General features: G+C 38.0%; 1 protein-coding gene across 1 annotated transcript; it reads right to left on the bottom strand.

The window, feature by feature from the left end:
* Window positions 1-190,002: 190,002 nt before the first annotated feature.
* On the bottom strand, window positions 190,003-467,470 carry MYO16 (myosin XVI). The gene is made up of 35 exons (XM_058825534.1): window positions 467,337-467,470; window positions 446,645-446,908; window positions 422,905-422,975; window positions 419,130-419,273; window positions 396,947-397,055; window positions 383,958-384,082; window positions 380,057-380,182; window positions 366,800-366,875; window positions 365,321-365,474; window positions 358,388-358,538; window positions 352,569-352,679; window positions 349,789-349,854; window positions 346,918-347,045; window positions 342,003-342,108; window positions 340,047-340,164; window positions 332,453-332,600; window positions 307,764-307,875; window positions 303,758-303,875; window positions 302,913-302,984; window positions 302,154-302,295; window positions 293,030-293,102; window positions 283,397-283,549; window positions 282,621-282,821; window positions 274,063-274,138; window positions 271,293-271,468; window positions 266,956-267,036; window positions 266,501-266,706; window positions 249,396-249,498; window positions 236,965-237,061; window positions 231,247-231,493; window positions 229,088-229,395; window positions 226,083-227,282; window positions 208,841-208,999; window positions 205,594-205,685; window positions 190,003-190,236 (listed from the first exon to the last, which is right to left on the bottom strand). The coding sequence occupies exons 1-35, from the start codon at window positions 467,362-467,364 to the stop codon at window positions 190,003-190,005; spliced, it is 5,775 nt and encodes a 1,924-aa protein (XP_058681517.1). The 5' UTR covers window positions 467,365-467,470.
* Window positions 467,471-576,716: the final 109,246 nt, after the last annotated feature.

A 576,716-nucleotide genomic window follows, 5' to 3' on the forward strand; every position in this document is an offset into this window, starting at 1 on the left:
AGAAAGAAAGAAAGAAAGAAAGAAAGAAAGAAAGAAAGAAAGAAAGAAAGAAAGAAAGAAAGAAAGAAAGAAAGAAAGGAAGAGAAAGAAAGAAAGAGAGAAAGAAAAAGAAAGAAAGAAAGAAAGAATGAGAGAAAGAAAGAGAGAAAGAAAGAAAGAGGGAAAGAAAGAAAGAGGGAAAGAAAGAAAGAGAGAAAGAAAGAAAAAGAAAGAAAGAAAGAAAGAAAGAAAGAAAGAAAGAAAGAAAGAAAGAAAGAAAGAAAGAAAGAAAAAGAAAGAAAGAAAGAAAGAAAGAAAGAAAGAAAGAAAGAAAGAAAGAAAGAAAGAAAGAAAGAAAGAAAGAAAGAAAGAAAGAAAGAAAGAAAGAAAGAAAGAAAGAAAGAAAGAAAGAAAGAAAGAAAGAGATACTCACATTGTCCATAGAAGCAGACATCAGGCTTTGGGAATATATGATAATAAAACTCACCACACAGATTATTTTTTCAGACAATTCACTATTTCCCTGTAAAGTCTGAAGAATGTGGGAATCAAACTTGGGAAGTTCTTGTTACTAATGTGTGCTCATGACCACATAAATCCAGTGATGAGAGTCCTGTGCAGCAAATTGGTTTCAATCTGCCCTTCTAGTGCTTGAGCAAAGCAGGAGGTGTGTGTTAAATATTTGTATTGATCACCAGAACTGAAAGTAATCTGGGCAGTCAGTCCCAGTGCTGACAAGATTCATTGTCACTCTGCAGTGCTGCTGACAGATGTTATTGATTGCAGTTCATATTGTTTATATGTTTCTCTGAATCAGTTAATTTTAGCACAGTGGGACAGAATGTCTTACCACATATGGGACAGTCAGAAAGAATGGCTTCATGGAATTTTTAATTACTTTCTGTTCTACTCTCATCAATTAATAAAGGCAGGAGCAGTTTTGCTGCTGTCAGAGGACACTTTCAGTGTTGTTTGAAGATGATGACTATAACAAAGCCAATTAAAACGTATACTTTTGTGAAGAAAGTTCTCTTCATGGGAGTGTAGACTTTTTTCCCTCCTTGCCTTTCCAGAGGGAATGAAATCTCTTTACTGGTGCACTGCTTGGGGCATTCCCTTTGTGATCTGAATGCACTGTAGCTTCTTAGAGATGCATTCCTGCATCCTTGTGCAAGTGAAAACCTGCTGATGTTTTCATTGAGCTAACAAGAAGCTCCAAGCTGACAGTATTGATATTCTCAATTACTGTTACTGTGCTTAGTGCATATATTGTCAGTATGGAAAAACATCTTACATTTGGGCACCTCTATGCCACTGCTGCCTCTTCCCAATGATTTTGTATCTGAGCATTTTATGATTGTCAGTGTTTGGAGGCTCTAAACTCTCCAGCAAAGTTCCTCTATCCCTGACAGAGAACTGAAGTACAAGCTCTGACAGCCAAAGTGCCTGTGCTTGTAAGGATGCTTGTCCTGCACCTTGCTAGGGTGCTTCCTGCACCAGTTCTGGCTTAAATCAGCTGGCACTCCTCCAGCCCCTGGGAACAGCTTGGGAGCTTTGTGAACAAATCAGTTACAGCCACTTGATTGGGGTGCCAGAGTACAGCTCATGGCTTGTTTAGTTCCCTATGGTGTCCTCAGACCTCTGCTCGTGTTGCCACTGATGTCACGGAGTGCTTGGGTAAGTAAAATCTAGTTTAAAGGTGTAACTGCTGCCATAAGAGGGAGATAACTACTGACCCTTGTGACAATCACCAGTACCATGATGGTGTCTACAAAATATAAATGTAATAAAATTGCTAATACAAAGTCACCTAGGCTACAAGACCTTGTTACTAAATTTCCTGCCCTGAGGAAGTGCAAATAAATGTCCTTCTGCTTACTGAGTTACCTACAGGCAGTGCAGGCTGAGGGGTACAGACAAATGGCAGATGCATTTCAATAATGACTTTGTTCATGCATATAATCCCACCAAAGAAGAGTGGACACAAACACCTTCTAAAGCAAATCAGAAACCAAGAGGGTTGGGTTGCTATGATTAAGTATGTTTTCTCCAGAACAAAGAGACTTTCTGGAGCTTCAGTGGAGTATCATTTAGACTCCCAAGCTCTCTGGTAGCAATTTGCAGCAGGGGCTTGGCTTGTGTTCATAAAAGTGATTAAGTGGAATGGAAGATATCAGCAGTGTAGTATAAACCTCTTGTGAATAAGATCCAATAAAGCATTTTAGTCCTACTGTGCTGACTTAGTTATGAAGTCCAATATTATTCACAGGGTTTAGTCTTCATAAACTTCCTGTCCTTAGTACAAAGGTTCATTAAAGAGGGATAGCATTAACACTCTGTTTTGCAGCTGATCCACATAAATAAAATGTAAACAAAGTACAACTACCCAGAGCTTATTTTCTCAGCTGTATTCTGGTGCTTTTTAATTTTGGAGAAAATGGAACTGAACAGAGAGATTACTAAGGTATTTTTATGTGAAATCTATTGAGGTATTTATTAGGAAAAAATAAAGTATATATTCTTTTTTACAGTTCTGAACTCTCATCTTTCTTAGTTGTTTTACAATTATATGAAGCTTTTTCAATGCTGATAAACATGACAAGTCTCAAAATTACTTAAACCAATTAGGAGAGTCACAGTGAGGTATAAAAATTCTTTCATTTTTTGCAGGTGGGGTAATTGATGAAGATAGGTGTTATGTGGACTTAAATTAGCCAATGTGTTGGTGATGTATTCCACGTTGTCAGGGTCTGGTCCTGTTTTTCTTAGTGATTTCAATCAATATTGATTGAAAATATACCAATTCAAGAAACTAAACTCTCCAACTCACAAACAGGGAGTGGTTAAAGAAATTATTTACAAGTTCCAAGCTGTAGCTCCCCCTACTTCAAACCCTCATTGAAATCTGCCCTCCTCAAAATGGAGTTTGATAGCTCCTACATATATCCTTCCACTTGCTTTGCTGTGACTACTTCACACACTGTGGGAGCCAAAGAACTGGTTTTTAAATATAGCCATGCGTCTTGGTCATTTACCCTGTTTACTGATGCAGGTTCCTGCTGGGTCTCAGCTCATGCACTGTAAAGATATCCCATGTAAGGATGCACGGGCCAAGCTGTGCTGGGACAGACCTTGGGGTCTGGGAGGTTCCCTACCCTGTCTGTGGCACGGGCCAGTACCTGGTGATGAGGGGAGGGTGTAAGGACAAGCAGAGTGCCGTGAGTGCTCCTTGGCTTTGTGCCTTCTCATGGCAGTGGGCTGAGGTCTAACGGGCCCAAAGATGCTGGCTTGCCTCTTGGGGACTCACAAAAGGTTTTCCTTCTGCAAGGCTGCGCAGTTAGCTTTAAAGGTATGTGCATTTTTGGCTTTCAACCATCCTGCAACAGCCAAAAGGCCCACAATTTAATTACGTGCCACATAAAAACAATCCAAATAAACGAAAAAAGCCCCTCACTTGTTTGGAAGAAAAATAGGTTCTGTATTACGACAATATAGCAACTCACATAGCAACTCTTCAATCCTCCCTGACACTCTTGTCTCCTAAGGCTCCTGTCATACTCTTCTGCTCCTTTCCCAGAATGAGAGACCACAGACAACTTATTTCCCTGTTGTAGAGCAGCCTCTTCACAACATTTGCCAGTCCCTGTCTTCATTCTGCCAGCTTTTCCTGGGGTACTTCTTCATTTTTCAGAAAGATGGCTTGGAATTGCATGGAACTTCCAAAATGCAGTGAAGCCATGGATTGATGCTATGGACTATGGAGGACATAGGGATTTTTCATAGGTGGAGATTAATATTCAGGTGCAGATTTGCCTGATTACATGTCTGCAACCCCTTTCTTTTCACTTATTACCCATCCATCTGCTGTAACACTTTCTTATGTGGCTTTTTTTTTCTTGTCAAATAATGTGGACAACGAATCAAAGACACAGCTGGCTGGATCTGGCCCCAGTAGGGTTCATTTGATTGTCTGTGTTGACATTTCCTAAAGGAGGACAAACTGCTCTTGCTGCTGACCCTGGTCAAAGATTTCTGGTAAAATAACATTTTCTCAGCTGAAATGCCAATTCACCCTATTTTTTGCCTTCCAACAGGATGGATTTTTTTCTACCCCATGCCCTCAAAAACAAAGCCAAAGCAGTAAATTATTAAGGACAACTGAGGGAACAGAGACTTTGGGCTGCCTAGATAACAAACTCTGCCCTGCACTGAGTAGAGGTAATCTGTGCAAGGAAGCTGCATGTGAAGTAGTTTTATCCAGTGCAGTCACAAGTGCACAGAATTCATATTCATCCCAGTTTTTTGAAAAACCTGGCAGAACTGGGATCATTAACTGGTTTTTTTACCATATCACACTGTCTGACATTGTTAGATGGTACTGAATTTCTAAACATGTGTCTGTGAAATCTCTGAGTCTCACAAAGTCACCAGTTTTGGAAGGAGCTTTTTCTTTTCCTTCTGGATTTTTGCAGTGTATCAAGAAGCATGAAATACTGAAAAGGCAGAAAAAATATGCCATTGCAGATCCCACTGTTGCCTTAATTCTCCAAAAAAGTACTCTAATGTAACTGTGTAGTTTTAAATTACATTTACTGATATTTCCTAGTGCATACTTCATTATTCTAAAGGCTTGCATAATATGAACAGAGTATTCTGTGACTAAGGAATCAAGAGGTGAAATATATAAGAGAAAACACAAAAGCTGCCAAAAGAACTGAACAAATCACTTTTTTCTTTATTGTGATTTACAAAGCAAGCGTATGAGTTGCTTTACTACAGAAGCTGAGCAGCTTCATTCAGCACTTTGATGTGTTCAGGCTAATAAGCTATTCTTCTCTACAAATTTGATGTGATTTCAGAAGCAGATTTAATTCTCAGTTAATTAATGTAGGTGAACATGAATAGCATTTTTTTCCCTGCACTGAGCGAAGTTGCTGAAAATAGGTGTCTCTGCAGGTTGAAGCAAAACAGTCAGTGCCAGAAAAAACAGACTAAAGGTGAAAATGCAGCCAGGAGCTAAATCTCTCTGTAGGGTGTTTCTGGGCTTCTACCATTCTTATTTCCTCCCTGACAGAGCTTTCAACTTAGCAATTTCCAGCTCTCAATGTAAGTAGCATAAAGCTATTAATGTGTACTCTGATAAGAGGACCAAAACAATTGTACCAGGGGAATATCACAGCATGCCTTCCAGAGTGCCAAGTAAGTGCAGCCTTCACGTGTTGGATTTATCAGGACACAGTGAGGTATTTAATAACAACACATTCTTGCTCTTTGCCTCTCTTATGTGCATGTTCTCATACACAAATACCTACAAAAGACTCCTCAAAGTTTCCATTGATCAGCCAATGCTTGTGAAAGTGAAATTTCTCTTGGTAATATTTTTAGGGGGCAGCTTGTTGTGGCCTTCTCCACAGAAGAGGATAGATCAGCTCTACAGTTACTGAAACCTTGTTTTTATTTGGCATTTTATTTAAATTTACATCTGTGTCATTACATCCCAACGCCAGTCTGTTGAAAAAAAAGGAAGAAAAAGTAACATAGGAAGGAGGAGAATAATAGATTCAAAGGAAGAAAACTGCAGTCCCTTCCCCCATACCATTTACATCTATTCCTTTTACTGGTCTTATGTGACCAAATTCTGGGTCCTGCATTTGGGTCACATCAATCCCATCACTACAGCCTTAGGGAAAAGTGGCTGGAAAGTTGCCTGGCAGAAAAGGACCTGGGGATGAACATGACCTGGCAGTGTGGCCAAGAAGGTCAATGGCAGCCTGGCCTGGATCAGCAATGGTGCGGCCAGCAGGAGCAGGGCAGGGATTGTCCCCTTGTATACCAATGAGGTCACACCTCAGACTCTGTGCTCAGTTTTGGGTTCCCACTGGAAGAAAGACACTGAGGGGCTGGAGAGTGTCCAGAGAAGGGCAACAGAGCTGGGGAAGGGTCTGGAGCACAAATTGTATGAGGAGCAACTCAGGGAGCTTAGGTTGCCTACTCTGGACAAAAGAGGGCTCAGGGGAGACCTCATCACTCTTTAAAGTCCCTGAAAGGAGGCTGTAGCAATGTCAGGGTTGGTCTTTTCTCACATGAAACAAGCAATTGAGGAAAAAAAGAAATGGCCTCAAGTTCCACCTGGGGAGGTTTAGACTGGATATTAGAATTTTATTTTTTTTTCACTGGAAGATTTGTCAAAACCTCTGGAACATGCTGCCCAGAGAAGTGGTGGAGTCACCATTCCTGGAGTTATTTAAAAGTCATGTAGGTATGGTACTTAGGGATATGGATTATTGGGGCTTGGCAGTACTGAGTTAGTGGCTGGACTCACTCCTAAAGTTCTTTTCCAACCTAAATGATTCTCTCATTCTGTGATTCCATAGTTTTGATTGTGACAAGAGTTTTTCTACTTTCCCTTCTGCCAGTGTTGCACTGTTCCAAATATTCCTCAATATCGCTTTCAATCAGCATCTTTCCTTAGAGTTTTGATTGCTTTCCTTGGGCTTTGGCTGCTGTGTATGTTTTCAGAGCCAAGAGATGCATTCCTTTGAATGTCCTCCTTCTCACTAACCAGAAGAGTTTGTACAGCCTTTGATGAGGAAACCTGGAATGACAGTAATTGTACTGAAGCTTGCTGGGCGCTCCCCACCTCCAGACAGCAGGCATTAATACAGCTTCTCTCCTGTTTTCAGCAAGGTAGCAGCCATAAACCCACCTGTGGCAACAACATCTGAGATACAGCTCTTCCAGGAAACTGAGCATCCACACAGTGATCCTGGCTGCACCTGCTCTGACCCCAGGCCTGAGGTGTACTCTTCTCCCACTGTAACATTTGCTGCTACCTTGGATCAGGGTAATTACAAGGTGTATCCCCTTCTAGCTGACAGCAAATTGTAAATTGGGAATGGGTAAAATCCCCCAAACCTGACTGTCTTGTGTGATGACCCTGTTGGTGGGGTCAGCCCCATCTTTGCTGGGACAGGGAGACTGTTGTCTTTGTGTGCAGGATGTGCAGGGCTATGCATGACAGGCTTCATGCAGAGCAGTTTAACCAGACATCTAATCTTGCCTGGAGGGAAGAATGATTCTACAGAGTGTGTATTCATTCTTTTATTCATTTAGCTCTGTCTTTCTGCACTAGTGGGTAGGAATAATTTTTTATATTCTATTCTTTGAATAATACGAGAAATTCTGTCACCCAATTTTATCATGTCCCTTGTTACTCATTAAAAATTTCAAAACCAGACATGCAACATTAACATGTAAATGTTAGAAATTTCAAAACCAGACATGCAACTTGCAACAATTTTGATGTGTATGTGCAGATAGATCACTGAACATGCACTACATTGTAGAAGGTAATTTTTAACTTGTATTCTATTTATCAATGATTTCTTAGACTTTTTTTTTGTTTTGTTGGGAATTATGGTAAATTATAATTCCAAAAAAGAAATGGCACTAACATTTCTCATATACGATGCCTGATGTGACCTCATAAATCTTTATACCTCAGTAGTGATAATAGTTCTCTAGATGTAAGTCTAGACTAGTGGTGGCCTAAGCAAGAGAAGTGGGTATATTCTTTTTTCCACTATGTATTTCTGGAGTAGCCCTTTTGGCTAGGGAAGGTTTAGCTAGGGTAGCCTTTTAGGAAGGTTGATCAGCTTCATAATGTGTGGGGATGCCCCATGGTGGCATAATTCTCCCTTCTGCCTACAAACTCAAACTGCAATCTCTGTCTCCAAATCCAAACTTTCTCAGCAATTGTGAAGCTGGGATAAGCCCTGGGGTTTGTTTCTGTTTGAGACTTTGGAGATTTTTCATCCTTTCCTTTGGACTCCGCTGACCCCGTCGGTTCAAAGTTGACACCTTGAACATGAAAGCCTTAAAATTCTAATTAAACTGGCTGGCAAAGGAATGAGAAAAATATCAGCAGGACTGTGAGGCAGAGATTGATAAAACACGGGTTTAGTTTGTAATTTAAAAGGCAGGTTCTGTTAGGATTAAGAACTGAACCAAGTTCGTGCTCCCTTAGACTTTGTGCTTCCACTTCCTTTAGTTGCAAGGACCAAGATAACTGAACAGGAGTAAGGAAGCTTTGTGCAATCCTCATTTAAGTGAACACAAACCTGTTCCTACTTGTCGTATTTGCTCATCATCATGTTGTGCCTGCACACAATTACTTGACCATCCTGGAGACCAGGCAAGACCATTTCTTTCTTCTATCTGATGGAGGCAGTCATAAAAACAACTCCTCTCACCCAAACCAGGAATTGCTTTGTTGCACATCATGGCTCAAGGCAGACCCACCCTACTTCCTGCCATAGACCAGCCTGGCTACATTGCTAAACCCTGCACAGATTAATTACAGATTAAAATCCTGAATGTCTTAGTGGGCCACTAAGGCAGGTTTCAAGATGCAACCTCACTTCCCTGTGGGAGACAATGGGGCAAGGAAGGGCACACTTGCTCTCCTCTCTCCTGCTCCAAGGCTCTTTGTGGGATGGCAAGAAGCAGGCAGAAACACCTGCCCTCAAGCCTTCCAGAGCTTTCTGCCTTGTGCACCACCCTGGCAGACAGGAGGCTGTGGGCAGCTCTCATTCTGAGAGGTAACTCTCAAACAAATGTTTTCATCTATTTTGTGGGTAGCCTCAGTGAGCAGGGTTATAAGTAAAAGCTCTCTGTCCCAGAATCAACATTTTCAAAACATATTACAGTGTTTCAGATTTCCACGTGACACTCATGAAAGTTATCTCTGAATTCATGACTGCTTTCACTTACCAAAGCCATAAATCTGGTAAGTTTACATGAAAAGTATAACCCTCAAAATCCCCTTAGATGAAATCTTCTTGACACGTTGTGATTCCCTCAAGAACTTCCAGAAGGCATTGGACATGCCAGCAACCCAGTCCAGCTCATAGTCATAGAGTGTTCTGGGTTGGAAGGGCCTTAAAGATGATCTGGTTCCAAGGCCTTCCTGTGGGCAGGGACATCTTCCACTAGACCAGGTTTCTGGTGAGAGTAGAATCATGTATTTTGGACTAGCATCAGAGAATAATCTTTTTATGTCATCTGATCTATGATAGCCAATTGCCACCAAACTGCATTTCCCTCCCCTTTTTCTTTTCTTTTTTTTGTCTTTCCTAAACATGACTTGGACAAGGAAAAGCTGCATTTTGTTCAAGACTGTAATCTTTGGACCCTGAATTAAGGCAGTTGCTGATTCCCCATGAGAAGCCCTGGCTGGCTGGTGCTTTTGGTCTGCTGAACAGTTTGAAACCCCGGGTCAGTGCTTGGTTCTAACACCACTGCATTTAATCTCTGTTTTTAGAGCATGCTAAGGGCACAGTATTTGCCTCTGCTGACTGCAGCTAATAGAGACTCAGCACACAAGTCTTATGTGCTGCAAATTACTCTAGCCCCCCTATCTGATGCTATACATTACATTCCTTAGTCTCAAAAGAGTTTGCATTCATCTTACTTGTCCTTTTTTTAGAGGTGGCTTGAGACCTTCCAGAAAATTACATTTTATGTGACTTATCTCCACAAATTCACATTCCACTCTGGCTCTGATTTATTTGCCACAGGATGTCAGCAAATCTGAAAGTGCCTAGCCAAGTCTTCATGACAAAATTGTACAGGCTGGGCAAACAAAGTGCTTGGTATGACTGGGGATTCAGGGTTGAAGAGACTCTGGACTTTAGGAGCTGAAGGGAGAGATTAATAAACAAGAAGGCATCTGAGGCTGCAGCCATGAAGCTGCTTCTCTGGAAGAAGGGACGGCCTGGGTTCTTACTGCTGCTCCTGATGCTTTTTAGCTGATGACATTTAATTAACAAATGCACAAGCAGTGCTGGGAAAGGCAATGGTGCCTTTGCTTTCTCAATTGGCCCTTCCCTTCTCCTTGCTGGATATCCAGGCTTAGACTAGGTGGATAGAAAACAACTGTCCCCCTTGTCCATGGGACTGGGTCATTGTGGGACACAGGCCAGGGCCAGAAATAAGATGCAGCCAATTCCAGATCCCAGTTTAAGATGTTCAGATCCCATCCCAGAGCTGGTTCAAGTGTGCAGGTGACTCAGAGCACCTCTAAGTGAGGCAGGGAGGTCTCACCACTGAACCTCAGTGGTAGTGGGTAAGGAGCATGTCTGGAGGCTTAGTGGGGTTCCTGCAGGCAAGTTTTGATGTACTTGTTTGGTCCTGCCACAGTGCACATCAAAATCCTGTTTCCCTGATGAGGTGGCTCCCACCTGGGTTTCCTTCATTTGAGTGCAGACTGGTGTCACTCTGAGGTGGGTATTGCTCACTTGCAAGGTCAGGGCACAGCCAAGACTTGTCCCTACATATGGGGACACAGAAGCTCCCCTGTCTGTGTCTGGACAATAAAGCTGAGTAAGGCTGCCTGGGCAATGCAGCTGCTCATTTACCTTGGAGGAAGACTATATGCCTTCATCAGCTGTGGGAAGTCATATAATCATAGAATAGTTTAGGTTGGAAGGGACCTTTAAAGACCTTTAAAGACTATCTACTCTAATCCCTCCTGCACAATATTTTGTGCCATAATTTTCCTGCATTTCATGACACTCTTTTATTTCCTAGGGGCAGGCACCCTACAAAACAGGAGACAGCTGTGTAAGCAACTGAATCTCAGCTTTCTGCAGCAAGGAAGGGAGAAGTTTCCTACTCTCAGGAAAATATCAGCTTTTGTTTTTCTGCATTATTTTGATGTTAGTGCCTAGAAAGCAGAGGTTTACAGTCTGGATTTACTCTTTGCTGCTGGAAGTCAGCCTCATCTTTGCCTATTCTGCCTTGGATCTCACTTTCTTGGCTACAATATGGCCCAGCTTTCCATTCCCAAAGAAGGATCAATGTGCTCTGAGTCCTGTGATAACACCCTGCTGGAACCTGGGCACCCAGGAAGGGAAGAGCTCAATCTGCCCCAGTGCTGAAGAGCACACCTAGTACAATAACCCATACCATCTACTGCTTTCATTTAGTACTCTGACCTGCTAATTGTCATCATGACCCAATTTTTCCCTCCTACATCCTTCACTGACTTGATTAAATCTGATGATCAGTGACCTTCTGAGTGGACTGTTTGGAACATTCTGTTTAGAAAGAGACAGAGAATATTCTTGTTCTTGAAGTCTGGCTTTGGATGTTGGGTGTCACAGGTGCAGTGGCTCAGGAGACCTCTCAAATAACCATCTGATGTAAGATCAGGTGAGCAACATCATCAGGGCATTGTAAAATCAGATCTTATGCTGCTGACACTTCTACCAGACAAAATGTTAGGCCTGCAAGTGCTCATTCCTTGTCCTTTCATTTAAAAAGCAGTCAGTGCCTCTGGCCATTGCAAAGCTGATCACCACAAACCAGCATCTCTAACAACTCTTGTTGTCATCAGATGTTGAGTTTGTAGTCAATGTTCTTGATGATCCTGATTCTACCTCTCCACTACGTGTATTTTTAAACTGTGTCTTAAATATACATGCTTTAAATAGCCTTACATCTCGGGTATTACATTAAATCTTAGTGGAAAAAAAATTCTTCCTGTCAAGACTCTAACCACTGCACAAGGGTGCATGAATGACATGCAGAGAGATATGTGCCTCTGCTAGGGAGGAGGCAGAGACACTGACCTTCTTATTTAAAGGGAACAGATCTGAGTGCTAACCTCTGAGAAGGACTCAAAGGTCCCACTGTTCCTCCTTACAGCCAGCAGCAAGAAGCTGGTGGATAACAATGAGAGTTGGAATCTCTCTCTGGTGCTCCTCAGAAGCACTTGCTGATCCTTCCTTGGCTGTATGGGAAGTTTTAGCTCGTGGTGTCCTGCTATCCAGAGAGCAGTGAAGCAGTGCCTGGGTGGGGAGCACAGTCAGGCTTGGGGAGCTGCCAAGGTGTGCCCCTGTTAATGTCCCAAAGGCTTCAGCCTGAGGCATTTCCCCAGGAAAGGAAGGATGTGAATGGATGCTTCCTACTTCAAAGTATTTCAAAGTAAGTTGGGTACTGTGCCTGCAACTTATTTAGGCACTTTAAAAAAATCCAGTTAGATAATTTAAGTACTCGGAATGTCTAACTGGTAATCTGCAGCGAGGTTGTTGTACAGGTATTACAACAGAGTTCAAAATCCCTCTTTTTATCCAGTTTTTCTCTTGTGTCTATTCATGTTCAGACTCCAGAGAAAACTCAAACTGAACTGACCCCAATTATCTGCTCTTTGAAGCAGAGAGTTACTAATTTTTGAAATAGTGTTATAGTTTTATCATAATCCCTTTACAGTCTATGACAAGAAAAGCCATCAATAAATTAAATTTGCATCACATATTGTTTCTGAGGGACACCACAATGCCAATATTATCTTCAAATACTATAATTTGTCTGAAAATTTTGAGACTTTTTTCTTTGAATTTCTATTAAAAACAGTGTTTAGAACAAAAGCACAATCTCATTTAGTAACCACCTCTCCCAAGTTTAAAACTTGATGTTAGTGTTTATTGCACAAATTAAATATTCTAGGATCACCTTTATCATCATATTTTTTCTGTAATAGTAACAAAATATAACAGAAACAATTACATGTGGTACCAAGGTCAGTATATTTAATGCAGGGAATTTGTTTTTTCCTAAGAGCAGGGCATAGTAGTCCTACAAAATTCCTTGAAAACAAACCTCCAGACTTTTGTTTTGTTTTTTTTTTTTTGTTTTGGTTGGTTGCTTTTTTGTTTGTTTGTTTGGTTGGTTGGTTGGGTTTTTTTGTTATTTTTGTTATGATAGTTTTGCAGGCTGGAAATGCAGGAGTTAACTAGTTTGAATTTTGAATGAAGTCTAATAAGCCATCCGACTTAAAGTAAACAACGGTCTGAGTTACATCATTTTTGTTTTTATTAGCTGACCTTGCAAGCTAATAAATTCATCCTGTATTTTTCTGCTACTGCCAGTTTGCAGCATACAGGAAACTAATCTTGTACAATAACTACCTTCCTGTAGTCAGTTCTTAAATGGAGCCAAATGGAATGGTGGCGGAAGAGCTCCCCAGCAGTTCCTGTGAAACAGTGCTGAGCACAGCAAGACCTGACAGAGGCTGCTTGCTATTATTGACTTTGACAATGTAATTATGTTCTCATTTACTTCCCTAGCACTTAAGGAAAAAAAAAATCCCCCCCAGTACAAAGACTGCAACGATTTTAATGTCAAATTAATTGTGAGATAGGTATTTGTAACATGCTAAATATACAGCAATTTCTCTGATTTTTTTTTTTTTCTTGGGAGGGTAAAATACACTTGCAGTGGCCATTATAGCACAAAGGTCTTTCATACGTATTTGGCTGCTGCAGCAACACTTTGTTCCAGATGCAAAGGCTCCTGCTCACTAGTAAGTTAATAAAGGGTCTGTATTCTGATTAGAAGCCTGCATGTGCACTTCAACATGAAAGACATTACATTAATGTAATATCCTATAGCATACCACAAATGAATCCAGGATCACTTTTTTTCAGGGGCTGAGCTGTTTCTTTTGAGTTTAGAGATGTCCACGGGTGTTTTGCATCCTTAGGAGTGGTTTCACCTTGCGTGCACTGGGATCAGTTGCAGGAGCTGCTGAAGATGCCACTGCTGCAAGGCCAAACCCGTAAGCAGATCCCCAGAGTGCTGTGGCACCCCAGACACGTGCAGGCGAGGGCATGGCAGTGTACAACACCGATATCCTCAGTTTGCCCCATCTGGGGGAAAAACCTCTGAAAAGGGGGTCTGTAACTCAGTCGAGTGAGTTAAATATCTGGACAACATGAAAATTAACATGGAAAAGCTTTGGTTGCTTTGATCTGTCCTGAAATGCTTTTACAACAAGTGTCCGTCTCTCTGACCTCCCATCCCCCATCAAAACAAAGAAAAGGACCAGAAGAAACTATTTGAATGACCTTTTTGAAAAAAAAAAGTTTTATTATATAGTTTTTTCCTCTAGTTCTTGATTATGCCTGACTTCTACTTCATTTGCCCTCTCAGAAAAGGTTAAACACCAAGTATGGCTCACATATTGCTCTCCAGGGAAAAAGACCATGATAGCTTCCGAGCTGTGACTGTCATTATTGTAAAGCATTTATGAGAAATCACACAAGCTACTCCACTAAAATGGATACATTTCTCTGCAGCAACTTTTATTTGGACTCTATACCAGCTGTAGTTGTGAGTACGGTTGGGTGGAGAGAAAGAGATAGAAAAACAAAATTAATTTCTTTGTTCTTGCTGAGTCTTTTAATCTGTGATTTTTTATTTTTAATTGAAAAATATAACTGAAACCTGAGCTTAACTCTCAGAGTTCAGTATTCCATTTCACATGAAAAGAAAATGTGTTTTATACACACAAATCTTTGGTAAAGGTTTCTGGATCTGTTAGGTAAAACAGCTCATTTAAGAGAAGTGAGCAATTTGGATTGAAGGCTTCTTGATTCGTGACTTAATGACATTTGTTACTTTGTATAATAGTATATCTTCTTAAAAATTCTGCACAGGAACTGCTGCTGGAGTGGTTCTGGAAATGAGGTAGTTAATGATGGTCAGGAAGACAGCCTGTAGATAAAACTGAAACATACACTGTTAATTTAATTCAAATATGGAAATGCTTGCTGTTAAGTAATGGTTTCTAGTATACATTGCTGGCTTAATCTTCACCCTTTGGCCTTCTTCTCTGAGGATCTTTAAGGTCCCAGAGCAAGTGTCTTAAATGCATGTCTTTTGCTTTGCAATCAGGGTAGCCTGAATCCACCCTCAGACACTAATGGCATCATAACTCAATCCCCACAGCCTGTTCATCCACATATCATGTCCCTCCTGACTGAGACAAGGGCTCTGCAGAAGATGATATGTGATCCTGTGATTAAAGATATGGCAAAATATCAGACTGCAAAAGTAATGTGCTGGTCTTTCTCAATCTTTGAATAGACTTAGCAAGATTAATATTCTTTAAAAAGTCTAATATTTGGGTTGGTTGTTTTTTGTTAAAACCTAAAAATAAGCAGATAAAATACTCACAGGTAAAAGCAGACCCCTTCCCAGAACAATACTGGATTCTGATCTGGGATCTGTTAAGCTGGATCCAGACTGCAGGCTCTCTAGGTTTTATCATTTAATAAAAGAGCTGCAGCAGCTGTGAGACCTTAATGGCTGCGTAGGCAGCTCCTTAGAGCAGCATGGAGTGTGGCAGTGTGCTTTGCCATCCACTGCACAGACACGTACTCTGGGCTCAGCTCCCCATCTGGAAAATGAGCAGTTTATAGGCAATCCTCCCTCTGTCCCTGTTCTCCTGTCCAATGATCATTTAACACCTCTCCCATTCCCCACCCCATTTTCCTTTTCCCGCTTTTCCTCGCTGCCTCTCTCCCCAGCCCTGGCTCTCATCTCCAGGTGCGGATCTTGGCCTGCTCTGAGACTCCTCTTGCTGCTCATCTGCCTCTCATCTGGCACCACGTTCCCCCAGGCTTGCAGGCCACGAGGAGAGGAAGGAGTGGGAGCTCCCTCTGAATCAGGGGCTGCCTCTTGCAGCTGAGTGTAGCAGCACTCCTTGTGGGTGGAAGTCTTGTAGCGATCCCAGAGGTAACGTTGCTTTGTGAAAAAGTTCAGTTTGATCATGTGGAAGACCTGTAGTGAAAAAGTCAATGAAAGTGGACTTTTCAGTCCATCCAAAGCTGCTGAACTCTATCAGATCCTGGTCAGCTCAGTGCTGTCCTCGTAAAATCAAAATGTCCCAATTTTTTTTAATGACACTGAAAGTTTTCGTGGGGATAGAAAAAGCAGAACAGCTCAACTCAAATGTGTTTCTGAAGTACATGAAAGAGACTAGAGATTGACAGTAAAAAGACTTAAAAAATATTTTCTAAGTAAGGAAAATTGTATGCTTCCATGATTTTGTTCTTGGAAACTGTCAAATCCTCAGCAGAAATGTGCCCCAATACATGGTACAAATGTATAATGTATATCTGAAAAATATAAATCATAATACTCCATATCTGAATGACTCATTTAGTAATTCACTGTAAACATTATCTTGTAATGGGTATTTTGGCAACCTTACGCTTAATTAGTGTTCAGTTTCTGTCTATAACATTTAAAGAGCCTGTTATGGGTGGGTATGGTTTGCACGTGGCCACAGGAGCTGAATCATTGCACCTGTCAGATTTATAGTACACATGTTCAAGAGGTTTTATGTTTTCCCTGAACCTTTAAGACACATATGTTTACTTGTTTTTTGTACAATTCTGCCTTCATAGCTCGCTGCACTTTCCCTCTGTACTTTTCAAATTCTGCAATGTCTTGTTTAATCTGAATAGACAAGAACAGAACGCTGTGTTCCAAGTGGAACCCTACCAGGGAAATGTATTATTCTCATCATTATCACTGTCTTAGACACAGAGCAAACCTGCTGTGAGTGCTATTCTAGGGGCTTATTTAACTTCTTAGAGTCAGGAACAGAGAGGCACTCCCTTCCCTGTCTATCAAACCAGGGTCTGTCTCTCTGTTTCATCTGAAATCACATCTGGGTGCTCAGGTTTCTAATCCTTTATTTTCAAAGAAATAATGCTTCAATTATCTGCTGGTTTGAGTCAATTTTGTTAGTTCAAATAAACAGTTTTGCAGACCTATAGGAAGATTATTTCTAGGAATTCTGAATTTCTTAAGCAAATCTGCATCTGATTTGACTATAAACATGATCCAAATCCTGATTATTCATTGAATAATTTACATGGACTCCTGAAGCTCACTAATAATTACACACCAGTAGGATATTTACTGCTCCAAATAGCACCTAATTTATTCATAGCCATTGATAGAAAATAATTTAATTCCATGAACTTTCCATATTTTATTGTGTTTATATCATACCACTTGAAAACTCTTTTAGCTCCTCAAAGACCATTGAACATAGGGGACTTTATGGAAAACAGTCAAAAGCCTATGCAGAACACTGAGTAAAGAATAAGAATTTCTGAGGCTCTGTACTAATGATTTCAGGTATTTAGCTAAATATTTTGCACCAAAACTTTAATTTTTTAAACTTTGTTTTGGCACCAGTGCAAAAAAAAAGCCTGAAATGCTTCTATCCAAATTTAGCTGCATTTTAGCTTTCTTTTGCTGAGTTCTACATGATTCAGCAAAATGCAGATAATCTGGCCTCTGTGCTTTTCCAATTGACCCTAATTTGCAGGTACTGTGGCAGGACAGATCGGTGTTTCTTCCTCTGTGCAGCTGAAGACAAATCTTCCTTTGAATGCTGAAAGCTGACTCCCTCCCTCCCAGACTCCTGCGACCTCCTGCGAGCTGGGCAGGCTGTGGTGGGAGCTGGTCTGTCACAGCACATGAGGATGAGCCCATCTGTGCTCCCTGAAGCCATCTCCACTTTGGGGTTGCTCTCAGTCGGAGCCTCTCTGCTTCCCTGCTCTGGGCGCTGTCCCAGACGCTGCACAAATGACCAGGGGCAGGAGGGAGGTGCGCATTTGTATGGTTCTCTCTCAGATTTGGGACTGCATCTAGCAAGTTACAACTTCACGTGTGCTCTCTGACGATGTCCTGCACTACCCTTATCTCCTGCTGCTTGGGCAGAACATGGATTTTCTGTATCTCACAGAGGAGGGCTTTGAAATGTTGTTGGAATATTTGAAGATGTGTCCCATACTAAGTCAAGCCATTATTGTCAGAGATAAAATGATGGTCATCTGAGTGATAAAACTTCCACTTAAGGATTATTTTCTCTCCTGATTTATGTTGCCTTCTTATTAGGTCTATTATTTTTTGTTGGTGCCTGCAAAGAAAGGTGACAGCAGTATATTTTGAAGTTCAGCTCATTTTCAGATGGGATCTGCAAAATCCACTTTAAGCTACCACAGTACCTAACTACTTGGTGCCCTGGAGGCAAAATTCCAATAACTCACAAAAATGGAGGAAATGCCACTGAAATACATGACAAGTGACAAAATCCTGGGTACAGGCCACATAGTAGCTTCAGATTGGGTGTCAGGATTTAAAAAAATGTTACCTGTGAGTTATGCAGGAGATTAGAAGGAAGAAAATGCAAGTAAGCACACAGGAATTTTTATTAATGTTTAGCTGAACTGCACTTACTCTCCAAGACATCACAACACTTTCCAGAAACACAAAGATATTCCCCTCAGTGTTGAGCACTGATGCAAATGTATGATAAGGTGTTATGACTTTCTGGAATCACTGCAGTGATTGTGAATTATTCATGAAATTAAAATTCCAAACTAATTCACAGCATCAAACAGTTCTGGCAAGTGGCATATAATGCTTGAAACAAAAATATACACTACATATTAATCCAGAAAAACTCTCATCCCTTAAATCACTGGGCCCATACTGTTTTCCTCACCCTCCAGCTTGCTGGTACTTTGTCTTTAGAAGTGATTTTGTTTTTCACTTATCAGGATTTAGATATTGTGATTCTGTGCTGTGAATAGGTTGCATTAGAAATAGCTCAGAAATGAGCAAAAAAAGTATTGGAAAAAAAATTAGCCAGTGGAGATGCACAACTATGTTTATATTTTTTTTTTACAAAAAAGGGTGGATACAATGTTTTTCCTTATCTTTGTAGTAAAAAAAGTGTTAGTAGGTGCAATGCAGGAGTAGGGCAATCATGTAAACAGTCTGATCAGTGAAAAGGCTTATTTTTCTGGCAAGCATTTGCTTAGATTCAGTTTCAAAACTCTCAAGAACACTGGTATTTGTCTAAAATTGCAAATGATTTTCACTTTTGCATAGCTTGCATCCAAAAGGTGGATAATTTCCAGTTGAGGGAGGTCAGCTCTCAAGTTAAATCCTAACTGATCTTTTGACTTTGCAGGGATTTCTGGCATTTTGCTGTTTTGTGAATGTTTGTCCAAATATTAAAATCCCGAAAGGTGAAAAACAGATCTGGGAAAATGTTACGAAAACTATTCAAATATTTACACAGCCCCACTCTCCTCAAGGATATATGCACTGACATTTTCAGTCACTTCTGGATAATAAACAAAACGTATTCTGAATCTGTTCTGCTCCTGTCTTAGTCAAGGGTGTTATCAAATGCTAGAAAAATCAGTGGACGTATATTATTGTGAAACTGGAGCTCTGCAGTAGGGAATTAGTTAGATTCACTTTTGGTGAACCTAACACATGAAAGTAAGGTAAACAGATGTGTGTTTCTTTGATATCAGATCTTATTATTCTTTATGAAAAAATGAGCCACCATTATTCCCATTAAAATAGCACTTATATTTACACAGTTACCCCTTTCCCAAGTTCCCTGACCTCCTCAGGAACATAAGCACACGTTCTGAAATCACCCTTTTGCAGCTCAGTATACTCTTCCATTTTCATTTTTCTTCTTTCAGGCTTTTTCTCCAGAAAGGAGGCACTTCTCTGGAGTAGTACTTGTTTATTCCACATTAGGACACTGGAAAAATGAAGAGTGGTACCTGATTTGATGACTAAGTCCTTATCAAAAGTCACACCTCTAGGAAGAGCTTCAGATGGAAAATATGAGTTCTTGAACCTTCAAGATTTGCTCTTTCAAGGGTCTTTTTAGAGCAAAATGCTCAGTTTTGAGTAGAGATGGGAAAAAATTAAAAAAAAAAAAAAGCACAATGTACTAACTGGTAAAAAGAAAGGAACTCAGGACTCCCAGATAACAATGTACAGCTGCCAGCTACTTCCCCTACTTCCCAGAAACCCTTTCTTTTTTAAATTTAATGCATTAATGAATTCCTATGTGCTTTGACCTAGTGAATTTTGAAAGCCCCAGACTTCTGAGAATTGTTCATTCCTATCTGGGCCAGAGTTTGTAGGCTGTGGGTGCTGGTATATTAAAGGAAATTTAGGTATGGAAGCACCCCTGGATTTATGTGCAGCTTGTAAAGAGAGGAAGGAAAGACAAAATGAGTATCAGGAAAGACCAGGAGCTCAGATGGCATGCCTGTTATGAGGAAATGGAGACTTTTTTAGCAGATGCTGCCACCTGCAAAGTGCTGCAATAGGGACACAGGGACTGTAGTCAGCACCCTGTGCAAAATGCCTGGCTTCAAAAAGCTGCCCTCAGCTTTCTCCATGTTGTTTATTCAATATGGGGAGCTAACAGGAGAGAATTTGTCACAACAGTTAAAAACCACATCCCCAGCAACTACAAAGATGCAGAAATATTGCATACAGGCAATCACACACAACCCAGAATAGACTTCTCTTTGCAGCTCAGTTCCCATGGCTTCTCAGTCATCTCCTTTTGTTCTCTTCTTCTAGAAGACATTTATAACACAGCAGTTCTCACTTTTATCTTCAACAGGAAACCACTGGACAAGGCTACCTGGTCCCTATTTTTCATATAGTGTGAATATGAAAATTCAAATATCTCTAAAAACTGCTGCAAAGGAAACATTTAAACATTTTTAATGTGCTATTTCACAGTAAAACTGCAAGGAAAACTACTTCTGTGAAGCATGCAGACTATGGGGAGAGATGAAAGCCTTGTTTGAATCTTTTTACGTTTTCTTGGCAACAAATATCTCCATGCAGAAAGACAACTTACATGTCTATGTATGCAATTACTGCCTTGCTGCTTCCCAACTATTTCATCTACCTAAAATCAACAGAATTTCCCAAATGCTTAATCTGTCCTGGGAGAATTAATATGGAAATTGCCACATCTGGAGTCTGCGGAAATGAAAACTGTCACCACAGCAAAGGGGGAAGGGAGATGTGTGCCCTGCAGCAGTTGGTGTAACCTGGCTAACACAGGCACAGCTCAGAGTGCTCTGTGGCAGCAAAATCTCATTGCACCCTGGCTAGGAGCGACTGCTGGGATGAAATGCTTCCATTAAATTGGTACCTGTATTAGCTGCTTCCATCTATATCTCTAAATGCATCTTTAACCTGCATCTTTAACCTGCCATGCAAATATTTCTGAGGAATATTAGGAGGGGGGCTTGTTTTCACATTGCCATTATCCATTGCCATTTTACTTGCCATATCTCAGCCAGTGCAAGAGGAGCATCATCATGTAGAGAGCATCTAGAACATCTTGAACTGTAGGAGAGAGAAAGATGCATGGAAGAAAAGCAACTGAAGAGCTTTTTTAGAAAATTAGGTGTCTGTGTTTGCAGACAACTGTGAAAGCAGAGTTGTGAAGAGGTACTTTTCCAGAGAATCTGGAAAAGTTGAAGAATGCCTGCATCACTCTGGAGGGAAAAGACACTTATATGTCTTAAACTGCTGGTTTGAAGCACCTTTTTGTGCATGGGACAAAACCAACTGAATATTTTACTTTAACCTGCATGGCACAACTTATAGAATTGTCCCATGGGATGTTTATTTTAGTATCAGCCTCAAACATTAACCTTGTGGGTATTAAGAAAGATCTATTAAAGACAGATGCTTCCAAGTGATCTTTTGCCTTTCCCCCCCATATTCCTCTTCTGTTTTAAATCTTGAATTGTATTCTTGTTTTAATTGCTTAGGCCAGTGCCGAAAAAGGGACACTTTACCTCTGCATTTTGCTATTAAAAAAAAATTATCTCAGAAGCCCTAAATTCTCTATCCAGGTCTGACCAATGATTATGCTGATGATGACATTCGGCACTGTTATTTTTCACTACAATTTAAGAGTTCAGAAATTATGTTGGAAAAAATAATGGCAACCAGGCAGTTTGTTAATGGAAGTTTTTACCTCAGATTTTGCACAATTTTAGGTACCTGTGGTACAGCTGAGGGCAAGAAAAATCAAAACAGTGATTTTTGTGAGAACCAAATTGTATTACTGTTGTCTTTTAGGAAAGGACTTGCATTTAAGAAGCTTTATCACAAAGCTTCATTGACACTGTGATTAACAAGGAAATTAAATCAAGTTAGGCAGCAAAGTGAAATGAGCAGTTTATTAGAGTTGAGCTGCCACAACTGGATTGAAATAAATAGATCAGCGTGACATTTCTGTGTAGATGTAGACTAAAATGTCAGAGATTCCAGGCAGAATGGGCCAGGCAAGATGCTGGGTTGATAGCTTGAGAGGATAAATGTTACTCACCCTTCCCCAGTGACTTAAAGTCTCTGTGGTAGGTAATGTCAGCTTCTTCTCATTCTGGTACTCAGCATCTTCTCTTACCTAAAAATTTGAGTTGACTTTGAATATTCTTCTAGGACTTAAAAAAAAAGTTTTTTTAAAATTTATTTCAAACTTTCTTAGTATTTCTCTCCCTAAACAGCATAAGCTTTTGCCTTCACAATATAATCCTTAGAACCATACAATTTGTTTATTAGCAATGTCTTTATTTACTGGAAAAATGTTCTTCACACAGAGCATGAGCAGTCATTGAAGAGGCTCACCAGGGCACGGCACAAAGTCATGGCATGAAGTCTGAGAGAGTTCAAGCAAAGAGCTTTGGACACTTTGGACCATGCTGTCAGGCACATGGTGTGAGTCTTGGGGGTGTCCTGTGTAGGGCTAGGGGTAGACTCAATGATCCTCATCGATCCATTCCTGCTCAGTGTGTTTTATGATTCTGTGAAATAAATTTTAACCCTGATCCAGCTGAAACTACTCTATATGTTCCTCTCTTTTCTTTCCTTTCAGGCCTTTACTTCCATTATAGATCAGTGTAAGAAATGAACAGAACCACAAACACAATCACCAGTTTGTACCAATTTAACTTGACATGATATGTGATATACCCTGGATAGGACTGGGCTGTTTAACCAAAGCAGACATGGGCTACCATGATGGGGAATCTGCAGGTCCAGCTTCTGCCATCAATCAGATTATTCCCTGGAAATTGAATCATGCCTCAGAAGGCTGTTTTTATTTTGGAGACATTTCAGGTTCTTAATGTGTAGTAAGCTGTTAAAATATTTAATTAAATACTTCTCTTTCCTTCTACTCCTCATTTGTTAGTGCCAGAATTTCACAGCTGGAGAAAGTTTCTCTTTTTTTTTTTTTTTGAAATCCTGATTTTGAAAGGTAATCCAGCTCTGAGCAGGAATAATCAGCACATCCCCAAGCCATAGGCTCAGATGTTCTGCATTGACTGCTATTTTGATATTCTTGGATGGAAATCCATCACTTAATACTCAAACATGAGGCACATACTGGTTCTCTGGCATGCCTTTGCCTGGGACCATCTGGTGGGGTGGCACTATGCCCACTCAAAAACTCCCTGCCAGTTTCAAGAGGGCATAGGTATTAACCAAATATAGATTTACAAAGACAGCTAGTAGAATGCTAGGGGTGTCGTTTTAGCTGCAAGACTATTTCTCTTGTTGTTGGGCAATCCCAGACTGGGTCCATACATTTCAGAAGAATGCTTGCAGGCACACTGTAAGCTCACCTCAAACATTCCTGTTTATTCACATATATAAAAAGGTAAGCAAATGTTATTAACTGAAAAATGCCCACATACTCAGTTTTCTCTGAGAAACTGGTCTGAACTTGGGAAAAACTTCTAAAGCCAGCCACTGTAAACAAGAAAATTACTGTCTTTTTATACAGAAGTAGCTCTTTCCCATATCCATCTCCTTTTTAAATATAATGCATTGATATTAGGCAGCTTCTGTAAAAAAGGAATTGGGAATTTTTACTTGAATAGGAATTTAAATTTAAAAAAATTAAGGATCACTTCAAAGATACCTGTGTCTGGGATGCTCAGAAAAGTAATATTCTTTGGATGACTTTAGAACATAAAAATATTCATGACAAGTGAAACTTGATTCAGGTTGTAGATGAATACAATTATAGTTTCAGCTTGGCAAAGCTGATATCAAAATGTAGGGTGCCACTTTAGGATAAATTCAGAAGTTAAAATCTGCAAGGCTTGTAGACCAAAAAAATTTTTCATGTCCTACATTTATTTACTGCTTGGAAGAGGAACAAAACTTACTGATATTGCTAATACAGAAGACTTTGGTTATGCATGTGATGAACAGGTATTAATAAATACTTACATTTCTTATATCTTCATCTATAAATAGCAGTTTACAACTATAGGAAGACAAAATTCCTATCCATCTGAATATTTAATAATTTGAAACACATGAGAAAATAACATGAACAAGCTGGAGAGCAGATTGGAAGGAGGCTAAGAAAGTGAGAAATGGAGAAAAAAAATTAAAACCAGATTGGCCTAAGGACAGAATCATATGACCTCAAAGACAGAAGCAAGAAACCTGAATCTGATGTGTAAAGAAGGAAAGCTATAGAAAAGTGGGAAAGCAAGCTTTGCATTAGTATTGAAAATAGGTGATTAGGCTCCTCTGTGACTCTTAACCACAGGCCATAAATGGGAAGGTGAGGTGCAAGAATCCAGGACAAAATGATTGCAGAAGCACAAAAGTTGTAAAAGAGAACTGGAATTCCTTTTTTTTCCATTGAAGAGAAGATAATAATTTTTTATAATCTTTTATAAAGATTATAAAAAGATGAAGGCAGAATAGCAGATAGAATTTAACAAAAGATAAAACTAGTCAAAGTACTAGACATATCCGTATTTGATGTATCTGAAAGTTTGCCCAACAGGAAGTTCCCAGGAAAGTGGGAAAGTTTGCTTTTGTAAATCCAGATGTTCACCAAAAATATGGATATGACATTTCCAGTCAGATACTGCAAAAGTAAGATTTAAAGATTAACTGAGGATTCTTCTAAACATCAGCCAGTGCTGGGTCTTTGAGCTCTCCTCAGGAACCATTTACATATGTGCCACTATTTTACAAGACTGTGCTAACTCTGCAGTTATCGTGCCTGCTCGTACATGAAGCTTGTAAAAACCAAGACCAACAATACATGAACTTTACCTGCTCTTTTAATTGGCCCGTGTGTCTCCTTTAATACACTCCTTTTTTCCTCTTGGACATTTTGGAATCCTTTCTCAAGTGCTAACTACCCTTGATACCATACCTCTGAAAGGCTGGAGCAGCACATTGTGTGTTCCTCTTTATCTATCTGTTCCTCTTTACTCAGAGGAAGATCAGTGGGATATTCAGGCACTTGTCATTAAGAAAATAATTACCTGTCCATCAGCAGGCTGTACATCTACGGGCTCCTGTAATGGGACTGCTGTGCTGACAGCCATATGAACACACAACAAAGAGATGGCCTTGAGGCACAGCAGTTACCCTCTAATGGCCTCTTTAGGAAATAATGTGTGTTCCAGCATTTCAGCAGTTACACACAGAATCACAGCATGGCAGAGGAAGGGACCTCTGGTGCCACCCAGTCCAATGCCCACTGCCAGAGCAGGCCCACCTAGAGCAGGTTGCACTGGATTGTGTCCACGTGATTTCCTGAATATCTCCAGAGAGGGAGACTCCACAACCCCTCTGGGCAGCCTGTTCCAGTGCTCTGCCATCCTCCCAGTAAAGTTTTCCCTCATCTGCAGATGGAGCTTCCTGTGTTTCAGTTTGTGCCTGTTGCCCCTTGTCCTGCCCCTTCCACTGGAACCAGTGTGGCCACATCCTCTTTACACCTGCCCTTAAGACATTTGTATACAGTGACAAGATCCCCTCTCAGTGATCCCTTTTCCACTGCTGAAGTGGGCTTTGATTCTGAGTTTCAGTGTTTTGTTTCCATAACAGGACTGAAACTTGTATTTGTTCTTTGGGTTGTAGCTTCCCTCTGATTTGCCACAACCTGTAAAACCCTCCATGTCTTTGAGTCAAGAGTACATACACAGACAGCCCCAACACCTCTGACCATCTCCTGGGTGCAGTAGGGTATGGGAAAGGATTTGCTACCTCACATGGAGAAATCATCTGGCTGTGGAGAAGGATGATAGAGAGAAGCCCCACAAAAGCCGGGTCTGTTGTCCTTGAGCCCAATAATAAAGGTAATAAAGAATTTTGGCAAAGCAGCAGGTACATCTGCTTCTTGCGGTACTTACAACTCTCCCACAGTACAGTCTTCACAGAGGGAAAATTCAGCACCAGTGAAAAAATTTAATAGTAATAAATGCTAACTAGTCTGTCTTTGAAAAGAACAAGTACAAATGTCTAGAATGTATAAGAGGTGGTTAATTTTTCTTGATTGCTGAGAAGCAAACATTGAACTCATCTATGAGAACAAGCACCATTAATCCAATATTATTTCTTGTTAACATCTATTTGTCTTGACCTATCACACACTCATAAACCTATATTGAAATAAGTGTCTGTTTTAATTTCCATTGGACATGTTTGAAAAAAGGGTTTATCAACAGAGGGAATCAGCAGCTGCAGGTGAGGAGGAAGAAAAAAAAACCAGAAGACTGTATCAAAGTTAGAATTTGTAGCTTTTTCCTTTGATGGTGTTTGAAAATGTTTAAAAAAGATTTGCAGCTTTTGGAAAAATTATTTCTCTGTGAAGAGTATAGAGTCAATGTAAATCCAGTGAAACATGCCAGAGAATGATTATAAATAAAAAATTATTAAAAAAATATATATGCCTATCAATACCTTTAGCTATACATTCAGCATAGCTCTGCATAAAGATATTTATCATTTGCTTAAATATATTTTTGATTTAAATGTGCTTCTGATTTATAATTTGAAGTAAAATAATTCTATATTTTCTCAAATCTTGAAACAGAAAACACCCTTAAAGTGTGTTTCTCTCTATGTTTTTGAAAGATGAAACCCTTTTCAGAAAAAAAGGCAAGAAAAATAAGAATAATTTTTGTCTCTAAATTATACCTCTGTGCCTTCTAAAAGCCATGTAAATTCAATTCCCATTTGTAACTTACAAATACTTATTCTATGTTGAAAGTAAAGTATTAACTAAAACTCAGGAAACATGCTCTGACAAAGTCAGAAAACTGTAATTAATTCAATTCATTACGATACTCCATCCATAGCATTTAATAGGGTTACAGAAGGAAGTAGAGTTTTTCATGTCATGTGAGAGGGCCATAACCTTCAGCAATCTCGGTCCATCAGAAGTTGGGAAAACCAGGACATATAGTTCTCTCATAAATGAGCACTCATGTGTTACACAACCACTCCCTTTGTGTTTAACAACAAACTAAGAAAAGCAGATAAACAAAAAGTGGCTGCGCTTCAAAGCCAGCACAGCTGTAAAGCTCACAAGTGTTTGACGTGGTATTTGTGGGGGGATCAGCACAGTGGTGGGCTGCTCTTCAGACTGGGAACACAAAGCAGGATATATATTCCTAAAATCATTGTAGTCTTTAAGAGCACTTGGACTCCTGTAAAAATGTTGTCAGGGAATGGTATGTTTCTTTGCTAGAAGGTGGCTGCCAAGCAGGATCACTGAGCACTTAATCACCCTTATATTAAAGCTGAGACACATGAACTGAAACAGTTATTATAGGGAATAATTACAGATCAAATTAAAAGCATTAGAACTGGCAAAAAGATCAAAGCAAAGCATTCTCTGCAAGAAATGCATATGATGTTGCTCAGAACAGGTAGAAGTGAAGGTTTGCAGTGAAGATTGTATTTCTTAAAGTAAAAGTGCTTAAGAACAGTCAAAGTGCAGCTGATAAAACACACAGAGAGTCAGAAAACCAGGGCAAATACCTGCTTGCAATAAATTTGAGGGCAGGTGCATAATACAATCAAGAGGAAGTGATTCCACTTTGAAAAAAACCTGAAATTTTGCCAAGAATAGAGCAGCAAATCCTAAGCAAACCTTGTACTCTTGATCAAAATAAGGAAAAGACATAGCTAATTACCAGAAGGCCATATGCAGAATATCACAAAGATCATCAGTTCAGAGACTTGTCTCAAAAGAAAAAGTATCTGAGGACTCTCTACTTTGTGAGCGAAGTGGCTGCAAAAGCTGGTGATGTGAGGCTATCAGAAGACAAGGAATATCTGGTCAAGCTGGTTGCCCTTCATGATAAAACTAATAGTTCTAGGTCATGCACAAACAATACTGCACAAGTTTTCAAAGACAGAGGAGCTGGCAATCTGTTAAGATAATACCTCTCTCAGTTGTCCCACAAATGTGGGCATAGCTGCTGTGTACTCTCATTTCATAGATATGATAGCGAGAGAACAGTGGAAAGAAACCAAAGTTCACAATTTGTTTGTTGTTACTCTCCAGAACGCTGTGCACGTGTCTGCAAAAATCACATTTCCCTCCCAGCCTCAGGAGGCAAAGGGACATGAATAACCAGCATGTGCAGGTTCAGGGGACAGATTCCTGACAGTAGGAATTCCAGGCCAGGGAGGGGAACATTTCTGAAGAAGACCAAAGGAGATCTGGGATTTTGAAGTTATTTACCCGGCATGTCCTGCAAGAGGGGCAGAACATTGTCTTATTTGACATTTGAGAGTTGTTTTCCCTGCTCTGTCAGGTTTTATTAACTGGCTGTATCAGCTGGTAATGAATGTGTCATTTCCATTTGATTAACAAAAATATTGAGAAGTTGGTGTAACAGTGGATGCTGACTGCTGACATTCAGGGTAGAGAACAATAACAAGCATGGCACCTGATAACCCTGAGTAGTGACATATCACTGGCTCAGGAAAAAAAGACCAGTATATTCTAGTATATATTATACTATATATAATGTATATAGGGTATATGTATACACTACATATATAGTATATATAGTATAATATATAGAATTATATATCTAAGTATATATATATAACATAAAAAATATATATATACACTGCTTGCATGTGTTATGCCAGTATCATAATGACTAGTATCATTAAAACAGTAAAAATGTAATCAATGTATCTATATCAAAACAAATTATTTCAGAGAAACAATAACTGCAGTGGCACATATCATGCTCAATACCTAAATCAATACTATTGAGCTGAGCTAACAATAAATCAAATCTGCATAATCAATTCTTATACTAGAAATGAAACCATTAGCATTCAAATATGAAAGCACATACCATTTATACATTTTCTTTTGGCAATTGGTATGTTTATTTGACTCTAGAATGTTCACTAGCTGCTGTTCAAACACACTGGCCCTTTATTTATGCTTAAGTGGTATGTGAAGGAAAGTATTGTGGATGAGGTTGATGCCCTATCATTTTGTGAACAGCTCATGTTGCTGCTGGGTAGATTTGGGTTTAGAAAGGATTAACAATATTTCAGCAGGTTTGGGGCTTCTGAGGTCAGAAGACACCACGGTGGGGTAGGCAAGAATAGCTAAAGAATTAACTCCAGACTGGGTACACACAATCAGGCGAGTTTTTGGGTGCTGAGTTTTTGCTGAAGCATAATTTGTCATTTCTACTTCACACTTCCCTGCTCAAAGGGATAGAAAGATGCAGCATAGACAGAACTGATCCAGGAAGAGTCAGAATGTGGCACAGAGGTTTCTTCTCACCACCGAGCTCAAGGGCCAGACACAAATCTGTACAGCCAGCAAGCCAATATCTGTGGGAAGATTGGAAGGGGAAGAGTATGAAGGAAGGTAGTGTCAAAACCAGATGGACAATAGCCAATAATAACAACAGTAAACAATCCCCTGCACTTGCTGAACAGCCTTTTACTGTGTGAAAAGTCTGTATTGGTCTGATTGTACTGCTCATGGGAGAAATTAACTGCTTTAGAGAATCTGAAATGGTTTTGGTAGGGACACACAAAGGAAACTGATAATCTGGTACAACCTCCAAATCTCAGAATGACTGCTGCATGAAACATCCCATGTCCATCTTCCTGTGTTCATAACAGCCATGATTCTCTTTAGGACTGTTACCTTGTAGTTTGAGAGGGAAGAAAAGATAAGGGACATGTTGGAGGAGTAATTACTCTGTGAGTAGTGAAGTACCTCAGAAATACTGGAGAGCTTCATGGGACTTTTGCACATATCTCTTTCCTGGAACTCCTTCTTTCTACAAAATCACTTATTTCTAATTAAATTTATATCCATGAATCTAAAAGCTGCAGTCAGACCCTTTGCAAAAATCAAAGCCTTTTTTGAGTAACCAACCTCCTTTTTTCTTAATCTTTGTTTTCAAAACTGCTGCACTGCCCAATTCCTTTAAAGTGATGGGTCTCTTTTAGCCAACTAAAAATTTGGTTTCTAGTCCAGCAGCCATTCTTCTATTTCTGTAATTGATAAAGGTGTGAATTTTCTTAATTTCCTTTTGGATGCACTTTTTTTTCTTTTTTTTTTCCCTCCCATGGACTGTAAAGGGAGCTTTTGTACAGCTAAAGTCAAGCTTTTATAAGCCATTTGGCTCCAAAGGTAGCAGGACTCACTGAAGCATCCCCATGCTTCAGAGTTCCTAAAATAAACTACTCATAGAAACAGTCACATTTCTAAAATGGAAGTAGTAAGTCTTTACAAGTAAAAAAACCCAAAAATCTTTAATTAAAAACTGAATATTTAAAATATTTATGGAGACACTTAAACTTTAGCTAACAGAATAAACATGATAGTGCATAAAAGAGTAAATAAAAAATAAAATAAGAAAATAAGTAATAAGAATAAAGAATAGAATTCTTTATATAAGAATATAAATAAGAATAAAATTCTTTAAATAAGAACAAAGAATAAAATAAGAAATAAGAATAAAAAACCCTGATATATTCTTTTCTTTGCAACAAATCAAGCTAAGGGGTGTTTTAATTTCTTCACTTTTAGGAGAAATAAAGCAATAAATGAAAAGAGAAAAGAAAGGGATGTTGGTGTACTTTATCTTTTATAAAAGCTAAGACAAATTCAGCGGCAGTAGAAATTCAGAGGGCTGTATGGAACCTTGCTGCACGAAGCCCAGCCCAGGTGACCCACAGCAGGCAGCTGTGCATGGCAGCATGGGAGCGGCTGCTGCTGCTGGATTTATGCGCTGCAGCAGCGCTGACGCATGCGGGAGGGAGGAGGTCTGAGTGTGACTCCTGCAGCTTCGCTGGATGCCATCCATATCTGCACTGCTGGCTGCTCCCAAATGCACTTGACCTAGCACACTTTGTGCTTTTCAATCCTCACTGTAGAGAGGAGCAAAGAAAAGTACATCCATATATTAATACAGGGTTGTAACACGATACCAGCCAAGGGGCAGGCATCAGGAAAGGACCACTACCATTTCACTTGTCTTTTGCTAAAGGACAGCTCTACCTTTGCTAAAGGTGCAGTTCTACCTGAGCAGGAAACGAGGCTGGAAAAGCCTAATATTGTGAAACAAATTTAACTCTCTGGAGAGCAGAACCATGTACATGCAGACACTCATGTGGTTTCTCTCATCTTCCCCACCTGAATGGGTGTTGTTTTGGCCTCTCTCCAGCTGCAGCAGAAGGGGGAAAAAACAAAGGACTCCCAAATGGGTCTGAACTGCCTGGTAAGTTCATACCTGCTGAAATTAGTTGGACAAATTCCCCTACATTTCAAGTGCTCCTTGAGCTATAAGGCTTCAGACACTTGCAGGAAATGCCAAGCAGGTAGGGGGATTGATGCTGCTGTTGCCAAGCACTCAGCTCCTCCTCTGTAAATGTCCCTGTCACAGCTGAGCTATCCTGTTTTTTGTCTGTGAGGAATGCTCTTGCTCAGAAGCAATCCAGCTTGGATAACCAAAAAGTTTAAACAAAAAAACTGACGTAGGAAGAAAGAAAAATTTAAATAGAAATCCTCAAAATATTTCTGTTTCCATGTAAGTAACCTTTGGTAACAAAATAAAATGGGAGAGAAAGTATGGAAAATACATACAATGATGAATTACAAAAGAATGCATTAACGTAAGCATTGCCGGAGAGAGAATAAATCCCTTGTGAGCAACGGCAGAAAAGAGACTACATCATTTAGCCATATCTGTCTGCCTGCATTCTTGAGTTACAAATGCTTCCACCTGCCTGCCACTGAGGAGCCCTTCTGCACTCTTCATTTAGCATTATAGTCATTAAATGAAACTTGGAGTATAGTTCAGCTCTTTACCAAATGAAGTAAATTTACAGAATAAAAGCAGGTGTGTGAGCATAGGCCTTGTGAGCATTCAGGTAGTTGTCAACTCACCCTCTCGTCCTGGTTTGGACCATTCAAGAAAACTGTCTCAAGGCAATAGTCACAGTGTGCTTCTAAGGCTTCTCAATAAAAAGCTTTATGGACCAGTCTGTCCTTCAGCACTGCCCCAAAAGTCTCTAGCAAATATGTGCTCTCCTATCACACTCTGAGTCAAACAACAGCTACCAGCTCCAGCCATCCTGGAGCAGAGCCCTCACAACATTTTAGAAACCTTGGAACGAATAGACACATTTAGAATAACATTTATGCCTTTGGGTCCTGAAGCCACCAGGAAAGAGGCAGAAGGTGTGCTGGGCCAGCCCCTGTGCTGTGTGGAGGAATCTGACAGGCAGAGAGAGCCTTACACAGCAAGGGCCCGGGTCAGCCCATGCCATGTGATTTTAGTGCTGTGGATCTCTCCATCTGGCACCACTAATACAGTCACAGAAAACAACAACCATTTCCTTTCCATCTTGAAATCCTTTATTGACTCTTGTGCTTTCACATGGCTTGAGAGGGTGATTTATCCCAGTCTTGTCAGCTGATGGGACAAACCACCAGCAGGTTGAATTAACTGAAACTAACCCTGCAGCCAAGCAGCACATCCCTAACTATTGAAAGTGGTTGAGTATTTGATTTGGTCAGTTCTCTTCTCTCCAGGTGAGTCCTCTTTTCACCTCTCCAGGTGAATCCCTGGGGCTTTGCTGGAAAGCTGAAGTGCAGTCTTGGTTCAGGTCCAAGGGCACGAAGTGCTCAGCTGTTTGTAGGGTACTCGGATATTTCACCTTCATCACTACTGAAACCAGCAGATATTCAGAGTGATCATTCTGAAAAACCAAGACTGCTTGCTGGTGAGTGTATCTGCAGTTCTTTTACATACCAACCTCCTACACAATATCCTCCTCCAACTCAAATTGCAGAAAGTACTGGAAAATTGCTATTTGCCAGGTTTTTGCTAGCTCAGAAATAAGAATACATGAAAAATAAGCTCTTTCCAGGAAAGATTTCACAGATTTTCTGATCTTTGTTTGTTTTTGTGGCCTATGGTTTGCCTTTTTCTTTTTTCTTTTTTTTTTTCCTTTTAATTTTCATGTCACAGAATGGATAGCATGACCTAGGATATTATTTTGTCCTTTTGCATTGCTGGTTGTATGGTTAATTCATGCATAATTCACCATGAAAATGAGGACTTCATCTCTCACATTAACATTACCCTGCTGCACTAGCAGATGTCCAGTTACAGCTGTGTATCCCTCTCTGCATTCCCTCTTCACAAACATCCCAAGCCTTTCTGTTGCTGTTACACTTCTTTCTAAACAGTGCAGCATGAAGAAACACATGTCAGTAGAAGCTCTGACAAAAGATTTCACTGTAGTCAGCTGTGAAGGTTGTTACTGTGAGACAAGCTAGTGACAGCTCTCTAGCAAGTGTGCCTTCAGGTTTATTGGTGTCAAAAGTGTTGGAAAGTGAGAAAACCAGTTAAATGCACTCATATATTCCCTCTGTCCCAGGCTTTACATTCTGTCTTACTTGAATAATCAACAATTTCCTGTAGTATTTGAAATGTCACTCATTTGGAGGACTTCAAAATGACTTTGCAAAATTTCTTGTACAAAAACAAAAAACAAAAGACTAAAGCAAAGAGGTGTGCAATTCTGCAGTTTAAAGTGAAACTAACACTGCAGCACATTCCAAACCATTGAAAGTGGTTGGGTATTTGCTTTGGTCAGTTCTGTCAGTTGTTTTGGTCAGTTCAGTTACACTTTTTGAGTTTATCCATGCATGTACACACACACACATATAACATACCTGTTCTGCTCATGTACTTCAGAGTAATTTAATACATTAAGGATGGAGGCAAGAATTTGCCCTGTGCTATGTTGATTCTTTGTCTACTTGTGTTTGAAGCCCCACATAAAGGTTCAACATTGCTTTTAGCACCCACAGACCCCAATGAATTGTTGTCTGCCCACATGAGGTCTGAGTCTGGAAATCACAATCAATTTTTATTAGGCTGTTGACAGTGCATTTCAGTGATCCTGTTGGTTACTACGAGCACTAGCACATACGGTAGACACATTCCAAACCACATGTTCTCTATTTACTGTATAGCACAAAATATGCAGTCCAGGATTGTCCAATATAAATAATTTAAGCCACATGTAGCTCAGTGTATGTAAAACTTGGAGTATTTGATCTCAAAACCCAATTAGAGTGGTTTGTTTTCTTTGATCTTAATGGAATGTTGTAGTATACACATTATAAAACTGACTTCCAAAAGTTATTGGCATAATAAACACTAATAATCCAGATATTTTTTTTCTTGAGTTTATAAAAGAAACTGCATGAAGAATTGCAACAAGTTATTGAGGGTGTGGCTTCTAAAATTAGCATGGTTCTCACAGAAACCCTTGAAGAGGGAAAGTGATGGGAACAGAGTAAGATGTGAAAATTCACAGCACCAACACCTTTGGAGATGAGTCTGCTTCCCCTGGAATTCCTCTGTGACTGCTGTGATATCCAGGCTGCAGTTTTACTTATTCATATATTTCATAGGGAACTGCGTTCTGAGCCTATACTGATGTAGATCAACAATGAGCTTGACTCTAAGGGTACTTAAAAGAGAGACCAACAGAGGCAGGCAGATGGCTTAGGTGGACCCAAGCATCTACATCACTCAAAAGTCTGCTTTTGGGGCTTGGACTATAAGAATGCCTCTCCCTAAAAGGGGAGAAAAGGTTATTTTGGTTCTTTTAACTTGGAATGTTTCCCTCTAAAAACCTCAAAAACCTAATATACATTATTGTAGATGAAGCTGCCTGGGAAGCACAGATATAACAGATATGCAGATCTGCTTAAAGTAGTGTCATAAAAATGATGACTGTTAAATGTGACAGCCTCCACAGTTTTTGGGGGACTGTCTTATGTAAAGAAAGATTTACAAATCCATGTGGTAGCTAGCACTCTATTTTTTTACAGATGATTCATATACTACTTATGTACCCATGATAACTATATTATAAAAATGGTTTTGCGTATATGCTTGGCACTTACAAATTGTAATGGAGAAAAGATGATTAATTGCACAGCAGAACTTTTTGACAATTTGCTGAACCTGGCATCACTGACATAAATCTTTCTCCCAAGTGCCTCGACTATCATTAGCTTGAAAAATCAGCAAAGCAAAAACCTTTATGAGTGGGTTCATGGAAATAGAGAGACATATTTTGCAGTTATGGTATGCAGCAGACATGTGGGAACAGGAGAATACCTGCAGCAGGATACTGTCTTGCATATTTTATACTAATTCCTCATTTCTTATGGCTGTTATTTATGTGGACCCTTGCATTATATTTAGTAAATCTTGCTTTGCTGGACTATGGTGATCTACTATGTGGATTTTTTTCCTCTCATTTGAAAGTATCCTCAAATAAAGCAAAGGCAATAATTTCCTTCTGTGGCCTCAGAGTCCTGTGCTTTCACTGCTGCTCCTCAAGAACACAGCATCCACAAGCTGCATTCACTTAGCAACACTTCCATCTGAATAGCAAATGCTAATTGCATTTGTTTCCAGCCTTTTCCTCACTTGAGATCCTCTGTTGCACAAGAGCTTGGGCACCTTCAGCCCAAGCCTTGGAATATACATTCAAGAGACTTGAAGGGTTCTTGTTTCATGTTTTAAATCTCTGTGAGTGTTGGTACAGAAGATGTTCTCTGAAAAATGGCCAATTCCATAAAGGTTGCCTTAGTATTGAAAATCTGATTTTGTATTTGGATAGATTTGTCACAGCCAAAGCTCTCTGAAATGAAAAGGACATTTGACACTGATAATCTGAGCATGAAAATAGACCTATTTGAGTGAATTAAATGATATTAACAGTTCAGATGAAAATATGTAACAGTAATTGCAGCATGTACACCATTCATAGAGAGTCATAATAGGGTTCATTCATAGAATTTCTTCATGTTTTTTATGTTCATGTGCAAGGACCCCTGTATTCACCAGAATCACCTAAATCTTGGTTAATTTCTGTTTTCACATACTCTCCTGAGCCACCTTACTTGAGAACAGGAAATATTTTTTTGCTAAAATTTAAATTGTCTGCAGAGATGTAGAATAGAAATTATGGTACATTCAAGCTGTTCAAGTACTTAAAAAAATTAAAAAAAAAAATTTTTTTTTTTGAAAGGCATAAAATTAACTTTCATCTAATCTGCTTGAATTGAAAAGTCAAAATTAGGAGCCAAATCTTTTGGCACTCATCCATTAATTTTTAAATTTTCATACAGTTTCATTAATGCTCTTCTTTAACACCATATCTCTTACAGACCAACTTCTTGAGCAAAGGTTACTCAGTTCTTCAGCTGCTTTTGGAAGATAAACATTTGTACAAACATCAGTGCAAGTCCACTAAAATATCTGCCAATATAGGTGGAAAAACTAAAAGTTAACATATTTTTCCTTTTTTATGTAAATCCCCTCAATTCAAGATCATTTTTTTCCAGGGTGAAAGGAGGCTGTCATCTACAACAGCAAACATGTGTAACTAGTACAGGACATCAATATGCTGTTGCTGATGCTTAAGAATTTCATTGTTTTCAGACAGCATACTTCAATCATGAACATAGCTTATTGAAACCAGCAACTTCTCTGTGTGGGTATTAGAGAGTTTACTCACCTATATCCACTGAACAACTGACATCTACATATTTTCATATTTGCTGGCGTATCATAAGCAGAAACCTGGTAAAGGGGCTGGGTATCATTTTAAAAACACAGAATATTAAGTAATTAGGGGTATCTGATGGAAAAGATATAATTACTTCAATCAATTTTGCTTTATAATAAAAGAGATACTAATTCCATGATTATTTTTCTTTATGAGACATATTTCCTGCCACTGTGAATTAAGTTTTAAAAATCAAGCATAGAGGAAAAGATTATGAACATGGATACATTTCCATTGTTTCCACTGAAATAATCTGTAAAACTAAAAAGTTCAGGTGACTGTGGCAGTCGATCATCAGAGGTGGTCATGCACCACAATTCTCTTAGTGTAGATGTTATTTCACTTTTTTGGTAAAGATTCAGGTAACAACTTTGTACTCTTTTTTACTTTTTCCATCTGATCACCATCTGCAAACAAACATTTGCTTCAATATTCATCGAGTTCTACTTGTAAACCTCTGGTTTGTAACCAGTAATAGTCTGGTTTTATACTGAGAGAGGCCCTTTGTGTGGATGTGCAGACATGTAAACATCAAAAACCCCCCGTGAGAACCAGCCTCCTAAACTTAGTACTAGCCAGCACCTATAATTTCCAAAGCACAGTATGAACTTCACCTCCATCTGAGGCTGGTCTGCTTAGAGCTCCAGAATCCCACAGCAGCTCACAAGGTGTTGGTAAGTTGTAGTCACAAACTCACCATTTACTGTGTAGGATGAAATATGGAGACCTGTCAGACAAGTGCTGCTGCTGCAGAAGGGCCATTACTAAAAGTTAGGTTCAGTCTCATGTGCTTCTTCAAAGTCATAGCTGAGACACTTTGGAGCCTGGAAGATGTTTTCTTTCCCTCCCACCCATTTTCTTACACTATACACTAGGACCTCTTTCCATTTTGTGATGCATAAAGAATGATTTGAATGATTATCTCACTATCGTGGTATCAGACTCATCACAAGGTAGATTCAGCAACCTGTCAGTGCTGGTTTACTAAAGCTAGAATACAAAGAGTCAGCATTCACATCTATGATTATAAGCCTTAGAAATAAACAGGAAGAGAGAAAAAAAATACATAGAGAATAGAGAACAAGTGAGCCTGGAGCAAATGCTCACATACAATATAATAAAAATTTCTGCCGCATCTGTTCTGTGGGGTTTGGAGGGCAAGTAACATAACCTTGACTATTCAAGAAAGGTCTATTAAAAGGTAGTGATTTTAGAAAGTACCTAGGACTTAAGAATGACTTCAAACAGACAGATTTGGAGGAGCTGAATTCAGGTGAGGTGACAAATTTCAGACTGTAGGAAGCTGAGATTTCTGAAGAGAAGTAGCTAAATATTTACTGAAATCAGGCTTTCAATATGGTGAAAAAAGGAAGTAATGAAGAAAAAAGCTAGAGTTTTACTTTCCATAATAAAAATGGCATTTGCAGAGTCATTTGTTGCACATATGTATAAACTAACATATATATATATATATACATCAGAAGTCCTTGTGTGACTAGAATATATTGGCCTCTTGAAGAGTGAATAATATTCAAGTCATTTACAGTATTGAAGTCCTTTAAGACTTCAGGAAAGCAAGCCTGAGCAAACTAGATAAATTAGAAAACAGAAGACAACCCCGTTCTTTTGATCTAAAATGTGATTTATTGATGGAGAAGCATGTGGTAATGAAATAAAGCAGTTTGTTTCAATACAGTCGATGCACAGTGCAAGGGCTCTTTTAACACAGGTAACAGGAAATAGATGCTTTTACTGGCTTCTGCATGCATTTCAGTAAAAAGGTGGAAGAAGAAAGCAAAAGGGTGTTACACATTTAAGCTCATAATCCTCTTTACCCAGCAGACAGGCCCAGCTAAGCCTCCATGGTACAGATCACCGAGTGCCGAGTGATGCAGCCTGCAATCACCGCTGCTACCTGGGACAGGAGCCACAATTTACTGAAGTTTTCTGCCTGCCTTTAGCACCCCCTGAGGTATCCCCAACATCTCTGTGCCTTTGCCAGTTGGGAGTCCTGGCTCTGTCGTGGCCTGAGACATCGTGTGCCAATTCCAACTTTGTCAATTCTCTGCAAAGCATTCAAACACTCACAATGCATGTTACTGTACACCAGGTTCAAAGGGTCTAATGGCCCAGGTAAATTATTAATCCTCATCTTTCATAAATAAAAATGTTCCGTATTTTTAGTAAACAGATCTCTAAAATGCAAAGGTAGTATGGTCAGAAGGCTTCTGAACCCTTTGAACTTTGTCATCTTGGGTGTGGTATTTCCTGTCTCTGCCCAATGCCCTCATGTGCAAAATGGAGGTAATAATACTTAACACAATAAGTTAACTCTTGCACAGCGTTGTAAGCATGGCAATATCTGTGTAGGTGCTTATCTGTTACTGATATGTTGCAATTAAACAGCCCTTACTATGAAAAGTTCACTACAAACTTGATATCTGGAGAATTAAAATTGGCCCTCTGAATGGAGCGGCCTGCAGATTCAGGGAGTGACCTTGGGGGCAGAGCAAGAAACTTTGAACTATTTGAATAACCTACATCTGATAGCGAGCTTAAAATAATGCCTTGAAACTTGGCCAATCACTTGTTTTTATTTTTCTTAACTTTTCTGAGTCTTAATTACTTAAAAAAAAGCAGTCTCACTTGCTCCCAGCTTCCTTCCATGCTCTCACAGCTGGTTCATTGCCACTTTCTGCTTATCACTGTGGCATTCCTGATGCTCTCCCTTCCCACTCCCCCAGCCCCCCATCTTTCTTTCTCTCTCCATGCTGACTCCTTCAGAGGGAATCTGCTGTTGTTCCTCAGGTTACTGGAGCACCCACAGTGAGCTGCATTCAGACCAGGGGCTGCATTCAAACCATTGACTGTGGCAGCAGTCGTGGGGCCTGTGTGTCTAGCCATCATCTCTCTGTAACTTTCTGCTCTGTCTCAGTCTCCTGTCTCTCAGTGTTGCCTGATTCTGCTGCCACAGGTGCCTGGGCCATGGGCATCCCCCTGGCTCACACTGTGGTGTAGTAGCCAGGCACTCTGCAGCTCAGCTCAGCTGTGTGTTGGATGATTGGGCTGCTCAAGATATTCCCAGTGACCTCTTCACAGGCACCCCTAGATGTCTTCCTGGAGCAGTTGTCCATTATCAAGGTTCAGATACTTGTGTCTGGAGTCTGAGATTTTCACATTTAGAATGTAATTATTTTCTTTAATGAGAAATAGTTCACAGATACAGTTGAGAAGTGAATTTCTTCTGAATTATAACTTCTTGGAAGTATTTTCTTCAACCTGTTTGGTTTTCCATGTGCAAGACTTTGCAAACCCAGACCAAATTAACTATTGATTAGGACATTACTGGAACAGAGAGAAAGCATGGAAAAGAATGAAAGTGAACATCATTAATACTGTTTCCTTGGAACAGTTTAAATTATGACAGTGCCCAGAATCTTGTTTTTTCTTAGTAATGTTTCAAGAGAATTAAATGTAATGCCAATGAAAACTGCTGCTTTAGCAATCAGGTATTTCATTCAGTGGCTGACACACTCAGCTAGGTCTAAACTAGTAATCCAGCTGTCAAAGATACATCAACCTTTCCTTAGCAATCATTCCTTCCAAGTCCATTTGTTGATTCAGGCTTAGGGTGCTTGCCTGGGACCTAGTGAACAGATATTTCTTGCCAGGATCGTATCTGGAAAATGTTTCAATTTCATAATTAAATAAGAAAACTGAAAAAGCTTTGCTGAAAGATAAATTACTTCACTCTTTTTGAAGGAGAGGTTTCTAGAATGAATTATTCAATACTAACAGTGTAGACTTTGAAAACAGGATGGTTTCCACAAATGTCTTGCATATCTATCTCCCCACACTGAAAAAGACACATGTAGATGCAGATGCACAATTATGCATGCAAGCACATATATACATGCTTTTTGTAAAAATAACATATATTTTGGCCCTCCAAAGAAGGAAGTGGTCATTCTTAAGTATATAACGAAAGGGAGAAACTCCAAAACATTCAGTGAAATGCTGTGTAATCTTAAAATGACTTTTAACATTTGCATGGTGTTTCCTTAGGCTTCCTATGTATTACAATTTCTCAAGATTACTGCTCACGCATATTCTAAATTTAAATGAATCTACTTTGGCTTTAAATATGTGAACAAAACTGCACAAAATAGTTGTAAGGTCAAAACGATCTCCTCTGATTCTGAAATGGAAGGACATCCTTATGCAGAATCATGCAGCAAAACCAGGTATGATCAGTTTTAATTTAAAATGGGTCAAGATTGCCAAGTGTTTCTTTTTTCAACTTCACCTGCCTTTTCCCTGGCAAAAGTAAAGACACACCAGTTTGTCCTAGGAGGCAGTAGGGTCTGCTTTGCTTTTCCCAACTCCCTCTCATAACAATTCGAGACAAGACTGACAGTCCCCCTCCCCTTCTTTCCCCAGACAATTTGGCCTTACTTGTAGGAATGCAAGTGGAAAGATACCCTGACAAGATGCCTCAGGCAGTGAAGAGGCTGAATGTTTCCCTAGTGGGAACATGGTGAGAGGAGCAAATAGGTACATATAGGATCACTTAAGTGACTTAAAGGAGGTGGGTGATGTTGAGAAAGGGTTTCTTAGAGAAGGGAAAAGGTTAAGTAGCTGGGAGAAATTTTTAACAATGGAGGAAATAACAAGGAAGGAGATGTGAGGCAAGAGGTAGAGGACAATGGTTGTCCTTTTGAACCAGTATGACAAATGAAGCAAGAGCAGAATGAAGAAAATTGTAAGATGTTTGATGCGGTTTCCTTACATTTAGTTCTCTGTAAATTTTAACAGCATTTTACCATAAAATCAGAGCAAGACATGAAGCTGGGCTCTATACAGTGCTCTATGTTCTGGACCCAAACATCTCCTAAAGTGAAAGCATGCATTGTTTTTGCAGCTTCAATTGGATCCACAGCCTTTACTACTCTTACTATTTTAACAGTCTTATTTCTAACTGGTTGATTGAGAAAGGCCTTGAGAAGTTTGCCTAGTCCATTACCAACTTGCCTGATATAAGATACTTCTGAATTCAAATCCTTACTTACCTTTAGGTCCTGAGTAGATGATTTACCCTTTTATGTCCTGGCTTCCACATATTTTGAAATATGTTTAATTATACTTGCTTACAACATGGGAAAGTTGCAAGGATTAGCTTGTACAGAGCTTTGAGAATGCTAAGTATGGTAGTTATTTTCTTTTCATGGAAGAAAAGCAAAGCAGTTGCTACAGTCCCACACTTGAAACCACCACCCATCACCAAGGAGTGACTCACAAGCACGATGAGCCAAGGATATGGTGTTTACTCCTGCAGGTTTGTTTGCACAAGAAGAACGATCTTTGCTTCCCAGTAGGCCTGGTGAGTACAGGCAGGGCAGAAGTGGCTGTGTCCAGAGGTGTGGCCCATGGCTGATTCCCATCAGCCACACTGCATCCAGTCTTTTCTCTGGGGAGCACAGCTGAGCAGGGAAATGGACCACTGCAAATGGTAGGAGACATTGCAGCTGTGCCACTTGGAAACCACCTTCAGTGGCCTATGCTGAGTGAAGTTAAAGAGCCAAATTTTTTTTTTTAATTTTTGAAAAGGAAATAGTTAGGATTGAAAGATGATGTACCTCAACTATTTACACACGTGTATTTGTGGACTAGAGTAGATATCACAGATCCCAGATTTTCCTTAATGAACTAGGAGAGAAATTTTCTATTATTGTATGATGTAGCCCTGCCAATCATGCTCTGGGCAAGGCTCATGACTGAATTCCAGCAAAGTCAGGAGCCGTGGCAGTGGGATGGGGGCTGTTGTTGGGAATGGCTGCTGGAGAATGTGCTGCTGCCAGGAGCAGTGTCTGGGGCAAGGGGTCTGATCACTGTGGCAACTTCATCTCTTTGCACAGGTTGTGACCACACCTGGGCTGCCACCAATCTCAGATCACGATCTCTCTTTATACTATTATGGAGAAATATCCCATTATCTATGGATATGCCCATGTTTGCACATAAAACCACACTTCCCACCCTATTTTTTGCTATTTTCCAGTACAACACAGGTAAGTTATAAGGCCTAGTTTCTCTTGAATTGGTCTTTATTTGATCTAAATCATTCTGGTTGCCTTGAAAAGCAAGGCTGTGTTTGCTACCTGGAGCCTTTATGCACTGCAGTCTTCTTAATCAGCAGACAGACAAAAAGACCCTTTTAATATGGACAAGAAAATACAGTGCATCCTAAGAGAAGGCCGTGCTATTTTACTAAAAAATGCAAAGTCAGTATAAGTGCTGGAATGGGTGTCTTTGCAATCTTAGATCTTAAAAGCATTCCGTTTTCATGCTCTCTCACATGCAAACATAGAAATATAATTTCAAGGCCTGTAGTGGCTTCATTGTGACCCTATACTAGCTAATAGTGAGACTCTAATGTCAGTTCAGCATCAGCCTTGTCCTTTACAAGCTGGATATTTATAAATATAATTTTACTTGAAAATTAATTAAAAGAATTGCTAATTATTGTTATTAAGGTTCTGGGCTCTGTATCATGCAATATATTTACTCCCAACAGAAAAAAGTAGCCCTAGGGAAACTGACAAATCTTGGAGTTCAAGGAAGAAAAATTATTCTTCTGAGTATTATTTCCTTCCTTCATTTTCAGAATGAGAAGTAAATAGGAGAACATTTACGTGCTGCTTAATGGACCATGAGCTGTCACTAGAAAAACACTCATGACTCTAAAACGGGGAGAAATAGTTAATTGAAAATAGATTCTCTTTCACACTTGCCATTTAAAAAAAGGACAGTGCTTTCCAATTAAAGTTTGCACTACAAAGCATGCAAATTCACCCATGAATTGTGAAAAGAAAGCCCAAGCAGCGTGCTGCTTTGCAGCCCATGTTGAAGGAAGGTAAGAAGAAAGACGCTCCAGGCAGTCAATACAATAGAAACTGTACAGACAAAGGCAAAAGGGGGAAATAATAGTGTGCTGCCCTAGTCTGGGGAGATATGAGTGCAAGAGGAAAGAGGGAAATAATAATAGGAACCATATTATGCATAAGAAAAGAGAATTCTGTGTAGGCTGCAGAACCAAAGGACATTTGGCTGTGACTAGCTGCTGCTCAGTGTCAGCACATGACTGCTGGTTTCATAAAATGGGGTTTCAGCTTAACCTCTTTTTGCATCGAGGTTGCTCACTGCAGTCTACCAAAGCAAGTTGTCATGAATGAAAATCTGTATGCATCCTGTTATGAAGAGAAGACATTCATCGGAAATCATCAGACCCTTTGTGTTTCAGATCGACTTCACATTCCCTGTCAGCAATATTTTGACCATTTTGTTCCTTGTCACTATGACTGATGACCAACTCCCCACAGAGAAAGGATAATTTGCATTAGTCCACTTGGAAAAAGGAAATGTTTGCTTATCAGATGGAGCCCACTGAAGAAAAAACCCCCAAGCAATGCCCCTAAACTGTACTGGCAGTGCAGAGGACTGCAGTAGCTGAAGAACACACTCTGACTTCTAATTCTGCCTAAGCTGTTCATGAGAATAAAGGTATTCATTAACTGAATAAGATGCTTTCCAATTTAAAAGTACATTCCCATTCAATAGGTGGCCATCAATCTTCAACAAAGCAGAAAAAGTAACATCTCTGGTCTTCTAAAGACTAGCTGTTATCCATAAAGAATATATCATTTACCAGGTGGTATTTTTTAGTGTTCTCTGTCTGGACACAGCTGTTCTATGTCAAGTTGGTGATGTGTAACACATTTTTTAAAAAGCCTATTAACACAGTTGTCAGTTGGGTGAAGATGGCTGTGTACTATTGTCTGCCAAGTCTCTCCCCTCCCGCCCAATTAACTTCCTTATTGAGATGACGGAAATAAAAATACAGAACCATTATGCAAAACACATTTTAGTATTTACCTGGAAGCATTGGGGCAGCATGTTCTCAGAGATGAATGCAGTCTTAGAAACTAATTAAAATAGTTAAATTAAGCACTGTCTCACACAAAAGTGAGACAGAGGAAAGGCAGCAGTACAGAGGAATTGTGTGCCCTGGAACAGATGAATTTTTTTGAAAACAGGTGGGAGGCAGAGTGTTATTTAGAGGTAGTCATCACCAGTTCTCAGGAACCATGTGTAAACAGCGTTAGCAACCTTCATTTGGAATAGTGTCAAATACAACAGGAAATAGAAAGACAAAAAGGGTTTACATATTTAATGTTTATTGACTTTTCTTGTCGGGTTGATTTTAAAGTAGAATTTCTTCAAGATGAGTCTACAGCTTTGAAATAGTTACTCAAGAACCCCACTTGTGACACTGTAGCCCTCTGGTTTTATCTGTTAGGCTTTGCACCCCCTAATTTTAAGCAAACAAATGTCTTTAGAGCGGCTTCATCCGAAACCAAGACGCCATAGATAGAACTGATGCAGTAATGAGCAGATTTTTCGTAAACAAACCTGTTTATCCACAAGTCTGCCTGGAAGAGATCTGAGGATCCAAGTGAATATAAAAACAAACAGCTTAGCTGTTGCTTTCCTTGGGCAAGTGTTTGTTTTTATTTAACATGAAAATACAAGGAACTACATTTTATTGATTTGAAATGGCAATTACTTCCTTTAGTTCAACATTATTATTTTTTCACAGAATGTGCTGTCTTTGATTATTTATTTGTTACTGGAAAATGACTGCATATTTAGAAAACGTAATCACTGCCTGGCTTCTTGGAAAAGCATCATTTTTCCACGTACATTTAACACCTCCTTACATAACTGGGTTAGCTTTTGTCTGAACGGGGAGTTTCTGACAGACGCAGATTTTAAATCTCACAGAGCCTTTTTGTAACATGAGCAGAGCATGTTCTGGACACTGGGGTCCCTGCCTGCCCGTGCCCATGCCCTCAGCTGCCCCCTCACCCTCCCAGCTGACCCGAAATGCTCCTTGGGGCTGACGCCGTCCGAAACCCAAAGTGATTTCTCCATCCTCACACAGGAACCTGTGAGGGAGACAGACCTGGCAGGGCAGTCAGAGTCCTCACCAAGAATTAAAAATGACACGGTGGATGTGAGAGAGCAGACACAACTTGCTAGGAATTCCCTCAGGAGGGGGAGCCAGGCCTGCTGTGCAAAGGGATTTAGTCTGAGGGGGAAGGACACTCCTGATAGGCTTTGGATAAACATCCAGACATTTGAATTTGTCTAAGTTGAATACAAAGGCCAGAGAAAAGATAGCTTTGTGGTTAAATTCCAGACTGTGGCTTAACAGATTTGCATCCCATCCCTGGCTTGCTGCCATAGACATTCTACATTGCCACGTGTAGGTTACTCTCCATTTATATAGCTTGATTTTCCATCTATTAAATGTGAATAATAAAGCTTTTGATTTATATCCTCTATTTCTTCTAGTGTATTTACTGTATCAAAGGAGTAGTCAAAATTATCTCAACAAGTCTTTTAGCATCCCCCTATGGAACAGCAAATACCCAAACACTCCCTGAAAGATGTTTGTCTAAGTAGTTATTAAATGCTTATAGTCATTAAAATCAGAATAAGGGCTGTCTTTTTCTGCAGGAGTAATAAATTCAATTTATGATTCACTTTTTTTTTCTACTTGCAGCATGGCAATTAGACATATTTCTTATTTGCAGAATCAAGTTGTGTTTCCTCAGAGCAATCTGTACACTTGTATTTACTGCATATCATCTACCAATTTGAAGTCATTTTGGTAATTAATTTAGATCATTCAACTTCTATTCTTCCAACTGCTTAGTAACTCTTACTTTTGAGAATAACCAAGATATCTAGAAGTATTCAATTTCATTATCAAGGGATTGAGTCCAGCTTTCCTGAATTAAACATCCGCAATTTAGATGCTTAGAAAAGTCATTCTCCTAAGTGCCTATGTTTTCATTAACCACAGATGAGAAATAGCTATCTATGAAAGTATCTGGAAGAAGACCCTCTGTGCCTGTCCATGATCTTGTTATTCAGATCTTTCAAGTAGCTGAGCTTTTTTTTCTGGTGAGACAGAGTATACATTAGAACTACTTTCCTAGACAGCAAAAATGATGGCAGAAGAAACTCAGACACCTCCTCAAAGAAGTACTTTAAAAATATTGACTGTAACTAAGATCAGAACATGTAGAGGAGGGAACTATTTGTAGAGCCTCCAGACAATTATTTATCTAGGAAACAATTTGTAACTGTCTTCCCAAACAGTGTGTACCAATCATATGACATGGATTTAATAAAAGCCAAATTTCCCAGTTTTCTCCATGTAGAGGAGTTGGAAGTTCAAGACAAGATAAATCACAAATAATGCCTTATCTAATTAATTCTGAATTTCTTCTTTGTTCAATAGGCCAGTTGTTCTAGTTAAGAAAATTATGTTATTGCATTACTGACAAATGATGATGGTTTAACGCTTGATTATTTTTCAATCCATACAAATAAGCTGTTCAATAATGTATTTTGACGTTTCAGATATGTTAGAGCAATGTAACTGACCCATTTCCCTCAAGATTCCTTTCACTTCTCCTCAGCAATGCATTATTTTCTGTCCTTTCTTCACTTCTTTGGAGTGACTTCTGACTCTTATGAGTTCTTCAGGACTTTTCTAACAGATCAGAAAACATCTTTACCTCATTTCTTCAGCATTCTTGTGTGCATTTCAACAGCGTTTGCCCACATGAGTGCATCCAGTATATTTGGTAACCTGTTACTTCTCTATTCCATCCTCTGCTCCTATCCCTTCATTAAAATTAAATATTTTTTACTTGTTTACTATCTCTTTTTTTTGTTATTGTTTTGTTGTTTTTTGTTGTTTTTTGGTTTTTTATTTTTTTTGTGATAAGGGTGAAACTAGCTGTTACTTGCATCATTAATGGAGTGATGTGCTCCTCTGCCTGCTCCAGGTCCTACCTGAACTTTCTCCTGCCTCTCTTGTTTCCTGTTTCTTATTGTGCCCTCAGCTTCTGTAAAGCCTTCCATGAAAACTCTATATTTGTACTTCTACTGTTCCTTTATACTGATCTTCAATAATATCTTCTTTTTCACTTATATTTTATTTCTGTAAAAGCCCCTGAAGAGCTCTTAATGCATCCTTAACATGTTCTAAGACTTGACTTCATCTCAGATTATCAGTGTTTGAGGATAGGAAACAATTTCCTTTGTGATTTGGAACTTTTGAGTGCTACCGTAATATAAACAACCATGTGAATTTTACCCATCCCTAGATGGAACACTGCCAAGAAAATTCTATTGTTCTTTCCAATCAAAATTTCTTTTATTTCACTGGAAGTATCATAATGAATTTACAGTTTGGCAGGGTTTAGTTTCCAGTTTCTTAGTCTGGATTTCAGTCTTCTCTACATCATCAATTATCTTTTCCTGTACCCAGTCTCTGTGAGTGAGTGGATATTGCTCATTAAAACCTCATACGGCGGGGAAGAGAACACAGACATGACAGAGGGAGAATGAATACAACGAAAGACTGATCTGAATTAAAAAAGGATACACAGATTTCTAGGACTCCTTCATGCAAACCTGAGGCTTTCTTGACATATTAGGTAAGAATTTTGAGATAAACAGACATTTAAACTATTTTTTAAACATTGGTAAGCTCCACAGTTTCATTGTACTAGGCACTTCTGAGGAAAAAATAATGTCTTGAATTCCCAACCTTTCTTATACTTTCCCCTGAACAACTCATATTTGTAATCATGCTTCAAGTTCAGGTCAAGTTTCAGGATTTAAAAATAAAAACTCAAAAAACTGCACACTTTTCCTCTGTTTCACAGCTTAAAACTAAATTCAGATACTAAATCTTCATTTACAGCAGGCTGTGGTTGTTCAGTGTAAAAGACAGTTATCTTGAAAAGCCTCACTGAAAGATCACCTGGCCCTTCCTTACATATTTATGTGTGCATGTATTATATAATTAAAAGGCATAAACAAGGACATGCTGCGTGTGCGAGTTTCTGGAATCTCTTGTTTTCCTCTATAGTGCACAAACAAGTCATTTAGGTGAACAAAGTCTGAAAGTGAATCATAAACTTGTGTTGTTGTTTTTCTAAGAGGACTTTCTCTGGCTGCAAAACAGAGTTACCCTGTGGCAGGCCAAAGTTACCCTGGCTAAGCCCCCAGAATTCAATACTATTGCAGAGCTAATTCTTGCAGAGAGGCTGACAAAATTATCTAGTAGCTCTGTGCCAAGGATAATGACATTACAGCTTGGAGTAGAGCAGAAAGCAACATTATACTCTGGTTTGAAGTGTGTAAGTAAACAACTTTGTTTATCACTCCATTAAGAAATTTGATACTAGCAAACACCTACTCTCTACCTGGAAGCCATACCAATGAAATCTTTGGTAAACTGGTGGTTTGTCTCTAACACCAATGAATGACTATATTAAAAAAAAATAATTTCTTTGTTAAAAAAAAAGGAAAATTGTGTTTCAATAATTAGATTGACAGGGCAGGGACTAAATCCTTGAGAACTTTGTATTTTTCAGAGACAGCTCTCAGACAACATGAGTTGTTATACTCACCCTCTATGTGCACATCTATGTGCAGCCCTCAGGTGGTGGGGCTGGGTGTGCAGCTCAGCCAGGCTGTAAATGAGACCCAAGGAAGGCAAAGCCTGGCCTGTGAGTCAGACAGGCACTGCAGCATGCCCCACCTGGGAAGTCTAGACACAGCCCATGTGCTAAGATGAAACTGCAGATAAAAGCAGCCCTGTAATCGGAGCTGTTTTCATTTGGACTCAAACTTCGACTTCATGTTTAAAATATATCCTTCAAATAAGACTTCTTTTATGAGTCTGTTGAGTCACAGAGACCTAAAATCAATTCACCTTTCTGCCACAGAATTTCTGTGTGGCCTTGGGCAAATCACTTAATCTCTCTGTCCTTATCTACAATTACCAAATGTTAAGCTGCCTTCTTGCTCAGCATTTTCTTAAATGAGAATAAATAGGGAGCGGAAAAAAAAGAGAGCAGTTTAGAAAAGATACAGATGACAGGAAGATAAAGAAGGAAAGCAGAAGGACGAGATGGAGACGTGTGGGATATCGGAAGTGGACAAGGATGAAAACATTCAGTAGAAAGAAGCGAACATGAAGAGAGCCTCAAAGGTGGCTGGCTTATACAGAGCAGCAATGCTTCTGAAAGTCATTTGAGAATCAAAGTGGCAGATGGACTAGCTAACATCTGCTTGGAATAAGCTGCATGTGTGTGAGGAGGAATGCAGGAGAGGGGGAGGATGGCCCGCACTGCCTGAGAAAAACAACTGCCAAAAGATCAAAGGGTGTCAATTTTCTCAGAGTACAATGACCCTTTGATCTGTGACTCTTCCCATAGGTAAGGACTTGGATGGAGGATTCAGGGGTTAAAAATGAATAATGTGACAAAACAGCACAGGAGTGTCCTAAGGTTTCAGTGTTTTCAGACTAGCCTTCCATGTAAATTAATAGCAAAAAGAGGAATTTTGCCAAGGTAACCCAGATACACAAAAAGGTTGATACTGAATGCGCATAAATGTGGTGCCTAAATAACTTCTGACATTCAAAACCCTAGTTTTGAAAATAAGTGTTACTAATTGTGCAAATTAAAAATCATGAGTCACTCTTGAAAAAAGTAATAGGGAGGATTAAAGAGCTGAACATTTAAACAAATGAATGTCTTATTTTTTGTATTTTCTTTTGTTTACATAAATCATGAGAAGTAAAATGCTTCCAGTTTCCCATTTTTTCAGTAATCATGGTTTCTAGGAAGTCACTTATTTAAAATGAAAGCTGAGATTCTTGTGCAGTCCTAAAGGTCTCCATTCCAGCAGCTGTAACTTTGGAAAAATGTTATTTATTGTGAATCTTGCAATAGAATATCCTGAGAACTACTCTGCTTGCAAAATTGCACCCAAAATCCATCACTCCCTTCTAAGTCTAGATTCCTTACATACTGTAGAAACTGTGAAGAAATCATGTCCTTAAAAAAAGCAAAAGCTCTTTCCATAAGGATTCCCAAGGCGAATTTTTTATGGCCACAAAAAGCCCATAATAGTCACTAGGAGTGTTGGAAAGTACACTAGACTGCTTTGTTATTCAAGAATCTCACTCAAATGATTCAAACATGGATCCTCACCAATATAGAAAGCACAAGAATAATTTTAGTCTTGCAAATGGTCTAAAAGTCAAAATACCAAGCTTTTTAATGAGATTTTGAGAACCTGGCTATATGTCCAGAGCACCATTGGTGGGACTGTAACTGCATTGTACAAATTAAACTATAACAGCAATATTATGTGGAACTGTGGAGAAAACTTTACCTTGTAAAGGCTTGAATTAAGATGATAGAAACAATACTGCAGCCAAACAAAGTCACTGTCGTCAGATACATTGTCTAGGTATGGGAAGCACTAAGCACTAATAAACACCCTTTCCTGGAATGAAATTAAATTAAATTAACACATTAAATTCTGTGAAGATGGCGGTGGCTATCCAGAAGCCAACTTCCATTTTCAAACATGCAGTTCCTTGTCCCAAGCCTTATTGCTTTCCATTGCTGCTGACTGTGTGAACATTGGAATTCTTGGCACAAAGAATTGTGCCAGTGACCGCTCCCTGAGATTGTCTCTTCCCCTTGAAAACATGAACTTTTAGAAGTCTTCTGCTGCTTGGCAATCCTCTGAACTTCTCTCATTGTGAAAAGAAACATTTGAGTTAGACCTCGTGAAAATGACATTGACTGATGAATTCTCAGGACTTCCATAAATAAGGTACTATCCATCCTTGTTGGGGTCATGAAGTCTTTGGTGAATTTACAAAGGGCACTTCTTTTGAGAGAATATATAGAAAGGTTAATAGAACTGCAAGTGCAGCATTTGATTTTTCTCCTCAAACTCCCACAAAACTAAGGAAATGGCAAATAGAAGGACTTGAGAAAAGAATTAATTAATCATAGTCAAACTTAAAAGGATTCAGGAAGTATTCAGTTATTTTAGTGCAGAATTTACCAATTTAACAGTTCTGTGGAATTTAGTTTCCTATTTATCTGAAGAGAAACTAATACTCTGGAGAGGCAAAACAAATTTTCAGTGTTTCTGTCTTATAATGCATCAAGCTTGACGCACAAATAACCATACTACAAGACAGAAGGGCATTACCATGTTCAGGAAGCCCTTAACCTAAAAAGTCCAGATATTGGCAATGGGGTCATAGGGATAAATTATTTTGAGATTGTTGGGGAACATTGTTGGATCACCTAGTAAATTATCCCAATGTCCCAAACCACTGTATGCAGAGGCTAATGAATATCTGCAATATGGTCAAAATATTTAAAGCTTCATTCTCTAAACTGTGATGTTATTCTAAAATATGTGATTAAATTACCAGAAGCTGTGTTGCTCCCATGAATTTGTTACCAGAAGTAGTATATTTATTCCCTCTTTTCTTAAAAAAAATTGGATTCCTGATTACCAATAAGTAATTTCTTATAGTATAAAATTCCAGGAAATCTAACAATGTAAGGCCATGGTCATGTCTAACTAACAGCAGTGCATTAGACTGAGGAAAATTCTACTGAAGTAAATAGGGTTTGGCTTACTACACCTTCTTCTTAATGTTCAATTTATTCTAGCATCATTGTAGTAGTGGGACTGAGACATCCACTAAAACAAGGATGAAGAGGTTTTCCGGTTGTTTCTCAAAAGACAAAGGGAAACATGGCAGAAAATTAAGAGAGGATCAGCAGTTTAGGGGGGTGCTACTATTATTACAGAAAAAAACTACTGTGAGATCTAGTGCAGGTGGTGATTAGGTAGGTGGCCTGTTACTTTGGGCAAGAGCAAAGACATTTCAGACTATTATCTCTCTTTGTTATTGGTAATTTATTGCACACATGATTTTTTTTTCCAATAGCCTAGTGTGCTGGGTCTGTCTGGGTGGAACTAGTTTTCCTCCCATCAGCCCATATGGTGCTGTGTTTGGGATTTGTGACTAAATCTCAAACAAATAACACACCAACATTTTAGCTGTTGCTGAGCAGTACTCGCATGGCATCAAAACTTGTCTTTTTCCCACTCTGCCCCTGCAGGAAGCAGGGGATGTGCACAAACTAGGAAGAAGGGCAGCCAGGACAGCTGATCTGAATTAACTGAAGGGATTCTCCATGCTATAAAACCTTGTGCTCAGTCATAAAATCGTGGGGAGGAGAGTGGTTGGTATGGGATATAGTCACTGCTCAGAGCTGGCTGAGCATTGATCTTCTCAGAGAAGACAGTGAGCAATTGCCTTTGCATCACTTATTTCTACCCCATTTATTTCCTCCATTTATTTCTTCATCTCAGCCCACAAGTTTTCCTGCTTTTGTTTTTCCTGTTCTCTTCTCTCAAAAAGGATGAGCAAACAAGCGGCTGTGTGGGGCTTTACAGCCAGCTGTGGTAAATACAACACTGAGTTTACAAAAGAAACTTGATCCTGCATGGAGAGAACTCTCCTATTAATTTCTGTGCCAATTTTGCATTTTCAAACACATGGTGTGCTGGATTTATTACAAACTCCATGCAGATATGAGAAGTCACTCTCCATAGTCACTCTCCATGGCAAGAAATTGCCATGTGAAGTCTGATCATGCCATGCAGGTGTTGCATCACCAGCCACAGTGTGTGGGCTCGGGTGGTGCCTGATGCCTTAAGATGACTGAGCAGAGGGTCAGGCCAACACTTGTGCTAAAACTATGATACAGCCTGAGCTGACTTGTCATCCCTTCCCTGATGGAAGCAATAGCTTTTTTTGACATGCTGAACCTATTCATTTGCAAAGGAAAGCACTGTGAAGGAAATGGTGTCACGTTTTCAAAAGCTGCTGGCTTTGACAAGTGCATTGGGCCAGCTGAAATCGTTGTGCTTAAGAGAAAACTGGGAATTGTGCTCACAGCTGACAGATGATGTTTCCATAACTACCATTATGGTAAGCTTTGGTCCTGCACTTCTGTCAGTGCCCATTTAATACAGATATGTTATTAAACTTATGCCTCATTGTCAAACCACTACAAAATCCATAGAGGAGCTGGGCTAAAAAATTTCTATTTCTTCATGTCTTCAGGCTGACAAGGACTGTAACTCTTGCATGAATGATGCTGTTGAGAGTACAGCCATGTGCAGCTGCCGAGGCATGTTCAGATGCTGTGGATACTGCGTGGGACCTAACAGAAAAACAAGGGAAGAATGCAGAGATCATGGGAGGGATGATAGAAATTAGGTATAAAAGAAAGACATTAAAAAAATATTCCTAGTGTTTCTATGGTATTCTCATGTACATAGTAACAGAGCATGTCACCATTATTTCTTGTTTAAATATAGAAAAGAGAAAGCAAAACACAGAATGGCTTCTTGCTGCTCCTTAAACACATCAACTGGCAACAAAGGCACCCATTCCATTTCTGAGCTCAACACAAAACGCCATATATCACATCAATCAATACACCCCAATCCACTGTAACCTTCAAATAGATGAAAAATAACAGTAGCAGCAATCCTTACTTGATACACTTGTTGTGAAGTGCCATCCATTAGTCTTCATAAAGTGCACTGAGATCCTCAAATATAAATGTACTACATGGTATGTGTGAAAACGTGTTTGAGCACAGCAGTAAAATGACCAATGCAGCTGAAGTCCCACATATCTACAAGTGTTGGTCTGATTTTCATTTAATTTGTATTGATGCTAATCAAAAGACTTGCTTGAAGTGACAGAAGTTACATTGTTGTGATAGATGTGAAACTTGTAGTAAATGTGATACATTTTTTAATCTTTAAATTCATAACACCTACTTCAAGATGCTATAAATCTGTAGCTATCTCTTCTATGGGACACTTAGAAATCTAATACAGACATAGGTCTGATCCTTCCACAGAATTATACCAAGTGGCATAAGCTGAGGATCTGTCATGAAAGGAAATTGGGTACAGAATATAATGAGATTATTCACTGTGATAGGGATAGAGACTGTGATGAGATATCATGACTATATTTCATTCTGCTGAGAAAAGACTTGATCTTAAGAAAAATAATCCGGTGGAGTAATTACAAGCTGCTTTCCTATACCCTCTCCTCCAGTCTAATTAGAAAAAAAAAAAAAGAAGAAAATAAAGAGGAAATATAACTAGGGTGTGTCAGAAGAAAATTCAAGAGTTTAAAATTTTTTTAGAAGGATACGTAGAGATATTTTGCCAGTTGCTTGTTTAGTTGACAGTACTAAGGCACTGTACTGTTAGTCCAATGAAAAACACACTATTACTTTAAATTTAGGCAATTTGCTTCATTTCTCTATCTTTTCTCCCCCATCTTGTTGTCTTCCTTCATTGCCCCATGCTTAATATACAACTTTCTCTTGCCTGTTTTTCCCCCCTTCATGTCTGCAGAAAAAGCAAGAAAATATCATCCTCAGCAGAGCATGAGCAAGCTAGGGATATTCTGAATAGAGTGACCCTGAGCTTGAATCTGGGACGTTTAAGCCTGCAAAAGGCTCCCATTGCTTAGAAAGCAGGAACAGCGGTCCTTGGAAAGGGAGACAGGACTTCTCTTTGGATAACACTGTGAGTAACTCTCTTTGTTGTGTTGTAAAAAAGGATTTAATGAACACTAACAATTGTCAAAGACAATGATTGAAAGTGAAGAGAAAGTTAACCTTGACCAGCAAAGCATGCCCTGACTTGGGAATGAATGCATCAGAAGCCATCTTACAAAGAGAGCACCAAACTAAACACTGTTTTCAAGGTTTACTATCAAATACTTGGCAAAATGAAGCTATTTTATTGGCTTGATGTTCCTCTTTATAACAATTTGTACAGACCTGGGAAATAATGATTTCTGTGAGTAGAAATAATGAATGTGTTGTAAGGACTCCTCAAAATGAACCTGTGACAGTGATTTAATAAAAAGAAATATAAATGCTAGTGTTTTGAAATATGAAAATATGTTGGTAACACACTTTATTTTCCTTCTTTTTCTTCAGATGTGAGTTTCAAACTTGCATGATTTTTTTGCCCCACTATGGAAATGAGAAGAGTTCTATCTCAGCTTTTGGATTTAAATGAATCTATAAGTAACTGAATAATACTAGTGTTTGGATCATACTTCATGCTTGACTTTCACTACTTAGTTGTTTTCTGTTTCATGGGCCAAAGCTTTTGCTTTTTTTTCCTACCTTTTTGTGACGCTAATCATAAGAAGACATGAGTCCATGAGCAAATGACTAATAAACCTGTGAAAATATGACTCTATTGATAAAAGTGATATTTTGGGCTAATATGCATAAAACTCTAGGAAAATATGTGGAGCCTTTACATTCAAAACACATTGAAACTTTGATCTCTAAGAGATAAAGAAATTATGTGTAACTTCTGGCCCTATATGTATATCTTTGACCACTCCAGTAGAATTAGCAGACAGAGTTTACATATCACACTAAACATCTAATGACATGCACACATGTATAATAACTAATTACCTCCCCTTTACTTTTTTTTCCCCCTAGGGCAACCAAGATAACAATAGCAAATTTTTGGTATATTTTTTCAGGCTTAATAGTGAGTTGGAAGGCCCCTGGCTATGCAAAAATTAGAGAATAACATTAATTTATTTCTGTCAAATTATTTGAAAAGACCTAAGCATGACATTTAAGATCACCTTCTTTATCTTTATTTTAATAAATGAGAGGGTAGTTTTTCCCCCTCTCATGAAATTAATTTTAAAAGTTTATACTTGTGTCATATGTTTCCTGGGATATGTCTGTGAAGTCTCATGATTCTCAATTGAATTCTTGCTGAAAAAGGGAGAAGACCTTCCTTGCTGGTGGAGACAGGAAAGCAATCACATCCTTCTTTATGGAAGGAAACAATTATCCCATTGCTTTCTGTTTCCAGAAAAAGAAGAGAAATTGCTCATTTGGAGGGCCTTTGGGAATAAAAGCCAACATGGCAAAGTCAGGGGGTCTGTAGAAGTATTTCTGCTATCTTATTGTGATCTGTGTGGTGTCCTGTACAAATGCAGTGATTGGCATGCATAGAGATGAAAAAACCAAAACTATTCCTTCCTCTATGCAACCTGTTTCATCTTTTTGCATGCAAGTGGCAAGATGAGTCTAAAGATAAACAGGTCTTTCACTTTCACTAAGGCCTCAGCATTTTGTCTTAATTTACAATTCTGAAGGCTTAATACAGGTGTCTAGTTCAAATAGTTCTGCTCATCTTCCATGTGTTTTTTTCCATGTGGAAAATAAGGTCTATTCTAGTGTTTCAGTAATTTTATATTCCTTATAAAGGAACTGTAGCTTTAAATTTTAATGGAGTCCTCCAAAAGAAAATGAATAGAAGATATTAATTTTTCCCATAACGTTTGTCTCATTTCCTAGAAGTTGTAGCTGGTGGTGCCATTGTTTGTGACTTGGGGGAAAAGGCTGTGTTCAGGGCAATGTGATCCTGACTGTACATGCTGTTGCTTTCTTTGAAAGAACAGGAATGATTTCAAATCATTCCTGTTCTTTTAAATTACAGGTCTACCAGCTAGGCATAGGGAACAACAATGCAGCCCTAAAAAACTACAAGTCCATGCCTTTCCCCTTTGTGAAATCTACATTTATGGAGAGAAGGGAATGAGCCATAGAGGAAAAAATAGTTTCTAGTGTTAATAGCTTACCATCTGGGAGTATTGAAGAATCCTGTTCCATTTCAGAGAATGCTGATGTTGAGAAATATATGTAATAATTTGTGGACAATGTAATGTTTCTAAACAAAACTTAAAAAGTAAGGATCAATTCTGCCTTCCAGGGAATTGGGTAGTTAAACTTCCAGTGATTTCCAGGAGCATAGGCTTGTGCCCCATGTGTATTTTTTTTCATCTCAGTTCAGCATGTTCAAACACATATTACAATAATCTAATTACAGGGCAATTCCTTCCAACCACCCAGTGGTACTTTAATTGCATAGCTCATATTTACAATGTGGGTACAGGCCCTTAATTTCCTTTAGATCTGTGACTTTCAGAGTGACAAGGCTATTGTTTTCATGTGCTGGTACATCTACCATGAAAGAAATGGCCCTTTGCATTTCTGGCAAAATGGCAATGCTTTGGCAGATCAACTATTTAAAAGAAAGGATGTAAGATGGCAGAAAAGCTGCTGGTGCATATTCTTCGTGAAGGAAAATGGATCTCCCTACTCTGATTTGGGGGACATTGGCTTAATAAACAGCCTGAAAGAGCAAAAGTCTATCCACTGCTGTTCCTAGCAGATGAAAATAAGAAAAGTACTGAAAATAAATGAAGCACTCAATCTCTAGAAATAACCTTTTGTATTCAAAGATAAAAGCTTAAGAAACTGGCTAGTTGCCAAACAACAAAACAAGAACTGCAGTTGAAAATTTATATACTCCTTTCAAGCTCTGTAGTCAGGGTCATACCATTAATTATAAATGACAGCATGAGGTTTAAAAGCAAATGGTTTCAATCTCACCTTTAGGCAGAAACGAAGCAAATGTTTTATTCCCATGGAGTACTATGCTGGCATGTTCCAGAAGGATTAAAACAATCTAAAACTGAAAGCGTATGGCCTTTAAGGGCAGAGGTGGTTCTTGCCACTTTAGTGGCACCAGAAATAGCCTTCAGGCTTGATGATACCCTACTGGCATAATAATTCCTGTTGTTATCAGCTCTTTGTTTAATGGTAAGCAGGACGGGTATTAATGCTTTTAAAAAAATTAAATACAATACAGATTCTGACTGTGTTTCTTCTCCACCCTATTTCCTTATGTAGTTATTTATATTTAAATTACAAATAGAAAACTAAATAAAAATACGTGACTTTTTGTGTTCTGTACCTTCTTTTTCTAAACATGGCAGTCTGGCAAGGTCCTAAGCATAGGATATAGTGCCATTTGAGCATAGAAGCTACAGGGCCTATGAAATTCCCATCTCAATCTGATCTGGCAGACAAGGCAGGAGGTTAGGCAGGACTACTTTGGATATCTTGGGTGCCATCAGATGCTTGTGTTTAGACCAACAAAGCAAATTCTAGAAGTCTATGCAAGTTCCAAAGTAGTAAAAACTCAGGTGCACTGTGGGTGTTCTCTGAAAACAATGTAGATTTACTCATGCAAATATAACTCAAGTTCTGTTCTCAAAATTGACAGCGCAAGGAGATTTATGTCTTACAGAGATTCTTTAAAGGAAAAATTTTGAACAAACTGTCATGAATCAGAAGTACATGGCTCTTGTTCACTTTAGGCCACTGCTTCCTCATATTACAAATTCTTCCAAAGATTTCAGCATTAGGAGTATATACATTCTATACTTCTCACCCTCAGTCCTGTGGAATTGCTTCCAAAGTACATGGTCTATTAGAAATTAGGGGAAATTAGCCAAAAAATTGGGATAGAAATACTCTTTAGAAAGTTGCATAATTGTTCTCCCACACTCTTGTGGTTAATTTCTGAAGCAAGGTTGTTTATTTATTTATTTTACTTAATATCCCTAAACAATCAACAATCATTAGTTAGCTCTCTGCATTCTCAACTTTGTCACCAGGTAATAGTATCTCCATCCACCATTAATAGATTAATTATCCACGTGGAAACTTGCAGCCCACCCTGCTGATCAAGGGCCTGTTCAGGTGAGCCTGTGCAGCATTACCAGAAAGGCTCTGAAGTTTGCATGTCCTCAGGGAATTCTTGATGGCTTTCCATGACTAGTGTTTTTCCCTGTGTGAAAGGAAATACAAGGGATTAATTTCTGCTTTCCACAGAGTGTGGAATAAAAGGTTTATTCCCTGTTGTTCTGTATGACCAGATAGGTAGACTTACTAATGTGAACACTGGATGCACAAGAAAACTTCCTAATAATAGGATGGGGGACTTTCTAGGAATCCAGTGAGAACAAAATTATTTATTCTGTGTGGTTTAGGATGTGAACATAATTGTTACAATTATTCTTTCATTTTTTTAATCTGGGAAACCCTCCTTACCATATATTATTGTAGGTGAAAAACTTTGTACTGAGGATGCTTTTCTAGGAAGGAATTGCTCCCATCTGCAGTCTAGGCAGAGGTGGCATGAGACTGAAGTGTACCTTTGAGAAATTTAGAAGTAGGTGGCAGACATTAGCCTTGAGAAAGCTGAATAACACCATTTTCAAATGACTACTGTTTGTTTTCTACACAACAGCTGTGAGAATAAGGGAAGGAAAGTGTGCCAAAAATCTGCAAGCAAGGGAATAGGAGCTATCAAGACATCCTGAACACTGTTTTTGCTGCCAGGACTCAGCATGAAGAATGTATTTTACACCTGTTTTAAGGAAGAGTGAGAATTTTGGTTTTTGGCTGTGCTCTGAAGATATTTTTGGCTGCAGAAGAGGTATAGGTCTATAGTAGGCATTTTACCTGTGTGCTCTCACAAATCCTGAATGTTGTGAATCTTTAGATTGAAAGACACATTATTTCAGCCCCTGGGGTTGCAGGAGTGAAGGGTTTGCCATCAGGTAAGTATTTGCTCTGTGTGGTTTGTGGATACTACACCAGGACTTCAGCTGGTGTAGTATATAGGCAGCAGCATATGGTGTAGTACTACATGGTGTAGTATATAGGCAGTATATAGCAGCATATAGGCAAAAATAAAAGTGCCTTGTAATTTCACAAAACATGACTTTATTGTCCTTATGGTGCAATTGGTACAAGCAGTGCCAAAGCTGCAAACACTGAGAACATTTAGAACATTTAGAACAGTGAGAACTGCAAACAATAAGAGTTTAAATTAAAGGATGAGGGAGATTTAACTCAATAACTTGCAGCCAAGAAATGGAACAAAGCTGCAGTGAACAAATATATTTCCCTGTTAGGCTACTTGAACACCAGGATGGTAAAACATTGTCAGCAAGGAGGCCTGCAGGGTCCTAAGGGCTGTCCCAAGGATCTTCTTGGAAACTGTTTTGCTCTAGCCAGGCAATTTCCCTACTGTGCATGTAAAATGTTACTGGAGGAGCAAGAAAGGAGTGAAAAATTCAAGACACTATTCACCCTCTATTTTTTTTCTTCACATCCTGGCAGTTTATTTTCATATTTATTTTTATTTGTTCTCTCTTTTAATAAAAACCTCTTTCTCTTAATCCTTGGGGGAGAAGATTTTACCTGAGTAATCCAGTCATGTTTTGCAGAAGTCTAGAAACTCCATAAAATTTTCCTGTTTTCCTATTTTTTCTTTTAAAAATAAATAATAATAATAATAATAATAATAATAATAATAATAATAATAATAATAATAATAATAATAATAATAATAATAACAATAATAATAATAACAATAATAATAATAATAATAATAAAGTTCTCACATTTGCAAGGTCATAGACTCATAAAATGGTTTGGGTTAGAAGGGACCTTAATGATCACCCAGTTCTAACTGCTCATGTGCAGGGACACCTTCCAGATGACCAGGTTGCTTAATTCCCTGTCCAACGTGGCCTTGATATGCAATACCTATTTTACAGGTATTAGGCTAAGACTGACCCTGTTGTTTGAATGGACTGAAAATTAGAAATATAGAACTCACTTTATATAGAAATTTATTCTTATCTGTATTGTTTTCATGTTAGCAAACATTATATCTTTATTTGAGGGTTCAGGATTGTTTTCATATTTTCTCAATCCTGAAATAACCTGAAGATGGCAGGGTCTTACCCAACCAGACATACATCTTGTATTCCTCATGTCTCCACATTGCAATCTGAATTCGCTATGAGAATATCAGTGTTACTAGTGGTTTACTGCTGTGCCTAATTTCTTTTGGTGGGGTCTGAGGCCCTGTGACCACACATCTGTAAATGGTGTCTTCCTTGAAGAGCAGGAGCTGTAGAGGGAGCTCTGATGAATTCAGGCAAGAGATTTTCTCAGGAAGTCCTGATGTTGAAGAATAACCTCTGTGACAAAGCTAATGCCTAAGAGCAATCCACCAAGGTGTGTGCTGCTGCTGCTCACTAAAATAATCTGGAAAAATGCAGGCACCTTTTGGGGAATCAGAGGGGAGACAGCAGAGCTCTCTTTGCAATACAGGAGTACTATCAGAGAACTTTTCATGCCTTGTTTCCTTCTGTGTCAACTATTTTCAGCCCAGAGTTTATGGAGTCAATAATGTTGGTTTGTGTTTAGGCCCTGTGTGTCTCTGTGTGCGTGTGTGTACATCTATATTTGTGTGTGTGTAATTGCACTGTTTGTGCCTTGCAAATTACACTGGTAACTATGTTGCCTAACTTCTACCTTGCATATTTCTGCAATACACCTCTTGAAGAATGTGAAAATCATATTGACACAGGCTTCACTGAAAATAAAAAGGAACCTAACTAAAATTTGTGGTGAACCTAAACAGAGTGGCTAAGATTTTACTGTAATATGCACCAGTGAGATTTCTACTGGAGAGAAAATGCTGTTCTAAGATCCATCCTGGTACAAAGCTCATTCCAAATTAGTTCCCTTGGTGAACAAACCAGTGTGTATTTTGTACATGCTGCAGAGCAGCACACTCTCAACTCCCAAATTTCCTCCCATGATAAGGGTTTTGAAAGTTCTGCAATGTGAGTGAAAAAATGGGATGGCTCCAGGAGATGAACGACCCTTGGAGGGGGAAGAAAGGAGGGTATGGAGCTGAATAGCAGGACTGAGAACTCAGAAATGCACACATCCCTCAATCATGTAGAAATTCTCCAAACAGAAAGTTTTGATCATTATTCAGAGCGTGATTTAATCTTGAAAAAGCAGAGTGATTCTCAGGGGAATCTACAAGAAAGAAAAACTATTAAACTCACACATATAGGAGAAAGAACCCATCTATGTCCCTTCATGTATCAAATACAAGTCCAAATGCAAGTCCAAACAGGCGAACAAATAAAGTGTTAGAGTAGATTTCCACAAGGGACAATGAATATGCTGGAAACAATTTGGGAAAATGTCTTAATGAAGCAGGAAACCTGTGGAAGAATGAGAAAAATAAGATTAAACCAAAGATCAAAGGGAAAACTAACAGGGACTGTGCCTGTACTGAGAAACTGTGAATGAGCCCCAGCTCCGAGGTCACTTTGGCTGCATCCCAAATTCATGCCAGAGTAAGATCTGAGTGCATATCAGTCCTCCCCAACGTTCTGGCTTCCATGTGAGGGAAGCCCTTGTGTGAGGGCAGTCAAGGATACACTGAGCAGAGTCAGAAGGAAGAGGGGAGCAGAGGTGTGGGACTCACGGCCCTGTAGCCTTGACCTGACTGAATGCCATTTGAGATAAATGCTGCTAAATCTCCACAAATGGATTCACTCTGTGGAAACCTCAATGTCTCTGACAGCTGGAGCTGTTAACAGAGCTATTAATAGCCAGATATCAATAAAGGACTGATATGCTGCTGGCAGTCTTGATTAAAACCTTTCCATTCTCTACTAGTTACATTTGTTAGAGATATGTGATTTTTATGTACTGATTCGGCTTGTAAATTTAACCAACCAATAATGGTCTTGACAAATAAGATGAAACAAATATGAATGCCTAATAGTTTTGAGATAATTCTTAAATTATGACTGGGCAGGCTAATATACTTAAAACTTGGCCAAAGTTATGTCAGCATAGAACATATGATATACAATCCCCAGAAATATATTAGCTTAATGAACAGAATTTTTGTGTTCTAACAACTCTTGCATTCACTCCTATCAGGTTTTGGTCCCAAACCTTTTTTTCTTTCTGGAGATTTCAAAATAATTGTGAAAATTTGGTCTGCCCAGAAATATTTGGCCTGATTCTTCAGTACATCATGGTTTTGGTGCTGGATGGTATCTGTTGAATTACTTGTGCCACATTCCTGCTCTAGTTAACAATTCACATAGTAAACTCAGTGGAGTACATCTGACTCCTGACAAAGAAAAGCATTCAGCTGCCTGATTCTGGGACTGTAGCATTAAGCTTAATTCTGTTAAAGATTAGTGTACCAGTTTTAAAATAAGTGATTTAAGAATAATAATTTCATGCTTCAGCAAAGTTACCCAATATGGAGGCGTGGTTCTTACTTTCTGGTAAAAACAAATGGTATGTTGAGTTCCTGTTCTACATATTGCAACAAATGCAGTTCCTATAGAGATGTTTATTATTTAAATTCTGATTTTGAATAAAGTCAGTGAAAATTCTGTATTTTTGTACACAGATCTTTTGTGCAGCAGAAATTTCTTTACTGCAGAAAGAACACCATGATGCAAAATGCACTGCAGTCACTGGCAGCCAAGATTAACAGCTCAGGTGTCAATTGCACTGCTGACACATTTTCACTTGGAGCTTGGCTGAGTGCCCTGGCTCATTTCACAAAACCCTCTTCAACAGTAACATTCAGATTGTAACAGCTTTCACCTTCCATCCATCTGGTTGAGATGATTAATAAGCACCAGGATGGTAAAAGCCCCCAAAACATTAATAAAAACCACTTTTGATCTTCTGAACTGTTTGGACCACTAAGGGCCTCCTGCCAGGTGCGTGAGGACATACCTGGTAACCACAGCCCACTGACCATGCTACCAAAAGGGATGTGTTTTCTTACATGATCATTTTGCCATCCAACCACTCCATTTCTGTTGCAAGTAAGCCTGTTCTCAGACACACCAGATGGGAACAATGTTAGAGAACACTCAAAAAGAGCTCTGCATTGAATAAAATGTGGAAATGCTTCCATGGGGATGCTCCAGGCAGCCCTTCTGAGAATATCGTGCAGCTGTGAAAGTTGCTGGCAGGATGAGATACTGGGTGTTGAAACTCATGACAAAAAATAAAATTCTCGGGCTGAGGCACGGCACGCTGCATTTGGCAAATCTTGAACACTTGTAGTTTAGTCATTCAGCTTCCCTCTCCCACCTCCTCCCTGTGAATATTCATGTGTAGTCTTAGGCTTGCTTACTGCCTTTTCACGTTCTTCGTGGTGGGTGCTGTGACTCACGTTGCTTGCCTCAGACTCCTTTCTCCTTGTTCCCCCACAGCTCCTCACATCCCCTCCCACGCTCCAAGACACCTCCCTCCATTCATTTCCTACAGACCTCTGCCAGGAGCTGCCAGGCTTTTTCTCCTGCAGCAAATGCAACACCCCGCAGAAACATCAAAACTTGCTGTCCTTGTTCTCTGCTGAGCCATCTGCAGTGGGGAGCTCCTCCCCTACTCATCTTAGTCATCCCCTGCTACGACACAGCCATCTCTGACCTCACTTGTGTCTCTGTAACACCACCTACGACACCTACACGTGGGGCTGACGCAGCGCTCTGCCTCTCCTTCCTTCCTGTGACACAACCATCCGCTGCTTCATCCCTGCTGAGCTCATTGTCCTCCTCAGCCAGTGCTGCTGCTGCCCATCCAGAGAAGAATGCCCTTTTTCTCAAGAAGGGATGGTGCTCCTTGCTTATCCATATTTATGATCTCCATATTTATGGAGGGTTTTTGACCAGCTGGGATTGTGACTGGGGCGCAGAGTGAGGCTGAGCTCCTGACAATGAGCAGAATGCAGAATCATTGTTGAGGCTTCTGCCACCAGGTCCTTTTCAGACAGTAGTGGTATGTGCCAGTACCAATCTGTCACTGATCAGACGACTATAAAATGGCCCTAAACATGTGATCTGAGCTGAAGTTTAGTATAGGAGAGCAGAGGTTAAGAAAAACCCCAACGTTACCTTAAAAAAAAAAAAGAAAAGAACATGGTTATGAAAACAGTCATTCAGTCAGTGCAGGTTTGTGAGAGCTTTCTGGAATATATTAAAGGATGAGCTCTGTGGATCAAAAGTAACTTGAAGAAAACTGAGCTATTCCAATGTCAGTGAGGTCAGAAATCAGCACCAGTCATTGTCTTGAAGGAAAATGATCCAGGCTCATGCAAAAACATAAGCGGTTAAAATTTGAGGCTTGGAGAAAGTGATGAAAAGATGAGGCGATTCAGTGGATTTAGCGCAGACTTTAGAGGCTATCACATTTTGAAAATCTTTTTTAAACAGACTGGGGTTTTTCTTACACTGATTTCAAGAACTTCATATGTATTTAATTAATACATATGTGTATTAATAGTTTGCGTACAGAACAGGTTCAGTAGCTCAGCACTGGAGTGGTCCTATGCTTCCTTTACATTTTATTACACTAGGTAAAAGTGCTCTTGTGTTCAAATTAAAAATTAAAAAACTCAATTTTTTTCAGAATTTTTAACTGGAAAGAGTCAAATTTCTGTGAGGTCCAGTTAATTGTACCAGTCCAAAAGAGACCAGTTGGTAAAATGGTAAAATTCCACCCTGTACTTTTATTCTGAGCTTATATGTGCATGTAGAAAATTGCATTTATTCTATGAATCAATACATGATAATTTTGAAGAGAGTAATGCCATAAATTTTTTTATGCATGACTTCTTAAAGAAATTTAATTTGGGTTTATTCCAAGCTCTACTGTACAGTGCTTCTTCCTGGCAATGGACTACTAAAAGCATACATATTCCATAACTCCTACGCTTCATGCTATAAAAAGCTACAGAACAGCATCCATGTGATGCTGTCCATAGGGATACTACAAGAGCTTGTTAAAATCCTGTTTTTATTTTGAGGGGTCCAGTAGAAACGTTTCCTTTTCTACATTTAGGTATAATTTCAGTTAACCTCACACTAACAAAAAAATGTATCTCTTGTTCACAAGAAAAGACAAAAGGCCAATTGAAAAATATTTTTCTGACAGAGTCAGTAGACTTATATAGTTTATGTCATCTGAGACAGGTGCCTCTCTCTGCTGCATGATGATAGAACTATGCTCTGAATCAGGCAGTGGTTACACATGGGGGTCTGGGCATCTCAGAGTAGAAATAATCTGTTTTGGAAAAATACTTTGAACAGGGAACAGCTTAAGGTGAGCACTGTACTTCCGTCAGCAGCTAAAAACCGTGTTAAAGAGAAAAGGCATGGGTAATACACAAACACTTTAGCCATCGGGATCTATTTAGGATTAGATAAAGCAGGATTCAGAAAAATTATCACATGAACAAGATTGCTGAAGCAGTCTAATCACTGGAGAAAAGTTTTCAAAGCTACGAACATCTGTAAGAGTTGCTAAAGGAGCTACTGCAGTCCTCTAAGTTTATTTACAGTAAAAAACCAATTACTTAAGTATGTATTCCCCTAAAAGGTTGGCTGTCTTCTATGTTTCAGGTAAATGTGTGCTTTAATATAACTGTGTGGCAAAGTCTACAAACACCAAAACATCTTATAAGGATATTCTTAAGTAGTAGTATTTTTTTCTCCCCACGAACTTCATTTTAAATACTCAGTAAAATATTTAGCTGTGAAGAAAAGTTTAAGCAGTGCCTCTCCCATGGATTGTACAGAGCCGGTCAAGGCAAAATGCTCTTACAACATCACATTTTGTGGTTTTCCTTCATAAACTGACACAGTTGAGGGGGTGTGTGATGACTATTTGAGCTGTAAGTCCACCCAGTGTTTAGGAGTGTTGATACTATTGAATTGCCAGTAAGCTATTTTATGCATGTATCTGAATGCCATTCATTAGAAGATGACCAGCATAAAATATGAATAGTGTTTTTACACAGAATATTGTTAGTGTATTCCCACTGAGCAGAACAAAAATCCTCTATGTATTTCCTGCCACTGCCACCCCTACAGGCTCAGTTAATGCAATTGGGTCAGTAAAGGAGACTTTCTGTACCAGCTAGTCTGTGCTTTCAAAACAAAATTACTCATTCCAGCTTGTCCCACAGATGGATGCATCATGAGTCCATAAAAATTCTTGTCAAAGCAATAGCTTTTGAGGCTAGGAAAAGAATTTCAGAGAAAAACATAATAAAGTTTAATTTACTAAGTTTACTAAATTTAATGCATTTACTAAATTTAGTAAACTTTTAAGTTTTGGATTAAAAGAAATGTTGTCTAAGCCATGAAGAATATATCAGGGAGAATTTGTGGAGCTAAGGGCAATCTATGCTTAGAAAGCTGTGTGAACACTTCCCAGTAGGTTAGAAATGAATTTGGAATATTGTCTTTTCAATGTTCTCTACCTCTGTACAAAGATCAGAAGACCACATCCACAGAGTTCCTTTCAAAACTCAAGGCTAAGTCTCTTTTCTCTTCTCTTCTCTTCTCTTCTCTTCTCTTCTCTTCTCTTCTCTTCTCTTCTCTTCTCTTCTCTTCTCTTCTCTTCTCTTCTCTTCTCTTCTCTTCTCTTCTTCTCTTCTCTTCTCTTCTCTTCTCTTCTCTTCTCTTCTCTTCTCTTCTCTTCTCTTCTCTTCTCTTCTCTTCTCTTCTCTCTCTTCTCTTCTCTTCTCTTCTCTTCTCTCTCTCCTCTCCTCTCCTCTCCTCTCCTCTCCTCTCCTCCTCCTCTCCTCTCCTCTCCTCTCCTCTCTCTCCTCTCCTCTCCTCTCCTCTCCTCTCCTCTCCTCTCCTCTCCTCTCCTCTCCTCTCCTCTCCTCCTCTCCTCTCCTCTCCTCTCCTCTCCTCTCCTCTCCTCTCCTCTCCTCTCCTCTCCTCTCCTCTCCTCTCCTCTCCTCTCCTCTCCTCTCCTCTCCTCTCCTCTCCTCTCCTCTCCTCTCCTCTCCTCTCCTCTCCTCTCCTCTCCTCTCCTCTCCTCTCCTCTCCTCTCCTCTCCTCTCCTCTCCTCTCCTCTCCTCTCCTCTCCTCTCCTCTCCTCTCCTCTCCTCTCCTCTCCTCTCCTCTCCTCTCCTCTCCTCTCCTCTCCTCTCCTCTCCTCTCCTCTCCTCTCCTCTCCTCTCCTCTCCTCTCCTCTCCTCTCCTCTCCTCTCCTCTCCTCTCCTCTCCTCTCCTCTCCTCTCCTCTCCTCTCCTCTCCTCTCCTCTCCTCTCCTCTCCTCTCCTCTCCTCTCCTCTCCTCTCCTCTCCTCTCCTCTCCTCTCCTCTCCTCTCCTCTCCTCTCCTCTCCTCTCCTCTCCTCTCCTCTCCTCTCCTCTCCTCTCCTCTCCTCTCCATACTGATCAATACTGGCAGAACAAGTGAGTACCTCGATAAGTGTACAATCAGGCACAACATGCAAGAGAAATCATCTTCCAGAGCCACGTAGGGAGAAGGTGGAGGTCATCCCTGGCCCTGGTGGTGGGGTTGGAACTGAATGATCTTTAAGGTCCCTTCCAACCACTGCCATTCTATGATTCTATGACATTATGATTTCTGTGGCTCCATGATTCTATAATTTCATGAAAGTTTGATGCATGTACAGATGTCTGTTCCCAAATATCTGCTGAGTCTGTGACCCAAACTGCAACCCCCAGTTCCAGCCTGGGTTCCCAAGGCTTTGACAGAGGTTTTAAACTCCAGTCAGTGTTACTTCAGAAGCCTAAGCCTCTGCTTGTCATTGAAAAATAGAGTAAATTAGCTTGCTCAAAGCTCAGTGGTATGGCAAGAAGATGGATATAGGTACAAAAACTAGTTTATTTCACTATCTGAGATAGTGCTTCCATCACTGCAGAGTAGCTGTTTAGGGGTCTCACCTTAAACTCAAATTAGTAAAGAGTGTAAAAGGAAGGGATACTTGCATGTATATGTGTAAAAGATTGTTGAACTAGGTCACTATTTGTCTGATACATTTGTATCAGAGAAAGGCTGAAATTTTCAGACACAATTTTTTTTTTAATTTTCTGAGAGCTTACCATGAAATCAAAATGTTTTTTTAAATTCAGCTTTAGACAGATTAGCAAGTGGCTTCTTAGCCTGCTGGCATATGCTTAGGTCAGCAGTTGTAAGCAACATTTAAGAATATTGATCGAGTTTTATCTGTTCTTTAGATTCCATTTATATTACTTTTGGGCTTTAAAGTATTTCTGTATGTATCAATTACAGGAAAAGCAGAGTGTCTGTGCTTCTCTCTGGACATCACATGGCCATGTGAAAGAAATGATAACATTCTCCACTCCTAGAATTAACTAGAAATGGTCTGAGTCACACATTTGGCATAAGCAAAAATGTTTCCAAATTAGGAAATATTCAAACTCTGTTTGAATATTTTTTGTTTCAGCTTATTATAAAGCTGTGAGCTGGCTGTGAATGTCAGAAGCAAATCCAGATTTTACCAAGCTCTGGGAATGTTCAACCCTGGGATATGGGGGTCATCTTCAGGTTCACATCCAGATTTACTTAATATCTGATCTGATTTCCTAAGGACCAGGAACTTAACTGATCACACTACCTCTTAGTACCTCCCTAACAAATACTGAATGAAATGGCCAATTGCAGTCAGCCTGGAAAGAGTGGTAGGCACCTCAGAAATGCAATGTAGTGCAATGCCTGCCAGCATTGTGGGTGATGGATGCTCCATGGAGCATTCCCAACACCCTTGGCATTAAATGGGTATTCTCCCTTGCTTAAAGTGTCAGGAGACCTAGGAGCCTAGCTGCATACATGAAGCAATTTAGGACATTAATGGGCATAGAGAATCTTCCTACCAAAACCCTTACATGATTGGAAGTGTGAGTGCAACTAGAATGAAGTGGCAGTATAAGAGGAGCTGAAAGTAAGCTTTAAACTGAAGTTGCTCTTAAATAGAAATCTAATGAAATTCAGTGAATATAGTTCAAACTTTTGTAGCTAAGAATCAGAAAAATAAAGAAACCAACAAGCAAAGTACACATGTATATTAAGAGTTGAATAAAAGTCTGCCTCTGAACACGCTGTACCCTTGTAGGTATTGCAAGTCATATGTTCCACGTACAAGTAGACTTTCTACAGTTACACAATTATCATTAGGATTATTACACTTGATAGCATAGTAACTTGTTCCAGTAAAACAGAACCCACAGGAATAGTACTCTTGGAGAAATATAAGACAACTGGGAAAGGAGAAAATCCTATACATGGTAATATTTGCGTAAAAAGCTCCAGCAAGGTAAGAGTGAACAAGGGATGCTTGATGGAAAAGGTCTTATCAAAATTATAAATTACCACATTTTGAAACAATGTAGGATGTAGGAACAATGAAACAATGTAGGAACACTTTAGCATAATTTTTTTGTGAATTTACCAAAGCTCCATTGTAATTTTCAAGGTTTATAGTTATGCCTAACTTGCTCCTTGCAGACTGGTTCATCCCTGCCTGAAAAGTAAAATGAGCCTAGCAGATAGTTTCTAACCATTATTTCTCAAAAGTTCTTTATCCATATTCCTATTTTGTGTCTCAGTATGTTTCCAAGAAAGCACAAATTTATTTCATATATGATAGTGCTGATATCTGTTTCTTAATCTTCAGTAATACAGGCCTTGGAAGAATATTTTGGGAGAAATTACCTACCTGGCAAGAACAAATTTCTTATATGCTCAAAATCTTCCCATTAGCACTTGATTCCTTGATGGATTTCTGTTTTAATCCTGCACCAGCAGTAATATTATGTTTCTAGAATTTTTTCCCCTGGAGCTCTCAGTACTTGGTGAATTGGATGATTGAATAAGGAGCCTCTACTACAGGCAATGAGCAACAGCACAAGAGTTTTCCAAAACATAGCAGAACCATTTCCATTCATGATTTACCCAAGCCTTTAGCTGCAACCTTCTAAAGCCTAGAAAACATCAACATTGCTTTTTTCCCCTCCACTTTCTAAGGAGGCCTAGAAGTGGCATTAAAAGCTGTTACATCACACGAGTGCATTTCTAACAGAGAATACTTACTGGCTGATGGAAAAGCTTTCCAGCAGGCAAACATTATAGGTGGACTAATACACCTGAGATACAAAATATAGGATTCCTTTTCCAAAATTCAGGTACATAGTGCCATTTCTGACATTTGAGGGTATCCAAGACAGTTGCACAGAGCTAGATGATAGAGGCTATGATAAAGATCCACATTTCATCAGAGGCACTACCTTTGGGCAATTAAGCCTCACTCTACCTGCTCCTTTAGTATTGTTGGAAGGCTCTGGATTGCATGTAGAATAACCATGAATAGGTAAAGGTCTATAGACAAACACACAAAACAAAAATCTTACTTAAAGGTGTAATATGTAGAAAGATATAAATGCTAATTTGATGTCTCTGATAAAACCTTTCATAATCAAACTTTTAGATCTCCAGCTAATGAAATTGGGCTAAGAATGCCAGGTCAGTTTATCAGGAATCTTATCAGAAGAGTCAACCATATGATTTTAAACTAGGAGCAGCTTGGGCTTCTCAAATATATTTAACCTGAAAGGTAGTGAGCTAGATCTGGAGCTGTTCAACCAGGCTGAAACAGTGAGCAGTGAGCTCAGTTTTGCAAATGCTGGTGTCCTCCAGGATATCTGCATCTCCATCCAATTTTACAGTGTTCTGAGCATTGCCTAGAGAAGTCTTCTGCTCATGGTGGCATGGGAACACATAATCAGATTCTCCAGACCCATTAATTCCAACTCTGTGTAACTTATTTAAGAGACAATATTTTAAGTGATGAGGTGATTTTGCAAATGCAAACCTTCAAAATTTTCAACACTTTATTTAACTAAGTGATAAATGACTGGTGATTTTTACTACAACAGTGACTCTTGTCTGGTAGATGTTGTAGAGGGCTGAGCCATAGAGTCCTATTGAATGTAGCTTCAAAACTGAAAGAATCTAATTATACTTTCCAATTGGTTAGTGTTTTATGAGGATTTATCAAGATTAATTATCATGATTGTAAACAATTTGCCTTTGAATAAAGTGAATGTAAAGTGACTTCTTGAAATGCACACTATTTATTAAATACAGCGGGTCAGTGCCAGTTTTTGTTTGTATATTTGGAGCATTCATCAGTCACATTACTGACATGTAGTCAGTCCTCTGAAACACAACACAGCAAGTTCAGTTAAATTCAGACTGACAGCATGAAAAGAAAGTTGGCAGAACACAAGGTCCCGTTGCTAAGCAATGCTTGGCAATACAACACACGCACATTATGGTGCTTGTGATGACACCATGAGGAGAGATGTTTTCAATTTAATGAAAATCCATCATTTCAGGGGAGATGGGGTGAAGCAGAAACAAACAGGATGACTGGATGGGAGATGCATCCACAGGGAACCGAATTTTGCTATTAGTTACATTAGAGTGAATACACTGTCTTCATCAATGGTGCTCTGGATTAATTGTGGAGTGACTACAAAAATTTCTAGGCATTATACTGAAAATGTTTGTAAGGTATCCTTAAAAAACAGTCCACATCTTTCACAGTGCTTCCAGCACACTTTGTCGCTTCAAGTCAGTGTGAAAATTACAGATAGTTCCACCTGGCTGTGGACTTCTCAGCCAGAGTCATGTTCCTTCAGGTCACTGCAGCTCTCAGCATGCCCAGTCCTTGAGTTCAAACCAAAACTGTGACTCTGCACTTGAGCCTGAGGAGGAGCTGCCCACAGAGTTGAGAGAGTCCTGGGACTGATGGGTGGGGCAGGAGGAAGTGGAGGGGGACATTTTTACCCTTTGAGGAGTTCCCAGCACAGCTTGAGTCTGACAGATGGCTGTGGTGTCCCCCCTCCACCTTCCATCCTCCCTGTGCTTCCAGGTCCAGCCCTGCCACATCCGTCCTGCTATGACCCTGAACAACTGCTCAGCATTTTGAGATTCTGCCTACTTCCCCTCTCCTCTCTATCCTACTCGTCTAGTTGGATATTTTCCTTCAGGGTAGTTTTGTAATGCGTCATTTTCACTGTGAGCTTAATAATTATTTCCCATTTCATAACAGGAAAAAACAAATTGACTTCAGCTCTGCAATTTTAAAAGTGAACTCAAGTTTAAAGTAGTATTTCATGCTTAGTCACATACAAATGAAAGAGAGTGAATTCTCAACTGATATTAGATCAATGACAAAAGTTATGTCGACTTTATGTCTATTGCTAAAAAATGGAAATCAAGGGTTCTTAATAGTTCTGGAGTCTCATATGTCTTCTTGGTATATCCCTGGCAAAAACACCAGCTGCGTTATCCTCATTGTTCCTTCTGCCATTGTTTTCACTGGGGGCAAAGCCAGACATAAGAGCAGAAAGGGGCCTGTGATCTGGACAGCATGAGGCAGCTTAAGAGATGACAAGTCTGAGTTTTCATCTACATTTTCCACAAAATGATCAGGGAGAATATTTAGGAAGGAAAGATCAGCCAGCCATCAATTCTGTGCTTCCAAATAGTAGATGGCATCTCTATTTTCACACCTTTACTTGAAATGTGTTCAAGGCAGTATGAAGATTTCAAAGCTGGCTATTGTTCTGTGTTCTATCAGATGTAGGAGGAGCCAGTTCTAAGTTCACTTGGTTTGCTCTTGTAAGTGCTAAAAGCTCTAGTACGAATCAAGCAAGTGTTAAAGAGTGCAACTTAAGCACAAAAGAAAACTCAGTGAAGCTTAGGAATGCATTAGAGTTCCTGCTTTGCTAGATCGGATCAGCATGGCTAGTGTGTCACGGGATAGAGCCAGATGTCTATATTTTAAAATACTCCAAAATCTATATTTCTGTAAAAGTGACATCAGCAATTGCAGGGGAAGTTAGATGGTATTAAAGACAGGATTTTAGGCAGTATTATTTGTTATTTTCACTTCACAGCTTGTTTTACAGATATTTTCCAAGAAATCTATTACCTCTCTCTATGTACTACAACATATCAATTGAGATAGAACATCCTTTCTGATACAATATTCAAATATGTTTTAAATAAGCAGTTATTTCAATGAGAAAGCAGAGACTTGCAGGCTGTGGGCTGGCTGTGCAGGCTGTTAAATTGTGTGTGTAGTGAGTGTTCTCACAGGAGCAAGGACAGCTGTGCAAAGATGCACCATCATCACTGTCCTGTGCCCTGCACCCCCCTCTGAAATTCAATTCCTTTCAATTCATGTCTCTTTCTTACCTGCAACATGTTAATCAAGTGAGTTTGGGAGCTTAAAGGGGCTCCTGCTGTGTTGTTAGAGAGATAATAAAAGCCAGGGAGAATCAGGCAGAAGAATTCCTAGGGGAAAAACCCCATTTTTAAAACTTGAGAATGGACTTTATGTTAAATAATTTGAAGAGCAGCTAAATCTGAAATCTGACTTTTAATATGAGATTTGTTGTGATAGTTTATCCTTAAGTCATAGCAATGATTTTCAAACCAAGCTAAGAAAACACTTTACTTTCTACATGGTACTGCATTAGAACTGGTTGTGTAACAACATTTTTCCCCTACCTTTCTGATGAAGAACATATCTTAGAAATATAACTTCTATGCAATGTGATGCTTAAATACATCAGCAATGATGTTTTCCTGATATTTTGGCAGCTAAGCAAAGAATATAGTGAAATTAATCTGATATTCCAGAAATTTTTATACCTCTTTAGCTTGTATAAAATATAGATATTTGATTTATTTATTTTATAATTAATCACTTGTGATTACTTGATTAATGAATTGTGATCACTGTCTTGAAGGAACATCTTCTAGAAATAACACAAAGGTGCTGTGTTCATACATTTTACAGTAAGATCTCACCAGACAGAAAGTCACATTCAAGGGTAGCAAGTTCCAATCTGAATGATCAAATACAGCTGTAAAGTTCTGTTTTCCTTTCAGAGGCAAATGTGCTATTTCTTCACTTCCAATCACTCTTCCCTTATCTCTTTCAGTCTACTAACACCTTTTTGTGTCTTTTCTTTCACTAGACTCCTTTTTTGTGTCTTCTATCACATACTCTACTGTTATCTTCTATTCATTCTTTTAAAACTTGATACACCCAGGAATCATCGATTAGCATGTCATAGTTAAACTGAAAAAGTAAAAAAAACAGACAAGAACAAGAGTCAACTGTGAACAAAAGCTGAAAAACCTTTGGAAATTATTTGTTTGTGTTAATTGTGTGCAAACTGAGGGATTTTTTCCAGCTTGGATAGTGTTTTCAACATTGTTAGTGATGATGCAATGACTAACTGTTGTTTTCCAGCAGGAAATGTGATGATTTTTATTTTTGTTTCTTTTTTTGTTTTGTTTTCTTTTTGTTTTGTTTGTTTGTTTGTTTGTTTTTGGTTTTTGTTTGGAGTTTGTTTGTTTGGTTTTCTTTTGAGAATACTATTTCCAAAACTTACTGAAAGTAAAGAAGTACTAGTTTCTTAGGAGTCCTTCTGGAGGGAACCAGATCTGGAGGTACTTAGTTTAGCTGAACTGGTAAAACTGCCTGAAGGAAGCACCAAAGTTCACAATGCTGGTAGCAGAGATAGAAAGGTGTTCTTATTTAACTGGTTAATTAAACCAAAAGTCAAAGGTGGAAGCTAGTGAAAGATCTCTTCCCAAAGTTAGATGCAAATTTGTTTTAGGTTAATAAGATATTCCTCTGGATACAGCAGAATTATAGAATCATAGAATTATTTAGGCTGGAAAAGACCTCTAAGATCATCAAGTCCACAGTTAACTCAGCACTGCCAAGTCCAGCCCTAAATCATGTCCTTTTAAACTACCTCCAGGAATAGTGAGTTCAGCACTTCCCTGGTTAGCTTTCCCTGGTTTGATATCCCTTTCAATTATAAAAGGTTTCTAATATCCAGTCTGAGCCTCCCCCAGTGTGAACTGGGGGCATTTCCTCTTGTGCCTTTGTACTTGTGAGAGGAGGCTGATCCCCATCTGGTTCTAAAACTCCCTGAAGGTAAAACTTCCTTCAGGGAGTTTTACAGAGTGATGGTCTCTCCTGAGCCTCCTTTTCTCCAGGCTGAAAGCCATGGCTCCCTCAGCTGCTTCTGACAGGACTTGTGCTCCAGAGCCTTCACCAGCTTCCTTGTCCTCCTTTGGTCATCAGCACTGAGGTCAGCATCATTGTACCCTGGATTCTCCTTCCTGCCTTTCCTTTAGATGGGTGCCACATTTACTAATGTGTAATTTGACCAGGACTTGATGGTAAATGATTGAAAGTGGTCTCTGGTGAGCTCTTCTGCCATCTCCCTCAGTACCCTTGGGTGGATCCCATCCATCCTCACGGACTTCTGTGGGTCTGAGTGGTGGAGCAGGTTGCTGACTATTCCCACTTGTATTATGGGGCTTCATTCTGCTCCCTCTTTCTGTCTTCCAGCTCAGGGGGTTGGGTATTGGAGCACAACTGTTCTTACTGTTCAAGACAGAGGCAAAGAAGGTATAAAGCACTTCAGCCCTTTCTTCCTCCACTGTTTTCTCTGCGTCCAGGATGGTGACTCTCCTTAGCCCTCCTATTGTTGCTTTTGTTCAAGGCATCTCCACTGAAATAAACTGGCATGTCCTGGTTGAGGTACTTAAAAAGGAAGTAAAAGCATTCCAGTCGGGGGAGTTTGATGTCATTCCCTTTGCAGGACACAGTTATGCACCATTTAATGAAGAAGTGATAATTATGATAATTTTTCATCTACATAGCACAGAATCACAGAATATATTGAGCTAGAAGGGACACACAAGGATCATTGAGTCCAGCTCTTGGCCCTGCACATATCTTTAGTCCAAGCTTATAGGAGACAGTCAAAAAGGGTAAACAAAATGGGAAAGAAATGATCCGCACTGCTGCTCACAGTCTGGCCCACCTCATCCATGGAAAAATCCTATTTTCCATAGAGACATCTTGCATCCTTCTCTACAGAGGGAAAATGCATCCATTGTAAGTTAGAAACAAAAACCAGCACAACCAGAGTGGTAGGTATATATTGAATAAGTTGCAGGATTGCCTGAAAAAAATAATGATATTCTATGAAACTATTTCCCAAAAACATTGACACCAGGTTTGACAACAAAGAAAGCAACTTACAGAGTCTGTTTATTTGCTCACTCAGGGATAGTTCAATTAGCAAAAAAAAAAAAAAAAAGGCAAAAAAAAAAAGCTCATCTCTTAAGCAACAAAAAAACTAGAAAAAGCCACAGACACTGAAGTGAAACTGTTCAGAATCAAGGTATCAAGGTTACCCATTCTACAGTTTTAAGCCAAATAATTTTTTTGAGCTAAAAATGAACCATGAGCAATGAGCAAAAGAGAATATACTCTGAAAATCAAAGAGTTATACTCTGAAAATCAAGGATCTCTCATTCTCAGCACCCAACTGTACTCTTTTACATTTACACATAATTTATGAAATTCCACCTCAGTTTTAGGTAGCATCTAATTTCCAAGACAACATACAAAATAAGGCTTCATGGATCTCTAAGATTGCCCATATAAGGAATCCTGGTAACTACCCACTGAGTAATGAGAATAAAGATTCTCCAGGTAGATGATTTTGGTAGTTCATGACTCTGACCTGAGGCACATATATTGTGAACCAGGTCATGGTTGAAATTAAAAAAAAAGCCCTCCTACCTATTCTGCATTTTTAGGGAGGAGGCAGCGTTTACATTTATGTAAATGTCATAGCTTTTGTAATACTCTTAAAGGCAAATTAAAATCTTTTAATACTAAAGAAAAAGCGAAAATAATAAGAAAGTGATCCAATAAACAGTTACTATAAAAACAAACACTGTGTCCTTGGTCATATTGTGTACTAAACTAAGGCACAGCTACACTCAGTTTATGTATTTTGTTCCACTTAGCAGAGGGAAATGCTAATAATGCTACCTAGGCCCATTCTTTAGCAGACTAATTATATTATGCATAATCCATATCCTTTAAAGGACTGAGTTTCCTTAACATGTTGAACATTCCAGGAGAACAAGGTGTTCTTGCTGATGGAAAAAAAATTATTTCTCCTTATACAAAGACAAACATTTCTGCCTAATGCTTCCTCTTTGAGTGAAGGTGGCAGGAATCATGCTCATTGAACATTTCTGACAGTGAGGAATGCACACTTCCTGGAACACATTAGGAGAAGGGCCAGAATTCAATACCACAAGTGAGAAAGTGCCTACACATCTCTTCAGGTCAATAAAACATGAAGAAGTAGGTGTAAGTCTCTCTTAGAGGCACAAGATAAGACAGATAATGATAAAGAGAAAGATATCTGATAAATTTCTGTAAACAGAAAGATTGTCACCAAGTTTCACTATCACATTAATTAAATCAGCAGATGAGAACCCTTCTTGGGGTAAACTGTAACACCCAGACCCTTTCTGCACCTCCCTGGGTACTGGTAGGGTCCTTCTGTGCTCTTAGATTAGCAGGTGGACAGCCCTTGCTGAAGGACTTTATGGAAGTCTAATACATTATTTGTGTGATCCATCAAGAAGAGCCTAATCTTAGCAATAAGAACCAGATTTTTCATCTCATGGACTTTGTGTCCTGTACTTTTACCATTATTTGTGAGGGGGGAGAGGGATATGTCTACCTAGTGTAATAACAATAATGCAGTGAAGCATCTGAATAACAGATGTCTCATCATCAAAAAGGGTAATGCAAGAGAGGTGTCAGGTAAGGTCAGGTGAAGAATCAAACCCCAGTATAATTGTTTTTATGTGAGATGAAGTGGAAAGCCACATGAAAGCAGTAACTGGTTCAGCCTGCAGCAACTTGCCTCCTAAAAGGATTAGATGGTAGACAGAACACCACACCAGAGCTCTGCCCCTTTCTCTGGCTCCTGCTGGTAGCTCAAAATTGCTTCAAGATGTTGGTTCTAAAATTTTAATGAATCCTTTCCCGTGGCCCTGGAGGCAGCTGGGATTAATGGGGATGCTGCAGCTGAGGGAGGCCCCGGGGAAGCTCTGCCACACACAGCACAGCCCCTCATCTGGGGCACAGCTTAATCCCAGATCTGAAGGCACATTTGCAGTTTGCCACCACTCAAGCTAAACGATGGGTTCATTTCTTTGTGCAAGAGCCTTGTAATAGCTGTGTTTGTTTACAGAGCAGCTTGGCACTATTTTGCCCAGAGGTGATCCAAGACACAAACTGGCATAAACAAGTGAGGGAGTGGAAGGCACAGACTGCCTGAGTGCTGACATGTGGTGCTGCACAAGAAACTTTTATGAATGCTAACCTGAATTAGCTTAGCTATACAACCAAGCTTTGATTTCAAAATGGAACATCCCAACTGTTGCATATATCTCAATAAAAAAGTGAGCATGGCATAGTTTGAGATCTCGTTGTGCTTTGGAGCTTGAGTGTATCAAGGGAGAGGGGAAACCTACTCTCCTCCAGTCTCTCTGACTTAATCTTCAGGGGAGAAAATGTTTTCTGTCTTGATCAGGTTGGCATGAATTGCAAAGACAATGTCTCTTCAAACTACTAGTGCAGACCAGAAATTCCAAGGATAGGATAAAAAAAATATTCCTTTAACATATTTCTCCAGCATTATAATAAACCCCCTCACTGCCAGCAGGCAGAGATTAAAATTCTGTGTTAGTACGAGTAGAATGGAATTTGGAACAAATAAACAAAAATAATCCTGGGCACATTTCCAAGAGACTTCATAAGAAGAATGCCTGTTAAAATGTCTGTTAAAAGACAAGGGTCTAAAAATGAATTGATTTGGCTTTTGGTGCCGAGAACATTTGACTCCAGAGAAGAGTCTTCATCTTCCTGACTGAAGTTCCAACTGTAGATTGTAAATAGTGAAAGAGTTTTAAAATGTCTCTTTCTGGTAATGACAGAAGTGAGAATACCTCTGCAACTAGCAGAACATAGTCTATTTTAGGCTAGTTAAAAAGAAAAAAGAAGAGATTTTGAAGTGCCCAAAAGTAAAGCCCTGAGGCTAATTTCACTAGGTAAATGTCATGATAAAAAATTATAGCTAAAAAAAGGAAGCAGTCTGACACAGAGCTAAGGGGAGCAGACATTATCAAGCTGGCCAAATGCAGAAGGATGTCATTATGAATTAAGATTTTAATATTAAAAATGCATAAATGGGTGTGAAACAAAAAGGTGGGACAATTTTTCATGTGCCTTTCCAGAAAATGGGCTTTTGTAGAGATGAAAAAATAAAAGGTCTTTCCCAAAAGAAAAAAAAGCTAATATGTAAGTCATTAGAGCTTAATAAAAAAAGAAACAAATACAATATGTGCTTTATTTTATTAGGGACTCAACAACTATTACAATAAATTTTAAAGAGAGACAGATGTGGCAGCAATTAACACATAAAAGCTTTCTACGAGAATACACAAGTGTGGATTGGGGTGTGATCCAATGGACTTGGATGAGGCCCCAAATATTGGCAGAAAAAAACATGAGAAGTTTCCTTCAGCTCTCCAGGACACTGAATGTTCAGAACAGCTTTCAGCAAAATGGGGGACACTGACACCATCAGTGAAATAGCACTGCATGCAAGGAGGATCAGCTTTCCAGAAAGTTTGTTTCCTAGTGGATGTAAGATACCAAGGATCCCTGACGTGGCCTGCAGCCCGAGCTGTCACACCCTGAAGAAATCATGATCAAGATAAACAGCTTAGATCACTGCTAGATTTTGCTTTTAGTGCTTTTTGCCCAACTAGGTAAACCAGTTGTACCCCTCAAAGTTAAAGAAAGGTGAAAATAATTGCTTGTTTCAGTATGTGCGTGTCCTGAAAAGAAAAATTCTAGAGAATTGCATAATTGTACATGTGTTCCAGTGTGTTAGCTAAAAAGGCTGATTTTAATTGTCATAATTCTAAATATTATGTTACTTTTAGTCTTCTTGTACCTCAATTCTTTATGTGTAAATCAGAGGGGGTTTTATACTATCATGATAGAGAGTTTTTTAGGATGAAAATTAGAAATTATTATGAAGTACTTCAGTTTTGTGGCAGTGGAGAATACACAAGGTTCAAAAGACCTTGTAAAAAATAGGTCAGACTGTTAATAACTAAAATTCTAGAGACATAAAAAATAAATATTTTAGATTCATCATTATGGCAGTTGTAAACAACTGAAATTATGACAGTAGTGGATGAAAAACTGCTTTCTGAAGTTGCCCTTCTGCCACTTCGAAAATAATGCTGCAGGAAAAAAAATCTACTCCTTTATAATGTTGATATTTAGAAGACCTCAAAGCGATAAGAAGCAGAATGCAAGTATTTGTACAATCTTAGAGAAACTGAATGCACAGATGATTCTTTAGATGAAACTTTAGACATGTCTGGGTCTTGGCCATCTCTCCAAAACTAAATGCAAGGGTTTAAGTGCCACTGATTACAGTATTGTTTCCTTTAACTTGTTCTTTTATCTTGTGCCACTCAAAAGTAAACATTCATAGATTAAAATCCAGAGGTCCTACTATGGTTCCCCAATTCCTGTAGCTCTTGCTGAGATGTTGATGGTATTTTTTAAGTGTAAATTTCCAGACAAAGGGCTGTAGAAATACCGAATACTTCTGCATCATCCACAGTATATAAAACAAATATGAAGAATGTCTTGTTATTGGATTTCCAGTTTGCTATCCCTCACCAGGTATTCTTTGGTTAAATCCACACTGGTTTATTAAGCCACAGAACATAATTTCACGGGACGATTTCAGGACTAACATAAAGAATATGTTAACTGCAATCTATTCTTTCCACCTGTCCTCAAAACCATGTCAGTTTCAACCCCTTCTTGCCAGTGTGCAGAGCCTGGGGAAGATCTCGCATTCTTCAGAATTTTCAGCCACCCCCTCTTGCAGCACCCACATTTCTGCTTTGCCACCAGTGCTGTGTGGGCAGGCAATTAATGTGTGGCTTGCCATCTCCATCTATGGAGTGGGTTTCTAAAGCTTCATGTGTCTCATCTACTTCATTCTGCAATCCACCCCAAACCTCCCACCAGCCAAAAATCAACTGCTTTACCTTATGCTTTTCACACACCTCCTTCAGGAAGACTAATGATCTGGTGCTGCTTGTTTCTTGGTAGGAGGGTGCAGCTCCTCCAACACAGTAATCATTTGATTATATTGAGTAGTGCCTTTCAGATACCAAACCTTTCACAGCATTTTCTGCAACTTTCTGTGAACTGTTCTTCATCACGGGCAAACAAACCTGTCAATGTAAAAGCTGAAAAACCCCACAAAGCATTTATTTTCTCTGTACCTCTTTATGTCAGGTCCCTCTTGATGAAAAGAGTATTTTGCTTTACAAAGAATCTCAGGGTCAAGAAATTTTTGGGTATAAGCAGATAAGATATGTTAAAAGTGCCTCGTTGAGATTATAGGTGCCTTGTACATCAAGTTTGACCAAAATATGTTTTGAAATGTCCAGGACATTGCATTCTGTAAAAAGTGATTTGGAGTGGAAACTTTGAGCAACTTGTAATAATAATAATACTGCTAGGTATCATTATGTACTCAGTATAACTTGAAAAACAATCCTTTATGTGTCTATTATTTTTATCACAGTTTCTTTGTTTTCTGTTTCAAGAACTTACAATTTCTGAAAGGACAGTATGAAACCAAATGCAAGGAATTGTTTCCAAGGGCAGCCATTAACATTTTTATCCATGCTATGATTACTCCCTGGGTGAAACTGGAGCGTTACCAAATACATCACTTCTGTGTGGAAAAAGGGCACTCCTTTGCAGGTTCTAGCACAATTCCCAGCCACCAGCTAAGGTGCCCTCTTACTGTCAGGGTGTGCAGCTCCACGTCTCTGTTTCATACACAGACTCACACACAGTCATGGCAGTGCTCAGCTGGAATCATGAGAGGCTGTGGGAAGGGAAGTCGAGGAGGAGTATCTGAAAAGGAGCCCAGCAGAGAGGACACCCACACTGAGAGTGGAGGAGGAAAGCATCTGAGCTGGCCATATCACAAACACAGCATTGGGTGCAGATCTGATACAAGAACATCTATCTCCTTACTGCTCTGCATATTGGCGCACACACATGCATGTGTAAAACAGAACTGTGTAGGCAGGAGGTTTCATAAATAAATGAATAGTTGGAATATTTACGGATGGAAAACGTTTTCAGGTGCAGATAATCCACACAAAAGAGTATCAGGTTCACCCTGTATTTCATTCTTGGTCCTTACTCTGTGTCTTTCTAGCACATATTAGCAATATGCAGGTTTAAACAGGATCAGTCCATTCTGTTGCTGACTATTTAAATGTATATATATATATTTGTTTAAATATATTTAAATATATACTCAGTGGTATATTTTGCTCACAAGATTTGTGACAGTCATCCAGGAATGTAAAAAATGTAGGTGGTAGGAAATACTGAGGGTTTCTACTGTGCTGTAGCATTTTAAGAAAATTATTTGGTGTCTTATGATCCATGAGAAAGACAGTTTCATAAAATAGATGATGACTGTACTTCAGAAGGAGTTGTGATTGACCCATCCATGATAATTGCATACACAGGCACTAATATGTGTGTAGGCTGCTTAACAGGAAGGATTCCTTCCCCATACATGAAATATAGATGTCAAAGGACCAGAGCATGAAAATCCTGCTCACACCCATAAACAATTTTTTTGAAGAAGATTATTGCTGTAGTCCAAATGTGGGTGTAGTAAATGATTATTTAGTAATAGGATTACCAAGGTGAACAATTGCTCAATGATTACGGTAAAGAGTTCACTACTGGCCTGGAGGGACTGATTGGCACATCCTCCTCTGGCTGAACAAAAGCTGGCCTCTTCTTCTGGGGCAAATTTGAATACATTCATTTACTTAATTTGTTCCATGACACAGTCATGTCGTTGGAGATTAACATATCTGTCTTCATTAAAAACAGTATTAGCTTATATTAACAAGTTTTTCACTCCCAAAGGAATCTATTCTGCTGAGTGCCTTACTAAACATTCAGAATAGACTGGTAAGGGTGGTGGTGGTGGTTTGTATGAATAGAATACAAGTGTGATAAAAAGTACTGTTAAGAATATTGATAGTTGATGTAAAGCTGAGGACTTGGCTGCATAGTCCACTGATACTTTTGCAGAAGTAGGATCTGTTAATCATGGCAAAATTGTAGTTTGGAGCTGTTTAATTAGATCATTATGTATTGCTACTTTAAATACCCTCTGCAGTTATAACTTGATTTAATTTTCTACACTTCCTAGAACAAACTGTTGGAATAAGATCCTGGGTGCTGTCTGCAGCTACTGGTTTTCATCTCTGCAAGAGATGAATTTAAGTCTGGGACAAAAATTATATAAATGACCATATGGCCAAATTCCAAGGCCATTTTGCAGCCTCCTATGGTACTTCCTTCTCTGACATAAATATAGAAAATTCATAGCTACATGCTGCCTTGTTCAGTATGGGCAGATTAAAATGCCCTCATTTTTCCAAGAGAACACATAAAGCTTTACCTGATGGAACATGTCAACACAACAGGAAGCAAAGGAGCAAACTTCCAGCACCTAAAAAGTGTCCTGGAAGTTGAAGGAGTTTTGTGTATGGATGGAAATGAAACCAGCTATAACAAATAAATCAGAAAATTCTGATTTAGTTCTGAGTGTATGCTGACCTGCAGAATTGGATCAAGAAATGGAAATGAAGGAATATGTATCTTGATTTGGAATTGCCTTTTAATAAAGTTCTTAAGCCCACAGTTTTCTTCTCTAAAAAGGTATTTCCTACTGGTCTGAGTTCAGGAACAGAAACCAAGAATTCTCAAATTCTACTCTTGTTTTTTTTTGCCACAAGATGAGTGTAGCAAAGGATCAAAGGATCAAACTAATCAAAGATACCGATTAGTAAAAATACAAGGGTTCTTTCCAAGTGGGTAACATCTTGTAGTTGCTAGGCATAGTATTCACATTTTGAAAGGAGGCAGCTAAATGCAGCTTGACACTCTCAGAAAAGGTATGTTGATATTTCTAGAAGTACAGAGAACTCTTAGATTCTGTTACCTTCAGGCGGAGTTTTGGTTGTTGAACACAACTGGAAATCAGTCAAGCATGAAGACATGGCCTCTTAATGTGAATCATGGAAATGTTGATAGCTAATTGCAATCTCAGTAAACAATAAATACAATCATTGTACTGCTTTCTCTTATTTTTATTTGAAAACAGTCCAATACCAAAACCAGTGGACAGCAATCATGACAAAGACAATTCTTCACCAGTCATATGAAGACAAGGCTGAGAATTGCTTAATCTGCACTCTTCCTGGCATAAGAACAGGAACCTTAGGTTGATTACACAGACCACTCTCATGTGCCTATTGTATATTTCACCCTAGGCACAAACTAAATTAATATTTTATTAGGCATGTATCAGATTGAAGAAAAGTAATGGTGGAAGCAAAATAATGGTACAGTAATTTACATTCCTATGAGAATTTTACAGGTAAACAATCATATTGCTCCAAGAGAAAAAGGTGAGAGTGAACCTCTGCATTCCTGAAGTTATTCCCAGGATACTATATCTACCAAAGCACATGTTATTGCTTGATTTTAATAGACATGTAGCTTTTAGTCAGCAACTAGGTGCTCTTTAATAGAATAAAAAAACATACCTTTAATCTGGTCATAAAAAGATCAGTTAGTGGAAATCTGTTAAAATTATAACCTCCAAATGCAGATGAAAAAAGTTACATAATTAACAAAAAGAAGTGCATATTAAAATAAAAAAAGGAAATATTGAATTTGTGAAAAAAATCTTTAAACAGTTATTTTCATAGCATGACCTGTTTTGTTTTAGCTATTTTATGGAGTTTTCTGTGGCAGACTTCCACCCACTTGTATTTTTCAATTAATTTTTTTGGCAAATAAAACTACATGGCCAGTGACCTGGTTAGAGACTTTAAGAGTTGGAAATCAGACTAATTTTTTCCAGTCTAAGGCTTAGATCCTGTCTGATATAATTTTGCACAGTATTTCCTTGTGCTGAAATGGACAGGGCTTTGAACAACCTAATCTGGTGAAAGACATGCCTACCCATGGCAGGGTGACTGAAACAGATGATCTTCAAAGGGTGCTTCCAATACAAACGATTCTTGGATTCTGTGAAGTCAGGTTTGAAATACATTTGGCTTTCATTATGCCTATCTTAAATTTTCACCCATTACATGCATTCTGTTACCTTCTGTTTGCACAGCCTCATCTGCAGTTGGTGTGAATTTGATGGGGAACCTATTTGTCAGAAAGAAATCCATGCAGTTACAGTCATTGCATGACCCTTTAAATGGCAGCAGCTTAATGACACAAATTTTATCCCAGGTGTTTTTCTAAACCACAAAGCTGGAACAACAACACTTCTAAAATCAAACACAGCAACACAATGTAAGAGTGCTCTGAAAAAAGTATAGCAAAAGAATAATAGCAAAGAAACTGGTATTCAATGACACTCGTAGGATATGATATTAAATCTAACTGTATAAATCTATAAATCTAACTGAGCCTAACTGCAAAAGGTAGCAAACACATTCCATCGTAGCAGTTTGTGGGAAGATTGCATGGAATGCATAGGTTTTTGAAAGTGCTTTGAAGTTCCTGGTGAACTTGACAAAGAGGTGATACTTCTACCCTAGGGCATCAATTAAGTAGCCACTGTTCTTATGTAGTTTGGGATGTAAATGTTAGAAGAAGGAGGAAATAATTCTCTCTGTGATTTTTACTAATCAGCACAGTTTTGAAGTTTCAGTGGCAAGCAACATTAGCTTTGCAGATGTCCAACTGAAATTTGGCTGCATGGAAATAAACTGGTCAATCTACTTGCAGCTCTTGGTCTCTTCATTATTTGTGTGACAACAGGTCTCCTTCACATCAGGCAGTGGGGTTCTACGATCTGACATGACAATAGCCCTGTCAGTGACACTTCAGTGCCTGGTAAGCTTATGGAAGAGATTATTCTGAGGTATTGAAAAACACCAGAATGAGCACCCAGTCATTGGTCCTTTCATGAGAGGAAAGTCCTGTTTGTCAAACCTAATTTCCTTTTATGAGAGGATACCCCACCTACGTGACCAAGGGAAGCCAGTTGATGTAACCTTTCTGGATTTCAGTAAAGTTTTGGATAGTGCCTCTCATAGTTTTTCCTCTTCAGGAAAAACTGTCCAGCACACAACTGGATAAACACATCCTGTGATGGGTGAGCAACTGACTCATGGGTCAGGCAAAAAAATAGTGACTTGGGTGTCATCAGACTAGTGAGCTGTCACTAGAGGGGTCCCACAGCCCTCCATCCTCAGCCCTGTGCTCTTCAAGACCTTCATAAATGACTTGGACACAGGACTAAGTAAGTCTGCAGATGATACAAAATCAGGAGAAGCTGTCTATTCCCTCTATGGCAAAGAGACCCTGCAGAGAGACCTTGACAAATAAGAAGGCTGAACTTCTCCAACTGTATGAAGTTCAACAAGGGAAGAGTCTGTATTTTGCACCTGGGATGGGGCTACCCTGGATGTACAGACTGGGGAATGAGAGGCTGAAGAGCAATGCCATGGAAAGGGACCTGTGGTTCCTGGTCATTGGCAAGCTGAACGTGAGCCAGCAGTGCCCTGACAGCCAGGAGGGACATCCCTGACCCGGGGGGCATCAGGGACAGCATGGCCAGCTGGGCAAGGGAGGGGATTGTCCTGCTCTGCCCTGAGCTGGGGTGGCCTCACCTCGAGTGCTGGGGGCAGTTTTGGGTGCCACAATATAAGAAAGGCTATTAGAGACCATCCAAAGGAGCACCATGAAGATGATGGTGAAGGGCCTCGAGGGGAAGTCATAGAAGAAATGGCTAATGTCACTTGGTGTGTTCAGCCTGGAGAAGAGGAGACTGAAGACAGACCTCATTGCACCCCTCAACTTACTGACAAGGGGAAGCTGAGGGACAATCACCAATCTCTTCCCACTGGTGACTAGTGACACCACTTGAGGGAATGGCCTGAAGTTGTGTAAGGAGAAGTATAGGTTGAATATCAGAAGAAGGTTCTTCACCTATAGGGTGTTTGGGAACTGGAACGGGCTCCCCAGGGAAGCGGTCACAGCACCAAGCCTGGCAGAGCTCAAGAAGTGTTTGGACAATGCTCTCAGGCACAGGGTGTGACTCTCAGGGGTCACTTCCTACTCAGGATATTCTACAATTCTGAGATTCTGTGATTCTAGGCCTTGACATAGATTTCATGGAGAAGCTACACTGCAGAGGTATTATGTTGATTCTTTTAGTTTTACCCTCTCTCCATAATTCCTGAATGCTTTAGGATGGAAGGAATCCTTTGATGCCTTTTTTGGAATGAAATGACATTTTTTGGAATGAAATGACTTCTCACCTACTGGTAAGTGCTTCTGAACAAAGGCAGACACCTGGGGTGATTTATGCACCATGCACAAAAACATGAGCCCTCAAACATACACCAGATTTTCATGCTTAGTTTAAAGATGACCTGTTAGAGGGTGAGAAGGGGAAAGAATAAGTAAAGCATCTTTCAGTCTATTTAGATCTTTGGATCCTTGTTCTCAGCTCTGAGTTAAGCTCTCTAAGACTGTTTCCCATCTTTTTTGCATGTCTGATTCAGCTTTCATTCAAGCCCATGGAGAGACTCCCATTGAGTTTGATGGAATGTAGATGATGCTCTTATGATACTATAAATCAAAATTGCAGTACTCATTTATTGTGGTTGTGAGCACCACAGCAGAAGGCTGTGTCAGCCAGCCTTCTAAAACCTAACATTTCATGGTTTATAAATTTGCTATAAAGCTTGACTGGAGACTAAAGCTTGTCAACAAATCATATGGCCTTGGTAAACAATTACGTTTTAAATTTTTTTTTCAAAATATAAAATAATTAGGTTTGATTATTCATTAAATTTAAATTTGCAACAAAACTGGTGAAATGGTTTATTTTTTTTGTGAAGTCTTTTATTTTTTTTATTTTCTTCTATGTTTTATCTGAACCCAGAGCTTAGATTTTAACTCTGGAGGCCTGTATCACAATTTCACCTTCAGATGTCTTAATAGAATTGAGAGGATTGCTTGCAAGAACATTTTCCTGCATGAAGAATCTGTTTTAATTCCTCATGAAACAGTTTGTGAAACTAGTTGAAATGATGTTGTAAAAATAGTTTTCCTGTGTTCTCAACACTGCACATTTGTGTGCATGAATATATTTACTGCACTGTCTTACATTCAAGTTTACCTTGTTGCCCACAAAAATGTGATAATGAGCTACCACAGTATGTCAAAGATGTTTCAGCTGTGGCTGGGACTGTACAGTTGAGCACTGAGTAGACACTCCAAAGCACTAATAGTATTCTGCAAGTGTATTGGCTTAATATTCCCATTCATTTCTGAAGAGAATACTCTTCTTTTCTCCTAATATTTGCTTATATATCAGTCTTAGAAAACATATTGATAGGTTATATTTTTTTTTCTTCTGGAGGTCCTCTGAAAGCTTTTCCAGTTTTGCTTTGTTTCTTGCACAGAGACTTGTGTCTCTCACAGTAAATTACTAGACAGCACTCATAAAGAAAGGCAAATTAAGTCTTTTGCCCAGGCTTATATCCAGGCTTATATAAAATTGCCTTGGGTGTGTATGCCTTGTTTTAGGTACTGTTTAATGCATTTAGCACTTCCCAACAAACTGACCTGCCTTTCAGGAAGATGCCACTTGGTTAGAAGGTGCAGAATGGACGCTGTCCTTGAGGGATCATCAGGAGATCTTAATGAGGGAAGAAGAGTACCAATTCAGATTTCCCCTAATTGCTGGGCATTTCTTTTCTAGAACCTCCTAATGAATGTGGCATGCTCTCTCCTCCTCAGTAAACCAAGCACAGAAGCAAAAGAGCAGAAGCAGAAGTGCAACTGATTTTTCTACTGCACTCCCTCCCCAGACCATTTTTCTCATGAGGCACTCACAGGGGAAACAATCTTTCCTCTCTTGAAGGCAAGTACTGCTTTTGATACCCCTTTTTATGCTGACATGTAATAGGAGGAAGAAGGAACTATTTAGTCCTTCCTTCCCTGCATGTTCAGTATGCTGCCTCCAACCTATTTCTGTATAAAGTTATTTTCACTTAAATTGAAATGCAGCTGATCACCCATCTAAACACAAGCCAGACTTGCTGAAGACTTTAAGAGGTCACTTTTTTCCTGGCAGCTAAAACCAAAACAATAGTAAAAGCTCAGCTCTTACTGAAACCCTCTTCTGGTCACTATAATTACTGTGGGAAAGAACACTAGTCCCAGTGAAAGCAAATGTTAAAAACTACAGTCTGCCACAGAACAGTTAAGATCTGCTTTCAATTTTCACCATTCAGCCACCTGAAAACCCAGTTACACCACACACATGTAACAGGATTTCACCACTGCAAAATATGAAATACATTTTAGAGGATGTCAGACTTTCCAAGTGCCATTAAGAACACTTTTAATGACAATGAATTCCTATTCTCTGGCTTATCTCTTTCCAAAGGCCTTTGTACCTTTCCTTTTCCCCTGCACTGCCTCCCTAACCCTCAGTATTTAGGGGCCTCAGTCAATTATTTTTTCCCTCTGAAGATGGCTGTGTGAACTTGTTTAATTCTGACATTTAAAAACACATGATGAATACTGTCATTATTATTACCAAGAATAACTGAGTAAGGAGCTTTCCAGTAGCTATCCAGCCTTTGTGTTCCTGGGTCTTTTTATGCTATTTGATTAAAATTTACCATTATGAATATAAATGCCATTATTCCTTTCTAAAAAGATTATTGTTGTGTCTATTTTTCATCTGTATTGACCTTGTCCTTTTAATGTGACAGAGACTTCATTCATGTATAATCACACTGAGATATAAAAGTGGCCCATGAAATTAGGTCCTGGAAAAAAAATAAAAAGGAGAAAGGACTGTGTCCTATCTTGAAAGAAAAAAAAAATCTGTTTAGTTTAAAGGTTTTCTTCACATTTTTTGCATTTTGTTTTTAAGTACTGCAGCATAATGAACAGACTTACAAATTTATCACTCCCTCCTGACAAAACTCCAAAATATGACAAATAAAAATATATTAAAAAACCCAAAACCAAACCCCACCAAAAAGCAAAACAAAAAAGCAACCAAGCAAAAACCCACAAAAAGCCATGAAGAAACCCCCCCAAAAAACAGACAAACAAAAAAGCAATAAACCAAAAAACCAAAAAAAACCAAACAAAAAACCCAAACAAACAAACAGAAAAACTCACAACAAAACAACCACAAAAACAAACAAACAAAAAAACCCCAAAACACCAAAAATCCCCAAACCCAAAACCAAACAGAAAATTGCCAAACCCACAAAAAAACCCTGATTAGAAAGCTCTTCTTTGTAGCAACAGTTCTGACTTCCTCTCTGTTCCAGTTTGGTTTTGATCTGCAGACAAAAGGGAAATATTTGCCACTTATAAGAGGAATTAAATTTTTTTTGCAAATTCAGTCTTCATCTCAACCCAACTGTAAGAAAATAGAATTTTTCTATACATTTTTTTCATTTTCTCCAGTAAACTCTTTGTATTTTCTGCATCTCTGACTAGTTTCAAACAATGCAACAAGGTAATAGAATAAAAGTGATATAATAAGAGCAGAATCTGGCTTGATTAAATTTTTAATACCTTAATGACCAGAATAACTGAGATAGCTGCTCCTCAGGCTTTGAATTTCTACATTCATTCATTCATTCACAGATTCACAATGAAATAGTTTCTCAGCTGTTCTCATTATCATTGAAAGTGCATACACATGTCCTCCTACTAATTCATAACCTATGTTTGCCAGCTAGTCAAAGCATGAACCAAGCAATTTTAGCAAGCCTGAAAATTGGGCAAGATTTTCTCCAAGCTATTTTTATTTTTGGAATAGATTTGCTTCACTGGATGTAGGATGTTTTAAGTAATCCAATATCAACTCATCTTTCAAAACAGACAAAAAAAGAGCTTTTGTTAGTGGAAATGGTAATTAACATGTAATCCACATAAAAATTTTCCAAATTTACTTTGTGTTTGCACAGGCTTACGTGGCTAGCTTAGAAGCGCTGCCTGGAAGAAAATCAAACACAGGACTTTCTACACTGATGATTCATCCACCGTCTCCTATTGGTTATAGCAGAAAGAAGCCTACAAGAAAGGAGGAGAGAGACTTTTTCCAAGAGCGTGTGGTGTCAGGACAAGGGGGAATGGCTTCAAACTGAGAGTAGGTTTAGATTAGATATTAGAAAAAAATTCTTGACTGTGAGAATGGTGAGGCACTGGAACAGGCTGCCCCAGGAAGTTGTGCATGTCCCATCCCTGGAAGTGTTCAAGGTCAGGTTGGAGGGAGATCTGAGCAACCAGATTGGGTGACAGGTGTTCCCATCCATGGCAGGGGTCCCTTCCAACCCAAACCATTGCAGGATTCTATGACTGTAAATGTCATCTTTAGAGAGGAAGGAAGTGGCGGAAGGAAGTGGCGGAAGGAAGGAAGGAAGGACATGGCGGAAGGAAGTGGCGGAAGTGGCGGAAGTGGCGGAAGTGGCGGAAGTGGCGGAAGTGGCGGAAGGAAGGAAGGAAGGAAGGAAGGAAGGAAGGAAGGAAGGAAGTAGCGGAAGTGGTGGAAGGAAGTGGTGGAAGTGGCGGAAGGAAGTGGCGGAAGGAAGTGGCGGAAGGAAGGAAGTGGCGGAAGGAAGGAAGTGGCGGAAGGAAGTGGCGGAAGGAAGTGGCGGAAGGAAGGAAGGAAGGAAGGAAGTGGCGGAAGGAAGGAAGGAAGTGGCGGAAGGAAGGAAGGAAGTGGCGGAAGGAAGTGGCGGAAGGAAGGAAGTGGCGGAAGGAAGGAAGTGGCGGAAGGAAGGAAGTGGCGGAAGGAAGGAAGTGGCGGAAGGAAGTGGCGGAAGGAAGTGGCGGAAGGAAGTGGCGGAAGGAAGTGGCGGAAGGAAGGAAGTGGCGGAAGGAAGGAAGGAAGGAAGGAAGGAAGGAAGGAAGGAAGGAAGAAAGTGGCGGAAGGAAGGAAGGAAGTGGCGGAAGGAAGGAAGGAAGTGGCGGAAGGAAGTGGCGGAAGGAAGTGGCGGAAGGAAGGAAGTGGCGGAAGGAAGTGTCGGAAGGAAGGAAGGAAGTGGCGGAAGGAAGTGGCGGAAGGAAGTGGCGGAAGGAAGGAAGGAAGGAAGGAAGTGGCAGAAGGAAGGAAGTGGCGGAAGGAAGGAAGGAAGTGGCAGAAGGAAGGAAGTGGCGGAAGGAAGGAAGTGGCGGAAGGAAGGAAGTGGCGGAAGGAAGTGGCGGAAGGAAGTGGCGGAAGGAAGTGGCGGAAGGAAGGAAGTGGCGGAAGGAAGGAAGTGGCAGAAGGAAGGAAGTGGCGGAAGTGGCGGAAGTGGCGGAAGTGGCGGAAGTGGCGGAAGTGGCGGAAGTGGCGGAAGGAAGGAAGGAAGGAAGGAAGGAAGGAAGGAGGCAAGCTTAGGTATATTTCATTTCACAAACCACCTAGTACTATTATTAGGAGGTAGTTTGGTAATTTTTAGGTGTGCTAAAGATACTTTGTTGACATGTGAGTCATGGGTGTGCTCTGCTGTATAGTATTAAAAACTCAGAGGTGAGATATCAGAAAAAAATTCTTAAAATAAAAAAAAGTAGTCACTGCTACTGACAGAAGCAAAATTCAGATTTTGGTCACACTTAACCATCCAAAATTTCATTAAGAACAAGCATGTCTTCCATCTAATACAGTACACACAAGGAATGTGATGGTTTGTTGATTTTTTTCCTCCAAATCTGGCTATGGGGTGAGTGACAATTTGACAATTATTGTTGCTAAAATAAAATGTAAATATTAAAGTAATTCGGATGACTGAAACCTCTAATGTCTTAATCTCATGTGATTTCTGTGATTTTAAATGAAGAGCACCTCATTTGAAGCTAATGAAGTTACACAACTGTCAAAGCAGGATATGAGGATTTATGTCGTTCGGGTACATTTATGTTGCTAAAAAATATATGGAAATGAATACAAGTATTGGACCACTGATCTTCCACAAAGAAGATTTGTTGTGTTTTTGTCCCTGTATTTTGCTTCCAATGCCTCCAGCAAGCAGCACACAACAATACCTGGACATGGTCTTCAGCTTCACTGGTGTCCAAGACAGCTCCTGGAAATGAATGTGGACAAAACTGCCACAGGCTTGTCTTCCTGGCTTTACATCATCTTTTGACACCACCAGGCTTTGTGTTTTCTCATGTGCTCTCACGTGTCCCAAAGACAGAACATGTACTCTCATCTTTTTCATTATATAAACACTGTTCCTATGGTCTACAACATAATCCTTGCAGTAATTCAGTGAGTTGGAAAAGAACCTCCTATCTCTTAACAGCAAAAGATAACAGGCCAGAGGGGCAGAGGAGAGTGGAAGGATGAGCCATACAGAGTAGGTATGGCTGCTCTCTCTGGGTAAGATAACTGAGCCTGTTCATTTCAGTTAGCCTGGGTCTGGGGACTGGAGCTCTGTGACTTGGTGACATGGACAGTCGAGCCAAAAGAACAAACTTTCCAGATACTAGCACTGGGAAACACAAAACATAGCACCTGACAGGCTGAGAGAAAGAGAAATCAGGAGCAGAGAAGTGAAGAAAAGATTCATAAAGATGGAAGGGATATGTTTATAACAGAGGGAAACTTCTCACATTAGCCAAGGAAGAAGGAAACAGATTGCAATGTGGAGGCAGATGCACAACGTAATTAGGGAAAGGAGTCACAGAAGGGTAGAGGGATTATAAACTCCTGACTGAGCAGAGAATTTGTGTAAATTATTTTTAAGAATACTGATGAAACTGGGATAAGCAAATACAGTTATTTTACTGCAATATGTAGATAATTCTTGTACTAGCTTAAGTAAAGACTTTGTTAAAGGTAGATTTGGGGGATCTTTGCATGCTTAGTGACTATTTGCATCTGCTGCCACATGATCCATGATCTTACAGGTATGGAAGCAGATGGGCTTAAGCTACTTGTAAATCATCCAATCAAAACTACTGCCATGATCTAGGGCAACTGTGCTGAGGCATCCCATTTACGTGAAAGGCTAAAAAAAAAAGAGTACCACAATATGTGCCAGTGAGACCAATGGATCTGAGGGGCGTGCAACCAAATGAGGCTTCAGAGCATATAATTCAAAGCCAGAAGAGGCCTGAGAAATAGCATGAATATATCAAACATTGATCATAATTTTATTAGGATTTAAAAAAAGATTAAGTATCATTAGCCTTTGAAAACTAAGTGTTTATTATGAAGTTCAAGTTCTACTATTTATTGCAATATACTTGAAATACTGAAATTATTTGCATAGTGCAAAGACGGTATCAACATTCTTTTTTTGCTTAATGAGGAAATGAAGATAGAAGAGATAAAACAATTTGACATAAAGAGCTTTGTAATGTCAAATTCACAAGATTGCATGGAGATAAATTTAAGGTTCTGTGCAGACCAAATCTCACAGATTTAATAGAAATAAATAAAATCTTGTAAGGCAGCTCTCTACTTCATTGAGAATATCATGCCTAGTAAACATACTTGCAATGAAGTCTGACAATAACAAGAGCTGTAAAAGTCACTATCTCCCATCTTCATCAGAAGGATGTCAATAAATTAAGACTTGGGAATCTCAGGCGTCTTAGTAATATAAGTGGTTTTAGTGTTTCTGCAGAGCTACCCCTGAGTTGAAACATTAATTCAAGCCATGCACATTTCTCAGTGGAATACAGACTCACAAGGGTTACCTTTGTGTAGATAAAATGAGAATTTACCAGAAGATGCCGGAATATTCCCCACTGATTATTGTCTGCTGTATTAATGCAATTACAATGGCTTGAACACTTTGGTACTTTCCAAGGACCTATTTATGTAGCAGTCTATTACTAAACTCTGACAACAGCAGCCCAGATTATGATGCACTTACTCACCCTGGAGAGTACTTTGTACCATGAGCAGTCTTACTTTGAATAAAGCATTCACGATCTGGCCCATTACCCTTTAATTATAGATGTTTCAGAGAAGAGTGAGCATCAGGGTTTACTGCACTATTTATAAAACAAGCTAGCAGCCAAATATTGTAGGACTTCTACAGCTTTAAAACCCCAACATTCTTTCCCTTTAGGAGCTCCTCCACTGAGCTTAAAGCTCATTTGAATGTATCAAGAATTTCATTGTAGCAAAAGTGGCATCTACAGATGAGAAATAATCCCACTCTTGGAAAAATCCAGCAGTCCATTCAAACAGCTGGTTTACAATTTCTGTTTTGGAAATGAAATGCGTGTTTATTAAATTCAACACAATGTGTTTATTAATGCTGACAATAAAGCATTCTGCAATCCTAGCATGTCATCCTACTGTAAAGCATTTTAGGATGCACCACAACAGCTATCATTGTGTGAGCTGAATACCCTCTGAAATTCAATGAAATGTCTTCATTGTCTCTTATACAAACATGACTACACCAAAACATTAATCTGCAGAAACCAGACTCTATCTGGCAAAAACTAGGAGGAATCATCTCTTGGAATGAAGGGGTCCCCATCTCTTCATTAATGGAGTGCTACCACTTTGATTTGAAGTTGCTACCACTAAATATTGTTTGAAACAGGACATGAGTCTGAAGCAGTGCTTGGATTCAGCTGCACAGGTGGGATTTTCTCAGTGTGTAGGGAGAAACATATATGGTATTCCTGGGCACCAGGGGGAGGATATGTGATATGTTTACGTATGTCACATATAGGTGGTACAATGAAAATATGGCAGAGGTCTCCAACTGTTCTGACCCTACTTAGTGGGTCTTGGTTCTCTACCACTATATCCTAATGTAAAATTGGCTAGTTTTCCCCACTGTGCCCAGTTCTAGAATTCATGGAGAATGTGCCCTCCCTCTTAAACTTATTCTTTGTGGCTCAGAACTTGTTTTTACTGGATTTTCAGAGACTTTGCATGTTGTATAGAGGCTGCAGGTTATATGCAGTTACTAAAATAGATGCATAACCAATGCAGATTTTTCTCTATAAAAGTTATTTTCAGCTTTTACCAAATAAACATGATAGTTCCTGTTCTCTTGATACTTATATGACCTTTTTTGCATGGTTTATGAATGGGTCATTATCTGACACCTTTCCTTATCTTTATTTCACCGTACAATAGCCTGTCAGGGTGAAAATGATTGCCTCCAATACAGAAGGGATGCCCCAGCAGGCTTGTCTCTATTTCTGAAGGTCTGCATGGCATAACTCCCCTAAGCATTACCTTCCTCTGCCACTCCCAGAGGAAGTCCTTCACAGAGGTGAGAGGATTCTTCTGCAGGGGTAGGTTTAGCAGCCCCCTCCAAATGGGGGGCACTCTATCTTTGCTAAAGGAAGTTTCCCTGGTGTAATTGCTTTTCTATAAGAGTATTTTGCTAAATAGCCATGCCAGTGAAGCACAGCTTTATCACTCTGTGTTTCAACCCAGTGAAGTTAAACTGGCAAAACTTATAAGTGTACAACCAGCATTCAGGGAGACTTGTCTGTGGAGGTAAAGAAAGGGCATGAAAAACCAGAGGGCTGTTTCTTTGGGTACAAATGATATTTGCTTGTTCTAAAACAAGCACTGGATCAGCTGAGTTGTTGCTGTCAGCCTTTATCAGATGCTACTGACAGGAGCTTGGGAGACGTGATAATTTTTTGAGAAATAGCTGGAGAACTCCACAGTGATAGGAAAGGGGAGAGTTACACTAGAATTCAATATATTCCCACCACCTATAAGGACAGGTGTGTGAAAAAAAAATGTTCTTGCTTGTGCCAAAGTTTTGTCTAAAACAGAAGCAGTTCTTTCCCTCCAGGTGCTCTCTGGGAGCAGTCTGCTCTACAAAGTCACAATATAGGGATCAGAGACCCTGCAATAAATGGTAAATGGTAAATACCTCTTTACATGAAATACGATAGTCCCAGAACCAATCCTATACTTTCCAGCCTCTGTATGTGAAGACATTGCACCATAATATGAAGTGGAATCAGAAAGCCCGAGTAAGGTGCTGAATAGTATCAGCCTAGTGTCATTTAACACAAAATATTAGGAGGCACAGGGGCCTGAAGGAATTTAGGTCATCTGACTCAGAGACTTGGTTCACTGAGTCTGTCATAAATGCTGCCTTTTAAATACTCTGTTTTGGAGAAGAGCTTTGAGGGTGTAATAGAAATGACTTGATTTCTAATTATAGTCAATTAGAAGTTCTATGTAATTGTATTTGGAAATACAATATAAGCACTTCTGCTGGAAAAAGTTAATTTGTCTTAATTTTCCTAAGATTTCTAAAAATAGATTAGAATTAAATGTCATGTACCTTTGGAACGTGTATGTTTGGTAACTAGCAAACTCACTTTGTCACTGTTTATGGTCTCAGAATTCTTTCCATGGAAACTATTATAAGGTCATTACTATCATCAAGCAGCAATGAATGCTGTTCATATTTTAGAGAGCCATTAGGGAAAGGACAATCCTAAGGCCTTAAAGTCCATTTGTTTTTTCCACAGGGGAGGGATGTATAGTACCTTTTTGTGTATATATGGTTTCATGTGTTCATAGAAAGACATTTTTGGTTTGAAGATTCTAAGTCATGCATACTACCTCTTATAGAGAAACTTTGCTGGGTTCCTACACTGCATCTTCATAAATAGCATATTTTTAAATGAAGGCAAAACCTGTAAGGTTCTATGCAGCCTCAGTTTCCATTAGCACCTTTTAAGGGTATGCAGAACCTCACAGAACTGAGGTTTACTGAAAGCAAGATTCCGAATTGTCTGCTCCAATAATACAGAGTTCTCAAGGTAAATGTAGATGTACTTCCACTAGAAGATGTCACTGCACTGCAAAGCTGGTGTAAAGGACTACTCAAACAAATGTTTGGTGCAGGATTCATTCATTGATGTAAGTTGTTCCTGTGGAAAGGTCTGATATTTAGTAAAAACCAAACAGAAAAACAATACACAAACCCACAATATTTTTTTCAATAGTTGTCTGTGTGAGGGCTTTTTCCTGTTTCACTAGGTCCTACAGCATTTATACTGCCAGAACAGGGGAGTCCACAGTATAAGATTTCACTAGTATAGTAGAAATGAGAATGGTTTTAAAAGATTTATTGTATATGCATGATTATATGTATAATTCAGCTAATGAGCCTAACTTAAAATGTTGCTAAAAAAATGCCATTGATTTATAGGATAGCACTGGAAGTAAAGGAGAAAATGTTGTCAGCAGAGAACATGTATGCATGCAGATATGTATCATAGTCAGCAGAAGATAACTTCCATCAGTGAAGGCATTTGTTTACACTTTCCTACTATTAATCTGCCACCAGGTTCTCACATTAGCTGAAAATCTAACATTTGAGAAGATTTAATTACAATAAGGAAGCAAACTGAATTTCAAGATCTGTATTAGAGCAGAAAAATATAAACACAGGAATGGATTTGAGATGACAAGTTGAACATGGAGGTTTAAAATTGTTTTACTCAGAGCTGAAGCTGAGAAATAATGGATGAACAAAAGTGTCTAAAATCTTGATTTGTTAATCAAATAAAAATTTAGGTGTTATTACTTGCAGCTGTTTGCTAATACAGACCCTAGATAATATTAGTTGGCAAGCATAATAGTTTTATAAATAGGTATGATGTAACATCCACCTTGGGGTGTCAGAGTACCTCAGCTAGTTATAAAAAAACATGTGCCTAATTTCTTCTTTTTTCCCTCCTGTTGTCCACTTTTCTTCCCCCAAGAATTTCTCTAGTCTTATTCAGTCTTAAGTATTGATAATGAATTTTATGATGGTTTTGTTCTTAACTGTTTTTACTGATTTCTTGTTCTATAAACCTTCAGAGGTGTTTGAATTTTCCATATGTGGCATTTCAGGATATAAATCTGAATGTCCCTGAGGTATGGCTAGTTTACTGAAAATCAACTTATCTCAGCAATTTAACCTCTTTAATGTCTCTTACACAAGCCATTCTCTGATTGATTTGTATTTTTGGAGGAAAAATAATTTTCAATTTCTTTAAAGCAAGTGACAATAAAAAGTTGCAGTTTGTGCCCCATTTCACACACACATGTACAAAAAAACTCGGGGAAAAAATTTTACATATCTTAAATAACAGCCATTAAGTTCTATATAGTCTGATTCAGAAGTGTGTGGCATTGCTTTGGAAAGCAAAGTGCCTACCTGAACTACCTTCTCTGCTACACAAACAAAACTAGAAGAGGAGCACCTTGTTTGCTAGTTGCAAACATACCTTCAGCAGTCCTAGGTGTCCACGAATTCCTGGGTTTTCTGTGGTACAGAGTCATTTGTTGGCACAGTTTTATTGACAATGTATTGTCAAACTCATGAAAGTGGGGTTTTTTTTCTTTTCTTTTTTTGGTGCTGACCATAACTTTGCAGTTATTTTTATTTTTATTTTTATTTTTTGTCCAGCTATTTGTTTTCTTCCAGGCTTCCAAACATCTTTGTGACAGCAGTACCTGTGCTTTTGAGAAAGTAATTTATATCTGTGGCATTTTTCAGATTGAGGTGGCCACACAGGTTTCCTGACTTTTTGAACAGTCTTATAGAGCCAGAAATGGGGAGGATATCTTGGATTTTGGGGAATTAATTGGAAACCAGGTGATAAAAATTCATGTGTTCTCTGTTAGGAGTCACTGCAGTACTGAGTATTTAGTGGTATTTACCCTCTTCACACTGTGTTAACTTTAGTATCCACTGGCTGATTTTATCAGGTTTGGCACAGAGATTTAATATCTCAAAGATAAATGTTTTTGTACAAATCTCATTAAAAACAAAACAAAACAAAACAAAACAAAACAAAAAACAAAATAAAACAAAAAACAGTTTGAAGATAGATGACCTAAATGTGACTTTAACTTATTAGTATATACTTTCCTTTAGGATCTTGCAATACATGTTGTGTTTTTCCACCAGTCACTGTCTCAGACCACAGTCAATGACAATCTGGAGTGGTAGTCACCTGCCTAAATATAGACATCCTGTGCTACATGAGATGCCCTCCTGCATTTCTCCTCGCCTTCAGCTGCCACTTCAGAAGACCACTGAGCCCTTATCTTACCATGAGGATGGCTCAAATACTTTATGGATTACAAAGGGCAACTAAATCAAGCTCTGGATCTTCACTGCCTACAGTGGGCTCTTCAGTGCTAAGTCTGCCTGAATTTGTACTAAATCTCAGTCCAAATGGGGGATACCATTGTCTACTGTCAATGACATTCCAAACACTGTCTACTCACTACTGCTCTAGAAGAATGTAAGTCCTATAAATCCAGTCTGCTGATTCTGTTCCATTTCATTTGGCTTCTTGACCAAAGGAAAGCTGCAATGTCATTTCATGAACTTTGAAATCCATAACTGGAAGAAGAGTTATAAATGTCCCAGCTCTGAAGAAAGTGCCAATAAAAGTTTTAATCAAAAGTGAGGATCCTGTGCAGAGGGTGTTGGGCCTTGCCAATCCCAAAGCTCATCAAGCAGATTTTCTCATGAAAGGTGAGATTCTGAAGCCAGAGCAAAGCCACTGCAGAAAGCCACAGCATGCCCCGAGAGTGACTGCTTTTTTAAAAAACAGGAGTAAAATAAAAAGTCAAAGAGTAAGTTGGTGGTTAGCTAGGATGAAGAAATATTTCACTATAGTCTTGACCATCACCCTGTCTTCATGATTAGTTTATTTGAGCCTCAGTCTTTAATTTCCCCCCAGACTCACTGGCTGAAGTGCACATTCAGATTATTCAGTCAGAACAATCAACATGTGATGGACAATGACATTCTTCTGGGCTGGGACTTTCCATTTAAATTTGCCCTTCAAAGTAAGGCCCCCAAGCTTTACAAACAGCTATGGGGTTGCTCTTTTAGCAGCTGTTGAGCAGGAACTTGTGCAGCTCCAGGGCTGTGCAGAGTGCCGTTTGTCTCCATAAAATTGAAATGCCCACTAGCAAGTACAATCCTGTGCCTTTTGCTAGAGGTTTATGAAGACTTGCCTCCAGCCCCCTCCTGCCTGCCTTGGCTTTAACCTTCTGCTCCTCTCCAGGCCTGTTTCTCACCTTGGTTCTGAGCTGAAAGCCCTACTCCTGATCTGCATCCTCACAGCCTTTCCTTCAGATGTGGGTGCTATTTCTTGATAGAATACCCAGTGCAAAGGGAAGTAGTGGGTGATTAATTTGCTTAATTGGCAATCAAACAGACTGCCTTACTGGCAGCTGCATTTTAATTCCGTAGGAGCAGTCAATATGGACCTCGTTGAAATCTCTCTGGTGTGTCTCTCCAGAGTTGCCAGAGCTGTTGATTGAACTTTGTGTGACACTGGCATTTCCCTTCAAGCTAATTTTCAATTGTTGCCAAGTGAAAGGAAATTATTTCAACTGTTTTGTGGGGAAAGCAAGTACTGGCATATGACCTTCTGCTTCCAGCCTGATTTCCCTTCATTAGTGTCTCCTCAGTGACAGGCACAGTGACAATTATGGGGACATTTATGCCTTGGGACAGACTGTTGTTCCAAGGTGTGTGTTCTGCTGTGACCAGAGCAGTCTGCATATGTGGGAAATGGGACCAATGAGGGAACATCTAATTTCTGTGTCCTGCCAAATAGTAGGAAAAATTAGGCTCCTTGTGGCAATATTTGAACAGCCTTAGTTTCTCACATGTCCCCGTGACCTTGTAAGTGTACATTTAGTCTTGAAAGTGAGCAAGAGAGTGCCCCGACACAGAGGTTTTCACCTATAAGAAGTCAGCTTAGACTACCCTGACAGTCAATGGAGTAAATAGATGCTTTTCAGACCTGATTAATTTGACTTATTTTAGATATACTTTTTAAAAATGAGATTAATGGGTCCTTAGAAATACCTATATTTCTCTATTAGCTGTGAAGGGTGCTGACTAACTCAGACATTGATGTCTCCATCACAGATGTCTTTGGCCAGATAAATGCTCCTTCCATTGGTTTACAAATGTGTGTTGTGAGTATCCTGGTAGCTACTGAAATATGAGACAGGAATAGAGGCAATGGCCTCCACCTAAAACTCAGGAGGTTCCTGCTGAACATTTGGAAACCCTTTTTCACTGTGAGGATGCCCAAGTACGGACCCAGGTTGCCCAGGGGGGTTGTGTAATCCTTGTCCTTGGAAATATCCAAAAGCCATCTGGACATGGTTCTCAGCAATGGGGTCTCAGTGGCCCTGCTTGAGCAATGGGTTAGAAAGGTGATCTCCAGAGATCCCTCCAACCTCAGCTTGGGCCATTCTGAGACCTGCCTGTTCTAGTTGCCTTTGTAAATCTAGGATGAAGGGTTCTCAGTTCTACTGGTGAGAACCTGTGAAAGAAAAACAAATGTAAAACCACCAATATTGTTTCAAATTAATCAGTAGCAAAAACCCTGTGTTATTGTGTAGCCAGCTTTTCCTCATTTCTTCTCAGAAGAAAAAGAAAAAAAAAGAAGCAGAGCAGCTGAAAAGGTTTTTTGCCTATTTTAGTGAATTAGTACCCCTAAGTGACCTTGATTGACACTTTATGAACATTAAAAGCCTTGATAGTCTTTACTAATTGCCATGCTTCTCCACTCTGGGAATACTGCAGACCCATATATTCCTTTATTAATTTATATATTTATTATAGTGTTTTTCCTTACTCTTTTAATGTGGGGATAACATTCATCAAACTCTCAGGGGATCACCTTTTGAGAATCATTTTTCACACTGAGAAAAGACTGTTCTGTGCCAGACACTGGATTTTCTGGCTTTGCTGAGAAAATGCTGCAGGGGAGGTGGGCATGGGGAGGGAAGGGGTACCTTGCATTGACCTAAAAAAATAAAACCCCAAACCAACAACCTCTGAAGACGTTTTGTTTTAATCATTGTATATGAGTAAGGTTAGTTCAGTATGTAATAACAGGCTGTCTTGACAACAAAAGGCTGAATCAACACAGAACATGATTGGAATTATGCATGTCAATTATAATGAATCTCATTATGCAACACGAAAGTCTAATTCTATTGTAAGGTCTGCAGTCTGCAGTTTTAAGTCTGATGTCAATGCTGAACAATAACTGCCCTCTCATCCACCTCATAGCCATAAAGAGCAAACATAAACCTAATTTCTGCAGACTTTTAATATGCAAATTTCTTTGGGGTAAGGGAAAAGAGAGATTTCTTTTTTTTTAACAAAAAGAGAAAACTGTTGTGGTCTTAAAGCAATCCATCATGTCCATGATTTCTTTGGCTTTAACTTTTTGCTGTCCACAGGAAAAATTGATGTTTGAAAGTTCTCTCCCTATCTTGAAATATAAATCCAGAGTGACAATTTCTCACATTATACCAACTCAGTAATGTGTTTATCAAAATAAAAAAATAAAAAAAAATATAGCTGTTAGTGATTAGGCTCTAATGTCTAGCAAGAAGGTTACAGGAATAAATGTGTTTAGCAACACCTTTATGGAATTACTAGACAGTAAGGGTGTTCTGGGTTTTGTTGCAATTTGCTCTTTTCCCCATTATTTATTGCATGTATTTTGACGCTTGCAGTTGAAATGTCTAGTTTGAGGGGTTTATTTTGCAGCAATAAATAAAAAGATGGATTCTCCTTTGAGAGTGTGTGATTGGAACACTGCTTGAGCTCTGAAATACCTTCCCATAATTCATTTTTAGACAGTGGATAAATTCAGCTGGAAGCAGCTATACAACAGGCATTTTTATTTGCTGAAAGAAAACACTGTTGTGATACTACGTGATTCCAGTGGAGTGGGAAGTGTCAGCGAACAGTAGTCAGAATTCAGCACTTAAGAGTCTCCAAATTGCCCTGCAGAGGGGTCAGGTGAGCTCATTAGTGCAGGGAGGAAATCTCTGCATCCCTTGCACTGGAGCTGGCCTGTGGCCACCAAAGAACGCTTTGCAGAACGCAGTAGAACCAGTCGGTAACCTCTTGTGCTATTTTGTTATTTTCATTAGACATGATCACAATGTGATGTAGCTGACAGCAGAGCTGATAGGCATGAATACCTCTGCTCCAGCAGATGTGACTTTTGAATGCAAAACAATCATCAGTTCTGGACTGCAGCTCTGTGTGAGAATTCATGGCTCAGGGCTAGTTTACAAACAGACTTGTAAAATACCCATTTGCAGATGCTGTAAACTGATTTTTTAAACTCATCATTTACAGCAAAATTGAAATTAGACATTGATTTCAAAAAAGATGACCCAGAATTGCTTTGACCTCATATCTTTCTTCTAGATCATAGTTATTTATTTTTCCTTTTAAAAGACATTTTCACAAATATGAAAATACATTTTCACAATTCTGAAAGAACCTTGCAGTTATTAGAGCTAAGACAACCATTCAATTTTTGCAACATGCTGAATTTTCCTTATTTAGAATTTCTAGCAGCTTTCACTGGAAAAGTTTGATTCAGGTTTAGCAGTCTGAGAAAACTTCCTAAAGCTGGCTGTGAAATTAATCATACTTTCTGTCTTCTTTTGAAAGCCAGCTTTACACTTGCTCCAGCAGAATGCTACTGTAACTGTGAACAGCATAAGAAATAGCAGGCCTGACCAGAGAAAGGATTAAAGACAGCAATTTGGCAAAACAAAACAAAACAAAAAAAAAGAATACTCTTCATTTCATAAAAAGGTAGGTTATTCTTGTTATTATTGTTATTGCCACCATCATCTTAATCTGTACATTTTTTCTGTGCCAGTAGAAGGAAAAGAAAAAGAGGAGGAACCAGGATCCACAACATTTCCTCAAAGAATGTGATTCCCTTTCAATTGCTGTCAAAGATCTGTGGGATCTCCATTTAACATGAATTTGTTTGAATTAGTTTTGTGCTGTTTTCTCCAGCAGCGAGAGGATAGGGCAGGAAATGACAAGCAAACAAAAAAAAAAAAAAAACCAAACCAAAACAAAAAAAACACTAGATGCTTTACAGGCTTGGTGGAAGACCTCCTTTTGGATAAAGAAAGGGAAGAGGGGGTTTTTCTGGTGCCAGAGCCACAAAGGGAAAGTAGGAAAGTTGAATTCATTGTAGGCAGCTTCCAAATTAAGTGAAGGTGCCTGAGTTTTTTTGTGGAAATGGAATAAGGAAATAAGGAAATAGGAAATAGGGGTCTGACATGTGGTGTGAATACACCACCATGGTGTGTGTAGAGTACTTCAAAACTCAGGTGGATGATGTTCACACAGGAACTTGCACAACTGCTGTAGAAAACTGTTTTTTCACTGCAAGGATGCCCAAGCACCCAGGCTGTCCAAAGAAGCTGTGGAGTATCCACCCTTGGAGATAATAAAAATCTGTTTGGACATGGTACTAGGCTTGAGGGGGCCCTGTTTGAGCAGGGAGTTTATCAGATGCCTTCCAGAGCTCCTTTGTACCCTCAACCATTTTGTGAGTCGCACCAAATCAGCCAAGAGCTCTTCCTAACTCAGCTGCTTCAGCCATTTTTATTTGTGTCTGTGGGGATCATGTTCAGCATCCTGCCACTGGCTGTCTTCATGAAATTCAGGTTGAAAGGATCATTCCAAATCTAGTTGTGGGGGATAGAGGTGGGTAACAGCACCCTTTTTTCCCTCTAATGCTACTATCAACTTTATATTTTTGAGGTATCACTGTGTATCTAGTAATGAACATGCTTTCTTTTCTAAGCTTTATTTTTTTCACTCTCTTCCCATGGGGAGCTGCTGAACTCAATGCTGCCTGTCTGTCCTAAATTTCACTCTCTGCAACTGCATCACTGTCTTTGAGTGCAGACATGGAAAAAATGAGCCACTCTGTTTACTGGGAATGTCATTAATAGATCTGTGGCACAGACTGGGTGAAGACTTCACCTCACAGCTGGCACCAGTGTGTGATGCAGTCTGTAGCAGATGACAGTGGTGGAGCCAGTAGCTGGTGGGAGAGGCAGTCAGGCACAGCAGCAATCACTTCTTTTTTTTTTCTCATGTTTTGTCTCTCTGCGTAACAGAAAATCAGAAATATCAGACAGTCACAATGTCACACTTCTAGATAATAATCTGCAGGGCTAGAAAATGAATATGAGTTCAGTGTGCTTTTAGATGCAGTGCTAGAGACCTGCATTAGCCAACAGTCATGGCAGCTTCCAGAAGCAGGAGGAGCATGAAGGAATACTAGAAAAGGAAGTTCCTTCTGGCCCATGTGCCAAGTAGGTTCATGCTTAAAGGTAATTGAGTGCTGAGATTCCTGAGCTGGGATGACCTGAACATTGCCTCAAGATCTGGTTGGATTTGCCACCAAAGACTCTCACTGTGTCCTGAGTTTGCATGGCCAGCTTTGGTAGCAGGGTGGGAGCTACAGGGGTGGCTTCTGTAAGATGCTGCCAGAAGCTTCTTCCACGTCCAGCAGAGCCAATCCCTGGCAGCACCAAAGACAGACATGCTGCTGGCCAAGGCTGGTAGTAACACCTCATACACAGTATGTAATAACATATTTAAGAAGAAGGAAAATAACAAATTTATTATTGCGCAGATGTAATTGTGGCCAGAGAAAAGTGGGCTGAAAAGAGCAACTCTGCAGACACCAAGGTCAATGGAGAAGAAGAGGGTGGAGGTGCCCCAGGAGCTAGAGCAGGGATGCTCCTGCAGTTTGTGGGGAGACCATGGTGAGGCAGGTGTGCCTGCAGCCCATGAAGGTCCAGGGGGATGCAGAGATCCACCTGCAGCCATGGAGGAGACCCACAGCAGAGCAGGTGGATGCCTGAGAGAACCCATCAGAGGCCCAAGGAGAGAGGAACCCTTGCTGGAGCAGCCTTTCCTTGAAGGACTGCACCCCATGGAAGGGTGACTGCAGCAGTTTGGGGAGGACTGTTGCCTGTGGAATGGACTCAGGCTGGAGAAGCTCATGGAGAACTGTCTCCTGTGGGAGGGACCCCACGCTGGAGCAGGGGAAGGACTCCTGTCCCTGAGCAGTGGGAGAAGCCATGGGTGATGAAGTGACCATAACTCCCATTCCCAGTCTCCCTGTGCCACTGGGGGAGGAGATAGAGCTGGGAGGAAGGGAGGGGGGAAGGACTTTGAAGGCTTTATTTTACTTGTCATTATCCTGCTCTGATCTTAGTCAGAATAAATTCAGTTAATATCTCCAATTCTAGCCGGTGAATTGGAGTTTAGCCTGTGATGGTATTTGTCAAGTGATTTCTCCTGGTCCTTATCTCAACTTGTGAACCCTTACCTTTATTTTCTCTCCCCTGTCCAGCTGCAGAGGGGACTGAGAGAGCAGCTTTGTGGGTGCCTGGCATCCAGCCAGCAGCCACCCACTATGCTGCATCACAAGCTGGGGCCCATGTCCATCTTTGAATTGCAGATAATGATCTAGGCTGAGCACATGGAATGGATTGAAGTGTTAGAAGAGCAACCAACATTTGGTGGGTTTTTTTTTCCTGGAATTTCTCTATATCAAAACCAGCTAAAACAATGATATCTGCAATTCTCAGGTATTATTATAATTCAGTATCTCACTTTGGAATCTGGAAAGTTCTTGTTAACTCAGTAGCTCCTAAGAATCTTCAAGGAACTGTAGCAGGCACCTGGAGACATAAGTGTCCTACAACGGGGTAGCTACTATCTGCAAAAGTCATCATAATATTCTATAAAATGAAAAATTAAACAGCCATGTAAACTAACATTATCAATCAGTGAATTCTTGCATTGTCAGCACAAAATGTCAGGTGCTGGACACTCAGATTTTTAGGGGCATTCCCAATGCTGCCTTCTCTCAGACAATATTAAATAAAATAAAATAAATAATAAAATAATATTTAATTTTTGCACACACATTGTTATACTAGAAATAAAACTAGACTGCAGGCTTCTCTGCTCTGTGAAACTTTTCTTCTGATGCATAGGCAATGCAGTGCACAATCCAGGTGAGCAACTTCAGACCAGCCAGAGGATCTCCTTGGGCATGGGCCCTCTCCCCCCAGGTCAGGCTCCCAAGGCTCATTGCTTCCTGTACACAGGCTGCAAAAACAAGTCAAAGGCTTAATGGCATGTGCAGTGAGAAGGAGGGAATAAAGCACAGACTGTAATGAGCTACCACTGCAGACAAATTTCTTTGGTGCAAAGAGTGATCAGACCTTCAGGTAAAATAAACTGACTATCCCTGTAGGAAGCAGGATGCCCTAGCAATGAGGGAGCCCCAAACTCTGGAGATCTATGTGCCTATGCTTGTCCTGCCACAGACTGCCACTGTGACCTCTGGGGTGTTATTCAAGGCCAAAACTCTCCAAGTTTTTTATACACTTTACCTTCTCTGACCTCTGGTTTTGGCTGGCCCATCAGGTAAACAGAGCTGATATTTTGGAAGCCTGGCAGCTTGCATGTGTAGTTTTGGCTCTAATAAAAGATCCTGTCCAGTCAATAGGGAAGCAGAGAGTGTCTGTAACTAAAGGGCTGCACTTCAGTACAGAGCTAGGTGCAGTCCTGCAGAGGAGGGACACTGGGCATGGTGTGTGGGACAGCTCCCCTGCTCCCTCCCCTCAGACTGCAGACCCCAAAGTGGGCAGGGGTAACTGGGAAAAGAGGGGAGGGAATACTCTAGCAATGCCTACCTCAGTTTAATAGGATTTAAAATACTGTCCCTGTGAGGATGAGAAATATATTTACCTCCCTGCAGTTGTTCTTACTTTTCAGTGAGCTAACTAGGTTTATCAGGCACATTTCTCTATCAGATGTGTGGTACTTTGCATTGTATTGAGAAAAAACCCCTATTACTTCTATCGCAATAGATACACATACATAGCAGTGAATCCTTCAATGTCCAGGGAGATTCTTCATATTATTAAAGAGCAACACAAGAATTATCTGCCTTTTGCATTTTAATCTGTGAAATGCAGTTGGCAGAAGTACTTAGCACAGGCTTTTATTTTAAGTGTTATGGATATTGGATTATAGGTAAACAAAGACCACGCAGTACATCAAGGATATATATATATATGTTAATTATGGAGATGACAGATTTTAATTCAAGAAAATAGTCTTTAGTAACAAAAAAATTGCAGATTTAACATTCTGTTCAAGCAAAACCTCTGCATGATGAAGCTCATGGTGTCCATCTTACCCAGATGAAAGGAATTGTAGGTGCCAAAGAAATAATAACTATGAATATTCTGATCTGAGACATCTGGATCCAGGCCTGCAAGAAAGCTCAGAGTTTTGGGCATGCTGTCTGATAGCCTCTTATTGAGCAAAACAATGAGTTCTAGGCCACCTTTGGGTTTTGCCTTTCAGAAATTAGGCGACCCATTTTGACAATTATTTTTAAGAAAAAACTTCTTCTGAAACAAACTTGTTTTCACGAAACTGGTCACAATATATCTGTAAAACTGCAGATGGAAATGTGCCTGGAGAAATGGAAGCATGTGTAAGTAAAATGCCCTTCCATATAGATAAAAGACAAACTCATTCATTCAATACATAAATAATTGCTACTACTGACAGCTGTGCTACACATAATATCTCAAAGGTACTTCTCAAATCAGCAACTATTTTAAAACAAAGTGTTTACTAATTTTGATATGTCCTCACAATTGCTGAGTTAGATTATGATTTGCAAGCAAATAGTACAGTACAAAATATGAAAGTAAAAAATAAGAAATCCCTGAAGAACTGGTATGTGAACACAAAGCTACTGAATGACGATTTATGCCTGGAATAATCGCTGTCATGAGCCCCTTTGGAGCGTGCAGCTGGAATTAGAATTCCTAAGGAGGAATCCTAAGTGAAGGGCTGCAGCAAGGCCTGTCTTTTTCCTTTTTTTTTTCCCTAAAGAACAAAAAAGCCTTGTCTCTCCCTGTCTGGGCAGAATGGTACTGTCCCAGACAGAAAGGTCCCCATAGGCCAAGCTATTCATGTGGCACCAGGCTGCTGGGAGCACCAAGCTATGGCAGGGATGGGCAGCAAACGCAGGGAAACTGCAGTGCCTTCGTGGCAATTAGTGTGATGTATATTGGTCTTTTCTTGGCAGTCCTGAAGGAAGAGAGGGAGAAAGGGAGGAAGAGAGAAAAGAGAGAAAACAAGAGCTAAAAATACAAATAAAGAAGAAAATAAAAAATAATATTAGGATCACATAAGGCAATATTTCAAGATATCAAAATTAATAATTAAAAATGTCATCAGCAAATCAGTCTTTTTCCCAAGTTGCTTTATAAAATTATTAAAGCTTTGTTATTGTTTAGAGAATATTCATAATTCTGATAAATTAATGTGTGAATAAATTCAGTGTATGCAATTTTCCCTGGCTGACTGTCCCTGAGTATCCTTCTCTTTTTTCATGACTTTTAAACTGTTCTCCAAACAGTTTGTGAGGACTAACATTGCACACGTGGGTCTTTGAACTAAAGGCTTCATTTCACCAGATTTAAAAATCCCTATAAACGAGGACAGCACTGATGAGAGCAGGATAAATAAACCCAGTAAATATTCTCATGTCAGTAATAAAAGCAAATGTTTCAGGATAGCATAGCAGGGTGATGTATGGGGTTTTAGGCACATCACTGCTAGTAAAACCAGCAGGAATAATTAAGGTGTATATCTGCATGCTTAAGGGGACTAGGGATGGCTAGTAACCACCCAGGTATCATGTTCCTTGAAAAGGCCCATCATTTTTTCAACAAGCAAAAGAGAATTTTATCATCATGAAAAAATCATGTACATGAGAAGATGTTCCTCAGTTCTAATTTGTATTATTTTAGTGGTATACCAGTCTGGAAAGCAATCATAATTTTCCTGTTTCTCCCCACCCTCTCACACTCTGCTATTCATGATTTTTCTGTCATGCAGATTTCCCAACTGCGTTCTCTTCTTCATTATTTTATTTCACATTTTATAGAACATTGTATTTTTGCTCTTGGTTAATGAAAATAAAGAGATCAGCTTAAATTTCCTCTGATAACAGTAGTTTAAAACACCATTATGATGGTTTCTTAGTCTTTAAAATCTTTCACCTTTTATAATCTTTAAGCCTCACTAACCATTATTACCCTACATATGCAATCATAATAAAAGCTTTGCAGAAAGAAGAGTATCAAGCTGCTTGGTAAACCAAATGAACCTAACAAATCAATGTATATGATAAATACATGCACACAAATTTATATGCATCTATAGAAGCTTCTGTACAAATTTACACATAAAGGCTTTTTCTTTTTTGTGGTTGCTATCTAAAAACACCGTTGACTTCCCTGGATATCAAGTGATACTTGGAAACTCTCTGATTTTGGCCTTTCATGATGTTTCAGATTGCATCTCCTGCTTCATTTGGGCTCTTTGGCCTGTGTGGAGTGAGTTGCTCCAACTGATATGATTATCTCAGTATTTACCCCAGCTGAGGGTTGGGGTAAATACCTTACCTTCATCGCCTTCAGCAGGGAGGTAAGGTGAAATGTCTTTTTGGAAGATCAGCCGAGTGCTGCTGGGAAGCCAAACGTCTGGGTCAGTGTAACACAGAGCTGTGCTGCAGGAGGGCAGGCTCTGATGGCTCAGCTGACAGAACTGACGGGCTCATTGACCTGTGGGTCTCCTCCCATCCTGGATGTGTGCTGATGTTCCCTCATGCAGGTGCCTCTGCAGCCTGTCAGCCAACACTGACACAGCTCTGCTGCCAGGACACCCACAGAAGGACAGGCCTGGCTCAGAGGGTCACAAGCAACGAGTCGAGCTCAGCCTGGAAGATACAAGACAGGAATTGCAGGGGTGTATCCTTGGGCCTGTGCTGCTTGACATCATCATGAATGGCCTGAAGGAGGTACCCAAGGGTCCCCTTGCTGAGCCTGCAGGTCACCTGAAACTGAGGGGCAGGACTGTCAATCCAAGGGAACCTACTGACTGGAGGGATGGACCACAGGAAACTCACACAATCCAGCAAGGAGTGATTGTGCACCCGGGAAGGAAGAGCCTATTGAAAAGATAGTGGCTGGGCAAGAGACTACTCAAGGAACACCTCTATGGAAAAGATCCAGGAAGGTCTGGAAGCTGGGCAGGGGCCTAGGAAAAGCTCCATTACTCCACTGCAACTACACATATTCTTTTTCCTACCATGGGACAGGGAATGATAACTGGATGCTTTCCTGGAACTGGGATTCAGAACAGTGACTAGATACTTCCCTAGAGTTCTTTCTGACTTTGTAAGAACAAAGGGGGAAGATCTTAGCCCTTCTGTTGTTCTGTGGTCTTGGAGTGGTGTTGAAGTCCTCACTGTCTCCATCTTGCGCTGGTTTTATCTGGAGTAAAGTCCTCACAGTAGCTATTATAGGACTAGGGTTGGGGTCTGTGCTGGAAGCAGCTGTCACTGAGCAGGGCTTGCACAAAGTCAAGGTCATTCCTGCCTCTCTCTCCACCACCAGTGAGAGGGCTAGGAGCACACAGGGAGTTGGGAGAGGACACAGCCAGGACAGCTGACCCAAACTGACCCAAGGGATATCCCACACCACATCATATAAACCTGGAGGAAGGAGGAGGAAGAGAGAGACATTCAGACTAATGGCATTTGTCTTGCCAAATCACCATTACTTGAATTACTTACAATGAAGCCCATTTATTCTGGTCATGGCTGAACACCTGCCTACCTATGGGTCAAGAGGGGAAAGAATTCCTTGTTCTGCTTTGCTTGTGTATGTGAATTTTGCTTTACCTACTTAACTGTGTCTATCTCAACCCATGAACTTTTCTCCACTTTTACCCTTCTGATTCTTCCATCCCACTGAGTAGGGAAGGAGGGAATAGATGCATGGGGCTTGGCTGACAGCTGGGGTTAAACCATGACAGTTGTTCTGTAACTGCTACCTGTTGTAAAAGAGTATTTAATCAATCATTATTCCACCTGATTTTTTTTTCTTCCCCACTGGTGGCAACTTAATGTCTAATTTCAAGTCATCGGTAAAAATATTAAAAGAGAAACTAGGCTCAAAATTGACCAGCAAGAGATAAGCAATTATGCTTATTAATATTTTCTCTCTTTGTTCTTTCATGTCTCAGCTGGTTTTTAATTCATTTCACACATGCATATTTTATGAAGTGCTATTTTTTAATCAGAATATTGTGTAATACTAAGTCTAACTGAGCTAAGCTCCCAAGAAAGTAGAGAATCATTATGCCCATTCTGTTACCTGTACCAGCTAAACTGGCAATGAATAAATAATACCTTGTCAATAACAGGCATTCATCATGTAGTGATGAATACCACATATACTAACTAATAATGATCCTTTTAATTTTCGGCTATAACTTTTCCCTCAGAATATACACACACAGAGAACAGGTTTTTTCTTCTTCTTCCCATCTACTCTGTGTACTTGAAGCCACATCCCTGTGTAAGGCTGATGGACTGATACCTCAGCATCTAAACAGAGTTTTTTGAGCTATAGCATTGCCATGCCAACTTCCTGACACCTCTACTCCCAGTAAGTACTTCTGCACAAGAACATTTTCTTCTATCTTAACATCTTGTAAGAAACTAAGAAAATTAGAGTAGCACAAAAAATGGGTTAGATGTTAAGCTTGTGGAGGAAATATTTTGATATGGTTCCTCTCTTCCAAATTACCTCTCGTCTTCCTCTTTTCTTTTCAACCTCCTCCAAGCAATATGATACACAATAGATGAAATAGGCGAGTAGGTTCTTTGTGACTCAGAACCTCCCTAAAAGAAAAGGGAGAATATCAGTTTTAATTTGCTGTGGGAATATACTGACTCAGCCCAACTCCATGCCACTTCTCACTTCTTGCCTGGCCTCTGTTCTTCACCTAGCCACTCCCTGCTCCTTCTCTCCTGGAATGACTTAGAATCTGTTAGCACTGCATTTTTTACTTAGACATTTTGTGGCACAGTCTAAAGTTACAGAAATAAGTTTGTATTTACTCATGTTGTATGAAACAAAAATATTATATGTAGACATGACGTTACATGACTGCAAAAGAATCAGAGAAACAATTTGTCATAGCCAGCCTGATTAAATATGGGAACTTTCAGGGAAGGTTCATTCATCTTTCAGGGAGACTTGATGCTCATAAACACATTGACAACTGTGGAATACTATATATTAAAAAGAGGTTTCCATTGTAACCAAATCACACCTCCTTAACTGAAAACAAAGATTTTGATGTTTATAACTGCTAAAAGCCCACAGGCATGTTCTCCCATGTAATATCTGGAAATACCTCCACTGGAAAATGCCAAAGTGTGTGTTAGATTTCTCACATGCTGTTTTCATGGATGATGAAGTTAATTGCAAATAAAAATGCATTTTAAAAATTTTTGGGAAAATACTACTTATGCATTTTCCTGTCCAGCTCAGGACATTAAGGATGGGCTTACCCATCATTTTATTTATCACCATACCACTGACTTCCAGAGGCAGCATTGCCTAGTAAGAAAACTTCAGAAAGTTAAGTATGGGTGATGTGACAAAGAATAAAGCCCTAGCAACTTGGATGCCTCCCCAGGGAATAGTAATATAATACTATGGCAGACCACACTTACCTGAAAATTCATATCATATTCTCCTCCTTCTTCCAGAGTCTGAAGCAAATTGATCTGAGACTGCTCTTCTGTGCCTGTTTAGTGAAATCCCTCACTGTTGCAGTCTCAATCCATTCAGCATTTAAAACTTGCTGCATATTTGAACCCCAAATGATTATAGTATCACCAATCCCTTGACAAATTGCTGCTTGACTTACTTTGAAGACTCCTATCAGCATGGAAACAACCACAGCTTAAATATAGTTTTATTTGAAAAAGAAGATCACGTATTTACTTTGATTACATTTTTGAATTCCTGAAGGCCAGATCTTGTTCCCACTGGTGTCTGTGGCAAGACTCCCATTATCTTCAATGGCAACAAACCAAGCCACTTAGTTTGCATAATCTGCAGAAAGTAAATATTTTAACACTTGTTATCTGTGATATTTAAGTAGCTAATAAAAATATGCATGCAAAACTGGTTCATATTTATTTAAGCTTTTAAAAATGTGACTTTCAAATAGGACAAAATATAGGACAAAAACATTCTGTAATGAAGACTCAATAAATAAAGCATTTTTTCTCATCTCCCATGACACAGCATGCACTCTTTATTAATGTAACAGAAATAAGGCTGTAAACCCTGAAAAAAATAAAATGTACTTATTATGGCCATAAAATGACTTTGAGTCCAGAATTCTGCCACTAATAACACATGAATATATATTTATATAAGGGGAAGGTAAATTGACAAATTGTTCTACTTGAGCTTGTTTTTGCAAAAAGCATATCAGCCCAGTTGCTAATGTGCTATTTATCCATTAAAGAATGTTGCTATAGTTACAGTATCTATTGTAAAAATAGCATGGTAATATGAGAGAGAAGATGAAGAATGCAGAACAAACAAGCTTTCATATTTCTAGTGCTTGTATTGTACATGAAAGTTTAAAAATTACAGTAAAAAAAAAAACCTCCTGTTGGCTCTATTTTGAATGAAAGCCTTAGAACCATCCTTTGTACTCAGTGGACCTTTTTTATCTCCACCTGGATTTACAGGAACTAACACTCATGATTCAAATAAACACTCCAGTATAAGGATTTAACTAAAATTTTCACTACACAGTTATATGAGTGATTTTATAGGCAGATCAAAACATGAAGATTGGACTTAGTCATCCCATATTTCATTTGAAAAATCAGATGGTGGAAACAAAATTTTTTATCAATAAGCAAAGAAAAACAGGTAATTCTCTTTTTAAAATTCTGATCATAGACTGCCATATTTCAGCCCAGAGCTACACCTTGTCAGTGTTTCACATGAAAAAATACTGGAACCTTTTTGGTATCTTGGTTGTCTTAAGTTTTAGCTTTCATATTATCGAGGTTCTGTACTGCATTAGTGTATAACTCTGAACTCCATATGAAGTTTCAGGAAATTCTCGTTTCAGGAAATTCTCTTCACAGTTTAGTTAGACAAAACAATCCTTTTCCAGCCCAAGAACTGAGGACACCATTGAAGCTTCAAGCCCAAAACATGTAAAGGACAGCAAACTGAGGAGAGCAATCTGGGAGGATGGGACTTCATAAACTGAAGCTATAATTGGACAATTAATCCCAATATGTAAATGGACTAAAACTTATAAAAGTGTGAAAATGTGTGACCCATTGTGCATCTTGGGTGGAGCCTCAGCCGGGCTCTTGTACTGCCCAAGGTGTGTCCTTTGGAGGCCTTTTTAATAAATACCTACTTTATTCCTTAACACTCTTTAACCTCTGTTCTAGGCATCCTCTCAAGGCATCATCTCCACCCAAAATTAGCTCTGGTGAAATCCTTTAACTGTATAGAAGAGCAACAAATCTCAAGTTCTTTTTCTTGAGGTAGTTTTGCATCAGAATTAAAATGTGCAGTCTAGTTATGTCTAAGCAATGTGTAGATAGAGTCAGTAGCAAATTCCTGCTACGCTTAAAAAACCTCTTCAGTCTAAAGAGATAATTAAAAAAAAAAAAGAAAAAGAAAAAATGTCCAGTGGTAATAGTTTCTATCTAAAAAAATATGTAATTGTACTAGGAATCTTTTACAGATTCTAGAATCTACACAGTTAACCTCAGCAAATAAAAATAGGATTAGATACTTCTTCCAAATAAAATACTTATGATGTGAGAGCTATTGGGTTTAACTCAGGATAGGATGAAGCTCTGGACAAATTAAAATAAGTTGGTTCCTTACATCAGTCTTAAAAACAATTTGATACCAAAGAAATTTTTTCTCTGTGAGATTTTTGTAGTCCTTCTGTTTATCAGCCAAAAATCAGTGTCTGAAACAATGTTGCTCTCAAAGTAATCATGAGTACTTTGACCCTTCCCAGCAGAAAAGAGAAGCTAGAAAGTATGTAGTTAAAATCTAATTTTTGAATAACCTAAAAAAAGCTTAGAAAAGACAAATTCTGCTTTCTGTTGAAATGTCACCTGTATATGTAAGCATTGATGATATCTCATGCTCATGGACCTGCCATAACAGATAAAAAAGTATCCTCAACTGAGATTGTGTCCACGTTATCAGATAATTTATCTGCTCAGTTCATCCCCTGGCGCCGGATCATCACACTGCATAAATGCCAGTCCCACTGTGTTCTCTCTTTTGGAGAGACCCAAGTTAGTTCTCTCACCAACAAACTCGAGGCTGTGTTTGTGTTTTGCTCATACTCCCTGCACTGAGCATTAGAACAAGAGCACACAGGAGACAACCCAGGGCTAACACCAGCAGGGAGAATGCAGCAATCTGCTCTACAAAAGGGCATGCTTGCTCTAGTGGGAGTGCATGTCTCTTTGCAGCCCTTGTTTTGGAGAGGTTATCATTTGTTGGGGCAGATGCATTTATCAGTGGTAGATGTAAGCTGTTGATTAGTCAGAGTTTACTCTTGGGGCTAAAAGACTTCTGCAGGCTGCTACCTTAGCACTTGCTCCTTCTGCCAACTGTTTTGCCTGCAATTTGGTTGCTATGACTTTCCCAAAATATTAGGTCAGCTGAATGGGGTATCTTTAGCCCAGAACTGGCCCAAGCCTGGCTGAAATTCACAGCCCCCCACCTATATCACCAGAGGGGCCCAAATCATAATACCCTTGCCATGTGAAATGTCTTTGGCAGAAAGATCAGCAGCTGATTTCATTAGAAAGGTTAGCTGGTTGTGCCTGTCTCTTATAGCTCTATGGCCAGAGGATTTGGAATGGAAGAAAGGAATTTTGTGGCTTCATTTCCTTATGGACATGTCCTAACCACGAAGCAGTGAGCTCCACCACTCCTACTGTTCCTGAGAAAGGGACAGAGCAAGGGGAGGAAGCATGGTTAGATCTCAAGAGATTCACTTGATAGAGTCTGACATAGGCATTTTTTAGAGGCATTAGAGGCATTTTGTTGAAGGAATTTGTCTGCAGAAGAGGGCAGACAGTTTTTTTGTCACTAGTAAAGACATTGACTTAACAATATTGTGTAGGATAGGGAGCCAAACATGTTTAGTTATTAGTTCTATGTTTGTATTTGTCTCCAGGAATTAAAAAATCTTGTTCCTATTTTATCTGAGGAAGTCAGCATAGCCTATAAGCCTCCAGTGAATCTGTTAGATGGAGTTCCTTCAACCATCACCAATGGGACTGAAGGACAGTCTGCATGGCTAAAACAGTAGTCTGCCAATATACCTGCATAGCTTTTGGAAACTGTGCAGATGTCTGTGGATGATACTGTATGGCTGTCCTCCACTGGCCAGTTTCTCCATTCATAAACAAAAATTCATTGGGAACATAAGAGCAATCTATATGCCTGATAGGAGATAGAAATATTGGCATAGAAGTATCTATGTACTTTACTTCCATTTCTTTAAAATATATTGAAAGAATTTTAAAAATCTTCCAGTCTATTAACAAGTAGTTTTCCATTCAACTGCTGTCATTGGTTTCCTGTAGACCAATAAAGCTATTTGCTTGTTTGCATGAGCTAAGTAAAACCACGAGTTTTCAGACAAGTAATGGTACTAACTCCTTCCCTACTAGTCATTTAGCACCAAAAATACATTCTCATAGATATATTATTTAAACATAGAGCAACAATTCTTTTTTTGGTTGGAACCTTTAGGAACCTATCTAGTGATTTTCATTAGATGGTACCTTCTCATTCCCATGTAACCATTCATCACTGGAATTCACTCTACATGAGTTCCCTGATACTAATTGTCCCCTCCAAGAGTCAAAGACTGCTGCAGGGGTATAAAGGTTTACTCCTATCCAGTAATGGGGAGTGACAGGGCTGTTTTCTGTCCTTTTGGAAGTTTTAACAGACTCACCATTTCCACCTGGACCTCATTGTGAATTATTTTCAATTCTATCTAAAACCGTTCATGATACAGCACTATTGCTAAGCTCTACACATGAGTGTGGTAATCAAACTTCTACACTGCACTGCAGTTTGCATTATAAGGATACTGACAGGTGGAGAAAGCAGGTGATACTGGACTTTCGCTCTTTAATCAGATGAAAGGTTAAAGGAGATTTCCCTGTCCATCGTTTCTTGGCTGTGTGGGCTACAGATCTTTCTGAATTTTCTGGCAAAAGTTTCATGAGAGATTAAAATCACCATTGGTTTTTGAGTCATTGTGTTATGACAGCACTGCAGTTTAGCAGGACTCTGCTATCGCCATAAAAGTGTGGGAACATCAGGAAGATCAGAACACAGGCGGATTTAGAATAGACTGAGGATATAAAAATCTATTAAAGACCTTCTCTCTCCTTTTTCCTCAGAGTGAAAAATCAATAAAGTAGTATAAGCCAGATAGCACAAAATGTACAACTCCTAGACCTCCAATTTATGCACAAAGTGACCTTGACCTATTCTGCAATTTCCAGTCATTAATTTATTATGTACCTCTTCTAACCATATCACTCCAAACCACAATGAAAAACAAAACTTTAGAGCTGGATGTGTTTCCTTTCTTTTAAAGAAGCAGATTTAGCATGGAGTAAGTTATTATTTACAACAAAGGGTGAAAGATTTTTTGCACAACTCATAACCTGACTAAATAATGATTTACTATCTAGAAATAAGCTGCAGAATACATTCAAGAATCTTATGACTCTGAGCTGTCTGAAAATGTTATTACTGTCTGTACTCTTCTATCTTTTGCCTGACACAGCTTTCTGTGATATTTTCATGAGTATATGATCATACTGAAAATGAGAAAGAGGTAATGTGAAAACAGTTTTCCAACCATGTTTAGCTCTTTTAAAGTGAGTAAATTCATTGCATTGTCAGTCATGGATCCATATAACCATAGAATGTTAAGGGTTTGGAAGAGACCTCAAAGACCACCTAGTTCCAGCCTCACAGCCATAGGCAGGGACACCTCCCACTAAACGTGGTTGCTCAAGGCCTTATCCAACCTGGCCTTAAACCTCATAGATTGGTTTATTATATAAACTGAAATCAGAGGAAGATAATAACTTCCTCCTTCCTCAGGTAATACACAGAAGTTTAACTATGTAATTTAGGCCATACTGTGGGCAATAAGTTTAGTTGAGGAAGACCTCAGTGTTTCAGTGCCAGTTATAATGAGCAGAATGGTGGTCAGATTTATTATCCATTTTTTCCTGAGGAGCCCTCCAGGTGACTGGAATTTACAGGAGGTACCACCTTTTGCACTTTTCACTTGAACACAGGATGAAAACCAAGAGGAGGCAAAGATTTACATCTATTCTTTTTCACAGCTTATTCCCAGCCCCCAGAAAAAGACCCTTTTTTGTTTTCCTTTTCAGTTACATACCTGCCAAAAGAGTAGCTAAGCTTCAAAAGAAGAGATAAAAATAATATTAATCCAGTACAAGTTCTTCATCAAAAGAAGAGCCAAACCTGGCTGGACTACACTCCTGAGCCCCATAAGCTGCCTGCACAAACAATACCAGGGATGTGCCAAAGAGAGAGGCACCAGCACTCTCTCTGTTGGTTGCCACATCTCCATTTTGACAGACTGCAGAACTGAGGCAATTCTGCTCAGGCAGATTAGATGCCTCTTTTCCTTTCCCTTCAACATCCACCCTCTCCCAGGAGCACCTGCCTGAGATAAGGCAATGTCTAAATGAGGTTGCCCGGATTAACACCTTGGTCAGGTTATTCTACCAAATAAATACATTGCCTTGATCTTTCAACAGCTCCAGTTCAATTTGAATAACAAAAAGTCTCGACTTTTTGTTACTGAGAGTGGCAGAAGTTTCTGCTTTCAAACACAAGCCCTAAAAGTAATTGTTTTATTCTTTTACATTTCTAGTTCTTCACCAAACTGAACAAGCAGGCAGTGTAAAACACAAGGAAATATATTTTATATTAATAGCAGATACTTCCCATAAGTTTTCAAATATAATTAAACATCACTAGTGAAGAACATGAGCAAAATTAATTGCCTGCTATTGATGGTGTGTGCTCGGCAGATCAGAGGCTGGTAGGGAAAGTGTCCCCCTGCATGGGTATGTTGGTGTCTCAGATGTAAGGGCTAAGAGTGATGTGAACTACAGACAGCCTCAAAACTGTGCTGCATGAACGTCTGCTTCTTAAAATCCCCAAATCTGCTCAGAGTTTCGCCATCGATTTCAACATGAGCAGGATCACTCTGAGTGAGAGCGCTCTGCACCTCCAGCACAAGTGAGCGCATTCATGGCAGGAGCCCTGTCACTCCCTTTCACTGCCCCTGCACTAAACCCCAGGGAAGTTGTTTCTGGGTCAGTGTCTTGCGCAGTTGTTCCAAAGTCCCGGTCAGGAGCACGGAGAGGACAGACTACAGACTTTCCAAATGTTTTCTGATTCCCATCCTTCCACGTGCTGGTTAAAATCCATAAGGGTTTTATCCTTCAACCAGCCTTCTGCTGCAGTATTGATTGGTGTTCCCCCAGAATTTGGGGATCTATAAATCACACATATCTTTCACTTTTCCTATTGAAATGTAAACAGCATATGAAAAAGGTACCTGTCTCTTTTTGTCTGACTGAAATGAAACTTTGCAGGAAGAGCAGCATCAGGCCCACACTGTTTACATTTTCATTCCCACCGAAAGAACATCAAAACCTAGTTTTCTTCAAAGTTAACCACATGCAAGAGCAGAGCTGCTTTGGCTGGCTGGAAACAACAGGTATAAATAACCTCCTGTGTCCTACAAAGCAAGAGCCTGGAAAGGCTCCTTGGGTTGTTTTCTGCACATCAGCCTATGAGCTCGGGGTGCTTTAATGCTCTGTTGATGCCACAGGAGCCGATAGAAGCAGGGACAGATTACACTGAGAAGGAGGTAAACAAGTTGTTTACAACTCAGCGAGGCTGCAGCGTCTCCTCCTTACATCGGCTGAAAGGCAGTGACAGCATTGGCCACTGGGCTGCTGATGGGAAGGGATCCCTGGAGCTGCCAAGCTCTGGATCCAGAAATGTCTGTGGGGCTTCAATAACAGGAAATCACGAGTGCTGTCATTATCAGCCACTGAGTGAGACAGATGCACCCAGATCAATATCGGTATCCCATGTCAAAGAGCTATTGTGACGATACACAGACTTCTGAACTAAGGCAAAAAACAAAACTATTTTAAATTATTAGGACTGTCAAAAATTCCCTGACTTTCTCTTTTCTGCTTTGTTTCTGTTTTTCCTTTCTGAGGCAGTTGATTCATCACCATTAAAGGAACTGAAAGTCCTCTCTGCCCAAAGTAACTTTGATCATTATTGATCTAATTAAACTCTGCTTAAGGTTGCATTGGGGAAAGGCTGTAAATCAGCAGTCTTCCCAATCTCTTCCAATAGCAAGGGGTATTTGTTCACTCAGCTGGGGAACTGGCACGTCCTTCAGCATAGCTGAAACTGGAATAAGTTTCCTTTATTATGCCATGTTTTATGCTGTCTAAAAATACAATTTTTTGCAACAAAGATCTCCAGGGCTCTTGCTCTAAACAGGACTTGGGCACTGGAGAGGTTCTGCACAGAGATAAGTGCTCTCCCTGCACTAGCATTAGAGCTGTGGGGGTCTTGGTCACACTGCCATTGCATGACAGAGGTGATTTCTGCATTAGGCTTTCTGTTCCTTGTCATTTGTGCTGTCAAATAAAATACATTTGTAAACCTATGGGGTTTTTTTAAATGTTTACATACATTTACACATTACAAACATATGTTTGTAAACAAGCAAGCAATTTTAGCTCTGTGCAAATCATACCCTAAGTGATGAACACTGTTTTACAATGAAGGATTTCTCTCCTGATACTTCAGCCCTATTTTTTCTTTAAAACAACTGGTAAATTAGAATATCTTTGAAGGGTCTTTTTCTCTTATGTCTTTAAAATCATTGCAAGCTGTAGCAGAGAATTCAGTCGTGTTTAGGCTGGGTACATTCAAAGGAAATTCACAGGTAGAATCAGGGAGCTTGTTTCATAGTCCAAGCGGAGATATTTTTGTTATGCAAGGGCAGCCCCTTCAGAGGGATTCCTGGGATACTTTGGCCCCTCTGATTTCAGATAGAGAAGAATCTGTGACACATGAGAAATGCACCGAGGTGGATCACGCATTTATTTCCATTGCTTCAGCTGTGACTGCTGTGCTATTGGTACTTCAGAAAAGAGCCAACAGCTAAAACAGATATTTGCCTTCTGCCGGTTCTGCTGATGGCTCATCTGTTTGCATTGCACACTCTAGCTCGTAATTGCATTGCTGTGTTTGCGTGTGTATGTAAACCGCACACATAATCTTGCATATCCTGATAATAGCAGCGTACAAGGATGAGATGGTGCAGTCTGCACGCTAGCCCATATATATCTTTCTGTTAAGTGTAAGTCAGGTGCTTGAAAGGAGATAAGCAGATTTACCACAGGAAAAGGTCCAGCCTTGATTTTATTCTGGTCTGAGGCGTGGCATTGGGCTGAGGGAGGCTTGCAGTTTTCACTCCCTTTGGCTTTGTACCAGCAGTCAACCAGAGCATGAAGGATTGTCTCTTTTCAAAGCTGGAGAGAGACTTGGGAGTGGTGGCAGAGTCTGAAGCAAGGGCTTTTCTCATCCATCCACAGCTGAAGCACTCCTTCACTATTTTTTAATTTGGCAATCACCCCGATTCACCTGCCTTTAAAGCAGTCCTGCCTGGTTCCCAGTGCTCCTTCTGCAGTAATGGGATGGGTGAGATGGGACAGAACGGCTGCTGTGTCTCGTCCGGCCGAGAACTCTCCCGCAAGGAAGGAGTTAAAGCGCTCAGCTCCCTGCGCTGCCCAGCGCTGCGGGCACCGGCGGGAGAGCCTGGGGAGCGCAGAGCTTGTCTCCCGCGATAAGATAGACGAGTCCTTAATGCGATTCCTCGGATACCCCGGGGGATATCCAGAAACGCTGCAGAATAAACAAACAGAGGCGATACTGGATGGAGGCAAAGCAGCGAGCGCTCGGCGCGGGCGGCCCCGGGAGCCAAGAGCGGCACTCGGGGCCCGGGGCTGCCCTGCCCGGCCGCCCGGGGGGAGCCCCAGGCCCGCAGCCGTAACCCGCAGCCCCAAGCCCGCAGCCCAAACCCGCTCCCACCGCCCCGCAGCGCTCCCAGCCCCCCCGGCCCGCCCCCGGGTCCCAGCTCCGGCTGCGGGGGCTCGCCCGCCTCCTCTGGATGCTCCGCTCTATTTTTACAGCTCTGCGAGAGCCCTGGCTTCCCCCGGCACATCCACCACTAATACTATTACCCGACAGGAGAAAAAGAACGAAGTTGCTGAAATAACTGCGCGTCACTGAAATAGAAGGAAAAGGCGTTTTAGGTCATGCGATCCGGATGGCAAAGGTTGCTCCCTACAGAATAAATCTGAGAGGACCGTAGATCAGCTTTGCACTGATGTATTGTCTCCTGCTGAGGAGGTTTTTCAGTTCTTTTTGGTGCCTATTTTTTTATTTTTAACTGTAAGATAAACAGTGACCAAAATCATAGTATGAAATGGCACAGCTTCAGTAGTAACGGTTTACCCCAGGCAAAACTTAGTTCCTTTTCCTCTTTTCCTTTTTTTTGGCTGTTTTTATGACATAAAATCTTGCTCTCTGCAATGTAGAAATGTTCTGCAAGGTCACTCGCACAAAATGTAATAAAGTAAGCTTATTGTTTCCCAGAAGAAGATTATGTTTGAGTTTCTCTAGTCTCCTCTTTTTATTTAACCTGCTGTCTGGTTCACTTTGGCAGGATTCAGCTGTGAAAGTCACACAAGCCCTGACTGCCCTCTCATAATCATATGTTGGGTTTCAGACTGTTTCAGTCATTGAAGCAGACATTCCAGGGCTTTTCTGGCCCACTTTAAATGTTTCAAAGGTTGATGGTCATCAAGTGACTCTGTTATTCCCTGGGAGCTTAGGTAGCCAGTTATACCCAGAACAACCTTCAGCCTGTGTCCTGCCCTTCTGACTATTTATTCTCTCAATTCCATATCTGTGAGGATGGCAATCAGAAGGAAGCCTTGGCAACCTGACCAAGGGGGAATCCTCTCCATGGTGTAGCCTAGCTGGAACCCCTTGAACCAGTGGAAGAAAATTGGAGGGAGAGATGGAAAATAACCTCTGAAATCCTGGAGTTGCCAAAATTTCCTGCATCTCAGCTGATATGATCTCAAGGCTACAGTTGTAGTCCCAGATCTGAGAGCATTCCATGTTTTTGAGCCAGTGTATGTGCTCTGGCCAGATCCTAGCTCCTAATTCTGCACCTGCACACCAGCTTTCCCCAACCTGCTCCTGTGAGTCAATGGAGATGAAACCCAGTGCGTGAGGCTGGATGGGAATGGTAGCATGCTCCTGATGGCAGTTGTCCACCCCCATAGAGCACAGGAGAGCTAAGTCTAGGTGTGAGCCTCTCCTTCTGCCCCTTCTGATCCAGTGGAAAGACAAACAGATTAGCTTAAGTAATTGTCTCTTTAAAGTAGTTAGACTTCAAGATGGAACAGAGAAATAGTGCTTGCAGACTCAGGAGCAGGTAGGAGGTAGTTTAAGAAGCTGCTTCTTATCAGCTCTCAGCTATTGGTTTCTGTCTCCCAGCTGAGATGGGGCCTGAATGTACCCTAATTTTGATGTGATAAATTTGGGCCAAATATGAAATCCAAATGTGCAAAAGCCATCAGGAGAAAAATATTCAAAACTTTTTTTTTTGTACCAAGATTTGAAACCTGTATTATTGGCAGAGGAGGGAGTTTTGAGGAGAGACCAGGAATAGATTACAAACAGCACACCCCTGCCATTTGAGCTAAGGTGGATTTTATTGTTTTTTGTTTGCAAGTCAAGGCTATAGTACCTATGACAGGGAGCAGAACATTTCTGATTTACTGTAATAGAGCAATGCTAAACATACTATATAATTTCCATGTTAGAGTGTTTATCCATGTGGTTTTTAAGTTCTAAGAATTTTTTTTCCCAAAATATAATCAGATTTACAAATAAGATAACCATGTTGGGGACATGTTACTATGGAGGTAGATGATGAATTAAACATCTTTATAATTAGGAAAGGAACAATAACCAACCAACTAAATTTTGATGATGGTTCCTAGTATAAGCCCTATTCTCTTCCCAAGAGAAGGGGAAAAACATTTCAAATTATTCCTTCAGCTGGAGACTTCTTGTGATACATAGTTGTGATTGAGGGCACTGGTCCAGGTGGAGGACAGGGTGACCTGAACCCTGTTAGAAGGTGAGGAGCAGACAGCTGAGGCAGTAACTGTGAACAGCAAGGGGAAGTCAGGATATGAGAGCATGCACAGGCACAAGAGAGCTGGAAAAGGAGTTGAAGAGGACAAAAGCAGTGACAGCAGGTCTGTGCTGAACCTCTCAACCTCTGATGTTCTATCAGAGACAGAGCTAAGTCTAAGGCTGAAGCAGGCAAAGAAACTTACAGAGACTGGGGCAAAGCAGTGGGGGTCAGATACTGCCATTGTAGATTGAATGATGAAATAATAATGACCAGCCAGAAAAGGACATGCAGAGACACTTAGAGCACAGGAAGATATCTAGTGCTGAATTTTTCCCAGATGATTTCAGTGGCTAGGCATTTGGCACAAAAGGGAGTTGAACACTGCTGAAATTTATGATAGTTTCTTTTCTATGGTTTATTAAAAGAAAAAAAAAAGGAAAGAAATGCAAAGAAATGCATTTATATATTTTACAGCTATTTTGTCTATTAAAAGTGTGACTTCAGCCCTTTAAATTTCTGTTTGTAGCAGCACTCCAATGACTCACAGGGTCCTTCTCTGCAGCTAGTCTGTAATAGCTCTTTCCAGGCATCTGCTCAAACTGTATCCAATTAAAAAAATTAATTTGGGAACAAACTGCTCCCAGTTTCAGAAGACTGTCAGGTATGGATTCTGCTTTCATAAAAGGCTTACTCCTGAGCTCAGTTCTGTTTATGGAAGTTAGGAAAGCTATATCATATCTATCACATAACTTTCAAGTCATATAGCCTTTAAATTGTCATCTGCAAATAGCATTGGAACAACATCAAGTAAGTAAAGAAAACAAGATAAAACATCTCAGAAACTTAAAATGTGGTGACATACCTCATTATGAAATACTGCCAAGAGGTTTTGTGAGATAAGTGCATCACATTTCATTGGTTTTGGGGATAAATCTTATTGATTTCTGCTAAGGTTAACAGACTTCTTGTTTTTAGTAACCACAAAATAGAAACAAAATCTCTATCAGTGATGATACCTTCTACCTCTTAAGCCTCCCTTGCTTAAGAGCCATTCAGCATGAGCACTATTGGTATCCCTGTAGAATGGTGCAAGATGTGGAGCTCTAATAATGGCATAAAGGTAGAATTTTTGGCACATAAATGTGCTAAGGCAAACTTTTGCACTTGAACCTCCCTGCGATTTGCAAGAGCAAATGCTGCAGGCCGTGGAGCAGCGACAGTGGGGCAGGCAAGTGTTAGAATTCACACTTGTAAAAGTTATGGGAACCAGTTGGTTTTGCAGGTGTACTGCCTAGCACTTGTGTACACCCAGTTGCTGGAGCAGATAAAGTGTGAGCTCGGGCTGGAATGCAGGTTGGGAAGTGGGGAGTCAGTGCCCACCCTGGGGCTACAGCAAGGAGCCTGCCTTGAGAGGCAGAGCTCTTGTCTCTCTCTGTCTGCAAAACAGACCCTTATATGGTGTAAGGTTTGGCACTCTGAAATATAGGTATCTCTAAACACTGAATTTTCTTAAAAGGTTAGTCAGGAAAGATGCATATCCTTAGAAAATGTGTGTATTTAAGATAGAAGCTTGTATGAGGTCTTTAGCTAATGCAACTCGTAACGACGAGTCAGACACTTTTCTTTTAATTGTCAGACATAATCTCCAGCTCTGTATTTACTACCCATCTGCTCAGACAGTTATACTTGCTAGCAGATTTACTGGGGGAGTGGAGCAGGGAAGAACAGGAGTGGGAGAGGTGTTGGAAGGAAACAGGAGCCCCTCCTGTGGCTGCTAGGACTCAAGAAGCCCTTGTCACTGTGCACAGCTCCTTTCCCTCTTCAGGCTGCAGATGCTGGGAAGTGCAGCTTCTTTTGAAAAGCACAAGAAAAAACTTTAAAAATTTGATACTGTCTGGTCCCAAATTAATTATCCTTCATTTTTTAACATTCTCAGAAGCATAGGTTTGTAAATGGATAAATACATGAATTGATTATTTTCATTTTTAATGCTGACTGCTATTAAACATGATATAAATTGATCACTGGTATAGCAATATTTAGAAACAGTATTTCATTAGAGTTTACTGGCTGCTGTCATTGTTTCCATTTCTTCTGTGCTTTCTTAGTAATTTTTACTGCTCAGAATGAGGAAATCGCTCACTGATTTCCCCTTTCTAATGAATTTAATGAACATGGTTTCCTGTTAAAAATATATATGATTATAAAATACTTTACTGTTGATTCTTAAAGCTAATCACATTATTTTATTCCATTTATCAGTGCCAATTAAACTTCATAGCACTAACAGCCTTTAGGTATCATAAATAAAAACTCTTTGGTTAGGTATAGATTATTTTCTAAGTTGTCCTTTACTGTTTAAAATAAGCCATCTATCAAAAGTTACATAGCTTAATGAAGAAGGAAAAACTGTAATCTTTTTAGATGCTTCTCCCTAACACTGCACATCTGAGGACACCAGCTACAACATACCATAACATTCTAATAATTCTGCATGAGAAAGAGCTACTTCAAGATTCTTCGCAACCAAATCTCATGTGAAATATATCTGTGAATACACAGATCCAAATCCAGGATACACAAACCCTGCTGCGGGGAATGCTTTGTCACTTGAACCTCCATATGCTGCAGATCTAGTTTAGGGCCGGGAGGGGGGAATATGCTATCTATTTGCTTTCTAAATAGATACCGAGCCACTGAGAAGCTGAGCTTAATAACTCATTTTGCAATCAGGCAAACAATTTTGTGCAAAGCCCATGCCACCCCTCTCCCTGCCCATGGTGGTGAGGAGGCAGATCAGGGCCTGGCTGAGCCCTGGCCCCTCTGCTCCCAGCCCTCCCTCCATGTAAACACCACAGGGTTGGAATGCTGCTGGAATTTGGGGTCGGGAGGCAGCCTTTGAGGGGAGCAGGAAGGAGCAGCTGCTTTGTGTGACGGGCTGTCATGCAGAGCTTACTGAGCTCATTTGAAGCCAGAGAACCTTCTCAGGCTGCAGAGAGGCTCCCCAGGAGGACTGCAGGGCTCAGGAGTGGGGCTGGAGGGGAGCTGCCAGGCAGCTCCTCCTCGGTGCTGAGAGCAGCCGCGGGTGCCACATGTTCCTCAGCAATGCGATGCCGACACATCTCGCCCTTGCTGTTGTGTGGGGAAAAGCAGACTCAAAACACATATGGCCCCCGTTCCTCCTTCAGAATGCATCAATTCACATGCAGAAATGCCATGTGCTGCTAAACTTACGGTAATTGAATGTTTTAAAATCAATCTTAAAACTGTTCTAAGTGTGTGACGGTAACTCTAGTCCTGCTCGTTGCTTTTCCACTCAGTTTGGCACAAGAATTCTACCTAGGCTTTCTTCTAAACTTTCATGGCCAAGTAATCTATCAGGATTGCATGTTTCTAGTGACCATGTTTTGCTCAGAGCATGATAAGATACCTGCTGTTCCCAGCTGTGTCCCATGGACAACTCTGTGCTGATATTCACCAATAGATAAGAACTGAAAATAACTTTCTAGCTGAGTGCCCATGAGGACAAGTCAGAAAGACAGTCTATAAATCAAGGTAATTATTTCCCCTTCTATGCAGATTTATCTCATTTTAAGATATCGAGTATTGCAGAAAGACTTCCTTAAATCGATTGGAGAGAACATCATATTCCTTTGGGACAGGAGCAAGTGTCTCATTGTTCCTTCACTACCGGTCTGTATCATTTTGTGAAAATGCAGTCTTGATTCTGAGTTTCCTGTAGCTCTATCACATAATGTTTGCTACACATTCAAGCTAAAGCTCTGCACCTGCAAATTCTACTTAAAAGAGGCAAAATATAAAGAAGCCTATGTGACACACACATTAACCTAGGAGAAATAAATTTGACTAAATTGCACCAAACTGTCATTCTTTTGCTAGCAAATACATTTCGTGCCTGAAAACAGACCTAATTGTCAGAACTCTTTGAGCACAGTGAATAGCAATTTAAATAGCCACTGATCTTCATATCATTAGTTCTGTGTAAAATAAACTGAAATGCCCTTTAATTATCCAGCTGTAGGAATATATAAGATGGTACTAAATTTTGCTTAAGTACAGACTATTGCCAAAAAGAAAGCCAAAATACATAATTGCATTGGCATTACCATTCTATGGTTGTGTGATATCAAGCTGCACAATGGCTGGAACATTCTGTGAAGGGCAATGCTGTCTGGGTAATGTAGCAGAAACACTTATCTAATAGCATGCCCTCCTGTGCCCTCTGTCAGGGCGCCAGCACATTAGTCCTATTATCAGCCTCCAAATACTGGAGGCTTCCACGTCGTCGCTGCTGCCAAAAGAAACAGTCTTCCCTGTTACAGGAGCAAATGTCTGTGCACATAAATGAAACTGAAGAGTAATTAGATTACAGTGTTTCCAACTGACCCTCATGCAACAAAATATTCGGGCTCTCTAATTTACATTAATAAAGATTCCACTACATTTACAGCATGCTCGGTTTAGTTCACAGGTCAGACGTTTTCCATAATATATTCTAAACAGACTATTTCAGTCAAGTAGGGAAGAAATGTCGAGGTGACTGCTGGTAATTATCTTTAAAAGCACTGTTTGTTTTTTCCTTCCCCTACATTATGCAGGTTTTTCACATGGGGTTAGTATTTGATGGGCCAGGGTTTGTTTGTTTATTTGTTTTCCAATTTGCACTGAATAGGTAAAAAAATGAGAAACAGTAACAAATACCTGTTCAAACACCACCACCACCAAAAATCCATCAGGAAGTTATTTAATGTTATTTAATTTATCTCCCTTATTAGGAAGATAATTGAACAATCTGTCACCATATGAAAGACATATTTCATATTTTCCCTGAAACGATTCCACTTAGTACAAGAAATAGGGAACCAGGTTTTTAAATCTAAGCCCCACACAAGCAACCCCCTCACCTGTCTCAAATTAAAGGACAGGTCTTGCTTTAATAATTTTAAACAAAACAAATGGCAGAATGCACTTTTCATGAATAAATGTATCCATTTATTGATAAGCACTCTGATCAACATCGTAGAGTTAAAAACATCTGTTCATTGGAGGACATGTAGTTGAATTAGTATTAGCTTGTATAAACAATCTATGTAATATTGAGCCCATCTTTTTTAAAATAAATCAGTGATCAAAGAAGGCAAGAGCCAAGGGAGGCAAGTTTTTATATCTTATAAGAGTTTGTGTTTATAAAATTCCAAAATATTTTTGTGAAACCTGAAACAATAATGATCCATTCATTGTTTTTTCAATTTAAATGACTCTTTATAATTTGAAGAATTTATAAGTGAGGAGAAACATAACAAAGTCTTGTTATTTTTCTATTTTAGATTAAGCATTGCCATTTTTGTGAGATTTTTCTGTCCTACAAACTATTTCTGGAATTGCTCATGGGAAAAAAAGGATTCTGATGCAAATAAAAGCTGTCAGGTGTCAATCTGTAAATTGCTGTCAGGTGTCAGAGATCCTAAGGAGCATTCCATTTAGGGCAAGACAGCTTCTTGGGTTATTTGATAAGTTCATTATAAAGAGCCAAGGATTCAGCAGCTAAATTATTTACAATGGTGAATTGTGTTTCTGCAATCTTATGAAAATATGCATTAAAAATAGTGTAATATGAAATGACACCTTTTACACACATAGTTATGTTGTGACTTAAAAATAGTTCTTTTTATCTTAGTAATAGAAATAGTTCTGAGTGTGTCATTATTGACAGTACAGGTTACCACTGTTACCTTACATGCATGTGGCTTCAAATCTGCTCTTAAAATAAATGAGAAATGTATTTCTATTTTGCCCTATTGCACTTTAATACTGTGAACAAGCTGTGGGTAATGGAGAACACCTTCTCCTTCCTTTAAAATAAACTTCCTTTTTTCAGTCACAGGAAAGACTAGTAAGGTGTCAGAAACAAGTTACTGAGAGGTAGCAGGCCTTGCTATTATCCAGTGATCTGGAAAAGACAAGAAAAATGCAGTGAATTACAGGTTAAGGGCAAAGCCTTCTTATCTGAGCAGCAATAACTTTGGAGAAAAGAAAGGGAAAGAGAGAAAAATAAAGAGAAAGAGAAGAAAGAGAGAGAAGAAAGAGAGAGACGTGAAAGAAAGAAAGAAAGAAAGAAAGAAAGAAAGAAAGAAAGAAAGAAAGACAAGCCAACACATTTATTTGCATTTAGAATGTGTACCATCAACTCTCCTTTGTAGAACCAATGCAAAAGCACTGGATCAGCACCCCAGTTAATCAGTTCTTTAGAAGAATGTGCAAGCACCTCACTTCCTAGCAAATAATTCCGTGCATACTGCAAGGGACAAAGCCTGATTTCTAATGATTCCTGCTGGTAGTTTTAGTTTCCAACACAAAGGCTGCACTGTCAGCACAGTGTTGCCTCCTCTTCTCTTTTGCTTTAGTTACCTCTGGCTGTTCCCATATCACCTCCAGCATTTAAATCTCAGCACCTCTTCCCTTCCTTGCCACACATACAACTTTTGATTTTTCCTATGCACACTACAATATCTGCACAGTTGTTCTTTGTATGGCCTGGGACAATAACTGTGGCTGTAGTGTTTAAAAACTTGGTCTTTGGTAGGACAGCAAACTAAAAATGTAATGCAAATTTTAAAAATTTTCCTTGGCAGAATAAAATATCAGGGAGAATGTTGAGGAGATGTCACCAGCAGTGGAAATAGGAAAATTGTGTTTAATTCCTTGTTCTGCTCCAAATATTCACAACATTCTTCAACAAGTTATTTGACAAAAATTTTCTATATGAAACAGGAACGTAAGACCAATTTTATACTTTCCATACAGCCAGTGTTGCATAGCACAGCACAATGATGACCGTGGTAATGAGGACAAATCAATGAAAACGCACATAGAGAATGCCAGACAAGTGGAGAAAAAAACCCAGCAAACCCGATGATTCTGTCTTTTAAAGAGGAATTTCATTAATATTTAGGGAAATCTATTTGCAAACAAGTACGTTCCATCTTGTCATGTGGAGATTAATGTTTTTCTTTGAATACAAATATTCTTGCACTCAATTTTAATTCACCTGGAGGATGCCATTTATCGTAACAGAGATGGATATTCATGTGTGAGGGCAGTATCTGACTGAGCAATGCCAAGCCTCACTCAGGCTGTTCTCACCTGGATGCTGGGAGCCACTTGGTTGAGGTGGCATCCTTACCTTGCATGAGGTAAGAATGTAGATATTCTGAGGTGAGGAGCAAATCAAATGCCAGTGGCTTTCAAAGAACCTCAGGTACATCACCCCACTCAGGCAGGAGCAGCAATAAGAGATGTATAACACAAGGGCAGTGATGCTGTAGTAGCAAACTCTCTGTCCCAGCGACACCTTTAGTGTGTTTCAGCCTCAAAAGGCAGCGTGATGTACCTGTAGTGTGGTACAGTACCTGGGGAGAGGGATCAGCCTCTGAGAACAGCTGAAGGAGACCTTGTGTGCTGAGGTCTGAAATGATCTTCACACTTCTGTGTCTCTTTGCCTGCAGGGTGAAATTGAGGCTAGCCCTGCATTATTGAAAGGCTCAATGTTCTGAATTCATCTTGTGTAATTATGGGATTATTAAGGGTGCTTAAATTAGGAATGTAGTCTCTCTGCAGGCCTTCCTAACTATGAGATGCAGTGATTTGCAGTAGCCAATTTGTCTGTGCACTTTTCATTGCTGTAGATTGGGTGTTGCTTTTGATGGACAGTGTCTTACCATGTCACCCTTACACAGTCCACACTGAAGGTGGTAGCTTTCATTCAGTCCCTTTTTTGACTGGTTTAAAAATTATTTTTATGCTTTCTTGTACACTCCCCAAATCACAGCGCTTTCTCTATGCTAGCCAAGTCCCCTAATTTTTATTCTTTTAAATCACTGTGTAAAATTCTGAAACAGCCCCATTTTTGGCATATTCATTTTAGTTCACCTACAGAAATAAACCCTCCTGTTGTGTGCTGTTATGATTTTCCACCAGTCTATTGTTTTGTCAAGCCCCACAGCTACATTCCCATTGGAGAATCATTCATTTGCTCACTGAGGCAGGAATTACAGCATTTAAGCCTCTCACATCTTTGTTAAAATAACTGATGTTGTGACCCATCACACAGTGATTATATGAGGATATAATTATAGGAGGATATAATATTATATGAGGATATGATGATGCTGCAACTGCTTGGTGATGTGAAGAAAAACACTCTGAGACCTCAATTTACACAATAAGATCCAGTTCAAATAATTACAGGGTTCTCATTTGTTAAACAATTACTACAAAATCACAAAAACTCATAATAATAAAAATATTGTTAGATTAGGAATCAGCTGGTCACACTCAAAGAGTTGTGATCAATGGCTTGAGGTCTGAGTGAGACCAGTGACAAGTGGCATTCTTCAGGGATTCTTGTAGGGACCAGCACTATTTAACATCTGTGTTGATCCACAGAGGGATTGTGTGCACCCTCAGGAATTTTGCTGGTGACACCAAATTTTGTGGTGTGGTCAGCATGCTGGAAGGAAGGGATGACGTCCAGAGGGACCTGAACAGGCTTTTGAGGTGTACAAACCTCATGAAGTTCAACAGGGCCAAGTGCAAGGTCCCGAACATGGATTGGGCAATCCCAAACAGGGTACAAGCTGTGTGATGAGTGGATTGAGGGCACCCTGAGGGACAAGCTTGAGGGCACTGATAGATGAAAAGCTAAGAAATGTGCAATCATAGCCCAGAAAGCCAGCTGCATTCTGCTGCATCAAAAGAAGCGTAGCCAGAAGATTGAGGGAGGGGATTCTCCCACTCCACTCTCATGAGACCCCACCTGAAATGCTGTGTCCAGCTCTGGGGCCCCCAGTGTGAGAAAGACATTGACTTGGAGTGAGTCCACAGAAGGGGCAGAAAGGGTGGCCAGAGGCCTGGAGCAGCTCTCCTATGAAGACAGGCTGAGAGAGTTGGAGTTGTTCAGCCTGGAGGAAACAAAGCTCCAAAGGAGACCTTGGGCAGTTTTCCAGTACCTGAGGCAGAGCAGCAGGAAAGCTGGAGTGAGACTCTTTATCAGGGAGTGAGCGTAGTGATAGGATGGGGAGCAAGAATTTAGAACTGAAAGAAGTCAGATTTAAGGCTGGATATAAGTAAGAAATATTTCACAGTGAGGATGTTGAGACAATGGAACAGACTTCCCAGATACATTGTGGGTGTCCCATTCCTGGGAGTATTCAAGGCCAGGTTGGATGGGGTCCTGAGCAACCTGGTCCAGTGAAAAGTGTTCCTGCCCATGGAAGGGTGTTTAGAACTAGATGATCTTTAAGGTTCATTTCAACAAATGTCTTTGTCTGATATTTTAATAAAATTCATGATCAATGTTAACCTATAAACCGTAAAAGGAGGCATGCCTGTTGACAGTTCAGAATGAATAGTCTGGCCAGTTGCAATCTGAAGTGTCCAGATAGGAAATCAAAAGTAATACTGTGAGCCTGTATAGTGTCTTCATATTTGTATTTAGAAGATGCAAGTTTTTTGTTTCAAAGTGGAGTTATTATGCGGGTTGTATAAGTGTGGATAATAAATGATGACCTGAACTTGTCTGTGGGTACTGTTGCTTCTCCATTTTGATTGATTTTTCTCAAATCGGATGCAGACAGACCTCTTTTATGAGCAATAAATTCTATAGCTCAATCAGAAGGTTTGACTAAGATCATTATGATCATCCAATCTGGTTTATATGTTTGGTAGGAGTAAATTCCTGTTTTTGCAGTCTTTTTCTGTTTTGTGCAAAAGACATTTGTTTCCTGTCAAATAGAGGAGCCTACCGGAAGGTAGATCTCACTTTCTAACTACTGAGCTACATTCATTCATAAAGATATGCCTTCTGTGTACTTCATGAATATAAAGATGCTTTCAAAAAGTGGTTGTAATGGTCAGATACTTAAAAGACACTAAATAGAGGATTTGCAAGGTTTTATTAGGTTTTTTTTGTGTTTTTTTTTTTTTTTTTTTTTGTTGTTGTTGTTTTCTTTTGTTTGGTTTTTTTTTGGTGGTTTTTCAAATACTACTGGCTGCTGCTCTGTGACTGAAGGAAATTCTCATTAATTTGCTGCATTGAGCTGTTTGAGTCTTCTAAATGTACAATACTTCTTTTCCAGTCATAACTCGATAATGATTTGATTTATAATGAAAATAGGGATTAATACACCTGCATGCAAAAAAGACAGGGTTAAACAAAGAAAAAGAAACTAAGGGTTATATATCTATCACCAGGTTCCATTGTCTAACATTACTTTTATTACATTCAAAGTGTTTGAACTAGTAGATCCTTGCAGTTGGCAAGAAGCAATAATAGAAATAACTAATTTTTATTCAAGGAATTGAAATATATTAACAAAACAATGAAAAGAGAATAAAAGGCAACAAGAAAAAGACATTTCACAGCCTTCAATTCAATAACAGGAAGGTTTTTCCTGTAAATTGTTAGAATTTTTTTCCATCTAACTGCCACTGTAACGTGTACCAAGGAGTGTTTCTAACATATTTCAATCATCCTTAATTCCTACTGTTCTCTTTGTAAACTTGAAATATGAAAGCCAGTTTTCAGTCAATATAATTATCAAATATCATATGCAAATTTACAGATTTTTAATTTTTTTTTTCACTAGAAAGATCACACTGGCTTCTTGTCTAGACCTTTCCTCATCTAAAACAATTCACACAGAAAAATTTTACACAAAATCTCAAAAGTTTCTAAATTATGCCACTACCCAAAATAATCCAGCATGTTCTGGACTAATCAAGGCTGTTCAATGGTGCCCAATCTGGCAGTGAAAAGTGAAGCAACCTGAGTTTTAATGAACTTCAAGAGAAATTGTTAAAGTTGACAGAACAGTCTGGCATGCATTTTAATAGTAGTTACTCATAGAGTCTCTTAAAATAATTTTCTCTCACCATTATCTAACATAAAATTATGAGGCATGGATAAATGAATTGCATTTAGACTATTTATCTTTTATATTCATGGTAAGGTTTTCCTCCAAAAAAATGTATAGCAAAAACATGTGACTGTACTAACCAAAAGAAATAACATTGCCAAATCAACTTTTTTCTTTTTTTACATTTCCCAGAAAAGCTGGGGGGTGTATATGACATAGCTGTAATACAATCAGTCTTCATCTTGTGTAGAGTAAATACTTTGTTCCCTTTAGTTGGTTTATTTAATTCAGAGTCTATAAGAAGCATGGAAACCTTCTTGCTGCACACAAGCAAGGAGAATATGCCTCATCCTCTGCTTAAAACACAGAAATATTACATGGATGCCAAATATTGCAGCAAGAATATTTCTTGCATAGCTATTGGACCTCTGCAACAAGACATTTTTCATTGGAGCTTGCTTCCTTTTTACCATCCAAGACATTTCAGGCTTTCTGACACAGGAGCCCCTTTCCCCCTGAAAAGAGGACAGAAAAACATGTCACTTTCTTAATAATTTCCTAAATAGGACGGATTTTAAGATGAAAACAACTCTTGCAAGGAGAATGATTGGAGACAGTTGTCACTGGAAATACAGCTCCAGCTGTAAGCTGCAGGTGTGATGACAAATGCCTGCAGCATCACAACCTGATGCCATGTATTTCTTAACCTTATTCAGGTAAATAGTTCTTATCAGTCGCACCAAAAATAGTGGACCAAACCCTGAAGATTTAATCTGTGCTTAATCAGCTGTCAGGCAGCCTCCTTGGAAGTCAGTGGTAGTTTGCCTTGGAATTGACAGAATAGGAGTTTATTAAAGCCCTTAAAATTGAAATATAGTCATAAGATTTGCCGGATCAGGCCTCTAATTTAGCATGCACTAAAGATGCTGAGGGAAAGTTGGTCATTCAAAAAGCTGTAGAAAGGCTGAGCTGGAGCAGGCCCAATTCCAGGAAGTGTCTCTGGATGTCGTGGGAGTAGTGTAATGAAAAGTGACTGATGTAGCTTGATAGAACACTTTAAAATGACACATTGAGCCAGATTCAGTGAAAGGGTAATGGACAGATGGTTTTCATTTTAAGAAATTTAATGGCTATTTGACATTCTTCGTCATTAGTGATCCTGTTTAAAACGTTATTGAATAGTGATAATTTTTAATTCATTTTTTTAGCAGAACAATAGCTTTGTTATCACTATAGCCAGCAAAGCATACCTATTAAAAACCTCTACTTCTCAGCAAAATGACTAAAAGAGAGATTTTTTGCATATAAAATATTTGTACTAATTTTTAACAAAGAAGTTGTGTGAAGGATTATTTTTACTTCCTCTGAAATCTGATAAAGTGTTATAAAATTCTTCCTTTTTTTCCTAAATGAAACATCTCTTCCACCACCACAGACTAATCTAATTAATCTTTTTTAAGAAAAAATCAAAATTTATTCAAATCGCTGTCTCAAATTTTAGCTTTAGAGTGAAGCTCAGGCTGTGAGGCAGTAGAAATAAAATTTATGTTATTTATTTCAGATGTTAAATAATTGATCACATATTCCTGAATTTCTCCTTATTTATATTTTTGGTCTTTATATTTCATGTGCATACTCTGAAATCTTTAGAAAGTGTCAGGATATCAACTCCATTTCACAGGGCACAATCAGATTCAGAAGATGACAGTAAATGAAGTGTTTTTCTTTCATGAAGACACAAAACCCCACCCCTTCTTTCATCAATCAGATTCAAAATGGGTGCATATACATGTCTTGAAATATGAAATTACAGTCTCGGTGAGTAACCTGAAGCCCTTTTTCAAAACATGAAAAGACATTTTATTTGAACATTTTATAATGTTCTAGTAAAAATCTGGATATGAATTTTTTATATTGTTTGCTGATTTCTGCCTTATTCATATTCTGACAGAAAGCTCATGACTGCAGCAATGCTAATGCTCTTTTCTTTATTTCTTTGCAAAACCAATGCTGCTTTATCTGCAACAGAAAGATGAGGTTGCTCCAAAGATGTAAGCTGATATTAAGAGGTCTACATGCTCTGACAAAGACACAAGAATAAAAGTCCAAAATTGTGGTCTACTGACTCTGGCAGTGTCCTTTTGAAGCATTATTGTTTACTGATGGGCTCATGTTATCCGGCACATTCCATTTTCATTACTTATAAATGGTACAAGGTTTATTTCATTATTTATTTATTTAGATCCCGTGTTGTTTTTCGAGTTAGTGAGTATCCAGGTAGTTCCTGGAGTGTGATGCAAAAGGGCAGATTATCAGCTCCACTTGGCTCCCCCATTTTCCCTGAAATGCATCAGAGCCCCTCTTGGGTATGGGCTGCAGGCTGGCTGCTGGCAGGAGCCCTGGATGCTGTGAGATTTGCTGCTGTCCCTCTGCACTGAGCAGCCCCAGCTGCTTTGCCAGTGAGCAGGGTGGCACTGTGCCTTCCTGGCAGCACAGCAATCCAGCCCGTGTGGGTGTGTTTGAGCATCCCTCGGGCTGCTCCAGCCTGCAGTGTGGGACAGCAGGGAGTGTCACTGGCTGTGGGGCAGCCTCTGTCCTTTGCATCTCCCCCAGGCTGTTCCTGTGCAGCCTGGCAGCGCTTTCTGGACAGGCAGCCCTTGCTCCAGCCAGGGCAGAGCGTCACAGCCAGGCTGCTGCTGCCACCCCTCAGGGCGCTCTCAGGCCCGGGGGCACCAAGCCGGGTGGCAGCACCAGCACATGGCACTGGCCTCTGTAGGAGCAGGCTGCAGGGCTGGCCCCAGCTCAGCAGGGCTTTGAGCACTGCCACAACGACCTCCTGCTCCCAGGGAGGCGAGGGGTGGGGGGCGAGTGCTGGCTGTCCCCCTGCCCCACTCTGCTGTTTTCACAGCCTGACATTGTCATCACCTTTGGAAAGTTGGAAAGCAACTTTGCGTTCTCATTACCAGCTGTCACAATGGCAAACCTACGCACCTGGGTGGAAAGTTAAAATAAGTTTTGGAAATAAATGTTTGGAAAGAGGAAATGTCACCAGGTCTAATTTGAAGAATGAATCTGACAAAAAAGGATTTTCCTGCTGCCTAGGCAAGTGCTATCAAGATTAAAATTTTCTCTGAGAGTAGAGACCTTTCCAGATTAAATAAAATCACACAACAAAGCTTGTCAGCATTAACTAGCTAATCACCTGCAGGACAGAAATCAGTCAGATCTCACTTGTCACTTCACCTGGTTGGAACTAAAACATCAGTGTAGAGCAAAGATTGCTTTTTTTTTTAACCAAGGAAGCAAACATTGAACGAAGAACATCACAGCTAATGTTAAAAATTTTTAAGTACTTCCTTTTATTTTAGTGTAGTTCTAATTTTAGTTAATGATTTATATGTCTGACAAGTCACTATTGCTACTTACATAATTTGATTTAAAATATTTGCATATCTGTAAGCAAATAAGGGTGTTATTAGGATGTAGATTAACTCTTTCACTTTAACAGTGAATGGCCAACTGATTTTTTTTCCACAGTGCTTTTAGAAAGCCAACAAAATTTTTGGTCTCAGCTTGTAGAGATCATCCTGCACACCTCTTCAGTAATTCTCTAGTGAAGCTGGTAGGAAAAATGCCAAGGAAGCTGCTTTTATTTCCCTGCAGCATGACAACCTCTTCAGCAGGAATAGTTGGCTCAGGCCAAGAACTTGCTTCATGTATATGGCAGAATTACTGACCCAAGCTGGATCTGAACCAGCAGCCATGTGATTTAAATAGGAGATGAAAATTGATCTCAAAATAACCTCAGCAATCTAAGCCAAGGAAGCGACAAAAGGATGAATGCTTAGCACTGCACAAAAAATAAATATCCTCTTTTAGAAAACAGACCTTGTCACAAGAGCCAAATACTCATACATCATGTAGTAGCCTAAATTGAAGAATATGCCTCTACTGGTAAACATAACAAAAACAATAAGGAATGGTTCTCTGTTTGTATTTTTACAATATTATGTACACATCACATACTAAATGTGTTTTATCTCCCAAGCCTCACACATATATTTGCTATCTCCCAAGTTTAGCCAATATTCATTGTGACCTTTAGTGAAACAGTAGCTCCCTGAATCCCTGGATTGGATTCTTCATGGCAAGTTAGGGTCCTGAACAAAATTTATTTAGCAGATGAATAAAATTTAGGCTGTGAAAATAGCCCCACATTCCAACTAGACAAACAGTCTGGGTGAAAACCATGTCACCTTGTTACCTACCTGTTTCCTTGCACCTTCTGGAGTATGCTGCTGGACAAGCGGCGCTGCCACTAGATGTTCAAATTCAGGGACAAAGAGATTTTTCTCACAAAGAGAGTTCTAAAAGGCCCTCTGACAGGAGGAGTAGGTTCTTTGCAGCCTGTGTGACAAGCATTTTAACTATACAAGGGGATATATTCTTTCTCTGGAATCCAGTATATAAATTACAAAGAAAATAATAGCTTCAGTCCAAAGGACCATCCACTAATCTCCTTGTTTATATCACAGGTAATATGTAAGTGCTTTTCAGAGCTAATCCTCTCAGCCATAGCATAAATGCAAAGGCCAATAAGATTACTTGGAGATGAAGCATTTTAATAGCATCACAGAGTCAGGAAGTAAACAGATTATGAAAGGCAGCAACTGGAATTGATTTTATTTTGCAGCTTGGCCTGAATGTCCTAAACTTGATGAGTCTTGTAATCAATCTTGTTTGAATTTTGCATGAGATTTTAGCTCATCTTGAGGCTAAGAAAATAAGCAATTTCAAAAATCAGAACATTAGACCACAAATCATGAGAAGGAAGAAAACCACAGTGTAAGACCCAGTAGTGAAATCCTCTTTGCTGGGGCTCAGAGGTCCCTGACAGGGCTCAGAGAACAATTCTGTGAGAGAGCTGTGCAGAAGATTTCTGTGATGCTGTTCTCCTGGAATTGCAGGCTTCCCAGACAGGGTCAGATTCTGCAGGTGTGTTGCTAGACAGTCTCCAGGATTTCTATCTCCAGATTTATTTTTCTCCCTTATTGCTGTGGTCAGTTCCAGTGAGGACTGTGTCATCCTGGATTGTGGGTTTAATATGAAGAGACACATCTAGAACAGAAATACAAGTTTTCATTCTTCTGAAGGGCTTCTCACTGGTGCAACAAAAATGCTTTTCCAATCAATCTGATACAAAGGGAACATTAAGGAAATAGTCCTTCAAAACTGCACTGTTGCTTCAAATCAGAACACTAACAGTGAAATCAATGCCCTGATTTTCATCTTTGTGGTCTTTCTGACAATCACCATCCTGTAAGAGCTGTTATTCATTATTTTAATACTACCATGAAAGTTCTTTGCAACCTTCATAGAGACAGAGAACTATTTATCTGCAAGAAGGACTATTTTGGAAAGCAAGGGGAAAATTTAGATCAACAGACTGCATACCAGCAGTCTGATTTTCTTCCACAGAAACCTTGAGTGCGGTGGGAAAAAGTGCTGTGTTTCATGATGCTGACTACCATGACTAAATTAACAAAAATTTCAAACTCTTTTCATATGACAGGAGCAGTTGACATATCTTTTGCCACAACATTTTTCTCACCAAAATGTTGGATTATGTTCAACATTTTGTCATAAAACACATGAAGTCTGTATCTAAGACAAACCCATGCACTTCTTCCTGTGGAGGTACAGCTGCAGATTTCCACTGGTGTTTGCAAATCCAGTAGATTTTAATATATTTTGAGTTGGTTCCATTTGAAATTCAACCCTTCCACTCTATCCCTGCAGCTAGATACTTTGTTTCTGTGACAATCTGCTTTTACACAGAATTTATGCCAAATATGCTGCTGCATTTATTTTGTGTGGTTATGTTTCCATTTCATGCTTGCAGGCTAAATGAGATGGCAATATTTTCCCCTTTGGTTGAGAATAACCTAAACAAAGGAAGCTACTGTGGGCAGGTAGTAGCTAATAGAGTTTAACAAATATCCTTTGGTGCTGTGAAATAAGAAGGATTGGTTGAATGTGAACCTGAGAGACTACAGCAGAAACATACTGAGCACAGGCAGAGAAGTCACAGCATGCTGAGGGGAAAGCAAGAAGGACCACTGGAAGCTGGTGAGACCATCAGCAAAAAGAGTGTAGAAACAATGCAAAAGCAATTCAAAATGTTCCTGAAAATAATAAAACTCTTGTAGAGAAAGACTTGTAATGGATGCCAAGGTAATGCATCCTACTGACTTTGTTGCAGAGTTTAGGGCCATATGAAACTTTTCACGTGATTAGGCCATGTGAACTTTTCCTGCCCACACAAAGGATCGCATCAAACAGGTGTCTTAGATTCTCCTAACACAGAGAGCCCAGAAACACTGTGGCCAGCAGCCATTGCACAGGTTTAGCTCTGTCTTTGGGCCACTCTCTCTGCAAGGAGATGGCTGAGATCTGGCATTATCCAGATTTATAAAGCATTTCAAATCATGACTTTCACTGAAACCTTTGCTCTTAATTTCATGCTTTTAATTTCAGTGCCTTTGGGATTTTCATCTTCCTCAAGTTTTTGAATCAAAACTTCTGTATCTTTTTGCAATGTACTGCTTACCTTAGATACCAGCTCAGAACTGATGTATAAACTATCATTCACAACTGCAAATTATTCTCAAACTCTTCCAATAAATATGTAAGAATCAAATAAGTTATAAGCTAGTTGTAAGGAAGAAGGGTGAAGGAACAAAGTAAAACTCCTAAGAAAGGAGTGGAAATTCAGGATTACACAAATAATTTTTTCTGTGAATTTGAAGTAGATTCATGATATCTGAGAGTCTGATTTTGCGAAAAGGCAAGGGAAGGAGCAAAGGAAAGTTCTCCAGTATGTGTGGCATTTTGCAGAACTGTTTCTTTTAAGGTTTCAGAAGACAAGTAATTTCATGGCAAGTATATAGTGTGAATCTGTCTTTATTCCCTTTGAGAAGCCTCAGGCAGGGAATATGTGTCATGTTATACAATAATACATGAAAAAAAAAGGTCCTTTGACCAATGAATTTTTTATAAAAGTTGGTTCTCCTGAGTAGCTGTAACTGTGATTGCCCTCTTTGTTGGTTTACCTTTTTCTCTACAAGGTTGTGAATTTTTGCCCTGAGGCAGATCAGTGCTGTAATTTTAGCACCATCATTTTATGGAAGCTTTTCAGCATCACTGCTTGATTTTCTGGACTAGTTTTGAAAACTGAATAGAAAAAAGATAATAGCCCAGGAAAATTAGCCTCAAAAATCACTTTTTGTTTCTCTCTTCCAGATCTGAGGAATCATGTCATCATTCATGCTTATTTTATGGAAGGCATGATCCTTTTGAAACTGTTAGAGATTTTTTTCTCTCTGAGGACCCTTTTTCTTTCTTTTACCAGCTTGTTTTCCATAGCATCTCCCTTCATCACTTTGCAAAGTCTGTGGAAAATCCTTCCCAGCTGACACAGACCCCTGTTACCATCTGTGCACTCTGATAGTACAGGGCACCAGCTACTGCTCCTTCCCAAGGGCCTGGGCTGGGATTCTGGTAAATCCAAAAAATTGTATCAGAGATTTTTATGTTTGCACTGACCTGCTTGAAAATGTCAAGCGACATCTCAGTGCTACCACAGAAAAGTCTTCCTTGTTTTTTTTTTCCATGGTGAAAAACAGGGGCAGGGTGAAAACCTCTCCTGTAGCCTCCTGTTGCTGGCCAGAGGTTTATTACTGGACTGAGCATTGTCCAGTGGCATCCACTACCTGGTTTATTCCAATTTATTATTCTAAACCCCTGTCTGGGTCAGTTGACTCACCTCTCTTTCCCTCTGTGCTGAAAAACAGTTCACCTCTTGTCATCTCTTAGCTTGCAACCTGCTTGTGGAGCCCACAGGGAGACATTTTAAGTCATTCCTGCACATTCATAATGGCTGAAAGGAAAAATAATGGGCAAATGCAAGCTCAAATGTCTTTTGAACCTCCCTGTTAATGAAATAAAGATTTAAGTCTCCAAATTTAATAACAGATATGTAGCTACAGTACTATTAACCAATGCTTTGTAACACTTCTCTTATAGTCTAAAAACGCCATTAGTGTTTCAGTACTTATGTTACCTCTGTTAATATAAAACATCAGTAAAGCTATCAAAACAGAGAGCCACCACTTGAAAACTCCTTGATGGCTAGTCTATACTCTGGAGTATGTAAATCATGGCATAAGTCATTATCCAGATGAATTATTCTTTGTGGGAACCAGTTGGGTCCTTCTGAAATTACCCACCTTGCAAAGTAAAGCCGTAATTTTCAACTCATACTGGGCTAAAGTGTGGATCTGCCAGGGAAAATGCATGGTCCATATTGCTATTACAGGCTGAGGGAATGAGGTGGCTGAGTCTCTGTGTAAGGTGATCAACAGGCACTGTGAAGGTAAAGGGCTGTTCTGGAAATGCTGTAAATTGGTTCCTTTCTGTCTGTTAAACATTAAGTGCTGTATAGCTGCTGATGGAACTGCAAGGGAACAAACTGTCTGTATTATTTATAATACTGGTGATGCTCCACAGAAATGTAAAAATACAGTTTTAATCCTCCCATAGTCCTGTCAGGTATGCTACTAATTATCCTGGTTTATGCTCTTGGGAAAGGGCTCATACATTCTCGAGCCAGATTGCTGAAGCAGCATGTTTTACAGCATGGGAAAGCACTCATTGTTTCCTTTCATTTGCAGAAGTGTATGTGCAGCATTTCATTGTAGCTACAGCAAGAAAATAGGCAATCTGTTTTAAACAAGTTGGTATAAAAACTTTCCTGAAAAGCCCATCATGCTGCTTCAACTATTTCTGTCTCTACCTTTGTCTTCTTGCAATACAATATTCTGTGTATTGTCTAGAGAAGAACACTGATCATGGGTCCACAATCTTTGTTTTGGGTTATAATTTTTTTCTGAGCATTTTCTATTTTGACTGTTGTGTTTATCTTAGTTTTATGATATTTGGACAGATTTTAATATAAGCTCCAATAACAAACCTATTATGTAGTTAATTACTGAGATTTCTGAGACTGAATTTGAACCAATAATCCCTCTGTATATTTTAAAATTTAAAGAAACTATTTTGAGAAGAGTGGAAATCTACATCAACATTGGCTATACATTTCACTTTCCCCTATTTATTTGCACATTCAGGAAAATATAACAAATAAATAATACTAAATTTAACGATTATTAAGTACAAGATAGGATATATTTGCATGAATTGAAAAGCACTGTAAATTGTATCATTGTATTAGCATTTATGTGACATCTGTATACCAAAATACTTGCTTGAAAATAGTTAACATATGTGCAGTAATACTGGAAACCCTACTGAAAGTGTTTAAAAAACACATAGGATGTACTAGGAAAATGCCAAATATGAGAAGTGAAACTAAAGAATGTCAGGTCTCCCCATTTTTAAATGTACGTGTAGCAAGTTCTTCCAGCAAAACTTGTATTTATTTCTGAAGTAGAAAGTCAAAGTGGACTTAAAAAGTCCACTTATAAGTCCACCTCCTTAAACAGTAAGGACACACATAAACGAAATTTGGAATCACTTCAGGATCAAGTGGCTACTTAGTGAAAAGAACAAATAAATGTGATTTCCATTGCAGTAGAACTTCAGGCAAATAATGTATACTGTTCATTTACAGATTTAACAAATATTTTTCCTGACTGACAAAGTCAATATTTACTGTTTAGGATACATGAATTTAATGTTGTACAAACAATAAATATCCTGGCCAACAAATCCTTTTGGGAGTCTATGGGGTAGCAATCTAAAATAAGGTTTTCTGAATAAATGGTCTTATTCTAAGCATATTAAAATTAATATCTTCCTCCTACTCCTATGATTCTTTGTCTATGTGCAAGGACCAGTTGGTGAAAATCAGGGAGACCAGTTGCAAGTTTATGAACTCATTTTAAAAAACAAATAAAACCTGGAAACAAAGGTCTGCAAAACAAATTAAGAATTTTGATTTTGAGATATATTTCAGTTGGGCTGATTTTAAGGTATTCTCATTTAGAAAATATATTAAAAAATCAAAACTCTATATGAATATATTTCCTCTATAGAAATATAATTTTAAAAATAGTAATTTCTGATCACTGTTTCTTTATAAATTATTTTCTTTATCTTTCTGGATTTAAAAAGAAAGGCTGAAACTGTTCAGTCTGGAGAAGAAAGGGTCAGGGGTATCTTATCAAAATGTATAAATTAGATAATGGAGCAAAAGGAGATGAGCAACCAGGCTCTTTTTAGCCGTGATCAGTGCCAGGACAAAGGCAATGGGCACAAATCAAACCCCATGAAATCCAGTATGAACATGAGAATTGAATATTTTCTTGTGGGGGTAGTCAAACACAAGCATAAGTTGCCCAGAAAGGCAGTGGAGCCTCCATATGTGGAGATATTTCAAACCTGGCTGGACACAGTCCAGGACAACAGGCTCCATCTAATGCTGCTTGGGCAGTGGGGCTGGATTAAATCACCTGGAGAGGTCCCCTCCTAAACATTCCTGTGACTGCAGCACTTCAGCCATGGAGCTATCCCACTAGGTCTCTGTGATCCCAGTGAGATTACAGCATTGTGATTGCCTGCAGTCTCTAATTTAGCCTCTCATTCTATAGCCCTGCATGCTTCTGAATTATTGGTTTGCTTTTGAGCTACCAGCTTGAACTCACTGCAGAGGATCAGGACCACTTCTATCTAATAAATGTTTGCTGACTGCTGTAAAATGGATTTTGAGTCTTGCAGTTCCTTCTGTAATGCATCTCTAATAATTAAAATGAAAAAAATATCCAAGAGATTTTTAAAAGCTGTGTATGTGATTTAATTACATTAGTCATACAGAAGCGATTCATATTGTCATAGTAACAAAACCAAGATTCTTTTTTCCCTCTTCTACTGCCATAGTAGATTATGTTAATGTAATACTTGGTCTTGTTCTTGGAGAGGCAAGTCTGAACACTTTTTAGGATATTTTTTGTTGTGACATACAGATTGCTGTTCAGATGTAATTCTTCATCTCACAAGTGTTGCTTGAGCTTGGCTTTGGCGAAATGAATATGCCATAAGAGCACAAGACCCCACTCATCTGTGCAGAAGTCAGTGTAAGGATTCAGGTCACTGGGGCACTGAAATTCATGCTTAAGTTTGAACTGGAATTCGGACACATACTGGAAATTAAGTGATGGACTGCTTCACCTGTTTTAAGATCTAAATCTTTGCAGAACTGGGGCCTTAGGACTGGAGTTGCAACCAAATCAAGCTGCTACCTTCCATGTCTTGGGGTTATTTGCTACCTCCAGTTTTGTGGGGAAATATTTTTGCAATGCACTCCATCATCATTGGAAGAATCCAATGATAATGGAGTGCATTGCAATGAACTTTTTTCTTGAATTGTCTATCTTTGTTCATCCTTAAATTTATGAGTTACTCTAAAGTAATTAATTTTGCCAAGTGCTACTTTATATTTACATTGTACCTTTTTATAAGGAAAACCAAAAAATTGATTATAAACCTAGGAGACTGTGTTTTGAATTTGATTGGTAGAAAATCAGTCATTAATCCAGGAAAATCAGTAATTTTCCTGCACAGCTGCTCAAACATGCTGGGGAATTTACTATGGGAAAAAAAAGGTGGTGAAGAAAGACATTGTCAGCATTGTAAAACATTGATTAGAGTTTATTATACAAAATAATTACATTTAATCAATTATCACAGTTAACAAGTGACTTCTTGGGGATTATTATTACCTAATTGTTATTAAAGATCTGACTACAGATGGCATAAGCAGTTCATCGCTTATTATTACTTTTACAAGCACAGATGGCACAGTACAAGCAGTAAGACTAGCAGACAGTGATCTTTTCTTCCTAATGTAGTAACAAATGAATGTGAAGAGCAATTTTTTTTTTTTAATTTTTACTGAAATGCTGCAAAATAGCTAATGGATTCAACTGTTCAGATCATTTTACTTCAATAGCAATTTCTACAGGGTGCATGCAGAAGCCTGCCCAGGAGATTCTCAAATTAACGTTACAGACTCAAAATATTTGCCTTATGATGCTCATTCCAACTTGCCTGAATCTACCCTTTGCATAAGAATCAGCTTAACTTGAACTCTATGAACTCTATTGGCAAAACTTCTAAGGCATAAAAATATCAATAACAATCATATAAAGAAAGAAAGGAGTTAGCTCAAGAACATTTTAATAAAGCTATTTATTTTAAAAGAGAGTGATAGATTTTTAAGAAATAAAAGAAATAAAAAAGGAACTTATGTAAGAGTAAAAAAAATCCTTTCAAACCGGCAAGAAAAAAATATTTCAGCAAAAGATCAAAAGTTTGTTCAGGAACAAAAACACAGCATGCACATTATACTTTTATACTTACCTTTCCATCTTTTTGTCCTAAGGGATGGGTGGGAGGATAAGTGTGTGATTTTATGGGCTGTTTACTTGGATAAAATGGATCCCTATAAGCAAGACAAGTGTGCTGTGATAACTACAGATTAATTACTTGGCCAAGTCTATCCAATAATTATGTTTTGGACTGACATTCCCTCTCCAGGTCCCCATCTCTAGGAAGCAAGCCAATCGCATCATTCATGGTACAGTGGCATTGTCACAATATATAAAAACTCTTGCACTCCTAAGGCTTAATTACAGTACTCCTCCAGGAGAGGTTTTATACTCAGTGGTTGCACAAAGATGGAACATGCTTTCTATTCATCTTAGGTCATATTAAAAATGTATTGTTAAATCACAGCACTGTCCTTTAAAATATCCTAATCATATTTCTGAAAAGGCAAACAACAAGGCTAAGTGTTATGATTAGAGAAATGTTATTGGAATTCTCCAGTATTGAAACAATGAAAAATATATCTCATGAGAAGACCAAAAATTACATCATATTGAGTATAGATAATGCAAAAATAAAATTAAAAAGAAAAGAGAGAGAGAAGAATCATATCTCGAGATTAAAATCCCTAAAATTTCCCGATAAATAGGTCAAACATGGGAATAGAAATAGATTTTTTTTTTTATTTTGCAGAGGGCCTATATCGCAGTAGCTATATCCCTAAGTATGTAGCAAATAAAAGGAGTGAAAGTAATACCATTTATTTTTAATACACTTGTGTGCCAGTTCTGCCATTACACTAATTCTGCCATGCACTGATTCTGTCTCTAATTTAAATCAGTAGAATGGCACTTCTAACACTTCATCTTATTATTAAAACCCTCTAACATTCTCTATTTCCAACCCCTTTTAGGTCTGAATCAGCCTGCCAAGGAATCAACAACAACAACAACAAAAAAGTATCTATCCTTATGTATGGTACACTTACAAGGTCAAAAACTATTTAATTACTTGTCTTATTGAATTGCTCCTGTACAGCTGAGCTGTGGTAACTGGCAAAGTGCATACCCTAGTAGAATCCATTTGGTGAGTAAAGCCATTAGCTTAAACCACTAAGAAACTGTGCATAAGAAAGTCACCATCAAGGAGTTGTGGTTTAACTGGTGGTTTGATTTAATGTGTTTCACTTATCACAGCTTGGCAGAGAAGCAGTCGCTTGTTTAGCCACAATAACATGATAGCTTCCATTCTACAGCCATTTCCTTATACATTTTCCATTAACTTCATCAAAGAAGGGCCTGGTTCTACCTGACTTACATTAAAAGGATGCTATTTTTAAATAGGCATGACAGAAGAGCACCCACACACAATTTCTTTCCCTAGCATCTTTAATTGAGAGCAAAATAATCTTGCCTTTCAAGCTCTGAAGAACCCTGGAAATAATACAGACTGTTAGGTGGGTTTAAAATGGCAGATATTTCAGGTTCAGAGGGTAATAATCAATGGTTTGGTGTTTGCTGGGGATCAGCAACTAGTAGAGTACACCATAAGTTGATACTGGGGCCCTTATTATTTAACCATAGTCATTAAAGACCTGGATGATTTTGAAATGTACCCTCAGCAAATTTAAATCAGAGGGTAAGATTATCATAACAAAGAGTAGGTCCTGATAAACTGGAGAATAGGACCAGCTCAAAACTCATGAAATTCAGCAAGGAAAAGCATCAAGTTTTGCATGCCAGGTCATACAGCTCTGTGCAGTATTATGGTCTGGCAGCCAGGTGATCAAAAAAGAGTCCCACTGAAAGGGAACCTGAGCCAAGTCGGATCACTGTCATCATGAGGAAGGCAAAATGTGTGCTGAGCTGATGTATGGTCAATGAACAATAATCTGATCTGTAGATCTTGTCCTCTGCTTGCTGTTGGTGAGGTTTCATCTGGAATGTTTTCTCTAGTTTTGCACCTCCCTGTTGAGGTGAGGCAAAACTGAAGAGAGTCTAACTAAAGGCTGGGAAGTAGGACATGATGTAGAGAGAATGAGAGAGATTGGCTTCTTTATCCTGGTGAAAATGAGTTAAGATGATCTAAAGGAATTAATTTTACATAAATGTAGAGTAGCTTCAAAGATGAGAGATGAGGTACTCCGTAGTACCAGGTGATACAGTAGGTGCAACCACAAGAGAGGTTCAGGTTACCCAAACAATTTGTGAAGCAGACATCACTAGAGAGCTTCGTAACTTGGCTGAAAAAAGTTGTGGCTGACCTGACCTGATTGCTTCCTACTTTGACTGTGACTTTTGAGTAGAATCTCCATAAGTCCCTTCTACCCAGCATTTCAATGTTTCCTATGAACACTATGAATCTATTACAAATCTGGCAGAGGAACTATGTATGATTCAGATAAATATTTTGGAGTTTAGTATCAGTAATACAACCCTTTTCAGTGCACACAAAACTCATGACATCAAATGTCCAACAGCAACTGGTAGAAGCACAACCAAAAGGAATTTGGTCATATACTCCATGGTATATAGATAAGAATAGTTCTGTGGTTCAAATATAAGAATACCCCTCCCAAAATTAGCCTTTTATGTATTAAGTATAAAAATTTTAAAATTAAGAAAAAAAAAGAAAAATCACAAATATCTTCTTGGATTTATTTCCTGTGATGTTAAAAACAAGCACGCAAACCCTTCATTAGATTTTCTGTTATCTAAAGATACTCACTTTCTTCTCTATCCTAAAAATCAGTGTGGATTTTTAGGATAGGAAAAACCAGTTCTGGGAATTTGCAAGAAAATTTGATCTAATTGCACACCAAATAGCTAAAAATCTATGTTGCTTTTAAGTAGAATGTGACTATAAAAGGATGTTTAAATATCTTCATGGTTTTGGACTGTACTTGTCACAGTAATATTTTTCCTCTCTAGTTCCTGTTTTTTAAGTGTAAATAAGTTGATAAGTTTTTATAATAGAGTCTTTGAATGGTTTGCTTCAGAAAGGACCTTTAAAGACCATTCTGTTCAACCTAGATTGTCTAGTCCAACTCTATGTTCTGTTTTAATATGTCTTGTGAAGTGTTTTAGCTTTAACTTTTTCTTGTCTTTTCTTGTCTCTTGTCTTTCTCTTGTCTTTGCCAGTTGGTTGCTTCCCCGGTTGGAGTTTGCTCTGATTTCTTTTCCCAACACTGCACAGAGAAGCAATGGTTAAGAAGTGCTTATGGAAACACCAAAATCTGGTGCTTGTGGAAACACCAAAACCTGGGGAAAAAAATCATTAAAAAAAGATATCTTATTATGCCAGCCTGTGGGAAGTATTGGTGGAGATGGGAGTGAGGGGAACCTCGCCTTCCTTCAGCCTGCTCCCCATGGTGTATCATGTTATACTATTCTCCTGTTATATTGTTCTCCACTGCTGATGTGAGAAGGGTTTATTGCATAGTACGTGGGTCACTTTCCTACTCCTCTCTTTTGCTAACCAGTTCAAAGTCAGCTGCATTCCATACCCTGGCCTCTCTTTCTTTCCACACAGGCTATTTGAAGCCTTCATGATGCAATGTTTTGCCAAAATTTTTAGTCATCTGGATAATTATATGCAAAAATGTAAGCTTCTCTAAAAATTGTTGAGACCCTACAAACAATTTTTTTATTGTTACAGATGTTGTGGCTCAGGGACAAAGCTAATCTTCATAAAAATAATTAGGGAAATGTCAGCTTTAAAAAAATATTTTGAAATTTGGAAGATTTTGAGAAAAAAACAGTTTTTATTGAAAAGCCATCACTTCTTATCAGAGGTAAGATGTAAAGATTTCAATATCCAGATATGATTAGAAAGCAAGCCCAATGTTTTCTATGGTTCAAGCCCTTCTGTAGTGAGTGTTTTGTCCCTTACAATAGAAGCTCTTAGCACTTCACAGAGAAATGGCCAGAATCCTGCTGTAATTCTTGGCCTCAAAACATGGTATGGATTTAGAATCATTAAAATAAAAATGAAAAAAAGCCCATCCAACCAACTTATACTGTAAAGTAAAGCAAACACAAAAGATCCCTTTGAAATACTTTTTCAAAAGCAAAAGTAATGATCTGGGTTCCTAGCACATGGACATGTTCAACAAGAAACAAAAGAATGTTCGTGTGTATAGTTGTACAGGCAAGCATGGCAAACAGCTTTATGTGACTGTTTGCTCAGGGTTTGTTGCCTTTTCAGCCTCACTTTTTCTCTTTTTGTTCTCATTTTCAAAAAAAAAGTATGGATTGTTAACATACATCTTGGTCTTGAGGCTGCAAGAGTAATTATTAGCAAAACTACTTGACGCATGAGAATTTGTGAATTCTTCTAATCTGAGAACAGAAACAACACCATATGACTTGTGTGACCAGTCACAACTAATCAACACAATGAGAAAAACAAATATCAGGAATTGAATAAACACAGAAAACTGTTCACAAGAAGTCTCAACATTAGTGTTGCATAACAAGCACTTATGATCAGCTCATAGATTGTTCAGTATTACAAAGAACGAGCCTTACGATGATGACAAACAGAAATACTTACTTTTTGGTTTTCTTTTTGATTTTGAACATATATACCCTTAAAGGAAAATTGCCTCCTTCATGAAGTCTTCTCCATTAGAAAAATAACAATTCTAAAAGAAGCTTTGTGCTAAACTTTTGATTTAATATTGATTAAATCAAACATTCCTTGTGCTGAAGATCACCTTGCTGAATTCCTAAGTCTGGTTCTTCCCTTGCTCACATTCTGTTTTGATGCACATAACTGTGTATTCACAATACATGTAAGTCAGGAAACCACTTTTGGTATAATACAGTAGAGCCACAGCTTTGCCCTGTCAATGCAGGGAGTTCGCTTTTTGAAAAAGTGGTTTCTCCTAAGTACTCTAAAATCCCCACACTTCCACGAGTCTTGCTCTTGGAGGCAGTGAAAGGTGTGGATAGAAAACCGAAGATAAGAATATCTGAGAAAGAGTGACAAGGTAAATAAAGCTATTTTAATGAATTGTGGATTTTCTTTTTTCTTTTCTTTGGTTTGCTTTGACTTTCTGTTTAGATATTACTGTGCTATAATGATTGTTCTTAAAATGGCCTCACTTGCTGAATATGTGCCTCATGCTTGGCATAAGTTGAACCATTGGAGAAATCTCTAAGAAAATTGTACTCAGACACATATTTTTCCACTAAAGGAAGTCTAAAGCTAACTCTTATGAACCAGATATTCACCTCAGAACAAAACTGCCCTCTTCTCAAATTCTCTTCCCTTTTGAATTGGGTGTATCTCCTGTGGCTTGGGAACTGAGGACCACATATGAAATGAGGTAGATTACTCACCTGTATTAATCTAGGATCTGGAAAATAACACCAATGACCTACATTTTGAAACGAACATGGGCAGATGCTTGGAAGGCTGGAGAGAGCCTCCCTCTGCAGGCTTTGCAGCGTTAGAGTTCACTGTTCAGCAAGGAAAGGTGCTTGTTATTTCCCCCTTTCCTCAATGTCTGTGTGAAGTATTTTTACAGTGCTCCTGATTGTCTTCCCAGACAGGGGGAAAATACCATGACAAGAAGTCAAGTGTCTGTTACTTTTTACAAGCAAAAAATAAGCATAATTGCTGATTCAGAGCTGTTTTCAGTCCAGGGAGCTGTCAGTACCACGTTATCATTAAATATATCTAATATGACCTGTCAGTAACAGGATGCTGAATTTCCCCTTCCGCAGCACATCTCTCATATTCTACTTCTTTGTACTCTCAAATCCAGTTGGACAAGTTGCAATTTCCTCTTTTATGGGAGAAGGTTGCACCTTTTCAGGCACACATAACTCAGCCCTTGGAGCGTCTCCAACAGATGAAAGAAGCTGACAACCAGCTCAGGGGGACTGAAAAGTCAGCAGACAGGAACCAGTGTGAAAGAGCTTGCCTGCCTGTACGTCTGTCCATCACCATGAATCTGTGAGGACAAAAACATTGAAGCTTAAGTTTTCAATGTGGAACTCACCTAAGTCTTTGGCATTTACATTTAGGGCTGCTACAAATGTGACCATCTTGTTTAACTTTCCCTGTATGTTTACTTGGAATTCAAAATCTACATATCCCTGTATATGGGTTTTCTCATGTGCCTGGTCCTATAGACAAACTCAGATGGTGCCTAGCAATTCTAACATGACTAATTAAAAACAGGTGCTTTGATCTGAAAACAGAGCGTTCGCTTCCCCACATTTTTGATAAAACAGTCATTAGGGCACTCCTCAATAGAAAGCTTTGGTCAGAGAAAAATAATTCCTCTGCTTGTTATTTACAATAAGCCCCAAGCTAAAGAGTGCTAACCATATGCAGCCAAAACCATAAAGGCCATGATGTCATCTGGGAGGCCAGGAAGCCTTTGTAACCTTTGGTTGCGCATAAAGCTCAAGGCCTGCTGTTATAGTCACACTTGCATATCTGGATCTACTAATTGATGTAATTTAGAAAGAAAACCATAAATGTGGGAAAATTGCTGTGGTATGTGCCCTCTTCCTAAAATATCTTTTTGTGATTTACCTAAAATTTTTTAACTCTGACAATTTCAATCAATTTTAATCTTTTTTAATATTTGCTATAGCTCAAATGAGTTCTATAAAACAATATATCTCAAGCACATGTCAGTTAATGAAGTGTTATCAAAACCCCATTTTAAAGTAAACAAAGAATTTAATTTTGAGATAATTATTCAAAGTTTCTTAAAAAAATAGATTTGTTTCTAGTGAATCAGTATATGAACAATAACCCATATTTTCAGAATTTTGCATGTTGATTTACACTTCCTTTGTCAGAACTGGTTCAAGACAGTTTCACTTGTCTCTGGTGTTACATGGATATTTCTTGAACAGTTCACATAGAAAAATATAAGGTTTATCATCACACTGACTGTAAAATTTATTCCCACTGGTGCTTCCACTCACTCCTTTGATTTGAATGGTTTAGCACAAGTAGCTTTGGTTTCAATTTGACAAAACATTTTGCTCATAGGATATCTGGCAAAGCTACCTGAGTGAATGGAAATAACCTTATTCTCCCTGTCTGACCTGATTCTCCAGTCTTGAAGCAGCAAATAGCAGGAAAAGTCTGTTCAATATTAATATTGTGATCTCAGGGACCTGGGGTAAACATAGTGAGGAGATCAGATGTACAAGGAGTTGCTGTTTTTGCATATCCACTGTCAGAGCAGAACAGGACTTCAGCAACTTTAAACAAAGCGTTCACAACATCTTTGTGAATGCTTGGCATTCACAGCAAGCTTGACTCACAGAATATACTGTGCATTGAATTGAAAGACACCCATCTAAAGAATAATTAGTAGGCAATCCATCTTTGAAAAAAATGAATGAATAAAGGGTACCATAATACATTTATTTGAAGTGTGTAACAACTAGATCTAGGGATAATTTCTAATTGCTTGTTTACAAAAAATTTAGTTTAATGAATACATTTTGAAATGGGCTATTAATGTCACTACATATGTGTCACCTATAAAAACTGGTTGAATGCAACTATGTCCACTCATTATCTCTAGAAAAAAAAAATAGTGTTATAATTTATCCATTTAGATGCTAGCGCACAAAATATTTGCTGACTGTTCCTGCAGTTCATTTAGTCCATTATTTAAGAGAACTTAGCTGTGCACACTTCTTGTGCCTCTTGGGTAGAAGAGAGCAAGTGTTCTACTAGGAAAGAGAAGCTTCTTATACCTACCAACCTCATCATTAATACACTGCAGCAGTATTTGTTTCTCCTTCGTGTACCAAAAAGTTTAGCACTTCATGATGAAAAAAATCATTACTATCACTGAAAGCAAACATGCATTTCTAAACTACACCTAAACCTACAAAAACACTAGGTATAGCTTTAAACATCAGTAAACCTCTTTTCTGTGCTGCCATGCAGACAGTACTATAAGCCAAAGACTGGGATCTCTAATGGCCAGATCAGCAAAAGTGTTTAAGTCCCTGCAGGAGGGCCCAGGAACAAATTCCCAGAGATCACCATGGAGTGTGTATTTAGGCTTCAGAAAAAGGCTTTGAACCCCATTTGGGTAAGAGAAAGATATGATACTCACCACTTAGTCAAAGGCATTCGATAAAGTAGGGTCTTGGCAAGAAAGCAAGGGAGAAAGAAAATTCCCTTTTTCTCTCAATCTCTTCTTCCTCTCTAATTTCCCTTGCTTCTTTCTGTCTTTCTGCATGATTGGTGTGCTCAGCTTTGTCATTCTCTCCATGTTTCTCTTGTTCAGTCAATAACATTCCTGACCATCTAGATAGCACTGGCATTTCTGTGGGCCTAATTACCACAGACTGCAAGACAATGCCCAGAAAGCTTGTGTCAGTCCTCCTCAGATGCTGCAATCTAATGAAGTCCAAGGTGGAGCTTTCAAAAAGACCTGCTTAGGTGCCATTATAAATGGAGATGTGTCTAGTTTGGTTAGCACCCTGCTGCGGTCATTAACACCTTCCTTAATTGCACTGTGTTTTCCTACAGCCACAAGTGTCTGGATATGTGGAGTTAGGCATACAGCTTCCTTTGAGGGTGCTGGTCTGAGTTCTCTTCCTCTATTAACTGTTTTAAAAAGTCTTTTCAGCCCTGGGCAGTGGGCAGGATATTACCTTCTCAAAGAGCCAGAAGGGAGTTTCTATGCATGGATTGTTCACAGGGTGTAGAAGCTGCCTACATTTTTTTTCTGCTCTTGAACAAAGATTTTTTCCTGTCATGTTCTCTATATGGTATAACTGGCTTACTATATATATATAAATATATATATATATATATATATACAAGTTGCTGTACTGTTATCTCTTGCTCTCTTTTTTCCCCTCTTTAGGATAACTGTATGCCTTTATCTTGATATTTTCACTGAGTATATTTTAACTAATTTTGGTATGATGTAGCAGTTGTTAGTGCCAAAGGCCCACTGGGTATTTAACTTGATTTCTTGATTTGAACTGTAGCAAGCCTAGAGCAGAATTGATATGCTGCATGTGTTAACATATAGAACACAACTCTATGGAAAAAGGTAATTCTCTAGTTAGCTTAGGTCTTAGCTGGGATATTACCATGCTGTGAAAAAGAACATCTTTCCACATTTAATAGTTCTGAAAGCCTTTTTTCTTTTCCATTCTGGAATGGAATAACAAAAATGGAAATCGTTATAGAATCATTCTCTGAAAATAGCTGAAGTAATAACATGGAGATGAATTCAAGTTCCATAGCAGGATAAACAAACAAAATCCCCAGGAAGCTAAACCTGACAAACACTAGTAACGTTGCAGTACTTGCTGTTACTATTAAAGCTTTCTCTATGTGTTATTACCTGAGCTATGTGATTCACTGTTTAATTAGGCATACACAGAGCAGCAGATTATATTGTGTCTCCCATGAAAACTTTGAAATTTCAAAATATTTTCTGTTCCACATCAGCATAAAAGCTACAACCTTTTGACAATTCTCGTTTAGGAAACAGCATACCACCTCAGTGAGCACTCACACTGAGATGAAGGCACAAATCACCTCGCTTATTTAGGCTGACTTATCAGCTTTCAACTTAAAGACCCACAAAAGTGCTCCAGGCATGAGGCTCTGCAATGTTCTTGAATGGCAAGCCAGCAGACATACTGTTTCCTTTCCACTGCCATCCCTAGCTGGGATTTTCTCATTAATGTGTTTGTTTACATATAAACATATATATGTATTTAAATTTTGACTAGCTATAAGAGCATATTTTCAAAAGGCTTCTTTAGGTTTTGTGATCTATTTTTTAGCTGGGGCTGTGTGAGGCAAAGTTTGCTTCAGCAGAGTTTTTTGCCAAGGACTGTTGGAGATGACATTCTAGCAATATTAAATTAAGGTTTTCTTTGTTTTGCTGTTATTGTTTTTGTTGCATTCATCTTTCTTACATAGCCATCCTGGCACATTGAATTTCTTGTATATAAACATTTAGATTCAATTAGCCACAAGTAGATATTATTTCTAAAGGTCTTGGTTTCACAGTACAAAAACATTTCCACCTTTGGATATAATGATGATAATGAGAGGTCAAGTCAATGAGGAAACTTCATTTTGAACTTCTGCTTTTAAATAGTTTGAGATTATTTATTTGGGGATTTTAAAATTAATTTTCTGGTGTTTTTGTCTATATTAAACTTTCAGATCAATCACACAGCATTTTGGAATATACCTAATTTATGTACACAGTAAAAATATGTGTCTTTTTAAGAACCACATCAAAAAAGCCTGCATGCAAAGTAATCTGTAATTTACCTGTGTAAAACATAACACCTGTGGCAATCTTGCATTCTCCAGTTTCCGTACAGAGGCACTAAAGTAGATTTCTGTTGTATGTCTCACTTGTCACAAGATAAATTTGTATTTGTATTAATTTAAGACACTGGAAAACAGTCTTTCCCCATGTATCTATTTCAGTTGTTTTGATTTGGTGCTCTTTTCCATGAAAGGAAGAAACACTTAGGGAGAACTGGTGAAGAGGAAACCTGAGTGATCTACACAGAAAAGTCATATGTTCCTGTGTTTGTGCAAACAAGCTCATAAAGTATCTGACAGTGAAAAGTTGGGGTAGTTTGCCACATACCAACCTGTCTTCAACTTCTACTGACGTGGCTCAAATAGCAAATAAACAAATCCAATATCATTCTTCTGAAAATAAAAACCGCTTAAACTGCTTTATCATCTTTCAGGAGGACGTCTATGATTACCAATCATGAGAGCTGAATAAAAAAATAGAGTAAAATACCTATGATATTATTAACATAGAGTGGCTACAGGGCTTGTTTTCCCAGAACAACCCACTGTTTTGTGCATTTCAAGCAGTTGCTTGCAAAGTCCAGCTTAGTAATTAGGATAAAAGAGAAGTGCAGATTTCTGAAAATATCAGTAGCAGTAAAGGCAAGAAAATGATAATAATAATAATTATGATGATGATAATAATAATAAATATACATAAGAATAACAACAATAAGCATCCTGACTAACTATAACTATAACTATAACTATAACTATAACTATAACTATAACTATAACTATAACTAACTATAACTATAACTATAGTGAGTAAAATTAATAAAAATAATAATCAGCTTGACCAAAAAAGCCCCAAAAAACCCCATTAATAAAATTATTCAGAAATGGTATGAGATTGATCACATGAGTGAATTCAGAATGGTTCTGTGGTATCAAGACTACATCCATGCTGGAAATGTTCTAGAGCACTTGTTTGTCTCGTTTACATTCATTTTATCTCTGAATAGTTTTACCAGCTTTAACAGTTGTACTGGGTCTGGCTGGGATGAACTTACCCTTCTTCACAGCAGCCTGTGTGGTGCTGTGCTTTGCCTTTCAGGAATTCCATGACTGTTAACACCCCAAAGTTTTGCTTGCACAGCATCGGGGTTTCCACTCTTCCCATGCACAGCCAGCAGTGAGTAGGCTGAGGGATAGGAAAGAGAGGGGACAGCGCAGCAGACCCACAGGCAGACTCAAAGTGACCACAAAGTGCTTCATACCATGTCGTGCCACTCTCAGGAAGAAAAGCTCAGGGCAGGGAGGAGGAAAGAAAGATAATTGTGGTGATGGAGCTCATCTTCCTGAGCAAGCATTACATGTGCTGAGGCCCTGCTTGCCAGGAATTGGCTTCACATCTGCTTGCTCATGAGAAATAGTGAACTAATCCCATATTTTGCTTGGCTCGTGACCACAGCTTTTGCTTTCCCTATTAAATGGTTATTATCTAGATACACGAGTCCTCTTGCTTTTATTCATTTTTGCCCTGTCTTGTGAGAGAGGGAGGTGAGCAAGCAGCTGGGTGGGTGTTTGGCTGGGCTCAACCCACCATAACAATATTTCCAACACTATACAGACTCTGAGGGAGTAGAAATAGAGAGCAAACATTTAAATCACCCCCTGTTTTAGATGCAAAACATGGATATCCTTTAAGACCTATTTTGAGCTGAGAAAAATAAAAAATATTTATCATCTCAAGTCACATTACTATGTAATTTTATCATATGAAAAGATGAGAGGCTTTTGTGAACATGTCTTTTCTAAAATACCTTTAATTAAAAATATGGTTGGTTATATGAGTCTTACCAAAATTATTTTTTGCTGTTGATCCAAAACTGAGCCTGGCTTTATGATTATTGTGGCTGTGGAATATCAAAGCTGTCCTTAATTCTGGCAGTGTGCATACACAATTGCATCTGAACTGGAGTAGGTGTGGGCAGGCTCACCTCCGATCGGACTCCCATGGGTTCAAGGGCAGAGTTGGCATCCTGCCCTAAAATTCTCATCAGCATAGTATGGCTGTTTCTGTACCTCAGGTAATTTGTTTAAAACTGGTTTTGGAACATTTATGCATAGGAATTTTGTATTGAACACCAAATATACCAGTGACAAAATGATTGTGAATCAAAAAAATAAGAACAATATTTACTCAGTGTAGATATGCTCAAAGTGTGTCTCACTAGAACAAAAACGATTCATTTAGATTCCAGAAAGATAATGAAATTTCCCCTTTGTTCTACAAGGTAATGGCATATTGTCTGACTTAGAGTTAACAATATGTACACTCATAGTTAATCATTGACTACTGAGATGCAACAAAGAAAAGAGAAGCTGTCACATAAGCAAGACTGAATTTTGCTGTCTAATGATGTCAGAAGGCCTTTTTGTTGTAGCAGATGGTAAAAAAGTTTGAATTTGAGCTCAATCAGAACTCAGTGCTTTTGAGTCCTTTCAATATTACCCACTGGTTATTTTTGTCTCGCCAAATAATCTTATTACTTACTGTCCATCCATGCTCTACCTGTTTTTTCTGTGTAAGAAAATATATATATTCTGTCTACTGTCAGGAGTGGGGAATTAGAGACATATAAATTTACCTCTTTTCATGTAGATGTGGGTATTCGTTTTCTCAGATTCCAAAACTCAGAGATTAATTTTGTCTCTTGAGCAAATGATATGATTCTCTCTTCCTAAGCTGCTCATAAGAATTTTTGGCTTAGATAATCAAATCCATACTTAACCACCCTGACAGTTTGCCTGGAATTCCTCAGTCTGCCAAAAAAATGTCAAATAGCATTGAGTGGTGAGGGGCTCTGAGATCCATCTACTCATTCCTCTTCTGAACCTGAAGGCAATACTGAGAGAATTGACTCTTCATTTGGTGCTGTTTGCTCTGTAATGGCATCTATGGTGCTCTGAAAATAGTAAGCCAATTTTGGCTTCTGTAGATACAAAGAGACCCATAAGTCTGTTTTTATAGGTTTTTACTCTGATCCAGAACCTTGAGATCTTTTAGAAAGCACAGGTTGTTCTTTACCTTTCAGCACAGGTATCTGAACTGGTGTTCATGTCAATGTTTATTTGAATTGTATTTCACCTGGCACGGTTACTGCTATTCATCCTGAGGTTCTTTTCATCTTTTGTGAACCAAATGGACGTTTAGTACTAGTACCAAAGATATTATCAGATACACAGCTGACATGAATCACTCTATGGAGCTGCTCAATTACTTCTGTCAAAGTTAAGATCTGAAACTTGTTGACAGCTTCCTTCTGCTCTGTGTCAATATCTACATAAAAAACCTATTTCCTGCTGCTGTTCCATGGAGGATCCTGTAACCAAACATAATCCCCTCTGCAGCAACTAATCACAAAAGCTTCTTCACCATGGCATGGAGTCTTCCTTTGTTGGTGTCTAGATGTCAAACTGAAACAGAGATTTTTTGACTGATGGGCTCTGCTGTATGATGAGGAAGAGTTTAGATAAGCCTGTTAATGTGGATATGTTTATCTAGGAGTTTCTGTTAACTCGCCCACAAGCTTCTGAAAGTAGAATGTAATAGAAGGAACCACTGCAAAAGGTATTCATTTTTGTGGGTAAATGGAAGTCAATGTTATGTCATGGAATTCCTATGTACAGCTTTGAATCCTTCTAATGCACAAACAGATATTTGCATAGAGTATGAGGGGAAAAGCAGAGCTCCAGCTTGTCTTGCAAATTCTCTCAGTCTGTGACTGGGGAAGAAAAAGGACCCCTCAAAGATATTCCTTCTCCCAGCTGCTTCCTAATCAGGCAAACCAGCCATGCACACTTTATTTATCATTAGTTTTCAGTTAATAAGGTTTTGCTCTCTCCAAATTGTTCAGACCATCCCTAGAAAAACCAAATAGAGCAGCAGGTTTTTATTTTAATTCAGTGTTTGTTATTAGTAACCAGGGCTTCACATCCAATTGCTCTATTTTTCCTTAAATGATACTTGTAAGATTCCAATTTAAATGTTTACACAAGTTACAAGCACACTGTAGTGATAGCTCTTTATCTCAAAATGATACCTTAGGACCTTCAACAGCTGGCAGTGAAGTTTAAAGATGCATCTAAACTGGAAAAAAAAATCAGAGATACTTGCTGGTTGTAAGTAATTATGAATGCTGTAACTGCAATATTTAGGGAATACTGTGCCTGGATATGTCTCCTTTGTTCTATAGCTTGTGAAGAACTTTGTATTGCTCTGGCTGGAACATTTTCCTTCATGAGCAACTATTTTAAATGGAGCTCCAACTTTTTGATGCTTTTTCATTGATAGCAGTAGTTGCACCACAGAAATATTCAAGGGGTCCGCAGTGGCCCATTCACAACTCTAAAGGGATGAGCAGCTCATCACAAATATTGCCCCTGCTCTGAAGGACTGCTTTTGTAGCAGAAGGCCACCTCTAGCAGAGTGAAAATATTTAATAGAAATAGATCATCGTCATACCAGCTCCTACTCACAGTGACCCTAGCTGCTTTCTATTAGAGGTTTGATCTTCTTAAGGGGACCTTCAGGACACTGCAAGAAGTATTGCTCCTGCTGCTTTCACTTTCCAATGGTAATTTCAGCCATTTGGTGTCACAGAGCTGAAAGAGACTTATCTAAGGTCCAAGTACAATCTGCTTGGTGCTGTGGCAGATGAGGTGACTGTACTTCAGTCACCTTCCTTGTGTGACTGTACTTCACATCTTCCTTGTGTGTTTTAGCTACACTGATGTTGACTGGAGTTCTGGCTTCTTGCATTTCTATATTCTTTGGTCCAGCTTGATGAGCTAACTGTATCCAGGATCCTAGAACAGCAATTAATGTAAAAGGTTTCCTATCTTCAGCCCAGCTGGATTCAAAACTGGGTGAATAGAAGGATAGATCTACTCTTTACTAAGGACTGTGGACTTGCTCTGAGTGTGCATTGTTATTTTGTGGACAAAAATGCCCACAGGCTTTCAACAACAACAACAACAGATGGTCCTAGGGGCACTAGCCACTTGAGGGTGTTTGCAACAGGTAATTGTATGTTGAATAAGGCACAAGTATTTTCTGCTCTCCTTTAATTGCTCATGTCCCTGCTTTATCCGCCTCCAAATCATGGCAGCAGGTCAAAAGAGGCACAAGTTCTCAGGGTTTTGTGTGAAGAGTGCTTTGCTACTTGAATGTTTCTTTTGTTTTGTCCTTTTTTTTTCTTCATCAGGCCAGCTTGGGAGAGATTACCATTTCAGTCTTTTCTGCTCTGCCCTTGGGAGTGTTCTGAGCTCTCCTTTCCTCTTGATAGAAGGAGAACTGTTGAAGTGGGGTAGTGTTTATAAACAAGACATAAATGGAGGTATGTTTCAATTCAAGTACGTTTCCTGGGAATATGAAATAAGTCTATTAAATGGAAGTAAAAATTTTTGATACCTCAGACTGTGCTTTTCAGGCTTAATTACATACATTTATTTGACATGTTTGTAATGTCTGCTCCTGTGTGAGCTCTAGGAGTCTACATAATTCTTTCACAGTCTGTCACCTCTGTGTGATCTGCGTAACTTCTGTCAGGAATGCTGACCTTGTGCTGTCCTCATGCGTCTCTGTCTGCCCAGGTCCATGGTGACCCTTTGCTTTCACATGGAGAGAAACAGAGTGATAAGGAAATCTATGACATTTCCATCCTACTTAAAAATGTCAACAAATAATAAGAATTTACTTATCAATAAATAAATTATAAGCAATTTTTTCCTAAGATAGTGCAGCACATACTGGGCTAGGAGACTGCATGGTGTGTTCCATGGCTATATTTTTTGAGAAGCATTGCTTTTGGATTCCTTTCTAATTATTAAGATGTCAAGAATAGCAAATCCAAAAGGTCTCCTTCCAAAGCCATGGAATCAATGCTTTCTCCCTCCCTTTACTTCCTTACAGAATTACAATGAACTGGTCATGGATCTATTAATATATTTGCATCTTGTTTGAATATGTTGAATATTTGTTTCACATTTACTGAGTAGTCCAGTGCTGTAAATTCTGCTAAGTCAGGAACAAATGAACTAATACATCTATCTAGAAAACAAACATGTCCAAATGAACATTCCAACCAGTATCCTTGACAACTGGCTGAATATTCAGACATTTAATTTAGCCCCTTTCTACCTGCTTGTGGTAGGCACCAGGAACACAGTGCCTTCTGCCTTATGGACTCCTACCCAGCACCAAATTTGCTTCTCTGCTTCAGACAAAATCATGTCTGAGCATCTTGCCAGCCCATTAACGCTCAATGCAATATTTGCTGGACTACAAAATAAGATTTCTGAACACTCTCTGGAAATGATTTTATGAAAAATCTAGCCCAAAATGTCAAAACAGTTTGACAAAAAAAATCTTTATAGCTAGAACTCTCATAAGAAGCTTATATCTGAGCATAAAACCTTATGTTTTCAGGTATCTTGCTATAACAATAATATTAACAGGAAAAAAGTGTTTTCGGTATCCTTTCTATACATTTCTAGAATTTATGAAAAAACAAACTACTCTTGGGGTTATCCAGTAGAATGAGTGAGGCTATGGGGGCTGTTTTCAATAGTGTGTTTGCACTACCTTAAAAATGGCTAAGGAAGCTTCAGAACAGCTTGCTCAGGTAGGGGAATCCATCTATCGCAGGCTCAAAGGCAGAGGAGCTCAGATTCCTGCAGGAAATGCTTGGCACAGCATGCCTGCGCTGCAGCTCCAGCGCTCCAGGTCCCCAGAGGGCTCCCAGGGAGGGTGTCCCCGCACGGCCCTGTGGCTCCGCAGCAGGGCGGGTGCCCGGGCATGAGGGCAGCAGGCACCGCGCCTCCGCCTCCAGCACAGCTTTGGCAGGGCTGCAGCCCCAGGTTCCACACTCACATACAGCCCTGCTGCCTCAGGACCCAAACCAATGTTTGTGCGAGGAGTATCTGAGACATCCAGAACTACTGGAGCAGGACTGGCTCCATTTGTGACACACCAATGCACAGCCAGGCTGAGCAGGTACAGTGCCTGTCTGGGTGCTCTTGGAGGCAAATCAGGCTCACAAGCTACATGCAACTGCATGCTGTCAGTCAGCCCAGATGTTACCTGGGGACTGGATGTAGCATTTTGCCTCCCTGTTTTTCTCTTTTTAAATTAGGTTTTAATTTTAAATTAGTGAAAGAAAACAATTCAGACAGTATGGGTAAAGCAGTGCCTCCTATTTATAGCCTGTGCTTGGAGGTCACTTTTCACCTCTTGGATAAGTCAGCCTTTCCCTGTGTCCTTCTGGAGCTCAGGTGTACCTAATGATGGACAATTGCATCTGGAGGGGAGGTCCTTGGCTGGCCATTGAGGCATTCCCTGGCTACACTGGGGAAGTTGGGAAGGTGCCCATAGAAAACCCCTAAGGAAAGAATTTTCAGAGACACCTGTAGTATGCGAAGCATGTGTAGTTGTGTATTGAGAAGAAACTTTGCCTTATTAAGGTAATCTTTTAACATTAACACTTTTTCTATAGTAATTGCTTGTGCATATTCTGCTAAACATTAGGAAAATTGTTTTCACTATGTTGTGGTTTCCTTTTCTGTTTTTCTTTTACTTTCCATCCTCTCTTGCTACTTTTTTTTTTTTTTTAAGCTCACTAAAATAGCTAAAATAGCTCATACATTGTTTTGGAACTTGTAGTACTTCTGTTATGCAGCAACTTGCCTTTAAAAAGGGAAGCTTGACTGGCCCAGCCTTCGAGGAGCTGGAAAATAAGGACTTCTGCAGTGCAGCATAAAAAAAGAGATCCAGACTCAGCCTCATAAAGAAAAACATCTAAACATTTATGTGATTACCAGGAACAGCGTATTCTCCTGCACCCATGTGCTTCTGGAAGCATTCCAGGATATTAATAGCAGTAGTGGCAGGGCTGTACATTATATTGTTATTTCCTCCTTGGAGAGAACAGAATGTTAGACTGTGAGAATATGACATGGAAACTATGTGAGTTGGCTGCCCTCTTCTACTTTATTTACTCCTTCTTAGATCTTTCTGACTTTGGGGCTTTTGCAGTCACTTGAAAAGGGATTCGCTTTTTGTCCAGGAAGATTTCTGGAACTGCTACTCTGGATCAGATGATGGATATTAACCCTGGTTTCTGTCTCTATCTCTTGGAAACAGAACAGACCTGAGTTGTCAATAAGGTGTCAGACAAAGGCAAGATCTTAAATTTACTTCCCTCTTGAGTTACAGTAGTGATCAACACATGTCAATATGTAAAATATCTATATGCTTCATTATTTTTCATCCTATTTGTACAGAAGTAAACATTACACCTTCCAGTAAATGTCCTTTCATTTTATCGCCTGTCTCACTGAACTATTCAATGACATTTTGTCTTCCATGAGATTGATCTAGGACTCAGGTAAGAGCAGGCCAAATACTGCAAAGAGACAGGCTTAAGAAGCCAGGCAGAGAATAGTAATTTACTTTTTATCATTGTTAGAGCAATGGCTGTCCTCTTCCTGAAAATCTGCCGTTCTGTTGCTAAATGGGAACCCGCGTGTCTGTTGAATTGCCTTAATCTGGATGGTGTGTAGCTTCATTTTCCAAGATTAGGTTTTCAAATTTGTGGTTTTCCCAGCACCCCAAAGAGGAGGCAATGCTCCTGTCAATTGCAACTTCCTCTTTTCTGCACCTTCTTTGCTTTCCCATGTTTTCCTGCCCTTTGCACCGTGCCGGCTCTGGCACCAAAACAATCATCTGCATGGTGTCGTGAGAAGGCAGATCAGGGAATTGATCCAGTTTGAAACTAGTGTTAAGAGAGCTCAAGCCTGTTTCCTGCTGCTTTTCACCACTCAGTCACACCAGTTTGCACTGCTTGGGTGCACAGGGTGGAAGTGAGGAGGGTGAGGGAAGGGAGGAGGACAGAACTGCATCTACCTGCAGCACTACAGATTTATGCCTTTTAAAGTTTTTTTTATAGGTATGTGATTTGACATTGTCAAAATTGCATTTATTGACAGAAATTTTTTTTTGCCTGGAGAGGACAGATTTTTTACCATTTCATGCCCCTAGTCCCTCCAGGTTTAGGAAAAAAAAATCCATGTATCTCAAGACAGACACGTTTAGGATATGTATATTCTCTGTGATTGGTAGCCAATGTAAGCTTAGAGGATGTGTTAAAGCTAAAGTAAAATTACTTCAAACTAAAGGCAATGAGGAAGGGTTAAAGGACGTTGACAAATTGTAGATGTATGGTAATAGCTGATAAATTTATTTCTACCCCAAACTAAAGGATTGTTTCTCTTGATTGCAAGAGAAATCTGCAGATTAAGACAATAGCACCTGTTAAATGTTGAAATAACACTGCATATCAGGGGATATGCATTCAGTAATCCACATAGTACCTCTCAGTTTTCCAGGCAATGCTATCTGTTACAAGACAGTGACACTTTGAAGGGCAGATGCTGTCTCACCATAAATTAGCAATGGGGTGGCAGGAAAGATGCAAACATTTGATTTTCATTTCTCTCTGATATAGATAGGGAGCAAACAGCAGCTCCCATTCTCTGAAGACTGTGTGGCTTGTTCACCAAGGGACAGATGGTACAAGAAAAGTCTTCCCACACCGTTTAACAGAAGTTGTTTCCCATGGAAAGATTTTGCTATGGATAGAATCAAATTGTGTAGCCCACTGGCAGAACGTGTAAGGCACCAAGTTTCATACAGTTGTGTTTACACAGCTTATTGGAGGTGATGTTGGCATAACCTATCCCCTCACTCCCTGACCTGTCATCACCATTCTAGATTTAGAAGCCTAGAAAAAATTGCCTATGTTGGTCTATCTGACTCTAAAACACTTCTATATTTTGATTTAGAAGCTGAAGATGCTCATTTTTTGTTTCTAGCAGAAAGTACTACAGATGCAAAACTTTTGCTTTCTGAAAGCAATCAACTTTTTCTTATCAATATTTCATTTTCTCTTGGTGTGAAATCAGAGAGTCCTACTCATTATTTGTGTGATAAAACAGTGCTTCTGTGTTGCCTTTAAGATTGTTCTGTTAGAAGCACTTTATTTTTCTGCTTGAATGAAAAAATGCCTGAAGACAATTGGATCCAAGCTCTCCAATGCAGTTTCTCAAGGGATCTTGCTTCAGGTTTCTTTGCAAAAGCTGGTCCAAGACCAGAAGTTGAGTTCTGCATTGCTGCTGAAACAATTCAGATGCTTGGTACTACAGGGCAGTTTTGAAAATAGCAACTGATGTGTGGGTTTAACACCTCATGATGTCTGTCTCAGAGTGCCAGGAACTATAGAGCTGATGTACAGGCTCTTGCCAATGGAACAGAAAAAGGAATCCCAGGCATTTATGTGTTTCAAATCTTGCTGATGAAGGTGCCCATTGAGAAGATCAACCTCAAAAAGCCAGACTTTCTCTGAAGATATTAAAGGAACTTAATTTCCTCATAAATCAAAGAAGGTCATCAAGAAGATTTGTGAAATGATGATACAAGATTTAGTCTTGTTCATGGCATTGTGCAATAAATTTTATTGCCTTTTTTACCCTTTTGCCACTCTTCACAGTGTCTGACAGCAAGGGAAATGAGGTGGCATATATGTGGGACAGTAAAGCCACTTAATGAAGAGTATGTATTTCCAGTTTGTTTGTTTTAGAGGCTCTTTATTTTTATTTTAAGTGAAGTAATATACTCAAAATACATTTTTAATCTCTAATTGTCATGGTACCTTCACAGATTTTGCTGTGGTATCTTCCAGCAAATAAAGACAAAGTGTCACCCTTGCACAGTGACCTCATCAGAAAGTTACTTTTGGAGCAGCAGCTGCAGTAAGTGTTAATCTAGAGAATTGTCAAGGAAATAAAGGGGACTAACTCACTTTCCTGGAGTGTCATTTAGGATTATATTAAATATTCTAATAATGTGCAGACCCCAGCATTCAGAAGCTGTCACAGGAGTATCACAGGAATCAGGGTTTGCATAACAACGGGAGGGGATATCCTTGCTATGTTTCCTCTTGTTCTCTTGTTCCCAGCCCTCCCTGTGACTGGAATGTAAATGCTGAAGCAGGGCAGCAAGCCAGCCCTCAGCAGGCAGCTGGCAGGTGGGCACAAGTGGTCAGGCAGCAGAGAGCACCAGCACATGCTCTGCCCAGCACTCAGCACAGCTCGTTGGGTGTTCCAGAGCACACTCTGTACAGGGCACCACGGCTCAGGTGTCCGGGCACACGAAGAGTGAACATGCAATCTTGTGTCTGCACATCACTCTGCTCTCCTGGAGACTCGGGTTTTGAGTACTTACAGATCTGTTCAGTCAAGCGAAGCCTCAACTTACAAGGTGTTTCTTCTTTTTGCATGGAAACGGAATGTTCATTAAAGACACTTCTGTGATGGTGTTGTGGCCAAAGTGATTTTCATCTGCACAGTTCATTCATATGAATTCACCACATAACCTTGTTTGACCTTAGATGGTCCTTTTGAGGGAGAGGGGATACTGCCTGCCCAGTAACCAGTCTAGTGCTCTGCAGAATTAATTGTGTTTATAAGGTAAGATAAAATATTGTGTCTGTGATTACTATTTTTTTAAGTAAAAAGAATTTAGAAGCAGCTAAATGGGAAGAAGGCAAAAATCATGAAGAAAATAATATCCAAAAAGCTTGAGACATGCTAGAAAACCAGCAATCAAACAGGAACAATAACAAAAAAAATCAATAGGAAGAAAAAGGACATATACTGAATCCAATTAACTTTGAATTGATTATAGAGAGAAAAACAAAACCAAATTTTAATCCTTTCTCTAATATTTGATCCTGAGAGCAGTGCACTTATTTAAAACATCCTCATAATCAGTTTCCTTTATACTGTGCTTTTTCCTCTGAGAATGTGCATTACACCACATTTGACATTTATGTCAGAACAAAATAAAAATAAAAACAAGAAGCTGGTAGTTTCAGTTTTGAGAACTAAAATAACAAAAGCACAATCAAAGGACTGAAACGATAATTAGTAACAATGAATACAAAAATGGCAGCTTAAAAGCTCTTTCATATTTAGCAATATGTCAGAGCAGGGCTAAGGAAGCAGAGACAATGAGAAGAATGTTTCTTCTCAACAGAGTGGAGGACAAATTCAGACCACAGCTACGGGCCTAACCAATATTTCAGTCAAAATTCTTGAGGTTAGAGCCTAACACTGAGTATAAAGAGGCACTTTTATTTATTCACCTAACTGCTTACTTTGCTATTGAACCTTTCCAGGTGATCAAATTGCTCTGACTGCTGTACAACTTTTACATCAAGAAAAAGGTCCATATAAAAACCGGGATCAGTCAAGGGGGTAAAAAAGTAAAAAAATAAGGCAGTGTCCAGACCTTTTAGGACTTTAAATTTCACAAGCAAGATAATTAAAACCACTTAATGACAGACAACAATTGGCTAGAATGATGAAAACATCTGTTCTACCTTTGACTTCTTATGTTACTGGTCTTGAAGATTCATTGACTTTCTAGGCCGAATGAAGATGATGTCGTATTAAAAGTAAGTATCAGAAAATGAGTAAATTTAGGATGTGCAGTAGTACATCCTAAATCTCAGTGATATTTAGCAGAGAGAGCTCTGAGAATGCTGTTCTTTTGTTTCTTATCAGTTGTGAGGTGTCTATTATTAAATTAAATTAACATACAAAAAACATATTAAATTAAATATGTATTAAATAATACATATTATTTCTATTAACTTACTGGGCTGAGGTTAATCTCTTCTCACATCTAAAAGCTGAAAGTTGAGTACAATCTAAGCTTGTTGTCCAATGTGATTCAGTTGTGAACAGAAAATATTGCATGCCTAAGGTGTGTATCCAAGAAAGTGAAATAAATTGTCCTTTAAATGTGCTTGCTTCTCAGCCAGTGTAAAAAGCTTGACGTGTCATCTCCCTATTAGACAGTTAAACTTAAATAAGAGGAATCACAACCTGACATCCAAATCTGCAAAGGCATCTGTTGGTGTAAGCAGTATTACATTGAGAGATCTGACCTCAAAACGCTGCAGTTCATAAACTCAGTGGCTTTGGACACTGTGATAAAACATGCAAATCCATGAACATTTCTTGCAAGACACATTCCTGAAATATCTCCTCTCTTGGGTTTATTTCTTTTTTGTGTCTCCATCCTCTCACTCAAATCATGTTTCACCATGATAACATATGCATATAAAGGCAAAAATAAGCAATGAACCTGTGTAGTCACGAGGGAAAGCGTGAAGAAATTACCTTCATTATAAAAAAAAAATATTTTGTGCACCAGAAAGACATTCTTACTTGCTAGAAGTATAAAGGGAAACTGGAAGAAAAGGAATATAGGAAAGGAAACTGGAGTCGTAGGAGTGTATAACATACTAGTTGTGTGTAACAACAGGTCCTGCTCTCCTCTGCACTGGTGTGGCCTTACTCTGAATATTGTGTGCAGTTTTGGGCTGAGATCACTTGATTTGTTCAGCCTGCAGGAGACAGAGGGGAGACCTCATTGCGGTCTTCAATATCCTCATGAGGAAAGTGGAGGACAGGCACCAATCTCTTCACTCTCATGACCAGTGACAGGACTTGAGGAAATTGCATGAAGCGGAGTTAGGGGAGGTTTTGGTTGGATTTCAGCAAAAGTTGTTTCACCTAGAGGGTGGCTGGATGCTGAAACAGACTCCCCAGGGAAATGGTCACAGCACCAAGCCTGACAGAGTTCAAGAAGTGCTTGGAAAATGCTTTCAGGCACATGGTGCTATACCTGGTGTTGTTCTGTAAAGGGCCAGGAGTTGACTTGGATGATCTTTGTAGGTGCATTCCAATCAGGCATATTCCATGATTCTGTGATTCCATGATTCTATTTCCTGTCAGTGAATACCTCCAGAGAGTAGATCTTACTGGTCCTGACTCAGTACATGAAAGGATCATTTGGCATTTGGCTTGCTGACCTCCAACATCCTATTTCTTGCAATATTTTGAAAGGTCTTTGCATTTGAAAGAACTCTGAGCTTGCAGAGGACACATATTAAAAGGTCCAGCCATATTTTATAAATCTCTGTCAGTACTGCAGAATAGAGACTGTCTTATTTCCATCTGCCAAGACTTGAGGAGGGCTGTGCATGAACTGAGGTGTTACTCAATGTATTTGGAAAACTTTAAACTGAAATATTGAAATGGAGTTTAGCAAAATTTGAACAGCTGAGCAGGATCACAGCTTTAGCCTTGGGTGTCTGTGTGTTCTGTGCAAGTCCCAGTTTTGGTAAGTCCCTTTGGCTCTGCTGAAGCTGTGGGATGTGAAAGTGCCTGCCAGCTTCTGCATCCCTGAAACTGAATCTAGTCACATACCATCTGCCTTTCCTCCTCAGGCTGTGGTCTTCAGCCAAAGCATATTAAGACATACAAGAACACAGTGACAGCAACAAATCCCCTGAATGGATGGGGGGTTCAGGACTGGGTAAAGGAGGGCGCCATGAAGGATATCCAGCATGGAATAAGAGGTCCCTCAGGCCATATATGAGTGGAGACAATATATTCATTGTTACTCTGCAAGCCAGAAGTGGATATTGAAAGAGGGACACCCTCCCTGCCTTTTGGTGTAGGCATGATCTCTCTGAATCTTGCACAGCCAGCTGTCCAAAATTAAATATGCAAGTAAGTAAAGCTTCTGCCCAAAATTAAATATGCAAGTAAGTAAAGCTTCTGAGGAGAAGAAATGTTTTCTAATCAATTTCCATTAGATAGAAAGATGTTATGGATAATTAAGTGGTAAGATTTTCTGCCAGTGAATTAATACATCTATGTCATGACCATCAATTGTTGTCAGAAATGTGTGCGTGGTCTGGAAGACTTTTCACAAATTGGCAGTGACTGGTCAGGCTGACAACAGGTGTATCTATTTGAATCTATCCTGACCTTTGGTTCATGGCATATGCTCATGTCATGTCACATTACCTCATCATATCACAAAAGCTAAATGTCATGCAGTGTCACATCTTAAGCTAAGGCAGCTCATCAGCCCCACTGGTGTCACACCATGTACAATAGAACAAAAGCACAGTTAATACAACACCCTGTGTATTGTTTTAGCAGTTATCTGTCACATAAGAAGTTGAATGCAATATTAATATAAATGGAAAGATACAGCATAATTTCTTTGGAAACTTTTTGGGGCTTATTTGCTGTTATTCCCATAAATAATTTTGCTGTGTTTTTTGAACAATTCTTTTCAATACTCAGAACTGCATGCCCTTGGAAATCTGCTGTTTAGGACTCCCTGAATTATTATCATGTTTAAGGTGAAAATTGCACCAGAGGGCAACTGCCTAATAAACCTGTCCTTGTCTTCTGCTTGTGGGATTGCCCTTCTTATCATGCTCCTACTTTTGTCAGCCTATGGCTCAAAGCCTGGTAACTTAATCAAGCTTGTGTTTATAAGGTTTATGTAATCTGAGTAGGAAACAGAAGCAATCCTTTGTAACTTAGGGCACCAGTCACTTGCTTCCAAAAATGACTGACTGTGGAGCTTGACTGCCAGGACGCAGTCTGTTTAGATGAATGGCTAACAAAAAACTGAGTGATGCACAAGTTTGCATAGATTATCATCAGCCTATGGGAAGCTCATAAACTGGGAAAGAAGTCAGGCAAAGGATACATTCATGTTACAAACTGGTTAAGCGATCTCTCCAGGCATACACAGCCCATGAAATGCTAGTGTGTCACATTAGGTTGCATGTGGTCAAACCAGTAAAGGTTTAATCCTCTAAGGACAGGTAGTTGCATGCAGCTACAAAATGACACCTGGTGGCCTTTTGGGAGAGTGGCTGTCATGCTTTCTCAAGACAAGGGCACAGGGGTGGGCAGGTGCAGCTGCTTTCAGAAGACCTTTGCTTCTGGGGACAGATAAGTTGTGGAGATTGAGACACAGCAAGTTTCAGAGTAAATGCTCGTGACTGTTCATCTGACTACTCACACCTAGCTACCTGTGAGTGCAGGCAAATGCCCTTATAATGACCATGATTTTGTCAGGCTGCATGACACAGCTTCATTTCTTTCTCCCCTTCTCTTCCCACTCCATGCTGGGCATGTAAGGAAGGAGGGAAGGAACCAGCAGGATTGTGTCCTTCCTGCTAGCCTGTGTGCTAAGATATTCCCTTTTCTTGTCCCTTCTGTGCTCATGCCTTGCCAGCTGTCTCACACAGAGAATCACAGACTCATCAAGGCTGGGAAAGACCTCCAAGACCACTGAGTCCAGCCTCTGACCAAACACAGCCTTGCCAACTAAGTGCCATGTGCTGATGTTTCTTGCACACTCCCAGGGATGGTGGCTCTACCACCTCCCTGGGCAACTAGCTGCTAGGTCTGACCACCTTGTGATGGGAGACAGGGGCTATGGAAACAGGAAATGAGAGATGGGATTCAACAAGGGAATGAGGATTTATGAGGTAGCAGCCTTAAGGACCAGCTCCCTTACATATCAGATCCTTCTGTGGGAAATGCAAAGCATCTGTGGGCTCCTCAGCAGCCCAAGAAACAAAAAGTATTTGTCAAAGACTCCTTGGAGATACTCAATTTCTTTCTAGACTACAGTTCCCCCATCACTCCCTCATTTTGCTTTCTTGTTCCTCCTTTAGTTGAAATGTCTGATACTAACTAAATCATTAACTGAATCAAGCATTTTAATAGACTAAGTAATTATAACCCGTGGCCATAATAAATGATATGGAGAGGGGGAGTTTCAATTAAGAGATATTTTCCCACCCCTGTGTTGCAGATGACCTTCAATGTATAGGCCATATTTCTCACTCATTCTGCCACCCTGAGGGAACTGCTTCCCTTTATGTATATATTAAAAAAATTGTTAATGGTGCACTTGTAATCACATGGCTGCATTCAAACTAATCTCATTCCAGACTTTCCCTGGAGGGTTTAATTATTCTGGTTTGTGTAGAATTACACCCAGTTTTAATTCTGTGTTTCTGACTGCAGCTGCTGGCTCATTTGAGCATCCATTCTCCAAACGAAGTGCACAAAGAAGTGTGATGCAGCAATCAAACAAACAGCTTAATGAACAACTGTAAGCTGAACCTGTCAAACAACAGCTATATGTACCTTTCTGCAGAATTGCAGGTCATAATTCTGAGCTATCCCTTCAATGTGGGAAAAAAACCCCATGGTGTCAGTTATTTTCATTATGCATATTAATTAAGCATTTTCTTTTTTGTCACAGACATTTAAAAAAATCAAAAATTGAAAAGCAGTTCCTTCCCTGATATCCTCTCATTAAAGGTCTGGGTCAACAACTGACATCTGCTACCTTTCTATAAATCTAGAGATGATACCTGGAGTCCAGCAGAGCAGTTCAGGATTTATACCAACTTCAGTGAGAGCTAATTTGGCCTTCTAAATATATAATTGTTCTTAGAAAAAAAAAAATCTATTAATCCCTCAGAGCAGTCAGTGATTGTGGCATTTTAACAGTAACAGCCAGCATGATGGAGTGTTTTCTGTGCTTACTGACAGATGGTCATTGTGTTACAAAACAGCCTCCAATAAATAATGATCATATCCACATGAGAGGTGGAAAATAGTTCTCTGTTGTCAATAGAGAACCTTTTTTGCTGCACATAATGAAGCAGAAATGTTTCTTCAATTCCACTATATTCTGATACTGAAAATCAAAACCTTCAATTTGAATGAAAAGTGATAAGAATTTGAAAGCAGAAACATTTCAAGTTGTTTGCATTTGTTTGCTTACCCAGTTTTTTGCATCTAATAAACTTTTTGGTTAATGTTATTCAATCCTTATTTCATAGTATACATTTCCCTTCAGGTGCCAGTGAAGCTTCTCATAAATACACACTAGTAAGCTCAAAATGAAGATATTGTTTTATATTCACAATATGATGGGTTTGAAACATTCCTCATAACATGATGAGCATGAGTGCACAGTACTCTGGATGGCTGGGAAAGAGGTTTCATTCTAATCACAATGCTTCAGAACATAATGTGTACTAACAATTTATGTCAATCACAGAGCTGTGAATTTACTGCTGTTACTAATGATTTTACAGAAGTTACGACTCTTATATTGTAAAATAATCTGAAGCATCAAGTGTGTTCAATAGGTACCTCAAACATATTTACTGCATGTCCTGTTGTGCACTAGGAACAGCACAGTAGAAGTGTGATTATTTCTGACTGGGTAGGAGGTGAGAGTCAAATGAGGGGAACAAGTTGTCTTGTATCAGATTGCTGATGAACAAAAGGAGTATTTTTTCACAAGCACCAAGACTGGCTTACTGAACAATGCAGACTTCAATTTTTGAGAATAAATTGTTGATCAGTAGTTATCCTGATTTGCACTGCAAAAAGTGTCAATGATACAACCGAGCTGAAGTAGAATGATGAAGCACAACTAGAAAAATGTTACCTGTTCAGGAGTCCTAAAAGTAGCTAAACTGTTTTTTTTCTTTTGTCTTGAAAAGAGCAGGTAAAGCTAAACATATGGAATGAAGCAAGAAGGATTCCTGTCAGCTCTCAGAACCAAGCTTTCCTTCAATAGTAATTTTCAGCCACTTCTTGTACAAACTACAACAAAAACACTGATGACTTCCAAATCTTTATCTGTGTGGGACCTGCTTGTTCACCTCTTCACATTTGCACTTGACTACGTTTGAGGTTTTAATCTGGATTATTTTACTGACTCTTACTTTGCAATCAGGGGAAAAAGTAAAACTTAAAAAAACACAAGCATCTTGCCTACAAAAGTTTTCAGGGCACACTTTGCATAAAGTTCACTGCTGTGGAGGCCAATGATCAGATTGAAATCAGAAACTTCTATGTGTCTAAATGACCCCTTCCAAGGGCAAGTGCTCTTGGGTCATAACCCATGGGCTTTATATCCCTCTATGTGTTTACATGTGTTTAAATTAGGAATTGTCTGAACTAGGTTCTACAATTAGAAACAAGGAGCTGTGCTTTTATTAGAAGCCATAATGAGTTCTCAGAGCTAGCCACTTGACCCCAACAAGGTGTGGGAAAGATTTTCTATGGTGGTTCCCACTTGTTTCTGATAATGATGTAGCCCTTCAAGACCAACTAATCTCAGTAAAGGTGACAAACATTCTCATATCTATTAAGTAACAATTTATAATTCAGAAGAACATTTATGAAAGCAGCAGAATGTCTTTTGTCTTCTATATATAGGGCAACATTCAATGTTTAAACTAAGTGAGCACTTTTGCAACAACTTGTTGGCAGTTTGAAATCCTGTGGGGAAATGAGTTCATGGCTTCATCACCTGCTAGAGAACTATCACAGCTCACCCATAGCCAGCAATCTCATTAACCTTGAAAGCTGAATGATTATAGAGATTTTCCTTATCATATTGGAAAGGCGGTTTCTTAGAATCACATAATGGTTTGGTGTGGAAGATCACCTAATTCCAACCCCCCTGTCATGGGTAGGGATGCCTTACACTAGGCAAGGAGCACAAATACTCTATCTAACCTGGCCTTGAATACTTCCAGGGATGGAGCATCCACAGTATCTCTGGGAAAACTGTTCCAGTATCTCAACAATCCTCACAGTAGACATTTTCCTAATATCTAATTTAAACCTGCCCTCTATCAGTTTAAAGCCATTACCCCTGTCACTATAGCCTTTGTAAAAGTCCTTCTTCAGCTCTCTTGTAGCCCCCTTTAGGTACTGGAGGGTGCTATAAGGTCACCCCTCTCCAGGCTGAACAACCCAACTGTCTCAGCCTGTTCACACAGGAGAGGAGCTCCAGCCATCTGACCATCCTGCTCTGGACTCACTCCAGCAGCTCCGTGTCCTTCCTGTGCTGGGGACCCCGGCGCTGGATGCAGCACTGCAGGTGGAGACACAAGGGCAGAGTAGGGGGAGAGGAGCACTTGCATCCATCTGCTGCCCAGAATAGGATGGGCCTTCTGGGCTTTCAGTGCACATTGCTGGGTCATATTGAGTTTCTTGTTAACCAACATCCCCAAGTCCTTCTCCTCAGGGCTGCTCTTGATCTTATCTTCATGTGCTTTCATGTCAAGGCTGCAACAAAGCAAAATGGATCTTGTAATAGCAGTATCTGGGTAAAAAGATGACTCCTGGCTCTTGGCAGTCTCAAGATGTTTTTTCTTAGGTCTTTTCCAGCCTAAAGAATTCTATGATTCTAAGATTCTTTGTCATATTTTAAGTTATTCTTTGTAAGTTGAATGTATGAAAAAATGTATGAAAATACCCAGCCACAAGGAGAGAGATAAAATCACTTCCTTCCTAATTTTCAACTGTCATGATTTTATGAAACTACTTTCCTGTTCAGTGGTACCTTTGATACGTTCTCTGATTGCAACCACACAGAGTTAAATCTTGCTTTATCTTCTTACAGAACTCTCACCCACCAATTATTTCCATGTATGAAAAGGAGAGGGAGACATAGGAAGTATTATTTCTCCAAATAAAAGGATTTGGAGCTATCATGGACTGTACAGTGAAAGGAAAACATTTCTAACATGTGAAGACATATACTGGAATAGAATTTGCAGAGTTTTTGTGAAGTTTGAATTGTGAATCCCAGTGTTCCTATAAGGGATTTATTTGTAGTAACACCTAAGGAGAACATGTTAAGTTTACAGACAGCAGACACATGTGCACACACATTCATGAAGTGAATCTCATGCAATGCCACACCTATGACAATACAGTTTGCTTCATGCCAAGTGCTGTGTGCCATAGATAGCTGTCTCAGCACAGTACTCACAGACTCCACCAGACTATGCTCAGTTCCTAGACATGCTCTTCCAAAACTGATTTTTCCTCTCTCTAGAGAGCTTTAAGCCTTGAAGCCCTGTCATGTCTCATATTGTGGGCATGCTTTTCTCCACTGAGGGCTAAATGAGCATCTCTTACATTCCCACACTGTGGGAGAACGTTTGGCAATTTTGCATTATAATTTTAAATTCTGACCCAGAATTCTTAGAAGCTTATTTGAGTTTGGTGCCATCCTTAGTTTTACAAGTTCTTCAAATAACAAATATTTGAGCTCTCAGATGACTCTTAAGAGCTCTAATGTGGAATCTCTGCTTCCTGCCAGTTTGCCAATGATTACTTTCTTGGAACTTATTTTCAGCCATCTCTTTCTTTACTTTATTGTGAACCAAAGTTGTTGTCTATGAGAGCAGCCTACACTCTAACTAATGAGATATGACTCAAGTAGGTGGACTTCATGTTTGGTCACAAATTAGTTGGACCACCTGGTTCAAAGTGTATTACAACAGCATAAAGTCGAGCTGCCAGCCACATAATAGCTTTCCTTCAGGGTTAACACTGAGGAAGATAGTATCTTTATTAATGAGCTGTACAATCAATACATTTGTGCATAATACACAGCCAATTCTGTGTATGCAGCAGGATGAAGAGGAGTCAATGCTTCCGTTAATCTCTGGAGGACAGGGCTGGTGTGTCAGGGGATGCTGGCAGCCTGAAGGAATGGCCTGGCAGAACATTAACATTGTTCAAAAACAAATTAAAATTTTGGATCCCCAGTGGAAAACCCCTGTGTAACAGAACAGATTGGGGACTGATTGGACATTGAACAGGAAGCAGCTTTACCCACGGGGGCAAGAAGTTTCAATAGCCTGCCTCGGCAGTAAAGGAATCCAACCTAATCACCCTCTCCAAGTCCCTGGAATGAAGTTGTAGTGAGGTCTCTTCTCACAAGTAACAATCAGTGTTAGGATGAGAGGAAATGGCCTCAAGATGTGCCAGGGAGATTTAGACTGGGGGTATTTAAAAGACTTGTAGATGTGACATTTAGGGACATGGTTTAGTGATGGACTTGGCAGTGTCTGGTTAACTGTCAGACTCGATGTTGGAGGTCTTTTCCAACCTAGACAAATCCATGATTCTCCTTTTCTCTCCTGAATGCAGTGTCTCTTTCATGATCAGAATTTAGAGTCAGATGGAGTCAGGAACTGGAAGCCCAGAACAGCCAATATGGAAACCCAGTTTAGTCCTGCCTACCTCTCCAGAAACAAGGCACCTAAAAGGCAGGTGTTGTGAAATTTCCTTATAGGAACTGAATCCTCACCAGATCTGGATTTTTATTCCTCTACAGGGATTACATAAAATATTAGACAAATACATTCCCTTTTTTCTTTTTTTTAATTGGAATAACTTATTGGAATGTTTCGCAGGATTCTTGTACATACATAGGATAAGTAAATCATCTGTGGGCCACAAAAATCAGCTGGGGTCAAATCTTGAGCTTAACTGAAGATCTTTGTAAAATCATGGACTTAAACTAGACCCACATCCCCCAGCTACAAATCAACCTCTCTGTTGAGAAAATAAGCCTGCTACAGAGTGTTATATCTTTTCCAGAAAAGCAAGCACACTTATACAAGACATTTGATAGGAATCATCCATCATCGTGCCTTTGATCAACTAAATAAAATGTCTTTCCCACCTCAGAGAAGCTGAAGTCTGGGCATTTGCCTCCCCCAGGAAACAAACTCTTTCCAGGCTGCATGATGTCTGACTTTGGTAACTGCTCATGCCTGGTGAGAACTCAGGGATTACATAGGACAGGAGCTTAAGGCAGAAAGAAGTCTTTAAACTTTGAGAGCTACTTTTGGGACACTGTCTTGATCTTTGATGATATTGAATCTACCATGTTACTTATTATAATTCTAAAGCTTGTTTCAAATCCACTAATTTCCATATTGTCTCTTTTTTTTTTTTTTTACCTTTTCCCTCTTCTAACTGCTCAATTAATATTACAGACATGGCAGCTATGTTAGTAAAAGCTGGACGTGAACAAATACTTTCAGTCATCATGTTACTAAAGTAAAAATTTAGATGAGTAGAGAAGTAATTCATAGTCAAGATATTTTTACTGCATTGACTGATTGTGACTACATTTTTAGGCAAGAATTTAGACCAACGCTATATTCAGGCTACTGGTCAGAACCATGAGGAAGGTCATGATATCTGGAAAATTCCAAGGCATTTACCCAAACTTACCCATCCACTGAAGAATGTTTTCCTATCTTAGTCCTGTCAAATCTGGGAGCTCCTTACCTGACTGTCTGATTTGTAAGGCTCTGACAACTCTTTTAGGGAAGGTCTTCACTAAAATCAGATAGAGTTGGTTTTAATTCAAACAAACCACATGGAGTTGCCTTCCCAAAAGGATTCATAGTCCCCTAGTTTTCTGACCACCAAGTTGTACTATGCTGTAAGACAGAGGAGCTATATCTGCATAAACACTAATTTGATAGGTCTGGTTGTTTCATTGCCACAACTCTCTAAGCTAGTGGGATGGCTAAGTTAGTCATACTTGGACAGTGGCAAAGTTGCATTCCAATGCTCATTTTTGGAAACATGGAAGTAATTTATATTAAGCTGTAATTAGAGAGAGTCTGCAACACATTTCTCCCCTTTCTCTGAGAGTATATGACAGATTCAGCACTTTTCTTTCTGTACTCTAATGAGTATCAGGAGACAGGTGACTACACATCCAGGTAGACTGAGAAGGGGCTAGAGCCCAAATAAAACACAGTGAGGGCACAAGCATTAGCTAATAACTATCACATGAACATTGCTATGGCAGCAACATACTCATGCTTCTCAAATTTTCCCTGTTGGTACTTCAAAAGACATCAGCAATTCTCCTGCACTTCACAACAATTATCCATTAGTGTGTTTTTTTGAGAGAAGAGTGGATTTATGGAAATTTATGTTTGTGGAGAGTTGAAATTATGTGTAAATTCAGACTGGATCCAAGACATAATTTCAGCTAGAAAAGGTGAAAAACATGTTGAAATACTGAAGTATTCTATTTCAGTCTTTTAAAATATTTTTTTTTCAAAATAGAATCATAAAGGTTATGCTGTAATTTCATTTAACATTTTCTTTTTTATCATAAAAGTCTGATTAAAAATTAGGCTAAACATATATGAGAACTAAAACAAGTTAATTAAGGTCGAAATAAATACGTCTAATTAATTCAAGAGGGGGTTGTTTTGTTTAGTGTAATAAATCAAAAGTCCTCAAAAAGTCAAATCATGACTTGATTGAACTTTTCTATGACACTTCACAGCAAAATGCATGATTTGACCAGATCCGGCATACATTCATGGGTTGGTGACAAGGCCAAACCACAGTGAGGAGAACAGACAGTCTTTGCTAATGATCTAATTCTCACAGCCACAGTATAAGCCAGCACTGAGATTTATTTATTTCTTCTTAAAAGGCAAGTCCTGAGTATACAGAGAACAGCAGAACTGGAAGAAAAGCATTTTCTTCTATTTTGTTCAGCTATTGTCAAATAGTTATGCTCAGGTGGTGTTTTCTTTTTAAAAATTATATATTTAAATCACAAAGCCATGAAATGTTTAACACCATTCTGGAAAACTGATTTGTACAGAGTTTAGTTACATTTATTATTTAACAAGTGAATGGCAAAACTTACTTAAAGTTTCTCCGAGCATTTCAGATATTAGCAGGCTTTATAGAGATAAGAATAACAGGATTACTAGGGACGCTAATACTATACAGCAGAATTAAAAGCTACATCTAATATGGCTATTACTATCACTTTAGAACTATCCTACAATCTATTATGCTTTCTTAGCAAGTTAATGAAATTCTTTGTCCCATACACAAAGGATCTGCAGTATAATAAAGTTATTAATGAAAGTAATTAAACCTGTTAGAATAAAAAAGGATCACTGGCAAAAAATAAAAAGGTAAATGCAATTCACTTACTCAACAATCATACTATTGTTTTGTAAACAATGCAAATTTTTAAAAGGCTTATCACTTCATGCTGTACACAGATCATTTGAAAAATATCGGTGCATGTATTTCTTTGAACATCTAAATCAGTGTTTAAAAACAAGGTTTTGCTTAAAAACTGCAGCAGGAATGTAACTACAGCAACTAAAAAAACACCAAGTGCTATTTCAGAAGTAACAAGTAAGGTATACAAGCTTTAAGAAATTTCTCCTACCAATAGTTGTTTTCCTTTTATTGTGGCTTAATATGGTTCATAATTTCCTTGGCTTTAAGACCAATGACTTTTTAAAGTGTAAAATGTATCTGATTATTCTTACCTTATGCTGAAGGATAGATTGATTTGTTAGGCATTTCGGTTTTGCACATATTAAAAATTAAGCAATAAGGCACAATGTGGAGGAGTGATTATCTGATGATAATCCCAGCATCCTGAAATTGCTTTATTGCAAATATAAATATATTTTAGATTTTTCACTGGATATTAAGGACATTAGCATGCCCATAGAGTTTAATCTTCCCCTTCAGAATATTAAATTCATAAGGCTTTTTTTATTTCTAAGCTATTTTTAATGCGCAAGACAGGACTTCATATACTCAAGAAATACTGTAATTGGCTGGTGCACACTCCACTGGGGAGATAAATTTACAAGCACTGTACAGTTCTGCTAAAACTACTTCTCAACCTTTCAAAATGTCAATAGTATATTTTCCCAGCCCTGTAAACACATTTTGATACACAATATAAACTTTAATGGTAGTTTTAAGACGTCTCTGGGGGTATGGTTATTTAAGCAATAAGACACAGTGGGGTGTGAATTATGGTATAATAATTCCTTACCAACTGCATTGTTAGGCTCAAGGCCAAAGGCCAAGAGACCAATGAACACACTAGTTGTGAATTATGACTTCATAAGTCACACTCTAGAGTGTTTTACTGACATTAGAAAAATATTTAAAACATGTTTTAGAGCAAGTACTTTACTCCTATGGTACTGTATGTTAATGGAATATCATGAAAAAATCTTTCCAAGTAAAAAGTTAGCCATTATGTAACCTGGAATTAAAAAAAAATTTAAAAATTGAAACAAATAAAAAAAAATCTTCTACCTTTGTCTGTGCACTGTGGTGACATGCTTTAAAGAACAACCCCAGAAAAGATATCTTACCCAAGTTTGCAAAAAATAGCATGAAGGCCTTCTGCACAGGGGATCATAATCTGCTTTGCTTATTGTCTGTAGAATCAGACTGCCAGAATCAGGGATGTACTGGCTTCTCCCATGTAATTATGTGCTGAAACTGCTAGAAAATCTACACACTTTTTCCATGCTTGTCCATACCACTGTAATAGGGCACAATGTGGACTTTGAACAAGAAGCAAAAAAGTTCCTTAAGACCTCATTTGAACTCCTGCAGTTGAGTTCCTGAGGCTGCTCACAGTTCTAACACAACTTTTAGCAAGGACTGCAAGTAGGATAATGTATATTTATACTGTTTCCCATTTTAAACTCCCTTTGACAAATGCCTTTTCTCCCCTCTGGGTACTCCTGCGTTCCAAGTGCAGCAATGACAACGGTGTCATCCAGAGATCCACAAGCTCACCTTACAAACAGCTCAGTGACTTGGGAGCAAGCTCACTGCAGCAGCAGGGATTCTGGCATCATCTAAACTGGCTTCTCAGTCAGTTTTACAGCTTGTCTTAAACTTCCAGGCTGCTGTGGATTGATTGCTACCAGTGGCTGAGCCAGCTAGGGAGCATTAGGGTTAGCAATAGTATAGAGTTTATGGGAGGGCTGCTTGCCAGGCCCATTTGGGGAGTGATAAGCCTCAGGGCATGTCTGCACGTCTCAGTGCACTGAGGTGCTCAGCGCTGCGAGGCTGCCTGGGGAGAGGCTCTTGTGGCTATGGATAGGGATGCTGTGCCATGTCGGGATAACAACCTGCATCCTGGAGGCAAAATAGCTGCAAGGTCAGGTTAATTAGCTATTCTGCATCCAGTTCTGGAGCTGTTGCATTTTGCAGTCACACTCTCTGTGTGTCCCTGGTTATCTGAGCAAAACCCAGAACCCTCAGTTCTTCAAGGCACAGCCTCATTGTGACATACTTTACTAGCAGGTGAGAGGGTGAGAGTTGTTTTCTGCATAACCTCTCTCACAGGGGTTACCTGCCCCTCCTGTATAAAGGCATTGTCTGTGGCCATTTACATCAGTCAAAGGTAAGGTTTGGACTATAGAGTTCCTCATTCTCCATGAAATAGAAATGGATAATCTTACACAGAGGACTTCTCTGAAGCTAACAGTGGTAACAAGGTAGAATTCTGAGCTAACTTGGTGTCTTCCCTCCGTTGTCCACTCAAAATGTCTGTTTTAATCTCCAGCAAGAGAAGGTGCTTAATTCTGCTACATGGGAGCAATTTGAGTTTTGCTGCTTCCTTGTATAAACAATCAAAGAAGCATGTGGTTGCTTTTTACTATTCAGCCTGATTGAAATTTTGTCAAACATGATGGAAAAACCTACACCTCTATGGATTTTTTCCTTTTCCCACAACTTCCAACAAGAATGAGTGCACCTTTTTAGACCTAGCTTATATTTGAAAATATTTGTTTTATATCCACTTGCAAAACTGGTAACACTTTTTCCTCCATCTCAATAGGAATGGGACAAGCAACCAAGAAAAGAGTTCCACACTGGCTCTACATACTCCAAGAACTTAAAATAAGTAGCCCAGAAAAGTACCTTTAAATATAAATTACACCTTTTAGTGGCAAAACAGTATTTGAAAGACTGCTAGGTAATAACTGACAAGTTCCCAGCAGCATGTTTTCCATAAATTAACATTACTGCTCAGAACTCATCTACACTAACTAGAATGCTGCAATTTCTGAAACCATTTCATTACATGAAATTGGAGGTATAAATGCATCACTGTGCTACCATAATAAGGACATAATACTTTGATATACCCATCTCTGCAAAGCCTTCTGGCCTGTAACAGTAAATCACAGACCTATTTTCATACCTCATTACCACTATGTATCTTTCCACTGACACCTGACCTTATGCATAATCAGTTATGAATTTCAAACCACACTTATAATCTAAATGAATGCCTCATTATTTTACATAACCCAGAATGGAATAAGACTTGAGATGTAATTTCAAATTCACAGTTCACACATTCAGAAATGCAGGTCCATCAAAGAGAAGTAATGGTCTCTAATTCATGACTGTGAACAGCACCAAATCACTCCTGCACATAGGAGCTTTGCAAGAATTTAAGGATTGGATTTTAGAAAGGATATTGCCAGTTCTGAAAAAAATAACACAGTGTTGAAACTGTTTGGTATGTTGTTAAAGATAATCTATAAAAGAAAAATGCAAGTACTGAATTTATTACCTGTATTTTGAAGAAAGAACGACAGCACCAATTGCATGAAGTTATAAAACACCAGAAAAAAATGTAAATAATCTCCATGAAACACAGACATCTACAAAGAAATATATATATATATATATGTATACATGTAAGATAATAAACCCATTCATTAGGGAACAAGAAACATATTTTTGTACTGTATAAAACAGCTGTACAGTGTGCACACAGACTTTCCTGATCTCTACAAAATGTCTGTCAGTCACTTCTCCCCATCATCATTTGCTTAACATATTTTCTTCATTGTCCATGGGAGAACTCCAAGTGACTGTTTTGTACTTTTAAGATAGTGCAGTTTGTCTCCATACATATATACACATGCATACATATATATACTTGCTGGTGCACACATATATGTATACATGTATATATATGAAAAGAACAAACACACACATGTACACACACACACACGACAGATCTAAACAACTCCTCCAGCCTGTGCTATTGAATTAGTGCTTGTAAAAAATCCCTGCACGTTTTGTGAAGGGAAGGAAACTTGCTGATTGTGCAGATTGAAGTCATTAGATGGTTCCATTCCTAACAGTCTGCAAACACACATCTGACTCATATGGTGGTATCCCATATGCCTGAAGAGAGTCTGTTGCAGGAGGTATCTTCTACCTTCTTCAGCAGCGTCGGCTTCTTACAAGGGGGTGGAGGTGGGGCTGAGATTCTCTGCTCAGTATTGTGCAATATCTGCTGCCAGTCTTCTCTCTCTTCACACAGCTTTCTCCTCCAATCTAGAAGCTCTTGTAGAGCCACGCTCTCATTTTCGGAAAGTCTAAGCTGATGAATTACCTGTGAGAAGAAAATAATAATAATAACAGTAACAATAATAATAAAAGTGGGTAAGGAAAACAGATCAAGTAAGCCTGTGAATAATTTGAAGCAAACTTGTCCTCCAAAAAGGTTTTAAATTTTTACACTGAAAATAAAGAACATTAGTGATTTAGAATTACTTTATTGCAATCTCATGGCTGAAAATCACAGAGTCTGAAGTCACAATGTCTGAAGTTGTATGAAGCAACTGCCAAAAATGAAATGAACAGAAAAAACTTCCCTGTTTCATCAAGAGTACGTGAACACAATTCTTTAAAACACAAAAAGCAGACTGCCTACAGCTGCTGCAGGAGTTGCAAGATTTTTCCTCTAAATGTAAATACCCAAATAACCATAACCAAGAAACAATAACCTTTGTTGCATATTAGAATCAGTAAAGCTACTTGTCTGAGGCAGGTGCCATCCTCAGCACCAGGGGCCAGTCCCTGTATACATGAAAAACTTTAACTGTAGTTTCAGTTGGCCTGAATCTACTTATAAATTCATTCTGAAGTAGTCACAGTTCTGTACTGGATTCATAATCCACTTACAAGAAAATGTTCCCTTCCATTTAACTCTTCTATTACAGTGATTATTTATTTTGTTCAAGTCAGTTTGAAGCCCTCATGGTAGCACAAGTCCATGAAGCAATGAAGTCCATCTCACCATCCTTTAAGACTTACACGACACCTATGTAGTATAGCAGCCCCTAGAGCAAGGATTGAGATCTATTGTATTGGGAGCATTCTGCAGCAGCAAAGGCTTAACTGGAAAATATGAAACAAGTCCATCATAACATCTAATAGTCCACAAGCCTTATCCTGTTACCTTCTTTCTTATGAGCCCCAGAGGAGCATCTGTAAGAGGCACCCGTGGCATGACTAAAATGCCCACATTTCACCTCATACAATGGGCTCACACTGAGGCTGCATTTCTACTTGTCATAATGAGGGATGGCTGCATGTTGGTCATGAGAAAGGAAAGGATGTGCAGTGCTCATGAGACACCCCCCACAGGATTAGTTCCAGTTGCAAGGAAACTGAGTGACACAAAGGGCATTTTTGTCACTGATAGACAATGAGGTTCCTGGGGCAGAAGAACTACCTGTGGCCTCTTCCTGCGGCGCCTGCTCTTGCCTCATGGAATGGCAAGTGGCTGGGTACAGAGTTTTACACTGCTATTTCAAATGTGTCCTGTGCAATTCAGATCTTTCAGATGCACGTGGTGTCAGAGAAGGAATGAGTCCTTACATGGATGTGCCTGAATATGTACAGGGAATTTGCTTAATTTCTGGTAGGTTGATACTTCAAAGAGAAATGCATTAACATATAGCATACCTGTCTTAATAACAGGTATAATAAAAACAGTTTAAAATTCAGAATTTTTTTCTAAGGATGAAAAAATGAAAATGTTTGAAAGACTTAAAGTGTATCTCAATTGCATATCACTATAAAATTAAAAACCCTCTTTGCACAAAATGCAACAGGGCATCTCAGCAACTCATATAAAAATTAAATGTTTCCCATATATTGCTAGAGGGACATCAGAGACAAAACATACTACCTTTTTTTTTTTTTTTTTCAGCAGTATATAGAGGATTACAAGACAAAAGTTTGCACTTGGAAATAACTTATCAAGAAAGGCTGGGTGTCTTTATCCTATAGAACAGTTGGGTAGTTTGTGAGTCACCATGGCTTACTCAGTTCTGGCCATTTTCTGTAGTTTTTTGTGGATTTAAACTATGAGCATAATCCATTTTAGAACATACATAGATTGGAATACAGTCTTCCCAATTTGGACACCTTATTTGTCCCAAAATTTTAGACATTTCATGAATCTGCACTAGAGATGCTTCTTAGAGAGGTGCTGGAACACACAAGAACCAAGTTTTGTTAGACTGTCATTGCAAGAGTTTCATATGAAAGAGTTTCAGAGATAATTAGTCAAAGACATGCCTGAACAATGGAGGATAAATATAGTTATAAAAAATAGATATTTTGAAATTGTGTAATTGGATGTGCTTGTGCTCTGGTGACAAACGTTTGAAAGCATGACTAACGAAGTCTGGAAGAATTTTCAGACTGAGAGATGGACAGAGTATTTGACAAGAGACAGTGCTAGTGCCATTCCAAGGAACCCAAAGGCACATAGGTGCAGGTGAGCAGTGAGTACATTTTGCCTGGGCATGGAATTGACAAATGTATCCTGCTTATACCTTATAGGCATTGAAGAAGCTTTTTTATACTGGCCCTGCTCATGCAAGCTGTAAATTAATATTAGCTTATCAGTTAGAGCTCATTTTCCAGTGTATAGTGGAAAAAAGTTGGTCCAGTTCACAAATAAGTGTACATATTTTATCTCATTTTCTACAACAAGGATGGAAAAATATATTAAACATTTATTCACAGTGAAACTGATCTGGTAAATAAACTGGAAAACAGCCTGGATGAAAGACATGAAATGAAACTGCAGTCAAAATGAAATGGGTGACAATGCATGAAAAGTGGCAGAGCTCTAAATGAACCAATTAATTTAATTAGATCTATTTGAATAACATGATATCTTTTCTCTTTTCCATTTATGATTAGACCCATGACAAGCTAAATATCTACTATACATATTCATTATAGAAAAGGTTGGCTGAATAATTTTACATGAAGCACAAGGTAAAACAGTAAGCTATGTGTCTTCATTATTATTCCATAACCTGAGCAGGTATTTTGTGAAAGGTGAATGATTTGTGTAGGAATTAATTATTTTAAGAGTACAGATATTTTAATGGACACTCAACAAACAACTTTCACCACCTGTTTTAGCAACTGTAGACCGGGATTTTTGTACTGAAAGCCAAAGGTCAGTCAGACATGGTAAACAGCATTTGGGTTAGACCCACAAAACATACATTGGCATTAACAGCTCTGCCATTGGGTGGAAACACCATCCCTGCATTTAGTATCCAGAGTTCTTTATGAGGAAACAAGAAAAGCTAAAGTGTCTAAGTCACACACAAAAGAAGAACTTTTCTGTGGAGTTACCACAGCTATAAACTGGAAACTGCAATGGATTGAAGGATTTACACCAGATCCATATTTTTCACTGCAAAATATGGCAAGATGGACAAAATAAATTTGTAATGAGCAGGCCAAGGAGGAGCTTTCAGGATTAATTCTTTCCACTTCACAGCCCAAACTCTCAGGCTGTAAAATCAAATTCTCTCTTACTGGCATCAGGGATTTTGGTTGGCGACAGAACACCAATGACTCAGTTCCATCACAAGATGTATGGAAGAAGTTTCATCATTCTTTAGAAGTTAGAGCATATTGGAAAATTAGAAGATATGGATTCAGCTTCTCTGTGTCAGTCCTAGGTGGGATGAAAATAATTTTCCTCTTTGCATTGGGAGCTAGAAGAGAGCTGATAGCACTCCAGGGTTTTGGCTGCTGCTGAGCAGCACTGGCACAGCCTCAGTGCTGTCTCCAACATTTCCGCCTGACCAGTAGTCTGGGGATGGGCAACATTTTGGGAGGGGATACAAGTAGGCCAGCCTACCCAAAATGACCAAAGGGATATTCCATACATTATGAGATCTACACACCTAAAAGAAAAAGGATGGGCAAGGGGGAACATTAATTATTTACAAAGTTTGTTTTCCAGAACAACCTCCACATATGCAGAAACCCTGCTTCTCAGGAAGTAGCCAGACATTGCTTGCTGATCAGAAGTAGAAGAATAAAAACCTTCCGTTTTCTTTTCTTTTTACTTTACTGCTTGCACATGCACAACCTTCACTTTTGTTTTAGTAAACTGCCTGTATCTTGACCCATGAATTTTTTCATCCTGTTTTTTCCCCCTGTCCTGTTGCAGGTGGGCGATAGAGCAGCTTGGTGGGTACTTGGTGTTCAGGCAGGGCCAAGCCACCACAGTTCTTTCAGGTTAAGGAAGAGAGCAAGTTCCCACATGGTGCAATACAAGGGGTGGACTCCGAGTGCAGAGCAGAAGGACTCTGACTCCTGTGCTCTGTGCAGTCAGATAAGTGTGCTAAAGTAAATCCTTCCGAGAGAGTCCTTTGTGGTTCTAACGCGCAAAAAAACCATTGGAGACAAAGCACTTTGGTCACATGCTGGCAGTCATGTAAGTCTTAGAGCACAATTTTGCCTATACACATTTGAGTATTGCATAGCCATTGGAGAATGAGGCTCTGAACTGCCTTTTGGATTTAGGCTTGTAAATTCTGCCTAGATTTGACTTTGCAGCCTAAAGAAGACATACTGGATTTCAACTTTGTCTTAGAAACAAGATGAGTTGCTATAAGGTAAGTCAATAAATTATTTTAATGACAGTCTATTTCATATGCAAGTTAAAAATTCAGCAAGTTTTTAATTATAGAAAGTAAAAGGTTTCATATTTTAAATAATTTGTGACAAAAAAGTATGCCATATAAAGTGATTAACTGGCACATTTAAAATTAACTTTGAGTTATTTAGAGATTTTGCTCTAGAATTTCAAGAAATTCATTCTGCATTAAAAGATCAAACACTGTAACTTTATAGAGGATGTTTTGTAACATTCAGAAGCAGAGAACTTACATTCTCTGTTTGTGTGTCAAATGCAACAGTCTTAATCATCAGCCTATGACTAAAGGGCTCATTACACAGTCTGACAAACAGAGATTTATTATTGGTAGATTCTTTTCAGTATTGTACCTCAGTTTGCTCCCTCACTGATGAAATGTAGAGTTTATCTTTCAAAAAATATGTGTATAGTACTCCTGAAAATTTTTCATTTGTGAGTGCATTGTTTTTACCAATATCCACCAGAAATGAAGTATTTAATTACATATGCTAATTACGTATTATTTAAAACGTACAAATAATTTTCTGTGTGAAAAATGTAGCACTTCATGTTTTATTACTAAACTACCAGAACTACCAACTAAAAACAGTTGCTTCCTTAAGTTCTAGTAAGGTTCCTGCTTATAGACATAGAAGCACAACAGAGAATTACAGAGCAATGTAAGGACCTGCAAAGCATATAAACCTGTGTTCCTGAGACATTTGCATTTTGTGGCTGGTTCATATTTTTAACTTGGAGAAATAATGTCAGTTGTTTTCTTCAATAGATTTATCAATGTTGGTGCTTTGAAGTAAATGCTGTCAGTAAATGCTCACAGTTAATTATTACATCATTAATTTTTCTCTTCCATTAGTGAAATTGAGTTCCCATCACAAAGTCCATGGGAAGACTGAATTCAGGAGAGCAATGATTATATCTTTTTAAACTTTTATCAGGATCTAAACTGAATTATGCAATAAATGTATATTTCTGATAAAATTATCATAACAATTTCAGAAACTGCCTTGACAAAACCCCTGTTTACAATCTCTTTCGGTTTGTAGCCTGCCTAAATATGAAAACCAAATAAATTTCAGCCATGAGGTGAAGCACAGTCAACCTTATTACAGTCCTCAAAAGCAGTTCACAGACCCCACTAGATCTTCTGTGGATCCCCAGTTTTAAAGCAATAATGATAAGGACCTATTGTTTCAAAATTAAACACCATTTCATTCAGTAATTCAGAAAATAATTCTTAATGCATGCAATTATTAGCAAGAGCAACATATTTTGATTCAACTTGTATGCAACTCTTACAAAAATGTTTCTAACTCATTTTAATGGCTTTATTTTTTTTTTAAATCTGACAAGCCCCTACACTGACTCTTTCCAAACATGAATGTCACAACTTTATTTCCAAACTGCAGAACAGGCACACTGCAACCTCTCCAAAAATCCTAACCCTTCAGGTACCAACAGATACATTTGGGGTTTTCTTTTATGTTAAGAAAAGAGCAGAAAGCAGGAAAGGGTTGCTTTTCCACCAACTACTGAATCAAGAAAAATTAAAAATTTGATAGTCTACATGTTTTTTATCAATAAAATACTCATTTAAATATATAAGGGGAAAGCACACAGTAAACCAAGGGTGTGTTAAGAAGCCTAGGTAAGCGTTCAACATAAATCAAATCAATATGTAAATTTCTTTTTGGTTGGAAACCCTACATTGATCATGAATGACCCCAGCACGGAGCAGAGAGCAGCTATGATAAATGAGCTTACATGCTTCAATGTTCCAATTAAAATCCTCAAATAGAAACATAACACTGGGATCCAAACTGATTCATGTGATTGTCATGTGAGTGCTGGGATAGCAGACCCACTGACTGTAATACCTTAATATGCGATATACAAAAATAAAGTGATTTTAGTTAATTATTTTTTTTAACTGCTGATGGCATTTCTTTGTGTTGAAGCAACTTTACAGTGTCCAAAAAACAAATGGATGAATGGATTTCAAATGGGTTCATTGGAAAAGAAAAAATGGCAAAGAAGACAGGTACTCTGTCTGGTGCAAATCTAAAATTTCTCTGGAGGAGGTATGCCAGCAAAACATTAGTGTAACTGAAAATGCAATGCATTTGCTTTTTTCTAAACATGAAAATACTTTTTTCTCTCTCAGTTAAAATTTCTAATTAAATCAAAAGAATTAACTTCTTTTAGAAGAAATGTTGTTATATAGATGATATACCAAAGGAAGTAATAACTTGGCTGACCTATAAAAAATTTGGGATAATCTTAAAAGGAACTTCGTACTTAAAATGAAATTTTGAAAGAACAACATTTACTAACAAAAATGCATTGTCACGTGATTCAGGCAGAAATGTCTTCTCTTCTGAAGAAATTTATGGCTATCTCTTGGACAGTTTTTTCAAGGGCAAGATTCAATTTTCTTCCGAACACCAGCTGTGGAACGATTCTAGAAACGGGATGGTCTCATGTCAGAGATCATGCAGACACAAGTGTCTTTATCTTTGATTGCCCAGTCCAGCCTCTGCTATCACATGGCACTTGGAAAGCTCTCAAACCTCATCCTAAAAAATTAAATCCACTATTTGCCTTAGTTTCACTTTCTGATGGGATTTTCCAGAAGAATGAATAAAAGAAAAATGTACTAAGGATAATTATCTACTAAATGAACTCTGCTTCCTCACAGACCACTGGAAACTGAGAGATCACTCTTGCAAAAGGGACATCTCGTATCCCTGACTACCCTGGGTAGCAGAGGCTTCTTGTTTTTATGAGAAAGAGAATCTTGGGTTACACACACCTATACTGTGCCTCAGGCAGGATATTTTACATTCCTCATCTAACTGCAATTCTATTTTGGGTGGAAGTTGTTTGATTTTCTGCCATACTGTTGTGGTTTCCCGTAGGGGTTTTTTGTTTGTTTTGGATTTTGTTTGTTTTTGTTGTTTTATTTGTTTGCTTATTTGGTTTTTGTTTTAGTTTTTGTTTTGTTTAAGGACGAGAGATGGTTGTTTGGTTTGGGGTGATTTTTATAATTAATATTATTTTTTGAAATAATAGATTTTAGTTACAAAACAGGACCTGTCTTCCATAATTTTGCACCTTTTAGTGAAGTAGTTATATCAATATTATTAAAATGTATCAATAGTAGTATCACAGTACTTCCAATAAATTTTGTTAGTCATCTTCCTTACAGACTGGAAGTATCTCAGCAATCAAACAAAGACAACATATCTTTGTGAAAAAAAATCAGCACACAAATCTTGAGTACAACTGTAATTTGCAATCTGGTAGAAAATATTAGTACAAGGTAGGCAATGTTCAATAATATATGACAGTAACATCAGGCACACTGATTACCATAGCTGGGAGTAGAGTTGGAAAAGTCTATACATTCAAACAGGAGTGTACTTTCTTTATTTGGATCTTGTGGCTTTCAATTTTTCTTTTTTTTTTTTTTTTTGGCTGAGTGTTTTTCAACTCTAGATTTCAGATGTCAACAAAAAGGTGACACATTCCTAGAGTGACTAAAGCATCAACCATCAATAAATATTGAATTTGATTTTTTTTTCTTTAAGGTAATATTTATCTCCAGATAAACAAATTATGCAATGCTCTCTAAAACCTTCAAGACATCCTCCCAATTTGCCTCTAATGCTTGAGAAAAGAATATGTTCAGACAGAAACTGTCTTTCTCAATATGAGTTCTGAAAACAAATCATTTATCACAGAGGTTTTTTTGGAACAGCTCACCTAACAATGCTAATACTGCTTTTCACCTAATCTAACAAAAAATATATGACAAACTAAGTCATGTTGCTACTTAATTAATCTCTGCCTTTTCATGATATTAATGGAGATATTTTATTTGCCTATATACAGACTATGTTTGCCACAAAGCTTTCAAAGCAATTACAGAAACAATCAACTTATATTTGCTGTAGTTGGTTATCATCCTTTGTTGTATCAAAACACTGCACTTATGGTCAAACAATGTTAGAAGAAAACATCATTTAATTTACGGTCTGTTAGCAATCCAAATCTCTGCTATCTGCATGCAGCAGCGTGTGCCAGCAGGAGAACGAAGGGCAGAGGAACCAATTTATTCCCTCTCACACCCAGCACTCCTAAGTGCAAAGTGCAGTCACTGTCCACAGTGGGGTGGTGGACCCCACTGCCCGTGAGCTCAAACTGGAAGCAGCCTTTTAGGGGGAGCCACTGGCCAAGAGGGATAATTACACCCTCTAGCCAAACACCAGAGCTCAGGGCGGCCATGGGGATGCTCAGGAGGCTTCTCTTCTACAATCTCATTTACCAGGGCAAATGCAGTGAGGATGAAGCCCTGGAGACAGAAAAGGGGCCTGGAGTGTGTAGGGAACTGGCTGTGACATGCACTGGTTCAACGAGGAGGATCTGTGCTCTCACCTGTGGAGGTCACAGCAGTCAGATCTGGGATAGAGCTGCTTAGCAGAGGGGCATCAGCCCTCCCAGAGCCCTTCAACACGAACACAAGATAGTGTATTTACTGATGAATTTACTCTATGCCTTACCTCACAGCATTTAATCTATAAGGCACATACTTTTGGTTTTAAGTCTTCTAAAAATAAAGCCACAATGCTTTATTTATCTAAAAATAAAGCCACAATGCATTATAGGTCCTGATTTTCATTGCTGAGTGTGACATTACAAAGAATATTCTTTGTGCTACTGTCAAAGCAATGAACAAAACACAATGCAGGGGGGTATACTGATTCACATCAATAATAAGCATGTTCTATGTCTTCTCTTGGATGCTACATGTTTACAAAGGTAGCATCCAAGAGAAGACCACTACTTCTGGAAGACCACTACTCCACCAGACCTGTTTGATGGCCACTTTTTGCTTCAAAGATGATCAAAGATTACTTCCAGCTAATGGGCAAACATGATGGACAGTAACAATGAAAGTCAGAGCTCAGTGTTTAGAACTGTGACAAAAGGTGGGGGATAGCAACACATTGCAACACATTCTTGACTATTCATTTTTTAAACTTTTGAATAGCCAACAAAAGAAGTGATTGGCAACAAATATTAAATCAAGTAGGAACAAAGAAGACCTTTGAAACCATAACGAATATGCAGCTCTTTCTGAGGGAAGAGACTGCTGAAAGCAATGAGATTTCATGAAATAAGAGCTATGGCTTAAGCTGTAATGAAACAATAAATACATACTTCACAAATATGAAAAGACACTTCCAATTTAACATTGTTAGATGTTGGCTTCTATATTACTGCAATCTGCCAATCTGCACCATGGGGTTTAAACAAAATAGAAGAGATAAGACTGTGGATTTTCTAATATAGCCATATGTGAAAAAGTAACCAGGATTTTTTATCTCACCTCTTTGAACACAAGGCAGATAAAACACATTTCAAAAGTGGGTAACCAAAATCCTACACCAGGGTATGTCATATGTCTGATATTACTTAACCTACCAGAATGGAAAGCTGCTTATTTGTGCTCTTGTTCTTTCTATAGGATTGAATGCATGTAATCATCCGATTACAAATAAGCAAATATGCAGCCATTCAAAGCTAAACTGGACAGAGGCTTTGCATCTATCAACAGAAATTTTTACACCTTTCTTCTGGTACAACTGAATCATCAGGAGACTATGGTTAAGACCTAACTTGCACAGAATGCAACCCCTATAAATGTAGGCAATCATTATAATTATTTTTATTTTATCATACATAAAAGATCACATTGATATATGTATGGATATGAATATCAAATCCAGAATACCACATAGGCTTTCGACTTTTTTCGTCCTTAGTCCCTCTTTTTTTTACTGTACTACCCTCTGCTCTGTTCTTGGTTCTTTCCCTCCTGTTCTTATCTTCCTTTTAATTTTTTTTCATCACTTCAGGTTGATTCCTTCTCTCTAGCTCTTCTATTTTTCGTCTTTCCAAATCCCTTGTTCCATTTTATTATTTACCTTCTCTCTCAGTTATTTTTATTCTTTTCCAGACTTCTTAGAACCATCCATTATCTGTGCCTGGTTCACTCCCCGCTCCTGCTCCCCACGCATGCTTATTATCACTCTAATCTTGAATGTGTCCCTCACCTCCCATCTGTTCATTATCTTCAGGTGTCCATCTCATCCTGTTACAGACAGACCATATTGCTTCTTGCTGCCCACATAAGAAAAAAAGGAATCTTTTAGCTGGCTGGCTTTTCTTGATTCCACTATATCTTTCTCACACCACTTCCCACTTCTTAGTGAATGGCAATACCAACTTTAAAGTATCATTGAAAAAAAAAAAAAAAAACCCAAACCCAATCCACAAAAAAACCTCACAGTCCTGGATCTGTGAAAAAAAGACATGGCCACATAGCTTTTGTGAGAGGTAAAAAATATAGAGGTTTGCTTTTACTGACTCTATTTCATCTTGCTGCCATTGCTGACATTACAAAGAATTTATATATTTCAATGGTCTTTATGCCCTTTTAAACATAGATACTCATAGCAGCTGTTGAGAGCAGAGGAATCACTAAAAACAGTCTGGAGAGAGCCTATTGGATTGGTTAAGGAACTGAAAAATACTTTGTGTAAAAGAAAAAGAGCACAGGATCAATATTTTAGCTTTTTTATTTTAGAGGAGGTTTTGGGTTTTCTTCTAAGCAATTTCAACATTTGTGGAACAGCCAATATGCTTTGGGGTCACTTCCTAGAGTGTGACTGAATAGAAATGACTCTTAGTCATATCAGAATTTCCTACCTAAGCAAGTTTATGGCAAAAATGACCAGAAGAAGCATCTCTTTCATTTTGGTGGGGTTTTTTTACCTCTGGAAGGAAATCACGGCATATGAATTTGAGACTACAGATCCAGGCACACTTGGAACTGCCAGAGTGTTTAGACAAACCACTGAAGCAATTTGAAATAATAATAATTTAAATAATTTTAAATCTGTAATTTAAAATCAAGCTTGCAAAAGGAATATTCCTAGTTTTCTGCTGTTTGGGGAGCCAATGGCTACCATAACACTTTCTGTTCAAATTGAGTTAGAGGCATCGCTGCTAAGAGTAAAGTTTTCTTGTAAGGTTAGGTTAGGATATTGCTTCTTGCAGGACCATTGTACTGTAGATTTTTGGTTTTCAATTTTGAAAATTTCCTTGGATAGAATGTTTTGGTTTACAAGAAAAGCAGAAAACACAGGAAAGCTATTGTGCTGGGTTGGGGAGGATCTACTGTCTGAACAAACGAAAGCACATGAAACTTTTCAATAACTGGTTACACCCCCAAATTCATGCTTCAACTTTCATCTTCACAGAGAATGAAGATGAAGTTACAGTGCAATATTAGATGTTAGGTTCTTTATGTTTTTATATGATATTTTACAACTCATTGATAAAAAACACTTGGAAATCTATAGCTGTAACATCACAAAACAATCTGAAGAAAAAGGTAGTAGTTTAAAAACCCCAGAGTTTGTTGTTCTTTTGACATGCAAAACTCTTATTTTGTTTTGACATATGTTCTTTCATTCCTGAGGAGACAAAAATTAAACCTTAATATTTCTCCACTTTTTCTAAAAGAATAAAGTAGAATTTTTTTCCATTACTTTCCAATGAGAAATATTTTGTTAGTATCTGAATTTTCCAATTTTTATTCTTTTTCATTCAGGAAAAACTGTAACCACTGCCCTAGAAAATTAGCATTTATGGCCAACAGTAAACATTTTTATTATTTTTTTTTCCAGCAGACTTCATTTTAGGATGATCATCTGGATGATGCTTTACGCTTGGTAACTACTGTCAAAGAAGTTTACTAAAAGATTGATCCATATGCTGCAGGTTGACAGACACTGACCTGAAGAATTGTCTCTGGAGTGTGTAGATTTGCAGTGTGCAGAACTGTCAGGCAGTGATGCAGGTAATTAGCACCTGATGTGACAACACAATGGTACCATAGCCACAATGTCTCAGCTTAATGGAATGGATATTCACCTTGCGATCCTGTGACACAAATGCAATGAACTAACCCTCACTGTCACTTCAGTAAGGAACTAGCAGGGAGATATTTAAAAATCCATAAATGTTGGAAGCTCCTGAAAGCTAGAGAACAAGTTTCCTTTAGCTGAAGTGACAGTGGCTGCCAAGATATTCAAGGAACTAAATTTTTCTCTTTAGAGCAATTAGTCAATCATGGACCTGTGAAAAAATATGTCCCACTTCATACAGCTGTGCAGGAATTATTTTAAGTGATAAGGTTACTACAGTGAAGCCTGGCAAGGATTTTACAATCAGCTTGTACGCTGTAAGAGTCTCTAGCAGCATGCTAAGAAATGTCAACAGTAATTAAACCCAGTCATTTTCAAATATATGCCATGCTTTGGCAATGCTGAGGAAGGCTTTTCACAGTAAGAATTCTCAGCCCTGTGAGCATAGATTTTTTTTAAGATTTTTTTTTCTTTTTATGGGAAGAAGAACATTTTTCTCGTTTTCTTTTGGCAACACCATTTTGGAAGATGTTTATTCATTAAAGGAATTGTAACAAAAATCACAGAACTACAGGTTTCTTCTCTCAATTTGTCACAGTTCTTACTGAGCTTGAATTTACGGATTGTCCCTGTGTGCAATTCCAAGTACATTGCATGGAATTTATTTTAAAAATTTGTGAAACACTTTGGCAAAAGATCTGAAAATTTACGGAAAAGTGGCATTTCAAAATACTGGAAAAAAGTTGTGTTCAGGTTTTGGCAAGTACTTTTGGAAAAATAAAAAGCACAAATTTGCAAATTGTTAACAATTTGCTCCAAAAATAAAACATTTAAATGTTGTTTCCATTTGCAAAGGATTGAAGAAGAGGACAGTGGCTCCCCTATATCCAGTTCATTTAACTTTTTGTACTGTACTGATGCAGCAATTTAAACATGACCATCTTGACCCAGGTAAGCTCATTAGCAACAGAGGTGTGAGGTGCTGCAGGACAAAAGCCTCTCACTGTGTGAGGTTTGTAACTGAAGCAGTGTCAGAGACTTGGACTTTTCATTCGCTAGAAAGGTCTCTTTGGCCACTCTCATAAGTAATAAGTACTTGGTTGATGTAATAAAAATGTAACAGAGACAACTGGAAACACCCTCATCCAGAATACTCCTCTGGAGACAGAAGAAAGGATTTTCTTTCACAATAGGGTCAAAGACCATTTTTGAGAGTCTGAGAGGTATGGTGAGGTGTGGTGTGCAAGATGGATTTGTTCCCATCTATGCTCCAGTAAGATTTAGCCAGCCTTACTCAAGGGATAAGTGTAGTGCTGAGTGCTGTCTTGGCACAATTTTTCAGCTCAGAATAGGCCCTGTAGTTACACGCTTCTGACAGTAAGGCAGAAAAAACAAAAAATGAAAGCTTTTGTACTGGTTGGCTCACATATTTATCCAGTTGAAACCTATTGTTTTTCAGAGCTGCATTAACACCGAGTATGATGTTGAAGGTTGAATCTTGCTCCTGCTGGAGTCAAAGGCCAAACATTCATTTAACTTGGCTAAGGCCAGTGTTTTGTTGTTATGAAATGTCAGCTGTCCCCCACAGACAACAAGTGATAAAGCACTTCTCTTACCTTCTGGTAAAATAGTTTGGAAATGGTAAAATTGGTGAATGAGAGGTTTCTGTTGAGAAAAGTCCTCTTAGCTCCAACTTGTTTTCTATTTGGACAATATTTAGCTTTACTGTAGACTTCTTACAATCATCTCAAATAAAAAAAAAAAAAGACTTGGGACTACCCATTTAGAAAAGTGCACTGAAGACATAATGACAATAGGAGTATACACTAATGCTGTTTAAGTGAAGTAATATAATAATAAAATTTTTGAATCCTCCCATGCCAGAATTTGCTACTTAGAAGGTAAAGTGATTAACATTAGATACAAAATATTGAAGAAAGAACTTTAAAAAAATCTTATTAAAAAGTTTATCCCTTACTGTATTTGGGTTGCTCCCAGACAAAGGAAGGAAGGATGAATCTGACTCCATGTTCTCAGAAGGCTAATTTATTATTTTATGATGCTATATCATATTAAAGAATGCTATACTAAACTACACTAAAGAATACAGGAAGGATACTTACAGAAGGCTAAAAAGATAATAATGAAAACTCATAACTCTCTCTCCAGAGTCCTGACACAGCTTGACCCTGATTGGCCAATAAGTCAAAATAATTCACAGCCGAAACCAATGAAACAATCACCTGCTGGATAAACAATCTCCAAACACATTCCAAAGGAACATAACACAGGAGAAGCAAATCAGATAACTATTGTTTTCCTTTTTCTTTGAGGCTTCTCAGGTTCCCAGGAGAAAAATCCTGGGTGAAGGGATTTTTCAGAAAATGTGAATGCCACAATGCCTTTTTGTTCACTTAATGCACATCAGAATTAATCTATGTTGCAATTTTAAAATTACTTTAGCTCATTAGAAATGTTAAGAAAACCAATGCAAGTGTCACATTACCTTAATACCTGCTGCTGTTTTAATTGACAGATATTTTGATTTCATTACTTATTGGTATTTGTACAAAAATTGTGAAGAGCATTTTTTAAGTCTTCATTGTTTTTAAATTAAAGGTATGATACAATTATGCATTTAATTCTACCAGGTTCATGCAGGTATTTCTGGTATGAATGAATCAGTACCTTGAGAGAGATAATATCTTGGTTCTCTCAGGGTTAAAAGACATATTTCTTGCCTGGAAATAGCATCCTCACAACCAGCAACAATATGTTTCATAAATTTTGAGCTCACTATAAAAACCGTTCAGTGGAAAAAAAAGGTAGTAAATTCATTATTGTCTTTAGCTCAATACAAACCTGTTAAAGAAGTCTGCATTTTTCAATGTCAATACCCAAATCTGAATCAAGAGAAAGCTTTCAACATGTGCCTACTATGATCTTTTTCTCTTTTAGTGATTTAGCAGGCTATCAATGAAATATTTACCTGACTAGTGTGGCTCTCCCTGTGCCTTTGAATCGATGAGCCTGCTGTAGTGCTGGCAGACAGTCTGGAAAAGTCATTTTCCTCTGGTAAGCCTAAAGCAGAAAAATACTAAATTATAATCTGAGATTTATGCACTGGTTGACTTCAAAATGAGGTTCAAAAGACCTTGATATGTTTTACTAAAAAAGAAACAAAAAACCCCCCCAAATCACATATTTCCTGAATATTTACTATTTCCATGCTTACTGAAACAGAAAAGTTCTTTTTTGCCATGTAGGGATAGTATAATAGGTATGCATGCTGGTTGACAAGAAGGAGCAATTGAAACTAAAAAGCCTGCAAATATCACTTTACCTATACACTGGCCAGGGATTCCTCCTGCAATGCAGAAATCCCTGGTTCCTCTTCCCCTGGCTTGTTTTCATGGCAGAAGCAATGCAAAGGGGAAAAACCATGTCTGAAGCATTCTGCTCTCAAATTATATCTCTGTCACACAGGAACTCAATATTAGGTCCAGGATTCAAAACTTCATCCCCTCAGTATAAAACATGTTTTTTGGAAGTCTTGTAACTATAATGCACTCTCGATGTGGGAATTAGCTGTCCAAAATTTATCTGTGTAAAAACCAGTTACCCAGTGTAAAACAGCCCGGTAATCTCCTTCCCAAGAGAAACAAACACCTCTGCAAAGCTGATCCTATCGTGAGGCTCACAGCTTGTGCTTCCCCATCACTTCTGCAGCAGTGGGAATGGCATTCACTCAGCACTGCAGGAGATCTGAAAGGTGGGATGAGGGGAAGCAAAGGCAGAAGCAGAAACAAAGGGAATCCATGATGGGCAATATTGAGGACCTCACAGACCAGAATCACAGACACCATGGTAGGTCTGTGTGTTGGGCTAGCAGAGCTGGAGATCATTTTTCCCACAGCAGCCCTCATAGTGCTGTTCTTGTGGTGGGTTGACCCTGGATGGATGCCAAGTGCCCACCCAAGCAGCTCCATCACTCCCCTCCTCAGCTGGACAGGGGGAGAAAAGATAACAAAGGCTTGTGGGTCGAGATAAGGACAGGAGAGATCACTCACTGGTTGCTGTCATGGGAAAAACTGACTCAGCATGGGGAATTGAACTGAATTTATTACCAATCAAAATCAGAGTAGGAAAATGAGAATTAAAACAAAGCTTAAAACCCCTTAAAGCCTCTCTATCCTCCTTTTAGTTTCCCCCTTATAACAGTCCCTTCCCACAACTTTGTAACTAGGGACAACAGTTTTTAAATTTTCTTTGTTTTTCTGAATAAAGCTCATGTAAGATATTCATAAATATGGATCTTTTTCTACATCATCTGGACTTCCTCTGAACACACAGACAGTGAAGAAGGCAAATCCCTTATTTGAAGCTCAGAACCTCGTTTGAACCAGGTCAAATCTGAGAGAGTCCAGCATTTCAGTTCTTTACTGCTTGCTGCAAAGGGAATCTGACCCAGGCCTCTCAGTAATTGGAATTATGTGTTGTTTTGAGGTGAGATTACACTTTTTGAAGCTGGGAAATTATATATTAGGTATGTACAGGGGAAAGGTGTGACATCCAAGGTCTCTAGTGTACTGCTAGTCTTGTAAATTATATGTCAGGTACCACTATTGCATTCTTGTCTACATTAAATTCTCTGTACTCCAGGTAAAAATTCTCCCTTTGTAAGATCACGATTTTTGGTTGAGTGAAAGGCTTGAAATAAATTTCTGTCTAAAAGATCTCAGTTTTTTGTGAATGCAAAACAACCCCCTTTTTCAAATAATTTCCTGAACTAAAAATTTATTTACATGGATTCAGTTTGGATCCATGTCAAATAAAGTAGTAAAAAATTACCAAAATTTTAATGCAAAGTACCTTCTAAAAGTAGGTGCTATTCACTTAATTCAAATAAAAGGTAAAATGTAAAATATTTTAATAATTCTAGACCACCACAAATGAATAAAGATACTTTTCTAAGCCAAACAGCAAGTTCTGAAAAATATATTGATTTTGTACTATGTTAATACACTTTAGAATTGACTGCCTAGGACAGCCTTGAGCTAAGAATCAAGTTATCAATGATTTTCTGTTTATTTCTGTAAAAAGCACTTTGATAATTGACCTTATCAAATAAGTAAAGTTTCCATGTACAGCAACAGCATGTTGTCACAGACATGGCAAGCAGAGGCTTGGTAGAGCTTGGAAAGACAAATGGAGCTGTTGATTACATCCTAAGAGCTTTCCTTTACGTACACCCAAGTAAATATTAGATATCACAGTTGTGCATTGAGTAATACCTTGTTTAATTCAGTCCAAGGTTGGCAGCATCAGTTTAGCTGGGCCAGAGGCAAAATTACAAGAATGTAAGTTAGGCATGGGTGCAGTCTGGAGTACAAACTAAACCATCTGGATTGGTCTTTTCTGCAACTACTCTCAAGTTACCAAAAGTAAGTTGAATTTGGCTTTTTTTTTTTCTTTGTTTTGGTTCAAAATTAAGTTTTTTATACATTATTGCTGCAATTATACGTGGCACTGTTTTGGGTGATGTAGGATCACAACTTTCAGCATTGTAATGCAATGTAAAAGGTTATTTCAGGCTGTTTGATTACTTTGTCTATTTGGCAAAGAGCTCTTTCTTTCAGACTAAGAATTCTGCTAAGTATGGAAGATTTGTGGTGAAATCACTGTTTTATAGCACAGAGATGTAGAAAGTTGCTACTCCTGTCAAAAAAGAAGTAAAAAATAAGAGCAATTAAATTCATTACACAAAATGAAAAAGTAACTTCTATGAAAAATCTGAAATCAGAGAAGTGTTATTTCCTGAGGATTAGTGCTTTTAGAACCTTGAAACATATTCTGTCACTGCTCTTGTACCATTTTGTATTGCAATAATAATAAGCATTTCATTCACTCGTAAGGCACCTACAGCAAAGGGAGATCATGATTTCCTATTTTCTGTCCCATTTTTGTTGATATAGGATCAGAATCTCAAACCTCAGACCTCCATACCTTAGGCTGCTTATAGACTTGGAGCTGAAGGAATTACAAATTCCTCAAAAGAGGCTGTTTTATGTTCTTCACATTCAGCTTTTATTGGAGAGGGACTTATCAGTTCACACATACAAAGTTAAGCCAGTTCCAGAAAGAGATATTTCACAACTCAGAAGATTCCAGCCTCATTCAAGGAAATACTTCAGCAATTTTATGTTAGAAGAATTTTGGGATTAAAAACTACTTACCATTTGATACTGAATTTCCATTTTCAGCAGTCACAGAACTGGACAATGGATTAGATGACTGAGTTCCATGATTATTTGCATTTTTATCCTGTGTTTCTGATCCAGGATCTGATGTATTTGGATCTTCCCTGCTCCTCAAGTTCAGATTAGTTTCAGCACCTGACAGAAACAGAAAATATGATTGTTAGCTTCCTATTAACTAGTGCCTTCCACATGTAATTAAATTAAAACTAAACTAAAACAGAGAGACCAAGTTACTTTATTAAATTAATCACTAAATTCACAAGTCCAGTGATAAAAGTGAAAGGTTTAAATCAGTGATTTTTGCAAGTTTGGCTTTTTTTTTGGTTGGTTGATTTTTGTTGTTTTTTTTTTGTTACTGCTACACTTGAAGCTTTTTAAAGTTTAAGGGAGTAAAAGGCATTACAAAATTTCATTTGTATTGTTTCTTCCCACAGAAGTATCAGTGGATATAGTTTACCAAGTGTTTGTATTGTTTCTATTTTTAAGATTCTATTTCACTTGAGCTTGCATAGCACTGTCATCATTGCAACGCCTTTCATCATTGCACTAAATAATACTAGAACAGATATAATGTGATCTTTTCCTTTTCTTTTACCACCTACCACAAGAAACAAACTGGCTTTTGAGATTAAACCATAGTAGCAATATTCCTCCCAGCAGATCCTCCCTGTGGCCATTGTTTACCAGCCTCAGGGCTCTCCAGCCATCAGTTGTCATTTTCTATAAAGTGCCAGCTATTCAAGACAGAGCCTTTTAGCTAAATTTCCTCAAGACATCAAGAGGAGGTCTGATCCTGTAGGAGTTCCAAAGCTTTTTAGCATTTGTTCAAAGAGAAGGGCAAAACAAAGCCCTTATCTTTTCTGCCTCCGACTGAGTGCACGTCCAGGAGAATCAGAACAGCTCACAGCAAAGTGCCTGGAGCTGCCTCTGAGCTTGCCTGGCTCTGTCAGCCCAGGGCTCCACAAGAAACAGCCTCAAGCCACTGGCTGTGCCCGAGTGGGGCTCCCACTGGAGCTCAGGGCCAGGGACACGTTCAGAGCTGCAAGACAAGATGGATGGGGACAGCAGCAGGGTCCCCACTGCGGTACCTGTGTCCCTGTATCCCCACTCCTTTCCAGTGTGACAGGGCTGATGAAATGCTGCACTGGCAAGGTTATGCATTTTCTTAAGGATTTATCTCTCTTTTCCATGTTTTTTTTTGGTTGTTTGTTTGTTTTTATTTTGTTTTTGATTGGTGGGTTTTCTGTTTGTTTGTTTTTCTTTTGCATTTTTGGGAGGTTTTGTGTGTGTTGAAGATATATACATATTCTTTCCTCGCCACAGTCGGGTTTGATTCATATAAGACAAAACTGAATTTGGTGCTTTCTCCATTTCAGTCTTCCAAACTATTTCTGCTCCCTCTGAGGCCTGGCCTTTGCTGCAGGGCCGATGTGTTATGGTGACCCTGGTGCAAAGGTCCTCCTGTAACACTCTAAAATAAAAATGTTCTTTCTGTGACAACTCTGAGAGAGTTATTCCTTGATTTTAGTTGTCATAATTATAGCAAGAACCAAGAGAGGTCAAAAGGCTAGCAATTAAAACCAACATTTGAGCATTCTTCCATACTTCCAAAAACATCCTCAGCTCTCCCAAACATATGATATATTCTTATAAATCTCAAGCACATGAAAATTTTTCAAGGGGAAGGAAAAGGATTTTTTTTCACCAGGAAAGAGATGCTTAACCTGAAGATTTTACAGCCCAATGTTAAGAGTTCTGTCAATTTTTCATTTCTATGACTAAAATAAAAAAAAAAAAATCCAACTGACTGGGAAGCCCCAACATTAAAAACTTAATTAATGAAATGGAAGCTTTAAATCCATTCTGGTTCCCTCAAAATATTTAATTTAATTGAAAAAGTATTTCCTATTTTTGTTTAGCTTTTAGTTATCTAACACTGAATTGTTCTTAATATTTCCTTGTCTAAAAAAAAATCTGTCTTAAAAAGTCAAAAAGTTAATTTTCAAACTGTCAGATAAAAGATTTCCATGTTAGTTTGATTTTTGTCCCTTCCTCTCTTGCCCTCTTTCCTTGATCATTTTTTTTTGTGAGATCTGATTGGATTGTTTCCGTGACACTGAAACATAAAATAAAACATTTCATCAAATGGATCTTCAGGCAAATGTGCTTTTTATTGCAAAAATTAGGCCAGCTCCACCCACAGTAACTGACTTGGGAGAGGCTGAGATGGAAAGTCTGAGATGGAAAATGCATACGGTACAATTATAAGAGCACGCCTGATTTAGCATTTGTACAAGCAAGTTGACTGCAAAATGTATCTTTGCCGCTCATTTTAAATTTGTCTGAAAAGGAAATGTCACTTTTACATGTTACTAGTCAGTGCACTTGCCTATAGATCATAATCCACCTACATAATTATTGTGCCACTTTTTACATAAAGCTTCTTGTGGAAGTGGCTGGGATCTTTATTTTTCTTGATATTCGAAAGATTTATTGATTTGCCTGACATGTGTAATTCATTTGAGAATGAACAAGTAGAAAGAATTTTTCTTGCATTGGTGTTTGCAGAAGCCTTTTGTTTCATAGGTGCATTGATATTTTTTCAGGGCATTCACAAAGGGCTCTTGGAAAAAAGAATCTTTTCTTCTTTGTATCTGTAAAAGGAAATACTACAAAGAATTGTGGATAGCTACTATGAAGCTAGAATATCATAATAAATTGGCAGAAATAAGTAGTGGAATATATGAAGCATATCTTTGGGGACAAATATCTAGACAGAAATTTGTTATCCCATTTGCTATATTCAATCATGGTAAGAAATTCACCCTGTTAGTTTCTGAACAGAAAACTATATAGAGAAAATATATTTCATAGTCCCTTATTTAGCTGATCTTGGGGGGTGGGAAAGAACCCTATATTTTATTTCAAAATAATCTGGGTTATATAAAGGTACTTGAACTAATTTCCTATATATAGGCACCTTCAGCTCCTCACTGGAGGAGATTCATGTAAGCCTACAGAACAAGTTTAACCGTGTACAGCAAACTTCAACCAGAGGTCAGGAGAGCGCCCCTGAAATCAGCTCTGCCCCACTGGACAAGCTCCCCCTGGCCCAGCCTCTGCTCACAGGACACGCTCCAGCCCTGAACATGCACTGTGTCCAGTTCTGGGCTCCTCAGCACAAGACAGACAAGCTACTGGAGAGGGTCAGTGCAGGGCCACAAAGATGATGAGGAGTTTGGAGCATTTCTCTTATGAGAACACACTGCAGGAGCTGGGCCTCTTTAGCCTGGAGAAGGCTGGGAGGGGATCTCATCAATACATATAAATAAATATCTCAGTGGTGGATGTCAAGAGGATGCCAGGATCTTTTTGGTGGAGCTCAGTGGCAAGGAGCGGTAGCTATAAACTAAAACACAGGAAATTTCATCTTCCACCTTCTGAGGAAGGACTCTACATTGAGAATGGCAGAGCACTGAACAGGCTGCCCAGGGGTCCTGTGGAGTCTCCATCTCTGGAGACACTAAAAACCCATCTGGACATGCTCCCGTTGTAGTGACCCTGTTTTGCCATGGGGTTGGACTGGGTGATGTCCAAAGGTCAATTCCAACCCTAACAATTCTATGATTCTGTGATTCTGTGATGCTGGAGTAAACTTGCTCCAGGTTCTCAGCATCTTTCTGCAGTGAGAGGCACAACCGGGTATAGTCTAACAATGGAGGAATGACTGACACAGCCCTGGATGCAGCTGGCTGCCTCTGCTGCCAAGGCTCACTGCCAGCTCCTGTCCAGCTCCCAGGGACCCCAGCACCCTTTTCCCAGGGCTGCTTCTCCCAATCCCTATGTCATTGTACTTTTCAAGGTGCAGCACTTTGCATTTGCTTTTTCATTAAATGTGCCAGAAGATCCTGACTTTATCTTCTGTGCTGAGGTATCCCTCTCTGTCCTGCCTCCATACTATTCAAAATGTCCCTGAGCATAACAAAGGTGTACCCTTACACGTCATCACATTATTTCTATTTAAAATTCCTACTGATTCCTATTTTATCTGTCAAGTATTGGTCTGAAAAGCACTTTCCCCTCATGTTTTCTTAGTCACTTAACAAAGAAGTTTGGACTTTTCTCCACATGGATGCCGATGTGCTCCTGCTGCCATCACACCCTGCAGGTACAAGTATGCAGTGCTCTCTCATCCCTTATCAACATTCTAAAACTATCAGAAATATTTTAAGACACAGGAAAAAACCCCTTATGGTTCCTACATTTTAACATCTTCACCAACATGACAAATCTTTTATTTTTCAGACTTGTGCTCTGCTGTTCTCACTAGATGGATGGATTACCTACCATTACCTATTTCAATATGTTTTTTTAAAGTAATGACATCTTTAATAGTTTTCAGCTGCTAATAAATGCTATTTGTAGAGACATCCATGCCTACTTGCAAGAGACTAGCTACAAAGACATATCAGCTGTAGAGCATGGTGGAAGTTCATGATTATAAGAGGAATACAAGCTTAAAGTGAAAAATCTAGAGTCTGCAAAAGTGAACACTGTTTGGATTATTATTTCAGTAAACTGACTTTGCCAAAAAGGTATCTCTGACTCAGTAAAGTCCCGCTCTGACTTATCTTGCAGCTAATGAGGATGTATGGACTAAAAGCAAGCTCCATATTCCGAAAAATCCACAATTAATCACATCAGCATTACTTGAAAAGTGCAAGAGGAACAGTATGCAAAAGAGGCAGCTCATGAAACCCACAGTTGCTCATTATTAGTGGTCTTGGAAGAGACTGAGTTTAAAACTCAAGATAAAATCATAAGGCACAGGATGGACAGAATTGCACTTATTTTTTAAAAAAAAAATTCAGAGTATGGCAATGATGGAAATTAATGTATTTGCTTCCCCCCATTTTTTAGTCACTGTCTCACTTTTAAAAGAAACCAATACACTGAAAGTCTACATGCTAAAATTTTTGTCAAAAAATTGACTTAAAGTCTTGATTGAGCTATGACTTCCAAATATACTATTTTAAAACTCTTTTTTCTCAAACAAAAAATGTATGACCCTAAGCATCATAGTTATTTCATAAGTAGTATTTAGCCTGAACTAATAATTTATCACCAAATTAGAAAATGAGTCAGTATTAGCTCTATTCATATGACGGATTCAAGTACAAAACCAAAATATTTTGAGAGATTATTAGTTTTCTAAGGAAATCATATACTTAGCCTATTTTATAAAGACAAAATATACATTGATGACTAATATCAGAATTTAGGTGGAATCGTCACAGACTCGTTGTACAGCAAGATATGAAAACCAGTATGTTATTAAAGGTCCAGCCGTAATTCACCTGAGAGGGTTGCATTTTTCTTTTCTGTCAAATCCCTTATTTTGCTCTCCTTTCTTTAAATGTAGGTATATCCATAATGTATATGGATACATTTGTCCCCATATGTTCTTTTTCAAATACTTCTCCATTTAACATTTAGTGCTCATTTACAGTCTAACTGAGAGCTCATTAATAACAGAAGGCTTGACTGCTTTCAGCAGGTTTTGGATCCCATTCATGCTTACCTTGGATGCTCTGTGCAGCACTGCTTGCTTTGTCTACCCTGGTTATTCAAATGTGATCACAACTGTTCTCTGGCCCTGAGGCAAATGGTAAGAGACCCATATCAGTACTACTACCCTTTCCTTGCTTTCCACGGCAGAGAGGAATCCAAATCATCTACTGGGAATAGTCCCTGGAGCTGTGTCTTTCCCTGAACCACTCCCAGATCTGTCTGGAAGGGAGCCAGCCTGTCAGATCCCAAGAAAGGCTGGGGATTGCTCTGCACTTCGGCTGTGCCATTCCAGGGACATTCCCTGGCATTGGCTCACTCAGTAAAACAGATACAGCCCTACACTTTGACAGCACTAGTTACCACAACCAAAAATCAGTGGTCAGTATTAATCTATCTCAGAAAAAAAAGGGAAAAATATGGAAGTAAAACTGCCTCAAAATCATATGGAGCTTGTGGAGCACTGAACTGTTGCACAGCTTCTACTGAAGCCACATGTAAAGGTTTCATTGTGACTGTACAGGGAGAGCAGATTCTCCCTGTTCTGCTCTGGTATAAATGAAGCCATACATTCCTCTCAGTATGATTTGACATGACCATTATTTCAAGGCACACATTTTTTTTCCAGAGAAATAATGATGAGTTTCCAGCTCAGGAAATTCACACTCACAAGCTAGGCAGGACATATCTCAGTCCTAAAGCTGAAACAATCTCAGTATAAAATCAAACATTATTTCCTCACTCATGGAAAACATGACTTTCTATAACTAATTATCAATACACAGTTTTAGGTATCAAGATCCACAGTTATACATTCCGTATCAGCAACTATGAAAACAGGAAAATACATAAATTCTAGGAGATAAATTCATGTAGTACAGAAGGAGAAGCTTTTTGTACCTGTGCTACCATGGAATGTAAAAGCTAAATAGCTCAATTTCCTTAAAATTTACAGCTGGTATCCAGCAAAATGCAAATTTCAAATCAAGCAGCTTGTTGTTAAACATGTTAATAAGAGAGAACTGATGGATCCTATTAACCAGCATCTGAAAGTCAAGACTTTGCAGACAGAAGGGATTTCTAATCTGTGCTCACACTCTTTCCTGGGAAAGTTAGGAATACACTGAATCCTAATGGCTGACCCTGGATATTTTTTTACATTTACAAGTGGATGTTGTTAAGTGAGGGGAAAAAATAAAATATGGTGATCTCAGAAAATTTGCAGATATTATTTGATGAAAGAAAGGGAGAAGTTTAAATAAGAACAGGCCATTTGATTTTGAGTCAAATGTTTACCCCTGTGTTTTCTTGTACCTTTTCAATTACACTTGGTGTTTCCTGTTTTGCTCTGACTTACTGTTGAGACATTCTTTGTCTGTGGCATTTGCTAGCTACCGTCAGCACAGGTTGTCTGGGGTGTCCTTTTGCTGGATAAATGTATATTGCCTCAGAGTAATTCAGTTTACTCACACAGAATCCCACCGTGACCCTCTGTAACATCACTGTTTACTTTGTCTGCTGAGAGCCGGAGGCAAACAGCTGCATCTTATTTGCTGAAAGAAATGGAGCAGGCTGAAAACTGTCAAGACAGGATTCCCCCAGCCTATTAGCATGTGCTGCCTGTCTCACCCTTTTAGCTGTGCTGCTGGCTGCCACTGCCATCAGAGGCAATAATTATTCCTTGGTTTAGTTCACCTCACAAAGCCTACCCATACAGCAGCAATTGCCTAGGATTCTCCCCCCACCAGTGATGCTCCTGGGAGGGCAGCAGTGAATTTGTACTGTCACTTCCAGCACCCTTTCTCTCTGAGCTGTGTAAGGGGAGCTATCAGACGGTGTTATTCCAGAAGCCACATACACATGGTATTTACCATGGAGCAGGTAAATACAGAAACAGGCCACTTATTTTGTCAGGAAAGCTGCATTTGTGGAAGCTTTGTGTAAACACTGGGAGCAAAGAGAGGAGACACAGGCCATGGAGAATATCAAGAGACAGAACTCACTCTGCTTGAGGAAAAAAGCTCCTCTGAAGAATTTTGTGTTAGTGTGATACCAGTCAGCCAAATTTCAGAGGAAGAGGCTGGTAGTAAGAAGGAGGTTGCAGAACCAGCTGCGGAATTCCTAGGTCTGGTTCAGACCTTAAGAGCCATCAGCTCAATTATAATCTGGAAAGAAGAGAACAAGAACAAGAAGGTTTCTTCTGCTTTCTTCTCTGATGCATTTGTGCTGATAGAAAGACAGTGCTCTTATTTTACATTTATTTCAGTGTCAATCATTACAAGCTACAAACCTTTCCCTCTTTCCTAGAAGCAATGTCAGGGACATCCCTGGATCAGGTAAACTCTCAGAGCTGGTGTGGGAGGGACAACATTCAGACTTTTTTTTTCCCTGTCTGAAGGACTCTGGCTTGTTTGAATTATTTTTTTTTTTCCCAGCACGAGACTAAGAATACCATTCTGAAATGGAGAAAAAAGCCTTCTCCTACAGTGGTAAAGGATGAAGAATATCTGGATAGGCTGCCATCTCTCCTGCCTAGTAGTATCTGAGCAAGAACTTGGAACACCTTTTCAGTGCAGCGAGTTGGACTCCAGACAGTGCACATGTTTCAGAGACTGGGGACTTCATTCATCACATCTTCTCTAGGAAGTGATCTCTGAAGGCCATTCTGAGATCCATAACAAACCACACAGGGCAGGAAGCAGGACAGTCCTTGTCCCACTGCCTGGGACAATATTCTGCCTGAGAAGAAACATTTGTTCCCCCCATGTCCCCATGTTCCCCATATTTTCAAGTCTAATATGGAAAAGAAGTAGTTGACTTTACTCTGTTAATAGCTTTATTTACTACTAGGTGTGTTGATTGGCTGACCAGAGCCTACTTTTTGTATTTGCACATTTAAAACCTGCTGGTGTGCTGGAAAAGGCAGAGGCAATTTGCTAAGAAACACAGCTTCCCTTTTTTAAACTGCTGTCTTCAAGTTTGTGTGGATACAGCAGTTCTTCTTGAACATTTAAGTCTGCTTAAGTCTCCGTGTGGTATCTCAGTTGTAGAACAGCCTTTACTGCTGGGCTTTAGCTGCTGTTGAAAGAATCTATGTGATGAGACGCTGTCTCAACCTTCCTCCCCCTCAAACATAGTTTCAAATATTGTAAAAATAAACCTACAAAACCCCCCAAAAAACCAAACCAAAACAAACAAACAAACAAACAAACAGGGGTTTGATACTCCCAGAAGCATCACATCAGTTCTAATTACTGTTCCCAGAATGCTTCTACAGATATTTTTCAGGATTTCTCATACCAACTCCGGCAGTGACTGCAACTCAGAAGTCTTGGCATAAGTGACTGCACTGGACTGAGCAGATAAATTGTTTGAGCTGCTCCTGAGGAGAAATCCAAGAAATATTTTTGGTTCACCTGTACCATAATCCTGCCCACAAAATAGGGATAGCTGTTCTGGAAAACTTCTCAGAAAACATTCATATTTTGCTTTCCAAGTGAGCTTCTAAGAACAATGAATGAATTTAGATATCTATTTAGTTTGTTTTTAAGTTCATTTTGAAAGGATAGAGTGATGGTCAATGACACTGTCACTAACCTCAAAGCAAGAACATATGGCTATTCCAGATGCAGTGTGATAAACATCCATACTGTGCACAAATACAGATAATCAGTGGCTAAAAACTGTCACTAAATGCAACTACGTCAGAATTGTTCTGCAATCAGCCCCTAAGGAAAGAGCTAAGAGAAATAATGAAATGTAAAACTGCAGGCCTAATTTAATATGTTTTTTTGTTTTAAAATTTTCACCATACAAAGGTGTGAAAAAAACTAATTTTCATGCCTTTCATTTTTAATGAGAATGAAAGCTCAAGCCAAAAGAGCCCTGAATTTAAGGTTTCTACATTTTCACTAATGGTGCCAGGAGGAAGGCAGATGTCCCTTACTGCTTTAAATGCTACTCCTGCCTCCAGTACTCCACTTCAAAGCACTTGACTACTCTCTCACATCAGAGTGTAGCAGTGTGGAGACACCATGAGAGTCAGGGTACCCTCACATTTACGATCAAGTCTTTTTATGAGTCTCTTTCAAATTGTCTTCTCTTGCTTCTCCATCCAGCGCCACAAAATTCCAGTGCTGGAACTAGAACTTATTCCACACATCCAGGTCTGTAGAGTTGCAGAGTTTCATGATGAGCTGCATGGGTCCTGCCAATAACTCTGGGTCATCCTGAGGGGCTGGACTTTGCACAGCTCTTGGATACCTGAGCCAAGGAGTTTGGAAGTAGCTTGGCTTGTTTACAATACAGTCATTCCCCTAAATGCCAGTCCTTGAAATGACTACTATTGAACTTATCTAGGTCTAGAAAAAGGTCAACACATTTAGCTGCTAACATTTGCAGTAAGAAGCATTTTACTTTACTTCAGTAAGAAGCATTTTTGCCATCTTTGAGGCAGACTGTTTCAGTACTTTACAAACATTTTTGGAAGCCTGGACATGAAAGAATATTTACTTCTGCACAGAATTTTGGAAAGCTTGATTTTCATTTAAGCCTAAAACAAATATAAATGTCACAATCTTGACATTTTCTGTGAAATGGAATTATTGTTCTCTACTGAGGTTCTTCACCAAAGATAATTTAATGCTGAGATGGATGTAAAGAAGTTAAAAATATCTGAAGAGATTTCTCACTCAAGCTGAGAATTTAATTAGAGACCTTCACTAAAATGTATGTCCATATTTCATTCTTCATTATGTTTCTAATGCTGGAATTCCTGTAAAATGAAGTGACATGACATTTACTGCCAAAAATCCAAATTCTTCTTTGGTGTCAGGAACATAAATGTGGTACAAATAATTTTTTTCTCTTAGATATGGCCAATTTATCACAATTGGGTTACAATTAATGATGTAGTGGTTCCTTAACAAACTAATTTGTGATTCTGCATTGTGAATTACAAATAAAATTCTTAAGGTGTTAAAGAAAAGATGTTGAAGAAAAGACATTGCTATGAAAATAAAAATCCTGTAAATGTCTACCTGATTTATCCAAGTCACAATTAAAAGTGGGATATTATTAAAAACTTTGGGTCTGAAATGCACTAATATGAACCAGTATGGTGTAGTTATTGTACTCAAGTATCAGACAGGATGAAGAGGACACAAAGCAAAGCCAGCTCAATGGAGAGGATCCAAAATAGAGTAATTAATTTAAAAGAAATGCCTGCAGTTCTCAGAAATGGACGATATAAAAGGAAAAGTCAGTGCAATTACTTTTCCTCAGTGCCCCTCCTCTTCAGCAGTGACTTGGTGTCAATATGAGAGAGTCTACAGTAGGTCTGACCAAGGTGCTGCCTACTCTAGGATTCCTTTCTACTAGCCATAAATAGATACAGTGTAAGGTCATTGGAAATCAAAAAGTGCAGTGATATTTTCCTCTGTGGTCAATACAAGTACTTAAAATGCAAAATAAATATGAATTTTTATGATAATACCCCTTTTTTTTCCACTTGAAAATTAGACTTAATTTGTTCTTCTAATAATCTTTGGATTAAAATTATTTATGGTAATCACACACAAAGCCTCTTTCACATGTTGGAACAGATAACCAAATAAAATTCCATATTATTTGGTTTTAGGCTGTAACAGCAAACGATGAAGTCAACCAGAAATTGAAATGCTTTGGTGAAAAAAACCTCAGAACAGAAACCCGGAACAGTCTTCAGCAGCAAAATATACCAGTTTTCAGACATTCTGAAATGGAAAATTATTCTTGGGACATTGTGTTTATCCAGAAACAACAGGTCTTTTCTGTGATACATTATCCAGATAATGGCAGACATCTAGATCAGGAGAAGACTGTCAATTAAGGTGGTATTTTTACAGGCTATATAGATATTCTGAAAATAGGAATCAAGTGTACTTTCTCTAGACTCTTCTAACCTTTATCTGCTGCAATAATAGAAACCACAATTATTTCCTTGGAAAATCACCTAGCATGGGCTGAATGGCAACTGTATTGCCAGCAGTTCTGCCTCCTCCTGTGTAATTTTCTGTATAGGGCATCTGTGGCTAGCCAAGAAAGGGCGTTTTTGTAATGAGTTGCATTGAACTCTTACTAGCAGCGCTTCTTCCCACTTTGCACCTACAGCAAGAGATTCAGATTGAGAGTTGCAAGTAGTCTGTAGTGAAAGTGTATATTTGCCACTGACACTAAACTGGCAAGAGCTGTTGACTCCCTTGAGGGCACAGAGGCCCTGCAGAGAGATGGACAATCAACAATTCTATGAAGTTTAACAAGTGTTGTATTCTGCACCTGGGATGGAGCAACACTGGACGTGCAGACAGACTGGGGAATAAGAAGCTGCAGAGCAGTGCCCCAGAAAGGGACCTGTGGTTCCTGGCCATTGGCAAGCTGATCATGAGTCAGCAGTGCCCTGACAGCCAGGAGGGACATCCCTGTCAGGGACAGCATGGCCAGCTGGGCAAGGGAGGGGATTGTGTACCAGGAAAAGCTCTCTTACCCAGGGTTGGGCACCGGAACAGGCTCCCCCGGGAAGTGATCACAGCACCAAGCCTGTTTTCACTTTGAGTGTTTGGAGAACAGCCCCAGGCACACGGTGTGATTCTTGGGGTGTCCTGCACAGGGCATGGAATCAGACTTCATGATCCTGACAGGTCCCTTCCAACTCCACATATTCTATCAGAGGTTGATGACTCTCCTGTGTTTAGAGATCTGATCTGAAAATTAGTCACAGAAAGTCACCCTCACTCCCTATTAATTAAGGCAATTATGTAAAATATATTAATCTCGTTCTGAGAAGTGTGCTGAAGCTTAATTGACTAAGTTTTAATGAATTGAGAATTTTACTTTAAAGATATAGAAGTTTTATGCCTTATGCACTCATTCCTCCAGCATCTACAGGTAAAAGATAAAAAGTTGAAAGCACAGATTTTTGTATTACTCATGCTTTGTAAGTTTTTTGCTTTTGTCAAAAAGAAAGTATATCTATTTTGTTGTACAAATAGGAAGGAGATGGAGATATGATTATTATCTTTATTAAGTTGCTTAAGACAAAAAGCTGAGTTGCTTAGAGAGAAAAGGCCTGGGATTTCATCACAGAAGCGCAAGTAGGGATTTAATTTGCAATCCACAGTTGAGATGTTAGCTGTGCCATAGCCTGCTCTACCTGATGATAAGGGAAAATTATTTACTAGATATCAAAGGAACACCTGCCTTTGACAGGACAGTACTTTTCATACATATACATTACATTTTGTTTTTCTCCAAGTTTGAGTCAATCTCAATAGAGGGTATTTGGCAAGCTTTAGTCCCAAGGTACATCTAAGTATTTGTATTATTTGTCAGTTGTAACTATCTTCCTGTGACTTTCAATGCTTAAACTGGAGAATGTGGGATAAGACACTGATATGTGAAGCTACCTGCTTCACAAATAATATTGAAAATATGTCACTTAGGAAGTAAATGAAGAAAGTGGTCACATAATGAACAGATATCAAGGGTTCCGGACAAATGATAACAGTATTGGTAACAATAAATTGTTAACAATCTAAAGTTTCCACATCTTTGCTGTTTTTACCAAACCATTTGGAAAGGAATCGGTCACTGAAGAATGGGTAGATTTGAATATAGATACTTACTTGTACTGAAACACTAACATTATTTTACAAAACTTGATGCCTATACATTGGGGACATATATAAAGGAAATATCTTCGTCATTTTTCTTCTTAAGCACCTAGATGTGGGGTTGCAAACTTGTGTATTTTCTTTTTCTCAGACATAGAAGTTGTTTATGTCAATTTTTCCTCAACAAGTGGGAAAAATAGGAAACATTGTGCCTTCATCTCAATGGACTAAAGGTAAAAAATTCACCTTTAGTGAATTAAAGTAAAGGTAAGGTAAAATCACACCTCCTTGGAAGGAGCATACTTCCCCTTCAAAATCCACATGAATACTCTGCCAATCTAAGCATGGGTGATTGGTTAGGATTTATTCTACCTTTTGTTCTGAAGGTGAAATGATTCCCCTTTGCGTGGAATAATTTAATATCAACTATACCAATTAAGAGAAATAATATCACGACCTAGCAAAATCTGAGTATCATTCCTCAACGCTGATGAACAGAAAATTCTGTCCTTGCTCATGAATATTTAATATGAAATGCTTAAACATGTAATTGTCTCTTCCTTTTATAAGGAATGTCTTATATGTTGAATAGTCAAAAATATTTGGATATCCTGCTAAGGAGTGCTGTTTTGTGATTAAAGGATTGAATTCGGTATCAAATCTAAGGTCTTGCCTATTTGACAGAGCAGGGGCTCTGCAGATGACCATTCAGTTTCAGTCTGTCTTGCAGACTAAAATTTTCACGTCCAGAAATCACAGAGAACAAAAAAGACTTATGTGTCTGTGTATTATCACTTATCTGCTCTCAACTCTCATTTTATATGGTGTAAAAACAAATCCCTGTGTAACAATACAACTGCAGTTTCAATGACAACTCTTCCCAACCTTCGAGAAATCACCTTACCTAGGTTCTCACCTGTTACTGCTTTGCAGAGCAAAAAACTTCTCTTGTTACATGTGAAGTATTTTTCATGAAATTGAATACTATATGATCTGGATCACTGTTTGAACCAGCAGGGGCTAGTGATGTATTTTAAAAAAAGGACAGGCTCAACCACCAAGAAAAGAAAGTTGTTGCCATTTGATTTTTTTTTGTTGCCCTTGTGAAAGACAATGCTCTCAGTTCAGTTCACAATAACTCTTCAGCACATCAGAAAAGCACAAATGTGTTCTACTGTAATTCTGGATGAGTTTTTCTCACAAAGAGGTCAGGAGCCAAAAGGACATAAGTGTTCTCAGGCCTTGGAATTACTCCTCCAGGCGAGAGGGAGGCATGCTGGGGGACCTGTCTGCATTGCTTTTATATTGCCAAGGAGGCTTTCCTCTCCAAGGCTGATGATCCCATACAGAAACTCCCTGATTCTCAGAAGTAACTCTTCCTGACTTCAAAATGGCCCACAATTTTACTTTCTAGTTTTAGTTATGATTGTCCATGGGTTATAACTTCTGAAAATGAAGGAAACTGCACATGATAGAGTGCTGTTCTAGGCCATGTCTTCAACTGTCATGAAATTTTATTTTGGTTTTTCTTCACCATATAATTGCCAATAAATAAAATACTAAAAATTATAAAAAGAAAAGGAGGATTCTTCTAGGAACTTAATATGCATTAGGCAAGAGGTGGTAAAAATATCAGAAGTAGCACATGACAACTTCTAGTTTTACACAACTTGTAGGGAGTCATCTCTGATGACTGCCATGTTACTACTTTGCATGAAAGGTTAAATAAATTTTTGCCAGCTGCTACCCTAGAAAATAGATGAACACTTGAAGTATGTGAAAAAAGGCAAATTGTAAAAACACACACATATGTTCACTCGTATTTCTCAGCTACTTTCAATCCATCTACTTATCCCTGAACTATTCATATATAACTGCACTTAGTATACACTAGCTTCCTTGCTCATAAAATATTGATTCAGGTTTTTTATCGTATATCTTTCTTGAACTTTGATCTTTCATACTTACTGCTCCCTTGATGAAATATTTAGAAGTACATTTTCCATGTGAAAGGTAAATTTAGAGGTTTTTTATGGTATCCTCTGTTAATGCACTAGCTTCAACCCACATGAGACCCAAGCTGAACTCTATCTTGGTCACGTTTAGTTGATCATTGCATTTGCAAAAATCTTCCATTCCAAAGCAACTTTTATTTTAAGGTAAAGGTTTTTTTTTTTTTTTTTACCTGGTGGGAGTGGTTTACAACACTTTCTCACCAGGTACATTGAGAGAGACTTGAGAAGATACATCCAAAGAACTAACTTTAATAGTTACTTCCCAGCAGATAAAAATGTACAAGCTTTATGATAAAACAACACTCCTAACTTAAAAAACCAACCAACCAACCAAAATCAACCACAAAACCATCAAAAAACCCACATAAAACATTCTACATATATTTATAGACAGTGAATGTTATTAATTTTGTCAAAGTAAGCAAACTACTGTAATAACTCCTTTACCAATTTCATCAATTTGAACACTTAGCATAAGAAAAAAACATTCTCTTGAGGTAGAGAACTGATGAAATCTCAGTTCATAGCTCATTCAACATACAGAATTGAATTTGGCATACAAGAACAAGCATGGTCCAGCTAAAGCTTTTCAAGGGTCTGGAGGACTCAAGGGTTCTGTCCACCATAGTTTCTCTCATACCTGAATGTTTCTTGTCTCAACCTAGACACTAACTTTCATAAAGCTTGTAGAAACTCCCTTAATTTTGAGACCTTCATCTCCTTGTTTTATTTTGGCTGAGGGCTGACAAGGTTATAAGGAACAGAGACATAGGGTGGCACACAGACATACATGTATATAGAGGAAGAACAAACACCTGCTTCTGTTATAGTGTAGCTGTGTAAATTAGAATATGATACTAAAATCAGTGGAGCAGTAGGTACTTAAGAAAATGGACAATGAATAATAAGAGAATGCATCCTGTTCTCCACAGGATTGTTTTGTATTTCAAATGTACGACTTGGGATTCTTCCCAAAGAGGTGGCACATCAATAGGCCAATGGAAGTTCATCCACACCAAGGCATGTAGCATGGGCAACAAACAGGAGGAGCTAGAAACTGTGCAGTTGGAAAACTATGATTTGTTGAAGTTATGAAAAGTGTTGGTTTTGCAGCTGGACTCAATGATCTTAATGTTCTTTTCAAACCTAAGGAATCCTATGATCATGTGTTGCTTGTTTTGAATATGCTGCTTACAGTTCTTGATTAAGACAAGCTGTTTGGACAGATAGAAGTGAAGAAGCAGAGAAAACAGTATAGAGATTTTCTCACTCCAAATTTTAAATTCACAAAATTCTGTGTTTAGGAGATATTACTATGGGGAGAAATTTCCATATAAAGTGTACGGAATAATTTCAATAGGAAACTTCTTTTTATTATAATTAGAAAAATAATGGAGTACTCCAAAAGTATTGGAGTTGGTGCTGTTATTGAGGTGCAGAACCAGGATTTAGTTTAATTTTTTAAATATTGTTCACTGTATGACTCTCCGTCCAAGCATTATTTAGGGGAATAATAAAGAATGTATTCCCAAATACAGAATTTCATGGAAATGAAATGATCAAATTTTAAAAGACAGTCTTCAAAGTAAAGCACATCTACCAGCTACATATTTAATTCAAAGCATTTTTATAGTTTGATAACATAAACTCAGTTTTCACACAATGTAACATCTGTGTTTATTTTACTGAGACAGCTGGAATGTTAAAAGAACTATTAAACTTGTGTCAAACAAACATTTTGGTAGAAGAAAAGTTGATATCTCAGACAACACCTGAAGACTTTTATCTCAGACAAGTCTTATCTCAGACAAAACCTGAAGTTTTTATATGTCATTTATATTATATATGAGTTTTTAATGACCTTTAAAAAAACCCCAAACCAAACAAGGTTTTCATTCTGCATTTTTGCTCACTTTATCAGTGTCCAAGGTAAGAAAGTTTTGATGCAGAAAAATTACAATACAGAAGCACAGAGAACTATCTTACCTTCTGGCTCCCTGATCTTGCGTCCTGCTGCAGATTTTCGTAGCACACTCCTTCCTGAGTTGAACAAGCTAGTTAACTCATCAAGGGGACTGGTCAATGACCTTGAGTTTGTAGGGCTGTATGAAAACGAAGACGAATTTGAGTTCAATTTCCTGTGCTCTGCTCTTGCCACCTTTGGGGAGTAAGGCAGTTTGGAAAATGGAGAAGACGAGCCTCCAAGCTGAGCAGGAGTGGTTCTCTGAGGTACTTTTGGCAGATCTGAATTTGTACCTGTTTTCCCCGCACTAATCAGAAAACTAGCACAAGTCTCTGGAGGAGATGCAAAATGTATGGAAGCCCTGTAGGAAGCAGGAGGTGGTACAGGAGGAGGGGGTGGTGGCAGTGGAGGAGGTGGTGTGGAAGGAGGAGTCACTTTGGTGGAAACACTGAACACAATCAGGCCTGGAGATACTGGTCTGTCACTCTCCCCTTTCTGGCCTTTGGAGTACTGGGGTGATAATGGACTTGAACCTTCTGACTGCACAGGGTATTTTAGGTTGGTTTCCAAAACAGGAAGCTTTTTGACCTCCAGTGGTGTTAAAGGTGATTCATCAGAGGCTGGTGAACATGTGACAGGGGTTGGAGGGAATACAAGAAGTGGTGGTCTGTGGGGGAGCAAGTTAGGGAAAGGGGCTGGAATGTCACATGAGTCTTTATAGATCAAAGCTGCTTGACTGTTTCCATCCAATGTTCCGTCTTCAATGTTAATTTTTTTTTTGCTTTCAAACAACAGAGGAGGAGATCCAGTCACTACTGGAATTATTCCATTACCATTGCTGCCTTCTTCTGGTAGAAAATACTTCATTTCTTCATATACAGACTCTCCTTGTTCTGGACTCTCCACTTCAGCAGAACTGCTTTTCACTGCATTCCCTACCATTTCAATATAGACAGGCTCATTTTCCTCCTCTTCTTGTGACATAAAGAGATTCAACACGCCGTGTTGTGGTCCTTCAGTAGAAGCTGTTCTCTGTACTGTCACAGTGTCGTAGACACTTGGTTTAACTACTGTGCTTGATTTTTTTACATCCCCAGGCTTTTGGCCAGGTATTTCTTCATAAGAACCACTAAGTTTTGTATTTGGACTTCGCTTTGGTTTTCTGGGAGGTATTTTTTTCATGGTACTATAGTCATCACTGTGTGGTCTTGGACGGGTCAGTACTAGGAAAGTGAAAAAGGTCTGTGTTATTAACAAGTTAGTCAGTTTTTTACACTGGTCTAGTACTTTAAGCCCTCAAATGTTGCCCATTTAGTTCTACAATGATCATCAGTCACAAATACAGGACTCTAAGCAAAAGTGTAAATACTTCTAGGAATAAAATGCAGAATTTTCAGCTGGCCTTTGTTACCTGGGCATATAATCTCCTTTGGTAAACTCTACTGCCACTTAAAGATGAGAACTCACACCTGAGGAAGTATATTTTGAATCCAAAATATACTTGTGCACTGCAAGATCTGTAACACATGGGAATATGAGCTTGTTTCTCCTGTTGCTCCAAGGGAGAGGGGCATGCTTTCAACTAGGAGTCAGCACAGTGCTACTTTGACATATATGTGACTGCCAGTAACTGAAATACCCCTCTTTTGCGTAATATCTCTAAATCTCTAATTATGGGATGATATTATGTCTCTCTTTTCTTTGGTACTGCAGGTGTGGAAATAATTTATAACTTTAGGGAATACCATAGCCTAAGGGCAAATCCCCAAGTGAGTACACATTTAACTAAACTAGATGTCTCTTTATAGCCTCCAAGCATGTATGTAGTGAAGAGACTAGATACGTAGAAGAGTGGTCTTTCAAGACCAAATTTAAATGGTATAAATCAGAGCTGGTTTTGGACAAAAATAAAACTGATATAATTCTTGGAAAATTAGTATACGGCAGAGAAACTTGCCCTATTGTTTCATACATATAAGAGCTCTAAAATTGTTTTGTGAGTATATGTAAGCAGCATTGTTAAGACCACACATACATAAATAAATTTTTATTCTTTCAAAACACCTCTGCTAGAACTTCTTGGTTAAATCTCTTGCAGATTTGTACACAGAAAGATTAAATTACTACAGACCTCCTTAAACCATCCTAGTTTAAAAGCATATTGGGCATAGTTCATGTCTCCTTACATAGAGCTTGAAGGAAAAGTTAAAGAAAATGGACTTTCACCTAATGAACTGGACACGAGAACAGTAATTATTGTGAGAGACGGAGCTCTGAAGATTTCTATCCACTGTATGCAGGACTAGGGAGTTACAGAGAGCTTTAAACCCAACCTGAAGGATCTTCCTTGATAAAACTTGGGGATCATTTACACACAACATGACAAGTCAGGTTTATCAAGGAAAGCAGAATGCATTCCTTTCCTTCATCTTCTACCCATTGATTTCAAAGCTAAAGGAGACTAGAACAAGTGAACTCAAAACCATGCTATGTTCACCATAATACTTCTGGGATACTTCTGGACACTTGCAGCACTTTTCTTCTAAACAAAAATCACTATAACCAAATTATGGTCAAAAAATCCACAACAACCTAAACAAACAAACACTGAATGCATAAATTCTTCATGTGAGCATAGACACAATGTAGGAGAAAGTTTAATGTTTAAGTCTGTGAAATTCAAGATTCTAGCATTTCTTTAGTGATGCAAGATATTCTAACAATTTAAAAGGTGAAATAAAATGGTCAGTGGGGTAGAATAGCTTGTGTTGACACATTACTAGTTTCTAGAGAGATTTCTCCAAAGAGGTTTTGATTGTCGTCAAACTGGACAATTAGAACACATGAATATTATTTGCTGATTTGGGAACAAATGACAAATTGGCTCATTTTATTTACTGCCACTGAAATATTTCAAGGAAGCAGGACCTCTCAAAGGCATTTGACTGTGTTTAAAAGGATCAAAGTGAGGAGAATAAATCAATAACCCAGAGTAACATTTGCGACTGTCTCTGCCTTTATGTCTAACCTTCATTAGCGGTTTCCTTAGAAGCTGCCGACAAGCAAGCACTAACAGCCTCGTAGGAGGCACTCAGTCGTGTGTTGGGGTCCCTCTTTGGCTTGGGAGGAGGCTGTTTCCTTGGAGATGGCAGGCTATTGCTGTCGTCCATGCTGAAAACAGAGTGCAGGGAGGGGGATCTGATGGATGACCCGGCGGCAGAATGCACCAAGCCATCCACTGCCATGGGGACAGGCACGGAGCTGGAGTGAAAGTGCTTAGAGGTTCGACAGCCGGCAAAGCTGTCCTCAGAGACCTTCCCACCCTTGTCTTCAGCTCTGAAAACACAGAAAAGAGGCCCAGATGCATTATTCAAGCAATAACAATGAACCTGTTCATGCAAATGTAACAACAGCTTTTTGGTAAACAATCTCACAACTCCCCTGCCGCGCCGAGGGGATGTGGGTAGTAATCTTCTGACAAACAAATCCAGATCAAGCTGCTAGCTTTCTTCCATTTCCTGTTTCATGATAAATCAGGACACCGGCCCTTTTTCACACAAATGCAGCCTTGCTTAAGCAGTCTCATATTGTTGACCAGACATTCACTGAATGAATTGTTCACACTTTGATTGCTACACACAATCAAAAGCTGGGTTTTTAATCTGAATGATAATTTCTGGGAAATCCATTTTAATAGAAAGTTACTGAGGCAGCAAATGCTGAGTCTTTATCATTATTTTCTAAAAAGACAACTATAATTTCTATTTAGATAATGCAAATCTTTAAAATATTAGATGGCCTTTTTAACCAGCTACATTGGCAGCTTGAGCAATTCCACCCAGATATCCCTATATCTTCCATTTAAACTTAATTATTAGTTATTACTTTTAATAATAATTTTTGTTATTATGTTATGTTATGTTATGTTTAGTTGTTTCAATTACAATCCAGTTTTTCAATTTTTCCCTTTCTTTTTTTTTTTTGCTATTTGAATACATATTGAGAAATAACCTTCCAGCTGCTTCTGACAAATTGATTTTTAACAAAAATTCTTCTAACATTTTATTCCTCCAAGAATCAAAACATTGAGACCCTTTTAACTTAGAGTAGTAATGTAATAGATAGAAGATTTCTATACTGACATTTTACAAACAAATCCTCAAGCATTTGTTTTTTTAAATTGTATTTCTGCATGGCAAATCACCAGCAGAGCTGAAATTCATACACAGGATATAGCCAGCTGCCCATGAAGCAAATGAAATAGCAAAAGATGAAAGCACGGTGCTCAGTGGATAATTTGTTTTCACTGCAATGTTTAATTACAGTCTTTCCTACAAAGGCATTTCCTCCAATATGTAATCACTGGGATATTTGAAGCTAATTAAGCAGATGCACTGCCATTTTCACTTTTATTAAAGTCACTGACAAAAGCAATGATAGCAAAGGGACCTGTTCTGGATGAAAATTAAGTTCCTATGGAAAAATAAACATTTATATGTCCAGCAAGTTATAGATGAATTATTTCTATTGACACATATGGATTAACTGCAAATGCTAATTCTGAGATAGAGCTGACTATCTCAGCTAAGAGAGAAATCAGAGACTCAGTTCCTAGAGAATGGCTCTCCAGCATTTACTGGGCTTGTAAAATAGGTACTCCTGAAAATTCTGACAAGAGTTAAAAAAACATAATTTGCCCATTTTTAAATAAAAGCATCCTCCTCACAATCAATCTGCTTGTTTCAGTGAGAAATCGTATTTATTAGTGTGGACTTTACTGTATTTTAACACTTTCCTATCTGTTTTTCATTACCTTGGCAATTTCTCAGTGTTGGTATTTTAAGTCAGAGGAATTTTTCTTTTGCTTGTTTGGTCTGGTGAAGTTAAACTATAATCTATTTATCATAGAATTAGAAGTATTTCTGTAAAAAATAAGTCTATCAGAGACTTGAATAAGTTCCTCTAAGCTCAGTGCCCCTTGAATAGGATATGGTGGTCTTAACTTTCTTGACTTAATTACCTGATATACAGGAAAAAAATATGATCTAATATTGATTTGGGTTGAGCATGTACTTGAGAATCCTCTCGCAATCCTTTTGTCATTTCTATTGTTTTCTAAACAGGGAAGGAATTCACAAAAACTGAAGAGACTCATTAATTCTTCACAGCAGGTGTTTCTCATCCTACCTTTTCTGGCCTTCTTCTGCCCTGTTTCTAGCCTCTCCCTTTTCCCTGTGGTGAGCAGCGTTCATCTCGTTGCGGAGCCGGTCATTTTCCCGAGCAATGTCAGAGGCATTCTGGATCACCAAGTTATCATATGTTTTCAATCCCATATCCTCAGCATTCTGCAAGAAGCTTTTGATTGAGGTGACCTCTTGCTGTTTGATGCTCATCTTCTGTAGCAAGCGCTGGCGAGCTAGAAATCCTCTTATAACTACCATAGTGGAAGGAGAAAATATGGATCAGTGAAAGACAACTAGTTGGGAAACTAACTTAATATTAGTGTGAGTTCTGTTTAAACATGAGCAAGCCAAGTTCAGTCAATATCCTATACATATTAGGAAAGAAATCTGATGGCATATAAATAACATAGTAAAACTCTTAGTGGAGCAAAACTAAGACTCCTCTTGGTAGAGTAAAACTCATCATTGAACTCTTTCTATTTTCTACTGCCAGTGCTTAAAACAATGTAGTGACAGTAAATTATTAAATATGAGCTATCAGAACTCAAAATGTTTATTTTCACTGAATGCTATTTTTTATTACATTACAACACAGATGTAATAAAATGTATACATCTTGCATATGCATGATGTAAGATGTATACATAGATGTGTACTACACATTGTGAAAGCATACATTTACACTGCAAAGGTCAAAAGATTGTTTCAAAATAAAAGCCTGGATAAATGAATTACAGTGAATGCAGTAGGAATTAAATGATTGCTGTTGTTCTGCTGTAAAAAATGCTGTAAGCGTTTCAATGTACCTAATACCCCAACAAAATCATACCAAGTACAAGGGGGTTTTGTTTGACTTAAAGATCTTTTACTGCTCATTTTCTTTCAGCTAAAACAATTAGGTTAATTTAATGCAAATTTCTCAAATCTATCTGTCACATCATATCTCCATTTCTCAGTTACAAGTTTTCATCTACATTGCATCAGCTTTATCTATTAGACTTTTTCTTCACACTCTTTGTCAGCTTTATTCTGGGAAAAGATTTTAGTCCATCTCCTGTAATAGCTTTTTCTATCTCTTTGCTATATAAGTACATTCATTACAAAAAAACTACCCAAAGACCATCAGTCTTCTGGATTTTCTGAAGTACAGTTGATCAGAAACACGAGGCACAGGGGCCACTGTGGCCATAATAAATTGGACACCATTTTAATCCCAGTGCCTGCAACAGGTGGTGTCATTATTCTTTGAACCTATGTTTTGACTTAGAAGGCAGAAAGATGCTGACTGAAAGTACAAAGTACTGTGTTTGTGTGTGTGTGTTTTGGTTTTTTTTTTGTTGTTTTTTTTTTCTTTTTTTTTTTTTTAATTCCACAAGATCATGTTTCCTTCCAGATGTCGAACCATGCTCTGTATCTCATAGGCAAAAACCTGGTTTAGAATTATTTGTCTGTTGCCCTAAATACTCTTGGTTTTCATCAATTTATATGTATCAAAACCAAGTCAAACTTCATCACTGCTTCTTATGGTTACTCTTTTTCTGGTCAATTGAAAGTTTTTCATCAGTGAAGTTAGGAGACAATAGCCTGGGTAAGAGGTTTGTTTGAATTTGGAGGAAGTTACCAAGAATGTTGATTGCAGGATAAAAAAGTTGAAATGCATTAGGTATTTACAATAACAAAGTTAATTTCAGATTTAGGATTACTGCAAAACAACATTAAATGATGAAGAGTCAAGCTGAAATAATATAAAGGGAAAATGTCAACAGAGAAAAATACAGTTAGTCTTCTATGATTATAAAATGTTATTGAATAAAATAAACAGCTAAAGCATAGGGTAATGTAAGGTATATTCTATCATCTTCTAGTGCCTTGTTTAGACACTAAAAAAAATTTCTTTTATAGAGATGCTCAGTGCCTAGCTGACAAGATGTAAGAAAGGCTAAAATTAATAATAATAATGTAATACTGCTTCTATCCAAAATTCACTGCATTTGAAAACCTTCAAATTCAGGTAACTTGAAATAATTTGTGATACTAATTTATGATAGACAGCTTTGAAGGTTTATACTTTTATAATCACATCCAATCAATGCCTTTAATTACATTCCATAAAATCTGACTTCTTTAAACTCTGAAACATTATTGCACATACCCAATTTACTTGAAAAGGAAATTAATAGTACAGTTATTGTTGACAATTTTATGAGAGTATTCATAATAAAGATGCTATTGAGTCTGAATCTAAGGGTTACTGTTGCAAAAAGAATGAATACATGCATAGAATATTATCAGAGTTCACTGCTCACAAATATAAAATTTTTGAAAGAGCTTTAGATGAAACAAATGCTTTTTCCTGAAATATTCTCTTTAGATCTATCTTCTGCAGAGCAAAAATAAGCATCAAATCCTGGGTGACTTTGGAAAAAAATCTGAATTTTAAAATAACATTTTTACAATGGTCTGTGTATCTGTTTGTGCTTTTAACTTGAGAAAAAAAAATCTAACAAAAAAAAAGATTGTTAACACCACCAAGGTTGGTTAAAATAAAGAAATTAAGAGATCAGGTCTCTGACAGGATTGTTAGCAGGCATGAATGAGTAGCTTAGAGTAGCCTGCTAGAATGGTCCAATAAAATGAGATCCAGTAGAGCTAATTGTAACATTGAGAGACTGTACAGCTACTCTGAATTATGCACTTTCACTAAAATGAAGAAGAAACTTTCAACACAGCTTTATTAGGAAGGGTTGGCAGATAGACATCCCTTTTTTGCCCACATTTTGATGAACTGAGTAGTTCAGGTTTTTCATTAAATGATATACATTTCTTCACACTTTTTTCTCTATGAGAACATTTGAAAGGTTTTGGTTTTGTTTAAACAGAGCAATTTTACAATCTAAAAACTGCCGTGAAATTAAACTCTCAAATCCTAGAATTTTACTGCTCAGTTTCATCTACTGCTGTTGAGTACTGGGTACTATGATTGCCTTGTGAATTTGCTCCTCATTTATGTAGATCTAAAATAATTCTCATTATGCAAATTAAAATAATTGAGGTTAGCACCCCCAGGGCCGAAAAATATCTAGCGTTTTAGAGTTCATCTAAGGATGAGGATTGGATAACCAAAATTCCAGTAGACAATGGATCTGGGTTATGTCAGGAATTTATTAACTATTGTGTATACAATGTATTCAAGTTAATTCCTCATCTACATTAACTCTAATGGAAGAACTTTCAGCATGATTGCCCTTCCTATGGATACAAACAATTTTCACAGTGATTCAGGTCAAAATGTATCATATGTAGCTCTCATACCTGCAGAAAAAAATATGACAAAGTCTCTAAACTCACAGATACATTTTTAAGCAAAAGTGTTTCAACACATGCTTTCACTTTAGTTTGACCCCTTTCTTTGCTTGTGTAAGATAAGTTTCAGGATACCAGGAAGGACTTATATGGTTTGCTTTGTTTTGGGTTTTTTCCCCCAAATCTAGAAGAAGGGATTGCTAGTTAGGCTTGAAATAAAAAGAATTAATAGGATTTTGGAGCAAGACTTGCTTTCCCTTAAATCTAAGTTCTTATCTAGGTATATGATGTTACATTTAAAGCCTGATACAGAAATTAGAATCATAGAATCAGAATATTCTGAATTGGAAGGCATCCACAAAGTGCCTTTGGATCATCAAAGTCCAACTCTTGGCCCTGCACAGGACACCCCGAGTATCACACCTGATAGCATTGTCCAAACATTTCCTGAGCTCTGTCAGGCTTGGTGCTGTGGCCACTTCCCTGGGGAGCCTGTTCCAGTGCCCAACAAACCTCAAAATTTCACTGTGATCCCCTGGGTCCTGTCACTGGTCACGACTGAGCAGAGATCAGTGTCCTCAACTCCTCCTCAAGAGAAAGCTGTAGGCTGCTGTGAGGTCTTCTCCCAGTCTCCCCTTCTCCAGACTAAACAGACCAAGTGACTTCAGCCACTGCTTGTACAGCTTCCCCTCAGGGCCTTTCACCATTCATAGCCCTCCTCTGGATGTTTTTAAACAGATTTAGTTTTTGTTATATTGTGATTATTGACTAGTTTGGCTACTATTTAACATGTTTTCAGGAGACATATAGCTTCCAAAGTCCCCTGCATGTAAAGGGTGAGGGGACAGAAGTGCATTGGGACTGACACCATTACTCAGTAAGCATGACTATGTCAGTGTAAAGTATTTGGATACCAATTTTAGGATCATATAAGAACAATGTACGGGTACTCTATTCTGTTCTAAATTTGCCAGAGCCCTTTGGCATGCTAAATTCTACAAGTTTACAATTGCACCTGTTTGCAAAAGGCAGCTTCTTTCATGAGCTAATGACACGAGGTTGATGTCTAACTACTGCTTACTCATCCAAGTTCCTGATTTTCTCAGGTTTCCCAGATCATAAAAAGCATGCAGATGAGACTTAGCTGTAAAAACACTTTCGGCAGAAATTACTTTTCAAGTTACCCTCATTAAGGAGGATAGAAGCAAAACCAAGAAAAATATTTTGTAATGAGCCAAGAAACCCAATCATCTTCATTCTTCGTGGAGGCTTTGGTGATCTGTTCTCTTACTTCTGCAAAACATACACATATCTGACGAGGTTTTAAGTTTTGGTGGAGGGTTATATTGAAGCATTTTGTTTGCACATTGGATTCTGAAAGTAAATATTTCCTTTCTTTTATAAGTCAGCATAACAAGGGAAAGAGCATAAACTATTACTGCTTTTCAAAATGCATTAGTGCAATAGGGTAATTTGCAGTAAAAAATCACACCCAAGTATAAACTCAGCTGAACTGCGGTGTCTGTTACCTGTCCTTCTCCATGTTCATTTCTGAACTGTTACCATTTGGATTTCACTTGCTTCAGATTTTCTCCTGACTTCCTCTTTTTCACTACATGCTTACAGTGATGAACAGATAATTAAAATAAAAGGGGTTTATATTTCTTAAGTCTGCAATATTGTGTGTCTGATAAAAAAAAAAGATAAGATTTTGTATTTTTAATTCCCTTTAAAGAGGTGAAAATTGGAATTGTTGCAGACATCAGCCAATTAGGTAAATAATGAATGGTGTGAAGGAAGCTTCTTCAAACAAAGCAATATTCATATTTTCAGCAGTTATTTGAGACTGATAGAAAATGGAGCATAAGCAACAGGAAATCAGGAGGTAGTGGATAGTACCTCCTTTTAAAAATATGTTTAAAAGTGCAGTGACCTTAGGAAAAATGCAGGAGTAAAATGGGGAAAAATAAACATAAAATATAAAACAATAAAAAACTAGCAGTCAAATAAGAAAGTAGTAAGAAAAGGGGGAAAATAAGTATGACTAAACACACTCACGTATTAGCATTAGTTTTTAGTGTTGATATATTTGAAACTATTCCAATTTTGTATCACTGTTACCATATTTTATGTGAAAAAGAAAGTAAAAGTGATATTAATGCCTTGAAAAATCACTGAACTTACTCTAAAAAGAAAAATATTCAAGATTTTACCAGTTTTAATTACATTCAAGACTGCTATAAAATTATGTTTGACCAACAGAAAGTGCAATGCTATTATCTCAAAAAATCTGTGTATATCTGTAGGGAAATGTATAAAATACAGCAACTGTTCAAGGTGGAGAAAATCTATTTGCTATGCAATGTTCTGCTCCATGTACAAAGCAACAGCTCAGGAGTACTTGCTCTGTAATTGTTACCTTTTTGGCAGGTTATAATTTTCTTCTGAAGCTGAAGGCACAAATCGTTGAGATGGTCAGCTTGCCAGTACTTAAGAAACACTTTTCGAACTCCTATCTAGAATACAAACAGCAGAGAAATCATCAACAAATAAGGCCAAAACAAAGACAGGTAAATAGAGATTGTACATTAACAATCCAGCAAAGGGTTGAAATAATATCTGCAATTTAGGAACAGTACAATGCCAATTCTGTAACAGAAATGCAGTCATCACTTGGTTGAAAAAAAGATGTATTTGTAAAGGATGAACAAGCTGTCAGACAGATAGTTCCACTTCAGTTCCAAAAATATCGAGAACAAATAGTACAATCTTCAAGTTAAATACAAGTTGGGGAAAAAAGCATTCTGAATTTAATGTGTTAGACAACATAATAGAAAATAAGGTTTAGGTCTTATAAAGCAGAAGGCTGTGTGCATGGGAAAAGGTGACAAGTCAAACCCATGTAGAACAGAAAATGGTGAGATAGCTGCCATACGTGGAACAGGAAGAACTTAAATGAAGTTGGAGGATGGGAGAAACTCACTGTCATTAGTGAAAATGACTCCTAACATCCAACATCCAGTAAAGTTATGAATCCTAGTTCCCAGCCTTGCTTACTGAAGCTGTGCTTTGGGTCTCCTTTCAGGATCAAAGTAAGAGACAGAGGGACTGATTTGTGAAAAATAATCTACTAAGTATTGATTCTGGTGTTGTGTAGTATCTTGGTTTAATAATCTAATTCTTGAAGGACAACCATTAGATGTTCTCACTCCTCTAGAGGCAAGTTTATCTAGTTAGACCAAAAGAAAACACCTTTTTTTGATACCTTCTGAACAAGCCGGAACAGTCCTATAAAATTCTTTGTATCATCTTCAAAAGCATTCCTTTCTAATAGACTTTAAAAACCACACAACCTAGCAACTCTAAAACCGGCAAGTAACTGGAAAAAAACCCCAATCAATAAACCAATCATTTTTCTCAGGAATTTTGCAGAAGTAACTTTCTTGACTTCATAAAAATAAAAGCAGCAGTGCCAGAAAACTGTGCTATCCTCAAAGATTCTAGCTTTTGCCTAACTATTAATTTTTTTATGGCTAATAGGCATACTCATTATTTCATACAAGTCTGGCTAAAATTACAGAAATTCTTTCCAACTCTTGTTTGTCTCCAGCTTACAAGCTCACTCTCTTCTTACTGAACCATCCTGTTCCACTGGTGTTTTTTACTTTAGATCTGGGAGACAGGTATCTGGAGGGTTAATTGCACACTCTTCCAAATTGTTTTTGATCCAAACATTGTTAGATGTACATCCTTGTAGGGTTGGATGACAGAAAGCCAGGATATATATTTCACGGCTAAACTCCATTAACTAAATCAGAAATTATTGTGGCAAAGTTTTGTCCCTTGGCTTCACCTCTCTCTACTGTAGAGAGCAACTTATTTGAATCAAAAGTTTTAAAAAGTCTTTAATCCTGAAATTTGAGCTAACAATGATGGTGCAGTTGTTAGTCTTTTAATTAAAATCAGATGCACTCAAATGGTAAAACTAGAATGCTTCCTAATTTTTTTTTCATTAGTCTCTCTATTCCCTATAAAATAGTCACTTCGGAATTATAACTAGGTGTGTGGAAGTAGGTGACTAAAATGACGTGTTACTTGTCTTGCCATTATAGAGTCAGAAATAGAGAAGAGGCTCTCTTTGTGGGGTGGTGAATCTGAGGCAATCTCCCTGAGATCCAATTGTGCACTCACGCTGCTCTTAGGGCCACATTCTCACCTTCATTTTTTTGACTTCCAATAAAATTTTTTTACTTTTCTTCCTCAGCTTTCAAAATTCTCTATTCACTTGGTTATCTTAACTCTTTGCTTATTGAACAGGTTTTTTCCAATCCATCTTGTCAAACCACATTCTGAACTTGAATTATCACTAGTTTTGGCTACTAATACCTTCATAGTCTTGCTTACATTGTCTTGAATACAGAATTCTCTCAAAAAATAACTGAATTATTATTCATATAGTTAACTGTAATTAAATTATTGTGTGGTTATTATAATTACCATTCCATCTGAGCAGCTCTCAGAAAAAGCCTGAGAACAAATACTTAATAAAATTATATTCCTCTACTCTGATTAAATTTTCTCTTTATACTCCACCTTTCCACAAAGCCTCTACATCACACATGTTTTTTTGTCCTGTCTCAGGCCTATGCCAAATCATCCAATTTTTCCTTATTTCTGTCCTTTGTCCTTAATTACTCAGAGTTCTAGTTTCTCCCCTTACTAGAGCAATACTGATACTCTGACAGTAGAAAAGGGGAAGGAAATTTACTCTTTAAAACCTTAAAAAAGCTCTTATTAAGAGCTTATTAAGCTTTAAAAAGCTCTAGCAGTGCCCATGGCAAAATTAACAACCCCATTCTCAATCAGTCTCGTTATTGACACGCTGGTTGGTCACATTTAGCTATATTTCAAAAGTGTAACAACTAACTGAGTTGCAATTTATTGTGCAGTATGCAGTCACAAAATCGCAGTCAAGACAATTGCTGAAGCTTATGTTGGTTTAGCTACAAGTGTCTGACACTGCAGTCACAAAGCTATCCAGGGGACATGCAAAGCCTTATTGCTCTTTCTTTTCATCCTACACCCTAGGAACAATATAAATGGAGTTATTGTGGCATCACTTATGCTATGAACTTCATTAGTAGGAGCCTGCTACAATTTTTAAGTGAATGAAGAAATACAAAATGTCAATACAAATCCATTTTTACATTCAGATAAAAGCTATTTATAGATTTTTACATCATATGACAGGTCTACAGAGAGCAGAGCTCTAGACTGAAGCATGTATAGCAGAAACTACTATTACATGTTTGATTATGTTAGTACAGATAGAAATCTCTGTTGCCTAGTCTTTGAATTAAATCTGAGAGCCTCTAAGGATGACCAAGAGAACAAGATAGTCTCACTGCCCTTTTTATTGTTCTGGTGTTCAGTGAAAGCAATAATGCTGAAAAATGTTGGAATTTCACATGTCACATATCAAAACAGCTTTTGAGGTTGCCACCTGTCTTCATTCTGGTCTCTTTAATCACAAAATGTTTCCTGCTTGCCTAGGGGAAAAATGGTTCAAATGTTCTTCCATCTTCCATCTTCTCACTTTTCAGTATTTTTTCTGGACAACAAAGTGCTCTCATCTGAGTCTAAAATTTTAATGTCATTCAGACTCCTGTAAAAGTAAACCATCTGTGAATTACAGTCATAGTTATTTTAATTAGGAAAGCATTAGGGTTTAAAATGTTGTTTTTCAAAATGATACATTTTTTAAAGACTACGTAAAATTGTTGTTGATGGCTACCAAAGCTTCAATTGCTGCTGTGGGCCAGCTGGGTTTTTTTTTTTTTTTTTGGAGGGAGCTGTTCTTTCTCTTTCTTCTTATTTTTATTTATTTTTAAAATATTTTTTAATTTCTTATTTTTTAATTTTATAGAAAAGGTGTAGGATGTAGAAGTGCAGACATTCAAAACTATGGAATGGATGCTGAGATCGTGTGTAGGTGGCATGGAGGCAGTATTAGCTCATACTTAATAGGTGTCAAGGGAATCTGTAAAGCTGTTCTTTAGTTTAAAAAAGGCAATTTGTGGGAGTGCTGTGTGTTTCTGGCAGTACTTTGAAAATAGCTACCTACAAAAGACAGAGAACTATAGTCTAATGATATTTTACACAATGACACACATTTTCACAGAGCATTAATGAAATTTAGAAAAAAGCCTTAATACTATTGTAAAATGTGTCTTCTTGCAGTGTGCATGTCTACAAAGATATTATTATGACAAACACAGGGCACTGATTTTTAAGGACTGAGATTTTATTTTTAAAGGTTTACTCTCTCTGCTTTGCTTTGTACATTTTGATAGCCCTTCTTCATAAACTAGTAACAATGCACTGTGGTACATACTGAATAAACCTACATTTTAGCATACTTTATTTGTGACCTTAATATAAAGTATGTGAGTAATCTGGTATTCAAGCAAGTGACATCAGGCATTTATATACATTATTGTCAGAAGCTGGAGTTGAGGGAGAAAACCTGTCACTCAGGTCTCTGGGAAAGGGCAGAATAATGGTCACTCCTTTTCCCTAAACTGTACAAACCTCACAGCTCTTCATACCTGTGAGGCAACATGAAGAAGTGCCTTAGAGAACAGGAAAGAAGTGATTAGGAAATGTAAGATACATGTAAGAAACACTCAGTAGGGGAAACCCTACACCAGTTTTACCCCATGGGATCTTGGTATTTACCAGACTTATTATTCCAGTTTTCAGAATTTTAGAAACAGACACAGCACCAAAATGTGGTGGTACATCCTCCTCCACACCCCCTCCTCAGGCCTGCTCTATGATCTCACTGCTAACCTGAGCCAAACCACTCATTCACAACTCAGAATAAACAATGTGAAAGGGTCTCTTGGCATGAATGAGAAATACAGGACACAGGTGACAGGGAGAGCAGTGGCACTGAGAGCAAACCCTAAGGCAGGAGACCGGAAAACGAATCACAGACAAATAAGGCATGAAGAGTGGGACCAAATATGAAGCAAAGTATCTAGAGAAGTGTCAAAAAGGAGAAGTGCAAGGGGAGAGATGAAGAGGAAGACATGGAATCCAGATCTGAGATGAAAAAGATAGCATAAAGAAAATTGAGTTAGCAAGACTAGTGATCCTAAGAAAGACCTTAAAGATAGATAAACGGAGGGAGGAATATATTCCACAGGAAGAAAAATAATTTTTCATAGAAATATGAACTAATTTTTTTTTTCATAGAAATAGGAACTAAAAACAACAAAACCATGCTTTGTCTTAAAAGAGTGAGAGCTTGTGAGCATTTTGAGCTCAAAATCAACCATCTGTCCTATTCTCTGGCTGAAGGGAATCATGAGTTTGACCAGTGTGGCACAAAGTCACTGAGTAAATTTGGGGGCAGTGTCTGGCCCAGGCCAGTCTTTTGGTAATATTGGTGAGGTAGAAAGTCACTCACTGGTGGTTTCTGCAACCAGCAAATTATTTCCAGTATATAATGGAGTGACAAGATGAAACAAAAATATAATGGGACAATATCACTTTAATAATCCAAAGTATGAGGGAAAAATAGATGCTTAGGTTTTAATAATTTCTGTTAGTATGACCCCACACCCTCCCCCCTCCACCCCCAGAATTTTGGTTTTTAATTGCCTAAAAGAAAATTGACTTTCAAAGTAAGATATTCAAAACAAACAGGAAATTGACTTGAGTTAAAATTACTAAATAACAAATGAATGAACTGTTATAGAATTTATGAAGCCTAAAGATTTCTTACTTGAGGGAAATAAAAAAGTTAAGAATTCCTTATATATTAGATTGGTTGCAAAGTACTCCAGTACTTCAGCGTATCAGGTAGAAAGCAATTTGTGTAGCATGACCACTTTAATTTTAAGCCAAAATAAACAATTCTGTTTAAAAAATAATTTAAAACTAAGCATGAAATTTACATATGTATGATATCATACACTTCTGCTCATTCCTCTGATTTAAGCATATGCCACTTATGTTCTACATTCTGCTATTTAATCATAAATATATATTTTTTCCCAAAAAGGATCACAGTATGCTAATATTATATACTGGTACATTGAAATTTAACAGTACTTAAGGACAGATCTATCAAATCCAATAAATGAAACACTCATAGAATAGCAATAAAATATGATTTTTTCTCTGACTGGTAAGAGCTGTGGATCAGACTTGTTTTCCCTTTGCAGTTCTAGAAGTGTTAGAAGAATTTAAAATCTCTAAATGGACTTCTGGGATTTCTCTATATTGAGGACTTATTCTCTGTCTTAACACTCCTGACTGCAAGTTTGATAATACAGCTCCTCACTGGCAAAGATAATATCTCCACAGACACTGCTGGCTCCTGAAACAGCTTCAGCAACATTTGTAGTTGTGAAAGTGTGAACTGGCACCACCACAGCATCTATCTCAAGCAGTTACCTCATTTGGAGCTTCATTAAAACCTTCCAACCAACTCTCCTGTACTGCTTATTTCATACCTGGGGAGTCTTTGGATCATCCCATTTGAAACTTAAGACTCAGTCTTTGACAAATTTGTGATCTCAAAGCTCCTGATAAGAAGGAATCATTGTGGATTAGAGGAAGCAGGCTAAATATTGGAAAGATAAAGACAAAGCTTTTATTAGAAGTTTTTAAGGATTGCCATCTTTTAACCAGATAAGCATTTCTAGCAGTCAATGGCTAAAATATTCAATTTCAGTGAAGTCTGACCTTTGCAGTGTTTGTATTTAGCAGATGCACTTTATAGTAAAAGCAAATTAAATGGATGTTTTCTTTTTCTTCTGGTATGGCACTAGTTTGCATTTCAGCAAGCTCCATCTGAAGTAACTCAGAAGGGTTAATTGCAGACTACTGATCTTAGATAAACAAAATGTAGAGCTACACATTTTGATGAGAAAGCTCAGTAAGCTATGAGCTAACAGCTAACTATTTTTTTTTGAATTTATATTTGCAGCTTTACAGTGTGAGGAATGATAATCCAAACAAATGAAAGTTTCCTTATGTCAGTTAAAAGAGCCAAGGACTGTTTGTGCCCATACTTTTCCAAAAGCATGATAATGTTTGCAAATTAAGTCATGCCATTGGGATGGTAGGTTTTGCTCAGCTAATGCATCACTGTATTACAATAAATGAACACAGCTCTGAAAATGGGGACTTCCTAGTATAAAGACCTTAACATATTCTGGAGGACAGGAGATTCTTCTGCTTTACATGGACCAGCCAGTACTTCTGCTCAATTTAACTCTAAAGTTACTAAATATCACCTCACTGACTTCTCCAGGGGCTAAACAAGTCTATTACTTTCTCTTTGCCTGGAGTAGAAATGGTTTGTTTTGATTTAGCAATCTAATTTTCTCTTACATCAGATGTGCTTAAAAGTCACAGCAAGTAGCTAAGCTTGTAGTGATCAAGTATATATTGAAGCTGAAAGAATACCTTATCAAGACTGCACACAGAGTCAGGATGCAAAAATTGCCTTTCATTAGTAGCTCTGTACTTTCATAATTCCAGTGCTTAGGTGCATGACTGAAACTGCATGGTATGTCAGCTTCAATGAAACCACTATTTTATTGTCCTAGTTTAGTTATCTCCAGCTCAGTTTACTCAAGGAACAGCAACATTTCATAAAGCTATCAACACTTCCGTCCCTATGTGACAAAAGACAAGTCAGCAGGGAAGACCAGCCTGGCTGAATAGGGAGCTTTCACTGGAACTCAGGGAAAAAAAGAGAGTTTACAACCTTTGGAAGAAGGGCCAGGTAACTTAGGAAGAGTACAAGGACGTCAGTGGGTCATGTAGAAAGCAAAAACTCAGCTTGAACTCAATCTGGCCACACTGGGAATGATAATAAAAATCATTTCTATAAATACATTAGCAAGGAAAACAGGCCCAAGGAAAATCTCCATCCTTTTTTGGATGCAAAGAGGAAAAGGTATTTAATGCCTTCCTTGCCTCAGTCTTCAGCAGAAAAACTAGGTGTTTTCAAAGCAACCAGACTCCTGAGCTGGAAGACAGAGCCAGGGAACAGAACAGACTCCCTGTAACCCAAGAAAAAATAGTGATCTGTTGTCCCACTCAGATTCTCAGAGGGCACTGGATGAGGTCCATATGGGGGTACTGAAGAAGCTGGTGGAAATGTTTGCTAAGGTGTTCTCCATGATCTATCATCAGTACTGGCTAAACAGAGAGGTCCAGACAATGGGAGCTTGGCCAATGTGATGCCCATCTGCAAGAAGGGCCTGAAGGATGATTGGGAAACTACAGGCCTGTCAGCCTGACCTCAGTGCCAGGGAAGATTATGGAACTGATCATCTTGAGTGCCACCAAGTGCAGCACTTACAGGACAATCAGTGGATCAGCAGCCAGCAGGGATTTAGAAAAGGCAGGTCCTGCCTGACCAACTTGGCCTCCTTTCATGACCAGGTGACCTGTCTAGTGGACGAGGGAAATGCTGTTAGTCTACCTGGACTTCAATAAAACCTTTGATACTGTCTCCTACAACATTCTCCTGGAAAAGCTGTCAGGTCATGGCTTGGACAGGTGCACTTTTTGTTAGGTTAAGAACTGGCTGGATGGCTGGGTCCAAAGTGTGGTGGTGAATGTGGCTGGTCCCATATCCAGTTGTTGGCCAGCCACTAGTGAGGTTCCCCAAGGCACAGTATTGAGACCAGTCCTGTTTAACATCTTTATCAATGGTTTGGATTGAGTTACCCCCAGAAAGTTTGCAGACAACATCAAGGTGGGTTGGAGTGTTGATCTACTAGGAGGCTGGATCGCTCTGCAGAGCCTTCTACAGGCTGGATCAACAGACCAAGACCAATGATATAACATTCAATAAAGCCAATTGTCAGGCACACTTTGCCCACCACAACCCCAGACAGCCTTTCAGGCTTGGGTCAGAATGGCTGGAAAGCAGCCCAGCAGAAAAGAGTCTGGGGATGCTGGTTGACAGCTGGTTGAACATGGGCCAGCAGTGCCCAGATGGCCAGGAAGGCCAATAGCAGCCTGGCCTGTATGAGCAATAGTGTGGCCAGCAAGGCCAGGGAAGTGATCATCCCCCTTACTCAGCACTGGTGAAGCCACACCTCGAATTCTGTGTCCAGTTCTGGGACCATGACTCCAACAGAGAAACTGATGTTCTGGAGCATGCCCATCCCAGAGAGGGGCAGTGGAGCTGGTGAAGGATCTGAATGAGCAGCTGAGAGAGTTTCCATTGTTTAGCCTGGAAAAAAGGAGGCTCAGGGAGGACCTTCTCACTCTACAGCTATAATGAAAGGAGGTTGTATCAAGGTGAGGGTCTGCCTCTCCCCCAGACAACTGGTGACAGGACAAGAGGAAATGGCCTCAAGCTGTGCTAGAGGAGATTACATATTAGGAAGAATTTTTCCACTGTAGGGGTGATGAAGTATTGGAGCAGGTTGCTTAGGGAGATGTTGAGGTCACCATCCCTGGCAGTGTTCAAGGAACAATTTCACATGCCAATTAGTGCTATGGTGGTGGTGTTCAAAGGTTGAATTCAGTGATCCTGGAGATCCTTTCCAGCCCTAATTATTCTATGATAATAAATACTTGCTTCTAACACATAAGCTGGTGAAGCAAGCATAAGACATTGGCCAACTAATAGTGTTTGCTCTTATGCTCTGCTAAACAGTAGAAAATAAACCAAAATTGGACCCTAGTATTGGATCTTCTGCACTTTTTGTCTACTTGAAAACAGACTGCAGTATTTATGAGAGAATAAAGAACATGTTCTGTGAGTAAGGTCTGAGCTTTGTTGCTTTGTGTGTTAATAAAACGCTCTTCAAACACAGCTTGTGTAAGAAGGAACAGAGAAATTGTGAGGCAGGAAATAAATACAAAGATACCATGTTCTTTACTCATTTTCAGGGATTTTAATTTAGAACACTTCCATCCCCAAGGTTAATATCACCTTTCTCAAAATGGGATGGTGAGGTACATTATCAGAAGAAAGCTTAAAGCATCATCCAGGTTCACTCAGATAAAAAGTCCAGATCTTTATTTTTCCCCCTCTGCTTTTGAGCCTATTGGAAACTTCATCTACTGATGATGACATATGAGGTGGAGTTTGATTTCTGATCTGTGTTGCTTTCTCCTAAATATTGTCATCCTTGATGAGGGTATTTTAGTTATCTTTTTTGTTCATTTTTCTACCTGAACTTGCAACAGCTCTTCAGGGAAGTGCATGTAACATTTTGGGGAAGACAATTTTTGATATATTCATGAACTCCTGCAACAAATAGATTTTCAGTTCCAGCAGTGACTCATTTGAAGTAGTTACTGCTGGCAACAGTGGCTGAATAAATATATATGTGTAACCCCCTGCTTTTTTGGATGATTTTTAGTAATGCACTACAGATGACTCCTTTCTTCTGACTTTGCTGCCTGACATCATCCTTGCTTCCTAATTCCTTTTTTCCTTTCCTTTCCTCCTCCCTCTTTCTACCTTTTAAATATTTTCCTTTTTTCAGAGTCCTCTACTGTAAAAGCATAGAGGAGAGTATCCATGACAAATGCAGATTGTGTAAGCTTCTTCATTTAGATTGTTATTTAAAGTTCAACTTTCATGATTAGTCAAATGAATCAAAAAGATAATTGAGAGAGAGATTATGTGACACAGACATTAGTCATTACTGCTGATAGTTGGGTATGTGATTTTGTATCACCTATACAAAATAAGTTGGTACCAAGCTGTTATTCACTGGACATTTAAAACATTTGACTTGGAGTGAATTTTCTTTTTAAACTTTCTTCTACACTTTTCACCTTTCCATTTGTTTTTGTACCTCTCTGTGCCTTGAAAAAGGTGTATGGAGAAGGTCACCCATTTTTTCAAACCTTGTTCCTTGCAGCTTAGTCTGTTGCCATGTGCTTCTTAGTCACTGAGTGACAATGGTATCGCTCTCACCCCCAAACTCTCCTATTCCATTTAACTTATCAGTGTCTCTGAAGAGTTTGTGCCTTTCTGGTCTGAGGGATAATGGATTATGCACTGCTGTAGTTTTGCACACCTGACTTCTCCTGGAGTTAATGAGATTCTGAAATTCTGGATTCAGAACTTCTAAAATCTGTTTGAGATCACAAGCTTCAGTCCTCTGCATGATGGAAAGTTTCTGTTTTGCGATTTCCTTTTAAAATTTTTGTCCTCCTAGGTTTCAGTCCTGTTAACAAATGTCTATCACTACAGAATCACTAATCTTGAGCTCTAGGCTTTCACTGATGACCAGCTGCTTTTTTCCTGTGCTGTAACAACGGTTCTTCTCCAGGGAAATAAATTTGATAGGCATCCTGCTCTGTGTTTCTTGACTGGAGCACACGGTGCAATTACTGTTGCACAGCTTTTGTCAAATGTTAAGCTTGTAACCCCACATAAGTTCTAAAAATGAGCGATTCTCTCATTTCCAGGTACTTGTAAGTGAAGGTACAGTTTCTTGTTATTAATGATTGGGATTTTTTTAATAGGGAACCTTGTGGCAATGATGCAGAACATACATCAGAACAAACTTACAAAACCTGGGTAGGAAAAGCAAGTCCAGTTTAATATTGTTATCTTTTCCAGTCTTTTGGTCTTTTCTATTGGGGGAGAGGGGAGCTATATGGGCCTTCTACTTTGCTTGGTGACTAAGCTGAGGCTTTAAACAGTATTTTGATTAAAGAAAAATTTTCTTATATGTCTGAGTGCAGGTGATCATGCATGTATGCTTCCAGCCTAGTGGGGGCCTATTTTTGTTCCTGTTGATACTAAGGAATCTGGGCCACTGAGAAATATCTATAGCACACATTCTGACTTAGTCCTTGGCCTTTATAAACAGCTTGCAGAAACTTTTCTGGGCATCTTAATATTCAGAGGTCATACATTAATTAGAAAACCTCATCCTTTAAACAGAAGAGGCCTATAGGAGTGCCCTAACCACTGTCCAGTCCCTTAACTTCACAGCTGTCTGTGAAATTGGTCTGGATGCTCTCTTGTGTAACATATTTCAGTCCTGCTAGGCTGGAAAAAGGCCTGAATCTGCAGCTCACACTGCCTGCAGGAATGCTCTGTATGTGAAGCCTCCGAAAGCTTCATTTCTATTCAATAGATTCTATACTATGCAAAGAAAAACATTTTTCTTTTTAAAATGCACATATTAAAGAAATCAGTCCTACTCAATTACAAAGCTATCCAAAGCAGATAACTGAATACTCTGGACAAATGCAGACATCCACCTTGCAGTCTTCATACTGTTGAGACTTATACAATATAAGTAGAATAGGGAGAAAGGATAGGGAGTTGACAGTTTCCTGTTTAGTGCTTGGTACTTTTTTTTAATTTACTTGATGTATGGCAGCCTCAGGTTCTCTGGTGGATCTGTGGATCAGCATGCTGGCACCTACAAATGCACTGACTACCTGGGAAATCCTAATTAGCTGTTTTCAGTCTGCCCTCTTATGATAGTAGATAGAGCATTTAGCATAGGATTTTAAAGAAATAAAATAGGTTATTCAGGAACCATTCAACCACTAAAATATACATATCAAATACCTTCAAAAATCTTGAAAAAAATTACATAGTGTGCATGGTTAATTGAATCTTTTTCTTCCCACAAGTATACAATGATTTTTTTGACACAATGATCACAGCTACTCATAGAACTCTGAAAATCAGTTTGATAATTTACCAAAGCATATATTAAATGGCAAAAAATACACCACTGCAAAGTATGTGGTGGCTTGTCACCAATGGAAATGACTCAGCTAGCTTGTTTAAAGAATGATATTTTAATTGCTTTGTAGATCACAAACCTGCCAGCCTTGTAATTTACACTGCTGAAGAACAAGACGACATCTCTCCTTGGCACTCAACTTCTTCTTGTCTCCTGCTGCTGTATCAGCCAAATCTTTATACCTAGAAAAATCAGCAGAAGTAGAGTTACTCTAATGTTGGCCTGGTTGATGACTTTGTAGAAATTGTCAGTTTTCCTTTGACTCTCAAATCTTTGATATCCAAACTGGAAGCTTGGGATTCTGATCAGGTTGAAGAAAACAAGAAGGCAAATCACTCAAAATCTTGTATATTGTTAGACATGACCTTGGTTAATAACAAGTGATGCCTAAAACCCGAATTTGCTTCTTGTCTGTTCTTTGGATGCCTCACTGAAAATCAATGCCAAAGGAATGAAAAGCTTCCCCTGCAACTGAACTGGGTCATTGAAAGGAGGAAAATATGTTTTCAGTATGTGTCATACAACTTATGCTTCTTAAGGCATAATTCACAGAAAGAGACATTGACAGAAATTATTTTCATCAATCTGAGATAAATTCTCATTTTGAACAGAAAGTCCTGTAGCAAAGAGACTTCCAAAAACTGGATCAGTTTTCACTACTGGAAAGAAGTTCAAGAGGAGACTTGATTGAAGCACTGAGTACCTTCAAAGACAGAAAATGCTGAATATTAAAGGGTTCTTTGATGTACCAGATAAAAATATCTAGGGAGGAAACTTAAGTAATACAAAGTCCAATAAAGTATAAAATTCAAAGTTTATTATGGACTTATTAAATTTATTGTAACTTATTGCTAAAGAAATGGAATTTTATACATCTTAATGCTACATAATATTACTATACTTTCCTGGAGGTATTCCTTTGTCTAGATTTGACTGCATGTAATGAGTCAGAATGCTTTTTCATTACAAAAAGCCAGGCTTTGGAAAGGATATACACTTTGTAGACATGTCACTTTTGATTAAACTCCCAGTGAAATTGATAAGTTTTGAAGTTCGCAAGCTAATTACATTTCCTGACATTTTATTTATTTATTTATTTATTTAACAGCTGAATTCACCCAAATCTCTCCTTCAAGCCAAAACTATGCTGATTTGTTGTCTTTCACACAACATGGTAGCCAAGGCTGCGGTGCTGGAATGAGTCCAGGGCCCTCAATTGTATCCAAAGCTGTGGCAAGTCTGGAGCAACATCTGCAGGTAAACTGCTATAGGACCAAATTTCATCTAGACTTCTTGTTTCCTGTAGCTGCACAGACCCTTGGGTTCCTCAGCTCCTGCAGTCTGGAAATATTCCCTTGTCTGGGAGCAGTCCTGCTGAGGACCCCATGGCTAAGTCTATGTTAGTAAATGCAAAGTGAGAGGGACTGTTTCCCTGGCATAGAAACCATCTGGCAAAACCCTAGTCTGATGATTTATTTATGCATTTAATATTATGCAATCTGTTCTGTTCTATTAAGCTCTGTCCCCTTCCAACAGAGAGTAACCATGTCTAAGCTGCCTTGTTTGACAGGTCACCAGCCTGTCCTAGTTCCCAAGTTGTGCCCAGGAACCGTTTGGAGGAATGATGGTAAGAAGGGCCCAAACCTTCACCACAGCTCCTTCTATTTAGTCTCACACTCCAGATTAGCATTAGAAAACTGGGGATAGCACTTTCCCAGTATTCCACTAGCTGCATGGTCACAAGGACATTTATTTTACAGGTTTCTATTAAGGCCGGGGTCACCTTGTTTCCCTACTTGTATCAACAGTTTTTTCTTAGAAGTCATGGGAAATCAGAGGTGTTAGAGAAACAGCTGCTGGAAAGCTTAGCAACTGCTGACTGGAGCGAAGATTCATGACTAAGCATTGACTCACAATGCATGAAGAAGTATCTGCAAAAGTGGTCAGCCTGAAACTCCCTTACAGCAGAAACCCAAAGAAACATATTTCTCTCTTGAAAAAAAGACAAACTAAAATTGAAAAGGTTGAAGTTCTATATTTGGCTCAAGTTTTATTTAAAGACATGCAAATGAAAGAATTCAAGGATAGCCAAATGTTCCTTACAATCTATTTTATACAGAATGCCAGACAAAAATGATCCACCATTTTCATCCAGCTTTTAAAGTCTCTGAAATTCCATCACATTATCCTGGAAGTCTAATCACAGTTCACAGTCCTCTTCTATCTGTCAAAGCAAGCGCTAACTTAGAAAAGGAGGATGGCTTATGGTAATAGAGAAAGAGGAAGCTATGGAAATTTAAGTCTGCCATAAACTTCCTCTGTGAACACAGCAGGACATTTGGAAGATGATCTACTTTCCCTATGTTAGACACTGAAAAGCTGTGCTCCTAGCCTGAGTTAGTCACCTTGTTCTCAAAACAGTCTGGGAAGGGAGGTATTTTCCACAGGGTGACATGTTCTATGCATTCTAGATGCTTTTGAAAAAATGAGAAGATATTGCCCTCTGGAGGTGCCTTTCTCCACTGGCCACAGATGGACACTGAGGAGAAGTCCAGACTGTATGCTTTCATTTGGGTGCCTGAGAGAAAGCTCACCTTTATGCCTACTTGTCTGACTGAGCTACTCATCCTGCAGAGTAACTAACAGAGGGTCTGAGAGACCTTCCTTATTTGACCTGTCACTGGTCCAAATCTACTGGTTAAGCACCCAAAATGAGAAAGTACCTTTATGTCCTGTGTAATCATCGGTTACTAACCATTTTAATCTTGTATAAAGATAAAAAGAACAAAACAACAAAGTTTGCAGCTATTTTTCAGCCACAATGGTGCCCCAATTTGGTTCTCAGTCCATATACAAATTTCAATGCCAGGGAATTAATGGAAGTTCCTGAATGCATGGAACAAGAGGACTACACCTGTTGGTGGGAGCCAAGATTTTTTCTGAACAGAAGGGATGGTTTAACCATAAACTTACATAATTTCTTCTGTACTTAGTTTTAAATGAGTGAAAAAACTAAAACCTTTTTCTTTAAACTGACAATGAGCTAAAATATAAAGAAAGAAATAAAAACTTACAAGTGTGACATTATTATCAAAATGCCAAATATTTTTTCGGTATCAGATACTTTTTACTGTGGATTGACCTTATGTTTCCATGCAGACACAACAATTTAATATCATCTTAAATTTAATCATGCTCAGGATGAACAAAATAACTTTTTTTTTTCAGAATTTATTCTATCACAGAAATTAGTAATAAGAATACTGAAATTATGGTGCAGGTTTTTATAAATAAACTTGAATTAGTTGCGACAATGGGGCTTGCTTCTGGGGAAATGCAAACTGGGGAGTCTTTGAAACTTTCCCTTACAGAGAAATTTCCCCCTAGCACTCCAGCCTTGGTTTACTCTGAAGTGAATGAACACACCCAATTAAGTACCAGGCTTCTCCCCACCTGACAGGTCACACATTTTGCCCCCAGTAGATAATGCAGAATGTTTGGAGATGATCCTAAGGAATTCAGAAAGCATACTCAGTGCTACCTTGCTAAAAAAATGAAATACATTTCAGCTAAACTTGGATTGACAAGTCACTTGGCTAGACTTTCTTAAGATTCAGTAGAATAGAGTATTCTGGTGTCATATTCCTAACTGTAATATTGGTGTTTGCAATAGCTCATATGAACTGTGCACCATCATGTCTTTCCACTGAGTGTAAGCATGCTCTTGCCTCCAGCCTGGACATCTAATATCAGACAAAGTGAATCTCCTTCATAGCCAGGAAGCAAAGAAAACCCCATTATTTTATGGCTAGCCAGAGCAACTCATTCACTAAGGGATCCAAAATAAAATACAAAACAGGGAGGTCTAAAGGACTAATTTGAATCAACACCACTCCACTGCTATGCCAAGACTAATGTACTGTTGATTAGGAAGGAAATTCAAAACCTCTTCTAGTTACAAGTTGAGACAGTGAACACCACTATCAGGGTGAAGGAGAGTCTCCCCAGCACCATCCACATGATATCAGTGTGAGAGAAGATCCATTTTCCCCAGCTTTTTCCTTTAGCACCCTCCTTGTCCTAACTTGTCATTTTCAGAAGCATAAACAGAAGAAAGACATTCTGGCTAGACAGGCTCACACTGTGAGCATGTACAGACTGGCCAGGATTCTCTGGTGTTGCAGAAATGTGCTCTGACCTCTCTTCCTTTGCTTCTGAAAGATGTGCTCTATCAGGGAAATTTTTTGTTTGTTTGGAGTAGAAACTGCTGCCAATAGCTTGTGAATAGGGAAAACTCGATTCTTGTGGGTCTTCACAGATAAGGATGTTATCTAATCATTTTCTCCCTCACCTCCCTAAGTGCACAGCTGACAAGATCCAGCAGGCTGTTTTTCCCCAAGACAGAATATTCTGCAGCTCAGGTTGTGGCACAGTAACCCACAGCAATATTCTAAGGCTCAGCACGCTCTTTGATTTACACAGAGTGTGCACAAACGGGCTGCAGGGCTGTACTCCCAGTTCTGTGTGCACAGCAAATCTTTAAGCATTGGAATAAACATGACTCAATTTCAATAGCACAACGTGACAGAAGACACTAAAGCAAAAACACACGGCAAGTACAAAGGGCAGAAAAACAAGCAGCTCCAAATCAATAGCTTGAAAAAAGATGTCTTTGAACTGGAGCCACAGAACCACTTTTGTTGGTAGGTGGTTTGGCTGCTCTTATTCTCAGATCTCTCTCTTGCCTAATTAAGAAAGAAACACCAAAAAAAAATAAAGTTAGAGGTAGCTACTGACTGCAATCCAGTGTTCTCCCTAAGAGGATAGTTTGTAATTCCACAAGTCCTATCTTTTCTGAAGGAAGATCCTTCTTTCCATATCTTTGTCTTGCTGCTTAAAAAATAAAAATCACATATGGCTGGCATGTAACTGCTTTAAAAGAGTGATAAGTTATGCACTTTTAAGTTCTAAATATCCAAACACAACTTATGTAAGGAAAAATGAGTGACACACTTGTCAGTATAATTCATTATGTTGTAGCCTAATTTTCTCTTTTTTTTGCTTACTACAATGTACTCTGTTTGCCAAGGTAAACTGGTATGACCTAAAAAGATCTATTCAAAAGATAGTGAATAAAAGGCAGCAATCAAAATTAAATTACGTCCTATATTTCTACAAGAAGTGAAAAAAATGCCATCATAATGGTTCAGGTTTTGCTGTCTCAGGAAATTGTCTCTTTTCCCCTTTCTATATTCATTTTCTCTTTGACAATCATTAATTATTGACATCTGAAATATGTGAAAGAAATGGACTTTGTTTGCCAAACTTGTCACTGTGTGCTTATAAGTCAGGATTTTTAGTTTTCTTTGTTTGGATTTGGGGAGGATGGGAAGAGTGGGTTAGGTAAGGTTTTATTTGAAAAGTCCATCAAGTGAAAGCTGACACATCCAGAGAACCTATCTACTGAAGAGGGATTGCCTGAAAAATTTTCAGTAGAAAACTTATAAAATCAGTGAGTAGCAAAGAATAGGATGGATTTTTTATTAATGTTACCTTTATGTAAAGAATAAATATTAATTCATTCATGCATTCCTTTTCCCTCTGTTATATTCTTTTTGTCTTGAAGGAATAACCTAATTATTTTTGAAATATGAGGAACATGGGAAATTCCAGATAATTAGAAAAGAGGAAATAGATTATTGTAATTTCCAAGGAAAAAAAAGGCAATTCTGTCAATCTGTGTACAATATATATGATATAAATATCTTATTATAGAGCATAAATATTAAGAACCAAGGCACATATACAAATTTTTTTGGAGAATAAATCTTTGGATGTGAAGAAGAAAATAATGCTTGTAGAAATAACAGATTACATCAGACAAACTGCATTTGGGACTTCTTTTGTAGAACTTCAAAAATTCAGTATAAGATTATAAGGTTCACATTAAATGAAAAATTTTGCACCAAGGCTGCTTCACAGAGACTTACAGAAATAATTCAGAATATTATAAATGTGAGCATGAAGTGCAAAGTACCTGAAACAATTAGTAATATATATGGCAATGAACCAAAACTTCAAAGCACCTGCCTGCAATAGTTTTTTTAATATCTTAATTGATATCAAGAAACAGTCTTAAATGACTATATATGCAGACCAATAAGAATAAGGTGAAAAAAATAAAAGTACAGCAATTTTGGAAAATAACTAATGCTAAAAGTGATCTTACAACAAACCGACCAGTTACCATACATTTATCTGGTTTCTATATATGCCTCTAGATTTTTTTCTGGTAAAATATACTGATTTTTTTACTTCAACAATTAAAAATTCACTTCCTATACAAGGAGTAATAGGGAAATATGTAGCATGCTTCAATGTGTCTGTGGAAAAAGGAAAATATACTCAAGAGTGACAATAAATGACACGTAACTGAGATAAAAGAGCAAAATTTAGGACTAAGAAATAAAACTGGAAGAATACTCAGAAAATCCTCAAAACAAAATTTTAGAGTGGCTTAAATGTGAGTCAGCCACTGGGCCAGTGTAGAGCTCAGTACAGACTTTTGAGGAGGGTCATGGCTATGAAATCCACTGAATCAAAACACCTTTGCAGAAGTGACCATTTGGGATGTTTTAATTTAAACTGAATAAAAATTAAGACAAATTTCTCAGATAAATATACTACCTTATGACAGATGATAAAGAAATTAATTGGAAGAATTAATTTTTCCTGAGTTTTATGGGGTTTTCTGCATTAGGCTTTGAAACCCTTAATCTTTTCTAGACATCTGGATTTCAGTTTCTGAAGAAAAGAAGTAATGAAGATATGTGTGTCTTAGTCCTGGATTATTTATTCATATACTTCCTGTAATTAAGCAGAGCTTCCTCATCTCAGACAATGTGGCAGCAGAATAGTGAGTAGAATATAAATTATAGTTCAGCTCTTGGGATTAGTGGATTCAACTATGCAAATACAACATATGAATTCGCAACATCTACTAAAGATTTGCTAAAGATTTACAATACTTTTGCACCATCTTACTTAAAGCTGACATTCCCATTTCATCTTGACAAAGCAATGTAAAACATATTTACTTTAAAAATTGTCAAAAATCACACATTGTCTCAGAAACATGCTAGCACTGAGCAAACAAACAGCTCTATTATATCTACAAACATATTCATCTGACTCTACTTCAGCAAATGTTTACCTTTAGCTCTTGCTAGGTAGGTCTTTCCCACAGCTAACCACCTCTCCATGCTTGGGCATCCCACCAACATGCACAGGGGCCACAAAATGCTTCACTGTACACAGAATATATGGGCTATGTAATACATTTAAATGTCTTTGTTAACCTGCTAATTTGATTCTGTTGAACACAAAGATGTGTGACTGGCATCCACTGAAGCTCCTCTTCTTTCTCTGCAGACACAGCCATATGATAATAGGGCATCAAAATCAAAATTTCAATTGAAACACTGAAGTGGGCTTGTACAACTTTCCTGCTTGGTTTCCTGGTGACATTGCCACTTCACTGTTTGCCAAGAAGGCACTGCCCAGCTCATTGGGAAATATACTGAGAAAGATTTATGTTGCAGAAGCAGAAAGTAAAACCAGACTCAAACATAAATTGTGATATTAAAGAGAAATAGGATTAGATTTGCTGTTCCACCTAGATAATGCTTTATTTCTTCATTTCTTTTGGTGTTTTTTTTTCTCCTGTGTAACCAGTACTCAGCCAAAGAGGAATAGGAACATATAAAACCCTTCCCACAACACTCACTAGTAGCTTAGACAATGTTTATTGGGATTATGGGGAAGGATTTTTGGACCTTTTTAAATCATACAGGAAAATAGCTTCTCTGTGAGATCATTTCTGCTTCTGCTCTCTTCTGTGGGAGCTTCCCTTGTGCCTCTGAACCCTGTGAGTACTATCAGTCTGGGTAACAGGGATTCTCCTGGCTCTGGATTGCATAATAGTTAGACAAACCACACAAAAGCATCATTTTTCAAGATATACTAAGGTCATGTGCCAAGAGTGGACCAGATTCTCCTCTCATTAAGAGTGCAATACAGCTGGAGCAACTCTGCTGAAACAGATGATGGGAAATTAACACCACATTGGTCTAAACAAGAAAGCAAAGTAAGAGCCAGTGATTGAGATGCATGAAAGGATTTTATGTGCATGCTTGCATAGGATTTTGTGTTTGCTCTCAGATATCACCAGGATAAATTGCCTATTACTATTCAGCCTGACTAGGAAATCTAGCTTTAGGAAGTGTCATTCCAGGTTCTGCTCCTGAAGATTAAATGGTTGTAAAGAATATAAAGACACAGATCAGGAGAAAAAGGGTGCCCTGAATATCTGAGTTGAGTGGAAAGAATTTAACAGCTGCATAGTCATGGAAAGAAGAAAAAGCAGGAGGGTCACAGTTGTTTTTGAGTGTGAGGCAGCTGGACTGCATCTATACGAGTCCTATGACCTATACAAGTCCTACGACCATAAAGAAGCAGCACTTAAGATCAACTAATATTTTTCTAAACAGTGAAACCACACAGACATATTTAATTAAGCAATAAATAACACAGAATTATTTAAAACTGTACTGTAAAATTTATCTATGTGACAATTTGCACCTTAATCTGATAATTCAAAGTTCCTGCATAAAAACTAATGTGTTACACACTTACTTCTTTAAAATATTTACTTTAAATATATGCTGTTTTAATTTAAGAGGTCAGTAATTCTAATAAGCATTTCTTTAGAAGAGTTTCAATGTATAAAGATTAGTGAGAATATTAGTGGTTGATAATATTTTAAAAGGTTTATTTCTATGGCAGACATTTAACTGAATTTCTTACTACCACACATAAATCTATGTCCATTATCTTTGTCATTATGTGATGTCAGAAAATTATGAAGCACTCAATAAAGATTTTTGTTGGAACCTTAAGGTTCTGAAATAAAGTTATTAGCTGCCTGTTATATGCCTGTTATACACTATCACATTGAACTCAGTTTGTGAGATATGGGTTAAGAACTTTCATTACACTTATTTGTGTAAAAATATAATTCTATTTATTTTTATAATCTATGCTTTTAGAGAAAATCTAGTGATGTGGTAGGTATTTCAGCACCTTGTGACAGCATTTCTCCATGTTTAGAAATAGCACAAGCTTTAAAATTCACAGATGTAAAACAGGCATAGCTTTTTATAAGGATTGTAAGGGTTATTTAGTGATCTAATAAACATTTTGTTAAATCTGATGGATTAGAAATGTCAAGAGCTAGTGGAAAGCAGAGGTACCAAGGGTGGCACTTTAATCTAGAAATTAAATAAACATTTTAAAACTTCACAGATATTGAAGTTAAAATAAAAAAAACCCACAAGAACTGCTGAAACAGTTCAGTCAGAATTATACTTGTGTGTGCCCAACAGATCTATGATTGCCTAAAGAAATTAATGTAGTTGTATGCACCTAATAGTGGAGGGAGAACAATACAATGACATTCTCACTGAAACAGCCCAAAAACTGGGATATTCTCTATTGCACAAAACAACAGACTCTGCAAAAACTTCATTCAATTTTATGCATTCTATACTAAATGTAATATACATAATGCTGAAGGTTATTCAGATTGCACATCAAACATTTGAAAGTTAGGAGCCATCAGACTTAACTGGCCATGTCATCTGTATTTCCCCGTATCTGGCTATTTAATGACCTAATTACATCCTCCTGCTCAAGGGACCTCTTTTCTTGTCAATCTTGTAGAAACGTTAAGTGTATGACAGATATGAATAATTCAACTGACTTCAATTGTTTACACACATTTACACATTTGTAATTGCTTTAGCAAATGAGGGTTGCATTGTAAGCTTCTGAAGATGCCCGAGCAAACAATGCTGATATTTATTTTTGCCTTCAAAATATAGCTAGATGTCTTCTAAATAAAGTCAGGTGTCTAGCCTTCCACTGAAAACTCCAGTCAAAAAAGAAATTCTATTCTCTTATAGTCAGTCATTTGTGCACTCTCACTAAGCCCGAGAAACACCAGCAGCTTTACCATCCTCACAGTCCAAACTCTGTGACATGTAATGTAAGCACTGATACTTTGTATTTACAAGATGAATTCTGTGGGCAAGAGAACTGATGATGCCACGGTATAGCTTCAAAAACTGCATCTGTCTTGTCTCCAAAATGTTGTTCTCTGATTTTTTTAGAGCCTGTTACAAAGCATTAATTCATTCCCTTGCCATAGAATGGAGTTACACTGATTCTGGAAAATAGCTGCAAAAATGGATAAGCCTAAGAGTAATCAGTTGAATCCCATCCCAAAAGTGATCACTTTTCTTTACACCCTACAAATTAAGTCGTAGTTAATTAGGCAAGTCACCACGGGCATATGAAGTTACCTTGTGCATTTCTTGTTTTTAAAATATCATAAAGGATCTAATGGGCATAATGGGGCAAACAAGCTAAATGGACACAAAGAAACAACTCCAAAGGGGTAAAACAGAAGATTCCATCAACAGTCAGACTGTGTGGAAAGAGCTATTTTGTTTTTCCATAATATGAGTAGCTTGTAACTCTCACTACACTATCACATTGTACAAGTAGATTTGAAACGGTCTGCAGCCCTTAAGACAGTCCCAAATATCTAGTTACACCTCAGAAATTCCCCAGGGTGATTTACTCCAATTCTAGGCTTGTCAGGGAGACTGCCAGAGCATTCTGGGTTCTGGTCATCTACAGTATAATCAATCCCTACCAGTAAGGTTTAATGAGGAATTAGTAATTTATAGTAACTCTGCATGCTGTAAATTATCCTAAACTGGGTTTCCCTATCCAAAGGGTTGGTGAAAGGAAAAGAACAAATAAAAGCTGAGGGTAGAAAAAGGTAGAAGGGACTTTCAGAGTGATGGTGTTTGTCTTCCCAAGTCACCAGTATTAATGATTAAATACTTTCCTGTCTGCCAATGGGAAGTAGAAAATGAGTTCCTTATTTTTAATTTGTTAGTTTCTCTATTCAATTATATTTATTTCAACAAAGGAGTTTTCTGATTTGTCTCCTAATTGTCTCCCCCACCCTACTGAGGAAGGAATGAGCTAGTAGCCACGAGGGGTTGAGCTGCCAGCTGGGGTTAACCAATGACACTTCTTTATCCAAGTGCTTTATTTGGGTGATGGTGGATGAGAGGCTGGCAATGTGCATTTGTAGTCCAGAAAGCCAACAGTATCCTGGGTTGCATCAAAAAAACTCTGACCAGCAGGTCAAGGGAAGTGATCCTGCCCCTCTACTCTGCCCTTGTGATTCCCCTTCTGGGGTGCTGTGTCCAGCTCTGGGGTCCTCAGAACAAGCCAGACGTTGACTTATTGGAACAAGTCCTGAGGAGAGCCAGGAAGATATTCAGAGAGCTGGAGCACCTCTTCTGTGGAAACAGGCTGAGGGAGTTGGGTTTGCTCACCCTGGAGAGGAAAAGGCTCTGGAGTGATCTTACTGTGGCCTCCCAGTACCTAAAGGTGGCCTACAGGAAATCCAGAGGGGGACTTTTGAAAAGGCCAGGAGATTAAAGCACAAGGGTGAATTGCTTTAAACTGAAATAAGACAGGTTTAAATTAGATATTAGGATGAAATTCTTTGCTGTGGCATTGGAAAGGCACTGGAACAGGTTGCTCAGAGAAGCTGTGGATGCCTTATGCCTGGAAGTGTCCAAGGCCAGGTTAGATGTGGCTCTGAGCAACCTTGCATCGTGGAAGGTGTCCATGACAGGTCATTTGGAGCAACACGATCTTTAAGATCCCTTCCAATCCAAACCATTCTATGATTCTATAGTAATTACCAAAATTGCCAAGGACACAGACACTTAATCACAGACACATAAATCACAGTTTTAAATTTCAAGGATGACCTTCACTCCTCATGAGAAGCTGTTCATTATCAGGTTTATGAATTTGTTTAAAGTGCCCTCAAAACTGATGACTTTAAGATACTTCATTTACTCACCTTTGCTTGCATTCTGAAAGACAGACAAATAAAAATGATTACCCTCAATCAGAAATATCACTTCCAGATCTAGGTCTGAAGGAACAAACTCCACAGTGGCAAGACTGCCATTTGATATAAATTGACATCATTACATCTACTTTAATGAAATACTGCTTTTGTAGCAGCAGCCAGATTGCCTCTTGCTCTCCTTGCAAAGATTTAAGGTATCATGGCACATATCAATGTAGTGCTCTATGAGATTACTGATGCTGCACAGCAGACAATAAAGCTGAAAGGGCCAGTGTGATGATGGCCCATCACTTTGCAATCTGCTTTGTACATCATTCTCACTAATGCCCTAACTTACTCATGGGACTCGGAAATATTCTGCTGACTTTTTAAATTCAAAAGTTATATATTATAAAATATTATAGCTTCCCTGCTTTCAAGAGGAAGAAAAAGGGAGAGGGGGAAAGAAAGAGAAAAAAAGTCAACAAAATGCTTCTGGACGAAGGGAGTATAGATATACAATGATGACTCATGCATAGGATTTTACAAACATAAACAACACATCTGTGCAACATGTCATCAGTTAATAGCATAAATTTGGTGAAAATATTACAACAGCTATTAAAAAGGGCTTCATAGGAAAAAGACAGACAGTACTTGACAAAGCAATGATATCAGCATTAACATAAACTTTCCTGAGAAAACAAGATACCTCTTCAGAATGATCTCTTAGCAAAGTCAGTTATTTGAAAGAGTTAATAATAATTTAGTACTCTGAAGCACTAAAATTTTGATGTAAAGACCAATATTGGAGCATTTAATTATCAATGAATGCTGCCCTGACTAGAAGAACAGAATTCAGGATCTGCAGTTTAGTGCAGCTTGAAGAAAAAATTAAGAACTTCATACCAAAATCAGAGGAAAACCTGTAATTAGAACAATCTTTGAACATACTTGTTTCACCCTTGTTTCATTTGCTATGATTACCATAAGAATCCACTATCATTGTGTTTCATATTTTTCCTTCCTAATATCGCCTATTAAAATGGATGTTTTGCCATCTTTTGAAGTTACTTTAAAACAAAAAAATCATCAGAATGTTAACTCTTTATTTCCTTTTTATTATAAACTTACAGATTTTGATATTTTTACCTTACTCATATAGGAGAGCAAGGTTAGATTACAAAAAGAGGAAGAAGAAGGAGAAAAAGAGAAGACGGGAAAGAAGGGGGAAGGGAAAAGAGGACAAGGAGGAGGAGGACGAGAGAGAAGGAGCCATGATATTGTACCTCCAATACAGCATCTGGCACTGTTTAACAGGATAAATAACTACTTATAAAGCTTCATAGCTGCATTAGCCTATGTAAAACTAAAGATTAGATTGGTGTAATTTAAGAAATTTTAAAAGATTATTAGAAATAGTAAATCATAATATCTAGTGACTTATCTCTTCTTGCCACCATACTGCAAGGAATGTCTCTACATACAGCCTTCATGTTCTCTTTCAGACTATGAAATTTTCTCTGCTCTTTCTTGAGCAGCAACAGAAGGCAGGATGGGACCTCCATGATGGAAAACACAAGGATAAATTGATAGAATTAAACCCAGGAAAGACCCTCTAGAAACCTGAGAGACAGTAATGAAATTCCAAGAAACACCCAAAAAGTGCAGAAATGAATGCAAGGAACAGGACACTAGAATTTGGGCTTTCTGAACAACAGGATTTTTGCCAAAGAAATCCTGCTGTTCTTATTTGTTAAGTGAAAAGCTCAAATTTCTTATCAGTTCCAATAATCCACAGAGGTTATCCTGAGCTTCAACAGCTCTGAGTGTTTCCTGTAAACTGGCAGGGAAGGCTCATTTGAGGACCTGTATAATAACACAGATGCCTCATTTAAGGACCTGAGAAACTGGACCTTGCAGTCTCCACATGTCCCAGACACAAGAAACCAGGGCCATGTGAACCTCAGTTTCTGAGTTACTAGTGCATAAATTCTTCCTTGGGCAAGGAAACTGAAATACAGACAGAGAAAAAAATTTTGTATAGTTTAGAAACTCAGTGAGCAACATTAAAGTAGGAAGGAATTATTTTAATTTCTATTTCAATTTAGAGAACATGGAGTATTTGCAGAGGAGGATGCTGCCAAAATAATATTTTTCAGAGAGAGTGAAATAAAGCCTCTTAGTACCTCATTTTTACCTGAACATCCCTGAACAGCTGTATTCTTGTATTTTGCTGAGGTCACCTCATGGGTCTTTGATCCCTATAGTTACTTTAAAAATTTATATTCTAAATGGCTTTTGCATGTCCTCCTTGAGCACCACGTGTGGTGAATGACACAAAAGTCAGCCAGGATCTATTTTATTAATTGATGCAAAGAGATTAGATTCTAGATATTAACCTTGTATAACGAGGCTCTGTCTGTGCCCCAGAGTTTCTGAGCCCTATTGTTCTGCACTGGAAACAGTGCAGACACTTGATACTTTTTCTGTTCCATGGCACCAACTACAAAAACCAAAATAAATTACTGTTTCTACTAACAGGCTTTTTGTATATCTTATTCTAAATTAGATATATTTTAAATGAGAATTATTTTAAATCAGAAATAATTTTAAATAAGATATCAAAACACTGGAAAGAAACAGCAATGTTGCTAATTCCATGGCTATTTTACTATTTTCTTTCTTTCAAAAAAATATATTTGAGGATACTTTACCTATGTGTACAATCTATACTGCAAATTGGAAACATTCAACCCTTTAATATTTTGTTTGTGCCACTGCCTTGACTTAAAAAGCAAAGCTAGAATTTAGAACAATAGTCCACTGAGAACCATTCTGAAGATAAAAAGCAAAATATATGTATGGGCAAACTTTTCCAGAAGTGTAAAATGTGTGTTACTCAAGGCTTTTTGTTTTTAAGTTGAAGTAAAAACTGATCCCTGTCTCTCTGCTCACAGAGCTTTAGAAATTGAGCCAACGCTGCAGGTAAATTCAGCAGAAACACTGCATCTGAAGTTGATAAATCTGCTGAAATCACGTATATGATTTCTTCATTATCCTACTTTAACAGGATTTAATAGCATCTGATGTTATGAATTCTCATTTTATTATATATTCATTGAGAAGAAGTGTCACAGCTTCCATTTAAAAATGAGAAATTCCACTTATTAAATGAGAATATTCTCCACTTAAATGAGAAGATTTCTCTTCTGATCAGCAAACTTTGATGATTGAGGGGCTCACCTCACAGCTGGCAACTTTTACTTTGATAAGACAGAAGCAGAACCAGTAAATTCAAAAAGACAGCAACAGAAAAAATGATTAAGCTTGGTAGCCCAGGAAGATATAGTCTTGCAAAATATGACACTTCTTTATCTACCTCTCTCTTAAGCCATTGTAGGAGTTCAAATGGAACTCATAAATAGGTTAAATACAAGTCTATTAATCCCTAATTAGATAGCAGTAGAAATTTATTCAAATTCATCCAATTAAGAAGGAACTGCTACTGCCTGATTGGTGATAGAAAATAGGTTTTCCAACATTCCATTCCTTTGCCACAAAGTCTCCTACTTCAAACATACTTTCTTCTTGTAAGAATGGAGAAAAAAAAGTGTTTTAATTTTTAAATAAGAGCTATTTTGAATTCTGACCCCATTACCTATATGATAAGGAAGATCCAAAAAGTAAATGCAGGGATGGTGAGGGAGGATAGAATTTCCTATCTTTTGGGAATTCAGGTTGGGATTAGGGCCACAAATTCTCTTTAGAATACTAGAAATACCAGTTTGACAGCGAAGGAAATAAGAATTTGAAAGGTGAAAAACTCCATCAGGTTCAGGTGTACAAGCCTATATGGAAGTATGACAAAATCATTTCTCATTCCAGTCAATGAATAGTACGACAAGACCAGAGTATGGCTGAACAGCCAACAAAACCAATACAGTTAACAAAAAAATCACCAAAACTAATTATCTGGTTTCTAAAAACATCCTGTTCAGTTACCAAGGCAATATAGAGATGTAGCACAAATGAAGATTTTTAGGAAACATTTTGAAAAGGTAACTCATAAACTCTGAAAGCATAATTTCTTTCTTACCTGCAGTCTATTGGCTGAAAAAAAACATACAGCAGAGATTGCCCATACAAACTCAGAACATGAAAGCTTTCCCAAATCTCCCATTATGTACATCTTCTCCTCAACCAGCCTGCCCAGCTTGATTCACATTTGAGGATTGTAGTAGGGCACAGATGATTTATTTGTGAAAGAGATAGAATTATAAACTCCTATATTCCTCACTGTTTGAGTATTATCAGAGAAAAAACTTGCTGCCCAAGCAGTAATTTAATATCCACAACTTTTTCCAAGACAACTCAAACTTATGCGTAAGCAGCTAATGCTGTTTTTCAGAAGTAAAATAATAAAGGGCAGATCATGACTGGTTGATATACATCAATCAAGGGGATTGGAACTTGTCTTGAGTGCATGAGGCTGCCAAACAAACAGTTCTTAGGCAAGACAATCCTCTTTCTTTCCTGAATCTTTTAAGAATTAAGTGACCCAAAACCCCAATACTGAACTGGGAATGGGGAACAAAAGTTTGCCTTCTAACAGAAGCAGACCTTTTTGTCTTTTCACATTAATTCTATATGTCACTGATTTCTAACTATAACAAAAATGGAGTTGTGTTTATGAGCATTAGTACCTCATGACCAGGCATAAACAAATCATAGCCTATGAAATACAAAAATTGAACCCATGACATCGACACCTAGAAAGCTGAAAAATTAGACTATTCTCCTTCTCCTTTTTAATTATCTGCACACAATATACAATATTTCATATATCTTAAATCATACTAATAGAATAAATTGTAAAAAAAGGCCTCCTTTCTGAGGTCATACTTTTAAGACTTAACTTTTTCGATGATATTTATAAATATATTTCTACATATCAATATAAATTTTATAAATTTATCAATTTATAAATATATTTCCAAATTTCATTATTTGTTCAATTAAAAAGTAACAGGCCTATACCCCTTGCAGTCAGGCAAGATTTTCTCTGAAAAAAGTCTGAAAGACACATAAGCAAAACAACATGGCAAGCCCTACCAGAACATGACAGAAGGCTTTGTAGTGTAGGTAAGAAAGGTTTTATGAAACTTGAAAGAATTTACCTTGACAAGAAGTCTGCGAAAGAGAGACGTACTGGATACCCATGTCGGATAATTTTGATCATGTCTAGGACACCAATATACTGCAGCTGAGCAGACACATAAAAATGATCAAAAGTATCTGGCAACTTGGAGTTATTAGGCTTTATACAATGAACACAATGTGGTGTGCAATTCTGCAGCTTCCCAATAATATCTGCAAGTGATTTCTGGAGAAAAAAACAAACCAACAAAACAGCAATTATCAATCCTTCTTATGAAGCTAAGACAATTGTTCAATACATATGCTCTTCCTAACTTTTTAACATTATTTTCTCAAAAGGGTTGACCAGGTCATGCAAGTTGCTCCTTCAAACATAAGATTTTTCTTTCTTCTGTTGCAATCTGCAGAGGGTGATCCTGCTTTTAAAACACCTGGAGATTCTTTTGCAAATTCTGCCCATAAGACGTTCACTGACCCTGAGCTGTACTGCCACAGTGGTTGGGCCCCCTCGTTCCAGTCTCTGGAGAAATGAGGATGTTCCTTTCTTTTTCAACAGCTGTGGAAGAGAAAAGCACACACTCAACAGTTTTATCTCAAGATGGGCAGTAGACCTTTATTGTCATTGTTGCAGTTGACTAATGAAGGCAAAAATTTGTACAAACGCTGTGTCATAGACAAGGACTGAGTTTCAGAAAGAAATGGGAAGTGGATAAATATCCTCAGGTATTTGCTGAGCCGTGATTGGTAAGTTTTGATTTCAAAAGCAACTACATACATTATAATGATAATACACCTTTTACAAATAACTGGGCAAATCAATATGTTTCAGAAGTCTGTGGCAGAAGTAGGACTTGTGCACTTAGTATCCCATAGAGTCTAGAAGCAGCCTAATTCTGTAAATCTGTAAGAAGGTGCCTTATGCCTTTGGCAGGTGTTTAAGTCAGTAAATCTAAGAGTACAGATCATTTAAAACAATTTCAACAGCAAAATAATAATACTAGTATTTAAAAAAAATCTTCTAATTTCTTCTTGCACATGTAAACACAGTTAAACTTCTCTTTGCTAACACATTTTCACCAATTTGAGACATAAATTATTAACAACTTCCTATCTCATTAGAACCAATGTTGCCCCATACACCAGAATTGGGAGGGGAAAATTAATTAATTTTTCGCTGCTCTACTTCCTATCTTTGAGACTGAAATGGAAATAATCATACCAAAAGTGATCCCAGAACTTAGGGTCTTTTGTTAAACTTTCTACAGAAAGGCTGGAAAAATTATTGCATTCCAGGGTTTGGCAAAGCTGTGAGATTTAAACCCCCTTATCAATGACAACCTTTTCACCTCTGAGTCTCCATTGCCTTTCTTCAGTCCACTTACCCCATAAAAATCCCTTTCTATTGAGTCAGCATATTCTGGCCTACTGCTTTTTCCAGTTTTATCAAAAAAGCTTACATCTTCTAAGCTTGGCCCACTCAAGCCAAATGCCATTAAAAATATTGTATTGCAAGCAATTTTCTACTCACCATGCTAAACTTTGGAGCTCTTTTTTATTTCACTTACTAGGATGCAATAAGATTTTAAAGGCAAATTCCCCCTCAACTTCAAAACTAAAAAGTAAAAAAGATCTGCTTGTTCCAGTTTCTCTCATAAAAAGGACCACTAGCATGCCAATGACACTTTTCAGTAAAGTTTAAAAATAATTGTGGAATATAACCAAAATAGAATTTTCTCCACCTTATGGATAATGCTGTCACCCCTTCCTCTCAATATTTAAATCAATAGTTCAAGATTGTTTCTTGATTTAGTGGGAGATCTAAGAACAACACTTCCTACTTGCTCTCCCATGTTACATATGACTTTCCATGGGAAAGAAAAATTTGTTTCAGAATGAGAAAGAGAAAACAAATGAAAAATGAAAAAAAAGACGAAAGAAAAAAATAAATTTAATTCAAACTGTCAAAACTTGGACATCTTTAATCTTCAGCTATGGGCTAAGGAAAAAGGCTATATCACACAAGCTGTACCTCTCTATTGCCCTGTAATATACAGCTATACATTGGAATATCTTGTACCTCTAATCTATAGAAAAAACCTCCACATACATATATATTTGAAATCTCTCTTAAGAAGCTAAAAATCTCCTCCTAAAAATATCTAAAGACTTTTGCTGTATAAACTGTGAAACATACCAATTCTTCCAAAGTAAGTCAGGAGAAGACAACAGAGCCAAAATATGCACCAGGAAAAAAGATTAGAGAAAACAAGGGAGCAAGAGTTGATGTGAGCAAGAGTCATGAGAGTGTCAATGAAGGTATCTTTTATTTGAAAAGGCCACATGATCTTCATAAGTCACAGAGGCTTGAGCTGGCATCCCCAGATTCCTATGACTCTTTATGTGCCCCAAACTCCTAGCCAGTTAAAAGATCTGTTCATGTGTGCCTTAGAATGGATGCATTGTTGTCTTGGATCCTACCACACTAGCATTAGCTCAAAGAGGTGTCCTTACCTGTGCCAGCATGCTCAGCATCAAGAGTCATGTATGGAAAGGTAAACAGATATATATGTATTAGATGGCCACATGGAGAGAAATTTATAATTATATAAACAAGCACTTAGCTAGGATTGCAGTGACAAGATGAAAGAGGAGGAGACTCACAACAAAATCCTATTTGACTTTAACATTCTCTAATTCCCTTTCAGGGATATGGTGGAGCCTAGGTTACTGCCCATACACAGCACCATATGTACCTCCCATTTCATGATTCCTACTGCCTACAGTATGATGTATGTTGTGACTCAAACTCCAGATATAAATAAATGTCAGTCTCTGGTTGATAATTTTTGCCTTAATGTCCCTCCTTCTCTCTCTCCTCTATTCTATTTTTTTTCTTCTCTTTATTGCCATTAACCTCTGAACAAACTCCAATTAAAATTCAGTGGTTATGATTTTCCAACTCATAATAATTTAAATTTTAAGCTGACAAGAAAAAGCTCCTTACATTGCATTTGCAATTGCAGTAAAAAAAAAACCAAACCCAATATTATTTCAGTCCACCACAGCATATTTTCAAGGCTATATTGAAGAAGGGAAGGAATTATTTGGGACTGCACAGTTACAGATGTGGGTTTGATCCACAACAGAATTTAACAATTTACCTACTTCCAGCTCCTGCAACAAGTGCCTATTCCAAAAAAAAAAAAAGTGTTGCTTTTTGCCAATGGAACAGCTTAGATTCCTAAAGTTCTGCTCCAGTCCTGCAGGGCAGTATACCTTGCTCAAATTCAGCCAACTTAGTATTGACAAAGAGCTCTGTCTCACCTGCACAGCTGCTCTCAAAGCCTGTGTCTGAGAAGCAAAGCCATCCTTGTCTCTGCAGACAGATGAAGGATGAAGTTCTTCCCACCTTCCAACTAATGCCTAAAGGTTTACAGCATTTTCACTGAATCTGAAATTTCTGACTTCAGATATCATGCTTCCCAAGGGAATTGAATGTCTTCTGTCTCTCAAGAGAGTAACTAAAGGTTAAAAGCAATTCTGGACATGTCAAAACCAGCATAATTTCAGAGGTCTCAACTGCGCAGTGTTTTGCCCTGGTTTTTAACTCACAAATGCTTTTCATACTTCCTCCCATGTATGGGACTAGGATCTTTGTCACATCCTTAGGAAACTTCCTTTAGGAAGCTGTTACTACAGTGGAAAGGCACCTAAAGGCACCTTGCAAGGCCTCAGCTGTTTGCTAAATATAGCCTTAAACCAACACCATTCACTTCAATCTAAGTTTTTCCACAGAGATTACTGACAAGAACAGTAGTCAGGAATTATGCTGTTATCAGCACAGGGACTATAAGGAAAGTCCCATTGCTAAAGCCTTCCACAATGACACATGAGTACAGGCTCCTTAATCCCATGACAGAATCAATTTTATGCAGCTGTAAACCAAAAATAGAGTTGTAAGATTCAAGAAACCTGGTGAGGCAGCTGATGTATTGTGAGAAGTGTGTGCTTCTTTTCTAAAAGGATAAATTCCTAAGCTCTGTCATGAATTAACTCACTAAATCACATTATTTCTTTTCAAGAGAGATGTTCCATGTGACATGAGCAATTAATTTTCTGATAATCTTCAAAGTTTCTCTCCCGCTCCTCTCTTTTTTTGCTTTTGTTTGTGGTTTATGGATAATGTTTGTTTGGGTTTTTCTTTTCACTTTTTTGTCTGACTTAGCGGGAAAATAAGTAAGTTTAGAAATAAGGCATATTTGATCTGATTTAAAATTGACTGGAAAAATTTACTATAAAACACCATTTAAAATAACAATGATGGCCAAAATTTACATCTGATCTTCATATGAAACCAGAAATCTTCTCATTATGACATAATAAGAACATTAAGATTTTACTTTTACACTTCCTATGTCTGAATTTACTCAACTATTCACCATAAAGCCTTTCAAGGAGAAAAAAATGAAGAAGTGCTCCTATACAACCAAAAATTGGTAAGACTGCATTGAGTCCTAGTAAGCCCTGGAACCAGGCAATCCTGGAATGATTCAGACTTGAAGGACCTTATCATCTTGTTTGACCTTCTGCTCAAAGAGTCCAAGAAAGAGATTTCTGAACCAGAATTATTAGTGTTCATAAATTATAACCTTTTCTCACTTTTGCTGCTTTGGTGTTGGGATTAAGTACTAAATTATTTTAATAACGCAATGACTACAGAGAATGAAGCAGAGAACAAGATGATCGCAGAAATGACAAAATAGCAGAAAAATCTTCAAGGAGCCACCAGCGGAAAGAATCCTTAATTCTTACCTTGCTGAGTTCCATATACTTCTTTGCTTCTCCACTTGCACAGGTTACAGATGGTTTTTTACTGAGCAAAGCTGCTTTACACCCTTTGATTTTAAGGGAATGATAAGGAGGAACAAGTGATCCTGTTTGTGTCAGTTTGGACTGGAACAATTGATTGATGACAACATTTTCACTAGCTGGAAATAAAAAAAGAGAAAGAAATGCATGACGATAAAATATAAATTAAAAAATTATATTTATGATGTTTGTCAGTAAAAATACACACAATAGAAGAGAAATAAATAAGTAAACCTAAAACAAATGGAAAAATCAAAAAATGAGCATTATCAAAGTTATCAAAGACATTCAATGTCTGAAAATAGTAACACTATTTTGAACATATTCAGGTCCTGCGCTGAACCAATAGAGGGCATAAACCAAAACCCTTCAGACTGATCTGTCTAAACTTAATTACTTATGGGATCATCACCTCTGAATTTTGTTCCATTACAGATTCCCAATTTATCCATCTATTAAAGCAATGTAAGAGATGAGTTCTGCACAATTTCCTAAGATGTAGTATTTAGAAACAATCAAGGCACTTGACAGAAATAAATTATACACACTCATTGCACTGAATTATATATACACAAAACATGAGCAGGGATATAAAAAAAGGTAATGCAAAGAACAGACTGTAGAAAATTTGGTTTCTCTATATCAAGATCACACTTAAAAACATTTACAGAAAAAAGACAATGGCATACAGATGTACATATGCTTCCAGGAGGTGCTTTTAAACAAAAAAAAAAAAAAAAAAAAATTTAAGACAGATAGTATACTTTCTCCAAATTTCATTCTAATAATCCTTTATGGCCACAGGCTTTTTAAGCTGAACATGATAATTACATGCTGCTTGTACTGCCACAGCATCAATAAGTGTTAAGAACTCATTGGATGATACATCCTTAACCATGCTGAATTCCAGTTAATGTATTTTAACAACTAGCAAACTGGCATTGTGATCACATACATCATATGAACAAACAAAAAACACAGAAAGACGAATGGGATAAGCATCATAAACAATAGCTTCGCAGGCAAAAATCTTCAATTTTCTCTTTAATAAATGCTTACAGGTTTCTTACTGTACGATAAATACAATAGATTTGTTTCTCTTTTTCTGTGGAGGTTGCTATTCCTTACTTAACAAGAACATTAAATTTATGAGGAAGATATGGAAACAGATAATTGAAATTATTTCAGCACAATCAGTGGGCATAATATGTTTAAAATGTAATAAGCAGGATTAGGACATGCATAGAAATTATGTCTTTCAAATTAAAACAGATACATCCTATGTCAAAAGTCTCTTCTGATATTTTTCAGGCAGGTATGTTTCACATTCCTACACATATATACAAATTACTTTAATGTAATTATAGTTAAAAGTTTTGATTGAGGAAATGAAATCAATGAAAACCAAAGGAAGAATGCACTTAAGTTAGACATTAAAAAACTTTTGAAACTGAGTCCAAAGAAAATATGTCACTGACAATCAACAGGTTTTAAGCCTAAGTCACTAAAAAAGAAGGCACTTAGCCCTTAAATGACTTACATGTTTTTAAATATTCTAGCAGAATTTATTGTTATTATTATTATTACTCCTTAGCTGTGTATATACTCACCCTCACCATATGAAACTTTTGATATCCAATCTCTTTATATCCATCCCCCATTCTTGCTTTTTAACAGTTACATAGCTGATTACACAAAACAGCAATGAAAGTGCAAAAAGGGATTATGTGAGAGAATGGAAGAATGCTCTCTCATCAAACATACTGGAAGTTATCATACCTGCTCTTTGGCAGAATATCATCTATGTTCCAAGTAGTGAGAACTTTAATATCTCTAAAACTACAATCAATGGGCTTATATTCAAGGTAATTTCTTTCATTTCTTTCTTGATTTGGAATGTACACTTTTTGCATCTAAAATGCATCAATAATTTTACTAGGGTGCTTGCCTAATTTTACAGAAAAATTGCTAAAATGAAATAAATTTTAACAAGAGGCCTCTATTTCTAAGGAAAGAACTAGAAGTATATAATACATTAAGTGAAAAACCCTACAGTGGTTGGAGAGATGACAAATGACATCTCAGGGTGACACAGGTATTTCCCTGAGGAAAATGTTTTGTTTTTTCCTCTCCAGAAAGGGGAAATGATAGAGGTTTTCATTAATCATATTATGAATCATTAATTATGATTAATTAATTCATTATTTGGTTGCATTATTATTATTAAGCATAATTATGCAACATGCACACTGAAAGGCATTTAATTTTGCATTTCAATGGACATTTATATCTATTCACTGAAAAACCATAAGAACGCCCACAAGTTACTGCTTTTAGAAAGGTGCTCAAGCAGTGGAGTACATCCCACTGCTGCCTCTATGATTTTGGGAGCCCAATTTCCTTCCCCTGTTTTCTGAGTTTTATTTGTGCTGTAGTTCATACTCATTGTCTTCTGTAAGTCATTCTCACCCATCATATTACATCTTCTTTTTCTTTACATCACATGATAAAGATGCTCTATGTTCATGAATTTAAAAGCTTTTAAATTAGAGCAAATATCAAACAATACTGTATGCAAATACTTGATAAAGACAGGGGTGTTTTTTTTTTACTGGAAATAAAATATATATAAATATCTCTTAAAACTAAAATGAAAATTAAAGTCATAATATCTTGATTTCTAACAACAGTAGCCACAAAAGCATTTACTTACTTTTCATTACAAATATGAGATTTTGTGAAAGGGAATCTTTATTTTTTTCTATCGCACCAGCAATTTCATATGTAACCTATAATAAAATATTGCAACATCATTAGTAATGACCAATGCATCTTTGAAAAATCTTACAGCAGTAGAAATGAAGCTATGGGTTTTTTTCACTCAACAGTTAAAGGCTGGCACCAGGTAGTATCTTTTGGCATTTTCTAAGTGCCTACAATGCTGACCAGAAGAACTGGTGTTGAACATTATGCGCCTCTGTAGCTATACAGACATTTCATTGGACTGATTTAAAAACATTCCCACAATAAAAGGCTTTGAATCAAATATGTACTGTAAAGCAAGAAACACTGACCTAAACAATGCTTTCCCTGTAGGATGAACAAATCACTCCCAGCTCACAGAACTCCTTGTCAATGGGAAACTGTCCTCACCAACCATCACAAAACAATCTGAGTCCAAACTCACACTCAGGACAAATTCCAAACATTGATGCATCCTTTGGAGGTAAGTTCAGTCAATAGGTTATACACAAATCCCATTTCCATTTCCAATAACTACGCCCATGAGGATTTTGGGTCACCTCAGTTGCCTGATGTTGTGATTTCAATAATGGACAGCTGGATTGTCCCTGCATCTGTCATCTGACTGCAGAAAAATTCTAACACATGTACTAGACACTCTAAAAATTGAGCAAAATCTGAGTTCTAGCCAGAACTGAGGGTACATCCAAAATAAAGAAATACAACCAAATGTCTCTTTTAATATTGAGTATATCCCTGAAGAAACTGTATAGGAAAGGACCACTAAGACAAGAAAGCAGTTTTGTGTTTTTTGGGTTTTTTTTTGTTTTTTTTTTTTTTTTAACTTTGTATGGGGATGGATGAAAAACAACGAGTTAATTTACAGAAGCTCTGGCTTGCATTGTAGTAGAATCCAAAGAGAATTTTTAAGTCAAAAAGAAAGAAAATTATAGATTTCAGCATTTGCATGATTAGGCAGGTATTAATGAGAACTTAGAATACAGTTCAGTTTTATTTACCTTGGGACCACATTTCTATCTAAAACCTTCTTTAATTTTTTTATTGGATCTATATCCTAAACCCCTTAGGTGTTTGGGGAAATTTTATCCTTGTACATTTAATAAAGCCGTATATATATAATTAAGATTAGTAACACTAATCTGTTCATTAATTTTCCATGGGGTCACTTGACAATTATGCAATGCTATCTTGCTCACAAAAGAAATTACGTGTATTGGAAGTGTATAATCTGTTAGAGTGAGTAATTGTCAAATTATGTAATTACTATGGCATCTGACATGAACAAGGTATAACAAGAGAATTATGGTTCTTTTCCATGACAGATCCAATGTTATGTATTTTCTAATTGCATTTCCTAAGAACATACAACACAGTTAGCAAACTATTAGTGTTCTTTAAGTATACTCTTAAATGCTTTTAGTGTACTCAGCATAAATGTTGTGCTGTCTTGGTCCATAAAGGGTAATTAACAGAACTTATATGACAAATCCATAATGCCAGTTCCTAATTGAGTGTCTTGGGCTTTCACTAAATTAGAAGAAGAGAATTAGTATTGGTGGGAAGAGTAGGTAAGTATAGCAGTGGGAGATACTGTATCATGATAAACTGCCTAGATTAAAACAGTATTAATGCTGGTATAATACATCACAAACTTCTGGAACTATATTCATAAGACATATTTAATATCACATAAAACAGATTAAAGTTAGGGGGATTCCCTTTTATGAAGAAATTGCTAACACTCTAAACAGTTTTTCCATAGACTTGGTAAATTAATTCGCTGCCTAAAGACATGAGAACTGACTCAATGAAATGACACTCTAGGGTTCCATAGTCATTGCCAGTCCCACAAAATAGAAAAAGAAATAGGTCCTCTTCCAGCTGTCAGTTTTGTTGATTTAATCTTGCCCTCATCAGAGATGGCAAAATACATGCTACCTAAAGAACATCTATTAACCTCATTTTCTTCCATTGTGTTTGTCAAACAAACCTGGCCCAAACTTTGCACCGGCTGGCACTCAAGCACAGTGGGTAGTTATTCTGAGAAGAAAAAGCAAGCAAATATTGTATGCTCTAGACAGGAAATGTGCACTCAGATAATGGGTCCAGTATCATAAAACATACTACTTATTGTCACTTCTATTTATCACAACTTGCTTTCTCTTGCTTTATATGATGACTTTTTAGGGTAGACAGTGTGCAAACCTATATGCCTGTGTTAGCCAAAGGAAACAAGACTTGTAAATAGTATCTGAATAGCTGAAATATTTTTTATTTAAAAAAATATTGTTCCACACTATGTTTTATTTGATTACAAGAGATTAAAACAAAATTAAGCTGGATTTGCTTTCCTTCTAAGTTTAAGTTCATAAAGAAAGAGAGCTTAACATAAGCCATAATGGGTATGGCCAAATATTCATCTAGTCCTGAATATTTTGGGAAAACTATTGAGGAGTATTTCCACTCTACCAGCACCAGTTCCCTTCTTAGCTTTCAGGGCTCTGCCCATGAAGGAGCTCTTGTCCTGCAGGCTGAATCTCACCTTTGAGTTTAGCATCTCTTGACTCTCATTTCCTCCTCAAATCTGTGTTTCCAGATCTCACTAATAAGACTCTGTGTCAAGGAGTTTCAATAATTACTAAGTTTTAAAAAAACCCCAAAAAACCCTAAGTTTATTTGTTTTGAACCTGTTTTCTGTTTGATTAAGTTAGCATAGCTGGTTTTAATATTATAAGAACTACCAGATACAATCAAGAGCTAAAACACCCAAAAAACAGGAGACTCACCAGATATGCACAGATCTGACTTTGGAAACTGAGTATTTCTCTTATATTTTCACATATTCTTGCCTCTTTGCTTCATTATCCTCATGCCAGAAAATCACAAGACTGTGTATATTTTCTTCTGAATAAAAATATCTTCTCTCATAACATCTGACTTGCTTAAGGGATTTTCTGCAAGTTTATTGGATATCCCAATATACTTTATAAACAGGACTCCCTTTACACATAGTTTTCATCAATTCTTTAAAATACTCTTTTTTTCCTAAATAATTTTCATATCTTGTGATAGGCCAAAAAAGCTCATGGTTAATGGCAGATTTGGCAGGAACCCTAAAACAAGCTAGGAAAACACCACCTCGAATATTAGGAACAATTTGGCTGCATTCCCAGTTAAAAATGGGAATTTTATTATTTTAATAGCAAAATATAGCTGAGAAATTCAGTTTTGCCTGTGTTGTAAATTTTAGGTTATAAGACAATGTAGCAAAGGAGAAATTTTTGAGAACATGTCCAAGGACAATTTGGTGCACAGGGAGACACTTGTAGTTGCTAATTTTCTGCCAGTACTTGAATGTGAGTGATATGCTTGCATGTACCATTTTTTAAGTATCACTGGGTTTATAAACCTTCCAAAACAAGTCTTGTTAAGCAATGAGTGAGTTAAATAATTTTATAGTCTGCAAGCCTTATTCTAACACTGTGATAGAATAGCATTTTGAAAGAAGGAAGTATTTTGCAACAAAATACATGGGTGGGGGAAAGCATTTTATAATTTTCTCCAGAAAGTGAAAATCCCAAATCAAGACTACTTAAAGAAAGCAAGAGAGAGAGAAAGGAAGAAAAAGCAAGACTGTCTCGTCTATGTAAAAACCAGAATCTGTGTCAAATTGCCTTTATATGCCTTGGTACAGTTTAGATTAGATTGATTTGATTGTTCTGTCTGGGGATTCAGCCTGGGGAAAAATAGTGAAAATGAAAGCATCCTTATTGATTAATCCACCTCCTTTTGTCTTTTGATTTAGAGGTTCAGTTTCAGAGTCTGCCTGGGACATACAAGGCATTTGAGAGAAGACTGCCTTGGTGAAGGTGAGCTGACAGCTGAGAGGTATTTTTGATATGCAGGTAGCTGAGAAATGAAAGATCTACACTCAAAGGAACATTAAGTGCACTGATTTATAGAGCAAAGTTGTTGATCTTTAGGTCCGCTCAGTTTATTACAGTACAAGAAGTCAAAACAGTGGCAATGCAAACAGTGACAAGGGGTTTATTTAATCTGTAAATTCAAGTTTAATTTAAACAGCATAAAGCTTAAATTATGATGATGTATTATTCAGATCACATGAATAATGAGGCAAATACCATTATCTTAAATACGACTATTAGGTAAAGCTGTGTTTCTTGGCACTTACTAAGACAATATATTTCTTATTTACTTGGTGGTATATTAATTCTTCCATAAAATTAAAAAAAAATAAAGAACTTTGAGTCCTTGAGAAAGTTCAATGATGGAAATGTTATTCTTCAAAAATCACAGCTACAGATATGCCTAACAGTTCAAAGATATAATTAATGTGAAGCCCTTCCTAAAGTGAGAGCCCACAATGTAAATATTAATGTTATCAATAAATGAACCTAGAGATTCAGTATTACAGATTCTTAGGATAGTTTCAGCTGAGGGTCAGGTGCACCCATAAAACTCTTTGCTACGTCAAGGCAAGTTTGCAAGGTGCTGTGTGTGCCTCTTCCCCCACAGACAGTGTCTGTGAGAAGCACCTCAGGATACCCACAGTCATACCAGGCACCAGAAACAAAGCAATGCCCTAGATGAGCAAAAATTTTCTGGAAGAAATTAGACTGCCAGTATTCAGAGAAATGTGTTAAACAACCTCCAGATAAAGCCGTTCACTAGAATCAATTTTTTTTTAGTTATAAAACCCTTAAATCATTCTCTTCTACCTTCTGCCTGAGCAAAACAGATAAGCTTTTTGTCTTACAGCACTCAGATACCAAGACGTTAAAGAGCTCTTAGAAAAGACTTACAATGTGTCAAGGCATTGTGGGATTCTGTTCAGCTGTAAAATTAAAACTAGGAGATAAAGTAAAATACTTGATATGATAAAGTACTGATGCTCACAGTGGCCTTTGCTAAGCATGTGTTCATGTGTGTTCACAAGCAATATATCATATTGCCCATGCAGAAAAAGACAGATTTAATCTTGTTCAGGAATAATAGCAAAATTCAAAAGAAATGAGGCAAAATCCATTTTCTCTCTTCCACTGGATCATTCTGTCACATTTGTGTAAAACCATATTCACTCTCAGATTCCAATAAAATATCTGAGCCCTGTGCTGATTTCTTCCATGTGCAGAAGTTAATTTGTGCATATTGTTTCTCTTTCTTCCCTCCAAAACAGACAAGAAAATAAATAAAAAAAAAAAAAAATCTGAGGTTTCTCAGAAGGGTATCATACACACAGACTTCCATGAAATATTGATTCAGCCAGAAAATTAAGCAAGGATTCCAAATTATTTGGATTTCTTTTCCCCCTTACTTTGAGCCTCTTCTGTGTTCTTTGTCTCAATTCAACATTGTGCTGTCTTTCTTTAACTTCTGACCCGTTCTGTCTGCTCTTTTTCACTCAGTACTGCTTTTTCTGGGATAGTTTAATGCTCATTATGCTTGGATCAATAATATGACATATTTAGTCTTAAGAAAAGTTGCTGAGCATGAAACTTAAGGGAATGCACAATGTCTCCCAGTTAATGACACAAATTCATTCAACTAAAAAACTTGATAGTAGAGGAAAAGATAATTTTTCTACCTTTATCCTGACACAAAATTTCACCAAATAAGAACATATTAGAGAGGCCTTTAAAATTGCATGGACACATCTGTATCAGCTGTAATTATCTCAGAATATAAAGCTGGATATAACACTTTTGTTCACAAAACTTTGTCTGTCAATCTCAGTTAAATATACAAAAGTAGGTCTTTTCAGTGAGGAAGTATTTTTAATAACTGCATTTTCCAGTTTAACTGCACTTCTGACTTGCTAAAATAGCTACTGCAAGTGTCTGAGAAAAGAAATGAACCTAATTCATTCTGGACTTTGACCTACAACCATACACTACCGTTGAAAAGAAGCCCAAATTATAAGGTCAAAAGTGGTTCATACCAAGGGCCAACACAGAATATTAGCTTTCTTTTTTCATTTTTTTCTAATGATTCAGAGTAGCCTTTTAACACTGGCTATGAAGTACACTGCAGTCACAACAGTTATCTAGAGAAATCAGGATGTGTGCCTTCACACAGAGCCTGCTGCATCCAGTGTGGCTTCCTCCCCAACTGCCAGCCTGGACACATCACCTGAGCATCAATGATTAATGCCAGAAATGAAGACTTTTCTGTTTGATTACCTGTCACAATTTACTGGTAATTCTTTCTCTACCCTCTGGGTCTGATTGATTTCCAGTTACACTCATGTAAATACAGAGAAGCCTTACCAAGTTAAAGGAGAAAAATCAGTGAAAAATTGTGGTGAGAACAAAATTGGTTTAAATTGGGAGATCTCTGAAGGCAACAATCAAGGGTAAGATTGCTTTATACTTCACTCATGTTAGACCCATTTAATTGATATCAGACTATAAAAATGGGTCTCAAAATCTGCCAAACTATATTGATACTTTATATATTAAATTCTTATTTTTGAGTGCCAATAAATCCTGATATACTTAAAACATCCTTTAACAATTTTCATAAAGCATATATCACCAATGACCTCTATAAAGAGCTACTAAATGTAGTAATAGTGCAATATAAAGAAAGCATCAGCAGTTTTAAAATCTGAGTTTTTATATTCAGGTTCTCAACATATGAAGATGCACTAGTCTCAGAATAAACTCAATTTGTGTCATTTAGTACAGTCACACTACAATAAAAGTTTTATATAAATACATATCATGAAATGCTGTCAATTTAAGTCTATGATAGCTAGATAATAGTCCCACAAGACACCAAAAATGCAAGTGTCTTTAAGGATTTAACTCGATTACTATTAAAGCGAGCAGAGTTAAGAAGTTGCAAGAGACCTTTTCTGTTTTGGCAGGGCTAAGTATTTTACTGATGTAAGGATGCAAGGAACAACCTGACTGGAATAGTTCCTTGGCCAATGTAAATCAGAGGATCTCCACTGACTTCAAAAGAATGTGTGGATTTACATTTCTTCGAGAGCTGTCTATTTGTTCATGCTTTTAGATTAAATGTCATTACTATTATTAGGAAAAGGTCAAACCAAGTGTCTATGTTATGAAACAAAAAATCTAAACAACCATGCAAGACTAAAACACATGTTAATGAAAAGTGTCCTCTTTACCACGCACAGTTTAACTTTCAGAACGTGAAATATTGGTCTTTACAAATCTTCTGATTGCTTCTTCAGAAAATAAGACAAAAAAATTTCTTCCATTTTGAAGAAATTTGCTTATTATTCTGATTGTGATTTTAATGTAGATGCCTTGATGCTGCTGCCATGTCAAGTTTTGGGGTGTGGAACCTTTTTGAGCTCTTATTACAAAATAGTATAAGCAGAACAGCATTAAAAATACTTGTGTAATAAGTGTTAAAAAAGTTTATAAATTAAAGTAGACATCTGAAGTTCATGGTCAATTCTTTATTCCATCACTTGAAGTACTAGTAAGTTTCACAAAATCTTGGTTGTACTGTTATCTAATCTCTGTGTGCCCACATTCCTACTGACAAGTCCCAGTAGTGGAGGTATTCAAACCACTTAACTTTGGCAAAAAATTTGATTCTAAGTAGAAGGGTTTGTGATGAAAGAAGAACCTACAGAGAGTTATTCAGAGTATTTGGGTCAGGAACTTAAGCAATACTCAAATAGTCCTTTCCATAATGACCACATTTCTGTCATTGGGCAGGAACAAATTTTGCAACTCCAGACACCCCTCAGCTTAATTTCCAAATGAGAGGCCACAAAATAGATCTGTCCCTATTTATACCACTGTCAGATTATTTAAAAAAAGAAAAGAGAACCACACCAAAAAACTATCCCTTTAAAAACATATCTAACTTGCTTGCTTTGAGTTTTATGTGATTGTGGGGACAATATGAAAACGAAGTATTGGAAAGGAAAGTGTAAGAAGTCTAAAAGAACTGATTACACTATTCCTGTGAACATTGCAGGCAAGGGAATAAAAAAAATATTAATCTAATTTTACAGTCATGCTGAAAGACATTAAGCATGTTCTGGGGTTTTTGTGGGAAAAAAAAAAATATTATGACTACTAACAGAAAAAGTGGGGGGCGTTTGTTTTTGATTGTTTTACCAGACTGATGCTGGTAACCCAGCTATCTACATATACAACACAGCAGCTTCAGGGAACCTGTACTGTTCTGGAACCACATCTGTATGCAAAATGGAGCCAGCTAGAGCAGCATTAAACATCTGTGCTGAGGGATCTGAATCACCTCCTTCTACAAGGAAGACTGAACCAGAGCCAGAACTAGGTAGCCCATATCCTGCATGTTGAGATGTAAGCTACACATCTTATACACTAGATATGCCATTGAGATTCTAAGCTGTCCTCTGAAAATTTAGCACTTGACAGTGAAATCCTATTTATGGCCAGGAGTTGGAGAAGCCAAGTAAAATTTTGTTGTGTTAACTTTTTTCATTAACTGCATGTAAATGACATTCAAACAACTTACCCTCCCAGCATAGTGCATAACAGTGAAGGTAGAGCCCAGATCCTTTGGGGCAAGGTTACCATTTCCATCTTTTGTAGAAGAATAAACTGTATTTGTATCTGATGTATCCAGGTAAGACTGAATGCGTTTAGAAAGACTCTGTTCCACTGACCAAATAGATTGACTTTCTTCATCCAGCATTGACAAAAAGCCTGATGGTTTCTGAAATGAAAAATAGATTTTTCTCATTTTATACAGGAGAAATAGAATTTCAGTTGTTCCTTGTAGCATAACACAGCTTGTAATTTAGTAAACAGAAACATATATCACCTCAAAAACCAGGAAAAATAGAAAAATATTGAAATATTTTGGTAAGTGTCCAAGGCTGGTCCTTCTATAAGAAATGTAGGGAACAGTATTTCTGTTGCCAAAAATGGTCACTATTGATGATCTGTTAGAAAGTGATTGTGTTACTTGCTTCTTAGCAGTTGTCCAGAAAGAAGCTTCAGGCACTAAAGAAGCTGCCAGGCTCAGGACAGAGCCTCGTCAGCCCTAGGGCAGCACAGTCACAGTGCCAAAACACACACAGAGGTGACACGGAATTGGTACAGGCAGGGAGAGGCTGCTGCATCCTCCTCAGCCCTGCTCTCTTAGTGAGCCCTGTGAGCCACTGAGCCACGGCCTCTTTGACCCACAGCCTTGCCACAAATTGGAAAATGCAAGCAGAAGTTTTTATTAGCCTAACATGCACAGAGTGTGTATAAATATACATGGTGTAAAACGGATCTGGAAAGTACCTGAAAGAAAAAATCCAAGACTGTGGTATGGTTACCAGGAGAATACACTGTTTCCATGGCAACTCCCTCTTGTACACATTCTGCTTGCTCTTGTAGGAAAAGCACTTCATTGATGTACTGGTGTATCTTCTCATTGGTCATGTTGACACACAGCTGTTGTAAAATGAAGAAAAAATTAATATTGGATGTTTACTGGATAATTCATCGATGTAGGTTTTACTGCATGTCTGATATTGAATTTGAAGAAATGTCAATCCACAATATGGTATCTCTTGGTAGACTACAAATTTAGGAAGACCCTAGGGAAATTTAGATTTTAACAACCATTATTGTTAAATTGGGAATACATAATTTTCTGCCTGCACAGTTCATTGTGAACTCCACATAAGAGTTATCAAATATAAGCATTATCAATACAGTATAAATCTACACGCATTCCATTGAATGAAGAAGGATAACTCTATATATTATTGGCATATTTAATATTCTTCTGCATTTCATATTCAGGAAGGTTATGCAAATACAATGTGCTTTTAGAAAAAAAAAACAAAAGCAACAAAAAAAACACCCTACATATTTGTTTAAGATCCTGAGTCTGTAGTTAGTTCAGTGCTAGCAAAAATAGAACTCTGTTTCCACATACAATGTCACAGAAGTCTGAAGTCTCTTAAGAGCTCATTGTGTTTTACCAAAACATATAAAACACCCAGAGACATTCTGTTAGATACTGCTCTCCATTTTATACATATTCTAAAGGAAGGCTGGGGAGAAAATGGTCTTCAATAGAAAAGTTCAACGTTTGGGGACATAAATAGAGTAGACACTTCTAAAATATTTTTTTTTGATTGCCTTATAGGATATAAAACTAAACAGATTCACAGAGATATGATTTTCAGTTAAAAACAGATGGGATTTGTACCAGCTTATTTCTATGTTTTTGTATTTTATTCAAAGCCTGCCTGCTAAAATAGGTAAGTATTTAATAACCTTGTGGAATAAATGTTTAAACTGGTTTTTTGACATTAAAGTGGAAATTTTAGTTGAAAATTTTAAAACCTCCGCCAATGCTACATTAACTATGACTAGGAATTAAGAAAAAAGAAACTCCTAAAAGGGTGTAAGAACACTTCATATGAAGAATGATACAAGGAATGCCTGCATGCATTTTCTTTTCAGTCTAAACTATTCACATATTTGTGTTGGCCAGTCATAAACTATATCTCCCATGAATAAAGTGTGTAAAGCAATTCTCCCAGGAAGTCATATTAAAAGGTATGAAATATTTAGATCAATCCTAAAATTACATGGCGTAACATCCAGATGAGGGAAGAGAACCCAAGTAATATGTAAGAGTTGCCTGAATTTTCCATTAACATCTCCTGTTAGCACAGCCAACTTGTACTCACTACACAATAAAATGGACTAGTGTGAAAAACAGCAAGAAGAAATGAGACAAAGCTCATTTTACAACCAAATGTCTATTAACTGCTTTTACTAATGCATGACAGTGCAGACAAAAGACAGCCTCAAATAAAAGCAATATTTCTTTAAAGTGGGATTTATAAACATTCAGATTGTTATCTTAGCAATAGAAGAATGCAATTGACTTCCAGTTGCATACTTCAATTGTTATTTTATGCAAAGACAGCTTTTTTAACTCTGTGGCAGGCAAAATGTGCTTTACTGATCACTTCTGGAATTCTAATTACAAAATTTTTTCCAGAAGCTTGTTAACATTATTTTATAAGGCAGACAAGCTTACACTTTGCAGAATATGGTAAAGCCTTAAAATGATGCATGCTGTATATATCTTTATTTGCAGATGACCTATTTACAGAACCAGGTCATTCAACTTTACAAAGGTGTATTCTATAATAAGAAAAGCTGTCAAAATTCCCATAAAGCTTACTTTTTATCATGAGCCAATCTCTTAAAATGCATTAAAAAAACTATTTGAGAGCCTGACTGTGCAGCAAAACTATTGAACTACACAATTTGAGACAAAGGAAAGATTGTCTTAGACATGTCTTACAAAGATCTGATAAACAGCAATGGTTTTAAGTAGCAAAATAAAAGGAATAGTATTTTATTAAAATATTCATGATGGTAAAGAAAAAAACAATTTTTTAAATTTTACCAACCAGTGCATTATGGCATACACTGGGGTGCTTCTTAGCAACAAAAGCAACATCGTGACCCAGACTGGCAGACCTGCCACAGCAGCACCAAGGTTCTGCAGACCAGGGCAGAAAGCAGCTCAAGCCCTTGTGCAAAGTGCAAACTGCAAACCCAAAGCTGCTCTCTGGAGCAGTGGCTGAGAGAACAGCTCTGCAGAACGAGAACCAGGAGAACAGCCAAGGGCTGCTGGAAAGCAACGCATTCTGATCCGTTCTTTCTCCATTTCAGCGTTTTATACAACCTGCTGGGAAGAGCTAATGAAAGGAATGTTTCAAATTAAAAGCTTGGCACAGGTCGACAGAATAGCTAAAGCAGCTGAAATGAAGAAATGGGATGGATATGAACTAAACTAGCTTTGCAAACCCTAATTCTTTTGCTTCAAATCTTCTAAGTATTACATAAAGCAATTATATACTTTCTGTCTAAAGATTTGAAAAGTTCATAGAATCACATTTTTAAACATGTATTTACCTGTACTCATGTAAATTAGATTGAAATATAACAGTTATTAAAAACAAACAAACAAACAAACAAACCAAAACCAAAACATTTAAATAGATTTTTACCTAAATTTGGGAAATGCCTTTAAGAACTATATTTGCTTTAACTAGCAGCATTACTCAGCATTACCTATGGTACTTTTTGACATTAAACATTGTTAAACTGTTCTTGATATGCATCTCATGGACTCCATATTATGTCTTCTAAGTAGTTCTCTTTCTACCAATCTTTTTTACATTAACTCACTATCTCATCTCAGTGAAAATAAATACACCATGTATTTGTTTCTCTTCTCCAAAAAGTCCTGTCAGAATATTATTAGAAGAAAAAATATGCTTGTTCAAGTATTTAAAAAACAAAAACAAAACGAAAAACCCAAACAAAAACAATCATAACTTGCAGCACCACCCAAACTTTAGATTTTGGAAAATAATAAAATGGCATTTAGTAAAAGCAATAAGTATTCATCACATTAGACTAAGTGCCCTTCAAATTAAAATTTAGGTAGAATACCAAAATTGTGCTGTGCCCTGAAGACAGAAAAGCACCCATGACTAATGAAATTTTCCTGCTCTTTATTCAATTTTCAGGCTCTTATGCCTATTTGAAAAAGGCATTACAAAAGAAGGAAATTTGTGGAAAGCAAACTTGGTGACTGTCAATCAGTGAAAGAAAGATGGATGCAAAGACCCTTTGGAAAACTCATTTACATCCTTTGTTCATGCAGAAGGATTAACCCTCCCAAGGAATGTGTATTCAGAACATGGAGTAAAGCTAACAGCTGTCATTTCAACATATCCTTCAGGCCCTAATTTATGGGTTGAGATGATGAAGTTACAATGTCAAATTTCACCTGCAAGAAACTGCCCTAGCGTTTCTCAAAAACATAATTTCTAAGATAATGAAACACAGAATCATCTTTTTTCTAAGGTTGGACTCAGAAAATATTTTTAAATCTAAGCTTGACACTTATTTTTCAGAAGTATCTTGAATGCTGTTCCCCTTTGTGTCTGCTACCCAAACATTTCAACATCCTTTTCTGTATGTATAGTACCCATCAGAATATTTCTGAGGAATTGATAATAAAACCAGGACCATTACATTTCTTCCTTTGCCTTCTAGGGCTAACAGAATCTAACACAGATTTCTTGTTCTCCATGCAGCTCCAACACAAATTCAGACATAGTCCTACCTCTGTCAGAAGATCTTTAATTCACTGGGACTCTGTCATCTCTGGGATCAGTTGCCATTAGCTGATTTGTGTTTCTCAAATAATGTAAAAGAGAGCCTGGTGCTATATTTAAACTTTGCTACAAGTAGCTGTCACCTGAGAAGTCTTCCACAAAGGAGGGTCTGAAATGCCCCTCAAAAAAGGGACAATTTCAATACAAAGTGGAATAGTCCCCCACTAACTTTTCAGAGGTATGAAAGTATTAAACAACCAAACTAAGAAAAAAAACATGGTAACAACAATCTTTCCTTGAAAGAGTTTGGAATTGTTCTGAAACTGAAACAGTTCTAATTATTTTTTCACTTGTAATGCTGGCCAGAAACTAAGTACTATGGGATAAAAAGGGTGCTACTGTGGAAAAGTAAGTATGTATGTAAGTTCAATGTTGTTGTACAGTATTTCACCACTCATAAACTGGGGATCTCAATTTGAGATAGATTATTTTATTTTTGGCTACAAAAAATCTACTGTAAAAGAATTTTAAAAAATTATTTCAATGTCATTCATGATAAACCAGCTTTAAAGTCAAGTAACACTGGTTTTTCAGTGGTTGACTGGAACACTGGAAAGATAATAGTGCCCTGCATAAAGAGAAAGAAATGTGTGCGCTGGGAAGAAGAAGACCAAAGAGTCTAAGAGGGAAGAGGGAGGAGTACACCCTGACAAAGGCCATGAAGAGTATAAGATCTTCTGGAGCTGGACTAAGAAAGTAAAACACAGGATTGCCAGGCCCCTGAGGGAAGAAATAGGCTTTTACAGCCCTGCTCAGCTTTCCTTGGGGCCCCCACCCACTCCTTGCTGATGGGCCCAGACCCAGGTGGTGCCTTGGCAGTGCCAGCTTCCAGCTCTTTCTCCAGCTGCCTGTGACAGGGTCCCAGCTCCATCTGGCTGCTTGCCATGTCAGGGGTGCTGATGGGCACTGCTCTGTCCCCCAAGCTCCAGGGATGCTGCCCTGCAGGGAGGGCACGGCCATCCTCTGGCTCCTCCTCTTGCCTGGCTCCCTGGTGCCAAGGATCACCTGGGCTTCACTGCTCCACAACAAGGTTGTTAAAACCTTCCTGTGTATGGAGGCCAGCAAAACTCTGACTTAAAAATATCACGTCATATTTCCTTTTTAAAAACTGAATTAACGTAGTAAGCACTTTCCATCATCCTACAGGGAGTAAGGAATACTCCAGCACTGGGAACTGCATGGAAGGTTCTGCATTAAGTCCCTACACAGTAATAGAGCTCCGTGTGCACCAGCAGCTGCCTATTCCACAGAGGCACACAGCAACCTCCACCTATGCTCTGCATAGACAAAACCAAAGAAGGTTGATTTCTTCTGCACAAAACAAAATCTTTAAATGCTCCTTCAGACTGTCCAAATGTAAAAACCTGTGTGTGACCTCTCCTCTACTGTCACTGAGGCAGCAATGACTGTAGAAAAGTTACATCATGTAACTTTTGTCTATTCATACCCTCCACTTCAAAATAGACATCATGACCTCACATTTAGACAGCTAGAAACAATCTAATGGCTGAGACAATGCAATTTAACATAAAATAATCTGTTATGGTTGTTCTGGCTAGGAAATATGTGACAAAAATGTAGTGTCAACTGAGTTAACCATAGAAATAACATGCTGAAAAATTAAAATCTATCACACCTAATAATAAACATAGGTGAAAATTCCAACACAAATGGATTCTATGACCTCTTCTGCTTCACCACAGTGACTGGAGTAGAGTCCTGAGTAGGGCAGGCAATGCTCTCTGCTCTCAGAGCCAGGTGGTTTCTTTTGCAGGAGGTGTGCTGCACAGACCTGCCATAGAAGCTGTGCCTCTCCCAGGGCTCTACTGCATCACACAGATAATGTGCATGTACTTTAACGGCCACGGAGCTGAATGGGAGTCAAGAGACACTTGGCTGTTGCACTGACCTGCAGTACTAATTTAGACAAATCATTTTATTTCCTATAAAAAGAATAATATGTAGATACTTTCTACCGCAAAACTTGAGAGGCCTACAGACATAAAATACCATGCAAGAGATAAACACAGAATTTACCAAGAGCTAAATACTTTTTTCAGTTTCTCATTTGAATTCTATATTGGACAGGAAAGACTGCTAGCATTGTCCATTTAACTTTCTTGCATTATTGTTCTTTTTGGTGAATCTACAGGTCCAGACTTCCATTTCTGTAGAAAGACCTGACTTTCTGCAGGGGGAAGAAAAACTACTCTTTCTCCTCCACTTTCTGGTTCTTCCTCTATAATACATTTTTCTTAGATACAGCTGGGGGAAATTGGTTCAAGCCACTATCAATCTGCTTATTGCTTCTTATATTCACTGCTTATGAGTTTGTGGTCAAAAAATATCCTATCATAAGTATGAAGGTTGTAGCCTTCCTTGACTGTATTATTTGGATTAGTGCTGTGAAGGAGCCATGAATAAGATCTCATTTAGTTTTAAATTCTACTAGAAGAGGACATCTTCTAGTTTTAAAGGGGTACAGAATAAACTGGAAACAAATACAGCCCCTCTCAAATAGGAAGCCTGAGAAAACATTGAATTAACACTGGAAACTGCCATTGGTATTTTTGGTAGAGAACTCATGTTTCCTGAAATGACCACAAAACAAAGGCCATTTACAGAATAGGAAAGAGAAATTCTGCTCACTTCTGACCATGTTCCAGTGTGGTTGTATACAAAGCTCTTCTGGCACAGCAGGTATGCAGCTGCTCCAGGAAAATGCTGCTCCCAAGCTAATGATCACTGCTAGGAAGTGATTGTAAATTGTTATTAGGGTGAGCTCAAAGTGTACTGTAGTCATTTACCATAGCTCAGCTGATGAGCAGTAAAAGCAGTAACTCACTGGGTCCTGGTGATTCAGAAGCTTTCAGTCTTTATTGAGCAATGACTCCTTCAGATTGTGCCTTCTAAAAACAGTGTTCCCTGCCTTTCAGCTTTTAAATTTCATACCAAAAATCAAAACTCCCCTCACTATTGCTTATTCCACACACTTATTTGCTTTTATTTAAGTATTACATGTCCAATTTTTGCTCTTATATCACACGTTCTATGCAATAAAGGCTTACCAATACTCACCCAATAAAAGGGAAACAATTATTAATGATTTTAACTTCTAACGCCTCTTTGTTTACAATGGCCTATAAAAGTTTTCTCTCTACAAGCTGTCAGTCACATCTTTTTGCCTGTAAAATTTATTAGATCTTGGTGTAGGCATAATTCATCTTACTTTTCTAGTCCCTTGACAGATGTCTTCCTTTGCATTGTGCATGAGTTGTTCCTAGACCAATTCTTCATTTGACTTTGATATTTCAATACTCTAATGCCTTGTCATTCCAAAACATACACTGGAGTAAACAAGTTATTCTACCTAGTTTATCCATCTCTGTTTGCCTGAAGCATCATCAAACACAGTTTATTAAAACTGACGTGTGATTTACTATCTTATTACTCTCTTAATTATGATATTACACTGTCTATCTACCAGCCTGATATAAAGCTCCAGGAAGATTCACACAGCTACTTTGAATGTCCCCAGTTTTGGGCAATCAGGAGATTTTAATTTTTATTGAAAACAGTCATAATTTTTTCCAAGAAACAAGGAAAACAGATATTAGAAAGAATGCCCTATTATACACTAACATGAAAAAAATTAATTTTCCCTAAAATTAATTTTCTAATGACATTTTCAAATATGCTAATCTAAATGTGATTAAAAAATAATTTTTATGGCTCCAATACAGTCTGTTTGAAACATTTAATGCTAACATTCCGCAATCACAGCCCTTGACTCTGGGCATGTTTGCAGACATGATGCAATGTTCTGCATGAGGACCCCATCTGGGCTAACGAGACTGTTTATTGTTAGGGTTAATAAGCCCAGGCAGAACTCTGAACTAGACTACATTGCTGGAGAGCTCCAGCTTTGAAGTTCAGGCTGTCAGGGGTAAATCTGCATGATTAGCATGTACTACATGGAGATACAAACTGCTTCTCTTCACTGATACTAGAACCCACCACTTCAGGAATCAGATACGTTAACTGCATTATAGAGTTCATATAAAAACTCTCACTTCTGCTTTGTCTTTTCAGGAATGCAGTTAAATAGATTCTGAGATGACTCAGATTATTAGTTCATATTATTCAACAAAAAGAATTCAGTACAGGTGGAGGGACAGTAAGTGTCTCTTGAAATATATTTATTTAGGAAAAAATTAAATAGAAATGCAAATATGACTTTGAAATTATCATGTTTGCCACACAGAAATAATAAAATTAAGTCCTTTTCACTAATTTTTCTTAGATCTTGTATTTTCACTTCAAGTATCCTTTGCAGATATTAAACAGAAAATTACTTACCCCAGAAAATTGAATAAATGGTATTTCATGATGTCAGTTGCAGATCTTTTATGAGTTTCAAGACAAAAAATACAATGCAGAACAGGATCAAAGGAAAATAACCAAAAAGTCCCAAGATGAACCTCTCTCTTTTGAGAAGTATTCAAATTGCATAGAATACTTCATACTTATTAATCAGGAGGCTTATGAATTTTTTTTTTCATACATTCAATCTCTTTTTTTTTTTTTAATTTTTCACTTTATATTTCCCCCTGAAGGTGGCATTCACAATGAGTAAATACTAGGAATATTGGTACACAGGAAGAGTCCTTAATCCAGAATAAAGTTCAAGCAAGGTAGAACTGTAGCAGCAAAAAGAATTTTGTGAGAGGGAAACTGGAATTTATTTTATTGCCTTCTTACATGCTCCTTTGATGTACAAGTTAACCTTTTTTGTGCTTTCAAACATTTGGAAATTGGGTAGCAATGTAAACATGTTGTACAAGCTGAACTGATGTGGCTCTATGACTTCTATTTCACTACAAGGAGGAAGCTGAGCCACAAAAGAATGGACTGACTGGGAAAAAGGGGCAAATCCCAATTTCAAACAATAACAAGTCCTTTGTTGCTGCTGATGCCTTCTCAATTCTTTTCTCTGCTTTGAGTTTTGTTCTATGCTTCAATTTTCTTCCTCTGCATCACAGAATGAATGAAAAACTGAACAACAACTTAAAGACCTCTTTGAGTGTGTTGTGTAGAGTCACCAATGCTTTCTGAAATATGTAATTTCCAAGAGCTCTGGTGTTCAGTGATTAATGCTGAAGGTAGGCAAACCTCTTAAAGAAAGTTTGATATTTAAAAGGATTTTAAAGCATTAAGTGACATAAATTTCAATTTCTTTTCCATGGATGCAATTCAATTTTTTGAAAAGTCACATGTTGTGAAGTCACACAGAGGTGAATTTGCCAATAATGGCACTTAGCATAATGCAGGATTTTAATTTTATTTTTTCTCTAAGGTATCTGAAGATCTTTTGATCTTTCTTCCAATTCAGTATATTGTCCTTCTATGCATTGATCTAGTTGAAGTATAAATACCACAAGAATGTAAACAAACAACACCATTTCCCTCAGATTGTTTTTCAGAGCTAATACTACCCCTCTTCAAAATCACAATAGACATTTACTATATAATTTTAAATTGTCAACAACTGTACAAAACCCAGGATATAATGCATATACATATAGGTATAATGGAAAAAATATTTTAAGAGAAAATGTTCACCTTCATGTGTGTTTGTATTCTGATCAAAACTAGTTAATTAGAGAAATAACAACAGGTACATTAAATTCAGCAAAGCATCCACACTTGCCTGTTCAAAAGTATTCTTTTGAAATTCTTCAAATCCAAAAATATCTAATACTCCAATTTCAAACACCTGGTCACTGGGGAAAAAAAAGATATTACAGATAATAAGAATTCAAGCAAGTGAATAATACATCTGTTGTTTTTGACAGAAGTATTTCTGTTCTAGGACAAAAGCAGTCTGTATTTCAAAAACATGGATGAAATACACAAGCAGACCATGTACAGAATAGAATCAAAATTCTACTCAAAACCTATTATACGGAACAGAAATAAAAAAGCAGGGTTCAAGATTGCTTTAGCAGCTATGCTAAAAACTTAATTTGTAAGAGAAGGAAAAAAACTTCCTAAAGTCCGGTTTCTAAGAATATAGGTACTCATTTTCTGATATCAAGGAAAACCATTTCAGGGAAGTTTCAAAAATGCCTGGTTACACTCAGTTATCCTTTCCCATTTATATTTCTTTACAGTCAGGATTGCTTCTACAGAATGTACTTCAAGGGAAACCTGTTAAGCACAAGTCCTCTCTGTGTCAGCATCAAGTGAATTTCTGGGCTCAGGCTGCCCAAGAGGTTACAAGTCCCAGGGGAAAGAAAGTCGGGGGTCAGGCCTGAAGAAAGCAGATGTTCCTTCTCTGTATAAATAAAAGAGTAGCTGCTGATGTTGCATCTGATTTGTTGTGTGTCACTGCATGCATTCAGGGAAGGGATTTTATTGTGGACAGGAGTGAAGGATCAGGGTAGAGCAGTCACTTAGAATTTGGACAGAAGAAATGGGATAAGGACAGAGGTATTACTATTCTGTACTTGGGACTGAGTCATTGTAAGCCTGATTTGGAGGAGAAACTCAATTCACTCAGTGAGCAAATTGAATATTTTGGGTATTCTGTTGCCTACTTTGCAACAATAATACGGCAGACTGCTTGTTGTGAGATCCTTCCGTATTTTTTTTCTCCATATTCCACGTTTCCTTGATGTCTAAAGCTCTGTGCATATCAGGCTACAGATGTAAGGGAGAAAAAAGTGAACCACTGTTGAAAGACATAAATATGTTTCCATTGCAGTCATTGTAACCCCCTACCATGCCATTAGATGAGGATCCAGCCCTAAAAATAAATTCCTGTAGAGCAAACAAACAAAGTAAAATCATTTGAAAAAAACGCATAATTTAAAACAAGCTGGGAAAAACAATCCTCAGGGGCAAGCAGAGCCTTTATCAGAAATCATGCCCAAGAAGTTTGTCTTCATTTCAAAAGCACACTAGTTCAATGCACTACTGATTGTCACAGGACTGGCTGTGTGCATAAATGTCAGACATGGATTGTTACATAATAAATCTAGTCCAGAATGGCTTTGCTGGGCAGGGGAGGTTATCGGGAGGTCGATTAGCCTCCAAGGGAATTTCTACAAGAAAAAGCATAAAGCTGTATCACCACATCCATCTCTAGCAATGAATGCAATTTAAATTGGGTTTTAAAATGTAAGCCACATTCACAACTGCTCCTGATTAGAGGGGGGGTGTACATTCCTTGTCAGAACAAGTTTTCAACAAAATCTGTCCATTTATAGAAAGAAAAATTAATTTTTAAAAAACAAACTGCTTCAGAGAATGAATATTGAAAATCCAATTGTTATTTAAATTTGTTTTGGGGAAAAAAGAGAAGCTTGAAATTTTAGAATACTTTATGGGTTTTCACCCTCTTTTTTTTTATTTTCTTTTCTTTTTTCCCATTTGTATGTAGCCTTCCTTGTAGGAAGGCAAACCACAAACTGCTGTGTAGCATTGTACAACAGCTGAAATATTGCATTATATTTCACAATTTTTGAGAACTACTTAATGCAGACAAAACAGCTTATCACTTCTCTGACTGAATTCAATTCATAATTTGAGACTGAATTGTTTACATCCCTGTTGAGTCTGGGACTGTTATTTTGTCAAATTAGTCTCTATTACTTTCCCTCAAGGAATATATAAACATTTGCATTAGGAAAAGACCAATACAAACTGACTTAATGAATTATTAAAAGTCAGGCAAAATGGGAACCTGATCCTAGCTTCCAAAACTGGGTAGAAGCCTTAGTGCATTCCTTATCAAAACTCTGATATTTGTGACAAATGTACAGGCTTGCAAATATACTGGAGATGCATTTGTTGACAGAAAAACATGTAGTCTCAGTGTTTTCATGAACTTCTCTTGATAATTTTGGTCTAGTATTATTAGGAGATGCACACACCACATTAAAAGAGCTGGAGGTTTTACATAATTAATATCTTGCCTACGGGGTAAGCACAGAACACTAGGCTCTGTATCCTCTACAACACGGACATTTTACTATTACAATGTGCTTTTTATGTGCAAAATCTCTTCAACCATGATAGCAATTTTCTGTATTAAATTATGGCTCAGATTTTGAAAACTAAATAACAACTGACAATACAACATCCAAATTAAAAGCATTGCTTTATATGTGGTTGCAAATTACTTTGTTCTTTTAATCTTTCTTCTTGTCTTCCTCTTTTTCATATCACTTTTCTTGCCAGAAGGAGGGTCCATATATCTTTCTACTGGTTAGCTGTCAATCATGTTAATTCCAGCAAAATTACTTTCCTTAAATAATCATAGCAGAGATTCCCAAGGCAAAATAAAGCATGAATGATTGCATGTTAACAAATGAAAGGACACGTCACCAGGGTCTAAGAGAACAAATATTAGAAAAAGGCACTTTTTGTTCTGAAAGATTTTCTTATTTTATGGTTACTAATAATCACTGACATATTTCTTCATTGTATTTCAGATATTAACATTACTATGTATAACTAAAAGAACTCTGGTTTTAATGGGGACTGAGACTTTGATTTCAAGTTTGAAAATATTTCCCAGAATATAAAGTAGAAAAAAAGAATTTGCTGATGTTTGAAAAACATTTTATCTCTTATATCAGCACACAGGTGTAAATACTTTTAAAAAAGCATGGATGTTCACTATAGGTAATTTTGGTTTTCTGATACACAAAAGAGCGTTTCAGCTTACAATATTTTGCAATGTCTCCAGCTTTGCCTTTTTTCCTCACAACATCTCTGTAAAGATATCCTTATGGACTAGAAATATCTTTTTAGTTTTGTAGACCTAACAACTATATTATAAAGAAACTATATAAAAATTCCCTGCAACTCCTAAAAACAACACACGTACAGAAGATATCCTGTCAGATAACCTCTACCTTGGCAGACATCTTGTCATTCATCAAGAGATGCTCTCAAACCATTTGCCATTCTTGGCAAGGTGAACAAAACTCCCTTTACAGTACATCTGACCCAGTGCTTCAGACAAACCTACAGAATGTTATTTGTTCACTTTTATTTCATTGCAAATGGTACTTAGCTCCAAAAACCATAGGGTCCATTCCTTTTGTTATCCTTTGCCATCTGCCAGCATAGAGCAGTGAGATGAATCTGTTGGGGGAGGGAAATGCACCTTTTCATCCGCCCAAGACACAACAGCTCTTGCTCTTCCTCCAACTGCTGCCAGTAATGAGGAAGGCTTATGTCTGATCTGGATATACTGGAAGTGATACCGATTAATGAGGAAATATTTCTCTGATTAGAGGAAGTATATAGCCTAGTCTTCAAATGAGGTCCTTCAGAATCCTAATTAAAAAGCCCTTGGTTTTCCCAGGGGAACAGATTATGCCTGTTGTCACAAACACAGTGCTTGAAGGGAACAGGCTGAATACTTCCAGTTGGATAGGTTCCTCTTCATCTCAAACAATTATCAAAAAAAATTAATTTCTGAAATGTTTGAGGGAGATTTTTCAGTAGTCTGAAATTTTTGCTGAGATTTGATGACATTGCCATGTCTCTCAGATATCTTGCTCAACAAGTGTAATTTTTATTTTAATATTAACTTACCCAGGTATGAGTGGTGCATACAGAGAAGGTGGCTGCACACAACAGAAGGAAACACTGGCTCCATATCTGACAGACATTTTTTTGAGTGGCTTGACAGTTATGGCAGGAAAGAAGAAGTATATTTGCCAGTGGACTCATGATCTATAGCTCTTTCATTAGTAGCACATACTCTTCCTCAGCTCTTTTAAGTGAAATTTGTTCTGTACTTTTAAAAATGGCATTATCTAGTTAAATGAAACACTCGAAATTATCCAGAACTAAGCAGATTTCAAATTATGATATTATGCACCTAATTATATTACATGCTTTCAGTTTGTTTTAAAGACTTCTTTACCTCCAGATATAGAAACAATTCTCATGATGCTGTGGGTTAAGGCTTTGAACAGGAAGTTCCTTTCCCTCCTTCCTGCACTCCCAGCAAGCTTCTACTGAGTTTTGTAATAGATAAATAAATGTTTTAAGGTTTATTTTCTGAGTTTTTTTTTTTTCTGAAGTTAGGAAGATTTCTATTCCAGAGTATCATGTTCTATAAATCAGATAATATATTAAGAATTTTGTAAATGAGACATCTGAGGTCCTTTCTTCACCCAAATAAGTGTTCCTATTGCTACTCTTTGACACTACTTGAATTTTGATGGATATGAGTATACAGTCAGAATATAAAAGCTTTAAGAAACTACCTCTTTAGAAATGATCTGTATGCTCTGTGTACAACAGAAATCTTTGGCTGACCTGGTGGTACAGACAGAAAGCACGACTGAATGCCAGCTTTCTTTGTTTGCCTGCAATGCTGTCACATAAGAATCTCAGAATGGGTCAGGTTGGAAGTGACCACAGTGGGGTCATCTGGTCCAACCCTCCTGCTCAAGCAGGGCCATCCCAGAGCACATGGCACAGAACTGCATTCAGATGGCTTTTGAATATCTCCAGTGAAGGAGATTCCACAGCCTCCCTGGGCAGCCTGTTGCAGTGCACGGTCACCCACACAGTTAAAAAGTTGTTCCCAATGTTCAGGTGGAACTGCCTGTGCATTAGGTTCTGCCCAGTGCCTCTTGCAATGCTGAGCAGAGCCTGGCTCCATCCTCTGACACTGTTCCTTTAGATTTTATAGACTGAGATGAGGTTCCCCTCTCAATTGTCTTTTCCCAAGACTAACAGGCCCAACTCTCTCAGCTTTTTCCTCATAAGAGAGATGCTCCAGTCTCTGAATCACCTCTGCAGCCTTCCATTGAACTTGTTTAAGGAGCTCCACGTCTTTCTTCTGCTGAGGAATCCAGAGTTGGATACAGCATTCCCAATGTGGCCTCAGCAGGGCTGAGCAGAGGGACAGGATCACCCCCCTCGAGCTGCTGGCACTGCTCTTCCTGATGCACCCCAGGACGCCATCAGCCCACCTGGCCACAAGGACACACTGCTGGCTCACGGACAGCTTGTTGTCCACCAGTACCCTCAGGTTCTGCTGCCCAGAGCTGCTTTCCAGCAGGTCAGCCCCCAGCCTGTCCTGGCACAGAGGGCTGCTCTTCCCCAGGTGCAGGACCCTGCCTTTGCTGAATTCCAAGCAGTTCTCCCCTGCCCATCTCTGCACCCTGCTGAGGTCCTTCTGAAGGGCTGCACAGCACCCTGGGGTATCAGCCACTCCTCACAGCTTTGTGCCCTCAGTGAACCTGCCGAGGAGACATCTATCCCATCATCCAGGTCAGGTATGAATATGTTAAACAATACTGGCCCAGTAATGGACCCTGAGGGTGATTGCAAGTGAGAGGTCTCCAGCTAAACTCAGGCCCTCTGGGACCTGCTGTTCAGCCAGACTTTATCTACAAAATATTTATCAGCGTTTAACTGGTCTTATCTACAAATAGAGACAAGCTTTTCTAACTAGCTGATAAAAAAACATGCCTTAAACTTACTAGCAGGCAAGAAACACAGTATCAAGATTTTCTCAGGGATATATACCTAATCAGCTTGTTTTCCATGAGAAATGGAAATCAATACATCACAAGAATCCACACACATTCTTAAATCTCCATAAAGAAAAAGCCCTCTTGCAGAATGAGTCAGGAACTGTTAAAATATTACCTTAAATAATTTAATTACTCATTTGGATCACCAGATCCAACTTCGCCAACATGCAATCAATTACATTGAAATGCCACATTAAGGCAACCATGAATCTACAAAACTGAAAATCAGCATACTTGTCTGAGTAAACTTTGAAGAGTTAGGAGTCTTAAGAAGAAATTCACTGAGACTATCTTGATAATAATAACATCAGTAGAATGGGAAATCCTTATATAGATGAGTGAAGATAAATATCAATAATTAAAAAAATAATTATAAGCACCTGTGAGAAATGTTATTAGCTTTCTTCTAATCCCAGTCTAGGGGCCAATTATGGCAAAATAATTTCTCCACAATAGATTTTTAAAAAATATTATCAGAATGAATAAAGTAAACAAATTTCAGATCTCGCAACCAGTCTAAACTAAAATCCTAAAATGTAGGATTTTAATTTAGTTAAAACTTGACAAAATTATAAGTTTTTGTGAAAGAGAACAATGTTTATAAAGGTACATTATCTTACTTAACAGAAACATTAAAATTCTTGTTTTATACCTATTGAGTAGTATTTCAAAGTAATTAATTTGCTGGATTCTGGCAACACTTTTTATTTGCTGTACTTCATACCTTTAGAGCTCGGTCTTTGAAGTTTTTCACAGAATCATCTACCCTTTGCTTAGACCTAATGATAATAATTCCTTTTATTTTGCCTAAAACCTGTAACAAGCTTTTCCTTAGTAAATATAAATCAACATTTGAGACCAAAATCAAGTATTTCAACCATAAAAGTTAAACATGGATAACCAGCTTCCTCAAAAATGCCAATAAGAAATGCTTCTTTTGGAGTTACTAAGCCAAGAAATCTAATTTTATTGCTTCATGAATTCTCACTGGTGTGATGGAAGTACAGCTAAGCTGCCTCACAACAGAACAGGAGAACTGAGTTAGAAACTTTATTCCAGGTTTCTGATGAAGGCTTCATCCCATCTGATAAGTAGCAATTTTGTCAGTTTCCAACGGAGGAATAGTGTGGCCTGGAATCTATCAGACTTATGTAGTCACATAGGTAAATGTTGCGGTGCATCTTTCAGCTGCACCAAACTGGAGATATATTGCTGCTAATTGATAGCTGCTCAGATGTATTTGAAGTAAATCTGACCCAATAATCACAAATTCATTGCAGTAGTCCAACTTGCATCTAGAACTATTCTATGCCTTGATTTACTCCTCCAGTTTAAACAATATGATTAGGCTGGACTAAAACAAAAAAAGAAAAAAAAGCTGCATGTGAGGTACTTTAACTGAGGTTGAAATATCAGCAAAGGATGATAAACCTTATTTCCACTTAAAATAAGCTACTTAGCTTCAAGTTTGGAAAGGGAATGAAGCTGGTTTTGGCCTGATAAAACTAGCATACCTTGTCAGTACTGCCAATTAATCCTGAGCTGGTTAGCTTTCTATACCCAGCCTAATTGAAGAACTCTCCCTTTTCAAGCATAGATCTAATGTGTGGCCAGAGGAGACCATTGCAAATTCCTCATTTCTGATATATCAAGCTGGTTTTAGCTGGACTTAGAACCTCACACAGTCTTCAAGTTACCTCATAGGTAGAAATAGTTTCACTGAGAAATATTTTCATAAGATAGATGTCACCTCTTCTACCTAGGGATTGCACTAAAAGGAGACTTCAAGGTAGACAATGTACAAACAACTTTGACTTTCATTATCTGAAGATCCTATGATATCTAAAAATATAGGTTTATATTAACAACAGAAGTACACAACACCCTACTCTGAAAGAATGTAAAATATCAAATTGTAAAATTACACACTGAAAAGTAATTTCAAATAATTTTAATATTTTAAATATATCAATTCTAAATTTCTTTCTCAACAATCACTACAAAAAAGCTCGCTGTAATTAGAAATGCCTGAGCTGGATTGTTGTCCGTCACAGACATGCAGTGATCTAAGCCTCTGTTCCATAAATCCCAGGAATGAATGAGGAAGAATTGTGGCCTCATGCTACTGCCCTTCCTTGCTATATAGAGAGTATGTCAAATTAGGCCATGAACTGGAAAATTGCCCTAACTTAGTGTCACAAAGAGATAAGAAAAATCATTCCATGTTACTTCTGTTTGTTGTCAGCAGCGAGATACTTCTGGTGGTGTGTATATAATGACAGATAGATTTAAGGTGCAGAAAGGTGAGTTACTCATGCATGGTACCTTTTTCTCTTAGCTACACTTATAGAAGAGAAGAGATTTGCCACTAATTGGTCTATGAATAGGAATAAAAATAAGATTGTGAAATCGTCAAACTCTAAAAGAGGGTACCTTGTCCTATGCAGCCATTGAGAGATGATATAAAGAAAACGTACTTAAGAAAGTTCCACATCAGCCATTAGTGGATTACCATTTACCAATAATTCCAAGCCACTTGTATTTTATGTTCATAAGAAAACTCAGCTGAGCATTTGAGCTGCTGAACTTTGATTAAGTCACATACATATGATCATCTAATTAGGTCTACTGTCTTAGTTTGTTGTTTTGATTCCACCGAGATTTCAGGTTTTTTGTTCCTTTAATTTGTTTCTTGACTGCTCCACTGATGCACATTAATTAGCATTCATTTTTCCAAGAAGCCATGCTGGATAGCAACAGCATCAAATTTAGAAGATGTCAACCTAGGGAACATTCTTAGAACATTTCAATCAGTTAAGTTTAAACATTCATTTGAAGACCTTTGAACAATATTCTGGTTTTAATACCCTGTGCTAAGGTCGCTTGACTTGGGAAGAAAGAACAAGTATGTTCTGCATTAAAAAAACACCAAGCAACATTTTTCATGTTGAAAGACTTAGCTTATTCTGTATTGTCAAATCCTAAAAGGCCATTAATTGTAACCACCAATCTAGATTACCACATGAAGTACCATGGCCCCCTACATAAGCAAACAAATAAACAAATATGTTACAGTAGAAGCAGTTAGAAGGAATAGCCAACGCTTTAAAGATTCAAGCATTACTGTCATGCTAATTTAAAGTTCTTTAAAACTTTATCAGGGTGCATTAAATTCCACCATTTAAAGGAATCATGTTTCTTTTAGGGTTCTGAGTTTGAACAGACAATGGAACACCTAATAGTTTCCAATGACTCTCCTACCTGCCACTCTCATCTTGATTTTGAAGGTAGCAGTTGATTGTGTTGACTAAAAAGCTAAATAAACGACCATAGAGAGATTTTGCCAAGAGATCCCGGTAAAATTCTGCAATCTCTATAGTGTGCCTCCGAACAATCGTGTCTCCTAAGAGAAAGAGCAGAAGATGGAGATGAAAGTGTGCTGTAAACTTTGCCTTAAGTAATTTTAGTCACAGTAAATTTAGCTACAGTTGCTTCTCCTTTGCCAAACATTTACATGGTGTTAGCTTTTTTTTCTGAAGCCTCCAGTGCAAGATGAGAAGACTGTCAACACTTTAAAGATTTTAAGTTTGGAAATACATGCCTTTATACTTTGTTCAAAAGAAATGTGTATGAGTACTACACAGAACTAATATTTTACTGAAAATATTTTTTTCAGATTTTTTTCCCTAAGACACTCCTGTTGATTACAGTTCTTACTAATATTTTCTATTGATATCTAATCTGTTAGATATCACACTTTTGTAACATTAATCAAGTTAGGAGCCCATCAGCATCACAGTGTGAAACTGCTTTGTTCCATATTACAAAGGCATTTCTAATTTAGTGGCCCAGTCTGATTTACTGCATGGCAGATAAGCCTACATATTCCTCAGAGGAAATATTTACAGGACCATACAAGAAGTAAGAAACAAAAAAATTGACAGCTTTTAAATTTTAAATCAGGAGGCTCAAAATGCCACCAGGCCTGATCTATGAGAATGTAAGCTTGGAAAAGATTACCTTTAAAATACTGAACATCAGTTGTTAAGGCTGAAGCAAGCTCATCTGGTGAAACCTGCAGCATCCCTGCCACTGAAAGGAAAAGAAAATGTAAAGAAAGACTGATTTATGGCATACTGCATATTTCATTTTTTTACAACAGGTTTGCTTCTGCAGATTTCTTTTTGAACAGTGAAAGAATTCAAACATTAAAGAAAAGGGTGCTGTCACAGGAGTAATCAAAATCAATGGACACATAAAATAGGATTACTATAATCACTATTTTGTGAAGTATTAATGTAACTCTATATTACATTACAACTTTCTTTCCCCTTCAAAGACTACTCCAGACATTCCCCAGGGTTTGGCAGACTTTCTGTGGTATTAGAGTGAAGGTATGCTACTCATTGACATTCTGTATCCATAAGCCACTTGAAGGAGATTTGTTAGTGACCAAGAGGGCAAACTTCAAAGCACAGAAACAAGAGTCCCTTTTCAGACATTGATTTTGAATGTAAGGAATTCAATTCAAGGCAAATTGTTCAGCTGTTGACAAGCAGCGCAAAAGCATTTCAAAACAAGACTGCACAAAGTGCACCGTACAATTTCTTTTGGCAAACGATAGCATTAAATATGACATTTAATTAGCTAATTTGCAATACTGGCATTTTATTTCATCCCATAAAAATCTGTAATTTATAAAACACCCAAGTCAATTGGATACTGTCTTCCCACAGTAACTTATGAATTTTCAGAAGCCATTTCTTTTTGTCTCCCTGGAGCTGTGTTTCCATCTGTCGGTGGAACAGCGCAATTTCCCTGCAGCGGGAGCAGCGGGCGACGCTCCGGGGTCGTGTCCCACTGACCTTGCTCCAGGAGCTGCAGGTCTGACACGAACGCTGTCTCAGCATCTGTCAGGGCCGTGAAGCGAATGTCTCCAAGATGCAGAATTGCTGACAGAATCACAAACAGGTTCTCCACCTCCTGCACATTTTTTTTTCAGAATTAAAGATAAAGAAAAAATCTGTTGGACACACCAGTGAAAGGCAATGCTTTATATAAATATAAATTCTGTTAGTTTGGATCATTAGCATTTGATAAGTTGAAAAGCATTCACATTTGAATTATTAACAGGAAATTTGAAAACAAACTGGAACCTAGCTAGGACATGAACCAACAAAATTACTTTTTATTTCCTTGTTTTGATGTCACATTAACCACTGGTTTAAGAAAGTTTTTCCCAATGTTATAAAAATACTGAAATATCTTTCATGGATGCACTGTTTCTGCAAGAAATAAAACATATCTTGTCCATAGAGAATTTTCATTGAGACAATTTCTGTATCTGGGAACAGCAAGGGTTTTTTTGCCTCAGCCAACTGAATTCACAGTGTCCAGCTCTATAGGTTCCTGGTATTAAAAGCTGTAATTAAGGTCCAAAAGAAACAAAAACAACTTTCCTTACCCTCACACTTTCCCTCTGAGATTGCACACTCTTCTGCGATGTCTCAGACTGGGAAGCAGTTATCTTTAAGGGTAGATTTCTTCTGACCTCATTTTTATCACAGCAAGAAGAGAACTAACTGTCTTCAGTTGTTTTGGTTGGTTAATTATATTTAAAATATTTTTAAATTCAAGGAAAAATATGCTCTGTGGAATATGAACCTTAAATCCTAAAATATGGAAAGCATTGTGTGTTTTTGGAAGTTTTTTATTTTAAGGTCAGTTATATAACAATGGTGCTTCTTAAAACAGGAAACCTGATATCCACTATAACATTACATGGTATTATGTACAACAAAATTAATTGATAGTTCTTGAAATATTTTTTTAAAATAATATTTAGAGCCTGATTCTGCTGAAACTGCAGAAGTAACAGTGAGAAATTTCACTTATCAGAATTTGAAGACTAAGATTATACATACTCTACTAATGAAATACTTTGTTAATACATCCTCTTTTTTTTTTTTTTTCACGTTTTCTTCTTCATTTCTTCTTTCCCTGATAAATATGCTAGTCATCAAAGGACATTAGAAAAGCTTAAAGTCTTTCTGGGATATATTACAGCACCTCCAGTCCTGTTTAAGCAAGTTTGCTTTCTAAAATACACTTTAAGACAAGAATGTCAGTCTCTTACTGTATGAGAGAGGTGTCAATAGTGCAACAGTGTATTTTAGTATTACATGGTACCAAAGCTGAAGATTCAAAATATCCAATATATACAGAGAAAGTCTGAACAAGATAACTCTTAAAATAGAAGCAGTCATGCTAATATAGCATTCAAACTAGGGTGCTATACTCTGCTTCTTGGGATGTATCTCAGGCAAGATGAAGTGGCACACTGGCAGTGCACACTCCTTGTTTGTAGGTTAACTCTTTCAGAACTGGCTTGGGGGTTCGTGCGCAGCACTGAACAACAATGGGCTGGGACAGCTTCTGATTGTGGTGATTTTGGTAAGGTCTCGGGTATATTTCACATTCCAGATTATCAAACACTTTATCATTGTGTAAGATGCATGCTTCCCCACCTTTAAATCAGTAGCTGGTTTTAATAAACACTAATATTCTTTGGAAGATAGCATTAATGACTGCTAAGGAATTTTTATGTAGTTCTTAAAAAAAAATTATCTACTCTATCATTAAATTTGGCTAGGTAGTCAAAGAATGATACATACAGATGTCTCCCTGTACCTCAGAAGTAATGGGTAGAAATTTTAGGAATGTGTTTTATCTACATATTGCCCTCTAACATTCAGCACAGGAGATCAGCCTGCAGTACTTGAGAGTTTCACAGATTTCTTGTCCCCTAAATATTATTCTAATACTGCCTAAATACAGACCAGGTTTTAAGATGTTGACACTTTTCTGAGAGGTAACTTCTTTTCCAGAATTTTGAGAGAAATAAATTATAGGACTCAAAAGAATACTGTGTATGAAGCATTCTCAGAAAGCTACTGCAGGCTTATAAATCATGATTCATTTAGCATTCATTTATTTGGTTATGGGCTGAACCTTATCGATTTCTGGATTTCTGGGCCACACACTGGGCCCCTCCCTGGGGGTTCCCCTGTCAAGGGAAACCCTCCTGGAGTGGTTTGGTGACAGGAAAAGGAGAAGCACAGGACTTTTTCAGCCTTCAGCTTCTTGTTTATCTTATCTAGAGTTTTGCACGCTGTCTATACCAGACTCTGTGTGCTGGAAGAGCACAGCAAAAATGGCTAGTAGTCTCTTGTTACAAGGTCTTTTAAGACTAAACTATCCAATTAAGAACTGACATCAAGGTTATTTTCCCTTCTAACCCAATGACTGATCCCTTGAAGCCCACAATGTGGACTTTTCTGTCCAGTTACAGAACATCACCCAAACCATGAAGAAGAAGGAAGAAGAAGCAGCTCAGGACGACACCCTATATCCTCCATCTTGTTCCCACCTACAACATACTAAAAATCCCAAAACCTAAATTTCTCACCCAAGTGACACACTACACTACTCTCTATAATCTATTTCACACTTTTGTGGACTCTAGTCTATCTTGAAGTTTTGGAACCTTTCTCCATGAATGAGGGTCAAAGTCAGTGTTTCTCTGGGGATCAGAACCTCTCAGAGCAGACAGAGAAATATTCCCTGTGCTCTTGCTTTCCACAGAACCCCTTCCTCAACAGAACAGAAACATTCATGAAAGAGCAAGAGAGATCCAACAAACTGAACACTGGGCTTAATCCAGAAGTGTCTGTACCTTTTGTTATTGAAATTTGCTAGTACAGATCCACTTAAAGTAAGGAATAATATTGTCATATATAGCCATGTGTGTTCAATTTTGTACATGGCCTCATGAACATTCATGAAAATAAACCCTACTCTTCCTTACATTGAAAGGTGACAATTTTTACTCCCTTAACTAAGGAATGCCAAACAGCTCCATGGTGTACCACTACAACCACAGAAGTCTAAATTTCCCACCTAAAGAACAGCTTCAGCAGATTCACAAAATTTTTGCTGATCCTTTTTTATTACAACTGCTGCCCGTCTGTCATTTTTTAAGAAGTTTTAACTTAGAGTTACATTAACTTTTGGTCCTCTTCTTTCTAATGATATTGTACAGGAGTAAGTTCTTACCTCCTTCTAAAACTACTGTTGCAGAAGTGCTCCAGCTACAGTGTGCAAGGTAGCATCCACATTTGTAAGAAAAATGGGGAGTTTGTTAAGCACTGCAGTATCCTGAAGGGATGCACAGTTTACATGAATTCTTATATTCATCCCTCTATTTCTTCTGATTTCTGTCACACCTCTCTCCTCTAAAACCTCTTCTTGATTAATTTTCCAAATTATCGTCTTTAGTTTCATAGAATTAAAGACAAACAGCAGGCCTATCTTCTTGTTGCTTTTGGGGAATTAAGTCAGCTCTTTCAAGTTACCTGGCTCTAATTTTGTTTCCTAAATAGGTCTTTACTTCTTTTCAGGTGCTGTTAGCATATGTGTGTTTCATGAAATTAATAAGGATGGGAGATAATAAGGAAGAGGAAAAAATTTCCATGGGTTTTATGAGGTGTCATATGGGATTTGATTGCTTCTTTTTATCTATGTAATTTAATTGTTCAGAGTATTGTACCTTGAAGCTGTTTTGTGAATCTTTAAAAACGAAAAAGATTTACATTGTTGGTTCTGTGTCTAATTAAAAGTGATTACAGTAATTTCCCTGGAGTGAACTAGTGCTGTATTTGTTTCAATGTCTTAACTAACAGGAAAAAAAAAAAAAAAAAGACAGAAAGGAGCTTCTTCTAGCCACAAAAGGTTATCTGTGAGTTACTTATGACCTGATTTCAACTAATATGGTTATTTTAGCCAAAAATAACATATGGTCATGTAACTTACCAGGCTATTGAATCCCAGAGCACCTAGAGCTTGCTTTAGTATGGTTAATTTCTCCCTGTTTTGAGGGTTGGCTGCTAACATCATCTCTTCTAATGCAGTCTGGCTTAGATACCTGCACAGAGGAAAAACAGCATATCTGGTATTTACAAGGTGGTACATGATCAAACTTTTGAAGTTAAAGTCCAGCTTTACATTTCTAGCCAGAGGTTTATTGCAGATTTTTCTCAGCCTTTGGAAGGAGCAGTACCAGTGACAGAATGTTCTGTATTTCCTAAACTTTTGCTTAAGACTCCCTCCAATCCCAGCTTTTGCCCTACATGGCAGCTGAAATTTCAAACTGGGTTTATACCACTGCCAGTTTGGCCACTCTTGCACTACCAGAGATTCCCCTTCAGAAGGCAGATTTGAGGAGAACCTCTGATAGCTCTGACTGCTCTAAATTCCCCTCTTGCTGAGGAGGGAATAGATCAGCCCTTAACTGCCATGATGATCATTCCCTCCCCCAGCAGCTGCATGGGTGATAGGTGCACTCAACCTCTCTCAAAATGAAGCAGTAACCAAGTACACAGAGTGGTAACTGTACAGCCCTTAAGCTGTACTGCTTTGCACACTGCAAAGCAAAAGGAAATTTTATGTACCTACCCAAAAACAATGATTAGCAGAGAAAGAGACACTAGTGCAGCAGCTAACTCAGGAAAGGAGAAAATGTAAGCAACATAAAGAGTAATAATACAAAACAGATTAATCACAAACTGTAGCAGAACAGATTATTGAAAAGTGCAGCAATCTAGCCTTTACAACCATTCATTTTGATCCTCTTGAAGTAAGTCCACATTTTTAAAAGTATTCAGGCATCTTCATAGAGCTGAAATCACTAAGAATGAGGTGTCTGAACATCTTACAGGATTGGACTTCTAATTACACAATGCTGAGAATGTGAGATATTTTCTTTTATTGTTTGCATTAAATTATCATAATCATCAAAATGCACATTCATCACACAATCTGCAATCTTCCAAATGTCACTTAAATAAAAAATTCTCCACACCTTAATCCAAATAACAGTATCACTACACCAACAAAGGTAGACAATTTACACACATTTCAGCCCTCACCCTTCACCACAATTACAACAAAAATTCCCCACAATTATTCTGCTCTCTACTGATGTTCAGATTATGATCCGTCACTTAAATATGGGAAACAATACTGGTTTAGTTTTTTACAATTCTTGTGTACAATCATGTTCTCATACCACTACAGAGACATAGTTCCAAAATAAACTCCTATTACCACAGAAGGTCTGGCAACACTCGAGTAGGGGTGGTAGTTCTTATAAGGATGCCCTTTTACATGAACGTGTGTAGGAAGAATTATTTAGTATTTGCACTTTTCCAACAGATGAGGTTTAAATAGGACCCACAATGAAACATAAAAGGCATTTTTAGTGAATCTGTATCAGATTTATCAGTGTGGATTCCCCTTGCAGTGATAATGGCATAATTTACCACAGCAGGTGGCCAGAAGAAGAATGATGGAGTTAAAAATGTGTGCCTGGGAACATGAGTGCCTTTTGCACCCACAGGAGGCCTAACTCAGCAGTTATCTCAAGTATGAACAAGCCTCTTAACTCAGTGGATAAAGCTGGTGGTTCACAAACCATCGAGGACATGTGAGCATCCCTGCCAGAGCTCAGCACTGGCTCCTCAAGGTTACTAAAACAATAATTTTGTCAGACTGAGGTAGGTACAAATGATAGCACAGCTGTCAAATCAACTAGAGCAGATGATACAAAGTATAGCCAGCTTTATGTTTTGTGGGGTTTTTTTCCTTTTTTTTTCCCTGGAGTTTTTTACATTGCCTGTAGGTTCAAAGGGAGCCTAGAATACATCTAATACTGAATCTGGCATAGAACCTTGTGGTGTAAAGGTTAATCCATCAGAAAAAATTCCACTCTTCTGAACTGCTGCATGAGCTTATGCCAGTAACATGCTATGCATCATAAGCTGGTGGCACTTTTGCTCCATAATTAGGAGATTTACAGCAGCAGCCACTCTGCTGTCAAAATATTCTATTGTCGAATGTTGTGGGAGTTGGAAGCATATGGCCATTTCTGCAAAAAAAGCCTCCTCCTCAATGGTTTTGTCCCTAAATAACTCTTTGTCTCTCCCTGTGCTGAGCAGGGAGTAATCTTTCCTGTTCTGTGAAGAGAATACTCCACACTCCTTTTTAAGGCACCCCATTTAAGCAGCACTTTTTAGCACAGCTGAAGTGCTGGTGGGTTCTGCTGCTGCAGGAAGCTGTGTGAGCACTAGAGCCCCTCTGCAAGCAGGCTGCAGCACAGCAAGGCGGTGCAGAGCCCCACTCCCCGAGAGGGAAGGGCTGAGCTGAAAGCACATGTGCCAGTTCTTGCCTTCAGCACAGCAATGCTGATTCAGCAGGGGGCAAACTGGGAACCTGCCAAACCAGGTGCCACGGCTCCACAAACCATCCACAAACTGCAGCATCTGCTGGGACGTGCCTCTTGGAAGAGAATCTGACTTTCCCAGCTACACACATCCTGAAGACTTAATCAGCAGATGTGCTGGTGCTCTTGGAAAGAGATGCAGTTGGACATTTTCTAAGGTGCACTTCAATTTAGTTTCCCCAGTCTAAGAGCAATTAAATTATTTTATAACATTTCATGAGGCCCACTCATTTTTCCAAACGATTTAAGGACTAATGAAATATGAAACATTGCTTTGAAGAGTTGCACATTTGACTGTTATACATTTATAATATAGAGTATACTCACATTAAGGACAGATTAATTGTATAGAGCACTTAGAACTGCTGATAGGTATCATACAACCCTCACAAAATGTAAGAAATATACAGTGTAACATAATATAATGTAGCCATACAAGGAAACATATTTTCCTAATTATTAAGTACGGTCTACCTCAAAAACACAGAAACATTTGGATAGAATCTTATTTTTCTTTTAAAACAGCTCCCTGGCAGCTCATTCTTTCCACCTTAAAGATGCTGAGAACTAAAAGGGTTTGGGACATGATTTGTGTCAATATTACTATTGTAACTTATTTCTACTGCAGAACTAGAGTTCAGAACAAATCTTAAATTGTCCCCTCTTCTACAAAATTAAAGAAAGGGGAAAGAGATGTGTCACAGTGCAAAAGTCCTTAATAATAATAAACATCCCTTGGTAGAAGACACATCATTTTTCCATGAAATGTAAACTTTTTTCTAGGATGTGTATCTTTCCTCACATTTATAGTGCATTTTTGTCTTTTGACATTCAAGTGGCCTGGGCAAAATGGTATTACTGGTGATGAAGAGGAACTAAACTGCTTAAAATTTATATTTTGAGCCTACCATGGAGATATTTATTTAAATTTATTATTTTTACTTAGATTTTTGTCATTGTGAACTATACCCATGAAAACCCACAATATTATTTGAGTGTGTGCAATGTTCCTATAAGTTTCCAATAAAACAGTCTGTGTTCATATGTAAACCAGATCTGGTGACTCCTGAGCTCTTTGTTGCTGATGATTTTAGTAAAATAGGTATTACTTCTATACAATCCAGAGCCGATGTTCCATAATATCTCACACACACAGGCTGAGCACCAGTTTCATTCTTACTTAGTTCAGTTTTACTAGCCTTACTGTCATACCTCTGTGTGCAAATTCATTCTGCAAATGCACCGGCAAATTAGTTTACTGAAGATTTAGAAAAAGATTCTCAGATTTTGGATGAAGTTGAGCCTCTTAACTGAAGATAGCTACTCAGAAAAATGATATTTATATTTCTTGCAGAAGTCACAAACCAAAGAGTTTATGCAGTTGTAGTGATTAATCCCTTTCTGCTGACTGTTTAACTATTTGTTTAAATGATACCCCATGCTGACATTGGCATCAGACTAATTCTTTTAACAGTGTATCAGCACACAAAATATTTTTAAAGACATGGTCAGTGATTTTCATTTAAAAGAGAAGAAACTGACTGAGTCACAAAACTTCTTTTCCTAAAGAAGATAAACTAATTGAATTGCAGTACAGTCACTTTCAGAAAAGCACAACGCTATATTAGACAGACAATTTCTTGAGAAATGCAAGGGACTATCTAGTTTTCTTTTTGATTTTTTGTCTAACAGTTCTAATTTGCAGCACTGTAGCAATCTCACCTATTCTAGTCTCTAAAAGAAAAAAAAAAGTACTATTTAGAAGAAAAAGTCAACGGATGTAATTTTTTAGTATTTTTTAGTAAATTGTTTATCATAATATACAATTTTTGAACCATCATTAGAATGACACCATAGATCACATTTTCAGGTAGGGGAGTGACTAGTACAACCAAGAGAAAAAAAATGTCCCTTAGTGTGACATTCAATTCTTAAACATTATTGACCCATCTAATTCCATAGTTACCTTATCTGTTTACCTTATCATTCTCATTATAATGGTTACACAGCATCATAATTATTCAACTCATATATATGGTACACAGATGTCAAATATGAAGAAGAAATATGTATGTCAGCTTACCTGAACAACACTGAACTTTTGTGACATAAGCATATTTCAAAATTTCCTATATAACCCCAGCAGTTAAAAACTTTGTTCAAGTAATTAATCCTCTGCTCAGTTGATTAAAAAAAATAATGAGACTAAAGCTACAACTAGCTAAGACAAGTAAAGATTAAAAAGAAAAGTTTTGATTATTAGTTTGCCACTGACAGAAATTCAGCATGATAATACCTGATTTACATTAATTTCTTTTCTTTTGAACCGTAACCCAAGATCATTTAGTATCAAAATGATCTGCCTCATTCAACATAAACAATTCATATAATTTCTGTTTATTCTTAGAACTGCTACATTTACATAAGATCTGTGAAAAGACAAAAAATAAATTTGATCATAAACTTTGATATTTCACTAACAAAGTAAAACATTACCACAACACGATCCTAACCACTTTGCATTTGTAGAATCTGATATCTGAAATGTTCATGTATTCTGTGAGAGTAGCCATTTTAAGCCATGCACAATATTACATATTGCTCTGTAAGGTACAGAAATAGCTACTTCATTGCAGTCATGAAACAGTCTGAAAAGATTCCTAAGCTGCAACCAGTTCCCAGAAATTCCCTTTTGTCAGGACTGTAAGAATTGAGTTTCAACTGAACCATGGATTTGCCAGATGGACACTGCTTTTCTGAGGGATTTCCTGAAGTAAATACATCTTTTAGTGAATAATTAAAAGAACTCTTGGTAGGATTATATCCTTAAGTGGTTCTAAGTCAGTGTAAAATTTTAGGATAAAGCTCTAAGATTTAATAAAGGGGATCGGAGTTTTTTTTTTAAGCTCGCATCCAGCTGCTTCCCACTTGACTCCTTTCCTGATGGAAGATGAGTGATGACACACCTCAGTTTTGTTCTACAGCTTTCTGGGCTCTATCAGGTTTCATATAAAGGAAACAGTACAAAATCAGTACAAAACATCTTGAAACTTTATTACAGAAAATAGTGAAGTAAATGCTGCTTCTGGTAATAAGGATTTCACCAACCACAGTCAAGATCTGTAGTAAAAAATCCCCTCAGGTTACAGACAAAAAGCTTCATTTTCTGATTGTTTATACTCAGAACAATCTGATTAGATTAGAAACAGAGGACATATCTTTAGTACCAAAAAACACCAGAAAAACAACCCAACTAAAACCTAACAACCAAAACCTCACAGAAAAGCAAGGGGGTCAATAAGGGTATCCTGCTTTATTGGTCAGAAAAAGTGATAGAGATCAGATGAAAGCACATTTTGTCCAGGAATTAGGCCAAACAAAAATGGATATTAAAAAGATACAATTCAACAGCAAACAATTACAAAATAAGACAAGAGGATAATTGAAAGTACAAATTCAAGGCGGGTAAGGCTGATTAGACAGTGGAGCATCATAACAGCATCTAGTATAAACTAAAGGAGAGTAAAGTATGCCTTGATAATGCAAAATATTAATCATCATATACAACAGCCTTATTTGTATAGCCCAACATAGAAGCCATAAAATACTTAGCATGGTTAAAGCTTGAACTGGACTACTCTGCGTGATTTGGGGCATCCCATTTCAGAAAAATCAGGATCAGGTAAGTGAAAATCCAGGGGAAAGCAGCAGCAAAAATGTATCAGAAAATAGACTTAGGAGCAAAACAGTTCATTAAATATCACCTACAGAAGACTGAGAAAGATATTACAAAGACAAAAAATTCCCAGTCTGGAAGAATATACCAGAAGGTCTTCAGGATTTGACAAAGCTTTAAATAACCTGATTTCATCTACCAGCTGGTCCTGCTTGGAGCAGACAGTACAGTAGAGACTCCCTGAATTATTATTACCAAAATGAATTATTCTGTGATCCTATGAAAGACATTAAATTTATTTCTCAGATAAGTTGGGATCTCTTGTTTTGGTTTATTTTGTGTTTTGGTGTTTTTTAAAATCTCATTTAATATCAGTAATTTTGGCCCCAGAGTCCCTAAAATGTAAAAAATCACTACAGGTGTTAGAGACATAAGATATCTGAGGATGAGTAAAATTTGATCAGAAATTTATATTGTTCAATATCTGAAGAGATAACAATGTTCTAAAATCAGATCAGTCTTAAACACCAGACTCCTACCAAAGGATGAGTAAAAAAGGAAGATAATATTTCTGCTCTTCTGCTCAGGTGAGCAACACTTTCCACTAGTCTAGCTAGTAGTTAAAGAAAAAGCACTGCATTATTATTTTATGAGGAGGAAAATTTCTTCTAATCTTGAAAACAAATATTTTGACACCAGCTTCTAAATCATCTTTCTTTTTTAAAATTTTAGAAAACTAAAATTTTATAGAAATTTACCTCAAATTTTAAGAAAAAATGATATGCCCATTTTTTTATCAGGAAATTTCCAGACACTTTAATTACCTTTTATGAGCTAGAAACCAAATAAAACCTCTTTTAAGATTTTTTAAAATACCTTCGAAATACCTGGACGTTTTTTTAAAGACTGGGGGCACACAACCAAACTCTTGGAATTGATGAAAATATTCAATGGAAGCTGGACTAAAATAACTGCCACGACACATGCTATGACCAACACATCTCCAAGCAAATAAAAGCTTAGCTTGATTTTGTATCTAGACAGTAAATGGTTTGTGTCTTCCACATGAAATTAGTTATTAATAAGGCTACCAGGATGGCTGAATAAGAATCCTTTCTTGCACATAATCACTCAGGAAGGATAAGATCTTTATTCTACTGGGCTCTTGGGTAGAGGTGTACAGTAAATGAACTCAAACTTACTTTATTTAGACTTTAGTTCTTATGCTTTTTTTTTTTACTTATGAAGTGAAAAAAAATATAGGGCTGGAAGTCAGAACAGAAACTTTGCTTATTCCAAAAACCATCCTGAGGCAGAAAATCACAAGTTTCAAGATCTGGGAATGATAGAATCGTGGTCCTGATAAGAACTGGGAACATGAATGTGAACCCTGATGAAACTGCTCTGGCTCACAAATCAGTTGTATTTTCTTTCTTTTGTGCTGCTGAGGCAATAGATTTTCAAAGGGCCACTCTGTTTGCACAGTAGATCCTCTCTTGATACAAAGGCTTGGACCTTTGTATACCAGATCTCTGGAGGCCTTTTTTAAACCAAGAGCAAAGGAAAATATTATTTTTCTCTGTTTATATTCCTTTAGTTGGTTAAAGAAAAAAAATTTTAAAAAATAAATGCATGAGAAGACCTGAATGTCACAATCTATTCTTTTTTGAGACACTTGGCCAACTGGTTCCTGTGAGGAATTAAAACTTCTATGGTGTGCTTTCTTCTGCTGATCCACTTGCCTGCATGCCATTTCTCTGCTATTAGTAGGATACCTCTGTAACTAACCCAGAGAGAAAGAGAATAGTATCAACTCCTACTCCAGCACAATTGAACACAAAATACAGTATATTTTGCTTGCTAAAAGGAGTTTAAAAATATTGGGTAAAGAATTTACATGGAAGGAGCAAAGAATAGATACTTAAGATAAACTACTCACTAAACACAGGACTCTCTATCAATACTTAATTAGGTAGTACAAGCCTCTGCAGATCATGCTATGAATCAGAAATTCTGGATTTTGTTTATAAAGTCCTTATTTCTTTTACAAAGATGACATACAAATAAAAGCCTTGATATTCTTTCACCAATTAAAATATTAAAAATATTTTTAAAACATATAAAATATTAAAAAAAAAGAAAAATTTTAAAACTGAGATTCTGATACTTAATATCTATTTATCCAACCCAGAAGGTTTTTTTTCCAACTTTTAGGACAAAACCTCCATGTTTTGGTTTTTTTTTTTCTGTTGTTGATTTTTTGTTTTTTGGTTTGTTTGGTTTTTTTGTTTGTTTGTGGTTTCTTGGTTTTTTTTTTTTTTTTTTTTTTTTTGTTTAGTTTTTTTGGTTTGTTTTTTTTTTTTTTTTTGTTTTTGTTTGTTTGTTTTTTTAATATATCATGCTGTAAGCCTATGGAAACCTGTCATGCAGTAGTTCTCCAAAACCATTATGTGCTGTCCAGTTAAAGAAATTTAGAAGAGGTGACTGAAACCAGGCATTTCAAAACGTCACCTTCTTCCTGGATATGATTTCCTGCATATATCTCCCCTCACACAGAGGTGTCCAAATTCTTTCTCATCATGATGATAAGCAGGATATAGAACTGACTTGTCACTTGCTATGCATGAGCCTCTCCATCAGTCAGCTTTATAGGCAGCTGCTGGGAAACACTCTGCCCATAGCTCAGAGAAGAGCACATCAGTCAGGTGGAATGGATTCAGAAATACCTACTGGAAACATTAATTTTCTTTGAATGCTGTAAAGGCTTTTCTTACAGCTTGACCTTAACTAAAATGTGTCATTAAAAAGCACACACAAGTGTGCTCTCAGTGCCAGCTTCTATAAAATGCTGCACTGGTTGTTCCAAAAACATACACAGACCATGCCCGTCATGGCACCAGATACAGTGATTTTAGGCCACTGGGAAAACAAGAAGCTGGTTTCTCTTCTTGCCAGGTTTACAAGCACTATGAAATAGAATAATGAATGATTTCACCACTGTGCATTGTCTCAATTCAGCAAAACACTTCTGCCTAACTTCAACCATGTGCTTTGTCCCACTGATTTCAGTTGAATCTTAGTATCAAAATACATATCAATAAGTGGAGGTGAACACCCTCTGCTCAGCTCTGGTTCCCTGAGAAAGAAGGTAAGGCAGACTAAGGTGTGTGAGTCTGGAGGAAATAAGTAGTACTGGCATCCTAGACTTTAACCTGTCCCAGGCATTGCTTACATAATTATTAGGCCTTAATACCACATGATCTTACACTTATTTATACTCTATGCAATGGAGATTCCAAAGATACACAAACATTCCTGAACTGTAACTGTACACCCTAGTCATAGTGCAGAAAACACAGCATTTAGCTATTTAGCTTAGATGAACCTGCCCCAACACAACCATTTTTGCTCAGCACCCTCTGGGGAGTCTGATACACTTCACAAAGAGCCACACAGACTTATCTTTCAGCTCTACTTGTCGTTATATAAAGTCTAAACCACAGCATTATTACAAAGTCTTCATTAGTTGATGCTTTGTTGCTTGAAAACTCCCAAGAAAGCCAATGTCACAGGAGGATGGAGCAGCATTTCATAATCAGGTTCCAGCTCCAACACAATCGATATGCATGTTATGGGTGTCATTTAATGTGACATTGTATTCAGCGGCATGGATTAACAAGCTAAATCCCTTCCTTCCCCTGATTAGTGCTGCCCAATGAACCATGCACTTGCACAATCATGTGAAAGGCACATGGCTTTTTCCTCTGCAGTCCCCATTCCTCCTTCCCATCCAGTTCAGGGTACTAGCCCTAAATAAGCACAATGGTATCAGTAAAAAATCAACATCAGCAGATAAGTTTATTTTTACTTTAACTTCACACAGAAATCATAACATCTCAGATATGGGTTAGTTACAGAAAAATTATAAACATTTAAAAACCAGTTTTCTTACAACTAGGTCAGTTTACTGCTCTCATGTTAAATATTTGTGAAGTATTTCTATGAAATACTTTAAATTATTGTAAGAGTTTAGCTATTCCTGTGACTACTTACTAAATCCCAAGATGCAATTTAGGTGTAAAGGATTGTTTGGCCTGACTGAAAATTAATGACTTCATAGTTATACATATGTTTTAAAAAATGATTCTACAACTGTTGGGATGAAGGGTATTTGAGCATTAAAGCAAGGCATTATCTTTCAAAAATAAATTCCAATAATCTCTACCATACTTAAAAACTCACAGAGTAAGAAATTTCAACAAACATTGTTATTTCCTTAAATATCTCATATGAATATGGGAGGGCAATGTATTCTGCTTAGTGAGGAAAAGCTGCTTTGCACTTAGCACTGTTTGATATGTAAACAGGAATGAGATAAAGACAAAGCAAAACAATTTACATCAATGAAGTAAATGACATTTCCAGAACATGATAATGAATAGCTTCTGGCTTTTTTTTCTCTCAGGGAAAAAGGGCATGCATTATTACTTTTTTTTCCCCTTTGTCCCCAGTTTTTAAACGTATTCGAATCTGAACAAATTTTATATCCTTTGAACTTCGTTACCCTGTAGCACTGAGCTGGAGTTACTGCTTATCATTTAAGTGCACATATTTCTGTTCATAACTTGTGCAATAAAGTACCAAAAGCAGCTCTTAAAAAATGTGAATAGCTTTGTTAATGTCAAGAGATAAGGTATCAGCATAATATTAATCAACTAAACACTGCAGACAGATTTGATGACAGGCATAACACAGCTTTTATTTTTAGTTTTCTAAACTAACAAAATGACAAGTTATGTATGTGTTTTGTAAACTGGTTTTAGCACAGAAAGCTTATATTAGCCCATGTGTTATCCAGTAAGTAGTTTTGCCTTGATATTTTATAAAATTAAATTTCAAATAATTCTGTAAGAAAGACTATGTGTACTATGAAGTACAGAAGTTTTACAGACAGTAGATATACTGAAAAGGAAAGCAAAGAAATACATATTGGTCTTTAGCCTCAAAACGCTAAATGTTGTAAAGGACTTTTTTTCCTAATTATATCAATACTGCTGTGGACTGGGTTGAAATCAGAGACTCAAATATTCTGTTCCTAAAACTACACAAAAAAAATAATTTAGAATTATTCCATTAAAAAGAAAAATGAATGTGCAACAGGAGTGACTCAAAATAGAAATTTTCACATGTCTGACGGTAATACAAGAATTAATACAGACAGTATACATTGAACTGTTTGTCTGACTCATGATGCAGATATTTTACAGGACAGAATAATGAAATCTGTGAACTACCACTCTAAAAGTATAATTTTTAAGCTTAATATACATAAAATAAGAAGCATAATGCTGATGGCGATGAAAAGTAGCAAATAATAGGCATTGTTGAAGATACAGAAACAGTAAGCCAGTCTGCATGCAAGCGCAAACTTGTCCAATCTGCTTCCTGAAATGCTCCAAAAATTGTTTGAACTTTGCTCCTACAACTAAAAGCAATTTTGTATTTCTGTGTTCAGACTTTGGCATTGTTTACCAGGAAGATGTCATGAAGTTTATGAGCCTCAAAGGCATTTCTCCACCAGCACTTGCTACTTTTAAAATGCTGATTCATTAAATAAAGCTGACTGTGTTAAGAGCCACAGTATCTGATCTAAACTACAAAAAGTGCTTAGGAAACCTGCTTATAACTTTCACCAGGATCCAGTTAAAATACTGTTGATATGCTTCAAAATTATTTCTTATAACACTGGTCATAGCTCATTAATCAGTTTCAGATAAGCTGATTTACAAGAGGAACTCTTCTTCCTGTATATGCAGGTATGACCAAGTGTATTCAAGTGTGTATATTAAACAAATAACAGTAAAATCCATTAAAAGCACTTTTAATTTGGTCAAAAATAAAAGGTAAGGTCCCCACAAGACACTAGGAAACTTTTGAAATACTGGGAAATATATATATATATATTTATAAAATTATACATATAATTTACTTAAGAATGAAATTTCTTTTTAAAAGTATTAATATAATTAATTATTCAATAATGATTATTCACCTTTCATGAGCTAAGAAAGTATCATACACTACACAAATATGATTTGGTGCAGTACCAAACTTTGTACTTACTTTTTTTTTCTAAAAAGCAAGAATATTCTTATATAAAAGGAACAAATTCATGTGTTTTTGCATATGCTATCTATTTAGAAATCAACAATTCACAATCAACTGTTGCCACTCCTTTAGTGTAAGAAGAGTGTTCTGCTTTTCACAGAGCCACCAAGCTACATGACGCTGGGCACAGGGCTCAGTAATGGAGAACTGCCATCTGCTCTCCCATGCTCAGCAAGACCAGCTTTGCTCCCCTGTCTCAGGGCCCATTTTTGTCCCAAATGCATTCCAGGACAGTCTAAAATGTGAACAGTGTGGATGTATGTGCCTGTTTCTCTCACATCTTTTCAGCCCTCACAATAAAATCGTGCTGGATGAGAGGTCACAAATGAAATACTTCTGACATGAAATCCCCTTCAGTCTTCCTTTGCCTCTCACAAGGCACCAAGGACACAGAAGCTCAGCAAACCTGAAGTTAACAAACCTCAGAGGTTGCACACCAAGATCTCAGTTGGTGGGGTGTATCTAAGGCACATATGAAGATTTACAGTACTTTCATGGTTTGTGTGTCAAAATAGGACAAAGAGACTCCCTACTAGGTCTTAGTGCTAAAATCCACACTACATAGGGATTGCAAAGCTAGGTTTTATTCAAATACATTGCTTTCTAACAATAAAAACAAATCCCATTTTAAAAGGTAACAAAAATAAACAGAGAAAAAAGATGAACACAGAATAAATTATGCTTTAAACTAGTCCTCTCCTTCCTAAAATATATGGGAAGCAGGAATGGGAATAGATTGGAGTGGATTGCAACTGCATGTTTAAACAGGCTCCAGAATAAACTACATCACCAAAGAATTCGAGATGTTCCCATTTGTTCCAGTTTTGTCTTAGAGGCCAACCTAATTCCATAACATATCCATTGAAGTTCAGTTCATCATAGGACATATTTTAATACATGTTGCTCCACTCCTCTTAATTGCTACCTGATTTAAGAGCCCTGTTTAAACAGGAGATTAGGTCTGAAATGTGGAAAATATACATAATGGAGCTGAAAATATACTGGGAAAGGAATGTCAAAGAGCATGATGAAAATGGGGAAGGACTGCAGCTACAGGGAAGTACAGATGCATCTCTGATAGCGAATTCTGATTTCTTTAAAACCAAAGACGAGTTATGAGTTATACAGAAGCAAACACAAAGAAATACTCAGAATACTAGGACAATCTCTAGCAGTGCCAGTGTTAACACAACTCTATTTGAGACAGAAAAGTGATTAAAAAAATTAAAGTGAACAATTATTTACATAGAAAAATACATAGAATCATCATCACTATTGAAAGGCTTGGGCTGGAAGGGACCTTAAAAACCATCTAGTTTCAACTCCCCTGCTATGGGCAAGGATGCCACCCACTAGATCAGAGTGGCAATATTTATAACAAAGAAGGGTCATACAGACTTTTTCTGGGTTTTATTCAATGCTGGAAAATTCTAATGACATAGGATAATCTCCAATTGTTTTTCAACAAAATTATTCTATGAAATGACTTATTTTCCTATTTCAATTATTTACAGTGAAAGGCCACAGATTTATTTTTACCTGTGGTTAGTTAGTTCTTTTCTTAGTCTTCATAATTCTCTTCTTGGTTGCAAACAAAACACAAAACTGGTGTCAGTGTACCAGCATCAAAATAAATACTGCAATGTGTAGGTTTAATACTAAGCTGTAATGCCAGCCTGGTAAATTGATTTCTATCAATTTAGTGATTTGATTTGGTTAAAATTCCACAAAGGTTAAAGTAGAAATTAGAAAGTGCCAGCAGTTGTCAGAAGCCATACATTACACTTCTCAACAATTATGATTACAAATACAGTTTGCTTGTCAAATGGTATTTCAACATTGTTTCAGTGCCTCTTTCCATCATTTCAGTCAGTAGAAAATTCATACTAAGTTTTTTATTTCAGAATGCTTTCTTGATTTGCATCTCTCTTTGTGCAAACTGCATCTGTTCTAATAATTTTTCTCACCCATATTAATACTGTTCAAGAAATGTTTAAACTTACAATCAGAAAAACATAGGGCTTATTATCACAGACAGGCCACAGATCAGAGAATCTTTAATCATTAGGCTGGAAAACATATTTTAGATCATTGAGTCCAAAATCCAGAAACTTGAAACACACTGGAGCTATTCAGCTCTCCTAGCCTGTTTCCTTGTCTGATCCAGAGCTCCATTTACTCAAGTCTGGTAAAAAACCAGATTTCCCTGGTTCAATAGGCTAATTTTTGTGTGAATTTTATATATATACACAAATACACATACACACACATACATATATATACACATATACATACACTCTGTGCCATGGCACTCTGTGCCAGGTGAAATGAGAAGTGTCATAAGCTAACTGGATACAGACAAGACCTATTCACAGAATTTAAAAGATCCAAAGATCATCTGGGTAATGGGTGATTCATTGAAGGAAATTCACACACCATTCTGTCCCTCATTATATTGCATAAAATAAATTCAGAAGCCAGACTGATAGAGTTGCCATTCTTAGGAGCTGTATGAAACTAAGATACTGACATCCTCTGGTCATTAGCAATCAACTAGCCTATTCGGAAAATTTTAATTAGTTACTTATTGGCTTTAGAAAAAACTCAGTTTCAGTAACTAACTTTGGAAAATACTGTGGAAATCCAGTAAATGGAGACTGTAAATGGCACTAATCTCACACAATCAGGTTTAACCTCAGAGCAGTGCTAATTTTGAATTACGATTAACAAAAGAACTAGAGGCAGAAAACTATGCTATACTTTGAGTTGACCTTGCCTGAATTTCCTAGAGAGAGCTGGCTACCAGGGCAATGAAAAATACACGGCAGCACAGGGAGCTGAGTGAAGGCAGCAGGTTCAAACAACAGTGAAGGGTATCAGCTCCACCAGATCTGACACTGAGATGAGCTGGGTTCAGTGACTGGGGTTCTGTATGTCAATAACAATTCCAGAAACACCCAGTCCTGACTGGAAATTCATCTACAATAATTGTATCAAAACGATTCTAAGAGTGATATTTGAAACATAAATTGCAGAACTGTGTTATCACACTAGATTTATGTAATGTAATAGCTAAGTGGTTTCAGGAGCTGAATCCACTGAATCTCCCTCCACAGATGAGATGAGTAGCAACCTAGTAAAGTGCAGAGACATATTTTGTACTTAAAGTAAAAGCCAAATTAACTTTTCTACCATTTATGTGAGTAATCACATCTACTTTCAAGCAAGGGTTTCTTTGCCAATTTCACCTCTCAGAGCTACATTCGTTTTCTGTCTGATGTGAAACACTGGTGGGCTGCTTAAACAGTCAGGACTTAATTTCTTTAACACGGGATCAAATTTAACCTGAAATATATGTATATCAACTATATCTATATCAAATTTTCATAACTCTCTGGAGATATCCATCCCTTTTTTCTAACAAAAGGTTGAACTTGGCCCAAAAACATTAAGGTATAAGATACTCATCAACAGAATTCACAACAAATTGGAGAATCATCTGGAACATGTTATGTTTATTTTTGCACTTGCTTTGCCCATTTAAAGCAATTTATTCTCAACAATGTTTTATTGTATGTATAGTTTTCTGCTAAAATTAAGACAGATGTGTTCAGTAGACTCTAAAGATCCCACTGCTCTTAATTACCAAGTTTGTTTGTTTCTTTTGAATTAAACAGATTTCAGTTTTTTCTTGCCTCCTATTCTTCATCTTTCATGCCATGCCATACCACGGACATGAAAGACAGAGTATTCTTCTATTTTCTGCACCTGTTTCTATATCATACCAAAGAAGACAAGAAAGACAAAGCTCTCTAAATCAAAAAAATACCAAATGGTATCAATGGTAGTCAAATGATGTAAATGCAAATTTGTGGAATAAAACTAAACATGCAAAAGTAAACTGACTAAAGCAATAAAGAGGCAAAATACAGAGCACTTTTATATGGTCTGATACAATTTTTTCTATTCCAAACTGACGCCAAGGGAATGTAACTTACCAAATATTACCAGATATCCGAGTTCATTTAGGAAAACACAGAAATACAAAGAAGCATGCTTTGGCTTTACTCTACCACTATAAATGTAAAATTCATTCCTGAGAAAACATGATGTGTTCATTTACACATAGTTTTACAGGTTCAGCTTGTTAGAATTATGACGGAGAGAAAAAAAAGTTGTTGAAACGAGAAGTAATCAAAATGAATGATTTCTCTGCCTCTCAGAGTCTGCCAATGGGGGACTGAACAACCTCTGCCACTAGTCAATCAATATGTATGAAGAATAATACAATGAAGAGGGGATTGTTAACATCAAATGAAAGAAAATACCCAGAGGAATATGAGTTTCAGATTTGCACTCCTGAACAAAGCAGAATTTCTACAGCATTTATTCCAAAAGCCAGACAAATAACAATTACACTTGGGACCTCAGACAAAGACCCTGAGCCGTCTCAGAGCAATTTTACTACCTTTACCTTGCTAAATAAAAATTCTCTTTGAATTTCAAGTAAGTTAATGATTGTTAAACATCACTGGAGGTGTAATTTTTTAAAGTATCCTTTGGGAATAAAGCAGCAATATTAAAAACTGCTAATGTCAAAACTGGAATAAATAAATTATCATTAAAATCCAAAGCTCAGTTCTTTCTGCTTTCAAGAAGAAAAATGCTTTGGATATCTTGACATGCAATTATAATGCAAGTGTGTAGGTGTGTATGTAACTAACCCTGAATTCAGGATGAACCACTCAAAACAACTGCACAGCCAGATACTCAAAACAAATATAGTGAAATAGAATTAATAATACAGAGGTATACCTTATGTATGAGGTGTAGGTATCTGATAATAGAAAAATAAATACTTAATTTGCAAAATAAAGCAGACAAATAGCATTTCAGTTTTGTTTCGAAAACCTAAGATGTGATCCTGATTATATATTCTGTAATTGCAATGCCAACCTCCTAGTAATGTATTTTGTAGGACACAACTATCCACAAATGTCTCACAGAAAGGGAGTTTAAGATAGAGGAAATGTAGTCAATTTTCAGAAATAAACTGTATATCAACTTCAACACTGACATTATTGTCAGGTACTTCCTGAATATTAACATGCACAGTGATGATCTTAAGGAAGAAGATTGAGTCTATGTGGTTCACTCATCATATTTCCCCTGCTAAAAAACACCAAAAAAACTCTTAGCTACTGTACACTAACAGGCTTCTGTGGTTTCTATCTAGTTTTCATTAAAATATGGCAGTCTAAGCCTAAAACATGAGACTAAGCCTAAAAGCTAGTTGAAGAGAAGTGCAGCACACAAATAAGGAAAATGAGATGGATTAGACCACAGAGGAAAAAAATCAATACTTTTGAATATTCTTTTTTGGAAATCAGTATTAAATGAAAAAAATTTCCCAAACTTACACTCTGCTCTATTTTTTTAATCTCAGATATATCTGAAAATAAGTATTGTGAAATGTTACATTAGAATTAGATAAAATTAGTTCCAGTCAATCAATATCACTTTGAAACATGAAGTTGTGTCTTAATACAACATATAACCTAGTTTCTGGTGTCCATCTTCAATAAAACTGAGTTCATCATGATTATTATAACAAATCACACACATCACTCATTTGTTGGTGTTTTCACACACCTCCTTCTCTGAAGTGCAAAGATCAACACTGACACTTGAAGATCATGGTACAAGAGATTAATGGAGCCTGACCTTCAAAGAAAGAATAAGAGAAGAAAAAGAGGCTAAGAACTTGACAAAACCATAAAAATTCCTTTTGGTTCAATTTCTACTAACATAAAGCATAGACCAAGTTTAATAAACTCATGAGCATTATTTGCTCAGAAAACATGTATGAATGAGAAAAATAAAGGAAAATTGAAGAAGGTAAGAGCATTGGGATAAAGACTATTATCTATTGAAATAAATGGGAACTGGAAGCTGAAGTTATAAGAGGATAGGGAAAAACATTAAAGAGAACAATGTGAAAGCACATTTTGTTGGAATATGCATATGTCCTACACGCAGTAAAGGTGATTCAATCTCAAAAAAGAAATAATTTTTAAAGTTCAGACATCAGTAAATACAGTGTAAATAGGAAAAGAACAAATAGTAAGCAGCAAAAGTAAACAAGCAAAGCACAAAAGACAACAGAAAAAATTTAGATAATACTTTTGACATTGAAAATATTCCAGATTACATAGGTATTAAACTCTCTGAAACTGAAGTTTAAATCTGCTCCAGAATCTCAAATACATCTGCTTTATATCTCTCCCCATTACCTTCCTGATAACTAGCCTGGTTTAGTTTAGCTGTCAGACCTCACTGGAACCTAAGTAAATGGAATTGCCTCATTACATTCAGAATGCACAAATCTTGCCCTTAAAATAGTACTACTCATTGTAAATCAGATTTTCATGGTAGTATTGCATGAAGATAGTAAAGAAATAAATGTTCACATTTAAAGCTGTTCACTAGAGAGCTGAAATAAAAGTAAATCATATCAGGAAGATTTAAACTGATGGAATTATACAATTTTTTTTACTATTTGCTACCATAGTTTACAATTTTTTTACTATTTGCTACCATAGTTAATACTTAGTTAAAAAAAAGCAACAAAAAAAAAAAAACCAAAAAACCCAACAGACAACACAAACTATCTTCTATTTTATTTAGGATTTCAACTATCCATATTCTCTAATCATACTGAAACAAATTCCAGCAAAAATAACTTAGACTTCATTTTCTTGTTTTTGAAATCTTCCATGTGTTTGAAGCTGTATCTTCATGCTATCACGTTATTTAGAAAGATTGTCAAGTGTGCTCCAAAAGTCTTTATATCCTTTGCTCTCTAGGCATGCTACTCTACACAGCCGGATCTACTATTATCCATGCATTGTTTTATAAATGCTAATGTACTTAAAATGCAAGATTTTTGGAGAAAAGGAATGTACTGCATATAATCAAGTTAGGACAGGAAAACCTGTAGAAAACAACTGTGCTGAGCCTGCCCATAATGCAAAAGTGGAATACAGCAGAGGAACCTCTGAGTATGATCTTTACCCTGCTCCTAAAATTAAATACAATTAATTCCAGTTTCCTGATAGCCTAGAGCTTTATTTTCTGTCAGCAGGACTTTAAAACTAAGTTGATCCTCAACAGTGAAGTTCAGGGGTTATCAACACCAGGCTTTATTTGGGGGAGACTCGAAATTTTCTCATGCTGAGAAAATACCTCATGCTGAGTTTCACCACACAACGTCTAACAGCAGTTTGATAAAGTGCTGTAACTTGGCACTTCATACAGAAATTATGATTCCAGCAGGATGGGAAAATCTGATGTAACTCTTACAGATCTAGCTGTTTCATTCACAACACTTAAACCCACCTAATTTTGTAACTCAAGTCTAATGCTTGGATTTTCTCTAGTCCTCATACACAGATATCAGCATCAAGCAAATTGCGAAGCAAAGGGATCAGAATGGTCCTGCATGATCACCTCTGTGAACTGAGCTTTTGGCCATACTGAGAGTTTAAAAAAAGTCAATGTGCACAGGAAAAAAATATCTATTAGGCTTGAACATAAGGAAAGAGCATGGAAATATCAGAGGACTGCAACATTCCTAAAATGCCTATTTTTCTAATTATGTCGGGAAAATGTAAAAATAACAAAACCCAAATCACACACAAACAAAAACGAATAGCCATCAACAAAACAACACAAACAAACCTCTCCAAACAAAAAAACAAGCTCCAAAATAAAACAAACACCCCCACACAACAACAGAAAAAACCCCAAAAAAACAAAACCAAAAAAAAACCCCAAAAAACAAAACACAAACCCCTACTTTTCTCTGTGAATTTACTGTTAGACTAACACAGCAAGGTTTGTAGACAAATAGCACAGGTATGAAAAACTGGTAGTTTCAAGATACAATTTCTTTCTGTTGCACTTTAAATGAGAATCTAATTAAAGGGATGGAAAAAAAAAAGGCATCCAAAGACACAAGGAAAGAAAAGGAAGAGAAAAGGCATGGAAATGTGCAGTGCCTTCACGGTCCATATCTACAAGAGTTAGAAAATAGACAGGCTGCCACCTGAGTCTATTGAAAAGAGGAAATCTGTGGTCACAGACTACTCATAGTCTTGAAAATTCACATCTTGGACTCCTATATGTAAGGGAAAGGATGAGTGGGGATGTTACTAGAATAATCATTATTTTTAACACATTGTATTAGTGCTTGCTAGAAAAGATGATGACTGGAAACATGAAAAAAAATCATGCATAAGGCTCTCTTTACTGGGATCTTTTCTATTTCGTTCACTTTACCACAATAATTTTTAAACCTTTTTTTTTTTTTTTGAAGAGCAGCCTTATAATTTAGAATGGGAAATTATTTCACGGGTAATCAAGATTCAGATTAGTTCAGACTTTAACAAAAAAATCAATCGCTTTACTGAAATTACTCCTTCATATATTAAGTTCAAGTTTTCTTAATGAGAGTGAAGAGGGTGCCTGCACTGAAAAAGTGAAAAAGAAGGTACATCAGTTACATGAAGATGTAGATGTTCCATCTACATCTGTTGGAGCAGAAGAGTTTTACTGCTTTTTAAAGGCTGTGAGAAACAACACAGACAGAGAGAACACACAGTGCAGAGCACACCATTTTTCTAGGGGAGAAAGGAAAGTTTTACACATGTGGGAACAGCAGTTTGATAATGCAAATACAAGAAGCGCATGCCCTGACCACAGTTCAGCTCAAAGTTATCACTCGTTTTTACAATACAATGAATTAGGAGAAATAGGAACCTTTTGTAAACTGAAAATGGTGACATCAAGTTGAACAGCTCTCAAAACTACCATCTTTTCTGAAATAATTTTCTACAGTTTAGTGGCCTTAAGCTATATTTTTAAATATAAATATACACATGTAAAGACATGATTTTTAATAACAGTATGTTTGAGTATCTTACATATACATATTACACAATGACATTCTTATATTGTTCTATATGGCACAGCTTTGAAATAGAAATACTAATATGAAGCAATTGGCCCAAAGCAACAAAAGCAGGACTTTCTACTTATTTTCTGGAATATTTTTCCAAAATACTTTCTTTCCTATTGCTATTGTTTCCTATCCTTCCTTCATTAGCACTGAAGATCATTTACAAATCAATCTATCACCACTGTCACTTCTCTCACTGTTCTCTGTTTCACCTTGGTTGCAAAATTTGCACCTACTGTAACTATGAGGCAAAACTAAATGTGCTGGAAAACTAGTAAATGTTTTTTGTGTGAGGCTAAACTTCAGAGACCACAAAAGTACTGCTTACAGTCATGGACTGCAATCGGCACCCAGAAAAAAAACTGTAACCCAGAGCAAATCAAGAGCAAATTGAGAATATAATTTCAAATTGCTAATGTCTCTGTATTACACATGATTATTATCATCAAGATAAAGAAGTTCTTTGAAACAAGATAGAGTTCTTTGAAACACAGTAAATTAATAGAAATTTTGGAATTTTTTAATCAACCATCTGCTGATAAAAACCAGTTTCCAAATATAATAAACACACAGGAGTAGCTGTCAATCAAAAAGCTTTGACTTGCCCTTAAAGACTCTCTCTTCATTTCTGACATACTTCCCTTGCTCAGTCTTGAAAAATGATCTTACCTTTCAGCAATTTCTTCTGTCTTTATCCATCATGATCCACATGCAGATACGATGGGAGATGCATTCATTCAGATCCTTCCCTATGTAGATCAAACCCTTGCTACTTTAAGATCTTAGTTGTGTCTAGGCTCAATGAAAAGTGTGCAGCTATTTGTCCTGACATGATGCCTCAGCAATTACAATGCTTGCAAGAACACATATTGAAGTTTCTGAGCTCCATCTCCCTCTCAAAAGAGCACCAAACAGCAGAGGTTTAGAGCCAAACAACTTTCCCTACCCAGCCTTACAGAGATTCTCAGTGATTCCAAAAGGGAGGGATTTCCCCTTTAAGCAATTTACATGAACTCTCAGCCCAGGGTTATATATTACATAAAACACTATCTAAATCTCATCTTTCACAGCATCATATCGACAAAATTACTTTAAATCTTTGAGGTACTTTCATCTGAAATAAGAATAGAAAAACCCATGCTACATCTTATTTCTTACATTGCAATAGCTTAAGAAAGCAATTTTTAAATAGGGGTACTTTGTGATCTTAATAGCCATTATTTAATAAGATTGTTGAATCTTCTACATAAAAGTACAATATTAAACAATTCAAAGAGAAAGCGAAAAATTATGAAAAAAACAACTGGGCAGAAACAACCTGCCGCCAAAGGTTTTAAAAAGCCTATTATCTAGTTAATTTTACTATTTGAATCAAGATTACACTTCTTCAAAGAAAACATTAAAAAATCACTTATGGATGTTACCAGAATAATGTGATCTCATCAAAACTTGACTAAGCCAGAAATAATGAGCTTATAAAAGAGGTCAGATCCTGCCTTCCTGATTCATGAGTGAGTTTGATGCAGTAGAAATTCATCCCTAATTTAACTTTATCAGCTGAGAAAGATCTAGCTCACTGAAGCACTGCACTCAGGAGTTTAAGGTAAGAAAAAATTGGCCCAAACACTCTCAATAATTTAAGATACAATCTACTGTACATAGGCAAAGCAAAGCTTTATTGATTAAAGCAGGCTTATGCAAATATTCAGCTATAAATTACTTCTAAAGCTTGGTACTGCAATGTTCAGACATCTATTTAGAAGTACCATTTTGTTTTTTTGGATGATTATCAGATATCAGATAAAGCTTTGTTCATTGAATCTAATTATTCAGGTTTACATTAAGTTCTTTCCTGTCTGAGCTTCTTGCAAAGGGACTTTAAACTGTTTCATTTTCTGAAAAAACTGTGTGCTTCCAAACAACTTATGCTAGAAGAGGAATAAAACAATCATCAGGAACTTAGACTATTTTTGGTCTTCAAAGTCATCAAATAATTTAAAATATAGAATTTAATTCTTCTTCTCCCTGCTTTGAAGTGAATAATTTCTAGCAAAGGAATTTAGCCTGAGGTTTCTGCAGAGCTAGTGTTGTATGACATCCTGTATAATACAGAAATAGTAACAGCTCAAAACATTACCAATGTTAGTCAGAAGACTTCTGTCTAAGAAAAAACTCATAATCAATGAAGCTTTCTTTGCAAAAATTAATGTGGTGTCTTTCTATTTACAGGTTCTGTATCTAGAACTGCTATTCTATTCAACTAACTAGCCAGAGAGGAAAACGAAAAAGTTGAGAAAAGAAAAAAATCCATGGGAAAAAGGCTTAGATGTATAAACCTGAAATATTCTTCTTACACAATTTTAATTACTATTGGTCTTTTTACAGTTACTCACTATACCCATTTTAAAGTTAGTTCATTTAAGAGAAGATCATTAAATCACTAAATAGCCTACTCTCATTTCAGTGGCACTTAGGAAAGACTGAAGAGTAAAATGCAAATTAACTAAGTGAGGAATATTTTTTCATTCTAAAATAGTCAGAATGAATAAATTCTGAAATAATCACAACAATTACTGAAAAAACTCCAAAACCTTCTCCTATAGTAAACATTTGGAATATATTAAGCCTTAGACATGCTACATTTGGGTGTCTATATTCAGCTCTTTATATTTAACCTCTCTCTATTAAAAGCAACGTGATCAGCACAGTTTATGAAGACAAACACAGCTCTGTGCTTTGGGTGAACTGAACCACATTTATAAGTCACTATACAGCTGAGCAGGAACTCAACCTCCTTTGATTGCAAATGGGAGCCAAGACAACCAGCTCCTGTGGAGTCATACAGAAAAACATAATTTTAGGTGCTGGGTGTTGAATCCTTTCCTTGTGTTCAAAGCAGTCAAAACTTTTGTTTCTGTTTTTCTCACTAATTTGATATAAAGTAAGTATCAAAATGAAAATTGAGATATCAGGTTACATTTAGTGACATTTCATCAAAATCAACATATTCCATAAGAAAGTTACTAATAAATCAAATAGTTTTTACCTTAAGAAACAACTTTTCACATGGGAAAAAAACCCAAAAACAATAGACCTACTCTAGTCCACAAAAGACAGAAAAAGAGCTAATACATTTCTTTCTCCTTTAAGGCAACAATATAAATGGATATAAAACTCTTGTTAAGTGGCTATATATGTACTTCAGAACTAAATACTCATGAGCAAGTACTCCATAATAAATAATTTCAGAAATCATTGAAAAGTTAGAAAATTTTTAAGTATTAGAAGAAGGACCTCAACAGCAGAGAGGCATTAATATAAGAAAAGTATTAATACTAAATATGAAGTTGTTTTCCTACCTGTGTGCAGATAAATTACTGAGATACAGGGTGTATTTTTCTTCAGCAGACAATCCATCCATCATCAAGTAAAAAACATGAAAATTACTCTGGTTGAGAGGTTGGATAACAACACGAGACTTCTCCAACATGTACGTATAAATCCTAGCTGATTAAGAAACAAACACATAAATTCATAATTACACTGATTGTTCTAAACTTAAATGTCTTAAACCATTCACCATTGCAACAGTTCAGAATAAATCATGTTTCTTACAAAATGATCTGAGCGGAGCATATAAAATACAGTATTACCATTTATACTCCATGGTTTTCTATACAAATCACATACAAAACCCCAATTCCATTAGAATTGGTAGAACTAACATAGTACCATACTTATTACTGTTTGACATTACCATCAAAATTACTTAGTTTTGAAGATACTGATGTTGATTTGTATAAGTTGCTGTATTTGACAAGATTTTTCTAAGAGACAAGCTATTAGTCATCGCACCGAAATGGAGCTATCTGACCACTAGCATCTATTCTATCCTCCTCGTAAACAGAAAGATGGGAGAGAGATTCAAGACCTCTTGAAAAAACACACTTGGAAGCATTTCTTCTTTCTCTGCTGGTAATCAGACCCAGCCAGCACGGATTTAGGAGGGGTAGGTCATGTTTGACCAACCTGGTCACCTTTTATGACCAGGTAACCCGGCTAGTGGATGCAGGGAAGGCTGTAGATGTTGTTTACTTGGATTTCAGCAAGGCCTTTGACACTGTCTCCCACAGCATACTCCTAGACAAACTCGCAGGCCATGGCTTGGACAGCAGCACTCTTTGCTGGGTTCAGAACTGGCTGCATGGCCGGGCCCAGAGAGTGGTGGTGAATGGTGCTGCATCCAGCTGGCAACCAGTCACCAGTGGTGTCCCTCAGGAGTCTGTGCTGGGGCCAGTTCTGTTTAATATTTTTATTGATGACATGGATGAGGGTTTAGAGTCCTTTATTAGCAAATTTGCAGACAACACTAAGCTGGGAATGTGTGTTGATCTGTTAGAGGGACAGAGGGCTTTGCAGAGGGACTTGGAACGGTTGGATGGATGGGCAGAATCCAATGGGATGAAGTTCAATAAGTCCAAGTGCCGAGTCCTGCACTTTGGCCACAATAACCCTCTGCAATGATACAAGCTGGGGACGGTGTGGCTGGACAGTGCTCAGGTGGAAAGGGACCTGGGGGTGCTGGTTGACAGTCGGCTGAACATGAGCCAGCAGTGTGCCCAGGTGGCCAAGAAGGCCAATGCCATCCTGGCCAGTATCAGGAACGGTGTGGCCAGCAGGAGCAGGGAGGTCATTCTTCCCCTGTACTCAGCACTGGTGAGGCCTCACCTGGAGTATTGCATCCAGTTCTGGGTCCCTCACTTTAGGAGGGACGTTGAGATGCTTGAGCGTGTCCAAAGGAGGGCAACGAGGCTGGTGAGGGGCTTGGAACACAAGCCATATGAATAACGACTGAGGGAGCTGGGGGTGTTCAGCCTGGAGAAAAGGAGACTCAGGGGTGACCTTATCACTCTCTTCAACTTCCTGAAGGGTGGCTGTGGTGAGCTGGGGTCGGTCTCTTTCTCCGGGCAACAACAGACAGAACAAGAGGACAGTCTCAAGCTGCACCAAGGGAGATACAGGCTAGAATTAAGGAGGAAGTATTTTACAGAAAGAGTGGTCAAATACTGGAATCATCTACCAAGGGAGGTGGTAGAGTCACCATCCCTCAAGGAGTTTAAAAGAAGATTGGATGTGGCACTTGGTGCCATGATCTAGTTGAGGTGTTAGAACATGGGTTGGACTCGATGATCTTAAAGGTCTCTTCCAACCTAGAATTTCTGTGATTCTGTAATCAGGAACAGAGAGATTAATAGTTTTGATTAACCACCTAGCTTCTAGATGGCTACAAAGAGGCAAATCCTCTGCAGAACAGGTTATCAACAGGCTCACTGACCTGAGCCAGGGGGAACATGGGCTAAGATGACCTGAATAAATGAGACACCACGTGAATCAGAAGTCTGGGGGAGAAGGTGAAGGAGGATGAATCTGAGTGAGATTTGCCTACAGAAAAACAGCTTACAGGATCATACATAACCTCAGTCTCACAAAGATTCTGAAAGAGGCAAAGCACAGATGCAAAGGAATTATTGAGCCTCAGACTGATTTACCTTTTTGCAAGATAAAAGACATTTTAGAGATACATATGAAGAGATAGGGATATTCACTGTTTCGGACAGGCTTCTCTTAAGCTCTGCCCTGGGAGTACACCACAATGTGGTTCCAGATGCAAGAGACTAAGAGAACAAGGCAATGTCCAACTGCAGCTAGAGGGCAGGGCCTTTCTGGTAAATGGGAATCTAATGCCAGTTCCCACTTACCCAGCTGCTGGCATAAATTCTCTCAATATTTAAACACCAGCTGTGGTACAAAGACCAGAAGCACTTCTCTTCACACATAACTGATCACCTCTACCATATGGACATGGTCCATGCTGCAGCTCTAGTCTTTTCAGTATCTGGAGAATGGCAGAGCTTTCACAGAGTCTTTGCAAGCATCCTCACCCTGGGCTCAATCAAGGGCTCTTGAATTTAGAGCATAAAGTGCAACAGAGGACCTATATTTTTGAACCCAGTAAGCAGATGAGAATATTAAACTATAGCCTGGCTTTCACCCAACTTATTCAGGACTCCTTTCTTCATGAACTGGAGGTAGTTCTTGAACATATAGTCACTGTAAATATTGGTGCATGCATTCTGCAGCATGGATGCTGCAGGAAGTATGCTCTCTAAATGCATACCACTCGCACCTTTTTAGAATTTTTCTCATTTTTTACTTTTTTGAAGCTGGCTGGGATTAAAGCAATATTTTCAGAACCAGTTCTGGACTCACAGCTGTTGCCCAATGCAAAGTGAAACACTTTGTTGAATGACAGTGTGTATCAGAGGTAGTTGCACCAGCCTAATGAGGCATTAGGCCAGCAGGCAGAATGTCAGTTCCTGTCACCATACAATTGCTAATGTCCACTGCTAGGTTATTGCTGTATCATCTGTATCTGTCTGGTCATTTAATTTTAAATTCCACTTATCATTTGAAGTTCTTTAAGTTTCTGTTTATACTGTTGAAATAAACACAGCAAACCTGAGGTTACTCGAACTAGTGTGTATAAGAACACAGCCTTTGAGAATACTGCTGAAACACAGCATAGATGGGAGAGAAATGAAATGGGTGAATCCTGAACATATTGTTTTGAGAAAGGCCTCAGCAGCTAAATACTGTCAATGAACTAAATACAACTATGCAGGGTCTCAAAGAACCACTCTGCACAGGCCAAACCATCCTGGACACATCCCAGTTAAGGAGTGCAGAAGGTCAGTGGTACATCAGCCAGGGACATCCTCTATGCTCTCACAGCACAGACATGTCCTGACATTTGCTGGCAACCAAAACCGTGCCTGGGAGTCTGGCTGAGAGACAGCAGGACTGACAGACAGGAGCTGTACCTCTGACTTGCTGAAGCAAGGAAACATGATCTGGCCCATTTAATCATCCTACAAAATGTAGTAGTGAGCTGCTATTATGGAATCAATATGATGAGAAATTGTGTATCATCCATCTAATCCTCTGCTGCCACACTATAGAAAAAACTAAAAAACCCAAACTTGTATGGGAAGTAGAAAGGCACACTTGGGAAATCATGTATGTTTCTGGCTCCAGTAACTTTGCAACACATTATAAATTGAAGCAATGTAATCATGGCAGGACTGGCCCAGACACACACTTTAATCAGAATCAATCATTACCTGGCTGTCATTTCTACAGGGTAAAACAGAATAGATGTACCTGAAGGATGATTTCCATCTTTTATTGTGCTTGTAACTTATTTCACAGTAAAACCAATCCAACCATCAATTAATTTGAAGAGAGTTCACTGCAAATCTTTAATCACATTTTTGTGTGCAATATTATTCACTAAGGCTTTTATAACTACCATTTCAGGTGTTTTTAACATTCATTGATTAATACAAGCAGGAAAAATGTTACTAAAGGTCATCTATCATTTAACTTTAATGATGAGCAACATCACTTATTCAGATGACACAAATTAATTCAGCCTTTTCCAAGTACTTCAAGTCACCTGCACTTTAATAAGGCTAAATACATTCCATCTCAACTAGCATCTCCAGCAGTGGGAAGAGGTGTTAAGAAAAGCCAAGCTTCCAATCAGCAAGAATCAAACACAGCATCATCTTAATGGTGCTAAGAGTCATAAAGAAAATTATCATGGTAGTATGCTTTTCTACAAAGTGAAATATGCTTGTTAATCTATGTGCGAAATAAAAGGGAGAAAATTTATAAAGTTCCAAAGCAGTGTCTGTCATTTTTGTGCAATGGTAATTGTGCCTCCAGGCACAAACAAATTTTTACTTCCTTTAACAGCTCACTTGATCTACTCAGCAGCTACACAGCCAGCAAGCAGATTCTGTATTCAAAGTGTGGCCAGTGAAATCTATCTTTCAGCTATGCTTTCCTAGAAACTACATTGCTCCTTCTCAAAAACCATGCTGTCCGAAACACAGCTATTTGTAAAGACAAGAAAATGTTTGTTTGTCCATTTCAATGTAACTAAAAAAAAAAAATTTAAAAAAAAAAAATCTGTCCTTGGTTTTCAAAAAGTGAAGACTGAGAAAATCAATGCCTGAAAAGCAAAGCAGAAAATCTGGAGAATAAATTTTTCAGACTTTATTTTTTCTTCCTAAGTTTCTTTCTGAGTCATTTAAGGAAATGTATAGAGGCATTCATTTTCACCTTAGGAATTATATCAAATTACCTGAAAGACCATTCTGAGGAAAAAAAAAATCAGTCTTCTATAATTATGTTGTGGGAGTTAGAAATTCACTAGGAATATTTTTTTCTTTTGCCAGAAGATCAATCTTTGATTTCTTAATTTATTTTAAAAACTTAATGAAATCACAGGCCTGCAGTTTATTCTAAGTGTTTGTTCTAAAATAAAACTTTGTGTTATATAAAACCTCTTCAGATATATGTACTGGCTTTGAGTAGAGCTACACTAAAACTCTCCATCCTTATTTTCAAAACATCATGGCAGAAATGCAGTTTGTGCTAAAGAACAAATCGAATTTAATGATGAAAATTATGGGGAACATTTAATTCATTTCATTTCATTTATTTAGGTACATTGTACTTTCTGCCAGAAGAATAATAATGTGATAAAAGTCAGAGCATTTCCAGGGTCTAGAAGAACTTCAGCATGAATAAGAAGTTGTCACAAACTTCACTGGTGTCCCCTCAAAACACAAGGAGTGCCACCTTGGGCTTGCTCTCTGTAATAAAAGTGTGCACACGTACTTTGCATGTCCCTGCCTTAGTAAATTGTTCCAGATCTCCACCTGTAATATCTGTCTGTGGAGCAGTTTAAACCACCTAAACCCTTTGATGGAGGCAGCCTTGTGCCACTTGGGTTTTTGTTTACAAATCAGACATATTTAGCCCCATTAGTATCAATGACTTATAAATTCAGGGCTCAGCAAAATCAGATGTTCTGCATACTTAAATTATTCATTTATGTTTAAACAGTGCAGGACAGTAAATACTGCTGCAAATGATCGTGCAAATAAATACAGAGTATGCCTGGGTGGAATTGAAACCTACCAAAGACAATATGCATTATTCTTTTCTCATTTATGGTGGTCTAAAGCTGGGACAATTTCACTCAGATGTGATGCTTAGCAGTGGCCAAGAAATGGCAACATCCACTATGCAAATCAAACAGCAGGAACAATTACCAATTTCAGAAATATACAACACATTTCTACTGCTGTAGCAAGGCATGTCTCTCTTGACCGTAAATTATGTAACTTTAAGCTACCTTAGAGTTGGCAAAAATAATTAATTCCTAAATAATTGGGGAATAGCAGGGTAGATAAGTAATTTGTTTACATTTGTTAATTGACCTGTTTACCTTTACATTTTCTCATTTGATGCCTATGGCTTGAAAATCATAAAACCACAGAATCAGTGTATCATAAAACTGACACAAGAACCTGTATAACTGATCCTGTCATAGGCAGTGGCTGTGAATTAAACTGTCAGTTCTGAGCAAAGCTGCCCATAAACCCATGTCTCTATAGACACAACATACTAAAATTAAATAGGTACAATACAAAGGGTCCATAACATTTTAGCTTTAGAGATGGAGGTTTATTTTTACAAACTGAACTGAGATGCTCTTCAGTCCATGCTAATGTATATTTAAATTTGCATTCCTCCCACAAGAGCTTATAAATGAAAAACAAAATCGCACATTTGTAGTTTTGAATTTCCTTTGCAATTATCCTACACTCATTATAAAACAAACCAGAAAAAAGTGTTGGCAAATTCCCATGCATGACATTTCCCATGAAGGAACTACCATATTTTCTAGAGTATAGTGAACTGTCTCAAGAAAATGTAATTGGAAAGATTTCCAAAGAAATTTTTTAGGAAACTCTTCAAAAAGCACAAACACATTTAAAATTACACACAAAAAAAAAAAAAAAAACCCAAAAAAAAACCAAGGGAGTAGATTTGGAAATGCTTATCTAACAGAATCTAATTTACTTGGACCAAAAGTGTGTCTTGCCATACAGCTTCTGCATCCAGGAACAGTGCAAGTAGGAAACTGTGTGTAGTTGTTTCTGCAGACATACCTTGCTTTGACAGTGAGTAGCTTTATGATGACCTATGTGGACCAGAAAGGAAAGCTCTCTCTGACTGCTTTTGAAGAGAGAGTTTTCAGACTCAAACTGAAAGTTTGCTCAATTTCCTTGTTTTTCTTTCTTTTTTTTTTTTTTTTTTTTGGAGGTTTTTGTTTTTGTCTCTTTTTTTTTTTTTTTAAAGTAAGGAATTCTTACTATGGATCAGAAGACACACTCTGAAAGCAGGAATGAATTTCACACTATCTTGCCTCTAAGAAGAATAAACAACAATATGGTTCCTAATTGTTTTAAAAGAAGCTCTAAGTTGAAATAAATTACTTCTAATTTCAGTATTACAGAATATACTTGTTGTAGGCTTGTTTGGTTTTTTGTTTTTGTTAGTGGTTTTGTTTGTTTTTGTGGTGTTTTTTTTACTAAACAGATTATATTACTAACTAATTTAAAGGATACTTAAAATACCCAATACAATACTAGGCACAAAAGCACAACTTAACAACTTAATCCATTTTTCACTCTTATTTCACAGTGTTGCACTACACAGCTCTCTCAGTTTGTTGATCTGTGAAATAAAACAAAACGTGACCTCCTGGGAAATATAAGGAATTGCTGTTGTCCATTTGTTTCTTGTCTTTTCCTGCCACCTTGTGGTTGCTTAGGACAGGGCACTGCTCACTCCCGATGAGTGATCAATTCACAGGCTGTGAAATCTGTTCCTCTGACACTCCCGAACCCCCCGGGCCTCTTTCTTGCACCTTGAACCCCCCTTGCTGTCCAATTCTGTGCATGGCACACTGGGATCTCTCATCTGACACTCTGTGTGTGTGACATCAAAATTTACAGATTAAGTGATACTTACCGGCAATTAATGTTTTTTTTCTCTCACAAAACTGTAGTTCAAAATACTTTATAAAACAGCTGGACAAAGCATTCAAAGGTGTCTTAGCATGTCCAAAGGCCTCCAAGATACAGTTTACCTGCAAAATAATATAAAAGAAGCAAAAAGAGAGGAAATAAACGGGAAGATATTTCAAGAAGCATCTGTAAGGTTTGCTTGTGATTAATAAATTGGGGGAAAAAAAGAAGATAATTTTTAATCTTGGAATTTAAAAAATACTTGGCAGGTTTCTTTCCAAAATAGAAATTTAAGTGAGACAGGTCAAAATAAACATATTCCAAAAAATCAATGTCAGAATAGTGGAAGTTTTAAGTGAAAGGTTCACATATGAACCTAGGAGGTTCACTACAGTGTTCCTACAAGTATTTTGGATACTAGTGACTGGAGTCATATTCCTGGAGCTGGCATACTTCGCAAAAATATTAAAATCTTTGAAAGCTTGTGAAGCAACAGTCAGTCAATACTAATAACCCAACAAAGGAATTTACAAGTTTTATATAATGTCAGAAATGGCATAAATTATTGATTTCAAATAGAATTATTTTAGTATTATACTAGTGAAAAATGCAGGGGAAAGTAGATTCAGACATTTTTTATGGTATGGCTCACTAATGCATTTGCATGTTAGACTTTCATGGTCACAGCCATTGTATTTAGCTTTTTTTGTGTATAATTAGTTGCTTGCACCCTGACAGATTCCCTTCAGAACTTTCCTCTGTGCATCCTTGAAGCTGATTGCAATGTGGTGCATATACACTGTTGTTCTGACATCACTCTTTTCATGAAGGTGGATGAACAAGCTGAGAAGGAAAAAAGGGTGATGGAGTGGTACAGAAGCTCTAAAAATTAAACCATTCACAATTATTAATTAAACCAGATGTCTGTGCAGTAGGTGGCAGCAGAAAACTAGCCAGCCAAGTTTTGGTTCCAGTCCCACTCCAGTAGTGCTGTTTAGTATGTGTTTGCTTTTAGGCTAATTCAGCACTTGCTTTAACCTCTGTAACTTTATTAATTTAATGTGCTATGCATAACTGCAGCACGAATGAATCCAGACAACTGTGTTCATTAGGGCACCTTACAAGGTAACAAAATTAGAATCTCTACTCTATTCCCTATAGATGAGATCCAATACCTTTACCATCTAAAGTCAGATATCCCATCTAAGCTAGATTTAAAGGGTCTTTCTATACCCAAAATTTGATAATGCTCTTCCACCTCCATTAAGACCCATTGATAGCTGTCTCTGAGTTGGTATCTCAGATGAGAAGTTTCATCAGGAAAGGTAATTCTTTAAAAAATTTGAATTGGCAATCCAGGGTTCAGCATAATTTAAAATTTCAGAGTGAACCTTTCTAAGGAATTAAATATGGGTATATATTTTGGAAATTAATTATGACTGAAAAAATATTCAGAACTCTTATCTAGTTCTTAAATATATTTAGTACACAGATATGGAGCCATATGACTTCATTCAATCCTTGTAGTTCTCCTGCAAGTTTATAGTTTCTGTCCTGCATACTGTTACTTCAGATGTCTCAACTTATACTGTCCATAAAATACCATACAGGCAAATTTATTTATTTACTGAAGGCAATTAATTTCATGTATAAGAAACAGTTCCTTATCACGGAAATTTTTCCTATTCACTGCAACACTGATTTTCAAAGTCACCAAAACATAGAAACAAAACTATCTCCACTTTGAAGATGCTTCTTATCAGATCAATGTGAGCTTAATCCCAATCCCATTTCCATTCATGGAAAAAAAAAACAACTTTGTTTGACTTCAAAGGTGAAAACAAGCCATTTATGAATTTCTACAGAGCTGACACCTTTTTCCATACAATTCAACTATCTCTGTCTATCCAAGAGGCCAAGGTTTTGCTTCATTCCACTCAGTGGTCGGAATGCTACTTACATGTTTTATCTTTGTATCAAAGGCATTTCTGCTGCAGCTGGCTCTGCAAGTGAGGTGTTTCACTATCTGTTTGCAGGCTTCAGTCTTCCCAGAACCACTTTCTCCACTGCAAGAAGACAGGCAAGGGAGAGAGGGAGGAATCAGGGCTAGCTACACGACTGAAATGCTATTTATATTCTCTGCTGGCTTTGTTTGAATGGATTGAAGGTACCTCCATCAAGCCTTTATTTCAAATAACAGAAGGTTTATAGATGACAAAGAGCACAACACAGGAGACAGACTGACTGACTGTGTATATACATGAAGGCTGTCAGAGCTGTCAAGACACCTTGTCTTGTACCACAGGTCAAACCAAACAAATCTAATGCTTTCAAGTCTTTTTGAAGGTACTTACAGCACAGATTTTATGTTTTCCTTTATCTTTCATCCAGTAAAGGAGCTCACTAATGCTGCCTGGTTCTCTTTGCAGATGGGAAATTACTGTTGTGGTAATGATGGGGAATCAGAAGACATTGAAAGTGAAGAATACAATAGGAAGAATGGAAAGAAAGTACAAAAGGAACAGGAAGGAAAATAAAAAGTTGATTGATTTTACAACCTGCCCGCTTTCTGCAGTACATTCTGACTTTAGTGATTCTATCTAGATTGCTGTGATTTCTGGTTTGTGGTGTAGAATAAATATTCAAAAGAATGAGAATTTCTGCCAGGGAAAGTGTATAGGGTGAGTAAATAGGGTGAAAGGCAATAGAATGACCAATGTTGAAAGAAACAATAGAAAAGTGGTGGCATGGAGGAAATAAGCAAAATCCCCTGCAGGGAAGCCAAAGTGGGACTCTTAGTCACGAACTGTAGTGACAGGACAAGGAATAATGGTACAAACTGAAAGAGGGGAAATTTTGGTGAGACTTCAGGAAGAAACATGAAGTTTAGTTAGTTAGGAAGGAAGTTGATGAAGTTTTCTCACCTTTCCTCCTCTGGCTTTCTAGCTTTTCTTTGTAACTACCTGCTGGAGGGCCTGTTTCCTACTATTGCTTTATAAATATTTTGTTAATACAGCCTTAATTACAGCTCAAAACTTCTTTCTTCAAATACTACGAATAATTAAAAAAATAAGTTCTGTTTCGAAATTAAGAAAAAAAATTAAAATCTAAATTTGTTAGGAAAAAGACCAATTGAAAGTGTGAAAATACAAAGTCATGTGAAGCAAAGAAGATGACCCATTATACACCCAGGGGAATTAAAGAAGCTACAACTGTCAAATCTGCAGCATTTGGATTATCATCCATTATCATATATATTGCATAGAGGGGGACTTTTGCATAGACATAGCCATCACATGGAAACAATTAATCAAGGAAGCCCAGATAAAAGAGTCAGAAAGCAGCCAACCCCAGGCACTTTTTAAGAATTACTTTCTGCAAGTACTGAGAAGTACTTGCTTACCCCCAGTTTCTACATCTTAGGCATCTTTGTCTATACCTTTATGATTTCAGAACAGTGGATCATGATTGGATCATTACTGTTAGATAAACAACAACTCCATTGTAAAGAAATTCTATAAATCATCTATTTAGGGAAAATATGACAAAATACAGAACTTGTAAGGAGCAATATATCTGTAATTTCAGATGTTATAAATGGCAGGGTTTTATTTTTTGTGCTTCATTTTCAATTCTGACCAACGATACCACACTCATACCATACTTAAGAAAAAAAAAAACCCTTACTCCTGCAGTACTTTAACTATAATCAGAAGTGATGGAAAACTGCTGACAGAATGTGTTCATATAAGATTTCCACCAGATTTAAAAAAAACCAGGTGTGCTGTTCTGCATCAACTTTTGAAACAAATCTCTTATTGTACTACAGGAAGCATTACTACTCCAAATTCCCATTAATATAGTAAGGTACATCCAGGGAAGAGTGACTAAGTTTACACACTTTTGGGGGTCAGAACAATTTATTTCTTCTCCATTTTCAGAATAGGTAAGTGAGACACTGAGTCTTGCTCCCAGTGACTGAAGTTTCTAGATTTGAAACAAATATGTGCAAGCAAAACTGTTAAATACAAAAGAATGAGTCTTGTATTATCAGCAATGTTATCTGTAACTGATCAATCTTTCATTTTAGTTGGAAATTATATGTCTAAAATTAAGCTGAATTGGTCAGTGTATTTCTAAACAATGTTTCAATACAAATATGTAACTGTACTGCAGGAGCCCATTGCATTTAAAACACATGGAATTATACTTAAAAAAATTAAATTGAACAGAATGCTTTTAGTGATGCTAAACTGAGGAAATCCAAAGCTTTCAATGAATTCCATTGTAAAACACAAGGACTTCTCCCCATTCCAGATTATTTGGCTTAAATATGTGATTTTGTCACAACAGTATCATTGGATATTGACACTCCTGACTGTTAACAAGCTAGACCATTTCATTTTATGTATTCATTATGACTTTTTGACTCACAAAATTAGCAATCAGCATGCCATAAATCTTTGGTTTGATTTATTAAGGATCCTTAGCTCTTAACAGGGCTATATTTAGGCTCCCTGGACAGCTCTTTACTTCTCTTGTCAGTGCTTAATGTATTTTCATATCCTGAAAAGCAGGAGCAAAATGCAGTCAGAAAGAAGCTAATAATGAAAAGTCCACCTACTGGCTATTTAACAGCATAACTAATAATATCATTTTATTCCATAATTTCCATTAGAAGTTTACACAAAGACAGTTCTTGGTGTTAAGCATACATGAATAAAGCTGGCTTGCTACAAACCAAAAATAATTGCAAATAATAGATAGTAGGTGCTTCAGTGATTTGGCTAAATGCTTTCCTGTTGTAAAATGCTGTATTTCAATGAGTGAGCTTTTGATCAGATGTGAAGTGACTGGGGGAAAAAAATGTAAAAGGGTAACAAATCTGGCTGCACCTCAAGTCCCATGTCCAGTTTCTGGTCTCCTCACTTCATGAATATAAATTCAAGTGCTGGAGGCAGTCCAGAGAAGGGCAATGGAGCTGCTCAAGAGTTTGGAGCACCAAGTCCTAGGCAGAATGGCTGAGGGAACTGGGGGTGTTTAGCCTGGAGAAAAGGAGGCTTGGGAGAGACCTGATCGCTCTCTACAGCTGCTTGAAAGGCGGATGTAGGTGGGGATTGGCCTCTTCTCCCAGGCAACCAGTGACAAAACAGTGAGAAAATAGCCTCAAGCTGCACTAGGGGAGGTTTAGGTGCCCTAGACTGACTTTATGATGCCCATATCCCCATTTGTTTGTTTAGCCCAGAAATAAGTTTTACACCTTTAAGGCTGGTTCCAAGAGGGAAGGTGGGAGTTTGTAGTCAGTGACTGCACTTGCTCCCCTGTATCTTTCTCCTGGACTGTGTTATTGGCAGCACAGGCAGACGGTGGGACAGAGCTCTCCTTTGCTTTTGGTTAGTTTTAGCTAGCTGAGGCAGAGAAGCTCCCTAGACTGTTGTTCTTTCTTTTCTTGGAACTGTTTGAACCTGCTCTGGGCTGAACACCAGCAGAGCACCGGCAGCTGCACCTGTGGCCCACCGGGCCGGGCCTGGGCCGCGGCATTTCCAGCACTGAGGGACTGACCAGAGACTGAGTGAGCTGAGCACAGCCCACCAAGGGGACTTTCTGAGTTTGTCATCTTTTCAGAGTGGCAAGAGGTTTTATTGTTTTATATTATTCACATTTTGTGCTAGTGAATGCTTTACCTGTTAAACAATTTAACAAAAATAAACTTTTTTTTCCACTTTTCTCCAAAGAAATCTTTTCTCAAACCAGTTGGGGGGAGTGTCCACTTAAACTTACTTTCAAGAAGAACCCCTTTAGAAGTTTTCTCCCAAATTTACCCTAAAGCAGGACAGTTGGACATCAGGTCTTTGCAGGTGGGGTGATTAGACATTAGAATGGGCTGCTCAGGGAGGTGGTGGAGTCACCATCCCTGGAGCTATTCAAGAAATGACTGGAACTGCACTCAGTGACATGGTCTAGTTGACAAGGTGGTGTTCAGTCAAAGGTTGGGCTCGATGATTTCAAAGGTCTTTTAAAATCTCATTGAGTCTCTAATCCCAAGGAGGATGTTAAGATTAAAGATTGACAAGATATGAAAGTATGTAAAGAGTGAAAAGATTGAAAAGGGATGAGACTGAGCAACACATTTCTTTGACTGAGTACATCAAATTCACCAGACTCACTGTTTTCTCACTGTTTTCAAAGAGTTTGAGAAAAGGATTGGAATTATTAAAAGGATTTATTATAAGGATTTATTTATTAAAAGGATTAATAGATTTGGTGATTTGTTTAAAAAATTCCAGGTGAATGCCAAATTTCCTCATTATAAAACCAGAATATTTGGATGAAACTTTTTTCACAGATTGCTAATACAATTACTCACAATCTTGAAATTTTTTATCATTGAAACAACACTGTGAGTAAGGGTTAAAGTCCATTTTAAAGTCTATTTTGAGCTTGGAGAGCTAAAGAACAAACTCACGGTCACACAAACAGAGGCAGATTGCATGCTCCAATGCAGGCGCCTCACCACAGAGGTTTATAATTTAGTCAAGGACTTATCATTTTATTGTCAATAGATTCTGTTTTTAATCCTGATTCATGTAATATCAGCAAACACACACAGCAGTTTTGAACTCTTTACCATTAACTCTTGTTCTTAATTAGATGCAGCTGCATGGAGGGGCAATCGCCCAAGAGAATTTATGAACTTGAGATGTAATTAAACCTTTTTCATTTCTATTTTGCTCTAATGTATGATACAGAGATCAGTACACAGAAAAAAAATCAGTTAGAGAAAAAATAAAATGGAAATCTCAACTGCTGAGGCCCAAGGGAAACTGCTGAAAGGCAGGAGGTACAAATTAATTAATAGAAAGATAAATTTTCACCTGAGGATAAAGCACTGGGGACGCTGCTCCTGGAATAGCATGTGGTAAGCTCTTTCAGCACAGGAATATATGTGTGGGGGAAGTGAGGAACACAGTTTTCCAGAGTTACTTAAATAAAGCTGAGTGACCTGAAAAATTGCAGAAAATTAAAATGATAAATGCATTTCAAAACAGTTATGTTTCACCCCTTTAATCCTGGATCTTCTGCAAAGCTTTCTAAGCATTATGAACAGAACTTCTCCATGTACAGAAGCGATACCTTTACAACAGCTATGAAAATCTTAATTACAGAAAATAGATCTTTAAACACAGAAGGTCTAATTAAGATACAAAATGAAACGTAACTAGAGGACTTAACAGTGCTGCTTTGTCCATTAAGTAAAAGAAAACCTAGTAAGCTACTTTTTAATGCCTTACATTTATAGTTTTTCAATGTCTTGACTTGAAAATTTACAAAATTAAATATGAACATCCCATGAAAAGTTAAAGGAATAAGTTATAAACTAATAATTTATTACATGGCAGAGCAGTCTCCTACGAATAGGCTCTCTGCAATATAGAATAACTCCTGACACACATAGCTGGCAAAGTGTACTACCCTTGAAGCCTGAGTAAATCCAATTATCTGTTATAGAAACCACTTCTTTTTTTTTTCTTTTTTTTTTTTTTCTGAGGATATCCTGATATGTCACCCCTTTCTGCCCCTTTCTGTCCCATGCTGTCTTATTTAATTAGATACTAAACTATTTAATCCTGGTGTATCTACAACAGTGAAGCTGAATGAATCCTCCATGGTATCTTCTCAGTCAGGCCTTAAGGGCTACCAGACAAAAAGGATTAAATCCACACCAATTCTCCAGGAATCATTTCAGAATGTCACAAAGTACAAAGAAAAACCCTCACACAAGTATGCTCAATGCAAAATGTGGCAAATTTATGTATTTTTCTAACATGAACTTCAAGAATATATTTGTCTTAATTGGGCACAAGTAAATTCTGCAAGAATGTAACAAAGCAGCAAGACCACAGCTCAAGCATTTCTACAGTCACTATGATACCTTCAAAATTGTACTTGCATGTTCCTTGTATAATGCTATTGTAATGTGCAGTGTAGTTGTACAGTGTATTTCTATGTAGAAAAGCAGTAATTTTGTCATCTTGCAATTACATGGAATTTCATGAGGAGCAAAGTACATCAGTGTCCATTAATGTGTGATTCTTTATGTCATCTCAGAGTGAATGATTTCTTATAAAATATTTATTTTGGTAGTATTCTATTGGAAGAAAGTGTGGGCAATCACTGCACAATAACAGAATTTTCTCTCAAAAAGTTATATATATTATTTTTTAAAAAAAGAAGGAAACATAAAATGTGGCTCTTATTAAAAGATATAGATTATACTATTTTCATTGCTTCATCCTTGTTCCAAAAATAGTATCATGCTCAATACATGTTTGCATTCCTTTTCTTTTTGACAGCTAACAAACTACATACCTGAAAAAAAAATGCTAACTAATGAGCCACATCATATAGCATGTCAGCATTTAGTGAGGAATTGAGCTCATCACTTTTTATTACTTTAATACATAGACCATCTAACAGAGACTTTAATACAACATCAGCTAAGCTGCTGCACTATACTATAGCATTTCAAAAACAAAGTGGTTTTACAGCCATGGTTTCTTGATCATGTGGGAAATAGCTGCACAATTGTCTGCAGATTACAAAGATGAAGTGAAAGCAATTATTATCCAAGGTGACCCAAACAATTACAGGACAAAAAAGTGTCTCATGATGAATTTAATTAAATAGATCTATCACAGAGAAGTAAAGATGCAGCAAACATTCAGGAAACATTTTAATATGTAAACTCTTCCTCTTTACAGTTCTCTCTTGGTGCACAAGATCATGTATCCAATATAAAATACACAGTGCCAGGAAGAAATACCATCATCTAAAACCTTGGGGATGATGGATGATTTCCATTTCTAGAAATAAATTCAGACTCCCTACTTAGAATCTGCTGCTTCTGCCATGAACATCACTGTGTTTCTTTCTCTCAGATTTACTAGTTACACACCAAGCCACATGATGCAGCAAACAGCCATAAATTACAATTTGCTTCCCAAATTTTTAACCCTTTATAATTCCTGTAGGTTAAATAGACATATTTGGACACTCTCTGTCAGGGAGGCTGAGTTCTGTGATCTCTGTGCATCAATGAGAAGATAAGAGGGGAGGATAAATTAAGTTACACCAACGCTGTATCTCTAAAATGTCTGGGTGAAGATGAAGGAGAAATCAAAACACTTGGATGTTTTCACATGGCTCAATCCCCCTTGCCCAAACGCTGCCTGTGCCTGGCACAATCCCCTTCCCTGTGCCCGACCCAGGGCAGTGCTCAGCTGGTGCTCAGCGTTTTGATCTCCAAAGTGCCCAAGATGAGGAGCCTGGTGTGGAGCACAGACAGACATTTTGAGCCTTTGTGCACCATCCAAGGTTGTTATCTCCATAATCATGCTTTGAGCAAGGGGTGTGAACTCAAACAACCACTGTATGAAGTATGCATCTTTTTCTATAAGTTTGACAGCAGCAGAAACCACCAAGGTCATCAGGAACTATTTTTAAACAACCAAAAGAGGTTCCTGCTCATTCACAGTGTTGTCAAAATGGTTGTCTTACCAGAAAGATACAGAAAAAATAGTCGTATCTTGGAAGAAATTTTTGAGGTTTTGCTAAAATATTAAAACTGAGATGCCCCCCTTATAAAATGTGCATATACATTAATTAATTTTAGGGGTTTGACCGGTCAAATGAACTATATGAATTGTGAAAAAATATCTGCAAACTTTTTAAAAGAGAATGCTTACCATGGTGGAATAAATAGGAAGTTCTTTAAACGGGTTAACAAGTAACAGTATATCACCAATGTAGGTCTGAAAAAAACAAGGCATAATTGCTTTATTAAATAACAAATTAATTTTTTCAGGAGGTTAATGGCTTTCTTCCAAAAAGAACTCTCAACAAAGCCTCATAAATCTAGCTAACAACATGCTAAACGTAATTCATGAATTCTGAGCTTTTAACTCCACAGTTTGAATTTGAAATCTAAATTTACATTTTGAACAGAATTAATTAGTATTTTTTGTAATAAAATTGAATTCTTCATAACTGAAAATTATGCAGAGAAAAATTGCACTACATATATTATTGGTAGATTATTTGAAAGTTAATTTGTAGCTTACCACTTGCTAAACTAAAAAAAAAAAATGTCAGAGAATCCCAGAAGCTGCTGAATTGGAAGGGACTCTCAAGGATCATCGAGTCTAACTCCTGGCATGCCTACCACATAAAAAAGCTCCTCAAGTGATTTTTATGGAATAGACGACATAATTTAAAAATGCTTCACTGGTTATCCAGAGCCAATACATTAAAATATGTTGCTTGTGGGGTAAAATGGAGCAATTGATACACATGCAAGTCTTTATGCAAGTGTATGTGTATAGGAACTTATGAGCATGAATCTAGGAAAGCTATCCTGACCATATCAGAAAGAGTAAATCATCTAATGATTGCATGTTTGCAAGATTTTTCTATTTCATATTGGGGCTATTGATGGATGAGAGGCTGGACATGAGCCAGCAGTGTGCTCTTGCCGCCCAGAAAGCCAATTGTGGCCTGGGCTGCACCACAAGCACTGTGAGAGGGGATTCTGCCCCTCTGCTCTGCTCTGGTGAGAGCCCACCTGCAGCACTACATCCAGCTCTGGGTCCCAGCACAGCAAAGACATGGACCTGCTAGGGCAAAATGAGGGCCACAAAGATGATCAGAGGCCTGGAGCACTTCTGCTGTGAAGATAGGCTGAGAAAGCTGAGACAGAAGGCTCCAGGGAGAAATACTACAGGAAAGATAGGGAGGGACTCTTTATCAGGGATTGTAGGGACAGAATGAGGAGAAATGGATTTAAGCTGAAAGAGAAAGAATTATATTAGCTACTAGGAAAAAAAAATCTTAACTGTGACAATTCTGAGGCACTAGAAGAGGTTGCCCAGAGGATGCCTCATGCCTGGAAATGTTCAAGGATAGGCTGGATGGGGCTCTGAGTTTAACATCTTCTACTGGAAGATGTCTCTGGCCATGGCAGGGGGGTTGGAACCAGATGATCCTTAAAGGTCCTTTCCAACTCAAACCATTCTACTATTCTGTCCACTTAAGTGTAAGACTGTAGGCCAATCTTGCTGCTATACTTTTCACTCCACATAAATAGCTACTGCTATTAGAATGCAGAAATTGCCAGACTTCTGTTTCTGAGGAGCTCAGACAGCAAAGCATCACATGAACAGTTCCAGCCACGTTGTCTTTTTCAAGATGAATCATTGTGATTTGGGGAGGTGGAAAATATTGTCTTTCATAGTAAATGCACTGGCTTTCTTCTAAAATGCATCAATTTCTTTCCCTTCTCTCACCAACCTTGAGTTCACTGTTGGGTTTTCTGGCAGAATGAAACTTTATAAAGCTAAAAAAGAAGATGAAGCAGGAAGTGTTTAGTGGTAATGAGGACTTTGGCTGGGACTTTTCCTTCTAAGTCTAAGAACCAAGTCAAGATGCAAGCATCTTCAGCACTGGAGCTGACACTACCAAAGCACAGTGGCTGCTGTTGAGCAGAACACTAGTGATTGCTGCCTACAAATTCTATTAAGCTAAGAGAATTCCAGAGTACAAGATCCTTTCAGGTGAAATCTTCAGCATCTTAAAATAAAAGACTTCCTCTGTGGATCTTCATTAATTCAGATTAAGTTATCTGGTATATTTGAAAGTGAGATAAAGAAAAATAAATACTCATAAAATGAGTATTTTTTAGCATTTGATCCATGACTCCAAACCCCAGGATTTTTTTTACCATTGAATGTCATAACACCTAAAACTGAAGTTCCCATCACAGCAACATAACAGTTCCCCATATTCCCTTAGTCTAAATAGTGTAATCAACTTATAAATTTAAACATAATATACTCGTTTCACATTTGCATTACACTCAGCTGTTTAGTAAGTTAGTAATAAGTTATGGGTAAGGTATGGACAGGGATACAAAAATTTCTTTTGGTATCTAGATGATTAACACTACAATATAATTATTTCTCTGATGCTAGAAGAAATGAATAATTAACTCTCCCATGCAGAATTCTAAGCTCTTTAGATCCTAGTTTCTTTTACATTTCCAGTACTCATACTCTATTAAATTAACATAGCATTGAAAATGGAAGGCTCTTTTGGTGGTGTGAGAAGGAAGATTATAAATCATGGTGGTGCATTCCCACCCCACCACACTGTGATTGGAGTGACCTTAAAACACCCATTCATGACAAATGCATTCACCAATGTTTACCAACTTACTTCCTCCATGAAATAAACACACATAAATTCTATTCAAACCTGTCTGAAGTGATACTCTATTTTTTATTTCTCCTTTTCCTACACAATCTTGAGGAATTGCAGGGCTAACACACACATACATGCCCTCATCCTTTTAAAACTAAGCATGAGTTTGGAGCAGGTTACTGTCCAGTAAATATGTTAGCAATCCTATTTCTCCTGTTCTCTCTTTGGTCTTTTTTGAAAGCTTACTATTGATAGGTGAATAGCAACTCACATATATCTGATTGTTGTTGAAACGCTTCTGAATCTCGTAAAGCAGGCTGCTGTCTGTTAGCTCACTCAGAGAGGCCAGGTCATCATTTGGAGCTGGAGGCATTAGCTTGATCTAGAAAACAAAAATTAGAGACATAAAGTAACTTCACAGTGAATCATTCTGTACCATAATGTTCTAACTCTACAGTATAAACCAAGACCACTAGAATTTATGGGAAAAAATGCATTAGGAAACTGATAAGCTGTGACTCCCAATAAATCCACATCATTAATCAAGAGAAGAATATAAAAATTAATGTCAATGTTATGGTGTATAACTGCATGAGTCTGATGGGCTCTTTAGAAGATACCAGAGCACAATTTTCAGTTCTTAAACTCATAAAGATTCTTGGATCAAATGCAATTTTCCTGCTCTCTTCATTAAATGTTTATAGCAGAAGAAATCAAGAAATTAGCTACTGGACTTGTAAAGTATTTCTTGCAGTATTTAACGAAGCTCTCAGACCACTCTTTATCATATGGGATTTGAAATTGTACTTGAATTTTTCTTGCAGAAGAGAAGCAAGTTAGTAAGAAATTAGAAATGTGTTGTTAGGGAAACCAGAAGATAATCAGAAGAGTCCACTTTAGCCAAAACTCGTGAGTGAAATTGTTTAACACTTCTGCGATTAGGGTGAATAATAAAAACTCTGAAAGGGTAAATAAAAACCTAATGAAACAAAAAAGATCCAAAAGACTGAGACAGGAGACAGAAGAAGAAAGAATCAGTGATAATGGAAATTTGATTAAAGACAAAATCAACACTGACACATTAAGCAGTGTGCTTATAAATAATGGTCTATGCTTCAAATGTAGTTTGATTCATTTTTTATGGCAGCAAAATACCCAGAAACAGAAAATTCTCACATGAATGGCAGTAGAATTAAGTTGTTTGTTCAGAGTTTACTATAATAACTTAGGGTCTATTTTGAGAATGGACAAATAAGATGATACTTCTTTCTTCTATTGCTCTGCTTAAAGTGAAGGCTCAAGAGAAAAGCAGGCACTGCCCTGTTTTGATGAACACCTCAGCACCTTCAGCTTTTGTCAGTAACAGGAGATCAGAGACAGAAGCAGACTGGGAGATACTGGAGAGATCATGGAGCTTGCTTCTACCATGGGGAAGAGCCCAAAGACAATGGATACTTGTGTTCAGTACTGGAGATCTGACACAGAACTTCCAAGCTGCAGCTCAGTTGCCATAGGTTTAAGGTCACGTTCAGAAAACCTGATACTCAGATTTCACTACCTGTGCCTTTCAGGTGTAAGGCACCCATTGTCTACCTATTGAAGAGGTTTGTTCCTCATCCCATTGAAGTGAATGAAGATCCCTCTGTCACATAGAAAATGGCATTTCTTGCCCTTTTTGTTTTTAATTATGGCAGTTGGACGTACAGCTGACTAGAAAACAAGAATTCTACTTGGCAAAACAAAAAATTAAATTGCATTTTGGAATTTGTCTTTGATGATATATATTGCAATAGAGAAAAAAAAATAACCAAAGAATTCCAAGAATATTTTTAAGTGTCTTGTAGAGAGACAGCAGAGAGACAAATCTGTGGCATTCTTTCTTTAATAGTGTGCTTACCTGGCATGAAGGAACAAAACAGGCAGTGGCATTCACTGCACCCCCTTGTGTGCTATCAAAACTCAGAACACCTGTGCCATAGAATGAGCTTCTTTTAAACTATCCCTACAAAGATTAAACCTCTGCTAGGTATCTGTAAATAAAAGCAAGGCTTGGATAAAAGTACTGCCCTGGGATTCTTCATGTTTTCTGAACCTTTTAGCATACTTCCTTGTACCTTCCTGGTTCCTATCAGCTAGCACTCATGCAGATGAAACCTGGGTATCATTCAGGTCAAATGAAAATAATCTTTTTCCATAGGTCATTTGGACATGGCCCCATCTCTGGAGGGAGAAACATTTTTCCTTACAGATGTCTATGGAGTCATCCCACACAGCCCTAGGCCAGGAACAGGCACTGGCTGGCATTTATTTCATAATCTAGGCATGGCCAAAAATGCTCATTCAGTAAGTAAGGTTAGAAATGTGAAGTGCTCAGTAAAACTCCAGGTAAGGAAATCAAAATCTTTTCAACATTTTTCTACAAAGTTAGGATTTGGAGTTTCAGCATTTTCTACCTGAATGATTGCATCCAATTCCATTGTTCAACAAGCAAATAATCACATAGAAATACGAAACTCTAAATCCCTTAAACTAATCACTGATTTGCCTTAACACTAAATGATATTTTTAATATCTTATTTATGGGCACCTTAAGCGTCCATTCTCATCCACTTTTCTGACCATACAGATGCGTTTTTTAGCTCAATGCATCTATCTGGCTGTCATTTTAATTGCATGATGTATATGTTATGAGACATAAAATAAAAATAGCCATACATACAGCAGAAGTTCCAACATAACCATGCCTCTGAGAGTGATTCCTTTTTAAATTTTTGTAATGCTTACAAAGAAGATTTCTATTTACTCTATTCAATTACATACTTAACAACGTTCAGAATCTGCTCATAGATTAGTTATATCTAGTTACATAGTTATATATATTATTTAGTTAAATATATTTTTTACATACTTGTGTCACTGAAATATATTTATAAATCCCAGCTCTTATGTGTAATATTGTATTATTCACAGCTGAGCCTTGTCTGTGTCATAATTCATATGGGAACAATCAAAAGGGCATCGGGGATACTCTATCACACATTTCACATGGCCAACAATACATAAACAAGAACCAAAGGACAATTTTACTTTTTTAAAGAAGACTCAATTACGAGAAATAAAATATTTCATTTATATTTATTTGCAGCATGAAGCATGTAATTCAATTCCAAGCTATTAACTTGAATCTGTTATCAAAAACTATCTTTCCCAGATGAGAGGAAGAGAAATTGAGAATATGATAAAATTCTGAAAATTATTCATACTGCTTTCTTTGTTTGGCAGCACAGATCTTGACATTACTGATGATCAAAGAACACCTTTTAAATAAGAAAAAAACAAAAGCTAATACAAGCCAAGAAAGGTCCAAAAGGCTTTATTGAAGTAGTCACTTCATCACCATCTCCTATACTTCAAATAATAAAAATCTATCTAGGAAATAATATTTTCTTAAGGCTATTTTTCAACATTTTTACAATTAAAGAAATCTGAAGTGATACATAAATTTGAATAGTTATTTCTTTCCAAACCAAAAAACTTAAAGGCTTTTTCTATTAAAAATGCATGCCTGAAATGTGCTAGGATCAATTTTTTCTTTTTGACCTCCCAATAAAGGCCTAATCTGCATGCCAGATTGCCTAAGAATGTGTGGTGTTTCTGACATAAAGCATACAAAATATCATCCTGATATATTTCAATAATATATGAACATAAAATCCAAGTAATGACTCCACATATCCTACTGAAAAATTAAACAGAACATGATTACTTTGAGTGTACTTTGAATGCAACTAGTAAGAATAAAAGACAACTCATTAGACAATCCTTAAGATTAGGATACCCAAAAGGCAGGAACAGCAGGAAGGGATTGTTCAAAGATTTCCTTTGTTATCAGCACTAAAACAAAGCTTTATTTCCCAAGTTGTGAAATTAAAAAATAATAATAATAAAAAGTGTTAAATGGAAAAATTTTGTCTTTGAAAACTGAGATCTAAATATTATTAAGACAAATACAGATATGATACACATATACCTACAGCTCATAAAGCATGGCAAGTAGTAGAGAATACAAACCCTCTACTTCCAGGATCACAATTACATCAAAAGAAAAAATATTACATATTTTAATTTGACAAAATCTAGAGGCTCTTTACTTCCTTCACAAGAGCTAAAGCTCATTAAGCTCTTGCCAGCTGAAGAGTTTTATTAATTCTTTTCTAATGCAACCAGTCATTTTAAAACTCACTAAAATAGCACTATTTTTAACCTATCCCCTTCTAATGACAATTTCTCAGACAGGCCTCTTCCTATCCATGCACTTCTCCAAATTCAGCAACTAGAGATATTTTCTAGTTTACTCTGCTCTTAAAAAAACATAGGATACACACTCTTAGCTAGATTAGAGTAGAATTTCAGACTGTTTCCTGCAGCAATTTCTCAAATAAGAGTTAAAACAGTTTCAGCTTTAAGTCTGCTCTCTTGTCTTTGAATTGTAATTATTGTGGGAGGTTCCACTGTAGTAAGCAGTGAAACAACAGGAGTGCTTTTGAAAATCTGCCCTGAGACCCTGAAGAGACTCAAGATCGTGGTGGGCAATGAAACTATCAGCATAAAAACTTCTGTTTGTTCATTTTCATCTGAAAGACTGAAAATTAATCTGTTAATCTTATCACTTTCTGCGCATGTTTTAGTGCACAAACTATAAAGCAAAAGTTTAGCTTAGCAATAATGAAAACCTGAATAATTTTGACGAGGTTTACATCAAAATTATTCAGACGCAAAAAAAGTATTTGTGTTCTTGTACACACTTCTGTTGAACATCTAGAAGCAAGCAATAGTCTTGGCAAGACTGTAAGCAAAATACTCCCCTCTCTTTTCCTGCAATTATAGGAGGATTCCTCCTTAAAGGGTTGCAAGCATTCACTTTTCTGACAAGCAGCGCTTGTCCCTTTGGAAAGGCAGTTTCTACCAAATCACATCAGTCAGCAACATCAGAAACTGCACGACATGAAAACAAGATGTAAGCCAAGTGCAAAACATGCTGTGGTATCCGCTGACTGGGTAGGGAACCAGCACTCCACAGGATTCCAAAGCTGAAGTTCTTTCACAGATTGACTCATATCATTTACATATGGATGCACTGATTGATCTCGTATGATCAAGCCATTCCTCTGAAACACATCCAAATAAAAAGCAGAGGAGCATGCATTCTTCTGCCAAGACAGAGATGCAGTTTCTTTGAACCAAACGTGGCTTAAATCAAACCAATATCTTGCTCCTTTGTTATGCTTCAAATTCAAATTAAATTATTTTTAATGGAAATGCTACCCTCCCCCATCCCTTGTTCCTAAAGTAGCTTTTTCTTAAATGGCTAAATATTTCTGGAATATGTGTTTCCCAAACGCCTGTAACAGGAAAAAAACCAAACTCTTTGTATCATAAACAAATCCAAAGAAAACAAAACCCAAAACAAACGCAAAGAACAACCCAAAAAATTAAGTCCTAAACATTCAAACCTGGGACATGCTAGATTTATAAGCAATAGATAATTGTCTCCTTTTGCATCCATCCTATCTAATGAATGAGATTGTCCTCCTGTTGAGAAAACTGTAAAGTGTATCCAAATAATCAGTGCTGATGATCTAATACATTATCACAAGTAAGGAAGTTAACACTGCAGCTGTAAATCTGGCAATTCCTAGCTTTGAATTACAGTCACTTACTGCAACTTGATATTCCTTAGACATTTATTTGTTTTTTCAGTCTCCCAGGCTGTGTTTCTTTTGTAACTCGAAGTCTGAGACAAGCACACACTCTGGGCAGCACCAACAGTTGTCCCCCCCCGTTGTCACCCATGAATAGAATTTGAGGGGCTCGGAGCCCTCCCCACAGCCCCTGACCAGCAGCTGGCAGGAAGCAGCTGTTCCATTTGCAGAGGAAACAGACAGACTGCAGGGAGTGGTCAAGGCTCCATAATGCAAATGATAGTGCTCTATGGTGAGGGAATAAAGTACTATGGTCTTCAGCTTCATTAAGTTTACAACCTCCAGATCTAAGCACTAATGAAAATTTCAAGACACAGCATACTGATACCTGCTCAAGTTTGGTTGTGGTGTTCACAGTGATATTTTCAGATGCACTGTCTTGAGATTGCTGCTTACACAAGCCTTTAGCTGCATCTTTGAACATGGTATCTTTCTCCAGCAAACTGTCTTGCTTGGCAATTGGTAATGCCAGGGGATTGCTACAAAGAGAATCAATAAAGCAATTAGACTCCTACTGAAGATGACAGACAATCAAATTGTGGGTGGCACAAGCACAGAACTGAGACACAGCTCAGGACTCAAACACAAGCTCCTGGTCCAAGTACTGAAAACAAATTGGTGAGAAATAAACTGTTCACATAGGCTGGTCTGTTCCCAAAGACACAGAGCAACATACTTTGATTAAAAATTCACCTTTATGCATGTCTTCCTGAAGCAGAATTGAGCAAGCCAAAGTGAATATGCATGAGTCTGCTTTTGACACCACTAGGCTGGCAAATCAATAGCCAATTTTGCAACTGAATTTAAAAAGCACAATTAAACTACACAATACTATTTTGAAAAATAGCGTGTTTAAATGTAACAATACATATATCACCATTGCAGTTATCAAAATTAAATTCCATCACTTTTTAGCTCACCTTTAGTCTGGCAATATTGAAGATGCATTTTATCTAGCTGCTCTGAAATTGTGCTAAGGTAAAAATAACCAAACAAACAAGAAATCAAACAGCAGACTCCTGAAATTACTTGAACAATGTGCATTACTTTTCATCTACATAAGAGTTAAAACTATTTCTATTATACACATGGACTTGTTTTCCCTACTGGCAGTTCAGACAATATGACACTTCTGAAAACAAAACAATGCCAAAATCTTGGATAATTTTTCTAAGTTGTACATCCAAGGAATTAGCAAGGAATCAGCTGCATGAGCTGAGAATACAAATATCTTAAAAAATATTAGTCTGGATTCTGACAGTGCAAATGAGACAATCTCATGCAGTGTACATCAGCTCCTTGCCAAAATGTGTACATAATCTCTTTGAAAGCAAATGTGGACTTAATATGGGAATGTGAGAATAAAGCCCAAACTTAGTTAAAATAAATCTTATATTTACTCTAAGTAACTTGAGTTTAATCACTGATTATTAAAAAAAACATGATTACACAGTTAACTCAAATGAATAATCATAGCTAACATTGATAGCAACTCAGGATAAGAGTTGCTCTTGGAAACAGAACTGAAATACACCCATCATTTTAGAAATAAAGTTTACAACATCTTCTAGACAGAATTAATTGAAAAACAAGACAAAGTCATTTCCCACAGAATAAAAGATGGACAAACAAAGCCTTTCATGAAACTGTAAGTCTGCAAATATTGAAAGAATTAGTTTAAACATCATATAGTGAAATATAAATTATTTTTGCCTCAAGATGTTTTGCTTCAGACATGTAAATGTAAAATATTTAGAGGAACATAGGTAAAAATAAAAATTTCTATTTGCTGCTTAGATTTACCATAGATAATTGTGTGACAAATTTACCAAATATCACATGGACAAAAGATATACCCTCTTTTTATTCAGTTTGAACTGCAGAGCAGAACTTGGCAATTAGAATAAGATATATTAGTGATTAGACTGTAGAAGAAATTAAACACCTGTGACACAAACATGAATGACAAATATTAATTCACATTTTACCCAGATTCAGAATTGAGCAAAACACAATTAAATATGAAGTCTTCTTTCTGAGTAGCCCTATGCTACTGTCCAAAACTGCTCAAATTTCTTTAATTACATACAAAGGAAAGATTTTAAGAAAAGTGTAAGCAAAATTCAAGTATCAAAAACCAAAGCACTGCCACTTATATCTTTCTTAATATTAATTTGACATTTCTTTTAAATTGTGACGATCCAGGATTTTTTTGCTGTGAAGTTGAACCTTACCCATTCAGTCTTGCCCTTTTGTGGTAACTACACAACACACATTAGAAAATTCAGCTTCTTAAATCTTAAAAATCAGCTATAAACTCCTCACAACAAAATTAACCTTTCAGGTGTCTCAGAAGCAGGTTGTAAATCAAAGAAAACTGTGGGGGTAAAGGAGTGTCTACTGTTTTGACAGATGCATTTTGAACTTAAGAGGACAAAAATAACCTCATTTCTCAGGCACTTTTCATGTAATGATGTACACAAGAATAGCCTTTGTATTATGTACATTTATGAGATATTAATAGGACTTCATGTGATGGAAAGGATGACATACAATTCATATTAAAACAAAAAAGTGAATGATTCTGTGAAAGAAAAAAAACATATTAAAATTACTCTAACAGTTCATTATAACTCAGGTTCAAGAAGACAGTATGAAAAATAAAACAAAATGTTTCCAGAAAACACTGGCTTTTTAGAAAAGTATTTCTACTAGTTAAAAGGTTAAGTCAAGCAATGCCTCTGAAAGCTCAACTATAGAACAGAGCAAGGAAAGATTGTATGTTAATATAGGCAAGTAGATTAGCATGAACTGTCTTCTTTTATGAAAATTAATGGATAATTAATAAATAATTAACCACAAAGGAAGACTTATGCCAAAATAATGTTGCACAGTAGATAAGAAGTGTCATCTAGGATAATATTATTTGAACATGGTAGGACTTTCTACCTGCCTAACTGACTGGAAAAAAATATTCAATGTTGTATGGAGGAACAGTGATTTTAATTTTTATGCCAAGAAGACTTCATGTATGGAATTAATTTGAAATATAGTGTATTTTTTATTGGACATTTTTTAAGATAAAGTGAGATGTTTTTCTATAAGTTGCCATCCTCTACCATGTCATTTAAAAAGAAAAAAAGAAAGAAATAACATGAAACATAAGAGCTGACAATCAAAAAATTGGAAGTTTTGTCATCAATATTGGAAGCACTTGGACAACTTCTAATTTGATAAAAGAATTATATCAAGGAAGAATCTGCAGTAATATTGTCATAGGCCCTTTGAGCTTATAGCTTTTGTTGGAGAAAATTTCTGTAATCTTCCACAGGCAATTCTGAGATACTTCAAACAATTTCTAGGCCAGCTGACACCTGTAAAGTGCATAATCGCTGAAATTTCAGTCTAAAAACTTCTTAAAGTTGCATAAAAGAACCTTCAGAAGAGATTAAACATTAGACGGGTGTTTGAAAACACTAGAATAATTGAAAGGCGAGTGCTAAATAAATGGTTACATAGAAAAAAATAACTGAAATGTAAAAACAATTGAATCTCTTTTCTGTTCTACTGTCTTGAAAACATCTATTTCAATTTTATTTCACATTCTTGTGCTGATTTTGAAACACATCATTACTAAAATTAATATTTACTTAAACATGCATTGGAAAATATACAATGTGATTAAGTTAGCATTACTTTGTGACTAAGTTCTTAATTTTTTGGTAATTATCACTACCAAGATGAGTGCACTATCTGTGCTCTACAGGCAGATGTACTGGAGTAGAAGTACAGCAAACATTGTGACCATAGCATGAGCGTAAAGTCTCATTTAAACAGATATGGCCAATTTAATGTTCTGAACTGTAAGCTATGTCAACTAATGTATTCTGTGCTGGTATTTTTGCCAGTGGAGTAACAAATTTTCTTTTGAATGTACCATTAGAATTAAGACTGGCTAAACTTTCCAGCATAGACCTTAGGTTTGCTGCAATGGTCAACCTTCAAATAACTTCATGACATTACTAAAATTCTGTCCTTCAGCTAATTTACTTGGTCAATTATGACCAAAGAACTATGCTGAAGCAGGTAGGGCCTCAAAGGTGTTGCAGCTTTTGGAGGGCCTGTGCAAAGCACAAGAAAAGAGCAAGACAAGAGGAGTGAAAAAGAGAAATAACTGCAACCCTGCCCCGTGCCACCCACACCTCACTGATGAGATTGAGTGCAATGCAGAAAGCCAGGTTTGCTTGGTAACAGCATACTTCAAATATACTGACTACTAAATTTTGTTTCCTCTCCTAACTTCAATTCACCTCTTTACAATGTTATCCCAGAAATCAATGCTGTAATTTAAATTTCAACCAGCAAAACTAGATTTGCTGACAGAACACATGCTATTTATAATTGTTTGTTCATCATTTTTGAGTCTGCTTTTGAATACTGTTTTCTTCTGAGACATGGCCATAAAGCAATATGGCCACAGTATAGAATTACTAGGAACTACTGCAAAACTTTCCACCTCAGACTGCTTTTTTGCATCGAGAGAGTTGATGAAGAATGGATGCAATGTATACTAAAGCAAAGGTATATGTGGATTATTATTGTGCACTCCTCTTCACCACTAAAAAATTGGTTTGGTACACAAGAAGAGCACAGATATTTATCTTCAAACTAGCACAGTACACATTTTTCTAAAGACTGTTAACAGAGCATGAAGGATGAAACTCTGTTTTCAACATTAGCCATTAAAAAAAAAAAAAAAAATTGAAACCAGGCATCTAGGCTGCCTCTCCAAAATGCAGCATGGTGTCACTCTGGAGGATAATTCACTATATCTTAAGAATATGTGTACTATCATTTGGAATAATACCTCTCTGCAAAGGTTTTAGGCTTCACAATTATAAGCATGATACTGTAGAGCTTACTATGAGATGACACCTGATTTTCAGCCACTATAAATTAAGGTTAGAGGATTTATAAGTAACATGCAAGTCTGTGGGGTATGGTTCACCAAAAATTTTACATATTCAGTGGTGATAGCTGAGACATGCATGAGAAAAATACATAAATAATTTTGCCTTCCGAGAATGCTCCAATGTCAGAAGGGCCAGCTGATACATCACTGCACTGACAGCAGAACTGATAGATGGATACTGCAAAGCTCTGGCTGAGGAAGTCTAAACCTAAGACTGCTAAAAGTCTCAAGAACGTGCCAAAGTGTCATTACTTCAAGCTTGCTGTATCCTAATAATGGCCCCCTATGGGTATGTGCAAAGGATCACTGCCAGAGTCAGTGCACAGAGCTGAGCAGGGCTTTGGCTTCACCTGGTGCTGCATTCTCATGCAAGCACCACAGACTACATGCAGTCCCACACTGGGATACATTGGCAATAGAAGCTAAACTCATCCAATCCCACACATACATTGATTTTCTATGATTTTCTCTTCAGTGGGCTTTGCTTTCTCAAAACTTCCAGTGAAGGTTTTTACACATCAGGTCGCATTACTGTCATATAAAGAGTCACTATATGGAAAACTGTCAAAAATCAGCTATCTTAATCTATGCATTACAGGAAGGAAAGAGTAGAGAAAAAAATATTTTCACACCACTTAAAATATGTGTAGATCATGTCTTCCAGAGGTTAATGGGTGTTAGCACTGAAACCAGTTTTCAGTACAATATGTGCACTGCAGTACAAACTTCTAGAATATAAAACACATGGAAATGCATCACCTAGATCACTTAGTCATCACAAGAATGATGACTGTTCTCAAAGTCTCTAAAACCTCTATGAATAACTTTTGCTAGGCATCATTACATAGGTACAAGAGTGACCTACCCTCTACTTCTAGTATTAAAACATATCAATAATTAAAAATAAATTTTTTAGTTACATTTCAGAATCTAAAGGCCTCAAGTGATGCCTCAAGATTAATTTTTTTTCATTTAAAAGACAGTTGAAGGCCACATAAATTGGAGGAGTATGATTTATGCTATTGAAACGGTGGGTCAGACTAGAGGACTGATTATTTTGTAAGGAATTATCAAGCAGGAAAAATTTTTAATTTCATAAACAGTAGTATCATATATTCAGCATGTATTAATGACTACAAATGACGAAGCAACACACTGTGTTTACCATCCATTAAATATTAAATCTTTACTAAATATCAATGTATCCCACAGAGTTCTGAGTTTAACAGATTGATCATTTCATGACAGTTGCTCACCTCTTCCAAATTTTATGAAATGGAAGCATATATGCTTTATCTGTCTCTCTATGGGAGGTTATTGTCTTCTCCACACACTATTCAGTGATTACTACAGAAAAATTATTGTCAATGTTTTGCAAGATTATGCAACTAACAAATATATACTTTCAACATATGGCAACTGCACACTGTATAAATGCATTACTTGTAACTTTTAAAATTCCCTGGATCACAGTATCTGGAAAGAAGAATTTGAAATATCAGTATGTCTTTTACTACCATAACACAGCCATTTATGCTTCATACCTATTGTACATCTCTTTTTACATACCCATGGCAATCTTTTTTTAAGGTTGACAAAAAAATACAAAAGTACCAACATTTCAATTTAAGACAAAAAATTGACTCTTCAATATTGAGTTTTAAGTCCTCACTGCTAAATGCTACTTGATTCCACTTGAATTTTAAGCAGTACAAATCTAAATATAAACTTGTAAATATAATTTTGACCAGTATAAATTCATCTGCAATCATGTATCTGATTTTTCTCTTTTCAGGATTTTTCCTTGCTTCTCTCATAGGCAATGATAGTTTTACTCACACTATACCCATCTACCTTAAGAAAAGGGTGTTCAAGTCTACAGTATTAACCTCTAATAATTCTGCTAAGGCAACTCCAGGTAATTTCTGCTGGCAATTATAATATTTTATTATTCATAATCTATAACTATAAAACAAAGGCTGACAAAAAGATATGAGAGATACAAATGCAAAAGATTATTCAGGAGATTTCAAAAAGGAAAGTTACTTGATCCATCAAATCACACAGAATCACAGAATGGCTGGGGGTGGAAAGGACTTCCTAGAGCGCACCTGGTCCATTCATCCTGCTCAGGCAGGGACATGCAAAGACAGCTGCCCAGGACCATGTCCAGCTGGGATTTAAACATCTCCAAGCACATTCAGCTAGGATTCACAGATTGACAGATATGGTTCAAAGGATAATATGACTGCAGGGAATTGCTCTATAACACCACCAGCACTTACTTACAGTTTATTGGAAATTGTGGGCAAATCATGGACGATCTCTTCATATGGCTCTTCTTGAGATAAAGAAGAAGCAGCTAAAGGGTCTTTCATTTTTTCCTCCCAAACGATTTCAGCCTTCAGAAGCATTTCCTCAATAAAATCAGAAGCTGCAACATCTAAGACATTGGAACAACAGCATTTCAGACAAGAAAATGGTGCAGAAAAGCTCCTTTGAATTAAAATCTCTACATTAGATTAAGACTAAACATGAGGCTAGACAACCCAAAAGGAATTGCTCAGATATCAACCATAAAATAATACTTGAAATTACTGGGAAAACAAAGGCAAAGTAAATTCAGTACAGACTTAAGTTGTCATATGCAAAACCTCAAAACTATTCTTGCTGTGTAGCAAACCAAAGTATTCAATAATTTACAGGACTTCAGGAAAAACAATACAACTCTTTTCAACTTTATTCCTGTGAAAACATGCACTTAAATCCTTTTAAAATGTTTTACATTTCTACAAGCTAGATTTATATGCTTTATACATACAGAAGTGCTGAAAACAGTTCTGCTTGCAGACCAGGAAGACAGTTAACTCAACTGTATTAAATACCTACTGAATATGGTTAGCTAACTGCATAACAAGGCAGTTGTTATTATAACTCAGATTATCTGAGTTTAGTTCACAGCCTTTTTTACAAATGAAATCTCTATCTAACCACAGACAACACTGCTAAGGTTAGTATCACGAAGTTCCCTGTGTTTGTAGGCAGTACAGCACTTGAAGCATAACATATTTTGCTTTATTATGCAAGGGAAGTTTCACCCATAACCTGACAGGAAGTTACTATTATCTACATTACTGAGTTGCATCTTCATCCTAGGCACAGAATGTAGAACAGCCATGTGTTTCTTCTTCTCCACACTGCTAACTAGCATTGCTGACATCAGCTCTGCTTTGATGTCTGTGCTAGACCAATTGATCTGAAGTCCCTTCCAACCTAACAGAGTCTACAATTCTATTACCTTTACAGCCAGCGCTTCAGCTCCCTGTTGCTCTGTGGTTTAAGAAGGTGTCATCTGCAGTAAGCAATGGCAGCTACACTTCAAAACAAGGTGTTGAATTTGTTTTCAGACAATAGCTATAGATATCCCAACTCAAGAGGCCATGTACTACAAGCAGTTGAGAAAGGATCTCAGTGGGAAGTCACCAAAATGTGTAAATGCAGCTACCACCAAGGCCCAGAAGAACTCTCAAGTAAGAAACATAGCTAAAGATAAACAGGGAATGAAACAAGTGGAAGGACATGCTGTCATTTGATATGATATCCTGTGTTACCATGACCAGCAGTTTTCAGCAATGTGTTTAAGAAGGTACACATGTGTATGTGTATATAACTCTACACACTAAATAAACAATAGCTAAGAAAACACGAAGGAAAGAAAATGTGTCACAATAGCTAATACATACACCATGTACATGGATTTTCACTTACCTGAAGGCTTTTCATTATTGCAGTTAAGAAGATTGGGATTTGCCTGGTGCATCAAAAGCAGCTTCACAAGATTGGTCTAAAATGGGCAAAACCAGAGGTGTTTGAAATGAGAGAAGCAGGACAGGTGCCTGTCACTCAGTTTATTCCTTCCTTCCTGCACTATCTGAAATCATATGATAAACCACACCCACCCCCACCCACCTTCTCAAGCCCACTTTCTTCAGCTACTAAAAACATTTCTGTAAATGTGGCAGAGTAAAATTCAATTCTTCTACAATTTCTGAATATCCTTGGCAAAACTCCACCCCCAAATCACCTTTTACACATGTGCAAACAAATTCACAAAGGAAAAAACCTACCACCTATTACCACCTGTTAAGACTTAGATCACAAAAATTTCTTTGTATCTAACTAATTCAACAATGGTGTGCCAGCACTGTCAAAGGGCTCTGACTCACAGCCACCATCACAGAAGTAAATCTGTTCTCAGTCAGTTGTCGAAATTGGCACATTTATCTTATGTTTACCAAAATCATCTAATCTATTAGTAAAGGTAAAAATTATAGCACAGTAGGGGAGGGTAAAGTAACATATAATGAAAAAGCCTAAAACATATTTTTCAATTCCTACAAGGAACTGGTTTTAGTGAGTTCTTCTATGGCTGCACCTAAGTCTCTAGAGATGCTTTCCCATCAAAGGCTGTAGCAATGTCTATCCTGACAAACTGGTCAGAAATAAGTGAAAGGCTGCAGAAGGAACAAAAAATACTTTTAGAATATGAATTTACAGCCCAACTAAATGATAGAACTATATGTATTTTTGAATATATTTTAAAGAAAATAGAATGTATAATGCAAGTGCAACCGACAGGAGAGACGAGGATGAGCACAGGGGGAAAAATGCTGTGAAGGAAAGAAAAGATTCTTCAGAGAAGAACAACACATCTAGAGATAAATGAGACCTGACCTGGAAGTCAGCTAAACGAAAGCTGGCATAAACACAAGCAATAAATAAATAAATAGGAAAAAATTCATTGCAATAAAAAAATCAGTTTGGATTCAGTACACAGGAGGAAAATTACAGAAAACACCATGATAATGAGGAATCCATTAAATGCAAAGAAAACTCCAAGCTTCAAATCATAGAAAAGCAGAAAAATATTGTTGCAAATGTCTATAAAATAAAAAGATCTTGCTCTCTTCAGATTTCTAATGCTGGTTTTCTTTTCTTGCAGTAACAGCAGAAAATTCAGCAAATTCCAAGAAGTGGGGAAGCCATAACATGTTTATTTCCAAATCCAATTAGCCCTGCTTTCCACTGAGAAATCGCAAGTCATGTAAAAATATACACATGTATATGTCTTTCTTTATTAGGAAAAAAAGGAACATGCTTAGTTATGGAGCCATTGAATAATCTCTGAAAAGTGATAGTAGCTGTATTAGAGGAAGGAGGCTTTGAATGCATTTTCAGTATAATAACAATACACAGCTTTTAGGATTACCAAAGGTTTGGATTTATTTCACAAGAAATACCATGCTCCAATATCAGTGCTTCCTGCTGCCAATGAAATATTTCCAGCTGGGATTCCTTGATGCATGTCACCAAGACTAAGGTATTTGGGTCACCAACAATTTCAATAACCTGCTTTTGGATACACAACTCTCCTGTGCTGGAATTTAACTCATTCACTAATGCTTTAGAAGGAGTATTTTAAAATACAATTTAGGTTGTAATGTAAAAATACATATCTTCAGAACTGTGTCTAACAGAAGAAATATTTGTAGAATAATTACAGGAAATTACCACTAAGCAGAAGTATTTCAAATGCAGAGTTACAAATAAAATATATATGAGTACGTCAAGAAATAACATAAATACCTAATGAATTATTGTAGAACCTATGAATAAAATTAGTGTGCAGTATATATATATGTATATTCCTTTTTTCCCAGTGTAGTATTTGCAAATTCATGTCAATTAAAAAAAAAAATAGACAGAGTCATGACTTACTATACATAAAATGCCACAATAATGGCAGTTATTTAAAATGTCTGCTTATAAAATAACATTTGTCTTGCTTCTCCTTTTTTACCCTTAACTATTTATTCAGTACCTTTAGAAAGAGCACCAGGAAACATCTCAGACTTTAATTTTCTCCTTCCAGATCTTATCTCTGAATATCCTCCTTCGCAAAATACAAAATTAGTTAATTTCTGTATTCATAAAGCATGACTGTCTTTCTTTTCCTGGTATTCTGCTCGAATTGAAACGAACCATCAGGTCATCTGTTCACTAGGACGGATCCTGACACCAGTACATGCCGAAGGCTACCCAACTGGAAAGGAGCTTTGCAGAAAAGCACTTGGGGGTTCTGGTAAATACCTTGCTGCACAAGAGTGAGCAATGTGCTTTGGCTAGGCAGAAAGCCAATGGCTCCCTGAACAGCATTAGGAAGAGTGTTGCCCATACCTGACCTATGGTGAGCTTTGCTCACTACTCAGTGCAGGTGAGGTTACACCTGCAGTGCTGTGCCCATTTCTGAACTTCTCAATACAAAAGAGACATAGAAGAGTCTAGAAAAAGGGCACTACACTAATTAAGAGACTGGAGAACCTCACATATGAGGAAAAAACAGGAGAGCTGGAATTATCCAACCTGGAGAAACAAAGGTTAAGGGGAATGTCATCCATGTGGGTAAATACCAGAAGGGAGGGTATAAATATGACAGAGACAAGCTTTTTTCTTAGTGTTGCTTAGTGACAGGTAAGTAGGGTACTGAGGTATCTCCCTTGCACAGATGGATTGAGGGAGTTGGGCCTGTTCAGTCTGAAGATGGGATGACTGGGAGGGGACCACATCATTCTCTGTCAGCATCTGAAGGCAAGGCATCAAGAGGATAGAGCCAGGCTCCATGGTTCTGAGCAACAGGACAAGAGATAATGGGCAGAAAATTATTCACAAGAAGTTTCACCTGAACACGAGCAATAACTTCTTTATATGCAGGTGACCATGAAGCAATCACCCACAGAGGTTGTGGAGTCTCCCTCACTGGAAATACTCAGTGTGTCTGGACATAATCCTGTGCCCTGGGATGATCCTGCTTGAGCAGCAGGTTTAGACCATGTGGCCCACTGTGGTCCCTTCCAGTCTTATCCCTTCTGTGGTTCTGTGACATAAGGCAGCATAAATAAATTTACTGCAATACACATTATAAAGCCTCCAAATACAATTGCCCTGTACTGAAAAAGAGGCTAAGTTTTACCACACATTAAATGCCAGTGAAAAAAAACAACAAAACAATTCTGAGTTTCATTTAAAAAAGGCTCAGGAGCACCATTGTTGGCAAGACTGCAAGGCTTCTTGCCACAGATAAGTAACTGCAGTGACAGAGTAGGAAATATGGGGCATGAAGGAGTAACAGAGATTTTTCAAGAATCTCCCCATGCACTTGAGGCTGCCAAGGCATCTCCAAACTGCTCTCAAACCATGCTATTTTTTACTGGTAATTAATTAACTGTAGAGCAGAACCAGTATTCCTGAAAAGTGTCTTCCTTTGTTCCTTGTCTGGTCAGATACTTTTCCTCTGAAGCCGTGTACAGGACATTAGATGTGTATGAGCACCTGCAAAGGATAAACTGCTGGCCCTGCCTGAGCTTTTTTAGCTCTTATTATCCAAGTCCCAGTGCCACTAACTCAGATCATTTATTCTCTTTTCTTTATCATCAGAGGGATACCTGCTTAAATCCTAAATTCAAAAAGCTGGAGGTTTTATGCAAATGTCCTCATGTGCTGTTTTGCACAGCAATGAATATGCATTACCCAATTTGCATGAACCCCCAACAGTAAATTCCTTCAGTCTTTCATTTTCTTCCCTATCATCACCAAAATTTCTCTCCACTTCTCCACTCCTCTCTGTTTCAACATTGGAAATATTCTGTAATCTCTAAGGGACCTGGTTCACCACCAACCTTTTGGTTCCTAACCTCCTTCTCCATTTTTTGTTCTCCATGCACTTCTTCATATCCACTCCTCTGTTCTCTCAGGCTAAGGCCTCACCACCTTCTTTTGGCAATTTTGTTCTACTTCTTGACCCTTCTCAGTTTATCACTGGATGTGGTCCCCACCATGTGCTCATCCACAGTGAGGCAAAGACATACGATAAGAAATTAGTGGAACAATCTTAAATCAAAATCAGTATTTTTTTTGGCCATCAATCTCATACTACTGTGTAAAATACAGTAAAATCTCCAAACATATCTAAGGTGTATGTTCATGAAACACAGCAAAACCTCTAGACAGAACACAAGAAATATCACTGGTTACACTATTATACTCTGCAGTCTTCACCACTGAGCAAGATGATCTCTGTACTCCTAAGGTACAGTTTTCTATTGCTCATATGAGTAAAATTTAACTTGCTAGGTTGAAAAGTGCATGTTTAGCTGTGTAATTTTTTGTTAGGAAGTTGCTAGGACTGCTGCCTGTGAATGCTTATGATTTTTCAGGTTTTTTTGTTTTGTGTTTTTTTTTTTGTTTGTTTTGTTTGCTTGTTTGTTTTTTGTTTTCTTTGGGTTTTTTGTGTTTTTTTTTTTTTTTAATTAGACAGGAAAAGTAACTAAAAATTAAGCCCTTCTGATGGCCTGGTGTGGAAAAATATTTTACTTATCCTTGTGAGCTCCTGTGTTTGTATGATTTGAAGACTTTTCTTAGGTAGAAAATGAATTCCATAGGCTGAGAATATTTTGTTGTTGTTGTTGCCTGCTTGGAAAATCATCAAAACTTAGCCAGGTTTCAAAACTTTAAAAAAATCAGCTACCCAATGTTTTTTTTTTTTTTAAGACAGTTTTTTAATTATAATGGATAAATCAGGGAGCCCCCTTTTTCTAGTACAGTCCACTAAAGGCCTACATGTTAACAGAACCAGTAACAGCTGCTCTATTTAAATATACAGTTGGATGTTCAAAATATTTGCAATAAAAAGAATAAAAAATCAGGAAAGTAGTTGCTATTTTTATTACTTCTGTTATTATTGTAATTACTAAGCTTCTGTGACAGAAGTGCTGTAGTTTAATGCTAACCATATATTCCATAGACTGAATAAATAAGATCAGATAAGTCATGGAGCAATATAACTCCTTAGAATAATACTGGGGACTATTCAACTAATTAATGGGGTGATAACAGGCCCTTTACCAAGCATCAAGGACATAAAAAAGAAAAAATGTAGGTTAGGAACCTTACTCCTGGGGAGTGAAACAAATTCCAAGACAGAGACTCCCAACATTAGAGAGTTAAGATAGCTATTAAGCCACTGGAGTTCCTGTGAACTGAGCTTCTAAGATCACGTATTTGTTCTCTATTACATAATAGCATGCCTTAGATAACTGTGACTGTTACAGACAAAATTTCATAGGTAAAGCCCTAAAAAAGAGCAATCGTGTTCAGAGGCTAAATAGAATTTCCTCTGCAATTGGAAGTCTGATCCACAATACTGTTCTAAACACAGGAAATTAAGTCTGCAACTCATTACAGATCTCTATTCTTAACAGAATATAGATTAGGAAGATTTTTTTGTTTTCTATTTGAGTGCAGAGAAAAGGGGACCATAACTAACCGTGGTCAGCAAAGAGGAACAGATCAGGAAAAGTAGGTTGTGGGAATAAGACTAGCAGCAGGGTAGAAAGCATTGAGGGGGAGCGTGTGGAATGGAAGAAGGCATAGATAAAAAGCTGGAATCTGGAACTAACAGCGTGAAATAAATGAAGTGAAAGGGAAGAAGAGAAATGTGGCAAGGAGCCAGGAGGTAGGTAGAGACAGACTAATCAGAAAAATGAAAGAAGAAAGTGACATGCGAGGAAAAAAACACTGAGATTGAACAAGGGAGATTAGGACTGTAAGCAAGTGGGACAGAAGGGCAGGAAGGTTGGCATGAAGTCAAAGTAGAAAAAAAAATGAAAGCTTGGATGAGAACCAGGGAATGGAGGAGGGGCAGAAGCTGACTGTGCAAGGAATCAGGATTCAGACAAAACTTGTAAGGAAAGGACACGAAGCCAGGCAAATGAATCAGACAATAAGGCAATAGAATAAGGACAAGAATGGAACAGACTGGAGGCAATGTCAGGGAGGAATGAACCGTAAACACTGCGGCTGTTCAGGCACAGAGCCTGGAAGGGAACCCAGGCTCCCCAAGTGCCACCACCACCACCTTTCTGCAGTCAGCAAGTTTAACCTATATGCTTTAAGAAGATGCCTCCTGAACCTCTGGAACAGTTCCAGCAAAAAAAAAGGAAGCCTAATGCTGTTTTCAGCCGTTAAAGCAAGTGACAAAGGTCATATAAATGGTTTTCTACAGCTGATGTAAAAACTGCATCAGTCTTTACTTGAAGACTGATAACCTACATTTCTATTTTTCAATACACCAGGAATTTAGACAGAGAAAAATAAAATAAATCAGGGAAAATATTATGTGATCTTGTGATTAACGATGCTTGTAAGTTATGGTCCTACAAGTTATATATTTATATTACAGAGATCAGAAATCCACTTCCCAAAGTTTGTGCCTGAAAAGCCTTGTAAGACCTCTTTTTTCATACTTGCCTCTCATATATGAAGGTCACTATAAATGGTATTTTAAGGAAAATGAAATTTATATTGATCAGAGAGATCCTGCAATAACCAAGTATATTGTGCAGACTATGCACACCTCAGCTTTAAAAGCACACATGTAAACACTGAGAATTTTGTAGTAATTTTGTAAATTGAGATTTTTCCTAGTCTGTAAATGAAATTCAAACTCTTTTCTTATCATTTGGTATTGTGTGAATCTAGGATTCCTTATATTCTCTGCCCACAATTAGCATTTGAATCATCTATAGAAATCTTGTGAATATATTGAGAGTGAAAGAAAGATATCACAAGCAGAAATCCCAAAGTGAGCTCTGTTTGAGGAAACTGAGTGTAATTTGATCTGAAGGGAAATAAAGCTTTTCTACCTGAGTACAATCAGATATGCCAAATATGAAGAAAAATACTAAAGAAAAGAGAGTGAGACATGTCTGGATAAAACATGCTCTAGAGGATTTTCTGACCATAAATTAAAGACTCCAACTACTTGGCAGGGAAAATATTTATTCCCTGTGTGACAAAAATTATAATCTATTCTTTTTGAAACAAGCACCTAAATAAGCACCTCCTTCTTTAGGCTCTTCTCACTGAAAGCATTTGTGGTTGCAGAAGCTCAGATACTCCATTCAAGGGAACTCCTGTAGCAATGGCCAAACTTCATGGGATTAAGTAACATTTCCCACAATGGGTTCACATATTCATCTATACCAAAGTAAATTCTAGCAACAGATGTGGATTTTTTTGTTGTTGTTGTTGCTTCAAGTGCAAGATGCACTTAAAGAAAAAAAAAAGAATCTACAGGTCATAGTTGAGTAAAATTACTAATTTTTTTTGGTAACGATGAGCAAATTAGTTCCCAATGTAAGAGAGTATATAATCTGAATTTAAGCAAGGAGCAGAGTCCTTTTATAATCTGAAACAAATGTTGTGTTTGGATGAACTAAGTAATCAGAGGGGTATGATTCAGGTCAATCAAATGTGTGTAAGGGAGAATATACTTACAGAATGACAATTTCACACATTTGAAAATGACACAGGATGTATATAATTTGTTAAGAAACATGAGGTAGGCCTGATGACATCTATAAGTTTGAGGTTTTTTATGTGAAATATTCCCAGTTTATATTGGAAGACATCCTTGCTAGTACAGGAGTTACTCTTGCAGAGATTCAGTCAGCAGTTGAACAAATATCTTATCAAGTTTTTTTTACATCATGAAACCCTTTAAACCTCAAAGCCAGAGGCTAAATCTGTTTTACTAAGCAGGAGAGTGCAATGGAGCAAGCTTAAGTATCCCTTATAATCCACACTGCTGAACTGTTAGCTCTCCCCCTGACTATCCTTTGGACCACTCCAACCAGCTCCCTACAAACATGACTAATCTCCTATAGAGGAAACTAGCTTTAAACAATATTAAACAATATGAATGTGGGCCAGGCTGTTGCCTGGCCTAATTCCTAGTCCTCTTTTATTTAGTGATTTAGACATAGGCATCATCCCCCAAGGATGAAATTTTGGGAGAGGTAGCGCTTCAGCTACTGCGGAGTCAGCTCTGACCTGCATGTCTCCGATAGCTGTTTGAAAGGTGACATTTCTGTGATAAACAGCAAAGAAACAGCTTGTGCCTGGGAATTGTGCCAAAGTACCCAAGGCAAATGTCAGAGCTGCAGCCTATTCCCACCATGGGGAGGGCGAGTGTGCGCTCTCCTGATCACAGCAGCTGGAAGATGTCCAGCAGGAACAGCACTACCAATGCCAGATTACTAGCTGTCCACAAAGTAAATTCAAATTAAGGGGCCGGCCTGAGAAACACAAGTCACCCTTCTGCAGCTGGCACCAGTGCCAGCAGGGGCAGGGGGGCACCCAAGGGACAAGGACGTGTGCCCTGCGCTGGTGTGCACAGACAGCAACCACAAACACACCAGCACTGCCCCTGCTGCCTGACAGGGACACAAAGGGCTCCAGCTGCCATCCAAAACAGGGTTAAACTCGTCTGTGTCCAAAAGGCCCTGGTAAATTTACATAGGCAATTCTGAGATATTCTAATCTCTTGAGGCTAGCTTTGTTGCCTTAATAATCTTATTTTGAAGAGGTTTTTGTGTGTCGCAGGCGCAAATTTGGATGTGTATTGTAGAGGTTATTATTTTCCATCATTTTTTTTAGAGTAAAATGATTAAGGTAAGTAACTCTGATCTTAATACCTCATTAATATAAATTTTTTGTTATAATGTTAATATGCATTAAAAACACAAATTGCCTTTACCCTTAATGCTTATATGGGAGGGAGGGAGAAAATTAAAGCAGGAACTGTCATTTCTAGGAACTAGAAATGGACATTAATGCATTAAAAATACAAAATTGCCTTTACCCTTAATGATTATATGGGGGGAGGAAATGACAGCAGGAACTGTCATTCCTAGGAACTCAGAATAACATTGTTTAAAAATAGGTCTATTTTTTAATGCTTGCAGACTAGTAGTGTTTCAATTAATAGTCTATTACACTCATTAATAACCTAATCTGTTTCTGTAAAGCAGATTCTTGTCTTACAGAGACTGACCTTCAGGCAGTGGCTTCAGCTGCCCTATTCTGTACTCAGTAGCCATATCCTGTACACAACTCTCAAACTCACCAGCTATATCCTGTACTCCTATGCAAGAAAAATATTCTACTCTGGATCTACACTTTCTGTCACTTACAGGACAATTCATTTATCCTTCACCCATGCTCTGTTTTAATAGTCATAATGGTAAATTTATCCATTAAACTGGTTTTCTTTACAAATATTTGTAAAGATAAACATAGATAATATTTTTTTAACATCAGATAATATGTACTGACACTTAAAACTCTTAATTATTCTCTCTATGGAGACAATACAACAGGATTCTGCTATGTTTTGCTTGTGATCAGATTGGTTTTGTTTTAAATATCTAACTCTACTCCTCCTCCAGGGTTCCCTCTGTACAACCTTACGTTTTCTAAATAAAAGGCATCAACTCCATGCCCCCTTCATGGTAACTGAGGAGACCCAGAACATCAGTGGGCAGCTGCCCCATCCTTTAGCCTCACACTTTGATCTGGATCCCTCATGAAGGATTTAAAGACGTTCAGATTACACCTCTGACATATGCTAGCTGCCCATGACTTCTGTAACCAAGGAGGGTCAGACCTACAAGCAATGAATCATCATCCTTATTTTAAATGCATCCCCTAGAATTCTCTGAGTTGTCTTCTAAAGGTAATTCTTCCCATTAGATAAGAAAAAGCTTTGATTATGCCCTTAAGTTTAATTGGCTAAATTTAGTTGAGAGGAACCCCATCTGAAATAAAAATGGATTTGTCATTACCAAGGAATCTCTATGAGCCAGGTTTATTAAAAGGTGTGGATGCAATGTCTTTCACATGATTAGTTCACTCAGACTGATGTATCTTTCACCAGTAATTGTACATATAAATTACTGTGCAAGATGGAGCAGTAAGATTTTTATAATCCACTTCATTCACAACTTGAGATTTGTAAGAAGAAGCTTACAGTGCCTTTATTATTTATAAGTTTCCTCCTGTGCAGAAGCAAATTAAATTTTCTCACTATAAATTTAAAACTTACACGGTTCCTTGGGTGTTTTTTTTGGGGTTGTTTTTTCTTTTTTTTTTTCCTCTGAGTAATGTAAATTAGTACTATTTTCATTATTGCTATGCTCTTGCAAATAGCCAATGTGTGGGGTTTTTCCCATTTTGTGGATTTAAAAATACAGAACAGTATATGTAGAGAGCTGAAGTGCTTCAACTTAGTCTGGATGTTACTCTAAAATAGAGTAACAATTGCTTCATATCACAACTTCTTTTTGGTAAGATAATATGTAAAATATACATATGTAAGGAAGGTATGTACCATAAAATAGCTCAAAAACTAAATCTGTAATTTGTATAACTAATTTAATAGCATTTTATTAAGGTGAGAAGCTTCTCCACATGAAAAATACATCTGCAGCTATTTTATAAACAGGAAAAACTATCAGTCCTTAAGACTCCTGGAATATAACATTTTTCCAATATTGCATGGGGTTTGGTTGCAGGCAATGCAGAACCAGTGCTAGAAACCTATTCAATGACAATGATTTACAACAGGTTTTCTGAAATTTCTGTGACCACTCATTAAAGGATCATTGCTTAGTAGACAAGCCCTAAGACAAGTAAAGGTTATTTTGCTGTTTAAATACATTTCTGGAAGGACAAAAGTCCTCCCAAGAACTTAAAAGGACATCAAACTAAAGCAAAACAGACTTTATGACAGTCTTCCAGTACAAGATATTTATCACTGTAGCAAGTTTTTAAAGTGTGACTTTTAAAAAAAACATGCCACAAATATGTGTTAGAAGAGTGTGAAACTGTAAGGGATCAAGTCCAGAATTTATATTAATTGCTTTTTCAGGGAACATTAAAATTTTCAGCTAAAAAATAACTATTTCCTCATAAATATACTTTAATTTAAAAGAGACTATCCAATTCATGTCTTGTCTAAGGTTATTTCCTTTCTGCCAAACTACTTATACCAAAAATAGGAACAATGCTCATATTAGTCTATAATTAATTACTCAAAATGGAATTATAAATACGGTATGCATGTGAATTCATTCTAAGGCTAAAAGATATTTCAAAATTATCATAAGACAGAAAATTTTAAAAACACCCTGATAGTGTAGTTACCAGAAAGAAGTAGAAGATATGCAATAAATCCCTTTAATAAAAGAATTTACATTATTTACTTGTTTCTTACAAACAGAATCACACAAAAGCTGTATTTATCTGCTTAATAACATTGGCAAATTATATATAATGCTAATTGGATATTTCTAAACTTTATTATTTACTAACACTACAAAAGGAAAATATTTGGCCTGTATTTAGCTAATTTTAGTGAAGAAGAGCACAATGTCCTTTCATAGTCTTTGTCTGCGTGTGCCTATACTGCTGTATAGAGACTAGAGCAGCTGGTCCCTGACTCCTCACTGAAAACTCCTGAAATAGTAAGAATTAACACCATTGTCATCTGGGATATAAGGGAGATGCAGTCCAACAAAAGTGCCAACAAAAAGAATAATTTCAAAAATAGCAATCTGAGCTCTTAGAATTCTTCAAAAGGAAAGACATTTTTTTTCCATTAGCCACTTTCAACTACAAACTTTACACGTACAGGCCTGTTTCTAAAAGAAAAACACCTATCTTCACAAGAAAAAGACTATTTCAAGTCATCCAGAGTTAGTGGTGCAAACACATGCATGCTACACCTATATAAGGAAAGGTAAGTCCTTTCCCAGCCCTTTCAAGTCCTCTTCAATTAAACTCAGGTTTAGCTTTACAAGAGAAGAAATGCCCAGCTGTAGTAGAATCACATTGTTGCAGTACAAAGCCCTAACTCGTAAGCCATCCTAAAATGTGAGAATAAGAAGCTCAAGCTCAAGACTGCATCACTGCTATCCCTTATTTCTGAATAAGAGCTTTCCTGCCCTACTGAAGTCTGAACAGGCAGAGTGAGAGCAGAGGGATCAGTGAGAGCAGTAGAACTGAAGCAGAATTACAGAACAACACAGGGTAAGACAGGATGAGAAAATTAAATCTACAATAAATTCAAGAGATCCCTGATACCTCACTTGCTAACAAAATTTTGGTTCAGCATATCTCTGTGTGAAATTTTTCTCTGTAAATTTAAACTACCTGAAGTTATTGAGGATACACTTCAGGCCACATATATGTATTTTTAATATATATATATATATATATAAACCACTATCTTAATTTGTTATGAAAATATGCAGATCTTTGACATTCTATAAAAGAGCACGCACAGGGTATCTCAATAGGAGAAATCTATTACCCAGCAGAACTAATTTACCTAAATAAACATATCTACTTTTACTATTTTACTATAACTTTTGCTCCATTTTTACTTTTTTCTTGTTATAAAGTGGATTCTTTATTTTCTGAGATGTATCACAGAGGTTTTTATAAGACACCTATGGGTAAGTGGTGATTTGTGAGCCCTGAGGTGGATGGAGAGCTGTGAAGAATTCTCCTAAAATGGTCAAACTGTAAAAAGACTCACTGAACATGTCAGGGGAGACCTAGGATGAAGTAGAACTGAAAAGGTAATAAAACTGAAAACTGAAAAAGTATTAAGAGGGGCAAGTCATGTTTAGGCATGGCCCCTAAATCCCAAACCCAGGACACCCTCCCAGAACTCAGTGAATGGAAACTTTGAACACAGCTGCTAGATGAATCCTGGACATTTATTCACAGAAATACACACAGCAAAAATCTAAATAAGCTTTGATATTAGACTGTAAAAAATATCAGACAAAGTATTTATTTTGTCTTCCTTTCAAATGTCAGTGCAAACCTAGTTTTTGCTGCAGACAAACTGTTGCTGGTGTTAATAGCTGTTTTGGGTTAATAGCTTTACAAGCTTCATTCTCAAATGGTCTCTGTTATTTCAGATGCCAATCTGTACCACATGAATGCGGAAGTTTTTTGCATTAAAGTAAGAATAGTCTCCCAGACTTGAAAGCATTTGCTATTGCTACAGAAGACTACCACAAAGGCAAGAGAAGCAGGTGAAAAATCATGCTTTACCTGTCCATACTTTGCAGCCAAATGTAGGGGTGTCCAGTACTGATTATCCACTGCATTGAGATCAGCCCCATGATCCAGTATCAGAGATGCAACATTCTTGTATCCGTTAGCACAGGCCACATGCAGCTGCAAAATACAAGGTAAATTTTGCATATAGTAACAGTTCAAAGAACTCATCCATGGTGTACTACTTCATATCTTTTCTAAATCACAGTTACAGCAAACACAAAATGTGCATGTGATTACTACAGGTTAGAAAACATCAGCAGAATCTTTTTTAGCATTTATAAACAAGATGCACCTGAAAAAAATAATTCTAGCTTTTTGTGAGCTACTAACCAATCTAGTCTATCATTTTCATATAACTTCAAGCAAACATGCTTTCAAACACATTCAAAGACTTCACAAGCCAAGGTGGAATCACAGATTTCAACAGAGCTTGAGCTCTCTTCAAGCCTAGAACTTTGTTTTCTAGCAGTTCAAGTATCCCAGATTTTAGCTGACACTACTCCAGAATGAATTCATTAGCACATAATCAAACCAAGCACATTGACACTGCAGCACGAAATTAGACAAAAAATACTTTCTCAGGCTTAAACCACAAAGATTTTATTTTCTATACTTGCATTGCTTACCTAGATATTTATTTTTTTTTTGTAATTGTTTAAACAATTTTAGTTGATTTTCTGTATCTCTAAACTTCATTTAAGAGTCAAAATGAAACTGGAGGATGGTGCAAAATGCAGTAACAGAGTGACTAAAACTTAGGTCAGCAGGAACCTCAGGAGGTCAAGTAGAGCAACTTGCTGCTAAAACAGGGATAACTTCAAAGGTGGCTGTGTTTGATCAGGGCTTGTCACTCTGAGCAGCAAATAGTGTAAGAATGATAAAGTGTGAAAACTGTAACGGCAAGAAAAGGAAAAAAGAAATTTAAAAAATATCTTTGAGGAGATTTGAGGAGCTAGACATTATATTTTGCAATGTATTATTATTTAAGACTCTGTATGTGTTTGGCATTTATATCAGCAATCAGTTCCACCATATGCTATTTATAGATTTAGATTTTTTAATATAAAAAATGCCAACAGCCATGTGGGGTTTCATTTAAAACAAATAGGAAGTGTGCAAAATAAATATAAAAACAATATAATAGCAAACAGGTCTTGTGAACAGAGAAAAAGGGAAAGATATAATAGGGCAATAAAATTATTTTCTCTTATAATAATCAAGTAGAAGAAGAAAATACAATAAGGAATCCTATATCAGGGAAAACATGTAATTTGCAGGTTTTGGTGGAAATTGTTTTTTATATGTGGTGAATAACTGTTGAGGCATGTATTTCATATGATGAGATTGACCCAGGCTACAGTTCAGTTGTCTTTACTTTCTCACAGTCCTCTGTTGTAATTTCAAACATTCCCTTCAGTTCTAGGAATGCGGGGGACAAGGCCTGAATTTGGAATTCGGTAAAATAGCACTGATCATCCCCAGTCAGAAGAACTTAATACTCACACTGGTCAGTAAGAATAGGGCATAGGAATATGGCAGAAATTGAGAAGTCAGATTATAGTTGGTCCCTGTATCCCCAAACCCCACAGCCCCCTGCGTGACTTTTTCTCCTCAAAGCACTGTTAGCAGAAGATATTCTTTTTCTGGTGATTGAAATAGATCAATAATGGCAATAAAAAAGTTCTTGCAATAAACCTGTTACTACAACTGTGTATTCCAAAGTCACTGTAAGAATAGGAGAACCTAAAATGAGATTTCAGGATATAATTTCCCTTACCTGCTGTTTCTGGTTCAGCTGCAGACACAGAGCATACATAAAGTTTTCACTATGAACATGATTGATGCAGAGGGAAAAAATACAGTCATTCAAAATCTTCCCCTGGAAAGGGTGCAAAACTCCCCTGGGGACAGAACTTTGATTCTGCATGCTATGATTTCCAATGTACAAAACCCTCAAATCTTTCCTGTAATTTGACACAACTTCATGGTAGAGGGAGGACGTGTTTTAACAGAAGAAACTATAGTTTCTATCCAGACATCAACTTGACAAGTGCTATTTTCAAGCAATGTAAGAGCTCCTAGGAAATATTTTATGGCTGAAATCTTCAAAGAAAAACTATTAGAGGAGAATACAGCAGAAAAAAAATTCAGTGTCTGTTGGTACCGCATGTGCACAAATGTAGTTGTTATGAGCCAAGGAGAATGTGTCTATTTATATTTACATTTAAAACAACTTCTTGCTCAATTCATCTTAATTTACTCATGGATATATATATATATTCTGTCAAGAGAAATTTGAGATTTAAGAATTAAAAAATTGGATTTGAGACTTAAAACAAATGTATTTGTCTTTTTTGTAGAGATAGACGTAGAGGAACAAAACCTTATTTCCGGAACCCTCTGATATCCATACAACATTCACAGAGTGGGTGACTCAACACCCATGAATACAAAGATAATTGTTAAAGAAATTCTGGATGTTCCACCAATTTGTCAAACAATAGTTTCACATAATAGAAATCTCAAAGAAAAGTAAAGTTACCTACTTTGTGTCTATTTCCTGAAAAAATCAGATTTCAGCATAAAAACTTTTATGCAAAAAGTATCCCTTTTGTCAACATTCTACTAAGCAAACAGCAAAAATCCCAAAGTACCCACAATGTTATTCTCCTAGTATTTGCAATTCTTTTAAACATCTTTCAGAAATGTATTTCAACTATTCCAGCTAACTACAGGAAAGTGTTTATACAGTTGGATTTATTTAAGTTCATAACTCAGTTTAACTCAGACAATTCTGACTAAAATAGCAATAGAAGTTAAGTACAATAGCTATGTGATTTAGCAGCTTAGATAAAAATATCAGGAAACTGGAGGGTAAATTAATGCTTTTATGAAATAAACTAAAACTTGTGCTGTTTCTTCCCACCCTTCCCTGCTGTCCTGTTTATAAATTAACTGCCTTGGGGTTGTCACCCCAGAAGTCACAGTGTTCTGTTCCTAGAGAAAGCCTGTGGCTGGATTCAATCCAGGGATGAGGCTGATCACTTTTTCAGTTATAGCTTAAACACTCCACAGATATTAAAATATACAATGACTTAGTATATTAATTCAGTATCGGGCAATGTAATTCAATGCAAATGCAGAAATGATAGTAATAATTATTAGTGCTCTAATTATAGTTGTACACTATTTGCAAAAAACAAACCAAGGAACTCTTAAAAATGTTTTCAATATATTAATGCTGCTGATTTACCATTTATTGATTGATAATAGTGTTGAAGATTTCATATGCAAAGGGAACATTCCACATACATGCTATGGAACTACACATGAAATTAGAATTATTTGACAGCTGAAGAAATTTAAATACTGACAAAACAAATGGATAGAAGATCTATTTGAAGAAGAAAGTATAGTAAAATCCAGTGACCATAAATAACATGCAAATTTGTGAGTAGGAGTACTTTTCCATGTATATAGTGAATGCTTCAGTACACTGAATCAAGATTGGATTGCTACAGGAAACAGTGTTTTAGTAGGGCTCAGCCAGAAGATACAAGCCAAAACCAGGGATCACTGAGTGAAGTTTCAGCCCCTCTCTCACACAGAATGTCAGACACCACATCTATCTCCTGCAGCTTTAAACTAAGGTGCTAATAGTTTTGCTATTAAATTTAATGTTGCATATTTGTTGGCTGGGAGAAAAAAAGTTGTCATTGAGATGTTGCACTACCTTATTTTAAAATTCATATTATGCATGGAATTAACACATATCTATTTTCAAAACAACAGGTAGAACCAAAACCCTCTTAAGAGAATTGCCTTGCAAACATGCTGAACTTGTTGCAACACATGCATATTCCCAGGGTGATGATTCCATGCTGCCACTCACCAGGGTAACTCCTTCATCATTCTTCTGGTTCACACTCCCTCCACTCGAGATGAGCTGTCGAACGTCTGTAAGCATTGTCATAGCTCTCTGAATCTTCATTTGGCGTAAGGAATTCAGCTCTACACCTGGAAAAAGAAAAGGATAAAATTCTGCTGTTTTATTCATCAATAAAGAGCAGATATATGATTTTGTGGTCTGGGTTTTTAAAAGCTTAACCAACGTTTAAATAGACTTAAGTATGTAATTTTGAGTATTACTTATCTACCATTACCAGAAAGTCTACTCCTATATTTATCAGTCAATGCATGGATGATTTAAGTCAGTGAGCAATATCCAATAAACCACCCTGATCTCCTACTGACTGCAAGAGCAGTTGCAGGTAAAGGAGCTGCAATATCATGAAACCCACTGAGAATGTGAAATAGCTGTGATTGGGAAAAGAATTAAAAAAACTAAGGAAGACACTCAAGTATTTAGGACTTATTTAATTTTTTGTCGTTGTTGTTGCATTCTTTCAGGCCTGCAAATACATCATAGTATCCAGACCAGTCCCCCAAATTTGGTGGCTGAACTGCTTGAGAGGTTGTGAGTCAAGAAAATGACATTAAAACTCAACACTTTTTTATGTGCCTGGGTTATTTTTAACTGAGAGTAGCTCTCCAGTTGAGCCTAGACGATTTCAAGGCCCCATAAACCAAGAGGAAATGTGGTGTGGCAAGATAGGAGGGGATGAGAGGAATGAAGGCTATGGGATTGCTTGTGTCAGCATTGCTCCTGAAAGAATAATTGTCGAAGAACAGTATCAAAAAGAAGATAAGCAAGGCAGTCTATAACCAAAAGAAAGCACAGTCACCAGTCTGAAGAGGTTTAAAATAAGAACCAGGATACAACAATAATGTGAAGTGATTAAATTAGCAACCAGCTGTGGTTAGATTGGAACAAATAACCTTAATTTGCGACTTCATTATTTTGCTTCTAGTTCATGTGATTATTTAAATAAATATATAGAAAATGCAATTTGAGTAAAAATTTTTCTATTCTGGAAGAAATGATTTTTTATTTCTCTTCCATATTTGTCACTAAGTTTAAAAATGACAAACTATAAATAAATTTAATGAATATGTATTTAATAATGTTTTACCTTCAACAGTTCTTAAAGTTCTTTACATTACTAAAAAACTGAAGCATGTTTCAGGATAAAATCATATTTTGAGTTTCTTTGTTTTAATCTGCCCAGTAGAAATGGGTGCAAATATGTAGTTCACCAAAGAATTCCAGTTTTTTCCAACATGCCACTGTATGTACAGCTTTATGTTCTGTTGCCTGCAACACTTGTAAGAGTTTCAGCTCTGAAGTGAAATGTTCAGTGTGAGCACTGTCTTCCTATTCTCTTATTTTTGGAACTAAATGATTTTTTTTATCTGGATCAACCCCATAATCTTTCACATGAATGTAATTTAGACAAACACATACATACATATATATATATATACGTATGTATATATATGATACTGATGGATTAAATTGGACAATGTCCCCAAAGGACAATGTGTCTAACATCCTACTGCCTGAAAGTTGCTAGACCAGAACACAATGCCAATTTCACAGTATGTCCTCAGTGTCTCCTAACAAACAATTTTTTTGTCAGAACTAAAGCTTTTATGCCTTCATCACATTTCAGATTAATAATTCGAAAATACCTGATGTCGTTTACAGACTGACAATGTTGCATAATGTCAATGAATTTTTTTTCCTTTCTGTTTCTACCTGTTTCCTGCTTTTTGCAACAGTAAATTAATGGTTTAACACTTTTGTGCCAGTGACAGAACTCTCCCAAATACTTAAGGGCAATATGCACCCAAAATTAATCATCGTTTGCAGTGTTGACATTTTAAACACTCAACATTGAAGACTGAGCAGACAAAATTAAACTTCACTGGTTCAGATGGAGTTTTTTCTAATGTTCTCAGGTAAGGAAGATTAAAGTTTAAAAATAGATGAAACATTTGCCTGATGAAGACAGGCATGCTTAAGTACTGCTGACAGAACTCATGTCAATTTTTTCTTTCTCTTAATATATCAGGTAAACAATAAGAAAAGGTTTTGGGTTTCAAGTAGAGAGAAATTGGGTGGAAATTAATTTACTACCTCTTTCTCTGAGAATAAAAAATGAAAACTAAGTTCACAATTCACAAACTGGAAATACATTTTCTGATTTTCCCAGGAAGAAAAAATGACAAAAAAAAACCACTGAGAGTGAAACACAGCTATTATGAGTTTGTTTCCTTCATCATGTTTAACATAAATTACAGTAATGCCTACAAGTTGAGGGCAGAGGCCAGCTGAGTCTACTCAGCCTTTTCTAGCAAGTTACTACTGACTTACACCCAACATAGTCAGAGAATTAACATATCCGTACACTGTGATATTAATGGTGAAATATTGATCCTTACTCCCTGTAAATTGCCTTTTATAGAAACTTGGTATGACTTAGTTGGGGCTACAAAAAACCCTAGCCATTGAAAGATTAACTCTGGTCATATTTAAGGGAAAATCAAGAAAGGCATTCAGTTGTATTAATTGCTGCTTAATAATTATCTTCTCTCATAAATGTAATGCAGCCATGAGCTCAGAGAAAACACATAAACCACAGAGCAATAAAAGTCACAGTCTGTGTGAATATAAAACCTATTCAAGACAGCTTTACTAGCTTCAAACTAATACTTGCATAAATGAATGATACATATTTCAATAAACAAACAGAAGTAAATCAGCCCAACAAGAGAGGCAACAAAGTGACATGCTTCCACAGACTTCACTTTTTAAATATTCAGAGTAGGTTTGAAAATGCTAGAGAAACAATAGTTTCTCTTTCTCTACCTTTACAAAAAATATAATGAATACACGCAAAAATAATCTGTTTCAGTTTTAGAAACATAGTTTTGAATTCCAAGAACTCAGGAGCTATTTAGCTTCAAGCAAAGATTTCTCTGCTGGGGAGCTGGGAAGCAGATTTGTCAAACATGCACATGTACATTCTGTGAGGCTCAAACAAGGAGACCTTGTCAATAAGTGCTTTCCCTTAATCAAGTTCATAATTCTGGGGAGTTCGCTCTCCCTCCCCAGGGTGCGATACTTTCCAGGAATTTAGATGGAACAAAAAATGCTACTCATACAGTATGTAACTCTCACTGCCTGAATTAAAGAATGACCTTCACGTTGCTTTTCAAAGGCAAAATGTGCTTTAGATATTCAGCTGAAATGGGACAACAGCCAGCATGAATAAAAAGAGGAAGAAAAACACACTGGCATCTACTATGGGAATGGATTCCCATTTCAATAAGTGGAAAGTAAAAGAAATAAAAAAGGCATATAATGGAAAAAACACTCAAAAAATCCTGTAAAATCAGAAGAGCTACACAGTCAAGAATTCTGCAGGAGATAAGATGGAGAAGGAACAGTTATAACATCAGTGACCCTGCAGGGCACACATTTGGTGATGAGTATCAGCACTGGTGTCAGGCAGGAACACACCTGACAAGGCTGCTTCATGTACTTTGGCTCTCTCACCTTCTCTGGCACATGGTTATACAAGTGACAATCAAAAGGAATAGAAAAACCTCAGATAAATAATGCATTAGTAACTTTCCAAAAATGTCAGTGATAAAGAAATACAAGGCAAACAGAACTGAGGGTTGCTATTAAACACCTTTCTCTCACAAATGTCCAGTACAAAGAAGCGTGCATTGTTCAATCGCCCTTGTGCGTATCACTTGGCATTATGTGAGTCTGATTTTCAAAGGTCAGCATATAAACAAATACACACCAGCAACATTTACTATGCAAGAAGGGAAGCCAAAATTTTCAGATTCTGCAAAAGAACATATATTTGTAAAACTACCGAATCCCATAGCTCTAACTCACTGCAGCCGTACTGACTGATTGTTGCTGGAGGGTTTTTTCTGTCTGCCTTTAAATATATCATTACATATGTTTAGTGAAGCATCTTCAGTACCATAGACTGACTTGGGTTGGAATGAACCTTAAAGATAATGCAGTTCAATCACTCTGCTATGGGCAGGGTGACTGAACTAGAAAAAAACCTTTCACTAGACCACATTGCTCAGAGTCCCATCCAACCTGGCCTTGAGCACTCCCATGGATAAGGCATCCACAGCTTCTCTGGACAACCTGTTCCTGTGCCTCACCATCCTCACAGTAAGGAATTTCTTCCTAATATCTAAGCTAAACTTACTCTTTCAGTTTAATACTGTCCCTGTCCTGTCACTACAGGTCCACGTAAACAGCCTCTGTCCATCTTTCCTATAGGCTCCCCTCAGGTACTGGAAGGCTGCAATGAGGTCACAGCAAACCCTCTTTTCCAGGCTGAACAAGCACAATTCTCTCAGCCTTTCCTCACACGAGAGATTTTCCATCCCTCCAATTATCTTGGTGGCCTCCTCTGTACCCATGGAGAAAGCTCTGTGTCCTTCCTGTGCGGGGAACCCAGGAGCTGATGCAGCACTGCAGGTGGGGCATCACAGAGTGGAGCAGAGGGACAGAATCACTTCCCTTGACCTGCTGCCCACACTGCTTTGGATGCTGTCCAAGGCACAGTTGGCTTTCTGGGCTGATTAGGTTTATCTCCTCCTAGTCTGAATATGCTATCAGAAGTGAAGTTCCCACCTCCTCCTCATGTAGATATCAGAGTGACAATTCTCCCACTCTAGTGAACATGCTTTTATTCCTCTCTCTTCTACAATAAGGACATTGATGATCCTTTCAGCTAAAATTAGTTAAGTGAACTGTCTCAACTTTCATGGAAACAAAAATATTTTTTGCAATTTATTTTAAAAGGCTGACACAATTTCAAGGCTTAATATTAATGCATTCATTTGTGGATATGTAATGCATGTTTATTATTATTTTATTTTTATATTAATACTAGAACATAGAAGCAAAATAAGTATATCACGGTCTCTGGCTACTTCTGGTACATATCATGTCTGAAATGAGATCATCACAGACGGTATTTCTACACTACAGATTTTACTGTAAGGTTTTAATATGCTATAGTTAATTTTTTGTGAAAGAGCAGTAAAAGCAGGCTACTCAACAAATGCAAGGCAGGCAGGAGCTGAGGGTGAACACAGGCCAGGCAGGTCGCCATCCTTGCAGGGCACAGCCCCACAATACCCAAAAAAGAAAATCAAGCAGGTCTGGTGATGGGAATCAGAGCTAACAGAAGTTCTGTGGCTGCCAGAAAAACCTCCAGTGACAAATCCAAGTAAATCAGATGAAGCAAGGAGTCAAGTCAGTGGTCCAGGTTTGGGGTCAGCGAGGATCATGGCTGGGCACAGGACTGCCTCAATCAAGGACCTGAGACTAAATGTGGCTCCAGAGACAAAGGATGGGTGAAAGATTACGACAGTGCTGCTCCCAGCTTTGCCTCCCAGCTCAGCTCCTTCCCATCCAACAGCTCCCAGGTCACAAGGCCGCCACAGCCGGCCTTGAGCTCCGGCAGCCAAGGCCCTGGGAGAAGGGGCAGAGGTCACAGGGCCTGGGCATGCACTGTGGGCACTGACATTTTTTCCATCTTGATTAAGGTTATAGCTTTAGGAATTCTATAAATAGTGAAAATATGGTTCTCATGGCAATGAAATTATTTATTGTTAAGTTGTTTAAAAGGACACTGAAAGCACATCCCTGTTTCCTGATGTTCTTAACAATCTTTTTTCAAATCTTAGCAAAGTCTATTGGTCAAGGAGATGCCTGTCTTCCTTCTAGCATCTGTTAGAAAACTAGATCATAAAGTACTGGCTATAAATTTAAATGTTAATTTCAGTGTCAAAAATTGACTGCAAAGTGAATTTAAAGGTTTTCCTTTTGATAAAAACATATGGATGACATGCTGGAAACACAAAAATATTAAGAAGAATCTAAGACTTCAAAGCCCCCAAGAGCTATAAAAAATTAAAAATTATGGTAGCTCATTCACGCTTATATTGGAAAATATAACGGCCAAAGGAAAATAAACATTGTCAACTACGAAACTTTCCAATGTGCCACATTTTCCATGTGCTTCATTTTTTGAAAGGACCTACTGAAACATTTCATTTATTCCTCTGTTCTCGCTGGCAACACCAACACCTAACCCCTCCCTTCAATTAATCAGGTTCTCAGAAAATAGATTTTTTGTGTGTGATGATCTTATGGGTAGGTGGTTCCCAATCAACAATAATCAAATGGAAAAAACTTTGAGCTACCCTAAGGCTGTTTTGTTTTGATTGCCTATTTTTCTGTCAACCTACTGCATCAATACTGTTGAAAGAAAATTTGTGAGCATAAATCAAGACCATGGTACATATGGTTCTGAAACAGAAAATATATTAGGGAATTTAGTTTTAGTCAAAGCTTGCTGATCTTTAGTGCTAACAATCTGTATGTGTTGGCATTTTAGTGAGTTTTTACTGGAGTATATTAGCAATAATTCCTTAGTATCGGTGAAATAGTTTGGAATATTAAAGTCTAGACCAGTATTTTGCTGAAATAATATTGATTTATATCCCTTTATTTTCTTAACTGCACTGAAGAAAACCTAAGAGTTTTTCTCCCCTCATTGGATTACTAGGTCTGTTCAAGGGTTTCTGCACCACAACCTCAACACTGAAACATTTTGGTGTACACATTCATTCTTTTTAACTAACAACAAATAATCCAAATGTAAAATGCACACAACTAGGATCTTAATTTTGATCTTATTCTCACAAAAAGTGCCAGAGTACTGAGAAACACACAAGGAGATGTACAGCGCAGGTGTCGGCAGTTGTGGGGCTGCAGGGATGGGGTGTGTGGGGAGAGGCAGGGGCTGTCCCATCAGCTCTAACAGACCCCCAGCAGCACACAGCTGAGCCTGCAGCCAGTGTGGCAAAGCAGACAGACACTCCTAAAGGAGCTCCACACCTGAAAGGAAAACCCAGAATGGAGCAGAGGAAAGCGTGAAGAAGAAAAGGGGCAGAGAGGGAGACTGCCAGGTACCAAATCCCCAGCTCCATGTGCTGCTTGCGATGGTAGAAGAGTTTGGAGTGAAGAAGTGAAGCCTGAAAAGAGGGGAGGAAAAGTGTTGTTCTAATGTTTGTCTTTCTATTTTTCTCTACCTGAGCCTATTCCAGTTGAAAAAATTCCACCAAGTTGAATCTATTTAGCCTGTGACAGTAACTGGTGAGCAATCTTGCTGTCCTTGTCAGGAAGGGAATGGGTGAGCAGCTTTGTGGGAGCTTTTACTGCAACCACACCAGATTTTATGGATAACTTCAAATTACTTACAGTTTAATTTTGGTATATCTTCCTATCCCATTCTAGGTTACTGTAAAGTGTCAGGTTTGCAGTAAATTTTTCCTTAATCCTTGCCCACTACTTTTCTAAATTAGATTTTTCTGCACATGTCATATGTCCCATATGTTGTTAACTGTTGGCTTCAGGGAAATTCTCCTTATTGTAGTAATTGACAAGTTGGCTATTTCTGGCTAATGTTAAAAGCTGTCTTCTGTGTAGGAATCTGTACTAACATTTAGCTTCATTTTTATTTTCTACCTACTGCTGCAAGGCAGTAAAATAAATTTATGTCTTCTATTTTGCAGCTGAAGAGTAAGGCTTAATTCCCTTGCTAGTAAAAATTTAACAAACAATGGTCTATATTTGCAAAATCTGCACAATATTTTAACTGATTTAAACCATACAAAGCCACTTAAATGGATGGGGCTTGCACATGATTTTTGCTCTATATGCAGTTTTCTGAGACACCTGAATATGATCCTTTTAATATTCAGGGAACAAGCCAGACCTATTATTCCCCCAGCTTGGAATAGCATAATAGATTTTGCTTAACTGCATGAAGTCTCTGTTACCATCAAAGGTCAATAACCTTTAACCAGCTCTTTTAAATTCATTTGTCCCCACAGAAATGGAATAATACTGTGTAAAATACTTTGCAGAAAAGCAATACTCATTTTTTCTCCTGTACCTGTGTCACAGTAGAAAAAGGAGTACCATCTGTATCTTTGGATAGATATGTTATTTAAATATAGTCAATCTTCAAAACATAAAATCAAGACAGACCGTTTTCTATTGCTTAATTATCTGCTACTGCATGAAACTCTCACTACACAACAGACAAGAGAGCCATTAAATTTGCTTTGAGATCCCTGCAATATGTAGACAGTTCTTTAAAAAAAATGTAAATGTCCAAATATTCTTTTCTCAGATTCAACAATAAGGCTGATGTTCTTGGGATGCACAGTTATCTTACTGAAAACTGAAGCCTGAGATCTTGGAGGACAAAAAAGAATATTTTCTTTGGAAATGAATTACAGTGAATGTGTCACCTCCTATGACTTGGCAAATACAGAATCAAGAACTATCTGTCAGTCAGTTTTAGTTTATAGCTGAGTAATGCAATCCACTATACAACTAAATACCAAGTAACAAAATAAAAAAAATGCTGCCTCAAAGTATTAAATATTTTAAACAGCCTAGTGGAAAAGGAAGAAACAAGGATCAGAGTTTCACTGACAGTTCTACAATAGAACATTCTGCCTCCAGAAACACTGGTAGTCATTCAAAGTTTGATTGTTTTAAAATGCCATAAATGACTCAATAGGTTTGCCTTAAAATTAAAGCTGTAATTAATCAAAACAAAAGTTATGGAAGGTGCTGGGTGGACTTTCTTGATGATTTCAATTATCAATCAGGTAGGTTTAGAATAAAGCAGGACAAATAGTGAAAAAACTATCACCTTTTGACATTATGTCCTAGGGTGACTTTATGATGCTGGTATCCCCAATTGTCTGCTCTGTTTATGCTGGATATTAAGTTCTGCACCTTAAGACTGGTTCCAAGAGAGAACAGGGAAGCACAGAGTTTGTTATCAGGAACTGCACTTGTGCCCCCACATCCTACTCCTGGACTGTGTTGTCTGCAGCAGGCAGTGGGAGGGAGCTCTTCTGTGGTTTTTTGTAAGTTTTTTTAACTAGCCAAGACAGAGAAGTTTCCTGGACTTTTTTTTTCTTTTTCTTAGAACTGATCAGCCCTGCTCTGGACTGAAAACCCAGAAGAACACCAGGAGCTCACACCTGTGGCTCATCAGGGCCTGGGACAAGCAAGCAGTTTTCCAGTGCTGGAGGGATAAGAGACTGAGTAAGCCAAGCTACACCCCATGACAAGGACTTTCTGAATTTGCCATCTCTTTAGAACAGCGAGAGGTTTTATTGTTTAATATTACTCATTTCATATGTCTCTGAATACTTTGCTTGTTAAATAAAGAGGTTTTTTTCACTTTTGTCCAAGGAATGTTTTCCCAAATGAGTTGGGGGAGGAGGGCTGCTTGAATCTGCTTTCTGAAGGGACCCTTTAGAAGTTTCCTCCCAAATTTGCCCTAAACCAGGACACATTATTATTTTCATTTCACCTCTGAAGGGAGACACTTCCTGAAAGTAAACAGTGAATGGATTTGAAGCTGAAGGTGTAAGAGGCAACAAAGAAAACTTCAAATGAAAAGAAATTACATAAAGATGGGTTAGCACTGGAATGGGAGCCCAGAGAGAAGCAGAATCTCCAGTCCCACCTGGCCTCCGTTGGCCTTGCCTCAGCAGATATTGAAATCCTTAAATAAGTCATGACTTTATTTTCATAGCAAAACAGGAACACCAGTAACATGGAAAACCAATGACATCTTGGCACAGAACAAATATAACAGCTTTTACTGGTGCTCTCCTTGTAGCTGGTCAAATTAACAACTCTTCCCTTCTCTACAGTCAGCATTTCCTAGAACTGCACTGTTGTTAATAGTAGTATAGACTACTGAATAGGGATCTACACAGAGACCTGTAAATTTAAATATCCTAAAAGTCATCCTACACAGCAGACTGCTGTGTCCCAGCTGGCCATTCTGGGCTCCCTCCATAGCACATGGAAAGAAGTAGGCAGTTCAGATCCTAATTCATGTGCCTCATTACAGATGCCTACCTTCAAAGAATCGCTTTTGCTCTAAAAAGGTTTGCTATAGAGTGGCTACCAGATATTAGATTTAGATAAATCAATCCAAATGGAGTCCTTGAGCTCATGAGCCCACCAGGCTTCTGAATGCCCCTTGGACATAACCTAATATGATACAGTTAAGCTGTTCCACACACTTTCCTAAGCATAAAGTAGGCTGCTGTATTTCCCTTCCACCCTCAATTAGAGATATCTTAAATGAAACTAACAACATGCCAGTTATTACCCAACAGAAACAATGCTCTTAATATACAGAGAATGTGTACCTCAAATTGTGTTCTTAGGTAACTCAAGTCTGCTAATTCCTTTCTTCAGTCAATAAATACTTAATACAACATAACATTATTTAGATAATGTAATATAATAGCAGAGGAAACTAATTTCTGTACAGGAAAACAGAATATTTTAATGAAATAGTATTAATTTCATTAGACTTCAGTAATAAAATCTCCACAAAACATCCTTATATGTTATATTCCATAATAGTAAAGTACATATCAAAGCTTTCGGGCAGTTGCTAGATGATTACAGTATTTTGTACTTGTGGTACTCCTGTGCCCTAACAGATCATTTACAAGCAGAAATCAAAGAACTAACTCCAGTAACTGTTTTAAAACATATAAATCATTAAAGGTATCCAAGGCTATTGTTATCACTTATGGCTCCAGGCCGTCCACAGAGTAAATTAAATTACTTCAAACAATGAAGAGCAGTTGAGTCACTAAGATCTGTAGTAAAATTAAACAGATACAGTGAACTACCACAGTAGTAAAATCTGTAAGAAGTCGTATAAACACTAGACTTCTAGAACTCTGATGTTTCCAATTAACAATGTTTTCTGTGGCTTCAAAGTTACTTGTTCCAATCTTTGTTTCATCAACATAAATTGATAGCTTCTGCTTTTCTCATTAGCTAAGCTATAAGGCACCTAATTTTACTTTGTGATCTCTGCAATTAGAGGCAATGATTAAAGTATAGTCTACTCTACACACAAATCTCTTAATATTGTAAACCAGGATGCACAACTGAAAGGAGAATTGAAACATGAAAATGAAATTGAACCATTTTAGGAATGTAGGGAAGTTCAGAGAATAAGGAAATATTCCTTATACATTGTATTTAAAGGCTGAGACTTTGGTTGGGTGTTTCTCAATACTACAGGCAGAAGGTGGTATTTAATACAGGATCAGCTAATCTTGTATAAACAGGCTTGGTCCTGACCTTGCTCTGTGTTGAGGTATTCATTTGCAGGTGTGCATGGGGATTGCTGCCATGAGGAGAACTTCACCAAAACAATGCACAGAGAAACATTGAGGCTGGGAAATTCAAAGTAATTCATACTTATTCATACAGCTTAATTTCCTTCAAGAATCTCCTCCTCAGTTACTATTGATCTTGGTAGGCTATACAAAATTTCATAGGTACTAAATAAATTTCAAAAGTCAAGTGCAAAATAAGGATACTTTGAGCTGCCCATTGTTCCAAGAATAATACCAGCACACCAAGCAAAGTTGATGAGCATTTTGACACTGATCACCCCAAGGCCAGCTCTTCATGCACAACAGCAGTTAAGGGGTAGGATTGATCTATCCTAGCAATCTAACCCTAAAACTTGTCAAATTAAGTTCTTATTAGTCAGCAGAAAGAAACAATCCTGGAAGCCAGTTCTCCTCACCTAGCCAGGTTAGAAAGAGATGAAACAATGCGTACATTTCCTCTTTCCCTCTATTGATCTAAAGGTCTGGATGATTAACTTAAGCTTGTCTACCTAAAGTCAGTAGAGGTAGATATCACCTTCAAAATAATTAAGTTTTTTAATTTGGTAACTTCCAACATTCACAGAATCACTATTTAATTAGGAATAGTGCCTCTCTTACCTACTGTAAAAGAGATACCACTATAAGCAGACTACATCTTGTACACTACAGGAATTTTGCATGTTACCTGTTAAATGTAAGTCAATATTTGGAACATTTAGACAACAAATATCTGTATTTTTCAAGGCAATCAAGCTTTTAGAAGCTAATAGCTGCTTTGCCATTAGAAGAATCCAAAACCAGAGCTGTGAAGACACTGCCACACACCGAGGAAACAAAATTATAAAACATGTAATACAATGGATGCGTGCAGTATAGGACCTGACACTGTGATTTCCTTGACATTTAACTTAGTTTATGTTAAAAAAGATTCCTTATGTAGAAAAAATGTTGAAAACACAAATTTTTACATTATTGCTCATTATATTTACTTAATGCCCTTTTCTCAGTGTTAGAATGAGCCACACACAATATTAAGACAACACCTCATAGCCAAAAACAATGCTAGAAATCTCACTTCAGCTCATATCTAAGTTTGGAACTGATGAGCAACAAATCCAGTTTTTCACTACAAGTCCTGTCATCTATAACATATTAAGCATAATTCATAATAGAAACCTCACTAAAGTACTTTCACAATTTAAAAAACCCTAAACCAACACTAATATTCCTGAATGAGAGATTAAGTATCATATGCATTTTCATTCAAATCATTTGCAATGATTTATTTATTTAGCAGTCTGTCACTTGAAAAAAAATATTGAGACTATAGATGGGAAACGAAACAAAATGTAAAACCTAGTCCTTGAATAGTTAAATTAACTGTTTTAAAAGCTTCTGTATTGCTGCAGTTTCTCTACTTTGAATTTAACTTCTAACATCTCCATACAAAAGGTCAAAAGCAGTTTTGACAACGACAACTGCCATTAACCTTTGTTAGTTGTTCCAATTTAAACGCACTGAAAACATTTGTGGTTCCAAATCATCTTCCTCCCCTTCATCCCCAAACTGATATAGTTCAATTGGCTTTGGCATGACTTCCATCAGATCAATACACATCCTTATTATTTTTATGACATGTTCAATAAAAGCATTCCAAAAGCTAAAGAGCTGACTTACCATTTTCTTCCAAGTACATCAGAAGGATGCTGCTAGATTCAGTCCCTTCTACAGCATAATCAAGTGCAATATTTCCATTAACATCTTGCAGAAGCACATTTGCTCCAGCCTACAGACAAAAATTAAAAACACTTTAGTTTTTTTGCACTGAAATCTCAAAACACAACTGGGGTTCTTACATGATCCTATTCAAAAACACTTCAAAGCTGGGGTTCTTAGGCAGCAGGCTGATTATAACCTGAAACAAAACCAAACACACAAAAAGGCAGAGACAAATGAATGACTCATGATTGTCAAAAAGGCTGCCTTTGTTTGAGACAGCTGACACTGTTACCACACTATCTGTCCAGTCTGGCTTTGCTACACAGATGTCTGAGTTGCTCATCGGTGAGTTTTGGAACCACCACCATTTGCAGCAAAACACTTTAAAGTCAGCTGTCACTGACTGCAGTCTGCCTTAAAACACTCCACCAGTAGCCAGCAGTGGTCAAGAGCTGCCAGACAAGCAGCACAGACACCCTGCAGCAGGGATGGGCAGACAGCTGGCCTGGGTAACCCTGTCAGCTGGCCTGACCTCCAAAGGCCTCATCCATCAATCCAACCTCAAAGAGAACCATCCACTTCTAAATGAAATTGCCATTTGTCACCAACTGGAGACAATGAAAATGAGATTGATAATTTCAATTGTAGTCTCTAAGAAGCCAGGCTGAAATTTCTCTAAGTTTCATTCAAAATTCAATATAAATGAGTGACAACTAAGAAGAGCCCTTGGGGTTGAGGGGTGGTAAAATGAACGGATTCATGAGAAGCTTGATTGTATTTTCTATATTAAAGATTGTTAATGTAAGAATCTGTAGGAAAATACATTTTTTTAAGTAAAAAAGCTGTCATTCTTGAAAATATCATACATGTCTGATGGACATAGAAGCTTACATTACTAGTGTTACAGCATTAGAAGTTACATGACTAGTGAACTACCACGTATCTTCTTTAAAAAGGGTTGTAACATTAATTAATTTCAAATTTCTCTCTATGGCTTTTAATGGCAAGTAATTATGAAATAAGTGTGACCTCAGGTAAATTTAATTTTCTTAACAGCTTGTATGATAAAGAGTTTAATAAAAATGAGAAATGCCAAGGACTGCCTTTCTTAAAAACACATCAGCAGAGGTCAAATGCAATATCAAATTATTAATAGAAGACATGACTGCTTTTTTCAGGAGCTTTTTTTGTAAGTATTGTATCAAAGAAAATCTTGCAGTAGGCTCAGCTTCTGGCTCAGCTGGTAATATGATACAAAAAATGAACAAATTCATGTTAGCTTTAGGTTATCAAACTTGAAGCTGAACTGTTAGTCTGAGGTGATCTGAGTTTCCAACACAGTGGCCAGGGGACAGACAGGCATCAAAAATTACTCACCTCAGCTGTCTCAACCATCTTACATCCTATTAGACCACATTCTATGCAGCAAAATAACCTGTCCTCCTACAAAACACACTACTTTCTTCTGGCCTTATCTTGTTGCACTGACTGCAAGGGGAGCCCAGAGAGCAAATTTAGATTAGATGTATTTCTTCTGAATTTTTAAATGAAATTAGATGAGAGGATTTGTCTTTCATGCTTAATGAAAAGGAATGAAAGGAGACTTAAGTGTAAAATCTTACATTCATTATAGTGCTATGAAAATAAATTTCTACTGTCTGTCCTGCCAGATAAAATCAAAAAGATGGTAGGAAATCAAATAAAGGGTGAATTTGAAGATCATAGTATCTTTAGGGGATAGCTTAACAATTATTTATTGCACTTGTTCCACTACTAGGAAGTATGATTTTTGTTTTGCTTTCTACTCACTGACCCATGAGAGTTTGTTGGTGAAGGTAGAATTATGAAAGCAAAACAATTTCGTATCTCATTACTTTGCATATAACAAAAACCCACAAAATCTTTCAGGTATAGATTCTTCCTTGCACATAGATAATCTCCAGGTAATGCCGAAAGAGCATTTTATTCCTTGTTAAGAAACCAAAAGACCTTTGACATACCAAACTCAGGAAAAGTAGAATAATTACTTAGGTCAGCAGCACACTTTTAATTCATTTCTAAGATGTAATATCACAGAAGGAAGGATGCAATATGGAATTACTCATCTGCAAGTAATCTTTATTGGATATTTCTATATTAATTTCTTGAGAAATGTTTGGAATGCTCCCAAACAGTTAATTTTAAGGGTTTAATAATAGGCATGTTTAATATGGTGTATTATCATCCCTGCCTCCCAGCTCTGCACCATCTGTGATCTTACTGGGGCTGTGCTCTCACTGCCCACACCAGGAATGAAGGCCTTGAACAGGACCAGACCCCTACTAGCTAGGGCTACACCACTAGTGTGGAACACATTGCAAACATCACAGATTTTGTACCTTGGTTTAGATTCAAATGGCCAGAACTGTGCTAATGAACTTGAGTGCTCTGTTACATATACAACCTTGTAGGTCAGACAGTAAGAAACCCAGATGTGACTAGAGACAATTCAGATTATCCAAGTGTAGTCCTACTTTGTTTCTGCTCACAGCTCTTGAAGGAAACATGAGGAAAACTGTCCCCATGCTGCTGATTTTACTTTCCAAATTTACATGCATACCTTATTTATACTCTAAATACTATTCCATATTTATTCCATTTCAATACAACCCACTTGAATTATGATGTGGCACTCAATGTACATAAAAAGCTTACTGGCTTAATTATTCTCAACACATCCTCATTCTCAAGTCATTTCTCAATAAAAATGATAAATATTTTACAAAATTTATATATGGCACTATATGCCATATATACAAAAATATTTTTGAGATAATTATTTGTCTGCAATGATACATTGTTTCTATTTTAATAAGACTACAGCAGGAACATCTTTAAATACCTTAAGGTGTTTCTAAAGAGACCAGGTTAAATAACACCAAATGCAAAATGCAACTGAAGTGCATCTGTGCTATGCAGAGTGACATCAATGTGTAGATACAGCAAGAAAGATTGAACTCTGGTGATTAATAATAACTGAGTAGACTTCACATATTTACATAATATCCCCCCATTATCAGAAATCTAAGCCTGCTGCGAAAGAGAAAATGACTTTAGCTAGTGAAAGGACAAAAGATTTCCTTTCTAGCTCCAGCAAGGATGATTGAAAAATACTTCATCTTTTATTAGGATCACACTAGTTTGTATTTTTTAATTCTGTTTTAATTTCTGTCTATTTACCGACCTGTAGAATCTCTGATGTTTTCAATGTGTTCATTTCAGAAAACCAGAGTAGAACAGATAATTTCCAAATAAAGTGCTGTTCCTTTAAGATTAGCTAGAGAGCTCAGGAGCAATGTTGTTGAAGTTAGATGTGCACAGTTCCACAGTACTCATTTATGTGCATACCCACATTTTTTACCAACATGATGCAGTTTAAGATGGTTTCCCACTCAGTGGAAGAGAGACGAGCAACTTCAGACTCAGTGTAGAGTACATGACACAATGTACATCTCCACTGCAACTTAAACCATGATCACATCTTTGTGTAAATAAACTTGGAGCTAATGTAAGATAGTACAAAGAACACTGATTTTGCTTAACAGGATGCTCTAGGAGCTGAACTCTTCCTCCCCAAATCATGTTCCAGAAGATGGGGAAAGAACCAAATAGCTTCTGAAGTCTAGTCACTAGTGGAAGTTTTGATTTGCAAGAATTTACAAGAGCTAGCAACTGCATGGCATCATCACATGTGAACAGTCCTCTACAGTGCTCTGTCCCTATATAAGCTCCCTTTGCCCCTTGGGACACACATCCAGGTATAAATGCAGCCACAAACTCTCAAGACTGTGTTGCTGCAGCTGTATCCAGTGGATCAATGTCCAAACTCCCACTGCTAAGCTAAAAGTTGAGTTTAGTCCACATTCTATGGTTAGGAAGCCTAATTAGTGATATTGTTAACTCAGAGGCAATCAATAAACAATCTCTCAACCTGTTTTTTTTTTTAATAATTAACTGATTCTAAAAATCAATTTGTCATGCACAGGGGTAGTTTTTTCATTCAGCATTTAATTTTTTAGAAAGTCTTAAAACTTCGTTTTGTACTATTTATTATCTGGCCAATATTACTTCCTACTATTTCTTATTTCTAGTGCTGTGATGCAACTTATTATTCCCAAATGAAAAACCAAATCCCACAAATCTAGCTGGGTCCTCTTTGTGGCTGCTATTAGACTTGTTGAATCTCATTCCTTAACAAAGCAAAAGGAATAAAGTTTCTCTACACAGTGTTGTGGTTTAGGTCATTAGCACTGGATACCACATTACACAAATCCACAATGCTGAACAGATGAGGAATAGTTCTCAAGGCAAAGCTAGGAAAAAAAAAAAGCTGAAGACTTCACATTAGGAAACCACAGACAAAGAAATAAAAAATTAAGTGAGATTGAGCAGCTGCTCTCAGTTCAAAAGCATGTCTTCCTTCCAACTCATTTCAACAACAGATTTTCTGCAGGCAGAAAATTATTTCACAGAAATCACAATACAGCTACTAAAGAGCTGGGGAAAAAAGTGATTACAATTATAGATCCTCCACTGACAGTTCCCCTACCTGCTGCCATCATAATTGAGTTTTGCCTACTTAGTAAGAAGAAAACTGACAGACACAAGCTGAGTAACCTCTTCTATATTCTCTTTATGAGCACAAAACAATCAAGAAAATATTTCGCTAAATCTAAATATTATCTCTCAGAATACTGATTGTGGACTCAATACTTTGATTTTAACTTTTCTCCACATAAACCTTTAAGGAAGACCCTTCCCCATGACATCACAGATTATGAAGATATTTGGGAGATAGATAACCAGTATCTACACACTCCAGAGTAAATAAAAGATTCCTGTTCCGGAACAAAACATCAAAAGAAATCCTGATTCAGGACTAGAAATTTACCACGAAGGAAATCTATTTCTAAATATTTACTTTTACTCTTCCACCCCCTAGTCTTGACAAAGAAATGGAAAGGGATCACAAACATTTACAAGCTATCTACAAAGACATGGAAGTTCAGTACAGCCCATGGCAAACATTACAGCCACCTCAAAGCTGTTCTAGCTGCAGCTTTGGCTTTTTGACCCTTAATATAGCTTGCCAGAAGTAAAAAAAAAAAAAAAAAAAAAAAAGACAGCATACTTCCCCTGCAGAAGACAAGAGCGTATCTGATGGAAAATCATTCTCCAAATAGGAATATCTTCTACACAGCTAACCCTAGTAGCCTCCTTCCTTTCGTACAACTTGAAGAAAAGCAAGGAAGTGGAAATTTCACCTTACAAAAGCAATCCTTTAAAACCCCATTCTTCATCCTTCATCAGGCAATTTCCATCACTGTAGTCTGTGGGGAACACAGCTGATATTTTATTAAATGGGAATTTCAGTAACTCCAGACTGATGACTTGATCTTCAAAGTATTATGTTTTACAAATAATAACCCATATCTTCTCTTGGGCAGTTATGTTACCTGCAGTTAGTTAATGTTGTCATTATATTACAAAGATTCTATTGCCATTACATTGCACGGGTACCATATTGCTAGAGTTTTGTACCTCCTTGATAGTTCTTGCAGGCAGCTCCTCTAGGCACTGACTCCTCCTCATCCTCACCGCAGCCAACTGACTCCAGTTCCCACCAATCCACTCTTTTATAATACTCTTCTGATAGGCTACAGCTGCAACCTGTTAACATCAGGCCTGCTCCTAATCTTTAGTAATTGGTTCAGCTGCAACTCTTTAGGGGATAAGATTACATTCTACACCATCTTCATTCACCCCTACTATATCTCCCTACAAGTTAAGTTCCACATCAAAACACCACTAGCCCTCAACCATAAAGTATGCCATAACTTTTCTAAAATAAAAGGTTTTCATCAACAAATTCTTATGCATTGAAGCCTGAATTCTAAAAGCATTGAAGAAATGCAAACAGGGACCTCATTAAGTCTGAAAATATTTTCTTCCTTTCTTTACAGAGCATCTCTTAGTAAAGTAACTACGACACAAACTCCATATCTATACATATAAATTCAGAAGTAAAATCTGTGGATTACAAATCTAACAACTGTTAGGTGCACTAACAAATGTTTCATGCATGCCTTACTTGGGCTTGTGTAGCTATAGAGAAAATGCAGGGAACAAATCCTCCTGCTCAGCTGATTTCCTCCATAGTAGGGAATCATATTGAGGTGTACTCATGAAAACAAAATCTCCCTTAATACAAATAGAAAAGCCTCTCACTTCCTTTTACATGGACTTGCAGAGGGCACAGCTCTGCAAACTGAGCTGACCCAGCACACCATTTACAGGACTTCTTCCATTACCTTGAATCAATGCTTAGATGCAGCAGGAATTTCCACCTCTCACACAGGAAAGGCTGCAATATTGCTGTCTGCAATATTTGCTCTATTTCAGGGCTTTCAACTTTGTAAGAGTTGCTACTGTCTATAAATCCATGCTTGTCACATTACCAAAACTTTTCTTTCACAGGGAGTAGGAACTGTCTGCCATCTGGATGAGCTTAACTTGTGATATAATAAAGGTCTGAATTCATTTTCAGCATGCCTGATCCCACCCACATCATAAAAACACAAACACAAAGCTCAATCCCTTATGTCTGTGACAACGCAGCCTACAGAATCAAAGCTGAATTCAGAGCTGTATAAGTGCCCTCCAGACATATAAAATAAACTAAAAAGGATAAAACACATATCTCCAAAAAAACACTCTCAATAAATCAGGAGAGAATGCAGCGCTGAAAATTTTATGCTAACACTTTTATGTAAATGCTAAAATAGATGCATTTTTATTAACACAAATTTATGTTATGCCACTATTACTCACTTATTTCTATCATAGGTACATGCTAAACCAGTTAAGGAATGATCATATAAATCTAGTTTGATATTCACTCATCCTTGTATAAGTAAAATATTTCAGCTGCACTGAGGATAAAATTTCTTTAATTCATGGCTCTTCTGGGTTCCATGTTACAAAAATGGGCACCAAAATCTGAATACACAACTTAACTGCTCATCAAAACAGACTTACTTTCCTGTTATAGTCTAGAAATTAAGATTTATGGGAGCATGCCAGTGTGCATAATGAACATCATAGTGTTCCAAAATTCCCAGGCGTGTATCTCTATGACATGCTGGGTAAAAGGGGATAGAAGTATGTGCCAATACAGTATCTGTTCATAAAAAAAACATCCTGTAGTTGTACATATAGGATCACCGATGCCTGCAAAAATCCCCAATTTTATTTGAAAATGTGCTTCTTGATTGTTGCATTACTCCACAAAATAGTAAAAAAGTAGTACTTTAAAATTGTCCAAGTTCCACTACCATTTTGGCAACCATTTAGTTCATGAATAAAGCATTTTCCTCCTTAAACTAATAGAATGTAGGCAATGTCAGTTCAGAGAAAAGATTTTCAGTAGAGTTAAAAAAAAAAAATAAAACAAGGCTGTCATGGCACATATTACAGATTGCTTGACAGGCATAGTCTGTTTGACTAATGCATGCAGAAGATAAAAGAATTAGCACTGATGACTGAAAATGAAAGACCAACATTTTCCCATCTGTTTGTGCACCATGGGGACTTAAATTCCGCCCATCAGCTGGAAGGCATGAAAAAGGCAAAGAAAATCCCACTCAGTTCCAGTGCTGAACACTTCTGAAAACACTCTAGAAGTGTAGCATGCTTGCAACAGCATCTTTCAAAGTAAAACACAACTAAGCACGCAGTTCCAAAATAAAAAGTTAAAACCTACTTATCCAGAAATGGTCAAATAAAAATAATGTACATTTCTCAAGTTACCACTATTGCCGTGTCCTAGAACTACAAAATTCATGAGGATTGGGGAACACTCTATTAATTCTAAAGGCATACAGATTTGTACTTGGATCTTAATCAGACAGCAAATTGTCTTTCATGGTGGTTCTTCAAATTCTGAATCCTAATACAAACCCCCAAGGTTTCTTGGAATTTAAGGTCTTAATTTCTAAGCTAAATATAATCTGATTTCCTTGACTTAGCTTTGCCTCAAGCAATTATTCTTATTTTCTCTCTTCTCCCACACAAATATCTGGAAACGCTGAGTACCATCCAGCTAGTTTGACTAGAATTGCAAGAACAAAGTTATTTTTGTTATATCCATTTCTGTTTCTTAACTTCCATACTTTATTCTGAAGTTTTTTAACAACTTCAACTGATCATTCTTAATGTCATGAAAATCTCCACCTCAAATGCATGACTGAATTTTGCCATACAATTTGAACACTAATTGCCTCAGCCTCAGTGTGTCTTCATATGTAATCACTGCTGGTTTTATATCTGTGAGGAAACAGGCCCTAAAACCAATACTTTTTCTCTTGCTTTTATTGGCTAGATGGGCATTCAGGCATGAGACAGTTTAGCCACAGTGTAGGGCAAATGAATCTACACTTTCTGGTGTGACAGGCCATGGGCAGGACACTTTCAGTTCTAGGGCTCTCACATAAGTACAAGTTTAAACATCCAATTCTCCAGTCTCTGCTCATATGCTTTATTCAAACAGAAATTACAGGAACCAATCTTACTCTCAAGATATGCACTTGTCTTCATACAATATCAATATTTCAATATTTTATCTGCCAAAAATTTTCCTTCCATTGAAAAAAAGAACAGTTACACTAAAGAGCAGCTAATGAAGAATTATATATTTATGATTTTCATCTCCAAAGCCAAGTATGACAAAAAAGAAAACAATAATGGTGTTTCTTTTTACTTTCCTACTTTATGAAGGCACCTCTTGGTTCAAAATACATGTTGCACATTTTCAGTAAGGGCTTCTCAGAAGAGAGACGAAAAGATGAAGCATTAGGGTATCAGAAGGTCTCTAAGAGCATGAAGACACTCCTTTTAGCTTAGTATGCAAAAAAAGAATTTTATTTTGAAAAATTACATGAATTCAATGTACCTGTTTGAATGTCACAAAAATAAGTTGATATACTTTTAACTCTTTTAAAACCATTTTATCTGAAAGTCTGAAAAAAAGAGAAAAATTTTCAGAATGTATTTTCTCACTGAAATTTTGTATTTTTATTGAAAGTGGAGGTAGACTAAAGAATTGAAGAAATTATAAAAAACTCAACTTGCATGTTATATATCACAAAAAAAGGTTCTTTTTGCCTGGAATAGCATTCTCATTCTGTTCTATTATTAAGACGCTGCAGCAAAAATCCAAAAGATCAGAATGAGGTCAAGAAAAGGATAGTTGAAGTACAGAAGGAGGGGTATTTGACTTGATATTGCCAGCACTCAAATTATTTGGCAAGAAAAGGGAATTAGAAAGGAAACTTCAAAGAGCATTGATGACTAAAGACTAAAATTTCCCCATCTGTTTCTGCACATGGGACCTGCAAACTTCCCATCAGTAGCAGAGCTTATGAAAAAAAAGAAATTATTCAAGCACTAAATGTCTCTGATAACAGTATAGAAGCACACTTTCTTCTAATTTTACTTTAATTGTAATTGTTAAAAATTATGACAGGCATACAGAAAAATGATCAGTTCCTGTCTTATATAATACTCCAGCAAAAGGTCACTTTTTGAAATTATTGCCTTTTATTTTTAGAACAAATAGAAAGAAAATCTCCTTCACAAAGCAGGGAATGAGCCTTTGGAATTGTATGTCAAAAAGTCTTTTAATCTGACACCACAGTTAGAGTTAAGAGTTACTTTATAGCCACTAAGCAAGACTGTAATTACATAAGGTCAAAAAAATCTCATACTTTAGGAATTAAAAAGATCATTCCCTGGGGTTAGCAAGAGCAGTCACCTGTGTACAAAGCTGGACAGTTAGCAAGGGACAGCTTTATTGTAGGCAAAATGGAGATAAGAAGCATCCTCTGATGATCCACTACTGTACTGATAAGTACAAATAAAATATGTGATAACAAGGTTCACGTTTGACTAGTACATTTCCTTACGAAGTTCTATGTGTTTGTATGTTTGTACATGTATATATGCATGCATATATATGGGAGAGTAGTCAGACACACACAAATAGATAGATAGATAGATAGATAGATAGACAGACAGACAGACAGACAGACAGACATATATATTTACACACACATACACTCCAAACAAAACTGCAGGAGAAAGTTCTGCCTGGCAGCTTCACTCAAAAGTGTTTCCACTCCTGGCACACCACAGAAGAGGGCAGAACAAAAAAAAAAAAAACAAAAAAACAACTACAGTATGGCTGCAAAGAAAGGAAGTTGATTTTGATGGCTCAGTACAGATTGAAAGTTGTTTTTTGAAGAGCTTGTAGTTAACATGTTCAGTGTAAATAACATAAATGTAGAAAATCTAACTAACCTTGAGGGGCAAACCTCAAGGCCCTGTTTAACCTGATGGTCTTCTCCTCAATCCTCACATTTTGGGGGAATTTTTCCCTTCCTGTCTATGCACACTGCCATATCCATGTCTATGTATTTATGTTACTGGGGAAATCCAGATGCTGAATGTTTTATATTTCGTTCTCCAGTCCATTTTAAGGTTACATGCACACATGTGTGTATGTGCATAGTGTGTATATATGTGTGTGTAGGTGTGTGCCTGTGTGTGTGTGTAAATTAAATACACTTGAACTGGCACAAATGAATAAATAGCACTACTTCAGGTGTGACATCAGATCTTACAATTTTATTAATGCAGAGAAAAAAGAGCCCACATTAACGTATATAGGCACTCAGAGTAAAAAGAAAGAAAATCTGTGTTACATGTCTCTGGTGTAAAAAGCAGGAGATTAAACAGCATGCAATAAACAGTAGCTGTGTACAGCATAGAGTTTCTGCAAAGATAAATGCATCATGCAAGGAAGTAAGAGTACAAAACTGCTATTTTAACTCAGTTAATTTGCATTCTTGTTATGAGAGATTAATTGTGTTGATTGATAACATCAACGTGTTCCCAAGTGTACAGGGAAGGGACTGTACAGCAGCTTAACCTGCACTCAGGGTGATGCTGTCTTGCTGGTTAGTAATTAAATCTAGATCTTCTAGAAACAAATCATCATGTGAAATACCAAACCAATTTAGGGAGTTTAGTATGCCAGCCACCTTAACACAAACCTGGCTTCTCAGAACATCAGCATATAATTAGAGAACTCACCAGAACAGCAGAAAATTCCATTATTTTCCTGTGCTTGGGTAATGAATAAAGTGCCGTAGACAAGAAAATCTTCCAGTCATAGTCAATAGTAACTTGCTGTGTGGGACTGCAGCAAGTTAGTCCCTAATATAGCTGTGGGGAAAATATGTGCTCCATGCCAGACTTTGAAATTGATTATATGAAAAGAAAAACATATACTTATAAATCCTAGCAATAGAAGTATAACCACAGCTAACATTTATATATTAACCAAACATAAGACTCCAGGTCTATTTGCAATAATTGGTCTCTGTGGATTATTATATATATATATTTGGAAAAATAATGAAACTTTACACAAAATTGAAATAAATACTTCAAAGAAATAATGGTGTGCCATCCAAGGACTTGTCTATATGTTTTATCAGACATATTTTTTCCTCATGTCCATAAAGTGTAATATTAGCAGTCAATGTTGAAGTAATAGGCATTAATCTATCAACTGCCTATCACCTTGCAAATAAACAATTGTCCATCCCTTACAATTATCTGGTCTTCATTCCAGAAAATAAATTTTTCCACCTCCCAGTACTGTCATAATTTTAAGGAACATCCTTCTTCTCAAAGAATGCAAGTTGGCAATCTTGCAGTATTCACTAATTCAACAAATACTTTCCATTATTTAACGTTTGGAAAAAATAATATTTAGTGTGTTTTAAAAATTTACGATATATCACAGTTTCTAATGGGAGTAATTTGAAATTTAAGAAAAGGCTGATTTCATAAACTTCAACTTCAAATAGCTGAAGATACAGCTGTCATTTAGAAATAATTTAAAGGCTAGTTTTCTCCTGTGCTTTCATAAGCTGGCTTTTATACATTTTCAAACATCTCTTTAGCCTTTCATCCTTACAAGCAGCAACCACATCTTGCTCAAACTCATTATCAAACCAGAAAAAAATAAAGTACATCCAACTTTCCATTATTTTTCTTTTCATGGCTTTAACTCCTACACTTCACTATCCAACCCAGTCTCATTACTTTATATTGTTCTATACTGAACTGAATTACCTAGTTTTTCCACACATAGTCCACATCAATTATTCTAGATTTGGAAAATCAATGCTTTTGCTCCACCTTTGCTATTCTAACTGAAAAGTCTTCAAACTCATGTGCAAACCTGAGTCTCTTAATGACCTTCGTGCCACCTCATTTATTAGCCCCACTAACCCTGCACTGTTACAATTTACCTAAACCATCTGCTTTCAATGTATAAGCCAGCTTTTCCTGCAGCAGTTTTCTTTCCAATGACTTTGCACATCAATCTTTATGGCGGCATATCAAGGTAAGTTGTCCTTGAACTTTTGATAAATTGTATCAGCGCTGCAATTTCCCCTACTGGCTCACTCACAAATTCAAGAATTCATGGACGTTCATCTGGTGGCTCTTTTTTCACTGGTTCATGCTCCCAAGCCCTTCTAAATTATGCATTACAAACTATGCCATAGTAATATTTCATTCCAGTATTTCTGAAATGAAAACACATAAAAAGCCATATACAGCTGGGAGGAGGCGGCTGGTTTGAGTGGTTTGGGAATTTTTTTTAGCATTCAGGGAGAGCTCTTATTGAAATAAATAATATATTAAATAATATAATAAAATATTTTTTACTTTATTCATGAATGGTGCAAACTTTTAAAAATTATTATTATATTTTTAATGAGAAAAATTTGGTTGAATACTTCATTAAAAAAAATGTTTAAATCCTAATGACATGGTGATTCAAGGTCTGGTTCTAAGTTCAGATTGCTTCAATACTTGATGTCAAAATCTGTCACAGTTGGAAAACATTGCTCACAAAGATATATATCTAAATTAAAGAAGTGCATTGTTGTCATGATTACTAAATTATACTGGCTTTCCAATCCTACATACAAATTAAACACATGCTTTTTATTTAAATTTGGCTAGGAAATTTCCATCTTCCCTGATGACAGTATTTCCTAGCATTTTAAAAAATAATAAAACATTCTTCTTCCCACTGAAAATCCAGAATTCTGGTTTTTAAATAGTAAGTACTTCTGAGGAACACAATTAATTACTGACCTAAATGCCATTCTCAGCTTGTTTCAAGAGACTAAACATCTAGCTTTTCTGGCCTTGGATATTCTTTTCTTGAGGAAAAAAAAAAGGCTTTTTCTTTTTCCTTTGATTTCATGCTATTTAACCATTATGTATTTTGCTTTTGAATATGTGGAAACAGTATTGAAAAAAACAAACAGAAATATTTCAAATGCTTGAAAAATTGTATGTTTGCCCAGTACTTAACTTTTCTTTCTGAATTGTGTTCTTCCATGAATTTTTCTCCTGGCTCTTTTTGGGCTACAGAAATTTAGCATAGTCTGACAGGCATCAAAAATCTACTATATAACTTTACTTGTTATTTATTTTTCACAATATTATGTTTTTAATATCCTCTGTATGTTACTTTATTGTCTTAAGAACACAATGAGAATAATTATATCCACACCTTCTGAACAGCTGTTCATGAGGAAATAAAATACTAGAATGGATCTCCTGAAGCATCACTTTGGTAATGCAGGTAACACATAACACATAATCTCATTGATGACTTTAAGATCAATTTTAAAGCCAATTAGGGATCAGGTTTGGGGTTTTTTAATCCCTATTACTCCTGCATGGAATGCTGCTTTCCAACATATGTCTCCTAGCATTAAGAATGCTTAGTTTCATTCTGTCTTAACTTTATTGTTGGACACCTTTGCAATCACTTGCTTTCATGCTAGCAATAACTTCAGGTTTTAAAAGCTTCTTCTTACTTCTTCCTCTATCCTGATAAATTTACAGAAATTTTTATAACCTCCCTGATTTGATTTTTTTAAGTACAACATATTATTTTTACTCCCGTTTCTTAAGATAAGCTTTTTACTCCCTTGCTTATCCTTGCAGGTTTCCTTGGTACAATTTCCCACTCCTGAAAGTGGCTGTAGATAGCAAACTGCAGGCTGTCATTACTTGGACAGCAGCAAAACCACTCTTCCCTTTCTCCTGGCAACATCATTCTGACAAATCCAAGAATCTGGTTTTCCCCAGCTGCAGTTACATGTTTGCAGCAAACAATTGTCTTAAAATTGACTGAAGCTCTGAGGTCTTTTTCCAGATTTCCAGCTGATGGTTCTTGAGAATATCACAGAAATGTCTGTTGCTCAGAGCATGACCTTGTGTTTGTACACTGAAATTTCAAGCCATTTTAATTACTTAAGTTGTCAAAGATACCTTAGGATTTCTCTGTGACATTAGAATCCTCACCCCAATAGAGAAGACATTGCAGCATTGTCTTCAACATATTTCATTATCATACCTCTATTTTTCTTCTCAAGGTTATTGCTGAAAACTCTAAATTAAATAATGTCACAGGACCAATCCTAATGAAACCTCAGCAACTCTCAGGCCCATTTCTCTATTAATAGCTAGGCTGTTGTCTTGTTATCAAGTTCTTCACTACCAAGCAGCTTTTCACCTCTGCAATTTAACTAAGAGTTTTCCTCAATTCCCCAGCTACTCTATGAGCAGCTCTCAGAATAATTATGTCAGTGATTCAAGTAGAGGCCACTTGGCATGAAGAATGAATTTCACCTTCTACAAACATCCCCCCGTGGTGGAACATCCCCAGACCATCTTCTTCATAGCACAAAAGTATGCTTACTGAAGATCAAAGCCAGATGTTGATTTTCATTATTTTGTCATTCCTTGATCCTCTTTCTCTGGGGAAAAAGGGAATATGAATGAAGTTGATCCAAAATTCCCCATTTTTGTGCTTGTTGTCCATCTCTCAGCATACTTTTTCCTGATCTGCTCCAGCCAAAACTAGGGTTGATATTTTTTCCAGCAGGTCTAACTCTCTTTTACCTCCAGGAGCTTTTGTTTTCTGGAAATGCTCTAAGAACTCAAGTATACAGATCTGCTACTTAATAGCCATAGTCTGTGTCCTAAGTCTCATCCCCAACCACAAATGTTTTCCACCTGAACAGAGGAGGGAGAATGAAAGGGGTGGAGGGACGAAGGGAGGCAGAGAGGGAAAGTGTCTCTGTTTGTGGGTGAGATTTTTAGACATCAAAGGAGTATTTACAGACTTTTACATCATACTTTCTGTGTCTACTTCCCATGTAAAAAGGCTTTGATTTCTGCCATGATTTAATGGCTTTTATACAGTGAACTGCAGATTCTATTTCACTGGCTATTTCTCCTGTCAACTGAAGTTCAATGCTACATCTTTTCTCTTTATATTATTCTCATTTCTTCTCTAGGCTATCTCATTACTTTCATGACAGTGCTCAAAGTTAAATGCTTTGACCATTTTGCTGTATCCAGTTAAGTTCCTGTTCTTATGTCTCCTTAAATAACCACCTTTAGTGCTGCATGACTAGCTAGCTTCATCACTTTTTGCCAGCCTTTATGGAGAAGGACTAATATTTCTACAGTTTCCCATGAGTGTTGCCATCTGGTGTTCAGCAACTCATTAAAAGGCATCACCTAGATTAGTTAATTAGTGGCCTTCATCTAGGTTAATTTTATGTTATCTCAGCTAGGAATGATGAAAGGCTATAAGCCAGTAGTACACACTCTCTGGAAGTTCCCTCCTACACTTCTCACACATTCACCAGCCTCTGCAAACTGAGTGAATTCAAATAGATACCCACAGCTTTCACAGAAAAAATGCTATTTAAATTTCCTTACTACAAATATTGGTAACAATATATTCCGCCTCTAGGAATACAGAAGAATCATTTTTCTTTTGGGCTACATGATCATTTATACTGTAAACTGTTAGCCACTGTCTCCTCATGACCTCTAACCACTCTTCATTCTTTCCCCTTCCCTGCTTCCTCCCATATTGACTCAAAGGAGGAAGTCATACTGAGCAAGATTGAGTGGGAGGGCAGACTTGCTCCCTCTGAGGAAGTAATTGTTTCTGGAACTATGAAATAGAAAGACCTTTCTTTAAGTTTAAAGATAATGGCATTTTGATAATTCATCCCTGCTTGCTAACACAGCCTGACTCAGTTGCAAAGAACAAGGGCAAAATAACTATGTAACTGCTGCCTGATTACATGACTTCAGATATGTGCCATTCTCAACTGCATGGGGGAGCAGAAAACAGAGTTACAGCCCCACAAAGACTTCCTTTCTGCTCCCACCAGGAAGTCAGTTCATGTAATTTTTTTTTCCAGTACAAATATATCTGGTTTTGGAAAGGGGATTTTACACCAAAATCAAAAGTGGATTACACATACAGTGGATAGTATTATCTACCTGACATTGCTCATCTATTCTTGCTGTAAATCTAATGAATGATTTTATGGTAACTCCTTTTTGCACACTGCCAAGCACAGATTTCCCTAAGTTCTTAAATAGGGGAGTGAAAAAATACTCAGCCTCTTTTTTTATTTTTTTTTTTAATTTTTACTTTTAGCCTTCTTTGCCAGATTTGCATTTTGTGCTTCAATTCTAGGTTTCAAAAAGTACACGACGAAACATTTAATTAGTTAGCAGACAGAAGGTACACTTACTTTTCCTGGTAAGGTCAGTTAAAAAAAATGTTTTAAGAATGTTCTGAGGATGTAGTACTGCTCTCTGCTTTTCTAATTAATTAAGTGCCAGGTTTATCACAGTAATGCTATCAGTTCTATGAAAGAATAAATAATAAGTCTCTACTGTGCCACATATTGTACAAACACCAAAATACCACCTCCACCTTCCTAGTTTCATTTGAAAGATCTGCCTTGAAGATGGTGAAACTCTAACATTCATGTTGCCCACTAAAAGGTGTCTCCTGAACATAGTAAAATGAAGTGAAGTACACTATAAAAACACAATCTCATCAACTTTCTCTGCTGCTCTCAACCTCAGGTCAGTCCACATCAAAAGATTTCATGATTCTTTGGGAGTGCAAGGAAGGAAAAACCACCCTCAAAACCAAAATCAAAGTACAGTAGAAAAGAAAAATCATAGTTATCAACCTGTAATGTGTGAGCCAAACTGTACAGCTTCATAATGATTACCTGTGCTATGCTCTGAAATTAGTGTAATAAATAGCAAGTCATAAAGAAGCCTGTGGTTTGCAACACAGCCACAGTTATCTTGAAAAAAGAACCAAATGTAGGAGCTCAATATGACTGTGAACCAGCGCTGATCCTCTAAAACACAGAATTCATGATGAAAAATAATGAAGAGTAAACAAAAATAATAAAAAAACCAAAGTATAAGGTTCTAAAAAGTGGTATTTTTAACTACCTACCCTACTGCCTGAGTAGCCAAGGTTAATATACAAAACTGCAACAGTATCAATGTTTATTCCACCACATGTGTGCAGTTTCTGGCTGGGATTGAGTAATTTTCCTCCCAGTACCCAGCGTGTGTTTTGGATTTGTGTTGAAGTGGGTGTTGATAACCCCGGGATGTTTTAACTATTGCTGAGCAGCACTCACACAGATCCAAGGCCATTTCTGTTCCTCACCCCACCGCTGCAGGCTGGGAGTGCAAAGGAGCCGGGACAGCTGGCCCCAGCCCTTCAGAGGGATATCCCACACCATATGGCCTCATGCTCAGCACATAAAGCCAGGGAAAGGAGGAGGGTGCTCAGAGTGATGGCATTTGTCTTCCCACTGACTGTTACATGTGGTGGAGCCATCTCAGCTTCCCTGGAGATGGCTGAACACCTGCCTGCTGATAGGACAGCGTGAGTCAATTTTTCTTTTGCTTTGCTTATGTGCGCAGCTTTTGCTTTCCCTATTAAACTGCCTTTATCTCAACCCACTTTTTCCCCTTGTGATCCTGACCTGGGGCGAGTGATCGAGAAACTGTGTGGGGCTGAGCTGTCATGACAAGAAGGTAGTTTGAACAGTGCACAAGTAAAGTGAAGGCTACCCACTCTTATGTACCAGTTAAAAGTATTTGAAGCTAAAAATTGTTTTTTGTGGAGGAACACTTAGACTGCAAGAGATGGGTACAAGTTTAAAGCTGTAGCCATTTAAAGGACAGTGAGATGATTAAACACCTGCTACAGCTAACAAAGCAGGAGCAGCAGCTAATATGCTGGTGCTTAGACATTCTGCAACTCTGGTACCATGGGACAAAGAACTAACGTAAAAATCTTGGCTAGTGTTTCAATTCAATATAGAACAAGTGTAGGGATTAATTAAAAATACAATGTTGCAATGCACCCAAAATGACAAAAAGACCACACCCCCACCAGACAGAACTGCTGTCAGCGCATCCACTCTTGAGCCTTCAAAAGGCAGTGAGACAAAACAGAGCAGATCCCTCCAATAAATCTGATTGCTCTTCACACTCTTAAGAAATTTTATGCGGGCACAAATGTGTATAAGCCTACACGTCTTTGTTCTTAAATAAAAGACACTTCAGCATTCTCTTAACCTGCAACAGGAGCCTCTTTCACCCAAAATCCACAAGGAGCAATTCCCTGTGCCACAGGGAGAGCACACAACGCTGCTGGGACCGAGCAGTGACTGATGAAGGTGACCTGTCCCCCATCATTGCCCATGGATCACCTCTGATCCCTGCACACACCAGCGGCACCCCAGGCCAAGCTCCTCACTGACCGACTGTTCTGCCCAGCACACACGGGCTGGCTCTCCTGGCTGCTCAGTCCAGGGCCCCCCTCCCCTGCTAACAGCTCCAACACTGAGGAGACATAAATACATCCCTGGAAAGCTGTGCCACCCAGGGTAAAATGTTGGGAACTATGGAAAGAAATAGCTTCAAGCATTTCATTCTGCATCCATTTCAAAACCAGTATCTACAATTCCAATAGCCTTGCAGCAGGACACGACAGATTACCACATAGCAAACAGCTACAGCCCCTCCTAGTTTGCAGTGAATGAGCTTGGATTTTGTCATTGCTATCCACCAGAGCAAAGAAATTGTGAGTCACCACAGTTTAGGTGATGAATAACAAGTCACTGCATTCATCTGAGTCTCTTGTCTCAGCCAGAGAAAAATGAAGACCACTAAAAGTGGGGTGAAGTCAGAAACTGGGGGTGTTTAAGCAAATCTTCTTTGATAGCCTTCTGGGATCTACATAGGCTTTTTTTTCCTACTTTCCCCTCAAGAAATGTTTTCCCCTCAAGAAATGTTTTAAGTTCAGTGGAGCAAATCTCCACTGGCTTCTGTGACAGTTCTCCAGAAATCTGAATTGAGCAATTAAAGGATCATGCTGTTACATTTTAAATCACATCTTTAAAACAGAAAATATGGTGTTGTCTGGGCTATAAATTCAGTCCAGAAGAAATATTTATTTAAAAGTAATTCCTGAGGTTACAAGAAGTATTATTTTTTCTTCCAATGAAAAACTGGCATAATAGAAGCTGACTGTAGCTCATATTGGCATTATCAAGGTTCATGATACACATTAGACATGGTCCATGAAACACTAACCTCAAGGCAAAGTAATTTCTAATATGAATTGCTCACGCAAAGGCAATTCAGAATTGTGAAAAATAAGTCTCTCCAACCTCAATTTTCATCTTCACATTGTCAAATATTATCAAAGAGAGCATTAATGTGATGTTTCAAAACCTAGAGTTTACCGAAGAATATTTTCCTTCCTCTGCCATCTCTTTAAAAATCTTTAAATCACAAAAGTTTAAAACCTTTATTTTGAATCTAGAAGGGAGAGTCTAAAGATATTATTTATCTAGTCAAGGAAACTCTGCCTTTAGAAGTTCTGACCCCCTAAATGTGGGCAGATTTACTGGAAGTTATCAGAAATAATATGGACAATTCAAACTTTATCTGCAAAAATCCACGTGTACCTCTGTTTATTGGAATTTTAATGTATTAGGTAACCAAGTTATCAGAAAATAATTAGAACCTTCAGATGAAGGCAGCTTGTAACAAACAGGGACCAAGTCAAAAACATTCAAATGATAGGCACAAGAAAATTATTTTGGATATAATCCTGTACAGCAACACTTGAAGCTTAATTAGATTGAGCTTCTTGAAAAAATGGTCAAGGAAAATTTTACAAATGCCCTCTATAACCTAAACTGTTCCCATTGATGACAACAGCACTGTAATCAGAATTTCTGAAAAATCCCCCCATTACAAGAGTTTCTCCACAGTACAAGAGCTTTTTATAAATAATCTGCTCTGTTCTAGTTTGTTTATCACTCTAGGAGTACATGCAGAATGCAAAGGATACATAGGCTTCAGAGATATCTACACTGGACAGATTGAGGTAATACAAGAGATAAAACATGACTGGAAATTTTATCCTTTATTTGCCAGGAGTAATGACAATGTTCAAAACCAGATGTATCTGATCTTTTTTTGTTGTTTTGGTTTGTTGGTTTTTTGGGTTTTTTTTACTGTGCAGGTTGCCCAGTGAGTTTGTGGACTTTCCATCCTTGAAGATTTGGGCAGGCTGGTGTGCCTAGCTCTTGTCTAGCAGAGGGAATGGACTAAATAATCTCCCAAAGAGATTTCATGAAATGTATTATCAAGTATACAGTTTAAAAATATATCTCTCTTACCTTTACATGTAACAATGAAATAGAATTATAAGCATGACAAGAAACTCTGACCTTGCAATGACCTATTTAAAACAAAAACATTTAAAAACTCTATAAACAGACTAAAAAGCTTTAAGTCAGACTGTGAACTGTTTCTGCACTACTGTTTTAAAGAGCAAGATCACATTAACTGAGAGAAAGAGCTGCATTATTACCATTACATAAAACTAGAGGTATTGGTCCTAGGAAAGGAAGCACAAAACATAACCAGAGAATCATTTAGGTTGGAAAGGGCATTTCAGATCATCGAGTCCAACCATAAACACATCACAGCCAATTCCACCACTAAACCATGTCCACATTTGTCACATCTGCACACCTTTTCAATACTTCCAGGGGTGTTGACTCTGCCACTTCTATAGGCAGCCTATTCCAATGTTGACTACTATTTCAGCACAGAAAGTTTTTCCAAGTATGCAATCTAAACTTCTCCTGGTGCAACTTGAGGCCATTTCTTCTTGTCCTGTTGCTTGCTACCTGGCAGGAGAGGCCAACCCCCACCTTGCTACAGCCTTCTTTCAGGTTTTCTCTGGGCCTTTTCTCCATCCTGTACAACCCCAACTCTCTCAGTTGCTCCTCATAGGACTTGTGCTCCAGACCCTTCCCCAGCTCCATTACTCTTCCCTGGATTCTCTCCAGCCCCTCAGTGTCTTCCTTGTAGTGAGGGGCCCAAACCTGAACACAGAATTTGAGGTGTGGCCTCACCAACGCCGAGTACAGGAGGACAATCACTGTCCTGGTCCTGCTGGCCACACTACTGCTGATACAGGCCAGGATGCCTTTGGCCTTCTTGGCCACCTGGCACACTGCTGCTCTTGAAAAAGGCTGAATGCCAAATGTATTACTCTATTGTGCAAAATGAGCATTAAAATGTCAGTTGTTTATATAAATATTGAATTTGTCTCATTTTGACCATGCCCACAAACATTTTGTTTATGACTTTTAACACTTTTTAGATACTGAGTGTAAGTGAGCCAATACTTGCTTTTCAGAGGAAGCTTTTAATAAGATTGTCTGAAAAGCGAATCCTTAACAGAAAGTGACAAGGAGAAAAGAGAAGAAATTCTCTGAATATCCCATTTGGGACTGAGTGCTTATCAGAGATATAAGCTCGGGACCACAGAGGAGAAATAGGAGACACTTGACATTGATGTTTGCAATTTATTCTCATTGAAGTCCTAAAAAAGCCTTCTAAAATTCCTGAGCACCAATGCAATGTCAAGAAAAACCAAACACTGTACATGTTTCACTGATATGATTAGCAGCAATATGTTACATTCACACAGCAGTTTCAGACCTTAGGGTGCTCCATTCTGTCTCCTTCTCAAGCCCACAATGCATTGGCTTGCTTTACTTACTAGTAGCAGTAGCAGGACAATATCAGGATTATCACAGGCACAGGCTACATGCATTGATGTCCAAAAATCCTCATCTTGATGATTTATATTCACTCCTCTGTCAATTAGAATTTCTGCAGCAAATGCATTATCATAGCGAGCACACTGGAAGAAAAACAGAGCAGATTAGGGATGGTGTTTTCCTCGGTGTACAACTAAATTTGTTGCACACGATTTAAATTGGGCAGATGACACATTGTAGTTAAGCTACTGTGTTTGTAGGGAACAGCAGCTGAGGAATCTATAGAAATAATTGTGTGGAGATTTCCAGTTCCACGTGCATGGCTCACAGAATCCCCTATTTCCTTATGAAATCTGCTGAATCTACTATAAGGATGAGGCTTTTTTCCTGTTTAATACTGCCATTCCAAATCAGTGCACAGGCATCTGTGCAGGATCATGAGTAGTGGTATCTAAGTATATGTGCGCCCACACATACATATGTCCATGCATACATGAATTTCTGCCTTTTATGCAGTTCAGAGTAATATACACCCCTCTTCATACCTCACTTCTATTTCCAATCCACTAACTATACTGATTCCTGTCTGAATCTCTTTGCCAGATGAATACTCTGCACACTGAGAGTGTTATTGTGGGATGGAGGGATGCAGGTGTGTGTACATGCATGCATGTGTGCATGTTTCTATACCTTGGTCATGGTCACAATTTTGGTAGAGAAGAAGAAAATAGCCTAGAAATTGTGTTGACCTTACTCCTCTGTCATATCTATGACTTTTTATGCATAAGGTTATGGATAATACCTTTAAAGGCAATCAGGGCACCTCAAGTTAAGATCCTGACTCTGGCCTCACATACAGTCTCAGTAACTCTTTAGAGAAGGAACCCATCTCTTTCCCCATGGGGGAGAGGTGATGGGGAGACTAATTTTAATCTGGCATGGAAGCCAGGATACAAAAGGAAGTGAGGAAGAAGGAAAAGTGTGACTGGATTTTACTGTCAAGATATAGTTGAGATCTTCAGCAGGGTGCTGCAGCTGCATGTACCCCTGCAATCATAAATATAGATAACCCAGAAGATTAATATTAAATTCTATCAGGATAAAAACCAGTCCCACCTAAATGATTTCCAAATACACCAACCATTAAATTATAGAACAGAAATTAAATTCTGATGTATTTCTTTTAGCTCGTGTAACTTATCCAGCAGCTCTAGTAACAGTTTTGTTTTGTTGCATTGGTATCATTCATTGTATCAGTACAACTGAAATTGATGTGTTCTGTGCTGAAATGTAACAAATCAGAGGTAAGACATTTTATATTGCAGATCAGCATAATGTAACACCAACCACATTTTCAAGACATTGTTAAGCAAAAAAGAAAAAAACCACCACCAAAAAAAAACCCCAAAACCAACCAGTTCTAGAGATGACAGGTATCACTGAGCCATTTTGTGTATTAATAATAGACACAGAGCCTTTGGTGATTAGTGGCAGCTATGATTTGTTGCTGCTCCTTGATTCTTGTTTAATAGATTTTGTGAAATAATTGTCCAAGCTCAGTTAAGGCTCCAGAATAAAACTGTGACACCCATACTTTGTTATAAGGGTGGGAGTGTGTGACTGCCTGTGTGAAGTGACCTGACACCATGTGCTTTGCACTGCACAGGCAGCTCAGGCACCTACTCCCTTTTTATTGTACTTCTCCTCTCATGGAACCTAAAGAGAGTTCAGTGAATATTTCTGAAGTACCCACAGCTTGCCTAGATTAAACCATATTGGGATACTCTCTACACAGACAAAACCAGAACCTTTATCAAGTGTCACATTTGGTTTTTTTTTTAGAATAATATCACATTTTGATATGAAAAAAGAAAAACGGAATTTTATAAAGAATCAGATTTTAAGAAGAATGTCAAGATATATATATATATATTTTCCACCCATTCTGACACAAAAACATTTAGCCTACAAGTGGAAAGAATAAATACCAAGCTCCCCTTTGGACCAAGCAATCTCACAGTTGTAAAACTAACACTTAAAATGGATCTGAGTGGGCTTTAAGAATATAACACAGGTGCATGTTAATTAATAGTTTCAATTCTTGCTGAAAAATAAATTTGGCTTATCTTGTTTCCCTGTATCATGATTCTCCTCTCCTGTCTGTACTGCTCCCAAATCAGGGTCAAATCCAAATTTCATTGAATTCAGGTTTGCCTCTATCTCCAGTAGGATGAACATTCCTGTAAATTAATTATGAGTGCTTGCAAGTACCTCTGACTAAACTCAGGCAGTAGGTTACACATGGCTCTCTAATGCAAATTTCTTATTGCAAAAAGCTTTCCTTTCTTTGGAAGCATATGTGTGCCTGTGAAGCAGCAGGCACCAGTTGAGAGATGATGATTGTGACAGTGAATTTGGGTGTGATGCAGATCAAGAAACCTAAAAAGGCACAGCTCAGCTGCAGATTTTATCAGCAGTTAAAAACTGTTCATCAGCTAAACTAGATAAAGCAACTTAAAATCCCTGAAGATGAATTTTTCTGTCTTTTATTTCAAAATGCCTGACACTTATGTCAAATCACCCACACTGAAGATAAAGATTGTCTCCTAGGGCTTTTGGAATGGTGTAAGATTAGGGATGCCTCTGTTTTGGGAATCCCAAAAATAACATTTCATTTCAAGTGCATTTTTAAAGAGTGGTTGAGCATTTTTACAGCAGACAAATAGCTGGAGAAAAGATAATTAAAATTTTCTCTCTTCCAAATCAGTACTGCACTTTCCCTTTACTTTGGCCTCTATTTCCTAAAGTCCTTGGTTAAATAGCATGGCTGTGGAGGATGGAAAACAAAGACAAATTACATAACAAAAATGCTGTATCTTGCAAGACCATGGCCACAGGTGTACTGGAGTCCGGTAATATTACAGGGGCTCTTTCTCATCAAGAGCTTTTGCACATAGTATGTATTTTGCACACATACTATGAGAAATGTAATCCAACTGTTATAAAATGAAACACTCTCCCAGCAGACTTTTCGTTACTTTGCTCAGTTGCATTTCTTTCAGCCACAGTGTGCAGCAAAGTTGGATCCAAGTGTCTTAAAATAGTTTCAAAGAGAGCATGTCTGCAACTGAAGCATCACAGACCAGGATGATAAGATGCAGGAATTATTTATGAGTTTTTCTACTGGCTTCAGCAATGCCAAAATTCTACTCCTATGGTATTTTCTGTTTGCCTGTCATGTCCTTACCTCTTGTTTTTACTTTCATTAGTATATACAAACTGTTTTTCTTTTATCTTCTTGTTACTTAATCTGAATTGCTATGCAAATAATGATAAATTAAATGTAGATAATGTGTTAAATATCCACACGTAGGAAACTGGTGCAAGAAAGTATTACAAAAAAAAAAAAGGAAAAATGCTAAATCATGGGTTTTTTTTCATACTGGACCTGTGAACCTTTGAGCCATATAATTCTGTATTTGGAATCAAGCAGTCTTTCCTTTGCTGTTTCTTGCTGCACAGATAATTTATAAATAAAACAATTCTCCTTTGTTAGCTACCATTCTACCACTATGACATGATCCATTCTTTTGTAAGCAATTTGAAAATGACCATTTATTTAAAATGAATAGCTGGACGTAATCACAGCCATGGTAGAGCTCAATACAGATTAAATAAAACTGCTAAGCCTTTCTTTTTTGGATGAAAATCTGCCACTCAGTTTCCCACCTTGTTTATCGACAGTCACTAACAATAATCTTCAATCACTCTTACCAGATGGAGCAAGGAGCCTCCTGAGGAAAGAAGCATGTGAGGATCAGCACCATCCTTCAACAGTCGTAGCACTGAAATATCAAAGAAAAGAGGAACAAGAGTTAATATATCTAATATAACGGCAGTACACTTAATTCTGAACTCTTAATAGGCTGATTCTTAATAATCTCCATCAGGGGATTTAATAATACATTAAAATCTCTTATGCAACTGCAAAACTATCTTGTCAGCATTTGCAATCTCACCTGTTTTAATAGCTAAGCCTGTAAAGCAAAAGACCTTTGATAATGAACAGTAAATATCAACAGTACCAAGGACTTTTCAAGTGTACAGATGAGCCTGTCAGTTTTGTACATATGAGAGGGGAGGGCTGGAGGAAAGAGTCATGTCAAGGTCACAATCGCCTTAGTTTATTTGGGAGCAAAATCACAGTTAACTGCTTCTACTTTACTTTTTAAAGATCCCATGCAATATACTGGCTTTTTCAGTAAATACTTGAAACTAGTATTCATAACTAAGAGCACTCAAAATTAATCATCATACCAAAGCTAAATGATCTGCACTCAGTTTAACCTTTCCAGTGCATTGTCAGATCACTGATGCAGCATAATCTTTAAAGCGATATTTGGAGCCACACTCTACTCTGAGTTACATGTATCAAACCCCTTTGAAATGAAAACAGGCTTATAGGTGCGGGCAAACCCACAGCCCTTCACATTGGTGCTCATTCAAGTGTGTAAATTCAGCACTTTTCCCCATAGTCTTTATTGCCTTTATAACCTTTTCAGTCTGAATCAAAGCACTGACTAACTCACAGTGCTCATTCCTTGAGCAGACCTGCCCAGCAGCAATGCCTGGCAGAACCTGGGGACTCCACACCAGCACTGCAACCCTGCCTTCAGCAAAATGGCATGAAAAACCCTTTTAAAAGGCCTCTCTCCATGAGAATGGCTGCCAATATTATTTCCTGAGTAGGAGCACAGGTGGCCCTGTCTTCATCATCTGGAAATCTTGAGCTTAATTCCTAGTTAAGATCTGGGATGGACTTGTGCAAGCAAAGGCAAAGAAATTTTAAGTCGTGAATGGCTTCCACTGAGATGTCTGTCCTACAGGAAGGACAGAGATTTGTCTCAAGGCTCTTCTGTGAATCTGTCAACAGTCTCATGACCACCACCTCTTTCCTTTCTATACATTTTCTGTATCTGTTTTCTTTCTCCCAAGGATATATTGAAATTCCATCATACTGAAGCACACACTTGTCGTCATCCAAAAAGGCCATTAAAAACAGAGGCTCAGAAGTAAGAACCTTTTTTTTTAATACCTAAATTTCTGACCAAATATGGAGATACTCTCTCTACTTCAGGTTTAAAGTGAGTAAAGACTTATAAATCCTCCTTCCTTAAATAGGCATGCAACTACATCTTCCTCAAGGATTAATATTTCTAATATCCCTATGTTACGCCATTTCTTTAGTAGGGCAGAAAGTATTATTTCCATATCACAGAATATTTCTTAAGGCTCTGAAAAGAATTTCATTCTCCCAATCCCATCAGAATTTCACCTGAAGAAATTAGCACTCCAAAGTGTTCCCTTTCCTCCATCCCCTGTTTTCCAGGGAAAAAAAAAAATCACACATCATGTGGTGGCAGGGCAAGCACACTGTGGGTTAGTGGCAGAAGTCTTATATTGAATAGGACTGATATGAAACAGCATCCTCAGTCTGTGTTTCTGCTGGGATGCTGTTTGTGTTTCCATCCTCAGTCTGTGTTTCTGCTGTTTCTGCTGGATGGGATAAGACAGGTAAGGCGTTAACCAAAGGAGTCTGTTCCTTTCCCCCATTCACTAAGGAACTTACACACCTTTACCTCTGGCTAAATAACACCAGCAAAAATCAAATGTGGAATTTCTTGTTGAGTTACTGAGATGAACTCCATCATTTTGAGCCTTGGGATCACCAAAAGAGGCTTTAGGATAGGCTCTTCTATGCAAAGACAGAGGATGAAAACTTCTCTCTTTTGGCAGAAGGAGGACACATGGAAAGTCAGTGGGTTGGGAAACTGCATTTCTAACAGTATTACACAAGAATTTCATCTGGAGCCTAAAATAGTAACCAAGAGACAGAAAGAAACTCTAGCTACTCAGGTATTAAAAATATGGGCAATTTTTTGGATATCTTCCTCCCTCCAACGTCCAAAGACTTGGTTCTCATAGAGAAGCTGTGCAAAGTAATGCCTTTCCAGATCCATTTTGGAACTCCTTGCAGTTGAAACCAAAAGAACATCAGACCATTTCTAGATCTGAGTTTGAAATCCATTAGAATTAATTGGTTTGTCTTGATTTTTTTTCCTAGCAGCAGAAATGCAGACCAAGATTACAGCATAAAGAATTAATATGTTAACTCTGATCTTCAAATAGAGTATTAACTAATTGTGACCATAAACAAGTTACTGAGTCAAATACAAAAACATTAGAGAATGTGGATAAAAGATTAGTAGCTTTTTTTCTTTTTTTTGGGTCTGGTGCCTTTTCCTCGTTATTGCTTGATCAGTTCTTCACGAAATTCCCATCACACAGACTAGCAGGGCAAGATATGCGAACTCTCCTTTCAGCTGGGCAAAAGTTTGTGTCTTAAATCAGGATTATGTGCTACATGCCCCTGTATTTAAAAATAAGTAAAAGAAATACATACTTTCCTTGAATTTATCCCCTTTGCAAAACACAATTAAAAAAGAAAATCAAGAAAAGAAGATCACAAAAACAAATCCCCTTCCTACTAGACAACTCAGATCATTTACTTAAGTCTTGTTCATATTGTCCTTTTGATAGAACTACTACCTAGAAGTAGTTAGATAGTAAATATACTAGCTGCTGCTAGTAGTTTGGGATTTAATGCCCTAATGAGGACAGAAAGTAATATAAAACTCTATTAAAGAAACGCTGAATATCTCTTAATTAATGCAATTTTAAGGAAACTTCCACAAGACTTTATTTTAAAACTTGTTTTACTTGCAATCTTTCATGTAAGGAAAGTTTACAGGAAAGATGAAAAGCTGAGACTAAAAACTGGCTTAAAAGCAGGAAGCTGACATTTACCTAGAAAAAAAAATCAACCATCAACCCCAGAGTAAAAAACTTTCAGCAAACTCTGAAGCCCTTCTTGTGTGTGTATAAACAGTTCCATCCATTCTTTGACATCTTTTAGAATTGACACACAAAATTATTTACAACTTAGAATTTCATACCTAATTTCACATCTAATAAAGATGTTTTAAAAGCATTGGATGCATTGAAGTCTCATCAGAAAAGAAAGGTAATAATCAATGGAGCTTTTTACGTATCCTCAATGTTGTAATTTTAACAAAATTATTCCAGAGAGCTGAATACCTTTTCACTTGCCATTGATTTTATTGACTAGATTATGACATATAATATAGCCTTACAATGCAGTACAGTCATTACTGCTGTGCTGTTACCACGCACAGGTCTTGTACTAACTTTGCCTGTGGAAATAGGGCTGTAAGGCTTTACTTTCTCTGGGCTTGTCTTGGCTTGCTTTGAGCTTTTAGTTGTTATAGCAACTGGTTGATGACAAGGTGACAATAACCTAACAGAGTTTTGTTTAGCTTTTTTGTAACTGTGGTGCATAATGCATTAAGAATTTTGATATACATGGCAGCAACCAGCATTTACACTGCACTGTGGTTATAATCCAGCTATGCTGGCATAAAGAGGTATCTGTGACTTTATGTCTGCTGCAGACAAAAGGAATACTGATCTGAAGTTACAGATCAGAATTTCAGAGCCTGAAAGGTGAATGAATTCAGAGGGCTCAGGGCTATCAGTATCTCACCAGGGATCTGCTACTGATGGCAACACAAACTTGGGCATTGGGCACTCTTGCATTCACAGCAAACTCAGCTTTAGAAGTAACAGAACAGACAAAAATAAAGGCACCTAACATATGTAAAACCTAACATTTGGTCATCTATTGTACTCTATATAGAGTACCAGTGTATGGTCCTATTAACAGTTCCTCTGGGGAATAGCAGCCACCAAGTGTAGACTTTGTTTCTGTTAACATCTATTTTTGCTCTCTTTAGTTTAGCAGGAATAACTCCATCTGGAAAGCTTTACTTGTTCATGATGTGCATAAACATGACTTACTGCTGCAGAAGCATAGCTAAAATGCTGCTGATTCTGGAATGGACTGTCACATTCTCCTCCTATCCCAGGCTGCATGTTTTTGTCACTTGGCACACAGCAAAGATTAGTTTCTCAGCTAGACCAAGGATCAGGGAACATGGCACTGGGTGATGGGTATGAACAGGGAGAATGGTGTAGCCACCACTTTCCATCAACAGCTGAGAGAAGTTTGGGCATAAACTGACCATGAAATTGAATCACAACAGAAGTGATACTGAAAGATGTAATAGCATCCTTCCACTCCATCCTCCACTAGTCAAGAGTAAGTTTTTCCCATTATTTCAGTCAGATATTTGGCCCACAGATGGTATCTTATACTCTGTACAGATTAATCACAGAATCCTCTCCACATTCATACCTCTTTAGTTCTCTTTTCTCACTCCTCAGCAGTCACTCTATACTTTTTAGCTTGTACCAAAGGTGTTTATGAGAAACCTGCTACACAATTCAGCTACATGTGAGAACACATGAATCCTAGTCTCTGGTAATTTCTTAATCATAGCATCAAATGAAATAATGCAAGATGTCATAAATGTTTGGTTAATGTAGTAGAAAAAATATTTTCCTCTTGCCTTTGCTATGAGTAGTTAAAAATAAAGTTTTTTAATCCAAGTACCAGTATTAGTAATTTTATAATTCTTTTATGGTGTCTTGTTTACCTAACAAGGACATTTGCTATCACTAGTGCAATGTCTCAGGCTTTCCTTCAGAGCAAGCTTATCAGTTGACAGTGTTTATTCAGAGCAGTCATGCCCTTAATGAGCTTTGCAAACAACTGATTTGTAACCCTATTGCTTTTTACATGAAATACATTCAGAACTCATTAGCAACATCTGTCAGACTTGTTCAGATCTCCTAATTTTCAGGAGAACTCTTGGAAATAAATTCCCATCTTTGCTGCACAAAGATTAAAGGCAGCAAACCATAAACAAAATATTCACATTTGGGCAGATAAGTGTGCCATTCACAGACTTCAGAAACTAAGAGAGGGAAATTACTCTTTCCATACTGGTGAAATTTGAGAGTGCTAACCTTGCATATCCATGCTATAATTCCCACTGCTAGAACAGAGCACTGCTAAGGACAGGGCTGACATTTCCATCCTTCCTGTCGGAGTTCCCCCAGTTGATAATTGTTTTTTCAGGTAGCCAGGAATCATAACACCATGACCCCAAAGCAAATGGGTCATTGATTCTCTTCTGAAATTAAAAGCATGTGGTGAAACATCAGGCTGCTTTCTGTGCTCCACTGGACAAATATTACCTTTAAAAGAAACAAACCAAGCCACCAATGAAAGAGACTGACCAAGGCAGTCCTAGAGCCCATCTCAGCATCTCTCCCAGCTTTAATGCCAGAAGATCAAAACACATGGTAGTTCTTTCCCATATTCTCTTTGTGGAGAAATCAGTCAGAACCCAGCCTTGGAAACAGCTGAGGGGCTTGATTACTCAGTGTGGGAGCGAACTTCCAGCAGCACAGGTCAGCATGTGACAAGCCCCTTTTTGGCCTATTCTTTTGTGGCTTTCCCACCAAGACACAGCAAGAATAATTTATGAGTTAGGGACTTCTTTATCCAAGAACTGCTACATTTAAAACTTCTCCTTCAGGCAAATTCCCCCTCTTTCCTTTCTGTGTACATTAAGTTTAATGTAGTCTGTGTCACCACTGGAAAATATTAAGTCCACAAACCCAATGGTTTAAAAACCCTAGTGTGTGCCTCTTACAATGCCCAAGCAGTGACAAATTAACCCATCTCCTTACACAAAAGTGACAATGGGCAGCAGTCAAATGTAAAATGTTTGAGTTAAGTTGTGATGTCGAAGGCAGAGCAGTGGTGTAAATCAGTAATTTTGAGAAGACTGGAAGTAGCCATTCAGTTCTGTGGCCCAAAGATATTGCTGCAAGGGGCACACCCAGGATCAAAAAGCAATCATGGTGACCCGTGATTTGCCTCTGTTTAGAGCTCTGGCCAGGCCAGAGGCAGAGCATTGCTGTGGTAAGGTCTTAATTGCTAATAAAACTGTGATTTTATTTCACTGCACCTAGAATGTTACTAGAATCATTCAACACCAGCTTACAAAATAACACATGTTTAGCTAAAAATACTGGGTCTATCATCACAGCTAATAAAACAGCCAGGGTTTGCCAGGACAGCTACTTCTGACGACTAAATAGCTATGTCAACAAAACCTGGTAGCACAGACCTGACTGAATCCAGAATGTCTGTTAGTGACATAAAATTACAATAAAACAAAGCTTTGTTTACTGGAAGTTGAACAGTCTGAAATTCACCTTAGGGAAAAGTAGCTTATCATAGAGTAAACTTAAACATAGCTTTTCTTAAAACTTTCACTTCCAGCTAGTTAATGAGATTTAGTTATTTCAAGGTTATGGGGAAAAAAAGGAATTAAATATTTTAGCATTTAGGTCATGTATTTAAATTTTTTCACATATTTTATCTGTTTCCCATGTATGGATTCTCCTGGAGTTCCTGACAAAGGTGACTGAAATTAATAAGAACTTTATCATCAAGCTCCAGTCAAGTATTGAAAAAGCTCACAACCCACTAGGTTCACCTTAGAGATATGTTTGAAAGCTCTTTAAATTACTAGAATAATTTTTAGGCCAACTTTTCAGCTACAGAAATACCTGTTTGTACATTCAAATGTTTGTAGAATTGAGTAAAAACCTCATATCTTACAGCATTTTATTAAGAAAGTTAAATTTACTTCAGAATTTGCAAATTTCCAGTTCTATAGTCATTAAATTATAAACATTAAAACACACATCAGCAAAATAACTCATTCTGTGGTCAGTACCTTAAATTGGAAACCATTGTCATACCCATGCTTTTTCTTTGTTGTAGCAGTTACAGAATTTGCATACAATACAAATTTCCATCTGAACAGACTGTACACCCCCTCTGTTTTACCAACATTTATGTTGATCCTATGCCAACGCTACTTAATTGGCATAAATCAGATTACTGCTGACTTTTATTCCTTATGAAGCAAAAGTCAGTCCCTCTTTAACTCCCGCAACATGCAGAGCAAGTTTATGCCAGCTGGCTTAGAAGCCTCCTAAGGAACTCATTACAATTTGCATTAGAGATCTTCAAGGGTAACAGACTACTCTCCTGCTCAGCAGCTGCTAAATGGTACCAATTACCAGCTGTGGAGCACTGGCTGCTGCATCCCGTGTGTCTCCTGGAATTCCCAGGGCGTGCAGTGCACAAGCAAGCAAACTTGAACCAGGCAGTATAAAGCAAACTAGGGGCATTGTGACAGTGTTCACAAGGGTTCTTGGACGAGGGAAGAGATGAGAATGTTGACTCTATGTTTAGAAGGCTTGATTTATTATTTTATGATATATATATATTACATTAAAACTATACTAAAAAGAACTAGAAAGAAAAGGTTTCCTCTGAAAGCTAGCTAAGAATAGAAAAGAATGAATAACAAAGATCTGTGGCTCAGAGAGTCTGAGCTATCTGGTCTGTGGTTGGCCATTAATTGTAAACATTCAAGATGGCCCAATCACAGACAAACCTTATGCATTCTACAGCAGCAGATAACCATTGTTTACATTTTGTTTCTGAGGCCTCAGCTTCTTAGAAGGGAAAATCCTAAAGAAAAGGATTTTCACAAAAAGATGTCTGCAACAGGGCATTACCAATCCATGCATTTATCCAGAATAGTTGTGTGTGTGGCATATGAGTGACCAAAATGATGAAGAAAATGTGTAGCTCCAGGAATATCTCACCACTAGACATCTGTGGCTCAGGCACCACCTTTCACAGCATATGAAAACCAGAGCTGCTTCCCTCTTGCTCATGCATTAATTCACACACTCCTGCCTTGATCTTTGCATAGCAGTGCCGCATGTCATGCTGCTGGGATGGAGAGTTAAACCAGCTGCAGACCAACCTTATGAAAGGCAGTTTCCAGATGGTTCATCTCCCTGCCTCATTCCAAAATCAGCATAAAGATGGGAGGACAAAAGGGTGGGACAGAAGCAGAGCCAGACAGAAAGGAGAGCAGCCAATGGCAGCCTCAATTTTCGCTTAGTTTCAAACTGTGTTAGAAACACACTTTTTAAGTGTCATTTGGTATAAGAAATATCCTCAGAGAATCATTAAAATCAAGTCAGTGTTTCCAAGACATCTGAATGTTACTTCTTTTTCTCTGCATCAGCCTCATCAGCTGTGCACCAGGACAGTGAATTGGTTCAGAGAGGTGACACAGAATTTAGCTGTCGATTCTAGGGGGTGATGCACTTTCTTTGGGATCAGTTTGCTGAACTGACTCACTCTGCAGCCACACAATTGCTAAATCTGAAACAAAGAGCCTGCAGGAAAAATGGTGGTAGGAACAGCATCATAAAATCATGAATGAAATATTTTGAATTAGAAAAATATAACATTGACATAACATCCAGCTGGGGCAGTGGGACAGGCCCCAGCTGCCTGACCCTGTCCAGCTGCCCTGGGGTGGCCTCCGTGCTCCCAGTGGCTCACACAGCATCTGGGGGCAGCTGGCCCTCACAGTGCCCTTACAGCATTTACCTGTACTTAATAAATTTTGAACAAACTATCACCTCCAGAAGGATTTCAAGTCCCTTCCACACTTCCATAGGTTTCACAGGAGCAGAGACAAATCTCAGCTGTTTTACCTTGGCACTTTGAATGTCCACATAATTTAGTTTTTCTGACTAAAATCCTCTATCTATATATGTCATTTTACAGCACATTAAAACTGGTGTGCTGTGAAGCAATTTCTGTTTGAGACACATCCTGCTGTATGGTAAACCCTGAACTATCAACACACTTCAAACTACTGATACCAGCATCCTCTGTCAGACGTCTCAGAGGTGGTCAAGAGATGTGAAGAGCAATGGAGATACCCCACGCACAAATGAAATCATTCCCCTCTTCACTTTTACAGAGTTTTAAGATAGACAGAAAGCAATTGGATTTTGGTGTGTTCATGTCACACATTTTTCAATAATATCAGCATTCAGTCACATTCTTTTATGGTTTGCCAAAACCAATGGAGAATGACATATTAAACTTCTTAATGGTCCTTTTCTACTTCACATCCTCACCTCTCAATTTCTTTTTCTTTTCCTAACACAATTCATGAGGTTTGTAAAGACTTATGACTCTTTGCACATATGGACAGAATGACACCTCCTACTGGAGGTGATGGAATAGGATTGGCATTCTTTGTCTACTCAGAGATGGAATCACCACATCCAGGAAACTGAGCTTCTGGAGAGGCAGTGTGAAGCTCCTCCTACTCTGCTAAGAATTTGTGACTGAGAAACTGTACAAGAGGTCTGGAGAGATTATCTGTGCTGTTCAGTCATGATCACTGCAGGAAAGCAGCATATGGGGTCCTGTCATGAGTCTCCCATGTAAACATGAACATAAAAAGCGTGCATGCTGCACAAATGTTTCAGTTTGGGTAAACTCATCAAATATTACCTTACAATTCTATTCAGCACTTACTGAATTGATTGCAACATGAGGTTACCAAGTCCTTCTCTTAACCTGTGCACTACATACAGTAGATATGAACATTTTCGCATATTGGTTACATGAAAGGCTTGTGCCACAAGTCTTCAAAGAAAATAACTATGCCTGTGTACCTAGCTCAAAGATGATTTCATTTCTCATTACTTGTTCTCCAGAATTTGATTTGGCTGAATTGCTGCCAAATTCTTTGAAATTAATTATATTTTCACTAAAGGTATTTCAAGCTGATATACCCGCTGATGTCCAAGTCTTCAGTCTTTTCTAATTTTTCACCTCTTCCCATGATATGAAGGGTCTGACAGTTATAGCTAGAACTTCTCTTACGTTTTGTCTCCCATCCTGCAAGGAATTCTTTCACACGTGGCAAAGGGCAAACTTGAAACATTTCAAAATATAACACAACAATGTTTTTAGTTCTCGTTCATTTCTGACAAGGGGCCCAAATAATAACTTTCACACTTGCCTGCTGTGTATTCTTTGTTCAGTCTAGAAGTCTTCTGTCAGAAGTGACCACAACAAAGATGCAACCAAAAGACAACTGTTAAGTGTTCTCATATCACTAAGGGACTAAGGGTCATGTTTTAACTAAATTTGTTTTAATAAATTCTGGAATCATTATTATTCTCCCTGATAACTGATGGGTGGCCTGGAGGTCCAGCAGGGAGAGCAAATTGCCCACAGACAAGTCCAGACAGGAGACATAATCTCTTCCACTCAGGGCTGCTCTGACTGTACAAGCACAGCCTCCTGGAAATCTTCCTGCTTCCACTCCCTCACATCCCACAGCTGTTTCTGGAGGCTTCCAACTCCAGTGCATTCTGGCTAACACCTTCATTTTCCCACACCAGTAACAGCTACAACCACCACTACCAATATGCCAACAACAAAAAACAGTTGAAAAATAAGCAATGAATACATTATCACCCCAGGAACAACAGATCATGTGTATAAAGCCAGCACAGAAGAAAAGAGCTATCAAACTAGAAAACTGTGGCTCACACTTAAACCACCTCAGAATACCAAAGGAAAACATCTCCTTGTATCTGCTTTGAGATAAGGCTGTCAGACTTGGGCAGCTGAAGATTGCAGTGATGTAGACTTCACTTGATTTCAAAGTTCAGTATGAAAGGCAAAAACCACACCAGGACACAGGGGACTGAAATGACAGATTTATCTTATCCTAGGACAGGTTCATCCTAAAAAAAATATGCAACCAAAGGGACAAACTTGGAGCACAAACCATTCTGCATTCAATACCACCAAGCTTACAGACGGCTAAATCTACATATCAATCTTATATAAGGTGAACCTACATGGGGTTACCAGTGAAGCATTTGAGGGTCTAGGGAACACAGGAGGTGATGCATGACAGACTCTTGGCCTCCTCTTCTCTGATTCCAGTCAGCCACCAGAATAGCAAAATTATTATTCCAAAGCTGGAGCAACCAGCACAAAGCAAATTTTATTTATGTTTTACTTCATTTTTTACAGGTATGGATTGCCACTGAAGTGTGAACTGGAGTTATAGGCCAGCACAGAGAGGAGAAAATTACACTCGTACAGTACTTGGTATAATCACCTCTTCTTTATAGTTTGTGGAAAGCAAAAGTCTGACATAAAAGCTGATGTTTTAATTTTGCTTTGAAGCAGAATTATCGGTTGCTCTCCACAGGAATTTCTCTGCTTTGCCTAATCTGCTCTTGCACTACAACAATAAGAGCTGCCTTATTTCAATACCTGAGTTGTCTTATTCCATACAAAGTCAGCATGATATTGGACTATTAGACCTTCTGAGGTGCTTCTAACCAGACTGACCTTTTAACTCTGTGAATTCAATCTTGATGTCAGCAAGGGGAAGGAGCAACCAACATCACCTGACAGAAGAGGAGCTCTCAATTCTGAGTCATACCAATGAATCAATGTTCATATAGAGCATCATCGTGGGTTTGGGATGTAGTGATGAGCTACAACTACAGAGGCTCAAACTTCCCCAGTGATACCCAATGCCACATGTTCTCATTTGCTCAATCAATACATCTTACAGGTAGCTGGTACATAAATCTTGTAAATCAGGGAGAAGTCAGAGAGAACTCCACATTAGAAGTGCCTAAGTTAAGAAAAAGATATAAGGACTAATCCAGAAACATCAGTAGACATACATATATTTGGACTTTACATCTATCCTTTCTGTTCACCTTACATAGTTCTATATATGTGATCCATAGGATTTTTAGGGAGCAGCTTGAAAGCAAAAGAAATCTGATGTTCACCCTGTACAGGAACTGAGAAGCCAATGAAGTTCAAATGGCCATTATTAAAAGGATAGTGGTACCCTCTTATAGGATGTCCTTTTGGTAGACTAAGAAACAAAGCAGTATTTCAAATTTCACACAGGTACTTCCAGCTTTAAGAGCACTTCAAGGCATATTTTTTGTACTGTCAATGGGTAAATGTGGATGTCTGGAAAAAACTACCATTTTATGACAGCAGTAGTTGTGATTGCTAAAATTTGGAGCGCCAATCCTAACTCAAAAATTTACTGCTACAGCTGTCATATTTGTCTTTTGAGCCCAAATGTAATCAAAACCCTAAAAAGTGCATGGTGTGAGAAATTACCTCCTCTTACCATCTCATAGTCCTGTAAAATCTCTGCTGCTTCAAGGTCACCTTTACACTGCTTTGTAATAGAGAGTCATCAGAAAGAAACATAGTAAGAAAGCAGTATGTTGTTCCAGGCTGACTGAACTCTACCTTGAATCTTTTGGATATGCTTAAAACCTTGAACCTTTTTGCATATGCATATGCTTGTTCAAAGGAGGACATTTAGAAATATTGTGAATTTCACCTTAACTACTCACATTTACACCTTCATTCTTGGATGCAATTCAAACAGAAACACAACCTCAATTAGCCATTCCCTTAGATTTATTGACTGTATTCTTGAAACCTTCAATTCCTCCACTGTTGCAGCCTATTACTGCAAAGGCTGCAATTAATGGTAATCAAGAAGAATCAGTTTTCTATACATTACACCATATAAGCTTTCTACTAATTTCTATCACAGCTATAGAGTTTGTTCACTGTCAATTTGAAGTGCAAAAGATTTTAACAGCTAAAAAGCCTTGCAGACCTCAGTCTAAGTCATTAAGATGATACCTCAGTGCACTGAGAAGAATCCTCCAACTCACGCCTCAGAGAACAAAAAGATGACTGAAATAATAAGCAGTATTTTGTGCTTTGAATTTGGAAGAAAAGGAAGGAAGGAGGAAGGACCACTAGGCACTATATAAATAAATCTATTTTGTTCCCAGATATATTTGTATATTTCCCAGATTTTACTGGGAAAGGTACTACGATGAGTTGGAAAGGGCCCATAAGGATCATCAAGTCCCACTCCTGGCCCTGCAGAGGACACCCCAAGAGTCACCCAATGCACCTGAGAGCATGGTTCAAATACTTCTTGAAATCTGACAGGCTGGTGCTGTGACCACTGCCCTGGGGAGCCTGTACCAGTGCCCAAACACTCTCTAGGTGAAAAATCTTTTCTTGATATCCAACAAGTGCTCCCAGCACTCGAGGTGAGGCCACTCCAGCTCAGGGCAGAGCAGGACAATCCCCTCCCTTGCCCAGCTGGCCATGCTGTCCCTGATGTCCCCAGGACAGGGCTGGCCCTCCTGGCTGTCAGGGCACTGCTGACTCATGTTCAGCTTGCCAATGACCAGGACCCCCAGGTCCCTTTCCATGGCACTGCTCTGCAGCCTCTCACTCCCCAGTCTGTACTTACAAGCAGGGTTGCCCAGTCACAGGTGAACAACATGGCACATGCTCTTGTTAAAAAAGAGCAGAATAACAAAAAAGCCCTAAAAATTTAGCAATTAAAAAAAAATATTTGCTGCATTCAGTGGCTCTGGTTATATTAATTTAGTTATGGCTTCAATGGTTCTAGAGAAAAATACTCCACATAGTTATCCCACTCCACAAAACCTCCAAAAAAACTTCACTTTTTAGAAATTCTGAAGGAATGTTCTTCTCAAACTGGCAACTAATTTGATAGTTAATTTAAAGTCCACAAGTTGCAAGATATCAGAATAAGGTCTTTTCCCCGTCTTATGCTTAGGTATTTAATTTTATTTTATTTTCTGCTCCAGTGTAGCAATTTGAATATGCCCTGGTAGAAAAGTGTTACTGAAGTTGAATTCAAACATTGAAAACATTTTTAAAGACTCATTTAAGTTCATTTTTGCAAAGAACTGTATTGTTGCTATGAAGGTTTGCTCGTAAAAAAGAAAAAAAAAACAACATAAAAGGTTTTTCTCTACTGATTTCTGTAGTTCCCCCTCTTAATTTCTCTCATAGCGTAATTTGCGATTGAAATGAAAGCATTTCAAAGTGATATTGAAAGATAGATAGAGAAAAGTTTTCCCTTTGTACTGAAATATTATTGGAAATCAATATGAAGCACAATAATTACACTGGAGATTAAATCAAAAGTAAATTGCATAGAAAATACTCTATTCTTGTTCTCTCTCTATTTCATAAGAATAGACTAGGAATACAGCAACATTTTTTTTTTAATTGGTCACTTATAACAATAACCAGAGAATGTCAGCAGTACCTGCTACTCAGTGGATAGCATATTTCACAGAGAGAATAGGCTTCTGATTGCTGCCAATTTAGAGTCTTGCATCCCACTGTGGATCCCCTTTCAAAGGAATAGGAAGAACTGCCAGGTGCCAATTTGTAGGTTGCTAATGGCTTAACGAACCTTTATTGGCATGACAGCGAATTTGTGAGTGATTAGTCCTGTGTTTCTTCATACTTCATACTGGAATACTGGAGCATGCTGTGCTGGTTTCAGCTGGGGCAGAGATAATTTTCTTCACAGTGGCTGGTGGGGGGCCATGTTTTGGATTTGTGCTGAACACAGGGTCAGTACCACAGAGATGTTTTTGTTATTGCTGAGCAGGGCTTGCACAGAGCCAAGGCCTGTTCTGCTTCTCATACAACCACACTGGGGAGGGAGTTTTTGGTGCATGGGAGGTTGGGAGAAGACACAGCCAAGATAGGTGACCCCAAGTGACCAAAGTGGTGTCCCAGACCATATGCTCAGTATATAAAAAGGGGGGAAGAAGGAGGAAAGGTGCGCATTTAGAGTGCCAGGATTTGTCTTCACAAGTCACCATTACATGTGGTGAGAACCTGCTCTCCTGGAGATGACTGAACACTTCCCTGCACATGGGAAGCACTGAATTAATTCATTGTTTTTCACTGCTTGTGTGTGTGGCATTTGCTTTCCCTATCAAACTGTCTTTATCTCAGCCCACAAGTTCTCTTCTACTCTTCTAATATGTCTGGTTAGAAGTCACGAGTAATATACACACTGACTTTTCAACTGCAGAAAATCTTCATATCATAGTCCACCAAAATAAATATTTGAGAATTTTCAAAATGTGTTCAGAAGTAAATTTTAAAAAAAGGGGAAAATGTGTGTTTTCACAGTTTATCTCATAGATATGTTTTATGCTTGCAATTGAAGCAACATTTATGATTTCTAGTTAATTAAATGTGGCTTTGTTTGCTTATGTAGGGTTAAAAGTTCAAGAACAGACTTACCTATATAGAAAACAAGCAACTCAGTGCCTACATTTTAGAAATCTGTGATTCAAAGAAAAATCTGAAAGCTGAGTTTCTAGAAACTTTTTATATCAGTAAGAAAAAAGCATGCTTTTCAACAAATCCTTCAGAGTGAATTTATAGACATCCAAAACCATCAGAAGGGAACCACAAAGTTCAAACACATATCTCAGTTTTTATTTATTCAGAGCTTATGCATGTGAAACAGGACTGCAAATAGCCCAGAATATACTCCTGTTTTCAAAACACAGTTAGTAGCAGCCATAATGATAATGATAGCATTGAGATTTTTGTACAACAGTTTACTATTAATTCAACTTTCTACAGTTTGCTGGAACGTAACCAGGACCAGCTGGATCCAATTTGCCTCCCAGGTCCTTCCCCAGGAGAAAGCCATGCCAGGATGGACACTGTTCAAGATACTTGAGGTGTGTGGAGAGTGGGCACAGAACAGGCAGTGGGACAGAGAAATGCACAGACAAAAATGGCTCTCATAGCAACACATGGGTAAAACCTGTGGGCAAGCAAAAATGGGTGGCTCACAGCTCCAAGCTCAGTTTTTATGGAGAGAAGGATGGCATCATAAATCAATTTGATCAAAAGACAGATAAGTTACACTTGGTGTAAATTTCCTTACTGAGGGTGACCCAAAATGGATGTTTTTTCTTTATTTCCCCACTTGGTACAGGCAGAGGATAGCTGTTCAAACCAAGGTAATTTTGGGCATATGCAGAGACAAAAACTGCAGCTGAAACAAGCCAGGAAAATTTCACGGCTAAGAGAAAAGTAGTCATGGAGCAGAAGCAGTCCTGTGATTAGACAGTCCACATGAAGAACAAAATGATAGATTAAATCTATACCCTCAAGTTTATTCTTCACTTTTTGATGTGTCTTTTTTTTTTTTTTTTTTTTTTTTGGTGAGTCTTACCTTTTCCAATTAAATAAGTGTTGTATATTAGCAATCATACATATTTTTATCAACAGCAAAACATTTAATATTCAGTTCTCAGCTTCACCAAATTACTAAAAATGTAAACACATGGACAAAAAGCACATATGGAATCCTATAGGAATTCAGATGTATTCAAATTTCATCTCCCTGTGATTTTATGATTGCTTTTGAAATGGCCTGCTTTAATTACTAAACATCTGTTACCCAATAACTAAAGGCATTACGTTTCCCTGCACCACAACAAAAAGATGCCCTGTGTTGCTGAATTGATCACACATGGAGCCAAAGAAACTTAGCAACCATGTTGAATCTATAGGGTGGAAGCCTTGCCCTGGTTTGAAATGGCTCTACCTTCTGGGCCTTTGGAAAAGCTTCCTCATCAATGGGTGGATTGAGATGGTTGATTGATGCTTCATTTTCCTGTACAGATCAATCAGCAGCAGCTTGTTGGACAGTCAGCTGCATTAGTGTCATCCAGAGTTACAGACATGGTTCCCACTCCAGAATGCAGGAATTTGCCTTGTGAAAGCATTCATTTACAGTACATACTTTTCCTTCTTTCCAAAAGCCCCAATTCACAACATTTCTGTGTACTTCATTAATTTCATATGCTCTGATTAGGCTCTTGACTCCACGATTCAGTGTCTAGTGCTCATGTCTCTTAGGGATGGGACAATAAATATTAAATTGTATCAATTATCATACATGCGTGTTGTGATTTCTTCTACAATAGTTCCCAGAAAATCAACATTTGTAAATAGTTTTAGATTACTGTCTAATGTACATTTTCCTACTCTGATTCAAGGGAAGCATTGTAAAATACAAAATAGCTCTGTCTGAGGAAGTCTCTCTATTATTACATGCATAATGAAATCCATTTGCTTCCCTGGAAAGATAAAAAATAGGCTTTAATTAAGTTTAGAGTGAGAGTAAATAGTAATCTGAAATTAAAATATATTAAATAATGCTAGAGCAATCTGAAACGAAGCACTATAAAATCTGAAAAATCCTTAATGTAAATTTTAAAAAGGACTGAGCATGCTAAAATAAAGTAATACAGAGTATTCAATACATTTTAGTTCTGTTATGGATGTTCTTGATCATTCAGAGTTTTAATTTCCTCACACTGAAATTAGATTAAATTGATTTTTTGGAGAGGTTTCCTCTTCATGACTATGCAAGACCTAATTAATTTCCTATTAATTCAGGTTTTGACCCAAGGCTTAATTTTTTTTTTTTTCTGGGAGCTTTCTTTTGTCATGAAGGTTACCTGTGCATGTTAAACATGCTACAGTTGTTTGTCATTTTATCCTTCTCACAGCTGGAATAACTGATTTGCCAACTGTGTTTATATGTCTCAGCTTTATGCCTTTGGTATAATACATGTATAAAAAGTGTGTGTGTGTACATATATATATACACACTTATATATATATATATATATATATATATATATGTATATGTATATTCAATATATATTTATATAATATATATAATATTATATATATAAAAATATAAATATCCCATGCATTTAATTTTCCTCATTTATTATAATTTATTATCCTTCATTATGATTGTAGCCCTGCCTCTTCAGAAGGCTGTAGCTACAACATCCAGTATATAAAAGAAATGCTAATTAAAGTACCTTTGGGAGGAGAATGGAATGAAAGAAGGTGATATTAAATATTAATCATAAGAAACAAGGCAGGAAGATTTTTAAAGGTGGAAGCAAATAAGAGTGGATTATGGTAATCTGTGATGGCACAGAAGATTAATTTGCATACAGAGAAGATTAATTTTCATACAGAGATTCTTCTCTTTTCCAGAATCACCTTTATTTTAAACTCAAGATGGAGTTATTTTTGCCTAATTTAAGGAAACTCTGCCTTTATGATGAGGACCTAACAGGAGAGACTTAATGTTACACCTTTTTTTTCACCTCTTTCCTAAACATTAAGCATAATATTGTGTTTTATGACTTTGTATTTCTGTAAAACTCTTGTATTAAAAAAAATTTCTCTGTCTTTAGTAAACATATATTTTTATCTTTCAGTCTCTTCTAGTAGCAAAGATTCCTGGCACACAAAAATGCACTCTTTATCCAAGGGTTTGGTGAATTTTAAAACCCAGGCATTGCCATGCTTGGAGCCTTGCTTTCTCACCATTCATCCCTTAACATGCAATACATAAAAATCAGAAAAGCTGCCTGAAATCAGTATGACAAAAGGAGGTGTCATCAAACATCTAAAAAGGTAGTCTGAAAGTCAAAATCCCAAGAGCAGACAGGCCACCTGAATATGTTCCCATTCTTCTTAGTTATAAAGGTGTTCGCCAAGAAGAGTTTATGTTACACACTGTTGCCAGACAACAGGTTTCACACAATGGAAATGGAAATATACCAAATGCTCTCACCAGCCTGTCACTACTGCCCACATCCTGCCTCTTCCAGTTTCTCAAAAAGACTGCTGGCAATGTTAAAACTGGTTGTTGAGGATCAGTAAGTTTGCCCCGAGGTGTTTCCCAGACACAGTCAGTGCAATCCACTGTTTTACAGAACATCTTGTATGTAACCAACCAAGCTGTTTCTACTGGAAAAAGGATATTAAATCATAACTAAGCCTAATGAAGAAGAATGCAAAAATAAGAAGTTGGTTAGAAGATTTGAAAAGAATGCAGGGAAATAATATAAAATTGGTTTATTTCTGCTCAGTTTCAGCCTCTGTTTTCTGTTTCAGATTATTTGTCTTTTTTCCATGAAGAAGAAGGATTATTATAACATCTCTGACACATTCTCCTAACAAAAGTTAATCGGCAACTCATCTGCCACCTTAAATTAAAGATACAATCTTCTTCTGAATAGATTGTTTCCCCTCCCCAGAGCCCTCTTTATAGCCCAAAGTTCTTCAGATGTAAATTACAGCTCAGCACCAGCCCCACCTGTACCCCCTTTTATCCTCACTTACACACTCTTTTAATTAATATAACTGAAATTTATCATAACATGGTACATTATACAGTGCTCACTGAAATAACTAATGGCACTAAACCCTTCCAATATATTGATTATTCCAGCCCTTTCAAATATCATGATACTACCAATCTCACAATAATATTACATCTTTCACACAGCTAGAGATACTGGCATCAGAGGAAGTGAGATAAGACTCCTGTTTTCTTTCCTACACTATGAAACAGCTGGGCAGTCAATCAGCTGGGGCTAGGACCCAGCTTCGGGAGACCTGCCTTGGCAGTGAACACTGCAGGAAAAGTGGGATATTGGTATCATCTTCTTTTTAAATCACCTTTCCCTGACCTACCCTGGTGAGAGAAGGGAGAGTAAGGCTGTCCCAGCCACCATATCCCAGCGTTCTATCTCTAAAGACAAAATCACACCTGCAACTCTGTAGGGTTAGGGAGAAGCTCTGGGAGAATTGAGAAAGACTGACTAAAATGGAGTCGCTACAAAAGGACAAAGAATCATTACTAGAGACTCAGCATTATGCTAACACGCACTCACCCTGGTATTGCTGCTATTCAGAATCACAATGCTGTCACAGAATCAGCATATTGCTCATCAGAAGGATGAAATGGGCTTTAAATAGGTTTTGGGAATCTGCATTTCCCTTTTGTAATGCTGATTTTCACAGGAGTACCTCTTTTGTCTCCAGGCTGAATTTGATGGCTCTCTGCACTTTGTACCCTGACCCAGCACCACCTGCCAGCCCGGCAGACTTCATGGTACACATCATGCCTGCACCACAACTGAGAGGTTTTACAACAAAAGATACTTACTGCGTACAAAGACTGTCTGACAATTCTAGATTTTGCGTAATTCTGCAGGATGACTGAGAAGGTGGGTTACAGAATATACCAAAAGGTGATACAAACTAAAGCCAGTCCTTTAGTTTCCCCTGTTAGATTTCAGGTACAGGACTCTCACGTCCACTTTCAGCTACTGTTTTCATTGTAGCAAGATTATCTATCAGCTCACGTTCCAAAAAGCACATCTTTCAAAGCAGCCACTGATTCTCAGTGCTGTCAGTGCCAATAACTGCACCTTTGCCTCAGGAAGGAAGCACACCCTTTATCCTCAAAAGGCCCAAATGCTAAGGACCCTTTTGCCTACCTTGAATTTGAAGCAGAAACTCAGACTGAGACTGGCTCAGTTTATTTCCTGAGTGCTGGGTTCGTTTTCTAATCGTTTGTAGATGGGTGTCAGCTGATGAGCAGGCTCAGCCCATACCTATGTGTGGTTTGTGTGTGTACTAGAAAAGATCTGAGTCCACATGGTGATGCCACATGTAGGTGCGAGCAAGCCTAGTTTGCAATGGGAAGGAATGGGTTGCAGAAGCCTCCTTGGCTACCTCTCCCATTTTGCAGAACATTTATATGACTGATGCCAGGAAGACAAATTGCCTGCTGTCCATTTTCATTAGGGATTTAATATCTCACAGAAGCAAAGTATATAGTTTTTAAAGAGAAATTAACAAGAGGTATTCCCTTGCCAGCAGTAAAGATGTACAAAATCAGTGTGAAAAAACAGTGCACTCACTTATTCATCACCTTCTGCTTCTATACATCTCAACACTGAGAATAATAGTTGCAGAATCTCCCAAAATGCTCACTGCTAGTATGTGGGTGGATGTGGCCCATCAACAGCAGTAAAAACATATTGCTTTAAAAGAGAGAAACTACAGGGTGCTGCAAGGAGACAGAGAATGAGGATTCCCCTTCAATCTCCCCGGGTCAGATAAAATACTAAAGAACAGTTACTAATAATAATAAGAAATAATGAAAAAGAGCAAAGACACATAATTTCACTAATTTTTAACTTATTGAAAAAGCAAATGGGCATATATTTAATTTATAAATTTGATACAAAGCAGGTCACTAGTAAAAATTTCTCAAAGTCAATTCTAAAATTAATTTTAGAGCAAACTAATGGTCACTCTTGTTAGCATGAAGTAACAGAAATGGTTTTTGTGCTCAGTAGCAGCTGGTATAGTAATTCTGGAGAAGATTTTTCATGAATAACAAAGACAATGAATTTGTAAAAGTGAAATTCTGACCAGACTCAATTGTGAAATGTCTCTGCACCAGCCACATCAAAAATTCATCTTTCTATATATATTAATGGTATCCAATTTATCTCATGTACAAAACCAGAACTACAACTCACCACTTCAAAACGTGCTGTCCGGTGTATATAATTTATGATACTTCAGAAAAACTGAACCCCTGGACTTCACTTGGACAACTACTTCTATCCCCTTGCTGTGCCCTCTTTCCACTTTCTAAATGACTTTGTTTTTGCATTTCATTCACAGAACTGCAAAGCACCTTTCTTAGCTGTCTTTTACACCTACTCAATGCTGTTGATTGCTGAGTACATTGCAAAATGTGATTAAATAGAGAAGAGAAAAAGGTTGTAGTAAAAGCCCAACTTCCCCAGCTATATCCCATTACTTCCATGGGATTATTCCAGGCACTGTCTAGCTGAGCCTTACAAATTCAAAGCTCATTGCTGTTTTGGGGCACTAGCTGTACTTCCAGACCACATCCTCCAGTACAGCTTTGCCTAAAAGGAATCTATGTTACATGCTCCACAAAAGACCACCAAACACAGTAAATGGATGTGGCATTATTACAAAAGAATATGTCTAATTTGAATAGAGATTCTAATGTAGGTATATTCACTGAAGAGTCATGGTTGCATGTTTCACTCAACAGCAATAGTAGGAAAACATCTGCCATGTCTGTGAGTATACACTTGGTTGTTGTTGTTCTGGTTTGGGGGTTTTTTGATGATAATAATTCTTAATATAACATTTTTCACCCCAAAGCAAACAGGCTCTGGGAACATTTGGCTAAAAACACAACAGACAGGCACAAACAGCAGGTCCCCAAGCTGCCTAAAGACAACAATCACACATTTTCATAGTCCTGGGAAAGAACCACAGGCAACAAATTCAAGACTATATTATCTGTGGGCTATTTGATCTCCTTGCTTCTGGGACCTGTTTTATCTGTTTCAAGTGCAGGACAACATTCCTGGTTTTCCTCCACTTTACTTCCCTCTGCCTGAGATATCCTCCCTTTCTGGTTAGGTTATTCAGTCTCAGCAGCTGCTGAACTTTATGTTCTCATTCAGGTGCAGCTCAAGGCCAAGTATAGGTAACACAAAACACTGCTGATGCCCTTCCACCACTGCAATAAGCAACCTACATTTCTTCAGTGTGAATGTCAAGAATAGCCTCAAGGAACTGAATTTTACAGAATGTTAAGAGTCATATCTAGTGTTCTGCTTGGTTTTTAAAGAAAGCTAGCTATGGGAACATGGAGGAAAATCTTTGTTTATAATTCCTGCTAGGAAGAAGCAGGAGAGAGGAATGAAAAGTTTTGAATTTTATGTATTATATAATTATAAATTATGTCCTGTGCATTCACTTTAAAAGTAGAGCTTTTTGATTAATTTCTTCTAAAGATTTAAATGTATAGGACTACACCTGAGTGATAAGCAATAATGGAGCAAATGGACAATAAAATGAAGATTCAGGAGTAAGTAAAAAAGGCATAGCTTATCAAACTGATAGAAACTAGGAGAATCTTGCCAAGTTCATTGCATGATGTGTGTCTGTCTCAGAGTCTCCCCTTTTTACACTAATGTGATTACAAAGAACTGACTTAAACTCTGTTTGCAAAGGAGTTGCCAACACATTGCATCAGTTCTTTTCTTACATCCCTTCTGACCACACAACAGTATGGGAATTTCTGGGGACTTCTAAAAGTTGGGAGATTCTTATTGCAGGGTTTGGTTCACTTCTGAGGAGTAAATTACAAATTCCTCGGGTTACTATCAGCTGCACCAGGGATTCACACAATGCCAAGAAACTAAAAACAGAGCACTAAAGTGTGGTTACATAATTCAAAAGGACATAAACATAATTTCACAAGCAGAAAGATGACCTTCTATCTAGTGTGACTATGGATCAACACCATTTCCTTGCTCTAGATACGTCAATGTCACCAACAGTAGCATCCCTTACTCCAAATTTTGGCTAAAAATGAGAGCCTAATTTTCAAAGTAACTTGTGTTAAATTCTATGGCTTATGTAGGTATGTAAGAGGCCAGGCATAATCATAGATTCATAGTCCTTACTTGTTTTGAAATATATTAGTTTATATTAATCTCAAAATGAATTCATTAGGTTTCTGAAGGTTTACTCTCCACACATTATTCATTTCATTGAGAAGTTACGTGTTGTATGCAATACATGCCTGCATATTCCACTGAGACAATCCCTTTATGATTAGTATTTTGTATTGTACTTAGAGACAGATGAGCAGGACAAGAAAGCTTTTCCTCTGAAACTTTTACTGTACAAAAGAAAATATGGTATAATGTTAATACGTACCTTCTTTATCATCGTGGCGTATGATTGCATCCTGTATCATATCAGCAAGACTAAAGCAAACTCGTTGATTCTTTCCATGCTTCAGCTTCTTCCCGTGGCCCTCCCGTTTCTGGAAAGCTTTTTCCCGCTCATAGTACGCCTTGATTTGGTCACAGCGCATGCGCTTGACCAGCCGCTGCCGCTGGCCTAGGGGGAGGGACTCCAGCAAGCACTGCTCAATTTCCATCTCATGGGTCCGAAAAACATTACATAGCTGGAAACAGCCTGCAAGGAATTAAACACAAGCAACTTTAGATCTTGCTTTCAAATGTGCCACGAAACCTCCAGCAATTATCTTGTTGATCTAACCGTGTGCAAGTCCATCACGTAAGCTCCTCCTACTCAACTGAGGCTGACCACAGAGAGTCTATGTCATCATCATTTACTTTTTGAAAACAACACATAACTCATTCCATTAAATCACTGATGCATTTTTTTAAAAGCTGGCTCAGGCCATGTGAACAAATGTGAACAGAAAGAAGTCTGAAAGTTCACTTGTGAAATGGGCAAAATACCTAAATATTTCAGTACAATTCAAGTGGCTAGCATTTGCTTACAAACAAGAAACTACTAAGGAGATTAATTCTAGTTTGATGCCTGTGTCTCTTTTTTATTCATTTTCATCTTGCTTTAGGTTGGCAAATTTCTGTATTCAGTGAGAAGAAAAAACATCGTATCATAATTTTAATGAGTTCACTAGCATGCAATGGGCACTAAGGTAACTATCTCTTAAAAACATCAGTCACTTCAGATTCTAACCCTGTGTAAAACTTTTTTCTAATTTTTAAAATTTTTTGATTGTATAGAGACATCAAAATTGATCCTTCTAATTAAACCATCAGATACTAAAATCTTCATGAAGAAACAATCACAAATGTGTCTTTGAATCAGTTATTCCTAACATTCACAGCACTTCCTTTAAGTCAGATTCCTTTTTCAGTTTTACCATTAAATATGGAATTTTTGCTGACATTGCAATAACACTGTTTTCTCACTGTTTTTTTTTTTTTTCTCTTTTCCACTGAGAGCAAAGACTGAAGACCACAGGAGAATTGAGTGCTGCTACTTACTTTTACTGTTATGTTACAAAAGGAGGGCAATGGATTGTGAGATAATTTTATTGCCAAACTCCTTCAGTGTGAATTCACATCCATCAACAACATGCCCACCATCCCTCACTAAGTTGATTTGATGTGGTGACTACAGACCACCCCATCACTTCTGATTCTCATGTTCTACTTTATGAATTTCCTTCATATGGGGCCTAGGGGCTCAAATTTGTAATTTCTAAGGGCTGACGGCAGCCCCCATGGGGCAGGTTTTCTCTCCACAGTTTGAAGCAAGACCTCTTGAAGGAAATGTGGACACAATTCACCTTGGGTAGTTAAGAAATACCAAATTAGCTTTACTCTGCAACATAAGAAACAGGTTTTTTCTACCTGTTTTGTATAGTCACATCATCAAAGGATTCCTCCCTCACTGAGGGCATGCCTGAGTACTGCTGACTTAATGACCACTTTGTTTTCTCCTTGTGGTTTGACATGTGTTTAATCTATTGAATTCCACTCAAACCCTGCTCTGAAGCCACAATTAACAATCTCCTGACAGGATTTTGTAAAGCTCATGTCATCACAGCACATAAAAGCATCACAAATATTTATTTATTTTCATTTTAAAAAGAGACAACAGAGTATCCTTATCTGCATTCTCTATCAAGGAAGTGATTTTCTTTTTAAAGTTCTTTTTTTAAAATGTTTTGGTTTGCTTTAAAGCCATAGTAGTCTATAAACTATAATGTATCACAATTCCATAATAAAATATAAAATTGTAATCTGAGGTCTGCATGCCAATAATTTTATAAATTTTATTTATAAAATTATATCTTTATTTGCTAAATTATTTGTTATATTATTTCATAAATTACAGATAATACAAATATTATATATTATATAAAATATTACATATTTTATAAATTTATAAATTTACAACTATAAATTGCAATCATGGTCTCAAACCAGACTTCTCAAAACTGAGGAACATACATTAATCCAAAAAGCGCCCAGAGAGTGTCTTGTTAGCAAACACTATGATAGAAGCAGACACAGAATACAATACTACAGGTCAATTTCAGTCAATTATTTTTAACATAGGCTACTCTCTCCCTATAATTTCTGCTCCTTTCTTAACATACCCTTCTAGTTAGAAGAAAACGAGTTGTCAAACTAAAAACTGGAAACACGTATTGGCTTGCATTAAGGCAAAACACACACCCTTTCTTCTTGCATGTCAAAGCAAATAACTTCTGCTGTATAAAACAAAATTTTCCACTTGACCTTAAATTATATGTTTAATTCCATAGCAAAAATTATATGTTTCATTTCTTTTATTTCCTTGTTGGAAGACACAACAAAATGAATGGGTAACTCTGTAAAGCTGCAGAAGATGTAACTTTATTCCTGGGTTCAATCCCAGTGTCCAGAGCATTCAACCCCATAGAAGAGCTACATTCAGACCATTCTCCTCAGCCTGAGGTAGTTTTCAACTGTACCTTTTTCTCATGATAGGACTGCAGAATAAGCAAACTTCAAAACTTTGCTATCAGAATTGTTCTGCTGTATATAAAATATATATAAATATGTATATAAAAATGTATATAAAAAGCCTTTAGCCTACACAGGCCTTTTGTTTCTGCCACAGACAGAGACATTTGTCTATCTATACCCTAACACTTCTAAATGTGACTACAATGTCTGCCAGCAAGGCTCATAGTCACAGAGGGAAAACCAGTTCATTGTGTTAAACTGTGTTTGCCTGCAGCTGGGAGCCCACCCCTGCTCTGCTCATTCCTTCTCCTTCAAGAAGGGAAGAAGGAGCAGCCACGCACTTGAGCTCCAACAGGCTGCACCTTAACTTGCTATTTACATTCTGAAAACTCACCTGAGGCTGAGAATTGTGGCTACTGTCTTAGTCATGGCTGTAAATCTGCACTGCCTGCTAACCAGACTTTATGGCATCTTTGCTTTTCCTCAGCTTAGCTCATGGGCAGTCTCTGTTCTTAGGAGGAACTCGTAGTGTTTGCTGCCATATCGCAACTGAGACTGATGGAAGCTGTAGGACGTCTTTGCCATCACACTGCTCTCCTCTTCCAAGGCAAGAAATCAAAAAAAAAATCAGCTCAGTGTCTCGGTCAAACACAGCACAACAAAGATGCTGTCTCACAGGCAGATACCAGTCTCAGGAAGGATGTTCCTGGCTTAGTGTCCTCTGCCTCTCCACTGGAATGACTTTCAGCTTGTATGAGTCTTTATCTACTTGCCCTATGAGGAACAGTGCTTGACTACCACAACTGGCCGCACATAGCAGTTCACGGTGTGTGGCCAGAGTCAAAGCAGTCCAGGCCAATTGAGGAAAGGACTCTTGATCCATTTGGTCACTTGTCTCAGCTAAAAATTAATGAATTGAAGATGAAATTTCTTTCCTCAGCTCATCTGGAACCTGATACATCCCAGATGAGATCAGTATCTGACTGTGGATGTAACAGCTGCAGGTCAGCAACCTCATTAGATTAAGCCTAGATTAGGAAACACAGTATAAATGCAGACAAGGCAAACTGCCTGAATCAATCTTTCAGGCACTCATCTCTAAGGAATGCACCATTGAGTCCAGCATCCAGTTTTAGAACCAGGCAGAGCTCTCCTCTGTTGTCCCACTCAGCAGAGGAACCGATGATGGCACAAGAGGCAGAGCTTCCTTCACACATCAAGAGAGCTCACCTCAAACACAGGATAGACATGCTTCTGGAGAAAATTCTGTGGATGGCTTAATACACATGAAGCATGGGGTAATTCACCAAAACTGCATCAAATAACTTTGTCTTGTCTACCAGTCTTGAAAACCTCTGTTAACAGATTCTACAAATTGTCTGGGTAAACTGTTTAAGTTGCTTCACTGGCTTCTATTAAAAATGCCGTGAGTTCTTTTGGTGGCCATTATCCCTTGGTACTAATTGTCACTATTGAGAAGGTTTCAGCTTTTTCACTTCTGCTAGCAATCCTGGTTGCCTCCCATTGCTCTCATTCTATTGCCTCAGTGTCCATCTTAGACTGGTGGCACCAACACCACGTATTTGCAGGCGCAGTTTCAGTAGCCCCAAGTAGCAGCAGACAATAAGTTCCCTCTGTCTGCTGACCAAACACCTCTGAACATAGCCCCTGTGTGGTTTGTCTGATTTATCATCAGCACATACAGCTGGCTTCCATTCAGCTCTGTGTCCATTGTAACCCAGCACATTCTTCAGCAGGACTGCAGCTCAAGTCAGTCAGTTCCCAGGCTGCACCAAGGTATAGGGTTAGTCTGCCTCAGGTGTGAAAATATCACTTCCCCTCTTGAACTGCCCAAAGTTTCTAGCAAGCCAATCCCCAGGATTAAGCTCTCCCTTTGAAGTGTGCCAATTACTCTGTCCTAAGTGAGCATTGCCAACACCAATAGCTTCCCCTGCAAAGAAACCTTACAGGAAAAAATAGCTGCTAAAATCCACAACTTTATTAGGTGGATGCAAACAGTTACTGCTTAGAGAATGACACCTCAACCACAGTCAGACTCAAAAAAAAAAAAAAAAAAGGCAATTAGAGCCTCCTAAAAAGGTAACGTGCAGCAAGTCTGTCCATCCTTTCCTTCCCCAAATATGGGAGGACTGGCACAAACTGCCATACTGATTTGGTACAAGAACACTGTATGACCCCCATTCAACAGCAGAAAATAGATGGAAAACATGACCCCAAACAGAGCTGGTTTTGAGTGTGCTAGTCAGGAGGGAGTATGGTAAAGATTTGTGGGTAGGAAAAAAGGTTGCCTTCTGAATACATTTGCTTAAGAGTTTGTATCTCATTACATAATATATCAGATTTGAAGATTATTTCATGCAGTTCTTGGCTCAGTGCATGACAAATTACACTAATGTGCAGGGATTCAATCAGGCCACTGTGATGGTCATGGCAGACTGCACTGGAGAATACCTTGGCAGTGTCACCCATGAAAAAGCTGGCAAGGTTTACTGGTTTATTATTTATTTAATGGGATGTTCTGGACAAAAATTACTAGATTAAACGTGATTGTCAGTATGCATATAGTTTTAAGGTCTGCATCTTCTGTATAAGCACACAATATAGAAACCTCTAAAAAACACTGAAATATCAAAACCAGAGAAACTTTTACCATGTAACATTGATTACTAATTAGTACAGGACAAAGGAAATCATTACCACTGTAACCAACAGAAAAAAAAAAGTTTCAATGATGCTTGCTAGCAAAAAGTTGCTTCATTGACGGGGACCACCATGAACCACAAGAAAGAGAAGAATCACTACTTTAAAACAACAGCTTAATAAAATTGTAGCAATTTACTCACAATTGGAGAGTATGACATCTGCATCACAAGACAAATTACAGTTTTGATCCTGCCTGTACAAACAAGAGATTTCTGAGTAAAGAGGAACAGTTTGCTTTGAATTGTCACTGGTTCTCACTGCGAAGATGAGAGAAGGAATATTTTGTGACATTACAAGCATCAGCTCCTGAACAAAATGAAGAGCAAAGGAAGGGTGATGGGATGTAAACAGAGAGGAAGAATGGGCACTGTTACAGAAATATTATTCCATCTTCTGAAGGTGATTTGAGCTCAAGTAACTTTACAGTATACAGGGAAATTTTTTGCCATATCTCTTTTCAGAAACCATACTGATATAGCTTTCCCTTCTACTGCTTCTTATGGCTTTTTTGTCTATCAACTTTAGTCACTTGGTCTGGCATTTAAATTAGGAGACTAGTCATCCTAAAAAATGCACCTCAGATGGTAATTCACATTACAGGGGGGTGATTATGTCCCTGGGGGTTTATGATTATGTCACAGGTCAGGAGGCATTTCCAGAAAGTAAAGCTGAATGCCTACATAATGCACACACAGGCTCACCTCTCTGCTCAGACGCATTTTGACATTGCATGTGACTTTTCATTAAAGGCAAGCACACAATCAAACATTGACATTGCTTAATGCAGCAAGCCTCTCAAATATGGTGACATGGACTAAGGGTGCATAATGCTTAAAATTACAAATTTCGAAATAATAAGAGACATGCTTAGCTTTATTTATGCAAACATGCTGATTTTTATAATATTTTAAACAATGAATAATTAAAGCTCTGGGTATTTGAAAAACCCCAGTCCTTGTAGCATTGAAACAAAATATAGAGGGTTTATATAGCTGGGAAAATGGTAATCTGAGATTCTGAGAATGTATACTGCAGCCAAAACAATAGTCTTTAAGCAGTTTAATGTCACTAAAGGAAAAAGAGTAAAAAAACCCTCCAAAATATATACTGTGTTTAGTTTGGGTCCTCTGACACTTAGCCCCTATCTTGGTCTATTCTTGCTAAAGATATGATATCAGCCCATTTTCACAACTGCAATTAAACATCTGCATTCTAATTTAGATAACTGAAATTGTCCTGGATTGCAGAAAGATAAAAATATATCAAAATTTCAACAACTTCAATAAACGTTTAAATAGATTAGCATTCATTCAACAAATTTTAAAAGGCCTTTTTTCATAGAGTACCATTGTACAACACTTTTGAAGCTGGCTGTCTAACCATAACCACACTATCAACAAAGATATGTGGGAAAGGCATGCAAGGAGCAGCAAGTGCTTTGGCACTTACACATTCAGATACATGTATGGTGTAAATCACACGATGGTGTAAATTGGTGCAGCTTCATCCAGTTCAAAAAGCTACATTAATGTGCACTCCATGTTTGCTACAGAAGTCAGACCAGAAATTTAGGCACTGGCCCATTCAGTAATGCACTTTGCTGTTACACATAATGACATTATTATACAGAAGGCTTTTTTCCTTCTACCAACAAAGTATATTATTTAGATTTATTATGTTGAATTAGAAATAACAATTTATGAGTTTTTATGAAGCTGAGATGAATTTGATATGAAATCAGTGATATAAATACTAAAGCATAACTGAAGTCATTGTGTCTGAACTGTAGATCAATGCATTTTACAGGTGCTCTCTTCAGAAATCAAAAGTTATTATGTATTTTCTACTGATCTTACAGTTTCTAAAAGAAATGTGGCTAAGAACAGCCACAGGAAAGGCTGGCTTAGATTAAATCCATCTCAGATTGAAACACTAAGATCAGCACCAAAATACTTGGATTTGAAAATCTTTTGTTCACCACAGGGAAAATTACTTACCATTTGAACAGCCTCTCCATTACATTTATTAAGCTGTGAGTGGTGCTTGCAACCACTCAGCCTGACTTCCACAGCTGAAACCCTTCCATCAGGTCAGTACAGACCTGCTCACTGTAGCAATGGACTTCATCCTTTTTCCTCTTTTTGGTTTCCCTTCCCACCCCAAAAGCAGATAATCATGAGGGAGCAGTATAACTATTTACCTTGTAAAGAATGTAAAGAATTCAATTAATGCCAAGTCCTCTGAGAATAAATTACATTGCAGTAAAGGAGCTGATGTGCTTCTCCTATTCTTGGCTCCACAGAGCTCCTTTTTGATGTAATTAGAAAGTTAGGGCTCTGAAATGACACGATATACAAAGCTTCCTCAATTCCTGCTTAACACCCAATTCTGTCTTTGCTGAAGAGCAATCCTGAGCACATTCAAGCAGCCACTCTCTTATAAAACTCCACTCCTGTACGCTGCTCTTCAAGAGCCTTTCGATGTGACTAGACTGGTAAGTAGGAACTGCAATCAATTTCCAGCTTGATACCAAGGAAAAGTTACTTATCAGATGTTATTTATCAACTCTACAAGCTTCCTAATAGACTCTATTATCTATCTATCAGCAATTCAGTGAAGTTACACTGGCATTTTCTAAAAATTTATTGTATTTAAATCAAAGAAACCACCAGTTTGGGATCTTGCCATTGTAGTGATAGAAGAGAGTCTGAATAATACCTAATTAAATATAACAGAGGGCTCTGCACTGTCATTTGTGATTTATGCCATGTAGCAATCTGTGACATATGGAGATTTTATGTTCTAGGTAAAATTCATTAACTGTTTGCCAGCTTATTCAAAAATGCAGCCAAACTGCTTGCCTGTACGTTAGCCTTCAGTGTAATAAAACACAGGTTTCAAATACATATGTATGGGGTTCTTCTCATTCTTTAGAAAAACAAAAAAATCATTTTCTTTTGTCTGGTTTTGATGCACAGGGAATTGACAAGTATGAATGGTCTGAAAGAAAGTCTGTTTGCCCCAGAGCAGCAGTCCTCATCTGTAGATCACATCCAGAAACTACAGGAATGCAAGCAAAATGAACATACATGATCTGGTCAGGCTCATACTGTTTATTTGGTAAAGCTGCTATCTCCTTCTTCTCTCTACAGCCATTATCCTTCTCTACTCTGGATTCCCACAAACCAAAGCAATTTCTGGCAAAACCAAGTAATTTCTCCGGCAAACATCAGAACCTTTTGTGAAACAAACTAAGACAGCATTGTCTGCTCTGGAGCACAGGAGTTTCCAACCAGAAAGACTGCACAGTCTGAGTAAAACACATTCACCCATTCATCTCATAGAATATCTCAGGTGGGCTTTTTGGAGATGAAAGTCTGTGCTCAAGGTGAATTCAGGGCTTTATTGTAACCTCTTTAAATAATGAGTATTCAGGCAATAGGTCAAAACACTGCTCTTTTGGAATTTAAGTAAGTTTTTAAGAAATCAGTCACAAAACCTAGGATATAAGTATTCCCTGACCAAAAAAAAAAAAAAAAGAAAAAAAAAAAAAAAGAAATGAGAAGGAAAAAAACAAAGCTTGTCAGTTAAATGTTGTACATCAGCTCATGTTCACTAGTGAAGGTTCATGAAGAAAAAATGAAACACATCTAGACAGCACAGCATATTGTCCTAGTTCTCCTTTGATTTTGCTGAGCTCTTGTGCTCTAAGATATAATTATCTATTTTTGTGGCTTCTAAATTTCACAGTGTCTATAAAGAAGACTGCACTGCAACATAGGAGAAAGGTATTTTACAACATAAACCCAAAGGTGTTTATAAATGCTCTAGAAAGTAGTAGGAGGCTATATGTAGGCAGGAAACAGTATTTGAGGATAAAAGCCTTTTGAAATAGACGAACGATTGCACAGGAGATAGAACACACAATCTGGGGCTGTTTCATCTGCCTTGTCTTTTGGGAGGAGTCTCTAGATATCATCCATAGCCTTTGCCATAGAGAGAACTAGTAGGGACACTTCAAAAATGATCCAGTGAGCTAAATAACAATGCTGTAGAGCATCAGCACTCCAACGTCTTTCATTGTTTATGAAGTGTAGACACACCCTCTGAAGCTTGTCCCACCAACACCTTATCTTTTGCTTGCAGCAAGGTAAGTGGTGCCAAGTGTGCAGGGCATTGCTTTTCACCCAAACACTGCGGTTTGACTCCAGCCACCAAACCCCACACAGTCACTGCCCCACCAGCAGGACTGGGGAGAGAATAGGAAGGGTTAGAGAGTAAGAAAAGAGAACTCTTGGGTTGAAATACAGTTTAACAGGAAAAGCTAAAGCTGCACAGAGAAGCAAAGCAAAAAGGAATTAATTCACTGCTTCCCATGGTTGGGCAGGTGTTCAGCATCTCCAGGAGAGCAGGACCCCATTCATGTGCAATGGTTACTTGGGAAGACAAGCATCATCACTCCAAATGCACTCCCTTCCTCCTTCTTCCTCCCTACTTTCTATTATGAGCATATATTCCTGTGGTCTGGAATACCCCTCTTGTCAATTGAGGCTGCCTTTCCTGGCTGTGTCTCCTCCCAGTCTCCCATGCACCAACAACTTCCTCCCCACCGTGGCTATACAAAAAGCAGAAAAGCCCTTTGCTCTGTTAGCCCTCCTCAGCAATAACAAAAACATCTCTATATTATCAGCACAAATCCAAAACAAAGCCCTGTACTAGAACACTGTGAAGAAAATTAACTCTACCCCACCTGAAACCAGCACAAGAAGAAACTTATTTGTAGCATGCTTAAATTTCCTTGCAAGACTTGACTTTACTTGGTACCTTGTGTGACAAAAGATAACGGCTTGTAAGCTAAACCTGACACCCATATGGTAGAAAAGCCACACTATAATTTCCAACCATAATGAAATAGATGTACAACACTACTAGGCAATGTAGTACTCACTTGTTTGAATAAATCATGTCATGATTAACCTGGTTTTGAAACATTTTCCTGCAACTGGGTAACGGATTTGGAAATTATCATGGGGAGAAAACCAACAAGATGCATAGACACAAGTAACATAATCACAAAGAATTTGTTTCCTTAGAAAGATCAAAGCAAAATATGCTTATGTGTTTCCCAGAGCTTAATGGTAAAGCAGCTAATTTTTTCCTTTTAAGAAATAGTCCAAGTCCTTATGTCAGGATCTGAAGAGAGAGTTTAAAGCAACCATAAAACAAAAGTCATCTGATTAACACTGACTGCACTAACACATTTTTATTTTTAATATATATCTATATATAGACAACTCAGAAGAGAAAATAAAATGGTTGCTTGCGCTAATTCTTACAACTTTTGGATCTATGAATTTATGTCACCTTTGATTTGGCATTTTCATAAGCAAGGAATGTATACTTGTTAGAATAATATACTAATTAATGCTTGTCACTTGCAAAGCCTGGGAGGAAATAGCATCAGAATAGTTGGTCATATTTGAAGAATCCAAATTGCTGTAAATCATACCAAGAGCAAGTAAAACTCCAGAAGCTCTAAATCAGAAGGTAGAATGAGAACAAAGAAGAACTGGGTTTGCCAAATGACAAAAAAGAAAGATAAGAAGGAATAGATGAGAAGTCCTCCAGAAAATATAACTCCTTCTATGCCTTGCACAGACCAAGCTGTCTTTACTTGACTGCAACACAAGATTTATGAAGTGACAATTAAGTTTTGGCAGTAATAGTTATTTCCTTACAGTACATTAAATGGAGATGTAATAATACATGGATCTCTAGCCCACACTTTCAGTTATAGGACAGAGAGAAGGAAGCACGTGCACCTGGGAAGAGATGCACTGGAAAATTCTTCCTGCCATCACAGTATAATATAAAAGTTTTGTTACACAGCTACTTAACAAAGTAGACAGTGAAAAACACTAAGACTGTTGTTAATACTTGTAAATCTGAAATTTGGGAAAGTGAATTAACACATTAGTGCACAGTGAGGGAAGCCAGAATTACAGCCACTACACCTCAAGGGTACTGAAAAAGTTGAACAACAGCAGCAACAACCAACTACTTGAATAAAGAAAAAAAATCAGATTGTTTCAAAACCTGGGGCCATTCTTTTATCATAGACATTCTCAGATAACACTGTTTTAGTCAGCAAATATGCCAGGGCTCAAGAGTCATCCAGCATACAAGAATTACAGAAACCATAGGAGAAAAACACATATATCAAAATTTGCAAAAACCTGCATATATAAAAGCTAGTTTAGCATGATGTGAATCAAAACAAAGGGGATATTGAGTATCATACATCATAGGGAGTTAAAAGTCAAAAAGGAAGCAGTGGTTCACAGACCCAGCCATAAGGACTGGCAAGCACACAGGAAAGGAAATCCTATGCCAAGTGAACCATGGTTCTACATGCAATCTAATAATTTAAAGAGGTTACTGTAAAGTAAAAGCAGATGGAAAAGTAGTTTACCACACAGTGGAGCTAACAAAAATTCTGCAGCAGAGCTAATATGTAGACCTTTGGTCACTGTTCTGTGCACATCAAGGGGCTGCCATCTCAGTTTTCAAACAGCAAGAGGATTGGAAACTGGCCCTCCTCCATTCTGCAGAAAGGCAACTTATCTGGAATATTGCATTCAATTCTAGACAGTCAAATTGGAGCAGTTCAAAAGAAACTACCACAAATAGTTTTGAGGCCCGAGGGACTGATTTATGAAGAAAGATGAAAAGAATTAAATATGCATAGCTTAGCTAAGCAGTGACTAAGGAGAGAAAAGTTAACAGAAATTTAAAGAGTGAAAGGGGAAAAAAAAGGTTATATACCATAAAAATGAAGAGAAGTTGGAGCAATAAAATGAATTTAATACAGTGCAAATTTAGGCAGAGTACCAAGACAAAAATAATATATATGGATGAGATTAACAAGTAAGATCACAAAATTCCTTGTTTGGTGTTCTGAGTGGACAGCCACACAAAAGCAACAACACAGGCATAGCAGCTCTGTGTTTCTGGACACTCAGGTCAGCTCCTTCACTCAGTTCTGAAATCCCCAAATGACCCTGCAAAGCTCCATAAAGAGAACCTCTCAGTAAAGACCCAACCCATGAGAATTTCTAGTGGGTAAAGCCACACCAGTGGCATCTGAAAGGCTTCTCTCCCTCACACTGGCAGGGTAATTATTGGGTATGTCCTAGGTAAGGCTGGCTATGGCTGGAAGAGCAAGGGTGATTGCTAGTGAGGGCTGGATCTTCATGGGCAAGTGAAAATAAAAGCAGTTTAATGGCTTTTCTGACACCAGTGTTTATAACAGTCTCTAAGGTCACCTTCCACATCCACCATCAAGAATTACACTTGTGGCCATATACAGGACAGCTGTAGGGGCATGGAAGCAGAAGTGAAGATAAGCATTATAATATTTGATTGTTAACATGTGCAGCAATGTCCTTTCTGGGTTAAATTAAAATGGGGAAATATGGTTGATAATTTGAAAAAGAGGAAGAGGAAGAAGAGGAAGAAGAGGAAATTGAAAAGCTTGATCTCACTTGACCAACTGAAAAAAAGCAGTATCAAAGGATGGACTCCTAGTCTACACATATCTTCAGGCACCTGTACTGAAGAAATAACTGGATGAACATAAACGGGTTTTAGAGATGTTGAAGAAATTGAAGTAAAAATTAAACAGAAATTATTATTCCAACTCTGACATTACTGCTCACGAGAAAGAAAAATGTCACTCCAAGACAAAATAAATCTATATATTCATTGCTGATTAAGAGGAATTAAATAATTTAGTTTGCCTTAAAAGCCTTACTTTTCACAACTATGTCTATATGATTTACACATGCCACTTCTGCAACTAACATTAGTACTGCAGCTAACATAATCAAATAATTGTGTTGAAAGTAAAGCAACTGAAAAACAAGTTGTTCAGTTCATGTGCAATCTGAATATAAAATGTCTCTCCTTTCACATAAAATGATTGTTGAGCAAGGAATATATTGTTCTAACATTTTTTAGAGCTTTCTGCAGTAAGCTACCTACAAACAAAATTACTATTCTTCTCACAAAGACAGAAAAAAGAGGAAATTTCTATATGCTTGCTTCCCTCTTTTCTCAGTCTAGATGTCAATATTTACAAAACTTTTCACAGGAGAAAGCTATGATTCCTTTTATGGGAAAGAGATCACATTTGAAAGCTATCAATTAACTCTCCAAATATGACCTTAATACATTGCTCTATTTTCTGTAGATGCCTTTACAGGGTCCCATATATATTTTATGTGTTACACTTCATAACAGGATTTGCACTGAAGGGGACCACAGCAGGAATCCACCAGCCTGAGGTGGTATGGCCCAAATCTCCTGCCTGTCTGTGTGCTCTGAATCTCCTCTAAAATGGCATATTGCATGAGAGACATTCACAGTAGCATTTACAAGAAAAGTTTTCAGGTTTTATCTCTTTTTTTCTGAGAACAAGATTGTTTTTTGTTTTAAAATCCACTATGAAATGAAAGAGAGTAAAGTACACTTCCAACATGAATGTCCATATTCTAGCTGCATAAAAAGCACAGTAATCAATGACCAAGTGCTCTTCCACTGTCTGTGGTGCCCTCCTGTCCACATTCCTTGCCAGGTCCTATCTTTACATCAAAAAGAGATCTAAAGTGGACTAAGTCAGGGCTCTCTGAATCACCTTATAGATGGGGGGAAGTTGTCAGGGACTGTTGTCTTTCAATGTACAAGAATGGCACTGGCATGAAAACCAGTTCTGGCCGTGCTACTTGCATTTGTGTTTCTGCAAGGATACCACACTGACCCAGCTGTTGGCTGAAGGGATGTGCAGCAGCCAAAACTTGCAGATCTCTCTTAGTAGGTCTTATGTTGCTGTTGTTTTCACTAAAGGCATCTGCTCAAAAGCAAACAAATGGAAAGTATCTCTTGTAATAAACAAACAGCATTTTTCTTTAATTGGTGGTGTTCTTCTTTAATATATTAAAAAACTTGCATTAGGACAACTCTCTATTTGCTCCAAATCAAACTAAGCTTTTGCTGAATTAATTATTTTCATTTGTTTAAAAACAAATTAGAATTAGTTCCTTCTCAGATTTCACTTGCTTTCAAATATTCATGTTTATGCTGTTGCAATTTTGATTGAGGTGTTAATTGGATTATCTAAAAATATTTTCTGTTTGGTTTTATAACTTAAAAACGGTGCAAAAATCAGCATGATGCAGTATAATAATTTATATGAAACAAGAAAAATAAATAAATGTGATTATTTGCAGCAAGAAGCTACATCAGGATTGAAAAGTGGCTATATTGCCATAATTTCATACATGGAAATAAAGAGGTTGGGAGGGTTGTGTTGTTGGTGTGGGGTGTTTTTCTGCTCTGTTCCTGCAGCAATCTTCTCAAAAAATGTAATATCAGAGTTTGAAGCTTCACACATGCTGTGCCAATATGGTGAGAAAATGTGGTACTTTGACCTTTATAATCTTCTTTCATCTGATTTTTAGGGTGGATAGCTTTCTTAGCTGTTTGCAGAATAACTAGAAGAAAAAAGCTCTCTAAATACCAAAATCATAAGGAATTTCTTATAAGCCCTCAGTAAAGTTTTCCACAGAAAGTGCTGATTCTTCTCTTTACTGACAGATTTTTAGAGTAGCAAACAAAAAATAATTGGTGGATGACTGTGATTTCCACTAAACTACTATAAATAAAAACTATTCTTAGTTGAGTACGAAGTTGGAAATGTTATAGTCTTCAGCTGTCCAAGTTAATAATGCTCCTTTTCCTATTATTTCAAAGTGTAGTTTTCCAAAATTAATATAAACTTAATATAAAAATGCATCTTAATAAAATTAATAATTGCTATTCTATGTGGTTGGGAAAGTTTCTACTGTGAGGTAAGTTTTATTTACTGGAAACACACTAAGCAAATTATTAGACTACTACTACAAATGTGCCAAGCTAATTGGCTTATTGACAGCTCAAAATACATTTTTCTAAGTATAACTTCCTATGTCTACATACTGATATAAAAATTTATTTTTTATCTCTTTCCTTGCACTCAGTGTCATGAATCTCAAATTTGTCAATATTTAGATTAGGTAAAAAATTAGTTAAAATTTAAAAATTAATGTTGCATTTCTGTCATTGTCACATGAGCACAGGAACTGGAGAATAAAAATAGAGAAACATCTAACTAGTAAAGACATACTGGCATTCATAGGTGGTAAATAATATCCTCGTTTCCTGTTGGCCTGCACTTATCCTGTGATGACAGTGAGAGACATGGAGCTAAAAAGCATAATAGAAGCAAAAAATATTCTAGCTGTGGCTCTATTTGTATTAAGGTTAGTAAGACAAAACCCATTTGTTCTCAACCGAATAATTATAAACCTAGTTTTTTAGGTATCTTTCATGACACCTGAATTATCATATGACTATTTTTAAAAGTTTGCACTGCACATCACTGATACATCAGACATATTCAGTCTGTCAAAATGGAATACAAAATATCGTGTATTGCATTAGCATTCTCTTATACATTTTTACAGTATAAGCTTCTCAGACAAATACCTTTCATCAAAATCTCTTTACTCCCCCAGACTTGCTTTATGTGCTTTCACAGGACCTTAAAACTCCCAAGCAGTGGTTCATTTCACAAAGCCACTCCTCCTGCTCCCTCGGGATTTCCAGGGCAGATGACTCCTGACTCTGCCTCCCAGTTTCATTTCCAGCAGGCAGGATCACTCAGCCATGCTAAGCATCTCATTTCAGTAACAATCTTAACCTCATGCCACAGGTCACAGTGTTATAAGCATGTACAAGGAAAAGGAATTTTTCCCTGCAGCCATGGTGTACTTAGCTCTGTTATTGCAGAAATAAACCATGACACAAGAGTTAGAAGATGCTATCATGAATTATCAACGTAGATAAATGGGATAGGGGTTGAATAAGGACTGTCACAGACATCCTGCTTCTGTTTACAGCCCTCATTTCCACCACCTGCATATTTTTACTATTTTGTCTCTTGAGCTTCTCACTGGAGGCAGAAGACATGCCCAAAAGGATGTGAGAATTCTCTGTGACACCAGAATATACAATAAATAAATTATTACCACCTCCTGCCTAACCCTGGAATAGAAGAAATCCTGCTCTTGGGAAGGAGAAAACACTTCAAAAATTTTCTAGCTCTCTTAAGTCACCAAGAATCCAGTGTGACAGAACACACCTATGTGTCACTGTTACTTGGGTCATCACACATCCATGCTGCCACAGAGGTAAAGGGTTCCCTATGTCACAGACTGACTACAGGTCTCCAATTTTTCTTTTCAGGCTCCTCTTCTCTTGTTTGGTCTAAACAGTAACTCACTCTACCAAGGCACAGATCAAAGTTCCACAGGCTGTCTCACAGTAAGAAAGCTGATATGAAGGTATCACATGTTTCACCCCCAGTATTATTTCTTCATCTATGGGAGAATCAAGTTCAAGTCTCCATCCTCTGAAAACTGAAACTAATATATCATATCACATCTTTCCCCCACCCTGTCCAAGCTCCATAAGGTTCAGGTAGAGCTACCACTTCATAGACAATCCTTGCCATGTAATCAGGTCCTGAAGGTAATAAGGAATAGATATTGAAGAAACTTATTATGTTAATTTTCTATCTGCTTTCAAATCCGGAATTAAATTTATCGATAAACATCTAATTAGTATTTCCATCCCAGATCACTGTAGGTACTGGTCTGTCACATAGCACAATTCAGTGGGTTTTAATTCATACAAAGGATTTAAAGGAATTTGAAACAGATAAACCAGAAAGAAGTAGAAGGTGATGTTCAGATTTTATGATCCTAATATTTGGATACATTTACTTGGCTTGGACTTCCACCAGGCATGACTGTAACTCCTTCTAGCAAGGTTTTTATTCTGTTTGCACTCATGCACCTCTACAGCATTTGCAGTGGAAAGCAGACTCTGGAGTAATAAATTTAAGCCTCCTTGCTAAAGTACCGTTTTTCTTAGCTCCCTTTGCAGATCCCTCAGAGGAAGTCCAGAGCAAAGGTAGAAAACCACTGCCATAACATGTAAATGATGATATTTATATAATAACTAGATTTAAAAGGGACAGAAGACAGCAGCAAGGTGCTGTCTAATTTGCAAAATTACATTCATTTGTACAACCTGTCACACAAATCATCAAGATAAAATGGTATCCTGCAGCTGGCAGATAATATGTGATACTCTCCTACAAACCACTGTTCTCTTTTCTAAATATTCACACTCACAGATTGCCAAGGATAAGCTACCAGCACAGACAGGGACAGCTCTGAGCAGCAGCAATACTTGGCTGCAAAAGGAGATGGGCATGAGTAGTGACAACACGAGCTGCTCCAGCAGGCAGACGCTCATTCAGCTTAGTGTTAAATGCTGCAGGTGCCAGCTAAAGACAACATGATGGCTGCAGCAGGCACACTTCCAGAGCATTACTGGGATGAAAGACCTCACTGGGCATGGCCCCAGAAAATCTGGTTTGACCACACAGCTCCCCCTGCTCAGAGCAGGAGGGAGTATCCAGAGAATGGCAACAGAGCTGGAGAAGGGTCAGGAGCACAAGTGTTACAAGAGGATCAGCTGAGGGAGCTGGGGGTGACTAACTTGGAGAAAAGGATACCCGGGGAACACCTTATCACTCTCTGCAATTGTGTTAAATGAGTCTCCTCTCCCAGGTAACAAGAGATGGGACAAGAACAAATGCCTCAAGTTGTGCCAGAGGAGATTTAGATCGGCTATTAGGAAAAAAATACTTCACTGAAAGTGTGGCCAACACTAGAACAGTCTGCCCAGGGAATTGGTCAAATTGCAATCCATGGAACTGTTCAAAAAACATGTAGATATGGTGCTTGGGGCTGTGGTTTTGTAGTGGATATGGCAGTGCTAGCATAATGGCTGGACTCCACAACCTTAGAGGTCTTTTCCAACATTAATGATTTTATGAGTCTACAGTGGACTGAAGAGCTTTCCAAGCTGGAGCTTTCCAGACAGAAAATGCTTATAACTAGATGGTGATTTATATGGTGAAGTATACCTGCTTTTCACAGCCTTCTAATGGGAGCAATGCCATGAAAAAATGAAAGAATATTAATAAAATTGTACTAACATCATTGGAGAATAGCTATAGCCCTTCTCAGCTCAGATCCCCACACCCAACTTCTGCAAAGATTTAAAAAAACCAAGAGGCAAACATATGCAAAAGCCAGGTACATAGCACTGTAGTTCATAAAACACTGGCTTTTAAGTGTCATTGATTTGTGCCTTTTAGATATTTCCTCTCTACCCAAAGTAGTCCCAGAGACAGTGCTCTGCCACCGTGCTTCCTCTGGATCAGTGTCTTTTCTCTGTGACACAGAAATCACTGGTGAAATAGTTAAAAGCAAAGTGGGGTGTGAAGAGTCACGTTCCAAGCACTGTGAGTGAGATTCAGCTGTTCTCAGCACATCTCAGAGCACTGCTGGTGCTGCAACTGCGCACGCAGCCCTGGCCCATCTTTGGTCCCAGCTGTCTGCCAAACACAAATATCTGCAGCATATTGGCATGTGAAGTCAGATAATAATGCTCAGGGGAGCATTGCAGAGGAAGTGCTTCTCCTTCACTAATTACAGGTGGAAATGGAAGCACTTCTGCCAATTCTGAGAAGCACGGGCAGTGAAAAAAACTCCTGTCAGGCTCCAGCCAGCAGCGGTTGTCTTCTAAAGGACACAATTTGGAAAGAAAAGAGCTATGTAGTAAACCACCCCAATTTACCGAGAATTCACTAATCAAAACTCCAAATCTGAAAAACAGGAAACAAATATTATTGACAAAATTGATGCTGTACATTCACCTTTCCCTCTGCTGTGTTTTAGTCCTTCATCTCTGCAATCAATGCAATGAACGTCCCAATTAGTCATCATTTGCTTCCTTTTAACAGAAGAACCTCAGGGTCATCCTCATATCTTTCCTGTAGTTTCACTGAAGAGTTACTTATTTAATATGCTATTGACTTTCAGATGCCTATCTAGATTTGCAACAACTTCACTGTAAGAGTAATTTTAAAGTGAATAAAAACTAAACAATACTTTTTGGACATCTTCAAGATATTTACATTGTAAATTCCTCATTTGCATTTATCAAATCTCAGTACAAGCTCAAAGATTTATTCCTAGAATGCACCTCTAAAACTGTGCAGTAAAACTAATCTCTGCTTCTCTGCATGAACAGGGAACTGTAGCTCCCACTAGTATTAAAGGCAGTCCATACACCAGTCCCATTGAATGCAGACAAGAGGAAACCTATATAAATCATTTTTACTCGAATTACTAAAATACTTCCAGGGCACCTTAATTTCATATTAAGACAGCAAAGAACCACACTACTTATTTATTAACTATAACACAGTGTTTTAAAATAGTTCCAAAGTGTCCTTGGTACACTTAAGTCATCAAAGACCATGATCTAGAGAGAAAAACCTTTTGCAGCAGTCTGCTATTTGACATGTAAAAACTGTGCCATAATCACTAAAGTCTGAAGTTTTCTAAGTCCTTCAGTAAAAAAATATCTATGGCTATTGAACTACTGCTGGCTGTTCAAAACAAGTATTGAAAGAATAATTCATTTCTCTGGTGTAAACACAGCAATATCCACTCAGACCCTGGATGCTTTCAAAGGCAAATCCTGTAAGACTGAAAAATGTGCAGCTAGAAAGACAAGCAACCTTGAAAAAGAAAAAAAAGCTGTTAGGAACTTCCTCTGCAATGAACCAAATGCATTTAGCATAGATCCCAATTTCAGGATATCTTTAAGGAGGCAAGCTTGCATGATTCAAGGTTAAAAGTTCATTGCTATTTTTTTAAGTCTGTCACACCAAATAGCTAAATATTCTGACAAGGAGGGGATACAAGCATTTGATCTACAGTAGAGGATGAGCTGGGCTGGCAATTATAAAGCTATTCTCACTTGTATATCCTTGCCAAGTGTGAGAGCCATGTTCCAAGGTTGTCCTTAAAAGCGTCCTTAACATAATGCTGTCAATGACGTTTCTTCTTTTCGGACATTACATTCTTTGGTGATTAATTTAAACAAAAGTTTTAAAAGCTGATCATTATGAAGTTCAGAATGAGAGCATTATTACACACACAATGAAGTTATCTCTGAACAGAGGAGAGAAAGAAACACTGGGCTCTGCCTGTATATTCACATGCAAAGTAACAACTCCCTTTCCCCACTACTGTGTTGACATCATGCAGCATCTGCATTCGACTTTTTGCATATATAATGAAAAGACACACCTCAGAAAATAAAGACAGTTTTAAAAGCAAAATAACCATTTTGTTACTTACAGCATTTGATAAAATGGTAATGAGACATTCTTTCATCTCAGGCTGTAGTCTCGCTACAGGTTTCAGCATTCTCTTCTGCTACAACTGTCATGCCCAGAAAATGCATTATTTAAAGCCCTTCCTCAGGTATCCAGTGCACCTCAGAATACATTATTCAGCGCAGTTTCTGTTCCAGGATCTTGCAGAGGCTTCCAAGTCACCCTCACCCGGCTGCTGGAGTTACGATAAACCTCAGTGCGTCTTGAACCATGACTGCTGCACGTGCTATTGTAGCACAATTGATTGACAGCGCTCCTAATCCCACATCCCCAGGAATAGAAGATTTAATTGGTGTGCACTTGCAGCCACATTCTTCCAGCACTGAGGTGTGCTGCTGCACTGCGGCTTTCACAGTCCTGCCAGTTAATGGCTTTTCAATAGCTTTCAAATGGCAGCAAACTAAGCTTGATGAGTGGGCTCGAATGAAATAGCAGAACAGGGGATCTTAAATTTTATTTGTGCATGTTGTTCGTGTGCCAAATGCGACCAGATTTTTAGCTAGTACTAAACCGGGATTATTTTTAGTTGCCACCAGTTGCTGTGTGAATAGGAAATTGATATAGGTTTCCAAGAATAACCATCTTTTAGCATCACAGATCATTTTTCAGTATATTATAAGGTAAAAAAACAGGATAAAGCTTACAGCCATCTTCAGAGTCTCATGGTTTATGCATAGAATTATTCACATTGAGCTAAAAGCATGCTTGTGTGTACATTTCTTGATATGTTCCTGTTCTATCCTTTCTTTGTATTGCAATGCATCTTTTTCACAGACAGAATATTTGTGTCAGGAGACAAAAACTGCAAGCTCTGCATGGTTTGTATCATGATTATGCGCATGTTATCTAATGACATTTAAATCACTGATTGTAAGAGAAAAAGCCTAAGAAAATGCATCACTAGGAGCAAGTCCATACAATTATTTATCACACTGTAGAATAACAAGTCAATGTACACTGACGCATTACCCGGTTTCAGATTAAGGACACACAAAAGGCAGACCTGCACTGTATTTTAAACACCCAGGCTGCAGCATCCTCTGAGAACAATTTCTGCATTACTTTGCCAGGAACAGTTATCCATGAATTTGGCTACCTCTTCTGTGAGAAACCTACAGCTGAACTGCAGCAAAATATTTTTATAGTATCAAAAAATAATTTAAGAAAATTGTACTTATTGAAGACCTCCATTTGCTTACCATGCATCATGCTTGCCACAGCCAACACTTCACTGAGTGAGAGCTCTTGTAAAGGAAAACTGATAGCCCAACCATATTTAAATCTTTTATTCATCTGAAAGGGTTCTCACCTACTATTTTGTCAACATAACATCCTAACAGCTACAAAGTGTTAAAAGGACTACAAAGGAAAAAGGGTCTTACTAATTAGTGAGGATCACTAATTCAGATTCTATTAACTATTCTGCAAAGTTCCCACAAGAGCAGAAAGATATATATTCACAGGCTTCCAGTGATCCATTAGCAAAACCCTTAGGTGAAATCTCTCAGCTCCCAATAGCCACACATTTCACATATGGTTTAAAGTTAAATATGCATGGCAATTATTTTATTTATAGACAAATCTTTATATCAGAACTAATTATTTAGGTATTTTGGTTTTCTTCCTGAAAACATAAGTTTTCCACAAGAAAATGAAAAAAAAAAAAATCAAGAAATAATCAGGGGGACATAGGGATAAATTATATAAAACAGAATACAGTAATTACATTACCATGGAAACTTTTTTTGCTCTAAAGCTCACAAGTCCAAAGTAATTAAATCTATTCAGACTGCCTTTCACACCTACACAACACTAGGCCAGTTTGAGCCATATGGCTTATAAAATAAACATACAGAGTGTTTTAAGAGGCAATGTTAGTCATAGTTCATGAGCAAGTGTCAAGTAATCTGACAAAAAGGCCTTTGAGCAATACTTTTTGGTAGAGACATTCCTGACAGGTTCATCTCTGGTGGCACTGTCAGGCAAACAGGCTGCCGTGTCTAATAACATCACACTTCACCATCCCACACTGGTTAAAGCCAGGAGCACCTTGGTAAACAATGGTGAGTGAAAGAAATGGACAAAGGATGCTTTTCAGCAGACAGACATGAAAGGAAGAAAAACTACCCGATTTTGGCTTGAACAGAACGTGAAGAAAAAGTATTTGGATCTGTCTCATTTTAGATTGCAATGTATGTGATTATGTATTGAATTGCCATAGTAAAAATTTAGGATGGTGGAACATGGTAGAATTTATGTCACAGGCTAGAGTACATCCTCCATCCTGCAAGGAATGAGGGAAAGAATTCAAAAATGCTAAGTGCAAGATCCTGCACCTGGGTCAGGGCAGGCCCTAGTATGAACACAGCCTGAGGGATGAAGGGACTGGGAGCAGCCCTGTGGACAAGGACTTGGAGTTACTCATGAAAAGCTGGACATGAGCCAGCAACGTGTGCTTGCACCCCAGAAAGCCAACTGTGTCCTGGGCTGAAGTGCAGGTGTTAGAATGGTAGGTGCTGCTGTCTATCCCTTATCCCCAACAAGCCTCTCCTGTCCAAAGCCAAGCTGAGTGAACATTCAGGCAATGCAGCCAAACCTCCACTCAACACTCACCACAGCTGGCTCAGCGATAAAGGCAAGAAAGGCTCTTTTGCAAGGTTTTATTCCAGTGGAGCAACACAGTAGCTGAAACGAAACCAGGCTAGAAAGAGCAAGGAACCACTGTGGAGCAGCAGCTTAAGAAGGGGAAGGGTTGGGGGGCAGAGCTGAGGGCTGGGCAGGGGGCCTGGCCTCCAGGGGAAGGGGAGTGGCCGCCAGGGATGCCGGGCCAGTGACAGGGGAAGGAGAAACCAAAGGAAGCTGTGACACAAGGCCATGGGGGAGTCTGTTTTTCCCCCTGGAAGGCTTAACTCTATGGTGAGTAGTTACTGATGTTTCCAGGGCTGGGGGCTTGGGGATTGACCAAGGGAAGAGAGTTCATGGGATGCTACATCGGGCTGCTTCAAAAGAAGCATGGCAGGTCAGGAGAGATGATCCTGTCCCTCTCCTCTGCCTTTATGAGACCCGCCCCCAACCCTGGAAACATTCAAGGTCAGGATGGACAGGGCTCTGAGCAGCCTGATCAAATTGAAGATGACCCTGCTCATTGCAGAAGATGCTTGGACTAGATGAATTTAAAGGTCCCTTTCAATCCAAAATGTTCTATGATTCTTCATCCTTTACAGAGAGCATTTAGGTACAGGACAGACTCTCGAATGCAGCAAGCTGTTGACTTGATGTCTGCATCAGACAAACTGGGAGCAGAGTTGTTCTGTATATGCTCTGATTTCTTCTCTCCTAATGTGTGCTGGTCCATGTCATCAGGGAAGAATGAGGTGCTGTTTGACAAAGGAGGGCTGCACTGCTACACCATAGCTTGGGTCTGTGCCCTGCAGCTGGACTGTTGGACTAATCAAGTCCATTAGCAGCATGTATCCACCTGCAGCAGGGCACTGTGCCCTTTCCCATTCTCCACAAGTCTGTATGCCAAAAATATATGGCCAGTTACTCAAGTAGAGTGTGAATAATGAATGGAAAAAAGGCACAAACTTTTCAAGAGGTGGCACCTGGCAGATGGAAACCTCAACAGGCCTTTTATTTTAGAAAACTGTGTGGATTTGTTTTTTGTTTGTTTTTTTTTTTTTAATTTTGTAACATAACTAGTTTAATTATGTGGGTAATTATCATTAAAGGGTTTCAAAAAAGAAGTGAAAGCATAAATGGAAGGAAAACATGGAAAGCAATACATATTGCTATCAGCAGGAAGTTCTGACATATTGAAGGGCAGCATCAAAGAGAATTAAGAACAATAGATAACTGCAAATGCAGAGACAGCATGAAACTTCAGGAGAAGGGGCAGCTGAACTTGAGGTAAAGGAAGACACAATAGGAATACTTAAGAAGCCAAAATCTTCTTCACCTGCTGGAAAGACATTATTTCATTTCCAGTGCAAAATTTTGCTAGGTCGGAGAGGAGAGGAGGAACAGAGAAGAAACCACAATGGTGGTGGGTTGTCCATGACAAAGATTTCAAGTGTAAGGAAAAAAAAGAAAGATTTAGTTTTTTGGAATGAGTCCGAAGGAGGGAATACTTCATTGCCAGTGATTTTACAAAAAAAAAAAAAAAAATACTATTGGTTTATTTACAAGAAAGGGATATTAGGCACGTTAGGTATTCTCTTCTGACTCAACTCCAGAAAAAAATTCAAAAGAGAAAAAGCATATTAGCAACACTTACAATCTGACCATATAAACTATGGAATTATACATAGACAGGCTCTAAGGCCATTGTATACCTACTTTCTTTTCTACTTAAAGTAAAGGCAACATTGGCAGCTTTTCAATCACAGCTCCAATGGTTCTCTAAAGACTACACCAGTGTTTAAGTCTACAAAAAGGCACAAATGCTTTTGAGCTGGGGACAATGACTGAGCTGGTACTAAATCTGGTGATAAACACTTATTGTATTTGATTTTCTCCAGCTCAGCAAAAATATAGATAAAATAGAAAACAAGATCTATTTAGCTCTTCTAGAAAAATTCCTTGCCACCTCTCCATATAGAGAGAAAACAGCCAATTTTCTTGTTTTCAGAAATTCGGCATTCCATGAAATTGCAGAGTTAATTAAAGAGAATCTTGGAACAGGTCAACCATCACTAGGACAGTTCTATTTCTTAGGATAAATACCCATCTGGGATCACCATCTCAGAGTAGACACTGCTTTCAGATCTCGGTTTCCAAGGCTCAGACCTTCACTTAGAAATGCACCTATGAAGTGCTTCCTAAAACAACCGAGCAAACGAGAACACTTTAAAATAAGGTTTTGCTGTCAAGAACTGACACACCGTATTGTACTCATGTCATGTAAATATCTTGTTACTCTTCCAGTGTCTCCTGGTGTCACAAACAATTGAACATTTAATAATTTTACCATCTTAGTATTTTGCAATTCACATATACCTGAAAGATTTGATAGAGGTACTCAGAACTATCCAAAAGCAATTTGAATAATGAGAAAAGCACCGTGACTACTGGTTTTAAATACATGACAGATGCTCCCCATTTATGCCATTTTTGCTCAGTGCAGCAAAGCTTGTTGTATTCCTTCAGATGTTACAACTTCATTGCACTACTTACGGGTTTAAGACTGCAGACAAAAAAAGTGGAATGCAGAGGAACATTGACATGGCTCATATGTTTTGACAAGTGATACTGCTTAGCAATCAAACCTCGGCCATTCTATCCAGCTGCCAACAAGCCACTCTTCAGATAACATCTGGTAGCTCTATGCTTTATCAGGAAGCTGGGATGAGCCCTAGCAGATGTAGATACTCAGCAAGAAGGACTCTGTACTAATTTTCTCTACATGAGTCACAGCAGAACAAAACACAGCAGTTTCTCCAAATAAATTTTTCTATGAACTTGCATGTCAGACGGATGTGAGGTTTGCTACAGAAATTGCAGCAACAAATCAAATCTAATCACTCAATCATTCAGCATGGTTGACCTCTAGAGGACCAGACGACTTTATTTTTCTCTTCCCTCTTCCCTTCCGCCAACTTTTGCACCCTTTCCTTGTTTTCCCATTTCACTGGAAATGCATCGATTTTTCAGGAAGCTGGCAATCTTCCTCCCATTCTTCTACCTAGAGACTGAGAAAAGTGAAAAAAAAATCCTTTTTCTTCTTACCCATGTACTATTGTAACTGAACGTATATGGGTGGAATAATCTGTAACTATTCTTTAATGTATTGAAAACAGGAGGTTAAAATCACAGGACGTTTTTACCCACTAGTGATGAAGTTTGCAAAATTACCAGTAGAAACCATTTGAGAGTCTTACTCTCTTCCTGCCACACCCAAATGACAGTTTTTCAGGCTGTGAGTAGGTCTGTCTAGCAGTCCCTTAACTGGATGAGATGAAGAAGCTCTCACTTGTGAGAGAGCCTAGAACAGGGGCAATAACAAGGCCAAATACAAGAAAAAATCCCAAAAGTCTCATATATATGGTTAGGCTTATGTTTGGCATCAGTACTGACTCGATAATTAACTTCTTCATTACAATGTGTGAATATGCTTTTTTAAATTAGATTTGTTAAGAGATTTGATGAAAGACTGCTACAGAGAGAAGCTGCCGACATTTTATGTGCAAAGCCCCTTAGGAGACTGAAAAGACACCACCAAGACATGATAAAATGATAAGCAGAAAAACATGACAGCCATCACAATGCCCAGACATAAGAAAAAAAACCCAAAAAAATCCATTAATTGCCACGTGAAAAGTTATTATATGGTCAGACTATTATATGGTCATAGATTTTTTAAAAGTTTATAATATTTGGGAAAGAAATAGGCAAGAAGACTAATTCAATTCAACATGAAAAATGTACTGCTATCCTCTTGATAATTAGCAAATGTGATGATCCTGCATTGTATCCCTAATTTTTTTCTCTTCTAATTAATTTGATAATTTTAAAACCAGGAGACAAATAATTACAATACTATTAGATGCATAGAAAGTCAAGAGTAGAGCAGAGGAATTGTGTATCCTTTATCAGAGCAAATGTTACTACAACATAAATCTTGAAGTATAATTAGGAAAAACCTGAAAGGACTGCAGATGGAGTCCTTGAGATAAAAGGTATTCCTGATTTAGGAAAAAATTAACTTGGACAGCTGCAAAAGCCAAAGAAGTGATAGAATAAGACCCTTCTGGGACTGCAGGACAGCACAGAAAATAGGCAGGCAATTTCAAAAATTTTAGAAATTATCCTGCTACTCAGTGTCCCAAAATGGGAAAAAAAAAGAATTGATGTTGAAGATTTGTAAGGGGTGGTGAAGTGATAGTATTTTAAATCTGTCAAACATGTCATTCAAACAACCTACCAAAACAAAACCACATCTACCATATGCTGTACCACGTGCTGTAGACCAAGACCAGAATAATACCACTTCTTTTCCCCAGCCTTTCTGCACTTCATTCTTAATGTAACTCAGCACAGGTTGTTAATGCATATTTGTCTTACAGTTTTTTTCTTATGTAGCACAGAGAAAAAGGGAGAGAAGGGGTGTAAGGTATGGAAAACCACAAGTAACTTTTATTAAATTTACTGTGCTGCCATATGTGCACAGTGTAGCAACAAGCAGCTGGGTGGTTTCTGCTTCTGCACCTTCTTCAGTTCCTAATGCACATATTTACTTATTTCCTCTTTTTTCTTTGTCTGTGTCAACATGTAAAGAATTCATCATCCTGACCACAAAGCCCAGGGGAGAGTCCAACTTGATAAGAACAATAATCAAATCAAAGTGTAAGATGGTAAGAGCTTTCGACATAAGATAAGATAACATGATATTGCTTGAAAATTATATGGAGAAGTCCATAAGCTCACTGAACAAGAGAGGCATGCAGGATTTACTGCACTCTGCTCAAGTGAGAGTTGAAGAATCTGCTGCACTCTGCTTGAACATAATAGAACAACATCTCATTTTCAAACTAGCAAAGAATGGATAAGAAGTTAACAAGAACTAGGCAGTTGCTTTGGAAAGAAAGGGGTAATAACAAAAATATATGAAGAAGCAAGGAAACGGAGGTATAGTAAGATAACTACTAAAGGCACTGATTTATAGATGTCCAAGCAACAGTGAGAAAGAATTAAATCTATATAATTTTAATTATATTATCTAAGGTAAAAAAAAGGGCATTCAGTGAGGCAAGTTACAAACAAAGGCAGGCAGATAGTGGAAAAGAACTTCTTCCCTGTGAGCAGTGGACAGGTCACAGCTGAGATGCCCGGGATCAAGAACAATAAAAGGGAGGATTCCCCAAACGAAGATTACGAATGATGTGAAGAGCACTGAGGATTAATCAATAAACACAAGATTCTTGATAATCAGTTCCTCAAACAGAAAAAAAATTAAGTACTCAGTTCAGATCTCTATGTTTTATACAAACATGAATAATAAAGGCAAAAGCCATCAAGTCAGCAAACAGCTGGTTTACACATGACCCAGTAAAGAGTAAGGCACCTTTTTGCAGTTACTGCACATACCCCTAGAGCATCAATAACATTCAGCACATTTTGAGCTGCATTTTGTTAAAATTCAGATAGCTGAAACACTGTTTTCCTTTTTTATAATAATATACTCTTTGTATATTTCATTCCCCATGGTCTGAAAACCTGTGGAACTTATTCTTAGAGTACGTTCACTTTTTTCTCCAGTGGCTGGCTGTTCATAAGAAGCAGAAGATTTTGTTCTTTGCTCTCAAATGAACTTACTCTTTTAATCAAACACTGTATTACAAAAGTAGTTATTATTTTAACTTTGTTTTCTTGAAAATACAGTAGTAATTAACTTTAATTCAAACAGCAAAAGACACATGAGAAGGTAAGAAAAAGAAATGCACAAGTATAATAGGGTAAAACACATCTACAAAAAAGAATTATGAAGCAAGGTAAATCATATAATCTCAACCAATTTATAAGGCTTTTTTGTTTGATTGTGGTTTTTGCTTTAATTTATAGCAGAGATTTCCTTCTGGAAGAAAAGAAGCATTCACTACCTTGCCATCCTGGCAGAGGGCAAAACTGCACAAGAAATCATTTCCTTCACTTGTTAACCAAATACCTTATGCTGAAATCTCCATGGATTGCTCTTTCTAGGCTGTAAATTCTTAGAAGAGAAAGCCACACAAGTTGGTGTTGACTATAAACCACTCTTTGATTCTTAGACTTTGACCTCAAAACCAGCAGGGGTTCTGTCACTGCCTTCAAAGGACACAAAGTGAAACACTTAAAAGCGAATGACCCAAGATTATTGGAAAATGACATAAATGAGCTATCTTGGAAAAAATAATTAGCAATTATGCATAGCACACCAAGACTAATTTGCTTAACATCTCCCAAATGCTCCTGTTACAGTTGGTGTTAACTGGAGACCATGCATTTATCCATTTCTCAGTGTCTTTGTCATTTCAAAACCAGTTTTCCTTATCATTACCAACATATTTCTGTCATATTTGAGGACAACATAGCAGTAGGTAATGCTGATTTGACTAGAGGAATCAGTGGGATTTTTTTCACTAAATCTAGGTTGAACATTTTATTGCCTTGGCCAAAGTCAAGAGAGGATCAGCACCTTTTACAATCAGTCCTTATGGATAGTCCATATGTGTAAATTAAACATTTAGTTGGCATAGGCTTATTGAGTTAGGTTCTGTATATCTTAAGGAGAAAAAAATTACACCTGCTAAAAAATATCAACATTTGCTAAACATAATTATAGTGTCTGAATGTAACACATATTCAGAGTATTTGCTAAGGACAGTTTTGAATTAGAATGCATTCAAATCATCAGAAGCAAATTTTAAAAATGGACTTTGAACATATGAAAACAGATATAAAGGCTTAGCACACATGCACACCAATAATAAGATGGCAAGTTCAAATGCTTTGTGATATTAACGAGTTTTTTATTGTGTGTTTCTGACGTTTTTTCTCCTTTTGATTTGAATACTATACAAAATACAGAAGGTGAGTTATAGACAATTTTTTGAGGTTCAATCTAAAATGGACAAGCATATTTAGAATACTTCAAAATTGGCATACCTAAAGAGTGAGTTAACAGGGTCCTTCAGAGACTAACTAAGAAGATCATATAATACATATAAAGGATGATAGAAAAATATGATTCAGTAGATACAGATTATTTCACAGTGAGCCTGGGGGTGACAAGGCAGGTGAGAAGATTTTCTTCACTGCATTAAGATGTTGCTGATGGACATAGGAAAGATAGCAAAGGGACGCTGTATCTCAGGAGGGCTGAGGAACTACAACCTGCATAAATGACATTAATATACCTCAAAGAATTATAAATCTGACTGTGACCCCTGCAGAGACAAAAAAATATCAACCGACCAACCAAAAAAAAACTAACAAACAAAAACCCCACCAAAAACAAAACAAACCCCCACTAAAAGCTGGTGCAATTTCATGAATGCAATCTGAGACATTAGGCAAAAAAGTAGTGCCCTTAACAGTGCAGCTCAGGAAATCTGCAGCAAATGAACTGGATAGAAGGAAGGAGGGTTTTCAGATTTCAACTTTTTTGAGAAAATAAAAATAGCTAATTTTTATTGCTTGTTGTTTCCTCTTTTTTTTTTTTGAAACTAAAACCTATTTTGCATGTCGTATTTCTGTTTACAATTATCTGAAATTAAAAGCAAGCTCATGGTAGTTACCCCATGTCAAAAACTCCACATTAGTCAGCAACGATTATGACTTGAATACAGGAGGTAAGAGGTCTCTGTTGAGAGCACCTAAGTTGCCAGCACACCACCACAAGCCACGATGGCTGCCTCACATTGTTCCTCAGAGGAGCTGCACCCCTGGCTCCCCAGTGATCCTCCACCTGTCAACTGAGAGCCTGCAGCTGCCCAAGGTGCTCTCTGATATCTTGCAATCAATGAGTGGGAAAAGACCAAGAATTCAAAAACACTTTCCTTGAAACAGGTGCATGAAAGGTGCAAGGTGCACCCAGATTGTCTCAGCTATTAAACACAGAGATCCTACTACTCTTCTCCAACAAATGAGCCAATGATAAACAGCTGGAAATTACCACCTTTTTCATAGATCTTTCTCTTGATTGTCCTCACACTGCACAGTGGAAAAAGAAATGCTTTCCTCCCCATTTATGGCCTTTTAAAGTCCAGCTTCTAAACAACCAGTGTTGGGGGTTTTAGCTATTCTCTGATTTGAGGCAGTCTGTATTGTACTCCTCTGGCTTTTTTTCATACAATCATGTCCTGGGGAGTCAACAGTTCTTTCTTCCTCTTTTATCAGCAGGATACCAAGAAATGGTGATAGAGAAGAACGCTGGCAGGAATGAGGATGACTGTCAGAGAACTGAAGGCAAGAAAATGAGAGGGCACTCAAGGTGCACTGCTTCCACTCCTCCTGGTGAGCATGCCCTCAGTCAGACACAATGGAAGGGAAAGGCAAATCCGCAGCTGCTCGCTCTGCCCTGCCACCAGCTGCTCCAAACACATCAGGGGTAGAGAAACCAGAGAGAAGGGTGAGCAGCTGCTGTCAGCTGTAGGGCTCTCACAAGCACGTCCCTCAGCCCAGCTCCAGTTGGCCACCCCTGTGACACAGTCTGGGAGGGCTGCCCCAGGACTGCAGTGTCAGACACAGCAGCCCTCAGGTGCTGGCTCAGCCCACACGCAGGCACTCCCGACACAGCAGCAGCTCGGGGAGGGCAGGCAGGGAGGTACAACTGAGATCTGCAGGTCCATGGCTCACAGTGCAGCTCTGTGCATGGCAGACTGGTGGTGTCTTATCAGTCCTTGACAACGTTTGATGGGAATCTAGCTGAAAGACAGAGGAGCAAACTCCTGTCCCTACCAGAGACCTCCTAGGGCAGTGGGAGGCTGGAATATAGGAATAGGCAAGACTGAGTGACTGCAAAAAGCCTTGGTGGATAAGGAGGGGCAGAGCTGAGCCTGATTGAAATAATATCAGAGCTGGACAGCACAGCAGTGCCACAGCTGGGGAGCTGCAGCAGCAGTTTCTATCCTGATTGGATTTTCTTTTTTTCTCTCTCCAGTGAAAATCTGGGAGATAGAATACCAGATATTTGACGGCAGTAAGGTGAAGAAAATGCTGCTTTGACATGCATCAGCCTGAGACAGTCTTTGACTTTGCATGGTATTGCCTACACGTTAATAGTATTTCCTTTTCCAAGCTTCATTTTCCAAAAATGTCTCTTAAAGTCTTCCAAAATCCCTGACCTTGATGCCTGCACTGAGATCTTTCAGTGGTTTGATTTCACTGAATTCTGAGTTTTATTTTCATCCTAGTATCCCTCTTAGCCAAAGAAGGGGGCAGCTCCTCCCTGGTAAGGAACACAACACTTCTGCTCAGCTGTTTTGGCCACTCACTGTGTGGCTCCGTACCAAGGTCATTCATGGAATATTCCTGCAGATTACAATGTTAAGTTAATAACATGCTCTTCTAAAAATGAGCATCTCTACAGCACATTTCCTGTATCTCTTTGGGCCTTTTAATAAATATTCATACACATAAATTACAAGGAAACTCTTAAACAAAACCTGAGGACAAAATCTCTTGTGTAACTTGCTCAAACAGTAGGTTTGTTGTGTAGAGAGGATTTGCTGGCAAATACAGGCTACTGTTTGAATAGGTAATGTCATGGTCCATCTACTGCTCTTGGATGACCCAATTGTACTTATTTCCCTGTAGGAACACCACAAAGAACATCAGTGTTCATTTTTATAGAGTATGAAGTATTCAAGAAGAAAATCAGTGTGGGAGCGAGACTATATTCCTTTCAGTTTCTGTTTAGATCTACATCTGAAAGGAATAATAACCCATCAAGGAAGACAATTTAACTATGACAATACTGAAGTTTTGAAAGGCAGAAAAGATTCTCTATGGCATTGCAGCTTCTCTGTGGATAAACTAGGTAAGGAAATCTTAGTTTTTTTCAGATGATCTATGATTTAACTATACTTGCGAGATGAAGGACAGATGATTCACAAATAAGATTTACTTATCAAGGGTTGGCCTTGCAAAACAAATAACTGACATCAAAGTTTTACATGAAAGTAGTGTTAAAATATATGGGGATTTCAAGAGGAGTACTGAAGAATTAAATTACATTTTACAGGGATCAAATATTATCAACAGGACATTATTTTCAAGAAGCTGACAGCAAAAAAATTAATAGAGAGCTACATATAGAAGACATATCGGTAATCACAGAAGTTAATATATAAATCATAAGCAATGGAAAGGTGTACCCAAAAATTTGTGATGCTGCTAATCCACTGAAAATTTCTCTCCTGTATTAGCCACATGACTGGAAAAAAAAAAAAAAAGTAGTTACCCTGAAATTAAGTGGAATTTTAAATTATTATTTTAATTATTATATGTCTCTCTCACCATGATTGGTATTTTTCATTTCATGGATATGATCTGATACACAGCAAAAGCATACTGAGCTTGAAACTTTTTGGTGGCATAATCTTTCTCACCCCCTCTCTGAAACTTACACGTCTCTCCATGCGTCTTCCACAGAATTTATGATGACATTTTTTGCTTCTATCCTTAAGGAACAATGCAAATATTTAGGGGAATTTTACTGATGTGGGGATGATCCTGGGTGTTGTTCCCCTACAGTTCCTCTGCCTTGCCTGTCAACACCACTGGCACACGCAGTGCCAGTGTGTTGCAGCCTCCAAAGAGCACGGGAGGATTCATTTTGTTGTTGTGCTGCCAGAGCTTCAGCTGAACTCCCAAACTGATGGACTTTAGAGTGTGTCATAGTTGCAACCCACCCCATCCAGATGTCCCAAGAGCCTGCTGAATTCAGAACCCCATCAGAGAGTTTTACATCTCTGCCCGTAAGTACAGCACCACAATCCCCCTCTGATTCTGCACGTGGGTGCTCTGGCTATACCTGGGCAGGGGAGCAGCTGCTCCAGTGGTCAGCCCATCCTGTTCCTCATGTTTCACTGAAAAGGCTGGATAAAAAATCACCTGAGACATATGAACAACCACACATAAGTATGAGGCACCAGATGAATCCATCTTCAAGCCCTTTAATCTGTTTGACCATGAAGGAAGAACACAGACCAATAAAAAGTTATTTACTTCTTCATAGAGAAGACTGCTGTGAATTGAGTACAGCTTCTCCTGGTGCAGGTATGAACATTTGCAGTAATATGAGAAATGTTGTCAGTGGGAATATTTCACTCCACAATAACCTTGACACAAAACATGAAAATCATAAGCACAAGGACATGGACAAAACATGAAAAGCATAAGCATCTATACATTTACAGAAAAAATGGGGTTCCAATCAGCTTCAATAATACTTTTGAAAATCTGAACAGCTTGAAGAGCTTTGAAGAAGCTTGAAGTTTCTGAAAATACAGGTTTGTAAAACACCCAAGTGTTCTTAAGCAAAATCCCTTATGTATGAAATCAAAGAAAACACCTTTAAATTGTGTAACTTGATTTTCTAGCTTTATTCTTTTTTTTTTTAATGAATTAAAAAATCATTTCCTATTTCAAAACTCACTTCATGGGTCCAACATATGATCTGTTCCTATAAAATATACAAACAGCTGTGTCAGTGGATTACCACCGTCACTTTCTTGCCACAAATCTAAAATATTAGGTATGTTTTACCCATTGCTGTAAAAATTTAAATATTTTATAACATGAAGTTCAGATTATTTGCTATATTCCATTTTGTACAGAAAGCACCAGGCATGAGTCCAGCTGATAACAGGAGTAATACTGCTTCAGTTTATTTGACACTTTCTGCTCTGCCCTTCAAGTGTCCTCAGCCTGCTTTCTATGTTCTTAAATGTAAGAGCTCAAGCCACCTCCTTGCAGAAACAACACTCTTCCATTCAGCATCCCCTGCTTATTTCTCACATGCTTAGCTCCCTTAAATTCACAAAGACTGGGAGAAAAACACAAACCACCATAAAAACCAGTACATTTGCATTTCATTTATTTTCACCTCATGTCTGACATTGCCAGTATCTTTAAACCTGTATAAATTAATTTGCTTTCATGAATTATTGTTGTTTACAGTGTTGAGGAAGAATGTTTTATCTGATGGGATAGAAGTCATTACCACATGAGCAAAGGAAATGTTCATAATCTGAAGGACAGGGCAATGATATCAGAGAGAGACTTTTCTACCTGACTAGGAGATTATTAGCAACCCTTGATAAGAATCATGAATGGTGTTTAGAGAGCATAAGAAAAGATCCAAGAAGGAAAGAAAGATGTGCAAAATTCTGAGAATAAAGGAGAAAAAGGCATATGGGTGAAAATTTGTTTTTAATATACTTCATCAGAACTGGGATCGGGCCATTAAAGAGAAAGAGATGTGTCTGCAAAGACTAGAAAATACCTTCAGGAAAGAAAAGGCTTTTGAGTAATTCTGTCTATAGTGGGTCCATGTATTGGGAAAGATTCTCTACCTCAGATCATTAAATTCAGACTTTCTAGGATGCCATTTTTGTAAAAGTGAAGGAGTTGTTTTTAGCTTGTTCTCTGTAAGAATATCTTATTAGAATATGCAATAACAGCAAAAATTTTAAAGAAAAGTTCATATACTGAAAACACATGGGCAATTATTTCACTTGGAGTATATTACCTTGGAAATCATGCTTAGAATTGCTATGTATAGAGGACTGGAGTCAGGATAATATTAAATCAAATAAGTCATAGCAGCAAACATAAGGCAAGAATGCTAGTGTATACTGCTGAGGGGATTAGGTACAGCCTGTATTACACAAAAAATCTTGAGAAGTTGTTTTACAGATCAAATTAATCATCACTATTTGCTCTTATAAAAACAGTTTCTTATTTATTTGCTTGTTTTTTTTTAAATCAAAATCTCTTTACAGCCAAAGAATTACAATGGAATGAATATTCAAGAATGGCCTTATTGTGTTCAGTCTCTAGTGTGAAATTCCCACAGATATACTGAGAGATCTGGGGTTGTGAGGGGAGCAAGGTCAGGCTGTGTAATCAAAAGGACAGAGATATCACCAGGACACCAGCTGTACAGTGTACAAATTATTCTAGATAATTGGTCTTAAAGTGAAAACATTTAACTTTTTGGTAAAACAAACAGCAACTCCTACAACATAACCTTGTGACTTACTTAATTTTTAAATAGACATTTTGTTTTAAAACATAATTACTAAAAGCCTGAATCAGTGTCAAGTAAAGCATCATGAAAATGTTTCCACTGACTAGTGGGTGTTAGATCCAGTGCAAGGTTTCTCAAATGTCTTACTGAAGACAGTTCCACTCCTAATATATTATGCAAGCTTAGCAACCACAGATACTGTCATTAGGGGTATGTAAAATTAAAAGTTATCTTAAGATTAGGGTGCTGAGATCTAGCACAGGACTAAAGAGTTTGGAGAAAGACACAACTTGGATTGGGAAACCGGTGTCTAAGGTAGACAAAAGGTTCCTGAGATGGAGAACCTCCTCTTGGTCTGAGAATACAGAGATCTGTGGGGTTAGATGAACAATTTGGTCTCTAGATCTGCACAGGGCACAACCTTGATCTTCATGGAACAGATTATGTGCATTCACAGCAGTTACACTCTTCCACTTGCTACACTTGGTACAGGTGACAGCCACCTGAAACACATTGTGAAACCACCTTTCCAGACCATTTGAGTCTCTGCAAATGACACCCAAAATTGTTTTACACCCAGGATGGAAGACAGGGTGATGAGGTTGGTTACTGACTAGGTTACTGTCTGGATGTCATCTTGAGGCATTTAGTACATTTTTCCTCAAGTCCTTTCCCATCACCTTTCCTGACCAGTAACATTGTCTCAGTGAGGGAGATAGAAATGATTGTGTTAAATGATAGAAAATGTGTTCCCAAAGGTGTTATAATCTCAAAAGGAAGAACAAAGTCTTCATTTTATCAAGAAAATGAAAATGTGTGGCCTGGACTCTGCGGTGATTGGCAATGGTAGCTGTGACATACTTAATGTATTTTGCCTTCTGGTACCTGCCCTAAGTCATGGCCTTTCTTCAGTTCTGGGATCCTGTGCACCAGGCAAAATGGCAAATGAAATAGCACCAGCAGAGTCTGGTAGAGGAAATCCATTCCTAGGACAGAGGGAGACTGACGCTGCTAAAATCTGAAATACAGGTACCACAAACAGGAAAATGGAAGAGGGACTAGGAGTGTGCTTTTGTTCTTCAAAGCCTGAGACTTGCCAAATCACTAGAGCTGCTGCACTAGGTATTTCTGGAAGGGTGCTCTGAAGGTTACTTCAGCATTCCCAAGACCACCCAAAACTGTCTTAGCAGACTGAAGCTGTTGGCAGGTGGGCTCATAGAAGGATGTTCTCCTGAACTCAAGGGCAATAAAGATATGAATAGAAACAGCACAGAGGGAGTTTACAGCATTTGGTCAGTTTTCCAAGGCACATGTCACATGCTTTTCTTAAAGTCTGACAAGAAAATCTGCAGCACAAGCTCTTTTATGCCACTATGCTGCTCAGAAAATTGTAATTAAAAATAAATCCAAGAGGAATAGGCTCAGTTACAGTTAAAGAAGCACTGCAGAGATTTTAGGCTGCCCACAAGCAAACCACTGAAAAAAACTAAAAATACATATAACAAAGTAAAACAGTAATGTCCATCTGCCCAATTAGAAAGAACTTTATAAACTAATTTATGAGACTGTACATTCAAACCTTTGCTGGCTATGTTGGCAAGAAAGTGATTCTTGATCCTGGTAAGACTTGTATGTGGTCTAAAAGACAGCAAGAAATTATTTAAAGGGAATATAAAAATCAAGACAGAAGCAATGTCTATATAGATAGACATTCTCTATAAATGCAGTAAAAAAAAAAAAAAAAAAATCCACAAAAACCAGAATCCTGATTCCTCATTACAAAGTGTATATAAGGTAAAGATTAAGAAGGAAGTAAGAATGGATTAAAATATAGGTTCCAAAACAATTTCTAATGTCTTAATGTTAATCTCTCTGGCATAGTAAGGACTTGCTCACATAAACAAATTTTCATTGTCAAATATTGATTTTTATGGAGTTTGTTTAAAACATGTTGGCAATCATGATTTTTTTGCAGCAGCACAAGTTTTAGTTAATTGTCAGTTAGGTGTTTTTTCCCCCTGGCAATCAACAAAATCCATTTCCAACATCCATTCTAGCAACCATCACAGTACCACAAGCATCAGATATGGTTTGCCTTTGGGCTAGAAGCCACCTCTATAAAGAGAATTTCACAAAAGGAAAATATCAGTCGCTGGCACTCTCATATTTGGGCCAACCCCACAGTTACTGGACTTTTTATCACCTTTAAAATTTCATTAGCACTCATGAAAACAAACAAAAAAACCCAAGTCTATGGCTCTCCTGAAATTCATGTCTTGTAGACTGTTTATACAACTAGAGTTCTGACTTCTAACTTCAAGTAGAAGTAGTGTTAAGTCTTAGAAAAAAAAGTGTGACCCTGTGTGTAACACTATAAATACATAGAAGTGGAGGGGAAAGTAAATATGAAAGTTAAATTAAGAAAATTGAGGGCTGTTTTTTGTATGAAAATTTAAGGTAGCATAAGAAGCCTCACCAGGAAAGGTCAGTACTTTGTTGACAGACAGACACATCTGTACAGACAGCAGCAGACCCAGGGATTACTTTCTGCCTAATTTCCAGATTGTTCAAAAGTGAGTTTTTGAAACTGGCCTTTCCTTATTGAGAACTGTAGGGGATGTTCATTTATATATCCATTTTAGGAACAGGATAAAAAGGAGTCTGGTAGGGTTTGGGTACAATGCCAATTCACAAAAACCGGAAAATTTTCCGGAAACTTCCATATATAAAAGAACCTCTTTTTAGGAAAGGATTTCAAGTCCCAAAATAGATTTCCTGGTCAAAACACAACACAACACCAGCACAGACAACAGGGTGATGATCAATATATGACTTGGCTGCAAGAGGGGCAAGTCCTATCAAAAGCCTGCCAGGTTTCCTGCCAGCTTGGCTGGTGACCTGAAAGGGAACAAAGCCTGCAGTGTCTCCAGGCAGTCCTCCCATCTGGACTGCCTCCACATCATGAATCCTGAGGTCTCTAGTGACTGCAGTTCCAGGAAAGCCCTCCCACAGAGGCATCTTGCAGGTCACTGTTTCAAGAATTCCCTGTGCTGGACGTCCTGGCTCCCAAGACTGACTCCCACTAGACATGACAATGAGCAAGTGGCCTGGGAGAATAAGAAGACAAGGGCTGAGCCAAGAAACTTAGTCTTAGGCTTGAAGCTTCCTACAGAAAGTGAACAAATGATCTTATTCCTAAGTAATTTTATCCCCTCTGTGGAAGGCTTGCTTCTGAAAGGTGCCTTTTTAGAAGAATTTTGTGGAAAATGAAAGTTCCAATGAATTATTAAATCTCATCCAAGCTAAATATTGTATTAAACATCCATACTGTATCCCTAACAGCATCACTGAATCACAGAATATGCTGAGTTGGAAGGGATTCTCAAGGACCATCAAGTCAAACTTCTGACTCTGTACAGCTACATCCTCAAGAATCACATCCTGTGCCTGAGATCATAATCCAAACACTTCTTGAACTCCTTCAGGCTTGGTGCTGTGACCACTGCCCTGGGGAAACTGTTCCAGCACCCAATCACCCGCTGGGTGAAGAGTCTTTTTCTAATATCCAACCTAAATCCCCCTTGACACAACTCCAAGCCATTCCCTTGGGTCCTGTCACTGATTACCACAGAGAAGAGATCAGTGCCTGCCCCTGCACTTTCCCTCAGGAGAAAGCTGTGACTGCAATGAGGTCTCCCCTCAGCCTTCTCTTCTCCAGGCTGGACAGACCAAGTGCCCTCAGCTGCTCCTCGCACAGCTTCCCCTCAAGGCCCTTCACCATCCTTGTTACCGTTCTTTGGACACTCTCCAACAGTTCAATATCTTTTTTATATTGTGTACCCAAAACTGCCCCCAGCACTCGAGCTGAGGCTGCCCCAGCTCAGAGCAGAGCAGGACAATCCCCTCCCTTGCCCAGTTGGCCATGCTGTGCCTGATGCCCCCAGACAGGGATGTCCCTCCTGGCTGCCAGGGCACTGCTGGCTCGTGTTCAACTTGCCATTGACCAGGATCTGTAGGTCCCTTCCTGCAGCCACTGCTTTCCACTAGTGAAAAATTTCCATTGAGAAAAAGATGGAAGATCATGACAGAGTAGCAAAGAAATTCTATTTGTGTGAATAATACTTTTATTCTTTGTTCAATGGAAAAAGAGGAAATTATGCCAAGACTAATACACAAAAACGATTTAGAAAACTGTCCAACAATCAGATTCTTCCTTTTTACTACAATTCACTACAGCCTACCACTTCCACCCCTCTCCCATTTAGGGTACAAGCATCACAGTCAAAGGCTCTTTTCCCAGGAAAAAAGATGCTTTTCTATAGGATGGTGCAAAATGGACATATCTTCACTGTAATGTGGCTTGGGTTTCTCTCCTTTTCAAAATCTAGTGATCATTTTTGTTAAAGTATCCCAAGCCCAGCTTTTTAGCATTCATGTCTATTAAGGAAATAAAAAAATTTGGTAGTCACTTTGTGCTCTTAGAAATTATCTCTGCTGATTTTTCCTACTCTTTCTCAATACCTGAACAGGATAAGTATGTGAATCCCTATGGCATTTTCTTACACAAAACATTCAAGTCTGTTCAAACTAGAAGACAACATGCTTATTTTCAGATTTATATCACTTTCAGACTCAAGTGAAATCACACATTCAAATGAAAATCACTGCAAAATCAGAGACAGGGTTTAATTGAAACTTGGGAGCATGTACATATTCCTTCTGCAAGCTGCCTGAGGCCTTTTGTTCACGCTATACCCCATCAGATGCTTAAGTTTGCAGTCTGTTTGCACACCCATTAAAATTTTATTTTTGGCTGGTAATGATGTCCCCACATACATGGGCCTCCAAAAGTATGCTCAAGGTTATGAAAAGATCCTCCTGCTTTCATGAAAGAATATTCAGAAAGAGCAAACAAAAAGTAGCAGAAGAACGAGAAAAATATACTCCAGCACCACAAAAGTTGATTATTATTAAACACTGGTAATCATATCCATTTCAAATGAGGCCTCAAGAAGTGATGAAAGCCACAGGGTATGGAAGACTGCAAGCACGAATGGGAGAGCAGCCTTTTACCCTGATGTGTTGGGGGTCCAAAACATGACAGTGTGCTAGATATAACCAAGTCCAAAGGGCAAAACAGTGAAACTGAACATAAAAATCTTAAACCACAGCAGAGCAGCTGCTTCCAACTGCTACGTGCCCAAAATCAAAGCAACTTTGGGCCTCTGCCTGTTTCTAAAAATTTAACCTGCATTTTTCACTCCTTCAGCCGACAGACACCAAGTGTTAACTACTGCACAGCTATGAGGATTTAGCACGTGGGATCCTCTGAGTTCGTGGTCATTGCCCCTTTTTAGCTCATTTTCTTTGCCAGGACCTGCTGCCAACCTTCCAGAAGCCAGCTGTTTCATCCCTACTATAGAGCCAGTTGCCAAACAGCTGCCATGGCAAACAGCATTCAAAACTCTACTGCTAGTGAGTTAACTATTCAAGTATTTTTAAAATGTGGGAGGGGTGATTTAGAACTATACATAATGCAGAACCACACACACTTATGTTTGCACTGGAATTATCGTGCTTCAGAGACGCTTGACAGGACGTTAGGTCAGCAGCTATAACAAGTCATGTCATTTGCTTTGCTGATTTTAATTCACATGCAGTGATAGATATTCCTTTTCACATGGCTTACTAGCTATTTTCCATCTTGTGTGTGGTAAATTGCAATGTAATTCTCAATCCAGATTAATTCTATACCACAGTTAATGACAAATGAGTTAATCATGATGAAATCTTTACAGAGGTTCCTTTGGGTTACCTATTTAAGCTACTGTCAGCATTACACAGTCATCACACTCAAATTAAAGATCATTATGGCATATATTGAATATTTGGCTTCACAGCAGGTAAATTCTATTCAAAACATCTAGGATGCTGAGAAACAGTCTCCTTGATCTCCCTCTCCAAAACAGCACCAGCAGGAGAAAACCCCATGGTATTACCACATTAAAATATTCCTACAATGACCTGCTTTATATTTACTTCTAGAGTGCTCTTGAGACTGCTTCCTATTTCACATCAGTGCCTAGTAATAATATGATCACTTGGTACCCAGTAATCAAATCACTCTCACATGGCCACTCTTACAAATCCCCAATTCCCCAGTGCGGAAGACATTATAGCTTGTACTGCAACAGCCCCAAAAGAAAAGACTGTGAGTTGTTTCCTTTCACTATCATCACCACCAACTCTATCCTGACACACTGAGCAACTGGATGCTGCAGGAAACACAAAGTCTGTTCTTTCTTCTGCCAAGTGTCCTCTGCAAGGTGCTGTTAACTAGAGGTGCACTGAAACTCTTTCATGACACGCACTAAATAGTATCCTCAAGTGCAATTCCTAGGAGGCAGGTTACATATACAGATGACTGCCCTCAAGGACCCTCAGGCAACACTCCTGAAGGTGTTGCAGCACCACAGAAATAAATGCTAAAATCCTCAGTTTTGGGGAAAAGTTGTTCAATTATCTCAATCCTTAGGGGACCATGGTATAATGTAACTGTATACTTCAATTCACTTCCCTGTATACTTCTAACTTCACCTACTCTACATCTGTACAAAGAAACAGGAAGGGTGTAAATGTCAAGACTTGGCTTTCTGTTCAGCTGGACCAAGCAGAAACCATGACAGTGGTACAAATCAGTGGAGGGAAGAACTGGGACCATACCCATACCTGGGACCATAACCAATTCTGAATTCCACAAAAGAAATACCCAGATGCATGTGCAGGCCTCTCAGGGCTCATATTTTTTATGACTCTCATTGAAATGCTTTGTATCTGACTACATATGGAGGCCAGGGCCTTCAGCTCCCTGAAACATGAGCAGCTGCTCTGGCACCTGCTCCAGCATCACTGCTCTCCACTTGTCCAGAAGCAAACCTTGTCCCACTCACACTCTCCCAGGCCTCACTCACAAAGCTGGTGCCCAGCACCCCTGGGACACCCTGCATCCACTGGGCAGCCTGGTGCTCACATCCCTTCCCTTGCCTGATACTGCACCATCCCCTGCTCTCCTGATGACTGACTGCCACTCCCAAGGGTCTGAAAGGTTATTCTGGAAATGAAGAAAAATCCCCACATTGCTTCAAAGTATAGCAATCATGTAACCCTCCTAAATCTACCTGTGTCACAGACTGCAAACAGCAACAGTGAAGGGTAAGACTAGGAAAGTAGAAAAGGTGAGGAACAAAAAATAAAAATCAGTGGTCTTTTTGTTTTTTCTCTCACTTGGGGATACCCTCCAAATTAACAAAATTTTCTCTGGATAAGATCAAATATTAACAGGAAGGCCATACTGAATTAACAGCTTATGATTTAGGTGTTGCAGAAGTACTTGGCAGGATGGAAACACAGCAGCTAAGAAACCAAGGTGAGTGATTTCTCCTTAAATATAACTTGAGCAACAAGGTATGACTCTATAATCAGAATGGAGTTGTTTGAGAATGGCACACTTTAGTATTTCTTCCTTATATAACAAATACTCATGCATTAAAAATATATTAAGCTCTTGTATGTGTTTGTGGGTATTTTATTATTTTGAGTTTGTTTGTTTCTTTTTGATACAATGTTGAAGCACTGGTATGAGCCTACTATGAACAACACAACACTCTGAAAAAAAATATTGGATTAGAAGTGACCTGCTTACTGTGTTCTGGGTGAGTAGATTTAAACAGAACACAAATATTCCCATTGGGAACTACTTTCCTGGCTTAGCTTGAAAGAAAGTGTCCAATGCCTGAATCTTGTTAAAAAAAAAAAAAAAAATAGACCAAAGTCAAGCGTACTCAAAAGAAAAGAGAATTTAAAAATAAAACAAAACAAAGACACCCAGCATGACCCATGGACTGCCCCAGTGACAGTTTCACGGCATTCTACAGTCACACTGTGACATTTTGAAAGAGGAAAGTTCTAACACTTTTCATTAATGAGAAGATACTATTTTTTTTTTTTTTTTGTTCAATTGTGCCAAAAGAAGAAGAGAAAGAAGTTTTGGCTTTGAAAACATGGCTGTGAGTCCCAGACTGAGCTATAGCATGAAGAACACAATTGTACCTGCATTAGATGTCTACAAAAAAAAAAAAAAAAAGGACCAGGAGATGAACTAACTCTTTAAGGTGACTGAAATACACATGTAATCACATTTCCTTTGAGAAGTGCCATCACAGGAAGATAAAGTAATAGAACAGGTAAGAGATCCTTGATTTGGAAAAAAAATAACCCAAAAACATACATCTTATCCCTCATTAAAAACAGTCTTGCAGAAACAGTCTTACTTCAAAGCTCTGTTTACACAGTAGTAAAACTTGCATGTACTGTATTACTGGTCCACAGTTTTATAACTACCAAAAATATTCTTTTATGAGCTTAAAAATCTACTTACATACAAAATTACTCATCTAGATGCGAATTTATTAAATAACAATGAACATCAAAAGCCAATGTAACAAAACAAGCTTTTCAGCTTGCTATCTAAAGCAAAGAAAATGGAGGAAAGTGTTTGCCAAAAATCTGACAAATGTCCTTTTTCTCTGCTATTTTTCTACAAGTATTATTAACATAGAAAGCAAACAAAGTCTTAAAATATGCCAAACAACATCCATGTAAGATAACTTTGCATTGTGTAGGACTTCTAAGACAAAACTCCAGCATAAGGCTGTCAGAATAATAGCTCCAAAGGGCCCATTTACATTTTCCCAGCAGCTAATGAATTGCCATGGAAAATGGCAGCAGGCAAGCTAATGGGAAGCATCTTTAAATCTGTTTTTTCCTCTTTCAAAACTATGAGCCCAAGTGCCTTGCTTAGGAGTGAAACACTCCCTGTTGGCTTCTAACAAAGACTGAAAGAATCCTAGTGTACCTTTGGAAGAAGAAATCATGGAAGTAGCATTCATTTGTCACACACAAAAGGAAAATGAAAGGAAAAGGGCATGGACAGTTTAGCCTGCATTTTATAATGTCTACTATAGGTGCTTAAAAGAAAACTATAGGCAAAAGGAAAGAGTATTTACTATAATTTTTATGTGCCAATAGTTACTCTAAGACAGCAAACCTGATAGAATTGATGCAGTGCCTAGATTACAGCTGAATTGTACTCAAAAGCCTTTGTACAAGACAATAACATATCCTAATTAGCTCTAATAAAAGCCACTTTAAAGACACAGCTCTTCATAGCCCTCTTTTTACCTCCAAGCAAACAGAGGAGAATATGAATATTGGAAACAAATTAATTATATGAAACATTATTTGCTTTCTATCCAAATAGTATAAACCAGTTTAGTCTTAATAGGGAAAACAGAAACTGACCTTGCATAGTAGGAAAATGGGGTATAAAATAAAGACTGACTGCTTTTTGTATGCTGACATGAGATCTGGGTCTCAAGTTTACTTAGTACAGGATATCTTGATAAGATGATTGCAAAACTGTAATAGTGAAAGTTAAATATCATTAAACTCATGAAACACAGTTGATTAAGCCTTTAACTAGCCAGAACAACTTGGGATATATGAGTGTTCATGACAAAAGAAAGCTTATGGAAAGCTGATGACCTAGGATGTGACCTAGTCCGATTAGTAAAGAAACAGCATAGCACTTTTACAGGGAAAATAAAAAGAAATTTGGAGGGAGCAACTTAAAAATCTTCCTTCCTGAGAGTTTCCACTGTAATTTAACAGTACACAGTGTAACTCACTCCTCACTCTCCTCCCTCCCTCCCCCCACATTAGCTTCTATTGTTCAATCATCCAAAACTCCCAAGAAAAACTTTCTCACAACAGTTCCAGAGAAAGAATCCAACAAATGAACAAGGGTCTTACTGTCTGTGCTTCTCTTCCACAGTTACCATTGCCCCTTCCTTTCTTAATCATAGGCAACAGACAAGATTCAAGTACTAAGGAATGATCAAATTATCAAAGCAAATAAACTACATCAGAACTGCAGAATATCAAAGCATGTCATGGCACTTGGGTCTGGGCAGACACCTCTGCCAAATCATTGCTATGCAATGGGATAAAACCTGAGTGTACAATAATCCTTGCCCTCTGGAATAAACTCAAGGCCATTGTCTGCATAGGAATGTCAGTGTATTGTGGCCAGGTCACTAAACAAAAAAATTAAGAGAGCAGAACTGTAGACATATTACAACACCAGAGTATTCACTTAAGTACAACATCAACAGCTTGACAAGCCATGCCTCGTTGCACCTTTGTTCCTTTCCACCCAATCTTTCCTCACAGCCAAAGTGCTTGTGAGTACAGCTAAATCCAAAGATATGTAGGAGCACCCAGGTGAGACAAAGTTAGAGAGTACTGAGACAAAAAGATGACTTAATGCCATCCCACTGCTGTTTCAATCCCAGTTTTGCAATTACAGAGAGCATCATTTCGATTATATGGTCACAAGACCTGGGATTCCAAGCCAGAGACATCTTTTATTCTTTCCCTTTTCTGTTTTTCACATAAAACCCCATCAAGTTTCTAGGGACTGCAGCATCAATTTCTAATGGCACGGGCATCTTTCTTTCAGCTGTCAAAAAAAAAAAGTATTCTGCTGAGAATTTGTGCTTCACTGCTTCCATTCTGTTATTTAACAATGATAAATAAGGATCAACATTTGACTCCACAGTCTGACTGAGACCTTGATTATTGTCATGCTATTTTTCACTGATAATTCTCCTGTAAAAGTAAGAATCCAAAGTGGCACAAGTACACCTGAGGTCCAAATTGATTCATGTCCTGTCTTCAGCCACATTTCAGTGGACAGGAATTTAAGCAGTTTATATAAATTACATACATTTTATTCTCCACTAACAATTTTATAGAAAACTACTTTGCTCCCAGGCTGGTATTTGCCTTACATCCAAAAAGCATGTACTTTTGGAGGAAAGATTATACACCTAAAATTTTGAGCAAAATACTTCTCTCAAGACCAGCATAAAAATTTTTACACTCCTGTACATTTAAATGCATCCTCTAACATCAGTTCCTCTGGATAATATCTTAGAAATTGCCACCTCAATGTTTCTAAAGGAGATCCTATTTGTTTGAAAGCTCCCCTTTAAATTAACTTCAGGACTGGGAATGTATTTTCCACAGTGCTTGCTTTTTCAGGAAACATCATCTGAAGGTCCAACTCTATTAAACGCAGTTCCTGTTTTGCCTGAGACTAAACTGGCCATTCTTGTTTTATTCATCAGGACTCATTCCCAGAAGCCTGCTTTAGCCAGCACCTCAATTACAGCCTACCAGCAACGTGCTGCACAAGAGTAACGGAGTTCCAACTAGACTTGGACTCTCTACACTTAAATACCCTAATTCCTTCAAAGTGCTGCAAACCCTCTGAATGACTCCAGGCAAGTCATTTCACTGCACCTTAGTCATCTTCCACAAAATTGAAGTACTTACACAAGCTTCTACATACGAGTTACACACGCAGCAGAAGCTCAGAGTTAAGTGCTCTGAGGCAGTCTCAGGGATTATCTTAATAATGCTTCTGAGAAAATTCTATTGAAGAACAACTTCAGAGGAAAATTTTCATCAAAAATTTGTATTCTGAACAACCCACACAAGAAAAAGTATGCTCTGACAAATCAGAAGAATCATTATCCCCCAACCTCTCATAATTATCCTTACTTCTTTTGGGGAAACACAGGTTTCCCCAAAACACTGTCACTGTATTGATCTATTCAGCCCATTTAGCTCCAGCTGGGGCCATTAGTCTAAGAAAAAACAAAAACATTGCAGGCATTAATTCTTTACCTGATACTTACCTTATCTCCAGCTGTTTTCAAAGCTTTTCCTGAACCTTATATGATGTCTCTTACTGCTACTGAGTAACCTCTAGAGATTCCTCCTCAGAGCACATGATCTGCCTCCCTTTAAAGTCACGCAGTTCAAAGGTGGGAGGGATATACTCCTCTTGCCTCCTCCCCTCAAAAAAAAAAAAGTTATTTCAAACACATTGTGCTAGTACATGTCCTGCCTTAGCAGACTGTTTTGAGTTTTTCCACCTAATTGCCAATATCTTTATGCTCCTGACCATAGTGCTCTAGAGAGAAGAATAAAGCCCCAAGTATTCAGTGCTGGACCCAAAACTCCAAAACCTCCTGAAAAAAAGATAATAACACCATAGTTAAAACCATGGTAAGTCATTAGAAACACTTCACTACTACTATGACAGAAAACTTGGCATAGTGTTAAAGTACAATGAACAAAGCAACAGAAACACTCCCACAGTATTAAACAGTGGGAACAAAAACACACAGACAAATGATGGATTGTTCACGAAGCAGATTGCAATATTGTTACAATTACAATCTCACACCATTCTCCAAATGTTCTTCCTAGCACTGCTGGCTGCTTGGCACTGTGTTTATAACAAACTTTCTTGAAGGCTAAATTGTACCAGAAAACTCTCCGGGTATTAATGGATGTTTGCATATTTGTTAAGTGCTTCACATCTCACACCACTGATTTATCAGAAGAAAGTTCTGATAAAGAAGAATCCCCTTCATGATTTTTCTACTTACAGTGATATAGGTTCAAGTTCAGTTAATGTAATGTAAATAGCAGAATCTGATTATAGGCATGATTGTAAGGTTAACTTTTCAACCTTTAAAAAAAAAATCATTGGGTATAGAGCACAAATGCATCAAAAACCAAAAAAATAAAAAAATCTTTTTTCTTTTCTTAACTAAAATTCTTATTGAAAGTCAAGAAGTCTTAAGAAAGGGTCATTTCCATGGAATATTGTCATTTATATATTGTCAGTCTGATACATAAGTTCTCTCTCTACTGTGAAAAAAAACTTACAGATATGCTCTCTAAGCCATCACATTGCATCTTGAGCTCTTCCTTGTAACCAAGACTTAAGGAAAATGTGTAAGCCTGATTTATATTTCATGAGTTAACTAAATGTCAATAGAAGGAAAAGAAATAATTTTATTCAAGGAGAATTCAGGAAGTAAAACCAATGAAAAGTTTTTAGAAAGCATAATAATGCATTCAAAAAATCTATTAAAGTTAATCAATGAAGAACCTTTTAACATGTCAGCAAACACAAAGAATCTTGGGCATCCAAAAATATATAAAATGATCCTCTAGGGGAGTTGTGTACAATGTGTAGCAGTTATGGCTGATGGGCTCATGTGTGAAAGGTAGGAAAAAGGTCTTTTGATTTAAAACCGAAAAAAGTAGTTTTGCAGTTACAGAATCACCTCTGGGCCTCAAGTGTTTTTAAAATTAATAAGAATCTAAATTAATTAGAGCAGAACATACAGAAGTAAAATTAAGAAACAGAAGAAAAAAATATCTGGTTTACAACACCATATTGCAGGATAGTTATAAAAGGAATGAATGAAGAAAAAAATGTTGGGCTTGGGTTTTTTTTCAATTTACAATACACTGCAATTCTTTTCTTTTTTTTAAAGCCTGGATGCCTTTTCCTGGTGCATCCTGACTGTAGCATTCTATTTGAGTTGGTGATGAGTTAAGTGCCTTCCATCTGGCTTTGCCAAGACACAGTTTTCCATTACTACAGTCTCATATGATAACAGCCCATTGCTGTTGTGCAACCTTAAGAAAAGTAATGACACAAGGGAATAACATGCATGACACATGTATCACCTGGTCCAATCACCAGGCTTTATTATAACTTCAAGTCACTTCTTCCAACCTATTTCCTCCACTACTCTATTTTGGCAGCCACTTCAGAGTAGCTTGAGGAATATTCACTCCTCCATTCTGCTCCATTCAGAAATGGAGCCACTGAGAAACTCTCTGGCAAAACAAGAGTCACACCAGAAAGAGCCATCAGCTGATTCTAACCTGATTTAATGAATCACCTTTCGAAGAACTGAAATGAAATCTTGCCTGACTTCCCAGTAGGTGGCTGGAAGTCCTGAGTACCAACATGTCCAGAGTTGGAATAGTTAGCCATGAGGAGGCACTTTGGACATCCCCATTACTTAACCTGTACCAGTGCCAGAGATCCCAAGGCTTCTAATTTTCTTGACTGCAGGTGTCCAGAGCTCTGACAGCTCAGGGAGCCTCTCACACCATGAGAAACCTGTTCTGGCAGCACAGCCTGAGCCACTTGAGGCTCCATTTGCCAGGCCAAGTAGTTTCCCAACTGCTGGTGATGTTCTTCATATAGAATTAAAAGTTGCTACAGAGCAGGCCTGGCAAGCAGGCTAACACTGGAAAGGCAATTTCCCGGTTTTCTTTATCTGCCTTCTTTACTGGATTTACATGGCAAGATGCTATCAGTGGGACATGCTACTGCTCTGTTTTAACTAACGATGGCAACAGATATCCCTGTCCTTATCTAGACCCCCTAGATTTGTCTTATTTTCTTCATTTTTTGTTGAAAAAGGCAGGGGAGAGAGCAGCTGGGTGGGCATCCAGCAGGCAAACAGGGTCAACTCACCCCATCTTCAGTGTGTTCTTTCCCAAAAATCCATTTTTAAGAAATGAGAGAGTTGTTAAAGAACCCCAGTTCCAAGAGAGACAAACAGCATCACTGAAATTTTTCTTTTCTCCTCCTTCACAGCTAAACTTTACCAATTTCAATCATCTTTTCATGAAAAATGGTAACTTTATAGTGGAAAGCATATATTTAACAGTCCTAGTAGAAGAAGTAGTACTGCTGCTTATATTTACTAACAATAAATTAGTAAATAATTGACCAATAACATTTACTAAGAATAGTTAATTTCTAACAAGTAAAAAGTGATGACTGAAAGCTATTAACCAGGACGAACAACACAACAGAACAGTTCTTAATAATCAAAATGGTCCTAGCTATTATTTTTATAATATAAGATATCATTTTCTTTTGAAGAATCCACAAGGTGGCCACAGTCGCGTGGGAAACCCAGTTTCTAAAGTGTACGTTAAAAAAAAAATCTAATACATGATGTACCTAACATGAATTATACACCCAATGCACACCCACTGCAATACCCATTCATTTTGAAATAGAACCACATAAGAATATCAAATCCAAGACTACGAAATGTTTCCCTAAGTCTAGTCTTGCATCTGGCCAGGTTCAGATATGCAGACAGGTTCAAGAGCCATAACTCATTCTGGTGCATAGAGTATCTGGCTCCAGCTGCTGGCATCCACTGACTGAGAAGCTAACAGACCTAGAGGACCATGTGGACATAATCATAGGATTGAAACTTTATTCATGCCTGTTTAAGCTCTTGCACTTAAGTTTTATGCTATTATTTCAACTTAATATTCTGGACTTACACCTAAGTCACTCCGTTTAAATTGTGGGTTTTTTATTATTTTTGTGCAAATCTTGTGTACTCCATGAAATTGGACCACTACAACCACACAAACATAGCACAGTTATACAATATTAAAAAAAGGTACATATAGTCCCAGCACAATGCAAATCCAATACTGAGATAGAATAAAACAGGGTAAGATGTTTATTTTAAAAAAAGATGCTGTGAATATGGAAAAGTGAACTGTGCAAGCATCCTCCCCAGGTTCCACTGCTGCTTTCCCCTATTTAAGGGGTGGCTTCTTTCCCAGATCTTCACCATTATACCCTTAACCAACATAACTGCAGGGGTTGTCTGCCTGTCATACAAGGCAATCAAACAGGCTATTTTATAAACATTTTGGAAAAAAAGCTACAAAAACTGGTTTAGACCACCTTGACAAAATTCAGCAAACAACTGGCTACAGGTCTGTCAGCTGGCATTTTGGCAGTGAGCAGTGGCTGGTGTAACTGGCAAAGCCATCTCCAAAATGGTATGAACTGCAGTCATTTTCCTGGTCAGCAGGACAAAATACATCTCCATGATAAATGAGCAAACAGATTTTATGCAGGTGAAAGGAAAAAGAGGAATGATGGCAGAGAGCTGCAGTGAAGTGGACAGCAGGTCCCTCAGGCTGGGAGCAGGCAGAGCTGGCCATTGCCATCTGCTTTCACTGGTGGGAGCAGCAGTGGGGATGCTGCCATCTGTGTGCAGCCTGTGCAAACCAGGGCAGGGAGAACAATTCCTGGAGTTAGGGGCTGTCCTGCTTCCAGCACTTCCCTTGGCCACCAGCTTGACCCCAGCCTTGGAAAGCTGGTTTTGTGATGAAGTGCATTTACCCTCATGAAGGAGTAAAATGCCTCTGCAGACTGTATTACATGAGTCTTGGTCAACTCCTTTTCCTCACAGCCTCACAAACACTGATCTTGTTTCAAGCTTCCACACAGGACCCTGTAGGATCTCCTTCATCTCCCGGCAGAGACACATGCATAGTAATGATACCTGAACATAACTCTATGAAGACTTTAATGAAAAATGCTCATGCTAATATTAAAATGAGCCTTATTTTCCTCTCAGTTATACTTATTTAGTTCCTACTAAAACCAGCATCTTGTTAGTTTTACACATCTCTCCTTTTCCCAGTTTCCTACAAGAATGGCAGTCACAGACCACTGCAATGTACTAACTACACCCTATGGTTTGGCATGGAGAATTCAAAGTTCAAAAGTACCCTTTTCTTAAGTGACAATCTGGTTCAGTTGTCTGCTCTTTCTTTGCATCTCTCAACATGCTTTCAGGTTTGTTTCTACATAACACCCAGGCCTTTTTTCTTGCATTTCCTTTGATTTCAAGCAAGTTAAGCATAAAACAACACAGATAGGGAAAGAAGAAGAATTTTAAACCTGTCCTTTTCAAACCAGGAATGAGGACTTTTTTTTTGTCTACAGCAACCTAGTAATAACTTGGTTATTACTATTATTGTTCACCAATAACTATTGGTGAATAAGAGACATGGGAAAGTTAGAAAATAAAAGTATTATACAAACCTCCATCAAAGCTAGCAAGAAAACCCTTATGCACAATTAGGCTTTTTGTACTAAGATAGCAGTGCACTCAGTGAATAGTGTCATCACCAAAACTAGCTCTTTTTGCACTTGGTTTAAAGCAGGTAAATAAAGTTATAATCTCACTGTTCAACTGACACTATAGATTGTATTCTTTTACTATATACGGAACCCAGGTAGATGGTTAATATCTCAAAACATGTCCCAAAGGATAGAGCAAAACAAAATAGTGAGGGATAGAATTGCAGTTCTGCATCTCATAAGTAAAATTCTATTCAGTTAGTTTTTTCAAAATGTATGTATTGTCCTTCATAAAAACTTGGAAGTAAAACACAGACCTCAATAGACTCAAATGATCACATTGGGAAAATATGCAGATATTGCATTCAACAGTAATGTCATAACAAAACTTAGGCTGTGTGGTGAGGAAGAATATAGAAACGAGGTGGTAATAAGGAAATTACCTTAGTGATACAAAGAAAACATCAGTTGCCTCAATAGCCTATTTCTTTTTCAGTCAGTGAAAGGGAGGTGAGGTTGGCTCTAGACTGTACTCTGTTTTCTACTGTACAGGAGCTCCCAAACATGGATCAAGAAAGGTGATCCCTAGTTCATGATGGCTTTCAGACCTCTGGGTACTTCACATCACACTGGGACTTCAATTTCCCATACACATATACTCTGATGACAACAATTTTCAAATTTATTGAACAAAATTTTGCTAAACAGGAGGTACACACAGCTGTTATCTTCATCCTAAAGACCCAACAGTCTCAGCCCAAAGAAGCACCCTGAACATAAATATCCCAGGGTGACTGAAGAAGTCTCTGCAAAACAAGAGGGTGGGGGCTGGTCTGAGACATTTGTAACAGTCTATTTTAACAAAGGGCATACACTTCAGCCACCCATACTTGGTCACATTTCTGGGGATATTTCTTCCACATGAATAAATATGCCATGAATTCAAATGCTGCAAACCACTTTTTTTTTTTCCTCTTAAAAACACCTGTGGATTTAGTTTCAAACAACTATCCTCCACTTATGAAATTATTTTAATCAATAATAAGACACCAAAAACACTGGTTCAACCAATATCACATAGAGCAAAGAGCTCCTTTAGAGTTTTGTGTTGCTGAAGTCTTTGTTGTCAAGTGATGCTAAAAGGTATCCAGGGGAAAACCTATTCTTAAGCAGCTCCACAGCTGAAGGAATTCACAGCTCCTTGTTCTATATTCCCTTCCAGAGAAGGATGTTCATCATTTACCAGAATTTTGTTTAGATCCCAGTACTCTCAAACACACTTGAAAGTAGACATCTCATGGCCAGCAGTGTGAATTGTCATCACAATTCACTGTAGGACAGAGGTAGCTGCCTCTGGTACATACCAAAAGTAAAGCAAAACAAAAACCCACCCCCTCACAAACAAGCAGAAAACTATCAAAAGCCCCCCAAAAATAAATTAGTATCTTATTCTGGCATGAACATGTGATCAAAATTATTAAGTTACTGTAACCTGATGCTTGTCACCTAGGTAGCTGTATGTGCAGTTTCAGCCCTTCACACTGACTTCCAAGGCATTTTACTTTGCATTTAGAAAGCCTAGAAGCACGTACACTGATTTTGGCTGATGATGCCTTTCTTTACTACTGCAATTGGATTATTTGAAAATGCATGCTCACAACTGCTGATAAGTTAATGTAAAACCATCTTTCTTTGTCTAGCTTGTTCGTGAACAGAAGGATTGATATTTTGAGGTAGGTATATAGACTGCAAGCAGTGAATCTAAGGTGATTTCCTTTAGTGTCTGGAATAAAGTAGGTTTATAAATCACTGTGTTTCACTACAAAAGGCAATGGCTATTTTGGCCAAAAGTGATATCAGTTGTTCATTATTTGGTTTTGTGAATCAGTAAAGAGTGTGAGTTAAGCTGAAAGGTTTTAGGCTGAGATTCCCTTACAGAGTAATCATGATGTCTGTGAAAGCCCCCCAGATGCCTGTAATGAATGTCAGTCTCCTGTGCCAATAGAGAAGTTCTGAATTTGTAAAACCTCTCTCCTCAACTATTGTAAAAGGTTAGCACCACAGGAACCATCTAGAAGAAGTCTTGGCATCTTCCTGAGCAGTTAAAAGGAAGATCACTACGTCTTACCGTATTCTCTCAGCAGTATTTCATTTCAAACCCTTTTTTTCATCCAAACAAATTTATCATAAAACCCTTGTGACCCTTTTGTCAGCAAACAAAACAAAAAATCAAAAAAAAAGTTCAGACCACCTAGCACAGCACTTTGTCTCTGCCACTGACAACTGAGGAGCCATTTTGGCCTCCTGCCTTCCTTTCTCATACCTACCTCAGCTTATTCCCTAAAAAATCCCCTGCATTGGCCATCACATATCTAAAATTACTAAAGCGTATTTCTGTCTATTCCTTTCAGTATCTGTTGGCCTGCTGCCCATTAATTTGCTGATATTCCATTTCTTTTGGTTTTCTTCTCAAATAATGTTACATTATCTGCATTCACAAGCTCTTACAGTAAGGAAAAAAAAAGTTATTTTCCTCTGTTTTAAGCCTATCTCCTCCAAGGTTCAAATGCCATACAGCTCCAGTAATAGCCCTATGATGTTAAACTTCACTCATCTTCTCCCTGTAACTCTAGTCCTTAAAGACAGCTGCTTCCCCTTCATCGTTTTAGTGGCCCCTCTCTGTTCCTCTACTGCCCTTCCTGGGGTGTGAAACTGGACCTGCACACAACAGCCAGGATTTGGACACATTAATGTTGTACAGCACAGCAAAGCACAGAGCAAACACTCTGTCTTGTTCTCAACACCCTCTGGGATGATGCCAAACATTTTAACAACTTTTTTGACTGGTGCTGCTCCAAGCAAAGCTAATGATATTAGGGAATTGTTGATGATGATAACTCCAAGACTTTTAAAAGGGCAGCTGTCAAAACCCTAGCAGAACTCTCCCAGGGTGACATGCATGAGATAGTTCATGTTTGTAGTAGCCAGTAAATGGAATAGTATCCTGTGTTCTCTTTGGCTCTGGTTTTCCTTGCCAGACAAACAAATTCAAATAAAAATGTGATTCCTGACACAGGGATGTTGTCAGGAGAGGTAGCTGCAGTGTCACCTGCCTTTGGACCCTGCTAAGAGCTAGCAAGATACACCATACAGGTGCAGAAAGCTGAAACAAGCTCTTCAGGACTGGCAGGATCAGGCAGGAAGGTCTTGATGATGAGGTCTAGATGATGCAGGCTCAACAGTCTATGACAGCCCTTTCATGAACTGCCATCAGCTTTCTGCATTTTCCTCTCTGAATTACTGAGCACAGCTCCTATATTAATATATCACATGGCATAGATCATAACAGTTTTAAAGTTACCACCTGTAGAGATTGAGGATAATAATGCTATTTCAACTTTCAATATTGTAAAATTTTATCAGTGTTTTGTTTTGAATATTAAATAAATAAAACTGAAGTTACATTTAAAATTTCTGCCTTGTCACTGTCAGTCAGGTTGACTGAGTATTACCTTTGGATCACTCTAAAATGTCAATGGCATGGTGTTCTCCCTCCTTTGTGTCATCTCCTTGCTTTCAATTACTCCTTTTTCTTCATTAGGAACAGAACACCAAGAAAAATTAATTCCTTTTACTAGAGTGAAAATAAAAATCATGTCTTTAAAAGGTCACTGTTTATAGTGATATTTTCTTATGAAATTATTTTAATTATTTCTTATGAAATTATTTTAATCAATAATAAGACACCAAAAACACTGGTTCAACCAATATCACATAGAGCAAAGAACTCCTTTAGAGTTTTTTGTGTTGTTGAAGTCTTTGTTGTCAAGTGATGCTAAAAGGTATCCAGGGGAAAACCTATTCTTAAGCAGCTCCACAGCTGAAGGAATTCACAGCTCCTTGTTCTATATTCCCTTCCAGAGAAGGATGTTCATCATTTACCAGAATTTTGTTTAGATCCCGATACTCTCACACACACATTTGAAAAGTAGACATTTCATGATACTTCTTACAATCTCAAGATACTTCTTACAATCCAATCACTTAATAGGAAATTGAACCCATATAAAAAAATCTGATTCAAGGTATTTATATAGTATGCATTAACAAAGCATCCAATAATTTAGCTGTCTCCAGAATGGTGGAACTCATAGTAAAGCAAGTCAGATCATCATTACAGCAACATCCAGAGGATTAGCTATCCCCTACCTGCAGCTCATCAAAAAGTATTATGAGGTTGGAAAAGCCATCCAACAGCTGAGCTGAACTGAGTCAGTCTGTGTAAGAAAGTTAAGATGCATCAGCTACAGGCACAAAGCTGACAACAAGGAGCAGAAGCGAATTGTGAGTCAAAGTGAACAGAACAGAAACCTCTGGGCAGTACAGATGGGTCTTCAGCAGGAGAGGCAAGGTTAGGAGAAAGTCTTGACTGGTTTTTGCACAGCCATGTGAAAAAGATGAAGCCCAGGGAAAAAGAGTCTGGGCATGGTGCCATGCCTTCCTGAGCTCAGAGGGCAGCCTGCCAGCCTACACTTCTGAGTCACAACAGATCTCTCTTGACAGCATGTCTGTGAAAGAGGAGTATTATTAATTCTCTCATTTTAAGAAGGCACAATCTTACTCTCCTCAGGGTAAAAGGAAAGGCTGTAGGGAAATATGATTAGGATCTTATATTTTATTCAGTTCTGAATAAAATTTGCTATTTAAACTAGGTCTCCCAGGATGTAAGATCGGGGGAGGGGAGTTCATAGGGAGCCTGGTTTTGGTGGTAGAAAGGGAAGATGGAAGAAGAAACCTCCTGAGTGTTTTTTCATTCAACCTTCAGAGAGAAAAATTGGCATCAATTTTGACTTGTCTCTTTGGGGAAAAAGAAATAATTGTGTTCTGCTACATTATTTCAGCTTCAAAACTAAAATGCCCACTTTCTTCATCGGTAAGTACCTATAATTTGATTTTTCACAGTACCAACACTTTGTGCAGAAAAAAAAAATCAATGCCCTAAGAAAACAGAAGGAAGAGGGAGAATTAAAAATGCACATATAAAATATAGTTTTACAGAATAAAACAATGTTGTTCTTCACTATCAACAACTACAAAAAATATCTTGAGAAGGAATTTTATCCCTCTTATACCTCCAGAGCAACATAAAGCTCTGATAAATATCCTCAGTGGGTGCTTGATCTCTGCAGCTGCCCTGTTGTGGTATTGCCACTTCCTTGGAGAAGCATTTCCTCCCAGATGCACTGAGAAACTTACATAGAGGCTGATTCAGTTGTCCCAGTTTCTGAATTACACTTTGAATATCTTTCACAATAATTAGAAATAACTTTTATGCTTTATCCGTAGCTAAAATAATCACGGCCCGGGATCACAGAATTGGGGAAGGGTTTAGGTTGGAAGGGAACTTTAGAGATCACCCAGAGCAACCTCACTTCCATATTTTTAAGTCAGGCTGCTCAAAGCATCATCCAACCTGACTTCAATCATGTCCAGGGATGAGGCTTCTGCAACTTCTGTGACCAGCCCCAAAGCAAGTACAAAGGGGATTAGTGACTAAGGACTCTCCCAGAATTGCTTGGTAGATACCACAAAACACATTTCCCAGTGAAGCAAAAAAAGCTTCTTAGCCTTCCTCAGAAGCCTTCTCACTTCTGCCCTGTGCCCCCTGCCCACATTAGACAGCTCTGACCAGACATGATCAGATGGCTCCAAGAAGAAGAATGGTGGAGACTGGGTCACAGGTACAGTTCTTATTCATGGTCACAGCTGGGTGTCTCATCCTGCACTGAAGTGAATTGAAAATTGCCTTCACTTGAGTATCTGTAATCCTAAAAAGCTGCTCTTGAATCTTTCTAACACCAAAAAGTTTGCTGAGGTGCTCAAATAAGATAATTTGTATTAAAATATTCCTAAAGAAATGAATCTCCATTTTTAAAGAAAGAAAGAAGTGAAACCAAAGAACACAGAAAATTTACCTCTTACTCTTCAAAGTAACTTATGAAGCAGCAAGATGATGTCTCAGTAGAAACTAACCCAAAGGATACCCTCTATAAAAAAAAAATCTCATGGTCAGACTCTGTTTTTTTGTCCTTTCTCTATATACCAAAAAATAAAACCCACTGAAAATACACAGACTAACTGTATAAGAGACAATGACTTGTACATCAGTAAGGGCTTTTAGCAGGTGTGATGTTGAATTATGACACAGAACAAAGTGGTTTTGCTGTTATACAAAACTACATATCAACTGAGGTTAAAATGCTATGAAAGAATTTGACTATACAGCCATATTACTCAGAGGAATTAGTGCCTGGTAACATTCTGCTTGCACTGAACATGTCTCCATCCTTTTCACCCCTGGGCTGAGGTAAATGGTGGATGCTGTGGAGGCAGATAGGCTCTTCCTGCTGCTGCTCCCAGTGCCCAGTGCTCCCAATATGCCAATTGCTGACATATTGGATTATGTGAAGAAAGCTGAAACCAACCCCAAACACAGAAAATGTAGAAGAGAAGAAATTTACTCAAAATGCCACTTCCATCCTATTGAGTCTTGCAAAGTGTACAGATCAGGATTTTCTACAGATCAGGATTTTCTGGACTATATATGTAGTTAGCTACTGGGGTAAAGATAGCACTTTTTTTCCATGCATTCATTATTCTCATCTCCATGAGTTTAATTGGATGGACTGACACGAAGGTAATTGACAGTGCAGAGCATCACACACCCAAAAACAGCTCAAAAAGGAGAAAATTTCCAGGTGGTGTCCAGCTCCACTGCTTACCTGAAGTGGAGGCCTGGATGCATTTCTCTCTTAGGGACCATACGGCACTCACCACATCAGGAGCACTTGAGATGATACAAGAATGGACACAGGCTTCTGTTAAAATTAACCCTTGTCACCATCTGCTTCAGAGGGCAGGAACAGGAGCCACCAGCAGTTGGACAGAGTTTTGTCCATTCGCAAAGGGGGGCAGAAAGCTATCTTGGCTTTCCTACTCAGGGAAGATAACCTAAAAGTGATGTCATTTTCTAGGAGATAAAAAAGCTGAAGGTGTAGTAGTTTGCATTGTTGGGAAAAGAAGCCCTTGATCTAGAGGGTTCCTCTGGCCTGCTGAAGACAAACTTCTTCCTTCCCTACCCCAAAGTCTTGCTTCTTAGCCATATCTGTCTTGCAAAGATCTTGGGCTTTAAAAAATGCTTTCAAAGATTCTGTGAGCAATGGTTCAGGGGTTATGCACACACTGGATTCCTCACCAAGCTCTGCTGATAAGGAGACTTTCAGACACCCCTTAAAGGTGAAGTTCTTTTGCTTTCAAAGTAAAAACAAGTCTCTGCAACTTTTGCACTTTATGCGCCAAAAGTGAGGAAGTCAAAGCAGCAAATGGAAAACTGAACATCTTCTGAAAGCACCTCTCCTCAAAGAGAACATTGTCCCTATTTCAGTTGTGTGCTTGTCCTCATCCAGGCCAGCCTGATAATCAGCATAGCTCAAGGAAAGCTCACCAATGGGCTGGGACAGAAGCTTCAACAGCGACAACTCTGCCTTTGCCAGGTCCCTGCTGAATATCGCCCGGCTGGACCTGTCTCACTAAAATGGTCAGTGACAAATGAAGAAAGACACTTCATATGCAAATGGTGCACAACAAAAAATCGATCCTGGTCTATACTCTCCTTTTGCATCTGTTTAGCCTTGATCTATCTAGGTTTGATCAATTAATTTAGGGATTTCATTCACATATGAAAACAACACAATGAGCACTCTTGAGATGCAGCTGCTTATCAGCACATGCACTGTGTTTAGAAATATTATGTAGTCAGAACTTAACACTAGCAGGGAAATGGTGGAAAATGTAACTGAAGGAGTTTTTCAAGATGTTATTTTAGCACAAAAGAGTTTTATTTCCATCTTCAAAACTCCAAATCATAAAAGCCTCAGTGTTCAGACAACATCCACTGTGTTTGTCTTTGCCTTATCATTCCATCCCAATGTAAAAAGCATCAGTCAGCAACTTCTTTGCCAGTAATTTGGCAAATGTTGTTCTCCAAAAACTAAGTCAAAAGGTTAAGTGCAAACAAATATTGACTTCTGTTCCATAAATAAAAGTTCTACTTTGAACTGAAGAAACCAAGGCAGGACCACAGTGGCTCTTATGTGACAGAGTAAGACTTCAGACAAACTACAGTCTTTATTTTATTGACTGCACCTGATAAGACTATTTTGGCCTTTTAGAAAAAGAAAAAAAATTTAATTTAATGTTGTTTAACTTAGAATTGTTATCATACGTGTTTTTCTTCAGGAACAAATAAAATAAAGAGGGCTTCCACACAGAGATACACTCACAAGGGGAAATGGAATGAAACAAAAGCACATGTAAGATTCTTTCAATGCTATAAATAAGCACCAAATTTAGATCAAATAAATAGTGTATGAACTAGAAGCACTGAAACTCATGGATGTATGCTTCCTGCCAGAAAGCCTAAAAAATGTTCTAAAAATAGATTTATGTCTTAGAAAAATATCAATTTCTAATATTAATAACTCACATACAAAAAATAACCTTTCATTCCTCTATAGCAGGATCTTCTCTAAGAATGAAATCTGTCATTATTTGATCATCCAACTGAACTGAGACAAATTAGTGAAACTAAAATCCTAATTAAAAACATGCCTGGTACATATTTTATTTTCCATAGATAACAAAAATATACTGCTGATATCACATTTTTGTGTAATTTTTTTTACAGAATGTTTTAAACCAAATGGAAAAAGAAATCCAAAATATTTTCTTCCCCAGACATTTCAAACACCGGTCACATAAATCACAAAATGGGGCAATGAAGCATGATCAATATTTGTGCAATCTATTTATAAGCACAGATATCTGTCTTTTGTTATATCAATGTGCTATCCAAAATGCAGTGTTTCTAGGACATTTCTGTGGACTCTCTCACTATGATGCACACTGAGAAATAAAGATCAAGTTTAAACCTGGTGTATGTAAAAACATGCTTTCAAATATGACTACTACAATATTAGCTTATAGCTGGAAATGAAAGTTGTAGTCAACTTATTTTATCTTACTAAGACTTTACATAACTATCAACTAAATTAATTTCTATTAAAAATTGTGTACTTTTCATATTTAGTTATATTCATTATTAATGGATTAAATGCCTTATATATGTTGAAACACACATAACATCTGATAAAAAACACACAAGAGTTTATGGTCGAAAAAATACCTAAAGGATTTCAATGTTTTAAAAAGCAATTATAATATATTGTTGAAAATGTGAAAAGAAATAGATATTCCTACCAGAAATTTTATCTTGACCAGATTTGCTCCCACATACTCCTGTGTTCCACTGAATCAATTTCACACTTACTCACCTCCCTGTCTCTGTGATGTGGTTTATTCATTGGTTTGATATTGCCATAGCAACTCGGCAACATGGAAACATGTTAGCCAAGCAATGCTGCTCACCTCACACTATATGGTGAATTGCTGCCTGGTACATACAGCGTATTTTAATGTATATTGATCTCTGCTTCTTACTATTAGGCTACTGGTTTAACATCACCATTTTAACTCTGCATTTAGCAATCTTTGGTCATGACCTTCACAGTATTTGACTTGTAGTGGTCTTAATTACAAAAATTATCTAATTCCTCAAATTAAAAAAAATAGGATATATTTTGACTACAAGTCGAACTATCCCATTGGAGCACACTTAACCTGAAAAATAAACAGCACTGTTCACAACCCCTAAATTCAGGGCTTCCCCAACATTCTTGCATGTTTTCCCCATATAAACAAGCGTGTGCAAATCACAGATAAGGCTGTGTTAGCATGGCTGTGCATACATGCTCCATTTAAGAAGTTTTCCTTTGGTGCACATGCCCTGCAGGGATTGGGGACCCTCTCAGCCCCACCATGCCTCCCCAGGAGCACACCAACAAAGTGGATGGTGCCTAGGGAGAGGGATGGTGCTTTGCCTTGAGAAGAGACACAGCACTGGGTGAGCCTGTCATGAGGCAGGCAGGGATGCTCCAGCAGCTTCTGCTTCCACAACCTCCCCACAACCAGTGGGGGCTTGCAGCGTGCTCCGAATCACTAAAGGGAGGTAGTATGGCTTCTGCATTCACATAAAATGAAACTCCAAATAAAACAACACGTGAGAACAAAAGCAGGATCTCTAGTGCAGCAAGCAGCAGAGTCTCTAAAGCTCCAAAGTCTTACATAGCATCAATGCTATGTAAATCAGGGCATCCCCAAACACAGATTTGGATCATAGTGAGGAGACTAGGCAATCATCCAGGGCAATAGTATGAGTGGGAGCTGAAACTGTCTCATTGACTGAGTCTTTATCTTCACAAGCTGGCAACTGCTTCACAACTGTGCTTACTCACAGAGGAAACATACTTCTGTTTGAACTGGCTTGCACCACATCTTGACCTAAATGGTTTTTAAGAAAAGTAATTCATCTGCCCTCAGACACTCTTGATAAGCCACATAAAACATTTTGATTCTGACCATTCTTAACACATGGAGACCAGCAATACCTTAGGACTCAAAACATCTCTGAACACAGGTATGTACCGGGACACTTTTTTCTGCCTACTTAATACATCACGACTGTTTCAGATCTCACTGGGCTTAAGTCAAAAGTTAAAGTGATTGGGAGCTTGGTTTAGACCAAGTGTAAAACATCTGTGAGACAGTATGGGGTTCACAGTTGAAATTCAAGTTACTGCCACATTGGTGTAACACAATGTGTTTGTGATCTGAGACATACCACAACACATCTGTGAGGACTAGAAACCAAGAACTTTAATTTCTTCCCCAGCAGAACTGAAACCAGCATTTTGGTCTGGGATTTAAGCAGGCTTGTTCAAGAAAAAGGTGTGGAACAAAGGGAAGATGAAGGAAGATATTTTTGAGTAAAAGTTGCTTCGGTTCCTGACTGTGCTTTCCAACAAACAAGCAAGAGTCACGAAACTACTGTAAGATGAATTCCATTGTGCCTCAGCACAGCAAAAGAATTACTTGTTCAGAATGGGAAAATGCGTTTCTATTACTTAGCTTTGATTTTTTTCTCAACCAAAAAGTAATTGCAGATTCCAGGAGACGTAAGTGCTATACACTCCGTAATGATCCTACAATTGGTGTTTCCACTGAGAGCACTAGGAGGCCAGCTTCAGGAGAGGGAATGTGAGGTGAGGAGGGAATCAGGTTAAATAGGGAGATAGGACGAATTGGGGGTACTAAAGAGGAAAACAATTAATTTATATCAACACAGTGCTAGGAAATAACACCTTCCACCTTTTTGACTACGCTTGCACTGGTGCAAAACGGTAGGTAATTGCTCTGCTCCCCTAACAAAATTTGTGATGCTCTACACTAATAGGCAATTTGGAATATTAATTCTCTTAATAGATTTAGTTTTCTCTTTGACAAATAAGGAGCTCTGAAAAAGTGTTATAAAGAAATATTTTATTCTGCTTAACGTGAGATGTTATTTCATCTAAGTACACATTCAATTTATTATGACCTTTGCTGGAACTCTTACAGGTATTACACTACAAAGGCATCTAAGTAAAATAAAACATTAGCAATTGGTCTGGTGTCTGCTGTCCCCTTTATCCTTTCCATAAAACATTTGAATCTTTGACCTCAGAGCTGTTATCTGCTTCCATCTGAAGGACTTCAAGTAGGGTGCAGATGGGAGCTAACTTTACACATATGGACTACAAACTCATGGCCAAAAACAGGGCATGAATATGTGAAGTTACTCAGCATCATTCCCACAGGCATGTATCCCATTTTAAAAACAAGGAATAGTACAGTAGCAGTAGTACAACTTCTCCATGAAGTTAGAGTAGTTGTACTACTACTACTACTTAGCCTTTACATAATCCCAAAATTAGGAATCTGCAAAACGAAACCAAATCCTACTCATTAACACCAAATCTAAAAGTCACTAGCAGCTACTCTAAATCTGTATGAAGGTTCAGAAAGAACACTGATAAACACCAACCTCACTTCCCAGATCTCAACAACAGCACAATCTTCTTCAAACTGAGTCCTGTCCATGGACTGTAGTTCTTCAAGGACTGCTCCAGCAGGGGATTTTACAGGGTACATGCAGTCCTTCAGCAGACTGCTCCAGCAGGGCTCTCCCATGGGGTCACAGGTCCTGCCAGCCAACCTGCTCCAGTGTGGAATCCTTTCTTCATGGGGCAACAGGTCTCACCAGGAGCCTGGCCCACCCCAGGCTTCACATGGGGCCACAGCCTCCCTTGGGAATCTGCCTGCTCCAGCATGGGTCCTCTATGGTCTACAGGTGGATATTTGCTTCAGCATGGGTCCCCACGTGCTGCAGGGGCACAGCTGCCTCACCATTATCTGTCTGCACCACAGGCTGCAGAGCAATCTCTGCACAGCTCCTCAAGCACCTCCTGCTCCTCCTTTTACACTGATTTGGTGTCTGAAGGGCTGTGTATTCTCACTCTTTTGGCTGTTGCTCCACATCAGCTTGCTTTTTTTTCTTTCCTTTTCTTAACTAAGTTATCCCAGAGGTGCTACCACCATCACTGATGGGCCAGCAGCAGCCCCACCATGGAGCCAGCTGATGTTAGGTCTGTTGGACAAGGGGCAACCTTCTGGAGAAGGCTCTCAGAAGCTGCCTCTCTCTTCTCCCTGCTAGCAAAACCTGGCTATGCAAACAGAATCCAGCTCCTAGAATAAAAGCAACATTTTACTTTCCAGACTGTAACACTTATTTCAAGTCAGAGAACTGTCACACACAGCCACTAAATTGCAACAACATTAGTACTGCTTTGCTAAGGGCAGATGTCACCTTGGGGGAACTATCATGGGCCTCTCTCCAGACTTGGCATTTCCCAGGGCCACAAACCCACAGATGTAGTGGGTGCTTCACAGACCTCAGTGTCAAGGGCTACATGGTCACACTAGAATGGTTTGACAGCTTTGGGCTTCATAAAATGCCAGGAATACTTTTTTTTTTTTTTTTTGTCTCCATCATCTGAGCAAGGCCACATCTCAAAACCCATTTTATATCCAGTCACATCTGCCCCATGGGCTGCCAATCAGACTACTCTGAAGTAAAACAAAAGGTCATACAATATGATTTTGGCTTTAATTTCAGTTATTTGTTGATTTTGATCAAATGAAAGGAATGATAACTCTGATTTTACATAACATTTCCAATCCCTATATATAATTTTTTAAAATGCGCCCATGGGTACTTCTATTCTAACAGAGATGCAGCTCTATACAAGTGGAATTTTAACTTGCTGAGACTCTCAGGAATTCAGTCTGTAAAAACCAGCAAATATACCCTTGAGACTTGTAAAATGCCCTAGATGAAAAGCATTCACAAACTGAGCAGCCTTTTCTTCTGATTTATTTTTTTATTAAATCAGTGGACAGTATCACAACAACAGAAAATCATCTTGATAAAATGAGTGATTTAAACAGACAAAAGGGCTTGTCAGCAAATAAACTGATTCCAACATAAGCAATCATCAGGTCACATAAGCTGACGCAAGCAGAAAACAAAGAGAGTGCAAGTTAGTCCCTACACAGTGGAACAACTGGTGATATCTTTATTCATAATTCAAGATTTTTATTAATGTTGCTATTGTAGGCCTGACATGTATTGTTATGACATTATATTGGTTTTGACTGATTGCACCCTTTTCTTTTCATTAAGATGAACCAACACTGACATGCAATGGACTGTCTTTAATGGCAAACAAGTATTTATGGTATCATCAAAAATTACCATCACTTCATCATGTGGTCTTGCTTAATATCTCGTAGTTTGGGGGTTTTTTTTAAAAAGTGTCTTAGGGGAAACTGATTTCAGAGGGAAGAAAGAAATAAAAATGCATCTCCTATAATGAAGTCAGCTGCATCACAAGGATTAGGTAAAGTCTTACAGAGATTTTTAATGAGAATTTTTACAAAGGCTCAATCAAAATAAATGCTATCTACTCTTGCAAGGGTTTTAGCACCTTCATTTTCTTCAGATAGGGAAGGTCCTATACCCATCACATTTTTAGTTATAATGATTACATTAATACATTTAGGTGGTTTAATACTACTACTACTAACATATAAAAGTATAAAATAATAATTGCCTGTGTGGGACAGTCATGGTATCATCAAGTTAACTAGTCAGAATTGGAGTGCACACTGCTTACTTTCATGTTTCAAATTGCAATCATATTAATTTTAGATATTACTATCTAAAATCATACTCAGCCTTCCTTGCCACATCAGTTCTTTCAAAATTTTAACTTGCATATCTTTATTCCCTTACCTATGTATGCTAACAGTAGAAGTGTTATAAAGAAAACAAATGAAGAAAAGGCCATACTGTTTCACATTTATGTTTGTCAATTGTCAGCAACATTACATAGGCCTTTAAAATAAGAGTACTTTTCTCCAAAAATCAATTAGTACTGCATAATTTGTTTATATGCTAAATTAAACCAAAATGAGTCTGAAAAAATATACTTCCTCATAGAGTCACACTAGAAAGGAACAATTAGATTATTATGTTTGGCATCTAGTGCTGACTAAACATTAGAAGAGTTACTAGTTGCTGTTACAATTGTGAAAATATGTATGAAAAGCAAGATCCATTTTAAAAAAGCCCAATTTTCTTCAGGCATTGGACAAGATAATGAAACAGATAATGTAACAACATCCCTGGTTTATATTGTTACTGGGTCTTTCACAGCTTTACTCCTTGCGCTTCTTTCAGTGGCTTTATTTATTAGTGTTGTTTATCAAATATATATTTTTTATTTGTGTTTTGATGTAGCAAAGTTGCTACCTTGATTGCAATAAAATGATATGAACTTAGCCAGCTTTGCTCTGGCACAATTAATATAATTTGATTCACCATTCTAAAGCTGCAAGATTTTGACTGCCCCTCATAACATACTGTGTGTGCCCAGCATGTCTTAAACCTATCCAGGAGTTCATAAATATTTACAGACAAAATATGCTGAAATCAACTTCAAAAATCACCACACCTCATATCCTGTCTTATTTTAAGTAATGAGTCTGATCTGAGCATGACTATAGAAAACAAGGAGTTTACTTGTGGAGTACCTACCCAATATGGGCAAAACAAGAATTTAACTTTATTCCAAAAATAGTTTTAGCCCAAAAAGAAGATTCTAGTAATACATACATGTTGTTTGAAAATAGCTATACCAGACTGAAAGGAGATATTCATGGGAGTTGCTTTGAGAAGATGAGTGTGTAATTCTTTGCATTTCATAATAGATACATTATGCCCTTTTAGTGGCAGACAGCTGAAAGACAGGGCAACCAAAGCCAGGCAGAAAATACACAAGGTGAATAACAGGCAAGGAAGAAATTGTTAAATACACACTAGCAGCTGAGCAATTGTAGGGACTGATAAGAATAATGATATCAGATAAATTCCTGACTCAAAAGTTATTATACTCGCTGCAGAAGTGAAGCTACAGATCTGTTAATAAAAAGAGAGGCACTGTAAAATATGAATTTATACCAATTCTCTGGTTTTCTAGCTGTTTGAGCAAGATGTTGATAAATAAGAGACCACTATAATTATGATTTTTTTTCTAACAGAGAAAAAAACAACAAAAGCAATAGGACACTTTTTCATATGCATTGTTTTCATCAGTTTGATTTTGATGGTAACTTTGTGACTAGTTTAAATCTTACATCATTCTTTACTTAATGTATTCAGGGGTTTGGTATCTGTTTGGTGTTTACACAGAACAAAGCCCTAGAATCAAAAATACTTGCCAGGCCTGATTCCTTGCATTAATGAAACTTTTGTCATTTCACTAATTTCAGCCTTGTTTAAGTGATACCTATAATATAAATATTATATATAAATCTATAAATATCTGAAATTAATTAGGTAGATTGATTCAAATTCTTTATGAAGAGCAGCAAGAAAATCCGAGTATTTTGACTGAAATGTCAGGTACTTCATAAAACCGTCAAACTATATAAAATTCACAACACAGGGACTTGGTTGTGACTTGTGCAGTCATTAAAATGTGGTTGTCAGTTGGTGTATCTTATTTCCATTACATTAATTAAGGAAGATGTTTCGCTCCATTGTCTCATCTCTATTTTCCATTTAAGTGAAGAGTTTTATTTTTTCTTCTAAACTTGAGAAGGGAGTGCCAAGAAATGAAACAAAATTCACATTGCCATAATTGCACAAGTCTGATTTAAAGCACAACCTGGATTTAATTACCTTCTTTCATTCTGTGTACAGTTTCATTTATTCAGAAAATCTACCCTCTCTGTAAGCTCCAGCCAACTCCTTATATCCTAAACTTACAAAACAAGTAAATCTTCAAGAGCTTCAAATGCCACACAACAGATTCTTAATGCATCATTTTTTACAGGAAAGGTAGTGGAGATGTATCTGTTTTGGAGTCAGCCTCTTAACTTAATGAACTGCTGAGTTTCTTTAGGAGACAGAGAAAACTCCACAAAAGTCTTGTATTTCTATCTCTCTTTCTAAAAACTTATAACCAATGAAACAAAAACTTTTTGTGAAACCATGCACACAAGGCCCTCCAGGCAAAGTGCCATGAAGTGCTAGAGTCCCTGAAATGCTGCTAAATCAGAGCACACAGTTGGTCATCACAAACTAAGTGATTTAACTGTCTAAAACATTTGCGGTTTTTGCTATTGATAAAACCATTTGTTCTTGTTTTTTAAAGACATAGTGCTCCTCTCCACAAAAATAAAACAGAGTTAATGATTTTCCCTTCTTCACCTCGCTTACACAAAAGAAAGTCTAGATCTTGATTCTGGATCTGGCCTTTATATGGTAACCAAAGGAGATCACACTTGTGCTGCATTTTTTGTTTTAATTATAGACAGATTCTGGATTTGTCTGAAAGAAAAAACAACATCTAATTTCACATGAGCCGGATTAGCATCACCACAGTTGATACAGCCCACTTTAATGAAAAAATTTCTCCTGAAATTTGATAAGACAGAAAAGTTATCTGCAAGATCTGTCCCTTAGACAAACATGGACATTTCTCTGCATACTGGGTATGTTTTTTTCATTCCTACCCCACACCCCTGCAAGTCCTAAAGCTATACATAAGACTTTTGAGGCAGTAGGTTACCAAGGCAACTCATGCAGCTTATCATTATCTAGATCTCATTACTGAAAGATTGATTTTGGACAAATTGTAATCATGTAACAGGGTGTGCTGATGGATCACTTTCTTTTACGTTGCTAAAAACCAGAGAAGCCCAAGCATATGGCTCTATTTTGGGTTTAATGAGTTGAGGAAATGACTCCATAAATGTCTTTTCAGTTTCCCTAGATACATGGTACCTATAGATGGGTTTCTATTACATAGATCCTACCTCATTCAAGATAGTAACTTCTCTGATTCAGAAATGGCAGGGAAAAATCAAGAACTTACAGACAGTAGCAACATAACCCCTGGGGTACAGCCAAGGTTAAACTCAGATCTCTGGAGACCACAATAAGGCAATTCCTGGTTTTCCAGCCCAAACACTGAATGAACAGCAAAATTGCTATGTAGCCCTAATCACCAGGCTCACACAACCTTATCCTGACAGATCAAATTTCATCCCCTTATCTAGCATATAAATTCATCCTAATTCAAGAGAGACTTATCCATATTGGACAGTTAGTAAATATTCTGTTGTGGTTCCAGGCTTTATTTTCAATTGCTTCATACATTGTCAATACCACTTATCTTCCTGGTTTTCATTAACTTAGCTGAAGCAGAGTCTTCATTTCTAGTTTTTGCACCTTTTCCTTATGCATTACATATCTGAACCTTTCTCTTGCCAGAGCATCCAGTACTCAGAAAGACAGCCTGGCCAGGCAAGAGTCTGAATATCCTCAGGTCACTCAAAACTTCTGAAGTTTGCTCAGTTTAGCCATAAAAACTACAGCACAAAGCTCAGGCAGAGATCCTGTGGGCAGCACCCACAGCAGACTCCCATTAGCAACGTGTACAGAGTAGTGTACTACAGCCACACGTTAGTGCTTCACACTAAGGGACCTGAAGCAGCTGTTCAAGAATACTAAAAAGGCTGAAAATAGAAAGAAGAACATGAGTGACATGCTTACTTGAAGCAGGATAAGCAAAGTGCTCTGCTGTGTGCTTGCTGCAAGGTTCAGTGTGTGGAAGAGCTGCGCCCACACAGCAATAGCAGGGAGTGCTTGTTTCCTTTGAGGAAAGGAAGCCCACAGGAAAAATCCAGACCATCAAAGGCACCTCAAGAAAGGAGTAACACTGCTCCTTGTGGACCTTGCTGTTTCCCAGGGGGCACGTGAAAGGGCACCAGAAGGAGCAAGGAAACAAGGCACTACCAGCCCAGCACTATCCTGGCTCTGTAAGCCTTCCCAATCTCCATTCGCCAATCCTTTCTGGATGCATGAGAACAGAGTGCAACACAATTTGCTAACAGGGGTGTCATGAAAAATGGACTTTATTGTATAGAGAAACTTTAATTATGAGTAAACACATTATTCTTGGTTATAAATTACAGCAGCACAAGCAAGTACTGTTGATTTGGCATGGAAAGGACAAATCTGTTTGAAAAAAAGCTGCTGTGGAACTCAATATGACTATATTACTCTAAAGGCTGTGGAGAAAAGGCCAATTCCAAGTTCATCTAGGATTATAACCAGTTTTAAGCTGCATGAAGGTAGACATTTAATTGAAATTACTTGCAAGAATTGAACAAAATGGCTTTCAAGAAAAATATGGACAATGGTGAGTTTTCTTAATAAACATTTATCTCCTTGGGCATAAATTAAGTATGTTATATGACCTTTTGGAATAAGATATGTCTGCAAACCCTTCATTAGTAGGTTATTAGGTTGATCAAACAAAAATATTATGGATATTTTTGTGCATTTTTATTCATTACCCTTCAGCACATCAGCTTACCCTGGTTGTGCTGAAATCAGTAAGAGGTTTAACATTGACTTTTATAGGATTACCTCAGGCTAAGAGTATACAAACTTAGGCCTGGTGTGAGGTTCTGTGTAACTCTTAAAATACAGCTTCACTGAAAGATCTTTTTAAACACAGCTAAATGAAAATGCAATGCTGCTTTGTTTCTGTCAAAAAAATATAATTACAATGCCCCAAGAGAAGGAAGCTGGCATGGTGCTTTGAGATATGAGGGTAATGGAAAAAAGCAATATTATACTAAAATAACAGATCAAGACTAAGTAAAAAAAACAGTAAGATACTTAAAAATAGAGCTCAAATGTAAACCTAGAGCAGTCATTAAGCAAAGATGAATGGAAAAGTCAGTTGGTTTTGAGGTTGGAGGTGGGAGGGTTTCCTATGTGGAAAACATGGTAATAGGTAGATTAGAGAAGCATTATGTCAGGAATTATGAGCTCTCCTACATTACTGTCTACACCTCATAAAAGGTGTTGTCAAGAACAATGATGAAATGAGCTGTACATCACCATCATTTCCTAAAAAGGCTGCTTAGCACTGAGGACAGTTCATCACTCCATTGGATTCAGAGCCCCATGAGAAAACCTTTATTAAGAAGAGAACCACAGAAAACCACAGTTCTCTGATACAGGACTATACATTAGTATAGTTCTTGTGAGGTTTTGTCGTGCCTACTCCTGCCTGCATTTCTGGCTTTGTGTACCACTGGAGTGACCAAAATATATGCAAGGCCTCTTTTTACACCTTTCCTTTTCAAAATTTCTTTATGGAAGTCATACTGTAAACTAATTTCCCCATATTTCCTCCTCATCCAAAAACTTTAAGGCAAGAGCAGCACATTACAAACTCAGGAGGTACAATTTTGTGTCTCAAAAACAAGCATTTGAAATTGAAAACAAGAAGACAAACAGAACCATTACATTAGTGGCATCTACTTCAGCACTAATATGAACAAGTTCAATTATGTGAACATAGTCAGGAAACAATAAAGAGGATTAGATATTCAAACAATAACTAAGAAAATCCTTGAGAATCCAAGAGAGTTTAAAAATGCAAACTATATAGGGTCCCATAGTCTCCCATAAGAGATTGGAAAAACAAAAGAAACTCCCAAAGTAATATAATTTTTCATATTCTAAGATACAGCATTCACAGAATATGCAGGAATTAATTTCACAAAAAACATCATGCACCGGCAGCAACACTTCCCTCTGAACACATGGAGATGCTTAACTAAGCAGCAAAAATAATCTTCTTCAGAAATGCTGATGATGAGCTGATGTGCTGATTTTGCAGTGGGGTCCAGAACTCATAGGTCCAGATTCTCCAAGTTTATCCCATGCACAGAATCAGGCCCATGAACCCAAACAAGGCAAAATTCCCACTTCTGGCATGGGGTCAAAAGCAGGTAATGTAAGGCATCCATGTGGGCTCAGCTGCCCTCTGTGAAGGAGGCTGGGGATGAGAGGAGCAGCAGGAGAAGGGCAGGACTGCCAATCCCATGGGAGAGCTTTCCCTTGGGATGGAGACAGTCCCAGATGCCCACCAGTGTGACACTGAGCTGACGGCACCTGCTGCCAATGCTGGCTCTAAGCCCATTGCTGGTGACCCCTGAACAACTTGATGCAGGAAAGCCCTAAAGAAAAATGTTACAAAAGTGCTAGTTCTGAGTCAGAATGTCCATTTGAAAACTAATCCACAGCATCTCCTATCACTTTTCTGCATCAGGCCTGATGCTAACCTTACATCCTTCTTGCTGCTGTTAACAAGTGTTAACTGCTTCAGATTTACATCCTTTGTAGTTTTTTCAGACTGCTATTCTGTATTTTCTCCCCCAAAAAAATCTCTCAGAGGAAGAAATATATTTGCTAATTGTCTCCGTGAGATGGTACTCAAAGAACCAATGGCACTATACAGAATCCAAATGCCAGATTAAGTGTAAGGGCAGTGTTTTAGTAATGAATTTCCCAGGTAAAACATCACTAATTGCTACAGAGCACAACAAACAGCAAAAGCCAACACCAAGCTTTAACATACACAGCTAATTAAAAAGAGCACGGCACAGATCAGAGAAATTATTATCAATAGCAGATGAATCAATATCATGATGTGCAAATGTTAACAGATATAAATCCCTTCTAATATGCTGTGGCCAGTCTCTTATCATCTCCAACTGTTCCTGCTCAGGCACCAAATAACTGTCAGGGTTTAACCTCAGCCAGAAACTGAGCACCACACAGCTGCTGCTCACTGCCTCACCAGAGCATCACGGGGAAGAGCAAAAGTGAAAAATTAGTTTTAAAATTAGTAATCAATTGATTTTCCAGCATGATGAGCCGGTATGCTTTGACTGAAGCCTACTTGATACCTTGTGCTGCTCTATGTGGCACCTTGCTCCAGGACAGCTTTATTTTGGACAGAATCTGCATCCAACAACTTCACAACCATAAAGAATACATGCTGCTGCAGCTGCACCCATTTCTATTTGCCTGCCAGCTGGCCAGGAGGCACAGACAAGACAGCATATTGTGCTTTAAAGATTTCTTACCCCTTACCAGCCTAGGCACCATAAAACATTTATAGACTATTTTGGGCAGCATTTCATTGCAAATTCCATATGCTTAGCTGAACTCTTCAATGCCCAGAATGACAATAAGGAGAAGATTACATTTGAATGCACCATGTAGCAAGTATTCTACCTTCTAGCTGCTACAGCCCATTATCTCCTAAAATAAACAACAGACAGCCCGTTCCAGCCATCAGCTGAGTTTTGCAGTATTAGACACCTCTGTACAGCCTAAGGGGGGCTCAGACATCTACTCCAGGGTACAGTCTCATCTCCATTCACAGATATTTGCAAAAGAGAACACAGCCTGAAGGGTGCAAGTTCTTTAGTATGTTGTATAATGTGAAGGGAAAGAAGAAAAGCAGCTACAGATCCTTTCCCCAAGCAAAATGTGTGGTCTTGCTTTTAGTTACAGATATAGCCACATGATGATGATGATGCACTTAAAAAGAGAAAATTTGTACTAGTATTTTAAGGAATTGAATAAAAACAGTGTCTGATCTACAGAATAATTTAATGCCTACTGAGGGGAAAGAGCCCTTTATTATGGAAAATCCTTCTAAATAATTTGTCCTTATATGCCATCACAAATTTACAAGGAGACTGAAGTAAGATATGTAACTTCAAGATATGAAGTAACTAATTTCTTCTGCACTATCATGCATTTGTTCTTGCATACATGGCCCAGCAAAGTGAGACAACAATGCTGTCTATAATTTTACCTCTGCAGGGACAGACAGTGCAGATTGGCACACAACAAGAAAGTGTCAGCTAACTGAAGGGGTTTAATTCTTCTCTCTTACCTCTCTTGCAAATGAAACTCTGTCTGCCATATTAAGCCATGGGTAGCCAGTCTGGAGGAAAGGATGACCTCTTAGAGGCCACTACAATATTTAGGACCCTAAAGCAGCTCATTGGATCAGCAACCTAGTGATAAAGTAGTCCAGATAATCTCAGCTACATCCAGCAATGAGCTCTGGCCAAATGTCAGAGCTTTAGTCTGCTCTGACTAAAACTGGCCAGGCACCAGCCTTGAACAACAGCTCCAGCACAAACAGAGCTTCACACTGTACTCCAGAGTTTTCTCCCTGCTTATCCTTTGTGTCACTTCACTGGAAAATTTACAATCTATGCAATTTTAAAGAGTTTGAGGGTTTTTTTTGCCTAGGATTCGAACATTAAGTCGTTCTCTTGAGATCTATTTTATATCACTTCATACATCCTTCTTTTGTTCTCTACTCACAGCTCATAAAGTCTACTAATGTATCCTTTAAATAAAGAAGAATCACATGTTTTTCTTCTCATTTCCCTTCCTGCTTTCTGCTTGTTTAGAGCTGAAAGACAGCACCTTTTGCATTAAATCATGACCAGGCCATTAACATTAGGGAACCTTTCCCATTAAAAAGGCAGTATATATTGACATGTGAACACTCCACTCCCAAAAGCTTTTTTCCCAACACTTCATTAACATTTTTCACTGCTGAACCATTATATCCTCCCAGAGCATGTCTTTATTGTCCCGTTTCCTCAGCATACCACTAATAATGCAACAAAAGGAGAGGAGGCAATTGCAGATAAATCAGCCCAACTTCCCATCGGGTTTCCCTTCCACCCTCCTGCCATCTGTGCTGGCTGCCACAGCGCTACATGTGCTTGCAGACAATGCCACAGGGTCACACTCCACACTCCAGCCACTCGTGTCTGCTGCTGTGATTGTCGCAGCCCAGTACTTCTGCTGTGATTGTCCCAGTTCAGTATTTCTGCTGTGATTGTCACAGCCCAGTACTTCTGCTGTGATTGTCCCAGTTCAGTATTTCTGCTGTGATTGTCACAGCCCAGTATTTCTGCTGTGATTGTCACAGCCCAGTACTTCTGTTGTTTGCCTTCACGTGTTCGTCTGCAGGGACAGCTCCCAGCCACCAAAACTGGGGACACACAGCTGAGTTCCCAGCATTAGGAGTTCACCCAGCACTCAAGTTCATGCCCTTCTCCTCAGGAGACCTGGAGACTCATCCCCTGGTTTGTACCAAGTAATTTACAATACACAGATTTCAAGACTCGAGAAGCAACATGTTGTATTTTGAATGGTTTACGCCCAAGAAATTCCCTGGATACAACATTATCAGATTAAACTTGTTTCACACAGAAAAGTACTATTTTCAAAGAAATAAATATGCAGGAAGCTTAAATCATAAAGAAAGTTAAGAATATGTGAACACTTCTTTTGACTAGATGGACATCAGCAAAACACAGGATCAAATATTGATCTGTATTTCTGGATTAGCTTTCTGAGGTGTGCAACCACCTTTTCACAGCTGTGAACACAGCACTGCAAAAAATTGATCATCACTCACTTTGCAATCTGAACTGCATGAATCATTAGTAGCTGACTTGTTAATTAAATACGGTAGCAGAATTCTAGATTAGTCCTGCCTTTATAAAAGCACCATTAATAAATCTGTTTTTCAATTTAGGAAACATCATATTGTCACAGAGTAGCCATTGTATTTTTCCTGCCTAAGTATAATATTTCATTAATTACTTTGACAGGTCACATCATTTAGTCTATCCACAAGAATAAATTCCAGCAGCTTGAAAATGTTATCTCTGTGTCCACAGAGAAGCCCCAGATGCACGTCTCACAGAAATCTCACAACAGAATTTTCATAAACCAGTGGACACACAGAAAAACCCTACAAACAGGTTGTCAAACCCTACAAAACAAGAGGTTTTCTCATTTATTATTGAACACCACATAAAAAAAATGTTTGGTTGAAGAATTCTCTTCTTCCCATTTTTTATTCTTCAGCCACTTGCAGTGTATGCAAAATGGAAAAATCACTTTTCTCCACATATTCAACAAGGAACCCAAACAAATTAATATGTTCTTAATCCTATTACATTGCTTATTACAATATGAACATGTGCATTGTACAATATAGTGCAACATCTGTGAGTGTCTTATTTTTGATTTATCAGTAACATTGATACAATCTATCCCTGTTTTCCCTCAAGTATGGCATCCATGGCCAACACTTGTTCTTTCAAAAGACAGCTGGCAAACACTCCTGGTAAAACTACTTAAGAAACCCTCAGAAAACTGGTAGTTTAAAAGGGATTATTTTTTGAAAGTTTCTGCAAAACATCTCATGCAATCAAATTCCCTAGCACTTATTTGATAGATACATATGCACGTCTTTTATATATACATGCACAAACAGTAGCATCCTTTGAAATCTAAAAATATTTATTTAGGGACTGCCAGACTGAACACATGATGATTAAATGACTAGCACTTTGAAATGCTGAGGTAACAATACTGCTAAAATACCTGCTGAGATTCCACTGTGGCTTCATTAAGCAGACAAAGTCATCACTGTGGAAGTGCAAGATTGTCTTTTTGGCTAATGCTTAATCAGACTTCAAGTATGTATTGCTAATAACTGTGAATAATAAATTAATTCAAAGACCGGTTCTTACGTGCATATAGAAGTCTGATGAATGGCTGCTGAGAGGTCTGTTCTAGAGACAGGAAATATCTTATACACATTTACTAAGTGCATTTATTAATTTTCACAAATCCCTAATGAGAACTTTGCTATTTTCTGTTTTAAGTATGCACAAAAGGAAATTTTAGAAAATAGCAACTTACAAAACAAAGCAGAGACCAAATACAGAATAGACACAGTTCTTTTGTACACACTCTAAGGAGTGTAATTGATCAGTGGTGCTTTGCTAGTGCATGTTTCTACATAAACAAGACAGTTATTTTACAACAAATCTGTGGTATTTTAAAAGACTTCCTTTGCCTCCTCTTCTGAGGACAAAATTTCTCACCTACAGTATGAGTCTGACCAAAATTCTGTCTTTGAGGACCTGGTATGTCATATCCGTGGTATGACAGCTCTGGAATGATTAGATATTGTACCTATGAACCTAACTTCTGCTCCTTCAGTAATTAGATTATTTTGCCACCCCTCCCCCAAACCCATTTTAATAAGTTGTCTATTCTATTTTACTACCAAAACACATCACAAAAAAAAAAAAAGTCTAACCAGTAATCCATATTTTCTACATTAATGCTCTAAATGTGAATTATGTAAAGGTATGGTGACCTACCTGCGAGGCAGAAACAAGGAGCCCATCTTAAATTGGTACAAGATACAGGGTATTTTTTCTTACAATAGTTCTTTATACTTTTAAGCCAAACAGAAAATTTGAGAGTCTGCTACAAAATATATGTACTCAATTTCAGCGCACTCCTACAGGATTTCCTCATATAGAATATTACTAGATTTGTACCATATTTATTACTAATAAACATTACTATTTATTACATTAGGATTGCAGTAAATGCATTTTTAGATCCTGCCTTTTCTTCTACAAATTGGTAGGGCAGCACTGATTTACCCTGGAGCTAAACTGAGTTACACCAGGAGCAGTGTACTTCACTCTAGATTTGCAGAGCTGTACACAGAAACACAACATCAGTTGGGTTGGAACACACCTCTGAGATCATGGACTCCAACATCACCACGTCACCTAGACCATGGCATTCAGTGCCACATTCAGTCTTCCTTTAAATCCCTCCAGGGATGTGATTCACCCCCTCCCTGGGCAGCCCATTCCAATCTCTAATCAGCCTTTCTGGGAAGAAATTCCTCCTGCTGTCCAACGTGCACCTCCCCTAGGGCAGCTTGGGGCTGTGTCCTCTTGTTCTGTCACTGGCTGTCAGGGAGAGAGGCTGATCCCATGTGGGTACAGCCTCCTTTCAGGTATTTACAGGGAGTGACAAGGCCAGCCCTGAGTCCCCTTTTCTCCAGGCTTAACACCCCCAGCTCCCTCAGCTGCTCCTCATAGGATATGTGCTCCAGACCCTCCACAACCTTTGCTGCCCTTCTCTGGGCAGAAATAAATAGCATTTACCTTGCATCCAAACAGAGAATTAAATCCCTAATCTCATCACTAGCACAATAAGGAAATCAAGGATGCAAACCTCTACAGCTCAAAATCTGGTCAAAACAGAGAGAGGTGTGACTCGAAGCCAAGGCCAAAAGGCTGTGAAAGCCAGCTCAGTCTATGGTGTCTGCAATTGTTCACACACGTTTTTGTCAACTCTGCTGGTTTTAGTAGACATGCAGTACAGGGGAATGTGTGCATGAAAGAAAGACATCAAAAGGGGGAATTTTAGCAATAAGAATAATAATATGGGCATTATAGAATATTAATACCTACATAAAAAGGGACATTTTTCCCTCAAATTAAGAGGTTTTGTCAAAGAACTCTGCAGTTCATCTTATTTTAATGGATTTTGCTTGCTACTTTCTATCATATAATAGGTCATGAAACAGTTCATAAAGTCCTTTGGCAGAAATTAACCGCATTTGTTGTGTTACAGTGGTTGCAATTAAAAAGACAGTATTTCCACACTGCTACAAAATAAAGTATTAAACAATAAACTGCAGTCTTCTTTGTGCTTAAAGAAGAAGCAAGATCTTATCTAATGAGGGAGAAGTCTGCTTCTTTTGAATTACTTTAAATAAATGCAATTTTCTTGGTTAAAGACACTGAATAAATTATACTAGTGATGTGCTTTTTAGATTAAATTAATCTAAACTCAATTAATATCCTATATTCACAGACAGTGTAATAGACTAAATCAAGATCAGTGTGATGTCCATTAAAGGACAAGTAATTTTTAGCTGCAATATATACAAAAATACAGGCTTACAGAAAATTTTTCTTAAACACATAGCTGGGGTTCCCATTTATTCTGAAACCATTACAATACAGCCTTAAATCTCAGCCTACAGCAAGAAAAAAGCATTCCTTCTTTTCCAGAGCAATGTTTAGTGCTGCACACCAATCTTTCACACAATTTATATATGTAGTAACTCATTATTTCAAGGGAAAAAAATGCATTAAACATGTATGTCCACGAAGATGCAAGAGCATTTCAGCTGCACTACATTCAGTGCCAGAGATTATAGTTCCTACTTTGCCTACAGAGGTTGCAATTTGGAGGATTGTTTCATTTCAAAACCAGCCCTTAATTAGTTTGTGTTACCAATTGACACATTTTTCTCCTTAAGCTCTAGCATGGTTATTTTTGCCACATGATAACATGCACAATGCATTTAGTTTTACTATATATTCTTAAAATCGTTTTATTCGTTTTACAAATAAATTTGCCACCCCTCCCCCAAACTCCTTTAATAAACCGCCTATTTTTACTGCCCAAACACATCATCATAAAAAAGACAGATGCCCACGCATTAATCCATAATTTCCACATTCAGCACTCTAAATGTGAATTATGTAAAAGTATGGTGAGTTACCTGGAAGGCAGAAGGAGCCTTCCTTGTGGTTAACCATGTCACTTATACACACAAATTATTACAATTAATTCTTTAAAAGGTGAGCCCAAGAGTTGCATGATAGCATGGGTTCAACACTTAGTCTCCAAAACTGAGAAAAAGAAAAAACCTGCATATACTTCAGTCCATTATTTTCATAAATGTTGTAGATCACAACCCATAAAATGTATTAGATATTCACAATCTGACAGTTCAGTGGCAGATCACAGGATTTCATATTTATGATTTGGTAGTCCATATGCAAATAATTGTAGAGGTTGTTGCTGAAGGTTGATGTTGGCCAGCTTTCAGGCACCCAACCAACTGCTCTCTCATCCTTCCTCCTCAACAAGCAGACAATAAGATGGAAAAGGTCATGGATCCTGATAAAGATGGGGAGATCTCTTACCAATTATCAAAATGGACAAAAGAGACTTGACTTAGGGAAAATTATTTTAAATATTTGCAAATTAGAGCAGAATGATGAGGAACAAAAAAGACATAAAAGAACATAACCCTTCTTCCCAGGCCTTCCATTTCCCTCCTTCATTATGATTCTTCTGGTTCCTTCCCCCACCCCCACAGGAAGATGGGGAATGGGGTTTGTGGTTAGTCCATGGACCACAACCAGTTTCTCTGCATCAGTCCTTCCTCCTGAAGCTTTTCCACTGATCCAACATGAGTTCTCATAAATGGCTCCAACATGGGCCCTTCTCAGAGGCTGAAGGCCCATGTGGGCCCTCACTGGCTGCCTAAGTTCCTTAAGGCCAGATCTGCCCACTCCAGAATGGGTTTCTCCATGGCTGCAGTCTGGACACCAAGCTGCTCTGGCATGGTTGGTTCTCCATGGGCTGCAGAGAAACACCTGCTCCACCATCACTGCTGCCTCAGGACGCAGGGAAGTACCTGCTCTGTCACTGTGCACTTCCTCCCCTTTTGTCTCTAACCCAGGTGATCACAAGGTTGTTTTTCACACCCTTTTCCCCTCACTGCTGTTTTCTGTATTCTCCTTTCTAAAATATATTTTCATAGAGGCACCACCAGTGCCCAGCTGAGGGGCCCAGATGTGGGTACAGAGGGTCTGTGGAGTCACCTGGAGCAATGTTTATCTCAGGGCAGCTCCTGTTCTCTCCCCATACCCAGCACCCCTGGCAGCCCCACCACTACCAACACCCAGTGCACTTATTTACTGACAAATAGGTTATTTCCATACATCACACCACTCTACTCAATTCCTCTCTCTCCCAAAGCAAGAACTGAATGTACAATACCTACATTTACTAGGAAAAACAATAAACTAAGTTCCCAGTATAACTGGGGACAGCTTTTCCCTGGTACAAGCCACTACAGAACACAAAACAGGACAAAGAGATTCACAAGCATTGATGTTGGCAAGGCTCATGCTAAGAAAATTCCACATCATGCTTGAACCAGGTGATTTATACAGACAGTCTTCAGACTGGAATAAAGACTACGAAGAAATGTTTTTGTTTATTTAGAGAACAAAATGTATACAAAATATAGAAATAGCTTAATGTATTCATTGAGGAACTCTAATACATAAATTCATTAGGGAAGCAATAAACATAATGCATAAATTAATTACTTTATGCTTATCTTCATTAAATGCTGCACAATGAGTTAACAAGCTTGAAAAGCAATGACAAATTGTGAAAGTACATGCACAGGATTTCTTTTTTTTAATAAAGCAGCATGGTAGCTCTGGATAGAGGCTGGTGACATTTATGCAAGGTGGTCACTTTATCTTCTAGCCTTCATGAGCAGGCACCTTCTGCCAAAAGTTTTGAATCTGTCAGAAAAGCATCAACTTTACAAAGTTTGATTGCTGAAAGTACTTTTAATAAGTTTCAGAAATCACCTCCTCCTTAAAATTAATTTTGTAGAAATTAATTTGTACTACAGGACAACTTAGAGCTTCGTGGGAAATATTAATCAGAAATCTATGTCCACACATGCATGTGTATGTGCACACACAGATACACACAAAATGGGAACATATTGCCACATTTGAGAATTATACTCAGGGTTTTGTGGCCTCTCATTGTTTGAGAATGAAGAACATGTAAATTCCTTGCCACAGTCACAAACTGAAAAGAGGCCAGGTAGCACTGAAGGAAGTCATATCCAACATCAACACCAATTTGTGATGGGGTATGAGCATTCCAGAATTAACTGAGCTGTGTTATTAACATGCTATGGAGGACTTGGTGGCCCCATTTGTCATGTCACAGATATAGACTGCTTACGCTCTCATTTTCTGCAGCACAAAGGCTCAAAGTGCCATGTTCTATCTTGTGATTTAAACAAAAGAAAAAAGCCACAATATCCATTTTTCACTCGCTCTTTTCCCATGCCAAAATTGACAGAAGAAGGCAAACTGCATCCCAGAATACATTAGTCATATTGATATTATAAATGCCTTTATTTTAAGTAAAATATAACATCTTCAAATTATTGATGCATTAACTAAGCATAATTCAGTGAATGTTTCAAAACACAGTCCTCTCACCTTGCCAGGACACCCACCATTCACAGTGAAACTACCAGTGCTACCTTGATAAAATATTTAAAGCAATCTTTGACCATTGCATGAGCAAATATTTTCCAGATAACCTTGGGATATTAATCCAGTTTTTCAACCCTTAAATTGTTTTTTGCTAACTCTTTAAAAGTTAATCAAAGTAATCTAATTCCTCTTTGTAGGGACAATAAACAGATAAAGCAGTATTCTGAACAAAGACTGTCAGTTTTTTTCAGAGATTCTCATTCCCTGGATTATGCTCTTTTTTCCAGGATATTAGTGTGCCTAATTCCTGATTCCTTGAGAATCATGAGCAATATCAAGCAAATTTCAATGCCTATGATTACATACATACACACATCAAAGCATTTTTCAATATCCTCCAGCATGACCAACCCACACAAGTAAGATCTCACTATCAGTTATCAGCATGAGAACACTTTTGAAACAAAAGCCAGAGGAAATCAGCAACCAAAGCAGCACCAGAGAAAGCTACAACATTAATCTTGGATCATATAAAATATTTTGCATTGCTGTGACAGCATCACATCATAATAATAACCCCAACAAATACAAAAAGAAATACACTTCACAAGAAGGTATGTGCTGATAGTACACTGCTACCAGAAATTCCTCCCTTAAAAGTAAATAACTATGCAGCCTGATGTTTAAGTAAACCTTCAACTATTTTAAAACCTAGTCACTCTGCAAACAAAACCCTATGTCCATCAATCACACTAAGTCTTTAGACATTTTCAATTGATTTTGGTCACTTAAGACTAATTCACAAAGGATTCGGAAGTCACAGCACAGATAAATGCTATCTCCATGATTGGATAAAAACGTGTATTAAACAAATCAAGACATACTCATGTTGCAAACAGGTCCTCAAGAGTTTTGTGCTGACACTTAGGCAATAAGAGAGCTAATGAGAACAGCTATATTCTGCTCAGCACTGTTTAGGATACTAACAAATTAACTTTAGATGATTTGTCATCAAGCTCCTGCAGGAAGAAGCCACACTATTTAAGGGGGTGGAGGAAGAAGAAAGGCAACATACTCATCTGTGGAAGTCCTTGATCCCAGGCTAACTACTGTGATAATAGTAAAAATGACACTAGAAATAACACTTAACAGGAAATAATTTAAACCATTTATCTCAGTAAAAATCATGTATTTTTTATTTATTGACAGGCACTTTAACCTTCATTCATGCCTTTATTTTTATTAGTCATGATATGTTTTAAAAGAACAATATTGAAAAGGAATTTAAATGCCAATTGAAAGAGAAGGACCACAACTCATGGCTTCCCAAATTTACACCAAATAGCCAATGGAGTCACAAAATAAAAACCAGGTGGTAAGGGATGAGAGTGTTTGGGGCTTCTTTTTCCTGTTTTTCTTTAATATATCTTGTTGTCTCACTTGTGAACCATTATGTCTGTGGAAGAGAAAAGGAAAGGTCAACAGTGGCCAGTGGCAGCACCAGCTGGGAGCTGGAAATGGCTTGTAGTTTTCAGCTGTCAAATGTTGGCTAAAATGTAATAAGTGCCAATATGAAATGATCTGCAAATCTGTAGCTTTTTTAAAATTAGCAAGAAAAAATTAAGGATTTTGAGAGAGCAATTCGAAGTCTGTTATAATATTATAGTTACACAAAAAGTATTGCAAGTTGTTCAGTCTCACTGGTTCCCAGGTTAGCAGAACTCCCACCCATGTTCTGTGCTTAAACACCAAAGCAAAACAGCATTCTGCATCACACTTGATCCACTCCCCCTTAAAATACCCTCAATGCCTTTTTTCTGTGGCTGCAAAGTCTTGTGAAAGTAGACATGATCAATAAAAGGAGACTAAATAATGTATTTGTTTTTTCAATGGTATCCATGACTTGACAATGTCTTACCAACAATGAAAGACAACAAAAATGTAGAAACAATACTGGAATGATGCAGGAGTCACCAAGTAGCTGATTGTGTAGCAAAACTACACAAATATTTTCTGCCTTTGTGTCCAATCTCATGCTTTATATACAAAACTGTAACTTTTGTAAAATGGATGTGTCCTTCTCAGCAGCAGGCTCCCTTGTGAGAACTGTGTGTGCTTGAAATGAGAAGGAATTCACATATGCACACCCAGCCCACTAGCAGGACCTAAAAAAGAAGAGGATATGTTTCGTCCACAACTGTGAGTTCAGCAAATGTCCTGCAATAGCAGCCACAACACTGCTGTCCTTTCTGAGAAGATGAGCTAACATTTAAGCATGGAAGGGCCTACCCACCCTTAGGCATTCCTAAGTGCCAGCCTCTTTAATCAGCACTGATTGAAACCTTTTGGAATGCACACAGCCATCCTACCAGTGCCACCACACTCCACCACCTCGCACTGGCCTCTCAAGCATTCTCATTCCCAGTGTGGAAGAGGATGCTTGCATTGAGTCAAGAGCCAAGGGTAGATGACATAAGTGCCTATGCTTGTCTTTCTGTGCACATTTTTTGGATTTCTAGACCAGACAACTGGTGCAAACAGCTACAGCACACTGCTGTGGTCCATCACCCTCATCATGCATCACAAACCAGACCAGCAGAATTTACCTGCCATGCAGTCACTGCACTACACAAATGGATATGGCCATGCATGGCCTGACACACCTACAGACAGCCTGAAGTACTGAATAACTGGCTTTGTCCCTCAAATATAGACCAGTATTTTCCTTTCATCCTGTTTCCAAGGCACAGTATGTTCTGTGGTACTTGCTCTTGAATTGCTGACAAATTCAGTCCTACTAACTGGAACTGAGCTGACTCTTTTGAATCCTATGGATTTGTCTTGAATTACAGTATTTAAAATAATAAGATCTAGCTAGTACAATGATGGCTTACTACATAAAACAAAAATGGAGTGCATTCTTAGCTAATGAAACTCCTCTGACTTAAAATTTGTTTTCTATCTTATTTGTCCCTGTGGACACTACCTAGTTTCCCCTCACTCTTCTCATCTGATAAACTGAAAGCTTTTGGGGAGCAGGGACTGCCATTTATTATATGCCTTTAAAGGACCTAGGCCACCAAAGCCCAAAGGTTCTGAAGTACTACCGAATTTCAATGTCCACACCAAATAATGAGGATCTTTGACTGCTCTTTGTAGCAGACACAATTTGCAGTAGCTGTATTTAAAACTAACAATGAGAAGACTGTTTGAAAGTAGTGTTTTCCTTTCTTGGAAAAGCTTATAAAGAACATAGTCAGACCATCTCACACTGTCCTCTTGCACTGTTGGGAGCCAGATTAATTACTGACCAGGTACTCAGGTCCACTGGAACACAGCTTCCCCCTGGCCCATGGAGAGCTTCAGCAGCAGCAGCGAATGCCACAGCCAGCAGGACGCTGCCCAGCTGCTGGGGGCTCTGCCTTTGCGTGCCCAGGATTCCTCTTTCTGCAACAACTGCACAGCTCCCCTAATCCAGGGCCTTTTATTAAAGCTTTGTAAGGGAAATGTTACATCAACCTCAAACATTCTCTGTCTGACTAGAAGTTGAGGAAATATGAGGGTGGGACATGGAGAACATCACCAATACAAAAGCTACCAGTCCTGCACCAAGGAAAAAAAAAATCACTTTTTTTGGAGGAAACAAATAAACAAAAAAATCCCTCAGGATTCTGGACAGAAATAGCTGCAGGAACTAAGTATTAATGCACACATAAATTCAGAAAGCCTGATTAGTAGTTACACCAAAAGATGAAACACACAAAAGTTTTACCCTGCGAATGAAAGTTACCATGAGACAGCCTTAACTCACTGGGATAGGATTCTCCACCCTGATGAACAATTTTGGTCTCAAGGCACCAGCTGTTTATTGCACTACCTGCAGATCCTGGGTGCTGTTTGTGCACACATTTCCTTTCACAGGGGGAGAAAGTACATGTCTGGAGACATAGAAAAGGTTGTTAGATACCAAAATCTCAGTTGATACAGATTTGGAGTAAAACTATTGATGGCTGTCATCATCCACTTACCCCTCTGCATATTAAGGTATAGTCACCATCAGGGCTAGGGTCTCTTTACTGATAGTGCTCACATTAAAGCCCAGCTAGATCCAGTATTCAGGAGTGGTTCCAAGCCATTTCTATCAGGAAGGAGGGGTTAGTTAAAGGCAGAAGACCTCCTGTGAGAGTGCTAGAGAAATGCCCCAGGCAGAGGAAGCCAAGCTTGGCAGGGTCTGTGCCCATATCATTGGTCCAGAGCAGACCCTGAAGCAAATTAGCCAGCCAGCAATGCCTTATTTACTCCCCTTCTTCACAAGGAAATACTTCTCCAGCCCTGGTAGGGATACTGAATTCATTAGCATATATGTGGCGTGAACAATCAGGAGACTTGAACCTGGGACTAAAGTGAGAGCCAAATTATTTAACACTAAAACACACTCAGTGAGGAATAGTGAAAGGGCTCGAGGAAGTACCAGGCCCCTTGACATCAAAAACGTATCTGTGGTAGGAAGTAGAAGCAGAGCAGAGTATTGCAGTGTTTTTATATCCTTTCCTTTATATGGCTGTGTTGGCACACTGGGATGTAGACGAGCATGTCCTGCTGGGAAAGGAAGAGATGTGACAGGACTGAGGAATGGTGAGCCCAGGGCACGATCTCACATGCTGAAGCGGCTCTGGCTGTTTTGCATTAAACGCACATGTCCACACTACCAGGCACACAGCAGCTCTGCCTATGCAGGAACCATTTTCTTTTACAAAGACAAATAAGCAAAAGATTAGTTTAAAAGCCTGCTGCAACTGTGGCACAATAAAAACAAGTGGCAAGCTTTTAGGCTTAATTGCTTCGTCAGTTCAGTCAGGGAATGAGGTATTCTGAGCCTGAGAGCTTGTCTGTTTCTTTTCCAGTTACATCTATTTAACTAATAAGCAGATCTCTCTCCAGACCTTATTTATATTATATTATTCCAATGTGGATACAAAGCTCCCCATCTTCCAAAACATTAAAAACCTAGCATTTAAAGAGAGAAGATTATTAAGTCTTAGTTCTGCAAAACATCAACTGCTTTCCAGTATTAAGAATTAGCCAAATTTATCAATCTCTGGGAAGAACAAGTTTGCTCATCAAAACTGAGACAACACATGAGAGACTTTTTCTGAGGAGAAAACTGTTATGGACAACCTCCTTGCTGGGCCAGGATATTCTCCACCAGGTTCTCTGCCCAACTGAAACACTACATGGGTTACCTGGAGACAAACTACCAAGAACATCTTTATCCTTGTAAGGCCACACTACATTTCAGAGCAGTCTTGTGGCTGCTCCAAGTTGCACCTTATCATCTGTGTTTATAAAAAGCTGCCTTGGCTATAAACTGCAAGAGCATACAGCCAGTAAACCCTGGCTACACCCCGAGTCCTCCTTTTCATCCTCTAAAGGCCAAAGACGACTGTGGTATAACAAGATTCAAGAATGCCTTTTCCACTAGGTAATATCTGAGCAGAATTTGATCCTACAGATGCACATTCTAAGGCCAAAGTCATTTGGGTTTCAAAACCTGACTATAACTTTTTTTGGAAAACACTTGACACGTTTTGTCCTTGCCACCATATAAAAGTACTACTATTTCCTTATGGAGATTGTCCACACAACAATGTCATAGAAAGCTTTCTATAAACACTACAAGTTAGTGGCTCTGATATCCTTAAGGGTAAAAAAAGTCTTGCTTCAGCACTAATTGCAAAATTAGCAAGAAGCTTACGAGTAATTAGATTGGGGTGTTAAATCATGAATGTTCCTTAAATAAAACTCCTAATTAGGACACACCGCATATTTATCTACAATCTAGATCTGACAAACAGCAAAAACTTTCCTTTTCTAGCTGATATCCAGGACACTGCCAGGAAAGTACCAGGCACTCACAGTGCTCCCTTCAGGAAGACTCCTTTGACTTTGACAATTACAGGCAAGAATGCCTGTGCCCCTCCACTTTGTACCAAAGCAGACTGGCTAAGTAGAGGCAGTCACAGCTGTAAATCCAGATACCTACCACCACAAACGTATTAATCTCTCTCTTCTGATGGCATAGGAAGTTTGGGCACTTGCTCAGATTAAGCTTCTGTGGTGGAATTTAGCTGCTGATACCATAAAAATGTAAATCTATCAACACAATCCCACCTTCTACAAGGTATTTCTCAGACTCTAAGATAAATGCAGTTGGATAGATGCTTTTGTTTTATTACACCTAATAAAACACCACCTGACACAAACACATCTCAACTGAGAATTGATCCACAATAAACTAGTGCAATACAAACAGTCAGTTACAAGTTTGTTTACAACCCCTTTACACCAAAGGTAATTAGCTGCTTCAAAACAAACCCCACGATTACACTGACATTCCACACATCCTGCAGGCAGTCTTTCCAAACATTTTCTACCTTGTTCTAATTTCAAAACAAAATAATCCATCTACCTTGTTCTAATTTCAAAACAAAATAATCCATTTTCTTAGAAAAGCAGATGCACAGATTTTTAGGTATCAGAACATTTAGGTTTACACTAGTTTATTTTAAGTCCACTGAAGATCATGTCATGCGAACACGAAATTCCTACTTGGAACATTTCACCCCAAGTTTGACATTGACCATCATAAAAAATAATGTCTTCTGAACCACAAGCAGTATCTTTCAATTACCTGGATTTTACTGTCTGAAGTGGTTCTGTTCTATGCTCATGCTGCAGAACTTTTTCTCTTGGCAACTCAGCTGAGAGGAACTTAAGCCTAGTAGCAGCAGAAAAATTAGCATGGCTACCATAGTGCCTGTGAGGCTTTATTGGTGAGACTGTTTAATTAATTTTTAGTGCAACTTTAAGTGCCCTTTTTTATGTAACACCACAGTAATGAGCCCATTAAAAAGATACATATTTGCTATATCCCTTAGAAGAAAACCTTAGTGATCTCTTCCTACAGCACAAGGCAGCAAACTATATTTTTGGTAATATTTTTATGCTGTTGCAACTTACAATAAACTCAATTGTTTTGCATTGGATACATTCAACCCTTTGTATTAAAATATTGATTCAGGCTGATAGAGATGTTCTGACTGAAAGCAGGTTGGGTGTTTTTTCAGAAAGAAAAAGTTTTGCTGAAACAAAAGCCTTTCTGCAAATGGTAATGCAAATCTAGTATGTAATTTTGGGGGAAAATGTAATGATCACAGATTTCAGCTACATTACTCAGTAGCTGAGCCTTCACATTGACACCATCAAGACCTGAAGCCAGGTCCAACACTTCAGGTTACACACCTTGCTTTTATGATCCCAAATATTTTAAGGAAGAGAGAAAAATCTTTCCCTGACCAAACTGATATAATGTTTGCATTATTACTTCCAGGAATGAGAAACTGATATTTTAAAGTGAAACATTTAGAATGAACAAAAGCTGAAATCCATTATCCAGCCCTCCTCTTCTGCATGTGTAATAAGACATGCCAGGAATATACACTTATAGCCATGAATCAGAACATGATTTATTAATAATTGCTCGACAAACAGGCTGTGTGAGTACTTCCATGTATACACAAATATTAATGTTTATTTGATTGCTGTGAAATGTCTCAAAAAAAGATAAATGCATTAACAGCTATGCTTGGCACCACATGAAACACACACCTTAGGGAAGATTAACACATCTAAGTGCAAAGGTTAGAGTTAGATGTCTGCCAGGATGGTTTTTTATATCTTGTTGAGACAAAAAACATTTGTCATCTTTTTCAGAAAGATGCAATAAACTGTAATTCACATGAACTTGACAGAGTTGTAAACCAGCAAATCTGCCCCAAAAAATGGGAAGACTCTCCAGCAGCTGTTGTTGTTGCCAGCATGTCACAATACAAATTATTTTAATAACAGTCGGTAGCAGAAAGAAGGTGAGGTGGCAAAACCACTAAGAATGTGCAAGTGATGTTTGCTAGACTATGACCAGAAAGACATTAACAAGTCAACACAGAGGACTGAGATGTAACTGACAGACTCTACAAAGTGGAACACGCTGCTTTTTTAAGATTGAGTTTTTTCATTGTTGGTATTGTTTATTTTTTTGTTATGTTTTTTTGAGATCAAGTCAGATGAGAAAATCTCTATTTTGTCACTTTTTTATAGAACTGGACAAAGAAATCATGTTCATGAAAATCTGAATAAAAGCAGTATTCAGATTGGAAGAATTTTTTTTCTGCTGCATCTCTCAATTGAACAAAAAACCCTTTTCTGTGTAAATATATATTGAAACTTCTTATTTAAAGAAATCAGCCTGAAGTAACTTGTTGGTTAGGAAAATTGGGTGAAACAGAAGAGGCTGATGTTCAAACCTGTAATTAATGTCATTCAAGTGTCCCATTTATAATGGCCATTTACCTTATGTTCACTTTGTCAGAGCTCCATTGTCTAAGGTAAGAAATCATTCCCTTCCAAAAGAGTAAAAATGTGGTTGAAGCTGCTGTTTCATGACAAAAATATTTTAAGGCAGCTTTAACCTGGATGTCCATTTTCCTTGATATGACACCTTGCATAAGCACAGTATTTTATAAATGCCTTCAAGTAGGGATCTGAATTTAGCACTAAGATTTTATTTTACAGGGGTGAATGCCAAATGCTTTTCATCTCATTATGCTGGTTTGAAATAACAGTACCACTTAAAAGTAACATAATGGCAACATAAAATGCAAGAGCTCTTTCAAAGCAGTGAAATAAACCATGATGGTCAGTTGCCTCAACCAGCACTACAAATTCCAAGCAAATCAAGCTCCATTTAATTCCTACTGTACAATTACAGAATATATGATACCCTGTGTAGACATATTCAAATAACTCTGTACACTTCCAGCTGGAATTATTTAGAGCTCCCACTTTAAAATATTTTGATGTTTATTCTTGTTACACATTAAATACAGGTTCTGCATACTATAAACATTATTGCTAGTACTTAGAAAATTATTCCATAATCAGGAAAGATTCAATTCATAATGAAAACGCATTATTACAGACCCAAAATATATAAAGCCAGTTGCTGTCTGGAAACTGGCCTAACCTATGTAATATTAGACAACTGGCTTCCTCTCTGTTCCATCCTCTTACAGATTGCTTGCTGTACCTGTGTCATCTTTTGAGGCCAAGGACTGGCTTTCTCTTTGTGTAATGTGATTTGCAGCTGGGATTTCTGAATGTTGCTACAACACAAAATCACTGCAACGGTTCAGAGCTCTGCTCTACCGATCACCCTAATCCCAGTCTTTATTGGTACTTTTAATGGCACCCCTGCTGCTACAGAACAATAGCCCACTCAAGAGAACTTGTCCCATCGCTTTGAATCCACTGTAAACACACACATATATACATGTACTTCTTACATAACACCCTTTTTTTTTTTTACATTCAGATGCTGACAATGGAATCTAGAATGTTTTTACACTCACAAAATCATTCCTGAAGCAAAACATCACCTAAAAGGGCTACTACTTCAGCAATGCCCCCTCATTTTTGGTGTAACGTACTGACAAAAGTGGTAACAGGACTGTAAGTGGAATACATAGGAGAATAAAAAGCTCAACAGGAGAATAGTCTCTTATATAAAAGTTGAGGGAACAGGAGTCGAGGGCAAACACGGTCTGCCTGAGATTCTCCCCAGGAGCAACCCACAGCAGGAGACAAAGTTCCTAAAGTGACTGTGTCAACACCTAAATTGCATCATACCTCTCCTCCTGAAGCACACGGGATTATCCTGACACGCTGTTCGCTATCTTGCCAGAGGGAAGGAAAAGTCATTTTTCCCCAGAGCGGTCCTCCAGATCAGGATCCCGCTGCCAGCAACCCCAGCCCTGGGGCAAAGCCAGGGCTGCCGGTATCCAGCCTCGTACCCGCAAGTTTCCAATGGCGAGAGCCGGCAGCAGGAGGGGATCCAGCCCGGCACGGCGGCGCTGGGGACAGCGGCTGAGGAGCCACCTGAGGCGAGCTGGTGCTGGAAACCAGCCCGGCAATGTCACGGCTCTGAAGTCCTTCTGTCACCCACTGGGGAGGCACGCTCCCACAAAAGATTGGGACTTAACCCACTGACACTACCGATGGGAGAAAACGTTTATCAGAAAATCTCCATCCAGCTGCCTGTCAGCACAGATTTCCACCAGCGGGCTGGCAGGATCCGGGCAGCCTCTCCGCCCCAACCGGGGGCTCGGGAAGGGCATCCACAAAGGGGCTGGTCGAGCCAAGTGCCCGTCTGACGGAGCCCGGGCTGGGTTCTGCCCCCGGCACACAATGAGCCCCGCGCTGACCCCGGGCTCCCCCGGCTCGCTGCCCGCCGGCGGCGCGGGCGGGTCCTACGGAGCCCGCCGGGGCCGGGCACGGACACACGGACAAAAAGCAACACGGAACAGATGAAAACGCTCACACACCACCACCCTCCTCGCTCCGCTAATACTCACAAGACAACACCGACCAAGCCCCGTCCGCAAAAGGCGCCTCCTCACCAGCCCGCTCCCGGCACGGGAGACCTGCAGGGCATCACCCCCGCTGCGGTGCGCGCCCGCCGGGCCCCCGCCCTCAGCCCTCCCTCCCCAGGGCGGCACTCACCTCGGGGGGACGAGGCCAGGCTGAGGGGCCGCCCCTGTGCCGGTGCCGGGCAGCGGCGGGGCGCGGCGCACTTCCACTTTCTCCGGGGGTCTTTCTTTGCCTTGCCGTGCCGAGCCGAGCGGAGCCGCGCCGCCTCTGCCTCCCCCGGCACTCCTCCCCGCCCGCCCCTCGCCGCCGCCTCCCCGCGATGCGAAGCGAAGCAAGGAAGGGAGGGAGGCAGGGAGGGAGGGATGCGGAGCGGTGCCCAGCGGCCGGGCCGGCTCTCCCGGCACCGCCCCGCTACCTGCCCGGGCAGACACCCCGCACCCCGGCAGCCGCCCCGCCGAACCCCGCTTGCATCCTTCTGCATTGCTCACCTGCCGTGCTCGGAGCTCACCGGAGCCCCCCGCAAAGGGCTGCTGCTTTTTCGGGGTTTGACGGGCTTTGTCCGCCCCTCTCCTTCGGCAGACTGCTCGAAGGAAAAGGTCCGGGAAGGCTGTGAGTGTGGGAGCAGTCTACGTGTACTTCAACACAACAAAGCCCCCACTTGATTGCCTACTGGCACCTAATGCCCAACAAAAGAGAATCGCTGGCAATGTCATAATTATCACCCCGTGAGATGGATGCAAAATCAACAGTTCTTACGAGGTTGTAGTTACAGAACAAATGGCAGCTTTGATGTATCTGTTTCTGTCCCGGTACTATGAGCAGCTTGCTCACGCCCTACTGCTTTAGAGCTGTGTTTCCCAGCACTGTAGCTAGAAATCTTGCACAAACATAAAGGCAGGGAAGTTACAAGCCTCAGCGACAGTCTTTTGCCACCTAATTGACTAGGGAGACTGGCTGTTAAGATCTTTCGCCCACAGATGAGAACCCTGCCTAAGTTCTAGCTAAAGTGCATATCAGAGCATCGTTTTTCAATGAAGGCTTAACAGGAAGCATCCTATCAAAGTCCTCACTAGAAACTGCCCTACACAACGCATGCTATGTAGTCTTCCACTACATCCTCTCAATAGGAGCCATCTTTTCTATCCTAGCAGGATTCACCCACTGATTTCCTCTGTTTGCAGGGTATAGCCTGCACCCCACATGGGCCAAAAGTCACTTCAGGGTTGTATTTACAGAAAAAAGTGCTACCTGCTCCCACAATCCTTTCTAGACCTAGCTGGCATGCCAATGATACACAGAATATCCAGATACGTACGCGCTATGAAATGCTATAGAATATAAATAACTAAATATTAGTTTACCCTTCACTTTGTCTCGAATGGTCCCTGCTTACCTGATGATAGCACCTGCACTACTGATGCAAGTTCAGTTGTATGGGGTATAAGCTCATTTAAAGCCCAATTGTGATCCACATGTAACCAGTCCACATCTGAAACACACTCCAGGTTTTCCAGAGAAGCTCAAGCTATGAATCGTGGATCTGATCACAGAATTATTCACATGAAATTATAGGGATCTTGTATGCAAGTGATTAGCTACTGTCCCTGTAGACAGATTAGATACAGGCAGCAGGGTGTGTGGAGTGCAGTGTTGGGGGCAGAGCACACAATTCCCCACATCTGGAAGCTGAACCAGCACTCAAGAGTGTGTAGATCAGCACACAAGCTACGAGGACTGAAAGAAAGGAGAGCCTGGTCTTTATCTTCATAATTGTGTAATCAATTAGGAAATATGCTCCCAGAATAGTTTTTATCCTGATATCGCACACTATAGATATCAGAATTAAGACCTTCATTCAGACTTCTGAAGGTTAAATCCTTGAATGATGCCTTCTGGTTCCTTGACTTTGAATTCTGGCTGCCTTCTCTCTGAAGCACTTTCTTCAAAAGTGTACTGAAACCTTCTGGGGCTGAGGAAAGCCTTCAATGGCTCTTTGTTTGTTTACAAAGCCCTCTAAATAATCAACAGTTATGCAAAAGGAAGGCAATTTCTTCCTTGTGCTCTGTAAGCAACTTTCATGTATAAGACCTGTCATTTCCTATTGATTTTAACTCAGTACAGAAAAGGCCAATGTCTCAGGTAGAAAGGATCTCCTAGATTTGTGATGTCTGATTTTTCCTTTGACTTCTTCTGTAATGCAGATTTATTCTAGAGACACCTTCTCTATTTGAAGGACTAGGGTCTAAACATCTAAAATGAACATAAAGTGATGGTAGTGTAAAGTACTTCAGCAAAGGTACTTTAAAGCCAGTATTTCATGACAAAGTGAAATTGTTGCCAGTAGCACCGAGGTAAGCCCCATTATTGCAAACACTGACATCCAGAAGTTTATTTACAAGGCCAATTGTGTTTCAAATCATTGAGGTGTCTCATGTGAGACAAAACATAGAGGAAAATCCCTGCAACCTGAAAGACTTTCTCAAAACCAAAAACTGAAAAAGTTACAAAACAATAACAACTATGTATCTAGAAATGAACAAGCAATCCATATTTTGTCCTTGGAAGAAGAGAAAGAGGAGCACTGGTATGAAAAAAAAAATGTTTATATCTTAGTGTTTTCTGGTGCCTACTTCACTCTAATGGAAGAAATGTTTAGATGCCACAGAACTCCAGCACTAAATTAGTTTGCTGTTTCCCCTGTAGGTGTACATTTACAATGCAGCTAAGCTGGTTTGGGAGCTATTTGATGTCCTAAAGGTGGCAGTCCTGACCCTAATGCTTCCTCTGTTGGAGCAAAATTTGAAGAAAGCTAAACATTTCTTCATAGCTAGTTTAGATGCTTGAAAATGTTCTGAGAGTCACTGCTGGGTGGATGGGAAGGAAGCAGAGTGCAAGCAGCTGTAGGGCCAGCAAAAGGAGATGGGGATTGCCCTGGGACTGCAGCAGGCAGCCCCCAGTTTGACTGAGTTGTCTTGTGAAATTCACCTTCGTAGGAAGAGCTCAGAACAGACTGTACATTAAATTTGTTCTTCCTAGGGTATTATTTTACATAATTCTGGCTCAATGAGCTGCTAAAGAGCGAGAAAGCTTTTGTCCCTTTGTGGTTAGGGCACACTATCAGGCTGAGGGAAGACCTCACTTCCGGTGCTTCCTTGAAGAATTGATTATGGATACTCAAACAAGGCATCAAACCAAGGTCTCCCTGTTTCCCCAGCATCCTCAGTCATTCCTCCTGTATCAAATTCCCTAGCTCCAAACTCCAGTGCCGCACAGAAATGCATGCCCAGCTCTCAACACATTGGCACTGATATCACTGGCATCACAACATAATCCCAGTGCTGCTCTGTGTGGTTCCTGTACCCAAGCTTCCACTGCTGGCTCTGCAGGACACAGAACTCTGCTGGGTAGATGCACTGTTTTCCAGCAGGCAAACCATATGAAAATACAATTCTAACAGTTAATAAAATATTGAATTACTCCACTAAACTGGCAACATTTCATTAAAATAGCAATATTGATTCTGTTTCCAAAGATGATTCTTCTTCTATTAGAAGGCCTCAAAGGTCAGTTTATCATCTGATGCATATAAAGCTTTCCAGTTTTTTAGTTTTCATTAGTTTGCTGATATAGAAACATGTCCAACTCTTTTTTTGTAAAGTCACAAATTAGAAGGAAGGCAACAAAAATTCCCCACATTGATATTTGAAGTTAGTGATGTTCACTGTAAAACTAATTTGGCAGATTAAAAAAAGCCCAAAATTTGGATAAAATCTTTGTAATGGTGAACTAAAGACCCACTGATGTTAACTGAATCTATACAAACCCCAATATGAGCAGAAAATTACTCAAGCATAATTTCCAATCTTTGTGTATTCTACAAAGAATTATATTGCAGTTCATTCATTCATTCTTGTATTGATAGTTATGAATCTAATTTGCTGTCACATTTGACACTAACCTTCAAACAAATCATCGCTCCTTGCTTCTCCCCCAGAGCACTGTCATTATATATCATCAGGGGATGAAATTCTGAATCAGAAGGAATTTGAAGTAGTTTGAAATAATCAGTTCATTTCTGTAAGCTGCTGTTGGTAGGAAATTCTAGTGTGGGTCCACACAGTATTTTTACGAGTAAAAGCCTAGGGAGATTCTGTAAGAAAGCATGGTCATTCCCATAGCCTGAGCTCTACCAAAATGCCAAGCATGCCACTGGAATAACATGAATAAGAGCAGCATTCCTTCTGCAGCTCAGAAATTCCTATTTCACAGGAAATGGAACTGAACCTCTGTGGTTGATTTAAAGCTGCCTTCTTATGTTTAAGTGGATTGCCTTTCACTTTTCCACCTTTTTTTAAGTAAATAATATTTTCATGCTAACTCTTCAATCTCCTCAAGATGTGCTCAACTTGTGAATGTCTCATCCCTGCAAGTATTCAAGGCCACACTGTGTGGAGCTCTGAGCAGCCTGGTCTAATGGAAGGTACCCTTACCCATGGCAGGAGTCTTGGAACTGAAAGATCTTTAAGGACCCTTCCAACACAAGCCATTCTATGATTTTATTAGACTTAATGATTTTCACCAGAAATATAATTTCAACTATGTACCTTGGAAAGAACAGACGCAGGAGACTGTCTCTGCTTGTCCCATGCAGATACAACACACACTCTGGAGCTGTGTTGGTGGCATTTTAGTGGAGTACTCAGTTGTAGAAGAAAAACATCTCTAGTTTGACAGCTAAAAGCTTAGGTAGGAGGTGTGAATCATTGCCTCAAAGCTGGGAGACACTTGTTCATGCAAATTGCATGAGGTGAAGTGAGGACAGTAAAAGGTTTCTAGGCAGCCAGAACCAAAGTGGTCTCAGAAAGGAAAAGTGGGTATGAGAAGATTTGAGTCAGGGAAAGGGAGAAAGCATATTTTTAATCAAGCCAAACATACCTAATTTTATAACTTTGAATGCAATCCAATTTTGCTGCATGAACACAAATGGACAGGTTATGCCAAAGAAAATAAATGCACAGATAAGTAAATAATCTGCTATGGCTAGAGACATGGCAGCTGATGTAAAAATATGAAATGAAGAAACTGACTTAGGATCTACACATCAAAGGATAAATCTATTGCTTGTTGCAGAACACCTATATTAAAGACCATTCTTTTTACAGGAGAGCTCATGCAGTGTAACAGAAACATCAGGAAAAGTGAAAAGGGAACAGAGAAAGGAACCAGGGAAATGAGAAGGAGTCACCCTTTCAAAACAGAGATCTTTATTTATACATTACCAATACACAGCAGCCTGGCTCGCTTCTATTGAACAAATATCTTTGCTAGTCTTCCACCAAGGTTAATGAAACATTATGAAAGTAAGTCAAGGATAAAAATTTTGTATCCATTGAAGTGTGCATGAATTTCACAGTATTTTTGTGTCTGTCATTTCAAATTACACTCATCTGTGTTTATTTATTTTTTCAGGTAAGACAATAGCCTGATCAGATTGCTTTCTGGCTCCAGCTCTACTATCTAAATTCAGCAATAAGGACTTTGTTTTCCAGTTTAGATTTCTATATCTTAACCTGGAGAGTCATATGTCATTTTCTATTCTGCCAGTTAGCTAATTACAGTAGAGAGAATGGCATTTTAAAACTGGTAAGAAAAATTAAAAAGAAAGTGTCAAAGTTTATCTCACATTTTGTATTGTGAGGTTCACTTTGAGGCAATAGTGGAAAGCACAACACAAGAACACCTAACAGTTCTGCTCTGGATTTTCCCTGTATCCTGATCTATTCTACAGAGGGGACCAGATGCTAAGCTTGACAAAGACATTTATTGCTATTCATGGGTTTGCATTAATCAAGGTACATAGCATTTTAATATGCCACATATCTTCTTGACAATTAGTTTGTGGAAGCACAAGACTTTAAATACTGGAGCAGCTACAAACCTCTGAATAGCACCACTGCTGATCTGAATTTATGACTCCATAAGGGCCTATCAGAACCATAAAACTACTAATCGTTGATGTGTCAATGAAGGATTGGGTTACCAAGAGCTTCAGCTGCTTGGTCATTGCTGCATGTAAAATATTGAATTGGGTGTCATTAGCTTTTCAGAGGGAGATATGTTACATTGGCAGAAGTAATTGTTCAGAAAACTCTATACTTAGTATTTCAGCCTGAGTCTGTGAAATGCCTAACCTGAGATAATCGTTCTGTAGATTGTTATCATTTTCATGATTGTGTGAGTGATTTACATGCTGGGGTTAGGTGCAGAATTTTTTTTGCTTCTAAGGTCAAAACATTGTTTCTTCAGCCTTGTTGTTCAAGGGTAAAACACATGAACTTCATGTCTGTTACACCAATTCAAGGCAGTGAATATCTGCATTTAGCTTTAGTTCAGTAACAGTGTGGCTCCAGCTACTTTAAATTCTTAGTGAATCATTTTTAGAAACAGGTATTTTGAGACAAACTTTTTATTCATAGGATCAATTCCTTCATACTGCTGGTTCAAAACCACATTTTTTCAGGAAAAATATTTCTCAAGAGAAGAGCATGCAAAAGTGCAATCAGTGAAGTGTAGTAAATAATAACATGCATGCCCATAGCCTACCAGAGTTACTAAATGGAGAGGTAGCTGGTTAGAATGAGATCTGTTCCTCATAACTCCAATGAGGTTTAGCCACGAGCCTGAATAAGGCAGACCCACAAACTAAAAATGGGTTTCTGACACACCAAGCAATGTCCTATATACTTCTTGGGCTCTCTGTGGGTCAGCCAGATAATCTTTTACTGCACAGTTCCCACAATTTCCAAAGGTTTTATTTGCATCCTGGTGATAAAATGAAGAGTTTCTAGTGGTAGTAGGAAAAAATGGTGATAGTCTTGGCAAGAAATCTATGAGGTGTAGCCCTGAGGTGTTTGAAAGGACCTTGACAACTTGGGCACAATCACAAAGGAAGCTGAAGGTAAACAGAGGGGAGCAAGAGGAAGAAAGGGAGGAGCTGGATAACAGAAGGAGTTTCATCCTTCTGTCCCTATCCTTTCAAGAAAAGATGACAATGCTTAACTGGCACATATCTCTACATAACCTTAGGACTACGCTCATGATCTTGGATGAACAGATAAGAATCCCCTTGTTCAGGGCCACAGCACAAACCCTGACAAACTCCTCTCCTTCTGCCTTGCACAGAGCCACAGCTGAGGACAGTGTGTGAATGTGTTCACAGGGGTCTTAAGATGAAAGAAGAGATGAGGATCTGACTCCATGTTTCAGAAGGCTTAATTTACTATATTATGATATATATTATATTAAAATTATACTAAGATAATACAAGAAAGGATTTCATCAGAAGGCTAAGAATAGAATAGGAAGGAATGATAACAAAGGCTTGTGGCTCAGACTCCCTGTCCGAGCCAGCTCACTTTGATTGGCCATTAATTAGAAACAACCAACATGGACCAATCAAAGATCCACCTGTTTCATTCCACAGCAGCAGATAACCATTGTTTACATTTTGTTCCTGAAGCCTCTCAGGAGGTAAAATGCTAAAGAAAGGATTTCTCATAAAAGATGTCTGTGACAGACAGTGCCTTCAGTCAGCAGTGGTATTCCTCCACCCCACAGGAAAAATCAGCCTGGCAGTCTCCACTGGCTGTTGATTAATATCTTTCATGGAGACTTCCTGAATTTCACCCATGGTTCTAGCAACAGCTCAATATCTGCTGGGCATTGACACTCTAGGAATAGGCTGAAACTGGCTTTACAGGTTTTGTGAAGCTACTCAAATATAATGGATGAAACTCATATATCCAGAAAAAAAAATTAAAATTCGACCATCTGCATCCAGTTTCCTTTGAATCGGTCTGAAGGACTGGGAGTAAAGGTGGTTCTTGTTGGAACTTCTTAGATTAATCTACCCATGTCATAACCTTAGGTAGTCTGAATAAAGTGAGTGATTCTCAGTAGTGCCACTAATCATTTAGTCAAATGAACCGCACCAGCACTCTCCATTTTGTTTGGAAAAAGAAAAAATATTGTTAAACAATGTTTAAACAATATTGTTTAACAACATTGTTTAAATATTGTTTATCCTGATTGTTGTCCAGCATGAATTTTTTCTAAATTTCTGCCAAATATTGCTTTTTAATATTACTTTAAAGCTTCTTTAAAAAATAAAGTGTTTGCTAGCCACTTTTATAGTCATTGGGAAAAATGAAAAAGAAGGTGATTTACACATTTTTCTGGCAGGTTCCTGAAATTTTCTGGTTACCACTAGCACAAATGGAATTTTATCTGTCATCCTGGATAACAGAATGCTTTTCATTTCATTTTTTACATTAATAATACAAATAGAACATACATATTCTTATTTGAATTAACATTTCAGGGCAGAAAATTTTCCACACAAGGAACAGAAATTCCTCAGATGGCTTAACCAATCAATTAGGCATATTAAAAAAAAATAAATATATTTCCATTTGTTTTACTAGATCTCTGAAACCTCTCACAAGCCATTTAATCCCTGTTCAAATGTCCTACTAATGGAATTAAAATAGTAGTGGCAAGGCTGGGAAATTCAGACCCTGATTTAAACTTTTATACATGCACAAAATTCAATACTTATTTTTAAAGTAAAACAGATAAAGATGGATATTATACTTCTGTGAGGTAGTGTTGAAGTTTAAATCAGCAAATCAATATTCATTTAAATTGTATGATTCAAAGCAAGTGACCTTAATCTACAAATTTAAAAGAAATTATTGGAAACAGCAAAGAAAACACTAATGAAGAAATAAGAAGGGTCATTGTCATTTCAGCTCAACAAACTGATACCTTTACTGCATACAGGGACCAAGGAAAGATTGATTTTACTAATAATATTCTTATTACAACGCCACCACAGCTCTGGTATTCATGCTCTCTTCAACTACAGGCTTCTTTACTGGTAGGCAACAAATACAGGGTTTAGACTGAGTCAGCTTGTCTTGTCCACCATTATCTCCATTTCCCTGAAGTAAAAGGCAAACACTTTCAGCACTGTTGGTAATTCTCAGCTTAGATTTATGCTTATTATGACAGCCTTGACAAAATCACCCAGAGATCTGTTGTACTTGACCTTGCACCAGCAGAGTGGAAGGTGTGCACCTGAGATTAGACAGCCCATACACAGCAATACCGATGAACTCTCCTGTTCAGTTCATCTGATAAACACATGATGCCATCATTGGTATTTCAATGAAGAAGTGCTGAGCCATTGCTTTAGTTATAGACCTTCATGCAATTTGTTGTGGTGCCTTGCTCAAGTTTTGGATGGGTTTTGCCCACAGAGGATCAGATTTCCCTTATCTAAGAAGAACCTTGGTAAAGAACCAGCAAACGTTCTATAGAACTGTAGAGAAAAGTACAGTAGACTTTATGCTTCTTTGAGTAAGGCTGTACTGGAGGGGATTTCAACAAATCCAGTGGAACCAATCTCTAACAGGTTTATTTCCGTGCCACCCTTGTCTCCCCTTCTAGCAGTCACACAGCTGCACTCAGCACAGCAAGGGAGGCTTGTTTCTTCTTTTCTGCCCCTTCAGACTTTGACACAGACAGTCTCCTTCTCCCTGTGTTTGTGTGTAGATACTGTGGAAAGGGAGAGGAAAAAGTTTGAGGATAACGTCTTTCTACCTCCCTGTCCTTGGCCTGGAAGTGATTAATAGCCCTTTGCTACCACACCCCCCTCCCCACACCGCTGCACCTGAGACATGAAGTTCAATGACAAGGGATTTTTTAGAAAATACCAAGGTTTCTAGGTTATATATTAGTACAGATAAGATAAGAGTTGTCTTCTTCTACAATTTGATCCTATTCCCACTCCAATCAAAACCAAATGCCTAGTTTTGTGCTAGTACTTCAATAACAGAGTACCTGAAGAATATGTTCAAAGAAAACCTATTAAAATTTTAGATTTGTTTAATAAGCAAATGTGTTAAAGATACTTAGAGAAAAGTTTTTATTTTACAATAGCTACTATTGGTAATGATGAAGAATGAAGGAATTTTAGGTGAATAGTTAAATAGAAAAGACTGCTAAATTATTTTTCCTTCAATAGGTTGACCTGCAATACTGAGATGTCTGAGAATAAATAGGACTACTGCCTTTTCACTTTATTCCAGTATTATGCTAGACAAATGTGCCATTTTAACCTTTCTCCTCAGCAATACCAAAGAAATACTAAAGGAATTAAATACATGTATATATCAAATATATGTACCTATTTATCTCCAGGAAACCAGTGAGGTAAAGGGGTTAAATTGTGTTTAACCAGAATGTATACTTAGTGTTCTTTATCTCCCTGGAACTTGTTAGCACTTTGAGGACCAATTCACTGAGAATGAATAATACCGTGAATGACATCAGCTTCCGCCAACATGCAAGAGGTTACTATGGTAATGGAGAAAGTTTTTCACAGTACAAAACAAGCACCATACTCGATATATTAGACAGCCAAAGAAAGCAGTCACATATAAACTACAGCATCTTTCTAATGAATAGCCATTTATGCAGCATGCATGTTAGCAATTCTGCCGAGTTCCTCTGAACATCAAACTGTTGGCAGTTATATTGAAAATCTTGGCAGATTTACAAAAGTGCTAACATTTTGTTTTCAGCAGCTTGTTTTTTTCTTTCTCAGAGCCCATATCTTCAGCATATTCACAGAGTCTTTAGCCAATGCCAACCAGGAAGGTCTCTGATCTGAGCTTAAATGTACTGTATACGCACACTGAGAAGGCAAGATGTACAAGCCATGCAAGTGATTCAAAATAGATTTTTTATTTGTGGCATTAGAACAGATGGCTTCTTTGCTAGGTAGCACTTTCTTTTCTATTTGCTCACCACCTTTTCCATAAGAGTTTAATCCACAAAACAATACAATGTATTTGATAATATGCAAAAGTCAGAAAACACTGAAACTTTCAAATCATAGCCATGCATATATGTATGGTTATTTCAGTGGTAGATCAAGATCATATCAAACCACATAAATATCCCCTAATTCTAAACAGAGGCAATATATTATTTCCTTACTCCTTCTACTCTCTGAAAAAAAAAAAAATCAAAACAAGCCAGTAACTTCTTATTTTGGATGGGGTCCTAGGAAATCCATTCTTTCTTGCAGTACATTGAGAGATGAAAAGAAGAAATCCAAAAGCAGTTACAGACCATTGATTTCAGGAGTCTGCTGGCAGATAAGTCTGGGGTTTTCTACTGATGTAAATTATTGTAAACCTTATCCCAATACACAGGGGTATCATCTGACAAGACCTTCCTCACAGCACTTTTTCTATGCTTCTCCATTGCATTCCCCTTGCCAAGGATGAGGAAGTGAGTAAAAAGCAAAGGAATGAGTTAGAGTGAATGAACTTTCATGCAATTCCAGCAAAAAGCAGTAAGTGATCTTGGATCCTGTCTTCTGCCACCTATGTAATACATTTTGGCTGAGGATGTTGCCAAATACATACATTTAAAATGCTGCCAAAATTAAACTTCACTTTCCAAGTCTTTCTGTGTATCATCATCCAGTCATTCAACCTGACATTGTTTTCACAGACATTAAAGGTTTTTCCAATCACTCCTCTGCACTTCTTATCAACTTTTCAAGTGAGGTTTTAAAACAGATTTTAAATTTAAAACACCTTTTACTGCATGACTTATTGTATAAATAAATGTATTCTTAATATCAGAATTAGAAAAATATTCCATACTCTAAAATTTGTATCCTGCTGGCCCTATATTTTCAGCTATGGCATTTCAAAGACCTTCCATTCTTGACATTTGAACTAAATATTTTTAAGCTTTTATTCACAGTGTTTTAACATTTTAGCTTCTTCTTCTCTGTTGTCTTATCTACTACCATGCCAGTTGATAGGTTGGTAATGCTTTTTGTTTTTTTGTTTGTCACATACTGGAAAAAGGGTAAACAAGAAATGGAAAAAATATAGGAAAAACTTTTCGTTTTGCCTGAAGGTCCATTCCTATATTTTTATGGCTTTGCTTTATCTTTTCTAAGACATTTCATGTTGAATTGTGATTCTGTAATTGAAAGGTATGGCAGTTCCAAGAAGAAATAGCCTGTCTCTAGAAACAGAGGAGACAGCAGCACACATTATGCATATTGGCCTGAGACCTGCAGCCTGACCAGTCTTAATGGGCCAGCATGATACTGGGGGCAGAACACAGCCCACTATCCTGAGCAGGAGTGTTCTCCTATTTTTGGTATTTTTAGGCATTGCAATAAAGATGAGAGATGATCCTTTGGGTAGTACTTTTCCATACAGCTCAATGGTATACTGTATAGAAATACCTGTATTTATCAGTATTCTACCATAGAGCTCATACAGCTTTACCTGTATTTTGAAAACCTTGGTTTTTCCCTCTGGTCATACTTTTTGCATCTCAGGGAGGAATGTAATTAAGTTTCTTCTTTTTAGCAAATTATTTAACATGTTAACACAATCTCAGAGGTAGCACTAACTTGAATTAAGGAAAAAAATCAAACCCCAGTACTCTTTCAAGTACTGCCCCCACATAATCCTGAGAGGATCTGATCTGCTGTTTTATGAAACAAAGCTTGTTAGATTTGTACTTGTAAAGATGGTTAAATAGCCATCTTCTTTTATGTGAACACTGGCCTTAGTACTGATATTCAGCTGCTTCCCCAGCAGCACTACACTAACTAGGAGGACTTTGACACCTTTCAAATTACTCACCACCTACATTCATCATTGAGGGTATTTCCTTCCCTTGGACATACAGGAAAACAGCACCTGACAGCCTGTTAGTCCCCAAAAGACTCACTCAGTAGGACTTCGGAAAGGCCTTACAGTTGTTCATGTGCTTTGAGTTAGTCACACAGGAGAAGTACTGACAAGATATTCCCAAGAAGCAAAAAGAAATTTTACTGGCAACTTCAGAAAAACCAAAGAGCTTTGGCAAAAATTAAGAGTAACATTCAACCAATGTAAAAAACTTCTTAACACATCAACACAGTCCATTCAATTTAGCAAACTCTAAGCCCATTTCATTTTAAGTTACTCAAAAATTCCAAGAAGAGAGAATTAGAGGAACAAGAGAAAGAGAACATATAGCAAAGGACTTACACGGTCACAGAGCATGTTACAACTGAGGTGGCCATAATGCACAGAGTACTAGCACATAACAGCAGAAGACTTCATCTCACACAGAGTTACACCATACCACTTCAGAAGACTTCAAGCATCTGCTCTCCTTCTTCTTTAACCTTTTATACCCTCATGTTGATGCAGTGCACCTGCGTGCCCTCTGCTCCCTTTGGTGGTTGGTCAGTGCCCCTGGCCCTCCATGGCTCATTGCTGTCAGTGCTGCTCACCTGCTGCTCACAGCTGTGGCCCGTTGGGGATGAGGCTCAGCCACAGCCCCACTCCCAATTACCACAAACTACCTTACATAACTACCTACATTACACAATTACCATTCCTGGGTGCCAGTGGCGTTCAGCTGATAGAAATTCCAAGAGGAGGCAAGGTCAAGTTGTGTTCTTGTGGAATGTTTGGCCTTAAATACTCCTTGGCCAGCTTGGGCTCTTCCCCTAAGGTGGGACTCCAGTAATGTGGGCACTCAGGAGCTGGGTTAGGGGCTCCCAGATTTGGGGTATGGATCATTGCCTCTGCTGTGCCAGGGATGAGCAGCCACTGCAGGGCTGGAATACAGGGCTGGGTTGGAGGGGGGTGAGTGTGTGAGCAAGGCCAGGTCTGCCTCCTCCCCCACACACCCAAAGAAATGTTTGGAAGCAGCAATCCTTCCATCCTCTCCCACAGCCCTGGGGACAAGGCATTGGAAATTCATTCTGCATCCCACATATTCTCCTGGTTATGATGTTAGGAAGCTGGAGCAGGAGAACTGACCACAACCTTGCACCTGCAAATTCTTCACACAGATTTCCATCTCAGTGGGATCTCAGCTGAGCTGCAACATTTATAGATATTTTATATATTCAATGGAATCATGACATGAAACTTTATTGTCTGCTTCACAAATTTCAGAAGTTAAGCACAAATTCAGGGTAATGATGAATAGAGTACCTGACACCGAAAATAGCCACTTGCCCGAAAATAGCCACTTGCTGAACAGTTTTATGAACAATAAATTATTTTTTCATTTTCCTATTTTCAAAGGATGCTGACAGCAATTTGTTTCTTATGTTGTATTTATATAGAAAGAAACAAAAATGACCAAAATAATAAGTCAAGCTGAAAGAGAGTTCTAATGATGAATACAGAAATGAACTCCTCACACTCCATTGTTCTCCTCTGCCACGATGGTTATTTATCATTGGCACTGTTTGCAATAACTGTTTTTCTGGCTTAAAGCCCAAAAACCATTTTTTTCCTACTTTATTTGAAATCAAAGATACACCTCTATGGCAAAAAAATTTAAATGCTTCAATTTTCTACATCCTTTTGCCCAAGACTGTTACAATAAAAAAAAAAAAAAAAAAAAAAAAACACAAAAAAACAAAGAAAATACAAAAACAAAAAAAAACCAAACAAAAAAAAAACCCAAAAAAAGCAAACAAAAAAAAGGCAAAACCAAAAACATATAGGTAGTTGTAAATTAAAAAAAAATAAATTAAATACTGTCTGATATATAGACAATTGTAATTACACTGCCAAGATCTACCAAAACAATTTATAGCATTTAAAAAGACAAGTTCAAAACAGCATGACTTTACCTCTACGCTGGCAGAATACAAATGAATGTGCAGAGGAAGATATAGTATCAAATATCACATCATTATTTCTTGTTCCCTCATCACCTTTACCAGCATGAATTATTTATACTGACTGAGCAACTAGAATCAGTCTCATTCACAACTACACACAGGTGACAAAATGTAACAGTGATAATGATGGTAATCTTCTATTGCCCTCAGTTATTTTGCTACTACTTATGGTTATGAACCTGCATTTTTGAGTCTTCTGTTGCTTCATTTACATAGCATAAAATATCTGGAAAGGTGACTTGCTAGATTTTTTGAGTGTTTGGAATCCTGGGACAGTTTTGAATTCATGCAGTTGAGAACAGTACCATTTTCTCATCCCTCAACTCTCCCTCATGGCTACTAAAACAGCCTCTTGATGACTACAGAGTTTTGTAGCTTGGACAGTGCTCTAAGCTAACTAGAGTGATTATACTTGAATGGGAATTTCAGAGATAATTTTGGAGTAATTTTAAGTTCCCTTACCCTGCTCTAGCCATTATTCTTCCTCCTGCAAGCATCTGATTTAAATCTGCTCTTTGGAAGCTTGTAACCCTGACACTGCATTAAAGGCCTCAAAATCTCAACACAATCATGTACAATTTCCCTCATTCCTGGTGTGTTATCTTCAATCTCCTGTTCTGCCCACAGTGCCCTCTTTCCATCGTAACCCAAATGCATGGCACATTTGAGCAAATACACAGAAATGCATACAGACCTCAGGTATTGTTGTCTTGTTTCTGAATCTACTTTTCTTCTTGAAGCAGTGCGCAAACGAGATGACATTTGATGACTTGACACTAGATGAACAAAGGGCCAGGTAAGTGAATAGCTGGGGAGAAAGGGAGGCAGCAGAGTCTGGCTGTGAAATCCCACAGTATTTCAAACAGTTTGTGCCTTCAGCAGAAGACAAATCATTGTGTATTAGAACGTCAGCGAGGAAAGCAAAGATGAATGTGGGATTCAGTCTCTGACTGTGTCTTGAGACTGACACTTATCTTATAAGTAATGTGCAGTGGGTGAAGTGGATCCACTGTGCAACTGCTAGGCAGAGAGCAGCGCTGTGAATGGAGTCCAGAGCAGGAAGAGACTAATCCTGAAAGGCTGGCATTCAGGGTTTCAGCAGAGTAGAATTTAAAGAATAGGCAGAAGCTGGGCAAGAGAGGGAAATAGAGCACTGACTGGTGAAAAACTGGTGGTGAGACAAGAGCTGGAAAAGAAAAATGGCTAGGAAGGAGAAGTGGACCTGCCCTTCTCTGGCGCAATCAGAAGGCAAACCCTGGTGTTTCTATTCTGACTTAAGTCTGGTTCATTAATTTTAACATTGTTATCCTTTTACCACTTCTGGGTGCCACATTGGAGGTAGCTATTCCCAGCCAAAATGTTCAGGAGAGCTCTATCTTTTTTGTCTTTTTCTTCTCTACCTGAATTTTGAGATACTCTTGACCATCCTTCTCTTTTACTTGTAAATTGCCTTCACCTGCCAAGTATCACCTCCAGAATAGGAGTAGTGTGGCACTGAAGTTTTTAAGTGTGGCTTTTACTAGGGATGTAGCAAAATGTCAGATCTTTCAGTGAGGAATAGAAAGTAGGTTTGGTAAGCGAGTAACAGAGGACTTGGAAGCCACATTTCACATGGCTGACTGAGTGCCAGACTTCAAAACTCTGGCAAAGAGCTTGCTGCTACACTGTACTGCATCTATGCCCTAGTTTGAGTTTTAAATAGGAATTATCTGCCAGCTTTCAGTTATAATAAAACAAGCAAGAAAGCAGTCTCAAGCTATATATAGTATTTGGAATTTAGGCTCAAGCAGTAACAGGAAAGCCTAGTCTGTGATTCTTCCTCTGCAGGTATGAGAGAGAAAAAAAAAGATGGATTGACAAAAATGGTAAAAATGTCCAGAAGGACATCCTGGGCATATCCCTTCTATTGTCTTTCTCTAGATAGCAGCCTCCCCATCCCCATTAGCTGCCTGACCCTGTCAATGGGAATTTAAAAAAAAAAAAAGTTTTACCTAAATAGATAAAGCAAATTACTAGAGAGGGAAAAAACAATGACATGACCTTCCACCACCTTGGTTTCCTACACTTACAGAGATTTTAAAGTTTCATTTCTTGTGATGTCTCTCATTCAAATGAAAGCAAGAATTCTGTGGTTTGTGGCTTCATCCAGATTCTGGGAGATGCAGCTTCAATACTTCTTTTGGCTGAGGGAATTTAAATTTATATCTGCTATTAAGGATCCAAGCCATTAGACTATTTTCCATTCTTCATAGGTTGAACTGCTCTTCTTTGCTTTTCCTTTTTTTCTCAGAGAGATTGGTGCTTCAAACTCACAAAATCCTCTTGTTCTGCTGACCACCTCTGGCTACTGAAGACTGCCCCTGGAATGGTGGCTCTTGTTAGATATGGGAAGGGTTAATGAGGCCTTCCATTTTGTAAGATGATTAAGCTTGACAGTCTGGCTCACAAGATCACAACCTAGCCCCACGAGTTAATCAGTCACATAACTAACTGCTGCCAAGTCCATGCCAGTTAGGATTGCATACATTCGTGTCAAGAGGGCATCCATGTGTTCTCTTCTGGAACGATTCCTTGCACATTTACACCTCATTCAGATGAACCTCAGCAATAACACCAGGCTAAAATCAAAGGTGAATTGAAAAAAACTGAATTAAACATTTCCTAGAGGTTACAGGGGTAGACAGCCATACAACACCATTGAAAGTAAGGAGGAAGCCAGACTAAACATCTCCCAAAGAGAGGGCAGAAAGTGAGTAAGACAGAAAATTTGTTGTGGGAAATGTTTCAACAGCTTCTTTTACTTTCAGAATAGCCTGGGATATTGCTTGCAAGAATCATAAAATGGTAGTGCAATATATTTATTCTGATAATCCATTTCTTAGATTTGGCATAGGGTTATTCTAAGCTCTAGATTTACACAAACCCATACAGACAGTTTTCCATGTTTAGCTGCAAAAATCCAAACTCTGCATAGGTTTCACACACTTCTTGAGGTATAGGCATTCACACAGGAAGGTGTGAAATATAACAACCACATCATGAAAGTCTGCATGTGAAGAACTAACAAAATGGCTGTTTTCAAGGATGTTGTAAAACACTATGTTCACTACTGCTTCATAGTTGTACAAAGAAGTTAAAAGATTCAACAAAGCAGAAAAAAAATGTATGCTTGTGTTGTATGCTGGGTTTGCAAGGAAGACAATGGAATAAATCTCAAAGTTTGGGCTATATATCAAGGTTTGCTACAGGTTTTGTGCCATGCTGTCATTTCCCCACTCTGCCTCTTGTCTTCATAAGACATGTAAAAAACAAGGAAATGGAATATCTATTAGTGAGCTTATTTTATTGTAACACTGCTGAGTACTGCTGCTATGTATACAGGCACGATTATTCACATGTAAAAAAGGGATACACTTGTCCCAGAGAACATTAGTGTCTGATTAGATCCTCTGGGGCTACTGCATTCCAAACAATTAATCAGATCCATAGTATCCAAATTGGTCAGGAAGGCTACAGACATTAAAAATGGGAGGTTTTTGGCCTGCAAGCAAACAGAGGTTAACATGAACTAAGAAGACCTGTCATCAGGCCACCCATTAACAGGGATTTCACCATTAATTATTTCCTCTCAATACACGACTGGCACAAGAAATAAAAAGCAACTAACATGGTTTAATGAGTTTATTGCCTAAATGTAAACTTTTTCATTTTGTGCTGCATTTTTATGTATTTTGAATCATTAAAAATTAGGTGGAAAACATAAAAATTGGAAAAAACAAGGATATAGAGAAAAAATAGTTTAAAGATACATAGAATTGGTAGAATAGTAACAGAGATTTAAGACACTGACATTCCATATTAACGTCTTCATTGTATTAACAGTGCTAGAATGAATAGCTGTGCTATTTGCAGGGCTTTAACGAAAAAGAATGATCATGTTAGCTCAGTCCCTGTGAATAATGTATGAGGCTGAATTCAACTTATTTGCCTCATCTTGCATTCAGTCTAAAACCCCTACAAAATAAAGGACTACACTTAGCATTAAGTAACAATTTCTTGTTTTAACTTCCAAATCGTTATTTCTGTGAAGTTAGACATTGGTTAGAAAATTGCATATGGAATGGTTTTCCATTTATTAGAATTTTCAGATGCAGTCTCAGTGTTAGATAGAGGCCAGTCTGGGAGTTCCTCTATTTTACCCTTTTAAATCCTTTAGGCCCTCAATGCATTTTTAATAGGCCATAGAAGAATCAATTAAATCTTGTTATTTGTATGCATTACAGGGTTATGCTCTTGTGGGTATCTAGCCAGTGTTAATTAACCAAGGAGGAAAGCATTTTGCACTTTTAAATGGTGTAAAATGCTATATTCACAAATTAAGGATCTAACTACAGTTTGGAATGGTAAAGTCTTATTAATAATAGCAATTTATTGGTCTGTTATGGCTTCCAGCTGAAGAAAGTTACATGGAAAAGAAGACTTCATTGTCACCTCTGTTTAAATCAACTTATTTTTCTAATTTTATTCTTTTAAAGAAAATTGTACTTTATAATCACTTTGAAAACTTTAGCTACCTGGGACAGTAATGACCTTGAAGAAATGAAGTCACCCACTCTCCCATAGCAGACAAAAGACTTTCTGAGGAAAATACCATGGAGTTCTGAGGAATTTTTCTAGCCCTGTTTATTCTAGGAAAATCAACCTATCCCTGTCCCAACTGGGTTAACTTAGAAACTATATCCAAAAGAAAACAGTGAGGATGAAGAGTAGGGGAAAAGAAGACATTTAGGTAATTTCATTCAGTTGCTGTTATAATTTTTCTAATCTACAATGAAAAGGGGCAATGGCAGAGTCCTGTCATCGAGCAGCCCTTAGAAAATCAGGCTTACAAGGATGCCTAATAGTCAATTTTGTCTGCAATGAATTTTTATTGTAGCAGGAGAGCAGAAATGCATTTGCATAGCAACCCAGGTAGTACAAGGGATGGGGGGAGTACAATAATCAGGGAAAATGGAACTGAGAGGTGGTAAGAATGTAGAATCATAGAATATCCTAAATTGGAAGGGACTCACAAGGATCATTGAGTTCAGCTCCTGGCCCTGCACAGGACAGCCTCAAGAATCACACCACGTTCCTGAGAGCATTGTTTAAATGCTTTTTGAGCTCTGTCAGGCTTGGTGCTGTGACCACTTCCCTGAGGAGCCCTTTCCAATGTCCAGTCACCTTCTGGATGAAGAACCTTTCTCCTGATATCCAACCTAGACCTTCTCTGACACAATTCAGGCCAGTCTCTTGTGTCCTGTCACTGGTCACCAGAGAGAAGAGATCAGTGCCTGCCCCTCCTCTTTCCCTCATGAGGAAGCTGCAATGAGGTCTCCCCTCAGTCTCCTCTTCTCCAGGCTGACCAAGTGACCTCAGCCCATATGGCTTCCCCTTCAGACCCTTCATCATCCTTGTGGCCCTTCTTTGGACATTCTTTAAAAGTTCAGTGCCTTTTTTATATTGTGACACCCAAAACTTGAGGTGAGGTCGCCCCAGCTCAGAGCAGAGCGGGACAATCCCCTCCCTTGCCCAGCTGGCCATGCTGTCCCTGACACCCTCCAGGACAGGGTTGGCTCTCCTGGCTGCCAGGGCTCTGCTGGCTCATGTTCAGCTTGCCAATGACCAGGACCCCCAGGTCCCTTTCTGTGGCGCAGCTTTCCAACACCTCAGTCTCCTCTCTGTTTGTACACTCAGGGTTGCCCCATCCCAGGTGCAGAATCTGGAACTTGTCGTTTGTTAAATTTCATACAGCTGGTGATTGCCCAGATCTCTAATTTGTCTAGGTCTCTATGCAGGGTCCTTCTGCCTTTGAGGGAGTCAGAAGTGAACATCCAGTTCACTATCATCAGCAAACTTCCTTAGAGTACCTTTGAATATCCAAGTCATTTATGGACAAGTTGACTTAGTGAAGGAGAACCAAATGGTATGGTAAAAGATATCTGTCCAGCAGGATGACATCCCCATCTCCTGCTTTCTCACTGCTGGGGAAAAGCAACTTCTTACTGAATTAATCCTTCTGGAGATGAGCAACACCTTTACTCACACTAATCTGCTGATGAACTTCTTCCAGGCATGGTGCTCTAGATCTCCTGCATGAAAGTCCCTGCATAGCCAAAGGCTTTTGCCTTAATCCTTCTGTGTCATTGCCTGTCTAGAAAATGAAGATTTGTCACAGTGTCCATGAAAAACATCATCCTGGAGTTGTAACACTGGTTACAAGAGAACTGCAGGACAATGTATGCCTGAAGACCCAAATGGAAAGGGAAGTAAAACTCAGAGGACAATCCAGAAAAAGTCACTGGGTGGGATCCTTTATAATGAAAAGGAGAGTTGGTATATAGTTTAATATTTTTAAAAGATAATATAATGTTTGAGGATGTAATTAAATGTTGCACATGATGAAGAAATGATGGTTGCTTTCATTTTGCTGACACTACTCTTATTTTATGCAATGACTGATTTTGTTTGTTACTTTGGGCGGGCCATGTTGTATAAAAAAATCTGTTCCTTCAAGACAATGCTGAAGACAGTAAATAGTTCTTTGAAGTGGAATTTAGCTCAGAAGATATTCAACAATATTTTTGCCTTGAAATTTTCGCTTGGTGTGTCTTCAATTACTTGTGCTTCTCACTACAGCCTTTGGTAGGCTCAGGAAAGATTAATTTGGACTAAGCACTATTATAAATAAGCTTCCCTTCATACTAATATGAGGACCTTTATCTTGTCCTGCTATGATAGAAGAACAACAACATTTTCCTGGAGCAACTGGCATCCATTAAGGGATCCTATTATTCATCAAGCACAAACAGTTTGCTAAGCCAATTCCTGTCTGTGGGAACAAAAACATCCCCATATTTCTAAGGAGGCAGGGCACACATTGTCATGTCTCAATAAGGAGCTGGATGAATATTGTAAAATATTGTTTCAGTAGAGCAGGTGGTCAAACCATATTGACACCTACTAACAAACTCGGACACCCTGGGGCAAGAAACTTTATTTACAATGGAATTGAATTATTTCTGAATGTATGAGCAACATCCTACCTAAGGCAAAGCATAAGATTACTTTATTATTTTTTTAAATAAACCAAACCTAAATACAGACCCACAATTTCCTTGTTCCTGAGCATCAGTTTCAGAAAGTGAGAAACCATCTACTAATCCTTAACATAAGCTGAGAAAGAACAACAACAACAACAGAACCAAATTGCAGACATAAACTTTTTTTAAAAGCTGTAGTTCTATTTATAGATATGTGGACAAGTCTGCTCTCAGCTAATTGTTTCAATTAGTGCAAAGACTGTCATCTGAAAAGAAGATCCAACAGAGGACAAGATAAAATCTATATAAAGTAAATGGCATGTGTATTTTGTTTTATTTTAAGGAGCAGCATAAAATAGCTCCAGGACATCCCTCAGGGCTTTTCTAAATTATCATTTCCTAAAAATAGTCACAGTACTGTTGTGCTATAATCTGTGTTTCAACCTGCTGTGTTTTAAAACAGGAGTCCTAGAATCACCATGAAATATCTTTAGCAGGAAGCTGCTGGGATAGAGAAAGAGCAAGATTAACATTTTAGGTTTTATATGAACTCCATGAGCATAGGACCTACACTGCTGCTGAATCAACTTTTTTTTTCTGTTTTAAAAATACACAGATTTTTCATGACCATAAAAATAAAATCAGACACTTATTTTATATAGTGAGGAAATTATAGGAAGTTTGAGCATTCTAAGACCATAAATGCACAGTCCTCAGTAAGATCTAATTATTAGAAAAAACAGCAGACAACATACATGAATCCATGACACTAAATAGAATGAGGTGATGAAAAAGATAAAGTGAAGCCTCAAAATCTAGAGTCAGAATGGCACAGATCCCACATTAAATCTTAGAATCATAGAATGGTTTGGGTGGGAAGGGATTTCAAATATCATCTAGTTCCAGTGCCCCTGCCATGGGCACCTTCCACTGGACCAGGTTGCTCAGAGCACATCCCCCTCTACATTTTCTAGATTTTCTTTTTATTAAGTTAATAAAGCCTTGTGAAAAGTAAAAAAAAAAAAAAAAAAAAAAAAAAAAAAAAAAAAAAGAAACAAAAATAAAAGAAGTTTAGAAGCATCAGTATCAGTTTTCTGTTAAATATTAAGGTCAAATAATGAATTGAACATTCATTTACTTTGCTGGAAACTCTATCCTTGATTGCTACATTCTACACACTAATCTGTTCACCCTGACAGTGAGCTACCCATAGCTACTACAAAATAATCAGAGCCAAAATAATCAGAATTTATTTATTTATTTATTTATTTTCAGAGCACAATTCACCTCTTTCCAGTGAGTAAGTACATTATTTATAGCTCTTTATTCTTAAATTCAAATTCCTACAAGAGTTCAAACATAAGGTATAAACTGTCTGTAAAGAAAAACTCACCAGAAGCTGTATTAATCTGCATTTTGTGCATATTAGGTTCTATATTAAGAGCATTTATACCATTCAAACAATCTCAGTAGCGTCAAGCCTTTGGCTGTCAAAGACAAAGATCCTGTGTAAGGCAGATAAGCTCCACCAAAGCCCTTATTTGTAAACATAGTGCAGCTGCCAAGTGCCTCAGAATTCTCTTACGTTACCTGATCACGTAGTTGGGACCAGGCTGTAGAGCAGCCTGTCAGCTTGCAAACAGAATGTGTGTCTCCTGATCTGCAACAGATCTTTCAAGTATCAAAAATACATAAAGATAAGGTGCTTTTCAAATCCTACATTTACGGGTTTGCAACTTATAAAGCCAAATTATTTCTCAGGGCAGCAACTCCATCCTCCCTCCCTCCCTTGCCTTCCTTCTTCTGTCTTTAAAACTAATTTTTATCTTTTTTTTTTTTTTTTTTTTTTTTTTTGCCAAACTCAAAAAAATAGAGAATTCAGAAAAATTGGGGGAGAAATGTTTAAAGCAATTGTTCAACAACTTTGCTCTGTAAAAAACAGATGAGATAATAAGGAAAATAGGACTGGCAGTCAGGCATTAGCTGGCAATCAGAAAGGCAACATAGTTTTGGTCACATGAATTCACATGTCTTCTAAAAGACACACTCTAATATACACTCTAAAAGAGTGTATATTAGAAGTGATATGTACAAATGATGAGGACACAGGAGCTCTAGAATAATCCATGCTATTAATAAAAAAAGAGAGATAGACCTACCAAAACTTCAGCACGAACATTTTTTACCATAACTTTACTGTATTTTTTTCCCTGTAGCTGTACCTCTGTCTGGTTAGACAACTGTTATTATCCCTTCCCCTGTAATCCAGCTTCTCTCCTTAATCAGAAAAGGAGTACTAATAATATTCCTGTAAATGAGTTTACTGAAGGAGTCTCATTTTGAGTGACTTTTGTCTCTCAAGTGTGACAACAAATTTCACATCTTTGGTGTGTGTGATCACGGGTTCACACTAATCCTTTGCCCTCAGCAAACTGCCTGAGGTGTTCTGCTCCCATACTCCCAAGCACTGCCTCTCTGGGAACATTTTTCTTTCTCCAACAGTGCTCTACACCATCTTGAAAGCTGTGCAAAGTGTTTGTGAGAGGGATAGACACAATGAAGAATCATAACTTATATGATCTGATGCCAAAATCTGTCAGTGTGATTAAAAACATCAAGTTCTGGTTGAATATGGGTAAATTACTAAATAAATGCAAGTATTTTCTTAGCATAGTTTTTTATATCTTAAAAGTAAAGTAAACCATATAAATATGGTGTACCAGGGAAGAATTATTATCTATATCTGTGGTGGGCTCACCCTAGCTGACACCCACTCAGCCTTTTCTTTTTCCCATTTTGCAGATGGGGAGAAGACATAAGAAAGGAGGAAAAAGACTTGTGGATCGTTGTTGTGGCATTTTTACAGGAAAAGCAAAAGCTGCACACATAGGGCAGACAATAAAAGGAATTCATTCATTACTACCCCTTGGCAGAGAGATGTTCAGGCACTTCTTGGCCAGCAGACCCTCAGCATGAATAATGCTTGCTCGCACAAACACTGTCACAGCAAATATTCTCCCCTTTCTGCTTCTTGGCTGGAGCTGTTCTAGCTGAAGCACACCACTCTGTGTGTGTGTGTGGACTGTCCTTTTGTCAGGTTGGGTCCCCTGGACAGGTGGTGCTCCTTGCCAGCCTCTTGCACCTCCAGCTTGAGGCCTTCTGGATGGGGCTGGGTAATGGTGGGAGAGAATCCAGTAGGTTTCATTTCCCACCCTGGGAATTAAAGTTTTGTCTCTCTCCTCTACCCCAACAGTGGGAGTGGTGAGAGGCTGACAGAGGACCCTGCCAGGGTGGCCGACCCAAACTGACCATATTCCATCCCATGTGCTCATCGAGAAAAGCTCAGGACAAAGAAGAAAAAGGGAGGGTTTAGTAATGGCATGAAAGGAGTGAAAGAACATAACTGGTGTAACAAAAGACAAATCACTAACACAGTAACATAGTAAAGCTTGCATTTCTCTGTTTGAGACACTGGATTTTGTCACTCATCTGTTTGTGGTCTTGGCAGGCTTTTTGCCTGTGAAAAGACCCTTTGATAAGTTTCATTAAAGTATCACCACAGGAATATGAAATGTTATGTTCCACCATCAGGATGAAAAATGTCTCTTCTTCCTCCTCAACCTTTAATCAATCTGTACAACACAAAATCAGCATGTCAGCTTCTTGCCCACAAGTACTTTTCATCTTGCTACTGTTTTGTAGCTGAGAAAAGTCTTAGCAACTACCACATCTAATTTGGAAATCAATTTCCAAAGTGGATCCTAGTCTTCTTTCCAAGAGAAAGTCAGATTTCCAACAGATTGAACTCATTACTATGTGTTTCTTAAAAGAAAGATATTTCAATTCACCTCAGTGAACCAGTTTGCTGGGTTCCTAACATTGTTACTGGGTGCTTCTGTACGGGGAACACAGAGAGTAAGAGGCTTTTTCAATGTTTTTGAATCTTCCTAACTTTGATATTAGACAATTAATATATAAACAGGAAATTAATAGAAGCCTATAATTATTTTTTGCAGGGCAGGCCAGAATAACTGAAGTGTCATGCTGGTCACAATAAGAAAATTTTACCACATAAAACTAGCAATGTCATTGTCTAAGCGCTTCTGCAATACCCTGAAACAAAATGCCTTGTTCTGCAAGAGTTGCATGAATTCCTTGTTCTTCTTTGGCTGCCTTCATGGCTTTAGCTTTACCTACTAAACTCTCTTTATCTCAGCCCCTGAGTTTTCTCACTTCAGCCCTTCTGGTTCTCTCTTCCACCCCAGCAGGTGGGAGGGAATGAGCAGCTGGGGTGAAACCAGACACAGGGCCATGATCCCAGGGGTTGGTGGAGCTGAGGTGGGACAGGTCACACAGCACAGCGGTGATGCCAGGCATGGATGCAGCAGGCTCTTTCAGGAAGGACAGTGCCAGGGTGCTGTCAGGGGCGGGGTTCCCATGGACCTGGAGCTGCACGGGATCACCATGGGTTTTTCCTGGACAGTGTTGAGCAGCCTGGGCAGCCCCAGCCCTAGGTATGTGTGGCAAGGTCACAGTGACAAGAAAGGTCTGAGGTTACCCTGGAAAGTCTGCCACTGTAATAGGAGACATTCTTAGTGGGTCCTCCTCATACTGTTTTTCCATGTGTTATAAATTCCTACTCTTTGCAGAGATGAAGTGTCACTGGTGTTCAGGAAAAGGCCAGGTGGCTGTCATCAATCCTGACTAGAAGCCATTAAAATCACTGAATTAGGGCTGGAGTGAAAGAAAAAAAATATTGTGAGCCACTTGACTTAATTAAAAACTGATCTGTCAAATACATGGATTGAACTTTACATTTCAAAAAAGAGAGAAAGCTCAACAGTAAAAAAGCACTAAAAGTACCTTTCACATACATTCAATTGCAATATCATATAGAAATTGGTTCTGGATTTAACAAAGTAGATTTTTTTCCCCTGCCAAATAATTCAATTCCCCTGAAATAATTCAGACTGTGCAATGTTCCATAATATTACCAGCAGAAAAGAGTAAAATGTAGCCACCAGGTTCTGGTCTGGGGGAGTTATTCAATCTCAAGGATGAGAGCCATTGTGAGATGATACAAACTTCTCTCTAGGTTCTGCAGAGGAAGAATGACACAAACACAAAGGGAATCAAATCTCTTTCAGTGCAGAAACTTCTCAAATCTCTTTCAGTGCAGAAATTTCTCAACCTTTAGTATTTAATCTCCTGTGGAGTGTCTAATTTCTCCTTTAAGAAAGTCAGCCTTTTATTTAAGAGCTCAATATTAATGATACAGTTAATCAAATGCTGTAAAAAACTAGGGAAAAACCATATTGTTCCACTTTTGTTTCCTAGGGTTCAATCTGACAGAGAGTGGTTGGTGCTGGAATTCAGTGAAATATGATTTCCTTGTTATTAAGCAAGGAAGCATATTTCTGTGCTTGAGAGAAGAAAGGTGTTAGCTACAAATCTAGGACTTTCTTCAATTGAAAAGACTTAAAAAGTATGCTAAAATTTCCTACTTGCTCAAATACCAGTGCTTGTTTTCAGAATGTCTGTCATTTCATAAACAATTTGGAGACTGCCTGTGGTAAAGTTGCCAGCTAATTCACCGTGGTACTTAACCCTACATGTCATCTAAGTTTCACTGGGATTTCTTCACTAATTATGCTGTAGTTTCTTGCAGGGAAGAAATTCTTCCTGGGGGGTGGACATAGGGTTATTGTAGTTTTGTCACAATTATTTGGGTTGCATACAACAGCCATTCATGCACAGAAGAGTAAAGCCACAATAGTAATACTAAACTATTTCTGCCAAGGCTATTATTTTCAAATAGGAAAAAAAAATCAGTCTGTAGTGCTTAATGTAGAAGAAAGAGTGCTAACACAGTAATGTGACATTCTAGATAAAGCCCCACGTTGCTAGTGTAGCTTAGCTGTGTGTTTTGTACTGAAAGTATGTAGCTGAACATGGCTGGCAATCAGTGAAAATCAGAAATAAAATAATACAAATGCTCCTCACAAAGTAAAAGAGCTAATCTTTGCAATGTATTTGCTTGCAATGCTGACTTTGTTCTCAGATTTAAGTAGGAGGACCTATTAACCTGCCTCTCAGCAGTAGAGAAAATTAATCCACCCAGTCTAAATAAGGCAATTGTAAATGAAAGGCTTTCCTGTAGATTTGTTACTCTCCTACAACTCTTCAGCAGACAGATGGATACTTACATATAAATAGCAAAATGTGGAGGATGCTGATGTTGCTTGGGACCACAATTCATTTAGACTTGTATTAACCAGCAAGCTATTTTTTTGTATTTAGTGACAGTTGTTATTTTTTTTCTGTAGATTCAAACAATCAGAACCAGCATGGGCTTTGAGGTAATATTGATTCCTTTTGTATGGAGAGGTTATTTTGCACCAAACATAAATACATACATCTGAAAAGAAAAAGCAAGAAAAAGAAAAACAGAAAAGGAAAATCTTTGAAAGAGGATTCGCAATCCACAAAGTACAGTGAGATTGTCTTTTAAAAATGACCCAGAGAGCTGCAGTAATACTTAACTCTGAGAGGCAGTGTGAGCAGCCCTAGAGCACAGAAATCAGGAGACCTGGCACGTTGCTCTGCCCACAGAAAGAAAAGCCAGCACGTATTTTACCTACACTGGGGCCAAAATGTTGCTCTGGTCTCTTCCTCAGCAGCTCCACCATGGCTATCCCATGAGACTGTGATTAAAATGTTATTACTCTATGCCCATTTTTTCATTTGTTGGAAAAAAAAGAATGAAAGACCATTTATTATTTCCCAACCTTTAATCATTATCTAGCTATGAAAATATCTAAAGATGTTTTAACTAGCCACACTATGTGAAGCAAGTCCTTCCTGCTGAGTTTTATTAATTTGCAATGAAACAGGAATAATGATATCGCCTGCCTTTGTAATATGTTTTCAGATCTGTAAATGAAATGTTTAATATGAAAAGCCTAATGAAAATTAAATATTTTAGAAATAAATATCATGTGAGTACAAATGCATGAAGGTCATATTAAAAAATGCAATAAAAAACCTTGCTGTAATTTATTTGCATGCATATTAAGTCTCATTTCATATGTGTTTTCATGCATAGAGATTTTACCACACAAAGAATTCACACAATTCACACATGACATATTGATGAGCATAGACAGTAGACAAGTTAATATGTACTTGTTTAAATAGAATACACTGTTGGGTTTTTTTACTATAGTTTAAACTTGATGGAAAAAAAATTGTGGCTGATATTTCACTACCAAAGTGAGTATAGCTGAAATTTTATTTGAAAAATTCTGACATTACAAAGTGCTTATTTTTCATCAACAATTCAAATTTATAAGGTGAAATACCATTTTTTGCTAATACTTAGGAAATAAATAATTATAATTTTGATAGCCATAGCAATAATTTGTTCTTGGACAATTTCTCATTCCTCCTGAGAGCATCAGTTTCTCTTCAGCATCTTCAACTCTAAGTCAACCTGTAAAGTTTAATTCAAAAGATAGTTCTGTCAGCAGCCAAATTAATCATATTTACTTTCCTTCATATCTTGTGCACACAGATTCTTTAGCACCTAAGAAGACGTTTGTAAGCCTTTCACCCTGTGTGGCCAGCAGTAACCCAGCAGACTGCTGCCCATTTTCAACAAACTTTAAAGTTCTGAATGAGCTTGACATTCCTGTACTTTTTATCAAGACTGTTAGAAGTTGGCCAGCAGGTTCAAAATGTACAAGGTCAAAGAATACAGTACTACAAACCCCACTTCCTTTAAAGAGTACACTTTAAAATACTCCTTCAGCAGGTGGGGACTTTGAATTTGTTATTAGCTTGCAATTATGATTAAATCTTAGATGCAGAAATCAGTTTTAGTTTCCTCTATGACATACATGAAATTTTCACACTGCATAGACCATGACAAAAATAATTGTATAAATGCTCATGGGCACAGTATCTTAATATAAACAAGCTGATGATTCCTCCTTCAAGCAAAACAAACACCTAAAGTTTCAGTCTTCCATAAATGCACACATCAATTCAATCCAGGGAAGTGGACCATTGTGGATAAAATGACACCATTTCAAGCTAATATAGAAACTGCGTAATTTCTAGCAAATTATGTTCAGCATTGCAAATCCAATCTAGTGTGTGATACAGTACTTCAGCGAGAATGTGCATTGCATGGTAAATATCTGGGGCTTGTTTTTCCTGGCAGACTTGCTAAGTATTTTCTAATTTCATGCAGAGGAATAAAAGGGCAAAATTAACATGATGATCTCTTCCAATTTAAAATCTAAATGTTGCTTTTGTTTTGGAGCTCACTTTATGTATACCAATAGAAATCATAACTCCTTAACTCATCCGGCAGTATTTGTCCCAGTCTTCACATACATATTTAAAGATGTGGAGGAAGTATCTAGGCAAGAATTTACCATAAATAAATTACAATTCTTACAATGGAAAGGTCTATTTTCTGGGAGGCCTACAAGCAAATTTGTTGAACTATCTTCTTGTTGTGTTAATGATGGATTCTAATTTGATGCTTTTGCTGAATTTGGCTGGGGTAGGATTAATCGTCTTCACAATGGCTATAAAGGTTGGATATTAGGAAGAAGGTTTTTACAGAAAGGGTGATAAAGTTCTGGAATGGTCTGCCTGGGGAGGTGGTTCTTAAAAACATCCAGGGATGTGGCACTCAGTGCCATGGTTCAGTTGAGGTGTTAGGGCATGGGTTGGGCTTGATGATCTTTAAGGTCTCTTCCAAGCTTCACATGCTATGAATTCTGTGGCTGGTATGAGGCTGTGTTTTGGATTTGTGCTGGACACAGAGTTGATAATACAGAGATGTTTTTGTTATTGCTGAGCAGGGCTAACGCAGAGCCACGGCCTTTTCTGCTTTTCATACTCCCACACTGAGGAAGTTGTTGGTGCATGGGCGGTTGGGAGGAGACACAGCCAGGACAGGTGACCCCAACTGACCAAAGGGATGCTCCAGACCACAGAATGTTATGATCAGTGTATAAAATGGAGGGAAGAAGGAGGACAGCAGAGAAATTTGGAATGATGGCATTTGTCTTTTCAAGTCACCATTACATGTGACGAGGCCCTGCTCTCCTGAAGATGGCTGAACACCTGCCCAGCCATGGGAAGCAGTGAATTGATTCTTTGCTTTGCTTTGTTTATAGGTGTGGCCTTTGCTTTCCTTATTAAACCATCTTTATCTCCCATGGGTTTTCTTACTTTTACCCTTCCAGTTCTCACTCCAATCCTGCTGGTGAGAGTGACTGAACAGCTGACTGGGGCTTGGCAGCTGGCTGGGGTTAAACCACAACAATGCCCTTGGAAACTGCCAAAGTGAAAATGGGAGAGGCACTTAAAATCTTAATGCTTCCCCTGCACCCAAAAAACCACAGCACTGCACACACTTTTTTACTATGTCTCAGTAAAAGAATAACTGGCAATTTTTCTGGTCAAAACACATCGTTGTGGTGGATTGTATCCATGTTGGTCTAGTGCTGTAAGTTATTCTTGGTTTTGTATGTTGAAGAAGGACAGAACAAATTCCCAAAAGGAGACTAGGGAAGGACAACACAGAGGCAAATAAGGCATTGGTCATTTTGTACTCTTTCCATATGCACTGTATACTGGATGAAACCGTCTATTTGTAGAAGGTGGTATTTGATAAAAATGCAATTCACTGTTAGATGGCAAGTCAAAGCAGGTTCTGTGTATGGTTTTACTTGAATGGAAGTTTTAAAGATACGTAATTAATTGCTACATAACTTCCTTCACACATTGCTGTAAGCATTCAATTTTTCCTACATCTCATACAGAAAGTCTTCCTGTATAATCTGGCATCACAGATGACACTGAAAATCCTGGGAACACTGAGCTACTACTTCAGTTAGCTGTGAATTTATTCTCAGGCTATATTTTCCTCAATATTTTGGTAAAGTTTTTGCCAATGGGAAATAACTTTTTTCTGTACTGTGGATGTATCTTAATATGAAAGTGATAGATTATGCAGAGGAAAAAAATACTCTGGAAACTGGTACTAAAATTAATTAATTGAAGGCTCATCTTTCAGTTGCCATGATCATCTATGAGACTGAGACCAAAGCCTTTGTCTAAACCCTATTTTGGTGGGCTTTTTTTCTTTTCATCTTCAGAAAGAGAACAAATTATAGACATACCCTTTGCATGCAATCACATTTGGGGCATTTTTATGTACTTTTACAAAATCTAGAATGACATATTTTGTTCATTTCAGTGTTATATTCAAAACATAAATTCAAGACACTACACTTACAGGTAACTTCATGCATGACAGCTGTGTAAGCTCCTTTGTAGTCAGTGGATATCTAATCAGAAAACTTGAGCAAGTTGAGAATTACTCAAATGACCTCATGATCATCTAAAGAGCTCATTAGTCTTACTTGACTTTAATGGACACCTGTATACTGAACACATATGACACCTGCATTTTAGACAGGTAAATGTAGATATTTGGTCAGGAAGCCAAATGCCACACATAACACACAGAGTAAACTTGCCTTTGCTGTGATGTTCATTTCCTAAACTGTACCTTCTGGAATTTCAGTAGGAAGGTTATTGAATTGTACCAAGGTGATGAGAGCAGTAGCTGCTTGTGGTTTTGGGTTGAGCCATGCATAGGCACAGGACAAAGTATCTGCCTGTCTGCATTGTCTTCTACCTATGGAAGCAATTATCCTTCTACCTGAGGAAGCAATTCCTGGCAAGATTTGTCAGAGCCCTGCAGCTCTGTGTGGTTCAGACTATTCACAAAGCTGTCTCTCATCTCTCCCAGGGAGAAGATGGTAGAGCAAATTTCTGTTTCTTACTGAATGGGCACCCTTGACACACCTAGATGGAATGACTTATTCCTGATTATTCTGTTCCTCCAGGGAAAAAATTTACCTTGATCAGATTACTCAGATATGCTAGAGAATGAAAAGACCTTTTAAGGCTCTCAGGCCCACGAGATGCTAACAACAAACATCTAAAGGGCTAAACAATAACTATGAGAAATCTGTGCTACCATAACTTCTATTCTACTCCTAGCGTGCAACAGCTACAAATTTGGAAATGTTTTGTGATCTGTCTTTGATGGACATGGAGAAGTTTGCAGCAGGGATCCTCCACAGGCTTCCCCTGAATAGTCTGACTAATAGTGCTGCATCTTAGAAATTATTCCCCTATGAATTATGTATGAGTTCTTGTGTGCTTTCCTGTACAAACCTTTAGCATCACAGCATAAGTCTCCCATTTCTGTGGAGTCAGGCAAACTCCAGCACCAGGTTGCTTCTACAGAATAATTATTTTTAGTCAAACAGTTCAGAAAAGGAGTAGGTCTATGATTGGGGGTACAAAGCAATTATTACTTGCTATTAGCCTCTACTTCCTACACATCCAGCTCCATACCCCCATTGGTTAGAACTGGTCTGAGATGAAACTACTTTGCTTATGATTTCAAGTTTGGAAATGATTTCTGTCTACACGAGGCTAGCAGAAGTAAATAAGCAATGCAAAATCAAAAAGGTGCTGAATTTTTAGATCTTTAAGCAATCTTGTTAAAACCTTCTCTAACCCTTGACATGCTGGCCAGAATCAGATTGAATTCAGTGGAAACCTCTTTCTGCTCTTTCCGACAATTTCTCAAGAGGAAAATATTTCTTCAGAGTGATACAGTTCCTATGAGCTGGTATTTTCATCGGGAAGTGTCCCAGCCAGACCTCAGACCAGACTGAGCCAGTATCCTGTGTGCCAGCTACTGGCAGACTGAGGCTGCAGGTTAGTTTGGCATGTGGGATGATCCACAGGGAGGATCATGGTCATTGTCACTGCAACTCCAGGTGCTTCCTCACTACGGCAAGGAGACACTAGGGCAGAACTGAGGGAAAACAAGAAGTTTGGTGTGGTGATCTTTGTGCATTCAAGTGCTATGGAAAGAATCATGAAGAAACATCCCTTTCAGAATGTTTTGGGGACAGGCAATGAGTTAAAGAGAATTTGGTTCACCAGTATTTTAGAGCTTCCCAGAATAAAATCTGTGGGAGGTAGCGATAAAATTTCTCTTTTTTTTTTTTTCCCCAGAATATTCCCAGAATATTTCCTAAATACCCATTTAGAAAAAGTACACAGTGAGGATAAACAATCCCACACTACAGTACAAGAAGAAGGTAAGGTAAGGATAAGGTAAGAACAGTTTTATTACAGTGTTTGCTAGAATTGGCACAGAAAGCCATGGGATTGGGACTTAGGGACAAGCACTGGGGAATATGAGGACACAGACTCACATTACAAATTTAGGAAACTCTGACAAATAAAAACTTTCTGATTCAGAGATCAGAAAATTTTTCTTTGACAAAGCAAAAAAATTATCAGAAACTAAGTTACTTGTAGTAAAATAATCCCTGTCTTCTGCTATCCCATTTTTCCTCCTGTCTGAATCTCATTTTGCTAAGTAATTTTGCCTCATTTTTGCTACAGAAGATTTCAGAGAAAGGCATATTGCTGCAGAATTGCCAGTGCAACCTTCCTTGTATGTGACTTGTGAAGCAGCTACTCTCAAGGGAACATGGTTTAATTTATACACCAATTAACAGTGTAAATTAATGCTTTACCGTTCATCCTCTCTCCAAAGATTTTAAGTGCCAGTGGAGAATTCCTTCTGAACAAAGATGAAAGACTTCAGAGAAGAGCAGAACAGATGAGAAAACCTCCAAAAATAAAAAAAAAGCAAGCATATAAAAAGCCATGAGTGCAACTTGCTGCAGCTGGTGTGGAAACTCTCATGAATTGTCCCATTTCCACATAGCTGGCAGACCAGGACAGAACTAGCTAGAAAGCAGGTTTTTTTTCAATTAAAAGTTTCAGATTTCTTGAGATCCAAATTTGAATGTAAACCTAAATAGTTTCTACAAGCCTAAAATTCCAGTTTGGCAAGTTCAAACCCCACTGTTCAATTTTTGGACCTGGGATAGGAAGTCTAAGGATGAATTTGTATTAGTGTTTGATTTCAGATAAGAGGTGATATTCGAGGAAATTTCCCAGTTATCCCCCACTTACTGTGTTTTGAGTCATGCCAGAGAGGTCTGAGACAGAGCACACAAACTGGATTCCTATTGGAAATTAATTTTCTGAAATTAAATCAAAGGATGTACTCTGAACATGTGCCAAACAGTAGTGAGCCTCTAGTGCCCAGGACTGGACTAATGCTAGTCCAAAGCAAATGTTGGAATATAAGGTTTGTCATTATTTTCTTCCTGGCTGCTCCTACTGTGCACAGGACTCCTTAATGGTCACTCAGTCTAATAATCTAAGTCACTGACTTTGTTTTTCCATGCATTGGTGTCAGGTAAATGCATGGAAGAGGACAAATAAGAGGACAATTTTTATGAATAGCAAAAGTGAGGACTGCTGCATGAACCAAAACTTGAAGAGTGGAAAGAAGAAATAAATGGGAGAGGGAAGAAGAAAGAGTCTCCTCAGAGCTCGTAACAGCACTGCAGACCTTGGAAGCATTTTGCAGTGACATCCAGGTGTGGTGGCTGCTGGGTACCAACAACCCCGAGTGCAAGGTAAAACCTCTCCTATCTCTGCAATCACCCAGGGTGCTTAGAGGGCCCCTGAAGCAATGACCAGCTCCTGAGCTAGCAGAGCATTTGCTTCTTACCAACTCCTCAACGGAGTGTTTAATCCCACAGTCTCATCAGAGCCTTGCTTGATGAAGAGAAAATATGAACTACCTCAAACGTGTGGCAGTATGCCAGAAGAATTGCAGATATTGGCTCTTGGTGCATCTTAATGCCTTCACTTTTAGT

The sequence above is a fragment of the Ammospiza caudacuta genome, chromosome 2 (genome assembly GCF_027887145.1).
Source record: "Ammospiza caudacuta isolate bAmmCau1 chromosome 2, bAmmCau1.pri, whole genome shotgun sequence".
Lineage (NCBI taxonomy): Eukaryota > Metazoa > Chordata > Aves > Passeriformes > Passerellidae > Ammospiza > Ammospiza caudacuta.

Bases quoted from the DNA above. Each gene is read 5' to 3' on its own strand.
- MYO16 (XM_058825534.1), bottom strand. From the start codon at position 467,364: ATGTCTCATTACCATTTTATCAAATGCT. The intron at 419,274-422,904 runs GTAAGAGTGATT...TTTTTCTTCCAG, and splicing joins GAGGCTCCTTGCTCCATCTG to TGTGCTCGCTATGATAATGC. The intron at 293,103-302,153 runs GTAGGAGAGTCA...TTTTTTCCCCAG, and splicing joins AATCAAGATGAGAGTGGCAG to TGACCAGGTGTTTGAAATTG.